The 576,716-nt window shown below is 43.7% G+C and overlaps 9 protein-coding genes, 2 long non-coding RNA genes and 1 pseudogene across 21 annotated transcripts; 4 read left to right on the top strand and 8 right to left on the bottom strand.

Moving 5' to 3' along the window:
• Positions 1-100,407: 100,407 nt before the first annotated feature.
• On the bottom strand, positions 100,408-113,981 carry LOC128834721 (uncharacterized). Its single transcript, XR_008444475.1, has 3 exons — positions 113,751-113,981; positions 102,103-102,383; positions 100,408-101,375 (listed from the first exon to the last, which is right to left on the bottom strand). It is a non-coding gene; the product is annotated as an uncharacterized LOC128834721 (long non-coding RNA).
• Positions 113,982-117,055: 3,074 nt separating this feature from the next.
• FOXA2 (forkhead box A2) lies at positions 117,056-121,108 on the bottom strand. 3 transcript variants are annotated; one of them, XM_054024431.1, is made up of 3 exons: positions 120,868-121,108; positions 119,835-119,904; positions 117,056-118,941 (listed from the first exon to the last, which is right to left on the bottom strand). In XM_054024431.1, the coding sequence occupies exons 1-3, from the start codon at positions 120,882-120,884 to the stop codon at positions 117,715-117,717; spliced, it is 1,314 nt and encodes a 437-aa protein (XP_053880406.1). In that variant the 5' UTR covers positions 120,885-121,108; the 3' UTR covers positions 117,056-117,714. The 3 variants fall into 3 exon arrangements, with proteins under 3 accessions (XP_053880406.1, XP_053880407.1, XP_053880408.1); XM_054024432.1 differs by lacking the exon at positions 120,868-121,108 and adding an exon at positions 120,770-120,861; XM_054024433.1 differs by lacking the exon at positions 120,868-121,108 and adding an exon at positions 120,353-120,733.
• LOC128835081 (uncharacterized) lies at positions 117,797-128,227 on the top strand. The gene is made up of 3 exons (XR_008444570.1): positions 117,797-117,873; positions 126,501-126,594; positions 127,937-128,227. It is a non-coding gene; the product is annotated as an uncharacterized LOC128835081 (long non-coding RNA).
• Positions 128,228-168,444: 40,217 nt separating this feature from the next.
• MALL (mal, T cell differentiation protein like) lies at positions 168,445-186,012 on the bottom strand. Its single transcript, XM_054021433.1, has 4 exons — positions 185,846-186,012; positions 171,497-171,664; positions 169,655-169,792; positions 168,445-168,927 (listed from the first exon to the last, which is right to left on the bottom strand). The coding sequence occupies exons 1-4, from the start codon at positions 185,951-185,953 to the stop codon at positions 168,865-168,867; spliced, it is 477 nt and encodes a 158-aa protein (XP_053877408.1). The 5' UTR covers positions 185,954-186,012; the 3' UTR covers positions 168,445-168,864.
• A 5,189-nt stretch (positions 186,013-191,201) lies between these two features.
• Positions 191,202-227,568, bottom strand: NPHP1 (nephrocystin 1). Its single transcript, XM_054024185.1, has 20 exons — positions 227,455-227,568; positions 225,651-225,724; positions 223,224-223,284; positions 222,104-222,240; positions 220,973-221,183; positions 219,085-219,186; positions 218,171-218,271; positions 217,637-217,679; positions 217,215-217,299; positions 216,508-216,602; positions 214,995-215,123; positions 213,834-213,908; positions 212,030-212,140; positions 209,716-209,798; positions 204,597-204,673; positions 202,982-203,081; positions 201,175-201,287; positions 194,696-194,769; positions 192,849-192,893; positions 191,202-191,674 (listed from the first exon to the last, which is right to left on the bottom strand). Exons 1-20 carry the CDS (start codon positions 227,566-227,568, stop codon positions 191,396-191,398), a joined length of 2,109 nt encoding a protein of 702 aa, XP_053880160.1. The 3' UTR covers positions 191,202-191,395.
• A 3,671-nt stretch (positions 227,569-231,239) lies between these two features.
• MTLN (mitoregulin) lies at positions 231,240-235,620 on the bottom strand. The gene is made up of 2 exons (XM_054022284.1): positions 235,220-235,620; positions 231,240-231,618 (listed from the first exon to the last, which is right to left on the bottom strand). The coding sequence occupies exon 1, from the start codon at positions 235,576-235,578 to the stop codon at positions 235,396-235,398; it is 183 nt and encodes a 60-aa protein (XP_053878259.1). The 5' UTR covers positions 235,579-235,620; the 3' UTR covers positions 231,240-231,618; positions 235,220-235,395.
• Positions 235,621-242,044: 6,424 nt separating this feature from the next.
• Positions 242,045-271,314, top strand: LOC128833421 (two pore calcium channel protein 1-like). Of its 2 annotated transcripts, XM_054021283.1 has the most exons (19): positions 242,045-242,137; positions 245,671-245,753; positions 250,570-250,684; positions 252,063-252,191; positions 252,668-252,784; positions 256,000-256,118; positions 256,422-256,523; positions 257,414-257,540; positions 259,506-259,707; positions 260,936-261,080; positions 262,978-263,163; positions 264,343-264,407; positions 265,053-265,140; positions 265,918-265,987; positions 266,602-266,821; positions 267,084-267,174; positions 267,917-268,030; positions 268,962-269,080; positions 270,657-271,314. In XM_054021283.1, the coding sequence occupies exons 1-19, from the start codon at positions 242,099-242,101 to the stop codon at positions 270,800-270,802; spliced, it is 2,277 nt and encodes a 758-aa protein (XP_053877258.1). In that variant the 5' UTR covers positions 242,045-242,098; the 3' UTR covers positions 270,803-271,314. The 2 variants fall into 2 exon arrangements, with proteins under 2 accessions (XP_053877258.1, XP_053877259.1); XM_054021284.1 differs by lacking the exons at positions 242,045-242,137; positions 245,671-245,753 and adding an exon at positions 248,490-248,689.
• Positions 271,315-273,011: 1,697 nt separating this feature from the next.
• TMEM178A (transmembrane protein 178A) lies at positions 273,012-290,860 on the bottom strand. 5 transcript variants are annotated; one of them, XM_054021286.1, is made up of 4 exons: positions 290,610-290,860; positions 276,757-276,870; positions 275,495-275,632; positions 273,012-273,609 (listed from the first exon to the last, which is right to left on the bottom strand). In XM_054021286.1, the coding sequence occupies exons 2-4, from the start codon at positions 276,821-276,823 to the stop codon at positions 273,368-273,370; spliced, it is 447 nt and encodes a 148-aa protein (XP_053877261.1). In that variant the 5' UTR covers positions 276,824-276,870; positions 290,610-290,860; the 3' UTR covers positions 273,012-273,367. The 5 variants fall into 5 exon arrangements, with proteins under 5 accessions (XP_053877261.1, XP_053877260.1, XP_053877265.1 ...); XM_054021285.1 differs by lacking the exon at positions 290,610-290,860 and adding an exon at positions 286,192-286,589; XM_054021290.1 differs by lacking the exon at positions 290,610-290,860 and adding an exon at positions 286,488-286,506.
• MAP4K3 (mitogen-activated protein kinase kinase kinase kinase 3) lies at positions 290,019-412,826 on the top strand. 2 transcript variants are annotated; one of them, XM_054021281.1, is made up of 34 exons: positions 290,019-290,203; positions 305,027-305,084; positions 310,666-310,756; positions 316,356-316,420; positions 320,495-320,550; positions 324,253-324,300; positions 328,808-328,850; positions 330,347-330,419; positions 333,654-333,785; positions 334,080-334,142; positions 334,232-334,313; positions 334,427-334,537; positions 345,140-345,212; positions 346,883-346,941; positions 349,159-349,221; positions 361,488-361,546; positions 362,869-362,907; positions 363,196-363,249; positions 369,947-369,989; positions 373,250-373,412; positions 374,506-374,618; positions 381,204-381,245; positions 381,972-382,056; positions 383,475-383,554; positions 385,176-385,236; positions 385,322-385,439; positions 389,002-389,060; positions 391,788-391,891; positions 392,830-393,001; positions 397,425-397,493; positions 397,586-397,678; positions 400,066-400,136; positions 406,961-407,016; positions 411,440-412,826. In XM_054021281.1, the coding sequence occupies exons 1-34, from the start codon at positions 290,102-290,104 to the stop codon at positions 411,525-411,527; spliced, it is 2,688 nt and encodes an 895-aa protein (XP_053877256.1). In that variant the 5' UTR covers positions 290,019-290,101; the 3' UTR covers positions 411,528-412,826. The 2 variants fall into 2 exon arrangements, with proteins under 2 accessions (XP_053877256.1, XP_053877257.1); XM_054021282.1 differs by lacking the exon at positions 349,159-349,221.
• On the bottom strand, positions 349,922-350,002 carry LOC128835180 (U4 spliceosomal RNA; annotated as a pseudogene).
• An 8,448-nt stretch (positions 412,827-421,274) lies between the features above and the next one.
• SOS1 (SOS Ras/Rac guanine nucleotide exchange factor 1) lies at positions 421,275-507,390 on the top strand. 3 transcript variants are annotated; one of them, XM_054022298.1, is made up of 22 exons: positions 421,275-421,751; positions 442,538-442,663; positions 445,745-445,876; positions 447,911-448,075; positions 450,402-450,611; positions 452,614-452,757; positions 453,618-453,728; positions 453,822-453,920; positions 471,582-471,709; positions 472,717-473,372; positions 481,980-482,061; positions 482,676-482,798; positions 484,156-484,259; positions 488,184-488,406; positions 488,651-488,770; positions 489,650-489,812; positions 491,663-491,780; positions 494,346-494,518; positions 495,372-495,488; positions 495,701-495,965; positions 497,756-497,874; positions 502,071-507,390. In XM_054022298.1, exons 1-22 carry the CDS (start codon positions 421,665-421,667, stop codon positions 502,563-502,565), a joined length of 3,960 nt encoding a protein of 1,319 aa, XP_053878273.1. In that variant the 5' UTR covers positions 421,275-421,664; the 3' UTR covers positions 502,566-507,390. The 3 variants fall into 3 exon arrangements, with proteins under 3 accessions (XP_053878273.1, XP_053878274.1, XP_053878276.1); XM_054022299.1 differs by lacking the exon at positions 447,911-448,075; XM_054022301.1 differs by lacking the exons at positions 421,275-421,751; positions 442,538-442,663; positions 445,745-445,876; positions 447,911-448,075 and adding an exon at positions 448,885-448,903.
• Positions 507,391-518,141: 10,751 nt separating this feature from the next.
• ARHGEF33 (Rho guanine nucleotide exchange factor 33) lies at positions 518,142-552,983 on the bottom strand. Its single transcript, XM_054021767.1, has 15 exons — positions 552,978-552,983; positions 550,894-550,959; positions 544,030-544,194; positions 542,374-542,495; positions 540,449-540,591; positions 539,417-539,476; positions 536,613-536,837; positions 534,199-534,328; positions 531,938-532,070; positions 530,736-530,819; positions 529,471-529,554; positions 527,621-527,769; positions 526,695-526,859; positions 523,482-524,220; positions 518,142-518,279 (listed from the first exon to the last, which is right to left on the bottom strand). The coding sequence occupies exons 1-15, from the start codon at positions 552,981-552,983 to the stop codon at positions 518,142-518,144; spliced, it is 2,409 nt and encodes an 802-aa protein (XP_053877742.1).
• Positions 552,984-576,716: the final 23,733 nt, after the last annotated feature.

Below are 576,716 nucleotides of genomic sequence, written 5' to 3'. Positions count from 1 at the left end.
TTGTTTCAGTCTTCACTAAAAAGGTTAATGATAACCAGATACTCAACACAATATTACCAACCGGGGGAAGGAATGCAAGCCATAATAGGAGAAGCACAGGTTACAGAATATGTAGATAAATTTGTTGTATTCAAGGCAGCAGGGCCTAATGAATTTCATCCTAAGGTACTTCAATCTGAGCGCCATTAGAATTATCTCTGAGAATTCCTGCAGAATGGGAGAGGTCCCAGAAAACTGGAGAAGAGCAAACATAGTACCTAAAGTTAAAAAAAGGGAAACAAGGAGGACCTGGGGAATTATAGATCAGTCAACCTAACTTCAATACCTGGAAAGATATGGAACAAATTATTAAATCAATTTGTAAGCACCTGGAGGATAATAGTGTTATAAGAAATAGTCAGCATAGATGGTCAAGAACAAATAATGCCAAACTAACTTAATGTCCTTCTTTGATAGGATTATTAACCTAGTGGATGGGGGCAAACAGTAGACGTGATATACCCCTTGATTTTAGTAAGGCCTTTGACACAGTTCCATGTGACATTCTCATAAGCAAACTAGGGAAATGTGGTCTAGACTAAATTACTATAAGGTGGGTACACAAATGAGTGAAAGACCCATACTCTAAGATTAGTTACCAATGGTTAGCTGTCAACCTGGAGGGTGTATCTACTGGGGTCCCACATGGGTCAGTCCTGAGTCTGGTACTAGTCCATACTTTTATTAATGGAGTAGAGAGTACGCTTATAAAATTTGCAGATGACACCAAGCTGAGAGGGGTTGCAAGCACTTTAGAGGACAGGTTTAAAATTCAAAATGACATTGACAAATTGGAGAATTGATCTGAATTCAACAAGATGAAATTCAATAAAGACAAGTGCAAAGTACTTCAATCAGGAAGGAAAATCAAATGCACAGCTACCAAAAAGGGAGTAAATGGCTAGTTGGTAGTACTGCTGAAAGGGATCTGGGAGGTTATAGTGAACCATAGACTGACTATCAGCGAGTCATCCATGTGCTGCAGCTACAGAAAAAGCTAATATGATTCTGTATTAACAACCAGGGGGAAGGAATGCAATCCTGTATTAACAGGAGTTCTGTATGTAAGATACAGGAGGTAATTGTCCTGTTCTCCTCAGCACTGGAGTACTGTGTCCTATTCTGGAACCACAACTTAAGAAGGTTGTGGACAAATTGGAGAAAGTCCAGAGGAGAGCAACAAAAATGATAGGTCAGGTTTTCTAAATCTTTTTAGCAGGAAAGGTTAAAAAAACTGGGCCTGTTTAATCCTGAGAAAAGAAAACTGGGGGAGGGTCTGTAGCAATCTTCAAAGATGTTAAGGGCTGTTCTAAAGAAGACAATGATCAATTGTTTTCCATGTCCACTGAAGGCAGGACAAGAAGTAATGAGTTTAATTTGCGGCAAGGGAGATATAGGTTAGATATTAGGGAAATCAGGGTAGTTAAGCTCTGGAATAGGCTTCCCAAAGAGGTCATGGAGCCCCCATCATTGGAAGCTTTTAAAAACAGCTTTGACAAACACCTGTCAAGGATGGTCTAGGTTTACTAGGTCCTGCCACCAGACAAGGGGCTGGACTTGCTGACATCTCGAGGTCCCTTCCAGCCCTATATTTCTATGTTGTTTTTTTAATGTGTGGGGTTGGCAATATTACACCCAATATAGCAATTCCTCAATATACAACCTGGCATCTAAAACTGAGTCCATTAGTATCCTTGCCCTCTAATGCTACAGTAGTCTCAAATCAGGCAGCAAAGCTTTGCACATTTAAAAAAAAAAAATCTTTATGGACTGCAGCACAGGGCCGACTACAAAAGAACTGCTTCAAAGGCTGGGAGCCAAATTTTACTCCTTGACACCACTACAAACCTTTATACTCCGCTTTCAGCACACAAGAAGCCTTGGGAAGTAGAGTGAAAGTAAGAACCTTCACTGCTAAAGTTCCTTGTAACCTCAGTGAGTGCAACGTTTGCCGGCATGTTTGAGGTCTCTTTTCGTGTAGTTGTATTGGTGTTGCTGAACACAGAACTGGCCCCGGGAGTGCACAGGCAGAGAATACTGTGCAGGAGGTTAAAAATTACATTGTCACCAAAATAGCAGCAGCTTTTCCTTCTCCCTGGTCCACCGTGTTATTTTATTTGGGGGCGGTCTGCTTTTGCTCAGTAGCAGTGACTCCTGCACGGAGTACTGCAGTAAAGCCCACCTGAGAAGGTCTCGGCCTTTATCTTCAAGGTGCTCAACGGCCTGCATCCAGGATATGTAAAAGCGCCTAAAGCTCTGGAATGAAAACCCTGGTTGACAACTCCACTGCTCAGCTGCAACGAGGTTCACCTGTGCGGGAGACCAAGCTTTCTTGGAGGCTGCTCTGAGATTGTGGAACAGACTCCCCCAGGAACTATGGGCCATCACAAACCTCCCCACTTTCCACTCTCAGAGCAAGGTGCATTCCTTGAACCTGTCTGCTCTAACATAGACACACAGAGCCTTGTGTACATTTAACCTCCCTGCCACACAAACAAAACACTGCTATCAGACCCAATACCTCACTGCACACACAATTCTCCCCACGGGGAGCATGTGAGGCAGGAGAGGTGGAAGCGCCCTAAAAGTGGGGGCGGGGGGGCACCAGCACCCAAACCGTGACCTTGCCTCCCACGTCTCCCCTTCCCCTGAGGCCCCACCCTCACACCGCCCCTTCCCCCGATGCCCTGCCCCCACCCTGCCTCTTCCCCCCCCCCCCATCTCCTGCCCTCTGCTCGCACCTCTCTGCCCTCCCCCTGTCGCTTACCCTTCTAGGTGGTAAAAAGTAATGGGGCCATGGCCCCCTAACCCCCCCTCCCATTCTGCTGTCCCTGGTGTAAGGGAGAACAAACCACCTGGCACAGGTGTGTAGTCAAGTTACTACTGGAAGGAGCTCAGATACAATGGTGATGAGGGCCGAATAAAATAGCTTCAGCATTACAGTTCAATGTGAATTTGCAGCAGTGACACTATTAAAATTGTCTAGGGCGAAACAGAAGAAAGAGCATTTTCTCCCCAGATCTTAGGGAAGCTCCGTGCACAAGCTTTCTGCAAGACTCTGCTGGTCAGGTTTCAGATCCTGAGTGAAATCCTAGCTCTGCTGAAGCAATAGGAATTTTGCCATTGACTTTAAGGAGCCCAGGAATCCACCCACAGAATGGCCTGCCTCACGCTGCCGCTTGCAAATGATTCATTGCATTGCCCAAGCGTGGAAAGTCCCCTGGTTGGTTGGGTAGCTCCTATTTAAGATGATATTGTAAGCAGGGTGCTTTGGGCCTTCAGCTCTTATGGCTATGTCTGGCAGACTGTAAAATGTGAAATGGCCTCAAATTTTTCATGCAGCAGTCAACACATTTTTGCATTTGCTTATTACATCATGGGCAACTAGGGTGACCAGATGTCCCGATTTTATAGGGACAGTCCCAATTTTGGGGTCTTTTTCTTATATAGGCTCCTATTACCCCCCCACCCCCTGTCCCAATTTTTCACATTTGCTGTCTGGTCACCCTATGGGCAACCCAATCAAATTGCTGTGCAAATCATGATGTCCTGACAAATTTCTCATCTTTGATTGCAATTTGCACCATTGACAGAGGTGGTAAACCCAGCAGGAGGGGAGCGGGGGGACAGGCCAGACAGCAAGGTGTAAACCAATTAGCAATCTTGTCATGGTATTTCATGGCATTTCTTTAACACGTTTACTCCAGATGTGGGTTGTTTCAAGTTGATTCAAACAGAGGGAAGGCTGAGACTCAGTTTTGATCTGAGAGTTTTCCCCATGCGAAAAGGGAGAGGATCTTGTTGGTTGGTTTCGGTCTTGAGGGACTTTGAATTGGTTCAACAGAGAGTAAATTATGGCAAAATTTGCCTCTTGGCGTTTTAATAATACAAAGACCTGGCAGTTCACATGAATGGCCAGATTTTGTCCTTGCACAGCTCCCATCAATTTCACTGGCCCCAGAGTCACAGGAACATCTGAGGACAGAAGTTGGCCTTAAACACTTTGGTCAGTTTTGCATGTTGTGTATACATTGGCTTTCCCCACAATGATAAACAGCTGGCTTCATAGTCCATTACAACTTTTGGTTACCATTTCTGAAGCATGCAAATGATATTGCTGTGTTGCATTAGTATGGGTATTTACTGCTAATTGCTAAGCTGTCGATCATTATTATATTCTAAGGTGACAGGATTTTTATTTGCATAGTTTAAGCTTCAGTGTGTCTAATATTAGCATGTGGCTTTTGGAAAAAAGTTATCCCTTCTTAAAGGTCCATCGTGGAAGTGATAGGAGTAAAATATTTCTGGGGTTTTTTTGTATGCATAAACTGACACGCATCTGTGAGGACTTTGAAAAACAGCAAGATCAGACTGTGAAGCTTGCAAACAAGATCAGAATTCAGACAAAATGTCCCACCCCCAGGGTCTCCATAGTATTTTCCTTTGTGTCCTGGCTAAAGGCACAGAGAGGATCACAGACCCCATCCTAGTGTTGTTGACTTTGGAAACAATCAGTAATGTATGAATAATAATGCCACCCTCTGACCATGACTAATTGAATTGCAGCATGCTGCGGAGGCAGTGAGAAAGCTTTGCTAGGGACTAGTCTATCGGTGTTGTTTTTCAAGTAGCAGCGGACAATGATTGATGCCGATATGCTTTCAAACAAGTCTCCTTAAACACCTCATATTGGCACGTGTGAATCTGCACTTTGAGTTTCTATTAAACCGGGGCCTCATTTTAATAAAAAAAATAATAATAATAATAAAAAAAAAAGAAATAGACCATTTTGGAGACTGATTTTCATTGATGCTAACGGCCCTTTATGCCGCTCTGTAATTTGTAGCTACACTCTACCAGAGTGGTGTAGAGAAGCACTAGTGTAAATCAGAATCAGGTCCATTTTTTCCAGCATATGACATGAGACATGCAATCGGAAGTGATGATCTAGTGTAAAAACACCATGGCTTTTGTGTTACCGTTGCAGTGTTCAGTCTTGGCTCTCTCGCACTCAATCTAACGTAAATTAGATGCAATCAAGGAGTAATAAAACTGTTAATTCATAACCAAGAAGTAGGATACGGCAGCATTGCAACAGACTGGTACCATAATAAAATCAGTAGGGACAGAAAGTGTAGGGCAGGGTTGGCTGTGGTGGGGAGTGCTTTGGACTCGAGTCTTCAACCACTTGTTGGAATTTGGCCAAGATCAGTCATGGCTGAAAGTCAGTAACCGCTGACATCTGATCAGTTAATTTAATTGGTGGTTTCAGGCTACTCCCTGGAAGCCTGGTGCCCACACTAGAAAATGCAAAATTTCCGCTTGTCCTTTCTGATTTGGAATGGAAAAGAAAATCTAAATTTTGCACGGAATGGACATTCTAGCTTCTGACCAGCTCTAAAAATGAATAATTAAACCATGTGGAAACCTGCAAAGCACGCTCGCATAGGAAATGTAATGCAAGAGACACAGGGTGGGATTTTCAAAAGGACACAGTCCTGTGCTAATGTTCCTCCGGTTGAAGGCTCAGTGGGAGCAGAGTTAGGTCCAATACGGAGCGCTTTTGAAAATTCCATCCTAGATCATGTGGACAGTTTCCATTCATTTGAGGCTTGATTCAAAGCCCATTGAAGCCAATGGTAGTCTTTTCATGGACTTCAATGAGCATTGGATCCGACCCTGAAGTCCCAAATATGTGATTTTCCTTCAGAGTGCAGATGAGGTAAAGTAGATGACGATTATACGACTCTTCGGCTCTAACTTTTATTGAGAAGCATTAGCAGGGTGAAGAAATAGCGAGCAAGATTCCAAATCCATAGAGATTAACCTTGTGTGACATGTCTTGTGTCAATTGATAGGGATTCGCATGGGAAAAGCAGACAAGTGTTATCCTCCCCTATCAATTTTCCGGTGTAGGTGAAATATCATTTTTAAAATCCATTCCCTGCAGTGACAGGGTTTTATCTCCTTGCCATCTCCACAGGACCTCATGCTGGTTTGGTTAGTTCTCCAGCTAAACTAGACCACCTAGCTCTGGAAAAATAGGAGTAAAAAAATACCCCAAAGTCTTGGGTCAAAATAACCTGCTTACCTCAAAAAGAACAGTTTTTTTTTTGTGGCACCTTAGAGACTAACAAATTTATTAGAGCATAAGCTTTCGTGGGCTACAGCCCACTTCTTCGTGGCTGTAGCCCACGAAAGCTTATGCTCTAATAAATTTGTTAGTCTCTAAGGTGCCACAAGTACTCCTGTTCTTTTTGCGGATACAGACTAACACGGCTGCTACTCTGAAATCTTCTTACCTCAGTCTTTGCCTAGGCCACAGGCTTCCCACAGGTCTGTATCCAGCACCACCTGGGATGATGGGGAAGTGAATGGGTGCTTCTGCTCTGTCCTTACCAGAAGTTCCATCTTTAGTGCCCTAAAAGGAAGCAGGCACTCAGACCAGGTCTCAAATCCACTCTCTAATCAATCTGATTCCTCTTCCTTCACTTCTCTTCACTATTATTATTTATATTACAGTAGCATCTAGAGGCCTCGAACAGGCCTCGTCCCAAGGTGCTAGGTACACAGTAAGGGACACTTTAAATAGATCAGGCAGACAAAATGAGGATTAATATCCTCATTTTAGAGATGGGGAACTGAGGCACAGAGAGATTGAGTGATCTGCCCAAGGTCACCCGGGCAGTATGTGGCAGAGACGGGATTTGAACCCAGATCTCCTGAATGTCAGGCCAGTACTTTAACCACAGAATGAGCCTTAATCCTCAGAGCAACAGGCTATTACTAATACAGAAGAAAAGAGCTCAGATTAAGCTATTGTAAAGCATCAAAGAAGCCATGAAGCCTGGATACCAAAAACAATCATCCTAAGAAGAAAGAATATCCCATTACAAAATCATTACTTCCTTACTTTACAGATTTTATTCACATGGGAACATCATTAGAGACAATACTGAGGCTAGGAGAGCCAGGATCGCTGCCTGGCCATAGGGACTAGGTGTGGGAAAGTGGATGGTGGCATCATAAAGGCAGAAGATGACTTCAGAAGAGCAGGGTGGCAGAGGAGTGTCCATACTTCTCAAACTACAAGGACCTAAATATGTGACAAAGGGTAGCATGTGACAAAGACACAATATGAGGAACGCAAACCAGTTACTCGTGTATGAAATTTAAAAAGCTTGGGAGAGCCACCATCTTGGCCAATACACCAGGGATTGAATTGGCGACCTATAGAGCTAAAAACACAAGTCTCCACCGCATCCTTTCTGTGTACATTGCTCTCTCTAGCCTCATGTAAGGCGGACTCTTGAAAGTTTTATAGCCGCATAGCTATGGTGATCAAGAGTTGTGAAAAAACCACAACCCCTAGTGACATAACTCTGCCAACATAATCCCCAGTGTAGACGCAGTTACGTCCATGGAAGCCAACGTCATTCAGGAAAGTGTTCCCACACCAACAGCTAAACCCCTTCTGTTGGTGTAGGCTGCATCTACGCTCCGGGCTATGCCAACATAGCTATCCTGGTATAGTCTCCATAGTGTAGACATACTTTCAGCTTCAGGATTCTTTAATTCTGATGTAAATACTTTTCAACAATACAAGCAGAAGCAGGAGCAGGCACCAATTTAGTAGAGGATGGAGGTACCTCTGGGACCAAAGGGAGGGGCATTTGAGACAGCTGGGAATGTTCTAGAACAGGGCAATGCACTGAATAGCCAGTGACTCGCATCAGAAGATTGTGACACTCAGCCGAGTGTAAGTCTTGTGAATGAGCATTATTCTACCTATCAGGCTGGCCTGGGATTTTTTTTACTAGTTCTCTGAGCGCAGTTCTGGAGTGTTTTTATGATGTTTAGAGCTCTCGCTGGGGGTCCGGCTTAAAAGATTTCATTTACTTCCAGAATGCAGAGCATGACACACTTTGCACCTTTTCCAAGTTGGCACCCTACGCAAGGCCATCAAGGCACATATCCAATGCCGGCGCTGGGTGAGAATGATATTTTATTTGATTAAAAAAGGACAGGAAGTTCATTTAAATTCTGTGTAAATCCTTTCTTTCTAAATACGGCCAAGTGAACCGTTAGTGATTTATTTTCTCTTTCTGTATTTGGATTGTCAGAGTGTAGATGCCAACCACTGGAATCCAGTCCAAAACCCCAAGTACAAGCCCTGTTTATAAGTCAACAAAAGCCTTGTTTATATAAGGAAAGTCAAATGAAAATCCTTCTTACTTTGGACCAACTCTACCGGCCATTCTTCAATGGGGGAAAATGTGCCGTGTCAAAGGAGTTCACTAATCTTCACCTTGAATCTTTTTCAAGCGTTCGCTTCTGGCATTTAAAAACCACCCAAAAAGAGTTGATGCCACCAACTCATAGCCAGCCCAAAGGGTAATATTACTCATTTAAGAACCCTGACTTCTTCCTTATTATTTATTATTATTATTATTTATTTATATTACTTATTTATTTAAACTAGCATTTAGAGGCACCAACCAAGATGAGTTCCACGGTGCTAAGAGCTGTACGAACATATCAGATAGTCCCTGCCCTGAGGAGATTACAATAGATAAGACAGACAACTATGGGACTGAGCACAGAAAGATAGATGACAGTTCACACTTTCAGACATAGGGGCTGAGTCCATGGGTGCTCCGGGGCTTAAGCACCCACGGAATAAAATAGGGGGTTCTCAGCACCCACAGGGCTGGATTAATCTTTTGTTGGCCCCGGTGCCCGGACCCTGGCGCCACCTGCTGCTCCACCCCAAGGCCCCACTCATGCTCTGCCCTGAGGCCCCGCCCCCACTCAGCCTCTTCCCTCCCCCGAAGCCCCGCCTGTGCTCCACCCTGATGCCCTGCCCCTACTGCGCCTCTTCCCCCCAAAGGCTCCGCCCCTTGCTCGCACAGTAGGGGAGGGGGCAGAGAGAAGCGAGCACCCACTGGCAAAAACAAAAGCCAGTGCCCGTGCTTTCAATTGTACTCCGCACCCACGTAGGCACCGAGGTGAAGGGGCCACGTTTTCAGAAGTGGTCTGCACCAGAAGCTCCCAATGCTCTCCTGGACGAGCAGTCTCGTTGAGTCCAACAAGCCAATTTAGGTCTTCATAGGGGAGGTTCCTGCATAGCTTGGGTGTGGACTATTGCATATATCAGCACAAGGTAAAAGTTAATGAGTGGGCCAGGGAGCACAAAGGAACCTTACATTGTGTGGCTACCAAAGTACTCTGTTCCAGAGGGGAATGCATAGTCTGGGTGAAATCTTGTCCCATTGAAATCAATGGCAAAACTCCCTTTGACTTCAATGGAGTAAGGGTTTCACCCTTTACTACCAGGATAGCAATTCAACTTAAATCTATGCCTCCGGACCTAGGCCTTTGGGGCCTTCGTTTGCAATTAAGCAATTGCAGAGAACAGATGTTAGGCATTCAAAGTACATTCTAACAATTCTATTTATCAAACGATATATCCCTGCTGCCTGTTCAAGAACACTGAGCTCAATTCACTAGCAATTCCTATAAAAAGAGGTTCTGTAGATGCTCGCTATATGATTCATTAGCAATATGGGGGTTATGTTTTCAAAAACCCCTAAGTGGTTTAGGAGCTTAAGTCCCATTGAATTAGGCACTTTGAAAACTTTACCCATGATGGTATGTACCCATATGTGGCACAGAATAGAACGCCTGATGGGGCTGAGTGGGATAGCAGTTGGACTGACACTCACTTGGGATGACGTGCACAATTCAGCTCAGAGTCCACCAGGACGATTTCCAAACTCCTGGCGCTGGCCCCTGGCTGCGATGAGCTGCCTCCTGAAGGTGCTCGCTCACCGCTGCCCTGGTGGTCCTGGCTCTGCTGCACCTCCACAGCCCAGAGGCAATGCATGAGGTGGTCACGTTCTCTTCTCCCCCCCCACCTTTAAATTGTGCCCCCACCACCACCGCCAAGAGTTACATGTCAGCTCTGCTCCCCACCAGTTCCACCAACAGCTGGACAGCGTTTCAATCACATTAGGTGGAAATGATTTGTCGGTTTAAGGTTTGCTTTCATAAGGGATGTGAATAATTCCTATCTCGGATCGATGCTGTGCTCTATGATAAGTTAAAGTGCTGGTGTGGAGGGAACGTTTTGGGAGGAATTTTCATGGCGCCACCAATGCCCCAGTTTCAGAGTGTAAAATATGTTTGGAAGGGACATCTTCTAATAACTCCACAGGCAGGCTTGGCTGATGCACAGAAGCCTGCATTGTTATACGGCATGTTCCATTCCAACATGGCCTGAAGAAACTCCGAACAGCAGGGCCCTAACATCATCTGTACTATATGTACACTTGGTCAGGCTGTGTAAACTTTGACATGTGGATGTCAATCTTTCTCATATTTGCAGATGGCTTTATCAGAGCGTGATTAGTTTCTAGAACAAATTTGAGCAAAAGAAAACATTACCTACAGTATGTAAGCCAACAGACCAGCTAGTTTTCAGATTTGTCTATTTACATGGGCACTGGATGTTTTGCTAAGGCTCTCTAAAAGTGATGGTAATTGAACAGTGCCAGTATGTTAGTGGAAGCTGATGAGTTGTAAAGGTTTTATAAACAACCAGGGTGGATTTGGCCATAGCCTTTCTAGTAATGTTTGTTAATCTTACTGAGCAAGTGTGCACCTAACACAATGTAAATACTCCAGAATTTGGAGGTGTCAATAGTGTAACTTTTACTGTTTGTAAAATCATTCTCTGATATCATCAGTAAGTTTACCGAATGTCCCATGGCCAAATATAATAAAAGCTTAAGTAAGCGCTTGCAGAGAAATAAGGGAAAACATGTTTGCTATTTTTATTTCTGCTGCGTGTTTGTTAAAGGATCACAGATGAAATAGGACAATGGCTAATAAATACAGTCATTATCCTTATATGTTTGTAGATATCCCTGTGGCTTTTCCCATTTATTTAACACAGCAAGGGGGGGGGGGCGTATATTTGCCTAAAATTGATAGCTCACTTAGTTATCTGTATAGCTTTGTAAGAATTACTCCAGAATATAAAAGGCTGTCTTGACAAAGCTAAAATCCTTTATACTCGTGATGAAGTTGTCTCTGTAGTTTTCCTTGCAATTGACAGAGCAGTCTGATCAGCAGTGAAAATGTCCATGCAAAAAGTCCGGCTCTTAGTATAAATATATATAATTGCACATGGAATTAAACTTAGTTACACATATATTTAAATATTTACTAGTGAATTTCAGATATTTAAAACAACCTATTAGCCACTAGAGGGCCTAAGAATTGTCTGGAACAATGTATGATTCTGCGACCATGAAAGAAGAACACATTTTAACGCAATGTTTTTGGTCCTTGTATTCTTATTTCTTTTTAAATAAGAATTTGGTCCAAAAAATGTCTGTACAGAGATTGTTCTGTGAATGCATTTATATAAAGCTTCCTACAACAAGACAGGCATTTGGGGTTAATAAACAGACCCAGTGGTTTGCAGTATTGATGGCAAAAGGAGATGAAATGGCTGTGACATTTAAAGGAGGAATTTGTGAACCACAAATATGAGCATGACTGACACAGCATGGCAGCACATAAAATCAATACAAATAACCTAAACCTTAATACCTTGATCCTGTGGAAGAGCATCGCATTATCAGAGACTATGAAGAGCAGCATCAGTCCAGGATTTGACTCTTTTGTGCTATTGACTATCTTGCGAGGAGGCACAGGGCCAATAACAATTAGGATGCGCTTTATTAGCAGACTTTCCCTTCGGTCAGAAAGATCTTCAGGGGAAAATTTGGTACGTGTAGAATAGTTTCACCCTCTCTGAAGCACAGTGATGAAATATTTTCTCTCTGCAGCACCAACAGTGAGACCAGAAATGTTGTCAAAGCTATTATGTTCCCTTCTTGTAAATTATGCAGCATGCCAGAAATCATTGTTTTCTAAATACCGTGCTTCTGTTTCATTGCTGGCATCAAGAAACACTGATCTCATTAGTCAATTAAATATTTAGGGCCAGATTTTCAAAGAAATTTAGCACCCAAATAATAATAATAATTAATAATAATAAATCTCCCACTTAGACACCTAAATAGTAGGAGCTGCTGGGTGCTTTAAAAACGACCTTTAATTTAGGTGCCTAAAAGAAAACAGAAATCTTTCTTTTGGAAATCTAGCCTCAGTTGTGGGTGCTGAGTCTTTGAAGGTCCAGCCCTAGAGATGCGTTACACTTGTCAGTAGAAATCATGGTTCAGAGAACTGAAAATTGTGATTTAATGAAACTATGATAAGACTATCTATCCATCCATCCATCCGTTCCCCACATCTCTCCTCTATCTGTCTATCCATCCATCCGTTCCCCACACCTCTCCTCTATCTTTATATGAAGAAAGAGCATCTTTGCTTTTGCGTTTCTTCAGTGCCTTGCAAAATGGAACCCCGGTTCTGCCTGAAGCCTCCATGTGCTATTGTAGTAATCATCATCAATCATCTTTCATTAGCCACAACGCTGTTTCTCTAAATGAAACACAATGTACACTTAGAGAACATGTTGAACATAAGCTGGTGTCCTAGTGACAGTTTGGAGGAGAAGACTACTAGATGACACTAGCTATAGAGGCAGTACATGAATAAACGACTAGTAATAATAATTACTAGTCATGCCTGCCTATGCTGGGACGTATGGGTTGATGCCAGAAGAGCAAAGTTTTGGCCTGACAGGTTTTGGGCTACACGCTGTCGGCCTGCAATAGTCTGTCTGTGCAGGCCGTCTGGCTCAGGATTAGCTGCTAAAGTACTCCCAGGGTGCTCACCATTCGCATAGCCCATCCACATTCCAATGTGGTAGCTGCTGGACAGATTGTTGGTTCTCTTGCGACAGACTGGGCAGAGGACATGGCTAATCTCATTTACGGAGCCAGTTTCACTTCACAGGGAGGCTTAGCCAGCATGAACTTTGATTGGTTGCACAAAGGGGCATTGACCACTATTGACCAATCTTAAAGTCCTGACTCAGTTTTTCTGAGTCCTTACAAGGTTAATGCAGCATTAACGTCCACCCCACGCAGTTCTGCCTCTTTGGGAACGGTGCACAGGCAGGGGGAGGCGCCAAAGCAGACTCTTCTGTGCTCTGTGCATTTGGAGGCCCTGCCCTCCGCTCAGCCCCTCCTCTGAATGCAGAAGTCAGCTGAAACACCTGTAGTTAAGGCCACGTCTACACTACCACTTATGTAAGCCAAACTTATGTTGCTCAGAGGTGTGAAAAAACACGCCCCTGAGCAACATAAGTTTTACTGGCACAAGTGCTCGTGTGCACAGCGCTATGTGGGCGGGAGAACTTCTCCCTGCATCGGTACAGCTGTGTCGCATGGCCTTCAACTTGTGGAGCTTCTCATGGATTTAGCCTTCTGTCAGCCGGTGACCAGGATGGTGGCTTCTCGTATCATTGGTAATTAGCCCTTGTATTAGGGTTTTTAAATATACCTTCATGGTCATCTCATCTTTGTCATTAGAAAAAGGGATTTCCCATACGCTGCAGCTTCCTTCAAGCTCAAAGTTGCAAATATGGAGCCAATTTTACAGCACCTGATTCTCCTCTCACTTACCCTGATGTAAATCGGTAGTAACTCCACTGAAAGCAATGGTATGACAGTGTTGTGAAACCTGGGGAAAGGGCTTGTCTATAGAAACGCTTAATTCACAGCAAACTGGGTGTGAATCTACCCCACAGTAGTCTGCTACACACTAGGTCTCTCTGTGTAGCCATTGTCTAGTGCACTTTGATGTGCTCTGCTTTGAAACAGATTAAAGCACATTAGGAACCTTTTAGTACACGGCAGAAGGACTAGGGTGACCAGACAGCAAATGTGAAAAATGGGGACAGGGTGGGGGTAATAGGAGCCTATATAAGAAAAAGACTCCAAAATCAGGACTGTCCCTATAAAATTGGGACATCTGGTCACCCTAAGAAGGGCCGACATGGAAACCAAGTACACAGTAGGCTAGTGTGGGGTAAATTTACACCCCAGCTTGCCGAGAGCCAAGGGTATGTCTACACTACAGAAAAAGACCCCTGGGCAGCGAGTCTCAGAGCCTGGAGCTACAGACTCGGGTTTGCGCTGCAGGGCTGAAAATAGCAGTATAGACATTTTTCAGAGTAGCAGCCGTGTTAGTCTGTATCCGCAAAAAGAACAGGAGTACTTGTGGCACCTTAGAGACTAACAAATTTATTAGAGCATAAGCTTTTGTGGACTACAACCCACTTCTTCGGATGCATATCATATAATATAGACATTCTCGCTTGGGCTCTGAAACTCACCCCCTCGACAGGTTTCAAAGGCTGAGCTCCAGACTGAGCAGGAATGACTACATAGCTATTTTTAGCTCCATAATGCAAGCCCCACAAGCCCCGTCTGTAGATGAGGTTTTTGGGTTTTTTGCAGTGTAGACATTCCCCAAGTGTTCCTACAGCTGGCTCCCTGAAAAGAGGTTTGTTCTTATTCCACAGTCGCATTATTGCAAGATCTCCTAGCTCTCAAACCCACGGGTGCACAAACTCTGAATACTCCCCTGGGAATTTGGTAGAATAACTCTTAAGAGTGAGTCCTCGGTCCAACCCTGCACTTCCCAAGAGGCTGTAAGATACACAGGAGTCGCCAGCATAAAATGCACTAAAAGTGAAATCCCTTAGCAAATGGCTCTCTCGTATCTGGAAATAAACAATAACCACTACAATGCTTGTATATTAAACGGAGGCACTGAAAAGGTGAAAGCAGCCATCATCATTTGAGTTGTGTTTGTTAATGTGTGTACAGAGGAACTCTGTTTGTTTGTAGGTCCTTAGTAGAAGTGTGTCTAATGTTGACTTTTTGAGTCTAATATTGTTTGAATTTTCTATCATGAGCCTAAGCCATGTTACCAGAGTGCTCTTTTCCTGTGATGTTTGTACATTCATTACCTTTTAAAATGTCTTGAAGTAGTAAACAGTTAAACAGTTCTCCCAGCTATTCTCCTGTTGTAAGTGAGAATGTGATTACAGCCCCAGAGAACAGATTCAGGTTGTGTGTACTGCATGCCCTTTGTAATCAATATTTTGGTCTTTGAAACAATGATTCCCATCCACCATTTAACCATAAAAGACGCTTGATACTGAAATATTTATGACACTGTTTTCTGCTATAAATCCTGATTATTTTCTGGAGTTGATTGGAGGAACTATAACATAATAGGCCTGATTTCTCATTTACCGTGCTTTGGCAGTGCAAATGGGTATATGTTACATAGATGCTAATTTTAAGACCCTTTTATACTGCCAGAATTCTGTAGAGTTCTTCCTCAAACTAAGAATCAGGTCCAAAGGGACAAATTCTCAGTTACACTAAAGCCACTTCACATCACTCAGGCAATATAAAGGGTCCATAAAGTGAGAGTAAATGTAAGGCCTATGTATACTGCAAGAGCTGTGCAAAACAGCCTTAGTGTAAACTGGAATCAAGCCCAAAATATATAACTGTATTGTCAACTCCTCCAATTTTATCTTGTGTTTTGTGATTTTTGGTGTTTCTTAAGGTCCCAGCTCTTGGAGTCCTGTGATTATGTGAGAATCACAGGTTTTTAGGGTTTTTTTAAATGATTTTCTAGGCCTTATTGCTTCAGAGAAGAGCTTGAAAATGTGACCCAAGTATACTCTAAAGGCTTAAACAGAAGGCAAATAAAAAGAACACAGCTATTTTTTTTTAATTAAAAACAAAACCCTCATATTAACAGTTTTATTATTTTGTCAGGCTGTGACTCATACGTTTTAGATCTTTGGGGCTGGCAACACTGGGAGAAGGACACAGGGAGCGGGGAGAAGAGAGGGTTAAAGCACATTTTTCTTTTCTCCTTGTCTGGTGTAGCATTAAAAATAACAAATATTTTAGGAAAAATGTTAAAGGTGTGCAAAATGCAAAACTACTCAAAAATTTCGGCTGAAATGTTCAAAGCTGCTAAGGGATTTGAACACTCAGTTTTAATAAATTCATTTCATTTAATTAATGTTAAAGGGAAATTGGTTTCCAAAACGTATGCATCTCTGAAAATCTCACCTTCGATTTCTTTCATATTCCATCATGAACTCAGAAATGAGCCCATTTGAACCAAAACAGAAGTAAGTTCCCAGCCAAAAAGAACCCATCTAAGCCCCGTGTTATCTAGGGAAAAGGATATGTTCTTTCCTAGAGTCGTCTTGTGGTGTTCAGAAATCACTCTGGGCCCAAAGTGTTTGAAAGAGCTCCTCTTTACTGCTTCTGCATCACACAACATGGGGCAGGACATCTACAGCCCCTTTCCAGACCGCCAGTCTACCAATATATATTTATAGTTTTGATTTCTACTTTAGTTCCTATCCCTGGCGTTAGGTGCTTTTACAGTTAAAATATGCAATACAATGCAGAGAGTAAATGTTTTGCCCAAGACCTCACCGCAAATCAGTGGCATAGATAGGATTAGAATTCAGGGGATGACCTGTGCTTACTCCACTATCTAACACCTTTCAACAGTGCTAAATTCACTTTGGAATGATGGGGTACTGCCAGTCAAGCATTCCAAAATCGTGAGTCAGGGCCCCAAAATCATGGGATTGGCTTAAAAATCATAAGATTTCTATAAATCTGGGGTTTGTTCATTTGACTTCTGCTTTCTGAGTCGGTAGAGTTCAGGTTGCCAGGCTTTTCTCTGCAACCAAGAGGGCTAGAAACATGCTTTTTAAGCAGTTAAAACTGAGATTCTTGTAATCACATGACTCCATGAGCTGGAGCTTTAAGAAAAATACTGAAAACCATGAGACTTGTGATAAAATCACATGAGAGCTGGCAACACTGGAATTACTAACTGAGAATGGTGAATCTTTTGTTGTACAGCACGCATGACTGTCTGGCACAGCGATACTCAGACCTCAGTGGTTCAGGAGCCAAATTAGCGTTCAGCATTACCCAAAAGAGCCACCATTGTGTGAATTCCTTGTTTCATTTACTATAGCACTATATATTCAACAGCTCTCCATGAGCAAGGAAACAAGTGACCATAGTAAAAGCATCCTGATTGGTTAATAATTAAATCACACAGTGTTTTAATAGCATGCTCTGCAAAGACAAACATTAAAGAGCCACCTGCAGCTCGCAAGCCTCAGTCTGAGTATCCCTAGTCTAGCATGTTATGTTTCATGGGAATTAGCGCTGTGTCAGAGCAAAGAGAAAGCAAATTACATTGGCAAGCCACGGCTGAGAGTTTCATTGAGTATTAGAGGAGAAATTAAATATGGTGAAAAGAGGGGGATAGAAAATCCAGCAGGAGGTTATAACCGGATGAGCAGGATCGGAAAAACAAATTGTTTAATGACTGTACTATGGACTTTCAGTCTCATGGCCTCTCTTCTCCATCCCTTTCCTAGGAAAGCATCTGGCACATGGAACATTGTGCAGATAGATCAGCAATGCCCTAAGCAAACACACACACACTGTGCCTATCCGGCACACAGGTGTTTGATTTTGTACTTGATAGCTAGTCAGTAGCAGCCAGATTGCCTGTGCATAAACTGAGCAGGTGGTGGTAGGATGGTCAGAGACACTAGGACTCTCCTTACAGTCCCCAAAATAACAACTGAGCCCAGAAAGGGATCCCATGCAATCGATTAAGGGCCTGATTCAAAGCCCATTGAAGTGAATAGGAAGATTCCCATTGACTTCAGTAGGCTTTGGATCAGGCCCTGTGGAAATTATTTGAATGAGCGGTTGTACATGTCTCTCTTTAGAATTGTGAATGCTTGATATCTCCTAGCCTTCTCATTTGCCCGTATGCCTCACCCCATCCTTTGTTTACTGCCATCTTGTGCTGTGTTCTCAACAGCTGGTTGGGAAAAGGATTTTTGACTTGCAGGAAATTTAGATGAAAATGGGGGGGAAAAACTTCATTTTTGTTGAAATGTTCAGCAGAAAACCGAAAACCTGGGAGAGGCAGGGGCAGAATCACATTTTGGTCCCCAAAGTATTTGTTTTCCCATCCACAAATCTTTTTGTTTGAGGCAGCTTTTGGAAAAAAAACCATCTGTTTTCATGGCTTTTTTTTTTTTTTTTAAAGCAAAATCATACTTTGAGGTCTTGATATTTGTATTTGCTTTTTGAGCCTATAGAGTTTATATTTTCAAGCTTTTCTCAAGTATCTTCCTTGAGGAACGCCAACACTTTCTGTGCAAATATTTTTTTAATGAAACACCCAATTTTACACTGAAAGTTTTCAGGGGACCATTTCGATCAGCCCTAGTTATGTCTAAGCTTGGGTTCACTCCTGCAGTCCTTACCTGCATTCATAGCCTCATTGCAGTCGAGGGAACGGTGTGCTTGCAATTTCTGAGAATAAGGATTGCAAGATCAAATGCCTCATGGGTAAGCACCTCAGGGCACAGATCTGTCATTTCATTTGCTGTAAAGCATCATGTAGTGCCTTTGTGCGATGTGTAAAGCCACGTCTACACGACAAAATTAAGTCGACCTAACTTACGTCTGCATACGGCCACCACAGTAATTAAATCGCTCATGGAGGTCTATGCTTTGCTGCATGTGTCGGCAGTGTGCGTCCTCACCAGGAGTGCTTGTATCGATTGTATTGTCGGTGTGGGGCATTGTGGGAAGGCTCACGAAAGCCAGTTGACGTAAGCAGTGCAGCGTCTACACAGATGCTGCGTCAACCTAACTACATCGACCTTGACTCTACGCCGCCTGTGGAGGGGGAGTTTTTAAGTCGGCGTGGTGGGGTGGTTATGTTGGCAGGAGTGAAATTTAAGCGTAGACACTTCCATGGCTAGGTGGCCGTAAGCTACCTTGCATTGATCTATAGTGTAGACCAGGCCTAAGCGTTATGCAGAGCAGTGCAGAGCCTCATAACTAATGAAATGAATCTGAGCTGACAAATCTCCGCCTAGTACAAATGCAGAGTGCAGCAGCTCCTGCTAGCAAAGGCCGTGCAGTTTGCAGCGTGGTGAGAGGAATTAGACACAATAACACTAATTGGATGGCTTTCTCTCCTGGGCTAGTCAAAATTAGGGCAGTCCGAACTTCGTGGAGTCTGCGGTTTTGTGAACGTCAACTGTTTTGTTTTTGCTTCGTGAAGCTAGTTTGAGACTCCTGGAATGTAAATCCTTTGGGCTTGCCAGCTCCTCAGCCCAGCTCCACTGAAGTCCATGGAGTTACACCAATCACAGAGCTGGCCCCCGGATGGCTTCGTTTTCCCAAAGTAGGAATCCGTTTTTAAAAAGGTGATAGAAGCATCTTATACACGCCAGAAACAGAACAACCCTCCAAACTAGTTTCACAAGTGGGGGCTGTATGTGGGCCTGAATCAGTGCCCATTAAAGCATGGAGTGGAAGAATGGCCCAATGGTTATGGCACTAGCTTAAGACTTGGGAAACCAAAGCTTAATTCTCTGCTGTGCCACAGATTTCCTGTGTGACCTTAAGCAAGTCACTTAGCTTCTTGAGGCCTCAGTTCCCCATCAGTGAAACACTGATAATAGCACTATCCTACCTCACAGGGGCTGTATGAAGATAAGTACATTAAAGACTGGAAGCTGCTCAGATACTAAATTAATGAACATAAGAGCGGCCAGACTGGGTCAGGCCAAAGGTCCATCTAGCCCAGTATCCCATCTTCTGACAGTGGCCAGTGCCAGGTGCCCCAGAGGGAATGAACAGAACAGGGAATCACCAAGTGATCCATCCCATCGCCCATTCCCAGCTTCTGGCAAACAGAGGCTAGGGACACCATCCCTGTCCATCCTGGCTAATAGCCTTTGATGGACCTATCCTCCATGAACTTATCTAGTTCTTTTCTGAACCCTGTTATAGTCTTGGCCTTCGCAGCATCCCCTGGCAAAGAGTTCCACAGGTTGATTGTGCATTGTGTGAAGAAATACTTCTGGGGACCACAGAAGATAGAAAGAATGAAACTTAATCACATGCATGTAGTTAAACACATGCTTTAATGACTAGAGACTGACTGGTGAATTGGGATCTATATGGACAAGCTCAATCTTCAAGTGGTTTTCCTGCATGCTATGGCATTGGGTCAGGCCCTTAATGATGTATATGCTCCTATTTGCAATTTGAATTCATTCTATACTGGTGTTAGAAAAGGTTCAGAGAAGGGCAACTAAAATGATTAGGGGTTTGGAACGGGTCCCATATGAGGAGAGATTAAAGAGGCTAGGACTTTTCAGCTTGGAAAAGAGGAGACGGGGGGGGATATGATAGAGGTATATAAATCATGAGTGGTGTGGAGAAAGTGAATAAGGAAAAGTTATTTACTTGTTCCCATAATATGAGAACTAGGGCCACCAAATGAAATTAATAGGCAGCAGGTTTAAAACAAATAAAAGGAAGTTCTTCTTCACACAGCACACAGTCAACCAGTGGAACTCTTTGCCTGAGGAGGTTGTGAAGGCTAGGACTATAACAGGGTTTAAAAGAGAACTGGATAAATTCATGGAGGTTAAGTCCATTACTGGCTATTAGCTAGGATGGGTAAGGAATGGTGTCCCTAGCCTCTGTTTGTCAGAGGGTGGAAATGGATGGCAGGAGAGAGATCACTTGATCATTACCTGTTAGGTTCACTCCCTCTGGGGCACCTGGCATTGGTCACTGTCGGTAGACAGGATACTGGGCTGGATGGACCTTTGTTCTGACCCAGTTTGGCCTTTCTTATGCTCGCTCTCTCTCTCTCTCTCTCTCTCTCTCTCTCTCTCTCAGACCTAACCTGAACATGCAGCCCTGAACTTTCAAGTCCATCTTTCATATTTGTCATGTTTAAATGGGTTTTAAACGAGGCCCAACCCTGACTGAGTGTGTTAAATACACAGGATGAAACCCTGGCCCCACTGAAGTCAATGACAAAACTCCCATTGACTTCAATTGGGCCAGAATTTCACCCCAGGTCTCCCAAACAGGCTCATTCCCTGGTCGTCCTCTGTGTCCGCTTTACTCTGTATTGCCTCAGCCCTGTAATTGGATCCATACAGGGAGATCCTCTCTCCTGCACAGAGACCCATCAGATGCGGCAGGATTTAAGCCTGATCTTAAAATGAATCATGTGCTGAAGTTCTGCCCTGATTCAGGGCCATGAACTTGTGACATCCTTGAAGGGGGATCTGGGAGATCTTGTCTATCAGCATTGCAATCCACAGAAGGAACAGCTCCTTTTAAGCAGCCCGAGGCAGTGTGCCCATTGAAGGATGGAAATATGGCTATCCTGAAAGTAAATACCAGCTGTTCCTGAGGTTGGCAGGGAGATATTATTTTTATGTATTTTTTTTCTCTCGTTGCGCTCTGTGACACAACATCAGGATCATAATGGTGTTAACATGTCTCACTGGTCAAGAAAAAATGATGGTCAAGACGACCTCATGAGCAAGAAAGGAGAAGAACTAAGACAATGAGAATTCAGCAAAAATTTTGTGTGCCTAAGCAAAAGCTGCTGCCTGTAAATTACTGCTGTGAATAAGAGTCAAAAGCAGGTGCTTAGAAAGCAGCTGTCACATAAAAGCCAATATTTAAAGCCAGTATGTTTACCTTACAATTATATTTACCTTTAACATCTTCTGGGCATTATTAATTTCCTCCATTATCGCCCAGTTTAACATTTTATTTTACATAAAGAGGCATTTACTCCTCACAGGGTCTCTAATTACTAGCTGTCAGACTAACCAAGAATGTTGCAGCAGCAAATAACAGCATGTATTCGGAAGGAGGGGGCATCTCATCAATGGGAAAAATACATTTAAAGAAAGCAGAAATATTTATTTTTCTTGGCAGCCTGGCAGGACAAAAGAATAAGGTTTATTAAAGTGAGGTTTGATACAAGCCGCTTTTCTTCGAGTGGAAAGATTGTCTTATAGTTAAAACTCAGCATTAAAAGAAATGAGATCCAATACAAGTTGTGTTTATCTTGTGTGATCTTGTGTAAGTCATTTAATGTCCCTGTGCCTCAGTTCCCCATCTGTAAAATGGGAACAATGCTGCTGCTTTTGTCCAACTTGACTAGTTAGAGCATAAGCTCTTCAGGGCGGAGACTGTCTCTTATTACGTGTATGTGCAGCACCTAACACCATGGGGGTTCTGATCTCAGTGGGGGCCTTGAGATATTATTGTGATACAAATAATAGTCTTGAATGACTGTATAGGCAATTAATATGGAGATAGCACATAAGCCTGTTTTCTTGTCTTCTTACTCTCTTTCCATAGGTTAAAACCGCTCCAGTTTTCAGCATTTCCAGGGTTGTGTTAAAATGAAAAACAATTTCTGAGTGGTGCAAGATGTGAATGAATAAAACTCTACACAGTGTAGGATGGCTGCATTGCTCACCAATGGGTACAGCTCTCCGTGAGTTCTACAGGTCACCTCAAACTAATGCCAATAAAATCTTTATCCCACATCTCATGATCATCTCCTCTTTCCGTACCTCATATTACAGAAGAACTATTTAAGGAACATTTGAGAGAGTTTTTCAAATGTTTATTCATACCATTTTTCCATCCCTCTGCCTTAAGCGCTGAGTCAGCAAAGCACTTAAGCATGTGCTTTTTCAGGTATATAAAAGGGTGTCATAAGGAGGAGGGAGAGAACTTGTTCACCTTAGCCTCTAAGGATAGAACCAGAAACAATGGGTTTAAACTGCAGCAAGGGAGGTCTAGATTGGACATTAGGAAAAAGTTCCTAACTGTCAGGGTGGTTAAACACTGGAACAAATTGCCTAGGGAGGTTGTGGAATCTCCGTCTCTGGAGATATTTAAGAGTAGGTTAGATAAATGTCTATTAGGGATGGTCTAGGCAGTATTTGGTCCTGCCATGCGGGCAGGGGACTGGACTCGATGACCTCTCGAGGTCCCTTCCAGTCCTATAATCTATGAATCTATGAATTAAAGTGAAGCAGGTGAATTGGAAGAGACTTCAGCACATGCTTAAGACTAAGTGCTTTGCTCAATTAGGGTTAGTTACCAAGGGTCTGATCCTGTATTTTCTAAAGTCAATATCAAAAAGCAAAGAGCCAGATTTGTCACCACAAAATTATTTGAGGTTTTGGGGGTGGAGGAAATTGTCCCCGATCAGGAAAAAAGCCGACACCGCAAACATTGTCATGGAAGTGAAATCCTGCAATATTTCATTTAGAAAACACCTATGTTCCCACAGCAAGAACATTTTGGAGTTTCCCAGAAGCCCCAGCTCCCTGGTAGCCTGTCAGGGGAGCGGCCGGGTCAGGCAGGTAAGCTGGCAGGATACCAGGTGGGTTTCCCAGTGGTAGAAGCAAATGCTATATGTTTCCTTTGAAAAACAGACAAACTCTTTTGAAAGGTCCCAACTCCCATTTCTAGCTCTGCAGGGAAAGGAGAAATTGGGCCTTAACTTCATGACTGGGGTTTTTTACATAGGAAAGCCATCTCCAGTGAAGGACTGCCTAAATCCCTTTTGAAAATGAAACATAGTCTCCTAAATCAGTTAGGTGTTGCAACCCTGAGTGCAGCAATCCCTAAATGCCTTTTAAAAACTGGGCCTTAACCTCTCCGTGATTCATTTCTCCATCTGTACTATGGGCATAACAGCACTGCCCTCCCTGGTAGGGGGGTTGAGAGGATCAATGCATTGAAGATTGAGAGGCTCTCAGATACTAGGATGATGGGGCCATGTAAGTACCGAAGACAGATTGCATTGTGGGATGCTAGTCTTAGACCATAGTCGTGTTTTCCTGGGAACGAATATTTAAAGCAAGTTTGAAAGCTCCTTGCAAGTTATCCTTGCATCTCTTCTTTGATCCCGAGCATCGCCAACACATTTCTGCCCTTCTCATTTCAGTCCTCTTCTTTATTTCCACATGTTGCATTTTCCCTGGTGGCTTCCGCATAAAGCTGATTGTTCAGCTCTTAAGTAGGTTCACTGTTCATCTACAATGAAAGCAGGCTGATAGGTACAACAATTAGTGAAGGCAGCTGACTGAGAGTGAATTTGGGTGAGAGCCATCTCTGCCCTTGCCCGAGGCACGTACACCTGCCACATAAGTCTGCTAAGCACGACTTTAATTGACTGAAAAAGAAAACAAAACAAACCCTGATCCCACATATGCAACTCCTATAAAACAGTAATAGATAAAAGCATCTGTGGAGAAAAAAGAAGGTAAAAGTTTTGACTAATTGAAGGCTAGTTTTACAAAACGAAGTGCCTTTATTAGTTTGTGTCTTTCATATATTGTGCTGTGTTTGGTTAAGCTAAACAAACACCTGTGCTGTGATACAGGAAAGTGGGTTTTTTTAGTGTTGTCTTTAATCTTTTGAGTACTGAATTTATTGGTCTGTTCTTTCCTGGTGTATTATTCAAACCTTTTCAATGGTCTGCCAAAGGAAAAGCAATCCATAGTGGGGAAGATGAGTTAGACACAAGCAGAACAGCTGACTTAAAAAAAGGAATGGGCCCGATCCTCCTCTTCCATACACTGGTGTAAATGAAGAGTAATTTCATTGGATGCCACTTAAAACTAATGTGAGACCCAGAAAGGACTCTCACAAAGGGACCCAATTCAACACCTCTTAAAGGCAACCAGAGTTTTCCCATTAACATCAGTGGGAGTCGGATCTGGCCCTAGACCCCCAGTTCAGCAATGCACATAAGCATATGCGTTATATTAAGCCAATACGCAGCCCCATTCATTTTATGCACGTGCTTAAGAACCCTGATGAATCAGGGCCGAGTGGCTCAATTCTGCAAGGTACTGTGTCCTCTGGCCCTGAGTCAGCATTGTATGTAAGCATGTGCTTACTTTTAAGCACATGAGTAATCCCACTGAAATCAATACAGCTCCTCACATGCTTAAACACCTACTAAATTACTTTGCTAGATCAGGCCCTAAGTAAAGACCCAGCAGAATATAATTGCATAGGGTAAGTACAGTATATCTCCATTATATTGCAAGCACTCAGATTAGACTTGTCCTTGCTCTGATAAATTATTCCAGTGACTGAGTTAAAATATAGCCGCAAATCAAGCCTCTTTTGACTCGGACCCTACAGACACAAGAGTCCCCGAGGGTCTCAGTCTTTTTCTGCCCACTTGCCTTTATTTATTGCTAATTTCCCCCCACTGCAATAAACACATCCAAGGTCAAACGATCCCCGTACTGTTCGTGTTTTGCAGACAGCATAAACCATGATCCAGCCGGCTGCATTCTCCTTCCCTGGTTGCCGAGAACCAACAAAAAGTTCTTTATGAACCAGAGGAGGAGACAGAGGGTGTCAGAAGAAGCAAAGGTTGCTGAATGGATTGCATTTCTCTTTCCCTTTTCATGGGCCTCCCTGAATAGATTTGTTACAGGATGGCTGGGATCAGTAATAAACAGGAGGGAGTCGGAATGTTATGATATGGAAATATATTTCAATAGACCGGGGAAGCATTATGGACTCTGACATTCGTGTGTTTTGAAATCAAAAGCAGACAAATCCATTTGTGATTATTATTTACAGAGATAGTTTAGTGCCTGGTAGTGGTGGTTTTTTTTTCTAAAGAGATTTTTATCACCATCCAGTACCATACAGATGGAGAGGCATATATGCAGATAATATACCGACACCGAGCACATGTTTTAGGTTGAGGCGTTAGAGCTGCAAACTGGAGCTTCAGAGCAAAATAATATGGGATGCTGTCCAATATCAAAGATCTACTGAATACAACAACAGTTTGTATCCTGGCCGCGTATTCATTTTAAAATTGGATTTCGATGCAGTTAGGAAAGAAATTCTGCTTCTGTGCAATTTTATTTCCTCTTGGGCACTGTGGGGGAATAGAAGGTCTTTGTGTGGAGCTGGATATGTCCTTAGTATTGTTAAAGAAATAATCTGATATTAAAACATTCTTCAAAACAACTTTAAACAATTATCCCCAAACTAATGTACATGAAATAAATTATACCAATGGATTTTTCAACTACTTTGGTGTAGGTGTGAAAATACTTTCTTTGTCGAATAAAGGAAAGGGACTCTGCTAAATTTTAACTGAGATTGGGGTAACATTTTGAAAAATGCCTACGTGATTTAGCAGCCTGAATTGGGCTGACTTTCCTGGGGATTTAGGGTCCCAGCAGCCAGATTCTCAAAGGTGCCCAAAGATGAAGAGGCACATTCTAAGATTTTCAAAAGTGCCCATATGGAGAAGCCATTTTAAAATCCCACTAGGCGCCTCACCCCATCTTTAGGCAACTAAATACCTTTTTAAAAATCTGGCCCTAGGTGCCTAAGTCACTTGAAAATGAGACTTGGGCTTCTAAATCACAACAGTGCTTCTGAAAATTTTACCTGAGGTCTCAAAATGAAGTTTTAAAAAGTGTCTGCGGGGAAGAGAAGGGTTAGGCATAGAGGGAGGTCATGGGAGAGGATCTGTTTAGTGAAATTCCACCTTGCTGGTGGACTCAAAGGTGAAAAGGGGTGAAGATAATTGAGCTCAATCCCCCAGAGCCAATGTTTGTTATAACAGGGTGATGGGAAGACTGCAGGATGGGATGTGTTTACAAATCCTATTGCCAGAAAATGATTTTAAAAAAAATGTCATTGAAAGTTTTTAAATGTAAGTCCCAATTCAGCAAAGCACTTAAGCATGCACTGAACTTGAAATACATGCTTGGATCTCATTAGAGAGGTTGATGTTTGTTAATACAGCTGCTCTGAACTGACAGTGGTTGAGGCTCTGACCATAGGCTTGCTCCCTATCTTCTCTCTCAAGGATTTATACTGCTGCACATCCTATAGTCTCTGAGGCCCGGATCCTCAGAGGTATTTAGGTGCCCAACTCCCATTGTTCCCTTTGAGGAACAGGGCCTGAGCACCGTTCGTGTAAAATTAATAACGAAGACCCTAGTGGATTTCATGGTCTCTCTTTTTAAGGTAAAAGCTCTGCTTGGGGTAAGAGGTTTGGGTTTCATTTTTTGTAGTCTCCTGTTTTTATTTATTTTCTGGCTCAGTCTTTACTGGCTAGAAGGGGTGTCAGTGTTGTCATTCTCATGGCTTTTCTCTGTGTCTGGAAATATGACACACCTGCCTTGTGAATGGAAGTGCTTATAGTCTTCTTAATGAGGGGAGATCCAGCCACTGGGATGATGCAGGACCTGACAGTGAGCAAAGAAATTCTAAAACCTGACAAGCAGCCAGCGCTAACATAGGGTTTAGTGGCTTAGGTCTCAATTCTGCCTTCAGGGTCACCCCGTCACTCTGACATCAATGGGAGTTGCACACAAAACTCCCAAGGCAGAATTTGGCCCTGGGTTTGCTTTCCAGAAATGACCTGCTGCTAATATGTGAAAGAGAGGTTCGCGCGCCTTATCCCCATAGGGAACTCCTCAGTGCAAGGCTGAGACTGAGTGTCTGGGCTGGGGGCCAGACAGATACACAGTGGAAAGAAGGGGAGGCATGCTACCACCCAAACCCAGGGAGCTGATCCAACAGGGCTACTTCAGCCTTGTACACCTTAACGCTGCCTCATTGTGTGGAGGTGGAGGAGGAGGACTGGAAGATCCATGCACCTGTCCCTGCCCTGATGGACCATGTCCCACTTGGGCACACCCACTGCATGCTGTCATCCAAGAAGTCCGCATGGACCTTCACAGGCTTTGCATAGCCCCTTGGAATCGGACTCCCTCCCTTTCCCATCGGAGCCGCTCCTGCATGGAGAGACTTCAATAATGACAGAAGTGGAGACTGGATTTGCTCCTTAGCAAATGTTAGGAGATTTATTAGGCTCATTAATAGTCCTTTGAGCAAACGGTGCAGAAGCTATGCTCCAGCAGCCATGAACAAGAAGGGCCCAACCCTGCAAATCCTTACAAAATTAGCATCAGATTTTCTGGTCTGGCTGAGCAACAGCTGGTGCAAGATTAGAATGGAGGGCAAAAAGTGGTTTTGCACAGCCGTTGCTGTCCTTAGCTCTTGGGGCTGGCAGGAGGACCTGTCTGGTCCCTGGTACAAGTTAGAGCGGCCCCAAATCTGCTCTAACTTCTGTAGCTAGCCAAAAATAGCTGGATCCCAGAGCAGGGCCGGCTCTAGGTTTTTGCCGCCCCAAGCAAAAAAATTTTTGGCTGCCCCCCCACCCTAGCCTTGTGCTCCCCCACACAGACCCCTGCCTCCCCAGCCCTGGACTCCCCCGCCACCAGTGCTGACTCCACCCGCTGCCCCCTCACCTCCAGCCGGTGCAGCGCTGGCAGGGTTGGGGTAAGCAGCGGGAGTCCCGGGCCGTGCCTCAGCCCAGGGTCCCTCCAGCCAGGGCTCTCTCCTCCAGGACCAGCCGGGACCCGGGAGGGCAGAGCTGGGGGACTGCCCCAGCAGGGGACTGAGGAGCTGATGCAGGGTAGCCCCAGAAGGAGCAGAGCCCTGGAGAGCGGGACGCAGGCCCTGCACGGCAGCGCCCCGGGCACCGGTCCCCACTATGGCCCCGCTGCTGCTGCTGCTCCTGGTCGCCCTGCCGCAGTCCCTGGGTGGCTCAGGCCGCTTCGCCCAGCCCCAGCTGCGGTGCTGGGGGGCGGCTACCCTGCGGCACCTGCAGGCAGCTCCGTGCGCCCCGCGCGGCGGTCCCCAGCCCGAGTGTCCCATGCTTGGAGCCCGCTCAACCCAGTCACAAGGTGCGGGTGCTGCTCCCCGACACAAACCACAGCAGTCCCAGGGCCCTTCCCCCCCTCCCACCTCCCACGCTACTGTTGGCAGGGCTGGCTCTAGGCTTTTGCCACCCTAAGCAAAAAAAAAAACGATGGCCGGAATGCTGCCCCTGAAAATGTGCTGCCCCAAGCACGTGCTTGGTTTGCTGGTGCCTAGAGCCGGCCCTGTCCCGGAGGCATTTCATGCCACGCCTCCTGTGCTGGGGGATGGGATGGGGAAGACCTACAGCAAGGGGAATGCCCAGTTAATGCGTTAAACTGTGTTTATAGCTTCTTTGAGCCAGCAGAGCAATGCAAAACCGCCAAAGCATATATAGTCCGAGTGATTAATTTGCTTATTCACATGAGTCACCGCTCTTCCTGTGAATAAGGGTTTGCGGGATCAGGCCCTTTATTTGTCAAGGAAACTCAGCAGCTACCTTAACACACAACCCTCCTCTTGCATTATAAACATGCTCCTTACGAGCACACATGGGTCACTAAGACACTATTTCCTGGCTCCAGGTCTGTCAAAATAAATTTGCTTCCTTAATGAGCTATTAAAGAAAGTTAAGTTTAAAATTCTCACCTTCTGCAAACAAGTCAGTAACTACCAGACTTGACCTCATCAGAAATTCTGCCCACAGCATCAGGCACTTACTGGTTCAAAAATCATAACAAACTCGGTTTTACTAAGATAAAATATTTTAGACACTCCATTTCATCTTCTGGAATAAAATTAATGTAGCTGGTCAGGAATTTCTTGAATTTTTTTAATCAAAAAATACCAATTTGTCAGAACTGAAACATTTTGAAGAAAGGTCAGTTTCAACAAATTTCTCAGCTTGACTAATTTTTGATGGGGGAATCGTTCAAACATCCCATTTTTGACATTTTCTAAATGGGGGGAAAAATGGGCTTTCCAGCTTGAAACAACCTTTAATTTAGAAATTTAACCTAACTAAAATATAACTTTTTTTGGAAAATGGTTGACATCCAGATGAAACATTTTGAAATTATCCAAGTGAAATGTTTTGATTGACCTGACGTGACTTTTTTCTTTCCAAATTTTCCATTTGTGAAAATTTTGAATTTTGGACTTTTTGGGGGGAAATTCTGAAATCTCAAAATGTTTCATGGGACAGCAAAACCATTTCCCACCCAGCTCTAGAAAAGAAGTTCTTTTCCCCGCTTCTGGACCGACTGGGTCATACCCTATTCCAGCACTCTTGTCCCAATCTCTTGCATGTGTAAAAAGACACTGAAAAGGAATTCCCATTGTTTCTTTGTGGGATGCCATTAAGTACGGTAAACGTGCATGGTCTGTGCCCTCCTCAGGAGGTGCTCAGTGTTTACTGAATAAAAAATCCCATAAAAGTCAAAGTGAGATGTCAAATATAACGTCCTCTCAGCACAACCCAGGGCCCAGAGCCAACGCACCTCAGGTTCTGATCTCCCAAGCTGAGGCAGGGTCAGGCTGGGTCATTTCTAGTACTGGAGTCTCCCATCACTCGCTTGTTACTACAAGGAAAACTGAGGGTGTCAATTCATAGAGTCTAATGCCAGAAAGTATAATCTGATTTGACCACCTGCATTTCAAAGCCTGTAGAACTTTCCTGAATTTATTCCTTTTTGAACTCGAGCGTTTCTTTTAGAAAAACAGCCAGTCTTGATTTTAAAATGGCCAGTGCTGGAGAATCCACCACAACCTTGGTAAGTTGTTCCAATGGTTAATTAGCCTCACTGTCAACACTTTGCACCTTATTTCTAGTCTGAATTTCTCTAGCTTCAACTTTCAGCCAGTTGATCTTGTCAGATCCTTGTCTTCTGTTATCAAATTGCTCTTCCCCATGTAGGTACCTATAAACCGTGATCAAGTCACCCCTTAGCCTTCTCTTTGTGATGCTAAATAGATTTAATTCCCTGAGTCTTTCACTACAAGGCATGTTTGACAATCATTTAATCATGCTTGTGTTTCTTCTTTGAACCCTCTCCAATGTATCAGTATCTTTCTTGAACTGTGAACACGAGCATTAGACAGTGTTCCAGCAGTGGTCGCACCAGTGTCAAATACAGAGGTGTTTACCTCCCTACTTCTCCTGGATATTCCTGTTTATACCTCCAAGGATGACATTAGCCCTTTCGGCCACAGCGTCACATGTCCAGCTCATGTGCAGCTGTTTATCCACCGTGACCACCAAGTCCTTTTCAGTCACTGCTTCCAAGGATAGAGTCCCCCACTCTAGAAGGATGGCACAGATTCGTTGTTCCTCGAGGTATGACTTTACTTTTGGCCATATTTAAAAGGCCTAGTGTTTGCTTGTGCCCATCTTACCAAGTGATGCAGGTCGCTTGGTATTGGTGGCCTGTCCTCTTAATTATTTAGCACTCTCCCAATCTTTTATACAGAAGAATGGCCTTGTGGTCAGGCACAGGCTTGGAATTCACAAGACTTTGGTTCAGTTCCTGGCTTCCTGTGTGAATTTTTAGACAAGTCCCTTCATTTCTTTGTTCCTCAAGTCTCAAATAGGTGTAGTACTCCTTCTTTTGTCCCCCTGGTTTGTTTAGTATAAGCTAAGTATCACGTGCATCCTATTATTTTTGTTATTTCGTCTTCCCACCTCCCATCCTGATCCATTTTTTTAATCCACCTGTTATGTCTCATCTTTTAGACTGCAAGATCTTTGAGGCAAGAACTTCCATTTTCTATATGTGTGCACTGCACCATGCACAGTGGGGCCCCAAATCGGTTGACCTCTAGGGGCAGTATAATCATAATAATAGAAAGTCCTTTGGGTCAGGGACCATCATTTTGTTCTGTTTGTACTGTGCCTTACAACAGTGAGGTCTTGATCTGTGACTGGGGCTCGTAGACACGGTAGCAACACAAATAAGGATCATCAATCATCATCTTTTCAAGGTGTGGACTGTCTCTCGTGATGTGCCTGTACAACATCTAGCACAACAGAACCTGGAGCTTAGCTGGGATATCCAGGTGCTGCTGTAATGTAATTAGTAAGTAGCTTTGGGGATTTGAAGATGAAATTCTTACCTTCGAGTCAGTGTTCTGTCATAGCGTTGTGAGGACACGGCGCTATGGAAGGTGTGGTGTGATGTAAAACTGAGGTTCTGACCACTTTGGGTCATTAAGATCCCCAAGTATTTTTCTTGAGATTAGTTTTAGTCTAGCCAGCTTCCAATGTGAGCAATTATATTCTGCCTACTCGCATTCCTCTGAAATACACCTCCTCACTGCTCGTCCTTAATTGTTCTGCTGTGTGCTTGCTTCCTGCTATCCTGCCAACACATTCCACTCTAGAGATGGCTACATTTCAATGGAGGGTAGTTCCAGAGGTGCTCTATAAATATACAATTTTATGAATATAGATGTTAGGGATAAGTGGCTTTATTTAACCTCCTCTCAAATTCACTCCAACATCAGGGGGTTCAAAAGTTCAACATGAACTCTCACATGATCAGGCTTGTTTCCTGCTTAGGAGAGACTGTGAAGGAAGGAGTGGAGAAGGGGCAGAAAGAAAAGAAAAATCCAATAAAAATCTGGGTGAGAACAGAGGAGAAGGCAGTGAGGAAAAACAAACAAACAGCTTGTGAGAAAAGGAGCAAAAGAGGACAAGGAAAGAAATCAAACCAAACAGTTTAAAAAAAAAACAGTTTATATACAATATTAGAGGTAACCGAAGACCTCCAAAACTATTCCACCAATATCAGAAAATCAGCAGTCAATAAGTGGCAATGGCATTTCATCATTTTAAAGTGTTTGCTGACTCTCTCGTCAGAAAGGGGGTATGTTTTCAACAGGCAGAAATGTGTGCACAAAAAGAAGGCACCGTTCTGAGAATTTCTCCATCAGGGTGAACGCTATGTCCCTGCACAAAGCCCTTAGTAAACAGAACAGGGTTTTTTGTTTTATTTTTAATAGTGGCTCTAACGGAGCTCCATCTGTCTACCTTATCAAAGACAAGGTTAAGAGGTGACTTGATCCCACTCTAAAAGTACCTGCCCAAAGAAGGGCTTTTTAATCTACCGGACAATGGCATAGCGGGATCCAATGACTGGAGGCTGAAGTCAGCAAAATTCAGATGGGAAATAAGATGCAAACATTTAACAGTGAGAGTAATTAAGCATTGGAACAGATTACTAAGGGACATGATGGATTCTCTATCATTGAGAGTCTTTGAAGCAAGGCTGGATCCAGTCCCCTGCACTCATGGCAAGACTAAGTATTATCTAGACCATCCCTGACAGGTGTTTGTCTAACCTGCTCTTAAAAGTCTCCAATGATGGAGATTCCACAACCTCCCTGGGCAATTTATTCCAGTGCTTATCCCAGATCCCTGATCCCTGTGGAACCTCACTCAATATGCCCTTCCAGCAGGACTGTGAACCACTGATAATGACTCTCTGGTTTGACCCACTCTAATACTGCTTATCAAATACTGCAACTAACCTACCCTGGTGTTTTACTCTTTTCCTCTGTTTCCTCTTTGGTTTATTGCCAGCTTCTTGCTTGGACGACGCATCTCCTAGATTCCAAGCTTCATTTATTTGGGCTGAGTTTTATCCATTCTGGTATCTTCCGCCTTCTTCTGTTTATGAGGCTGGATGGCTTGTAATAAAATGAAAACCTGTTTTGTCATGTGCGATTGTGTTAAAGAGAATTCTGGGTGTATGCCTGTCTGTCTTTTAGACTGAACAAAGCTTTTATGACCCCTCCCCCCCATTTAATATACAGCAAGCCTCGCCTATAGCCAGCCCTGTGCTTTAATGTGACCTTGCATCTTTATTATCTCTTAGAATGGATCCTTTATAGACTCCAGATGGAAAGTGTAAAGTTAATAACCCCTGGTAGGCAAGTGACCATATGTTTTTCACTTACTCCAGAGATGCAATTTGTAGTGACCTTTTTTCTAAAATGCAAATTAACATATAAATGAAGATATATAGTTCTTCCTGTGGACTTGCAAAAACTGGTTTGTATTAAGGTAAAGGAAATGTTGTTAAAACATGTCATTTATCGAGTATTTGATAGGAGGGTTTTTTCCTCATTTAGGGGATGATCCTGAGAGAGGCTGGGTACCTATAGCTCACGTGGTAGTCAAGGAATTGTAGGGGCTCGTTACATCTCAGTATTAGACCCTGAGTAGTGTTGAAAAGGCTCCCAGAGCCTAAGGAACCAAACATTAGAATGATGATATGACGATTAAAAATCACAGGTGCCCCATAGGATCTACCAATGTTTGAGACTCCAGAGTCATGTAAAAAGTCTCTGGTGGAAATGAACATGATCTCCTGAAAAAAGCAACAGAGGGTCCTGTGGCACCTTTAAGACTAACAGAAGTATTGGGAGCATAAGCTTTCGTGGGTAAGAACCTCACTTCAGATGCAAGCCTGCACCCACGAAAGCTTATGCTCCCAATACTTCTGTTAGTCTTAAAGGTGCCACAGGGACCCTCTGTTGCTTTTTACAGATTCAGACTAACACGGCTACCCCTCTGATACATGATCTCCTGAGTCTCAATCCAGAGCTTTCAGAAAAGCCCATCCTTCCTCAAAACAATAAAAATAGTCCCCCATGCCCTTTTTTCATATACAAGGAATATTTTATACTTTAAAGGCCAGATCCTTGAGGGCATTCATCAGTTTTTATTCAATCCTTACGTTTCCCTGGAGTAAGAACTGAGAAATGTCCTCTTGCTTGAAGAATTGCGCATTACTTTTTTTAAGCTTATGTGCAGCATTTCTTGTCTTTCGTTTTCAAGTGATACAATCCTTTGTGGTTATTAAAATGTGACTTCTGGCCTAAATGTTCCAAAGTGAATCGTGATATTGTGTTCCCAACTCAAGACACCTTTAAAGGGCCTAATTTGCAGACAATGCAGAGTATCTTCCGAAAATTAAGCCCCTTTGAAGGCAGTATGGGCATCCAAAATCACTGGTTGCTTTTGAAAAATGTAGCCCTTTATTCTTGTTTTCAGTCATAAGGGATTTATCTAGCACCCTCCCAGAGACCTTTTCGTCAACAATAAATGTGAATTTGAATTGGAAGGTGTTAATTACTTTAATCTGAATGACTAAACTGAATGCTTTAGATCATCTAAATCCCCTTATTCCTGAGACCTATCCATGATGGAAGGAATACAATGAGTCAGATGGGAGTCTCACAAAGGATATTTACTTGGAAAAGGCTAAAGATATCGCACAAGAGCCCAGGCTTTTAATGGTACTCTGTTAACTAGTGAGGGCCAAACCACAAAAAGGTTTGAAGGCTGGATTCAGATAAGCAACCCAAGATTTTGATTCTTATCTGAATTGAGCTGTACCTCCTTGAGCTTTAGAACAGTCTGGTTTCAGACAAGCAAGAACTGGTATTTTGGGTATTTCCTCTTTCAGGTCTCACCCCACAGCAGGAAGTGCAGAAGGAAGCAGATACCTGAACCATTTCAAATGTTAACTGTTTCAAGTGTCTTCATGGCAAAGTGAGCCCAGGTTCTTACCCCTGGGTTGCCCTGAACTTCCATCCCATCCACATACAAAAACCTCTCAATGGCATTTAGTGGGGCTTTCAGACCAGGCTAGCTAGGGCTGTGGGTTAGAAGACGGGTTCCACTTTCACTCAGATTGGTAAACTGCCAATTTTGGAGTGAGGACACAGTCTAAGTCAATGGAGTGTTGATGTCCTCGAGTGCCTACCCAAAGTTCCTCCCCCACCCGCCATGTGCCCAGAAGCACAGACAAGTTCTCCCACGGATCACTGGTAAAGAATCATAGAGCAGCTCATCTTACTGCAGTACAATGACCCCTGGAATATACCTCCAGAAGTCCTAGCAACACACACAAGTGAGTTCAACACCAGTGAGGACCTGGTAAGCCAGGTATGGCTTTGCAGTGTGGCTGCTAGGTTAACCCAGAAGCTTAGACCCTGGTACCAATTACCCAGGCTTACACACTGCAGTGACGACAGCCTTAATCGAGCCTAAAAGAAAAGTTCAGATTGGATTTAAGTTATAGGTGGATTTTGGGGTGTGTTGCTTCCAAAGAGGTGCCTGGAACCCAGCAGACTACCTTTCTCATGCAACATACAACATGAAAGGGATGACTCCATTTTTAGATGTCATGTTAGTTTCATGTGGTATTTACCTTTTCCATTTTCCTGTCTCCGAACCTAAAAATCTCCTTCTCAAGCACTCTAGAGTGGCTGACGAATGTGAGTACCAACCTCAGGGCAGATTGTTACAAATCAGGGTACACACTCCCAGCTGGTTGTGGGTTCTGTGCTTAGATTTCAGCAACCAAGCATCAAGCGTGAACGCTTCAAACACTATAGCATCCTTAACATGGAGTCACAGACCACCCCCTTGAGCACTCTGGTCTATCTTGCCACCTACGCAAGTTTGCGTTTGTGATGGATGGTCCCTTACACCAAAAATCACAACAATATTCAGGTCAAAGGACCAGTCAATTGTGTGAGATCTGAGGTACAAGACCACGCTTGTAGCAAAATGTATAAAAAACAATCTAAAGAGTTCTTTTCATAGTTAATAAATAAGAATTACTTACAAGGTTAAAGCAGGTAAACGTACACCCACAAATGAGTTACAGTCTTAGGTTTCAAAAGGTCATAGAAGCTGCGGTAATACGCAAGCTGTATATGCCCTTTAGGGCTAACCCAAGCTGAACAGCTGGGGAGCCCTTGCTTATGCTTAGAAGTCTTGCCCTCTCCCTGAAGTCCAGGCAGCACAGGGATGCAGTTTCTTCTTGTCAGGGGTTTTTATTTCCTTCCACCAGAGTTCAAGCTAATGGGATGAGTCCTCGTGCACGTCTCCTCTTCATGGGTATGGGGGGAGCAACCAACAAAGTCTTTGTCCTTTGATGTTTCACAATAGCTCATTTGGTTTCAAAGGGCCTTCTTGTGTGCAGGACCTAACACCTTCTGTAGGAACCCAGCCTTTCCTTGTATTAATGCTTCTTTCCTGCCTGATGATTTACAGTTAGAGGTGTACAACACAAACACTTAATATAACCTGATAACGTGGGGTACAGATGTTAAGGGAGATTAACATATGCGGCATCCTACAAGCATTTCATCAAGACTAAACACATTCTTATAACTCTAATATGTATTTTAACAACACTAACACACAGGCCAGCCAGACTGGTTTCCAGCTGTGCGTTTGTCAGGGTTCAGTGAGGCCACTCCTCCCACCCACCTACTGCCAAAGCAATTCTTAGGCAACCAAAGCTAAGTATCTTCTAAGGCTACTGTCCGTGATAATCAGGGTACTGAAAGGAAAGCTCGAGTTTCAAGTCCAAAGAGATTTGAACAGGTTCCGATAAGCTGCTTGGGCCAGAATCTAACCTTAAGTACGTTCTATTCGCTCATTTATCTGGCCGCACATCTTCTGGAGCCTTATCAGACCAAATCAAGTAGATTTTAGCTTGCAACAACTTCCTACCTTTCTGTTCTCCAATGGTCTCTAATGCTAAAGCTGATGCTTTTGATCCAACTTGATAATACAAAGTTGTCAAGACAGTGCCTTCCTATTTGACTGCCAATTATTTCATTTGTCAATTATATGCAAGGCAAGGGATTTTCAAATGAGCCCAAGTCACTGTGCTGCTGACATTGAGTTTATCTCATCCAGTCCAGTAGGTGTAGTCTAGCATCTCTCTCGGTATCTAGTAGGGATTGGGCAAGGGAGGAGTGGAAGATGGTTAAAGCTCAGTCGAGATAAAGGGAGGGAGATGACTGTAGGCTGGGGGAAGGCTGGGAAATCCATTCAGAAGTGGAAGCTGATATAGAAGGTGGCTGCTAGCTTGTTAAATGGATTATCTTGCTGTGAGCACACAATGCCAGTGGGGTGGAATCATCGCTGGTCCTCTGTTGGTTTCTGGGTGGCGTTTAAGGTGTTGGGTTTGATCTATGACGATCTAAATGGCCTGGGATCTGCCTTGCTGAGAGACCACCTCTTTTCTGGTCCATAGGACGGCAGCTGTATTCACATTAAATGTTCTAACTGTAGTCCCCTCTGTTGACATGAGAGGGAGCTGCTGGTCGGGCCTTCTCCACAAGGACCCCTTTGATCCTGGAATTCATTCTCCCTGCCTGCTCTGAAGTAGACCTTTAGAGCACGCTGCAAAGCCCATCTATTGCAGCAGGCATTTGGGGTGGGCTCAGGAGGTGGGGGACAGCTAGATGGCTTCATTGGGCAGGTGCGTTGTTTTTTTGGTACACTTTTGGAGGTTGGCCTCCGTTCCACTACAGCTGGTTTTGTCCTTGTGATGGATGGCACTTTTTATTACTAGTAGTTAGGTGCCCAAATACCTTTGAGGAGCTGGGCCCTAGAGCCTGGGAGAAGCATCTTCTACATGCAGAAACTTTTAAGAAATAATAGATAGAAAGTGTGTGAGAGAGAGACCCCAAAGATGAACGTGAGGTCTCTACCATATCTCCCCCTGGGCGAAGTCCCCTGATAAAGTAGTTTTTGTTCCTACACCCTGTGGGAAGATGCTGAAGGAGCAGCTCTTGCTAGTCTCTAGTGTAGAAGGTTCAGCTTTGTTACTCAAGTAGAGCCTGCTCCTGAGACATGCTGCGCACCTGATGTAAAGTCAATGACATCAGGTGCTCAGATCCGGAGCCATCTTCAACATTGGCAACAGAAACACTCTTTTTATCACCTTTGATGCTCGGAGCGTGTCTATGTTAGAAAATGTACACTGGTTTCACTACATTGATTTAAAATTGATCTAGCTATACTGGTGGAACCCCGATATAGATGTATTTAAACCTACTTTAACCCTTGCGTAAGGTAGTTTAACTTGGTTTAGTAAATTAGGCCTTGGGTCAAGTTTTCAAAAATGTCTAAGTGGCATAGGGTCCTAAGTGAGTATTTTTGAAAATACTCAAAGGTATTTAGGAGCCTACCTGGCACTAATTTCATTGGGAGTTCAGTGCCTAAATACTTTTGAGACTCTGGGTTTTAGGCGCTTAAGTGCTACTGTCTTTCAATGAGACCTGGGCACTCTTTGACTCCTACGTGCTAAAGAGACATGTTTGTGAAGGTATTTAGGTGACCAAAGTTGTAAATAGGTGTTCAAGAGTTTCTAGCCACATCTATCAAAATCAATGGGAGTTAGGCATCTAGGCATTTTGAAAATACCACTAGGCATCTATCTACATTTTCAGACATCTACATGTACTTAAAATTTTGGCCCTAAGTATGGAATCCCTTTTGAAACTTTTACTCCTTGTCTACACACAGTTGCACCTGTTTAACAAAAATCGGTTTAAAAACTGATTTTGCTCAACTTCCTGTGTGGATACTCTGAATATAGGGTAGCCAGATGTCCAGTTTTCGACTGGAAAGTCCAGTAAAAAAGGGGACTTGGCAATGTGTGGTCAGATCTACTGACCAGACACCCAAAGTCCAGTTACTGCGGGCGGGGGAGGCACCAGATCGCCACCCAGGCCAGCCCCTACTCAGCTGCGGCCACCTCGTACCTGCATTGGGCGGCTGCAGCTCCCAACCCCGGCTCTGCAGGTGAGTCTCTCCTGACCCATGAGGGAGAGGGGAAGAGGAGTGAACAGAGGAGGAGGCCTTGGGGGGAAGAGGTGGGGCAGGGGGAGATTCTGTCACTCCTGCTGGAGTGTCCAATTTTTAAATATTACAAAGTTGGCAACCCTATCTGAATGCAAAGACAACCTGGTTTAGTTTAACTCTATTCCTTACCAAATTAAGCTAATCGATACAAAATGGTCTTAAAATTGATTGAGTGTCCCTATTGGGGTTTGCCCCAGTTTAACTAAATAGATTTAAAGCCATATCAGGGCAACTTTGTGTCTACACAAGGCCACACTTATATTGGTTTACATGATGCAAGCTAAACCATATAAGTCACCTGTAGATCAATATAGTAACTATATAGAGTTCTGTACCTGTTTTAACTAATTCAGTTTGTAAGCCAATTTTAATTAGCTAAACCAGTGCAACCGCTGTGTGAAGACCAGGCCTTAATGAAATAAGCAAAGTCGATTTCAGTGAAGGTTAAGCCAGTTTAAGTGTATCTATATTAGGGGGTTGCATCATTTGAATTAGATTGATTTTAATTGCTTTAGTTAAACCAGTGCAAGATTTCTAATGCAGACCTGGCGTAAGCCTTTAAAAAACAGCAGACATTCCAGAAAAGCAGGAACTAGGTAAACATGGCAATTGGCAGGTTTTTGCAATGACCACATGCCATCATAATGCAGAAAAAACTCCATCTCTATTAGGGCTTTTATTTAACATGAATTTGAATAGATTCCAGCCACTGATCACATAAGCAATCATACTGTGGGTAATAAAGAAGTGTTTACCACGCCTTTATTTGCATTCTACCTGCAATAAATCTTTATCACACATTGCATTGACTGCAACAGTATCACTTCCCCTGTTTCCCCGTCTGCAAAGCAGAGAAAATAACTCAGTATATCTACAAGCACACCCAAATCTTCCAGCTTGTTGGCCAGTGCTGCTAAGGAGTCACTTGGGTCACAAGAGCATTCTGAGTAGTTACTTACCTGAAGAGTTGATATCATACAATGGTGAGTGAGGCCAGCAGCAGCGACATTGCAAAACCAAAAGTGCCTTGGGAGTCATTCAAGAGTCAGGACTTCGGAAAATGACAATGAGCCGTGGGGGCAGCTGCACTGTTTAGTATTTTGCGTCAGTTTGTGCAGATATTTTGAGGTCCTTTGCTACTGCAGGAGAAACTGAACTACGTCATAAAGATTTCCTGCACAGGGTCACTGAACCTCTCTTGCGAGTCTCTCTCTGCAGGGAATTCCTCTTTCCAGCATTCGGCAGACTGGACTGTATGGGAGTCTTACTAGATTTGGAGACTTTTAATATAATCCATTATAATCATCTAGCCTGACCTCCTGAACAACACAGGCCAGAGAATTTCATCCAGTGATTCCTGCATCAGGCTCAGTAACTTGTATTTGAGCCAGAACATCCCTTTTAGAAAGAAACCCCGCCTCAATTAAAGACTCCAAGTTATGGAGAACCTACCACGTTCCTCAGTAGTTTTTCCAGTGGTTAATTATCCTCACTGTTAAAAACAAGAGGGTTAATTTCTAGTTTGAATTTTTCAAGCTTATTATTTATTTGTATTACCATTGTGTCTATGGGCCCTCGTCATAGACCAGCACCGGATCTTGTTATGTCTTTGTTTGCTAGATTAAAGAACCCTCATTACTATTATTGGTTTTCCCTCTATAGGTACTTATAGACCATGGTCCAGTTACCTCAATCTTCTTTAAGCCAAATATATTAAGCTCCTTAAGTGTCTCATTTTCCAGGCCTCAAAATCATTCTAGTGGCTCTTCTCTGAACCCTCTCCAATTTCTCAGACCCCTGAACTAGACACAATATTACACCAATGCTATATGCAGATGTAATATAATCTCTCTTCTCCTACTCAATCTTTCCCAGGTTACCCAGCCAAGAATCGCATTAGCCTATTAGGCCACAGCATCACAGTGTAAGCTCCTGTATAATTTCAGATTAGCCACAATTACTCATGGTTTATTGTAGATCCTAACAAAACAACAACCAAAAATCACAGGATACACAATGAAAACAGAAAACAAGCCGTCACACTGTCTGGAGTGGCTCACAACTGTGAGTGCCTTTGTCAAGGCAGACTGTCAGAAAACAAGGGCAAACACCCCAAACTGATAGTATATTCTATTATTAGATTTCAGCAAGCCAGTAACAAATGTGAACTCCTGGAGCACTGTACCAGTCTTACCACAGATAGTGCCCTTAGCTTCTCTCTCTCTCTCTCTCTCTCTTTTTTTTTTTTTTTATTATTATTCCCAGAATTTTTGTTTTTTTTTAAAAAGGTACAATATTTACTACCCTACAACCCTCCAGTATAGTAGCTGATTTTAAACTTCATAATTTTGTTACACCTTAGCTACTTCATTCTTATGTTCACCTGGAACTCATGGATAGATACTATCTGGACAGGTTTTACGTAGTTTCATCTCCTCTGGTGGCCTATTCTATAATTGAACACTTTGGACTAAGCAATTCTCTCTCTGGTACTCAGTGTTAAAATTTGAAGGAATGGGAACATTCCCCTTGTTTTTTCTCTAATTCCTGCAGATTTCAAACAATATTTTATAAATGACACCCAACATTGTTTATCTTTATCACTGTAGTTTTTCCATTTAGCAGCTATTCAGTGGAGGTGGGGGGTAAGACATGAAAGTTGAACATTCCCTTGTTGCATTGAATTCTGTCTTGTAGGAATTCTGTATTACTTTTTCAAGCTCAGTGGACATTTGCCGTTTCATTTTCAGCTGAGTCTCAAATGAGAGGTTTGGCTTTCAGAAATGCTGATTGAAATTGTTTCAGATAATCAAATTCCATTCAAAGTATATGCGCAGGGACTTGGATTGAGGGTGGACACTGGGCAAGAAATGAAGGTTAAATAGTACTTTATCTCTACAAAACAGTCTTGGGTTTTGGTCATTTAAGGTCCTGATCCAATGCTCATTGGAATCATTAGAAAAACTCCCTTTGACTGCAATCTAATAGCCCAATTTTCAAACCATTATGCACAGTTAGCTACACACCTCCCATCAAAGTCAAAGGGAATCTTGGCTAACATCCCATTGCAAGATGGAAAAACTAATCTGACAGGGCCTAGATGCACCTCTTTATTAACCTGAGCAGAGGGGAACAAATCCCAAGGGAATCTGGGGTGAGGTGTGTGAGAGTATTTATACATTTGAATGGACACATTACTCATGAGTGGCAAAGCCACAAAGAGCCAGATGCAAAGCCCATGAAGTAAATGTGAGTCTTTCCATTGAGTTTAATAGCCATTGGTTAGGGCCCTGAATGAATAATGTAGGTCATCCATAATGAGCACCAGTGGAATCTTTACAAGCCCTCACACCATTGTGCACTCTGTGTATTACTTGTATTCTTTTTTCTTAGCTGATAAACAGTAAAACTTTCTTCATACTAGGAAATTTTAGTTAAAAATAGAATTATATGAGATATAGATGATCATGAGATGCAAAGGAAAAATTGTACTTCTCTAAACTATTAATTTTTCCCAGATATACACAAATATAATGGATAAAGGAGAACATGTTGACCTAGCTTATTAGGACTTTCAAAAAAAATCTTTGACAAAAGGTGGGATTTCTAAAGCACCATAAAGGAGTTTGGCCACCAGCTCCCATCAAAATTTCCACCCAAAGTCCATCACAAGAGGTTACATAGGAAAGTAAGGACCAGATCCTCAAAAGTACCAAAATCAATGGGAATAGACACCTAAATACCTTTGGAAAAAGCAACAGTGGGTCCTGTGGCACCTTTAAGACTAACAGACTGTTAGTCTTAAAGGTGCCACAGGACCCTCTGTTGCTTTTTACAGATTCAGACTAACACGGTACCCTTCTGATACTAAATATCTTTGAGGATCTGGACTTAGGTGGCCATGGAGTGAGAGGTAAGATACTGTCATGGATCAGAAACTAGCAAGACAGTGAAGTACAGGAGTAAATTGTCAGTTTACAACATGGCAAAAGATTAATAGTAGGGTACTGCAAGGTTTGGTACTGGTGCTGTTTAATATAGCCATTAGTGACCTGGGAAAGTTAATGAACACTAAGACGGAAAAAATTGTAGAAAATATTTTTTTAGGTTACTCTAGACAAGAGAAGACTGAAGAACTTCAGAGGTAGTTAAAGCTATGTGACTGGACAACATGATAGTGGATGAAATTATATTGACAAATCCAAAGTGCCACACATTTGAACAATACATATACGTTTCTGGGTGCTAAATTAATTGTAACCACCTGAGAAAAAGATCAGGGCATCCCTGTGGATAACTCACCGAAACTCGGCTCGGTATGTAGTGCTGGTCAAAAGAGAAAACAAGCTACTAGGATGCATAAGAACTAGAATGAAGAGCAACAAAAATATTATAAAATCAATAATACTCATCTAATAGATATTACCCTGTCTGGTTAATAAAGTCAGGTTATCCCATGATGCACCATCATCAAGGACTCCCATGATGCACTGCCTTCCATCTCCAATAGGGGTGAAAGTGGTGCATCATGGGAGATGTAGTCCAACCAGGGAGCCTGGTTGTTAGAGGAGAATGATAGCATAAATACCCAAATTACAACTCCCATGAGCTACTCTGTCAGCATTTCCAAATCAATATATTTCTGATTTTGGCTGAAATATTTTGTCTTTGGACAAAATGTTGTGTTATTCAAATGTCTATCATTAGCTCACCCAGACCACCAGCCTGATTAGCTAATTATCTTTAATTACAGCTTTCTCTGAGAGAACTAATTGGTTCACACTTCAGAGTGCAGGCTCACCTGTTAATTCCTGTCACACTCTCCGAATAGAAGAACAAGCGAACATTAGATGAAACTGAAAGGCCGCATGTGTAAAACAGATAAAAGGAAATGCTTTTATTACATAAGATGTGGAATTCATTTTCACAAGGTATCAATGAAGCCAAGCATTTAGTAAGATTCATAAAGAGTCAGACACTTCTATGAATAATAGAACACCTATAACTACATTAGACTGGATATAATTTTAGAAAATAAGGGACATTTAGAGTTGTTCAAACATTTTTTGACAAAAACAGGCTTTTTCAACAAAATGGAAATTTTCACCAAAAAAAATATTGTTTTTGTAGAAAACTGTCAGGTTTTCATTGGAAAAACGAAAAACCCAAACACTGAAAAAGTTTGCTTTTCAGCAACAAAAACTGAGGGTTTTTTAGGTTTTTATCAACTGGATACAGAAACTATTTTTGGTTTTCAAATTGCAGTGGGAGAGGGTCAGGAAAATGTGACACATTTTGAAGAAAATATTTTATGAAAAAAAACAAAAATTGTCATTTTGGGTGACCTTTTCCATGGGGGAAAAAAACATTTCCCAACCAGCTCTAGATATAAATACTTCTGCTTCAGTGTATAAATTGATCTCTAACTGCTCTATGAGAAACTTGATCCATAATTGTCCACTATAGATGTTTTGTTCACCTTTCTCTGACGCTGCTGATACAGCCCATTGTCAGAAACAGGCTGCGAGAATGGATGGACCAAGGGTCTGATAATTTCTGTGTTTCCTGCTATAATAGAGAACAAGGAGAAGAAATAAAATAGAGCTTTCAAGAATGTAGTAGAGCTGAGGAGCAGAATCCACAGTGAAGACCACCTCTGTGGATAGTAGGAGTACTTGTGGCACCTTAGAAACTAACAAATTTATTTGAGCATAAGCTTTCGTGGGCTAAAACCCACTTCATCGGATGCATAGACTGGAACATATAGTAAGAAGATCTATACACATACGAAAACAAGGAGTCTGGTGGCACCTTAAAGGCTAACAGATTTATTTGGGCATAAGCTTTCGTGCATCCGAAGAAGTGAGGTTTTTACCCACGAAAGCTTATGCCCAAATAAATCTGTTAGTCTTTAAGGTGCCACCAGACTCCTTGTTGTTTTTGTAGATACAGACTAACACGGCTACCCCCGATACTATACACATACAGAACATGAAAAGGTGGAAGTAGCTATACCAACGCTAAGAGCCTAATTAATTAAGCTGGGCTGTTTATCAGCAGGAGAAAAAAAACTTTTGTAGTGATAATCAAGATGGCCCGTTTCAGACAGTTGACAAAAAGGTTTGAGGATACTTAACATGGGGAAATAACAATTTGTGTAATAACCCAGCCACTCCCAGTCTCTATTCAAGCCCAAATTAATGGTATCTAGTTTGCATATTAAATCAAGTTCGGCAGTTTCGCGTTGGAGCAGATCTGAACGACTAGTTCAGCAGATAGGGCCCAATCCTGTTCCATTGATGTCACTAGGTGGTTTGTCATTGACTTGATTGTTCCTGATTTTCCTCACCAAGTGTCTGATCCATAACCCATGGATGTCAATGAAAGGACTCTCATGGATTTCAATGGGCTTCGGATCAGGACCCAAGGGCTTAGAATACCATATTATAAATGCATAGGCTACACAGGTGCCTTTCCATGGTCCGTAAAGTGTAATACACCATGAGTCCTGGGACATTTGTTAACGGCTTATGCAGATGTAGGCAGAGTTTTGCCAAGTTCTTTAAGTATCATAATTTCTAACACTCTTGGTAAATATCACTAGAGCGGTATCTTATTCTTTCTAGACTTTCACTTTCTGGAGTTCATTCTCTTATCCCTCGTACTTAATCTGTCTCATTTGGATGATTTACATCCAAATCTCTCCAATTTTGTCCTTTCATTCTCCAGCACGATTTGTGATGTTAGTTCCTGCTAATACAAGGGCATCAGTCTCCTCCATCTCTTCCTATTTAATGATATTTATCCATCATCGCATGGGAGAGAATTGGCTGCCGCTCAGTCTGGCAAAATAAATTGGTACTGATTCAAGCATAATCTTGCTAAATACACAGATTTTAATTTTTCCCCGAAGTGAACTACACTGCAGCTGCAGCCATTGTCCTTCATTCAAAAGCTAGGCGCTGGTTCTGAGCCTCTGTTCTTTTCAGCATTTGTGGAGTCCTTGTATATGATTGAAATTGTCTTCCCATTTTGTACCTTCAAATATTTCACATGTCAGGCCCCTAGAACATTTCTATTAAAATACTTTAGTAGAGACAAAAGGCATGTCTACACTTCCCGGGGATCAACACTGCAGCGATCGATGCACCGGGGGTCGATTTAGCGGGTCTAGTGAAGACCCGCTAAATTGACCGCAGATTGCTCTCCCATTGACTCGGTACTCCACTGGAACAAGAAGCATAAGGTAAGTCAACGGGAGAGTGTCTCCCATCGACCCAGCGTGGTGTAGACACCACAGTAAATCGACCTAAGCTATGTCAACTCCAGCTATGTTATTCACCTAGTTGGAGTTGTGTAACTTAGGTCGACTTACTCCCGTAGTGTAGACAAGGCCAAAGAGACAATAGAGCCCAGACAACAGGGCGCTGGCATGGCATACAGCAGACCTGTGTTCTGTTCCTACCTCTGCTACTGACATGTAGCAGAGCCTTGGGCAAGACCCTTCACATCTTTGTGCCTGTGTTTCTGCTCCCACCTCTTGTCTCTCTTGCCTACAAGGGAAAGTTCCATCAGTTTAACCTAAGGTGTGAATGTAGACTGGTTTAGTTTAAATTCAAACCCATGTGGACGCACTCATTTCTGCTTACATGTGGTTTATTTCAGTGTAGCTGACACCTGCCTTAAACTGAAATGAGAGTTACAAAAAGGGGGGTACAGTTTAAATTCACTCCTTAGGTTAAACCAGAGCAGCTTGCTCCTACACACGAGCCCACGTCCAGGCACAGTCCCTCATTATGGGCATGTGTAGCACCTAGTACCGTGGAGCCCTGATCTCAGTTGGGGCCTCTAGGCCTCTCCAGTAGTAGTAGCAGTAGAAGAAATAAATAATACACTGATGTATTTTAATAGCAAAATGCTACTATCCGAGAAAAATTAATGATACTCTCACCAGTCATATTACTCTCATTGTCAAGAAGTCGCTACGCTGTGGTACATCCATTGCCGTATTGACTTATTTACACGACCTTTTCAGATTTAGCCATATCGGCCTATTCCTAAGAGACGGGTGGTTCCCTGAAAACTGTGTCTGCAGATGGTTTCAGTATAATAACAATAATAAAATGTCAGTTAACATTTTTCCTTGAAAAAATAGAACATTTCTTCCCTAAAGGAAAATTTGCTGTGAGGGGGGGAAATGTTATTTTGGTTGAAAAGCTATTTCTCACTGAAAAATGCTTTGGTGACAAAATTTCAACCAGGTCTACTCCTGAGTCCTTATTTATGCACACGAATAAGTGACCTGGTTTTCAAAAGTGCCTCTAGCTGTTTGTCTTGTACTTTAAATCGCCCGAGGGCCAATGTGGGGCCAAAACCATGATTTTCCCCTAATTCTGGACCAGGGCTGTTGGCGTCTCCCTTGGCTCACCCACTGTGCTGGTCATCATCCCCACAGAGAGCCCCCGTGAGGTCAGGGAAAGCTGCGGAGGTTGATGAGTACCTTTCCAAGCAGGACTGAGGGATCTATGGATCCCAGGAGGAGGAGGAGTTTTTAATTAGTTCAAAACCCATTGAAATCACTGGGGCTTTTGCATGAGTGAGGCCTCCGAGTAAGAACCAAGTAAGGTCTTTAGGATTTGACCCGTTGACATCAGTGTGAGTGACAGGTGCTCGGCACTTCTCAGGATCTGGACCAGAGAAATTGTAATTGGAACGTTGGAAATGGCTGTCGTTGACAGGGCAGCTGGGCTTCTGGAGAATGGGAGGAGGGAACCTTTGAAAAATAGAAGAGAGTTATGAACAAATGCGTCTGAGACACACCAGGAGCCTGCTAATGCTGATGCTACCTATTGCTATGCTAGCCCATGTTGGATGCACTTGTTATGATGTTAGTCCATGATGAAAATCTATTTTCTCCACAATGGACCTCACCCTAAATCACTCCTCGGACCATGCGATGAGCCAGATTACTGGTCCATCACATCCAGTCTCTTCCTAGCTAATATTAGGTGCTTCATTTGGTAGGCAGCTTCCTTCCTGTGTTCGTCCCCCCCACCCCTCCCAGTTATACTCACGAGCTTCAGCTACTCCCTATGCAATTCGGAGAACACTCAACAAAACTGGAAGTGTTACATGACAATGGGGAAGTCCAGATCCCACTTACCTTGGCGTGGACAGCCCTTTGCGGTGTGCTTCCACTTCGTGAGGCCCTGATCCAACGCCCATTGAAGTCAAAAGGAATTTTTCCATTGACTTAATGGTTTTTGGATGAGGCCCCACGGGAGAGTAGACTCAAGAGAAGGGGGCGTGCAAGACTCTGCTCAGTGGGGTTGTGCCAGAAATTCACTGCTATGCAGATCCTCCATTCTTTCACCTCAAGGAGAGGGGGTGGTAGAGCTACAGAGGTTATTCCAGCCATTAGACTGCTGCCCCATAGCTCGATAGTGAGAACTCCTCTTCTCAGAGCTCCCCAGTACCCAGCTGAGTTCCTGAGAGAGTCACAGAGAGAATTCTGGCCTAAATAAAGGTAAGATCGGTAGAGCAGAACTGTTAAGTGCCAGAGCTGAGCCGACTTGCCATTGTCTGTGCAACATCAGAAGACGCAATAGGTCCCAGTGAATTATTTTAGCCCATCTTCCTTGAGTTAACTGGTTGACGCAAGCACAAAGTCTAGGCCAGTGTACAAAACTGAATGGCTGCAAGCCCCCTGGTTTATTCCCTCCTTCAAAGGTTGAAGAGAACGCGTTATTTAAATTCAATAGCACAGCTTGGGTACAATTTGTTTCTTTTTGTCGTTAATTGCTTGAATATCAACGGGCTGATACAGTGACTATTTGTAGACAGTTATACCGTCCCAAGCCCACTTTTTATAACTTTATTTCATTTTCTGGTGTTGACTCAAAGCACCTTTATCATCTCACGCTGATAGTCTGTTCTTTATTGCTGCAATGTGTTTAAGCACAGTGCAATAATACACATATATAAATATTTGAACAGGAAAAGAAAGTCTGTCTGATTTGTGCTATGGAAGGAATAAATTAAAACAAATAATACCACTAGAGGGACCTTGACTCTGAACTACAGTGCCAGAGAGGTCACACTGTACAGCAATATAGCCCAGTGTAACTTACAGTAAGTGACAGCGAAAGAAAGAAAGAAAGAAAAGAAAAAGCATCTTAATGTGCTTGTCAGGTTTGGAAGAATCCAGATAAGCCCTTTTGAGATTATTTCCTATTTTGGGTGTATTATGAAATGCCATCAAGACCAAAGGAGCGATTGTAGCAGGCTTCCATCTTGCACATGTTTTCGGTGCTGGCGTGCTGTTTGGCTAGGCTCACCGAAATAATTCTACTTGAGAAAAATGGTTTTGTTTTTGGAGTTAAAGACCTGAGCAGTTTTAATTAGTTTACTTGGGTCTTTGCATTTGATCACCAAATGCTGTTGCTGTTTCAAAGAAGAGACTGTCTGTGTGTTCCTTTTATTTTCTTTTAAACGCTGCGTGTGAATAGTTGAAGACGAGAGCAAAAGACATTGGACTTAGAAAGTAAGATCTCCAGGAAGCAAAAATGGAGGCAAACACAGGAGCTAATTTAGCCAGGCATAGCTGGTGGTGTTTGTGGTTGTCCCTGACAGCACTGCTGACTCTAAAGCACCTGTGTTTGCTCACTAGCTTTCCCCAATCTGCTAGAAAATGGCCCAAGCATGTCACATGGCAGCGAGATAGTCCAAGCACCATGGGAATACAAAAGCCTGAGCTTTTAGCAGAGTTAATCATTAATGCGCCTTTTCTTTGTCCCATTCAGGAGTGCTGACAAGTGCTTTGATATTTCATATTTGCCATCAGGTCAGTTGCAGTCATAACCAGGTACTAATGAACGCATTGACTCATAGCTCCCGGTTTCATTGCCCGCATGTGCTCTATCTGTAGGCTGTAGATTTCATTTCACCTGGCTTCAACTTTTTTTTAATCTATTTTTTTCCTTTTCAATTGAGCGTGCATTTCCTTTTCTAAATATTGCATTGATGGGCCAAATCCTCAACTGGTGCAAAATGGGTGTAGCTCTACTGGCCCCAATATTGCTATGCTGATTTACACAAGCTGTGGTTATGATCCTATTTATCCAGAACTAATGGTCTCTTTTATACTCTCTCTGAGACAAAAGAAAATGTGACGTTACCTAATTCCAAATGATAGCAAACAAATATTGCCAATCTCTATTTTTGCCTTGGGACCCAAGAACAGGGAGATATACAAATAAATATCTGAATATAACTCTGTGTACTTGCTAGCAACTGCCAGTTACTGCTCTGGGGGGAGGAGGGTGCACACACACACATGCATTTTAGAGTTCAGCAAATAATCCCTAGCAAATAATTTATTGGGATGAATTTTGCCTCTTTTTCTATTCTTGGTTTGTCAGCAAAGAGCCTGCAATTTTCTGGAGTGTATTCCTTGTTCAGAATTGTTCACTGAAGGCCAGATTCTTCCCGACTCCTACATGTGTGTGCCCAATGGGGGAAGACACAAGGAGCTTCATGTTTTTTCTTAGTGTGCTGAAGAGCTAGGCAGAATTCCAGCCCCGGCACTCAGGAAAGCCCAGGGCCTGCTCCGTTCTTATTCCCCGGGGCAACACACAGAGCAACCTACTCAATGTGGAGAGGAAAGGCGGTTTAGTGGATGGAGCACTGGGCTGGGAATCAGGAGATCTGCGTTGTATTTTCCCCTTCTCCCACTGACTTGCTAGGTAATGGTGGGTAAATCATTTCACCTCTTTGTGACGGTTTCCCTAGAGTGACCAATTTTATAGGGACAGTCCCGATTTTTGAGTCTTTTTCTTATATAGGCTCCTATTACCCCCCACCCCCTCTCCCCATTTTTCACATTTACTGTCTGGTCACCCTAGGTTCTCCCCACTTTGCTACGTCTGTTTAGACTGTAAGTTCTCTGTGACTGGGACTGAGCCTTAGGATGTGTTTTGTACAGCACCTAGCACAATGCAGTCCTGAACCTCTTACTGCTACTGTAATACAAATTATAAATAATAATGAATAATAAAGAGAGCAAGGAAGGTCAGAGACAAGGCGGGGCTAGCAGCAGCAGCAGCATTTGTGCAGAGGCTACACTGCTGGAAACAAAATGTGTCCCGGTGCTCCTCACAGGGTTCTGCAGATCCACACCTCTCCTTACTTTCTGGGCTGTACTTAGTCTGTCAGCCAAGTCAGGGCAAGATTGTGCCATTTGTTTGCTAGCTGTGTTTTTGAGTACCTGGTTTCTGAAATTCAGAATTGGAGCAGTGTTGGTTCAGTTTGATTGGCCTCACCGGCCAAATGATCTTGTTCCTCCTCCCCGATTGAATGAATGTAACACTTAGGCACAGGTTTCCCATTAAAAAAAAACTTCCCATTTACAAAGTTAAAATTCCTGATTTCTGAGCTTAAGATCTGTTGTTTCCACAGCTATTCCTGTCAGTAAGCTCATTCACTAGAATATACACAGCCAGTGGACACAAAAGGACAAACGCAGTGAAGAGACACAATTGAAATGAATTCAGGACCAGATTCTCATTCACACTAAGTCTCCTTTAGACTCTCACCCACTGGAAGGCTTCTTTACATTGCCAGAGTGGTGTAAAAGGACTTGGGGTAAATGAGAATTAGGCCCTTTGTTTTTTTATTTGAGTGCATAGTTGCAGAACAATTTAGGTTGGGTTGTCCACTCAAGCTCTGGTGTGTGAGACTAAAGGAGGTTTTAAAATGAGATCATGGTCAGTTTTTCTTCTCTGACATCCTAAAACAGAGGCCCATGTGGGCAGTTCTGCAAGGCTATGTCTACACTGGGGGGGGGAGGGGAATTGATTTAAGATATGCAAATTCAGCTAGCTGAATTCGACCTATCCAATCCGACTTACTCCGCTGTGAGGACGGCGGCAAATCGACCGCCGCGGCTCCCCTGTTGACAGCGCTTACTCCTACCTGGGCTGGTGGAGTACGCGCGTCGATTCAGGGATCGACTGTCGCGTCCCGATGAGACACGATAATTCGATCCCCGAGAGATCAATTTCTACCCGCCAATCCAGGCGGATAGTGAAGACAAGCCCTTAGTAAATAAGATGCAGGTATCCACTGCAGTTTTGTATGGAAAACCCCAGCTGAGCAGCCCAAAAGAGTAGGTAGGTCTCCAGGCTTTAATCAAGGTGCTATGCAAACATGATTTGGGATAGCCTAAATAAGAATCACACTGAAACTTCTAGGTACTTCACCGAGATCCCCAAAAGTGTTTATGTACCTAACTGAAATCAATGGAAGTTATGCACCTAAATACCTTTGCGGATCTGGGCATTGGTCTTTTACGCTGACTCAATCAAAACTTCATTGTCATCTTTCCCAAGACTAGATCTGCTCCAAAAATGTGGCGCAGAAAGAAATTTGCAAAAATGTTGTCAACACTTTTTTTCAATCCGAATTTGAAATGTTGACTGAAAAATTTAAAATTTGGATATTTCATGAAATTTTTAACCTGCTGTACTCAAAGCATTCTACTGTCTCTGCAGATGACAAAAAAAAATTATGATATTAGCTACCAAAATGCTTAAGAAATGACAAGACCACTAAACCAATGTGAGAAAACAAATAATAAAGGGATGTATTCTTTTGATAGCAGATGCAATTAAAATAGTATTTGCAGTGCATTTAAAGCAGGGGCTTGGACTAGATGACCTCCTGAGGTCCATTCCAACCCTGATAGTCTATAATTCTATCCCCAGACAGGTTTTTGCCCCAGATCCCTAAATGGCCCCTTCAAGGATTGAGCTTACTACCCTGGGTTTAGCAGGCTGATGCTCAAACCACTGAGCTATCCCTCCCCCCCATCTCTTTTTGTTCTGGGTTTGAACAGAGCCTAGCACAATGGGGTCCTGGTTCACAACTAGGGCCCCTACATGCTTCAGTAATACAAATAAATAATAATAATAAATAATAAAGCATGTGTACACAGCAATATGGCTTTTTCCACATAAACAGCATGTACAGAAGGTAGCATTTTCCTCTGCAGCTATTTTCAGTTCAGATTTGACATAACCATATTTGAGTGCTACACCGAATCATGGAAATGTAGGGTTGGAAGAGCCTTTGAGAAGTCACCAAGTCCAGCCCATTGTGCGTGAGGCAGGACCAAATAAACCTAAACTATCCCTGACAGGTGCTTGTCCAGCCTGTCCCTAAAAACCTCTAATGATGGAGATTCCACAATCTCCCTTGGAAGCCTATTCCAGTCTCAACTACCCTTACAGTTAGAAAGTTTTTCCTAATATCTAACCTAAATCTCCCTGGCTGCAAATTAAGCTCATTCCTTCTCGTCCTACCTTCAGTGGACATGGAGGACAATTGCTCACTGTCCTCTTTATAACAGCTCTTAACGTATTTGAAGCCTATTACCAGGTTCCACTCAGTCTTCATAGGCACATGTGACTTCTTCCTTTGTGTGTCTGCAGTTAGAGAAAGTAAGTAAAATAAGAGCAAAACTAAGGAGTGATTAAACAATCCACAAGCTCTTTCGGCCCAGTTCAGCCACCGTTACTCTTGCTACTAGGCGATATGTTACTGCTCAAGTACTGATCTCAGTGAGACTGCTGGCATAGCAAGGTACAGATAGATTTCAGTGCTACTTCTCCCATAGCAAGGGAGAAGTTTTGTTCCTCTTGTTTTTACCTTAAAAAAAAAAAAAACTAAAATGCTCTCTTGGCACTGAGGACACTATGACTGTGCTCAAAGGATTTCAGGCAGCCAAACTCATTATTCTAGCTTTGTTAATGACACATGGAGAGCCTGTGTCCACATTCCTTGTACACCCAAAGTAGTGGTGTAGGAGGAGTTCATGGTGGGGCCCTTCGCTTGTTATGCCACGTTCCTTTAGATCAAAGAGGAAAATCATTTACGTGTCATTTCAAACCTACCAGTCAAAGAACTCTTTGGATTTTAAAGGTCAGTTGATGGCATCTAAAGCTTTTTGAGGTAAACATTTTCAAAAGCACCTAAGTGATTTAGGAACCTACATCCCATTACACTTACAATGGGACTTAGGTGCTTTTGACAATTTTATGTGAAGTCATCTAGACCTGAGAATCTGTCTCCCAATATATTCTTGACACCAAGGCCATCTGAGAGTAGCCAAGATATTCCTGTTAGAGGTGAGTGGGAATTGGGCTTTCCATGTTGTGGGAAATTCTGCCATTTTTAATGTTTTTTCTCTTCAAAACAGAGCAAAGGCAAAAAATTCAAAAATTTCCCATGAAACAAAATTCCGGGGGGGGGGGAGGAGGGGATCCATCTCCGGTTGGTCAAAATGTTTCATTGAGATCAATTTGAAATATTTTCTTCCAATTTTGACATCTTAAAATTTTTTTTAAATAGTCTTACTATAAAAAAATCGTTTTGCAAAGTCATTTCAAAATGAAAAATGGATGTTTTGTTTCGACGTTATCAAAACGCTCCATTTCCGGCTCTTTGAAACAAAAATTCCCAGATCTCGGGAGTCCCAAGGTAGCGCCTTAACCACAAGACAATTGTTCCGGCTCAAGCATCAGTTGCATTACTGTCAATTTTAACTTTGGGGCAGGAGGCAGCTATATTGGAATGGGTGCTAGAGAGAGTCCTTTCATTTGGGTTATAATGAATATTGTTTTCTTTTTAAAATAGATGGAAAATATCATGGCAGCACTCAGATCTTTAAGGACTAATTGGTGGCATTTTGCCTCAGTGTGGCATACGGGGGGGGATGTAGAACCACACGACTCGGGGAAGCACAGGCCTCACTGGGTACATCTACACAGTAGTGGCAGCACGTCTCAGAGCCCACGTCAACAGACTTGGCCTCACAAGACTTGCAGTATGGTGCTAAAAATAGCTGGGTAGACATTGTGGGTTCTGAAGCCCACCCCCCTCCCTAGGTGGTCGTAGCCAGAATCCTGCTGTGACGTGTGTCCAAGCTTGTCCCTTTGCAGTGTGGACTCAGGTCAAGCCATGAACCTGAGTCAGAAGATCTGCACAGTGCAGCATAGACACGTTAGCACAGCTGAGACCCAGGTCCAGCAATTGTAAACTCAGGTTTACGATGCAGTGTGGACACTCAACCGCAGACTTGGAAACACGGAGTCCACAAGCCCAGATCCTGCAGACTCAAGCTTACAAAGCAGTGGAGACATACCGACTGAAACCTCACCCTTCTCTGAATCCCTGGTGCACAATCTTTATGCACTGCTGCAAGAGGTAGGGACATGTTGGACCTGTGCTTCAGTGTCCCGTACTGCCAAGCAAAGATGGGCCAGGATTTAGCCCTGAATGAGCTAGGCTCTGTAAACAGACGTGTGTTTATTTACGTATTTATTTACTTTTAATTAAAAAAATACCCAGACAATTCCTGGGATTTTAAAGTCAGGTCATGGGAGGCATCCAAACCAAATAAGGACAATCAGCTGTTACATGATGAACAGGACAGAGAGTTCTGCCAGGCAGGGAGAAAACAAAACAGGGAGAGCAGTGCACTCGGATTTATCACTTCACAGGGCTGGGATGGAGCTCGGAGCCTGACCCCCTTTGACCATCGGCACACTCCTAAACATAGGACTTTTCCCCTTCCACAATGCTCTGGGGCACAAGACACCACGAAGAGGGCAGAGAAAGGCAGGAAGGAAGTGAGGTCATGTCCCTCCTCCTGCCACACTGGCCACTCACACAGGGGAGGCAATACTGCTCCAGCTGATCAGGTGTAGCAGGTGGAATCCTGCTTCTCTGAGGCAGGCTGTCTCCTCATGTTCTCACAGAGGTGGTGCAGCTGCCTCCTATGGGTCGGCTCCAGAACCCATTTCAGTCAATGGAAAGAATCTTATTGACTTCGGTGGGCTTTGGATCAGGCCCTAAAAGCCTCAGGTTGACCGATACAGGATCGTTGCATCCAGTTCTGGTGTGTGTCTTTTTTTTAAATGGTGTTGAAAAATTGGAGAGGGTTAAGAGAAGAGCCACAAAAATGATGTGAGGGCTGGAGAGAATGCCTGGCAGTCAGAGACAGAAGACGTTCAATCTGTTTAGCTTGTCAAAAGGAATATGACTTGATGATGGGGTGACTTGATTTTTGGTATACAAGTACCTTCACGAAGAGAAAATATTGGGTACTAAAGGGCTCTTATTCCAGCAGAGAAAGGCATACCAAGAACCCATGGCTGGAACTTAAAACCAGAAAAATTCACATTAGCAATAAGTAGGGTTGGCAGAATTCCACTTTTATGTTTTATTATTTTAACAGATTATATTGATGTTTATTTTTAAGCAATTTTTATCCATTTAAATGATCCCAGTGGCACAAAAATATGGCGTTTAAGCATTTTTTTTTTCTTTTATCAATTTAAATTTTCATAGTTGTGGGAAATTATGGGAGGTAGACAATAGGAAGATCAGCCAATAACTATTGAAAGTAGACACTGCCATTCAAAATTTAAACTGCTAAAACACATACTGTCAACATCACATGTCCAAATATACAAAGTAAATATCCTTACATGAATCTCTAATCAGTTCTCAAGCAGCATTTTTCTTACTTTGTACATTTCAATTACTGTCGATGGAAATATATTTTTGCCAGTTTGCGTGTGTATGGTGAAATCAACATTTACCAATAGAAATCTAATCCTTCCGCACCTAGAAATAAAGCACTTATGTTTAACACTGAGGATGATGAACCATTGGAACAAACTACCAGGGGAAGTAGTGGGTTCTCCATCTCTTAACGTCTTCAGATCAAGACTAGATGCCCTCCAGAAGAAAGGAATAGATGCTTTATTCAAACACAAGTTATTGGGTTAAATACAGGGGTAACTGGGTGAATCTCTTATACAGGAGGCCAGACTAGATGGTCTAATGGTCTCTTCTAGCCTTAAAAATCTATTAATCTAAACTGAGTCCTAGATAAATTCACCAGGCTGTAGGTAGATTTTTAGGGCCGATCATTTACCCTTCAGCCTAGAAACAGGGAGCAAGGCTATGAACTAGAAACTAAAACTCATACAAAATACCCTACTTAAATATCTCCCCTCCTTCATCGCTGTAATCAGCTTGACTGTGCACCTCACACAGAGGTGGAGCCAGCCTAAAAGGAAGGTTTATTGTTGAGAAAATAATTCAGGTAATGAGGATGCTGCTGCTCCAATGACTCCCAACACTCACTGCAGGAGTCATTTCTGTTTCTGATGTAAAGCACTAAAAAATTAGGCAATTTGATGCATTTTAAAGCTGAATTTGATTCATTTATTAGCCTCTGAATTACTATATAAATATTGATAATAGCTAAACACAGTGCAAACAGAAGTGATCTACCTCTCCCTGAATGCAATGCAAAATGCACATGGTATTATATCTGGCTATGGCATACTGCATGAAGAAGGAAATTTGTCACCTAATTAGCCTTGAAATTTTCAAAGGGGGGAATAAGGGAGTTAGGAACGAAGTTCAATGCAAGTTGGGTACCTAACTGAAAATTCCAGCCTAGAACAATATGTACTCTATTTCTTTTGTTTAATGCAGTCGATAAAATATTTTGTAGAATGGTCATGACAGGACTGTACATGTAGTTTAAATATTGTTCTCCAAAGCAAGGCAAATAATTTCTTCTGGATTAAATCTAAAAAGACCTAAATGCTTATGTACAGTGGGGCAGATTCTGCTCTTTACTCACTCTAAGTAGTGCCTTACTCCTCAATTGACTGCATGGGCTCACTCATGGAGTAAGGTACTACTCAGCATAATGGAATCAGAATTGGGCCCAATCGGATTACAGGAAGTTTTTAAAATCAGTGAGTCACCTACTACTGCTTGCTGCAACGTGCACAGAACTCAAAACTGTAGCTGTGCAAAGAGAAGATTTTTTGGGTCGCTGGCAAGTCTGAAAAATAGAAAAAAAGTTTCCGGTCAAATCAAAAACAAATTTGTTCAAAATTTTCAGCAATTCAAAGCAAATTTTCAGTGAAATAAAAATTTCATCTGAGGTCCAACAAAATGTTTTGTTTGACCTACAATGATGTTTCATTTGGCTGTCATGCCCTTAAGTTTTTTGGGGGTAATAAATTAGGGAAGCTTCTAACTGAAAAGTCGTTTGGAAACCAAAAAAAATCAAAGATTTCAGAGTAGCAGCCGTGTTAGTCTGTATCCGCAAAAAGAACAGGAGTCCTTGTGGTACCTTAGAGACTAACAAATTTATTAGAGCATAAGCTTTCGTGGACTACAGCCCACTTCTTCGGATGCATGCTCTAATAAATTTGTTAGTCTCTAAGGTGCCACAAGTACTCCTGTTCTTTTTGCAAAAAAATCAAAACATTTCATTTAGAAAATGTCAAAATAAAATGTTTAAACTTTTTCTGAATTTTTTTGAGGGGGAATTTGACATGAACAATTCAGCGAAACCTGCAAAAATTCACTTTTTTGTTTCAGTGTTACTGAATCAACATTTTTGGCCAAAAAAAGTTGTGGCCAAATATTTCCTCCAGCTCTACTCAAAATGAGGCATATTAAGGTCCAAACCAGCAAAGAATAGGCAAGAACTATGGTTCTTCTGTATTCTCTTCCCTAGAGCCCAGGTGCTGCAAATGGTCCTCTGCCTGTCTGTTTGGAGGCCACAGCTGGGAATAAGCTGGAGGGGGGGATAGCTGGTGGATAGCGGCTCTGTCTGGTATGTCCTCTAAGGTCCAGGTGGATTTTAGAACAGAATTCTATCCCGATTTTACTGCTGGTTAAAGCAACAGTAACTTCCCCTTTGTGACTGTGATTTCTAGTGGGACTGGGTTCTGGCAGGGCACTGAATAACATGACTTTTGAGATACCCATGTTGCACTGAGGCAAGTGAGATATATGGAGGCCCATGGAGATGCTCAGCCTCTGTGAAGATATTCCCGGATCTTAGGCCATCTACAAATTTGGGAGATGAAATTTAGCAAGCACTCACCCTTACTCTCTGTGTGGGTTACCAGGACTTTGGATCCAGGTGCATTGGGGTAAGCAGCCGCAGGGTGCATGCTTACGCTGTGCCCTCGAGCAGGACAAAGAGGGGAGGGAAATGGAACCTTGGCTCCTCATCCCATCCTCGCTGGTGTCGTAATCTGCTGCTTGATATAAATACAGAGCACATTACTGCTCCCCTGGAGTGAATGCAGGAGGCACTGGGACTACTGCTGGGACTGGGTGGCTTACACACCACCTCTTGGTCAGGGCTGTGTAGAAAGGTGCCATCGAGCCCAAAGAAAGCCCTGCAGTTACAATATGAAAACCAGATTGCACCCCTGGACAGTTGCATAGTACATTGCACATACAGCTGTTACCGCACACCATAAATAGGCCTTTTACTTCTGAAAATGGAAAGGCATTGAATGTATTGCTCTGCAATTGACTTAATCCATTTGTGGGAAATAAATGTAGGCCAACCAATCAGCGTGATAATTAAACAAATCTATTCTATACAGTCTCTGATACTGTTTTCTCTTTTCCACAATGGAGCAAACAGAGACTCATAAACCTAACAAAACCAACAACCTACACAGTGAGAGAAGGAAATTTGGGGTGCCAAATACTTATCAGTTATGCCAGTGTAAATTCAGAATTCTTTTGATACCAGTGGAATTACCCTCATGTAATTATGGATTGCAAGACCTAGCTAGCTTTTATAGAGCACTTTCCACCAGTAGATCTCAAGCATTTTGCAGGCAGGTCAGTATCTTTATCCCTATTTTTACAAATGGGAAAACTAAGGCACAGAAAGGGGAAGTGACTTGCCCAGCATCACTCAGCAGGCAAGTGGTAAAGCTCAGAATAGGACCAGTCTGTTGAGTCACTAGGCCAGAAGAACAGCATTTATCATGTTTGCTTGATGGTTTGGGGGCTCAAGCACTGTCTGGAAGCTGTCTCTCCTTACTGGAGTTGGTGTAAGTATTTAATATGGAGATATACCCAGCGGCGGCTCCAGGCACCAGCACTCGCCTTATAGACCTGTCTCATAGAACTAGAAGAGACCTTGAAAGGTCATTAAGGGCAGGTCTACACTAACCGCCTGAATTGGCGGGTAGAAATCGATCTCTCGGGGATCAAATTATCATGTCTCGTCGGGACGCGACAATCGATCCCCGAATCGACGCTTCTACTCCACCAGCGGAGGTAGGAGTAAACGCCGTCGACGGGGGAGCCGCGGAGGTCGATTTGCCACCGTCCTCACAGCGGAGTAAGTCGGCTCCGATACGTCGAATTCAGCTACTCTATTTGCGTAGCTGAATTTGTGTATCTTAAATCGACACCCCCCCCCCCGTAGTGAGAACGTAGCCTGAGTCTAGTCCCCTGCCTTCACAGCAGGACCAAGTACCATCCCTGACAGATTTTTGCCCCAGATCCCTAAATGGCCTCCTCAAGAATTGAATTCACAACCCTGGGTTTAGCAGGCCAATGCTCAAACCACTGAGTTATTCCTCCCCATACATAACAATAACTAGGATAATCATTCTTATGGGTAGAGCTGGCTGAAAATTTTTTAACAAAAATCTTGATCGGAAAATGTGGTTTTGTTCCAATCCAGGTTTGCCACCAAAAAATGCCAATGTTGGCAAAATGTTTCGATTTTCCCAAGTGGCATTTAGAAATGAAACCTTTTTGTGTTGAAATGCTGATCCAAATTAAATGTATTGTTTCAAAGGGTCCGGTCCAAACCAGATGTTTTGGTTCAAATTGACATCATTATTCAAGCGCTGATGCATTTTGTTTCAATCAAAAGTGATGAATTTTGTGGACATTTCTGATTCAAAATATTTGGGAACTTTTCGTCCTATGAAAATTTTTAATATTTTGACTTTTTCTTGCCAATTTAGGACAAAGAAAACAAATGTCAAAATTTCTTGTGGGAACCAACCAACTCTACTTATGGGCCAGAATTTCTGCAGTGCCCTTTATTTTCAATGGGAGATGAACACATTTGAAAATCTGGTTCCTTGTTGAGGTGCCGAAATAGGAGCGGTGCTCTTGAAAATCCGTTTCTCTGTGTGTGTGTATATATAGCACTTCCTGTGTCCAGATTTAGAATTCAGATGTATAATTTCCCGATATGCGAGTACAAATATTATCGCCACCTGCTAATCAGGAAGTTTGATGTCTCAATCCTGCCTTTTGCATCCTCACCTGATTGAACTCCCCAGCCTTGCAAGTGTAAAACAGCAGGTGCAAAACTGATGTTCTGGAAAGGGCGGCCTGGAAAAACCACCATTGATAAAACCTGTAGTCTTGTGACTATTCGAGCGACAACGTGGGTACGGTAATATCCTTTATGAAAAGATATTAAAAGATAAAAGCCAATAAAAGATATTGCCTCACCCACCTTGTCTCTGCAATATCCAACCCAGCTACAACTACACGGCCTTCCGACTGTGACCCCCCAGGCTCCAGCCCGAATCAGCTGACCCGGACTCGGTGACTCGCTGCCCCGAGGGGCAGTTGTTTGCTGTGTAGACATACGCGGAGACCTAGCCAGTGCTTCACTGCTCTGCCCTGGGAAAGAGATGTGATTTACAAGCTCGGTCGCAGTTACTCCCCACTCGGGTCCCAAGAGGGTAAAAATGCAGCTACTTCACACACACACACACACACGCCCACACACGCCCAGCCAGTGAGCGGGGGCAGGGCCGATGCTTTAATAATCCCCCACCCATCGCCACCCACTCCCCACCCAGTGGGGAGTATCTCTAGAGCAAGAGCAGCGCTCTGCACCAGATCTCAACCCATGATCTGGGGGGGGGGTAAAGTTGCTCCTTTTTAATCCCAAATTTTGCTGAGACAAGAGCCCAATCTACCTCCTAGAGTGAGTGAAAAGAATAGTATGGACTCTTTTTGCTCCCCTGCTGTCTTCTCTGGTTGACTGCCTCGTCCTTATCACCATCCGGACAGGTTCTCATCCTTGGAGAATATACCTGGTTCCCTGAGCGCCTGTAACAGACCTGCTCGGAGGCTGAGTGATGGCACGAGGCGCTATCCCCCTGCTGCCTCTCGAGTCTGAAGTCCAAGCTCGTGGGTGTGGCTGGTGATAAGAAAATGTCCACCTGTCTGTAGCAGATTGCAAACTGAACTATTATTCTGTAGTTTCAGGCCAACGTAAGTTAAGACTTTCCCCAAAAGCCACTGTTCTGGGGTTACTGCAACTCCTCGATGCTACTGAAATACAAGGGCTTATTGAGAAACCTGAGTCCGGCCCAAGTTTAACCCCCCACTCCTCCTTTATGATGAAGTTAATTAATAATTTGCCTTTTTACCTCCCCCCTCCCAATTCAAATAAATTCTAATTTGTGTTCTTACCAAGTAGAGAACAACAAAGGGCAAATGCAGGTAAAACTCCTATCACAACACCACGAAATTATACGTCCCAGGACAGTCAGTTCAGTAAAGAAGCAGGAGGAAAGCTGGAAGACATCACACTGAAAGCAATAATTTAGCCTGGTGGGTTATACAACTGTAGCGAAGTCGAGATTCACTGTTGTGGCGCCTCCTGCTGGTCATTTTGGGAATTAGCTCTTTTCAGCCTTCGGAGCACCCCTGGCTGGCGGGTGTCTCACGTGCATCAGGCCCCGTGTTTCTCCTGGACCCCAGTGCCCCTTTCCTCAGGGTTCTGCCCCCAGCAGTACCCCCTTACGCTGGGTCTCCCCTCCCAGGGGAACCCCCAACCCTCTATCCCCACCTTGCCTCAGTGGCTACTGCCAGTCCTCATCTAGCCCCTCGCTCCACTGGGGCAGACGACAGTCTGTAATGGCCACTTATCATTGGCAAGGGGGTAGGACCTACTGCCTTTGCCTATCCCCAGGCTACACCTCTGTAGCCCCAGTACCTCTTCGTAGGCCTTCAACAAGGCCCGCAGCCTGGGGGTTTACCAGGCTGGAGCTTCCCAGCTCCCTTTGCCCTTCCCCAGCACTGCTCTGGGGGAGGTACCTTGCTCTCAGGCCCCTAACCCTTCCCACTCCAGGGCTAAAGTGAGACTCCTCAGCTCCGAGTCCTGGCCCACAGCCCTCTTATGAGGGCCAGCTGGGCCCTGATTGAGCTGGCCACAGCTGTGGCTGTTTCCCCAGTCCGCCTAGCTTGGCTGCTTTTAACCCCTGCCTAGCGGAGTGGGCCAGCCGCCCCACTACAACAACATACAGAAGTTGCAAACTATCCAGTTGTCACCCCTCCTTTATACAGTAGAGCTGAGCTATAAGACTCAAGAAGAGGCAGTTATATAAATGTTGATATCTGAGCGCTAGCCAGAGATCAAAGTCTTATTCCTAGAGCTGGTAGCATTTCAAAATGTTGATGAAATTTCAAATTTTGAAATTCACAAAAGAAAAGGGGGTGGGGGAGGAAGAGAGGTCAATGAGACTTCCATGAAAATTTCCCATGTTTTTCCATCAGTGATAGAGCTGCTCAAAATGTCAACACAAATCTGGAAAATTTTCCTTAAAATTCACAGTTTTTCTCCCCTTTTTCTCCAACCTGCTCTACTTATCACACACACATGATCACAGGCAAAGGCAAAAAATTAAATGCTCAAGAAAGTACCCCTGCAAGTCCATTTGAAAAAAGGAACTCTGCATCAGTGGTGTGGCCGGAGTTTTATATTTGCTTTTCATGAATATTTGTATGCATGATTTTTAATGGGACAAGAATGGGTTCCAAAAGGGAAAGTCTGAGAGATAGTGTTTGCCCAAAGGCTGTGCTAGAAATATACATGTGACTTTCTTGAATATGCCTTTGATTTCCTTTCTCCTGTTTATAAAAGTTTCAGTCCAGGAAGAGACACAATAGCACAAGACTTTGGCAAATAATCACTTATCAGGAATAACCACTAGCACATTGTCAAACAGAAGAGTTGGAGAACAAGCTAGAGGATGGAATACATTTGCATAAAATGTTAAGCAGACAGCTCTGAATAAAGATCAAGGGTAAAATTTTCAAAGGCACCTAAATCCCATTTTCAAAAATGACTTTGGCCCTTTGGAAAGTGACCCCAAATCTGCAAAAATCAAAGTCCTTTTGCATAATTCACAAACAAAGGAAAACGAAATTCATCTAAAAATTCCTTTCCACTAAGCGTTCACCCAGATTTCCTCACTAGTCTCACTGATGCTGTGGAGACGGGAAAACAAAAAATGGGTCTCCTCTCCTGAGGAAGAATGACTTACAAAGGGGATAAACATTTAAACCAATGGCCCGTCACACAATGACGGTGGATCAGTGGCAACCATTTCTGAAAGCCAGCACTGCCCCAGGTCAAAGGGATACGTCTGGACCCAGATTTTTAAAGGTATTTAGGCATTGCTTTGCTTAGCTTTGCAAGGCCTATGTGGTTTAGACACCTAAGTCTCATTTTTCAAAAGTGACTTAGGCTCCCTGAGTCCTATTGACTTTCAGTGACACTTAGATTGCTAAGTGCCTAAGTCACTTTTAAAAATGAGACTTAGCCATATAACTCACTTAGGCCTTGCAGTGCTGAGAGGAGCAGTACCTAAAAACTTGGACCCTGGTGCCTGCTTTCATATCCTATGGAAGTCAGTGGAATTGTCTGGAATTTTGCCCAGTGGCTCAGTCCCATCACAAATTGTATGTCGTTAGCTGCTTACAGAATATATTTTTTTTCTTACTATAGATCTGCATTCTGAATAAAGATGACCGATTTCTCACCCACTGACCAGAACTGCTCTGATGTTTATTTTATTTTTTTCAAATTTCAAGGAAATTTCAAAATACAATAAATAAATACAAGAATAATAATCTGGGGAAATGCTAATGAAACTTTCATGCCAATCTGAAATTTTATCCTGTTTCAGATCGGCTATGGAGCCCGGACCGCCTTTTTCAGATATTCAAAATTTTCCCATGTCAAAATTTTGAAGAAAAGAGGGAGGCAATGTCATATTTTTTCTCCCTTATTTTGGACCAGAACGATTGATCGTTATCCATTGGCAAGGCGTATGAGAATGACAGCTTTGAAAAAAGTGAGGAATGTACCAAGTTCAAGGTTCCATTATGCTAGGCTCTGTCCATACACATTGTAGGAAACAGTCTTTGCCCTGGAGAGCGTCTCAATCGAGAAGACAGAAAAAGGAGGGGGGAAGGAAGTATTATTATCTCGATTTTAAAGATGGAAAACAAAGAAATTATGTCTAATATCACAGAGGAGGCCAGTGTCAGCCTGGAATTAAACACAGGTCTCCTGAGTCTAGTCCAATGTCTTAACCATAAGACTCATCTGAAGTGGCTGGAATTGGGATACGTTTCCGGAGAGGTAAATAAATGAACAGACAATATTTGACACTTGCACCATTTATAAAAATTCTATACCTAGGTATTTATATGACATCCATCGTTCTGGCATCACGTTTACATTTTTTAAATTTAAATAGAAGTGTGTAATAGATGTACTCCTTGGAGAGTTCACTAAAATGGGGATGCAAGCTCCGCCCTGGCCACTTTACATAAGAACAGCCACCCTGGAAAAGAGCTACGGCCCGTCTAATCCATTATCCTCTCTCTGATTGGGGCAGGTGCCTCAAAGGAAGGCACAAAGTCTCCCCAGTCCACCTGTCTGTGCAATATACCCCACTGGGGACACGTTCTTCCAGAGCTGGAGAGCGGCTTACACCCGGAAGCAGGAGTTGGTAACTCCTACAAGTTATGTCCTAGAGAGTGCAAGGAAAGGTGCTCCTCTTTCTTTCTTAGAGGCAAATCCTGTCTGTGCCATCCTCCTGGGAGGGCCATGAAATCTGCCCAAAGGGGGTAGTGCCTGTGCAAAGAGGTGGCAGTGTGCCACGAGCCCCGGCAGGATCCTCATCTCTCTTACATCACGGAGCGAGGCTCTGGGAAGCAAGCTATGAGGCACATCCATCTGCTACTCCTACCCAGCAAAGAGGGTGGACAGGACAGAAAGAGGGTACCGAGTCTGTTCTTGCAGTCCACTTCCCAGACAGGGGGACGAAGAAATGTCTCTTCTCCCCTTCTCCTCCCCAAGCTCTCTGGAGTTGAATCCACATGCTCAAGCGTAGTGCAGAGAATAAGTTTTGGTGCGGAACAACAAACAATAGTGAAAAGAGGTGCTCCTAGTAAGCACGCGTAGTGACCGATGGCCTGGTTTCCTGAACTATTGTTCCCTTCTCCTTGCAATACCTCCTCAAGCATAGTTTGAGTCACATTGTTTGTTCTGATGTTTACCTGACAGTAGCCCTTGGCAGCTCCAGCAGAGATCAGGACGCCATGGTGTCAGACACTGTACAGCCAAGAATGAGAAGGTATGTCCTACACTGCAATGGAAGCCCAAGGTTCAAACTCGGTCTCAAGCCCAACTTCCCTTCTGTCTACACAAATTGCAAGAACCCAGGGCTCGGACCCAGGGTCCCAGAACCCCATAGGGCTGGAGGGTCCAAGCCTAAGTCAAGCTGGGACCCTATTGCTTTGCAGTGTAAACACAGCCTCACTGGCCTCATGCTCTGGGAGTCCTCCAAAAGTATCCCACAATCCCACGAGCCAACTTTCTTTGTCCTCTGGACAGTCAAGTTTGGTGGATAGTCAATTTTCTCACACTGCACTATGAACAAAGGGCGAGAGTGGCCACATTTTTGGGAGGGCACTAGGAAGACGGGGATAGGGTGGTTGGACTCAGGCCGCCATAATACAGTGTAGATGTGAAGCCCCAGGTTGGGACCCAGGGTTCCACAATTCCTAACCTGGGGTTAACAAACTCAGGGTTTGTTACTAACCCTGGGCTTCCATTGCAGTGTAGACAGACCTAGAGAGAGTCGCAGCTGCAAAAATCTTCCAGGGTATCCCAGTTCGGCCTAGCTCAGCAGAGTAGTGCAGAGTCAGAAGGTGAATGGAACTCAAGAAATCTGGGTTCCACTCCCAGCTTTACTACAGGCTTCCTGCATGACCTTGGGCAAGTCACTTAATCTCTCTGCATGTGACTTCCCAGTGTGCAATATTTTGCAATTAGAACACCACTCTTCTCTACTGAAGATCGAAAGGCCTTGGGAGCGGGGGCTGTTTCTTGCAGTGTCTACGTGCAGCACACAGCACAATGGAGCCTATTTAATTCAAATAATCGATAATCAGCCAATACCCCTTTCCAGCTACAGTTAGACGAAACAGACATATCTACACCTTCTGAAACGATGGGATGCATTCAGCAGTGGTAGCACTGTGGGTCAAAGTTCAAACAGTGTTTGCTTTGCTGGCTTGTGCTAATAATGATTTAAATGCTTTCCACAGAACGCATCACAACACAGCCTGAGCGATAGCTAAGTAGGGAGGAAGCATAGACAGCAAAATTATCCTCACATAATGCATCAGCTTTCCATGAATCAAGGTGTTCTTGATCTGTTTGGAGGGGGAGGGCCAGAGAAAATGTTTGTATTGGTGGGTGGGGGAGAAAAAAGAAGCAAATAACCCACCCCTCCGCCACACACACAAGTGAAAATGAATAGGGAGACAAAATCACTAAAGGGAGAGGAACATAAAATGCACCAGTGATCCCGATTCTGGTGGCTTGTGTGAAATGAACGAAGAATCAGTGGGTAACAGAGAGGATGTTTTGCCCAATGGTTAAGGTGCTAGATGAGTTCAATCCTGCCCTGCCAGAGGCTTCCTGTCTGACCTTGGGAAAGTCACTTAGGGCATGTCTACACTCCAATAAAAGACTCAGGTCCACTGATTTGGGCTCACGGGATCTGAAAGCCCAGGCTCCCGCCCAAGCCTGGACGGCGACACTGTGATTTTGAGCCCCATGAGTCCGAATCAATTGCCCCAGGTTCTGAGATGTGGTTGCCGCGGGGTTTTTTATGGCAGCGTAGATATATCCTGCAGGAGCTCATTGCAGGATCACGGCCTTTGTATTTAAGTTCTTCTAACCAGCAGGGAGTGTAGCAAATTCACTCAGCTATAAAAGCCCATGTTGTTGTTGTTGTTGACGTGAAACAGAAAGTGGTTGTGGGGATAGCAGGACAAGAAACATTCAGAGAAAAGGTTCGGCAGAGTAAAATTTTGGCCCCATTGAAGTCAATGGGAGTTCTGCCGTTGACTTCAAAGGGGCCAGGGCTTCACCCCTCGCATGTTTGCTCTGCAATGCACTCTGCCTTCATTGGAATTTGGAAGGGAAAATCACAAGGTTCCACCTGAACTCTCCAGCACGGCAGGACAATGAGTTCCATGGGATTCCTAGGCATGTCATTGCACGTAGATCTCTTGTCTGTCACTGTCACTGGGATAGCAATTAAATGGAAAGGCTTGATTTGTTGGAAGAGGCCACTTTAAAGTGAACCCCATTTGTGCCACAGATCTTTATAGCTGGAACTGGCATGTCCGCTGCGGACTGGATCCAGAAAGAGCGTTAGAGGACGTAAGCCCCGCCCCGGGCGGGAGTGAGGTTAAAAGCGCTCGGTTACAGAGCCGCATGGCTGTTTAGGCAGACCTGATCAAACGGCAGTCGTAACGCCCATTTGAGAAACACAAGAAGGGGGGGAAGCTGGTATGTCTCATTCATTTCTGCTGTAGTGACCATGAAATAAATCCCCCAATGTGAGAGATGTCATAGTCATTTTTACATGACTCTGTTTTCCTCTTTCACGGACTGGGCCTGGAGACCCCCACCGTCATGGAAAGGCTAATGCCTTTTGCTACACTCAGAACGGAACCCTTCTCGTGAGCTTTTGCAACATTCCCTTTGGAGGACGCCCTCCCAGACCTTTCATCTCCCTGCTGGTGACTCTTCTCTCCATCCTGAAAGGTCCTTGAGTAGAAGCCATTATCAGGCCTTCAGATGGTCAAAGCAAATCACTCCACGATACAGCATACGCCCTGGCCAGTCCACGAAGTTTGAGATTTAGTATCACCACCTGCAAGCATTGCAAAATCTCCCAAAATTATGAGATGAACTTAAAAATCATGAGATATAAAAACTAACAAATGTGGGGTTCTTTTTATACATCTTCTAGTTCCTGAGCCTTTAGGGCTCATCCTTTCCAGCCTTTCCCCAGAACCCTGGGAGCAGAAACTTACCTTTTTTTTAATGAAAGTTGAGAATCTCGTGTCATCACATGATTCCAGGAGCTGGGGTTTTAAGGAAACACTAAATATTAGAACATAAGAATGGCCATACTGGGTCAGACCAAAGGCCCATCTAGCCCAGTATCCTGTCTTCTGACAGTGGCCACTGCCAGATGCCCCAGAGGGAATGAACAGGATAGGTAATCATTTAGTGATCCATCCCCTGTCGTCCATTCCCAGCTTCTGGCAAACAGAGGCTAAGGAATATTGCAAAATTCATGAGAAAAATCAAAAGAGTTGGGGGGAGGGATAGCTCAGCGGTTTGAGCATTGGCCTCCTAAACCCAGGGTTGTGAGTTTAATCCTCAAGGGGGCCATTTAGGGATCTGGGGCAAAAATCTGTCTGGGGATTGGTCCTGCTTTGAGCAGGGGGGTTAGACTAGATGACCTTCTGAGGTCTCTTCCAACCCTATGATTCTATGAAATGAAGATTTCTACCAATGAACTTCCCAGGAGCCCACCTAACAAACAAGGTAAATGCTCCAGAAATTTTCTTCACTAGTTATGTGCCTCTGAATTACCACTAATGGTAAAGGACCACACATAATTATGACAGTCAATGGTTTGCCAGTCATTATAAAACCTACATGCCAAATAAACCTTGGGGAATTTATTGTTGTGTTCTGTGTGATGGGCTAGAAGGCAATTAGCCTGGAACAAGAGACTAATTTCTTCTAGGGTAACACAAACTGATAACGGTTATATTGCTCCCTAACCTGCTGGTCCTACTAAACTTTTATTGCTTCCTCCACCCATCCCTGTGTGTGCTTCAGCAAACACAGAGCCCGAGCCTTCTAAATAACATATTGTCTGGATACAACACAACCTTGGTCATCGGGCAAGATAATATTTCTGAAATTAAAAGAAGAAATTGATATTATTCTGTTTCTAATTTAAAAAAACAAGAGTGCCTAGAGGCTGCAGATTTCTCAGACTACTGGTCACCATGTTGCAATTGCTTTCATTACACTGACTGGCATTTTCAAATTGCTTTCCGACTAGAAACGGGGTCCTGGGCTAACTCCGCATTCGGGTCTCCCTTGTGTAATGCCATCATCACTGACGATTAAATTTAAAACCACAGGGCCAGATCCTCAGTTGGCGTTAATCAATTCAGCTCTGTTGAAGTCATTTCTGCGAAGGTTGACTCACCCCCGTTGAGGAACTGGTCCATGCTTTGTTGTCTGGTCATATTTCCTTTTTTTAATAAAATCCCACAAATCAGCTAGGGTTTCACAGGTTTTTGAGGAGGCCCGGAGGGGTAGACTGAGGAGCAGCTATTCTTTCCAGCATTCTCCCGTTGCACACTGAGATTTGATCATTGATATCGCAATTGTTTGTAATGCTGCTCCAAGCATGACCAGCCAGAGACCTCTCATCCCATACTGGACAGCCCGGAGAAGCAGAGCTGTAGTGGGGAATATGGGTCACCAAGAATTCTCTGTGGAGGTACACGGACGTTAGGGTCCCCGGGGTACCTGCAGATCTAATTAAATCTGCACATTTAAGGGACTGAGCCCCCTGCCCAGTATTCAGGAGCAGGGGAAGTCCAGTGGGAAAATCATGTTGAGAAGCATAGAATAGCCCATGGTATCTTAATAGTTTAAAAACAAACAAACCCAGTTTGGATTCTGATGCATAGGTTGCTGAAGAGGTGTTTTGGCTCTGGTTTTCTTTAAGCAAAGTACGCCGGATCTGTAGCTGGAGTAAAAGAAGTCAAAGGAGCTGTACTAGCTGAAGTTTTAAAATTGTGAGTCCATATCAATATAAGCCATCTTCTAGGAATGCTGCGTGGGATTGACCTTTCTTTCTCTACGTTTTGGTCCTAAGAGAGTCCCTTTAAAGTATGCCCACTCCTGAACCAACACGGCATTGAAGTGGGACTCTCTCGAAGCAGGAAGTCGGGGGACTTGAAAGGAATGCTGTGGAACTTAAATCGCTCACTAGGCTTATGAACTAGGCGGGTTTTGGTGTGATAAATAAATATAAAGGAGAGGCTGTTTGCCAGGTGGTTTTCTCCAAGCTCTCCCAGTTCTAGTTGTGACCACAGACCTCACAGGCATTGAATAGGGTAATGTCTTTACTTCAGAGTTAGCCTGGGCTCTTACTCAGGTGTTACCCCCTAACCCCCATCCCATCCACACACAAAATCTCTCACCTGCGTTACGTGGTGCTTTTAACCCAGGCTAGCTGGCCCCGCAAGGCAGGTCTGTTAGAGCAGTGGTTCTCAACCAGGGGTCCGGGGCCTGAAACCTGAGCAGTGTAGCTTGGGGGGAGGGGCAGTGGTGTGGGGCCACAGGCAATTGCCCTGTTTGCTACCCCTAACGCCAGCCCTGGCTTTTACATGCAGAAACCAGTTATTGTGGCACAGGTGGGCCGTCGGGTTTTTATAGCTTATTGGGGGGGCCTCTGAAAGGAAAAGGTTGAGAACCCCTATGTTAGAGCCCAGGTTCCATTTTCACTCAGGCTGGTAACCCGCCCACTTTGCAGTGCGAATGCAGGCTAAATCACTGCTTAGTCCTCCGACGCCCTCCCACAATTCCCCGTGTGCTCAGAAGGGCAGGTAAGTTCTCCCACAATTCACCGGGAAAGAATCACAAGGCAGCGGAGGTTACTGCAGCACAAAGACCCCTGGCATGTGCCCCAGATGTTAGAGACACACACAGGTGAGTGCAATACCAGTGAGGCTTTGCAGTGTGATTGCTCATACTGAGGTGAGGTTACCCCAAGGGCTCAGTGCCGATTACCTGGGCTAATTCTGCAGTAAAGACCTATTCCAGGAGGGGTGATTTCAATGTATACTAAGTAAGCCCAGGTCTCCCACTTCCCAATCAGCATCCAATCCGTTTGGATAGTACGTCCTGTGTTGCGGTATCGTTAAACGTGCAGGGGCTGAGCGGTGCGGACGACCCCAGCGTTGGGCTGCGCACAAATGCAGGCCGTTGGGGTCAGAGGTCCCAGTTTGGGTCTGCTAGTGCTGCAGAGTTCAGATCCAACTCCAAATCTAGTGGAGTATCCAGATGCTGGGCTGTGGGGCTCTAGCTCAATGCGATGGGGAATGAACTTGGGGAATGATCAGACCCCCACTCCGTGTGTGGCTCCCACGGAGGTGCTCCTGCAGACTCCAGGATATCGCAGAGGTGTCTCCTTCTCTTATAGTGCCAAGCTGGGGCCCTCCCAGGTTCTCAGAATCAGGAAGACTATCTGAGGCGTGGTTATTGAATACCAGATGCCTTGATTCGTAATCATGGGAAAACACCATTTTCGGTCCATAGTTTTAGCCAGCTCACTGCTGCCTAAGCATGGCAGTAAATGCTTTTGGTTGCCCTTTGTGCTCTTCAGACGGGGACCGTCTCGTAATTTGTGTTTGCAAAGCGTCCAGCCCACCACGGCTCCGGTCTCAATTTGGGCCTCTAGCTGCTCCTAGAATGATCGTATTTGGAATAGGAAGGAAATGACAGAAGCCTGGCATGCAGACGCACCAGTCTGGCATGAATATTCAGATGCCATCTACAGGTGCTGTCGGTTACACGGTATTTGCTTTTCCTGGTTTTATTCTTATACTACGAATGACTCACATGCAGGCATGTAGATAGCAGTTTGGCAAACACAAAATCTGGCTTCCACGTTTAAAAAAACAAACTTTTCCCCAGCATTAAGCTGTTCCAGAAGAGGACTCAAAATGATAAAGGCTGTTTTAAAATTAATCTGGTGATACCAAGGAGATTAATCTTCCTGATAAGCAGATAGCAGAGCAGCTGAATAGGCCCATGGTTCAAACAAAGGTTTCTGTTGAGTAGGAACAGGTAAAAGACGGATGGTTTGTTAAACATTGCCAGCATATTTTCCTAGGTGCCATTCAGCGGTCACAGCTAATGGTAACAAGGGCATTGTGCAGCAGATCCATTTGCTAATTTCAGCCAACTTAAAGCTATTGCTTATCTTTGTTGGTCTTGCTGAGATTAAGGTGGTTTCTGTGTTTTGAATGCACTACACTCCTGCATGAAAAACATTCCTGAAAGTCTCAAGCGGTAGAAAAGCACACACTGTCAATGATCGTGTAGTAGCAGAATTCAGGCTGCTTATCCGAGGCCTGATCCAAACCCCACTGAGGCCAGTGGAAAGACACCCCCCCCCCCCCCCCCCCCCCGACACCATTGACTTCAAAGGGCTTTGGGTCAGGCTCCAGCTGTATGAAATGACTTGAATCCTTTCCTTTCTCCTTTTGTTTCCGAGAGCTAACGGTGGCAACACTTTACTTTAATTGCACGTTAATTATCACTGAACTCAAGCGGAGTTATTAAGGAAATGTGGACAGCAGACACTTTAGTAGCCAGGAATTCAGTATGAATTTATGATCAATATTATGACTTCAAATACTAATTTGCCAATCTTGCTTAGGGGAGCAAATGCGGTAATAAGTTCTCTTTGGTGAGTTACAATGCGTATGCAGTTCAAACTAGCAGCAGTTTTCCTTGGGAAGAGGGAATTTCTTTGTCTTTTCTTTTTATATCAGAAGGAAAACAGAGTTTCCCCTTACAGACTTTGGAGCCAAAATGCAATGATTTCACTAGGACGTCAACTCTAGCTACGGCTCTGGGGTAAGGTTCCTGCTCCAAAACCGGAAATTCTTCCAGCAAGATTTGGAAAAAGGGGAACTGTCTGAAATGCGCTGGATCATCTTGACCTTGGGCCCACCCACTTAATTGAGCCCTTTTAAGTCCCCCTACACATTTGGGAGGTTTCTACGCAGTGGCTTATCAAAACCCTGGAAGTTATTATTTTCTCAGCAGTAGAAAGTTTTTGAACAAAAAATGGCATCATCGCATTAGTTTACGCCCATTTCGTGTTTTCCAACTTTTCTCCAAAAAGCTAGAGGCTGTGGTATTAATTGTGACTGTTTAGAATCGTTGCTCAAGGTGGCCACTGGGTCTCTGAAATCTCTATAGAGACTTACTATTTTTATTAAAACTGAGATTCTGGACCCCGACCAAGCACCCTCGTGCTGCCGGACCAGATGGAAACCCTGCCACAGGCAGATATGAGGTCTTCTGCTCCCATTACAGTTTCACCCTCGCCTGTAATAGTTGAGGATTAAGCTCTGAAGAATGATGTTTTATATCCCTTCTAAAATTCTTTTTTTTTCTGAAACATTAATTATTATTCTGAATATTCTTGTTCTCCATATAAATGTCCAATCCCTTTTTTAGTCTTATGTTCTTGATATCAGTGACATCCTGTGACAATGAGTTCCAGAGTCTAATCATACATTGTGTGAAAAAAGTATTTCCTTTTATCAGTTATGAATTTGCCAACTTTCCGTTTCATTGAATGGCTCCTTGCTCTTGTGTTATGAGACAGGGAGCACAGAAGCTCCCAATCTACCTCCTTTAGATCATTCATCATTTTCTATACTTCTATCATGCCCTCTCTTATCCATCTCCTTTCTAAAGTAAACAATCCCAACCTTTTCAATCTCTCTTCATATGAGAGCTTTTCCCTGCTCCGAAACAGGTTTGTCACCCTTCTCTGAACATCCTCTAATTCTGCAATAGCCTTTTTGAGATGAGGTGACCAGTACTGGGCACAGTACCCCAGAAGAGGCCGCACCATTGATTCATATTATAGCATTATAATATTTTGGTTTTATTCTCTATCAGTATCTTCTGCATCCTAATTTTCTGAATCATTCTGGGATAGATGAGGTATCTATAATCATGCTGAATGATTCTTTGGGGAAAGGGATAGCCATATGGATATGGTGGATATCCATATGGTGGATAACCATAGTACAGAATCCGTCTCTAGCAGCGCGGTAAGATGTGATTTATTCTGGCTGTAGTGCCATTTTTTTTTTCAAACTTCCCTTTTTATTTTATAAATAATAAAAAAGAGGAACCTTAAAACTGTTCGAGAGACGTACAAAGCATCGGACTTGGCTGAGCCCCTACGGACTGATTCAATATTACAATTAGTACTAGAGAGTTCTGAAATCCCAACTTAATGCGTGCTGGGACATTACTGACAAACCCTGCCTCCCCGGGACAGTTTTGTGGAACACAAAGGTATTTATTTTAAAGGTTGGCTTATATGTTGTAAGTGGGGCAGTGAGGCATTTATCGTCTGATCCAAAGCCCATCAAAACCAGCAGGAGTCACCACTGACTTTTATGAGCTTTGGACCAGGCCTCCAACAGGCGATCAGACCACTCCTAATCATGCTCGCTCTCATCAAATCCCTTCTCCGCAGGCCACCATTAGAGAGAAGGACAATGAGATCAGGGAAAATACAACGTAGCTCCCCACACACAAACCCCCACGTTTGCACTCTCTTCTGGGTCACGCCGTGTGTCTTGTTTTATCTGTTTCTGCGTCTTATGTCTACACTGGAATTGCCGCTTGAGTAGACATACCTGAGCTTGCTTTGATCTAGCTAGTGCCGGTACCGGAGCCACGTGGAATCCTGTGTAATTATTCACGGGCCTACCCCATGGTGAAGTGTGCCTTTCCGTAGCTTCACTGCTCCAGGACCCAAGCCCGTTGGGATACGTGCACTCGAGCTGTGATTGCAAGATAGACGTCCCCTAAGACTCTAAGCTCCTCCCATGGACATGTGGCTCCAGAAGAGGACTCCAATGTTTGATGAACATTTGGATGCTGTGAATACAAAGAGCTATCTACCTCTCCCAGAGTAGCCATGCATCAGATAGGACAGACTAGCCAGCACACCTACCTACAAGGGGAGATTGGGCTGCCATCAAGGAGAGGATAACCAATCTCCAAATCTCAGCCTGTTTGTTTTAATTCCCCATTGATGGAGTCTGTAACTCTCACATACATCTTCAAACCGGAGGGAAAGCATTTCCCATTTTCCCAGCCGCGTGCTCTTATAGGAAATCGGCATTTTTCTGCTGACTACCACGGCCCTTTGAATTTATGAGATTGAAGATTAGTTGTTGGAAGTGAGGGAAGAGAAGAAGGGGAGTGACTTTGGGAGAGGAGTCAAATGAGGAGCCGGATAGGAGAATGTACCGGGGGGGTTCATCAGTTCCCCCTTCCTGCAGTCAGGCTTGCAAAGCATATCAACCCCGAGACCCAACCGGGTTCTAGGGGTTCCACATTAGCACGGCTTTGTTAGGGTGATGCATGATCCACTGTAATAGCTGGACACAAACATAAATTCATGTCAGAGATGAAAATAGCTTTGGGAAGAAAGGAGATTAAGAAGGACGTGGCTCAGAGCTCTGGTGTTGTCTGGATTCCCTGCATTTCCCAGACCCCTTTCAACCTGACTTTCAATACCTGGGTTACAATACAGAGACTCTGCTGGTTTCTCTGAGCAACAGTCACTTTCTGCCAATGGGTAAAAATCATCTGTCAGTGCTAATCCTTTTGGCTCTGTCATCTGATGACCAGGGGTGATTTTCTACTGTGGCAGAGACGGAGGGCGTTGCGCTGCTGTGGCTGTATTCATGGCTTTGGGAGATTTCACTCAGCTGCTGTAAAGGTTGCCTCGTTGGGGATGCCACGTTCTGTCCCGGCTGTCCTGCTCGTTGGGAGACCACGAAGGGAGATAGCAAGGTGGTTTGGGCTCCAGGTCTCTTTCTTTCTTCAGGCGGGAAAGGTGCCCTCTCTGCTTTACCAGTGCTGAGTGTGGATGAGGCAAGCGGGAGCTGACCGAGCCTCTGTCCAATCAAGAGAGCTGGGATGCTGGCGGGAAAGAGCGACAGAAGATGGAGGGTATTTGGTTCCCATAGGTCAATATGTTAACTTCCTGTCCATGTGCTCGAAGGCCTGAGCCATGTGCACTTTATGAAGCTAAAACCACATAAAATAGCTCACTTAATAGCCAGCTTTCTTGGGTCAAGTGCATGTAAATCTGGTGCCAGGCACCCAGATGGCAGACCTGGAGACTCAAATGCCCAGTTCCCATGGACTGTAATGAGAACTGGGTGCCCAAATCTCTTAGGGAGCTTTGAAAATACACTACAGCATCGTCTTTATTTACAGAGCGGATCCAGCCGAGAGCACAGTGGACATTGCCCCACGTTGCCCTTCCAATGTCTCAGCTCTGAACGGAGAGCGACAGGGTTGCTCCCTTTGTAACTCCATTCAGTCCCTACCTATAGGCAGCCGTGCTCATTGAGCAACCAGCGTCAGCGGCGGTGTCTGTATCACGTCCATCTGACCACTAGGACCAAACTCATTTCACGACGGCCACTGAATACCTGTCAGGTGGCTTAGGACATTGGTTACTACTGCTCTGAATTTGAAATTGACACTTCAAGGTGAAAAGCACCAGCTCCCACTACCTTCCAAGGAACCATCCATTTCTTTTTCCAGGGTCTTTTTTTCCCCCCCTCTCCTGTCCGGTTTGGCTTCTTGATCATAGAAAGGCCAGGGTGCTCCTGTTGTGAATGCGCTTCCTCCATCCCAGTCTCAGAGACATCTGTGTAAAGGATACAGTCCTGCTTAGAAGCAGAACTGCTTAATGCAGAGAATAGTTTATTTTTAATTTCACCATTTAAATAATAAAACAGGCTGGGTATGGACTGTCTCATTCAAAGAGGTGATGCCTCTGGGGGTTTGTCTACACACAAAAATTGTACCACTTTACCGATTCTAGTGTAATTACAGTGGTACAAGCCCACCCACCCCTAATGTGGACACAGTTATACTGGTATAAAAGTGCTTAAGCTAGTATATCTCATTCCCATATGTGCAGGGGAACAAACTATGCTGGTATAAACCAAATTCATACGGTGTAACTGCATCCTCGCTAGAGATTGTCCTAGCACAGGGGTAGGCAACCTATGGCACGCATGCCAAAGGTGGCACACGAGCTGATTTTCAGTGGGACTCACACTGCCCAGGTCCCAGGGCCGGCTCCAGGCACCAGCACAGGAAGCAGGTGCTTGGGGCGGCCAACGGAAAGGGGCGGCATGTCTGGGTCTTCGGCAGCGGGTCCCTCAATCCCTCTCAGAGGGAAGGACCCGCCGCTGAAGAATGCAGCGGCGCAGTAGAGCAGCCGCCGAAGTGCCGCCAATCGCGGCTTTTTTTTTTTCTTTTTTTTTCCGCCGCTTGGGGTGGCAAAAAAACTGGAGCCGGCCCTGCCGGGTCCTGGCCACCGGTCCGGGGGGTTCTGCATTTTAATTTAATTTCTAAATGAAGCTTCTTAAACATTTTTAAAACCTTATTTACTTTACATACAACGATAGTTTAGTTATATATTATAGACTTATAGAAAGAGACCTTCTAAAAACGTTAACGTATCACTGGCACGCGAAACCTTAAATCAGAGTGAATAAATGAAGACTCGGTACACCACGTCTGAAAGGTTGCCGACCCCTGTGCTAGTATAACTATATCGGTTAAAAAAAAATCACACACCTAATCAAAATAGTTATATCCGTAAAAATACTGTATAGACCAGCCCTAAGATAATTTTGTAGCACATCAGCCGCAGGGGAAAGTTTGGCTATTTCCCAAAATCTGTCTGTTCTGCGGATAAATACACAGCCCAGTAATTTGGCAGTTGGTACCTTTTAAAGGCATTAAACTCACTTTAAAAATAAAATGAAATTGCCAAGTATATTGTTCCGGTAAGGGTAACGAAAAGGAGAATGGCTCTTGCCAGGTTAAGCAGCTCCAGTTAAGTAACCCCTTCGGGGTTACAGTTGATACCTATTGTTGTTCCAAGCACCTATGTTCTGATTCAGGAGCACCCAGCTTTGAAGTAGGTTAGGCCGTTTTAAGTGCTTTCCCCACCCCCAAAGCCCAAAGTTCATGATTTAGGCTAGAAACAGATTGTTCAAAAGCAGCAGGGAAACGTTGACAGGAGTTAACAGAATAAATCAGATTTTAGTACAAATCATTTTACAAGCAGCATTTTCAGTTGTCTTTATTCATGTCTCCTTTAACTGCAAAAACAATTGGAACAAAATGACCAGGGCTTTCCTTGGCCTGTGATACAAACGTTAGCTGTTCAGTATACAGTGGCGGTTAATGTAAAAGAAAGCAGTTTGCTCCTAGGACAACAAGAATGAGAGTTCATTCCAGGAGGGCCACTTCTGACTCCCTTTATGTCAGGAAAGGGTTGAAGCAACCTTTGATCCAGACAGCCCTCTGTCCTGAAATCAACACAGAACAGTGGCCTTTGTTTGTTACCTGTAACTGGGACTGCATGGAGATTAAATCAGTGCAAAATTTGGCCTACTGGTTGGAATCACCCTATGCTGCTGGGCGGGTGTATCTCCAAAAGACCAACACTGCATTCCTTGTTCATCCCAATCAAATCATATCAGCAACACTAGGACATAGCAATATTCACAATAGTTTATTAGAATATAGGAATATTAGCAAACATAACGATATTGCCAATAAGTTGTTAGGAAAGGTGGTCCAGTGGGAGGGAAAGGATGGTCCAGTGGTTCGGGGTCTAGCCTATGATTTGAGAGACCAAGGCTTAATTCCCTGCTCTACCACACATTTGGGCAAGTTGCTGTGCTTCAGTTTCCCATCTGTATATGGGGTTAATAGCTCTACCTCACAGGGGTGTTGTAAGGGTAAATCTATTAAAGATTCTGAAGCACTCAGATACTATGGGGAGAGGGACCCGGTAAGTACCTAAGATAGATAGATAAAGCACATTAGCAATAGTTTAATAGGACATAAGAATATAAGCTATAGTTTATGAGCTGTGGCGAACATGGGTTTGATCATCATTTTTTAAAATTTCAACCTTTTTTTTAAAAAAAAAACACAAAATATCGAGTATTTTTAAGTGACCACTAATTCATCTAACAGCTTTCAAATGGTGGGCACATAACTTAAGCCTGCACCATCCAAGTCAATTAAAGCTTTGGCATTGACTTCAATGGGCCCTGGATCAGGCCCATGAATTGTAATCAGATCTTTCTGGGAAACAATGACAGAGGTTAGCTTTGAACTTGGCATTGCTCACAATGAAGTAAAGTCAAAGGTGCATCAGTTGTGAATTACAGGTGTGTGCTGCTAAGGCGCCTTGATCCAATGCCCATTGAAGTCAATGGAAAGACGCCCACTGACTTAACTAGGCTTTGGATCGGGCCCGAGAAGTCAGTGAACCAAAGGTGGCTGCGATGGTAACCGTGTGAGCAGCTGAGCCAGTCAAAAATAAAAATGGATTTTTGTGAAAATGTCTGAAATTTAGAAGCTGTTCTTGTTTGGTGGGGGTAAGAATTCTTTTTGTTTTGTTCACAAATATACCCTGCCTTCCCCCCCCCAAAAAAAAAAAAACATTATGTTGGATTTCAGCCAATGATTTTTTTATATAATTTTTTTAAAAATAAAATAGCATGGAATGTTTAATCAAAAAATGAAAACCATCAACGATTTTGTAGTTTGAAAAAAGGCTGGGTTTTGAGGGTGTGATGGAACACACCCCTGTATTCACACACTACACACTACTGCAATAATCTTGGTAAGGTATTATTTGAAAACTCATAATTTACTGGTCAGTATTCTCCTGGTAAAATGTGTGTGGCAACATTGCATGTAAAGTTGTAAGATTCTCTGTATGGTGTTATTAATACATGTTCCAAACCCCACAGTCATAGAATATCAGAGTTGGAAGGGACCTCAGGAGGTCATCTAGTCCAACCCCCTGCTTAAAGCAGGACTAATCCTCAGACAGATTTTTTAGTCCAGTTCCCTAAATAGCCCCCACAAGGATTGAACTCAGAACCCTGGGTTTAGAAGGCCAATGTGCAAACCACTGAGCTATCCCTCCCCCCTCCTGCCCAGGCAGAAGGCAGGTCTGTCCTAAACAAAAGAAGGAAGGAGTGCTTGCCTTAATTTGCATTTAAGCCATAAATAGAGTCATCAAACAGGAAGGGAAGACAGAGGAAGTTCAAACAGGTGAAAAAAAACAGCAGGGAACATCCTTCCCCATAGACTCTTTGTCTCCTGGGTCTCAACAGGAAATGTTTTTCAAGAGGGGGGCTGAAACTGTTAAAAGCAAGGGCAAACACCCCAAGGCACCGCCTCTCTGCCCCTGAGAAGACAAAAGGAAACCGCTGTTGGACTTTGCGGAAGGGGTCCTGACATGAGGAGTTTGATCAGTAACCTTGCTGGTAGCATGTGGCGAGAAATTTTGCTTACATCTAACATAGTTTTAGTTAGGCACTAGTAAGCATTTTCTCTCTCTTTTTCTTGTGACCATTTCTGACTTTTACACCTCATTACATATACTCACTTAAAATCGCTCTCTTTGTAGCTAATAAACTTGCTTTACTGTTTTATTTAATCCAGTGTGTTTAAATTGAAGTGTTTGCATAAATAGTTAAGGTAATAAACTGGCATACTATCCCCTTAAAGGAATAATGGACTTAATATATTGTACTGCCCAGGGGAGGGCTGGGCAGTACAGGACATACATGTCTGGAGGAGGATCAAGGGCTGAGGGGGAGGGGAGAGGGTGTTGTGGTCACCCTTCGGTATAACCCAGGCTGGTGAGAGCCCGGGTGTAGCTGGGCAGGCTGCAGTTACATATGACACCTAGGGTGTGTCCTGCATGCTAGAAGGCTGTTTGCGAGCAGCCCGGAGGTGGCTACCAGAGCAAGGCACCAAAGGCATCCAAGGTTGCAGGGCAGGGGTGACACAGACTCCCACTAGTCTGGATTGTGTCCTGGTCTGTCACAGATGGGAGGGAAAACACTTTTTGTTCCCAAACCATTGTTGCTATTCACTGAATATGTGCTGAAGGACTTTGATAGTGGTCTCCTCAAACTTTGGTGGGTGTTAGTGATTATTAGCAACTTGTATAGCATTGTGTACATGCACAGCACTAGGCAAGCGCTGACCAGATAGTGTCCGGTCACAAAGGGCCTGAGATCTACAATTAGTTAGTTCTCATGCTGTCTAGACAGCAGGGTGGCCACCAAACACATTTTGTGCCTCCATGATGTTCTGTCCAGAACCAAATCTAGTGCATAACAAGGTAGAATGCCTGTAAGGGACAGGTGTCTGTTGACATCATCCAAACGTCGTGTTTTACATCTTCCAGGGTGTCTTTTCCATCCTGCCTTCATTGGGTCAAAACTAAGATAATTCTTGCCAGGAAGCTGGTATGTATTTGGAGCAGGTGACCAGACCACTTTAAAGAGAATTGGGCAACCGTTTGAGAGAACAGGACATGTTGCGTTAGAAGATGAATCTCTTCATCCAACTTGAATTCGAAACATTTGATATTTTCAGTCACTTGGAGATACTTCATCTGAGTGGCATCCAGCTTCCTTTCAATCTTGACAGTGAGGGAGAGAATACTGGCCACCAAGGCATTGTGTAGGCACAAGACAAAGAGTACGTGGGAGAACGTGGACAAAGGGCCAGATTGTGCTTGTAAGAGAATGGGCAGTGAAGGCAACACAAGCCACACTTCCCCAAGGGGAGCTCAGAATGGCATTGTGCCCCAGGAGACTCAATTTCTTTCCCAACTTCCCAGCGTGCAATGGGAGTGCAAAGGTTGCACCATCCCTTAAGACCACTCTGCTGGTTGTGTGGGGAGATTCCATGATCTGGGTTCCTAACCCTCCAAGGGGCATGAAGGGAGAGTCCCTGAGCTAGTGACTGGCCTAGTCCTCCACTGGGAAGAGTAGGAAAGGGACAATTTCTTGCACTCTGTCTCCCACTCTGCACCTGCACAATGGCCAAGGACAAGTGAGGATTGTCCATTAGTGACCAGGATGCTGAAGGAGAGCTCTGTGTAGCTCGAAAGCTTCTCTCTCTCACCGTCAGAAGTTGGTCCAACAAAAGATATTACTTCACCCATCTTGTCCCTCTAATATCCTGGGACCAACATGGTAACAACAACATTGCGTAAGTGAGCTATTCATTTCTGACCTAATTGACTAAGATGGGCACTGGGCGAGATTCAGGAAACTTGGGTTCTAATTCCTGGCTCTGCCACTGGCCTGCTGGGTGACCCTGGGCAAGTCACTTCGCCTGCCTATGCCTCAGTTTTACCATCTGTAAAATGGAGATAATGATACTGACCTTTTTTGTAAAGCGCTTAGAGAGGTACTGATAAAAAAGTTGGATAAGAGCCAGGTATCATTATTATTATGCCTAATTTCGTGTTCAAAATCGAACAATTTTTCATTTTCTTAGCATAATTTCTGAAATCAACTTTTCCCACTCTCTGCCCATTTTTGCCACTGAGTGGGTTAGCCCACTTTTTACTTTTTCCTGTGTCCTAGCTTTTCAGAACTTCTCCAACTTTTGAAAAGTAACAGAATGGCAAAGTTTCTGTGTTTCATTTTTCCATTTGCAATTCTGTAACTTTTTCAAATTTGAGAGAGTTTTGAAAAGTTTTTTGGGGGGAGAGGAAAAATAGAAAAAAGGCAGAAGTGGGAGGAAACCCCCCAAAGTCCTTAAAACATCCTTCATTCTGTTGTATTCCGAAAGCAGAAAAACACAAACAAACTTTTTGAAATTTCAGGTTAGCTTTTGAAAAACAAAATGAAAGTAAAATTCTAATTTAAAACTAAATGAAAGGCAGGGTTTTTGTTTTTTTGTTTTTTTTTTTCATTTCCAGATGTCCCATCAAAAAAATGAAAAATGTTCATAAAAAACCTTTTCCCATGGAAATTTTCATTGTTGATTAAATCCAATTTTTTGGCAGGAAAATATTTTGAATAAAAAAGTTGAAACAGCTTCGATTTTCCGCCGCACTCCCTAACTGTACAGAGAAGGGGGAATTCATTCAAAGAAAGTCAGTAGCCCTACCCAGCTGCTTGTATCAAGCACTTGCGAAAAAAAAAAAAAAAAGATTTCCTATCCCAGAGCTAGCAGGCAGGCAGTCAATCCTCCAAGCCTGCCTAGGTTCTTTCATAGATTCCTGTTCATTGGCCTGATCCTGCACCTCTGATGCAAATGGCAGCTTTACCACTAACTTCAGTGGGAGCAGGACCAGAGCATATTAGATCTAGTTGGAAACCGGGACATACGTTTGTTCTGGTCTAAGATGAGCCTCTAGCAGAGGTCTTGTGTTTCCTACGTATGCTGAGACTCCGGTGGCAGTGACGTGACTTTTTGAAGCTGTCGTGTGTGGGATCAGCCATGCTCCTCGGCATATTTTGTATTAGAAGAATGTGGTTAGGCCCAGTGCCACAAAGGTATGTAATCGTCTAATGGTTAGGCACCATGTACCTTTCATGATCCGGGCCTTAGTGTCACACAGTGCTGTTGGTCCCTCATTTTTCAAAGGCTGAAACCCCAGAGAGATGTAGGACCACAGATGATTTTTTTTTAATAAAATAATTCATTTGAGATCTTATTATCTTTGGGTTCAGAAGTATCCAATATTTTCCAGTATGATTTGTATAAAATAAAATATCATTGCTATGTATACTTTATGGAGTTGGAAGAAAGGAAGTTGGTTGGTTGCAGGGCCGGGCAGGGAAGTGGATTGTACAGTTGTGGGCGTTTATGAAACTCCATACTCATTTTGATCATACCAGAATTCATTTCTAAATTGTTGAAGTGCCTTTTTCAGCTGAAGGGGAAGATTTTTTTTCAATGGATCTTGGGTTCCTAAATCCTTTAGGTGCTTTTGAAACTCTCCTGCAAATTCACGCTGCAGGAGTCAACTGATGCATCTCCTCAGTCTATGTGCAAAATATAACCCTGATCCTGCAACAGGCTGTAGGCAAGCAGATCTGTGCCCCAGTACAGAGCCCCCTGGAAAAAGCAATACATGGGCACATGAGTCCGCTCTTGCAGACCCAGCCACAAGATTGAGGCTTAATAAATTGTGTTGTTTTTTTTTCAAAGGGATCAGCTAGAGTTAGGAGCCCAACTCCCAGGTACCTAATCCCCCTAGTTGACTTTGGAAATGCCAGCCGTAGTCTGCAGGGCACAGCTAAATATACTGTATCACCTACACTCTGTTGTGCAAGATGAGCTACGTTGTGATATTTGTTGAACCGACAGTCAGTTAATTTACATGTGCAATAATAGAAAAGGAGCAAAGACCTTTCCGACTGTTCTCCCATGCCAACTAGAGCATGAGGAGAGCCTATGAGCCATCTGTCACCGTGAGGTAGACATGGAGATAGACCGAGAATGGGCATGCAGACAGCAGCATGTTATCTGGTCATCCAAGGCACACACAAAAACAGCTTCTTATAATCTGATCCCTCATTGTACCCAGCCCATCCATGAGCACTCCTAGGGAAGTATTTGGGTTACAGTAACCCCAAAGGGCCTGGGCAAGGTTAGGGCCCGTTGTACTGAACTATGTACAAATACATAGGGAGGGAGAGTCAGAACTTCCAGTTGGAATAGACAAGCCAGGCAAAGCGAGCAAGGGGAAGCAGTGAGGGGAAGTGACCTGTCCAAGGTCAGCAGTAGAACCCAGGCTTTCTGACTCCCAGGCCCTGGCCACTAGGCCATCCTGCCTCTCTGAGTTAGTAATAGGACTCTCCACATGCTTCAGTCAGCTAGGAAAAGGGAGCAAAATGACTCTAGAAATGTACGTGGTGAGTGAAGATTTCCAAAATATTTCTCTTTGCACATGTTCCTGTTTAATCTCCAGTAACTGGGCATTGCAATCGGGGCTGACTTTGGCATTTGAGGTAGGGGGGAACATTACACTGACAACCCCGCACCAAAACATATTGACTCCTGCCTCACCCAAGCAACTCAAAACTAGAACAGCCCTACTTCTTGTCTGTCATCCTCCCACCCAACTCTGAATTCATGTGAATGAACAACAAAGTCTCCACTTTTTCTTCAGGAATAGCTATTCCAGAATAACTCCATCTGTAGCTAAGCAGCATATAAATAGCTAGGAGTCCCTTAAGGCCTAAAAGGTCCCTCATTCCAGGGCCTATCCTGTATTCCCCTTCAGTTGTACTGGAAATACTCTGGCCTTGACTCAACAGAGGAGTCCTGGGGAGGAGAAGGGGAGGGGGTCTTGTGGTGGAGGCTCAGCTGACCTGAGTTTAATTCCCCACTATAGCAGAACATCCCTCTGTGAGGTCATGGGCGTGTTTCTATGTCTCAGTTCTCTAGGGGTAACATGGGGATGGATACCTACCTCATGGGAGCCGTGAGGCTGAATTTAGTAATGTTTTTGAGGTATTCAGCTCTTATGGTTGTATAAGCAGCAGGTGACATGGGGCACGGGTCACTTGCAGCTTTAAACTAGTGTAAATGGGGGATTCTCTGTCACTTGAAGTCTTTAAACCATGATTTGAGGCCTTCAGTAACTCAGCCAGAGGTTAGGGTCTATTTCAGGAGTGGATGGATGGCTGGGTGGGTGAGGTTCTGTGGCCTGCAGTGTGCTGGAGGTCAGATTAGAGGATCACGGTGGGTCCCTTCTGACCTTAAAGTCTATGAGATGGACAACTGGTGCTAGGGGAGCAGCGAGGCATCAGGGAGACTGATCCCAGCTGTGTTAGACAAACATGTTGGCACCCTGACACCACCCAGTGAGCATCTCCTTGAGCCCATCCTTCCCACTCACACAGTCAGGTCCATGTGGAGTCGGTAGCTCTAGGCACTGCTGGCGGCCCCTGGCATCCACCGGGGAGCTTGGAATCGGGACAGGGTATTGGAGGGGTGGGAAGCAAGGGTCTGAGGGTGGATGTGCTAGAGAGAATGAATAAACGTGGCAAAGGGAGACTGGAAGGAAGAGTGAAAGGGGACAGCAAGGGGACGGAAAGAGGTAGAAGAAATAAATGAGGAAAAGGAAACCGAAAACAATTGTATAAAGGAAGGAATGGGCAGTGTCGCGTCTCCTCTCCTGCCCCGCCCCAGCTCCCTCTTCACACTTTCCTAACCCCACTAATAACAGCACCTGGCTCTTTCCATCAATAGGGCTCAAAGTGCTTTACAAAGGAGGATGGCAGCGGCATCCCCCATTTACAGGGGGGGAAACTGAGGCACAGAGCGGGGCACTAAGGTCACCCAGTACCACAGTTGCAGAAATAGACCCCAGCTCTCCAGAGCCCCAGTCCAGTGCTCTGCCACTAAACCACACTGTCTCCCCAAACCCTCCACCCAGGACAAGGGGACTTGGGTTTCCCCCTTAAAAATCTGGCCACCCTATAAATAACTGAGTTTTCTTTAGTAAATGCAAACCCTGTCTCAGACGATATTCCTGTCCCCGCTGCCCTCAATTCTGCATTAAGTTCACTTGCCCACCTTAGCTGGAGAACACTAGACCCAGGGCAGCCTCCTAGCAAGCTGGCGTCTCATTCCCTTGGGAGAACTGAGGGTCCCGACTCCGTCCCAGTGCATTCTGGGCATCTCAGTCCCAGATTGGCAAAGGGCAAGTGCAGTGGCTGTGTGCGGACCAGAGGGCTATTTTGGGGTCCCATGGTGGAAGTGTGAAGGAGCTGGAAGTTCTCCCACACCCCTAGAAGATGCAGAACCTGGAGGATTTAGGGGAAAACAGACTTACAAGCCCACCAAAGAAGCAGAAGAAGGGAATAGTCCAGATGACTGCCCCCTATATTGCTAGGAGAGTAGAGGCAGCCAGCCAGGTGCTGCCTGGAAGAGTAGGCCACTTCTTAGGATGACCAGATGTCCTGATTTTATAGAGACAGTCCTGATATTTGGGGCTTTTTCTTATCTAGGCTCTTATTACCCCCCACCTCCTGTCCCGATTTTTCACACTTGCTGTCTGGTCACCCTACCACTGCTCCTCCAACCCTCCTTCTCCCCAGGCAATATAAAGATCAGGAAGGGATCTTTGGAGTGGCAGTGTTTGTCTGGCAGCTGGAGGGTGGGCAGAGTTCCAGCACCTCCCTCTGACATGGAAAAAAATGGAAAAAAGGTCCCAATGTATCAAAACATTTTGAAACATCTGAAAGGCTTGGGTCAGTTCAGTTCTAAAAGGGTCACGCCCACTCTAGTGTGTCTCCTCGAGTGGGAATCACCTCCCCCCACCCAGACATAGCCTAAGGCTCCATGTGCCTCAGTTCCCCATCTGTACAATAGGGACAATAGCACGGCCCTACCTCGCAGGGCATTGTGAGGATAAATACATTAAAGATTGTAAGGCACTCAGATACAATAGCAATGGTGGCCAGAGAGAGAGAGAGAGAGCACAATTCTTTTTCACCCTCCTGTAGCTTAAGGATTTTATCCAATTTAAACTATGAGGATTTAAAATGCCACCTGAGTGAGAGAGACCTGATTAAAACCGTAGCCTGCTCAGATTTCTTAAACACGCAGTTGCGTTGCTATATTTACATTAGTGTCTACCTTCATTTAAATTCTGCATAACTATATTTGCTCCCTTAAATTCATTCACCAGGAACAAAGCACAAATTACTTTGCATTAACAGCACTCTCTCTTTGTCTATTGCAAAGTGTTTTGGAAATTAGCTCTGTAAGTAACTAGTGGTAAGTGTCATTCAGTCTCTTTAATGTCTCATTAATTAACGTGTCTTAGCCGCAGGAGGGATGACCAGAAACAGGAATATATGTCAGATCAATATTCCATGCTCGCCATGCTTGGCCAGCTCTGAGCCAGATTCTTAGTTCCATCCATGTCATTGGAACTTCACTGATTTCCAGAAGCTCGGGACTGGCCTCTAGTTTTTAATTAGTCACTGTTTGTACAGTTATTTCAATGTATCCTAACTCCTTTACTTCATACCATCATTAGCTAGACCTGGTCAGAAGCTTTTCGTCGAAGCCGTTTGCCGTCGGAAAATGCCCTTTCAAAACAGCCAAAAATTGTTCCGCGAAATCGTATCATGGTTGGTGAAATGTTGTTTTATTTTTCATTTGAAAATGGCACAATGTCCTTCTTCAACGTGTTTTTGGAATTCCAAGTTTCAATCCTTCATTATGAAATGAACTTTCCGTTCGAAGTGTATTTTCTGTTAGATCTTAAACATTTTCAAACTAGACTATTGAAATGAAATGTTTTGAATTTATAGAAATGAAATGTTTTGAGTGACCTAAAACAATTTTTTGAGGGAGGAAGGGGGAGGTTGTTTTGTGAAAGAAAAAAAAAGATTTAGTTGCCTTTTTTTTAATCTTGACCTTTTTTCACATGATGGAAAATCCGTTTTGCAGCCAGCTCTATTGTTAACCCCTAATGGAAAGAGATGGCTGAGAACTTGCAGAGGTTTAGTTCCCGAGTGGTTAAAAAAATAAAAAACAACTGCTGAGTCATTAATGGATGTGCAGTGGAAATATGGTGAAATGATCCATGTCAGAACTTACCTATCTGGGAGATCTCCTCTCTCCATGTGCCATACCACCGCAGCTGAGATCAGCGGAGATGGTCAGCCTGGAGCCCCACTGATATAAAGAGGGGGCTGCTGGCAGTTGGAATTCACTCCCTTAGTTGATCTGTAATAGCAGGAAACTTTCAGGGCTGTTCATCTTAACCAGCCCCCACTCCCATCGCGTCATGGCACTTTCCGATCTTTAGTGTATTTAAAGGCAGGGCGGTGCTATTATACCCATTGTACAGATGGGGAGCGGCGAGGCAGAGGGTATATCTACACTGCAGCTGAGAGCAGGTCTCCCAAGCCATGTAGACAGACTCACGCTAGCACGCTAAAAATACTAATGTGGACGTTCCGGCTCAGACTGTCAAGCCCACCAACCCCCTAAGATTCTGAGCCTGACCCAAAATGTCCACACTAGCTCCAGCTCTGCCAGCATGAGTGTGTCTACCTGGTCTGGGAGGATCGTTCCCGGCAGCAGTGTAAACATACCCAGAGATGCTAAGTGACTCGCCCAAAGTTCCAGAGCAAGTCTGTGGTCGAGCAAGGGCGTGAACTCGGCTTTCAGCTAGTGGACTAACCACTGGAGCAGCCTTCCTCCCTAGGAAGATGCATAGGCTGGGATCTCAGCTTTTGCGTTGCCTGGTTTCCTGCGGCTGGGTTATATTGCATTGTGCTGCTGTGCTTGAGTTGTGTTTGAGCGTTCGTTGTGTTGCATTTTTACATATTGTGAAGGCTGCCTAGAGCACATGGGTGGCTCCCTTCTTTAGTGTTTTGTATAAATAAATGTCTCCTGATGGCCAATGAACCACCTTGCAACTAACGAGAGGACCAATGGGCCCAGTGGGACAGAGATCTGAGTTATGGTTAAGCAGATGAGGGGGAGGGATAGCTCAGTGGGTTGAGGATTGGCCTGCTAAATCCAGGGTTGTGAGTTCAATTCTTGAGGGGGCCATGTAGGGATCTGAAGCAAAAATCAGTACTTGGTCCTGCTAGTGAAGGTAGGGGGCTGGACTCCATGACCTTTCAGGGTCCCTTCTAGCTCTATGAGATAGGTATATCTCCATACATTTAAAAGATCAGAGTTACAAATATGGACAGGTAGTGACTTGGCAGAGAATCAGTGGCCTAATGGGTGTGATTTCTTTACTATTGTGCAAGGCCCCTGCAGCAACTATGGGATTAGGAATATATATATATATAAAAATAATTTTGTTACAATGAGTTTTATTATATCCCTTCCGGTGGGCAAACTTTACAGTAAGGTAGGGGATGACTTGTTTACAAACCCCTCAGATTACTGTCTGGGAATGTCACATAAAAGTTTAAATTTTTCAGCATTTAAGTGGCATCAGGACATGCAGCCTATTGAAACAGAAATCTGGTTTTATCAGGGTGTGACAAAGAACCCAATTATTCATACAGGACGCATCATTCTGAAGATAGTGTGGCCTAGTGGCTAGACGAGCTCTATTGCCTCATTTTTCGGTGACCTCGAGCAAGTCACTTCACCACTCCTTGCCTCAGTTTCCCCTTCTGTAAAATGGGGATAATGATTAGCGCTTCCTTTGTAAAGTGTTTTGAGAGCTAAGCTAAAAAGCTAGATATTACTATTAAATAACTCTTTCCACAACTTCATTATTATTATTGGTATCACAGTAGCACCTAGCAGCCCCAACTGAGGTCAGGGCTCCATCGTGCTAGGTGTTGTACATACACATAATAAGAGACAGCCCCTCACCCCCCAAATCTAAACATGCAAAAGGGGGACCAGAATCACAGAAAAGTGCAATAAATCACCCAATCTCAGTGGCAGAACCAGGCCCAGAACCTAAGTCACCCCAGCCCCAGACAGTAGCTGCACCACTAGACAACACTGTCTCCCTCCATAAGATGAGTCTGTATGTCTCATGGAAATAATTCCCAATGATAAAAAAGACAGGGATCCCTGAATCTGTGTAGGAGGGAAGCATCTGAAAGGAGCGACGGCCCTCCAAACACGGGACATGTGGGCAGTTGTGATTTGCAATGCTGCCACTGAACTATACTCAGTGAGAATATGGATGTGGGGAAAAAATGTACTCTTTCTCCTATGCACCATGAAGGTTTGAGTGCCTGGTGAAGGGAGAGTTCTGTGCTCCCAGAAGCATGGGATCACTGGAGATAACAGGTGCTTGTCTTCTTTACAGACACGTGAGGTCAGTTCTTAAGACAGCCTAGAGACAATAGGAGTCATTTTGCTTTTCAGTCTTTCTTCCTGACCACCCAGTAGGGGGGAAAAAGAAATACCCAGAGGTTTCCAAGATTGTGTGAGAGAGAAAGCAGTGTTTAAACAAGGTGTGCTCCTTGACGACCAAGGTTTAATGCGATCTTAGCAGGCTCGTCCTTTCCTTTAGTGTTCGGCATTTTGCTTTTCACCCTGTAAAAAACCTTTCAAGGAAATCAACCCTGTTACAACAGCATTAAGTCTTGGATCCCTGCTCCCAAAACCAACAGCAGGGGTAGAACGAGTAAAAATACTTACACAACACTGTCAGCGTTTCAGGGAGGTTTGAACTTCCAGCGCAACAGCATGGGGGCGGCTGCCTTTGCCACCTTCGTATTTTTAATTATAACATTCTCTGAGCTGCAATGATATCATGAGAACAAATCAAATTCTGCCCTTATTGGGTCAGATTGGAAAGGACGATCTTCACAGACAAAGTATATATTATAGACATACGTTATAATGGAGAATAATATTTATTAGGTGTTATTTATATTCTAGTAGTTCCTCGAAGCTCAACCATGTGTCTCGGGGGCGGAGGGGGGTAATATTTTGGGATCACTTCGGAGCTGGCTGTTGGGTTTCTTCCCATTTGCCGCAAACTGGGTCACATCCGCCTGTCTCGTGCGATGCTACTTTATTTTCTACGGTGACTTTCATAAGTACAGCATCCGCAAATCAGTACTAGTTCGAGAGTTCAATAATCCTAGAGGGAGGGACGCCCGTTAATAGGTTTAGGCAGGGGAGAAAAGCTCTGATTTCCTCTGAGACTCGAGATGAGTCTAAGCAACCCCAAAAGCTGCACTATGGACCAGCAAGAACCGTAGAATAGGCAGAGATTTAATTGCATTTCAAAGATTGCAAGTGAATACAGTTCTGGCTTCCAAGTAAATACTGAACCACATAAACGAGGGAAGGGCGTTTGCAGTAGAAAATACAGTAAATGTGCCATGAGATTTACGTGAATAAGTCTCAGGCCTGACTTAACTGCAGCTCTGCAGCTGTGTTCTTATCTGGCTAGAGGAAGAAGACGAACAACAAAAGGGCCTAAGAAGCCCCAGTTGATGCATGGGAAAGCCATTGGCCGACCATTGTGGCTGCCCTTCTGCTGAGCAAATAGTTCAAACTGTTCATTCCCATCTTCTATTCTCTCCCTGGTACATTGTTTGTGTCCTTGCATTTCATTCTGCAAGGAAGATTGCTCTCTGGGCCTATAAGCAAACAGTCCAGAAAAGAGCCAACTCTGCTCTTCTTTTCCCTGGAGAACTAGCATTTTTATTTCAGCTCCAAGCTGTCAAAGAGCTGGAGAGTTTGTCAGTATCGTGAATTAATTGCTTTAAGCTGGAGCAGCCTATATGTGCCTCCAAATGTCCAGAAGATGTTTATTAATAATGTTTCCTCTGGTTTTGTTCCAAGCTGTTCTTTCCGATGCAGTGGCCTCTATTCACAAGCTAAGCAGCACGCCTGCCTCTGGGTTAGAGTGGCTGAATGCAAGCTGCTTAGGGAGAATTAATAATCGCTCACAAGGTATTGCCAGACTGAGCTATAAACATGTATATGTTTTGCTGCTGCAGGCCTGGTTGTCAGGTCGGAAATTCCACGTTAGGACACGACATGGGGAACAAGTCGAAGAAGATGGATGGCGAGGGGGGGTGACAAGGAGTAAGCCCTTGTTTAAACACAAATATCTTTGATAATTAACAAAAGTGGCAAGGAAATTACCGAAAAAAAAACCCCACACAAAAGGTAAATGGATTTGTGTTTAAATATGATATATTTTAAAGAGTTCCCTGGTATTGAAGTCCCTCTTTAAGGGAATGAAATAATAAAGCAATTTATATACCAATAGAAAGCCGAGCTCCTAAGTGCCATTGTGTAAATTTTCCACTTGACTTTTCATTATCTACCTGAACAAAATCAATCTATATGTATGGGATCAACATACAATTCGAGAGATAAAAGGCGAAATAAATGTGCTTTGCATATCCTGCAGATAAAAGGCCCAGGGCTCTAGTCTCCTCTTCCTCGTCAGGCAGATGCATTTTATAAAATAAATCATCTTGGAAAGGAAAAGGAGCAAGGCAGTGTTGGATCTTAAGTGTTTACTCCTTTGCTTGAAATATTGATCCTGTCAAATGAGCAGTGGTTAATGAGTAACTCCGAAGGAAAAGCCGCTCTTTTGGTTCCCCGGTCACAGGATGGGCCGATCGCTCTCCTTTTCGGCTTGCAATCTGCAGCCCCTTTTATCCTAGCACTGAACTCTTAGTGCTGTCTTCATGGAAACGCATTGCAAAGTTCTAGACACAGGCACAAAGGCACATTGGCCCCATGGGAAGCTTGTGAGATGAAGGGGGACAGGAAATCCAAAGGGAGACATTCTGTATCGGATTCTGCCTTCCATGGAAGACCCCACAGGGAAAAAGGGGCAGGGCTAGAGATACTTGGGAAATTCGGGAGGTGTAGTCCTGGCCCTGCTGAAATCAACGGGAGTTTTGCTATTGACGTCACCCCAGGTGCTTACACTCACGAAGGGCCTGATCCAAGGCCCCTGGGAGCCAGTGGGAGTCTTTCCATCAACTTAAATGGCCTTTGGATCAGGCCCGGCATTCCCCAGGCCTCATGCAGTAGGGAGGTAGTTTTCCCACCCCACAGTGTGGCTGAAGAGAGTGGCCCATCTAATCCCATGGTCATCCAGATCTCCGTGGACAAACCTAAGGACTCAGGGCATGTATGGAGTCTCTTTATTCTCATGGAGGGGAAGTCCAAACCCAGCAGCATTTCTCCCTCTGGATCCAAACTCCCATGGCCTAATCCAACACCCACTTGTGTCGGTAGGAGCGTTCCCCAGCTTCGCATCCAATTTCGTGTCTCTCCCAGATAAGTCTTTTAAGCCAAAGTTTTCGGAAGTGGCCACTCGCTTTTGAATGCCTTGATTTCTCAGCTCCCCTCTAGAAACCTAGAGAACTCAGCTTTCAGAAAGGGCTTTGCATCCGCAATTCGGATTGAAATCAACAGGCGCTGTGGTTGTTCAGCACTTCAGGAAAATCAGACCCAATTAGGGTGACCAGACAGAAAAAATTGGGACAGGGGGTGGGGGGTAATAGGAGCCTATATAAGAAAAAGACCCAAAAATAGGGACTGTCCCTATAAAATAGGGACATCTGGTCACCCTAGACCCAATCTGGGCACCAAAAAGAAATGGAGGCCACTTTGGAAAATGTCAGTCTTACACCCTCTGTGAAATGGAGATGATGATAATGACCCATCATGCAGGAAGGTTGTGAATCTAAGGCCTGGCGTACATTTTTCAGAAGTGCTCAGGTGACATAGGCTCCTAAATCCCATTTTCAAAAGTGATTTGTGAGCCTAAATTGCATGGGTTTAGGCCCCCAAAGCCCAGGTCTTTGAGGTATTTTGGTGAAATACCTTCACTGAAATCAATCAGAATTTGGCACCTAGATATCTTTGAAGATCTGGACCTAAGTACCCGGGCCAGGTTTGAAAATGGGACTTAGCTGTCCAAGTCACTTAGGCATGGCAACACTGACGCAAACCTAAATACCTTTAAAAATCTGGGCCTCGGAGTCTAATTCCCATGGATTTTCCATGAGACCTAGGATCCGCAGAGCCTGGGCCACTTTTGAACATGGAACTTAGCCATCTAAGTCAGGCACAGTTGGAAAATTCTGCTGCTTTTCTATGCAAAAACATTACACCGATTTCACTTAGGTTTTTAACCCGACTTAGTTTAATCCAGTGCCAACGCATGTGGGGATGCTCTTGTTTCAGTTTGAGTGGCTTATTTCAGCTTAACTTCAACTGTTTCCTAATCAATTTAAACATAACCAAAGTAAGCCTGTTTTGAATCTGAAATAAATGTTCACACAGCAGTTTGCACCAGCTCAACCAAATCTGTTTAAAACTGGTGCAAGTTTCTTGTGTAAATAAGGCCTTAGCTGTTCTCTCTCCACCAGCAGCCCCACCAATCAGCTCCTTCCCAATGCCTCCTGTCTGCTGTGATCAGCTGTTCAGCGGCGTGCAGGAGGCACTGTGGGGGAGGGGAAGGAGCAGAATGAGGTGGGAAGGGGTGGAGTGGAGGGGTGGGGGTTGGGCAAAGGGGTGGAGAGGAGGTTGAGCCTCCTTCCCTCCCGCCCCACCCCCAGGAACTCGTAAAGTCGGCACCTCTGGGTGGCAGCCAAATTTAAGGGAAGACACTTCCACTGCTAGGTCAACACAAGGCAGCTTACGGTGACCTGTAGTGTAGATAGGTCTCAGACCCCAGGTCTCAGACTCAGGCTCACAAGGCTCGTGCTACGGCACTAAAAATAGCCATGTAGATATTTCCTCTCGAGCTCTACGATCAGGGCAGGGAGTGAGTATGTCTACACTGCACACTAAGCCCAGGGGCTCTGCTCACACACAAATCAGTCTGACTCGGGTCAACAAGCATTCAGGACCCATGTCCTAGGGCCTTGCTATGAGCGTGGATCAGAGCCAGAATCCCGCTGGGACTCAGGTCCAAGTCTGTAATTTTGCAGTGTGAACACAGGTCAAACCATAGATCTGAGTCCGAAAGTCTGCATAGTGGAGTAGGGTTGTGTGAGATCCGGGTCTAGCAATTGTAAACCCAGATTTACACAGACCCACAGACCCAGCCTCAGTGAGCAGTGTTGACATAGCCATAGTGATGCATGCAGGAGAAACGCCTCCAAATATAAAATGAATAAAGAAGTAACTTTGTGCCTTCGGTTACTCCTGTGCATCCCCCCGGTGAAATGAATAATCAGTTGGCTGATTTCCAACGGCAGCAGAAAAAGATAAAATTAGGGTAAAAAAATTGTTCCTGAAAGGTTATAACAATATGTTTTTTTATATGAGAACTCTATTCCAATTTCACAGATCGACATACATCGCCTTAGTCTCTAGCTGGTGGGATCTCAACCTGAGGGAGTGCCGCCCTCTCTCTTTTATGGCAAGATTGATGGGAGGGGGCCCTATTTTTTTTTCATTTTCATAACATGTAGTCACAGTATAAAATCACACATTTATGAACCTTAGGGGTAATATAGAGTCTTATTTCTGATCAGCTACCAGTGTACATATGTCTTCCCCGTTGTTGCGGTATCTGAGCACCTCTCATAGTCTTTTAACAAATTTATCCTCTCACACACACCCATGAGGTAGGAAAGTGCTGGTGGGGAACTGAAGCACATAGCGGCAAAGGGCTTGTCTACACGAACTTTTAGTTCATGGCAAGATGGTGAGCAAATCTACCCCGCACTAGCCTGCCACAGACAAATGGTTCCTGTCGAACCTGCTTCTGCATGTTTATAGTTAATGCGCTTTGATCATGTCCTCATCGAAATGGGACTAGAACTGTTAATGCGCGTGAATAAGGTGCACATAGAATTAGAGCACAGTAGGCTAGTTTCGCACCCCAGCTTGCCGTGAACGAAATGTTTGTGTAGACAAGGTAACAGTACTGGTGACTCACTCCCTTGAGGATACGGCAGGAGGAGGGCAACTTTAAATGAGAGGCAGGTCTTCTTAGGAGTGGCACTAGCTCACATTCGAGCTGCTTGGGAGTTTCTGACTGAAGAAGAAATCCTTGAAATAATCCCTTTTTTTAAAAAATTCATACCAAATTTTTTCACCAAAAGAAAAAAATCAAAACCCGGGGGGCTGGGGGGGATATCTTGTGCCGCAGGGGTCAGTGTGAGTTTTGCCATTTATTCTGACGGGAGCAGGATCAAGACATTAAATTCTTACGGTGCTGATCACAGATGCTATATTGGCTCCGGCCTCCTACGGTGTCAGACCAGTTTGCCCACCTGCCCAGCATGGTTAGTTGGGACTTTGTGAGGGGGGAAGAGATTTGGCTTCCAGAGGCTGATCTTCCATTCCTCACAAACTCGACCTTCCCGCTGAAGTCAGTGGGAGTTTCAGAGGGACAAGGAATGCAGCCTTGGGGCATCTGGTCCCATTTCATCAAGGTACTGAAGCAGATGCCTAACTTTGTACGCATCAGTGGGACTACTCATCTATCTAAAACTAGGCAAGTGCTTCCATACTTCGCTGACTCTGGACCTAAATCCCTTGCTCTATCCATGTGAAGATGCACATGCATATCAAATTTTCTCCAGGAATCTCATAATGGTTCAGAATATTCCTCTTAATGAGGCATTTATTTTCCCCCATCAGTGAAAAATGTATGGCTGTAGATACCATATGTGTTTAATCTATCATATATGACCATGGGGGACAACAGTTTTCCTCAGTAGGTGACCAAAGGTGGAAATCCCCTCATATTTGGCAGGGGAAGATTTCTTTTTCCATGCAAACCAGCATAGATTCACTGAAATCATAGAGAAGCAGTGAGACCCAGTGGATCGGTAAACTGGGATTAAGGAGACTTGGATTCTCCTCCTGCTCTGCTACTCAATCTGCTGTGTTACCTGGAGCAAGTAACTTCACCTGTTTCCCTTCCAATCTTTTGTGTGTCTTGTCTATTTAGACTGCGATCTCGTTGGGGAGAGGGGAGAGACTGTCTATTATATGTACATACAGCACCTAGCACAACGGGGTCCTGGTTTGAGCTGGGGCTTATAGGCGCTGCTGTGATATAAATAATAAAAACAAAACAAATCAAAACATCAGTTGAGCATCTGGCTCTATGGGCCTCAGTCACACCTGTATCACTGCAGTTTTACCCTGGTGGAGCTTCGTTGAAATCGATGAACTTCCACCAGTGTAAAACTGGAGTAACTCAGTGGTGACTCAGATGCTCTGTTTTTTACCCCATGCCAGACACTTACTGCAGGTGGGACTACCCCAATTTTCACCCGCTGAGGATGTCCCGGAGCAATGCATTAGTTCACATTTAAACTTGCGGCTACAAAGAGGTATAATATGTTTATATGTCTTTGAATGACACACAGACTAAACTTCAAGGTATTAAAACAAGAGTCACCATAACAAATACAGACATCGAGAGGCAAACTGAGATGGTATTTGGGAATTTATTAAGAAATACATACAGCAGCAATAATATCAGTTAGTTACATATTTTCTACAATGCTTATACCTACCATAGACTTCTTCTGGGATTATTAAAATAAGAAATATGAAGATTAATACATACCAATTAATTTATCATTATCCTAAATTGCAATGGGTTTACTCTAACCTTGTTTCATATTTATGTCCTCAGTCTGAAACTGGAATCGCAGCCAAAACATCACATTTATTCTAATTCACTCTATGTAACACATATTTACTCATGTTTCTTCTTTCCTTCCAGCTGAAGTGAGAGAAATCATTTTTGTTCTGATAATCTTTACATTTAAAAGATGTCTAGAAAGGAAGTGCGTCTCAAGAAGTATCTCTGTAGAGTGCAGTGAATTGCTCTGTTATACATATTGGGCCCGATTCTCATTTACAGGAAGTTCCACTTCCACCACGCTGGCAATGTAAATATGCCTTAAAGCACCGGCTGCGGGAAGGGATAATGTATGCACCCGTCAGTAAGGCCATTTCACACTCCCATAGAGGTGTAAAGATATCTTAGTGTCCACAAGAACTTACATCCTGCATGCAGTAAAAATGTATATGAGATTCCATTTTGTATTTAGTCAATTTTCTGGATTGTTAACAGCACGCTTTATTACAGAAAAATCACATTTTAGACCAGTGTAGGCATATTTCTGTAATATCTACACATGCTGTCCTTTCTAGCAGTTTGCAGTAGCATGCCTGGTTTAAAATGCATTACACAATTAGAGATTGTCGCTGCATGTAGTGATCATGTCAAATGTATTTCAAATGCATTTATGAACAGAACCTTAAAGTTTAGAAATGCATTTCATGTCCCAGGGAGACACCCAAAATATTGCTGCATGAACCCAAGAACACAAAGAGACACATTAAGTACCCTATGTCACGTCAGTTGTCAATTAACTGAACAGTCTGGGCTGAAATTAGTCTGACTGTAATAAAAAAAGCATTTACGAGATTAATGTCTGCAGTACAGAAGAGAGCAGAGATATTAAAAGGAAACATATGTGCACTAAAAACAGTTACTTAATTCAAGTTCCTACTGTTCATTTTGAAATCACACAAAGGATATTAATAAGACTGTCACTTTTCCTAGGTAGCCCTTCCTTTAAATGATGAAAGCAGGAGGCATTTCTACAAACACAAGCTGTTTCTTTTCTTTTCCTAGGCTGAGATACTGGATGATGGGGCAATAAACACATTCATATCTTTGCTGCTGACCACTTATTACTTTTTAGACTGATAAGCCTCTATTTTCAACTAATTTAAGGGCTGGGAATGGCTGTGGTGAAGATATGTCAATACAAGGCTTCCTGGAAACACTAAAGTTGATTCAAACAGCAAACATGGAAGTAGTATTTTTATAAAGTGATACTTTCCCCCCCCCCCCCCCACTGAGAAGGACAAACAGTGATAAAATTCAGTAGGGCAGAAAAGAACTTAGCAGTAAGCTATTCTGCTGGGAGCTAAGGGACCCGATCCTTTCTACTATTTGAAGTCAATGGGAGTTTTATTATTGCCTGGGTGTGTCAGGGTCGGGTCCTCGATGGCAGAATAATTCAACAATGCTGCATTTCCAAGACATCTTACTCAGTCCTTTCAAATGAACCCCACTGGAGGGATGGAATGGCAAATGTAACCATCCATCATCTGCACTGAGGAAAACGTTCTATATCCCAGGTTGTGTCACATGCTGTCTGGACACGTTTGTGTTGAATAGTTCTGATTGGGCTCATCTACAGTTTCCTCCTTTGTTATCTCTCTCTTCCTTTCCCCTCTAGGGGTTTGCAGGTTTGGGTTGGTGTGTAGCCCCATGCCCGGTATTGCAGCCTGGTGCTGGATCTACGATTGCTATGTATCAATGACAATTGGGGCACCGTTCTCAAATGGAAAACATCATTGGGTTCTAGCCTGATGCCAGCCTGATGCCAGTTCCCAGAACGACGTCTCTTTGGGGGGTTTTCTGGTGCAAATGGCGACACCAAGCAGCCCCGCTCTGTATGAGTCGGTGTAAGGTTCACAATGTAGTTCTGTTTAGGCTGACAGGAAAATTAAATTAAACGAGGCTCTCACTCATTGTCCCCGGTTAACAGGCTGGGGGGAATGGTGGCTCTCCAGGGAATAAGGAGAGAAATCCGAGAGAACGTGGGAATTGAGTGAAAACTATTCCCTGGTCAGTTCCCTGCTGGTCCCTTTACAATTCCAGATCCTCGCTCTGCTCTGAGGCCGACTTACTTGCACAGGGAAGAAAAGGGAACTCAGCAGCCATCACTGGGGGGGGGGGGGCACAGCTCCCAAAACCCAGCCCCTCAGCTGTCTCCTCTCCACTTTGCTGTGAAGGTCCCAAGGATTCCTAGGAGCAAACACAGGTTAGGTGGATTCTATGAATGTCACCGCCACAGATATAGGGAGACTCCCACCTGGAGGGGAGGGGGGTTGTTGTGCGGGGGTTGGGGTTGGTTTTGGTTGGTTTTGGTTTTTTTGTTGGTTTGTTTGGGGGGGTTGGTTGGTTTGTTTTGGGTTTGGGGGTTTTGGTGAGTTTATTTTGGGGTGGTTTTGGAGGAGCGGTTGGTTGGTTTGTTGTGGTTTTTTGTTTTTTGGGGGGGTTGTTTGGTTGGGGGGGTTGGTTCATTGTTTGTTTTTCGCTTTTTATTGACAAAGCCTTTTGGCAGCTGAAGGTCTGTTTTGAGAAGAAAGAAGGGCTTTTTTTGTTTGTTTTGTTTTGCAGGTGGCAATTACCATTAAGCTTTGGAGTGGAAACTAGACTGTCCCAAACTCGGTAGGAGCAGGGGGCTTCTGGAAGGAGACCCAGAAGAGAGGGGCTCAGCAAATATTTAAAACTTTTACCATGTGACAAAATTGGGGGGGGGCTGGGGGAGCTGGAGTGGACTATGGGATGGGGAGGGAGCCGGAAAGGACCCGTTTTCTCCAGTTCTGAGAAATGATCGTATTTTGTTAGTGCCGATTTCCCGAAGAGGTTGGGAGGGAAGAGGAGGGTGCGCATTCAGATGTCATCCAAATTAAACCAGTGTCCTTTTATTGAAACAATAAATCATACATGCGCTTTAATCTCCGCTTACATTCGCTTCACTGTATTCCAAGTGCCGGCTACGCTTTTACACGAGTCTTCATCCCAAAACGGGGTCGCGTTTGCAGAGAAATCTCCTTGTCTTCGGCAGAATGGCTTGTGTCGGGTTTTATCACAATGGGAGGGGCCCGATCCCTCACCCAGGGGCCGAGCCTGGAACCACTCCCAGGATTTCAGAGTACATCAAATTGCTGGAATCGGGGGAATTCACACCAGTAACCGGTGTGACTGAGCGGAAAACCAATCCTTCCTTCTCTTCAGCGGGAGGTTAGCCTGAAATAAAACCCCAAAGTCAGGCGCTAATGTAGGGAGTGGTAGGAAAGAAAGAAAGAAAGAAAGACCGGTTTAGTCTGTGGCCAAGTAGTTCTGGAGACATTGTGATATCTGGCTAGATCCTCCAGTGAAGGGTATTAAATAATTCTGTATTAATAAAACGAATGCAAGCTGTGTTGCACCTCTGGCTTTGCTAGATACGATTTCAAAACTGGGCATTTCACTATCCTTGCCAGATTATTGTTTTAGGATGCACCCCTTGGCTCCCTTCCGTCTTTCCCACGATTTTATTTTGCCATCCAAATTTGGCTAACAAAGTTTTTTCCAAACAAAACCCATTGTTCTGGTAACTCCTGTCCTGTGGATTGTTGTCCAATGAACGGCAATGGGGGAAATCCATTGTTGTCCTCCTTCTCCAGCCTCTACCATTGCAGTCAGAGGACCAAATGGGGGATTCCCCCGCGAACTGGGTGTGCAGCAGGATCCGTGGAGGATCTACCTGAACAAACTTTTGTGTGCGGCAAAAGACACCATCCTTGTAACGTTTTTGTGTGCACTTAACAGCCTAAATCTGACAGCTGTTCCCGAGGCAGCGGGTGGGTTTACTGCACTGTACTGTCAGTATAGCTTTCCCGAGCCAAACTAGAGGGACATGGGGGGGGGTAACTCTACGTGGGGAAAGCTCCCCTCCTGGTGTGATCCTGGGGGTGAGAATCGCGGAGCGTTCTGTGCTTTTCTGGCTAACTTGGGTAACTTTCGCAGGCTCACCCGTTCTCCAAAGTGCCTGTTGACACGAGGGTGAGATTCCTCTGTCATGGGGGGAAAGAAAAGGGGAACAAAAAGTTCGTGTGGGAAAATAGAGAGCGGTTTAAAATAGGTCGGGTCCCCGATCTCCTTTCCATTTCTCTCTAGGAGCCAAGTCTCCCAGGTCAGCTGGTGCTTGTGTTTTAATGCGATTTGCATTTGCTAAAAACTTTTTGAACATTCAATTTCATGCTTGGCTACACCGGTAAATACAGTGCCACGTCACCCGCCTTCCGCGCGGCTGTAATGAACAAGCAGAGAGATGCTTATTTAAAATCACGTTTCCAGCGAAAGGCATTACCCTGGTGCTATCAGCAGCCTCCACCTGAAATAGTTTTGCAAGACGGAGCGTATCTGAATTGCATTGTCCTCCGCTCATGCACGGCGGGACACTTATGCGCCGAGCTTTGTACGGGGCTTCCTAAGGAGATTTTGATCCCTTTTTTTTTTTTAACCGTTACTTTGCGATCGCTGGGGTTGGAGTTGCGCTAAACGCGCACGAACAGACACACACAGACACACACCCCAAGTACAACTGAGCAAAGATCAAACTCGCTCTTACTGCCTCCAGATTGCATCCAGTCCCGGGCTACTGACTCAGGCAATGAATTCAAAAGTTTTTTTTTTCTCTTAATTAATTGGCCTCTCAGAGTTGGTAAGACAACTCCCACCTGTTTATGCTCTCTGTATGTGTGTATATATATCTCCTCATTATATGTTCCATTCTATATGCATCCGAAGAAGTGGGCTGTAGTCCACGAAAGCTTATGCTCTAATAAATTTGTTAGTCTCTAAGGTGCCACAAGTACTCCTGTTCTTCTTTTTGCAGATACAGACTAACACAGCTGTTACTCTGAAACTTGCAATGAATTCAGGGACTCGGGCTTCACCCTGTTGAAGTCAATGGTAAAGCGCCCCTGGACTTCAGTGGGGCAGGATCAGTCCCTAAATTACCAATGTCCCGTATCCTGTAACAGGATCTGCTGGAACAATGGGGCCAGCGGGTCCCGGTGCAGGATTCTGGTCTGGATTCTTTCCTTCCACCCCGACCCGCCAGTCTGTCAAGACACATTTAAAGTTCGGCTTAACATTAATGGACTTGATACAGGTGTGTTTGTGTGAGAGAGAGAGAGATACAAAACACGCACGTGTATTGGGATACCTATGCGCACAGACTAGTTTCTTTCTGCGTGTGTATAAGGCCAGAGATGAGGGGCTGCTTAAATGTTTTGATCTCTGTTTAATAGCCCTGGGTGGCAGTTTCCCGCAGTCCTGGATTTGTTTTGGCTGGAGGGGGGTGGTTTTGTTTGGGGTTTTTTTTCCACGTGAACACAGGCGAACGCCCGGCGTTGTACCTGACACATAGAGGCCGCCTCAAAAGCACCTGTGCAAAAAAGTCCCGCACAATGACGCGGCGCGAACAATCCTTCACCTGCCCCGGTGTCATCGCCAGGAGAGGCGAGCGACAGGACGTTCTGTCCGATTAAACAATAACCTGATGGGCTCACTCCCGTTCTTCTCCTCGATCAGTGGGACTCCCCGTGGGAGTAAAGACCTACATTAGGTCTGGTCTGGATGCATTCCTAATTGACATCTGTGCCCGGCCGTTTGTGAACTAAACTCTGCTGACCACTCTCCGTTCCTGCGCAGGGCTAGACTGTGTCAGGTCCGGAATGCTGCCGGGTGAAACCCTATTTTGAATCGCTTTTCTATCCCAAGGCTCGGCGAACCTGGGAGCTACGCTATCGGGGTCTTTAGAGGGGTTAAATGAAAGTGGGAAGTAGTCAGAAAAGACCCTTGAAGCCAAAGCCAGGAGTTAGGACGTTTCTTGGTTCAGTTTTAACTCCAGAAGCGGTGACAACTGTGGCGAATAATGTACTCCTGCTTTCCCCTCCAAGTCTGGCCATAGACAATTATTGGAAGCAGGATCGGGCCCCGTATTTCTCAACAAAACTTCCCAGCAAATCCACCCCTGGCAACGAGAATTTGTTGGCTGGGAGGAAACAGTGCAACTGTCTTTGAAACTCATTCCCGTCAAAAGAAAGTTTATCCGGAAGAAAAGAGAAGTGAATCCTAAGGAACCCTTCCCCTATGTTCTGTCACAGGTCCCTGCTTTTTGTATTGCGTGAAATAATGACTGAGGGATAAAAACTACTCAATCCCAACTGGCTTTATTCATCACGCAGCGCTGATTATTGCTATTATCGATCATAAGGGAAATAATTCCGGCCATCGCTATGTATTCCTCGCAAGAGAAAAGTGGGATGAGGACCTACTTTCGGATATGCTAGCCATGCATTTCTTTGATTAATGGATAGAAAATCTATCCATCTAAGCTATTAATACTATGCTTTAACTCCCTTCTATATAAAACTAGACTGTAGCCCACATGTCCTCACTCGGATTTAGCTACTTTCTTGATTTCCACCGGTAAAAGTATCAGTTTCTGTCCCGGGGAAAAGGTTTCCTCTTCCTCGGGTGATTGTTTCTATTTCTGGCACTCATTCCACTAGCGATCTGGGGGCTCTTTTTTAACACAAAGCTCCTGTCTGATTTCAGGGGTGTCTCTCTCTCTTGCAAAAACTGAGGGCACCCTTATGTCCTCCTCGCTGCTTCCATTCCTCCCGGGATTTCCCCCGCGTGCCCGTCTCTCCCCAAAGCGCGTAAAGCAGAGAATGTTGCCCTCAACTTTCATGCGAATGTCCCCGCTCCATTGTCGATCCTTGCAGTTACGCAGGTGTTGGGGACTTACGATGCGGGATCGTCAGTAAGAAGTCACCGTCTATAAACAATCATCCTTGGGCAAAATGTCAAGCTGGTTCTCTGCGTTTGGGGGGCAGCTGATTAGTAGGGTGGAGAAGGACATCCAGGGCAAAGCATCTAACCCTCCCGAATTTAGCATCGCTCTGCAAAACAGCTGTAGGGACACTTGAGGGGGTCCTAAAAACAAAAGCCACTGCAACTTCTGTTTCCTCCGCTGTTCACTTCTCTTTCCAAGAATCCGTTTGTGCCGGTCCCCCACCCCTCTCCCTCATCGGATCTGCTACTTTGTTCTTGGTCCCTTTTACATGTATTTCAGCAAGCAAACGAGACCCAGGTGCATGCAGGCTGAAAGTGAGCGAGGCCGCGATTCAATGGGGTGGAGAGGGGGACAAGGGCAGGTTAGTTTTCGTTGTTGACAAAGGAAGGGCAGAATCTAAACACCGCTCCAGACAATCAATGGACCCTTGTCTCCGGTTACAGAGCCGAGCTCTCTAAATGAGTCTGGCATGCTGATAACGGCAGGTTAGGCACCTGAGATAAACTCCGTCCAATGGCTTGATGGCGCAGGAGATAGAAAAGGATCTGGGGCTGTGGAGAGGCGCTTTGATTTGCCTATAAAAGAAAAAAGATCGGTGCACGGTCTAATTGACAGGAGCGCAGTTGTCATTGTATCCCGGTGCTTATTTGCGGGACTGATTGTCATTACAGGGCTGGGCGAGGAGCTGTTTGCCCTATAGCTCGTTCCTTTGGCGTGCCTAGGACTTCTGAAGGGCCGGCACAAAAGCTATGCCTAGCGATTCCCCTCCGGACAGTTTCCGCTTCAAAAGCTTTCGGTCATGTTGCGGGTAGTGGGGACAGCTTGGGGTTTCGGGGGTACCTGCTGAACTAGGGGCAGCTCTGAGTTTGGGTTTCCGGGCCAGAAAGGTAACGCGAGCCCTCCTGGGACAAAACAGTCAAGAGGTGACAATCCAGCTTGGGGGATCTGATGGGGAACACGCTAAATCAATGGCAATCATGTCTTGATTGCCAAACCTCCAGAAACAATTCGGAAGGGAAGCCCCCTGTTTAGCGACACTGTCCTGATCCGAAACGATCAATGGTTTAAATGGGTTCCCCTCTTCTCTGCCGCCCTGGCTGACGTCTTGAATGACACCGGGTCAATGTGTTGGTCTAATGATCTCTTCCTCTTGCAGGAACACCGCCAGCATCTAGCAATGGGAAGCCCCCGGTTCGCTTGCCCTAGCTGGCTAAATAGCTCTCCTGGGCGCTTTAAGGTCCCGGGGAGTTTGTGAAGCTGCAGGAGGAGGTTGAATAGACGCGGCCACCCGCGGGTTTGCGTTTGATTTTGGAAGCTGGGGGCTCCTAGGTATGACAGCCAGATGCACGCGCAAAGTCTCTCCTGGTTTCCAAAGCGATTAATGCCTCAGCCCTTATTTAGCGAGTCTTCCAGGTGAGGGTAAGGCAGAGTTCACTGGGAGACACCTCTCCCGTCGCTTATTAAAGCAGCCTACAGTTTCCATCATTCCCTGCGCGCACAGATCGACCACATTTTCAGATCTAAGAACCCCCACACACACTTCCAGTGCGCTCTCCAAGCCCCGCCAGATGTTCCCCAGCTGCTGCGTTCAGCTGAGTGGGTTTTTTTCAGCTTGCCATCTACAATATTTTCAATTCCACATACACACACCAAAAACCCCAACCCTGCACATCAATAAATAAAGGAGAGGAGAGATCTGGAAAATAAGAGCGGTTTATGAGCGAGGGGGAGAGGTTTGTTTTGGTTTTTTAAAGGCTAGTTTTGATGTCTTTCCAAAAAACAGCAGCGGGATAAATAGACTATCAATAAAGGGTTAAAAAAACAACCTGATTATTCCACCCCCTAGAACTTCCAGCCCGAAGCAAATTGTGGCTTGTCAAAGCATGGTGTTATGTCTGGGACTCGGGAATGGTTAGCCACAGCAGAAACAACGGGAGCTTGTGTTTTCAGCAGCCCTCTTCTGTTTTGCATATAGTGGACCTCCAAATTACAGTCACTGCTAGAAAGTGGATCTATACCTCGTGACAGCACCGCATTATTTCCAACCGACTGATTCAGGAACCAGGTGGCACAGGGATCAAAAGGCGCCCCCAGATTTTTGTCCCTGATGGCGGTGGGGAGGGGAATAGTGTTTAAATATACAGCAATGGAGGTATTTACAAATAAGGTCATTAATGGGGACACGCCATTCGAACCTTCAATAGCATCATCTGAATTCTTCAGGGCCTGACCCAGAGGCCACTGAAGAAAATTTTGAGAGTCCTGTGGAGTTCCCTGATCTTTGACACAGGCGCTTTTCAGCCCTAGGTCTCAAAGCGCTCGAAAGAAGAAGAGCCAAATCGTTAGCTCCGTTTTATAGATGGGGAAACTGAGGCAACCTGGGGGGGCCACAGGGGGGAGTCGGTGGCTGAGCCGAGAATAGAATTCGGTGTAAGGATTGCTCGTCCTTGCAGGGAGATCTAGGAGACCTTTAACACATAAATACGGGATTCCAGATAAGGTGAGGAAGGACACTATGAAATGCGGTGTGAACAGAGGAACAAAACATGAAAACGAATTTATTCCAGTGTCCTATTCTTGCCAGCTCAAAAACTGAAGCGACCTGCTAAGTCATGAATTTTAAACACAACCGAATACCCGCGGTGTTCACCCTTCTGGTTTCATATCATGCTATTTCCCAAAGCAACAGGGTTTTTCGGGTTGTTTTAATGTAATTGCCATTAGAAGCAGCAACCCTGGTGCCATCTCTTTTTCTACTTCCGCAGAAGCCTGCATTGAGATCCAGGAAGATTTCGCCTTTAAAACGGATGGCAGCATATCCTCGTGTGAGGATTTTAAATGTTAAGTTTCTCTAGTCATATGCCAACGTAGTCTTTGAGGTGAGATTAATGCTTAACTCAGCAAAACTGTGGAAAAACTCTCCTGTGTTATATGAATTTAGAAATGGTTTTAATTCAGATTGTGTATGGTTATTATCAAGGACGTTAGGTTTAAATCCCTGTATTTTAAAATTACGATTTAAAAAAAACAATTTTTTCCAGTGCCGTAGATTCATTAATACTTTGAATGGATAAATCATCTGTAGCGAACGAAAGACAGACATTCTGCATTTAACTTCTTCTATATTCTCCCTTCGCCATATTAATTGGAAGTTTATTTCCTGAGTTGTCTTATGCTTTTACCGACATTCTAACGAAATGTCTTCTTCAAAAGGAACTCTCCTTATTTCCAGAACAAAATCAAACCTAGCAATGTTTTTTGTTGTGCTTATTTCAACTCCCATCCTCCCAAATTGCAAAATGACTTGGAATCCTAGACTCATAAAGTTCACACGTCCGATTCGACGTGCAATCAGGTACCATGTTTCTCCGGATGAATCGTTTTCCGAATGTTCTCCACAACAAACCATTTCCGTTGCGTTGACTAGTTCATGAATATTACCACACCCCCAGGAAAGCAAAATGCAAAGGCGCTCTTGAAAAAAAAATGCCCCCAATAGAAAAATAGAAATTACGTACTCCTTTTCCAGAAACCATTTTTAGCTCTATTGGCGAGGAATCTCTCAAGGAAATAACAGGCCAGCAGACTATAAATCATCAAATGGCATGCTGTTTAATATTTACTTGTTTGAAGGTTATACACTGCATAGGTAGCAAACTTGAAAGGGTTTGCAAAAAGAACAGGAGTCCTTGTGGCACCTTAGAGACTAACAAATTTATTTGAGCATACACTCTCTCCCATACCTGGTTTTAGGCGGTTTACGGATCAATATACCGTGGAGGAGAAGCGAGTTTCTCCCCACCGAAATATCGGATTAGGAATATTTCTAGAAGAAAGAGGATAATGTGAACTGACTTTAGCCTGCAATAGTCTAAAGCAGAATTACAGCTTGTAAAATAGGTCTCCATCAGTCTCCCAGGAGACCGGCTCATCCTCTACTTGGGTGTTCCACTCCTTGTTACCCCGACAATAATTAGTCTCATTTTACCCCCACGGTTTTTTTAAGATTATCAATAAATGCATTTTTTGCACAGAATTATAAAAGGCCTGGCGGGGTGGTTTCCCTGGCTGGTTAGAGCGCAACACACTTTGCGAAAGTTTGACACAAGAGGTTCACAGCAGAGACCCAGGCAGTTCTCTTTAAAAGTTGGAAGTGTGACTTTCTTATCAAACTGCTGGATATGTCATCTTCTTTGTGCTTTGATGTCTGGTGTCTTTTGAGACCATCTCTGCATGTCATTACCAGGCTCAAACAATTAAAGAGGTGGCTTTTTTTTTTTTTTTTTTTGGACGGGAAATAAGGGGGAAAAAGTGCCGGACACAATTAGATGATTTTTGGCCTCAGATCTTAACTCTGAATAGTGAAACTCACTATTAAACTGGCTTTTCATTTCTTAAATAGACAAGTTAAATACACGGAGCGCTGCAGATATTTGGGGCCTTAGATGTTCACTGTGGGGTAGTGAAACTCGTGATTAAATTCATAAATAGACACGTTTAAATACATGGAGCCGTGATTTTAGCGAATTTTATCCTCTGGGATGATTTCGGCCGTAGAGAGCTAACCATGATCGCTAGAGAAAGTCATTATTACACTTTCAACTGATTTTTCATAGCAGGCGACTTTGAATACTTTGATTACTAGGCAACCACGCTGCAATACAGAACTCGATTTTTGCCTTTAATCTAACTGTAGTGATTAGAGAAATTGACTTTGCATCTTCAGACAAGTTTTAATGTAACTTAGGCCCTTTTGGCTGGATGAGCTGAACGGACTTTAGACTTCACAAAAGCGATTAAGTTTGATTGGACGGGCCCTGTACTCCCCCCCCCCCAAAAAAAAACAAAAAAAAAACAAAAAAAAAACATTCCCCCTGATCCTGGAGTATAACCAGTTCGGAAGTCTGGGTGGAAACAGGCGTTAGCTAGCTGGTCAAACAGAGTCCCGGATCTCTGGTGCCGTTTCATCCAGCGGGAATACAGTCTGGGGGAGGTGGGGGCTGGAGAAGGCCTCGGATTTTGTTCGCTGGAATATGCAAACCCGGGAGGGCCTGGCAAGCCGTGTCATTAAACCGAGTTACAAAGTTAAAGGGAAAAGGTTGCACTCGCCTGGGGTTGCCATGGCCCTGCAGACGCGTCAGCCTGTGATGTCCCCAGCTAAAGGCATTCGGGGCCTGCGCTGTGACATTTGAAACCCCGCTCCTCTTATTCTTCTCTTCTTGTGACAAGGGGAGGGGGTGTCGGGCAGGGAGAGGGGCGGGTGAAAAGTGCCTTCTCCCCCTTTGATTGATCAGAGTAACCTTGCACATTGGCAATCCAGTTGGGGGCGGGGGAGGGAAGGAAGTCCATTCTTTTTGCTAGAAGAAATGAAAATGTGTGTGTGGGGGGGGTGCACCTGAGGTGTCTTGTCAAGTCCTCTGTGAATTAGGTGCATCCGCGTGCGCCCCACTTTGGAAAGGTTATGCTGGTGTAAACCTGTTTTATTTGGGGGGCGGGGCGCAATGAGTCCATTCTTTCTCACCAGAAAAGGAGGCTGGGGCGGCGGCTTTCTTGAGGCGAGGGGCCTCTCACACTGATCCCACCGCAGGCCCCCACTAACTCAGGCTGTTGGGACTCCGAGTCAGGGAGCAGCCGATGCCCCCCTCGAAACGCCGCCGGTTCTGAGCGCTGTCACCCAGCCGTTCTCTGCGTCTCTTCTCCTACGCGGCGCGAAGCGAGGATGTATTTATTTGTGTCGTATTAATTAAAAAAAAAAAACAGGGGCCGAAGTGGGGGAGAGCCTCGACACGATAAAGATCAGGCGCGTAAATTGGCCATTTGGCAGATTAGATCTCTTTAAAACGCTAGCTTTCTTTCCAAAGTACCATTGCATTAAGGGACCGCCTAGCTGTGAACCAATATCACAAAGGCCATTCCCTATTTAATTCAGTCCTGGAGTGGGCTTGACTTGAGGTTAATTCCCCCCCCACACACACACACACACATTCACCCCCCCGCACCCCCCCAGCAAAGGATCCCAAGTTCAGTACGTGGATAGACACTCATTTAATGACAACTAATTGAGGAATCCGAGGAGCAGCATTACTCGTGGAACGGGGAGGTTATTAATTATTTAAAAACCATTAGCCTCTCTGTGTGTCCTGCCCAGATTTCATCTCGTTCGGGAAATATAACCTGTCACATCCGTCAGAGCGAGGGGGAATCAGAAGCGACTGGCCCCTTCGCCTCCCTTTTCACGTGGAACTTATTCATTGCCATCTCACGTGGGAGCTGGGTTAGAGAAAAACCCCGGGCTGCCCCCACCATTTTCAGAACGATACCACACTGGCCTCTTTGTACCGGCGATCTGTTGTGCAGGGTGCCCGAACACCCCGTGTAAGCCGCCTTCAATGTCTCACCCATCTTGCTTCGGCATGAAATGAAATCCGTTTGCCAAAGTCAGATAGCGGCTGCAGAAACCGCTTGCAAACGCGCAGCTCCTGGAACCCGTTCGCAAGGGGATAAAAGAGATCCCCGAATCTTGCTTTTCTCTGCGCCTCGATTTTTAATAATAATCCTTCCTATTTCCGCTTGGGAGAGAAAAGACACATACTAGCGACCTGGAAACCCTTTTCTGCAAGCTCCAAGCACCCTGGCTCCTAGGGGCACCTCAAACACCGCTTTAAAGAGTGGCGCTTGCTAATGCTATTTTTAATGTGGTCAATTCTGTTTCTGTGGGATTTATTGGAGGATTCCCCCCTCAAACCAGTTAAAATCGATTTTCCTGAGATCCTCTGTCAGGATAATTCAATGCATATGGATTTGTATATCCTAAGAATGAGAATACGTTAAACAGTTTCAGAATCTCCTTTGCCTTTTCATCTATAGTAAACTCTATTACATTGCTATTCATATCTAGTAAACTCTATTACATATGCACGTATGCCTAACACGAATTCCTTTAAATTCACCACCACGTACTGAAAGTTATCACCGAGTAAACTGAGGGCGGGTGTCGGGTCTGTATTTCTCGGTTGTGCCTTGCCTGAAGTTTTCATAAACTGGCAGGCTTCAGGAGTGCCCGTGGAAATGCATGCTCGGATTTTCTCTATACAGCTTTCATCCCGTAAACCTGTGTTTGGGATAACACATCCCAGTGTGTGGGTCGCGGGAGGGAGGATTCAAATAGCTCGGATGGGCATTAACACCAAAGAGCATGTTTTAGATCAATCAGCAGGAAAGAAAGCGAAGTGAATCGATATGAAAACAATTCCGTGTGCTATAAAACTCAGTCGAATGCAACAGAGCCCCGCTTGTCTCGGATGGAGCTGGCTACGGCGTGGTTTGTTTTCCGGGAAAGAACTCGCAAATTAAATGCGAGCGAGACTCGCGGATTTTCAGCGGATTAGTCCCTGAGAAATCAGTTTCTTGTAATGAACTGTCCATAAACTGAGCCGTAGAAAGACCCTGTGTAGGTTCAGGTTTTCACTGCTTCCTCCTCTCGTGCCCCCCAGTCGGGAGAGTTTCCCTTTAATTGAATTTTAAATTTTAAATTGTAATCAACTACTACTTAATACACAACAATCCTTCCAAGATCATTACGCGTGGGGTATTCCCTGTTTCAGCCTCCTCCACTTCAATCCAAGAAATTAGAGATGGCAAAAGCCCTATTCGATTCCCCAGGATCGCCCCCCTGTTTATCTCGCTGGGTTTAATTGGAGGGGGGGTAGAAATGGGGAAGCTGGAGATTGGAATTAAAAAAAAAAGTGATGGAAATCACCTACCTGCTGCCCCCTGAGCCGCACATGGCGATGACAATCCAGCATTAAGCAGCCTCGAGCAACTGCCACTACTCGTGGCATCGCGGCATTTATTGGAGCTCAAATTGTGCGACTGTTGACTTTAGCACAAAGCAAAGATTTCACTGCCCGCTAGTTTAAAAATGAATATTTTACCAAGATATCGATCAGCTTTATAAAATTCAGTTAAGCACAATGGCTCGAAAGGGAAAAAAAGCGGAAAGGGACGCACTCTAATATCTGTGTCAATTTGCCGAAGTATGACGTGGTGTTGAAAGTTTACCCTCCTGGAATTTGGATCTAGATTTTTTTTTTTTTTTTTGGTTGTTTAGTGACTTTTGTTTATTCGCCGATCACGGTTACTTAAACCAGCAGCAAGAGCTTGGTGTGGTGGAGAAATAAATATATCGAGCGGGGGTGGTTGTTTGTTGGTGGGGTTTTTTTTTTCCACCCTGGGTGTGTGCACGATCCATGGGGAAAGGGAGCGAAGCGAACAAGGCAAGACATAAAGGATCTGCTTCTAAAGCAGGCATCCAAATGACATCCTTTTTATGTATGCGGACAGAACTATATCTTATCTGCTGGGATCAGCGGAGTGAGAGACGCTAAGTAGTTTAAAACTACCATTTAACAATGGGCATGTGATACAGAACATAACAGGTTAGAGCATCGCAGACTCGCGTCATTGTTCCCAAATCAGCCTCATTCCCTGCCTGTATTCTCCTTCCCTACGGGAGCCTTTTATGTGATAATGAAACACATTTTATGCTTTGGTTCACAACGTGTGTGTCCTTGCAGTGCAGAGACGGACAGATTTCTGGCTGGATCCTAGTTTTGTTTTGTTTTTGGAGGTTTTTTTTTCCACCCCCGCCCTCTTTCTCTTCCCCTGAACAATGCCGAATTTTAAGAAGGATTTGAATGTTATTTTGGGCCGCAGATCTATTACTCCTTAAACGCGTGGGAAAACAACAAGTGGTTGGGAAACGGGGTGAATTTATTGCGTGAAAAAACATTTCAGCACTGGGATGCGTTTTAATCAGGCACAGGGCGAAATGTTTGCTGGGTTCAGACCACCAGAAGCTGTTTTTAAAAATAGCACCTCCTTCTTGGTTTGTAAAATAAAATTGTAGGTCATTTGATTCTACTCTCTGAAAAACAAGTGACCACCAGTGTGTATATTAGATACGATTTATTCCCTACACAATGTCATTTTTTATACGGACCTGTGGTGCTGCGTGTCTAGATACAGACGTAACAGTGCTCACACAAACACTAATTATATTGTAATCAGATCCACGAATCTCTCATCTATTGATATGTAACAAATCAACAACTAGACGGAGTTTTTTCAATGCAGCGTCGATTATTTTTCTTGAAACCCTGTCATATTACTTGGTTAAACCTTCCATATGTGTATGGATATTTCTGGATATGAAAATTGCAAATCTACCCTAGGTGAACGTTATTTTCCCCCTAACAAGTAAAATATGTGAAGAAACATATAGACTGTTGGATAGGTAAACTACAGAAGTCTGGGAACATTTTTTCCCACACAAAATATGCTATACATGAAATCCACTGTATTTTCACAGGCGTCATTATAGTGAATATATTTTCACTATCTCCACTGGTTCGTTCAGGGATTAAAGATTTGAAATTATACACACATACACTGCTCCTGTTAATTGTAGTGTGTGGATATGTATCTAGCAAACTGTTTTCATTATGATCCATAAATATTAACATTTTCATTCTTTCTGTCAGTTCTCTATGTACACAATTAACTGGAAAAATGAAAACCTATTCAGATGTATGTAATATGCTGAAAACAGCTTTACAATGTTTAATATATATTTTTAACACCCCCCTCCTTTTTTATCACCTCAATAGACTCAGACGTGGAATATGTGTTAGCGGCACATTCAGGGTCTTCTTCAGTTTCAGTGTGATAAAGGGAAAGTATTTTGTCTCAACAAATTCGGGCCCAATCCTGCAGGTATCGAAGTCACGGGTAAAATTCCCAGTGATTTCCGGGGGGGGGGGGTTGGGCAGCGAGCCCTGCGTTTATATTGATGGGTGTGGACATATTTCGCGTTCTAGGGTGCACAGTCCCCCCTTTTCTCCCCAAAGGAGCCCGCAGTGAGTAAACCGAGAGAGGGATTATAACATTGTGTGTACATGACCAGGCCTGTTCCAGGAAGGGGACAATGTTCAGGGTCACTCAGAACTTTGGGCTGCGGGCGCTCAGTCAAGGCGAAGAAGTTGATTGTATCTGGGTTAGGTCCCCATGTCCCCTAAACCGCATCTTGCCCAGCCTTCAGGGTCATCCACCTTTCTCCAGCCGCCACTCTAGCTTCTCAGAGCCGTTGGTTTGCCCGGCTATTCGAGCAACTCAAGGGGTTAAGGGAGCTCTCGGCCGCCCTTCGCTCAACTGATCCCTTTCAAGGTTTCTGCAAACTCCAAAGTTCATGACATCAAGGACAGTCTGTGCAGCGTGTCACCTGGCGCCATAGAGACCGACCAGTGTGTTTTACACGGCTCCTGCATTTCAGATGGAATTCCGTGTCTTTGAACAGTCTCAATAACTGGGGCGGGGGGAGGTTGTGTCAAGGGGAAATGAGGGAGGGGGTGGCTTTCAGTAATCAGCTGTAAATTCCTGATTTATAAGACTAACATGATCTATAATGGTTGGAAGGAGCCCAAGGTAAATGCGGGTTTATTAGTAATGACGCCTTGTTTTGTTTTCTTGCTTGCTTGTTTGAAGAGCGAAATCCAATATCAAATGTTCCTTTTGGTTAGAACTGGAGTGACTACAGCTTGGGACAAATCCGTGTCACTTGTAAAACTTTTCAGCTAAACATGAAAAATATCTAAGATGCACATATGGGTATAGGACAAGTCATTTACTTCTCTTATGTATTTTATATATCTATATCTATCTTATACTTATATACATATCTATCTTTTAATCGATGTGTATTATATATATATATATATTCTTTTCGCAGATGTATGTGTAGAGATATAGCTTATATTTTTCATATGTGTATATATTATATATCTTAAATAACAGACGTTATCTTACATTCTTTTCCATATATATTTTCCCAATATATATGAATGTATACTATACAGAGAGAATAAATATACACAGAGATACAGGACTATGTAGATATCTTTTTAAATTATTAAATAAATTGAACCAATTTGTTTTCCATTTTCCCTGTCAGTGTTTTCCCCCTCAAGTGGGAAAATTTTGGAAAAATCCGAAGAAAAAGATTCAGGGGGGAAAAAACGCCAAGAACACTTTAATATATTTTTGTGAAAATCTGGCTGTTTGGGACCAGAATTCACATTTATAAGCCATAAATAAAGCATACAGAAACGATAAATTAATCAGATCCAAGTAGTTTACTCTCCCGGTAACATCAAACGTTTGCATCAATTACAACAATCTAGCCTGACTTTTTTTTTTCTTTTTGTGAATTTTTCTCCCTTTTTTTTTCTTTTGTGATTTTTTTTTCCTCTCTCTTTTTACAACGTGACAAGACTTTTGGTCCTCGGTTTAAAAACTAGCATTGTTTCACACTGAATAAGTTTTCCGTCACTTTCACACACACGCACAAAAAAAATAGATATATTTATAACTCCCTGCAACAAAAAGGTTTACCCCACCCTCTGCTGCCCGTGGAATAAAATAAACCCCCTCCCCAACAAACCAACCAAATATCCCCGCTTGAAATCGGTACTTAAAGAGGCCGGGGCAATTCCGGGGCCTGATCCCACAGCCCATTGGACTTCGGATCAGGCTGGGTGGGTGGAAATTTGTCCTTTGAGGATGGGGGTGGGAGGCTTGGAACACAAATAGACACAAGAGATTGAGCCAAGGACATCACCAGCGTGATCCACCGTCCAGCCCCCCGGGCCGGCTGGGCTTGGCAGGGAAGCTTTAGGACGAGTTCATGATGGGCCGGGAATACACACCTTGGTAATAAGAGGTGTCTCCGGCCAGCGGGGAGGCTTCTAAGCCACTTTTGTTCGTGACGGGGCCCATGGCCAGGCTGCCGGGCATGGGGGAGCCGTAGCCGGAGTAGTGCATCACCTGCTCGTAGGCCTTGAGGTCCATTTTGTGGTGGTGGGGGTGATGGTGCGGGTGGTGGTGGTGGGGGGGCGGCGGCTGCTCGGAGGAGGACATCAGGTTGTTGATGGAGAAGGGGTGGTTGAAGGCGTAGTGGTGCTCGGGCTTGAGGTGGGCCTCGTGGGCCAGGTGGTGGGGGGCGAGCAGGTGCTGGGCCGGCGACGGGGCCTGCTGCGGGGGGGTCCCTTTGAGCTCGGCCAGGGCCCGCTTGTGCTCGCGGCAGGGCGAGGCGCCGGGGTGGGGGGACTCGGGCCCACCCGCCGAGCTGTCGGAGGAGCCTCCTTCCCCGGGTTGGGGGGGCTGCTGCTGGGGGGGCTGCTTCTTCCCCCCTCCCCCGCCGCCGCCGCCCCCTCCGCCGCCCCCTTCCTTGCTCTTCTCGCACTTGAAGCGCTTCTGGCGCCGCAGGTAGCAGCCGTTCTCGAACATGTTGCCCGAGTCCGGGTGCAGAGTCCAGAAGGAGCCCTTGCCCGGCTTGTCCGGGGAGCGGGGCACCTTGAGGAAGCAGTCGTTGAAGGAGAGCGAGTGGCGGATGGAGTTCTGCCAGCGCTGCTGGTTCTGCCGGTAGAAGGGGAACAGGTCCATGATCCACTGGTAGATCTCGCTCAGCGTCAGCATCTTGTTGGGCGACTGCTGGATGGCCATGGTGATGAGCGAGATGTAGGAGTAGGGGGGCTTGGCGTGGGTGTAGCTCCGCCGGTAGGTCTTGGGGTCCCGCGAGCGGTTGAGGTTGCCTTGCCCGTACATGGGGCTCATGGAGTTCATGTTGGTGTAGGGGGCCAGGGCGTTCATGGAGCCGGCCTGGGCGCCCATGGGGCTCATGCTGGGGCTCAGGTGGGCCCCCATGCCGCTGCCCATGCCGGCCATGCCCCCCGGGCCGGGAGACATGCCGGCCAAGGACGGGCTCATCCCGGTGCTGGCGTAGGACATGTTCATGGAGCCGGCCCCGCTCATGTTGGCCGGGCCGCTGCTCATGGCCGACATGCCCATGTAGCTGTTCATGCCCAGGCCCGGGTTCATGCTGCTCACGGAGGAATAGCTCTGCAAGGAGAAGGGGGGAGAGCGGAGGGGGTGGTTAACCTCGGCTGCCACGCAGTGCCCGCCACCCCGAGGCTGCTCTAGCAATGGGGCTGCTGGCTGGGGGGCGCCCCGAAAGCCGCCCCGCAGCGCCCGGGATGTGTAGGAGGCGGCTGCCGGGGCGAGCTGCTCTCTGCTGGGTCCGAAAAAGCAGCAGTCAGCCGGTGGGGGGCAGGGGGCAGCTCCCCCCCCAATCGCGCCGGGCAGGGGGAGCGGCCGCCCGCGGCTGGGACTCGGTGTGGGGTATGCTCCTGCCCCGGGCTGGCGGGGCCCAGGAGTGTGTGTTAAATCGTGACGAAATGTGCCGCCCGCCAGACCCCTGGATCAGCAAAACGACCCTGCGATCCGGAGGGGCTGGGCTGCAAACGACGTGGGGAGGGAACACGCCGCGGGGCAGACGGCTGGCTCCGACCCCGGCCACACGAGTCCCATCGCGGGGAGCCCCACCCGAGGCGGCGCAGGACTCCCCGCAGCCCAGCCAGTCGCGTGTCCCTCGCCCATCCTTCTCAAAACCCAGATTTCCAGCCATAAACTTGCCCCCCTTCTGCCTTGCCCCCCCGCCCCCCTGTTTTCTTCGCCCCCCCCTTCCCGACAGTCCCATGCCAAACACAACTTTGTTAGGAGAGCGCGGCGCGGGCAGGGCAGAGGATTTGGAGGCGCCGCAAGTCAATATTTGATCACAAAGTTAATATTATCTCAAGGCTAACAACGGTGTCGTATAAACCCAGCGCCCTGTTTTCGCCGAAGGAGGGGAGAGCGGGAGGCGGCTGGGGGACGGGAAGGGGGTGTGGGATGGGCAGGGAGGGGGGGACAGAGACACACACACACACACAAATAGAGGCAGAAGTTGTCCCTACCTCGGGTTCTGCATAGTAGCCGCTCCAGTCCGAGTGCTCGTGCCCTTCCATTTTCACGGCTCCCAGCATACTGGAAGCAGAGTGCATGGCCGTTTAAAATTTAACAGCCACAACAACCGACGACAAGAGAGAACAACCCCAAAAAAAAAAAAAAATTCCCAGCCCTCCCTCCCCTCTGCCTCACTCCCTCTCTGCCTGAGCCGGGCGGAGGGGGAGGGGGCAGAAGTGGCTGCTGCTGGGTTGGGGTGGCTGCTTTCCCCCCCCCCCTTGTTCCTGCTGCTGCCTGGGTGGGTTTGTTGTTTTTCTTTCTTTTCTTTTTTTCCTTTGCAGCCCAGAGTCGCCCGGCGGCGCTGGGGAAAGGAGGAGGCGGAGGACAAGCGCTCCCGTCACGGAGTGATATAGAACCGGGCGCCCCCGCGAGCCTCCAATCCCCACATCCTGGGGAGCCTATTTGAATAATCAGCTCACACCTAGGCGGGGGCCTCCTCGCCTTCGCCCCCCCCCCCCCGTACACACACCTGCCCCGAGCGGCACGGGAGGCGGAGGGGGACAAATCCTGACCCAGGGAGAGCGAGCCAGAGAAGGAGAGAGGGTGGCAGCTGGACCCGTCTTTATTGGCCAGTGCCTTGTCATCTGGCTAGTGTCTGGGAGCCCGGCTGGGGGGAGCGGGGTGCTGCCATGTGGGCAGGGACTGCAGGACGGGTGGCTCTGCGCTTGTGACTGCAGCTGGGGAGGGAGAGGGGCCTCCCCCTGCTTAGGTGCCGGTGGACTGTTCGCGGGGCTGGGGGCACTGGTTTGCCACCAGCCGGGCTCCGGGCTGGTTTCTCAAGTCCGGATTTATGTATCCGGGGCTCTCTCTGCTGGCTGGAGCTCGCTCGCGGCTGGGAAGGAAATGTGCAAAGCCCTGTCCTGCTTCGAACGAGCTGTTTACACACCTTTAACGCCCCCGGTGCTGTTCCTTGCCGGAGCGCCCTCGCTGCAAGCCAGATCCAAACCAAAGTCACGGGAGAGGGGGGTATTACGCAGCATTTACCTCTGTGTCCAAGCCATGCCCCGGGCTTTCTTGGTTTTTTAGTAAGGTGCTAAATGACTTGGGATCACCCATTTGTCTGTGACATAACAGGCAGTTCCAAGGTTACCCAGTCACAGCCGAGGTGCCTACAACATTTCGTAACTAAAACAAACAGGGGGAAGGTGAGAGGAGCCAACAGAAATAAACCAGGGAATCACTGGTAAGGACCTGGGATTTTCTACCATTGCCCCTTAGCTGCCTGTAACCCCACCACGTGCCAGTCAAACTGTGGCAGTAACAGCAAGGTCAGAATAATAATAATAATTAATAATTAACAATGATAAAAAAACCTTAAGACATCAGGAAACTAGACAGAAAATCCCCAAACTTCGACCTCGAAACTATCTATCTGCATGGGCAGCACACAACAGACTCCAAAGGAAAGGTGATGCTATGTGATCTGCTGTGTACAAACTCTGCCACTCTTTCTCGCTATGGCTGCTAATTGTGTGTTCCTTTCCAATCTAATGATAGATAGAAATAAGCACCCACTATTTACAAAACCCACACAGCGACCTGCTTCCGTTCCTGCGTCAGTAGCCGACCAAATGTTGAAACATGTAGTTATTCTAGAGGATACCTTAGCTGTCTGAGATATGAAACGAAGTCAAGTTTATTTAACAGTGTTGGTTCATCAGGGATTTAACGGGTTTTTTTCATGCAATAGAAAACAGCGATTCTGTGAAGTGGAATGAATCTTGACTATTTCGTTGCTAATACCCCGCAGACAGTTCTACTCCATCAGAATTCCGCAGTTATCATTGTAAAGAGAGAAAGTGACTCTAGGCTTGGCTGACAAAATTCTGTCATACGAAACGGGACTACGCCATTGCATCCATTTTTTTTCATGTACAACTTTCCATATCTATCTATCTATCTATCTATCTATCTATCCCCATCCACCTTATCTATCTATCTATCTATCTATCTATCCCCATCCACCTTATCTATCTATCTATCTATCTATCTATCTATCTATCCCCATCCACCTTATCTATCTATCTATCTATCTATCTATCTATCCCCATCCACCTTATCTATCTATCTATCTATCTATCCCCATCCACCTTATCTATCTATCTATCTATCTATCCCCATCCACCTTATCTATCTATCTATCTATCTATCTATCTATCCCCATCCACCTTATCTATCTATCTATCTATCCCCATCCACCTCCTCTATCTATCTATCTATCTATCTATCTATCTATCTATCCCCATCCACCTCATCTATCTATCTATCTATCTATCTATCCCCAACCACCTCATCTATCTATCTATCTATCTATCCCCAACCACCTCATCTATCTATCTATCTATCTATCTATCTATCTATCCCCAACCACCTCATCTATCTATCTATCTATCTATCTATCTATCTATCTATCTATCTATCTATCCCCATCCACCTCCTCTATCTATCTATCTATCTATCTATCTATCTATCCCCATCCACCTCCTCTATCTATCTATCTATCTATCTATCTATCTATCTATCTATCCCCATCCACCTCCTCTATCTATCTATCTATCTATCTATCTATCTATCTATCCCCAACCACCTCATCTATCTATCTATCCCCAACCACCTCCTCTATCTATCTATCTATCTATCTATCTATCTATCTATCTATCTATCTATCTATCTATCCCCAACCACCTCATCTATCTATCTATCCCCATCCACCTCCTCTATCTATCTATCTCTCTCTCTCTCTCTCTCTCTCTATCTATCTATCTATCCCCATCCACCTCCTCTATCTATCTATCTATCTCTCTCTCTATCTATCTATCTATCCCCATCCACCTCCTCTATCTATCTATCCCCATCCACCTCCTCTATCTATCTATCTATCTATCCACCTCCTCTATCTATCCCCATCCACCTCATCTATCTATCTATCCACCTCATCTATCTATCTATCTATCTATCTATCTATCTATCCCCATCCACCTCCTCTATCTATCTATCTATCTATCTATCTATCTATCTATCTATCTATCTATCTATCTATCACTTTCAAAATGAATGGGGCAATGTGGCCCATTTTTTCCAAATAAGATAAACACTTCTAGCTCTGACAATGAAGGTTGGTACTAATATAAAATGTTAATATAGCATGCCCGAGGGGGGTTTCGTTTAATCGCAGACACTCATCAAATGATTCATATAAACAGGGGTATAGACTTTGCTAAATAAGCCACACAGTATATTAAATAGTAATTTTGAAAGGCGTCAGAAAAAATACCAGCCACCCACCCTTCTGATTTAAGCGAGGAAATGAATATTTTGAAAATAAAAAATATTAATGTAAAATTTTGTTCTGCAAAACTAGATGCTTTTCTTCTGGCTTTTTTTAAGTCTATATTTATTTTTCAACTAAAAGATAACAATAAAAAAGCCAAGCTACTGTGTCCCCTGGTGAGCGAGGCCAGATGAGACCTTTGGGGAATAAGTGTGGAGAACCAGGATCTGATTAACACTATTTAAACAAAAATGGATAGACTGATGTTTCTCCTGTATCTTACTTGATGGAAATAGACCATCTTCCAAGCGTCCGCTCAGGGTCTTACAGATTGAAAAATAGTGGTAGAGCGCCCCCTGTCGTTTGTTCAACGGAGCGCCATATTGACTCTGATTGGGGGCCTGATCCAAAGCCCATTGCAGTAAATGGAAAGACTCCCATGGATTTCACTGGGTTTGGGATTAGGCCCTAAGAGAAGGGTGCAGAACAGCCGCCTTCTTCGCTTTCAAACAATGGCTTGCTGCATGATCCCTTTAGTGCAATCAGATGCTTGTAATGTGCTTTGAGATCATCAGATGAAGGGCACGCCAAGTATTAGCATTTTCCATCTCATTAAGACTAAACTTTTAAAGAATCCTTTATATGGAACAGCAGCCATATCCCTACAAGACAGCTACTTATAATGAATAATCATAAATAGGTTAATTGGACTCTTTAACTAGCCCCGGCACATGAAAACAACGCAATTGCACATTTTAAACATGCCTGATCCTGTTAGATTTCTCTTATCTTCTGAACACTTTGTCAGCCACAAGTTATTTGACTTGATGAACTCACTGGGTAAAATTCTATGGCCTTGTGTTGTGCAGGAGTCACAGTAAATGATCAGAATGGTTCATTCTAGCCCTTAAGTCTAAGTCACTCTCTTCAAAGGGGCTGAAACAGCAGCAAGGGTCCCTAAAAGCCACCTGTTCCGGCTAGGGTGGATTCCTCCTGCAGAGGTTTTTGAGGAAGACAGGTGCAAAGTCACCTTCTGAGGATACTCTTGCAAGCTTTGGTGTAGAGGGCATGCCAGGGACAGGCCTGGAGGAGGAAGGGGCATGTTGGGCACGTAGCAGCAAAAGATGGAAGAAAGGAAGAAATATTATCCCCATTTTACAGATGGGAAACTGAGGCCTAGTGAGATGTGAGTTATGGGCTCTTCACATAAGTGGCAAATTTGGGGCAAATAAGTGTCTGTTTTCTGGATGGATCAACTTTTTTTTTTTTTTTTTTGTTCTTCTAATACACCACATTAGAACATTTCATAAGGCATGCACTTAAGCATTTCCTTCCCCTTCCCCCCTCCCCAGTTTAACAGCATACAATACAACAGACAAAATCATTGTTTAGAAGGGAAAATATAGGGAGAATTACCATAAGTAAAATTCATTAAGAGGCTGTTGCGTATAAATAATTGAGGGTGATCAATCCAAAGTCAAAAGATCATCTATATTTAGCTTAGTGTTTGTAGTTAAGTTAAATCAGTACATACCAGTTAGATCTTTTTTGGTATGGTTCTGGTGGGAGTGTGGGGTTTGTTTTTTTCCCTCTATGAAAAAAAAAGGGCAACAATACAATGAGGGATTATTATGCAATCTTGTTCTAACTGGTGCCAATAGCACAATAATTCCCACTGAATTCAATAGTAGTGGGGGCAAGTCCTTAAAGAGGATTTTCTAGCACCAATATGATCTCCCAGCACACACCTACACTTGTGCTTAACGCACTGTAGGACTTGCAATTGATCTCAGTGGGACTCCTCACAGTGCATGAAGTTAAACACATATTAATAAGGCTTTGCTGTCTCAGAGCCTAAATTTATCCTAGGTCTGGCCTGCACCTAAAAGTTAGATCAGCCGAACTACAACACTTAGGGCTGTGAAAAATTTCGCCCCCGGTATAGATGCAGCTAAGTCTTCCCTTGACCAAGCAACCCCCTCTCGGGGAGGTCAATTAACTACGGAGATGGGAAAAGCCTTTTGCTGTTGTAGGACACGTCTACACGGCCATGCTACAGCGGCACAGACACAACTGTGCTGCTGAAGCTGTTGTAGTGGAGACATACCTGTAGCCTCGCACAATCCATTGTATTTTACTAGGTTTGGGTTTTTTTTTTTTCCCCATTCAAATTAGCAGGAAGTTTACACGTATAAGATTTTGATTGTGCACACACACACACACTCACCCCAGACTGGAAGACCCAATGGGGTCCTGAAGGCATGCATAGTATCCTTAACCGGTGCTAAGATTTCTGCCCTGAATATTTTAATTTTAGGGCATTTCCCAACTATGGAAGAAGTCCCCATTGCTGTCCCTGCATTCAAGCCATCAGAATTCAATGTTTAACCAGAAGTGCTCTGATTTCACATTTTGCATTGTTGGCTTGTACTGTGCAGATGTCCCTAAAATGTTATGTACTCTCCAGAGGTCAAGAGCCAGTCCTGAGATCCCAAGGTTCTGGTGCTCATTTTCACTAAGGCCCCGTTACATGAATTTGCCAGTGTAAAAGTGTAATTTGCACCTTAAAATAGGCGTAAATTGCATTTCCACCAATTTAAGACCCCTTTACACTGCCAGAGAATGTAACGGGGCATTTGCAAATCGGGTCCTACACCTTTATAAACTGATCTGGGAGAGCTCATGAGTAAGACATGAGAGTCCAAACCTTTTATATCCTACACTGTGGTGCTTTTCAGAGTGCACATGCTGGAACTTTCAGTCCTAGCAGGTTGACAGACAAGCAGCTGGTGCCTTTCCATTGCCTGTTACTCCATGGATATTTGGTAGTAACTGTACTGTTTCAGAAGTGTCTAGGACCCTCAGTCCTGGACCAGAGCCCCATTGTGCTAGGCGCTGTACAAACACAGAACAAAAAGACTGCCCCTACCCCAAAGAGTTTATTCTCTGTCAAACATTCTCAATGCAATGAAATACGGACGTAGCAAATTCCAAGGGCCCGTCGCCTTTTAAGTACAAGATCCCATTAATTTCAATGGGGAGTTCTGCTTAACAGAGCAATGGCAGAGTTTGTCCTGGTAGCTCTATCTGTACTTTAAAAGAGTGAGAACTCATTAGCCTGCAGGTGTCTTTAAGCCGCCTGGCCCCCTAGATGCCTGCTAAAGTTAAAACACTGCTTTATCCCAATCAAGGGAAAGGATCTACCAGAAGTGTCAGAAGGAAAACAATTGTACCAGGAAATTTCAAACCAAGGCCCCTTTTCTCCTCAAGGAAGCTTGTCCTCCCAGCAGCCCCAGGGAACAGCGGAGGTGTTAATCTTTGTTTTCTTTCCACTTTCTGCATACAGTGATGCAGAGATTCACATCACCTGCTTTCCATGAATGCAGCCCCAGGGGGTCATTTGGGAAGTAAAAGAACCCATCATGCCCATCCTATCAACGGTATCCAGAGTCTGATTAATCCTATTATGGTTTTGTTGTTATCAATAAACATTTGAAATAAGGTTTGTGTTTCTCGCTTTGGAAAAACCTCAAATGTCAAAAGGTAGGAGGAAATTATTTCCTTTCCACAGCGAAAGCTTGAACTTGTCCTGAACCAGAGCTTCCTATCATGTGAAGAAAAGAATGGAAAAATAAGGGCCTGATCTGAAGCCCATACTCAGCTGGGAGCCTTTCCATTGGCTGAGAGCACAAGCGATTGGCATTTATTTCATATTGTAGCAGGAAACTTGACATACCAGTCTAATGAAAGGCAGCTTAGGGCTTGTCTACACGCTGCCAGCAAAGAGCACCAGAGGGGTGTGATTTGTAAAGCACACGCATGTGCTTCATTCTAGCTGCCCCTTTGTAGACCTGGCTGGTGTGCTCTAAAAGGGACTTAGTTCACATTAGTGTAGACAATGTTAATGTGAATTAAGTACCTTTTAGAGTGTGCCAGCAAGGTCTGCACAAGGCAGTCAGAGTGCAACACAATGGAGCACTTTATAAATCACCCCTCTGGCACGCTTTGCCAGCGCCATGTAGACAAGCCCTTCATTTCTCAGGGCCTGATGCAACGCTGACCGAAGTCAAAGGGAGTCTTTCCATTGACGTTAATAGGGGTTGGATCCAGCCCTCAACTGGCAATCTCTTGACCCCACCAGATTGACAGGTGCTGTTACGTAATAGACATTAAAGCTTTTTAAAAAAATCCTAGCTCCAAGTGTTTCCATGGTATTGTATCTCCATGAGGGAGTCCCCCCTCCCCTGGAGCACTGTTTGAAATGTGAATAAGATACGAGGCAAATTTAAATTACGATGAAATCCGTATTGAGCTCTTCCTGGTTCTAATGGACGCAGGGTGAAATTCACCATGGAGAAGGTCTAGGCGCCGCTTCAGATACATCTACACAGCAAAAACAAACCCAGGGCAGCAAGTCTCAGAGCCTGAGTCAACTGACTCAGGATTGCAGAGCTGGTGCCGAAGACTAAAAATAGGAGGGCAGACATTTGGGCTTGGGCTCAGCCTGGGCTCTGAGACCGTTCCCCTTTGATGGCCCTAGCGCAAGCCCAAATGACCACATGGCTATTTTTAACTCCACAGCACAAGCCCCGTGAGCCCAAATCTCGTGAGCTGGGCTCTGAGATTCACTTCCACAGGTCTTCTTTGCTGTGTAGATGTACCCTGAGATCACATGTAAGCCTCATTTTGGGGGCTGAAGTGAGATTTTAAAGGCACTAGGTCTGTGCTGCCCCTCAGCACGGGGTGAATTGTTATTAATTTATTTCATATTTTGCATTGTAGTAACACCTAGGAGCCCCAGTCATGGACCAGAGCCCCAATGTGCTAGGCGCTGTACAAACAGAAAACAAAAAGACAAACTTCGATTGTGAACTCTTTGAGGCAGAAGCTAAGACAAGAGACAACAGATGGAGAGAGAGATGAGGGAGTAAAATGAAACAATGGGACAAGATTGGTCACGACTGGCAGTGGTCACAACAGCCCAGCCGTTTAATTCTAGCATAGAGAGCATTCCCTCCTTCAAAACCATACGATTGTGAAAAATCGCTACCCCACTCATTATTTCTGTATCTATTGTTTAATTAAAATGGCTAAGAAACATTCATTGAGATTTTTTTTTTTCCCTTTGGGAAGAGTGAGAATGATGCAGCCTTAGAAAAAAAATGGATTGAATTTGGCAAAAGGATTTTGCTTCCTGTTTTTCGAAGGTTAGCCCTTATGTTTGTAATTCTTCTTTCTTCCACCTGTCCAGTGCTTAATTTGTGCCAGGACTTGCCAGACCTGAGCCCCAGTACATCTAGGCTTGGCCATTCATAGTTCCGGCACCTCTAGGCGGCCTGCATCAGTTCTGAATGTAAAAAAATTGCTTGAGCCCCGGCACCTCTTTCATTACAAATTAAGCCCTGCCCCCAGTCTCTCAGGCTAATCCCTTTGTGTTCAATACGTCAATACGTCAGCCTCATAGTCCTGGCTACACATTGGTTTTGTACCATGTTTTTGTGGGGTTTTTTTACCATAATAGTTACTCCTGATACAGTTCCTAGTGTAGACGCGATAAAATCAATCCCCGATCACGCTGTTGTCGACTCCGGAATTCCACCGCGGTGAGAGGTGGAAGCGGAGTCGACGGGGGAGCGGCAGCGGTCGACTCGCCGCTGTCCTCACAGCCAGGTAAGTTGACCTAAAATACGCAACTTCAGCTACGCTATTTGCGTAGCTGAAGTTGCGTATCTTAGGTCGACACCCCACCCCCTCCCCGTAGTGTAGACCTAGCCTACCACGGCTACCCTTCTGAAACCTCTAAACTGTACCTACCCAGGAAAGGTGGGTTTTGTTTTGTTTTGTTTTGTTTGTTCATTTTGATTCATTGAGTGGCTTTGTTTGTTTTGTTTTCTTTGTTGTATAACCTAAGGCATGAATGTAAACCAATATTGTTATAAAAATCACATTTTTTGTTAATATCGTTTTTTCAAGTTCTACAGAAGATTTGCTTTAATGGTTGATGTAGGGCTTAGGCATCTGCCCATCCCTAAATAAAATGGTGATAGGACTTGTCCAGTTGCCAAGCCTAATACATTGCGTTCATTTAGGTTTGTTTTAGAAGGAAAACAAACCTTTTTCTTGCCTTTTTCTTCACAACATACAAAGTAGTTAACTTCCTTCTGCCAGTAATTATAATAATTAATCCAAGACAGCAAACGCTCCCAATTGCACTAGTGCTGAATAATTTCAAAATAAATGTTCCTTGTACAGAGGCATTTACTCTCTCTTCATTGCAATAGAAATAAATGATTTGCCAGTAAGTAGCATGGTATTTTAATAATGAAAGGAAGCAGGGAATGAGGACAAAAGAATCATCATTAAACAAGTAGATGAGGGAGGCATCATTGTATTCTTGTACAGTGGTGTAATCGTTATTGTCAGGATCAATTGAGACATTCATCTGATAATGTATTAAAATTATGGCTGAATCGACTTATCTGGGGATTTGAGGAAGTAATCAAGTTGGAGTGTGATAAATCTGACTAACAATGGCAGCAAGTCTCTCGTATAATAGCACCCTGCTTCACTGCTTTTATATATACGCAGGGCTTAAATTCCCATAGAGTATTTCCCAGAGCCCATCACATGCACCCACACACACACAACATGCTATGGAAACTCCAGGGGGGGTGGAAATATTTACCAGAGCTCTGCTCCAGACAGCTCCAGCTGAATTTAAGCCCTGCATATACACATAACTTTAGATAGCTAGACAGACACATGCCCCACATATCCCCAGCCCTACCCTATTCCAGGGGTTGCAAGGTGGTCTTCAGGAGACAGCCTGCCACTGCCTTCCCTGGAAGATCATAGGGTCATAGAATATCATGGCTGGAAGGGACCTCAGGAGGTCATCTAGTCCAACCCCCTGCTCAAAGCAGGACCAATCCCCAGATAGATTTTTGCCCCAGATCCCTAAATGGCCCCCTCAAGGATTGAACTCACAACCCTGGGTTTAGCAGGCCAACGCTCAAACCACTGAGCTATCCCTCCCACATTTCTGCCTCAGCCAGATCACACTTTCAGAGCCCCTTTATGTCACTCCAGCCTATTAGCCAACATACAGACACTGGAGCAAGGACGAGAATCTAAGCCCTTGTTTGTATTCAAAGTTGTACTAGTTTAATATATATATATAAAATTAGGGTACTGAGCCCCAATTTCCAAAGGTAGAACGTTCCCTTTGCTAGCCTATCAGAGCTGAAAGATACCCAACATTTGTAGGTACAGAAAAGCTGGTAGTTTTGATGTTGGCTGGCAAAAACCCAGTGCTGCTGGTTTCCTGGGAAATGCAAAACGGTTTGTATATCTCTGTAGATTATGTTGCTACAACACAGAGATTTTGCTACAATGGCACGGCATTGCATGCAAATCGGGGCAGGATTTGGCCCAGAAAGCTGAAATGGAGCTATTCTGGATGCTGTATAAACCTGCCACAATCAGTAATATTCTTGTTATTTTTATGACTCGCTATTCACACTAAAAAGCCCATAGTGAGAAGGCCCTATGGTGCAAGGCCCTGTACATACCAATAGTAAAAGACAGTCCCTGCCCCAAAGAGCTTCTCATATAAATAGACAAGACAGGTGAAGAAAGTATTATTATCCCCACTGTACAGATAAGGAACTGGGGGAGAGAGAGATTCAATGACTTGACCAAGTCCACCTAGACAGTTTGTGGCAGAAAGAGACCTGAACCAGTTCTCCCAATTCACAGTCCAGTGCCTTAATCACAACTGTGATCTTCATTTCTGATAGATGACTGCATATTTCAGGACTGTTTTTCAAAGAGATGTTTGTGAAATTCCTGAAATACATGCTTATTTCCGAGAGGTACGTCAGAAAATAACTTTGCCTGGCCACTTACAGTCTCATCGATTCAAACCGGAAACTATTTCAATATGAGACACTTGCGGTGGGTAGAATTTTTCCCATATCTGTAGAATTACCCTGGCAAGAAGAAAGGTCCCTGACAGTGGCGCCATAAGGGAATTACTACAATTAGGTTGTATAATATTTGCTTAACTATTTGAAGAACTCCACAGCCAAGTCTCTCCTAATTAGATTCAACATTTAATGGGGCTTCATAAATTTGTGAAAATATTTTCTGAGGCTTTAACAAGGCCGAGAAAGCAAGAGTCTGGCGTACGCAAAAATTTTGTAATTTAAATACTTTATCAAGAGAGCAAGGAGAGCTAATCTCCTGAATACATGTGGCGTTCCTGCTGGTTGCCACACCTCACCTGGGTTGCCCCTGCAATAACCACAGAGAACACGGGCCATACTTTCCCATTCACGTTAAGGGTTTATATGATGGTTCTCATGAGCCTGAGCTGGGTTGGAAAGGGTGGGCATCTGACACAACTGCTTGGTGCCAGGAGGTGTTATGATTGATTGACGCTCCCTCGATTGGAGGATGATCTTTACCATGGATTTATGGGGCCTGAGATGACTCCCATAAATATCCCATCCGCTAGATGCCCCAGCCTTCCAAGCTCCTCGGTATTGGGAGGCAGATTACACCTGTACTCCCTCCCTACTACCACCCCCCAGGGAACCTACACAGAAGAGGCATAAAGATGGGACTAGCAATTCTTTGGTCTCACACCCCTCTCTCTAGATCTCGGGTGCTTTGTAGTGGATGCCCAACGATGTACGTTTTCTTATATAGCAGGTGGTGTCTCCAGGGCCGGCTGCAGGCACCAGCGTTCCAAGCATGTGCTTGGGGCGGCACTTTTCAAGGGGCGACACTCTGTTTTTTTTGTTGTTGTTTTTTGCTTCGGGTGGCCAAAAACCTGGAGCCGGCCCTGGGTGTCTCCCAGACGAGCTGAAGACTCAGTGTTAATGTAAAGATCAATCAGCTTCATTGGAAATAGCTACTCCAGCTGGATTGTCAGGTAGGAAACTTCCAAAGTCATGTCTGACCATGTGCTAGGCCTTGTGCGCATTGGAGGCGGGGGAGGAGCGGGGGATCCTGGCCCCAGTGAAGTCAATAGGCGTTCTATACCATTCACGCCAATGGGACCAGGATTTCATCCCCGGTCTTAAGATATGGATGACATTTTGGAGTGTGGTTTGTAAATCAGCTGCTGTTTGAAAATCCTTGCCAGGAACAACAGGGAGCAGGCACTCCCAGCAGTTATCTTCAAGGCACGGGGCAACTTTCATTCTTCCGCTGCTGACTACGGCTCTGATAATGTCACTGACTAGATCTGGGGGCAGAAGTGGGCTTGCCTCCCACACAGTTAGCTGCAGGATTGGGGCCTAAAGGGAAGATAAGAGCCAAGGGCAATGTCACTGATTAATCAGCAAGGCAGGAGGAAACCTCACATACTCCCTTAAAAGGTGGTTCTACTCTGAAAAGTGACAGTCCAAATGGGTCAGTTTCATGTTTATTGTTTCTCAGTGATGCCAGATCAAGTAGGTGCTGCTCACAAGACAAAGTTGTCTTGCTAAGTGCCAGAGATCTGCATACTCAGCATGGGATATAAAAGGCTAGTTTTCTTCCCCCCCCCCCCCCCCCCCGCCACTTTTCATGCTTCATTGCCAGTAATGAAGAATCTGCAGGTCAAATTAAGCCCTCAGTTGTACAGGTGTCTTTGTGGAGCATCATTTGAAAACAATGGAGTTGCAAAAGATAGGGTTAGACTGGAGTCATCTCTAGACAGGGGATGATGTATAACAGGGGTGGCCAACCTGTGGCTCCGGAGCCCCACGCGGCTCTTCAGAAGTTAATATGCGGCTCCTTGTCTAGGCACCGACTCCGGGGCTGGAGCTACAGGCGCCAACTTTCCAGCATGCCACATTGAAGCCCTAATGCTTAGATTCTCAAAGGTATTTAGGCACCTAACTCCCATTGATATCAATGGGACTTTGGTGCCTAAATACCTTTGAAAGGAAGGATGGCTCAGTGGTTAGACCTGAGTTCAATTACCTGCTCTGCCACAGGTTTCCTGCATCACCTTGGGCAAGTCTCTTAGGGTATGTGTACCCTGCAGCTGGAGGTGGAATTCCCAGCAGGATAGCACGTTCGGGATAGCAGGCCAGTTGTCTGACTACAATCCTAGCCAAGATGCTAGGTTCGTTCTCTGGTCACCGCCTGTGCCATCACCACTGCTGTTTTTAGTCTCTTTTGGAGAGAAAAGGCCCCGGTTTGACAAAACACACTTTTTGTGTGAAAAGTGTTGACCGGCTCTAATAAACAGAATGATAAACAGCCATGTATCAACCAGGGGAGAAATGCCTAGTGAGACCCTGCAGTTATCAGAGCTACGCCCCAGCTTCTTACCATCTTCAAAAATGCTCACAACATGGGGATAAACAGCGTGTTAATTGTTTCCCCTGGACTCATTAGATGCAGTGCCTGAGATTCTGTGCGGTGCCACTCAGAGGTGCTCTCACAGCCCAGGGAGGAGTGGGGGTCAAGGTGGCTTTATGCCACCTTTGTGCCATCCTAATCCGGGGCTGGACCAGCCCCTGGCGTAGTTAGGAGAGCCCTGAAGGCCTGTCTAAGATACAGCAGTCTCCCCAGGTGCAGTGCTGTCTGGAACCCCATTCAGTGTTACATGCGTCAGTCCCTCCCCACCGCATCTCTCCCAGCCCCAGCACACCCCCTAGGCCGCAGCATGATATGTCTCTCTTCTGCAGTGTCTGCACTGGTGAAATCCTTCCCCTTTACACCACTCCAGCCCTTTTACATGGTGAAGGAGTCACTCTTTGACTTCAGTGGAGGCACCACAATTTACACCAACTAAGGAGCTGACCCATGATGCTTATGCCTGGGGAGGGTAGCCAGTCGTCGGCTCATGCGACAGGTGGGATCCCATTGGCTGCCCCCCGTTTCTGTCATAAGCACTGGCAGACTCACAGAGCAGGAGCACAGTGGTCCTGGAAGCCGTAGGACTGCAGTAGAGAGCTCCACTCCCTGGGGACGGAATTCCAGGGTTTGCCCATTGTTGTCACTGGCTCCTACAAGAGGATTTACAATTCAGATCTGGAAAAGCCACTTGGATCTTGTGCTTCATACGAATGGACTGTTTCCTGGGCTATTGCAATAGAAGAGCAATACCAACGTGACGAGCTGACCTGTCAGCTGGTTTTAATGGGCATGGATCCTTTGAAGTCCGTGGATCTATCACACCAGCGGAGGACCTGGCCCATTCTTCTCTCCATTTGGCTCTGTTATGAGCACTATCATTCAGCTGGTGGCTGAGAACAGGTGCCGACTGTGATTTAGGAAGCCAGTACAGAATAAGTGATGGTCACATAAACACCACCCTATACCGGAAACCTACTGACCGCTATACGTACCTACATGCCTCCAGCTTCCATCCAAGACACATCATACGATCCATTGTCTACAGCCAAGCCCTAAGATACAACCGAATTTGCTCCAACCCCTCAGACAGAGACAAACACCTACAAGATCTTTATCAAGCATTCGTAAAACTACAATACCCACCTGGGGAAGTGAGGAAACAGATTGACAGAGCAAGACGGGTACCCAGAAATCACCTACTACAGGACAGGCCCAACAAGGACAATAACAGAACACCACTGGCCATCACATACAGCCCCCAGCTAAAACCTCTCCAGCGCATTATCCACGACCTACAACCTATCCTGGAAAATGATCCCTCACTCTCACAGACCTTGGGAGGCAGGCCAGTCCTTGCTTACAGACAACCCCCCAACCTGAAGCAAATACTCACCAGCAACTACACACCACACCACAGAAACACCAACCCAGGAACCTATCCCTGTAGCAAACCTCGTTGCCTACTCTGTCCCCATATCTACTCTGGCAACAGCATCAGAGGACCCAACCACATCAGCCACACCATCAGGGGCTCATTCACCTGCACATCCACTAATGTCATATATGCCATCATGTGCCAGCAATGCCCCTCTGCCATGTACATTGGCCAAACCGGACAGTCCCTCCGCAAAAGAATAAATGGACACAAATCGGACATCAGGAATGGTAACATACACAAGCCAGTAAGTGAACACTTCAATCTCCCTGGTCATTCTATCACAGATTTAAAAGTCACTGTCATTGAACAAAAAAACTTCAGAAACAGACTTCAAAGAGAAACAGCAGAACTAAAATTCATTTGCAAATTCAACACCATTAATCTGGGCTTGAATAGGGATTGGGAGTGGCTGGCTCACTACAGAAGCAGCTTTTCCTCTCCTGGAATTGACACCTCCTCATCTATTATTGGGAGTGGACTACATCCACCCTGATTGAATTGGCCTTGTCAACACTGGTTCGCCACTTGTGAAGTAACTCCCTGCTCTCCATGTGTCTGTATATAATGCCTGCATCTGTAGCTTTCACTCTATGCATCCGAAGAAGTGAGGTTTTTACTCACGAAAGCTTATGCCCAAATAAATCTGTTAGTCTTTAAGGTGCCACCAGACTCTTTGTTGTTTTTGTAGATACAGACTAACACGGCTACCCCCTGATACTTGACAACATGCAAGGCACTAAATTTAGCCGTATGGAGTAGAAATCCATCAACCTCAACAAAAAACTTGCACAGATACAGACAGACATCATCTTCCTCTCCAAATGCAAACAGATGGACATCATACCAAAAGGACTGAAGGTAAAAAATCCATTGCAATCAACATACTACACTGAGTATGGTGAGAGACTGTGCCACACACTCTCAAAGAAACTGAGGAACCACCTGATCAGCATCCTATACAGCAGACAGGAGAAGATCAAGAATGAGCTCTCAGAACTGGAGACTCTCATACAATACCAGCCTTCTACACAAACTTCAACGTGGCTGGACTTTACAAAAATGAGACAAGCCATTTACAATGCACATTTCACTTCTCTACAGAGGAAAAAGGACTGTAAGCTATCTAAACTAATACCTGCCACTGGGGGCTATAACAATGGTACCCTCAACTCATCTAACAACATTGTCAATCTTTCCAACCACACACTTAGCCCAGCAGAAGAGTCTGTCCTATCTCGGGGACTCTCTTTCTGTCCCACCATCCCCACGAACATGATACAGTTCTGCGGTGATTTGGAAGCCTACTTTCGTCGTCTCCGACTCAAGGAATATTTTCAACGCACCACTGAACAGTGCACTGACCCACAGGAACCTTCCTACCAACACTACAAGAAGAGGAACTCTGCGTGGACTCCTCCTGATGGTCGAAATGACAGACTGGACCTCTACATAGAGTGTTTCCGCAGACGTGCACAGGCTGAAATTGTGGACAAACAACATCACTTGTCCCATAACCTCAGCCGTATAGAACGCAATGCCATCCACAGCCTCAGAAACAACTCTGACATTATCATCAAAGGGGCTGACAAAGGAGGTGCTGTAGTCATAATGAACAGGTCAGATTATGAACAGGAGGCTGCCAGGCAACTCTCCAAGACCACATTCTACAGGCCACTATCCTCTGATCCTACTGAGGAATACCAAAAGAAACTACACCATCTTATCAAGAAACTCCCAGCTACAGTACGGGAACAAATCTACATGGACACACCCCCAGAACCCCGACCAGGGGTATTCTATCTACTACCAAAGATCCATAAACCCGGAAACCCTGGACGCCCCATCATCTCAGGCATTGGTACTCTGACAGCAGGATTATCTGGCTATTTGGACACTCTCCTCAGACCCTATGCTACCAGCACTCCCAGCTATCTTCGAGACACCACCGACTTCCTGAGGAAACTACAGTGCATTGACGTTCTTCCTGAAAACACCATCCTGGCCACCATGGATGTAGAAGCACTTTATACCAATATTCCACATGAGGATGGACTACAAGCTGTCAGGAACAGTATCCCTGATGAGGCCACAGCAAGCCTGGTGGCTGAGCTTTGTGACTTTGTCCTCACCCACAACCACTTCAGATTTGGGGACAACTTATACCTTCAAGTCAGTGGCACTGCTATGGGTACCCGCATGGCCCCACAGTATGCCAACATTTTTATGGCTGACTTAGAACAACGCTTCCTCAGCTCTCGTCCCCTAGTGCCCCTCCTCTACTTGCGCTACATTGATGACATCTTCATCATATGGACCCACGGAAAGGAGGCCCTTGAAGAATTCCACCTGGACTTCAACAATTTCCACCCCACCATCAACCTCAGCCTGGACCAGTCCACACAAGAGATCCACTTCCTGGACACTACAGTACAAATAAGTGATGGTCACATAAACACCACCCTATACCGGAAACCTACTGACCGCTATACGTACCTACATGCCTCCAGCTTCCATCCAAGACACATCATACGATCCATTGTCTACAGCCAAGCCCTAAGATACAACCGAATTTGCTCCAACCCCTCAGACAGAGACAAACACCTACAAGATCTTTATCAAGCATTCGTAAAACTACAATACCCACCTGGGGAAGTGAGGAAACAGATTGACAGAGCAAGACGGGTACCCAGAAATCACCTACTACAGGACAGGCCCAACAAGGACAATAACAGAACACCACTGGCCATCACATACAGCCCCCAGCTAAAACCTCTCCAGCGCATTATCCACGACCTACAACCTATCCTGGAAAATGATCCCTCACTCTCACAGACCTTGGGAGGCAGGCCAGTCCTTGCTTACAGACAACCCCCCAACCTGAAGCAAATACTCACCAGCAACTACACACCACACCACAGAAACACCAACCCAGGAACCTATCCCTGTAGCAAACCTCGTTGCCTACTCTGTCCCCATATCTACTCTGGCAACAGCATCAGAGGACCCAACCACATCAGCCACACCATCAGGGGCTCATTCACCTGCACATCCACTAATGTCATATATGCCATCATGTGCCAGCAATGCCCCTCTGCCATGTACATTGGCCAAACCGGACAGTCCCTCCGCAAAAGAATAAATGGACACAAATCGGACATCAGGAATGGTAACATACACAAGCCAGTAAGTGAACACTTCAATCTCCCTGGTCATTCTATCACAGATTTAAAAGTCACTGTCATTGAACAAAAAAACTTCAGAAACAGACTTCAAAGAGAAACAGCAGAACTAAAATTCATTTGCAAATTCAACACCATTAATCTGGGCTTGAATAGGGATTGGGAGTGGCTGGCTCACTACAGAAGCAGCTTTTCCTCTCCTGGAATTGACACCTCCTCATCTATTATTGGGAGTGGACTACATCCACCCTGATTGAATTGGCCTTGTCAACACTGGTTCGCCACTTGTGAAGTAACTCCCTGCTCTCCATGTGTCTGTATATAATGCCTGCATCTGTAGCTTTCACTCTATGCATCCGAAGAAGTGAGGTTTTTACTCACGAAAGCTTATGCCCAAATAAATCTGTTAGTCTTTAAGGTGCCACCAGACTCTTTGTTGTTTTAGTACAGAATAAAGGCCCCTCTGAGAAGTCTATAAGCAAAACAACTGTTGTGACTTATGAAAAATTATGAAAAGGCTCTACAACAAAATAAATACGCTGCATCTGTTGGTTGTTTACTGTGGCTCACCTGATCTCCTTCTATAAGTACTCTCAACTACCACATTTAGTTAGGTAAACAAGATGTACCGGTGGCTGGGATGAGGTCCGGAACAAAAGATTTGGTATTAAAAATATTAAGTTAACATATTCATCAAAGTGGCTGTGTCATGCGGCCATTTTATATATATTAAAGAATTTAAAAGTGTTAAAATTAAGGGGCCATCTCCTCATCTGGTGTGACGTAGGACGCGCCATTGACTTCAAACCCCTTACTAAGACAGATAAAAAGCGTCCGCAGAAGATGCCGAGAGAGGCACTTGGTGTTTCCAAGTTTAGCTGCGTAACAAAGTCTCCACAAACTTGTTTAGAGTCCTGGAATGGGCTACAGACACTTTTGGTTTTCAGCAAACAAAACCAGAAAGATGTCGGGGGGTTAGGAAAATGCTTTTGGTGAAACCAACATTTTTTTCACCGGGCCACTACATTTTTTGTTTGCAGTTGCTAAAAACAGAAACGTGTCCAAAAATGTTTTGTTTTCAGTTCCCAGAAACTGAAACATGTTGGGGGTTTTCAATGAATATCTAAAAAATGTCATTGACAATGGCCTTTTAGACAAAAGAGCCATTTTTCACGTAAAAAAATCATTTGGCTGGATAATTTCCAAGTAGCTCTAACTCAGACATACCTTAATCTCCACCTGGGTCGTGGCAGGAGTCAGGGGTGCATTCTTTACCTTTCACTGAAGCAGTAATTCTCCAACTGTTCCATGCTGTGAACAATTTCTTGAGTCAGCTATTTTTTCATGAACACTTTCCATGTCAGTTGCCAGATCCCACACTCCTTCCCTGCTGCAACCAGAGTGCATGGCTACAGGCAAATGTAGTACCAAGACAGTATTAGGGGTGATTCAGTGAAAATAACCTCACTGTCATGGAAGGTGAACTGGCCGATTGGTTACCTCCCCCTACTTTTGGATCTGTGCTACTTTGTCCTCTTCCATCTTTTTGTGCCAAATCTCCTTTTGTTGCCTGCATTTCCCCCGTGCTCTGATTTTTCCATGTTATTTAACAGCTAAGTTCTGTCCTTCAGTGGGTTTGCCACCCTCCCAGTGTTGGCGGCCTCCTCAGATTTGACCCTGCTTGAATTTACCTGAAAACAAACCAGACACTGGGTACATTTACACTGGAGATGTAATTTCCACCCTGGATGCAGGGGTCACATGCCCCCCCACCCCCGACTTGCCGTTTGGCTTGTACTGAGCATGCTCACACAGACTGAGCATGCTCAGTAGCACTGCTGAAGCCGGTTGCCCTCACTCTGCCTCTGCCCACGATCAGCAGACCCGGGTGGTCTCTGCTAGCCACCCAAGTACAATCCAGCCTGGAACCCGAGGAACTTACTCGGCAGCCCACCACCTGCGCCACGGCAGCTACGGTGATATTTTTCAGTTGACGCTAGAGTGTGTGTACATCTACCTAGACTGGACGTTACCTCTCCAGCTGGATAGCCGATGTACATGAAGACAGATATGGAGTTGCACACGGTGCAGGGAGGTACATGGTGGTAGGACACAAAATGACTCTGGCTCTGCAAGCTCTCAAAGATGCCTGGAATGGGCAATAGACAGAAACTGCCCCAATGGGACAAAAGCTTCTCCTCACACCCCTTAGAAGTGCTATTGTCCCCAATGGCTCATGGACCGTGGTTTGAGAACTACTGCATTGAAGCACCAGATGTAGGCCAATGCCGGAAAGTGGAGCGCATACTTGATTCAACTCGATTGTTCCACTGTGATGTGGCAAATCTTGCGTTCTTATGCACACAAGCATCTCATTCCATTGCATGCCAAGTGGGCTCTTCCAACATTTGAAACATGAGCACCATATGAGAGGATGTTGATTAAACTTGGAATATTTCAGAACCCATTTTCACCATACTGCATTACTATAGGAAATTTACCAGTTGTGCCTCTCTAAGAAGAGCTTTGTTACTGGGAATCTTTTTCCATGGAACATTTCAAATGAACTGAAAATTGTGGTGGTTTTCTGAGAAATCCTTCTCCCCCTCCCCCCCCCCAACCAAATATGAAATGTTTACTCACAAAAAGTGGAAAAATTCAACAACACCATTTTTTCCCCAAAAAAATGTTTGGCTGAGAAATGGCTTTTCCAATGAGACAAAGTATTAGTGATGGAAAAAATCAAAAATAATTTGTCAAAAATATTTTTGATGAAACATGTTTGAGTCAGGGAAACGTAGTTAAGGTGTGATTTTAGTTGTGCTCCATTTGAAAAATGCTGCGATATGAGCAATGAAATTACCATACAGAAAATGTAAAACCCGGAGGAAATGAGAAGAACCTGGAAGCCAGGTTACTGCAAGAAGGGTGCATTTCAGTGCTCACCAAAGTCAATGGGCATTGGATCAGTCATAGATTCCAAGACCAGAAGGGACCACTGGGATCACCTACCCTGACCTTCTGTACAACACAGACCGGAGAACTTCCCAAAAATGATTCGTAGAGCAGCTCTAAATCCCTAACTGTGTGCCGCTTAGCATCACTGTCCACCTATAAGTGCATCGCTGCGCAAACATGAGTGTTGTTCCTAATGTGTGGTATACTGTAAATGAATTCACAAGCAGAGCTGTCCGGAAAACAGGATTTCCATCCTGTGAAAAATTTTGAGATTTCCAACATTTGTTTTGTCCCAAATTGCGACGACAAATCAACATTTTGAAACGTCCCGCAAAAAGAAATTGGAAAATAATAATAATTTCAGGTCAATCAAAATGGTCCATTTTGTTAAAATCAAAATGTTTTGTTCTGGGTTTGACTTTTTAAATTTTAGAATATATTATAATGAAAATAAATTTCCAAATGAAAAGTTGCTTCGAAATGAAAAATTGAAATGTTCTGTTCCGATAATGCTCTTTTCCAATGCTTTACAAATGCTTCCCCCCCCCCCCAATATTTGCAAAACAACATGTCATCTAAAGCTACACAGTCATGCTAAAATTTTGGATGTTGACAACATGGGATTTTCCAGTGGAAAAAATGTACAGTTGGAAAAATTTTCATCAGTTCTATTCACAAACTTTGTTTTATGCGATTTTCTTGAGCGGTCAATTTCAGTACCCCGCCTGCAAGGGGCCAGGCGTTCAGCCCTCCCAGTTCTCAGTGACGTCAATGGAAGCTGGTAACACTCAGCTCCACCCAGGAAATGCTCAACCTCTTGCAGAATCCGGACCTGTTTTTCTGGAGTTACGCCTTTTGGGCCAAATTCATCCTTGATGTAACTCCACTGGAGGGATGAATTTAACCTTCCTCTGAACCAAGAACTAGACTAAATGAGCCTGATCCTCAGCTGGATTAACTCCATAAAGCTATGGTGCTTTACACCAGAGGAGGAGCGGGGCCTGTGGTGTACAGAAGCTTTTCCAGCAAACTATAGAGGGGCAAGTGTAGCTTCCCTTCCTTTGCTAGGCACCTCTCCTGGGCAGGTTGTAAATTATTATTTATGATGATTACTATTGTGGGCCAGGACTCTGAGTTTTCACTAGAAGATGTAAAGTAGATTTGCCTCTTTAAAGATGTTTTTGTGTAAGGCGGCATCCCTTCATTCACAAAATACAAGCTGGACTCCGAATGAACTCAGGGGAAGGGAGTGCAGAGCTAGTTGGACACACAACAAGTTACTACCGTTTTGCCTCTTAGCTCCCGGCTCCGCTGGGTCCTGAACTATGCTTCCTCTGTGGAACTCCTGAACGCAGATTTTAGTGTCCTGGGCACACTGGAAGATGTCTGTCCTGCTACAGCCCAACTTAAGTCACACAATAAACAGTGACTGGGTATTATGCAGCCTCTAATGGTTTCCATACAGATCTGGCTCTACCACACAGGAAGAACAGGCCGTCCCTTGGCTAGCAAACTAAGAAATACGGGCATGAGATGAGCTCAGGGAATCTGATTGCATGTTGAACGGAGCCATTAAACGGCCAAAGAGGAACAAAACTAACCAGAGCTCTTTAAAGCCCTTCCATCTTGTCTGCACAGTTCTTTAGAGTAGGTGTCTCCTAAACATTGGAACAAGAAGGGTATAGAGCCAGGCTGTCAGTGATCTGTGTGGAATATACTATGAGACCTTTTACTTGGTACGCGATGGAAAATATTTACTGCCCACAGCCGGTGGTGACAGCAAACATTCCTAAGCAGGCTTGGCGTTCGGATGCATCCTTACGGGCCACAGCTGTGACAACTCTAGCTGGTTATAGGTTTGCAGCCTGTCATGGTGTGTTTACCTGCAAATGAATCTGAAAGGCCCCGGGGCTTGGGACTGTGGACAAGGGGGTGGAATAAAAAGGAAGGAGCTATTTTAAAGCAAAGGACTGTACATCTTGTCCACTGGCTCCCATTCACATGGGCAAACAGCACCTACCTAAGCAGTAAGGATTTCTTCAAATAAAAAGTCTTTACACTTAAAGGTTTCAGAATGAAGAGAGACAAAAGCAGCTCACATGTGCGTGCCATAAAAAAGGCAAACATTTTAAGGTGGTCCGGGCTTTCTCATTCTTACTCTGCCCACCCAGTCTCAGAAGTTAACAAAACACACAGAGAAAAGGACTTTTAAGGGCTAGATCCTCAGCTGGTGTGAATTGGAATAGCCCCATGGAAGGGGAACCCACTGAACTGCTGAGAGTTTGACCAAGCTTCAGTTTGAGTTAAGGAGCGTGAATCCTGAAATAGGAAAAACTATTCCCGTGACCCCCTGTGAATCAAAACCGGGTCGTTTAGCATAAAGCTGCATTTTGCATCATGCAATACAAGCCTCCTTGACTCCTGCCCTTAGAGCCGTTTAAATATTACTTTGGGGGCTTCAGCTGACTCAAGTTCCCTCGAACGTCACCGTGAGCCCCGCAGGAGGACAGCAATAAATCTGAGCTATTTTACCAGGGAGCATATTGGGGGAAAGGCTCCTTTGCCAACAGTCTACTCTCAGCTGACTAGCTTGCCCTCGTGGTTATATCAGTCCATAGATTTGCATTTCTCCATTTCAGGGCTTTTGTTTTCTAATGCTGAGGTTTTCCTTATGCAAACTGCCTGGCTCTGATGAATCGTTTTTTCTTTTGAGGTTTTTCCTAATAGAGAATGTTGGAGCTGGTTGGACTCCATGTTGCTAATAATATTTTGTTACAAATTTAGCCCCATTTTCGGTTTCTGAGTCATTTGCAACCCAAGCCCTGTCCTTGTTCGTAGCTATTTGCCAGATCGTTTTGACAAATACTTTTCAGCCAGTGGGTGGTTCATGAACCAATCACTTTAAGCTATTCATCAAGAAGGCTCCAATCCTGCAAAGACTTACCCACCTACTTAACTTCATACACTTCATGTGCCCGTGTAAACGCTCATAGGTCCACAGAAGTCAATGGCGCTACAACCGGGACAAGCCTATCCCCAAAACAATGCTGTTGCCATGCAGGAGACAATGAGATCCTGGGGACCAATCCGAGACTGTGGAATAAACTCTCCCAGGAAGTAAGGACCAAATCTCACCACCTTCTGCCCCAACTGCAAGGGGCATTTATTTGACCTTGCCGTCTCTGGCATAAACAGAGAAACATGTGGGAGAGAGAGAGAATAAAAACAATTCCAAAACAAAAGCCTGTGGAGAGGATGAGAGAACAAATATAACAGATGTTAGTCATGTCACTTAATGCACTTCTAGATGGTGCTCAGATACGTATGGTGATGAGCCTGGCATAAGAACCGATATAGAATAAAATCAAAAGAAAGAAAGGAAACACACACAGGCATCGTTTTTACTTAGCTGGTAAACGCTTTGGGGCAGGGATTGTTTTTTCATTCTGTGTCTGCACAATGCCTAATGCAATAGGTCCATGCCTGGGGCTTTTAATCACTTGACGATGACCTGTTCTGTTCATTCCCTCTGGGGCACCTGGCATTGGCCACTGTCGGCAGACAGGATACTGGGCTAGATGGATCATTGTTCTGACCCAGTCTGGCCGTTCTTATGTAAAGTGCTATGGAACAAACAACAACAATGATTTTTAAGCCATAAGTTGATTGCATTTCAATGATCAATGTCCTAATCCTGTGGCCCTTGTTCCCTTTGTTTAAATGGGAGTTTTGAGTGTGCAAGATCTGGTGACGACGCCAGCGTGGAGTCGGGTGGGTGATATTTTGCTAGCGGGCGCATTCTGATTTATGAGCTTTTTAAGCTGGCGGAGGGATAGCAGCCCCACACCCTCGGCGGCAATATGCTTCTTTTCAAGGGAGCTGACATTTAAATGATGTCCCCCTTACAGACTGAATTGACAAAGCACTGCATAGCTCCAGCCACATGGAGAGTGCTGTAGTGCATGTCAGTTTGATTTACATAGACATCTGGGACTGGAATTCCCAGAGCACATGGATAGGAGCATTTCCTTTATGTATGCAGCGTGTGAGAGTGGTGAGCGGAGGGAGGAATCGGCTTCTACAGCATCCAAAAAGTCAGACGGATAATAGGGGTGGGTTTTTTTTTTCTCCTTTTAAAGTGAATGCAGGGCTCCAGAGAGGTGCCAGACTGACAGCCATGGAAACAGAAGTCCTCTATTTATGGACAGAGGGCCCCATCCAAACCGTGCTCAATGGGAGCCTTGCCACTGTCTTCAATGGGGTCCAGAGCAGCAAAAGCACCATCTCCCCAGCGTGCCTCCGTCCTGCCCTGAAACTCTCACGTGTAGGGAGGCGTGAGTAGTCCAGTCTCAGCGCCGATTCCTTCCTTGGCCTCTCTGCACAGCCTGATAGACGCACATGCCACCAACTCATTACACCAGGGCCATCAAACAGCTGTCCAGGAACCACAAACCTAACAGAGATATGCACCAGATATCCGCATGAGAATGGAACTGGAACCTCCTCATTCAGGCCCCTAAAGTGAGATCCTCTGAGGCTCTGCCCCTGAGCCCCCTACATTAAGGGCCCCATGTCAGCAGATATGACTCTGCTACAATATAACCCTGGCCTGCGTGTGTTTTTGTTACAATTTGAGCTCCTCAGGAATGTTTCATGCAGCTCGTTCAGGACACAGAAACCGCCTCCGTGTTCACCAGACTCCCATTGATTTAGCAGGCTTTGGATCAGGTCCCAGGTCTGAGCTGGTGTAAATCAAGTTCAGTGCAGCTACTCCAATCGGCACTAGCTGAGGATATGGCCCCTACACGTGACCTCCCTTACTCACACACTGACTTTGTTGGGATGGATTCTGTGCACTGTAAGTTACCCGGGTGCAGAATTGCGGCTCTGGCGTCTACTCCCTTAGCTCCCCATCAGTTTCCCTAATGTCCGTGGCTGCAGATATATGTGACCGGGGACTTGTCTACATGGAACAGTAACGCGGTCTACGGTGGTGTCATTTCTGAAGCACACACATACGTTGCGCATTCATTAGTCCATCTGCCTATCTCCTGCTGGTGGGAACTAAAAGTCCCCAAGTGCACTTAGGGGAGAAGGATAGCTTAGTGGTTTGAGCACTGGCCTGCTAAACCCAGGGTTTTGAGTTCAATCCTTGAGGGGGCCGTTTGGGGCAAAAATCTGTCTGGGGATTGGTCCTGCTTTGAGCAGGGGGTTGGACTAGATAACCTCCTGAGGTCCCTTCCAACCCTGACAGTCTATGAAAACTTAGTTCACACCAGCAGATCAATTAATACACAACCCGTTAGTTCACTTTAGAAATCACACCCCTGTAACGCCACATCACTGCCATGTATCAGAAGGGTAGCCATGTTAGTCTGGATCTGTAAAAAGCAACAGGGAGTCCTGTGGCACCTTTAAGACGTTACCCTTAAAGGTGCCACAGGACTCTCTATCACTGCCATGTAGACAAGGTCTGAGGTTGGGCCTCAGAAGCTCCTTTATTGCACTACGAGCGTGACATCGTCTTTCTTTCTTAAATGTTCATACTGAAGAAGGGGCCTGCTAGGATACACAACGTTCCCTGACGCTTTGTTTGCCTTCACCAGCACACTTACATCACAAAAGAGTCTCTTAGAAGGAACCTTTCCCGAACAACGGACCCTTTTTTGCTCCGAGCTGTGAATTTACTACATCTCCATTCTCTGTCGTCAATTTCTCTTAACCATTCTGCATTTTTTTCCCTTGAGGATGACGCTTTTCTCTATTGCCTTTGCAACGAGCCGAGCCCATCTTCTGATCCAGGCTATAACCCACTGTTTGCCTATCCATACAGCCAGGCATCTTGATACTTTCCCCAGTGGAAATCCCTACGTATCTGATCAGCCGCCTTCTCACAGCCAATTTTTTTCATTTGGAGCGAGATCACTACTGGGAATTGTTTACAAGTAGGCAGCATGACATGAGAACAAATTATGGAATGCAGCAGGATTGGCGGGAGCAGTGTTCGGACAGCAGCTCTTGTCATTGTAGTGGTCTTTGCATCCAATCTGTATTTACCCAGTCTTTGGATCACCCACTGTCATTCTGGTCTCACAACCTATGGCATTTGACAGCTGAGGCCGAGAAGCCACTGAAAGTCCCCTACATTAGCACCTCATCAGTTCCCCGGGGTCCCTGACAAACACAGCCTTCCTCCCTGAGGAAATAATGTTCTCCTTGTGATGCACAGATACCCTGTGGAGAGAGGAAGGGTGCTTCCTGGCTTGATTCGGACTGCAGCTGCCTTCTCTTCCTCCTTGTGATTGGTGGAGCCTGCGTGCGATTCAGGTGGGCAAACAGTGACTGTGAGGGGAAAATGACACTTTGCAAAGATGTGTATTCAGTTCCTTTCAGGGAGTATCTGAGTCCCATGCTGCTCCTATAGTCTGCCATACATACTCATGCTAATTGTTCACTTACACGTGGGAGGCAATGATTTTAATGCTCTGGGCCTGACTTTGCAGAGCCACACACATTAGAAAGGAAAGGCAGGCGTCTTTTCCTGTTCCAGTGGATTAATCGGAAGGCACCCACGGAGGAACTTGCTCCTTGCCAATGATCATTTTAATGATAATAAACTCACAGGCTTCTTCGGTGCAAAGCGCCACGTCACTTAGAGGGCGCTACCAGTGCATGGTAGCCATGGCCGTCCGTTTCGTGGCCTGGTGCATTTGCCTGGAGTAGCTCACAATTAATAAGGGCCAGAGGACATGGTGATTATTCTCCTTTGGCAGCTTTCAGCCATGAATGCTGCTGTGAAAACTGGAGCCTCTGGGATGGCTTTTGTGTGGGGAGCTACAAAAAGCGTCTCCATAATTCCAGAGGAGATAAAGCAGCGTGTCAATCTCTCAGAGGTCAGGGCTGCACATTTAGCACCCTGATGTCGTCTTTCTCTGAGTCTCGGGGCAAATAACGGTAACCAGATGCTCTAGAAAGGAAGGTTGGAACCGTGTCGCTGGAGCACCAGAAAGTGTGCACACGCCTCCCACGCAGTGTGTCAAAAGTTCATCTGACGTGTACAGTGACAAGGAAAATCAGCCCTGTCTAAACCCAGGGCCAAGCTACGCTATCTGTGCTGAAGTTACTATGTCCTTTATATTATAATAGCATCTAAGGCCCCAACCAGTACTGGGGCCCCATTGTGCTGAAACCACTCAGGGATTGTCTCCAAACAGTGTTTGCACTGATTTCATTACATTAGAAGAAAAACTGATTTACTGAAATCAGCGCAAACCCCCTAGTATGGACGGAGTTGTACCGGGATTGAGGTGTTGCTTGTGGCAGAGCTTGCTTTGTTAAACACCTTGATGCTGGTATAACCATGTCCACACTGGAGGCCTGCATTGAATTGTTTTTTCTACCAGTTTAGTTAAGTCTACACTTGGAAGGCTTTGCCAGTTTAGCTGTCCCGGCATACCGCACTGGCAAAGCGCTCTCATGGTATGACTGCGTCCATCCCCTCGAGTGAAATAAGCTATACAAGTTGAAGGGCAATTTGGCTGGCAGGAGCACGTCTACATGAGGGGCTTATGCCAGTCAGGGATCGCCCTTCTTCATTCCCCTGACCGACACAGTTGTGCTGGCAGAAGTCTATAGTGTAGACAGGCCCTGCTACACAGATCTTACCATAAAAATCAACAAGAGAAAGGAGGAAGAGAGAGGAATTATTATTATCCCCATTTTACAGATGGGGAACTGAGGCCCCAATCCACAAAAGTATTTAGGCTCCAAACTGGACCTAAGGACTTGTCCAGGGTCTTACAGGAGTCTAGGGCAGAGCCAGGAATAGAACTTAGATCTCCTGGGGGCCTCTTCAGTCCTTTAACCATAAGGCCCTCCGTCTGCCTCATAGGCATGCTAGACTAGTTCTCCAGGTTGATGCATTTGTTTGGCGTTGTATTACCGTAGTGACTAGAAGACCCATCTGAGTTTGAGGCCCGATTGTCCTAGGTGCTGTACAGACACATGACAAGAGCAAATCCCTGCCTTGAATTGCTAAATACAGACATAAGCAGACAAGACCAAGACAAAGTGGGGGCGGGAAGAAGAGTATTATCCCCAATTGACAGATGAGACATTAAGTCCCAGGGTGACTGAGCTCAGTCTATTGGTTTATCCAAGAGATGGCTAAGCGGTGACTTGATCATTGTTTCTATGTACCTACACGGGGAAGAGATTTTGGATAGTAGACAGAGGGCTCGTCAGACAAGGAAGCAAGAGAGCTTCAAGGATGGGTTTGCAGCATTCCCTGGCAGGTCTCTCATCAGGTGTGGGGTCTGCCAAAAGAAAGAGATTCCAAAAACCTCTAGAACAGTCCCAGGAGGCATCTGTGCCCATACCCCACACAGCCAGACACCCCCACTCGTGGACAAGCCCATTGGAATGTAATACAGATGAAACCAATTAGGTTCCATAGAAATGACTCTAGGAGACAAGGTGGCTGAGGTATTATCTTTTACTGGACCAACTTCTGAGGGTGGAAGATATAGACTTTGGAGTGTCACAGAGCTCTTTTTCAGGTCTGGGGTAGGTAACCAGCGTGTCTAAGCTAAGTAAAAGTTGGGACAGATTTATTCAGCTAAGACTTACCTCACCCACCTTGCCACTCTCATATCCTGAGACCAAGGTGGCTACAACACAGCTAACAATTGTCAAAAATCCTATAGAATTTAATAAGAATACCTAGTTCTTATAAAGCACTTTTTGTCAGTAGATCTCGAAACACTTTACAGAGGAGGTCAGGATCATTGTCCCCATTTTACGGATGAGGAAACTGAGGCACATAGGGGTAAAGTGAATTGCCCAAGGTCACCCTGCAGCTCAGTGGCAGAGAGTAGAATAGCACCACGGTCTCCTGAGTCCCAGTTACTATCCTATAGGACCTTTTAGAGATCAAGGATGGTCCAATGGTGACAGCACTAGCCTAGGAGTTCTGGGGTCAATTCCCTGCTCTGCCACATATTTCCTGTATGATCTCAGGCATGTCACTTAGTCTCTCTGGGGCTGAGTTCCCCAGGAATAATAGCACTTCCCTGCCTCCCAGAGGTGTTGGGGCTCAAATACTCTGGTGATGGAGCATAAAAGTGCCTAAGATAGATCTATTAAATTCTGTAAGTTTAAAAAAAAACATAATCATTTTCCATTATGTTCTCTAGGACTTTTCCCTTTGAGATAATTCCTGTAAAAGCCAGGCTGCTCGACATTCGACCAAATGCAGATGGCCCTGGGCCTCTACAGAGGGGGCTTTGCTGGAGAGATCCTCGCTGCCATTGCTGTTTATCATTCCTAACTTTATTTGTATCAACGAAACAATCAGATCTTAAACAACGTCCAGGTTTAGGCTCCTCACGTTGGCACAGCTGTCCTCAGAATAACCACTTATCATGGGAGATCTGACCACTCCTCCGGACACATGCACACTCACAAAGTTTACGAGGCAGGAACATTTTCCTATATAATTTTTCTTTTTTATTGCTGGGTTTAACAGGTGAATGGGAAAATGTTCTTTGGAAATACAAAAGGACAGGTGGGCGGACTCAAAAATGTAAAAACAAATATATTGGCGAACGAACTAGCTGAGAAATCCTTCGCTTATCAGCAAGTCGCAAGTTCTGCCCTTCCCATGTGCTCGGTGATAGCATCACTGAAGCAATATAAGGACTACCGCGCTCCACGGTGCTTTAGGAGCCAGTGATCAGCTGTTACTGAAGAAACAATCTGGAACTCAGGTCCTGGCAGATAAGAAACCTTTTCAGTTCACCTCAGATGGCTGAAATAAGCTGCTGCTGCATGGTTTGGCAGGCATGTATGGCTTGATTTTCAAAAAAAAAAAAAAAGGCTCAGGGCCTGTTTTTCAGATGCTCAGAGCCCACAATCAGGACTAGCTTTTGAAATCTCAGCGCCCGTTTAGGCCCCCACAGTGCACCAGGTTTGGTACGTGTTCCGTACCCAGCAGCGCCCTGATTTTCAGTGGCGTTCAGCTAAGCTCTTTTGAAAATCTGGGCAGTTGGGTCCTGATTTTGAGAGGCCAGGTTTGTGAAATCAGGCGCCCAACGTTTTATAGCTGCCCTACACTATTCCCAGTGTATTCTCAGCAAGCCTGGGGCCCAGTCCAAAGCCCACTGCAGTAAATGACCTTTTCATTCAATTCCTTTCCTTCCCGGGGAACTGTGCCTTGATGCAGTGGGAAGGCTTGTGTCTTCCAATGACCCCTAAGAGCTATGCCAGTGGGAGTTTTGACTCCCAAGCCAGACAGGTCAAAGGGCGGGGAATCTGATGAAAAGCCATCCCCGGTCCTCTAGGCTGGGGTTAAGCAATAGCTTTTTTCTGAGGATAAGTTGTGGGTCTAAGTTATAGAAACAAAAGGTGGCCATTTCTGTCAACAGCTTGACAGCCAGAGGGGGCGGAGCCTAATTTGTGTCATAAGCGGTGGCTGCTGGTGTAGAAAGGATTCAGGTTCCGATTTTTGCTCACGGATTTGGGCTCTAGGTGAGGCCCTCGGTTTCTCTTTGTAAAGTCCTCACTGGATTCCAACAAGCTTAGGGTGACCAGACAGCAAATGTGAAAAATCGGGACGGGGATGGGAGGTAATAGGAGCCTATATAAGAAACAGACCCAAAAATCAGGACCTGTCCCTAAAAATCGGGACATCTGGTCACCCTAAACAAGCTGGAGCTTTCATCCTTTAAGGTCAAGTTCATGTTTTTTCCCCTCCCCACCATGAAAGCAATTGCAATAACTTTGGCTGTGAGTCTCTGTGGCTCATTGCGTTTGCCACTGCACCGTAAGCAATTTAGGATACTTGTAATTCATTGTAAATAAGCAATGAAGATAAAGAAGGCCAACAGAAAGGTCTCCAGCCCATTCTAAAACTGGCGAGCTTAGATGCCCCTGTTTTTGGATGACCGACTAGAGACACTTTAAAGGGACCTGACTGCCAGAGACTGGAAACCTACTTTTCATTGACCTTGTCCATTTTACACAGCTCTGGCCATGGAAAGGAGCCTTAAAATGAGCGTGAATGTAATTTGCACCTACTTTAAGGCCCTTTAACACTCCATTCTGGTCATTGGGCGGGGAGAGGGGGAGCCTTTCAGGTGTCTCAGATTAGGCCCCCCCAAATCCCTAGTCACTTTTGAAAGTTTAGGCCAGAGGGCTGGTTTCACTGAAAGATTTATCAGACATGTGGGATTCAGCACTTAATATGTATGCATCCGAAAAAGTGGGCTGTAGCCCACGAAAGCTTATGCTCAAATAAATTTGTTAGTCTCTAAGGTGCCACAAGTACTCCTGTTCTTAATATGTATTGATCAGGTAAATTATACAGTAGTTAAATCCACTCATTTAACTTGAAGCTAGAGGGCTCAGATCCTCATCTGGTGTAACTCCACTGACTTCTAATGGGACTCTGCTGGTATGCGATAGTCAGCGCTACAGAATAAATCCTGACGTCCTTATCTAGGCATGACGCCTGTTGAAATCAAATCAGTATGAACTGTCTGAGTTGGCCCTATGGGACAGTTCTCGTGCATTTTCACAGCCACCACTATTCCTTGGGCACGTTGCAACTTCAGTAGCTTCTATGTTGTGTGTAGCAGATCGCCGATCCGTAGAGCCTTGGTCGAGGATAGTTTTCTCCCTGGCAGCAGCACCTCCTGGTAGTGAGATTCATGTGCAGTAAAGGCAAACGATACTAGCCACAGAGCTGTGCAGCACGAGTGATGATGTGTAATGGAGTGACTGAAATGAACTCTGCCCACTGCTGCCGCCAGCTCGTCAATGCCATCTCCCCAGCTGTGTTTGCACAAAATTAGTGTGTCCCCTGTCATAGCCTTAAGAACGCTCCAGCGCACACCCTGCCCCGCACACACACTCCTATAAAAGCCCCCATTGGGGTTACCAACCTCCCAGCTGAGATCTGCATAGACTCCCGTCAGAACTGCCGGGGTCATTACGGAGTGACGTGTGGCCACTATTTGTATTACAGTGGTGCCTAGAGGCTGGACTGTGACCACATTGTGCTAGGTGCTGTACAAACATAGGGTGGGAGACAGTCCCTCTCCCAAAGCACTTGCAGTGTAAATAGACAAAACCAACAATGGGAATAAGCAGCTCAGGACGGGAATGTGACATGTCCAGTGTCACGCAGGTCAATGGCAGCCAGTCCAGAACCCAATTCTCCTGAGTCCTACTCTGATGCCATATCACACTGCTTCAGTTCTCCTAGGAACATAAGAACAGCCAGACTGGGTCAGACCAAAGGTCCATCTAGCCCAGTATCCTGTCCTCCGACCGTGGCCAATGCCAGGTGCTTCAGAGGGAATGAACAGAACAAGGCTATTCTCAAGCAATCCATCCCCTGTCGTCCAGTCCCACCTTGTGACAGTCAGAGACTCAAGGACACCAGAGCATGGGGTTGCATCCCTGACCATCTTGGCTAATAGCCATTGATGGACCTGTTCTCCTGAACGTACCTAATTTTGTTTTTGAAGCCAGTTATACTTTTGGCCTTCACAGCACCTCCTGGCATCCACGTTAAAGAACACAGGAGCTGAGCCTGGTGCCACCCCAATGTTGCCAGCTCCCTGCCATCCTGAGGAGTGAGAGCCCAGGGGTCATCAAGCCCAACTTTGCCCCAAGACATCGCAGTAGCATTAGGCTGTATGGGGTCTAAGCTCTTAGCTCTGTACGTAGGCACGTGCTGTGAAAGAGACACCGGGTATCTCTCCCTGATAGCTCCTTACAGTCTTGTTTGAATGAAATAATTTTATTTGAAGGCAATATGCTAGTTCAACAATTTTAAGTTGTAGGCAGTTATTTAAGATTGATTTAGTTTTAATTTAATCAGTTTAATGGGATTTTATATTTTTAGATGTAGCGTCTCCATATTGATTTAGAATCAATATGCTTAACAGCAAAGCATACAATTACACAGACAAATTATCCAACGCGTCGTTGGCGCATGAGCATTGGTATGGCTTTGGAGAAGTCCATTGGGTGGAAATCTCGCCCGCTCAGAACAGATTTCAGGTTGCCCACGTCTATTTCCAGTTGGGAGTTGAAGCAAGAAGGCCCCGATCCTGCCGTGAGCTCCACGCAGACACAGCCCTGAGCTGGCATGGACCCCATTGCAGGATGGGGATCCAAAAAAAGAAAAGATGGTGGCTGTGCTGAGGTATTGCCACTCTTTGGGGCAATTGCTAAAGCGTGAGGTTGAAGGAGGTGCCCCTCAGGGCCTGTTTTGACTAGAATCGATGGGTCATGTATGAACGTGACCATTAGGAGAGTCATGTTAACTACATGCGTCTGACGAAGTCGGTATTCACCCACGAAAGCTTATGCTCCAATACATCTGTTAGTCTTTAAGGTGCCACAGGACTCTTTGTTGATGTTAACTAATGTGGTCTTCAACACAACTCAGCAGTCATAGGAACAAAGGAATCGCCAGATTGGATCAGACCCAGGTCCATTTAGCCCAGTCTCTGAAAGTAAGCAGTACCAGATGCTTCAGAGGAAAGCACCCCCCATATTAGGTCTCTAAAAGTTAGATAGTGGCCTAAGCCCTGACGCACAAGGTTTAATATCCTTTCCAGGCCTACGCCGCTGGTCAGTGCAAAGAAGGGGCGTCTGATACTCCTTTAATGCCCCTTTTACCCTGTCTAGCAGTTACACTGCTCTAGTGTTATGCTGCCACCTCCTTAGACACATGCCTATCTTTACAAAATGCAACGCACCCATCTGCAATGGGGTGTCCACCCCACCCAGGACTGGAAGGGGTTAAGGTGGCCAGGTAGGCCTATTAACTCCATGGGCTGCACCTGGAGGAAGAGCCAGGGAGCAGGGAACTAACTGCAGGCAGGTTCAGCTGATCAGAAGTAGGCAGGGCCTATAAAGCCAGGAAGCTGGCAACAGGCAGGGGTTGCTGGGAAAGGGGCAGTCACTCCGCAGAGCTTGGCAGGGAATGGCGGTTGTGTCCTGTGACAGTTTCCAAGAGTTCTTAAGATTTTCCTGGCTGGAATCAGAACACAAAGCCAAACTATTGAAAATATTTGCAAACGGAAAAAATGATTTGTTTAAAAAATAATTGTGTGCGTTGGGTCATTCGAAACATTTTGCTTGGCTCATTTTGAAAGGTTCCATTTTGACTGACTTTTCCCCTCATCTTTTTTTAGTCTAATTAGCTTAAATTTTTACATGAAAAGGCGTTTTGAACTCCCCAAAATGGTTGTTTTTTTCGATTTAGAGATGTGTGAACAAAATGCTTCAACAGTTTCAGATCTTTTCTCTTGACATTTTTTCGCGTTGGCTCTGTCGCTTCATTCAGAGGGATCCCAGAAGGTTGTGTGGAGCAACTCCTTCGGGGTCCCAATTCAAGCGGTCCCGTTGCCTTCAATGAAGTTACCCGATTTGCAATTAAAATGACAATCCCAAAGCACACTTACCAGGAATGGAGCTGCACAGTCAACGATCATGCAATCACCAAAAGCTTCAGTGATGCAATAAGATTGCCAGTGATGATCATAAACTGAATATCCAGCCAGACCGCCTTAAGGAATGGTTAGAGATTGATAGATAGCGCTCGATCACCAGGAGACTACATTGCTTTGCAATTTGCCATGATAATGATTATGACGACCCCAACTGATATCAGATTAGGATCTGGCCCACTTTTTTTTCCTAATCTAGAAGTCTGTCCGGTTATCTCATGCCTGTGGCAATAAATTAAACACAGATCATTCCCAGACTGCAATCTTACAATGTGAATTTGCTTTTTGCAAGCTGCAGATATCACCTTCTCTTTTAGACCCCCCATTTGTGCATTGCACGACTCTCCAAATTTATTCCATCAATCTTTTATCCCCCCCACCAACCTTTTGTTTTGTCAAATTGCATAATTTTTGAACTTACATACTTGGAAAAATTCTTTTAGAAATGTCAAGGTGACTGGCGTAGGCAAAACGAGCCAGAACAAACAAGAATGACATTATTTTAATTCTTTCAGTGCCAGGTCATTTTCTCTGTAATAACATAGCTTAGCATACTGGCCTCTTGCTCATCATATCCGCTTTCCCCATTACTTTCTTAGTTGTTTTTATTTGTTCATCTCCTAGGGGAGGAAAAGAGAAGCCACTCCTGCTGTATTTCAAATTGGGAGTTTCAAAAGCGTCTCAGGGAGTTAGGTAGCAAAATCCCATTGGAAATCAGTGGGAGCTGAGCACCTTAAACTCCTTAGAATAAAGCTCCCGGATGCTAAAAGAAAAATACATGAGATTTTACTGTGTTAGGCTGGCGTTTTCAAAGAACTGTCCTCAAGATGTGCATTGGACTGTTTATTATTGTGATTATCTATAATAATAAGAATAATTAATAATATATAACTCTTATGCAGTGCTTTGCATCCACAGATCTCAAGGCACTTTACAAAAGAGGTCATGATCATTATCCCAATTTTACAAATGGGGAAACCGAGGCATAGAGCAGGAAGTGACTTGCCCAAGGTCACCTAGCAGGTCAGTGGCAGAGGTGAGATTGCGTTTGTGCACTAAAAATAGCCGTGTGGCCATGGCAAGGTGGGCTAGACACCTGAGTATGTACTTGGCAGCTTAGCCCAAGCCGACACTCTGGCATCACAGTCACAGTGCTATTTTGTCTAGGAATTACACCCTCCTTAAACCACACTGACTCAGCTCTTAAGTTTTCCCGAACAAATGAACTTGCACGTTTTTTATTTCCATCTATTTACTTAGGGACTTATATGGCCTCAGTTGTGATAGTATCTGAATATCTCATACGCTTTAATATATTGATCCTCCCAGAGGTAGTGATGTGCCATTATCCCCATATTTCAGATGGGGAAACTGAGGCACGGAATAACTAAGTGACTTGCCCAAGGTCACACAGGCAGTCTGTGGCCATGCAGGGTATTGAGCTCACATCTCCTGTGTTCTAGTCTACCAGCATAACTGCGACACCAGCCTTGCTCTCCCTCAGTGTTTCACTACCAGTGTGGGTGTACTGTAGATGGTCATTTGAAGGCCGGTAGCCTGTACATAAGAACAGTCATATTGGGTCAGCTCAATGGCTCATCTAGCGCAGTGTCCTGTTTTCCAACAGTGGCTGATGCCAAATGCTTCAGAGGGAATGAACAGAACGGGGCAATTACAAAGAGATCCATCCCCTGTCGTCCAGTCCCAGCATCTGGCACTCAGAGGTTTAGGGACACTCAGAACATGGGGTTCTGTCCCTGACCATCTTGGCTACTAGCCCTTGGTGGACCTATCCTCTAGGAACTTATCTAATTCTTTTTTGAACCCATTTATACTTTTGGCCTTCACATTGTCCCCTGGCAATGAGTTCCACAGGTTGATTGTGTTTTGTGTGAAGAAGCACTTCCTGTTGTTTATTTTAAACCTGCTGCCTATTCATTTCATCTGGTGGCTCCTAGTTCTTGTGTTCTATGAAGGGATAAATAACACTTCCCTATTCATTTTCTCCACACCTTTCATGATTTTCTAGAGCTCTAGCATATGCCCCCTTAATAGTCTCTTTTCTAAGCTGAACAGTCCCTGTCTTTTTAATCTCTCCTCATACGGAAGCCGTTCCATACCCTTAATCATTTTAGTTGCCCTTCTCTGTACCTTTTCCAATTCCAATAGATCTTTTTGGAGATGGAGCAGAACAGTAGGTGTGCTACAAAAGTCTCACTTTTTGATTGCTGTTTGGAAACCAGAATTTCTGTTCTGTGGGAATGTCAGACATTTAGAAAAATAATTCAATTCAGAACCTGAACGAAAGCCAAAATTTGGAATTTCCTGCAAAATGAAAATCCTGAAACAAGTTGATTCAGGACTATAGCACTGTTTCATTTCACTAATGTCAAAACATTTCATTTTGACTCTAACATTTTGATTCATTTCATTTCAACCTTTATATTATATGAATAGATTAAATATGTAATATTTAAATATACTCTATTAAAATCAATATTTTAATATGAGTAAAAAAGCATCTACATTATAAAGTTAAAACTAATCCTTTTTACCATATCAAAACAAAATATATTGACATCCAAATAAAACAAGAGGCAACATTATTTGTGACTTTTTTTCCCATTGAAAATTTCATTGACATCAACATGTTCGCAGGAAACATTTCCATTTTGACAAAACTGCATCTTTCAGTGGAAAAGTGTTCCCTCAAAAAAGAGTTTTGGCCCTTTTTAATTGTTAACCAATGAGCCATTTGCCAGGTAAGGCCACTGTTTGTTCCTGTAGGTTGCCATACCCTAGGGTGGCCACTGCTGTATCCCCAGAATACCAGACATTTTGGTACTTCCCAGAACCACCCCCACCTGCATGACCCCCGCCCCCACATGTACCATGCATGCAAGGTCACACCAGCAAAGGCAGGGCAGTGCATTCTTCAAAATGCCATCCCTCGTCTGAGATTCCGAACACAACCACATCCAGTTTTGTCGCAGTACCGGACAGTGGACAAACCTTAGAGAAAGAGGACTGTGTATCTTGAAACTGGATGAAGAGCTGGCCTACCATACCATGTTTTTCTGGTACAGGAGAACATACCTAGTCAAGTAGGGTGCTTCAGAATGCACATATCTTTAAGGATCTCTTTACTGTAAGCCCCATTAATATCCATGCGACTTAAGCACACAAAGTTACAGACGAGCTTAAATCTGTTCCTGAATAGGGATGGCCTTTAACATGTTCTCTAGTACTTTCCTGAATAGGGGCCTTTACCGCACATAAATGATCCCATGTAGAATATCTGCAAAGGACCAACAAAAAGGGTGGAGTAATCAGGGGGAAAAAGGTGGAAGGAGTCCAGGCAAAGCCAAAGTATTACATATACCCCCTTGCAAAACCGAGGAAGGCAGCATCTCTATGCAGAGTTGCACTATATTAACTAAAGGTCTAGTTGTAAACCAATTTAATAGAAACAGTGAAAACAGCGCGGATGCTCTTAATCCAATTTAACCTCACTTATATCAATTTAGCTGAATTCTGTAAGGAATCAATTCAAGCTAAGTCAGTAAGAGCCTGGGCTGAGTCCAATTAAGAGTGGCTACACCGTGTTTTCCACCACTTTAACAAAATCACTTTTTAAAACCCATTTAAAGTTGAACTGGTGCAACGTTGAATATAGACGATTACAGAACGTTAATCGGGGGTTAATGCTGCCCTGAGCAAAGGTGGCTATTGGCAAGAAGCACCCAGCACAGGCCATTTGCAAATGGTTTTGGGGGTGGGGGCAGTTTCCATCTCAGAGTGTAAGGGGCTCTGAAATGTAGCCTTTTATTTTATTCAAAATAAATTTAGTAATGTTGTATTACCCCACTGGTGGCTACAGTTTCAAGTTCTACGAAGTGGAAGTCATTTCTGTTACGTATTTCAGATTTAGAGCCTCTAGGAACACATAAAGACCAAGGATAGTGACCACACAGACATACACACGTGCAAGGTCTAGTCTGCGTTACAAGGTTTAGTAAAGTTACAATTAAGGTTATGATTACCCATGCATATAAAAATCCTATACAGACCTATGCGCAAGTTACAAATATAGTCCGACGCACATCCTTAACGATATTCTTAGGGTCTGATGGCTGCCTTGCCAAGCGAGCATCAGTAGAGGGATGGTTCTTGCTGGAGTTTTCCAATTTTCTCCAATCCGGGAGGCCTCTTTTATCTTGTGATTCTGACTGCACCCAACACTCTGCGCATGTGCGTGATGGGTGCCCACCCTCTTTTTCCTTATTTGGATTGTGTCCCCCAAGGATATTGGGGTACCCTGATTTTCATAGGTTGTTATAGTTCCTTTTACTCTCATTAGCATTTACCCACAACATATACCTTGTGGTTAGGGCACGTGTTAGAACACTGTGACTACGGGGTATCTTGTAGTCAAAAATTAATCTTACGGTTCATTTTTCACAATACCACCCACTGGCACATCTTTCCCCATAATTTTGTGGCATGTGGTCATTCTTTGGTCACTTATGTCCAGCATTTCTTAAGCCTATGGCCTCGTATGGCTACGCTGACATCTTACAGGCCTCAGCGTTTCAGGCCTTGGGTTTCAGCACTACTTATTTAGATACTTAATTATTTTCTAACTACTAATCACTCTTATTCTTCTATAACCCTACAGCTTAACTCTATTTAGCATACAATGATTATATCTGACATAGCATGTGAGTTAATTGTAACCTCACACAATAAATGAATGATAAAATGAAGTAATTGGCTACAGAAAAGCTCAGAGGGCATTTCCATGTTGTGGGTCCTTATTGTGTAGTCATGTAGCCATTCTGACTCCGGTCCTCAAAGGGTCTCCACTGGGTTCAGTTAGGTGCCTAAAGACCTTTGAGGGTCTCAGCCTCTGTGCTCTGCAACATCAGCAGGACAGTATAGTTCGGTCTTTTCAGTGGGCGTTTCCAGCCGTGCCCGTACAGCAAAATAAATAAATACGTTCTTCCCAGCTGGCTGGCATAAAAAGAGGAAATGAATAAAAGCTAACCATTCAAAACCAACGCCCTGCCCCAAGCCAAGTTCCGGCTGGGTGTACGTGTGTGGGCCGAGGCCTTGTCTTATTACAAGTGTGATCTCAGCGCCCCCAGCTGAGACCCTGGTTTTGACCCAATAGCCCTGATCTCCTGCAATACCAGCAAGAGCATATTTTTAAAGGTCAGAGACATTTGACATGGTGTACGACAGGACATGTTTGTGCGACAGGTTCCTGTTTGGCAGGGCCCTTGCATTGGCCAGCTGCTTCTAAGGTTCCACCCTCCCCCCAGGCCCAGTCTCCCCAGCTTCAGATCCCTCCAGCTGGGGAGAGGACAGGTTGGGAGCAGGGCTGGATGCTTCCTGGTGCTTTACATTTCCTCCGTTCCCTGAGTTTACAGGCTTGGGCAGGTTCATTCTGCTAATGGAACAGGTCCAGTGTTTCTATTTATGGGCTCTATTCCTCCACAAGTAGGTTTCAGTGCTGTCCAGCCGCAGAGGTTCCCTGGCTTCTACCCAGGAAACCGCATCCTGACTCGTGATGACCACACTCAGACGCAAAAACTCAGACGCCAGCTCTCCAAAGCAAGCTGCAGCTAGTTTAACACTGTGTGACTGACATGCTACGCGATACAGACTCATTGCCACGTTATTATTTATTTGTATTAGCATAGCACCTAGGAACCCCAGCGCAAACACAGAACAAAAAGCTTACAATCTAATTATTTAGTTTGGAGGACAAATTAGATCCCCTACAACTAGTTAAGATTCAACTGAAGATGGCCACATAAAATTTAAGTAAAGAAAAAAATGCAGGATTGCCTACTATGATTAAGAATGCAATGTTTATTGCACATCTCTTAACAGAAATGGATTTAGCATGAAGTATGCTTCATGCATTACCTTTTGCAGCTGAATGTAGAGGACCTGATTCTCCTTTGCCTTAATTCTCCTCTACATTGTTCTTTGTAAATGGGACTTAATGTGTATCTGTAATTTACACGCAGTCTAAGGCCCCTTTATACTGGCAGAGAGATGTAAAGGGGGCTCATAGCTAAGAGCAAAAGCCAAGAGTGATCAAAGGCAGGACCAGTTCTACAATGTAAGAACATGTGGGGCCAGACCCTCAGGAGGTATAAAGAGGTGTAGCTGCCTTGAAGTCAATGGAGCTAATGCCAGCTGATTTACCCCAACTGACAATCCATCCTGTTGACTTCAACAGAGCTTGGGAAATCTACACCAGCTGTGGATCTGTCCCATTGGTTTCAGTCAAGCGAAGCTGATTCGCCCCCACTGAAATTCTGGCCCTTTAAGTCTTGGCTGAAGAACCTGTAAAGGAATTTGGGTAAAAACCAAGGCATCCCACTTTTCCGTGCCCTTATGCTCAGATGAGTAACAAACAACATAGTAATGGGTCCATCAAGTGGCCAAAAGAATAACTGCACCATGCAGCTGTCTTAGGCCCACATCGTCCTATGTTTGATCTGCCCAGTGGGCAGACTTTGCAGACTGGGATCCTACTTGCCAGCAGGAAACAAGAGAAATCAGCTGAAAATGTTTATCTGTATTTATCCACTAGCTTAAGGGCTTGATCCAGAGCCCACTGAAGCCAATGGAAAGACTCCCATGGACTTTAGTGGGCTTTGAATCAGGCCCTAAATGTGCAAAATTGCTGGAAACACATCTTACAGGTACTCCCTGTGCTGAGAGGCGATAAATACCCTTCTCTTTATCTGCCAGTCAACAGACTGTGCTAAGCAGAACAGCCACCAATCCATGTATTGCTTAGACTGGGGTCAAGCTCACCTTTGATCAGATCATGCATTGGTCCTTACCCGATAACAAGTGAGAAATAATAATAATAATTTGCATTATCTACTGCCTCCCATCCAGTGACCCCAAAGAGCTTTAGAAACAATTAATTTAGGCTCTCAACCCACCTGGGAGGCAGGTTACAGCTATATCTGGAATGTTCCAACGTGAAACAAAATTGTGAGGCCTGTGAAAGGGAGTTGTCCTCCTCCGGTCAGCTCTAATTGTACCTGCTCAGTGTGGGGTTCTCTCCCCCCGTAGCTGGGATTGGGCTCCATGTAGAGGTTGATGAGCTCAGGCAGTAGCGACTCATGCACGTGCATCCAGAGGGTTCAGGTTCAGATCCGGTTGCTGACGACTCACCCCGCGGTGCCCTGCGACACAATTAATTCTATGCAGCCAGACCGCAGCACCTCAGTGAAGTCAATGGGACTGAAAGGTCCACTCACACTATTTTAGGCTCTGATCCTGCAACGATCTCTGTAAGTGGAGAATAATGCTGTTAATATTTAGTGAGTGCCTTCACTCTGCTCAGGGCTGTGGACCCTGTCTAAGTCCTGGGGAGGAGGTGGACGTCTAAAGCTTCTAATCCTGCAAACACATATGCATGTGAAAAATGTTATTACCCATGTGAGTAGTTCCAGGGGATGAATCAAGTTAGTCCCATGCGAAAGTGTTTATAGGACTGGAGACTCATTTTTAGCACAGACAATACAATATCCCACTGAGACTAGGGGAGAAATATGGCAAGGCTGAATATTAATTACCTAAACTGCCACTGAGCCAGAACACTGGGGTTCAGAGCTGTAGGGGTCTCAATATCTCCAACCCCAAGAGTTAAACATAATCATGTCAGGCCCACAAAATCATGAGATTGTCTGAAAGATCATAGACAGTTGGTTTTGTTTGCCTTCTGGTTTTTTTACCCTTTAGGATTCACATTTTCTAGCTTTTCTCTGCAGCCATGAAGGCTAAAACTGACTTTAAAAAAAAAATGAAGGCTGAGATTTCCCCCATACTTACCCAGCTCAGGAACTGGGGCTTTAAGGAACACAATGGACATTGTGAGATTCGTGATAAAACTGTGAGCGTTGGCAACACTGCATTCCACACGTTTCTCTGTTTTATCCCCATCTTCAGCTCGATACTGGTTTTGCCCATGGCCAGAAGGAGGTCCTGTAAGCACAGTATTCACCAAGAGTGAAAGATATTCACTGCTCTATATCTGCCTTTGGGCCAGATCTTTAGTCTATACACATTACCTTTGTAGCTCATGTCGGCTAATTCTACAGCTGCATTGATTTATAATGTGCTTCGGATGACCGGATGGAATTTCTGTAGAAAATCACAGCTCAACTATTATGATACACAGACATAATCTAGCAGGATTTATATAAATTCCACAGCGCTAGTTAAATATTAATTAAGCCTTCTTGGCCTGCAAATTCTGCATATCCTTTCAAACATCCTTCAGCCCTTCCAAACGTCTGGGAGACATTTTGTAGTAGCTTTAGGATAAGCAGTGAGCTTTAGCTGAGCAAGCTATCATCTCTCAGAGGAATCGCGAGACTCAGAGAAGTGGGAGCTGCCAATCTGAAGTTTATCAGACTTTACGGTACAGCACACATGAACTGCTAGCTGGTGAATCAGTTTAGTTCCATGCAGCCACTCTTTCCACTCTGATCCAACATGTTAGCTTAGTACACATGGACTATACACTCCCGCAGGCCTAAGGTTTTGTCTACATGAGAAAGCTGCCCCAGTTTAACTTAAAAATCAGTTTTTAAACTGGTCATCAAACCCTCTGTGAACACTGTGATTTCAGTTGAAGAGGGGCTTGTTTCAGTTTAGCGGCAGTTATTAATATGGCCAAACCTTGCTGTAAGTGACCAGCGCTGTGTTGATCTTGGCTTCCCATAGCTGTAGTGCAGATATTGTGACTTCACCCATCCCTGTTGGTAGCTTAGTAACAAACAAAATTTTAGCCTCTTGCAAGCTTTCATGAATTATAAAATGATCATAGCAAGTGTGTGTGTTTATTTTAAATATATACTTCAGAAAAAGGGCTGTCTTAATTAATCCCCGGCCAATGCTGGGAAGGAATTCCTACTGAATCACTCAATGAGCTGAAATTTCAGCGCAAACACAGAGCTAGTGTGAAGTACAGCATAGTCTGTAGCTAAATCATGTTGGAGGTAGTTTGGCCTCTGTTCACTCTTGTCAACTAGACCTGGCTAGAATATTACAAAAGCCCTCAACCCTACTGTGACGACTGTGTTGAGCTTCTGATGCTACTAAATAATGCAGCCACACACACCAAAAAAAAACCCTTCTGTTTGGCTTTGCACCTAAACCGAACAGTGTTTCTAGCCATGCTGCACAATTGGCCTGCAGTGGGGCAGTCTGGGAACAAGATTACAACATGGCAGGTCCACCTACAATGGAAAACAAGTGAAACCATTTGAGGGTAAAAAGGGTGTGCAGACTGTTACACCAGATGGGATCGCCCTGTCGACGAATAGAGAAAAAAGCCTGTTCCGTGTGCCACAGAGCAGGGCGAGGCCGTCTGTAGCCATTCATTGAGGAGACGTCTTGTGTTTTCATCTTGGTGCCTTTAAAGCCAGTCAGCTCTGCAACAGACTGAACTTGGAGGGGACATTTTTTTTATTAAAGAGCAAACTTTTTTGAGGGTTCACGGTTCCTTTAAAACCAGGCACTTCTGCAACAGACTGAACTTGATTAGACAGGAAAGGGAACTAGCGATAAATGTAAGCCTTCATTCACATTTTATTATTTTGTTTTGTAGTGTAAGCATTTATTTCCATCGCTCTCTCGTGTTTAGTTGACTCTCTAGTCTCTCTTAACTAAACCTCTTGGTTTATTACAAGGGCGCTGTGATTTTACAGGAGCCGTGGTTTAAAGTAAAACTAGGGCCCACAGTGCCAGGAGCTGGCTATCACAGGGGCATGCTCCAAGGGGACTCAGGTGTACCTCTTGTTGACCTGCCAGGCTAACCTAGGTCTGGCACAGCCCGAAGGAGCAGGCTTGAGTGGCTGACAGGCTGGTGGTGTCAGGGACCTCACACCCAGCCACCACAGGCAAGGTCCATCTCATTAGAGGCATGCGGTAACAAGGTGACTCACAGTTCGAGAACCGTCACAGGGTGAGCAGAGTTACCCACAAGGCCCTGGGGCAGGTTGGGGATGGGGGAATCACAGTTACCCACAAGGCCTTAGGGCAGATTGGGAGGATCACAGCTAGGGTGTCCAGAGAGCAGGTATAAAAAATTGGGATGGGGGTGGGGGGGTAATAGGAGCCTATATAAGAAAAAGCCCCCAAAATTGGGACTGTCCCTATAAAATCGGGACATCTGGTCACCCTAATCACAGCTACTTATAAGGCTACGGGATGGGGCTAGGGGATCACAGCTACCCATAAGGCCTTGGGATGGAAGGGGGGTTATAGCTACCCACAAGGCCCTGGGGTGGGGAATGGGGGTTCACAGCTACCCTCAAGCCCTTGGGGCGGGGGTGAGGCTTGCCACTGTAGCTTTGCAGGGGGCAGTGACAGCCAGTGGGTTTAATGTCTTTCCATTCTCAGCTGGCATGAACCAGGCTCGCTCCGTTGACGCCCGTGTACACTCGCTGAGGCTGTTGCTCCGATGGCAGCTGAGGAGGCAGTTGAGGGGTCTCAGGGGTCACTCTGATGCGCACGCTCCCCATTACTGCCCCTCTTTTGTCTGCTAGGAACGCGTGTAAGGGATGGCATCAGGCCTTGCTAGGGTGTGGTGGCTGATTCCCTCTCTCTGCTCCCCAGCACATGGGCAGCCCCAGACTCCATCCACCACACCCGCACAGCAGAGCCTTACAAGGCAGCTCCACTTCCCCCCTTGGCTGCCACACGACAAAGGGAATCAGCAAGGAGCAGGTGGCAGGACCCCCTTGAACGTGTACTGGGCCCTCCTGTTACTGAGGTGCATTTGGGTACAATAGTTCTGTGTTTACGGCCCTGAGCCAGGGCCCAGTAATGACAATGGGAGTCTGTGTGGAGCCCTTAGCGACAGCTCAGGCGAAGCCCCACCTCGCCTTCAGGGGCAGTTTTGCCTGAATAACGCAGGCAGGATTTGGCTTCGGCTTCTCGTCTCCTTCAAATATCAGTGCTCAAAATCAGAGCGCCGGACGTGAGCTGAAGCTTCTCGGGCGAGTCACGGAGCTTTACCAGCTCGTATTATTACGGGGCAGACCAAATACCGCCCATGTCAGAGGAGATTTCCTACGAGGAGAGAGCCTGTTATAACGCAATGTCAGAGAAAGGTGCGGCTAGAGCTGGGGGTCAAGCAGGCTGTTGGTAAATTGGAGAGGGGGTCAGAGAAGAGCCACAAGAACGATGAAGGATTGGAAAACCTGCCTGATAGAGCCGCGAGGAGCTCAATCGATTTAGCTGAACAAAGAGAAAGGTGAAGGGAGACTCGGTCACAGTCTACACGTATGAGGAACAAATATTTGATGATGGGCTCTTCAAACTAGCAAATAAAAGGGCTAACAAGATACTGTGTCTGGAAGCTTGAAGCTAGAGAAATTCAGACTGGAAAAAAGACGTACATTTGCAAGAGTGAGTAATTAACCATTAGAACGACTTACCCAGGGTTGTGGTGGATTCGCCATCACAGACAATTTTTCAATCCAGAGTGGCTGTTTTTCTAAACGATTGACTCTGGGAGTTATTTGGAGGACGTTCCATGCCTGTATTATGCGGGGGTCGGACTAGCTAATGACAGAGATCATTTCCGGCCCTGGAATCTATGTATCTAGGAACCCATGTTCCCTGCCATCCCTCCCTCAGCAGGGACTATTCTTGGGGTCTGTTGTGCTCCATGAGCACACCCCAGGGATCCCAGGAAATGCAGTGATACCTGGCTGCTGTGCAGAGGCACAAGGGGGGGCTGCTCATGTCTTCTCCATGGAGCAGCTGGCCCACTGTGACTAATGGTATGTCTACACTGCAATTAAAACCCACGTCTGGCCCGTGCCAACTGGCTCCAGCTCACAGGGCTCGATTGCAGTGTAGACTTTCAGGCTTGGGCTGCAGCCCGAGCTTCTGGGTACCTCCCACCTCGCAGGGTCCCAGAGCCTGGGCACCATCCCGAGCCTGGACATCAACGAAACAGCCCCTTAGCCCAAGCCACGGACAAGCTGCAGATGGTCTAATTGCAGTGTAGACATACCCTAGGTGTCTTATTGAGGAGTTAAGCGAACTGCATTGTGGGATTTACTGCTATTCCCATGCAACTTGCAGAACAGAATCTCCCACCAGCAAGTAAAGTGCTTAGCCATTCATGTAGATTTCCTCCCACTATAGTGACATGCACACATCTATAGGCAGCACAAATGCCTGCTTGTGAGATTGGTATTATTAATAAGCAGTCATTAATACTCACACACCATTCCAGTGCCTTTCCTCTGAGGATCTCAAAGCACCTAGGAACAATAATTAATGTAGTCTCACAACCCCCTGAAAAGTAGGGAATTGCCACCTGACTTATTTGCTTCCATTTACAGTTATTTCCTTTGGGCACTGTGGTTTCCTGTTAGGGCAAATTGCTGAGCCGGTAACACTGGCTGACACCTCTGGATGGAAAATTAGAGCTTCATAAAACAAGACTCTCACGTTGCTTTCTGACCATGCAGTGAAGTTCTGGTCCCATTGACATCACTGGGAGCTCAGCCATTGACATCAGGACTTCAGCGCATAGGCGTAAATGGGACTGAAGTGGTGTACAGCACTGGTGCTGGTGCTCTGCACAAGGATGGATTTCAGCACGTGGAGCAGGTGCTGGAAATGGGGCCAGCTAGTCACAGAGGTGAGGGGCGTTTCACTACACGAGCGGCAGGAGATGTGTGAACTAGCTCAGGGGAACCCTAGTTCTAAGCAGACCAGAACGAGTCGATAGAGAAACGTAACGAAAAGAACAATACACAACAAAGCAGCTGCCGTAAGAAAACAAAGAGACCTTTATATTTTCCAATAAGTTAGTTCATGCAACCCCTACCACAAGCATATGCGACCATACAGCCAGAGAGCCTTTGGACTCGACCAAAAGCTGAGACATTGGGATACGTGGGGACGAGAAGATGTCTATATTCTGCATAGGACTACTTGAACAAGCTTTCCCCCAAACGATACTGCTTTCAGACAGAAAATACACAATACTCTATAAAAATTAAGATTTACAGATTTATAAAACAAATCTCTTTTAAAATTAAAATGAAGCAGAGCCAGGCTCCAGATGACCTACATTTACACTGAATTATGTTCTTAATCCAATTAAACCATTGTTTTAGGTACACAAAGTCCGGGTGTCCCTGCTGCGTGTCTCAGTCACCCCGTTTCTCTCTTTGACAGCAGTCTTCAGTGGTAGTAGATGCTGAAGGCATGTAAAATATACAGCAGAGCCGTGATAAAAGCAAAGAACTGAAAGGAAAAATGGAAAGAACGTTACTAGGCAATGAAATTACTCTACCGATTTCAGCCTTGTGTTAATCTATGTCCTTAGTGACCCCTCCAATGTCCTTTCTTCAATGGATTTTATGTCCTTAAAATGATCCTGCCAATCTACTAATGAATAAAATCTCAAACTCAAAGCGTGGGAAAGCCCCAGAGCAGAGTTGACTGGAAATCGGAATTTTCTGTCTTTCCCGTCCCCAGTTGTGAGGAAAAGGCAAAATATCAACATTTTTCAGGGACCTAAAAGTTACAAAAAAATTCAATTCAGAAATGTGGAAACGTTTTTGTTTTGTATCCGCCTGAGCCGCCACAGTGCCTCATGGGAGTTGTAGTTTGGGTGCTTTGTGCCCCAACTGTCCTATGGCTGGATGACATTTCCCATGGTAAACTGTGGCCATAGGATCCTATGATACTAACTACAACTACAACTCCCATCAAGCACCATGGCAGCTCAGGCAGACTCAGATTAAAGGTCCCTCTGACATGAAACTAAGTGGTTCAGTTCAGTTTGACAAGCCAAACTGCTTTGATTTGGGATGACCTACCTGACCTGAAATATTTGGCTTTGATTTTTCCAACAAAAAAACCCTGACAAAATGTCAGCAATGTTGAAACTTTCCCATGGAAATTACACAGGAAACAGAGGTGCCTACACGAAACTGTGGCTAATCAATACGCTAAGCATGCAACTTACTGAAGCAGCGACATTAATTTGATAGTAACGAGGAATATATTGTCCAGGCGCTTCAGTCTCAGAGCGGATTGTTGCATTAGCTTGTAAGACCGCCGCGCTCATATAGAAAATTGCAGTGGCTCCATGATACATACTATCCTGCAAAACAAGAGACAAAGAGGAAGGTTTGTGAGGTTGAAATACACATTCACAGTGCAGGTACCTCCTCCTCACTTACAGGACAGCTGTACTTTCAACAGCACAGCTATGACCCTTCAGCTGTCCGATGTCTGCTTTTCAGTTCTACAAAAGTGGGAAGGATGATGCCTGCATGACTCAAAAACATCTGGAACAATTTCTCTCAAACGTTCCACAGCAACTAAATCTTCTTTGGGCTGGGACCAGGCATGTGACAGTCAAGCCCAAGAGGAAACATTTTGCAAGTCACAAGCAACTTGAAAAAGAGTTGGGTTAGCATGAAAGTGTCTTCCCAGGCTTGCAGTCAATGATGCTACACCATTCATAGAAGCAAAAAAGTACATTAATGGCATGTTAAGTTTTCATAGTTAATAATCACAAAAAGATAGGAAAAGGCCAAGTTAAGGTTCAACAGCATCATTAACTCACCTGTATATTTTATTGTATATGTTTACTAGACATCTGCTTATATGCCCTAATCATCTCTACACGCTCTCAGAGAATGAAATTACCCTCAGAACATCCCGGTAAGGCAGGGAAGTATTGTTAAGCCAATTGAGAGATGGGGAGCAGAGAGACGTACACCAGCTCACCAAGGAACTCTATAGCAGAGCCAGGAATTGAACCCAGATTTCTTGATCTCGTGCCTTAATCACACACCACCAACTTTCCCCTCGAGTGTAGTGTTTCAAAAGGCAACATGTTATTTAGCAGGAAACAAGAAGGGAAAATGCTGCATATGTTCAATGTAGCTGAGGTGTTTCTGCTGTAAGTGTAGATGCTGCATGTCCAACTCGAGGTCAGCAGAATCGATGGGACACTGCGAGTTCCTACCGTTTCTGCTGCTCTGCTTTGGGCACAGAGGGAGGTTTTTGCAAGACTGGCTTAGCAGCGCACTTACATTGGGATGGCTCATTTCTGCAACAGTGGAGGAACGAAACTTTCTTTTAAGCAGCAGCTTAGAATCTGCAGACAAATGCGACCAACCTCGCAAAGGCTCTGAAATCACAGAGCCCAGGCTACTGTTCTATTAGCACCTCAGAGCCCCAGTCTTGTCACACCGCTGACTTCAGCTGCTTTTGCGCTAGCCCTGCTCAAAAGAACACGGCTAGAGCTTTTGTGTTATTTTCTTTTCTCCTTTCTCTCTCCCATAACTTAAAAATGACTAAAGAGGTTTTCTCCAAACTCGGAGGGAAAAATCACCCCATTTCAGCCCAAATGATAAGCCATGAGCATGTGAAAGTAGATTATAATGAAAACTCTTTTGTAGCCTTAAGTACACCGGGGCGCCTCGCACCCCTGTTATTAACCAACTGGCTTTGTAGCTACGAAGGAAGTACCAAGAGGTTTGAACCAAACACCAGAGGGTTCAGGTGGCCCTGCAGCTAACCTTATTTTCTATATTCTAGTTGAATTGCATCAGTTTCACATGCAATGTTAGAAGAAATGTCAGAAGAACCAGTGAGAACATTGCAGAATGACCTGGGATGATTCCATCTGCCGGACCTTTTGTGTGAAAAGATCAGAAAGTGCAGAACACATGGAAAGTCAATTCTGAAGTCAACTTTCTGCTTGAGAGGTGAGACCTGAAGCTGAAAGGCAGTCACAGGAATGAGAAGAGCCACCACCGGCAGCAACCCCCGGAATAAGTGAGTGTGTTCTTACCACTACTTTCCACGAGTCACTGTTTCTGCGAAATCCAAACAGGTAACACAACAGGAACATCAGGGAGAAGGAAAATGAACTCAGTGAGACGTACATAACCCATCCCTGCAGCATAGGGAAATACACTGTGGTGGCAGCTACGAGGATCCAGACCCAGCATCCAAATATCTGCCAAAAACAAACGAGAAACCCAATAAACTCCATTGAGAGAGTCAACTTTGCTCTTGTTCATACATTGCATTTCTCATCGTCCCTAGCTTGGTTGTCTCAATATTAAGAGACAATACACCAGGCCCACCAGCTCTGCACTCATTATTGTTAGTATGACAGCAATGACTAGAGCCTCACTGGTGTCTAGGCCCAATTGTGTTCGGTACTGTAGAAACAGCTGGTAAATTATAGACCCTGCTACAAAAAGCGTATTACCTGTGAGTACTGCCTGGGAGAGGAGTATTGGAATGGCCCCACACAGAGGAGCCATGATAAAGCCACACCCCGTGAGTCCCGCACCCCGTGAGTATGGATTACATTCTTTGTTCCAGATCGCATCAAGCCAAGTACAAGTTGACCCAACTCTTCAACCAAAACTCAAACAGATTTTTCCCCCACACACACAACACACAGTCAACCTGTGGAACTCCTTGCCAGAGGATGTTGTGAAGGCCAAGACTATAACAGGGTTCAAAAAAGAACTTGATAAATTCACAGTGGATAGGTCCATCAATGGCTATTAGCCAGGATGGGCAGGGATGGTGTCCCTAGCCTCTGTTTGCCAGAACCTGGGAATGGGTGACAGGGGATGGATCACTGGATGATTACCTGTTCTGTTCATTCCCTCTGGGGCACCTGGCATTGGCCACTGTGGGAAGACAGGATACTGGGCTAGATGGACCTTTGGTCTGACTCAGTATGGCCATTCTTATTTTCTTATGGGATGTCTTCCTAAAAGATACATTCTAATTCAGCTACAAGTTATTGGACTCAATAGCGTTCACTTATATAGCAGAGCAGAATAATTATCTCTACCGCAGGAATCACTGGGTGAGATTCTCTGACATAGAATATGCAGGGATCAGAGTAGATGGTCACATTGGTCCCCTCTGGCCTTAAAAAGCTATGACTCTACGAAAAAGCAGACATGATCCTTTTTCAACATCCAAATCTTGTTTGGTTAACTTTAAAATGATGACTTGCCATTTTCATGTCTCTTTTCGCTTCTAGCCAGGAGCAAATGTGGATGGGCTGAAGTACCAAGGAAAAGGCACAAGAACATTCTGACCAGAAGCATCAGCAATCTCACAAGCAATCAGTTCTCCACAAGGGTTCCAGCATAATTTGGCAGAGTCAAGAGGTTTGGATAAGCTGTAGTGTCTTTTGGATCTTTACCCCAGCCGGGTCCTCTGCAATTCATCATTGGTGTATGCTACTCTGTGATCCAAATTCAGCCTGTCAGATTTCTGAAAAATCCTTGCCAAACTCACAATATGAATGCAAGGAATTTCTCAAGTGAAAAACAGTAGGAGATCTATAATGTCTGCTGAGCAAGAAGAGGAATGGGAACACAGTCATAAAATACCAGGCACTGGCATATACTGCAGAGCAAAAACTTGGAAAGGTTCCTTCCTATGCTACTTTTCCTGGCTGATATCATGCAGCCGGTATATCCCGGTGAGAGACTGTGGAGAGGGATTTTATGAAGGGGGAAGGGAGCAAATGCCATGTAGAAATGCGGATGAAATTCATACCAAAGTACAAATGGTATTTCCACTCTCCCACTATACGAAGTTAGATCCTGAGATTTGCAGACCTCTCTCTGATTCAGTGAAGGGGCAATAGATGAAGGGAGATAAACACAATGTACTGCAGGCCTTCAATCACATCCAGGGCCGGCTCCAGGGTTTTTGCCGCCCCAAGCAGTGGGAAAAAAAAAAAAAAAAAAAAAGCCGCGATCGGCGGCAGCTCCACCGCACCGCTTTCTTCTTTGGTGGCAGGTTCTTCCCCCCAAGAGGGACCAAGGGAGTCACGTGCCACCCATGCTGCAGGGTATTCAACCTCCCTTTCAAAGCCATCCGTGCTCCTGACTTCCATCCCTGTCACTACATTGAAAGTCACAAACGTCAGGGGCCCATCCAGTGCCCATGGAAGTTAATGGAAAGGCTCCACTGAGAGCTGGACTGGGCTCACGCGGGATGGGAGAAGGGTGCAGTGCTCATGAGTGCCTCTCCCAGGACGTGGTCTTTGATTCCTATGGTCAGCACCCATCGTGCAGAGAGAACGGGCTTCCAGCATTCCCTCTGGGGAGGAGAAGAATGCTGCCGTTGTGAAATAGCTCGAACATTGTTCTAATCCTGGCCAGCGAGGGCGTCACACTCTGCTATGCACAAGCAACATAGGTGGGACCGTTTATTTATTTATTAGCCATGACAGGCAATTCAGAGGGGATAATTGCATTTTTCAAGCTGTTGAAACCACTTGACCTTCATCTTTGTGCTGCACAATCCACCCCGAGGCACTGACTAACTGCTCAGAAATGCTGCGCCCGTCATATCTTACTGCTTCCCTAACACACTCTCCCTCCTGTCCATGCGGCCTCCCACTCGGATCTCCACCCCACCCCACCCACTGCTGCACCCAACTCAACAGACTCAAGCAGACGCTTTTCATTTTTCAGTGGTGAGCAAATCAACCACTTCACAATTTGTTCACTTGTATTCAACTTTCAGGAATGCCCCGCTGAATGGAGTAAGACTGGATCTAGAGACCTCTGATGACTATATTAATGAGTCTAAGAGTTGATTTATGAACTCTAGATGGTAAGAGATCCTAGACCTTAACTATTCTGGAACTTTCAGATGGAAGAGGAGGGGAAAGGTCTGAATCTAGGCACACTGGGTTCCTTACTAAAGGTAAAGGTGTGGGATAAAGCCTCAAGAACAGCATCAAACTGGGAGGTGGTTACCATGCATAGGTGTTGGCCTTCCCTTGTACAGGCTGCAGAACAGACATTCTGTTATGTGAAGGATAAAATTAAATGTAAGAAAGGAAATAATAATCTGCCATCGACCCAGGCTTACCAGGTGTCACCCATCTGCCACATGGAGATCTTCGAAGCTCTAATATACTCCAAATCCTCCTTCAGTGGCTGTTTCTTTTGGTCACAGGCTCATGCCTGTCAGTCCTGGATGGACTCTCTCTGCCTAGATCAAGGCTATTATTTGTGTGTAGTTTCAAGTCCTGTGTTTGCTATGGCCTTTGAACCAGGTCACGTCAATCGGTGGACCTCTTCCCGGGAGTTGAGAACCTCTGCGGTGAAGCACATTCCCCTAGCTCATTGTTCTCTTGCTGTCCAGGGTTGCACATGGAACACTGGCATTTGCTAACTTTTGAGTGCTTGGCTTTGTGACCTTCACGTTCTTGTGACATAGCATTTGGTGGAGGTGTCTGTAATATTTCATTACAGGGGCTGCGGAGGTATTGAGCTGTGTTATACTGCTACTACAGAAGCCACAGAGAAAGCAAAATACATCAAAAGACTTGTTACCAGCATTGTTTCGGCATTAGTGACCCCCAGTGTCTTTACTTCTGTCAGGAAGCGTCCTTTGACTTACCCAAATCGCCAGGAATAGAGTCTCTAACAAGCTCAATATTACATGTAACATTTAGGAGCCAGGAGAGTTACACCAGCATCAAAGAGGTGTGAGAGATCTAGATCTCCTTATCTGATGCATAAGCAATGAGAGACTGATCCGAGGCCCGTTGTAGTCAATGGAAAGATTCCCATTGACTTCACTGGGTTTTGGATTGGAGAGTCTTATAGCTTTGTGAAACTCGCACTTGCACGTCACAGAGGCTCAAGGGAGCATTTCTTTGGTTCAGTCCACAATGATTCTACTTTGGGGGGGCGGATCAAAACATCAAAGTGAAACCCAAGTCAAAACTCCAGTCACCATGGTAGGATCACATTGAAAGGAACCCCGTGAGCTGGTTTAGGTTCACACGAAATGCTAACAAAACTCTAGCAAACCTTCCAGTGGACTTGGTGTGAATCTTCAATTTCTGATCAAACCGAAAAACAGGTGCGCATCAGCACAGCTCTATCGTACTGCATGCGCTTAAGGAGGGTGTGTCTGCCTGGGTGCTTCCCAAGTCATCATTCTTTTTGGAAAACAGAAGAAAATGGCCAGGTGTGAAACAGATTGTGGGTCTTCCCGCGTAGTACCACCAGGACTGGTTACCACAGTGTGCACCCAGTTCCTCTGTCCCATGTTCGCCATAGCTCTCTGGTCACCTGCCGCTTCTACTCCCCTTATCCTAGCCCGTGTTTAAAGACAAAGAAGAACAGACCTGATTTTTGGAAATGTTCTACTACCAGTAAAAGACCAATAGAAATAAGGTGAACTATGGCCTGCAAAATCAGCAGAACCCATTGAAGCAGGAAGGCAATGATGAAGCAGGGCATGTGTCAGATATGACTCTGAAGTCAATCAACAAGGATGGAATAGGTCACAAGTGAGAGAAGAATACATGGAAGATCACAGATGAGGTTTTTGGACAAGAAAGTGTAGTTAGAATTTGATGTGATTCAACAGGCCTTGTATTGCAGAAGGCAGCAGAGGGAACAGCACAATGTAATGGGGTTCAGAGGGAGCTCCCTGGACAATTCATTTGAAGCAATTCCAAGGAGCCCTGTACCCAACTCCTCTTTATTAAGTGGATCAGGCATTATTAGGTTATACAGCAAAGCAACCAGAATTTCTAAAACCAAACACCTGGAAGGGGGATCCTATGGGAGATTCCAGCAGAACCACCTAGATAGCCAGGAACCTTGATGGCAGATGGAAAATATCAGTCATTAAACAAGCCACAGAACTTGTATGCAGCATAATTGTAGCCGTGTCCCAGTCTCAGGATATTAAAGAGACAAGGTGGGCGGGGTAACATCTTTTAGTTGACCAACTTCTGTTGGTGAAAGAGACAAGCTTTAGAACTACACAGAGCTCTTCTTCAGGTCTGGGAAAGGTACTTCATCTTCAACCTTAAGCATATTCTCACCAGCAACCACACACCGCACCATAGTAACTCTAAACTCAGGAACCAATCCATGCAACAAACCTCGATGCCAACTCTGCCCACATATCTACACCAGTGACACCATCACAGGACCTAACCAAATCAGCTACATCACCGGTTCATTCACCTGCACGTCCACCAATGTTATATATGCCATCATGTGCCAGCAATGCCCCTCTGCTATGTACATTGGCCAAACTGGACAGTCCCTATGTAAAACGATAAATGGACACAAGTCAGATATTAGGAATGGCAATATACAAAAACCTGTAGGAGAACTTCAACCTCCCTGGCCACACAATAGCAGATGTAAAGGTAGCCATCTTACAGCAAAAAAACTTCAGGACCAGACTTCAAAGAGAAACTGCTGAGCTCCAGTTCATTTGCAAATTTGACACCATCAGCTCAGGATTAAACAAAGACTGTGAATGGCTAGCCAACTACAAAAGCAGTTTCTCCTCCCTTGGTGTTCACACCTCAACTGCTAGCAGAGGGCCTCAGCCTCCCTGATTGAATTAACCTCGTTATCTCTAGACTGATTCTTGCCTGCATATTTATACCTGCCTCTGAAAATTTCCATTACATGCGTCTGACGAAGTGGGTATTCACCCACGAAAGCTTATGCTCCAATACATGTGTTAGTCTATAAGGTGCCACGGGACTCTTTGTTGCTTTTTACAGATCCAGACTAACACGGCTACCCCTCTGATACCTGTACTTCATCTTGTACTTAGCTGTGATGCTGGGAGTATCTTTCCCAACCCGAAGAAGAGTTCTGTGGGGCTCGAAAGCATGTCTCTCTCTCTCTCTCACCAACAGAAGTTGGTCCACTAAAAGATGTTACCTCACCCACCTTGTCTCTAGAAGCCACAGAAGTGACCATTTCTTGAGTAGCCTTTTCATTGGAACTGATACCTCCAAATCTTCAGGCCTCACACTTCCCATGGAAATAGTTACAGATCTGTACTGTACCCCGCAGATGTCCCCACAGATAATATTTCTAGTATTTCTATTTTCCCTCTCACAACCACACAGAGCTTAGGCAAGAAGATTCAGACTGAGAAAGTAGGGCAATCAGGTAGTTATCGTAGGTACCTGAACACAAATGCAAGAAGCCTGGGAAACAAGTGAAATGAACAGAAAGGCTGAAATGAACAATGAACATTGGCCACTGTTGGTAGACAGGATACTGGGCTAGACGGACCTTTGGTCTGACCCAATATGGCCGTTCTTATGTTCTTAAGAAAAACAACGCATCTGATTTGGATTTCTGCACTACTGTAACTCCCGTTGACTTCAATAGCTACTCCTGATTTACACAAGGCAGTGACACCAGGATCAGGCCCAAATTATTCACCCAGGAGGTGATACCTGGCCCTGCTGAAGTCCATGGTGGGAGGGGGGGGGGTTGCCATTGATTTCAATAGAGTCAGGATTCCACCCTTTGTCTTGTAGTACAAGCATTTCACAGGTAATGCTCCAGGCAGCATTGGTGGGATAATGGTGTAAACCAGAACATTGCCAACTCTCTCACTCTTTGAATGTTTGCTTCTAGCAAAGCTGCTCAGATCAATGACATAAACGCAATACATACTTCGCAGAGGTGTTCCCAGACCCACCCTGAGCTATAAAAACACTGCCAAGAAAAATCTGACGTTGAACTTCGCACCAACACTGTTACGTTAGTTTGTTTACTCAGGGCTCTCCTTCCATTTCTAGCAACAAAGCCAGAAGCAACCTGAAGAGAGGCACTGACCCGCCCCCAGGAGCAATCAGACAGGTTTTTTGGGACGAGAAAGAAATCCATTTCACCTTTAAAAGATATTAAATTCAGAAATCTAGTAGCTCACTGAAACTGTACATCTATGGCATCAAAAGCCTTATATTGATCTCAAAGGAACCCTGATCATTTGAGACTTTCATTAGGACAAGGATGATGTGGGAAGGGAAATGTTGCAGATGTCGTGTTTCTGGGATCTGCCTTTGATTTCCTTCCTTTCCAGTCCTGTTCCAACATACTGCGTCTGCATATTTGGATCTTGGGCAGGCAACGTTTCAGCCATTCTGATGGTGTGGTTTGGAGAGGATTTGCACCTGCAGAGTTATGGGGAAGCTGTCAGCACTGCTGACAGACTGATACAGATAATCTTTAGAAAAACTTTCCAAAGATTGTACTGTAAAGCCAGCGGAGATAGGACCTTTCGGACCCTCCGTTCGCAGCTGTCAGCCAAGACTCAGAGTTTAAAATAGCCAATCTTCTCCTTAGAAAAGAGATTTTCTGTTTTTCCCAGGGGTTGTGGGCTAGAGCCCTAGAGATCCCCCCATTTATTTTTCCCACAGCCACAGAGTCTCATATGCCAGCCTTACTTTCAGAAGTGTGAACACCTGCAGCTCCCACGGTTCCCCCGCTGGGATGCTGAGTGTACAAAAAGAGGAACAGTTGCCAAGGTGTCATGCGAGATGAAACACACACACACACACACAGATACTACATGGTCTCAACCTGTCCCCTCTCTTCTTTTCAGTGCTCCCCTACATGCTTTATCCAACCCCCCTGCTTTCTCTCAGCGACTCCAGCCGCTAGCAGAGTCCTTCTGCCTTCTGCCCCAGGACAGAAGCGTGCTGGTGCTACACACCTCTGTAGCTTTCCTCGTTTTCATGCAGAAAGAACCGCCCCCACGGCTCATGCACAGACTTTCTCTGCCTCAGCAGCTCATCTGTTTGCTGTATCTCTAGTAGCTGTTTACGAGGGTGACTGGGCCCTGGCTTATACCTTCTATTTCTAAGCAAAGGTGGCTTTCTAGTGGGTAGAAGCATAGGGCTGGGAGTCAAATGTGGGTTCAATTCTCAGCCCTGCCACAGACATAGTCTATCTGTGTGACCTTGGGCACATCACTTAATCTCTCTGTGCCTCAGTTCCTCATCTGTACAGTGGGGTTAACTGCACTTCCCTGCCTCCCCGGCATATTACAAACCTTCCATCGGTAAATGCTTCCAATGTGCCATGGCTCGAAGATGCTCTAGAAGGGCTGGGTAAGATTATTATCGGTGCCAGGTCTTTATAAAGCATAGGTTTCTCAACCCACACCCAGCACCTTCAAAAACGAGTCGGGTTTTTTGTGCCACTGCTTTCCTGTTGTATCATTACCCTCCAGCGAGGGAAGGCGCTTCCGGGAGGTGTGCATAAGGAAGGAACGTTCTCATGCATATCACTGACTTAAAGGAGGCTTGCATGCAGGCGGTCCAGGATTTCATACCAATAAATCCTACAGTCAATGTGTTTGCTACGATTAGCAGATCTGTGACTACAGGGGCCTGTTCTGAACTGTAGTGCTAAAGATGTGCCCTACCCTCGTGGAAGGGACAGCTCCACAGAGAGAGTGTCCAAACACCATGCATGTCACAGAGAAGAGAGTCCGGCTGATGTACAGGGTTTCACACTGTGGGTCGTGACCCCCTAGCACAGGTCAAGGGACGTCATGCAAAAGTTATAAAATCTGGCAGTATCATTGCCTAATTTACATAATGACGATCAATGGATACACAACATAAAGCTTAGAAGGATGTGTCCCTTAAAGACCCCCTCTTGCCGTCCCTGGGAATCCTGGCCCGTGGCTCAGGGCAGAGTGCAGGCTGTGTGGGGTGACCCTTTAAGGCCACCATAGAGTTGTAACCCATAGGGATCCCCGGCTGGCCCCAAAAGGGAACCAACCCTGCCCTCCAAGCTCTAGCTGGCGGCAGGTCAGAATCAAGGCCCTGGATTCTATTCGCAGTTCTGCCCTTGGGTAACACACCTGTGCCTCAGCGACAGCAGTGCCGCTCTAAAATGATCTAACCACAACTTTACCTCTGGGCTCAATTACTTGTGCGTAAGGTGCTTGGAGATCTTCAGATAAAAGGTCCCAGAGGCATGCAACAGGGTATTACCAGTCTTTGCAATCAGCCAACAGGAACCGGAGTAGGAGGAAAAGAGCAATTCTTCCCTCACACCGATCCCCTTCCTTAGTGTTTGCACTGCATTGTCACCAGCCCCGTCACTGTGAGCGCTTGGGTACCATGGTATTTGGGAGTGTTCGTAACTGCACCAAGCCCCCTAAAGGCAAGCGCCATCACCGCTCCAGCTGTTAGTGCCACGTGGGCACCTCCCACCTGGGTTCACCCAGCCCGGACACTCACATGCAGGGGGACACGCACGAAAAGGCCCTTGCTCTCCGTCCGGCAGAGTCATGCCACAAGACACGGGCAAGGTAGCTGTGCTGAACTGTGGATACCCAAAGGGCATCGGACAGTTAACCAGCCTGGTCATGACCACATGGTCATAGTCATCCCATCTGCTCTGCTCTGGCCTGGCCTACTCCTCGTGTTAGCCCAATGGCTGTTTGGGGATCTTAGACCCACGTCCGTATGAGTCAGGGTTGCAGCACTCCGCCAACATATGCTAATCCCCCCAAAACTAAGTTGAACTGGGGTGTTTCATTTGCAAGGCTTCTCTGGAAAGTCTTCACTTTCTTCAGGTCCAGGATTAGGCCCAGGTCATCTGTCACCCTGGGGCACAATGACCCAGCCTACCTGCTCCTTCTGTCTATGGCAACGTGACATAAAAAGACACCCTGTCCCCACCACGGGTCCTGGCTTTGAATGGTAATGTCCATTTTCTACAGATGGTTCCATCTGAATGGGATGGAGTAGGGAGACTAAATGAGACAATCAATAATCACCTAAAGCAGCAGTCTGTTGCTTAAAACGGGTATGTTGCTGCCTAAAATATAGGCAGAGCTGGTCTTGCCGATAGTTACGGTGTCCCGACACTTTCCGTTTCCCTGTGTTCATGGGGACAATGAGGATAAAACAAAATATTGACTAGTTGCTCATGAGCGCCGCCCAGTCTGCGCACTGCATGAGGCAGGGTTCTCTGGGGGAAAACCAGCATGTGATCATGTAATTACAGACTGTATCATCCTGGATACACACATAGGGGCCAAACTGCACAGACAGCCTTCATTCCGGCATTTCCTGACTTCGGAGTCCTCAGTTTGCAGCCTGAATGTTCTTTTGATGTCGTTTTTGTGTGTGCATGTCGTTATATATTTAGGGCCTGAGCCAACTCCCATTGGTGGCCACGGAAAGACTCCAATAGGAGTTGGATCAGGCCCCTAGAGCCGGGATTCTCAAACTGGGGGTCAGGACATGGGGGGGTCACGAGCTGTCAGCCTCCACCCAAACCCCGCTTTGCCTCCAGCATTTGCAGTGGTCTTAAATACATTAAAAAAATGTAATTTATAAGAGGGGTCACACTCAGAGGCTTGCTGTGTGAAAGGGGGCACCAGAACAACAGTTTGAGACCCACTGCCCGAGGGTACATCTACCCGGGGGAGACAGACTAACGCTAGCTCCACTTGATCGAGCGTGCTAAAAATAGCATCATGGCTGCTGTAGCACAGGTGGGCGGCCGAGACGAGCCGCCCGAGTCCGCGCCTGCCCAACCCACTGGCTAGCCCAAGCCACCGCCCAGGCCAAAATGTGCACACAGCTCTTTTTAGCACGCTAGAGCAAGCGGCACCAGGTGGCCAGACGTGCACTAGTGCCGCTTGATCTAGCGTGCTAAAAAGAGCTGTGTGCACATTCTGGTGTCCCAATTTTGGGTTGGACCCACAGTTGAGAAACCCTTCAGCCCCTGCCCCCATCTCTACTTCGATCCCTCTAAGCTCCTAGCCCCTCTGTCCCTCCAAAATCCTGTCTTCTTCATCCCCTTCTGCTCCTGCACCTCTCCCCTGAGCTTCTACCCCTGTCCCAACTCTGCTTCTATCCCCAGTGCCCCCAGCCCGTCTCTCTCTCCCCAGCCCCCGCTCTACTCCTATCCGTTCTCACCACGTGTGCTCCTATCACTGCTTTCCTAGCTCCCATCCCAGCTAGACACCTCGTCCTCCTCTTCCATGGAGCCTGGTGTCCAGCAGGAGGCACTGCAAGCACAGCAAGGCTGTCTCGCTGCTCTCAGTTCCAGGGCCTGGGGCCACAGCCGCCTCCAGCAGCCAGGAGGAGTATTTGTAGGGAAGGTCGGGCTCAGCTCCTCCATTCCTATGATGGTACATGCTCAGTCATCACACACACACCGGAGCTGGGAGGGGATGGAGCATGCTCAGTTAGGGTTGCCAACCCTCCGGGATTGCCCTGGAGTCTCCAGGAATTAAAAATTAATCTTTCATTAATGATGATGTCATGTGATGAAACCTCCAGGAATACGTCCGACCAAAATTGGCAACCCTATACTCAGTGCCAACGGAAGCTTTGGAGAATTTAGCTGTCCGACTCTAACAAGCCTCTTCTGAGCCTTTATGAACTGCAGTTCTCAGGGGCTCATAATCTGGGCCAGTTATGGCAGATTTTCATAGGGATGGCAATAGGCACCTTCCAGGCACCAGCGTGGTTCCCCCTGCCATGTTTCAAGTCCCTGCTCCAAAGCACGGAGCTGCTAGAGCTTCCCAGTGAAATAACTGTACACTTTTTTTTTTTTCAACCTGGGCAAAACCACGTATTTTTCACTAGCCTCGTTCTTGGGAAGGGCAGAATTCTTTTCGCTAAAACTTTCCCATAAAAATCAGTCTGAGGCAGACAGCAAGCATGGAAAAACTCAGCCAAAATGGTTTGGAACAGTTAACAACAACTGAACAGGGTCTTATAGTGGAAAATGTTAGGCAACCTTAACGATAAGCATTGATACCAGCTCCACCTACATTCCCACATTTAATGCTTTATACATGGGAGGTAGGGGTACTGTATTAGGGAGTTTTGACGTGGCACAATGAACATGGGATAGCAGCTCAAAAGCAACCATTGTGATGTGTCCATGTAGGCTCCTTTTATTGTACATAACGTGTAATATCCTCTAATATTATGCATGTTATTGGGTATTATTCACACACCAGTTCAACCACATTGGGCCCAGTTCAGATCTCACACCATTATAAACGGGGAAAAACTCCACTGAAGTCACTGGGAGCAACATCAATTTAAAATTGTTAAGAGAGGAGATGGGAACTGATTGACTTCAGCCAACGTCACTCACTTCTGGTTTATGTCTTATGTTCCTAAAAGCTCATGCTTCAAGGTTTTATCCAGCCATCAGCAGGGGTCAGGAAGGGATTTTTTCCCCCTAATGTATTCTGGGAGGGTTCTTTTTTTTATCTCCTTCCTCTGAAGAATCAGAGTTGGCCACAGCTGGAAATAGGACCCTAGATAGGGAGGCACTGAGGTGGCACTGCACATTCTCCCTCTCCCAGGTGCTTGCCTGGGTGGTTCTTGCTCACATGCTCAGTGTCTAAGTGATCACCATACGTGCAGTCGGGAAGGAATTTTCCCCAGGTCAGATTGGCAGCGACCTTGGAGGTTTTTGCCCTTCCTTTGCAGCATGGAATGTGGGTCATTTGCCAAGATCCTCTCACTTAAGCATTTCTCTGGCCCTGCGCCTGAGTCCCTCCTGTTCTCTGCCTGTCTTACCGTCTAGTGTCCTGTGAGCTGTCATAGTTTGGTCTCATTTCGGCTGTTGGGATGAGTGGGCCAGGACTGGGTGGTGGTGGTGGCCTGTGAGATACAAGAGGTCAAGGTAGGTGAGCTGGAGGCCTTAAACACTGACTCTACATTATTCCTGATCTATAGCAGTGCGAGTGGAATATCAGGCCTTATACATCGTGCCAAGGCACAGTAAGAATGTGTGAAGGGTTGGGACTTTAGCTTCTCTCTTTCCTGTGTCTCAAAAGGAGACTACCTCCTAAATATGTATACAATACATAATGTCACATTTAAGAACTTCAGAGATGACCGCTATTGTGTATACAGAGCACTGGCAGAAGAACATTCTTCCTCTAGAGATACCTGCTTCTCATCTCCAAGAAAGGGGATCCAATCAAGGGATAAATCTTAGATAGCCACTCCCACTCCCAACAATATACAGTGCTTGCAAATTCGGGGCAATTCAGGTCATTTAAAATAACGGGAAAGGTGTCCAAAGTCACTAGTTCATACTAAAGAAGCATAACAGTGCCTCTGTTGAGACTGAGCAGCGAAGAAGTATTTAAAATGAAAGATAACACAGGCTGCAATGAAAGGCACGTCACGAGTTACCTCAGCGACGCTCGGACCGAGGCTCACGAGCTCAAAGTGGCTCTTTAATGTGTCTCCTGCAGCTCTTGATATTAAAACACCAATTTAATTATTAGCCAGTCTAAGTCATTAACCAATCAGGAGGCTTTTACTATGTTATTAACCAATTGTAGTTGATAACATAATAATACATGGTCAGTCATTTTGCTGTGAGAATCATATGTATATATATACACACACACACACACACACACACTGTTTTCCCTGTCATACTGTTTAAATATGAATATATAGCACTATAGTAAATGAAAATGACTTCACAGCGCTGTGGCTCTTTTGGGTTATGCTGATTGCTAATTTAGACCTCAGTGGCTCAGGAACTGAGTATCACTGATTTACATGCTGTTTTATCAGGGTTGTGTTCATGGTACCACAGTCAGCACTCAGTTTCAGCGCAAAGCCGATGATAAAGACAAGATGCTGACGTTTCTAATGGAAACGTCAGCTTATCTTTTCCTATGGCTGTCTGAATATGAAGCTGCAATTAACAAATATGCCACATAATTGTTTGGGTGGGTGGTGCAGGCTTCATGTTATCCATGTAATCACTATGAACAGACCTTAATGACTGTATTGTATATCAAAGTTCATCAATTGCCATATGTTAAGAAAATCCCCCACTTCGTCACACCATAATCTGACTAGACATACTGGAATGCATGGCCAGGACTCTGGACTCTGGAATATTAAGAAAATCTGCCATCGCGTGCATATGACAAAAGCCGACTGCGTGACTACAACCTTTGATCCCCCAGAAAACCTCAATGAAGACAGAGAAATACAGCCTTGAAGAAGAAAATGACAGGCACTTCTTCAACTTCCAAGATCTGACTTAATACAAAGATAAAACAACTTCTACACCATGCAAGGATGACAAGCTGTTTTCAGTGCTTTCCATTATTTTGGTTGACTCAAGCCCTGAGACAGACCTTATGATTTTACATGTAAGGTGCTGTAGAAGTAAGCTTTTCCTCCACATAGTTTTCTTCTTACCATGGTTGCTTTTTATGCTAGTTCTGGATTCCCCCCACCATCACCACCACCACACACACCAATTTGAAATAGCCTTTAGTTTTTGTCATAGCAATCAATCAATCAAACAAAAACTGTCAGTATACTTACTAGCTCTGGTAGGATAAAAGCATATGGCACTGTTCTAAATATTTTTGCTCCAGATGGCATGTCAGGTTCTGTGTGGGTAACAGGTGGAGGGAGATCTTTTGATGCCATCTCTCTTCTCTGCTTAGACAGATAGAGGGTCAGCTCCGCTATCCGTGGTTATCTGCGCAACAACATTGGCATGCACAGCTTAAAGTACTATCCACTGACACGCCCATCTGGATTTAATCAGTAAAACTAGTTCCAGCCTGGCAGGTCATTCCACTCCTTGCAGCCAAAAGAATCATCAGCTACTCTTTGGCTAATTAAACAAAGGGCTCAGGTGAGGCAGGTACATTCCTTGGAAAGTGAATGAAAGCATGAGTGACAAAGTGGGAATGATTTGTAATATTTTTATGATTCTGATATGTGCCTCAGTTTCCTCCTACACCTTGCACAGCTACCTGGTAGGGAATGGGAGGATTAACTTTGCTGTCGGGGCAAAATACAAGCCATAATGGGTGTGTGTCACCTAGCTGTCTGGGCCATTAAAGAACATGCTGAAACCAACCCAGATCAACAGAGCATCCAGCAAGACAAAGAGACACCCCAATGACTGAACAACCTACACTGAACAGCAGGAAAACCCAGCAGATAGGACGTGTGCACTGAGCTGGAGAACCAACGGAGAAAGCGCTAGGCGATGGGGACAAGGACTGCCCTTTGGAGGGACTCAGGAGCAATCACCTGGGTGGACAAAAGGGACGAGAGAAGGAGCCAGAGAGGGAGACCATCACCTCATGGCACTGGTTTGACCAGGATGGACTGTGGCATAACTTCTGCCTCTCTGTGCTAACCCAAAGGACTTTCAGACTCTGTCGCCAGGTGACTAATAAATGGCGACCTTGTTTTGAAAAGGCTGCCTGTGTCGCTGTGAATACTCACTGAGAGAATCGCGCCCTGAAGGGGCGCAGGACTCCCGCTTGGCTGGATTCGCTGCAGGGAGCCGCGGAGACAGGAATCCCAGGTGCCAGAGGCCATAGACCAGATCCCGGGACTCCATAACAGCGTGTACTCACACACATATAAGTATGCACCAGGGCCCCGCAGGAGTTTGTTTGCAAACCGGCAATGCCATGGCAGTGTGTAATCAATGCCTACATCTTCTCCAAGGTTTTGCTGACTCAGAAAAGAAGAACAACCATTAGAGTGGGAAATGTATTAAGAAACCCAGTCCATCACCCTGCCGGGGCAGGAATGTTCCCTACAGTGCGTTATCTGCGAACTCTCAAAAGTCCCAAGTTCTGGGTCTCCCACGCCTCCCATTGAGAGATTATTTCACCCAGGTCTTGCCCCTCCGACTACCATAAAGAACAGTTCTCGCCCTTTGGTGTTTCCAATCAGTTAACTGCCCCCACAGCACTGCCCTCTCCCCTGCACGTTACAGCACAGCTGTACCACAAATTAAGATCTGACTGCAGCACGGCTGGGCATAGCCACGCCAGTTTTAATGTAGCTGGTGCGAATGGGGACATGGCAGCACAGATATCAGCCCAGGCTAGCTGCCCCAGGATAAGCCTGTCAGGGACCCTGGGTACATAGGTTGCTGGCCCATGCCAGGGGTCACACCACCACGTCTTTACAGCTGTTACCCATGCTAGCAGGATTAAAGCTGGCACAGGTATGCCTACGTGTGTGCTACAATCACCCCATCACACCTTGATTTGCAATGCAGACCTACCCTGGGCAGTGCTTACACAACACGAGAGAGACAAAAACCTACCTTAGAACATTATTGAGGTTGCAACATCACAGACGTAAAAGTTAGGAAATGCCGGCGTTAAGGGTGTCTGTGCAACTTTCAAACTCTTGCCCATCTTCTCCAACCAGTCTCTGCCCCACCCCTGGTGCCAGTGCAATCCTTTACCTACCTAGTCCCAGTGTCCATTCTCGGCTACTCATCCTAGTCCCAACGTCCTTGCCTAGCAAACACTAGTCCCACCTCTCCAGAAATACCGTCCCAGTCTCCCCCATTCCCGGTCTCACTTTCCTTGCCCAGCCAGTGCCAACTCCCGCCCCCCTTTCTGGCTCCTCATCCAATCTTCTCTCCATCCCTCCCACCCCCCTTGGCTTCTACTCAAACCCCCTGGTCCATGTTTCCCATCCCCCACTGGCGCTCAATCCCAATCTCTTTGCCCAGCCAGCCCCAGTTCTCCCCCCACAGCCCAGCTCCTCATCAGATCTGTCTCCTCTTCGACTAGTTCCCAGGCCCTGTCTCCTTGCCCCCCTAGTTTCCATCTTCTACTCCCCTGCCAGCCTCCGATCCCAGTGTCCCTCTACCCCCATCTCCTTGTTCCAATCTACTCCGCCACTCCTCTCCCAGGACTGGCTCTTGTCCCCTCTGCAGTCTAAACAGGCAGCTTCCCTGCTCTGCCTTGCCTGGGCCCAGCCGGGGGAGCATTAAGAACAGGAGAGAGGGGCTCCCTGCAAGCAGTTCTGATAACCAGCCTGGCCCACAGCAGCTCAGAGATGCAATTGCAGGGAAAGTCTTGCTGAGCCATGGGCAGAATTGTAGGGGCGGCGGGCCAGGGTGCCAAAGAGCAGCCCCCAGCCTATGTCCCCGCCGCCTAAGGCAGGTGGAGGATCTGGGGCTCCCCACAATGGCCCAGGCTACCTGGGCAGCTCTTATCACTGCCTGGCTCTGGCTTCCAGCCTGGCCAGAGGGCAGGGCCTCAGGGGGAAGAGGAGGGGCAGGGGTGGAGCCATGGATGGGGCAGGGCTCCTGTTTCTGTATTTTGAAAAATAGTTTTGTTGGGGGGAAGGTTGTGGAGTGCCGGGGCAGCCTGCCCCATTATGTGCCCCCGTTCCAATCTCCTCCAAACTGCATTCAGGCCCTGCCCCCAGGCTCCCTGCCCTGCCGGTTGCCCCCACCTGTTTCCTGGGCACTCCAGACAGGCCTTGTGCCAGCAGGGAGAGCAGAGAGACTGCCTGGTGCCACGTACTACATCGGCCCCTGATGACCAAATGCAGGACTAGACTCAGAACAACTCAAGACAATACCAATAACTGTTAGATGGTGTTAAATGTATTTGTTGGGAAAAGATCAGACAGTCAAGCAAGGAACTTTTCCAGTAAAAGGCTCTATCCAGCTAGAGGGAAAAGAAATAGGAGAAAAAGGTTATTCAACTTTTGAAGTTTCTAATGCAAGTCTGGGCTTTTCCTTCTTCTTCCAGGAGTTTAATAGAAGATTAAATGTTTTTAATGGTGGTGGTTACAATAGAAGTAAGTCGGTGTGAACTTGACACCAAACCCCAAAACACAAGTATCTGTTGAATGTTGTAAGAGTTCAGAGGGTTTATTTTCCTGTTGAGCCCCTGCTTAGCAACAAAACCAACACAGCTTTTCTGAGTGTTCTAACCTGCAGTAGTATCCTGCTGCTCATTACCTGGGAATGCACGATGAACACTTAGTTCTCAGCCTGATTGACCCTGCTAAACTAGTTCCCTAAAAAAAGTATCTTCTTGCTGTTTTCTTTGCGTATAATTTACCTGGCCTCTTGGGCATGGTGCCTAGATTCCTGCATTTTTCTCAGTAAGTAGAGGCCCGTATTAAAACTGAAACTGAGACGTGAACAGAGCCATTCTAAATGAACTACAGAAAATATTGTTACATCTAAATAGTGGTTCAACTTTACGGTCAATGCTTCATTAGAATTATTTGTTATGGGCTAAGAGGGAAGCTCCTCTCATGGATCAGAAACTGGTTAAAAGATAAGAAACAAAGGGTAGGAATAAATGACCAGTTTTCAGAATGGAGAGAGGTAAATAGTGGTGTTCCCCAGGGGTCTGTACTGGGCCCAGTCCTATTCCACATATTCATAAATGATCTGGAAAAAGGGGTAAACAGTGAGGTGGCAAAATTTGCAGATACAAAATTACTCAAGATAGTTAAGTACAAAGCTGCCTGTGAAGAGTTACAAAGGGATCTCACAAAAGTGAGTGACTGGGCAACAAAATGGCAGACGAAACTGAATGTTGATAAATGCAAAGTAATGCACATTGGAAAACATAATCCCAGCTATACATATAAAATGATGGGGTCTAAATTAGCTGTGATCACTCAAGAAAGAGATCTTGGAGTCATTGTGGATAAATCTCTGAAAACATCCACTCAATGTGCAGCGGCAGTCAAAAAACTAACAGAATGTTGGGAATCATTAGGAAAGGGATAGAGAATAAGACAGAAAATATCATATTGCCTCTATATAAATCCATGGTACGCCCACGTCTTGGATACTGCGTGCAGATGTGGTCGCCCCATCTCAAAAAAGATATATTGGAACTGTAAAAGGTTCAGAAAAGAGCAACAAAAATGGTTAGGGGTATGGAACAGCTTCCAGATAAGGAGAGATTAATAAGACTGGGACTTTTCAGCTTGGAAAAGAGATGACTAAGAGGGGATCTGATAGAGGTCTATAAAATCATGACTGGTGTAGAGAAAGTAAATAAGGAAGTGTTGTTTACTCCTCCTCATAACACAAGAACTAGGGGTCACCAAATGAAATTAATAGGCAGCAGGTTTAAAACAAGCAAAAGGAAGTATTTCTTCACACAACGCACAGTCAACCTGTGGAACTCTTTGCCAGAGGATGTTGTGAAGGCCAAGACTATAACAGGGGTCAAAAAAGAACTAGATAAATTCATGACAGATAGATCCATCAATGGCTATTAGCCAGGATGGGGAGAGATGCAAAACTATGCTCTGAAGTGTCCCTAGCCTCTGTTTGCCAGAAGCTGGGAATGGGCAACAGGGGATGGATCACTTGGTGATTCCCTGTTCTGTTCATTCCCTCTGGGGCACCTGGCATTGGCCACTGTCAGAAGACAGGATACTGGGCTGGATGGACCTCTGTAAAACCCAGTATGGCCATTATATTCTTATTATTTGTATTATTGCAATGCCTAGCAGCTCTAGTCATAGACCAAGACTCCAAGTTGCTAGGCATAGAACAAAAAGATGGTCAGCTCTTTGAAGCAGGGACCATCTAAATATAAGTCAAGAGACAAAAGCCGGATACAGACAAACCCATACGGGAGTACAAGAAAACAATGAGGCAATATTGGTCTCAGCATGACAAGTTGTAGTCTCAGCACACCAGCAGCCTAGCTGGTTTTTGTAGGCATCACGGCAAAGGAAAGTTTTAAGGAGGGTTTTTGAAGGAGGATAATGGGTTACTTTTGCTTCATAACACTCAGCTATACAAAACAGGAGGAGCAATGGATTTCACCGATAACGGTACTGATTTAAAAATGAAAACAAAGCTTTTTTGTAAAATCATGTAGATAAGGAGATAAAATACTTGTTATAAACCATTAGTATATGCTGTGTAAAAAAGAAAGTTTATGACGTGCAAATATTGTGATGTACAATACAATTTGCTTGCAAAATATCCTTTGGACAAACAATAAACCCAGCCCACATGGGAATATAATTCTGTCTCATTTTGGTCAGATGATTAGTTATGTTTTTAATTTAGTCTTGTACACGTGACAGTGTAAGTGCCTTAAAGTCCACTCAAACTGAGGCACTGCTCTTCCTCGCTTGTCCTAGGAAGTCGTATGCGATCTCTGAAATATCGAAAGCTTTGTGAACACTTTCTGAGGAGAGCAGAGAGTAGAGTGCACTGTCTTTTTCTTGGTTCCGCTTCAGGAAGTCAGCAATCACTTTCCAGCGCGAGGCTTCAGACTCTTCGTCTGCCCACTTGTGCTCCGGGAGGAAAGTGGACTGGAGAAGAGGGAAGACACAGTCATGGTACACCAGGAAAAACACAGACTTCAGAAATTCTCGGTCTCTCTAAAAGTAAGAAAATGAAATTGTTCAGAAAGGCCCCTGCGCAAGCCTGTGCGGTTTGGAAGTATTTCTAGTGAGTCATATGTACAAAACTAAAATGAGAAGATACAGTAATTCTGCTGACTGTTATTCCGTTCTCAGGAACATCTTTAGATACTCTGTGTTGACAAACCCATGATGCTTCAAAAATGTACTGTCTCATGTAAATGTCATCAGTGTTGTTATCATGTACACTGATGTTTAGTGTGCCTAATTTGGTGTATTTTAAAATGTTTAACCTTAACTTTTCTTGCACTATACTTTAATGTACTAAAATACAGTGGTGCCAACAAGTATCAATTCTATTTCATGACACTCCTGATAAAACTGCCTTGATACAAATGGGCTCCTTTGTGAAAGGAGCTTAACTGAAAAAAAGAAATAACATGAAACTGTTAAGTGTAAAGGGAAAACCTGTGTGTGTCCTTTAAGATCTACCATATAGTCAGTGCCCCTGTTCTCCCCCCCCCCAAAATGTTTTTCCTGTTTGTGTTTTTACATTAGAAATGCCAGGGATTTCCAGTCCTGTCTTCACTGGTTTTGCTGGAGGGAAGCTTATTTATTATGGGAAAAACTGATGTAATCTTTGTACAGTATGTCAAGGACCTGATCCAAATCTCCCATTGACGTCAATGGCTTTTGGTTCAGGCCCCAACAAAACTACAAAGGGTACCTTTTTATTCTTAGCAGTTCAACTTTAAAAACATGTGGCCTACAGCCAATAAAACATGCATGCTCAGTGTTATTTGTTTATAAAATAAAATAGTCCGTCATACTACACTGACCAAAAACCACTAGGGGTATTTACATTTATGGACTATGAGTGCTGCAAAGCAACCCATGATGATCCTATATTAACACTGAGGCAAGCTGGCTATAATTACAAGCTAACATCATATCCCTTCTTTGTTGGTTTGATACTATACTACAAGTATGGATGAAAAAAGATGGGAAGAACTGCATTTATAGTACTTACTTCTAAACTGATTTCTGTCATTAACAGAAATGGGTTGAAAAGAATTAAGTAAGTACTATAAAAATTGTAATGACAGAAATGCTTCCAGCGAGTTACAGCACTGATAGCAATATCTTTGGCTTGGATTAGATTTAATATCTCACAGAGAAAATCTATTATTACCTTTTCTGATCGCTTTAATGTGCTTTCCTTTTCTGCCCAAGCGCTCTAAAATAAAACGCAGAACTTGACATCAGACTGAGTTGGGAAAGCTGTGAAGATGCATATAAGGACATTTTTTGAGCTGCAAAAGACATTTCTTTGACTTGATTCAATCCAGTGATACCTGGAGTATTGTCCTCAGACATCAAAGAGCAGATGAGGCCACAAAGCAGGATGCAGAGCTTTCTGGCACAAATCTGGGATCTGTCGTCCCTCCACCTATCTTTCTAGTCACTGCCATACATTCTCCAGAACAACCATGTTTAGCAGGACAGGACTTGGACTGGAAGGATGAGAGGGAAATGACAGTAGAAAGAGAGAGACCAGGGGAGGAGAAAAGTTTTTTCTGGAACTTTTAAATACCTCTGGGATACCAGAGAGTGACTCCCCACTCAATACTCTAGTATTCTTCTCACCATCTGGGAAATGTCATGAACCCAAAGAGGATAAAAAAGATTCAAGAAATAAATAAAGATGGTTTTCCTGCCCCTTTTCTTAAGAGGGTGCATAATTATGGTCATTTCCAGGAGCAGTGGTAATCTGCAGGGAGTTTTGATGAAGTCAGCTCAGTCTATCTCCAAAATCAATGAGATTTCACTGGGGGAATTTTTGCCAAAATCTATGGAGTTTCAATGGGGAATTTTATAAGAGTTTATTTTTTGTTTATTTCACATCTGTACTTGGCCTTCCATATGTTTAAGGAATCAAAATGTGTATTAACATTAGTTAAACGAATGACTGCTGGACCAAATTGTATAGAAACCCCCCAAAGTTGCCCCTAACTAGTTAGAACCCCATTAAAAATGATCTAAGGTAAATCATTTTTTAGAAAACAATTCTAACATAGTTTGGGCCTTCTTCAGACTGGGTGTCCAAACAGTGTTATAACATTTAACTTTGGTTCCTTAATTTGGACTGAGGTGAGTGTAGACAAGGAGAAAAACTGAAGACTAAAAATATTTTTTTTTAATTTAAAACATTGAATTGATTTAAATTGTCACAATTTAAATTATTTGCAAATTTTTAATTTGCAACCTTATTTTTGAGGAACATCAACTATGTGGCTGAACAGGAAATGTTTCTGCTAAGATGATTAGCAGTCAACTTGCTTAATACCACTTTGAGATGATCAGGGCAGTTCACATCTCAGAGGTACTACTACAGTGTGTCTGCAGACTCAGGAAGACAGCAGTGCATTGGTTTACATCTGCAAGTTTATATTTACAACTACACAGGTTTAATATTTTTTATTGAAACCCTACATTTGCAGATAACATTGGAATGCCAAATACTTTCTGATGCCACAAAAATCTTCATTTTACTTGGTGAGCTTGTCCATTTCTCTGACAGAAGAACACTTGTTTAATACTGATTTAATTTAATCAGTTAACAAATTGTGAAAAGCAGTAAGTATGGAAAAAAAAGATGTTAGTAAAATTAAATGTCTGCTTTTAAACTGTACTATTTCAATTCATTTGTTCAGTTCTTTCCTTGTAAATAGTTCACCCCTGTCCCCCCCAAAAATAATCTTCCTCCAGACACTATGGGGAAATTTAACGTAGTATTTATACATCTTTATGCTTTGCTTCTATCACATTTACTCATTTACATCATAATTAAGGAAGGCAATCAAGTACAAGAGGAATGCAGGCTCATCGAATCTGCACAAGCTTGAAAGAACTTGTAGTTTCTCTGTCGTTTGCTTTTTCCATTTACTACAGACAAGACAACAAAAAAACCCACACCAAATCACGTGTAATACCTTAAAAGTCGAGAAGTGTCATATCAATATACGATGTATTACATACCCTAAGTGCATCCATAAGGTCAGGCTGCTCCATGAGTTTGGGGAAAGTTGCTAAAATAGGATTACTGATTAAATCTGAAATGGAAAACAATTATCTCTATTATGATTAATGAGATTTTAAATAAGATTACAATTACCTCAGCACTAAAAATGACTCAAAATTTCAGCGTTAATAAAATATCATTGCACTTTCTCTGAACACAACGTAAACTATTGTACTGTTCTATTGTATCCACATTTTAAAGGTGAAATATTCAAGGTTTAGTAAATATTATTAATTTACCATTATCAAAGTGTATCAGGAAAATGAAACAACATTGAATACTTTTCATAAAGTTTAATAGACATTTAAAACTGCCTAATTCAGGAGTATTCATTATTTTAAAAAAATATACAAATAACTTTTACATAACTCTGAACAACATCCATCTTGCTTTGTTTTTCCTACACAGAAAAAGGTATAATGAGATCCATTGCTTGGAAGCTGAACCTAGAAAAATTTAGACTAGAAAAATAAATAGTTACTTACCTTCCGTAACTGTTGTTCTTTGACTTGTGTTGCACACGTCCATCCCACTGTAGGTGCATGCGTGCCTCATGCACAGTTATGGGAGAACATTTTCCCTCAGTCAGGATGGCTTGAGCGCCCTCTGCCACAGTGTGCAACTGCAGAATAACGTGGAGGTGGGCTCGGAGTCTGGCTGGCCAGTGACTGCAGAAAAATATGTCCAAAATTGGCATCATTCCTGGACTAATGGGAAATGGCATAACAAGCAGATAATCATGAACTGATGATCAGGTTGCTGCCTGACAAATGTCTTGAACAGAAACTTGCGCTAGGAAAGCCGCTGATGCTGCTTGTGCTCTAATCAAATGAGCCAATACTCTTGAGGGTGGCGTGATATTAGCTGACTGGCAGCACAACTGAATGCAAAAGGAAATCCAGCAGGAAATCTTCAGAGTGGAAACCGATTTGCCGTTCACCCTGTCTGCAATTGCAACAAACAACTGAGGACCAAAATGGTTCGGTGCGGTCCCAGTAGAAAGCCAATGCTCTTCTCAAATCCAACGAATGAAGCTTTTGCTCATCTGTGTGCATATGAGGCTTGTGGAAGAACATTGGCAAATAAATTTCCTGGTCCATGTGGAAATTGGAAGTCACTTCTGTCAAGAATTTCAGGTGAGGGCATAAGTAAACTCTGTTCTTATGGGCAACCGGGTATGACGGTCCTGAGACCAAGACTCTGAGTTTGCCCACTCCCCTTGTGAGGTTATTGGAAGCAGAAACACCACTTTCATAGAGAGGTGGAGTAGGGAGTATGTCACAAGAGCTTCAAAGGGAGGCTGCATTAACTTTGTTACCGTGAGGTTGGGATCCCATGGCAGAACAGGTTGTTGAACCAGAGGATATAATCCGTGCAGCCCTTTTAGAAATCTGATTGTTTTTTTCCAGCCCCATAACTATCTATTACCCAGTGGAGGGTGGAATGCTGAAATAGCTGCCAAATGTACTTTAATGGAACTAACTGATAGGCCTTGATGGTTTTGGTGCAATAGATAATCCACAATGTGGTTAATGGAAGTCTGCCTTGAACCAGACAGTTTCCATTTGGCCAAGTAAGTACACCTAGCTGAAGGCTTTCTGCTCTTCAGAAGCACCTCCTGAATGTTTTTCAAGCAAGTCACTTTTAGTGGTGTTAGCCATGAAGCATCCACGCCATCAAGTGGAGGGCCTGTTGGTTGGGATGGAGAAAGCAGCTGTGGTCCTGCGAAATCACGTCTGAATCTAATGAGAGAGGTGAAAGAGGCCTCACCAACAATGTTAACTGGGTCAAGAGCCAATGCTGGCAAGGCCACATTGGTGCTGTTAGATTGAGGCAAGCATGATCCTACCTGGCCTTGAATAGAACTCCGTATAGTAATGGTTTTGGAGGACAGGCATACAGCAGGAAGTTTCTCCATGAAAGCAGGAAAGCATCCATCAAAGATGCAGGGCTGTGACCCCCTTGTGAGCAGAACTGATGGCATTTTCTGTTGGTCTTTGTTGTAAACAGGTCCACTTGGGGAATTCCCGCAGTTGGAAGATGGACCTGGCCATGTCTGGATGCAGCACCCACTTGTGGTGAGTGGAGAAAGAACTGCCTAGGTGACCTGCCAGTGTGTTCTACTCTCTCAGGTGGTAAATCACTTTGAGGTAATGGAATTAGTTATGCAGATCTCCCAGAGTAGAACGGTATTGTCCATTAACACGAGCACATTTTTTCCCAGAATATTTGGGCGGAAGGCTGAACAGGGTAGACAGATAGCACATAGTTCCCAGAGGTTTTTATGAGCCCTCGGCTCCTGTGAGGACCATAGCCCTTGGGTTTGTAGGGTTCCAATATGTGCCACCAAGCCAGGGATGAGGCATCTGTGATCAGTGTGAGCACCAGCTGCAGAAGAACAAAGGGGGTTCCCACACTAATATTCTGAGGGCCTGTCCACCAATCCAGGGAGGACAAAACTACCTCTGGAATGTGAATCACTTTGTCTAAACGATGTCAACAGGGGGCATACACTGATGCGAGCCATCCTTGAGGCCTCCTGAGGTAAAGGCTGGCATGCTGTACCACATACATACATGCTGCCATATGCCCCAGAAGTCTGAGGCAAGTGCGCATTGTGGTAATGAGATGCACTTTTCCATGCAATAATAGGTCTTGGAGAGTTTGGAACCTTTATGGGGCACGAACGATCTGGCTCGTGTAGCATCCAGTAGTGTTCTGATAAACTCTATCCTTTGCACAGGTTCTAGAATTGATTTGTCCTGAGTAATACCTCCAGTGCATTGAAGGTCAACTGAATGATGGCCATGTTGGACAGAACTTGAGATTCGGACCTGCCCCTTACTAGCCAGTGTCCCAGGTAGGGAAAGACATAGATTCCCAATCTCCTTCGATATGCAGCTACCGGCACCACGCATTTCATGAAAGATATTGCCTCACCCATCTTCTCTCTCTCACATCCTGGGACCAACACAGCTACAACTCCACTGCATAAAGCAGTTCTTGGTGAGCCCTGTAATGCTCTGGCAGGGGAGAATGGCTCACCATCCCTACAGCCTCACCTGTGAATGAGGATGAAGACGCTGTGGCAATGGCTGATCTGCTTCTGCTGCAGGAGGAGCTGTCTGAGCAACTTCCAGTTGCTTGCTGCTGGGCATTGGGGAACACTGTGTGCAGTGCTGATGATCTCTGGCCACCCTCGAAGAAGCCAACTCAGACGGATGAGGAGAGGTCCTAGCAGGGGGAGAGACACCTCATGGCATCCAGAATATGGTGGGGGTGGGCCCCATAGCTGTGCCGGCCACTGCCCCTTACTGGGACTGTTGAGACATCCATGGACCCCACAGCTCAGATGGAGGATAAGCTTCCTGTCTGGTATGGGACACAAAAGATCCCACTTCAGAATCTGATGACGATGACTGAGTGCTGTGACAATGGTGGAGCTGAACCCGTGTGGACAGGAGACAGGTAAATCAAAGCTGGAGATGGCTCTACCAGGGATATTAACAGCGGCTTGCCCCTGGACAATACCAGCCTCCTAGGCACTGGAAGCTGCATTGGTACTGCATGTTTCTGCGGGGCTGGTGCAGGGATTACACTTGCTGATACCAGCTGAAACCCTTCTTGCATTACTAGGGACACTGGTACCGAGAGGGCATCTAGATTTCTGGCGGCAGCATAGGCTTCCGGTGTCGTCAGTACTGGAACTGGATCCTGAATGTGATTAATAGAAATTTCAGGGGTTGGCTTTGATGGACCTGACCCAGGTTCCAGAGTCACCTAACCCCCTTTGCAGGAGAGGAGCACTCTGGGGAATGCGTTCCCTCAGAGTCCCGTGCAGGGGCCCTGCTTTTAGTGGGCCTTGGTACCAAAAGTCTTGCTGAGAGAGGTACCAAGTCTTTGGCAGCTCTGTGTCTCTTCTTTGGTACCAGAGACACTGAACGTGGAGCTGAAGACATCTCGGGAGTCGTACTAGGCGCTGATGCCCCTCTCAGAGAATGCTCTGAACACGACAGCTTCAATGGAGGGCGAAGTGCTGTCTCCATAAGGAGACACTTAAGCCTCACTGCTGTATTTTTTTTTGACCGCAGCGTATACCCTCTACAAACGTAACACTTGTGACAGACGTGGGCCTCCCCCAAAACTTTAGGCAGCTGGGGTGTGGATTACTGACCAGCATCAGTCTGGCACAGAACGAGCAGGACTTGAACCCTGGGGAGCAAGGCATGGCTCTGGTCCTGAAAACCAAATCTGGTCCAAAATGCACCTAGCAGCTAAAAGCCTACCACTACCACTAACTGTAAACTAAATAAACTCACTCCTAAGCATTCAACGAGAAACACACTATAAACAAAGAGTGAGAGAGATAAACTTGCGATAGCAAGAGTGGACGCACTCCTACAGTCACTGGCGATAGAAAGAACTGAGGGGTGGCTCTGCCCTCTTATATCGGCACACGGTGGCGCGTGGCGACAGAGGGGTTCAACCCACCCCAACAGGTACTACTGAGGGGAAAAGTTCTCTGAGAACTGTGCACAAGGCACACACACACACCTACACTGGAATGGACATGTGCAATCACTCAAAGAAGAATAAGGCAGAAACTTTTAACAGTAAGGGTAATTGACCACTGGAACAACTTATTAAGGATGTGGAAGATTCTCCATCACTTGGAGTCTCTAATCAAGAGACTGTGTCTTTCCAGAAGGCATGCTATAGCTCAAACTGAAGTCATGAGTTATTGCAGGAATCACAGTGTGAGATTCTCTGGGCAGTTAAGTAGGAGGTCACATTCAACGATCACAATGGTCCCTTTTGGCCTTAAAAATCCAATAATCTACTAAATTAGTTTATCTTCAGAGTCTAAGTTAATATAATAATAATAATAAGAGGTTATTTATGCTAAAAATTAAAGAAAGGGTCTTATTTTCAGACGTGCTGAGTATCTACAACGCAGATTACCTCTCTGGAAGCCATGATGGGAATTACGACTTTGAGCATCTTTGAAAATTAAACATATTTGGGTACCCAAATATGAACTAGAAATGTTGGCTTAATTTTATTGGTACGAGCACTACAGAAGTCCTTACCCTGGGAGTAGACTGTACATTATTTAGAAAGTCTAGGGGGGAGATAGAGAAGAAAGACCAAGAATTCTTCAGATAGCCTCATTCTAAAGTATGAATAAATATCAACCTACTACACCATGGTTAACACTCGTAATGTATTATATTGTGGCTTTTTAAACAGTCACAATTAGAGAACACAGTAAAATTGTTATACTTTTACTGAAAGGAATATGTCTGAACCTGTATCTATTAAGACTAATTGATTTTATTCTTTCTGCTGTCAGACATAGGTTTTAAGAGCTCCTCCTCTCCCTCTGCCTACCCTCATGATTAGGGAAACGGGAGAAGAATTATTAACCATAACGATAGAACCACTCTCCCGTTCGCTTGCAGATATCATGAGAATATACACATCAAAAATGAACAAGTTAGGTTTGGACCCTGGCAGTTAAAGGCACTCGTAAACACTTTCAAGAGTGAAAAAAGCCCTCCTTTAGAGACATTCACTATCATGCTGTACACTGCAAACATGCATACTCCGCTTTGTTAAAGCATTGTAGCAGAATTTGGAGATAACATGGAAACACAGGGAATGCAACATCGGGATTCTGAGTGATGAGGAATTCCTAACTCCTCAGTGAATGTTTGTTGCAACACTTGTGGCCCTTATTCACCAAATACTTCTTTTTCAAAATAATTTTTTATAGTAGACTTTTACACTTCACTGAAAACAAAACTATGCTTGCAATGTTTGCATTCCACTGTGAGAACTTTAGTCAAATATGACAACTCGTTTGATGTAAGTTAAAATATTACTAGCCTGAAATACAAATAAATACTTAATAAACTTTAAAAAAAGACTCTTGAGTAGAAACAAGGGATTCTCTAAAAATGGCTGAGGGAGAAGAGGTTTCATTCAGTTTCCACTGGAAACTGCAAATGAAGTTCCTCCAGACTGAATGGTTATAGAATGTCTATACACACTAGATACGGTGTGCTACGTTCATTCATACTTCTGAAAATTGGAACATGTAGGTAAAACTGCATAAGACGGCAAGAAATATAAGGCAGTAAACACACTGGGCCCCAGATCTTTCTTAAACTGGAATTAATGACAAATGATTCCATTACAAAAACAACACACTGCCATCCTAATTGGCTGAGATCTATTATACTGTGCAAATCTTTAAACTTTTTAGAAAAGTAAAATCTATACAAACTTGGGTGCATGTATTGTACTATATTGTGCTAGGCCTAACTTCTAGTAATTCTGGAAATATTCTCTTCCTGAAAAAGTGACCAGAAGCCGAGATACCAACACTACCTTTTCCCATCTGACTCTTTTTCACCAGAACAACAATTCTTACCAGCACTTTGCATGCTTATTCTGTCCTTCAGCAGCACATCACTGAGAATTTGTCGATAAAATATCAAGAGATGAATGTAGCACATACTGCCAATTAATGTTTCTGGTAGCAGACTGTTAGAAAGAGAAATAAAAAGTTATAGATTTGTTTCCAAAACAACTCATGCAATGCATTCCCATAAGGTGGAAAACATATTACAGCCATATCAATGTATGTGAATAAACATATATTATATGAAGTTACAGGTTCACAAAGCCATCACTATGATCATGTGCTTTGTGCATAGACTGTGAGAAGCAGTTCGGTGCCACCAATAAATGACTCCGACTGTTTAAAGCAGGAAAAAATTGAAAGCTAGTCAAAAGTATTGTGAGTTTGATTGTGTAAATGGAAGAACAGTCATTAAAATGCACATCTAATTTCAGATTTTCCCCAGGCAGCAATATATTTAAACTCTACACAGGAGACACTTTGGAGAGACTAAATTGTTCTTTAGAGGGTCTGATTCTTCTTCTGATGAAGTCCATGGCAAAACACCCATTGATTACAAAGGGGGAGGATCAAGCCTTAATTGCCAAATCAGTTTATATAGCAACTGCTGCAGTATTGCCAGTCTAAATTCAGATCCCACTCTTAAAGAAGCTTACTCTCCAGTACAAAGTATAAATTATGTACGAATCTTGAAATAGTAACCATGTACATTCTAAGGGCCAAAGGAGTTCTCCATGTGCCTATGTTTAATTCACACACATGCCACATGCTGACCTTTCCCAAAGCACCAAAAAATATTCTCTTGACTTCCAAAGTCTGGGCCAGATCTTCAATTGGTGTAAATAGCCTTGGCTCCCCTAGCTTCAACCCGATATAAACCCAAAGACTTGTATCAAGTTTGAACCCTTAAGTGCCTCCAGTTTTACTCTTTGGGGGAAGGGGCTAAAGAACTCTAGTCCTTCAAACAGAACACCCCAACTCTGTACTTCCAGAGGCAAAGCAGAATGTGAAGCCAATTGTTCTCTATATCATAGTGATGCCACCAAGTAAGCCACCGTATCTTCTGTTTTATAGGAGAGTGTATTTGGCCACTTTCTTCCATTAATGCCACTCCCATTTTTTAGATTCTCCACTGAATCTGTTCTAGGGAAGGAGGATCTTGTCTTGAGAGAAAAATCACAGTGGGCCAATAATATGTGATAAGTCACTATCAACATTTGTAGTGTTGCTAAGGAAATTAATCTTAAGGGAGCTAACTTTCTTGATTCCTCATCCTTTGCGGTGGTCTTGTGAGTTCTTTCTGGTCTTGCTTTCATTAGCAGGTGACTCCACCATGATCATTATATAACCCTGTACCACACATTCAGTTCTTTGAGGGGAACATACGTAGCCTCAATGGTCACTGTTTTCTATAGAGATTACACTTCTGGAGTAAGCACTCTCTCCACTAGGGGACCTATAAAGAGGAAGGATGCTCTTGTACTTAAGGCAGTGGACAAGGTCTCGGGAGCTAGCTTCAGTTCCCAGTTCTTTAGTTTTCCTGTGTGACCTCAGGGAAGTCACTCAATCTGCCTGATAACAATACTTGCCCCACTCATGAATTGTATGGTTTGATTAACATTTGTGGAATATGTGTTTATACTATGGTGATTGAGGCTATATAAGTACATAGACAGAGAGCTTTCGAAAACAAAAAACCACAGACAATACTTGGTGATCAACTTTTTCCAGTTATGCATTACATTAGAATTGATCCACTGACACAAATTATCATGGACAGATCTTCACGTTATTTTTACATACATAGAACACTTACTTCAGGATGCCTTTTGATCGTGTGCTTAATGATCTCAGTTTCACGAGAAGTTGAGGCTGTTTCTTCAGTGTCATCATCTGATGGAAAACACCACTGCTTGCTTAAGACATAAACAGTTGAAATTAGCTTCAAAACATCTGTTTTCATTTTTGATGTTTGAGTATTATAAAATGAAAAGGCACATTTAAATATGCACATGGCAAAGTGAAGCTAAGTTTCCAAGTCCACTTTTCAAGCATGAAAAGGAAACTTCCTTTCTGATACTGAACCAAGAAAAAAAATCATTTAAAATTAGCACATTCTGAAGTCAACATCTCCTAAGTGCACTTGCATAAACTCATGATCTAGGCAGCAAGTACCAAAGAACTTTTTTCTGATTTGTTTTAAATATATGCGTAGCCTTGGGTGCATCTTATGCTTGAGAGAGGCATAGCACAGTCAGTGTTTATCTATGAAGAGAAGCTTGGCACCAGTGTATGATTTTTCAGTCAAAGTAGAGACATATGCTCTTTCAGCCTGTTGATCCGGCCCTTGAAACAATGCTGAGAAGGGGAGGGGCAAATGAGATAGAACAAAGAAAGAGAAGAGCAGGTCATTGGTTTGGAGGGAGTCAGGAGAGGCCGAGGTTGTCCACACCCTGCAACAACAAGCACCTCTAGCAAATTGGGTTTATCACAGCGAAGGAGGAACATTGGGGGCACCCCGGGTTAAAATATCGACAGTGCATCATTTGAACCCACTTACAGTGAAATTTCATTTACTGCAATGGAGGATATGCACACACACACACACACACACTACATATTCCATAACAAGTAACTTATTTAAGGCTCTAAGTACAATTCAAGAAACAATACACGATTGTACGCATCCATTTAAACAAACAAACCTCAGCCATTAAAAATCATGGAACTCTTAAGACAAGGTAAGAGTAACATCGACCTAAACAATTATGACACCAGCCAATGTTAACATCAGATTCACTTAGACACATAAACAGAAGAATTCTCCTAGCCAGCACCCAAACAACCTCTCTCCGCCCCTTCATTGTGGTACTATTTAAAGGATAATTTAATGGAAGCTGGGTTGTCCCCTCCACTGCTAAGGTCCATTTAAGAGAATCAGGGCATGGACAGCTTATTTGGAAGGATATGTTATAAAAGAAAAAGTTTGCCATCTCTTTGAGGTAACCACATTTTGGTGTGAGTTGAAGCCAAGTCTGAATAATGTGGGTTATCACAAAAAAGTGGCAATAAAAATCCATCATCATCTTGCCACTTATTTGTTTTATTACTCGTCTCTTCCTGCTCATCTCCATTTGAAGGACATAACTGTAGATACTATAGATAATGCTGATAATACATTGGCATGAATGACGATCAGGAACAAGTTTAGAATAAAGTCAATTTCCGCATTGTTTGTAAAAGGAAGCTGTTTATGAGCTCATGCCCGCTCGTTTCCCTCTCCCTGCGATTTGCCAAAGGGACTCTGAATGTCAAGCATAGTTACACGCTCCACTCAGAACCTCAGAGGATTTATAAGCTTGCAAGGTTGCAAAATACAGTAACCAATTGTTGTGTCATTTCATTTATGTAATGTACATGTGAAACTGTACCTCTTCTTGATATAGATGGGTCCACCTCAACACCCCGCTCATAGGGTGTGCCACCATTCAAAAGAAGCTCATATGTCCTGTATATAAACAGTAATGTACTTTAATAAACATAACCAGGGGAAATGAAAACAATAGCATCACTTTTATCTGAAAATGAAAACTGGATCTCTTTTCTTTAAAAATAAGAGTGATCTTTGCTTTATCATTAATATTTTAATAGGAGCTGATTTTGCTTAATCACTCACAACAGTTGAAACTCAAGAAGCAAGCCTGAAGATTCTCTTTTACGGTAACAAATGAGCCACATTTCAAAACAAGTACTAGCAATAATTCTCTTAAATGCAAGTCCAATAGTGTTGTTTAAAATGAAATATAACAAAACATTCATCATGTTTTCGTTCCCAAAAACCTGTATTTCTGCAGTCTGAACAAAGGTCTCTTCTCACTCACATTTTCACAAATTGCAGTCTTCATCTTGTGTCAATTGTATTTGTTCATTCAAACCGCAACCAAAGGTATGTATAAAAATACATTTTAATAATGTGAAACTGATTGTGTTGACACTGCTCAATCATTCAAAGATGACATTTCTAATGGACAATTCTAGACTCAACTTTCTGACATTTCTCATGTTTCAATAAATTTGGTAACTTAACAGGCACAAGATTTCTGCTCACTGACTACTTGATACTTCTACTACTACTTGAGAAATTTTAAAATTTGTATAACTTAAGTTAGGCTCCTAAATCTACACTGACTTTGGTGCCTAAAGTCAATCTCCTGAATCCATATTTAATTTAGGCATCTAAATGTTAATTCATGAGTCAAACTTTAGCCATCAAAGCTTGAAAGTTTTCATCCTGAAGATAAACATTTCGTTTCAAAATTCTAGACACTGTATTAACATCACTGTATTAGCAGCAGGGCAGGACATGAGTCTTATGGAAGGATCACCAATACACTAAGAGAAAAGAAATGAGAAGAAAACTCTTTTCTCTTGCGCTTTATGCTTTTTATTGTTAAAAGGAGTATTGACAGAGCAGACAGTAGATTTCTTTTTTATTCTTCAAAGCTCACTTCATCTTCTACCCTATTTTACTCCATTTGTCAAAGCAGATATAACATTTATGGGAGACAGAGCAAACAATGCAATTAGCCACTAAAACATTAATTATGCACAGTAGGAAAGTGCACATCTATGAGCAAGATTTTTTTTTAAAGGTTTGGACCAATTTAGATTTGAGTCAGGCTAGATTGAGCCATATTTCAAATAGCTCAGTGTATGTTACTATATTTTACACATCCATTTAGCAAGTGTGATACCTCAGAAGCTGCTGATGGAGTGAATATGTAACAAATGACCCCAAGTTTCAGTTCTAATCCCATTCCATTCAATTATTCCACTAGTATGTCCTTTGGCCTAATTTAACTCAAACTAGAACATGTGGTGAGAAAGGCATGCCTTACGGGGCACTTTCTTGGGATGAGCCCACGGAGTATAAAACCAAAAGAATGTCAGTGTCTGAAAGTGTTAAATTGATTAGTCAGTTTTGTCTTGTCTGGCCTTCTTTACTGAAGTACTGAAAGAAACAAACTGTATGTTTATAGCAGTGAATGTTGGGCAACACTGTTCATACTGGAGTAAAATCCCAACTCAAAATGACTTCACATCTCACCTGAGGAGGTTGTGAAGGCTAGGACTATAACAGTGTTTAAAAGAGAACTGGATACATTCATGGTGGTTAAGTCCATTACTGGCTATTAGCCAGGATGGGTAAGAAATGGTGTCCCTAGCCTCTGTTTGTCAGAGGATGGAGATTGATGGCAGGAGAGAGATCACTTGATCATTGCCTGTTAGGTCCACTCCCTCTGGGGCACCTGGCATTGGCCACTGTCGGTAGACAGGATACTGGGCTAGATGGACCTTTGGTCTGACCCGGTACGGCCGTTTTTATGTTCTTATGTTCTATCATTTTAGGGTTGATGCCATTTTGGAAGGAGAAGAAAGGAATGTGCACCTATATGAGAGAAGGACAGAAAGTGCAGATGTTGATAATGCAACCCAGAGGTGTGTCTGTTTGAATAATTTTGCTCTTAGAAACTGCACACTTATTGCTAACATTTCAAATCAATATAATTTATTCTCTTTGTAAGGAGGGCTAGCCATGGCATTGGAGTGTGGTGAGGTTATAATTCCAGTACTTAAACTAGAACATCACACACATATACTAAAACCAAGGTAAAAAATAAAGCACATTAGAGAGTGGTTCGCTATTCAGATGGTCAAATTACTCAGACAATTAGAACTAATTTGATTTTCCCCTCAAAAGCTTGAAGCAATTGCATGGAATTATGAGGGTGGATAGCCCAAGTTAAGCCTATTTGTGTCTTGTTCAATTCAGCCATTTAAAGAGCTTTGGTAAATTTTCTCCTGTGATTGTTTTTATCTGTTTAGGTTTTTCTGCTCCATCCATCATCAACTGATGAGAACATCTCACAACTTTTTAAAACAAAACAATCTCCCTCATTCTGTCTCCTTGGATGGGTGGAGTAAATTGCTTGTTTTTATTTGTGTTTAGTTCTGCTAGCAGTGAGAGCAGTGTCAGTCCTTTCTTGTAGTAGTGAATTCCACTGTGTTTTTAAACAAACAAATATTACCCTGCAGCATTTTGAAGCACTAAGGACCTATAAGTTACAGGACGAGGGACTCCATCCTGTAGACTCCATCCTGAGAAGCAGTGATTCTGAAAATGATTTGGGAGTCATGGTGGATAATCAGCTGAACATGATCTTCTGGTGCAATGCTGGGGCCAAAAGGGATAATGCCATCCTGGGATACATAAACAGGGGAATCTTGAGTAGGAGTAGAGAGGTTGTTTTACCTCTGTGTTTGGCACTGGTATGACCACTGCTGCAATCCTGTGTCCAGTTCTAGTGCCCACAGTTCAAGAATGATGTTGATAAACTGGAGAGGGCTCAGAAAAGTGCCACAAGAACAATTAAAGGATTGGAAAAAAATGCCTTATAGAGTCCTAGCGCTTAAGGCCAGAAGGGACTTCCTTTATATCACAGACCTCTAATCGGACCTCCAATATATCACAGGCCACTAACCACCACCCAGCACCCGCACACGAAATCAACAACTGAAATTACTTGGTCCTGCTAGTGAAGGCAGGTGGCTGGACTCAATGACCTTTCAAGGTCCCTTCCAGTTCTAGGAGATAGGATATCTCCATTAATTTATTTTAATTTATAATTTATTTATAAATTAGACCAAAGTATTACAGCCCACAGAAGACTACACCATTATGTGCCACAGGCAGAGCATAGGAGGGACCAAGGCCAATGGCACAAAAGTGATTAAGTTAGATATACCTAGAAAATCCTGGCACATGACCCACACCAACACTCTGCAGAGGAAGGCAAAAAAACTCCCCGGTCACTGCCAATCTCATCTGGGGGGAAATTTCTTCCTGACTGTAAGGATCCGCAGACTGGAACCCAGGTTTGCAGAACCTGAGATGGCTAACGTTCTCACGATGCCACTGGGAGGCCATGTAGAGCCCTAGCCAGGGAGCATAGGGATAGGAGCCACAGGAAGTACTGTACTGCCCAAAGAATCCAGAGTGGCAATACTCTGCAGACCTCTGATTGGCCAATCGCACTATTTAACCCTGGAGGGTGCCCCAGGAAGCTGTCTGGCCAACCCACGCAGACGTCTGGCCTGGTGCAACTCCAGACCTCACCTCATCTCCTGATCTCCAGTCTCCGACCCCAGCTCAACTCGAACTCTTGCCTCCTGACTCCAGCCGGAGCTATCTCTGATCTCCAGTCTCTGATGCCAGACTGACTCTGATTCCAACACTTGCTTATGGAACCCGGTCTTAGCGATTCCCCAACCCCTGCTCACCAACTACATTTCTTGATGTGTGAACCCCAGCTAAGCTGTGACTGCTGAGCCAGACTGCCCTCACCCTGGTCCCCTACACTGACCCCACTTATGGTGATCAGTTAGCCCCAGAGCATGTGACCAAGAACCAGCCTGCCAAGCATTGAGGGAGAGAGAAATGCTTGATGCCATCTCAGAGCCATGACACACCCTGCCCAGTGTTCCATCTCCAGCTGTGGCCATCTCTGATCCTTCAAAGGAAGGAGACCAAAAAACCCAGAATACATTGTGGGGGATAGAGGGAAAGAATCCCTACAGGTGGCTGGCTGAAGCCCTGAAGCATAAGCTTTTGGAATATTAGACATAAACCTGTAAACAAAAGACATAATGATAGGAGCTCAATCTATTCAATTTAACAAAGAGAATGTTAAGGGGTGACTTGATCCCAATTTATAAGTACCTGCACGGGGAACAAAAATTTAAAATAATGGTCTTTTCAGTCCAGCAGACAAAGATTTAACAAGATCCAAAGGCTGGAAGTTGAAGCTAGACAAACTCAGACTGGAAACAAAGTACAGAATTTTAAGTGAGGTTAATTAACCATTGGTACAATTTACCAAGGGCTGAGTAGATTTGCCATCACTGACCATTTTTAAATCAAGATTGGATATTTTTCTGAAACAAATGTTCTAGTTCCAACAGGAATTAATCCAGGGAGGGGGTGCTAAGGACTAGATGATCACAGTGGTCCTTTCTGGCCTTATAGACTATGGATCTATGAAAAAGTTAAAGTGACCAAATTGATTTTCACTGTCTAGGCCAAGATAAATGCAAAAATATAAACTGAGTGTCAATGGGGATTAATACATTGGATTTTAATTTTTTTCCACTTAACCTAATATCTCTGTAGTAAGCTAGATCAAAAACAATCATTTGCAAAATACACTTGCATTCCAGTTTTTGGATACTTAATTTTGAGCCTTTGAGGGGTGGATAGTTAGAACAAAAACATGCTGATTAGAAGTTCCAGCATCACCTGAATATTAGAATCCCAAATCTGATTAACTTTTCTGCAATTAAATACACAGGCCCTTTTATATACTGTTAATACATGTGAAATTCCAGCTCTACTGCTAACTGCAACAAAAATTTGTACATCAAAAATGCAAGCAAAAGTATGAGTTTAAAAAAAAATCCTCATACTCTGAGAGGAAAATACAGCCAACTTACTTGGAAGAAACTGGAATTCCACTGGAGTCGAAGAGTTTTAGAAATGCCCAACCACAGCTTAACTCTCCTCTTTCACCAGTTGACTAGAAAGTAAAAGAAGAATAAAACTTCTTATTCAGACAGCTAAAAATAGAAAACCTAAGAGATGAATGACACTTTGTGGAACCACAGATAAAAGATCTCCCTTCAAAATATGAAAGGTTCCAGAACTATGTAAATATACCTCGAAAATTTCAGGGAATTGGGTACTGATCACAACATTTTTGAGTGTCTTTTGCCCTAACCTTGTGTTTGTTATGTATGTGTTTACATGCAACTAAAAAGTTAAATAGAGATTATGGGCCTGATTTTCAAATAAAGGTTGGGCTAGAAGTAGACAATTGTGCAGCTATTACCACATGAAAATATCTGTCCAATTGTGTGTCTGAAGTTACCCTTAGTCTAGGGTGAACTTAAAAAAATACAAACAACAAATCCACTCACCCACAGGCCTTTGAAATTACATTACCAGACAAACAACAATCACCACCAGTTAAACTGGAGCTGAGGTTGAGAATTCATAACAGTAATTTAAAAGTTACAAAACCGTACAAAAATGTTGTAATTATAAAAAACAAGCTTTAGAAAGCCAGGAAATGCAAAGATAAGATTAATTCTAAAGAAAGCAAGACATTAAAGACTTGCCTACACAGCGCCAGCAAAGCACACTGGGTTAACATGACTAGGTTAACACAAACTAGGTACCTTTCAGAGCACACCGGCAGGGTCTACATGGGGAGGGTAGAGTGCAACACATTACTGCACTTCACATATCTCACCCCTCTGGCATACTTTGCTGCACCATGTAGACAAGCCCTCAATAAGGAAATGCATAGTTGTAAAGCCTCCAAACAACCTTTAGTGATGCGCTGAGAAAAAAAAGTAATTGAGTGAAGCTTATCAATCTATAACAACCATTTTTATGATATCAGTGACCACAAACACTAGAATATTTTACTTGTAATGGAGGCGGCGTTGCTTGGTGGTTAGAACACTGGACTGGGACTCAGGACTCCTCCATCACTGGAGGAGCTCCATCACTGGCCTGCTGGGTGACCCTGGGGGAGTCACTTTGCCTCTCTGTGCCTCAGTTTCCCCATGTGTAAAATGGAGATACTGATCCCTACCTTCTCTGTAATGTGCTTTGAAATCAACAGATGGAAAGTGTTATACAAGAGCTAGGTATTATTAAGACCAACAGGGTGTTTGCACAAACTCTAGCCCTTGTACAACCATATTCTAGCCACACATCCTTAATGAAATCCTGACTAGACAAATAGCATAATGAAGGCCATCATTCCCCAACAGGCCCCTCCAGACCACCAATGATCAAAAGACACAGAGCTAGTCTATTTATATATACAATTCTCCTAGACCTAGACCATGAAATTATACCTGCTACAGGGGAAAAATCACAGTTAATGTGGTGACTCAGCAAAGCGGGACTATATGACTCATGTTGAACTTGCTATATTCTGCCCTGAAACAACGGCAAAAAGTACTGTTAGACTGAGGAACAAGTGATTCTTCAGAGCCAATATTTCATGAACCATCAGAAATGACAGCGAAGAATCTCTGCTTTCCAGTGGTGTAATTATTTGTTTTTATATCTCAGAGTTCATGGGAGCTCATGCCGCTGATAACTGGCTCTCTGCACATCACCCTCTAGTCTCAATTCTTCTAAGTACCAAATCAGACAGATAGTAACCACTGGAGCTAGAAACCAGTATGTTACACATTTTTGAAAGAGTTTGCAATTTCAGCTTTCAAATTATATAAAAGATTATTCTTGAACAATTTGATTATGAGCTATTAATCATGCCAAAATTAGAAGGCAATGGGGAAAGCAAGATGATAACCAGAATGATAAGAAATTGGTCCTTAATAATTACAATGCATGTCAGATCTTTGGAAGACCAGTAAAAATGCTTTCAGGCCAAGTAAAACTTTCTGATGACCAGTGATCAGAAAAAGAAAGTGTTCTGATCGCTAAACAAGGAGCGAAAACTACCTTTCTATTCTTCCACAGATGGTTGTGGGTGGGGTGAGATGGATGTTATACCTTTTCTGTGGATTAATAGGATTTCAGTTTCCACTGCTGTCAATCTAACATTTGACTAGCACTAAAAATCACTTAAAAAAAAACTAGTAAAGCCAAGGAAAAATAAAAAACAAAAAGTTTTCTATAGTACTATGATTGTTTGATGTTGTGATTCTGGAAGTAATAATAATAAAACATTCAGTTTTGAAAATGTATCCATCTTTATATGCTTACATTGCGAATATAAGTGATGCCAAGTTCAAATAATATACCAATGTCTGGAGATGAAGAATTGGACCTGATAAAACAGTCACCATCAAGCAGGCTGGGTAAAATGCCTGTTACCTAATAAATTAAAACAAAAATAAGGTGTGAGTGTAGATCTTCAAGATTCCAATTTTTAAAAACCTCTGAACACATTGATTCTAGGATCTTCTGTAAAAGACTCAATCTCATTATTCATCACTTTCTTTTAACTAAAAAGATTGAATTTAAGGCAAAAAATACTATTCTCATTCTGTTTTTCCATAAAAGGCTGCTAATCTGTAAAAGTAACTCCTTTAGTAATGATAGGCTCTCAAAGCATTTTACAAATAAGAGACGATTTTGCCCACCAGAGAAACACAGCCACCGCTGGAGTTAACATACAGCAGTTCTTTGATAGCGTACAGTGATCCTACACAACATCAGTTTAAGGCAGGTTATCAGTCATAAGCTGTGATAACGAAAATACAAAGGAAGTTTATTCACAGCAGCACTCTCCTCCTTTCCATTGCTAATAACACATTCTAGTGTTCAAGTTTATACTGATTCCAAGCACAGAGTGCCACCTGCTGAATAACTAACACCCGTTCCTCACAGCATTTCCTTGGTACACACACAACTTTATTTGGCAGGATTCGATTTAAATTGACAGATGTTGTCAAATGTCGATTTCAACGTCACACTGAAATCGACAAAAAAAATTATCCATAGGCAACAGACAGCACAAGTACATCCTCCCCCGCGCACCTTGTGCCTGCAAGAATGGAATGTCACTGGCCCTACAGCAGCACAGAGAGCTCTCTGCTGCCTTGCTGTCACGTGACTGCAGAGCTGCATGGCTACAGAGCTGCTGACAATGGAGCCCTGCAGACGCAAGGTGTGGGGAAGGCTATGGTCTTGGCCTGGCCAGAGCAGAGACCCCTGGCCAGGCCCAGGAGGAGAAGGACAAGCCCTCAGTCATGGGGGAGGCCATCTGCTGCTGAATGGCTCCTCCCAAACCCCAACGCTATCCTCCATTAATTTCCCACAACTGTAAAAATAAAAATAATTAAGAATTGAAAAAAAGAATAAAAATCAATATTGTTGAAACCGAAAAAAAATGGAATTCTGCCAAGCCTACACCTAACCCAGTCCTGATTAGCTAATAAAACCTTATCAGTTCCCCTCTGAGGCGGTGCAGCTGTGGGCCTTACAACATTTATCGTATCTTAGCTATACGGTACTTGTGACCTTAGGCATGTCACTTCATCTGTGTGCATCAGTCTTTCCATAGGTAAAGCAGGAATTATAATGCATGCCCACTTTTGTAGAGGTTTTGAGATCTATAGGTGGAGACTGCCAGGTATTATCATCAACATCAAACTGACCCAAACTGAAAATGTATTGGTTAGATCTGTTGGCTGAGAGAAATTGCAACAGTCTTGACTTAAGTGAGCCAACAGCAATGCTGTGTTAGGGCCCAATCCTGCAAACACTACCAAGCATTGTGCTTGATCACCATGAAGTCACTGGGATTACTGGGTACTAAGTACTATACTTGATAGCAAGCGTTTGCAAGATATGACCCTTCATTCAGACCTAATGCTTTTGAGGGCTAAATGCCTCAGGCATAGTACAGATTAGTCCCATTTTTATCTTTCTAATATATGAAGAAAATGTAAGAAGACTAAAAGTGAGATGAACCTATTGGCTGACAACATCTGAGTATGCTGTATTACAACTAGCAGACACACACACATACTGGCCAAGTCCATTTGCTAGGCTATATACCTACCCGTGGAGAGAAGGTCCATGTTTTGGGATTTTTAGGTTGCCATGTAGCTCTAACTGTATGAATGTTACTCAGTACCTAAAATGAGAGAGGAAATTATGGTGGGGAAAATATTAAAAACTAGTTTTCTGGAAAATTATGTAGCTCTAAGAAAACATAGGATCATGCAAGGCTAGTCCAGCACTCAGCATTGCAATGCAGGATCAGACCATGTCTGTCCTTCACCCTTCTTAGCTAGGACGTGTTAAGAACACTGCAGAGGAATCACACTCCCTGAAAGAAGAATCAGCAAGCACAGCACAGTCTCTCTAGCAATGCTTCTAGCAACTTAGCAGCAGCTGCAGAAGGTGCAATGCGACACTCCCTCAGTCGTGAACATAGCTGATTTGATGTAGGGGTGAAAATAGTGGGGTGAAATGAATGAGGAAATGTCCTCTGAACTCTGAGGAGTCCACAGAGGTTGGTGGCAGATTATAAAAGGTTTTCAGAATTTTGAAACTCTGGATTATAAGATTTTTATTCAGCTGGATTTAAGAAACTAATGTTGTGTCTATAATTTATACAATGGTATAAGTATGCTTGGTGCTTTTTAGACAAACAATCAAATTTGCATTGAGAATTTATTTACTAAAATAACGTGAGTTTACAGAAAGCTCTTTTTAAAAAAAAAGTCTCTGAAATTAGCCCAGTTATAGTAAATTTATATATTTCATTTTCATATTACTTTTTCCAAAGGTGTGTAAACTGCAATTAAGATGAAAGTACAATTGTACTCCAAAAAGGGACTGTAAAAAATAACACGTACTCAGCAGATCTGTTTCTTGTGTGTAAAAAGCATCACAAATGGGTTAAATGAAATTGGTAAAATTTTCAAAAGAACCTAGGTGACTTAGACGTTAAGTCCCATTTTCAAAAGTGACGGAGGCATTTACAAGTCCAAGTCCCATTGCCTTTCAGTGAGACTTGGGCTCCTAAATGTTTCAGTCACTTTTAAAAATGGAACTTAACCTCCTCCATCACTTAGGCACTTTTGAAAATTTTACCCATAAGAAGAGGCAGCCCAAATGTGATCATTTTAAATCCATTCAAAAATCCCTTAAATACAGCATGTTTTAACTTCACTGTTTCGGGAACGTTACATTTTATTGCATCAGAGCAACTCACCCTGTTACCATCAAAAAGACAGAGTCGAACATGTCTACTGAGAACCTGTATGCTCACTCCTGGAAGAGGAATCATTTTACAACTCCATAAAGTTAAAATCAGTGATACTCGAGTTGGTCTTGGCTGAATCTGTGAAGCAGACAAAATAATAAAATAGAGAATTAAATCTACATGGTCCTCCTAAATATAGTATAATGATGTGTGTGTGTGTGTGTGTGTGTGTGTGTGTGTGTGTGTGTGTGTGTGTGTGTGTGTGTGTGTGTTTAGGATTTGTGACAGGTGTCACAGTGCCATGGAGCCTGGATTACTCTATCCACAGAACAGGTATAGCACAAGGCCAACAGCAAAGCTTTTCTGCAATATCTCAACCCTTTTGTGAAGAGACCCCCTCTAGGGGACAACAGTCAGTCTCCATGCCATTCAGCTCTTGGCCATTCTGCTCAGACAACATGTGTGCTAATTAATGTTAAGTGTGATGGTGCTTTTATGAACACAGGTCTACCAGGGTCTGGCTTGAGACCAGCTCTATTTCACCTCCATCAAGTCATCAAAGTATTTTTATAAAAAGCCATCTAAGAAGCCCTGGCAAAAAGCACTGTCAAGTTACAGTTAAGGTTGTACACAGGCCACTTATTTGCACAACACAAATTGTTTTTAATAATGACAAACATCTGAAGCTTATCTACCATGCCACAATGGGCAGGATACACCACCACCACCCACTCACCCTTCAGTTTTGTTCACAGACCCACACTCCAGATACAGTCCAAAGTTCAATACTCTTCCATGTCCATCTGGAACATGTACCAGGAGCCTCAGACAAGACACAGGGCTGAGAACATCCTGTCTATCCAATGTAAGCTGGAATGGTTGGTGCAGATCATCTCTTTGTCTTATGGCAATGACATTGTATTGTAATTCACATCCATAACGTGGAAGATGCAAGTTAATTTAACGTGTCAAACAGTAGGTTCTCCCACTGATAACAAGATAAGCAAAGACCCAGGAGGAAGTCTGGCATTTCAATTTTCTGAGCTACTCTCTTCTAAATGCCTGGCTTACACACATTTTTGCCACTACAATATTCAAATGATGTTGCAAAGTTATGTTAGAAAATGAACCAAAACCTCACAGTGAAAAACAACTACTTAACTGAACCAAGGGATTTCACAGTGTCAGACAAAAGTTTAAGATCTAACTAAAAGATTTGTACAGCTGTTTCACCTGGAAGACTGGAAAGCAACAGGTATGCTCAGCTGGAATTGGTCTTATCTAGGGTCTGACATCACATGTTTCTTTTGATGTTCTGGCTGTCAGCTAGTAGGATGAGATAATATCGACTGCCTGGAATGCCCTGGCGTGACATAGAAGAATGTTAACATTTATCTCACTTCAATATTTACTAATAACATGATATTTGTTTTCTGGGCTCTGGACCTCTTCATCTAAAGACTCTGGTCATCTATCCTAAAAGCGACAGCATTCAGAACTTTAATCAACAGAAATTACTTACAGTGTCTTTTTCGGGGTTCCACACTAGGTCTTTGAAAGCCAGTTGTGAAGGAGTCAATTCAGGCTGTATGAAGTAACTGGCTTGAAACTGATTCCCTAGAAAAACAATGTTTTAACATTTTATTATATTGTTTACACTCCCTCACCCATCTCTCCTAATGGCAGAGAATCAATTTAGTTAGAGATTTCGTCATTACAGGGAAACATCCATCTATGGAACACAGTGTTTTCTACCCACACCATCTTATTTCTTAGGACAAAAGGAAATCAAAAAGTACAATTAATAAAAAACATTGCTATCAACATTCTTCAAGTGCCCTCTCGAACTTAAAGGAATTAAGTCCACAATTAAGCTATGGCTACAGAAATTGTGGCAGGGGAGGGGGGAAAAGGGGTTTTAGTATTCTTATTCCACACTGCCTACAGGAACTGCCTTGGAGATTTCTCCCCTTCCAGGAGTGAAATCATCAAGGTCACAGGGAGTTTTGCCATTAACTTCAATGGGGCCAGGATTTCACCCCAGATGAATAAAGAAAGAAACTAAGAAGACTCTTACACACTACTGAGTCATATACAACCAGTATGGGCAACCAATCATGAATAATTTAAAATGAAAAAGACTGTTCTTAACAGACTAGTAATTTGGATCAGAAACTCATCACAGATGATAATGAATCCTGCACTGCAATTACTGCAAGAGAATCTTACCTTCTTCTAAGAGTTGGGAGAGAGTTGATGGTCGGAATCCTGCAGGAACAGCTCCCATGGTTGCCAACACATCAATGGTATTATTCTGCTCAAAACATAAGGGTTTTTTTTCTAAATTTGCTGCAATTTTCACTAACCACGAACTAGTTTATGTCCTTATCCTAACTTCCAATCCCAGGGCAGCCAAACACAAAGGAGAACACACAAACCTTGGGATTCAGTCACCTGTTCCCCTAAGTTATCTTAAGAGCTATTTTGGCCTCTCAGCACAAAACATCCTTAGACTGACCTCATGGATGCTTACACACAACCTCCCATTTTGCTATACCACACTGACAGAACTTGCTTTGTCGAGAAATAGTGTAGCCATGGATTACACGGACATTACAACATTAAGGTAATATCATAAGAAATATACCCACCTCTGTGATAGCTTTTCTAACAGCACTCCAGTGAGAATCTGTTCTGTAGGTAGGGTGGGAAATAAAAGGACACCATAAAGCAAAACAATAGGAATGCATTGCCAACATATGGATGCATAATGAACAATTACTAGATCTATAAAACACATGCATCTGTCGCTGAATGGTGAAAATCTAGTACATCAGGTGGATGTGGCCATTAACAGGTGGCTGGGAAACACATTACTATTTTGCACTCTGTGGAGTGGTTTATGAAGCTAGGACAGCAGCCACTCTTTGGTTTTATGAGGCAAAAAAAAAAAAAACCCTAGTAAAGAAAGAAATGACTGGAAGTTAAAAGCAAAGTTCAAACTGGAAATCTACACAATAAATCCCGCTGCCCCTGTATTGAAAAAGCCATTGCTACAGAACAAGAGACACGTAACTGACAAAGTATTGCATTTCAAATAATTTACCACCCACATTAAAAAAAATAAAGATGACAAGGAGGGGGTTACATTTCACTTCATTTTCTCCAATGCAATCTCATTGTACCTTTTTTTAATTTCGGTTTTATCTGCTGTTTCATCAACCACCTCTATGTCTTCCTCACTTTCCTCTGCACTTGGCTCTTGGCCAACTCCTTTATTGCATGCCTGTAATTCAGGGTTAAAGTTGTCAAGTGTTTTACCTACTTCATAGTTCAGACTTTAAAAACAGTATGAGTGCTCATCATGATGTCTCAAGAGCTTAGAAGAGGAGCTTAGCTGGTTATAGTGGTCAGTGAACAAAATGACTGACATCTACAGGGTACCATGAGAATATGATGTTATCCTGGGTTCTACAGCTAAAGTCAATAATTTTACATTTTTTATGGCAGCAAGTTTTTGCCTCTTAAAATAGTAAACAAGAGAGCTCATTTCCAGAGCAAGCCTCCTCAGAGAGGAAAATGCACCTGAACCTTGAAGTACAAAGTAACCATAGCTACTTGATGTGCTCTGTGATTTGGCCCTGCAAAGCTCTCTCACAAGAGAGAACCACCAGTGCAATGCAACAAGCTACAAAAGGTCAGACTTCAGGACAGGACTCAATCTACCCAAGTGGGTTATCTAAACGCAAATGCGTGCATCATGTTTTCTCATTAGACATTTACCCAATTTAAGTGCACAAATGCCACGTATGCACCTAAATAAGTCTCATGGGGCACAAAAACTTTGGCACAAAGTTAAAAGGAGCTTTTGAAAGTGTTCTTTAAGCTCAGAATATGAATTACTCTATAGCACTACTAGGTATTCACAGCTGCCCTTACATGTCAAAGCTCACGTTTCAAGGGTTCCGCTTTTGTTTACAAAAAATTAACAGCAATATAATTTATCCTTGTGAAGTGAGAAAAAATGCTTTGCTAACCATCTGTAGCTTTATACACTCTGATGTACAAATACAAAGGAAGAAGATGGAAGCATACTAACCATGAGATAGGTTTTAGGAACAAGGCCTCTATCCCCTTTGGAATTTTTAGCCATCCACCAACCATCAGGCTTTTTGTCAAGTATGAGCAACACTTCACCTTTCTTCAGTAATGCGGGGCGGGCGGAGAGAGAGAAGAAAAGAGACAAATGCATTGATATTCAGATGTTTAAAAATTACTCATGGAACAACTGTCGGCCACATTCTGTTTTTTAGAATAAAATGCAATTGCCTTTTAATATGTTCTTAAATCTAATATTTATCTAGGACTGGTTTACCCTGATGATTTCATATTCTGGTTTACCATGAATTCTTTGAAACAACTGCAGTTTTAGTGAACTAGTTTACTTTTTCCTGATATCCAATGGTGGTAAAAGCTCAACTTTATTTTTAAATAAGAAACAAAACTTAGAAGGCATTTCAGCAGAGTTACAGGCCAAGCATTCAGAATATGCCTCCAAGGTTTCCTCTTGCTCAGCCGCTCTTGAAGGCACAGTAGATTTGGGGGAAATGTAAACAAAGATACACCTCTACCCCGATATAAGGCGACACGATATAACACAAATTTGGATATAACGCAGTAAAGAAGTGCTCCGGGTGAGCGGGGCTGCGCACTCCGGTGGATCAAAGCAAGTTCGATATAACACAGTTTCACCTATAACGCGGTAAGATTTTTTGGCTCCCGAAGACAGTGTTATATCGGGGTAGAGGTGTACTTAACCTTACAGATTCCAGCCACAAAGGCTCCTTTCAGAGCTCATCTATCAAATATGCTCCTGAATCAAAAGGAGTGGTTGCTAGATGGTTCTTCACACTCAAATGGCCAGAAACAAGAGACCAAGGCCCAAACACCCATGTGCCACATGGCAGCTCATAGCCCCACCATGCTAGTTCGTGCTTTGGCATTCTCCAGTTTGTTAAAGTGTTTTTAAAAGCACGGACTGATTTCACTGTTAAGTGTGCATCTGCAAGGAGTTTTCTTGACTGCTTTGCTCCAAACAGTAGCCTGAAAAAGCTTTATCACAACATTTCCAACCAGAAATTACTAACCATTTTTGAAGAGCGCACACACACACACACACACACACACAGCTCTTTAACAAAGATAAGATACAGCCCAGCCCCAAATAGTTCACAATCTAAGATAGAACATCACGTAATGGAGGTTTGGGTGAGTCTTTGTTCAGACCAGTGTAGAATGGATTCATGGGAAAATGGATATTAAAGGAGTATGGAGGAATGCTCAGTGGATAAAAATAAGAGGCTACCCCAAGTTTAAGGGAACATGAAGGGCTCAATGGCAAGAGTGGGAAAAGGAAACAAAGGGAGCAACAAAGAAAGAGAATTAAGAGGGAGAGATCTGAAGATGTGAATTTGATGTGGAAAAAAAATAAGCAGCAAGTGCAGGGAACTGGATATGGTCAGAGCAGCTGGATACGAGGATTACTCCAGAAGCACTATTTTGTATAGACAGGATAGTCTGACAAGATGGCATGTCTAGAACAGTGGTTCTCAAACTTCTGTACTGTTGACCCCTTTCACACAGCAGGCCTCTGAGTGAGATTCCCCCTTATAAATTAAAAACACTTTTTAAATATTTAACACCATTATAAATGCTGGAGGCGAAGCAGGGCTTGGGGTGGAGGCTGACAGCTTGAGACCCCCCACCAAATAACCTCACGACCCCCTGAGGGGTCACGACCCTGTTTGAGAACCCCAGGTCTAGAAGAAGAGATGGGCAATTGGAAAGGAGGGACTGGACAGAGCAGTGGATTTGCATTCATTTTTTTAATCAGAGTTCTGAGCCGTCAATACACACAGTCATTTGATATTCAGAGGATGCAGTATGTGTTCAAACACATTTTATAATATTTTCAAAGATATATGTACCTTAAACGTGAGATCCCCTTCCTGCTGAGCAACAAAATCACCAACCGTGATACATTCTTTAATTGTTGGTTGATCTTCCAATTCATCATCATCATCCTCTTCTTCATCCTCCTCCTCTTCAGCATCTTCCTCCCCACTACTTTCTTCATCCTCATCCTCCTCTTCCTCATTTTCCTGTTCTGTTGGAGGACTATTTTGACATTTCCCATCTCTGCACAAGACAAACGATACCTCACGTTTACCACAATTTCTTATTTTAATGGATCATCTCCAGATTATTCTACAGAATATAAATGAGAATTACTTTCCTTGTCATTTAGCATTTCTGAAGTTACCTTGCAGCAGGGTTCTCATTCCTGGGTCTCAGCTTCCTAGCACAAGACGCAGAAATTCCCAAACTCTAAAGGTGTGCGGTGGTCCCTATGGCCAGGGGTTGCAGTCCAGAAGATAAACGCCCTTTCCCAACCCCTGATGGTTACATTCTATTTTGGACCTAACCACAACCCTTGGAATCTTCTAGTCAGATCCTTCTTGTCTGCAGTCAACAAAACTGCTCCCCACAGGAGCTGTGCATCTTCAGCCACCATTCTGGCTCTTCAGCCTGCACAGTGCCTACCTGCTGACGGTATTCTTTTATGGGCCTCTCCCTGCCTTTCAGTCAGGTCTGGCCCCTTTTACGTTTTGGCTTATTTTTCTGACCCCACATTCTTGAGCCTCAATTTTCCCTGAGTGCAAAGAGGGCTCCAGCCTCCAGGGACCCCAGAGAAACCTCCTTCCCATGGCACAGCAACTTGTGCTTCCACTGGTGCCTCTTTGTTCTTGGTGCTAGAACGTTTGGGGCATAGAGAAGAAAGGTTTTCTCTGAGGAAATAGGTGAGCAGTGGCCTATGCTTCAATGTCTGGAAGGGACATACTATAAAAAGACAAAAATGGAAAGGATATGAATGCTACAGTGACCACATTTCAGAACAGTTTATATGGAATTTTTTGGTATTTTATCTTCAGCTCCTCTCATACAAGAATGAGTCTGTTTCAGCTGTACAAATGAATATATTTTTATAAGCCACCTGTTTCCTACTATTTCTTAACAATAGGCGAATTAAAATGTATTTGCCTGTTTATATTACTTACACAGTGTAACCCTTGGTCACATTGTCCTGACTCAGGACTGCAGCAAGTTTCTGGAGCTGCTGAGAGAGTTTTAACAATTGTTTTTCTTCCTCCTCTTTTCTCTGATTATAATTCCCCACAGGTGCAGGCTCATCAGTCTAAGAAAGAAGAATACACCAAACTGCTGAAGAGTCAAATGAAGCTAAGTCCTTAGCTAAATTGTGTTTGTTAATCATTTATGCCAGAATGCACAAATGGAGTTAGGCACCAAAATACTTGTTTTGGCACCACTGCAATGCACAACCACCGCCAAATCCTGCAGGTGCCTAAATTCACTCAGCACCTAAGTTTCTGCTGTAAAAGTTCCCTAGGTACCTACATTTCCACCTCTGGGCTTGTGCAGTACCGCCTCCCGCTATACATCTGGGCACCTATCTTCTGCCTGAGCCCCAGAGCAATTCACAAACCAGGGGATGATAAGTATTCAGCCACCTAAGTCATATGCAGGGCCTGATCCAGTAGGCGTGCCCAGAGGCCACGTACCGGATCAGGCCCTCCGGTGAGTTAACATAAAACAGCCAGAGGTGGGCAGCGGAGGGGGGTGGAGAAGGAGGAGCATTCAGGCCTTAGCGCTCTCAGCTACTTTTAACATCTTGTTTGATCAATATGTTCTAGCTTCTTGCCTTGACATCATTTAAGTAACTAAGCACGGGGATGGCCATTTTCCCATTTCCTGTTTAGATAATATCAGTCCTGAAATCTATTACTATACAGTTTCCTTAACATTTTTCTAGATCTTTCATCTAGCCAAGAGGGGAGTGAAAATCTATATTCTTATTCTTCAATTCCATGATTTTTTTCCTATTAAAAAACCCACTGGAATATTAAGTAATGCTAAGAAACTCTTCAACCACAGAACTTTACATTATAAGGCATGCAGAAAAATACATCATTATTTAATATTAGACTAATCCCAAAGGACCTCAGTCAAGATCAGAGCCCAGACAGACTAGCTGCTATACAAAAAGTTAGGGATGGTGCCTGTCCTGAAGAATTTACAATCTAAGAATATTACCATTCTCTGAACATTCTGTACAATTTATTTTGGGAAATTAGGAAATGCTTTAACCTCACAACTTACTTTTTTCAAGTTTTGAAGAACAGATGTATTTTCATCCACTGATTTCTTCAACTCCATACATCTATATTGAAAACAAATGACAAAGGTTGTACGATCTCCTCTGCTGTATAAATGACTAAAACTGTGTACAATTTCTGAAACATGTAAGTTAGCCCCCGATCCTGAAAACACGTATGTAGATATGTAACTTTACAAACATGAATAGTCCCACTGAAGTCAATAGGGCTACTCAAGTGCACATGTAAGTGTTTGCAAGACTATAGGCAAAGGAGCTTTTAACAGGTGCAAGGACCTGGATTCATTCAGGATCAGGACCTTAGATTTTAAGCTCCTTAGAACAGGAACTTTGCCTTCTTAAATTCTCTGTGTGCATCTATGGTGCTATGTAAATAATAGCATAAGAAGAAACTAGTATTTGCCTCGTGGTAGGCTAAAGCCAACATCATCTGACACACAAGCAGAAAGAGATTACAACTTAAAAAAAATTTTTTTTTTAAAGGAGAGCAAGCCACATGGCATCCATATGTCTTTTTCCCCCACAATGGAGCCACACATGGAGGTGCCTCAGAACTTTGGCTGGAATAATTTCCACAAGAACTGCATTATGACAAGAGGGAGAAATGATGGCTGGACTCAGCCCATGATATTGCAATACATGTGAAATTCATTTACTCAAGCTCTCTTTCCTATGAACAGAGCTACATTTCTCTCCTACAGTTTTGTGCTGCTTTTTCTCCGAGCAAAGTGGTCAATCCACTGCACAGAAGATATACTATGCCTCCCAGGGCTAACCACCACAAACAGAACACTATCATACTATCAATTTCAAACTTGTTGTTTTCTCTTGCACAGTATAAACCTGTGAAAAAGACATCAGTTTAGCACATCAAAATAAAAGTGTTTAAAGGGGTCTCATTGTATTATTACAAATATTTTGATTCTGTCCTGAGCAAATGTACTCATTTAACAAATATTTTATCTCATATTTTACTGAAGGGTGCACTGGAAGTGTAGGCCCCAATTCTGCACTGTGTAGCACACAAGCCAACTATTTGCACCTGCATTGAACCCTGCTGACTCCCATGGGGCTCATGCAGGTGCAGCAATCTGCCTGGGCCCCACACAACAAGATTGGGGCCTTGCTCTGTTAAATAATAAGGAATAACCTTATGCTTGAGCTACAGCCTTTACAGCAGAAATTCTATCCAGCAATTATCACATTCTCTGAGCATAAAAAAATATTTTTAAAGTTAAGTAGCATAAGACCTTTTTGAGACCTGTTCATTTCTAAAAGGCTGATTTTGAATCTTCACTGCATACGTGAATAGTTCTCAATGACGCTTTCTGGTGCGGAGAGTCGAATAAGTTTCTTTCAAAATGACACAGTTTTGAAAGAAAAAAAATGGTTCTGTGGATGTGTAGAAAAACTTTATAGTAAATTTTAAGCTATATAATTGGCAGAATTGCACTGATGCAGAATGTGATCTGCACAGTACTGCAACTAGGTGGTTTATCAGCACACACAAGGTAAAAACGTCAAACCCAGCTAAACTATATCATACATAGGTGGATTCTCTTCTGTATTTATTTTAACCGAAAATTAAATGTAAAAGGCTTCTAGTATATTAGTTCACACACAAGAAGTAAAATATTAAAAATCTAAGATTCATGGGGCAGCCTTAACTCACTCAAACACATATAATATGCCATTTTAAGTCCTTTATTATTTATGTAGTACCATACGTGTCCACTAATAGTGCACACAGTTAAGTACTAATTAATCCACAGAATCCCTGATCCTGCAAATACTTCTGCATCTGTATGTGCTTCATTTTGCTCAAAGTAGTCCTATTGATTTCAGTGGGACTACCCACTGTAGTAAAGTTAAGCACATGTGTAACAGTTTGCAGGACAGGACCTAAATGCGTATAATATTTTTGTTTACGCATATGTGCAGTGTGCAAGAGTTAACATCAACCTTTCATATTTTACCCTTTCCAATCCATTGCCTGACTTGGGAGTCCAAAGCAAAGGAAAGGTACATAGGAAGGACAGTATATTATCCTCATTTTACGGGTGGGGAAAAGAGGAACAGAAAGGTGAAACAGCTTGACCAAAGCTGCATAGGAGGTCAGTGGCAGAACTGGGACTAAAACCCATGTCTCCTGGCTCCCAGCCCACTAGTCTACTCTGCCACCCAATAATTCATTTATATGGGCAACCCTCCACATCACTGAATATGAATTTATCAGCGAAATTGATTAGGAAAATTTCTATCAAAACCAGCTGCAGTTATCGCTCAGTGATAAATTGCTTAGTCATGAGATAGCTAATAGTACATCACACAAATGTTACCCCCTCAGCCTAGATTTCAGATATAGCAGTGCGCTTCGCCTCTATGCAGTGTGTACTGTTAGGGTTAATTACCTCTGAAAAAGGTACTTCCTTTTCGCAGGGTCTAGGGCCCCCCTCTCCTTGCTGTCAGCAAGCAATGCATCCACCTGCACGGTAAGAGTCCAGCCTTCAGAGATGGACAGCAGGGGGCAGATAGGCTCAGTGGCTCCGATATCAAAGAACAGTTGTTCCCAACCCCCACCCACAACATCGGGGGCACCACTTACCCTACCCAGACTGAATCCCACCAACCCCACCAGGAGGGGGCACCGCTCCCCCTCCCCAAACTGGATTCCTCCCACCCACCTCTCCAGCAGGGGGCAGCGCCCCTCCTGCCCAGACTAGATCCCCCACACCCTGCCGGCAGGGGGCGCCGCTCCCCCTCCCCAGACTGGATCCCCCACACCCTGCCGGCAGGGGGCGCTGCTCCCCCTGCCCAGACTGGATCTCCCACACCCCGCTGGCAGGGGGCACCGCTCCCCCTCCCCAGACTGGATCCCCCACACCCTGCCGGCAGGGGTCGCAGCTCCCCCTCCCCAGACAGGATCCCTCACACCCTGCCGGCAGGGGGCGCCGCTCCCCCTCCCCAGACAGGATCCCCCACACCCTGCCGGCAGGGGGCGCCGCTCCCCCTCCCCAGACAGGATCCCCCACACCCTGCCGGCAGGGGGCACCGCTCCCCCGCCCCCCCCGACTGGATCCCCCCAACCCCGCCGGCAGGGGGCACCGCTCCCCCTCCCGAGACTGGATCCCCCACACCCTGCCGGCAGGGGGCACCGCTCCCCCTCCCCAGACTGGATCCCCCCAACCCCGCCGGCAGGGGGCACCGCTCCCCCTCCCCAGACTGGATCCCCCACACCCTGCCGGCAGGGGGCGCTGCTCCCCCTGCCCAGACTGGATCTCCCACACCCCGCTGGCAGGGGGCACCGCTCCCCCTCCCCAGACTGGATCCCCCACACCCTGCCGGCAGGGGTCGCAGCTCCCCCTCCCCAGACAGGATCCCTCACACCCTGCCGGCAGGGGGCGCCGCTCCCCCTCCCCAGACAGGATCCCCCACACCCTGCCGGCAGGGGGCGCCGCTCCCCCTCCCCAGACAGGATCCCCCACACCCTGCCGGCAGGGGGCACCGCTCCCCCGCCCCTCCCCGACTGGATCCCCCCAACCCCGCCGGCAGGGGGCACCGCTCCCCCTCCCGAGACTGGATCCCCCACACCCTGCCGGCAGGGGGCACCGCTCCCCCTCCCCAGACTGGATCCCCCCAACCCCGCCGGCAGGGGGCACCGCTCCCCCTCCCGAGACTGGATCCCCCACACCCTGCCGGCAGGGGGCACCGCTCCCCCTCCCCAGACTGGATCCCCCCAACCCCGCCGGCAGGGGGCACCGCTCCCCCTCCCCAGACTGGATCCCCCACACCCTGCCGGCAGGGGGCGCTGCTCCCCCTGCCCAGACTGGATCTCCCACACCCCGCCGGCAGGGGGCGCTGCTCCCCCTGCCCAGACTGGATCCCCCACACACACACCCCGCCGGCAGGGGGCGCCGCTCCCCCTCCCCAGACTGGATCCCCCCAACTCCGCCGGCAGGGGGCACCGCTCCCCCTCCCCAGACTGGATCCCCCACACCCCGCCGGCAGGGGGCGCCGCTCCCCCTGCCCAGACTGGATCTCCCACACCCCGCCGGCAGGGGGCGCCGCTCCCCCTGCCCAGACTGGATCTCCCACACCCCGCCGGCAGGGGGCGCCGCTCCCCCTCCCCAGACTGGATCCCCCACACCCCGCCGGCAGGGGGCGCCGCTCCCCGCGCTGTCGCTTCGGGGCGGGGGTGCGCGGGACGGGCGGTACCTGCTGCCGCAACTCGCGGCCCCGCCGCTGAGCCCCCTGCAGCGGGCTCCGGCCCCTCCACCCGGACATCGTCGCTAAGGAGACGAACGCTTGGGCGCTCGGAACTGTCGTCATCGCCGCGCGTCGCGAACATCAGCGGGCGGGGGAGCCCGCTGCGGAGCCAGAGGCGAACTACGCGTCCCAGCATGCAACGCGGCGGGGGGGGGGGGGCGGGCTTCTCCCGGTCCTGGGTCACTGACAGTGACTCTGAAATCTGTAACAGAACGACCAGGGGGAGACGGAAGTGTTCTCTGCCTGGCTTGTGTATGCTCCCATTCCTGAGGTCCGATGTGTGTCCATCTATTCGTTTGCGGAGGGACTGTCCGGTTTGGCCAACGTACATGGCAGAGGGGCATTGCTGGCACATATCACATTAGTGGAGGTGCAGGTGAATGAGCCCCTGATGGTGTGGCTGATGTGGTTGGGTGCTCTGATGCTGTTGCCAGAGTAGATATGGGGACGGAATCGGCAACGAGGTTTGCTACGGGGATAGGTTCCTGGGTTGGTGTTTCTGTGGTGTGGTGTGTAGTTGCTGGTGAGTATTTGCTTCAGGTTGGGGGGTTGTCTGTAAGCGAGGACTGGCCTGCCTCCCAAGGTCTGTGAGAGCGAGGGATCATTTTCCAGGCTAGGTTGTAGATCGTGGATAATGCGCGGGAGAGGTTTTAGCTGGGGGCTGTAGGTGATGGCCAGTGGTGTTCTGGTATTGTCCTTGTTGGGCCTGTCCTGTAGTAGGTGTCAACACTGGTTCTCCACTTGCGAAGTAACTCCCTGCTCTCCATGGGTCAGTATATAATGCCTGCAGCTGTAACTTTCATTCTATGCATCCGAAGAAGTGAGGTTTTTACTCACGAAAGCTCATGCCCAAATAAATCTGTTAGTCTTTAAGGTGCCACCAGTCTCCTTGTTGTTTTTGTAGATACAGACTAACACCGCTACCCCCGATACTTGGCAAAGACTACACGTCCCAGAATGCACTGGGGCCCGAAAGTCGTGCTCTCCCGCACCAGGCCTCGCTTGGAGCCTGGCGAGCAGTGCATGCTGGGGGCTGTAGTCTGCGCGGGCCTAGCTCTCAGTGCTGTGTGTCTAGGTTAGTTGGAGGTTTGGAGGGATTGGGGTTGTAACCAGTGGGTGCTGCTGATTTCACCTGCTAGGCGGCTGTGATTGCACCCACACACACAAAATATCCCCACTGAAGGGTAAAGGGAGGCAAAGAAAAATGCTGCTTGAGAATGTCTAGAGACAGTCAGTGAATAATGATTGTCTCAGTTGTGGGGAACGACAATTTAAATCGCTATACATTTGAAAACAGGCTCAGAAATAAACATCTACATTATCCCCCAAAATTATACAAAATAAAAATTAAATTCTGCCAAACTTCTTGTTGTTAGTGCCATAGCATAGCACTTAAGAGCTCCACTCATGGACCAGGACGGACCCACCATACTACAAAAAGAGACTTACAGTCTGCACAGCAGGGCTGTGTTGCAGGCAGAAATTCTAGCCGTGCACCTGCTGGAATTCTTCTCTCTTACACCCACTGAGCCATGGAAGAAGCAATTTAATTTTCTGCGTAGCCTTTTCACATTAATTTGACCTATTCCAAGGAATTTTTTTCCTATCAGGTGATCTGACATTTCTTCCTTCTGAACTCTAAACAGCTTGTACACTTCAGTATTTGCTGTTTGTTTCCAAAGTATTAGATAAGGAAATGCAGCAGAGATGTACATAGAATTAATAATGTTGTCAAGTTACAACATGTACTTGAGATCAAATGATCATGTGCCCTTTCCACATGAGGGTTTACTGTTCTTATTTTAATGATTTTTTAAAAAACACTTTTAGGGTTATTGACAAGGCGTGAGAAAAAACTCCTTTGTAATCGTATTAAAATGACTAATTACGCTGATGTATGCAACACCAGATTTAGAAAAAACTGTGCTGATATATCCAAAGAATTATTCAAGCCACTATCCAGAAATCTACCATCTATCTTTTCTTCTTCCTTTTTACCTTTTCCAGAAACAAATACAAGGTACACATTAAAAACATAAATAATCCATTGCAAAAAAAATGAATAAAAAAATCCTGGGTGCTTTAATAAATTAAAGTACAATTATATTTTAACATGTCAGTAAGTGCAAAGTTTGAGCTAGCACATGAACCATGTCTTCCAATGAATGACATTAAAATACCTGACCTCAGCTCCATTTTGCACAGGATGCCCGCAAGTGTATGCCAAATCACCATTAAATCAGCCTGATACAGCATTACACAGAAAACTTCTGTAACCAAGCTACATCTCAGCTATAAAGGACACAAGATTTCCAACTTGGATAAGTCAACATTTCAAGATTCTGAATGGCATTGTTACACAGCAGCTGGGTTCACTGACCCCCTATGTTAGAAGGCATTGGAGCTCTGACGGATGGTGCACCTCATTAACTAATTCTGGGTATAAGTGAAGTGAGAGTGGCCCCCTGATCAGAGGAATCTAAGCCAGTGTTTCCCAGCTGGTGGGTCTCATGAAGATTCTATGTGGATCACTGTGTCCAGGACCAGGTTTACTCATCACTGGGCCTTGAACTAGGCAAACATACACTTTACCAGCCAGGTGCAGAGAGGAGGGGACTGGAGAGTGAGGCTGTCCCACACTCACCCCACCGTGGTGGCTTCTGTCCTGCGAGGTTGGGCCTGGCTCCCCAGTCTGGGGATTGCAACCAGACACATGGGGTCGCAGAGCCACTGGCTGCCCTCCAAACCTGAGTGGTGCTGACACACTGTGTACCAGGTCATAACACCTGGAGCAGAGACTAGAGCTAAGCCTAGTGCCGCGGAACAAGAGCCGACTCAGTGGGGTGAGTGCATGGTGGGCTTGCTCTCCAAGCCCCCTTGTCCCGGCTTCCCCTCTGCACTGGGCCGGGATTCAGATTGCAGCGCAAGGGCAGAGGGTGCATATATGTAAGGGTGGGTTGCAAACAAGATGACAAAATGCAGTTGGTGGGTCACCTTCATAAACAGTTTGGGAATCAATGGTCTAAGCCTTGCCAGTCCTAAGAGAAAAATCATAAGAACAGCCAAGCTTGGGAGAAAGCATGGGCAGAATCTGTCTCGGCTTTTTTCTCTTTTTGCATTAGCTTATTAATAAAGTTAAAGCTAAGGGCAGGGAATGAATTCTGAACCTACATAGCCTTTAACTATTTTGGCACAACATAGGGTTTATAAACATAAAAGGAGAACAAAATAGAAACACTTTAAAAATGGGTTGATTAGGAGATTTTTTTTTTTTTTTTTTTTGAGGGAAAAGCTGTGCCCATATGCATGGAAGTAACAGAGAGATAGGGATGGCTGACATATATGTAGCATGAGGCCCAGCAAGATTAATCAAAAAGGAAGTCCCAAGGATTTTAATTCATGATGTCCAGCATCTTTGCTGGAAGTGATGATGTGGCGCAGTAAGTATATAGGGCTGATGTATTCTTAGTTATGGAGTTGGTAAGAGATCTAGACATAGAATTCTCTGACTATTTTTGCTGAATTTCAGACAAGAACCCCAGCATTACTGATTTAATATACGAATTTATCTTATCAGTGTACACTAGTATGCTTTTGCCTTAATCTTTTTGACCAACCCTTTGGTTGTATACTTTCAAAGTTCTAAAATGTTTAACATCAGAATCTTTACATGTTTTCACTCCCCACCTAAGAGATACTTTATTACAAATTACTAGTAAGTAACTTAAGATATATCATTTTTAGTTTAATTTATTAAAATGTAAGGGTCAAATGTAGCTCAGGGCGAGCCTTAAGAGTCACAAAGCAAAACAGACACAAACATCCCTTAAAAACAATGTGACAGGTTTGCACAGTCATAACACATATGAATTAATTAAGCTCATCCCATAACATTTTGGTGGATAGGTTATTCTGATACATATGAAGATAAGCTTTGCTGATGTCAGTGTGGGCAAATGAGATTGTATGATACCACAGATGCCTTCCTTTTTAGAATATGGTTGCTTATCAAAACATTTGTTTTTAAAGTCCATCTTTTAAACTGTGTTTAGACACAAATGCAGCAGGAGTCCATTTATTTTCATTCAGTTGTCAGCTTTCATCTGTATAAGGCTGTTAAAAGAAAGTGAAAAATTACAAATTGCACATAATTTCACGTTTGTTTGGGGTTTTTTTTTAATTTAAATAGCAAAGGTGATCAAAACAATGTTCAGTCAGATTATAATCTATCAAAAATAAAAGAAGAAAATCAGACGTAAGAGAGATATTAAAAGGGGGCAGACAGAACATTGAGTAACCAAAGGGAAAGTGACAGAAACAATATATTATGTCAAAAATATTAAGGTAGAAAAACTTAATTAAAAATGTACCCAAAATCATTGGTGTTCCCTCAAAATTTCATTAACAAAAAATTCCATTATTGGACATTTTTGGTGCGAACAAAAATGTTTCCAGATATTTACCAATACACGCCCATAGTCCCTAACAGCTACATCTCCTCCGTGTATGCTCACAACCAAAAACCAACATTTATGCGAGAGCAAAGATAAATCAAGCTATTTACAGCACCATTACAATATTTCAGTTATTAAGAGACAAGTTTGTGAAAATCAAGTTTAGTATATGGTAGTTAAATAGTAAGTCTCAATGCTGTTAGCACTTTAACTGAGTATTTCCAGATTGTCATTTAGATTTAGAGACTACAATAAAGCAACCTTGATTGTCAGGAATTTAGAGTGTGCTGTAATAAACTATGTTGTAACAGTCAAATATATGATCTATTTACATTTAATATCTGACTGAGAATTTCACTACATTTTGCAGAGGAGAGTCAGACAGACAAGACTGAGATATACATGAGTGCCAGCAGTGCATTCCCACGTCAGGCCACATGGTAACTTGAAAATGGGAGCTCTGTTGCATTTCAAACCCTTGCTGAGAGAAGCAGCTCTGATTTTTCAAATGGTCCAATCTCAGGAACATCTTTGTCCAAACACCAACCCTCCCCTTGCCACCCTCTCTGCCTCTCCTCCGCCCCCCCCCCCCCCACAAGCGTATCCCCTATCAGAGTTCCACACATGTAAACGTTTCAAACACTGTTTTAAGTTTTTTTGGGAGCGGGAGAGGTAGATTTATCTATTTTTTAAATCAGGCTCCCAATAGAAAACTAGCCTGAACTAGACAATATCTGAAGTGAGATAAAATAGTCTCTCTCTATTCAGTAATACAAAACAAAAACCCACAATGCCGTATGCAAAGATCAAGTAAAACAAGTTTTATACATGGGAGCTGTGTAGGGTTGGAGGGACACAATCCTTCTTCCCCCGAGGAGGCGGAAGTTTTTTCTTTATTCCCGGTTCCTTTTACTTGGCACCGGTTCCTTATTCAAAGGTCAAAATTACTTTGAAAATATATCAATGTAAAATTACATTTTTAGAAATGTCATCAAATTAGCATGATTGGGTGTGATAAAAAATTCCTAATTAATTCATTATTTATGAATTAAATCAGTGGTTCTCAAGCTTTTGCACTGGTGACCCCTTTCCCATAGCAAGCCTCTGAGTGCGACCCCCCCTTACAAATTAAAAACACGTTTTTATATATTTAGCACCATTATAAATGCTGGAGGCAAAGTGGGGTTTGGGGTGGAGCTTGACAGATCGCGACTCTCCATGTAATAACCTCGCAGCCCCCAAAGGGGTCCTGACTCCCAGTTTAAGAACCCCTGAATTAAATAATTAAGGCTCTGGGTTTTGACTGGCTGTACGTGACAAAATTAATCTCAAATCACCCCACATGATTCATCCCTGCTGCCATTAGACTGTTCTGAAATAGCTGGGACATGCCACTCATCAACCTGATGCTTAGTTCCTGTGCAGTATCCTCTGATACATCATGCCCTCACTCCACTTCCATAGTGTACTTATGGCTTAAATAAGAAACTGGATTTTTAATTGACTGTACATGACAAAAGGTGTCTCCAGTCACCCCAAGAGATACATCCCTGCAACTGTTAGACTGTTGTGAAGTAGCAGGAACATGCCATTCCCTACGTAGGCCAAAACGTTGTTCTTCCTCTCATTTCTCCCTTCCACTTCCATATTGTAAATAGGGCTTGCATAAGGAACTATATGTGACAGATAAGTCTCAGCTCTTGTGATAACTGGGCCTACCTTTATTGTTAGCTCAACTGTGAGAAGTCTGTGAGATCTTACGAACTTTCACTATAACCTTTAACCATAAATATTGATGGGAAAAGATGCAAAAAGGAGACAACAACTGAATTAATACAAACAAAGCTTACGAATATAATTCAAGGACTGTGTTAAGATCATTCCTGGTAAATGAAAACAGTGTGGAACCAGAAATCAATGGACCAAAATTCATGTGTCAGAAATTAAATAAAATAAATAAATAAGAGCCTGGCTTAGCCACCGAAGACTATGTACAGTAGAACTTCAGAGTTACAAACTAACGGGTCAACCACACACCTCATTTGGAACCAGAAATACGGAATCAGGCAACAGCAGAGACACACAAAAAAAGCAAATGCAGTACAGTACTGTGTTAAACATACATTATTAAAAAAAGGGAAAGTTATTAAAAAAGATTTGACAAGGTTAGGAAACTTTCTGTGCTTGTTTCATTTAAATTAAGATGGTTAAAAGCAGCATTTTTCTTCTGCATAGTAGTTTCAAAGCTGTATGAAGTGAATGTTCAGTTGTACACTTTTGAAAGAACAACCATAATGTTTTGTTCAGAGTTATGAACATTTCAGAGTTACAACCTCCATTCCCGAGGTGTTTGTAACGCTGAGGTTCTACTGTATTTTGCCACACTGTTGTAAGCCTGTTACCAGAAAGAGGCAGCTAAAAGCAATGCCTTCACCCCGATACCCATACAAGTTTGCTAGGTCTCGGAGTGGCTAATAATTGTGATAAGCCACTTACTCAAGAAAAAATCCTAGACATTTAAAAACAAAATTTTTATATAGCAAATTGTCATTGTTTATAGATAGTAAATTATTCCCTAGTATTAGGGAATGAAAACAAGATGACTGTCTCAAGGAAACTGGCTCCCGAAGGAGGGGGCTTTGACATTGAGGGACCAACAGAAATTCAGGATACATTCTACACTGCAAAGAAAACCATGTAACAGCGAGTCTCAGAGACCCGGCCACTTGACTTGGGATCATGCTACAGGGCTACAAATAACAGTGTAGGCATTCAGCTCAGGTTGGAGCCTGGGCTCGGAAACCCAGAGGGGGTTGAGTCTCCAAACTGGAGCAGAAATGTCTACACTGTTATTTTTAGCTCGATGCAAGCCCTAGTGAGTTGATCCCAAGGCCGAGACTCGCTGCTGCGGGTATTGTTTTTTGCCATTCAGACATACCCTCCGGCCCCAATCTGCGCACACTTACACAAGCGCTTCACTTTGCTTTACACCAGGGGTTCTCAAATTGGGGGTCAGGACCCCTCAGGGGGTCAAGAGGTTATTACATGGCGGGAAAGGTGTCATGAGCTGTCAGCCTCCACCCTAAGCCCCGCTTTGCCTCCAGCATTTATAATGGTGTGTGAAAGGGGGCACCAGTACAAAAGTTTGAGAGCCGCTGCTTTACCCTGAGTCGAGGGGGGGGGGGTGGCACCACCCGCCAGAGGCTGGCCGCGTCTACACTGGAGAAAGCTGTATTCCTACCGTGTGAACACACACACACCTGAGGCAGGGCTTTACACACGACTTAGCCGCTGGCGGTAAATCCCGGCCCAGGCTCGGGCTGTGACACGGCTGAGGCCCGGGGGGGGGGGGGGGGGGACACAGTCCGGGCCGCCCCGGGGCCCCGCCCCCAGCCAGAGCCGCGCCGCCCAAGGTCACGGCCCCGCCGCGCGCCGCTCAGGCCACGTCCAGCTTCTTCTGCGTGGCCTCCAGCAGCCCCTGCAGCCGCCGCTTCCTCCAGGCCAGGAAGCGCCGGCGCACGCGGTGGGCCTGCCAGCCCACCAGCACGCCCGAGGCGAAGGCCAGCGCCAGCGCCAGCTGCACCGGCCGCTCCCGCAGCGCCTCCGAGCCCAACGCCATGCTCCGACGGCAGCCCCGCGCGCCCAAACTACCGCGGCACGCGCGCGCGCTCCGGGCCTCTCCCAGGCGTCGGCACGCGCCCGCCTGTCGCGCCCCCTCCCGGCGGCTGGGCTCGAGGCCCGCGCGCGCCGCCACGTGGCAGGAGTGGCTCGTGCACATGATCCACCCAGACGGTCCTGTGCAGACAGCCCCATCTCTGGCTGAGGTGGCTTCTGGGCATGGGGAGGGGGGGGGGGGAGAGGATGCCCTTTGGGGCAGGTGGGGAGGGGACTTTAAAATCCGGGCTGAGGGGGTTGTCTTGGATGTCTTGTTTCCCACCCGTCCCTTCCTTGGGAGCAACTGCTTTGGCAAGCAGAGCAATGGAACAAGTGACAGCGCTTAGTGCTATTGTGTCAGGCTCTCTGCAAATTCAGGCAGACGCCGCGGCATCAGTTACACCCGAGTCACATTTTCAGACCTGGGCGCTAGAAAGATAATTTTTTAAAAACAAATTTTTTATTTCATCCCTGTTTTCAAATCCAAAAATGCAGACCAATGATTCTTGGTCCATTAACACCATCCATTTAACACATGAGTAAATCCGGATTACTTCAGAGATGAGCATTCCTTCATTGGGTCAGACGTCCTTTTTCCTTTAGATAGCACAGGGGTTCTCAAACTGGGGGTCAGGGGCCCTCAGGGGGTCACGAGGTTATTATATGGGAGGGTCGCAAGCTGTCAGCCTGCACCCCAAACCTCGCTTTGCCTCCAGCATTTATAATGGTGTTAAATATATTTAAAAGTATTTTTAATTTAGAAGGGGGGTCACCCTCAGAGGCTTGCTCTGTGAAAGGGGTCACCAGTACAAAAGTTTGAGAACCACTGAGATAGCACATGCAAGGTGAAGGCAATTGCTTTCTAACTGGCTGTTGCTTGGTCCACCTAAGAAACGTGGTGGGCCAGATTCTCCACTGGCATAACTCCAATGAGTGTAATGGAGGTAATCTGTAATGCAGGTAATCTGTTTTAATGTCTGCAGAGGATTCTATCAACACCTAGGACCGATGGGATGCAGCTATCATTTTTGACATGACAGTTTCACAATGTAAGATTCTTGTTAGATTCAAGGCTGCTGTTGGATCCAAGGATGCTCAGAGAAGCTGGGGCATGGCCCAAAGCACATTTTCTTATCTGTACTTGATGAAATGGATGTGACCTTCCTTTCAGACATGGGCCTACTATTACTTACACATTTAAACAATTTAAACCCAGACTACAAGCTTCCAGAGTCTGCTGGGGACAGGTGAAACTATGTAGGGTTCTGCCCGCACAGCCAGAAAGCCCCTCCACACACTATCAGTCACTTTTCCCACTGTTGGTCACTTTCTATAATGTGGGAATTCTCTGGCTCTTAGATTTTTTTTGTTTCCTTCCCCCAGGCTTTTAGATTGTTCCTGAATCTGTGCCACGGGGTGAACAGACAGAAGGAGGGCACTCTCACTCTGGATCAGACAGGGCAGAGCAGATTAGCTGGCGCATCTGGGCAGAGGTGAAGAAAGGTGGTGGTGCTGGGTTCTTAACAATTTCTCATTGGCTGGTCACTTGCCTTGTCTATTTAGAATTTAAACCTTTGTGGCAGGGACTATGTGTTTGTATAGCATGTAGCACATTTTGGGTGCTGCAGCAATATAATATATGGGGGTACACTGCACTGTCAGGTTCTCCTGCAATACCTACTTTCACATGTCACCAGTATCAGCACCCTATCTCTGTAATATTTGAGCACATCATGCACATGAATGAACTTACTCTTGTCAGGGCAGGACAGTGCTATTAACCCCCTTTTACAGATGGTGAAACTGAGGCAGAAAGAAAGCAAAGTGACTTGCCCAAGGTCACACAGGGAGTCTGTGGCATAGCCAGGAATAAAGTTCTGATTTCCTGAGACCCAGTCCAGTGCCTTCACCACAAGGCCTTGGGCCTCTCTGCCTAGGGCTAAGCATTAAGTCCACAGCTCCCCAAAAATGTAAATTAAGGTCAGTTCCTGTCACATGGAACAGAGAGAGTATACAGGAACTGGGTGCTCATTCCAAAAGAGATTGCACAGGAAAGGCAATAAGGCTAATTATCCATTGGAATAATTTACCAAGGGTCATGGTGGATTCTCCATCACCGGTAATTTTTAAATCCAAGCTGGATGTTTCTCTGAAAGATATGCTCTAGTTCAAAAGGAATTCTGTTGGGGGAGTTCTATTGCCAGTGTTATAGAGGAGGTCAGAGTAGATGATCACAAAGGTCCCTTCTGGCCTTGAAATCTATTGAACAAGCCAACTCTAACAGGAGCAGAGAATAGCAAGCTGCCCAGTGAGGACAAAATGAGGTAGCTCAGGAGAGAGTGCAAGGGTAGCGTAATAAGAAAGCTATTACCAGTTTTAAAAAGTAAACCACTAGAAATAACCCCGCATCACTTTTTGCAAGATTAAGAATATTAATTTGGATGTCCTGGCTAAATTCTAACTCAAGTAATTACCCTCTGCGCAATGTAAGGGTCTGTTTGACACTTGGAATTTCCACGATGGTTAACAGGAATCAGCCAATAGCTATAGAAATATCCTTCTGTTCTTTTTGAGTTGCAATTGGGCAATATGCTCTCACACCCTATACAGCAGGGGTAGGCAACCTATGGCACGGGTGCCGAAGGTGGCACGTGAGCTGATTTTCAGTGGCACTCCACACTGCCTGGGTCCTGGCCACCGGTCCGGGGGGCTCTGCATTTTAATTTAATTTTAAATGAAGCTTCTTAAACATTTTAAAAACCTTATTTACTTTACATACAACAATAGTTTAGTTCTATATTATAGAGTTATAGAAAGAGCCCTTCTAAAACGTTAAAATGTATTACTGGCACACGAAACCTTAAATTAGAGTGAATAAATAAAGACTCGGCACAGCACTTCTGAAAGGTTGCCGACCCCTGCTATACTGGCCCTGTCAACACTGGTTCTCCACTTGCGAAGTAACTCCCTGCTCTCCATGTGTCAGTATATAATGCCTGCATCTGTAACTTTCATTCTATGCATCCGAAGAAGTGAGGTTTTTACTCACGAAAGCTTATGCCCAAATAAATCTGTTAGTCTTTAAGGTGCCACCAGACTCCTTGTTGTTCCTGCTATACAGTATCACAGAAACTCAGACTGACATCCATGGGGGCTGGATTGGGCCTAAAACTAGACAACAAAAATATTTAATAGCGTTGCTTCACTTTCTTCAGATACCCCGTGCCTGAGTTTTCAAGGAGATTTAACTGTAAGAAGAAACTGAAGAGATAGTAGCAGGGATTATAACAAGGTGCTTTTAAGCTCGAGGGATCAAAAACAAGCCAGAATTTTAAACTAAGATAATTTTGTGATCTGTAACTCAGATTGGTAACATGGAAGTATTTTTTATATACTTCAGAGTAAATTTTACAATTTTCAGGCCAAATCTTCTGAACCAAAGTTGTAGGAGATCAAAAATTGGGTTTGATAATGGAAGCTGGCTACAACCTTAAGAATAGAGAGTCTGCCACCTCTCTGTAATACCAGACCTCTTCAGACTGCTGAATCCAGACACTCCCAAACTCTGGGGAAGTTCAGATTTGTTTTCAAACTTTGCGGATTGGGCACATCTCTTAGCTAAATGTTGTCAAAAGCAGGAAAGGAGAAGCCTATTGAGGCATAATGAGCAATTCACTCAATTCAGTTATCTAAAAAGTGTTTCATTTCATTTTGCATTTACTACATATCCGACCCTGTAGTATCTCTGTCCCTGCATCGATAAATGCTTTCTCAGAAGACCAAAAGGCACAGACTGCTTATGGAAATACCAAACAATCACATAGAAACAGGAGGGAGGGAAACCTCTGACTGCAAGCTGAGCTTCCTTTTCCTTTCTGCTGACACCACAGTAGCAGAGGGGCCTTCTGCAGAGGAAGGGAGAGCTGAGAACAGGAACTGATTAAGCCTGAATGTGATCCAGATTTACCACAAACCCAAGACGGCAAATCCACGCATGCATTTCCTCTGGATTTGGTGGAGTCAATATAAATAACACCAACAATTTAGGTGCCAATTAAGGTTGCATCAGGACAGACTCCACTGACCCAAAACTTCTGATTTCCATGCTTTTAAGGTTAATCACAGAGTCAGAGGTTAAAGCCAGAAGGGACCACAGATCATCTTGCCTGACCTCCTGCACATCACAGGTCACTAAACCCCACCCAGTTACCCGTATAGTGAGCACAATAACCTGGATTAGACAAAAGTATTACAGCCCTCCAGAGACTAAACGACTGTGTGCCACAGGCAGAGAATAGGTGGGACTGAGGCGCACCAGAGCCCAAGCCATTGCCATGCCAGGGAATTGATTTGGTGAGATATACCTAGGAGAAATTGACCTGCATTCCTTGCGACCTTCTCATCACCTATAATACTATTGAAATACGCTTCAATCTAAGGCTGTCACTTCCATCTTCAACAGTTACTGATCCATGAGAGGGCCTTCCCTCTTATCCCAGGACTGCTTACTTTGCTGAAGAACATTTGGTATGGGAGCTTGTCAGAGGCTTTCTGAAAGTCCAAGTACACTACATCCACTGGATCCCCCTTGTCCACATGCTTGTTGTCATCCTCAAAGAATTCTAATAGAATAGGTGAAGCATGATTTCCGTTTACAAAAGCCATGTTGACTCTTTCCCAACTTACCATGTTCATCTATGTATGTGACAATTCTATTCTTTACTATAGTTTAAATCAGTTGCCTAGTACTGAAGGAAGGCTTACCGGCTTGTAGTTGCCAGGATCGCACCTGTAGAACCCTGCGTGGATACAAAATGTATATCCGCGTCCGATCTGCAAACATGGTCTGCGGATATAAAGCGCCTATCCGCAGATTTACAGGGCTCTACACATCTGGCGCCTTTTTTCAAAAATACAGCTACATACAGCGAGTTCATAGTATCAAGCAGAATTAATAATTTATAGATGGACAGACTACCCAGATCATCACACTAATATATTTTCTAGTATTCCTTCTTATTGTCCTTAACTCTATTGGACATAGATTTTTCAGTGATACATTTAGCTTCCCTATCACTGTCTGCATTTCATAACTTCTAATTGATCATAATTGCAATCAACTTTCCCTTTTTTCCCCATTACATAAAAAGTTAATTCCTAGACAGTGGGGTCTAGTGGATAAAGTGCTGGACTGTGACTCAGGAGATCTAAGCCCAACTTTGCCACTGATCTTGGGAAAGTCACTTCATCTCCCTGTGCCTTAACTTCCCCATCAGTAAAATGTAAAGTGCTTTGAAATCTACTGATGAAAAGCACTATGTAGGAGATAGGGATTATTATTATTATTTACATTTCTGCCTTAACATTTCTGAAGCTGCCTTTTAAGTTTTGTGTATGAGTTTGATGAAGTTGTACAACCCCGAAGATGCTCCTACTTAAGGGTCAGCCAGCACCACAAAGTCACAGCTCCAGCACAGTTGATAATGGGGCCTATTGTTTGAACATGTATGACAGAATGTTTCCTTGTATTAGTGTGTGTTGCCTTGCCTTAGTGTTTGACTCTGTGTATGTGTTGTGACGGGAGCGAGAGAATGATGTGTGCTAGAGGGACTGCATGTGTGTTTTGTCATGTGTGTGAGTGCTTGTTCCATGTGCGAGTGTGTCCTTATCTGGGTATGAGAGTTTGCTGTGTGTGTGTGTGTTTCCTCTCTGTTGTTCAAGGTGATTAGGTGGATCAGTGTGTAAGGGTATGTTGTCTTTCGTGTGCCCATGTCAGTATAAGCCTCCTTCAACCTATCTGTCTGTACCCCTCCCACAGCCTCCTCATCTATCCCTCGCTCATCTCTGCCTGTCCATCTGTTCCTTGACTCCTCTTCCCCTCAACCCACTTTTTTGTCTCTGTCCTGACCCTGACTGGGATCTCCTGTCTGACCATGGCTGCCAGTGCCCCCATCTGTCTGTCCATCCAGCCCTGGCAGACCCCAGCTGCTGGCAATTCCCAGGTGGCCCTTGTCTGTCTGTCTGGCCCTGGCTGAGTTCCTCCCTGGGCTCTCCCCTGTCTGTATCTGGCTGAACTTCCCTTTCCCTGTTTGTTGTCAGTCTGTCTGTGCCTGGCCAGAATCCCCTCCCTCCAGTCGGTCTGTCCGTCCATCCCTGGCCCGGCTCCCAATTTCTGTCTGTCTGTCCCTGTCTGCAGTCCCCTCCCCTAGTCTAGCCATCCATCCCCGGCTGGGCTCCCCCTTTCTGTCTGTCTGTCTGTCCCCAGTTGCCATCCCCCTCCCCCAGTCTGTCTGTCCATCCCTGGCCGGGCTCCCCCTTTCTGTCTGTCCCGGCTGCCCCCCCCCGAGCCCGCCTGTCCCGGCCGGGCGGCCCGCGGGCTGGGAGCTGTTTCCGCTGCCCGGAGTCACGTGCGGGCGGGGTTAAAGCTCGCGGCGGGGCTCGCCGGGGATGGAGCTAGCGGTGCTCTGAGCGGAGCCGGCCCGGCCATGTCCGCCGCAGCCCGGGACCCGCCGCTCGAGCAGGAGGTAACGGGGCTCGGCGGGCGGGTGCCGGGGCCATTCGCGGGGTGCAGGGTCCCCCCGGGACTGGGATCCGCGCATCCCCCCACGGCTGCTGCCTTGCAAGCCTGTCCCTGGGCTGCCAGCTCCCTCCCCGGAGCCTTGATGGGCAGGTCTGCACCCCCCCCCCCCCCATGCACGCTGGGCTGTAGGGAGGGGCTCTTTGGCCATAACCCCCCCCTTTGCAGAACAAAGCTGGCAGCCTGCCCTTTGCCCCCTGCAAAGTGCCTGCACTAACCTCCGGGTGAGGGGCCACCTGCAGGGTGTGTCCGCTGGCCACGCTTCCCGGCCCGCTCTTGGCAAGAAGGGGAAGCTCTCTCTCTACCCTTCGACCTCCCTCTAGGGACGTCTAGGGGCACAGGGCTAGCCATGGCCTGTCAGGCTTCGGTTTGCGGAGGGAGAGGGGCCTCGGCAGCTCCATCTGCTTTTGTAGCTTTATTCCCTGTTAAGAAATTGGACAGAGACCTCTGTGTAAGGAGGCAGTGTGGTCCAGTGGCTAGAGCATGGGATTCAGTCAGGAGACAGACCTGGATTATTTCCCCGCTTCTGCGACTAGCCCTCTAAAGAGAGGGGAAGTGACTCAGTCAGTGGGTGGGGATGCCATACTGGGGTATTTTAAAAATCAGTTGCCGATGGGATCGCAGGAAGGTGATGGAGACGACAAAGGCCCTTTCTACATGGCAAAATGTTTGGTCTTCTAACTGCATTTACTATCTATGTTATAAGCGACACCTGCTTACAGCACTTGTCTCCTGCACTGGGTAGAGTGGGGGTTTATTTCATAGGGAATGTCTACACTGCAGGCATGGGGTGGGACTGCAGCTTGTGTAGACATACCTAAACCAGCTTTAATCTTGGTTTCAGAGTAGCAGCCGTGTTAGTCTGTATCCGCAAAAAGAACAGGAGTACTTGTGGCACCTTAGAGACTAACAAATTTATTAGAGCATAAGCTTTCATGGGCTACAGCCCACTTCTTCGGATGCATATCTTGTTAATCTTGTTAGTTGGATTGAAGTGAAGCCACCGTAGTTTCGGTCTCCACGTGCACTGTACAAGACTTGGGGCCCTTGGTAATTACGCAGGCAGCCAGCTTGTTCTGAAGCCTCGGATGCTGCCGCTTTTCTGCTCCAGAACCTGAGCTAGCTAATGTTCGCTTGGGTCTGTCTCCATGAGCCGCTGTTACACTCGTGATTGTGGTATAGACATACCCCTAGTGTAGCGGGTATCTTAACCATGTTACAGAAATCTACAGAAATGGCTCTGTAGTGTAGGCTGGTTGTTTGACACGTCTACAGTCAACACAATTCAGCACATCCATCAGCAGTGCTTTTTCTGACACAACTGTGTTAGCCTGTCTGTTTCTTCCCCTCTGTACGGTGGTGTTTGTATCAATGCATGCTGGGAAATCCTGTGTAACTATTGCCTATTGCCTCAGTTGCTGCGCAAGAAGCAGCCGATGTGTGGGTGTTCTTCACAAAGCACAGTGTATTTTGGAATGGCCTCCTACATAGGGATGACCTGGGAGACAGAGGAATGGCTAAGCTGTCTGCACAGATGTTGATTTGGGGTCCTGAGACCCGATTCATGGCCTGAAAGTTATGTTACAGCCCTGGTCCTGAGCAGAGTTGAAATACAGTCCAGAGACATGGTTAGAAACCATTTGTTCACCATACTTAGGTGTCTGTTTGTGGACATGAGCAGTGTGTTGTCAACTATGTTACAAACTCCCTCTGGGGGGAAAAAAAACAAACACCAGTAGAGCAGGTGGGCTTAAAGAGCCTAGAAACGAAGAGCAGGTGTCTGGGAGCAAAGAGGCTTCCTTTGGCACTGCTGCAGTTCTTCATGAGATCCACTAGATGTCAGGATCTCCCTGGCCACTCGATTACAGACCTAAAAGTCGCAATATTACAACAACAAAAACAGACTCCAAGGAGAGACTGCTGAATTGGAATTAATTTGCAAATTGGATACCATTAAATTAGGCTTGAACAAAGACTGGGAGTGGATGGGCCATTACACAAAGTAAAACTATTTCCCCATGCTTCCCCCCGCCCCCAGTTCCTCATATCTCCTTGTCAATTGCTGGAAATGGGCCATTTCCATTACGACTCCAAGCAGGTTTTTTTCCCTCTCCTGCTGATAAAAGCTCACCTTAACTGATCACTCTCCTTATCGTGTGTATAGTAACACCCAATGTTTCATGTTCTATGTGTGTGTGTATCTATCTATAATCTTCCTACTGTATTTTCCACTCCATGCATCCGATGAAGTGGGCTGTAGTCCACGAAAGCTTATGCTCTAATAAACTTGTTAGTCTCTAAGGTGCCACAAGTACTCCTGTTCTTTTTGTAGATGTCAACAGGTTCCTTTAAGCAGTTTCTTGAGAAGAAAGACCCTCCGTCACTGCATTTTAATAGTTAAGCCATTAAACACCAGTGAACACTGTGGGTACTGTAAAGTCCTGTTAGAGTACAGACTTGCAGACACAGCCAAAACTTCCTCTCGTGCTCTCTGAACTAGAGAACCTGTGTTATTGCTCTTCCATGCCACATTAACAAGGCAGATGACTAGCTGGCTCAGCTGCCAAAGTGCAAGCAGCCGAGCTGACTCTTCCTTGTTTAAAGGTGACCCAGAATGCTGCTGTGTATTGGCTAAACATACTCCGTATGGAGCTTCTCCATCCGTGTGTTAAATACTTCACTGAAATCGTCTTTCTTTGAGACGAGCATGATAAGCGAATCAGCCCCCCTGTTCTGAGCCATTCATGCGATGACACAATTGACAGAAACTAAAGGGGGGGCTGTATTGTAAATAGTGTGTATCTGGTACAAATGCAGTGAGATGGTAGGGTGATAATTTACATCTTTCCAGGAAAGAGAATTCAGGTGTTTGAAATCTATCCTAGGATGGCAAGAATCCTAGGTAGCTCATCCCTTTGAGAACTCCACCTCCGCTTCCCCCATCCAGAGTACTGCTAGGAGTACTTGGCTGTTGGCTACAAGAGAAGGAAAAAACAAACATATGGTAATCTCCTCAATGGAGAGAGAAAAATAAAGTGCTCCCAGCACACAGCACTTCCCTGGCAAAGTATTCCTAAAGTTATTAGACCGTTACTAGCCACCAGGTGACCTCACCGAAACCTCTCCTTGCATTGTATATTTCTAGCAATTTTAAATTTATAGTAAATAATCATACAACTTTTTTGTTTCGCAATGAACTTTGGGTTTCTCTTCCAACATGTATAGGGGTGAGGAGAAGGTTGTATGTTTGCTTGTGCTTTTATAAATTAGAATTTATTTTAGAATCTGCATGTCATGAAGTCTCTTTATAGCACCATTATTCAGAGCACCATTTATTTTAATCTTCACCTAAATGGAATGTCTCAAGGTAAAATGATGCTTCCTTGGAAGGTCTCTTTGGAATTGCCTCTTTAAATGTAAGAGTGTCAAATTCTGACTGAATTAAACTGTGTCACATTCTCCCACCCCCATCATCAACAGGACCTTCTCCTCGCAGCAGCTTATGTCTATGATGCTCAATATAATAGAAACATTCCGTTTGAAACCTCACCGCAAGCAGTCAGGTAAGAAAACACTCTAACATCCAGTACAACAATATTCTGTGTGAAGAATTAAAATATTTAACTGGGAAAATATCTTCACTTAATTGGGATGAGGGGGACACTGGATACAAAGAAAATTTGGATTTAAATCAATTTAATTTATTCACTAAAGCTCGGCTCCCACAAACGTTTATGCACATGCTTAATCTAGCAACAAAGAATGTAGGCCATACTTCTGTGATGGGGGGACTCTATCCTTGAGATGTTGAGAACAAAATGAATCAAGGAACAAAAGGACATAAGAAGAAGAAATTCTTTAATTGCCTGTACACCAATGCTAGCAGCCTGGGTAACAAACAAGGTGAATTGGAATTGCTCATTTTTTTTTTTTTTCTGCATAAATTCGATCTTGATGGGATTACTGAAATCTGGTGGGATGATTTGCATGATTGGAATGTTAAAATCAATGGTTATAATGTGTTGAGGAAGGATCAAGTGAGCAAACGGGATGGGGAAGTGGCACTCTACATCAAAAATGACATTAGTGGTTTCTGAGTGACCAATAACTCAGAAGAAAATTATCTTTGTTCCTTAAGCATTAATGTCGGAACAGATAAAGCACACGATGGAGTATTAGTTGGTGTCTGCTACGGACCACCAAATCACACTAGGGAACAGGGTGACCAACTCCTTACACTCCAGCCTATAACATGTGTGTGGGGGCGGGGGAGAGAACCTGCATGATCATGGGGCACTTCAGTTTGAGTGACATGTGCTGGAGGTTCATGCTGCCCGCACTGAAACCTCCTTGGAATTTCTAAACATAATAGATGGCAATGTCCTAACTCAAAAAGTGTTGCAGCCAACATAGAACGAGGTCTAATGTAGAATTCCCCTAACGGATAAAGAGCAACTGATCACAGAACTAAAAATTATTGGTAGCTTAGGTACAAGTGATTATAGCTGCTCACATTAGTCTAGACCATACACACACATTTTAGGAGATCAGTAGATAAAGGTAATAGTGTTTGTAATAGACGTCTCTAAGATGTTTAACATGGTACCACTTGACATTAGATTAAAAAAACTACAGCAATATAAAACGTATGGATCTCAAAATGTGATTGTAAATAGGGAATCGTCATCAAGTAGCTGTGCTTTGATTGGGGCCTGGCAGGGACCTGTTCTTAGCCCTACCATATTTAACGTTTTTATTAATGACCTGGAAGGAAAAACTAAAATAATCACTCTGAAAGGTAGCAGATGACCCCCAAATTTAGGAAGTGGTAAATAACGAAGACAACAGGTCATTGATTCAGAACAATCTGGATTGCTTGGTAAACTGGTTGTAAGCAAGCACTATGCATTTTAATACAGCTAAATGTAAACGTCTACATCAGGGGTAGGCAATCTATGGAACGCGTGCCAAAGGCGGCACGCGAGCTGATTTTCAGTGGCACTCACACTGCCTAGGTCCTGGCCACCAGTCCGGGGGCTCTACATTTTAATTTAATTTTAAATGAAGCTTCTTAAACATTTTAAAAACCTTATTTACTTTACATACAACAATAGTTTAGTTCTATATTATAGACTTATAGAAAGAGACCTTCTAAAAACGTTAAAATGTATTACTGGCACACGAAACCTTAAATTAGAGTGAATAAATGAAGACTCGGCACAGCACTTCTGAAAGGTTGCCGACCCCTGATCTACATCTAGGAATAAAGAATGGGGACGTCCATCCTGGTCTACATCTAGGAATAAAGAATGGGGACGTCCATCCTGGAAGCAGTGACTCTCTGACAAAGATTTTGGTGTCATGGTGGATAATCAGCCAAACATGAGCTCTGTGTGATGCTGTGGAGAAAAGGACTAATATGATCCTTGGATGCATAAACAGGGGAATCTCAAGTGAGAGTAGAGAGGTGATTTACTTGATAGTAAATTATGGATCGGTAACTGTTGGCAGGCATGCAGCCTTCCCCACACCTTGTTCCTGGAGGGATCCGGTGTCACCAGCCCAACAACAGTGCAGGGAGCCCTCTGCAGCCTGGCTGTCATGGACCCACTCTCGTGACAGCGGGACTGTAGAGGGCTCTCTGCAGGCGCCAGGCACGGGGAAATCTGGGGGCCTGGCCTGGCGGAGCAGACAACCCCAGCCAGGGCCATGAGGAGGAGGATGCTGAGGCCCTGGGGGAGGCCACCCTGCTGCTGTAATGCTTCTGCCTTGGGATAGAGCTGGGAGCTCATTCTCCTTCTTGTTAGGGTGACCATCTGTCCTGTTTTTAAAGGGACAGTCCCGTTTTTTGGGACTTTCTTATATAGGTGCCTATTACCTCCATTCTCCACCCCACTCCCTGTCCCATTTTTTCACAGTTGCTATCTGGTCACCCTACTTCTTGTGGTCCTGGCCATGGGGAGGCGTCTCTACTCCACCAGGCCAGGACTGCAGCATCCCTTGCACTCAGGTGTTTTGGGCTCCTTTGCTGTGCTGGGAGCCCCCTGCAACCCCCCTTCAGTGCTGTGTGAACCCTTATCCCTGCCTTAACTTCCAGCAACTGCAAAAATAGTTAAAAGTTGGGGGGGGGGCATCTTAATTGTCAAAATTAGAAAAAAATTCTAATTTTTTATTTAATATATTTGCAATGTAGGAAGACAAACCCTTCCCAGAGAGAGTGTTCTTGCCCCTCTTTCTCACCTTAATGAAGTCAAATCTTGATTATTTCTCTCTCTCTCTTTTGCTGGAGAAATCTTCAGAGCACCAGTGTGGGACAGCGGCATCTTGCTACTACGAAAGAATAGCTGCTTGTTTCCCAGCCCCTCCAGCAAATGGGAGGGGATGTTGACACATTCAGGAGTCTTTCCCCTCAGTTGTTTGTCAATAGTTTGTCAAACAGCTTTTAACCAAAACAAAAATCTGCACTTTATCCTTTAAGTGACAAGCTCTTTTATTAAAGGTGAACATCATTGTTGAGAGTATAAATTGTTTTTTTAAGATTAAAGCATTTCTAAGTATTAAGAGAAAGTGACTAATACAAAAGGAAGAGCCTACAGAAGACTAGAGGCCGTACAGGCTGAGATACAGTGGATATACATGTTGATACAACAGTCTTTCCCCATCCTTTTTAATTTTTAACCTCAATCAGTTCATCCCATTTGGCTCATCTTCCCTGAAACAGCATAGTGCTTGTATTAAAACGCCAAGACATTCTAGTCCCTTAGTTCTCTTAGTCTGGCCAACCGTGTTTCTATCAGTGATTTTATGTGGTGGTAGTATGTGGTTTGTTTGTGGTGGCGGGGTTTTTTTTGTTTTGTTTTTGTTTCTTTTCATGGCCATAATCATGAAATATGTTTTGGAGGCTGCAGTCACCAATTCAGAACCAGTATCTGTCCTCCTGGGGTGCCATTTTACTGAGTGGTTCTTCCTGCCCTTCTCCCTTCCCCAGTGAAAGAAGCAAGTGTAGCACTTTGTATCAATGGACAATATTCTAGACTCTTTGTATCTTAAAACAGTGACGGACGCACAGTACACTGTCATATTTGGTATTTTAACATGTTCATGGCAAAAAACTGAAAGTCAAATGGTGCTTTTGTAAGGATAAATAAAAGACACCTGTGAAAGCTAGAATGTCCCACTGATAAATATAATCTCGCTCCAGGGGTAAAGTGTGCTGTCAAAGGTTACGGAACAGTGGGAGCATGCTCCGTAATGAAGGTGGAAGGAAGCTAGCTTTGTATTACGTGCTCCTTCTTGGTTTTCCATCTCTTTCCCTGCCCACACTTTTCACAAAAGAAACCAATATCCCATCTCGGGGGAGAAATTTTATGGAAAATCTGGAGAAAAGGTGTTTTAAAGCTAGCGTTCACCAAAAAATCCTTAGTGATTGCGGGGGCTAGGGGGAAGACACCTTCCTAATGCTTTTTAGCTCCGATATCTTCAAAATGGCTTGGTCTTAAACCAGAACAAATTGGGAGTTTGGAGTTTGACTGCGCTGAGAAGTGACTCTCTAAAATGTTTGGTCAGGGTTGGTTGAGGCATTACTTGGGTATCTGAATCGGGGGACTGGGCGTGTCTGTGCTCGGACAGCCGGCCCCAGCTGCTGCCTATGCTACCCTGGGCGATGCTGCTATTTCTAGCTGGAGCACAGGTAGTGCGCATCTGTTTTCCCGAGCTGGGGAGCGTGCTGTCCGCTCCAGTGGTGACATAACTTAAGGGGAAGGGCTAGTTAGAAAGAAGAGGCAACTTTACCAAGTTTTTGTGTTAACATTTTATTATGAAACTGAATTGAAGAATACAGGTCCTGAGTCTTACCAGTCATCTGAACAGTTAGGAAGTTTCCAATATACACAAGAACTTGGCTAAATGAACTAGCTCATTCAGGACAGTGCTTTACAGGGACAATTCTTACAAAATCTCAGCAAATAGCTGTTTTTTTGTGACCTCCTGAGGCCTTGCGAGATGGAATGGGTTCCCTAGGGAGGTGATGGACTCTCCATCCTTAGAGGTTTTTAAAGACCCGGCTTGACAAAGCCCTGGCTGGGATGATTTAGTTGGGGTTCGTCCTGCTTTGAGCAGAGGGTTGGATTAGATATTCTATGCAGGTTGTATGTGTTCCAGTAGCCTTTGGGTCAGTGGTGGGTTGCATGTGGCCCACGGGCCACAGGTTGCCCACCACTGCTTTGGGTGTTCACGGGCCACAATTGTGTACTGTCGGAAATCATAACCTCCTTCTGTTGGATTGGAAGGGCTTGTATTCTTCTCCCCACTGTAAACTTGCTGTATCAATACACATGTACTAGTGCCCTAATTTTTAATATCTGTGGTTTGCCTCCCCAGACTTTACTATCTCTATAACCATTGGACTATGCAAGCAGCCACCTACTTCTTTATCTTTGTAGACCTTTTCCTTGCTGTGTTTGAAGATCCTGCTGTGTACCCACTCCCTTTCTTGGTAAGCAGTGGGGTAAAAGGGAACAGCTTTATCATGTTGATGGATGGAGAAAGTTCATGTCTTCTATAATACTCCAGTTCGTCGTATAAAGGAGTATTTCTCTGCTTGCATTCAGTAGAGGAGGCTACTCGTTTTTTTGTTTGTTTGTTTGTTTGTTTTTTGTTTAGTAATATCCATGATCCCTGGTACTGCTGAATTAATCTCATCTTCAGAACTCTATGGGAGCATAGCAAATATAATCCTGTGCAAACAGGGAATGGCTCTCATCAATGTGTGCAAGCCCTGTTAATGGTGATGAGTGTTGTGCATCCATCAGCAGTACCATGAAGTGTCCCTCTGCTCCACCACCAGGTTCAAAACATTGTTGACTCACTTTCAGTGTTCTCTGCTTTTCTGCCATGCTTCCCCCTATGCACAGAACATCTCCCTGAGCTGGTTGCAAGGCCACTAACCTCACCTCATTCCTCTCCCTCCTGGAGCTGCACTTATCCTGCAAACTCTTCAAGAAACTGGCCAGTGAAGACCCTGAACTATTTTATTCCTTATTTTAAACAAATGTCTGTCTTCCCTCGCACTGTGTGCCTAGCCCTTTTTGAATAACTAGTCTTCTATTTCTGGCCCAACACCCTTTCTGCGGTCTTGTCTCGTCCAAGGTTGGCTTGTGGCAGGGATTATGTCTCGAGCTGCATTGTGAGATGCTTAGCACACCATTAAGATGATTATTTAGTGTTGGCTTCTGCCCGGGGTTCTTGTGTATTACATCAGGGAAGGCAGTGTTGCCTAAAGGATAGAGCAATTAGACTGGGACTTCAGAGACCTGGAATCTGTCCCAACTTGGTCATTGTTGGACGACTTGGGGAAAGTCACTTCACCTCTCTGTAAACTGGGGATAATGATCCTGGCCTCCTCTGTAAGGTGCTTTGAGATCTATGGATGAAAAGCTCTCTAGAAGAGCTAGGGGTTCTATTTCCAGACTAGACTTCCATACTGCACTGGCATCGTGAAACCATCCCAAATTCTGCATACATAAAAAATCTACTAACTCCCTAAGATGCCACCCTCATTAAATTCCTAGTGTTACGCAAGAAGCACCAAATAATAGTGGCCAACATTGAACAGGGGACTCTATTTTTTTAAAAACACTTTAGGATGAGAGACCGTTCGAAAAATAGCTCAACCAACAGCAAATTCCCAGTGAAAACCAATCTGATGTGTCCTCCTTTCTGTGTTTATTGTGACTCCCCCTTCCCTCTGGCTCACTGTCTGAACTTGTCTGGTGGCAGGTAGAGAATAATGCAGCTAAGGAGAAGATCTTGGGGCAGTCTAGCAATACAGTCGCCACTTTCTTTGGCTTAAACTTTTTGTCCTCCCTTTGCAGGCCACCTCGCTGGTGGAGGTATTGTGCCTTTTGGTGTTCTTCGGGCGACTGGTGCACTTTGCCAAAGTCACCCCTCGCAATGTGTTTTGGAAAGATACAAAGAATATCTGCATCATGATAGCAATACTGGTGAGTTGCAGCCATGGTCACTGTGACGTGAAGGAATTAGGTGTGCGAAGCTAGATCTTCTGTAGACCTTTTTCCTACTTCCACTTCCATTGTGACAAGAATTGTGTGAAATGATGGGGCTGGTTGATAGCCAGGTCTACAAACAGCCTGTTGTATGTTCTTCCCAATTGTTCAACTCTGATGTGTCCCCCTCTTCTCTTAATAGATCAATTTCAGAGCATGACTTACAACAGAGGCGTAATTTCTGAAATTCTGTTGAAAGAAAATGTGGCAAGAGCAATTTTCTTTATTATATGTGCATTGTCAGACTTGATGTCATAACATGGTCTAATCTACTGAAACTTCCATGTCCTATAGGAGATAACACTACCCCATGAAACTGGGGTCTCTTAATTCTCAAAGAGCAGGTCCCTGTGTTACAATGAGTGGTAGACCAAACCCTTTCCTGTGAATTGTTGCTGCTCTTTCTTCCACAGGTGACCTTAATTGACCTGATTATCTATGGGGCACTTAAAATCTCGAACATAAACAGCATTAGATGGTCAAGATTCCTGAGGCCCATTTTCTTAATAAACTTTGCAGAAAGTCGCCAGGTAAGCAACACTTGGTCATCACATGAATGGGTTTGGGTGGTGGTGGTTGTCTGAAGTTGCCTGCTGATATCTTGGAGTAAGAGCATTTGACAGAGTGGCTGTAAGATATGGCTCTCTTTTCTTACTATGTCTGCCAAGGCCCTCTTCTTCAAAGATACCCTTGTGGTTGGTCAGCGTGAGCATTGTTGGGTGTGTGCAAACACATCCCTCTTTCCCTTTGGTGTGAATCCAAAATGCTTCCAGAGCTTCATTGTCCCCAATGGTCAAGCTCTTGGTGCCTGGCTGTGGCAGAGCAGAGGGATTGTGACAGGGAACTCTTGTGTTCTGGGCTGTGACAGAGGGAGAATAGGGCACATATCGGCAGGGTTTCTCTCCTGCGCGGAGTGAAGATCTCTCATTGACAGCCAGGTGAGAAGTGACGCCTGCAGGCAGTAATTCCATGGCGTTGGAATGGTGGAAATAATGGGGAATTGCAAATCGCTTCAAAAATTAACCTCCATCTCCCCCTCTTCATGAGCAGGGAAGGATTGTTCCCTACTGTGGAGGGGGGGAGAGAGAGCTATCTCCTTCTGCCTGTGCAGTGACCTACCTAATCACTGCCGGCTCTGAGAATAGGATTGAAAAACTTCTGGCTGGAACCTGAATCCTTGCATGGTCCCAAGTTCTTTGGGGTCAGTTCACTTGGTTTGGATTCTTAGTTAAGTTAATGTCCTAATTATTCTTCCCTAACCCTGCTTCTGTTGCCTGCTCTGCTCACTTGTCAATAATTACTTGTTTCTAGAACCCTTCTAGGCAAATGAGATCACAGCTGTGCTAATTACGCTGTCATCTCAACCACATAGGCTGCCCAGACTTCGCTTGTTCACTCCTGTGTCATGAACAGACTGGATCACTGCCTCCAACGCTATCTTGGCCCTTGCTTGACCATCAAGGCACACCCTTTGCTGTGGGGAGACAGCAGATTCTTAAAATGAGAGCATGGGACCAGCAGCCTGGAGTTACAGGTTCTAATCTCGGTTCTGCCTCTGAGTTACTGTGTGATCTCAAATTGTCTGTGGCTGTGTGAATATGGATGATACCTACCTTGTAGGGATTTGGAGGGTTGTCTAAGATTTGTTAAAAGCATTTGAACTCTGACTGGGCACTAAGGTGCAAAGGGATGAGTGTGTATTTGGTGTAGGGGCAATTATCATTCTGCTGTGCTAGATGAAGGGGTTGGGACATGACTGATTTAACCCTTAGGCTGCCATTGATGGGACTGGTGGAAACCAGGTGTGGCCAGAAGATTGCACAGCTCTCTCTTCAGGCAGGGCAGGTGGATTGCCACTGTACAGCAGCACTGACGCCATGCTGTCTGGAGGGTTGTCAGTGGGGCAGTGACTAACGTGGAAGAAGGGGCTTCAGGGACTTGATGGGCAGCACTGCAGCCCCAGTGGTGACAGCCGCCTGTGAATAGCGGGACCAGGGGAGCTAGCTTCTTAAAACTTGGCCTGTTCTCTTCAGGTTCTTGAACTGTGCCCATCACCATGGTATCTGAGCACACTCTAACCAGCAAAATGGCAGGTGGGATTATTTCTTCCAACGTGCACTTTGCACATAGCATTGAATTGCCAACTGTACATACAAAATGATGGGGTCTAAATTAGCGGTTACCACTAAGAAAGATCTTGGAGTCCTTATGGACAGGTCTCTGAAAACATCTGTCAACGTGCTGCAGCAGCAGTCAAAAAAGCCAACAACGTTGGGAGCCAGTAGGAAAGGGATGGATAATAAGAGGAAAAAATCATAATGCCACTATATAAATTCATGGTACACCCATATTTATAAGCTTGGCTTATTTAGTGTCTTAGAGGAGGCTTAGGCTTTGTCTACACTAACACTTTTGTCAGTCAGGGAAGTGGTGGTGGGGAAATGTAATTTTCAATGACAAAAGCACTGGTGTGGACAATGCTGTGTTGGTGGGAGACGCTCTCCCGCCAACATAGCTACTGCCACTTGTTGGGGGTGGTTTAATTATGCCAGTGGGAGAGCTCTCTCCCACCGGCATAGAGTGGCTACACGGGAGACCTTAGAGCAGCACAGCTGCCCTGCTGTAAGACTCGTTGTGTAGACATAGCCTTACACACTTGTCTGTGTCATGATCCAGGCTTCTGGGTAAAAGCTTTTCTAAGCAGTTGTACGGAGCAGTGACTTACGTGAGGATGATGGTCATGGTTTTACAGTTGATGCAGTCCAAGACCACCTGGTGACTGACTGGCAGAGTCTGGCAATGTTTGTTCGACTTTAGTGACTGAATTGGGCATGGGGACATCTTCAGGCGGGTGTGAGATGAGAACCTTTGCTTGCTTCCCCTTTTTCAACAGGGTGTCTCTGCTGTACATAGGTAGGGACTCCTCTTCTCTTCCGTCTCTTGGGGACAGGGGAAGAAGGCCCTGGTATCTTCCTAGGCTCTGCCTACATGAGATGCCATTCAGATTGTGTATGCTCAGTTGGCCAACAAGCCCATGGAACCCAGAGAAGACTCCTCCATGGCAGTGCTTGTCTATACCAAGTGTGAAGTCGTGTCTAATACTGCTAGTTGAAATGTGTTGGCTCACAAGTTTCCTGTGATGCAGCATTTTCCTGGTGGAACATACCCTTACAGCAGACTGTGCTGATCTTCCTAGGATGATTGCCCCCTCCTTCCTTACACACTTCATACACCGTACAATAGCTAACAATATTGTTAATTAAATCATTGTCACGGGACACCCGGGGCATTACCCCATTGAAACAAATGAGACTTTGGGGGAAGGGGGGACCTCTCAAAGCTATTTTCACAGGCTGCCTGCAGACTCGGGCAGATATTGTTGCAACAGCTTATGCTTGGTTCATCTTTGGACGCTGGAAGGTTTTCTTTGCAAACATAAGGGCTAGAGACTTAACTTTGACATTCTGGGGACCAAGATGGCATCCTCCAAAAACCAAGTTACCAGGCAGCCAATCTAGCTTGACCTGGCCCAGTTTGGGCCCTAGAGAAACAGGTGGTGTAACGATGCAGAGTGGAGTTTGCTGTTGGGCATAGTTAATTGGTGGCTAGATCAGTTTGTCTCAATGGAAAGAACTCCTATGTCCTGCTCTGCCTGATCATGGCGGGGCTACAAACTCCGGTGTGAAAGCCATGGGGAAAGCTGATGCAGTTTGGTTTCTAAACGCTCCCTGTTGTGTCTTGGTAGATCCGGAGAGTGTTCCGCAGTATACGAAACACACTGCCAGAGATCACGTACGTCTTCCTGCTCTTCATGTTCAGCGTCCTCATGTTCTCGCTCATGGCTCTGAAGCTGTTCGGTGACAGGTGAGAGCATTTTCCGTTCTGGAGTTCCCCGTGTGGTGGGTTTCAAGCTTTGGATCCGAGGGAATCTGCTGGCTCCAAATCCTGCAGATGACGAAGTATGGTTGCGGTTCCAGAACTGCTGAGCAACCATGACTGGCTTTATCATCTGTGGGTATTGGGTACTCCCAAAAAATAAGGCCACAGAGAGTCTGACTACAGTGTCAACCACCCTGCAATAGCTGCGTGTCAGTGACTTGGTATATGTGTGTGTGTGTGTGTGTGTGTGTGTGTGTGTGTAATTTCATGGTGTCTCTTCCTTTTCAGGAATCTCCGGACAGTGGAAGGATCTCCATATTTTACAAACTACCTAGAAATCGTATTTGATCTGTACGTGCTGGTGACAACAGCCAACAGCCCTGATGTCATGTATGTACCCTGCTCTGCAGATGCCAGGCTATTTAGGTGCACCAATGTATCTCTGGGCAGCCGGGAAGCGCAGCATAGCGCGTAGAACTGGAGCAGCAGTCTAGGGCCCAATCCAGAGCTCGCTGCAGTAGAAGGAAAGACATGCCGAGTCTGTCACCATATTTGATGTAAAAGGATCTCTGTTTTCTGGGTCCTCAAATCACAGATGATATAATCATCTAGGAAATCAGGAAGTCTCAAACAGCACAGTACTTCTAAAAGCCTCCTGGCACTGTGTGATCTGACTGGCTTGGATGGACTCTACAGATGGGGAGGTGGGAGCATTTAACCTTGTCCTGATGGTGAGTGGCTTGACTTGCCCCTCACCCTGTAACCCTTACCACAGTGGGGACGATCACCACCTCCAGGCAGCACCCAAACCGTGATGAGGGTTTTATGGCTTTTTTAGCCTTTAATTCAGAGTTGCATTTACCAGTGAGAGTATCTCTTTCTTTCTTCCCTCCTGCGCACAAGGAGCTGCATTCATTGTATAATAGCCTTGGGACCAAGAGAGCTGAAGAGGACTGCAGCATGGGGTGTCGCTGCTTTCCACCCTAGGGCCAAATTCTACACTCCCCTTCCCACCCACCCTTATCCACCTCATTAACAGTTGCAAATGAGCGCCCATGGGAAGAATTTTGACTCCAAGAACATGCTGCTTGTGATTCTTATGGAGTGATTGACTTGTTGAATTTCAGACTGACCTGCTCTAACGCTGCTTTCAGTCTCATGCCTATAAGGTGCAATGTATCCTGAGGCAGCATTTTGGAAGCTGTCCCAGAGGTTTTATTGCTATATATGAATCCCTGCTTTCACTATAAAATGACTAAAGCCACTCTCTCCCCATCTAGGATGCCGGCGTTTGACTTCAGTTGGTGGTATTCCCTGTTCTTCATAACCTATGTAGTAATCAACACCTACCTCTTCATGTCTGTCTTCCTGGCTGTTGTGTACAACAATTACAGGAAACATTTAAAGGTAAAGTGTGTGAGGAAGAGCATCTCCTGGACTGGGCATAGCAATAACACGACTCTACCCATCTCTGCATGGAGTGTTCTGCTTTAACAACATCTGTTTCCTCTTCTGGTCCTCCAAGTCTCAAGTGTTTGTGAATCCAGTGCAGACTGCTTTGTGGAGTGAGTCCGACTCCCAGCACTAGGCCACCAAATCAGTGGGACAGCGATATATATATTTTTTGTGTTGGACATCAAGTGGGGTTTTGGTTATCCAGTAACCCTTCCTACGGCACAGCTGTAAGGTGCTGGCATTATGGCAAATTTCCTGTTACAGCCTGGTAGTGGGGTTGTACTGCGACATTGTTCAGTGGTGAGGGGAGAGACCCACAGAGCATCTGCAAGGAAAGGCTCCTCAAGGCAACGTCCTGCAGCCACCCACTCATCCTTTCCAGGGGACAGTACGATTAATCAGTTGCTGATTCTGAGCCATCCTTTAGAGCCATTTAATGAGGTTTCCATATGTCACTTAAGGGTTCTACTAGCACCCAGAGACCCCATGGCATTAGGCTCAGTATAAACATGGGCCCTGCCCTGAAGAGCTTGCAGTCAAAGAAGACCAGGTGGGGAGAAGAGGGAAGCTCCCTAGGCAGGGACTGTCTCCCCGTTCCATGCCTGTCTGCCCAGCACCTAGTACCATGGGGTCCTGGCCCATGCCTGGGGCTCCCGGCTGCTACTTCAATAAAAATAAGACATACAGAATGCCTTAATACTGATAGTGCCACAACCACCACTTGTTTTGAATTCTCACAGTAAATGCCTGGTGTGTGTGCTCATCAGTAGATTGGGTGCAGTCATCTTTGCACACTGTTCCGGCTAAACATTAGGAAAACCTCCCTTCCAGAATGTCTCTACTTGGAAGACAGCTGCCATCCAGCAGCAACTCTACATAGTGTGTATTTGCTCTGTAACATACCCTTAAAGCACTGGCAGGAGGACAAAGCAGAGGATGCAATATTCAATCAGAGTGGCGTAGAACTTCCCTCTTCCAGGAGCACCCACCAAATTTGGGGGTAAATGAGGACACTATAAGCAGGTCTAGTGCTTGCAATTAAAGGGCTAATGCTAAAAGTTCCACTGAACTTTCATAAATAGACTAACCTTCCTCTCTTCTACACAAGGTCTCCTGCCAAATGCACTAACAGGAGGCCACAAAAACCATCCCTGCATGCTGTCTGCTGGGCAGACTGCCTAGTGGAGGTAGGGCACGAAGTTGGCTGACCCTTCTGCCCAAATTCCTGGAGCTAGCTGTTGGCAGGATCATCTCCCATCTGTATACCACAGAAATCAGATGGGTAGCTGCCACTTTCCGAGTCCTCACTTGTTAGTGTTGATGTGATATCTAAATTGATTCCCTCCTCTTCTCTTCTACTCCAACCTGAGGGCCTTCCAGTCCATAATAAAGCCCTTGTGACTCACCCCTCCATGCTGTTAGTTACATACCAACACTCTTTTTCCCCCCCCCCTCCTCTCCCTCAATTGCACACCATCCTCCAAGGCCTAGTATAAGCCATCTAGATTTTTAATTTGCTAAGAGGTGTCCCATGGGAGCAAACTGTTGCTATGGATCCTACGTCGATATGTTTGGGAAGTTTTTGATAGACTGAGCAGGAAATAGGGGCTAGTGACCACTCTACAGCAGAGGACAGAGCAGGACTTTCCTGGTAGCCTGCTGCACAGCTGGCCAGATGAGTCACTCTGGACTATTAGTCATTCTCTGCTTCTCTGGCTGAAAGGAGCATTGTCAGTTGGGAACTTTTGCTCTCGGTTCATTTCCTGTAGAGTCCTTCTTGGCAGTCTAGTATAGAAATGCAAGAACAAATCTGGTGTTCATGAATATCCCAAAACTACATTAAGTTTAAAAATAAGTGGGAGATGGGAGGGAAATAAACCCACCCTCCTGGTATCTGAAATCCATTGTCTCCTCCAGAATGAGATCCGCAAACTTGCTTACATGAAGCGCCACAAGATGATAGAAGCCTTCAACATCCTAAAGGTCAAGGAGGGCACAGAGTTTGTTGTTCAAGAATCCCAGTGGAAGCAACTCGTCAAACTAGTGGCCCCAGATATCAGCACTTCCCATCGAGAGCTCCTGTTGAGAGTATCTGATGAGGAACAAAAAGGTTATGTAGGTGAGTAGCAGTAAACCAACACTTGTTTGGGAGGCGTTACTGAAGTAGGGGAGGCCCTTTGGGCTTAAGCAGTGAGATCTGTATTTTCAATGTACCATATGTAACCAACCTGAAGTGAATGCTGAAAATCTACCCATCCGGTCACTTTGCTTTGTGTGACTGGTGACTCTCAACCAGGCATAGCCTGCTACCTCACTTATCTAAGCTTGTAGCACTCAGTTTCTTTTCACACATTCTTTCTAGTTAATTGTAACACTTAAGCCACTTTGTTTCTGTGCACAGAGTGTCTTGGAGCCTTCATGACCTCAAATTTAAAACTCCTACGTGATAAATGTGTAGGAGAATCTCCAAAGATGTTTGGCATTAAAAAAAAAAAAAAATCGCTTTCCATACAGATGAGGAAATCTGGTTTTTGTTTGTTTTGTTTTTTGTTTATTTTGCCATGGCTTTTAAGCTCAGGGATATAAGTTCTCCTGCTGCCAGGCATGAGCCAGCCTCTCAGTGAAGGGGGTTAAGAAAATAACCTGATGATGGGAGGGGGGAGTTTTCCTGTTGTGGGGTTTCTCGTGCCTTCCTCTTGAGCATCTTGTTGTACCCACTACTAGAGACAGGATTCTGGGAAAGGTGGAGCTCTCATCTGATGCAGTCTGGAAATTCCTTTGTAGGTTAAATGTGCTTTCAGATTTCCAACCTCTATCTAGGAACAAACTTACAGTGGGGACGACTAAAAAGCCAGCATTTATTTTTCAGCAAATTCCTGAGTTATTACCTGTTAAATAGAAAAATGTTATTTGCAACCACTTATGTTAATGAATGGTGATTACTTAACTGTGGATGTGTGATTTGACCACTACGTGTTTGTTTGTCTAAAGACTGACCTTCTTGAGATGAGGTTTAAAATTTGGCAAGTAAGGAGTGAAATGAGTCCTATAGATGTGATTGTTTGTTTGTTTGTTTGTTTTCTCTTCTCCTCCCCCCTCGGCAAGTCTCTTTACAACTTCATGCCACAGCTCCTTGCACAGGTTAAGAGGGCTCCTAGCTAGTATGAAGCTAGCATGGCTGAAGGAAGCTCCCTTTTTGCCCAGGTGGTCAAGTCCTGTGTATTGGAGTGTGCATGTGGACAGAGTGACGTACTGCTTTTTCACATAAGGCCTGTATTTCTGCAAATATGAAATGCTGCCATTTATTATGCCTGTAGGCTAATGGGCATCTTTCCTGTCCACTACAGACAAAAAATCTTTTGTGCGTCTGGCAGACCTTCTGAACATCCAGGTGATTGCAATGAGGATACAAACCCACCCCCTGGAGCACTGGATGCCCCATGTGTATAACTCAGCAGTGAGCCTATTCATACGCAGCATGGTTCAACACAAGTAAGTTTGTCTCTGCCCTCACAATGAGCATCTCATAATGATGCTGCAAACCAGCATTTCCCTCTGGACAAGTGTTCACCAGGATGGCAGGCTGGAAAATGCCAGCACTGCAAGGGGAACACTACAGGTGGGATTTTTTTCAGAAGTGCTCAGTCTTAGCATAACTCTGCTCCCACTTGAGTTAGTGGAGTTTGATCCTTAACTTGAGTAGGAGTTAGTTTAATGCTGAATGCTACTGAAAATCCCCACTTTCACACTCCAGTCCCTCTAACTCAGTCGTGCTAATAGCACTGAATGATATCACAAGTATTCTACAGCAGATCTGCTGTATGTTCTGGCTTGAAAATACAGTCTTGCTCAAAAGGAGTCTGAATTCAGGTATGAAAACCTATAATAACCTGGCAGTCTCTGTAGTAAAGTGGTATTGCGCTTTGTTTCACCGACCCCTATTAAATTAGAATCAAGAGCTAATTTAGGGCTCAGTCTGATGTTTAATGTTCTCCAATTCCTTTCTACTCTTCTGGGCAGTCTCACATCTATTTATGAGCGCTGCTTGATTTGATGCAGACTGAACTTCCAACTTCACTGAAAGCTAGATCTTGTCAACAACTGAGTATACACACTTGCAGTAACTGGCTTCTTAAATGTAAGGTTAAATTAAATCAACTCTCCCAAATTCTCCATCGGGGAAAAGGCTGTTTAAACTGAAACACTGGTTGATATATGTCAAAGCTGGTTTTGTAACTGGGAAATGGGGATGTGGATGGGAGGGTTCTGAGGCTTTCTTGGAGCATCCAGAACTGTGTGTTGCCTTGTTACCTCTCTGCCTCAGCATCAAAGAAATCTGCTGGTGCTAAATTCTATGACCGCTCCCTGCCACTCCCAGTTTAACTGGCCCCACAGATTCCTCAGGACTCTGTCAGGCTTAACTTTGCCTTGCAGGTTAGGCCTTGGTATGTATCAGTTCCCAAACCGGAGAAGTGTTTCCCTGCAACATCCAGCCCCATCACTGGACACTCTCAAACTAGCAAGTCCACTGTCTCTAAAGAGACAGTGTACACACCAGCTTGCTTGATTTAACCAGGAATTCACACTTTGCTTAATATAACAGCACTGATTTGTGCTTGTGATAAAACAAGAAGTTTATTAACAGACAACTGAAAGACTAACCATTTCTTTCCATTAGTTTTTGCTTACAAATAAGACAGACATATAGCACTCTTCAAGTCACTCAAACTTAACCAGCTACAATCCTGAGCTTTCTTATCTTAGTCATCTAAAGCGCCCGTTCAGCAGCACCCACCCACATGGTAGGGGATCCACCTTTCATGGATACAACGAATGCCGGCCCCCTATGTGATGGATAATAGAAACATCTTTTTGCTTCTCCTTATATTCACCAGAGTCGGGATGAATCACTGGGGTGCAGACGCGAGTGTGTTCCCATGTTGATTTCAGAACCTCCTATTAATTTGTTCTTCCAGTTTTTATCTCTGATGCAAATGAACTGCCCATTGAACATGGTGATGTCCGAGACCGTTCCCATTAGAGATGGAGGTAACTGTCCTCCCTCTTGTCTGGAAGACAACCTGGTCTTCTGTTTATTTGATCACAGACTTGAAAGCATAATATCGGCAAGCGTCCGTAATTCCTTTTTTAGTGTTAATATATGTATTTTGCAATGATATTAATGACTAGTGTGCCACTGGCTTTCATCTGATATCTTAAACAACATTCAGAACTACACAACAGTGGGCCTCTCTGCCAGTTGACATTGAAGGGCTCTTAAGGTCACAGGGGAGTCTTCTGAGGGTTGTGGGTTTTTTTGTTTTTTTTTTTTAAACTTTCAATGGCAGGTGCAAACAAATTCCTTCTTTTTTTCTCTCCCATCTTGCAGGGGCTTTGTTTGGACTTATGATGTAATCATTCTAATAAACGCCGTATTCATTGCTTTGGATGAGGAAAACCCACTGATTTCCTATGCAGAGTGGGTTTTCCTTTCTTTATATATCCTCGAGATCCTCTTGAAAGTGTACACTTATGAACCCAGGGCATTCTTTGCAAAGACCCAGTTCTGGAACTGGTAAGTAGGGTGCTGAGTTGCAGTGGTTTGGGGGTAGAGGGGATATGGGAAGAATGTCTTGCAACTTTCTTCTCTAAGCAGCCAAAATGACTTTCCATTCAGCCTCTTACTAGAATTAGATTCTTCTTGTAAAAACAACCAGCGCTAGACTGGTAAAGTTCATACTTGCATAACCAGCATATAACGAAAGCTATTGCAAACATGAGATGGCAAGAGAAATGCTCTAAACTCAAACTGGAGTGCAGGATTAGAAAACTGGACTGGTTTCTTGATACCAGAGTGGAGGCAGGAGGTGGCTTGTCTTTAAAAAGGAATGTATGTTTTAATTTGGTTTTCAACAATTGGGTTTGTGCTGCTTTTTTAATACTACTGCAGGAAGGTCTGGAAGTGGGGTGATAGCTCTTGTGTGTATTTGCCCTACAAATATTGGGAATGTTAAGCCCTGGCTGTCCCTGACTTGCTGGCAGACCCATTGGAGCTTGTAGGTATAAGAGCTTTATCATGCTTTTGATTTATTTAAAAAAAAAAAAAAAAAAAAAAAAAAAGTGGGGTGGGACTTAAATACCTGTTAACAGAAACAACCGTTAGTTCCAACAGTCAATACAAGAATCCCCTCACCCTTCTCATTAGCTGGGTTCTTCTCCCACCGTGATACTGGAACCCTACTAGTTTTCCAGTTGTCCAGAGACTTGTAGCACAGACTGGGCCTGAATTTCTAATGTAAACAAACAAGTAAAGAACATTCTAGGTCTCTTATCCACTGTAAAGAAGCAAAAACCAAAAAAGTGTAAGCCATTCTCCCCCCTTGCAGGTCATCTTTGCAAACCATATGTCCAATGTAGAAACTTTGCTTAGTCCTGGATGGCTGTTTCAGTGCATGAAGAAACACAAGGGCTGCTGTGCTAGGCAGACTGTACAAACTCAGAATAAAATACAGTCCCTGCCCCAAAGAGGTCACAGTCCAGCCATTTAGGGCCCAAACCTGCAAACGCTCCAGTACATGAATAGTTCCTCTGGCTCGGTAGGAATCCTTGTGTGCTTAACTTTAAGCACATGTTTGAGTGTTTGCAGATTAAGGCCTTGCATTGTGTCCATCACTATTAGTATCTAAATGGCTGCACTGCACTTGGATGTGCAATAGAATTATCTGTGTAATAGAATTCTTTCCATCAACACTAGGTTTGATACCTCCATCATTATCGCTGCTCTGATCGCTACGATTCTCAACGCTTCACTTAAATCAGGTAAGAACAGCATTGCGCTTTAAACCTTCTTCTGTGGCATTAGCAGACTGTTAATTTCTCAGGCACTTGTAGCTTATGTGGTAGGGTTTTTGTTTTTGTTTAAGATTTATCTCCTAATATCACTCTCGACTCATGGTTTCCATTGAAACTTATGAAGAATTCTGCATGTTTTGGGGAAGTATAAAAAGATTTAAATAACAATCCGTGGAAGAATGAACCCATAATCTGTACCCTTTGAGTAGGTAACATTGTTTAGATTACAACATAGTTTGTTTATTCCAGCTATGTATGTAATAGCGATGAAAGGTAGCCATTTAAATTAAATACTACCTCTTATGTTGGAGGGGGGCAGAAGCAAACCCCTCTATTTTATTTTGCGTTTTGAAATACAAACCACCCATCCCTGTCAGAATCTGAAGTATCGTGTACCGGAATTGTGTACACCTCTTTGAGGATGATAGACATAGAACATCTTGTGATGCACAACCATCTCAGGGCTCTGTCTCATTCTGCTATTGTACTGTGACTGATGGGGGACACTTTCTGTGCTTTGCCTAGTGATTTAATTAGCCTTTGTCTTAAGCAAACAGGGAAGTATTGGAGATCATGTATACTAAAAGCTGCTGGTGCTTCTTTCTTCCTCAGCAAGTCAATACAACAGCCAGCAAGTGCTGGATATTGTCTTCATACTGAGAGTCCTCCGGCTCATCAGGATTGTGGATAGCATTCAAAGGTAAAGAATGTAATGGGGCTGTAGCCCTCTACCACTGCATTGAGCTAATCTAGAGGATGGCAGGGGACCAGGTTTCCTAGTCAGCTGAGAAGATGGAGCCCTTGGTGACATACACAAGCAATACTGGTGTAGCATGGCTGTATCCATGCTGCCGTATGGCTTTACAAGGGCTGCACAGCTTTACAAAGGGGCTTTGATACCAGTGTAGTTATTCCCATATGGGAATGAGACGAAATTGTACTAGAATAAGGCACCTTTATCCTGGCATAAACTGCGTCCTTGCTAAAGGATTTTACCACTATGTCGGTGACACATCATCCCCCAACCCAACAAAGTTTGTACCAATTGAACTCAAGTGTAGACCAGGCTTAAGGGCCCCTAGCAGCCCTCTTCTCAAACAGGAATAAGCCCCACCACTCACTCAGACACCTAAGCAAGAGCCCACTAGAGCAGACAAAGCACTGCCCCTGTGAAATGGGGAAGCCACACAAGACTGCCCAGCAACGGGCAGGCTGACCGTGTTAAACACGATCAAGCCTACACCCCAGCCCCATTCTGGATTAATGTGGGACAGTGGCAGAGAAATGGCACCAACAACCAGCAGAGGCAAATGGGCCAGTGATCTCTGAGATCTGCCACCACTTTTCTCTCTCACGCCCCTGCAAAACAAAATGGTGCCTCTTTAAACAATGGAGTTCCCCAACTATCAGGAATTCCTGGAATATCTCTTTAAATAAACATCTGGGCATGGGGCTCTCATGAATTGTCTTGTTTTAGATTCCGGGTCATCATGAATACGCTCATAAACATTGTGCCGACGATGCTGACCTTTGGTGGGCTGGCTCTGGTAAGCACCCTGGACACGAACTCTGAAGTGCAGCAGTTCCTGCTGTAGCATGACCTTGTTTTCCTTAGAATTCTACGATTTTATCTTCAAAAGGTGAACTATAAAGCTTCAGAGCGGTCACTCTCAGGCCAGAATCAAGGCTGTATGCGTGGACCTGAATATTTTCAGGATTATTTATGCATAAAGCTGTTTCGCAGGATCTGGTTCTCCCTAGCTGCCAGTTCAGGAGATTAATTGATCTGCTTGATGCTGCTGTGCATTTCTCTCCCTCTCTCACCCACCCCCAAAAAATTGGATGAAAAATTGGAAAAACCCACCTCCATCAACTAAGGTTCCAGTTCAAAATTCTTCTCCCTCTGTGCTTAGTTTCTTTAAACCTTGTATGGAATCACTACTTCCTGGACTAAGTCTCTGTTAATCTTCTAGTACCAGCTGTCCTCAAAAAGTGTCTTGGAGAGAAGCCACAGTTGGCTCAAGTGACCCAGTATTTAGGTACAGAATCTGGGAAGTGCATTGGGGAATTTGATGATGGAATCCTAGATGCTTCTGTACTCTGCTGGGTAAAGCTGTCATGTGACGTTCCCATCTATGGGAATGGGTCTCTTTCTCCCTAGGTGGTATACTACATGTTTGCTATCATTGGCATGGAACTATTCCAGGGGAAAATCCAGTTCTTTCCCAGGAATTCCACTGCCCATCATGCCCTGGAGTGCGGAAACCCTGCCTTAAAAGATTCTATGTTTGCTCGAGCCAAATACTGCAAGAACAACTTCAATGACATCACATCTTCATTCGTTGTTCTGATGGAGCTGACTGTCGTCAATCAATGGCATGATATCCTTTCTGTATCTATAACACAGGGTCCAATCCAGAGTCCACAGAAGTCAATGGAAAGACACCCCCACACCATTGACTTCAATGGGATCAAAATGGAGACAGAAATGCGATCTTAATTCCCTTCAGTAAAGTTTTTAACTAGGAAGCGTCACCCAGGGAAGCTCAAATGTGTCTTGTCTTGTCTTCATCCTGACTGTCCCAAGCAGGGTGTTCTCAGCAGGGAGACGTTCCCTTTCTATCCTAGTCCTTAACTTTATACTTCTTGCCAATGGCTTTGCCCTGGTCACTCATCAGGCTGCCAAGTTGTACTTCATTGCCTTCCACATTGTGGTGGTGATCATGATCATAAAGTAAGTTCAGCGACGTTTCCATCTGTTTGGGGGTGGGGAAGCATGGGGCTTAGAGCCACAGCCGGCTGAAGGCCTGAAGTAATGTGTTCATGGGGCTCTTTCTGCCTGGAGGGCTGGAGCTCTGCTGCGTGGTTGGGATGATACACTTGGGCTCCGGATTACGGTGGTTTCCCTGCAAATGCCTCCTGCTGACGGATGTGTGAAGAGGTACTGAGCTGGGGGACACCTTAGGGATGAAAAGGGTGATTTCTCCTCCTCAGAAGATGGAACAGCCTAGGCAGGAAGGAACGAGGGATTCTATGTCCCCCACGGAGGAAGGCCTGGGGGTGCTTTAGAGAGGGGAGGGGCAGCAAGCCCTAAACGAGTCTTATGGACAACAGCGCTTAACTCTGTAAAGTGCTGCTTGGGGCTGGAATTTTAAAGAATAAGAATTAAACTGTGTCTAGCTGCAAATCTGACTGGGACTCTGCAGGTTCCTCCATCCCTGTACAGTGCCGGGCCATGAAGACAGGTTGGGGGGCCTTAGCCTTTGCTATATGCTGATCTATTGCTCTGGAGGCATTTCCATGGTATCTAGGCACTGACTGATTTGTACTGATGGGCCATGAATTTCACAGTCTGCTATGTCAGAAATCCATTAATAATCCAAGGGCTTACTCTGCAAAAACATTGGGCATGTTGCTAAGAAAAGGCAGGATTATACAAACAGCATGTCTTTCCCCTTTCTCCCCCCCCCCTTCAGTATTCTCATAGCATTTATCCTAGAAGCTTTCTTTGTGGAGTACTCCCTGGAAAAGAGTGAAGTAGAAACTGCCATTGAGAGGAAAATTCAAGAGCTGGGAGTAGGAATCCAAGAGTAAGTAAACTACAGGGGAAACGTGGTACTTGGTGGGTGGGTCTCTCAACACATCCATTACTGAAGGGAAGTGTAATCAGATTGTCCTTCGTGATGTGCAGCTGAGGGATCTAGGTTTCCAGAGTCTCCTGGGTGAGTTCAGTTCCATTTCCTTGTGGTGATCAGATGCCTTGGACAAGAAACAGGTGTCTCTTCTGCATAGGCTCTTACCTACGCTCCACTTTCTCTCACATTCCCTCCTGCGCGCACACACATAGCTTGCCTGCCTTTGGCAGAGAGGGGTGTTCAGGGAGCTACTTTAGTGAAATCAATAAAACCGTCTCGAGCTGCTCTAGTCACTGTATTCTGAGACCATCCGATTTCCCTCATTAGACAGGCTGAGTGGCTGCAGTGGGCATCTGGACTCTGATTGAAAGGTGTGGTGTTAGTTCCTTTAAACCCTAGCCTAGAACGTGGCTTGGGCAGGGGAGTGTGAGCTCAGGGAGCTGACTTAGCCCCTAATGGGCCAACAGCTAAAATGAGACCCTCTCTGGACAGACATCTGTGCTCATTCCCAGTCGCAGGGTGGGAGGCAGACCGGCACCTGCCTCTTGCTGTAAGAGGCCGGCATTTCACTGACCCCGTTGGAAGACTGTCAATAGCAGCAGTTGGTTGTATGTTTAGAATGGGGAAAGGTTGCTTTCTCCTTCTCCCTTCTCTCCTGACGGAGGTATGGGAGTTCTGCTCCTACATCGTAGGGTCTGCTCCATTGATTCTGAGCCATGCTCTGCTTTGCATGCAGAGGGGCCTTTGGGGGAGGGACTGCTGGGGCTCCAAGCCCCAATAGCAAAAGCCTGGGAGAGCCAGTCCAGTCCATGAACTTGTGGAGAGCACTGGAGTGCATTTTTAAGTGGCTTCATAGGGATATATATATATATTTTTTTATTTAAAGGGAAGAACTGCGTGATGGTAAACTAATAGACAACATGGAAACCAGTGAGAATGACCTCGGAGGGGAAGAAATAACCAAGAAAAAGTCTAAAGGGCTGATGTTTAAAATAGCTTCTAAAAGTAAGTCCATTCCCGAAGGCTCTTCTCTGGGGAACGAATCCACTGCTGAATTCTCTGCTTGTTGGTCAGGTCTCTCGTGATTACAAATATTCCAGGGCGGTGAACTGCCGCTGGAAGACCCTGGGTGCTGACAAATGGAGATTTCCTGAATTGCTGTGAATTGGCATTAATCAACCCACAGCAATGAGTCAGTGAGTGCACCCTCGCAGGTGTGTGTGTGTTTTAGGTGCAGTGTGCCTCTACCCAACTGAGCCCCTCTCCAATAGCCTACTCGTGCACAGTTGCCATTACAGGATGGCGTGTTAACTTGACCATTTGGGGGGGGGGAGAAAAAAAAGCTTAGTGGGACTCTAGAAGAAGCCACTCCTGGTGAGATGAGCTGTTCAAAACCTTAATTCTCCCCTGATCTCATCAAACACAGATGTCCAGGGCACTTCCGGTCCCAAGGCAGGGAGGGGAGCAGCCCTGCATTGGGGTGGCAGGGGAAGCTGATATAGGTGTAGCTGTCTCTGCAGCTAAAACCCACCTAGATCCCCTTTAAATGGCAGGCTGGGGCCCAGGAGTCTCTTTAGGAATATTTCCAACCCGCACATATCTTCTCGTCCATGAAGTATGATGGGCACTGGCAGGGATCTTGGCTTGGCAGTTCATAGCCCCGGCACCTCTATGCTTGCTGCGTCAGTTATGAAAGTTAAAAAATTGCTTGAGCCCCCAGCACCTCTTTCATCGGAGCACGCCCACATGTTTGTGATCAAATATGGCACTATCAGGCTCAACAGCCAATCAGAATGCAGTTTGGGGCTTTTTGGCATCCCCACTCCAATTCTAATAGTGTTTCTGCTGTTTTTATTGTAGCACTTTCTTTGTCAAGCTCCTGGGCTTTACAGCATGAGCTCGTTGCCTGCAGTAGCTACTTACACAAGGAACAGTCTTGGTGGTTCAGCTTCTCCAGATGTTAGGAAGCCTCTTTGTTGCTGTTTTCTCCTTGTATCCACTTCACTTTTATCCTGGCTGAGGCTCTTTGGTAACTCTTTGCAACTCTTACTGCTTGGTTTAATGCTCATCCTTCCCTCCCAGAAACTCTCTCCCTGTATCTTGGCTGTTTCCTGTTGAAGCTCACTATAAACCTGGATTCACTGTTTAACACAAAAACTGACTGAAAGCCTGAGTCTAGGGGCTGCATATGGAGCTCCCTGCTTCAAGTGCTCTATCAAAACTGCTCCATTTAAAAAAATCCCTTGAACGGGCAGCAGTTAATGAAACCTGTTTGCTCTTTCAATGTGGATTTGTTCAGGATGTTCAAATAGTTATTGGGCAAAGTGCTAGAAAATGTGTTGTAGGGACCAATCCTACAGAGGGAGGTTCTCACATGTGTATGGTTTTTATAGTGGTAAATAACACATGCTGATTGAAAGAGCTGCCTTCGGTTGCTGGGGAATGGGGTGTAAGCTGGCAGCATATCACAGAATGACTTGACTTGACCACTCAGCCTTTGAGCATAAAGTAGCCATTCCCTTGATTTAACTCGCCGAGGCCAGTAGAGAAACCAATGTATTTTTTTTTTTTCTTTTCTCAGGGTACAGAACAGTTGACGCTTTGCTTCAGCGTATGTTTGAGGCAGAGATACTACCAGAAGATGATGGGCCATCAGTGGACGAAATCTTAAACCTCTCCCCTGCTGATGTTTACCCAAAGAATCCCACCTTTGACAGCGCTGCATAGGGTGGAGAACTGAAGGGAGTAGAAGTGGAAACACTAGCTGTCTCTATTAATTCTTAAGAGATCTCTGCTCTGACTCCAATTCAGACAACTTTGGCACTGTCATGTACAGGATTCTTGGAGTTCTAGAGCAAGTCTGCACAATGATGCTCTTCTGCACATTGGACTGGTTATATTTAAAGTGGCAGCAAACTGGTAGCACCCTGTGTCAGATTGCGGACTTTTACTCCCGGTAAAACTGACCATATAAATCCTGGAAAGGCAAATATTTCCTAAAGGGAAAGCTCATGGAGTGTTAAGAGTGTGCATCTTACTTAGATAGCTCAGTAAGAGATCATGCTACCTAAAAATATTGTAGCATTACATATATTGTTTAAAAGTCTGACCTTGTTAAGGAATATTTAGCTACTTATAACTGGAAATTTTCTAGTACAGTGACTTTAGATGCACTACCAGTCAAGACTATATGGATAAATGTGTAAGCTAAAATAAAAATGATTGGCACAAAGCTCCTACTTAATGGGCTATTTCACTAGCCCTTGCCATGACATGCTTTCAAAGGGCTAATTAACCATGGCAGCTAAGTGGGGGGTGGGCAGAGGTTGGCCAGTACCTTAACCTTTCTCAGCTGCTAATATTCCACAGCTGTGGGCAAATCCAAATAGCCTGAAACACTGTTCTGCAGAGAGGTGCGTGCAGATGAGCCTTTCACTCGTTCTCTAGAGTCTCTGCTTTTTTCAAGAAAGGCTCTAGCTGTTCTGGTTGCAAAGAAATAGTCATGTCATGGTCTCCAGACTTTACTGATACAGAGATGTCTGCCTGATTTGTGCAAAGAGCCTCATACCATCATTCATTAAAGCATGTGAGGAAGTATCCTGCTGTAAAGAGACACCCAATCTACTCTGAGTAAGCAAGCACTCATTTGGGATAAGCCTGTATCAATACAGCGTGGGTGAGAAGGAAGGTATAGTTGATTTCACTTTCATACAGGGGCCCACACAGCTTTCCAAGACTTGCCTGAAGGGTGGAAGGAAACAGGAACAGGTTCTTCACCAGTAGTTGGTGAAGGAAGTTGCCTGTGTACATTGATGCTTGTGGGATGGGGGAGGCGCTCACCAAGAGCCAACTTTGGGTTCTGTCTGGCAATGCACAGTCTCCCTCTTCTACCCCCAAACGTTTGAAGCTGAGGTTACAAAAGGGACATCTGGCCCCTGAATGCCTCTGTTCCTTCTACTCACTCTCAAACGTCTGAGCCTGGAACAGTGGCTGAGGGCAAGGAGGGAGGACTGTGAGAGTGCGCAGGGCTGTGCTTTCATGCTGCAGTTGCAAATGAAGAATCCTTACAGCTGGGGGGAGGGGGGAAGGAGGAGGAAGTAGTGCTCATAAAGGCAGTGGCAGGAGCTCTGTTCAGAGTCTGGAGGCTTAAAACCTGGGAGCCAGAAGCTAGATTGCCTTTCACAGCAGTCTGGTGAGAACGAAGAGGGACGCTCAACTGGATCTGGGGCTACCCTATCACTCGAAAGCCTGCTGTAATGATTCACATTCAGGTTTGAGTTACACCACCTTCAAGAGAAAACCCAGTTCTAAGCCCCTAACTTCTATTCAACACAAACACAGTGTTTGCAGAGGGAGGTGTTTTACTACTGAATTGTAGTTTAACACAAAGATGCTGAAGCTTCACAACAGAGGTAACTTCCAACAGTATCAGTGGGAATGAATGAATTCTCATCTATATAAACCATGAACATTTTTAGTTAATTATAAAATACAAAGGGAAATGAAACCAAGCAGGATTCTTGTTTTGACAAAACATTCATATGGGGTACAGGGGAAAGAGACTGGGTCTGACAGCAAAAAACTAACAAACCTCCCCTAAATTCAAGTCCAGACGAAGCTGCATTAAAGTGTATTAAGCATGATCCTATGGAAAGAAAAGCATATTTTTCTGACTCAAACGGCAATGATTTTTTTCCCCTCTGATAAGTTACTTTATTTACAAACATTTGAAAAATAGAAATAGCCCTAAATTCTCATCCCAGCTTTTCCCAACCATTTAACTTTTCCTGTGTGAATAGCCTCATCTCCTTTCAGACACATGTATACACAGTATTTTGACTAAAAGAAGAACAGGAGTACTTGTGGCACCTTAGAGACTAACAAATTTATTAGAGCATAAGCTTTCGTGGACTACAGCCCACTTCTTCCACGAAAGCTTATGCTCTAATAAATTTGTTAGTCTCTAAGGTGCCACAAGTACTCCTGTTCTTCTTTTTGCGGATACAGACTAACACGGCTGTTACTCTGAAACTTGTCAGTATTTTGACTGAAGCAGTTGATACCCCTACTACTCTTGTCCTTGGGAAGGTGTTTCCTTTCTTTGATTTCAGTCAGCTAGAAAGCAGAACAGAATGCCTCTTGTTTCCTGACTGGTAGATTTTGAAGGATCAGGTATTTGTGCATGGAACCCTGAATGTAACTTTCCTTTCACTTTTTTTGTGGTAAGTCCTTGCACAATATTGTTCGCCTGTCCCTGAACAAGGGTAGAGAATTTCATCTTCTGAGAAGCAATCATACAGAAGAGTTTCTGGTAGACTTTAGATGAATAATCTTGGTCCTGCTAACAAACGGATAAGCAGCACAAAGACATCCTGCTGCTACTATAAATCCTAAACTGCACCAAGCACAAAATATAGACCAGCTGTATCCATGTTCCACATCATCAGGAAGACTATATATGAATGTTGGTAGGCGGTTTAGATCATATGATATACTTGCTGCATAAGTGCACAGAGAAATAGTGCAAAATATTCCTGCAAACAAAACATATTCTCAGGGTTAGTAGAGTTATACAGCCTGGGATAAATAAAAGAGCAAACACATCCCTGTTAAACAATAGTTTATATAATCAAAAGACTAGGCAAAAGCTGTTTTCTTACTTGGATAGAACATGTGGTATTAATGCTGGCATTTACAATGTTTCAGGGTCTTATCTGACTATACAAGGCTTTGAGCGCTGGCTCTGTATTTTAATTATGAACTTAATGTAATTTCTTGTAGTTCCTACTTGGAAAAAAGCTCTCAGTTTATACAAGCGGTTTAAGGTTGGCTGCAGTTGTTACCCCAGGAGAATTCTTTTAGAGCAGGGGTGTTAAGTGCCCTGCATGTGGATTCCTGAGGCCTGCTTAGCATATTCAGATTGGAGACTCCTCTTTTTGCACCCCTGAAGACCCATGGCTGAGAGCAGCCTCTTCACACCTCACAAGATCCATGGTGGGCTAGCTGAGGCAATTGTTTTGTATGCACTTGACAAAATCTAGTCTGTGCATGTAATTTACTCAATCATGCATCCCCAGCCAGCCTTCCCCAGCATAGCTCTGATGTGGAAGAGTGAGCTCCTCTCCTCTCAGCCACTGCACATCTGTCTGCAGGAGCTCGTCTCCCTGTCCAGAGTGTCCCTCCTGGGTCGGCAGCAATCTATTGGGCTAGATGTTTCATTATGCAGTGAAATTAGCTATACACGTATAGTCACAATGAATTCTTCCTTAGGCTTGCACTTTACAGGTTTATGGAATAAAATCTATATGCTCAATATGTGGTTTTCAGAGGTTTATAACTTGGTCAAATCAATATACATTTCCTCCAGACCAGGGAAAATAATTGCTTCTCATTAAGGGCTTTTCCCACAATGAATTTAACCTTTCCTACCCTTTGACATTTTTGCTATTTGCAAAAAAAAAAAATTGAAAGACTTTTCTTTTCTAATAATAGGAACCAAATAACACCTGTCCACCTTCACTCTGAAAAAACAGCCGAACACTTTTCCTCAAACTTCCCCAAAAAGTTCATTTTTAGGAAAAGACCAATGATGGAAAGCGGTAACCTGAGGGGTGAAAGTTTCAATACGTTATAAATGACTTGGACGAAAATAAAATGGTTACACTGACTTAACTATACAACTGCTGCTTTTGTTGTAATTTAGACTTCTCCTTTGTTGTTTTAAGGACAGAGTTAAGAAGGAATGGGGGGGAGGGGAACCTATTCCCTAGTCTTCCCCACTAACGTGAAGTTAGGGATAGATTTTGCCTTTAGACCCAGTCTTGTGCAAAAGAAGGGGTGTAAACTGCACCCCTCCAGGAGTAGCCCTGGCAGACGCTGTAACTCCAACACAATTTAGTCTCAGCCTCCCTCTTTGCTTTGGAAAGAAATCATTTCCCAGCAAATTATGACACCCTCCCATGCTGTCTCAGGTTTGCTGGCTGGTAAATTGAAGGCAAGGGACCAACGCTCTGCCCACTCTTCCCCATCCACATGCTCAAGCAGGGAAATAAGCAATGGCACAATGCCCACGTGCCCCTGCACGCCTGGTCCTAGAGTTTGCATAGTCTGTGCAAGCGCTGTAAGGGAGTGCTCTTACCCCTTCTTTCTCCCAGGCACAGGTATGCAGCATGAAGGACAATCTTTTTATTCCCTTTTTTGGAAGAAGAAATTAAATGGTCCCTTTCTGTTTTCATACAGTACTCAGAAAAATCTTGCCTGCTTTTTTGAGTCTGCCCGAATAGCTGCAGTGGAAAGTCAGTTCTAACTGGAAAGATCAAAGGAAGGTGTTCTCTGCTGGTGGATAACAAGCACAGTCTACCAAAGAGAAACCTAATCAAGGGCTTCATTTGTCATTAGCACACAAAGATGGCACAGTACCTGTCATAAGGAATAGAAGGCCTGCCACGTGCTGTGTGAGGCTTTCCTCCCAAAAGAAACTGACTGCCGCTACGATGCATCCACAGACAAGAACAGCAACTGCCATGCCCAGAAAACCAGCCGTGATTCTTCTTAAATCTGCTTCCGTATCAGAAGTAGAGCAGAGATTAAACACCACCCTTTTGCTTGGAGCAAAAAAGAGAGTGGCAAGGAACCATAGACAAACCCTATTGGCAAATGCAAGGTAATGCATATTGGAAGAATCTTTTGAGCCACTCATAGGCAAAGCTTGGTTCTAAATTAATTGTAACCACTCAGAAGAAGGTGTGGGCTCCAGAGTGGATAGCTGACTAAACAACCCTCCTCAGTGCATAGCAATGGTTAAAAGAGCAAACAAAATGTTTAGATGGAGATGCAATGGAACAGAAAGTAATACTGAAAGTGTTCTAATGTCACTACTGCACCAATGATGTGACCTGACCTGGAATACCAGTTCTGGTCACCCCATCTTAGAGAACACAGCAGATAATACAAGTGGTTCAGAGAGAGACAACAAAAAGGATTAGGGGCATGAAAACAAATTAACTTTAGAGTGAGAATGAAAAGATTGGGACTGTTTAGACAGGAGAGGAATAAGAAGGGACTTGACAGAGGTATAGAATATAGTGAGCAGTACAGAAAAATTAAACCAGGGGTTGGTTCCTATTTACCCTTTCTCATAACACAGAACGAGCGGATATCTAATGAAATTGCGAGGCAACAAATTTAAAATAGATAAAAGCAAATACATTTTTACACACTGCGCAGTTAGCCTGTAGAACTCATTGCCAAAGACATAATTTAGGGCAAGAGTTTACCAGGAATCAAAAAAAGATTGACCAATTACATGAAAAACAAGAGCGTCCAGAGCGACATCAGATGGGATTTAAAATTAAAAAAAAAAAAGATTTAGAAGGGATATAAGCAGCCATGCTTCAGGGCATAAGCCAACTTGTAAAGGATGGGGGCTAGGAAGATATTTACCTGTAGGTAGGTTATTCCATATTTGCTTACTATGGGATTTCTTACCCCTTCCTTTGAAGCGTCTGATACTGGCACTGGCCAGAGAGAGGTTACTGGTTAGACAGAGCCCTGGTCTGATTCAGCATGGCAAACCCTATCTACAGACCAGCGCGTTGTCTTGCTTTTTCATGTGAAACACTGACAGAATTATGGAGAAACTTGTGCGTCCCCAGATGAGAGCTGACAATTCGTGTACTTACGAAGCAGATGCCACTCATCTTGCTGGATGGTCTTGGTTAAGTTGAATGGAATATTTCGTAAGCGCATTGGCTGGGAGAAGTGGTATTTGATAGCTGTGCATCTCTGAACAATACCTTCAGGAAAGGAAGAAAGAGACTTCATTAACCTGCCGGCTAAAAACCAAGCAGGTTCCCCCAGAGAACACTGTGTTAAACACTGACAGCTAGGCTGTAAATTGTCTTCTAATACAATTAGTCCACACTTCCTTCTCTCCATTTGCTCTCCCCGTGCCCACAGACTACCTCGCTGCTTCTACCCTGCACTGAACACCCAACGCCCCCTCTCCCTACAAATGGCAGAAGCTTGACGCTGGTGAGAGATATGCAAGCCCCTCAGGCTGGGAGAGTTCACGCGCACATGGATGTGCACACGCCCACCCGCTGCTCTGAGTTCACTCTGGGGCCTTTTCTAAGCAGCCCTCTCCCCCCACAAGATGCTGGAGAGGATCCAGACCCACAAGATCCCAGGAACTTGGGGTCAAATTTTCAAAAGCACTTAAGTGATTTAAGAGTCTAAGTCAATTTTTCAAAAGAGATGTAGGCAATTAGGAGCCCTAATCTCATTGAAAGTCAATGGGATACAGACGGGACATTGACACCTAGCAACCAATGAGTCTCGGATAAGGACTTCCCCATCTCTCCTTAGAGAACAACAATCCCCCAGCTTGAGATCAAAGGACTGGAGAGGTACAAGGTGGGGGGGATAAGTGTTGGCTGCTGAAAGGAGTCAGGACTCACCTGGGGTCTGACAAAGGAGGTCGGACATAGAGTGAGACCTTGAATCAAGGGGTTCCCTACAGCTTGGCTGGGCTCTGGGCTAACCAGAGCTTTAACCTTCAGTTCTCTATAGTACCCTAAGGACTTCCTATGCTGTGTTCCAGATGACTAATAAACCCAACTGTTTGGACAGCGCTGGGTGAGCGTCATTGCAAATAATGGGCGAGGTGCATGAATCCCTGCTGAGTGGACAAGTCTCCATCAGGGATCTGTCTCAGCTGGACTCACTGAACAGAGCTCACGGTATGAAGTAGAGGTTCTGCAGGCCCAGAGGTCCAGTCCAAGGAGGCAGTGAAGCCACGTGGCTTACCTTGGAGGAAAAGGGAGACCCCTAAGGGGTCTGGCACACTGAAGGGGCTCCTCCTAGAGACTTATCCAAAGCTGTGGATGGGAGGGAAAACACATGACGCACCCCTGTCACAGTATGTAGCAGCTGCTTCTCCTGTGCACGCTCCCACAGCACACGCAGAGGTACCCTGTTTGGCTGTGCTCTCAGCAGAACAAATGCCTACAAGATCCGTCACTGGCGGTGTTCCCTGGCACTCCCCAAAAGGGGCTGTTGCTTTAACAGCCAGTACCTGGCCCCATACGGATAACCCCATGTTTGCTGTGCAATAAGGCAGTCTGGCTCCATTGCAAGGAAGCTGAAGTGCCCAGTGTACTGCCCTGACATGCAGCTGCATGGCTGTTCTTGGGGTCTTATCGTGCAAGGTGCTGAGCGCTCTCAGCTCTCACTGATTTCAGTTGGGGCTTGGAGTAATCAGCCCTTGGCAGGATCCAGCCCTTATCCGCTAAGCTCAGTGACATTGGGACAGGTTGCATAGCATCACTGAAAGGCTTTGTGACAGAAAAACCCTGAGCAATTCTGCGGTATTTGTGAGGCAAACCCGCAGCCGGACCCAGGCTGCTTGCTCAACTGCACCAACGCGTTCCGTAAGCAGCACCTGTAGTGACTCAGCCCTAGACACACTGCAGCAGCCTGTCCCTGGGCAGGGCCTGGGTCAGATGCGTCTGTCTCGTCTATTTAGATTGTCAGCTCTTTGGGGCAGGGAGTGTTTCTTCTTTGAGGGGCTCTGTGCATTTCCCACTTGTGGTTCTTGTGGGCTAATGCGCCCTGGCTTCGAGTGCAAATGCCAAGAGGAGAGGGAGTCAATGCCACAGGCGTGAATGCACAGAGGGAACTCTGGAAGAACAAGAATTACCAGTAAGTAACCTTTCTTTACTCTGTGTGTGTGTGTGCATGCAGTGTCCAGGACAAAGGAGTCCTGCTCTTGGTCGGGGCCTCAAGATACTATTGCAATATAAATAATAATTAAACTAAACTAGTTGCACCAGGAGCTGAAACTGAATCACCCAGGAAGGGGATGGAGTAAGAGCCTCCCCTCCCCCTGCCTTGCCCAAGGGCATGGACAGGTCAGAGGACAGCCAGGCTACTAGGAGAGGTGCTGAATTGTAGGAAGCATGAGAGCTGGAGGGAGATGGAGTCAAGGAAGGAGATGGCTGAACCCAATATGTGAACTTTGTCTCATATCCTCAAACGTGTTTAGGGGCCCAACTCTCATTGGTTTCACTGAGAGTCAGGTGCCTAAATACCTTGGAGGATCTGGAACCTTCCTTGTGAACCCTTTCTACCAGCACCTAGCCAGTGAGGGGACGTGACCTTAGTTTGGAGCACTGGAATTTACTATTCTCCACCCACCACAATGGTTCCCTTTCACTGTGTTTTTAGTTAAGATGCTTTTGGGTCTCAGACTGTTATGGGGGCAAATTCACTGTGGTCCATTTTCAAAAGGAAACACTCTTCTGACCTCTAGTCAGATGCACAAGAGGAGCAAACTTGGGACGCTCAGTCAAGGTGACATCCAAGAGTTACTGGCTGTGGGAGATCAGCTGGCCACATGGGATGGCAGGAACTGGGGACCAAATGTTACTGACGTCCTTTTAGTTTAATTTACTATAAAAACAGATTAAACCCTTTTAACTAAAAGGAGGCAGCATATGGAAAATAATGGGATGCAAGGTCGTGATCTGAATTTAACTATTCTGCAAAGGTGAAGGTGGTTTTTTTTGAAGTGGTAAGCAGCTGTAAATGCATTTCTTACTAAGGGTAGGGCAGCGCTTTAAGGTGCTGTGCGGCACCAGCACTGGAGAAAGTTCTGCCTGTAGAAAACCACCCCCATGAGGGGAATAGCTCCCAGCGCTGGTGCACTGTCCACACTGGTGCTTTACAGTGCTGAAACTTACATCACTCAGGGGGGTGTTTTTTCACACCCCTGAGCGAGACAGTTTCAGCACTGTAAAGAGGCAGTGTAGACAAGGCCTATCACAATTAATATGAGTCTCAGGAAAGAGGCATATGCCTGAGAGAGAGGTGATATTTATGGAAAGGAAAAAGTTACCCGTCTGCAGACACAAGGATTACGTGCTTAGGTTAGAGTTCAACTCTATGGGAATATCTATAAAAGGTCCTCTGATGCTAGTCAAGAGTTAACGGGATGGACACACCAGTGTAAAACTGGAGAGTGAGAGGAAATACAGGGCCTTTGTGATTTCTCTCAGTCTACCTATTAATATTGAAAGATACTCTCTGGGACATTTCGAGATGGATCCTCAGCTGGTGTAAATCTTCATATTTGCACTGAAGTCAATGGAGAGATGCCAATTTACTCCAGCTGAGCTGGCCCTTGGACTTTAATAAGAAGCCAAGAATGTTGGCTGCAGAGAACAAAATGTCATTTTGGTTATAAACAGAGGCATGGGGAATGGGTTATGAGCAGGGCTGGCCCTGAAAATACAACATCCATCCCAGGGAAAGTATTTGCATGTGCTCTAGGGTGTAGCTGACTCCAAATCCAAAATGTTCTCCCTAAAGGCACAAGCAATGAAATGTCACAATGAGTCTGCTGAGTATAAGCATAAGAACACTTAAAGCAATATCTATTTTTGCATTTCTCTACTAATTTGCAAGTGTATTGCTTGGCTTAAGATGGTATGAATTGCAGCACTTAAATGTGCATCTTCATTGCCATAATGAAAGCTATTTACCTTATTCTCAAGCCAATCTGGTAAATGAAATTTTGTGTCTTCCAAGGCACACCTCTGAAATGTTTCATTAAGTTACAGATATTTTGTGCAACATTCACTGCACCTAATGTTAACAATATAACTACCCTCTTCCTCTACACAAGTGGCTAAAGAAGACAAAGTGATGCTGCCCACCCTTTTGAGCATGAAATAGTGTATTACACATTATTGGTTGCTGTAATTAAAAGGTTTATGATCTACTTATATAATATCAAAGTTAAATATTAGGAAAAACAAAACAACTAACCAACCAAATAAAAAACCTGCATTAAGTCAATATGTGTAGTTTGAAAATGTTTAATCTATTGCTGCAACATAAAACAAAAATGTTATCTTTGTTTCCCAATATGTACTAAAGAAGAACATTAGCCCATGTCTATGTGACATAAGGCTTGGCTGTTCTACAAAGGTCTAATTTAACAGATGACAATAAAGGGAGGAAGCAGAAAAGTCACATCTCAGATTGGGGTGACAAATGATGCAAATGTCTGTTGACTATTCCTTTAAATTTCTGAAGGGACAGAGGTGTTATTATCTGGGCTACATTTATTTTTTTCACTAAGGAGGAACAGAGGTTCTACTAGAAGACCAGTGCAGATTTTTACACAAAGAGGAGATGTACAGGAGGCCTTGGAAGGCTGCTTCAGGTACACAGAGAAGTAACAAAAAATGGCCTACTTAATATTAGACAGCATATACTCAGACGTACACAGCAGCATAACTGTGGGAGCAGTGGAAGAGCAGCTACTGTAGGGAGTGGCCAGCTACTCCTGCACATAAAGCATTTGCAGCCAATCCCAGAGGGAGGATGGGGGCTGAGGGCCCTGCCGAAAGGGCCAGAGAACACCCCAAGGGCCATATCTGGATCTCCTCAATGCCAGTGGCTCACAAAACAGGCAGTTCTGCACTCACTCCCTCTTCCATCACCTTGAACACACCAGTGGATCAACTGCACACTTGTCACTCAAGAGATGTCAGCACCAGGTATTTGTACACCTCTCTTATTGATCCTCAGGATTTCAACCTGCCTATGGGCTCCCCTTCTTCTCACCAGCCGGCAACTGCAGATTCAGGATTAGCCATGGAGCAAGGGTAAGTTTCAGTGTGGCCAACCTGACCCTCCTCCCGCATCGTGATATCTCGTAATGCAGCTGCAGGTGCTGCTCTCGCCGTGCCCAACCACTGTGCAGCTCATGCTCAGGCCTGAGAGTAACTACTGTCCCCCATGTCTCTGATGGGCAGGTCACAATTGTAGCATGGGATGGGGAGTACCAGCCCTGGAACTCGGTTCCACCTCTGCTCCACTGTCATGCACTGCTGGGCTCCCTTGCTAATGTGCAAGGGCTTTGGAAGAGGGCAGTAGGCAACCTCCATGCAAGAGGTTCTCTCCCAGAAAGAGCCTTGACCTCATTACAGTCCTGCACTTGGCCCACTGCAGAGTCATTCAGTTCAGCAGAATCTCTGTGCCGTCTAATTAATATGTTTATCCCAAATAATTTAACACTCTGTTTAATCTAATATTTTCTGTACATTCCTGGAAGAAAATTAACAGATTTCACTCACATGGGGCAACGTCATGAAAGAATCAACCTTTTGTTTGCACGAAGAAGCAGATGTGCAGTTTGAACCTTAACACTTCTCAATTTTATTTTGCATTTGAAATAATTTCAGCTCAACGACAGTAAATTGAGGACAGAAGAGCAGGAGCAGGCGGCAACTTGCATTTCCACCAGAGAGTCATCAAACAATACCTTTCTGGCTGGAGTTTAAATCCTGCCATTTCTCATTCAGAAGTAGAGTTAGGCCCAGAAGCCTCTAGTTTGTGTCTCTGTATACCCAGTCCTCACCTGTCCTTCAGTGACACTGTTTTGAGAGTTAGCCCAGGTTTACACTAGTGGGGGGCTCGGCCTAAGATATGCAACTTCAGCTACGCGAATAGCGTAGCTGAAGTCGGCGTATCTTAGGTCGACTTACCTGGCCATGAGGACGGCGGTGAGTCGACCGCTGCCGCTCCCGCGTCAGCTCCGCTTCTGCCTCTTGTGAGTTGGAGTTCCAGAGTCGATGGGGAGTGCGATCGGGGATCGATTTTATCGCGTCTACACTAGACACAAATCGACCCCCGATAGATCGATCACTACCCGCCAGATCGGCGGGTAGTGAAGACCTGCCCGGAGACTATAACCTCCACTATATTCAAGACTAGTGTCTAAGCAGTTACCTACTCCAACTGCTTTTTCTGGTTCCCTTTGGACATGCCTGCACTTCTTTCTCTGCCCACGGGCATTAGACGCTATCAAAAATTACACTCTCCAAAATTCAGTACAGGCTGGTTTAAGAGTCAGAATAGTTATTGGCAAACTCACAGAAATACAGGGGCAATAGTACAAATAAAAGCTGAGCAGAGCTAAACATGTCCACACGAGGTGCTACTGAAGGATAAACACACTGACAGACACTAAGCTGTTCCCTGGCCCTCCCAAAATGTACCCTGATATATTTACTACTGCGGAGTGATTATCACTAAGGCTGCAAGTCTGTCATGGAGGACACGGATTTCGTGACTTTCCGTGACCTCTGCAACCGCTGGTGCTGGCTCAAGGCTGCCTGAGCCGGGCAGCCCCTGGGCCAGCAGCAGCAGTTTGGGTGTGTGTGAGTGGGCTCAGGGCTAGAGGTGGCGGGGGTGCTTACCTCGGGGTGGGGGGCTTCCTGGCTCCCACAGCCCTGAGCTCCTAGGCGGCAAAGGGGCAGGGGGTGCTCTGCACCACACACTGCCCCCACCCGCAGACCCCACCCTTGCAGCTCCCATTGGCTGTGGTTCCCAGCCACTGGGAGCTGCGGCAGCTGGTGCTTGTGGTAGGAGCAGTGCACCGAGCCCTCTGACCCCTCCGCTGCCTAGGAGCTGCAGGGACAAGGAGCCGGGTAGGGAGCCCCTGTCAGCCCCGCCAAGGCACTAACCCTACCCCCCCCCCAGCAACAGTGGGGGTCCAGGGCCATGCTGCCCAACCCCCCCACCCCCACCAGTGGGTTCCCCTGGCCCCCTCTCCTAGCACCCACGGTGTCCCCGGACTGCCCCCCCCCGAGCACTCGCAGCCCCCCACCCAAGTTTTAGTCATGGGTATTTTTAGTAAAAGTCATGGACAGGCCATGGACCCGTGAATTTTTGTTTACTGCCCATGACCTATCCGTGACTTTTACTAAAAATACCCGTGACTAAAACATAGCCTTACACTCAGACAATACTCTATGCCCATGTATCCTCCCTCTCGCCCGGCACACACACACACACACACACACACACACACACACACACACACCATACTGAGGGGGAGGAGGCGAGAGGGTGGCTGGTGCCAGTGTATTTGTGGCAGTGGAGGGGAAGCCAAGCGTATGGTGCCATTTTATTTGTTGGCATACCTCTCAAACATCCCTCATTTTGAAGTATGTCATTCACTGCAGGCTGAAAAATAACTCTATCCCATGCAAAGCCGGTGCCCTTCACTGTCATTACTGAAAATTATTAACATCAAAAATAAAGAACCATAAAGACGAGGTTATGGGACGAGGCATGTACAGTAAAGGAAGGCGTCTTACTGCAATTTAAGTTGCTTGCATGAATAATTGTTGTGTGTTTCATCCTGAGTCTTTGTCACACACTGTCTCCCCACATGTGGGCCTGGCTAGAGTGAGAGGTATGCTCATTGGTGGTAAAAAGAGCATATATGGTGCCAGCATATAAAAGGGAACAGGCAGGGCCGACAAGAGGGTGGGAAGCAGGTACAAATTACCAGGACCTGGCAGTCCGGAAGGGGGCCCGAGGCCCGGTTTCCCCGGCTGTTTAGCTGGTCCACCCTTGCCGTGGGGTCTGAAAATTGTTTTTCACCAGGGCCCGAACCTGCTCTCCGTGGCCCTGGGAACAGGAAGGAGAGGCAAAAGGGTCTATAGAAGGGGAGCCTACTACCTGTATATTTTGGGGCTGGGAGAGGAGAAAAGGAGTGCATGGTGCCCCCACACTGGAGGGAGAGAAAGGGATACATGGTGTGGGTGCACTGTGGGGGCTGAGTGCAATGGGGTCCCAGTAGTGGAGATGGAGGAAGGGTTTATAGTGACTGTGTATGGGGGAGGACTGAAGAGAAAGAGTGGTGCCTTAGTATCTGAAAGTGCATTGTGGGGGGAATGCAAGCTGTTACATGGTTCCTTTGCACCTGGGAGTGTACAGTGCCCATGCATTGTGGAGGGTGTGTGTGTGTGTGTGAGGCGCATGGTGCCTATGTACTGATATAAAGGTGTGCATGGTTCTTGTGCACTGGAGTAACTGGAATGCATGGTACCTGTGCATGGGAGAAGAGGAGGTATGTGGACCCTGTGCATGAGTGGAGTATCTGATGCACTGGGAGAGAGAAGAGATGCACGGTGCATTGAGGGGCACATGGTGCACATGTAGTAGGAGAAGTTCTTGTGCTTTAGAGAGGGAGGGAGGTGTATGACACATTGGGGGATGCACGGTTCCTATGCACTGAGGGATGATGGGGGTGCATAGTGCACCATGCCCGTGTACTGGTGGGTGAGAGAATGCAAGGTGCATGCGGATTGGTGGGTAAGAAGATGAATAGTTTATTAAGGGATGCATAATCCACAGTACCCATGCATAGGGGATGTGGGTGCACGGTGCATTAAAGGTGCACAGTGCCAATGCATTGCTAGGTCAGGGGATACATGGTGTTGGGCAGGGGAGTCTTGGATGTACAAAGTGCCTGGGCACTGATGGCACTGGTGATGTATAGTACCTATGCAGTGAGAGTTCATGGTGTAGTAAGGGTGCATAATTCACATGCATTTGGAGGTGCATGTTGCCTGTTCGTTGGTGGTGAGGAGGTACATGCTGCCTAAAATTGTTGGGTAAGAAGAAGCATGGTGCTTTGGGGGATGCCCTGTACCCAGCCATGCACAGGTGGTGAGGGGTGCCTGGTGTGCAGCGCTGTGCACTGTGGGGGGGTCGGGTGTTTGGTGCATGGCGCCCATGCACTGGGGTGGGAGGGGTGTGTAGTGCCCATGCACCAGGGGAGAGGTGGGGTGCACAGTACCCATATACTGGGGTGGTGAGACGTTCAGTGCCTGTGCGTTGGGAGTGGCGGGTGTGTACTGCCCATGCACTGGGAGTGATAGGTTGTATGGGGCACAGTGCCCTACCTGAAGGTGCATACTGCACAGTGGTGCTGGGGGTGTATGCTTCACTGTGTCGTGCAGGAAGGTACAGGGAGTGTATGGTACACAGTGCCCAAGGCTGAGGATGCATGCTGCATAGTGCCCATGAAGAGGGGTGAGGGGTGCACAGTGGCCGTGCAGGGGGATATTGGGGGTGCAAGGCGCACAGTGGCCGTGCAAGGGGATATTGGGGGTGCAAGGCGCACAGTGGCCGTGCAGGGGGTGGTGTTGGGGGTGCCAGGTGCACACTGGCCATGCGGGAGGGTGCTGGGGGTGCCAGGCGCACAGTGCCCGCCCGGAGGGTGCCCGCTGCCCGGTGCCGCGCTCCCTCACCTCTCTCCACCAGGCTGTCCAGGTCCGGGTCGATGCCCAGGTAGTAGCATTTCCTCCACAGGCCGGCGTAGGTGGCGAAGAGCGGGCGGGCGCAGCCGGACTGCAGCACGCCCAGCCCCGGCAGCGCGGGCCAGCGAGCGGGCTCCGGGCCGGCGGGGGGCGGCCCGGCGCGGCGGGGCAGGCGGCGGCGCAGGGGCAGGGGCGGCAGGGGCAGCAGGCGGGGGCGCTGGCCGGGGCGCGGGGGGCGGGCGCGGCGCTCGCAGCCGGCGCGGTGCCGCCGGGGGTCGGTCTCGTACCAGTGGTCGGAGAGGAGGGCGGTGAGCAGCAGCCCCAGGGCGCACAGGCTGAGGCACAGGCTGAGCGCGCTGACCAGCGCCCGCCGCCGCCCCATGGCTCCGCCGCGCCTCGCCGCGCCGCCCGCTGCCCTCACGCCGCCGGGCGCCCGCCGCCGCAGCCCGGCCACATGCCGGCTGCAGCACAAAGGACAGCGGCGCCGCCGCACCGGCCCGCCGCGCGGCCGCCAGGGGGAGCCGGGCTGCTCCCTCCGAGCCCGGCTCCGCCCCGCGCCGGCCCCCTGCCCAGAGCCCGCCCCGGTTCCCGCGCCCTGCGCCCCCTGGGGGTCCAGGACCAGCCCCAGGGCCCCGCCCACACCCGGGGGGGGGCGTGAGGGGCGGAGTCACAACCCCTCCCACCCGTGGGTGTATGAGGGGCGGGGTCACTGGGTCCCCCCCCCGTGGGTGTGTGAGGGGCGGAGTCACAGGGTCCCCCTCCCACCCGTGGGTGTGTGAGGGGCAGAGTCACAGGGTCCCCCCCACCCATGGGCATGCGAGGGATGGAGTCACAGGGTTCCCCTTTGGGTTTGTGAGGGGCAAAGTCACAGGTCCCCTGTGTGTGAGTGTGTGAAGCGGGAGTCATAGGGCCCCCTCTCACAGGGTCCCTCTCCCTGGGTGTGTGAGGAGAGCTCAGGGCTGGGAGGAGTCACAGGCTCCCCCCCATGAGTGTGTGAGTGGCCCAGTCTGGCTCATCTGTGTGTTAGTATTGTTAAAATAGTTATCAGCTTTATGGAAATGTATTTAGTGTTCAGACTTTATGAAATGCTTGTAAATTGCTGCATCAGTAATCTCACTTATAATATCTGTGTCCCATACTACAAGATAATATTTAAGTATTTGCTCTGTACCTATAAAGGTATTTGCTCTAAAATTGTAAACCCCCATAGTTAGGAGAGAAGCATTAACAAGTGTGAAATACTAGTTTACCACAGGGAAGTGTTATCTCCTGACCAACAAAAGAAGACCCATAGACACCAGACAAGCCATTGTGGAACGTCAGAGGACAAAAACTTTGTTGATTGCTTCCCCCCACACCCATGAAGAAGAGCGGTGCATAGAGACTCATCCCATCAGCTTGAGCTCTGGGGGAACCGAATAAGAATCCCTGTCAAGAAATTTTTTTTATCCCTATGCAGCCTGGACTTCAGGGAGAGGGCAAGACTTCTAAGCATAAGCAAGGGATCCCCGGATGTTCAGCTTGGGTTAGCCCTAGAGGACATATACAGCTTGCGTATTACCGCAGCTTCTATGACCTTTTGGAATCTAAGATTGTAAGTAATTTGTGTGGTATGTTTACTTGCTTTAACTTTGTAAATAACTCTTATTTATTTTTCCTAATTCATAAATCTTTAATTAATTTATGATAGGAGTGGCTACAAGTGTCTTTGGTGTAGGATCTAAAGTTAATTGACCCAGGGTAATGGGACTGGAAGTAACCTGAGTATTGTTGTGATTTTTGGTGTAAGGGACCATGAATTGTAATGGCAAGATTACCTGGGTAGCAAGACAGACTGGAGTTCTCATGTGGACTGTCTGTGGCTCTGTGTTGAGGTTGTTGTAATGCCTGAGGAGTTCACACTTGGTTGGTGAATCTAAGTATAGAACTTACAGCCAACTTAGGGTTTGTGCCCTACTTATTAATAGTCTGCCCTAAGGTTGGTACTCATGCTCATGAACCGCTCCAGACAGCTTGACACATCCCATGCATGAATGTGTGAGGGGCACTCATAGCTGGGGTGAGTCACAGGGTCCTCCCTGTAAGTGTGTGAGGGCACTCACAGCTGCGGGGGAGTCACAGGGTTTTTCTCATCCATGTGTGAAGGATGCTCACAGCTGGGGTTGAGAAGGGGGAGTCACAGGGATCATTTCCCCCCCCCCCTGCTTTTCTCCCTTTGAATTCTGGTCCCATCTCCTGTTTGTCTTGGGAAACTCTACGGGTGACTGGAGAGCTGCTGTGTTTAATGTTGTGCCCACAAAATGCTGTAATATAAGTAGAACTGGGGAAAGAAGTACAGGTAGTCTTGCTGGCCTGTTCCATGCTGCCAAATTTCACAGGGTCTGAGTGTGTCTGGGATCAGTTATGCTTGCTCAGGGGTTCTCAAACTGGGGGTTGTGACCCCTCAGGGGTCACAAGGTTATTACATGGGGGGTTGTGAGCTGTCAGCCTTCACCCCAAACCCCACTTTGCCTCCAGCATTTATAATGGTGTTAAATATATTAAAAAGTGTTTTAAATTTATAAGGGGGGTCGCACTCAGAGGCTTGCTATGTGAAAGGGGTCACCAGTAAAAAAGTTTGAGAACCACTGTGCTTGCTGATGTAATACTGAGTGCTGTATACTGGGGCAATGTGTACACTACAAAATGAAGTCAACCTAACTTATGTCAGCATACAGCCACCACAGTAATTACATTGTTCATGCATATCTACACTTTGCTCCTTGTGTCAGTGGTGTGTGTCCTCAACAGGAATGCTTGTATTGATTGTACTCTCAGTGTGGGGCATTGTGGGATGGCTCCTGAAAGCCAGTAACAGTCAATGTAAGTAACACAGTGAAAAACAGACAATGCATTGACCTAACTACATTGATCTTGACTCTACGCTGCTCGCGGAGGTGGAATTTTTATGTTGGCGTAGCGGGGTGGTTACACGGGTGGGAGCAACATTTAAGTGTAGACACTTCCAAAGTTAGGTCGATGTAAACTGCCTCGCATCAACCTATCTCTGTAGTGTAGACCAGGCCTGGGCAGAGCAACCCGGGCTGTTTGAGGGGGGGATAGAGTCTTGCTGGGTTTAGGGGTCAACTGCCCAGGAGAGTGAGTGGGGGCAGAAGGAAACTGCTGCAGGCAAGGCCAGTGAACAGGGATGGGATGTTGCTGGCCACAGGGGCCAGCACAGATTGGGTTGGCAAGGGGAGATGGGTTGTTAGGTTTAGGACCAGTGCAGCCTGGGATGAGTGGGATAGGGTCTCTTGTTGGGTGTAGGGTCAGCCCGGTAGGGGGCAATGATCAGGCCAGGACCTTGCTGGGTGTAGGGGAGGAGGTTAGTGCATCCTGAGGCAATGACTGGGACGGGGTCTTGTTGGGAGTGGATGGGGGTCGGTGTGTCCCGGGGAACAGGACAGGGCCTTGTTGAGTTGGGGGGGTTGGTGTGGCCGGGGGTTGGGAGTGGGTCAGGGCAGCCCGAGGAATGGAGAGCGGACTGCCCCCGGGCTTGTAACGTGTTGGTTTCTCAGTTATTAGCCGTGGGTAGCACTGGGGAGCCCCAGCCCCAGGCGCGCCCCACTTCTGCTGAGCGCTCGCCAGCTGGGAGCCACGTGGGCGGAGCCGCTCTCCTCGCCCCGCCCCGCCCCGCCCCATGCGCGCGCGGGGCCGTAGCGGCCCCGCCCCGTGTCGCTGGGCCCGGGGGGGGGGGGGGGCGAGAGGCGCGCGAGCGGGCGCATGCGCACGGCGTCGCTCAGTGCGCCATGTTGGCTGAGCAGGCCGGGGGGCGGCGGTGGTGATCGCGCCTCGGTGTCCCCCCCCCTCCCCCAGCCGGCCCCTCCGGTGACCGAGCGGGGCCCCCAGCCGCGGCGGCGCCATGAGCGTGGGGCGGGTGCGCGACCTCTCCCGGCGGAACCCCCAGGAGGACTTCGAGCTCATCCAGCGCATCGGTAGCGGCACCTACGGCGACGTCTACAAGGTAGCGAGCGGGGCAGGCCCCGCAGCGGGCAGCGCCTGTCAGCCGCCGGGCTCGCGCTCCCGGCCGGCCGAGCCCCCTCTCCGGGCGGCCGCAGGGGTTGGGGTCCCCGGCTCCTGTCACGGGGGCCTCCCCCCGCCCCCCGAGCCTCCCTCCTGGGCGGGGGGGCAGCCCCGGCATAGCCCTGCGCAGCGACAGGCGGGGCCGCCCCGGGGGGCCAGGCTGGCTGGGTTTTCCTCCGCCCGGTGAGCTGACAGCCAGCCGAGCCGCCTTGTCACTCTCCCCGCCCTGCCAGAGCCTGGGCTAGGAGGTGCCCGGGCTAACTTCCCAACATGTCTGTCACGGGGTTGTAACAAGCCCGCTGCCTTGAAAGTGAGTGAGTGAGAAACCCGTTCTGGTGGGAATGTACCTGGAAGTGTTTGGATTCCCCTCCGCTTCTCCAGAACAGCTTGTTCAGGTCTGGGCAAACACTTGGCCCGGTTCTCTGGGGTCCAAGAAACCAGTTCGACTCCAGATTTTGTCACTCGGGTTCCTTTATTTGGTATACGACCAAGCTATGGTGACCGGTTTCAGAGTAGCAGCCGTGTTAGTCTGTATCCGCAAAAAGAACAGGAGGACTTGCGGCACCTTAGAGACTAACACATTTATTAGAGCATAAGCTTTCGTGGACGACAGACCACTTCTTCGGATGAGTTGATCAGACTGAAGCTTAGGGGTGAGTCTAGAACGGGGGTTCTCAATAGGCGGACTGTGGGCCGAATCTGGACACTTTTGTATGAAGCCTGAAATCTTGTTGTTTGTTATTATCATTGTTTTTTTATTATTTTCACTGGAGTCTGGACCTTGACTATACATTGACCAAGAAATTTGGACCTTGACAAAAAATAGACTACCCCTGGTCGAGAGCATACCACACATCAAAAGTTACACAGCAGCACTCTCCCTTCGTATACATTTACACATTTCATTGCATTTACTATACTTTAGATCATATATTTTTGGATAGTCTTGGTCACTTTGCAGGACCCAATCGCTGTACCGCATGCTTGGTCAATGTGCTGTTTATGTAGAACCTGATCTTTACATCATCTCTACATTTCTAACTTACCTTGTCCATTGTTAGTAAATGGTTCCCTAGATGTTCTCCCACTTATCTTAGTTGGCTCAGACATTCTTTTTAAACCCAGTGTTCTGTTTAGCTCCCTAATTCTATCCTCCAAGAAATGAGACCTCCCTTCAGGTGTTAATTGCTCATTTCAGTCAGGTCTCAGCTACATTAATATGTCAGCATCACATTTTTGTTCAAATGCACCAGAAAACAAGTCACAGAAGAAAAAGGATAACACAACCAAATGGGATATGAGCACAGTAGCATATCTAGCACTGTGTTAATAACCTCTGAACACATGTACAGTAATTTTTCAGAGAATCTATTATTAAGCTTTCACCCACATTTCCATTTAAAGCCACATAATGCATTCTCTAAAATTTTAAAGAAAAGTCAAATTGATCTGAAAATGGGTAGATAAGGTCAGCATAGAGTTTGTGTGGAAGAACCTGAGCACTTCAAACTAAGCTGTTCTGAATTGCTCATGCCGAGGAGAAAACTTGTGAAAGGAAAAAAGGTCCCATCACTTAAAATATGAGACGTTATTAAACCTTTTTGGAGTTCAGAATGAGATGACAGAGGGTACGTCTTCGCTACCCACCGATACGGGTAGCGATACGGCGGGTAGCAATCGATTTATCCGGGATCGATATATTGCATCTCGTTAAGACGCGATATATCGATCCCCGAATGCGCTCACCGTTGACTCCGGAACTCCACCAGAGCGAGCGGCGGTAGCGCAGTCGACGGGGAAGCCGCGGCCATCGATCCTGCGCCGTCTGGACCCCAGGTAATTCGATGCAAGATACTTCGACTTCAGCTACGCTATTCACGTAGCTGAAGTTGTGTATCTTGGATCGATATCTCCCTCCCCTCCCCCCCCAGTGTAGACCAGCCCAAAGTGATGTTGGTGCACTTATACATTGCCAGCATGGTGTGCAGACCCCTTAACTGCATTCTGACATAATTTCAGCACCATTTTCACCTCTGAATTTAGTGGGGAACAAGGATCAGACAGATGAATATGTTGCTTGCTTCCTTCAAAATGACCTTTAGCTTACAGAATGTTCACCTGGCTGGGAGTCAGGAGACCATGAGTTCTAATATCACCTGTTCCACTGATTAATTTGTTAAGGTGAAGGTAATTTTGCTACTGTATAACAGTGTCTTCTACTCTCTATACCCCTCCAGAACATGAGACTTCAGAATGTAAACACAAATGTTGGAAAATCAGGAAATATTTGGCTAAGCATACCGCTTAAAAGAATGTCTGTTATAATACCCTCCCCAGTTAAGGAAATGTTAACCAGACAGATTTAACTTTGCTCCCTTAAAGCTGCCACAAGGAACTCACTAAATTAACATGAAAAAAAATTCCATAATCACATTCCCATTTTGTGTCCAGCACAAGTGGCATTACACACACATTTATTTTACTTTGTCTCCATATGCTTGCATGTGTGTGGGGCAGAACTAAACTTTCTGTGTGTTGTGTTGGAAGTTTTACCTTAACATTTTTTGGTTTTCTTGCAACACTAATGTTCTTTTAAGGTATATGTGGGGGGACCTTCACTAAGCATTTCTGGCTTTCTAATGTTTAATGCTCTGTTGTGTGTGAGCAACACTGATTCCACCTTAAATTTTTTTAATTGAATAGTCATAAAACCAATTTAGGTTGGTGTGCAGAATCTCAGTTATACCTGATCTCATTGAAATATTAACACAGATTTTGGGCTCTTTTTGCCAAATCACCTGCTCTTAATGGTAGCTCTGTAGAAAATGAGCTTGTTTTTCCCTTGTCCCTGCTCCTTATCTATATGCTAATATCTAGTGTGATTAGGCTTGTGACTTTTTCAAAGTACATTTACTCAGTGTTCAAGTCCTCCCTCAGTATGCTACTTGGAACCTGGCTGAGCTTTCTTCCAGTGTAGTTCATAACTTTGAAATGGTTCCAGTAACTGGAGTGATTTTTTTGGTTTGTTTCTTTGATCAAGTGTTTTCAGCATTATAAATGAGATATTAAGATGTATGCAAATCAGCAAACCTGGATCAATTGGTTAACCTTAAAAGATATGACCTCAAACTGTAGAATGAAATTTTTCCAATTATAATATGATTATTTATGTATGTTACATTTAAGTTGTTTTGGATTTGGCAAGGGTCTGTTGGGAGCAGTAGGGCATTGGCTGAGTCATCATAATCTTCAGTTCAGTGTTCTGTTGGTGGCTAATAAAGTCAGTACCATTCCTGATTTGATCTACCTTCAGACATATAAGTTCCGTTCTGAAAAATGGATTCATGTTCACCATGTACATGCAAGTTCCAGGATAAGATTAAATTAGATTCATTGTGTTGTGCAGGTTCTTTTATGTCTTAGGATTGGAGTTGGCCAGGCTTATTGTTCTGCCATTACTTCAGTATCCATGCAGTTGTGACTACGTGGGCGTTAACTTGGGATCGGGCTGCCATTATATTTGTTGCCTTCCTATGGGGACAGTCTCCTTAATGTGGACACTCTTGCTACTTGTTGACCTGACCCCCTTCTCTCCCTCCTCCCCCCCCCCCCCCCAAAAAAAAAAAAAAAAGGTTTTAAAGTTATTGAGAAGGTAGAGTCAGGGCAATGTGGTGTCTCTTGAAATCCTTAGATTTCCTTGTCTTTTTTTAATTGGATTTTCAACCTGGATATACCACTGTATGGTCACTATTTTCTTTATAGCCATAGATGTATTTAGTATGTTACAAAAATAGATATGTAGCTGTGTTTATGTTAGAAAAAATGATGGAGTGCTTGCCCTGGATATTTTACAATTTAAAATAAGAGTAGGTAGTATGGACAGAGCTGAGGCGAAGGTGAAGAGAGATGAGGACGTGGGTCAAGACAATAAGATCCTGCTGTTGTTTGGGTCAGTTCTGTTATTTATATGGTGTCCAGAAATGTGCTAGTGCACATTATTTGAGGGATACACCGTTTTTCTTATAGTTAATACATAAGGCTACATTTGATAAGCCCCCTTGAAGTGGGTTTTGAGAGAGGAATTGGAGATGATAATGGAATGTCTGTAAAAAATGGATGTGTGAGGTTTTGTGTTTGTTCTGCAATAGTTTCCATATCAAATATGCTTGGTTTATAGGGAAGAATATATCTTTTCTAACCAGCAACCATGCAAACTCATTCCAGAATATGCAAATTAAGATAATAAAAGTATTGCACATCAAATTATGAGGAGAGTGCCTTTCTCCATTGAAACTATATTGCCTTGATGGTTTACATAGGCATAACTCATTAGGTCTGTAAATGGAACTTCGTAAATATTTCTGTGGAGGATGCAAAGCAACATTAGAATCTTTCTCCCTTTCCCCGAGCTGTGTTGTGTCTGCAGTGCTAACCGGAGTAAAAAGTAATAACTTATTTATGTTTCCAAAGATAGCAGATATGACCTTGTCTAAACACAGAGTGGATCTAATGAGTAAGATATTATCATTTTTAGTCATTTTCAGAGTAGAGCTGTACTTCAGAGATTCCTGCAGGCAGCATCTCAGAGGTACCCTATGGACGCTTAATTTTAACTTGTGGTTTCATCATAATATTAATCAGTTTTATATACCTTAATAAATTTGCCATTCAAGCCACTTAGTCTACTCCATCAAAATTGCTTTCCTGGTTGCAGTCACCTCTGCCAGGATAATTTTTGCATTGGATCCTTTTCCATCAAATCCCGTACTCCACCTCATTTGTGGAATTCCACAAGGATCAATTCTCTTTCTGGTCCTTTTTAATATCTATGTGCAACCACAAGGTGAAGTGGTCAGATGACATGGATTCAAGTGCCAGTAATATGCAGCTCTACTACCTACCACCACTCTTCTGTCACCAAGATGTTCTGGTGCTTGGACAAGATCAATTCATGGAGGAAGAACAGCTGGCTGAAGCTGAATCTTTGCAAGACAGAAATGATGTTGGTGAGGAGGAAGGCATTTTGAAGAGTTTGTAGTCATTGTGCAGTTCCCTTTGGTTGAAGGTACATAGCCACAGTTGCTCTGTTTCTCCTGAAGTCTAAGAGAACTCTTGTATTCCTCACTAACTCTAAGCTCTCGCGTAGAAGCATCTGTGAGTAATACTTTCTGTCATCTCCAGTTGGCTAGGAGACTCGTCCTGGTGGATGATGACAAGGCCTCAGTTATTTACACCTTTCTGATCTCTCTGTTGGACTACAGCAACACAATGTTTCTGGGCATGATTTAGTACTTAGAAAACTCCAAGTAGTACAGAACACTGTAGCGCATCTCCTTTGTAACATAGGCTATTGCAAGCACATAACCTGTCCTTCGCTCTCTAAATTATTTTCCCACATAATTTCAAATCAAGTTCAAGGTCTCTGTCCTTATCTTTGTGGTGGTCCATGGCTGGCCCCAGGATTTCTAAAAGACCACCTAAAGCTCTGGGATTAAGACTGTGGTTGACAAGCATACTTCTATGGCACAGTGTTTTACAATAAGGGTAAAACACATATGTTAGAGACACAGAACTTTCTTGGGAGCTAGCCTGAACTCCTGCAGGAACTAAGGACTATCCCAAACCTCACCACTTCCAAATGCAAAGTGCATTTCTTTGACTGTGCTTTAACGTAAATGCATAGCAACCCCTATTTAAAACAAAACAAAACAAACCCTACCAAAACAAGATATTCTAATGCACATGCTTCCTCCTCCTGAGGAGAGAGAATAAACAACACACAGCAGATATGTAATTAGGCTGCTACTGAAAGGTGCTTAAGTTCTACAGTGAGGAGTGTGGTATAAGAAAAGAATAGAACGGAATTCCATATAGCTAAAAAGGGCTTGGGAAAAGTTTAACTGACACCTATTAGGCAGGGTGAAAAATATTCTGCTGGCACATGTAAGTTTGTTTTCATGTCTCTACTGTTTCTGGGTTTCACTACTGTAAAAATCTCAAATGAGGAATTAACTAATGATTTTCCTTCTCTGAAAAAACAGTTTCACTACTCTGTCCTCCTGAGTTACAGGCAATGTCCCTTGATTTCAGTAAGGGAAAGTTGTGGTTTTGCCCTTTCTGCACTGTAGAAAATCTTTGCAGAAAACTTGCTCTTAGTTCTTTATGTTAAATCTCAGAAAGCATCCTATTTGGTAGGTAGGTGGAGCAAAGATGAAACTGATAATTGACAGCATCTTGTTTGTAACAAATTGTGGTGAAAGTGGGGAATAGTGGACCTGAATATTCAAGGAGAGAAACTTGTTAACTTACTGCCTCTAATTTTTTTGAAGATGATACCAATAAAAGATCATGTAATTACTCTAAGTGCCTATGTATGTGTACCAATAGGTGCCTTTTAGAGATAGTCCCCCCTCCCCTCATTTCACCTACAGTTTAGTGGGAAATGATCCCACTTTTCCTTGTTTGGTGGTACTGTGTATGGTATACAGCCCCCTAAGGAATGTAGAATTACCAGATTGAATCAGACCAGTGGTCCACCTAGTTCAGTGTCCTGTCTCTGATAGTTTCCAGTGGCATATTCTTCAGAGGAGGGTTCAAGAAACCGCACAGTAGGGGAACAAGATTCACAGTAGGGAGAAATGGGATTATTCACTCCGCCATGGATGTCTCATTCAAATCCCTAGTAGAGATTGGACATTGCAGCACTGCAGAGGCTCTGGCTAGCCACTTGAGCTTAAGCCCATCCTACCCCTGGGTCTGAGCGCAGATGGCTAGCTGAGCCTCTGCTGGTGCCACAATGTCCACACAACTATTTCGAGTGTTAAGCATTAATCTGTCTGCCCTGGCTGGGAGGCTTGCTCCGAGCTGTAGTATAAGACATACCCAATGACTTCCTGTGGTAGTGTGCCACAGTCTAATTATGCATTGCGTGAAAAAGTATTTCCTTCCTCACTTTCGAATTTGTCACTTTTCTGTTTAATTTAATATCCCCAGGGTTCTTGTCTTATAAGGCTGGGAGCTTATGTTGTCTGATTAGACCTGATCATGTCATGATCTTCCAGGTATTTTATTATGAATTCCAACCAGTTTGCCAAGTAGACATATGGCTTTTTGATCTGTGATTCTCGGGATCATTCCTAGAACTTTTTTAAAATATGGGTATAATACTTGCTGCCCTCCAACCCTCTGGCACAAAAGTTGTTTCTGATGAAAAATTGGATGTTTTTGTTAACAGCTCAGCCACTTCATAATTAATCTCCTTCGGAACTCTTGGATGTATACCTTCTGGGCCGGGTGACTTATTGCTTTTAATGATATGATTACTTCAGCACCTTTTCTTTTTGACACTTCAATTTCTGATAGCACCTTATCTTTATTACAAGAAAAGGACCGGTCCCTAACAACTTTTGTGATATAGACTGATACAAATAAATCTTCTATCTTCTCAGTAGTGTCCATAGTCTTCCTTAATTGCTCCGTTTAACTTTGGTGATCCAGCAGACCCACCAATTCTTTTGCAGGCATCCTGCTTCTGAAATAATTACATAATTTCTTGTGTTTTTTTTTTTAAATGTCATTAGCTATTTGTAAGGCCATTCATTTTTGGTTTTTTAATTTTTTAAAATGTCCTGGGAATTTATTGGGTTTTATTAAAAAATAGGAGAAAAATTGGTAAAAACCAGGAACAAAAGGGGCAGGGGGGAGAAAGGAAGGATGCCCGATACTCATGGAGATATGGGGTGGAGGGGGAAGAGTGCCTGGTATCCATGGGGAGTGGGGATTACTCGCCATGAAGCAGTTGGGCAGTCTCAGCTTCCAGGACCCGACTCCCTGCCTTTTTTTCTTCCCCTGCTTGCAGAGGAGGTGAATGGAAGGGCCCGGATAAGGAGGGGAGTTGAAGGCTTTACCCCAGACAGAGTCTCTGTGGCACTCTGTACCTCAATGCAGCACCTTGGAACCCACATATTCACTACTGTCATGTAATTACGATATGTTTTGTACAAAGTATGCCACATAAGGAATGGAAATGTCATGATCTGCTGAAATCCACTGTTCTGTCAAAATATCTATATCGTTAGTGTGTATGAAGTTATGAGGCTTAGCGGTATGGTTGTTGCTGAAATATGTTGCAAGTTTGAGAGTCACCCACTGCCAGTTCTCCAGTGACAACAAAGGAGGTGATCCACTCCCAGGAAGGTGTTAAGTGATCAATAATCAGTAGGGGAGTTGTAAATATGGGATTTACAATGCTGTAAGAGGGCTGTACAAGCATCACACAATGGGGGATTGCTTCGCTCTGTGACTTAGCAAAGCCTGCCGGGACATGTCTGGGCTGGTGTTTTCCAGGCACATGGACTGAGGATATAAAATAGGGGACAGTGGTACGGTATCATCATGCTTTTGCCTTTCTCCTCCCCCACCCATGCTGGAATTAACAAGAACACTGGGAAGACAAAGACTTGCGCTCAAGAGACTGGTCCCAGGCTTAAAGGGGAAGCCTGTGTATTAAGAACTGTAACCTACCTGCAGCATTCAGTGGGGTGAGAGAAACTGCTTGATCCAAATACTGCCTAGTCTAATAAGGTTGAAAATTTTAGACACTGTGCTTACCTTTTGTTTTTTTTGGTAAGTACCACTTATAATCACTTAAAATCTATCTTTCTGTACTTAATAAATCTGTTTTATATTTTACCTAAAACTGTGTTTTGGTTGAAGTGCTTGGGAAATCTCAGCTCAGTTTACAAAGGTTAGTGCATGTCCTCTCCACATCAAGGGAGGGGAAGACTGGATAATAAACTTATACTGGTCAGGCTTCTGACCAGGGCAAGACAGTATATTCTGGGGGTGCAAGGCTGGGGGCTTGGGAGACTTACTTGTGCCTGTCTCTGTATGATTCGGGAGTGGCTCAGGGAGCATTCATGCAATTTAGCTGGGTGTGGGACTCCACACTGTTGTGCTAAGTGATAAGAGCATCTGGAGGGGTTTGCTGTTTGTCACTAGCAAAGCATTGTAAGAGATGGCCCAGGCTGGGGCGTGAAGGTAGCGCAGCAGTACCCCAGTTCCATGTTGTACCCCAGGGATCCCGTCACAGTCCCATCCTGGCCCACTTGGTCTTTCAGTGCTGCCCCATGTGCTTCCCATGTACAGGCTGTCTGACAGGGTAATGGAGGGAAAGCAGACGGGGTTCTGTGCCCTAGGGCTGATCGCTGCAGCTGCGCAGCACAGCTCTGTCGACTCCCATTCTGAAGGGCTGGCCTCAGAAGTAGGCGCTGTTCAGCAGGGAGCTAGTATGCCTGGGGTACAGCCTTCTGCTCCCGACAGCCCCGTCACTGCAGCAGTCAGGTGGTACTGGCTTCCGCATTCAGGAGGGAAGTGATAGTCTGGCTCATGAGTACTAAAACCCCTTTCTAGACAGAGACCCCTGCTGGACCCTGCCGGCTTTTCAGCAAACCCCCATCTTCGTCTCCTGCAAAACATTTCTGGGTCCCAAAATTCAGGTCAAAATCAGTAGGACCTGAATACTGGCTGTTTCAAAAAACCAATGGGAATATTTCTGGGAAAATTGGTAAATACCAATAATGAAGAGCCTAGCTATTTGCTCTGACTTCCATTTTAACTCTAATTTCCCTTTTACGTATTGCCTGCTATAATTTATGTTCTTGTGTATTAGCTTCACTAGGGTTAGATATTCAAACTGAAGGATCTGTTTGGCTTAATAACCTTTCAGGCTTTTTGTTTTGCCAAATGGGTTTACTTCTTGCCATCCTGATTCCATTTTTGTTCAAGAATACCTGCTATGGTTTCCTTAAATAGCATTCATGCCACATCTAAAGTCTTTGACTAGCCTCATTTTATTGAAATACAGATGCTCCCCGGGTTATGCAAGACCCGACTTACGCAAATTTGCACTTATGGAAAAAGTTCCATAAGCCAGAAATAGGACTGAGTTGCGGAAATTTTTGCATAATGTTTTGGTATATGTTTCCGACTTACGCAAAATTCGAGTTACGCAAGGCTTTCTGGAACAGAATGCGTAAGTCGGGGGGCGTCTGTATACCCCTTTCTAAAATTTAGTGTCACTATGTCAGTTCTTGGTATCTTACTTCCTAGGATGTTGAACCTAATTATATTGTTGTCACTATTACTCAGTGGTTCAACTACTGTTATTTAAGACTGTGAAGAATAGCCTCTGCTCTTGTGCTGTAGAACTAGCTATTCCAAGAAGCACTGGCTTAAAGCGTTGAGACATTGCTTCTTTAAACTTTGTCTTATAGTGCCATTTGACCAGTTTATGTTGGTAGCTGAAGTCCGCCATTGTTTTTTTTTTCTTAGATTTTTGCAGTCTCTGATTTCTCTCAATATTGTGCATTCAATATCCTTTTCTTGATCTGGAGGCCAGTAGTATAGGCCTACTAATTAATATTAAATAAATAAATACATACACGCACACCCCTCATTATTTACACACACACTCTTACAGCTTTGGGCTTCATGTCCAGAAAAATTCAACTGTGTGGTCCTTTCCATTCCATTTTTACCTTGCTAAATCCTGTAGAATCTTCTAAGTACAGTGCTCCTTCTCCACTTCATTTGCCTAATCAGTCTTTCCTGTATAGTTTACACCCAGATATTCTAGTACTCCACTGATTTATCATTCTACTCTTTTTTTCAATAATGCCGAGTATATTAAGATCCTCTTCCATTGAGAGGCATTCTAGTTAACTTGTTTTTACTTTACGCCTCTTGCATTTGTATAGACACATTCATAGTCTTTGTTTCTGACCAGGTACCTGTTTTATTTAACTTCTTAATCTGGAACCCTGACTATTTTCCAGAGCGTGTCTACACTTCAGACTGAAGTCACTGCAGTAATTACTGTGATGGCTGATGTCCACGCTACCCTTCTGTTGGTGGTGCACGTCATCCCGAGGAGCGCTTCCACCGACTGAAGAGGGGCAGTGTTGGGGGGCTGAGAGCCAGGGCTCTCAGCTCTGTGCAGCTCCCCGCTGGGAGCCCAGCTGCTCTCTGGGCTTCTCACCTCCCTGCTCCCCACTGGGAGCAGGAGGCAGCTGCCTGGGCTTCTTGCCTCCCTGTTCACTGCTGAGAGTTGGGGGCAGCCACCTGGGCTTCTCATCTCTCTGAGCGGGGAGCTGGGTGAGCAGCTGGGGGCATCCCGGCTCTAGCTGCCCAGGCTGGAGCCCTGAAATTGACAAGACAGCCAACAGCCTATGTAAGTATGCATTTCCATAACTACACTGACAAAAGCCCTGTGCCTCTCATGGAGGTGGCGTTATTATGTCGGTGTAGTAGGATACTCACGTCAGCGGGACACGGCTGTAGTGTGTACACTGACATAATTAGGTCGACGTAAGTTGCCCTATGTTGACCTAACTGTAGTGTAACCCAGGCCCTGGTCGATGAACTAATGTCTCTCAAAGGTTACTTAGGCTATGTCTACACTGTAGAGACTATAGTGTAGACACAGCCTACATCAAGGGAAAGGGTTTTTTTGTTGGTGGAGGAACACCACTGCCATGAATGATGGCAGTTACATTGACGGAAGCATTCTTCTGTCAACATAGCTACCTCTGCACTAGGGGGGTAGGTTGGCACAGCTATGTTGGTTGGGTGTGTTTTTCACTCCCCTGACTGAAGTAGCTATGATGACGTAACTTTTCACTGTAGACGAGGCCTTAAAATGCTGAGAAACTTCCTCAGATGTGAAGGTTTAGTCTATAGCAGTGTTGATCTTAGACTGACTTAGTATAGATATTTTTGCTATGGTTTTGGAACATATCAAAATTGCCAGTGTGACTGCATGCGGATGCTGCATTTGGTAGAAAGCCATATAGGCTGCATAAACCAATGCCAACATCTTTAATTCCATCTGGAAAAAAGGTAGCAGTCAACACAGATCATGGAAAATAACTGTAATATACTCATGGTGAGATGAGTCAACAAATGGACAGATGACTTCTGCATCAGTTTGATTTTCTGGATGGATTTAAGATGCAGCTTTATGTGGAGCACATCACCATAAACCAGTGGTTCTCAGACTGTGGGTCGGGACCCCAAAGTGGGTCGCAACCACCTTTGAATGGGGTCATCAGGGCTGGCTTAGACTTGCTGGGGCCCGGGGCTGAAGCCCAAGCCCCACTACCCAGGGCCAAAGCCCAAGGGTTTCCGCCCTGGGTGGCAGGACTCAGGTTGCAGGCCCCCCGACTGGAGTGGTTGGGCTCGGGCTGTGGCCACAGCACCCAGGGCAGTGGGGTTGGGTCACCCCTCCTGGGGTCGTGAAGTAATTTTTGTTGTCAGAAGGGGGTTGCGGTGCAGTGAAGTTTGAGAACCCCGGCCATAATCTAATCTTGAGTTTAGAAAGGCATGAGCAACAGTAGTGAAGTCTGCATTTGAAAAAAGCAGTTGCAAGCTCCCAACCATATATAAATAGGGGGGTGGGGGGAAACAGTCTTGGCCATTGTTATTTCTTGATCATCAGAAGTAGCTGGGAGTTGGTTTGATTGCAAGTGCAAACAGAAGATGAATGCAGACCTTCCTTTGTAGTGTCTGCATATTTCCTGGTTGCTTTTTTAACCAACAAATATTATTTGTCTTATCCTGTTTGATCTTCAGCCATCTATCCCTTATGCAAGCTTTGGTCCCTGCCAAACACTAAAGGCTAATTTGCACTTACAGCGCTGTAGCGGCTTAGTGAAGACGCCACCTATGCCAATGGGAGAGCTTCTCCCAGGGCTAAGTAAAGTCATTGACTGATTTTTGCTTGGGGCTTGGCCTATACCAGGATCGGCAACCTTTCAGAAGTGGTGTGCCGAGTCTTTATTTATTCACTCTAATTTAAGGGTAGAAAACCAAAGATGGAAATCTGAGATTATTGTGTTTTCCCACTGGCTTGCAGAATTTATTTCTAGGCTTGGCAGGTTGACAGGTGTCTTGTTTCACATATTGATTAACATCTTGCTGTTTTCTCAACTCCAGTTCAAACGTGAGTTTACAAGCTCATCTCTCACACCACTACAGTTAGGAGAGGCTTTATATCATTTGATAGGTAGAATTTCATGCTTTCACAAGCATAGTGATGGAGATAGCAGCTCAGTTTTTTTAATAGTCTCCAAAGTCCCATTTTCAAACATGACCTAGGACCCTAAGTTTTATTGTAAATCAGTGGGACTTAAAAATCTGGCCCTTAGAAACTTAAAGATACCTAGGAGCCTAAAGATACAGATAGATGTCTAGAAACTTTTAAAAATCCAACTCATCGATATCTTCTTCTTTAGGCACTTTAATACCTTTGTAAAGCTGGTCTTAAGTGACTTGAAAATTTTATCTGCTATCATCATGTTGTAATTGAAAGGGTGGAAAAGTGAACTGATATTCTAAACGTAGTCTGAAGGTGCATTATATCATGACTTGCCAGGGCTGGAAACACACTGGTGGTCTTATACAAAATACTTTTAAGGACCAGTAAATTCTTCCAAGCAGTGGTCCTAGATGATTAGTTAAGGGGGGAGGGGGGAGGCTGTTTACCCTATTTGAGTTTCTTTTTAATGTCGTCTTAAAATTTAGCTTTGATTAATTTTTTTACTCTAATATAAGGTACGTTTTTGCATAACAGCACCCCAATGTAGAATGTAATTCTGATGCTGAGCAATTGCCATGTAAGTTTTCTAGGATGCTGCTCAAAATTAAGTTGCTGCATATATTAGGCTGGGACAGCGGGGGGGCTCTTTTCATACTGTCTTCTAACTCCTCAGCTGATTTTAATGGCTTCACAGGAAGAAGATACTGTGGGTGGGTGGGGGTAGGGAAGTAGGGGTAAGTAGTAGAATACAGAGCGGAAAAGGTTGAAGTACTGTCTTAAAAGCAACAAAATTCAAGAGCCTTGGATGGAAGCAGCTTTTCATCAAGACAGTGTACTTACTGCTACATCCCTCCTGATGCCCCAGTTTGGGAGCCGTGTAGGCTGGAACTGTTTTGTAAGCAACCTGTCCCAATTCCCAGCATGTCACACGTTTACAGAGCATCAATACAGCATAATTCCTAGCCCTTGCTGCATAATTTACGTCTGATGTGCCAAAGCACACACTTTATTCCAAATTAATTTTGTTTAGTGTCCTTGCAAGATAGCTTTCTTTGTAATTAGAAAATAAATGTACCATGAAAAAGTCTTGAGAGAAATGTCCATATAAAACTCGTTAAAGATTTCCAGGTTGTGATTGCAAAATTCAGTCTTGAGAGTACGGTTAAGAATTAATGCATAGTTCACCATTTTGTTTGAAAAGATGGCAGGGCAAGAAGGAAAAAAAAAGGCTGGGTATTCTAAAATATGCATTATGTTTGGATTATGGTGTGTGGTTTCTTGAAGCCAAGGACTTCTCTATGACGTTTGGCTTCTCAGACAGTCATGTGGATCATACTTTAAAAGAAGTTCTAAATAGTGTAATAGGGCTAACTGCACAGCAATGTTTATTTAGCTAATCAAAATAGATGATTTATGGCCAATTACGTTTAATTACAGTAGCACATTTAACTGAAAAATCCCCTAACCTTAAACTAATCGTAAATCTGATGTAACATATAAATCTGCAAAATGTTTTAATTTAGCACAGACTTGTAAAACACTGCTTTTGTTTAAAAAATTTAAATGAATGTTTAGTTCATGTAGTGAGTTTTTAATTGCTCTGGCATGAACTCTTCACGTTATCTTAATTTTATATTCTTCAGTATACTTTTCTCTTTTCTTTTATAGGCTCGGAATGTTAACACGGGTGAGCTAGCGGCAATTAAAGTAATAAAACTAGAACCAGGTAAGTGTCCTCTTGTGCTGAAGCTTACTGCTTTACAGGCATCGAATATTTTTCATGTTTTAGGTGTGCTCATTTTTGTTTGCTCTTATTTTACAAAATTAACGGTTAAAAAATATGCCCATCAAGAAGGATAAGGATAATTTCTGGTCCCCTCACCCCAAAATTTCCTGCTATGCATCCCCTCTTTCATTGACCTACTTTTTTAAGGATGGAAGGATGAACACAAATAGAGAAGTGCAAAAAAACGCATAAGATTATTTTAAATCTTTTATTGTGTTGCTTTGCCTGCTGTTTTGCATTGCTAACTCTAGCTGTGGTACTCCTGTCTTACATCTGTGTCTGCATATCATGCTGCAGAGGGTGTATAGTATTTTGCGTTAGATATAACCGATAAATATAAGAACAGCATTCTCAGATATTCCCACCATGCAGGTTAGTATCAGGAAGATACGGGTGGCAGAGTGGAATCAAGGCACCCTCTTAAAGAAAATCAAGTGTCCAAGAATTATGTTTTTGTAAACATACAATCTTTTTAGAATGAGCAGCAGGTTGGACAAAGTCTATACTGTGGGTATGTCTATGCTGCATTCAAAGGTATGATTTGCACCTTGGATAGGCATATCTGTGCTAGGTTTAATCTGACATGCTAACAATAGTAGCAAAGACACAGTGGCATGGTCTTCAGTGTGGGCTCTACAAAACTGCCAAGTCCCTCTGGGCACGTACACACATTACTAGTCTGTTTTTAGTGTGCTAGCTAGATTAAAGCTGTCTGAGCTGCAAATCACACCTTCAGTTGTAGTGTAGACACAGGGTGCCGGTTTCCAACTTTCCCTGGGGATGCTCAACCCCCGCTCTGCCCCAGGCTCCGCCTCCACTCCATCTCTTCCCCCAAGGCCCTGCTCCCACTCAACTCCCGCCCCACCTTTTCCCACCCAGTTCCGTCCCCTCCCCTCCCCACCCCTGAGTTTGCCCTGTCCCCGCTCCTCCTCTGCTCTCCCAGCACCTCCTGCACTCTGCGGAACAGCTTTCAGTGAGTGGGGGGAGTTGATTGTCGGGGGGGGAGGCGCTGGGTGGGTGGGAGGGGAGCTTGGCTGCTAAGCACCCACTAATTTTTTTTCCGTGGGTGCTCCAACCCTGGCGCACCCACGGAGTTGGCACCAATGAGTGTAGATATATTCTAAGAAGCTTTACTAGAAATGAGCAAACAATGGGTGCAAAACGTTTAAAAGGAAACTTTTTAAAGCTTCAGTTTAGTGTAAGGTGGGATCTACTGTTCAGCATTCCAGCGCTGAATTGTGCAGGTTGTCAATAGGGGGCACAGGGGTGGATTATCAGCAGTGCAGTGGATATGAGAGCAGTTGGTGGGTTTAATGATGGGTAAGTGAAAGTGTAGTAGTGTTAAATGGAATATTTTGGGTAAGAGTGAAGGGCTGTAAAATTTAACAACTTTTGGGACTGGTTTTGGGAGCAGACTTAGTGTCTGAGTGTGTAATTCCCCCCCCCCCCCCCCCCCAGAATTACTTTGATTAAATTCCCCTTACATAAAATACCCTCAACCCCCCCCAAAAGCTTTGAATAAAATGCCTACAAATTTTTTTCCAGATTTCTTCCCCAAGTGGGTTTTGAATTGACACTTGGTGGGTGGGGTTCAAAGGACTACTGCTTATCCCGTTGAGCTATCCAGCTGTAACAAAACTTATAGGACTACAACCCCTGTTGGCTTTGTCCTCTAATGCTCAGTGTAATCCATTGAGTGTGTGCGCTAAACTCTTTGGAGAATATTTTACTGAATTTCGCTCCCCCCCAAAAGAGTAGTGGGTGCCAAGAACTAGCTGGGGCTAACTCTCAAGCAGTTGAGATCCCTGTGCCAGGATCAGAGCCATGGTTTGATTCCCAATAAAACATTCAGGAAAATGTCAACCTTAAGAAAGCTTTCCACCCCCCTGTTTAAAAGCTGTATCTCAGGAACCCCTTGGTCAAATTACCCCAAATTTGGTTCACTAACCCTAGCCAGAGAGTCCTCGTGAGCAGGATCCTAGTTTTCCATGATTAAAAAACCCCAAAATTCTCCAATAAAAAAGCATAAAAATCCATGTTTTACCATGATTAAATGAAATGCTGAACTTTAGATTCCTTAGCCACAATATATATATAGGTATCAGTTGAACACAATGTTTTATTGATATATTTACAATTTTTAAACAATTCCGAAGCCTACCAGTGCCATCAATCATAATAAAATTAATAGAATTGCTCTCCGGCCGCCCAGCTCTGAAGGCAGTGCCGTCAGCAGCAGTAGTGGAGAAGTAAGGGTGGTAATACCATACTATGCTACCCTTACTTCTGTGCTTGCTGGCGGTGGCACTGTCTTCAGAGCTGGGTGCCTGGCCAGCAGCTGCTGTTCTCCACTCTGCCTTCAGGGCGGCCAGAGAGCGGTGGCTGCTGGCTAAGCCTCTGAAGGCAGCGCTGCCACCAGCAGCTTCTCATGTACCCTTCCCCCCTCTTGCCATGGGGGTGTGCTCGCTAATTTGAAAACCTTTGGAATAAGTGACACTGGTACTTTCAGTAAAATTTAGTTAATATATGTTTTTATTTTTTCACAAAATGTAAAAACTAAAGGTTCCCTGTAAAAATGCAAATTCTGTGTTTTTCCATGGCAAACGGATTTCTAGGATCTCTGCTCACGAGGCATACTAGATTTCAAGTCAGTCTGAGTAACCATGCAGGTTTTAGAGCACTTAGAAAAGTTCAGCTTTTGAATGGAAAGCTAAAGTAGACCTGGTGGGCCACTACAATAGAACTATGTATTAATTGTGTATATGATTGGATTCTACAAAGTGTATCTCATTTACATATCATAAAGTGTTTTAGGGCTGAGGACTGGTCTGATTAGACTTGATGAGCATAACAGATGCTGTAAGATGTACGTTTAGTTTATTACTTTTTAGCTGTTGCGCTGTTTCACTTTAAGGTCCAGGTTAGAAGAGAAAAATCTTAATATTTTAACTGATTATATTTGTAATTGGATATGTTTTGTGTATGTGTATTGCACATACCCATCTCATCCTAAATAGTACAAGTCAGTTTAATAGTATGATAGTCCTAAACAAGACATGTTTGTGAAACTGGAACTATTCTCAGGACATCTCGCACAGTAATATAAAGAGGGGACCACCACCACAGTAGTTGGCCTTACATGATTTATATTGGGTTAATGTTCTGGGTAAGAGGAATAGAAACACTATGCTCCCCCTGGAGCTATAGAGTAGACAGAGTCATGGGCAGACAGTTGCATTACCAGATTTCTCAGCTTTTAGTAGGTGGAAAAGATGTCTTGCAACTCTTTCTAAATATGACCAAGCTTATACTCAAATATACTATTTCTGGGCGAGCAGATTCCAGTCTGCCTTCATTGCCTATGAACTTGACCCTCATGACAGTGTTCTGGATTAATGTAAATTGTATGGTGGTCCTGAAATGGAGAGGCTCTATGAAAATTCAAATTTTCTTCTCTGCCACACAGGCCTAAATTGTGACTAGCACCTTGTACTTCAGCGTGGGTTTTTGGCAACTAATAGGTAGGGTGCTGCATAGCTGTGATAAGTTCTAGCTGGCCTCCATCCCATATAGAAGCAGCTATCCAGGGCTTCTGAGTGACTTTTTGCCTGGCTCTTGGGGGCAAGGTCCACATTTCAGACGGATCATAGTCTCTCTGCTAGTTGCAGATTGGGTGTGGGGAGGAGAATAATTTCTAGCTGTTTATGCTGTCTGGGAGCAGAAACAGCATCATGTGACTTAGGTAATCAGTTATACACTGTGAATAACACAGCTGAATTTGAGCAGTTACTTTGCAGCCTGTAGATTGAAACTTACTTTCAATACACAAAATAAATGAACAGTTTTACAAGTCTGATAATATTTGTTTGCAAACAATTTGGAAATTTAAAGGGCTAAATTTGCAACACATGATCTTCACAAGGAATAGTTTAGTCTACCGTGTTGGAAGTTCTTTAGCACTATATTAGCTTTTGGTAACATATATGCTTTTAAAATAGCATGGAGGTTCTAACAATTTACAGCCAAAACATACACTAAACTTATTTTTGAATGTCCTCAACTCCTGGACATTAGTCTTTTGTAAAATCTGGCTTATGGTTTAAAAGTATTATCATTCAGTTATGCTAAAATGAGGTACAATGTAATACGTAACACAGTGCACTGACCAGAGACTTCTGCAATAACTGGTCATAATAGGATACCTTTGAATTTTCTTAATTTTTTTTCTATCTGTCTCTTTACATTCCTTTAAAATAAATATATTAAAAATATAAAAATTATATATATATATATTTTTAAAGAAAATTCTTCATAGAGATAAATGTTGGAGCTCTTAGTCTGTCAGACATATTTTTATTTTACCGAGTTCTTAAAGCTATTTTAGACTAATGAGAATCTGGGGTCTCCTTTAAAGTGTATTTTCTAATAGATAGTAAATAACTCCTATAAAAATAGCTTTTCCAAAATACATATGGATACTAATTTGTCCGAATGACCTAAAGAATCAGCACAAAGCTATGTATGAAATATTGGCTTGCAAAATAGCATCTGGAAAAAAAACTTTTAAAAAGGTAAAATTAATTCCTGTCCCATTGCAAACTCCACAAAAAACTCAACACTGGGCAGAACACTATTCCTATAGTTTGACCAAGTTTTTATAAATGTGTAAACCTGGTCTGTAATGGAAAGATTGGCACAACCTAGGCACCAGATAGCAAGGCTCAAATAAATGGTAAAGTAACAACACTGGAGAAATGCCTGAGCATACAACTTAGCACTTTCTGTATAGTTGTATGCTCATTACGTTTGTTTCAAGGTCACTGAAGAGTGCTATGACATGATTTCTCTATAGGAAGATAATCCAAGATGGATCTAGATGATGGTTAGAGGTAACAAGTTTTGCCATATTTCAAGAACATAGATTATTGATAGTACATCTGGAGACCCACACAGCAAGGTGCCAGGGAAAAGAATTAAGTGAAGAACTTTCTATGTACATCAATTCCTGCCAAGGAGAGCAGAGACTCTTGAGCAAACAACGAGGAAGCTGTTCACTTTTAGGACTGACTATAAACGGGAACATTATTAACATACAGAATTACTATTACCAACTTCTAACCTTCATATATAATATAAACTTGCTTGGTCTCTACTAGCAGAGCTTCCCCCAAGAGAATCTACACAGGTATTAGAGTAAATTCTACCCTTTAAATAAAGAGTAATTGGATTTAAAAAGGGGTTGAGAAGAGCTGTGGCTACTGTCCTAAGAGGTATCAAGTAGTGGACTAGAGCTCCATCCTGATTTGAAGAATATACTTACCTATTATTCCCTTAGTTTTTGGAACTTGTGCTGGCTTACAAAGTGCTGTATTATATAAATATACATGAATATAAAATGAAGATAATTACAAAGTCTGATAATTACCAAAGCTCTTCAGCTAAAAAAAAATGTTGAAAGCCAAACTCAGAGGGATGGATATTTAAATAAAACTACAAAAATATCAATTGTTTTCTTCTTCAGGGGAAGATTTTGCTGTTGTGCAGCAGGAAATCATTATGATGAAAGACTGTAAGCATTCAAACATAGTTGCTTATTTTGGCAGCTATCTCAGGTACAATTTTTGTTTCTTTTGCTCATTTCAAAAATGCTGTAGTGCTACCTCTCTGAAAAGGAATGATCCATAGCAAAACATAATTTATATCTTTTAATTTGTATTAAATTACATCTTCAAATGATGTTTACATGGAGTAAACTAGCCTTTGCCAAAAAAAAAATCCGTGGCTATTTGATGATAGGAAATTCTGAGGAAAAATTGAGGAGGAGGCGATTCTCTTGCATTTGGAACAGTAGTTCTAACATAAGTATTAATCACAGACATTATTATATTGTGGTACATAGAAAACTGAAACTTTACATTTCTGAAGGCCACTAATGTTTGTATTTTGGGGTTCTCTTTGATATCTGAAGGTGATGCGTATTTCAGTTCTATATTTTATTTTCATCCTGTCCTTTGATAGCAGTTTTTAGCATATTTAGAGGTCTTGACTCTGTCACTTGTTAATAAATTGTAGTCAATTGCTTGACCACACTTTGGTTCATTATGAAGTCTATTCAAGTGACCAGCCAGTAGCCGTCAGGATTATTGCTATATATAGTACAGGACAAGGTTCAATACTATACCAGTCTCCAGAAAGCTGCGTCATGCAGCATTGTTACATTCCCCTTATGCAGATGTGCTCCCAAAGTTACACATCTCAGCTGTTAGTATTTATAAGGTGATTTTATAAATTACACATCTCTTTACATGTCATTAAAATCCAACCCATCAGCTTGTCCCAATTCCTTAAATTATTGTTCTGTTCCTTTCCTTATCTTTGTTTTGGATACTAGCATTGGTCTGTGAGAATAACTCCCTACCTATTGATGTAGTATGTCCTGGTCCTGACAGCTTTCCCATCTACTTAAGCCAAAGTTTACTTCTGCTAATGCAAGGTGTTATGGAATACTTAGCAAAAGTGATTAGGGTTATAATAAAGATATAATAATATCAGTTGGCCTTTTCTGGGGCTCAGTGCAGGAGTCTCCTTAATCTCTGCTGCTGTCTTCCACCCTCCTCTCCCCTTTACTGCCCAGAGATTGAGAGACCCAGCTTCCTTCTCATTTGGACTTCTTCTCTTTATAGGCCTGGTCTGCACTAGGAAATAAGGTCACTTTAACTACATTGCTTAGGGGTGTGAAAAATCCACACTACTGAGAGATGCAGTTAAACTGACCTGACCTCTGATGTAGACAGTGCTCTGTCGACGCTAGAATTCTCCCATTGACCTAGCTACTGCCTCTCGGAGATGGATTACCTACCTTGACCGGAGAAGCCCTCCCCTTGGCATAGCTAGTGTCTTTGCTATAGTGGCGCAGGTGCAGTGATGCCACTGCAGCATTTTAAGGGTAGACAGGCCCATAGAAACTAACCAGCTCCTCCTCCCGCTGAGACTTCTCTTTATTTGGACCTGGCCCACCCTCCAGATGCAACCAGATGTGATAATTGGCCTCTTAGGTCCATATTAACCTTTTTGCCACCTATGTGGGGGTGGCCACATCATTGTTGGTTTTTCTCTGAACAAGACTTTTGAAGTATAACTTTTTCTTATGCTGTTTTTGTATATGTAAGTTTTCCAAAAAATAAGTGGTCAGGGCAAACTTTTGAAATACAGTTATAAAAAGGGTTTGATTATGATGCAGGTAAAGTAATGCCTATTTGTTTTCAGTTGTAATGAAAAGTCCATGCTAGAAATGATGTCCCTACATTTAGAAACTGGGTAGAAAATCTTGTCAGTACTTTATTAATATAGTCGTTTCTAAATGTTTGCTTGATTCAATTTTGATATATGTATGTGTATATTACAATAGCGTGTGTATATGCTGCCTGCTGTCCAAGATGGACAAGCTTCAGTTTCTCACTAATGACAGATTTTTTTTTTTTTTGGTATCTAACATGGTCATGAGTTTAAAGTCTGTTATCTCCTGGCCCTACACGGCTAGAAACAGACTTTAAATCTTAACAATAAAATGTCATTACTATCTTATTAGAGAGAGACAAGGTGGGTGAGGTAATATCTTTTATTGGTCCAGTAAAAGATATTACCTTGCCCACCTTGTGTCTCTAATATCCTGGGACCAACGGGGCTACAACAACATTGCATTATTATTTTATGTAATTTTGAGGCTTATATGGGTCCCTTATGAATGTTCTATATACTGCCTCACTCTCCCTAAGGAGAGTACATGTAGGAGCCTGACCCTGCAAACTCTTGATCTGATGGATGAGGGTTTCAGGATCATATCCTAGGTATAGGCAGTGGGTTTAAAATGAACAAAAGGAAATATTTCTTCACATAATACACAGTCAACCTATGGAACTCTTTGCTAGAGGATGTTGTGAAGGCCAAGACTATAACAGGATTCAAAAAAGAACTAGATAAGTTCATGGCGGATAGGTCCATCAATGGCTATTAGCCAGGATGGACAGGGATGCAAAACCGTACTCTGAAGTGTCCCTAGCCTCTGTTTGCCAGAAACTGGGAATGAGCGGCAAGGTATGGATCACTGGATGATTACCTTTTCTGTTCATTCCCTCTGAAGCACCTGGCATTGGCCAGTGTTGGAAGACAAGATACTGGGCTAGATGGACCTTTGGTCTGACCCAGTATGGCTGTTCTTAGGTATGAAAGGGCCAAAGAAGACAAGCATCACCCTAAAGACAGAATTAAGATTGTTGGGGTGTTTTAACTGTGAATGTTGTCCATACTTTCAAATATAATATAATAATAATATATGGAGATATACCTATCTCATAGAACTGGAAGGGACCCCGAAAGGTCGTCATGTCCAGCTCCCTGCCTTCACTAGCAGGACCAAGTACTGATTTTGCCCCAGGTTCCTAAGTTGCCCTCTCAAGGATTGAACTCACAACCCTGGGTTTAGTAGGCCAGTGCTCAAACCACTGAGCTATCTCTCCCCCCTTTTTTAAAATTGTGTGTGTGTGTGTGTGTGTGTGTGTGTGTGTATATATATATGTGTGTATATATACACGTATATATACACATATGTGTATGTATACATGAGAGAGGTTTTTTAATTATTATATAATTATTCATCAATTGATTATTATTTATTAATTTATACACCCACACACACACACAATTTAACCTTAACTACAAATATAAATTTAACCTTAACTATGAATTGTTTGGGTTTCTGTTGCTTGTTGGTCTCGTTAAAAAAAAAAAAAATTACAGCATTTTTGTAAGGCCGTTTTTAATCCTTAAATTACTGTGGTGTGCTTTCAACCTTTAACTCCGTTTTAACAAAACATTTTGTCTGGGAATATATTTAACTGTTGGGAGCTGCTGCCAGACAGACTACCTGTGAGAAGGTAGAGTGAGCAGACGATCTTGTGATTTGTCAAGAGAAAGGGCTAGAGTCCTATGCAGGAGAAGGCGAGAGAAACTGGTAGAGGTTGAGAGTGGCTTAGAAAAGGATGTAGGAGGGGAAGGTCGGAATAGAGAGATTTAGCACCAAAATGAAAGAAGAACAATTTCAGTATTTGAATACTTTCTTCTAATTTGTTTTTTGGAAGTGTTTTATCCTTGATTTTTTCAGTCAGGAAACAAAGTTAGTATGTTATCACAATTCTATCCTCTCTCCTTGTCCTCATGTTTGTCATTTTATTAATCTGCGCTATAGTAATTAAAATAGACCTATCTAGAAAAGGTAACTGTCACACTGGAGAGACTCATGACCGTGAGTGCCTACCTCTGAGCAGACTGTCAAAAACAGTGCTGACACCCCAAACTGGTGGTATGTTCTATAATTAGATTTCGCCAAATCAGTAATAAGTATGAACTCCTGGATCACTGTACTAGTCTTATCATGGAGTCACAGATAGACCCCTTGGGCTCTCCTGTCTATCTTGTCACCCAAGCAATCTGGACAGTTACACCAAAAATCTCTCACTATTCAGGTTGCTTCCAGTCCCAAGAGACAAGTACTTACCCCATATCAGTTGGTTCCCTAGATCTTGCACCAAAGATAATACCGGTAGCCAATCCTATAATAAACTGTCTAAAGGTTTATTAATTAGGAAAAAGAAATGAGTTATTTATAGGTTAAAGCAAGCAAGCATATATACACAAATGAGTTATCGTGTCTGATTCGTAAAGATGACAGAGATGTAGTAATCTGTCAATTCAAAATGTCTTTCAGGGAGGACCTAGGGGTAACCCCTGGGGATCTCTGCCTAAGTTTATCGTCTCTGGCCCTGTGAGAGTGCAAACAACAAAGAGATAACAAATTTCCTCGTAACCCTGTTTTATCTTTTATATTTGGTCTTCTGGTCTATGGGAAGAGCTCCCTTGCACATAGCATTTCCAAAGTGTTATAGGGTCATTTACCAATCCTTGTATTGTCATGTTTCTTAATGGTCTATTTAATCTTGATAGACCTCCTTAATGGGCAGGGGGAGGAGAGGTTGTTGATCCCTGTGCTTGGGTTCACAAGTTCAGAGCAAACATTTTCAAAGTTTTAAAGCAAAACTTGTGTATTTCTTTATGAAGTGGAATACAGACGTTACAAGTGAGGTTAATGCATGCAGCAATTTACAAACATTTAATAGAGCCTAAACATTAAATACATTATTATAAGAATAATATCTATTTTGAACAAAACTAACCTACAGGTGAGCTGGTTTGGTTTCCAGCTGTGAGTTTGTCAGTTCTTAGCTAATGCTTATGGCCTTAGCTAGAGCGGGCACTGGCTTAGCAACAACTCTGTAACTAATTCTAGTTGGTGTACTGAACGCACTTATTAACAATTCTTTACTCGTACTCTGTGTGGGATGAACCCACTCAGTCAGTTACGGCTCAGGGCATTACTGTCTTAGGATAGGATGAATCCGAATTTTATAGCTCTTTTTATACTCGGGTTCATTTGATTCAATCAGTTTTATTGATAGAGAAAAGAGCACTTTGCATTTTAAATTGTCATTCACTGAAGATATGTATTCTTTTTATCTTTCTTTTCTGATAGTGGTTGTGATGGACTTTATATCGCTTTGTGTTTCTAAAGTGCACCATATTAGACTTGTGTCTTCCATAACACTTCTAAAAGTAATTTTTATAAATTTTTTAAAAGTTACATTATCAGTGGAAAAAAAAAAGAAGCTCTGTTGTTTTAGTGTTCAAATTTTCTCCAATTGTGTCTTCTGTAAAGTAAGCCTTTGTGAGAACTAGCTGATCATTCCATTCTTCTGGTTTTAGAGTGGGGAAACCCTTGGGTAGTGATTAGGTGTTATCCTGCCAGTCCGATCGAGGGAGTGGTAGTAACCCAGGGTTTGCATTCTCTCAGCTGTTACCATAGAAAGCAAATTAGCCAGTGAGTAGGAAATTAATTTCCCTTGGTATTCAATTCTTAGGCATTTTAAAGCACACACATGCTTCATTCTTATTGTTCACATTAATGCAATAAATTGGGGGAAGTTCTTGGATGTTTGTTTAAAGTGCGTATTTTTAGTATCCGATACTTTCTGTTTTCGTTTGTACTTGCATAATATGTAGGCTTGTTATATTCTGTTGCTTAATGTTTAAGACTTTTGAATTATCTTTAATAGGCCAAGTTGTAAATATGGAAGGCTAATAAAGGCTTTTACTTTTTAGGCGAGATAAGCTATGGATTTGCATGGAGTTCTGTGGAGGTGGTTCTCTACAGGATATTTATCATGGTAAGCCATCACTGTGCATCTGTGAAAGCTAAATATAACTTGTTAGACCAATGTATAGTTACAGTATTTACAGGGTTAAAAATGAAAATTTTTAAATGGTCAGCATTGTTTACCTGTGTCTTAGGATCTAGTATATATTATAACCATTTAATGACAATTTTAACTTGTTTAAGGACAAATAGTTTACATATTAGAAAAGTACCAGTTTGCCAAAACAAACAAAATTTACTATATATTTTTAAAGAAGGGCTGGTAAGACCGAAATAACTTGTGTGTTTTGATATACTACTCGTTTCTTTAATTTTACAATATTTCTAATGTAAAAAATAAAATGAAGAACATGCTTCCAGTCATGCAGTTTTAGCATATATCCACTTTTCTTCCAAGTTCATATGAGCTTGGCTTTATTATATTACACACTATTACCTGCTGATAGCTGGTATAATGGATCTATTGTCATGAATGGTGTTGCTTGCATAGAGAGATTGTCATGTATATTGATATTTGTATTAGAATAGTGCTTAGAGGAAGGAACAGGAATCAGGGCTTCATGCTGGGTGCTGTACAGATGCAAAATACAAAGATAATCCCTGCTTCAAACACTTTACAAAATATGGTTTAAGATTACATGCAACAGGTGGGCAAAACAGTTAGGAGCTGGGAGGGGAACGATAAGGTAGCAGTGAAATGCGCAGTCCTCTGAAAACACCACATATTGTTGCAAAAGTGAAAGGTTTCACTGATGGACAAGAGTACAGCCCAGTTAAAAAGGGTCTTAGCTGAATGTGGAATGTTAATTGCTAGTTTTATTTGCATTACATTAGTTAAATCTATTGCTAAGGCTGTAAAAAAGTTGACTTTTTTGTTCAAAAATTGTTGCCACAGTTTGTTAAAGCTGTGGTTCAAGGCATGAAGACTACCTTCCAAAGTAGGGCAGCAGCACAGAAAATGAGACTCGTGTCCTGCTTGGCTCTCAAAGGCCAGCATGATGGCGGGGTGCCTGGGGCAAATATGAGCGAGTGGTGCAATCTGGCACACAGGGTCACAATGCCACTGAAATTTATGGTAACTGTAAAAGGTAAAAGTTGTAGTTTCTGCAACAAAATTGCAGCCTGTAATTTTCTTACAGCCCTATCTATCACACAATGGCAAGAATACATTAGTTGATAGAAATACATATTTTTGTTAGAACAGGCTTTGAAAAATGTTAGGATAATGGAAATCTAAGAACAAGGATTCTATCATTCTTGCACGAGGACCTGCATGAAAGGGACAATATTCCAGACGAAATGGGTAACAAATGGGGATTTAATTGCAGCCCTGAAACAGTCTTTCCAGATAAAGGTCCACCCTAGGAACCTTCAAGCCACCAACATCTAAATTGCAAAAACTTCTGTTGGAATTATTACTTATGCTGGCTATTACCACAACACTAGTTTAACCATAAATTCCTTTATTAACTCCAAAGGTCAAATAGGTATTTATATAATTGCTCTAAACATGATTACAATGCCTAAATAATAAGCAATTTACTACATCCAAACAGTAACAGAACATTGATAAGTATTAGCTCAAGATACTTACAAACAGGCTAAACTAAGAGGTGCTCAGACCTATATTAGTCGGCTCCAATTTGGTCATACAGTTTCTAGCAATGAACCCTTTTAAGAGTTTACTTTTTTATACCCTTTAACAGACAAGTGATGTCATTGCCAATTACTGTCTTCAGCTAAAACCCATTTGAGACAGTTCACCCTTATTTTTCAGTCTTAATGCAGATAAGATTTACAACCTCCTATCTTCCCAAGGCCTTTCTTCCCCTCCTCGTTGACCCAACAGTTTTTTCCATTGCACCTGGGTTCACATAGGGTTTAACACTGGTATGGGGGGTGGGAAGGTTTATGCAGGTCCCTTTAAGACAGATTTTTTTGGTCTTATTTAAAACCATCTGCAGTCACCCCTATCAGTCAGAAGCCGCCTTTTTAGAAAATTTCCCTTATCTCGTTAGTTAATCTTTGAACCAGGCATCCTCCCTACTACATTCCTTCTGGCCTTATAACTCATTATTTTCAAGGCCTGTCTTCTACTTGCTAGTGAGGGCCTTTCTTAACAACACATATATATTAATCAAACTTAAGCTAATTCTAATTCTTTAATTTCATATTTATCCCACAATTTCCCACCCAGTAGCTTCATCTTCTGCACTGGAAGAGTAAAACAGCATACAGACATTCAGGTTTATCTCATAACAGTAATTAAGCTGAAGGATCATTTTACATGCACAGATTGTTATAATGACCCAAGAAGTTACAAGTGGCCAAGTCAGTCCTTGGCATTTCTGCTAACATTGAGAAGAGCATTAATCGTGGTGATAGTTTTTGTGATGTGAAAGACCTGCTCACCAGGAAATGAGCTCACTTCACATAAGTGGCTGAACAGATGTCCTGTAGTAATGCTTTCCTGTCACTACTGATTTTGGCTTCAACCCTGCTATTTAGAGTAGAAGACTCTGTACTCATTTAACTAATTTCCAAGCTGTGTCTCAGTCCAAACAGACCTTGGGCCTCAACAATGAAATCCTCAGGTTACGTCTATACTACAGTTAAACACCCACTGCTGACTCATGTCAGCTGACTTGGGCCCATGGGGCTCGAGCGAAGCGACTGTTCAGTTGCAGTGTAGATGTTTGGGCGTGGACTGGAGCCCAGGCTCTGGGACTCTATCCCCTTATGGGGTCTCAGAGCCCGGGCTCCCACCCACGCCCAAACATTTACACCGCAGTTAAATAGCCCCTTAGCTTGAGCCCTGCAAGCTGTCATAGGCAGCAGCAGGTACTTAGTTCCAGTGTAGCCATGCCCTAAGGCAGGGGTCTCAAACTCAATTTACTTTAGGGCCAGGGCCAGGCCTCAAATCCTCCCAGCGGGCCAATAATGTCACTGAAGATGGTGTTCAGAAAAGAAAACATTTATATTGTATTTTTTATTTCTAATTTGTTAGAAATAATAAAACTGTCATGCAACTTTATACAGTTCTTCGCCTGCCAGAGAGTTTTTAGTGTTTGCCAGACACCTGGCAACGCTTCAGTTCTGTCAGTTTGTTGATGTTTGGCCTCAGTGATGGAGCAGTTGAAACCTTCAGGATTGCAGCAAGGTGTGCAGCAGATACTTGTGTTTGGTATTTTGACTCGTTTATATTCATTGTGGAAAAAAGTGATGCTGACTCTGCCTGGCAACTAATGATGGTGTCTCTGTCCCTCTCCCCCAGCCAATGGGAGCTGTGGGGAGCAGTGCCTGCAACAGACGTTGCCTGCAGTGTGGCTGCATGCATCTCTCTTCCAAGGGCCACAGTGGGGAGGTTCTCGGGCCGGGACTTTGAGACCCTTGATCTACCCTACAATTTTTAGCCTGGCAGCCTGAACCCTGTGATCCCGAGTCAGTTGACCTGGGCTCTGAGACTTGGCGCCGCTGTTTTTCTGTTGCAATGTAGGTGTACCCTAAGAGGTAACACCAAAGGATTTCAGTATACTCTAGTTCCCTGGTAATTAGATTTCTCAAAGTACCCATGAATTCTTAGAAAAATTGGTGTCATTTAGATATCCAGATTGACCTGATTCCAGAACTCCATGCTTCCCTTTACTGAGGATCTTGAAATAAAATAGGAGTTACATTTTGGAAGACAGATTTAGATTTGTTCTCAAGTTTCATATTGCAAAGTGGTGTTTTGTGTGACGGCTGGGAGTTTCAAAGGAGCCTAAGGGAGTTAAACACCCAGCTCCTATTGGATTTCAGTGGGACGTGAGCACCTTAACTCTCTTAATCCTCTTTGAGAAATTCCAGCCTCCATCCATATTTCTTCTGTTTACTTTGTCAGATTGGAAAAGTTTGTGAAGAGGGTTGCTATTCTTTTAGAATTATTTAGTTTCAGGGTAAAAATGATACAGCTGGAACCACAGAACGTAGACTAGTGCTTCTGTGTGTGTCTGCTGAACTTGTGCAGGGCACTGAAATACACCACCAGGAAAATTTTTTTAAAAAACCCTCTTTTTGTAAAAACAAAATATTTTCTTTCTTGCAGTGACTGGACCACTTTCAGAACAGCAGATTGCCTATGTTAGCAGAGAAACACTACAGGTAGCTAACATTCTAATTTGTACATAATTGTTAGTCTTCAGGGAAAAATAAAAGGACCAAAAACATCTGAATCATCTGAAAGAATCATGTTGCATACCTTAGGAGTTACTCTATCTTTTGCTAAAGAGAAGATCCTGTATAATAGCTTTCACAAAATGTAGAATTATTCTGTCATCTGGCTCAAGTTATTCCAGAGTTGTTTAAAAGGAGGTTAGCACCTTCTATCTTCCCCATAGTCGTGTGTGCATAATTGCATTAAATAAGATATTTGATTTATACCATAGATTAGTAGAGAACTTGAAAACTCAATTTTGAATATGTAAATGAATTATAGGTCTTTTCTTATAAAATAAATATAACCATATGTCTTAATTATTTACAAGATACATATTTCTTTGTTTAGAAAACTCCAGGCAATAGCGTGTGGTCTCTTGCCTTTTGTTTTTGTTTTGGGAAAACTTTGATTCCATTTTATTCTTCTAGTCTGAGAGTCTTGAGGTCTCTCTCAAATGGGGCATTTCTTTAGCTATATAGGATGAGATTTTTTTGGATTAATAATTTTTGGTTGTTTGAGAAAATAACATGTTATAATTCTCATTTAGTATGTGTATGTTGCTTAGGAAATATAAATGAAGTACCTCATACACAAAAAGAACAGGAGTACTTAGAGACTAACAAATTTATTAGAGCATAAGCTTTCGTGGGCTACTGCCCACTTCTTCGGGCATCTATATACATCCGAAGAAGTGGGCAGTAGCCCACGAAAGCTTATGCTCTAATAAATTTGTTAGTCTCTAAGGTGCCACAAGTACTTCTGTTCTTTTTGCGGATACAGACTAACACGGCTGCTACTCTAATACCTCATACACATTTATCTGAATGTTTTATGAATGAATGTTTTTGTAGATTATGAAATTGTCCCTTACTGCATGTATGATATTAAAACTACAAATATTTTGACCAAATATAACATTCATAGGTTCTAATGTGTTTAAAATAAGCAAAATTTATAGTTCAGACATCCTCATCAATCAAAAGTCTGAGGAAAATATATCTTATATCACTCTCTAAAAGTCAACAGGCTTAGTCCAAGACCTCCAAATCCTGGTCCCATTGAAGTTGATAGAAGTTTTGCCACTGACTTCAGTGAGGCCAGAATTTCACCATGGGGTGTCTAAAGTTAGGCTACGTGTCCATATTTAGGAACCTAAAAAAGGGAGTTTATTTCGCAAGTGCTTCCCAACAGCTCCCATTGAAATCAGGAGGAGCGTCTGTGTACTCCTTACTTTTGGAAATCTGTTCCCTTAGTTAGGTCCCTAAATACAGACTTTTAGGGGTCTACCTTTAGGCATATGGTTTGTGAAGCCTTGGGTTCTTTTAGATCAGTGGTGGAAGTGAGCGAATTGTTGACCCAGTCCTGTAACAGCCCCAAGACATTTAAATCTAGGGGCTATTAGTAAAACTGTTGAAGCTGATGTCAGCTGTATGTCTATACAAAAATACCTATTTCTCCAAAGATATTCATTACAATGAATCCCACTTTTAGGTCCAGGTCCATGCATGCACATGCGGTGGGGATTTTCTCATCTCAAAAATCTGAATTGCTGGTTCCAATTGGTTGTGTCGCATGCCAACCGTGCTCAGGAACCTAGATTCCTCTCGGTGCCTCAGTGATCAGTTCTTTTCTCTTGTGGTAGATAAAGGAGTTCCAGTCGGGAGCACTGACTAGCTCTCCAGCTAAATTGCATTCAGGCTATTGATGAGCTGACAAAAAGGGGAAAAACACTTCCCAAAAGCATATCCTTGCTAGTGCTCCTATCTGTCTAGGTATTTATGCCGTGCCCATCATCTGAGCAGCTAACAAATCTTAGAAACAATCCCTATCTTTTTTGTCCTCCACCAGTCAGTGGTTTGCTTTTATCACTATGTGAAGGCTATTTCAAAGAAGTGGGACTTATTTTTCAATTTGAAGATGGTAATATTCACAGTAATCCCATTTTTTTCCAAGAGTGAATTCTGCAGTCTTGGTCCACTTGCCAAAATAGGTCTCTGTCCCACACTTAAGTGCTTCTGTCTTGAGTTCTGGAGAAATGTAACCATTATGAGAGTTCATGACTGCCAAGAGTGAGACAGTTGTTCAGCTGCAGTCAATCTCAGAGAGGATTTTGGAACCCTGTACTTGATTCTGGCTATCACTGAATACAATGCAGAGAGTGGAACACTGAAGGGTGGTGTCCTCTCAGTAGCCTGTGTTGTCATCCGGCTCAACTTCTTCCCTTTCATCCCACCACCTTTGAAGTTCAAGTCTGGATGCATTGCTGAGGCACTGTACATGGGTCACCCCAAGCAGCTTCTGTGCCAGGTGGTGTTTAGATATGAGTGTTTTTAGCTCCAGTTCTCTCAGAGCCTTTAGCTGAACTTAGTCTTATGTGCAGTTGATGCTCTCCAATTTTCTATTCTTTATCATTTCAAGTATGGAAGAAGAAAGCTGGTTCACTGAATTCAGGAATGCCATGATTGTAGTCATACAATTTCCCTTATGGATGTTCAGTATTACTATGCCTTCAGCAAGGACCATGATTGATTGGAGTTCACCATCCGTTCTTGGATATTATTTCATTCCATGTGTCAAATCCTGGAGGAAGCACCTAAAATGCCTCCTACAGAAATTCCACTAAGTTTGATACATAGACCAGAGTTGAGCTCCTGCATTAGGCAAAAAGGCTCTATCTACTTGGGAGTTAATTGAAAATCGGTATCTAAGAGGATGATCTATACCAGTGGTCCCCAACTTTTCCTGTGGGGTGGGCACTGGACGACTAGCTGCCGAGGACTGTGGCCGCCGGACAAGCAGCTGCCGAAATGCTGCCATGAAGCGGTAACGTCAAGAGGCGTTGCTGCCGAAATGCCGCCGAAATTCAGCAGCATTTCAGCGGTAGTGCTTCTTGATGTTGCCGCTTCTTGGCGGCATTTCGGCAGCTGCTTGTCTGGCGGCTAGCAGGTGGGTGCACATGGATGCCCCAGTGGGTTCCATGGTGCCTGCGGGCACCGTGTTGGGGACCCCTGATCTATACCATAGGTGTCTAACTTGGACAGTGAGATAAAGCAGGGATAGACACTTTAGAAATATCTAAATATTGTACAACAGAGATGGCACTCTACATGCCCAGAAGGACAATAGTCTCACTCTCCTTGTGTTCCTGTTATGAATGTGGTGCTCTTTATACACCTCTAACCTGATATAACGCTGTCCTCGGGAGCAAAAAAATCTTACCGCGTTATAGGTGAAACCGCGTTATAGCGAACTTGCTTTGATCCGCCGGAGCGCACAGCCCGGCCCCCCGGAGCGCTGCTTTACTGCGTTATATCCGAATTCGTGTTATATAGGATCGCGTTATATCTGGGTAGAGGTGTATTTATTTACTGATTTCCCCCCCCCCTTCATTCTTTGTCCTATCTCTAAATTGGCTGCTGCTAGATAAGTACAGTTTGAATGTATGATTGTTAAAATCTAGTTTCATTCTCATTCTCATTTCACAACCAGCCAAAACAGTATTTATTAACTTTAGTAACTCACTGAATTGTATCCTAAATCTTATTCTTTTAATCTAGTAAGTAATTTTCTGTAAAATGAAAAATGTTTCAGGCTAAATGATGATGTAAGTATTTTCTTTAACTAAAGACCTTGTTCTTAAACTGCAGGGATTATATTATCTTCATAGTAAAGGAAAAATGCACAGAGACATCAAGGTAGGTCAATTTTTTTTGGATTTTGATTCCCTTAAAATTAAAAAAGCTACTCTCACTTCCAAAATGTATGCTTGGAGAATAATTCAGGTGTGTTTTTTTATCACTTAGATCAAACAGAGCACTTACTTGGGGCTAGATTGTGGCATTTAGCCACTGCCCTGCATTGGGGGAAATATAGACACATATTACCTTAGAGGAGCATTTTCAGTTGTGCTGGAGGAAAGTGGGAGGAGAATTTAATCTTTAACATATGTTTAAGGTGCAGCATACACCTCCCTTTGCACCAGCCAGCAGGATGGAGTCATGGCAAGGCCAAACCCAACGTTTGGGGGCATAACTCAGGGCAGGAGCTGCTATTCTGCATGGCACTTATGGGTTGGTGGGAAGGAGGCATTCCTTCCCCTCCATCATGTGGTCATGTTAGAGGGTGGCCAAAATCCAGTTTGGCCCACATAAAGGAATGTATGTTATAAGACAGTTTCAAAATCCAGAACTACTTTTTATCTGCTCATATTACAGGAATAAAGGGACTGATCCAAAGTCTGGTATCTTTCAGTTGACTTCATTTGGCTGTAGATCAGACCGATAATGCTTAATGGAATTTAAACAAAATCGGTATTCTTATAAAATGCAGTTTTACTGTGAAAAATGGCATCCCCTTAAGCTAAAGATCTGCATACTGTATTGAGCCATGCCTGCCTGTTTTAGTGATGGTTACATATTTACTCCGGTTAATGTTGCGGAGTCAATGCAGCTGAGAGGACATGAACTGGATTGTAGTACTACTTGTGTATTAGCCACAGAATTATGTACAGTAACTCCTCACTTAGTCGTCCTGGTTAACGTTGTTTCGTTGCTGATCAGTTAGGGAACACGGTCGTTTAAAGTTGTGCAATGCTCCCTTCTAACGTCGTTTGGCAGCCGCCTGCTTTGTCTACCGCTTGCAGGAAGAACAGCCCCTTGCAGTTAGCTGGTGGGGGCTTGGAACCAGGGTGGACCAGCAGCCCCCCTATCATAGGGTTACCATATTTGAACTTTCAAAAAAGAGGACACTCCACGGGGGGGGGGGGATTGCCCCGCCCCCTAGCCACTCCCTCCCACTTCCCGCCCCCTGACTGCCCCCCACGGAACCCCCAACCCCCCCACCCTCGCTCCTTGTACCCGGATCACCCTCTCCCGGGACCCCTGCCCCTAACCGCCCCCAGGGACCCCACCCCTATCTAAGTTTCCCTTCTCCTTGTCCCCGAATGCCCCCTCCTGAGACCCCCCCCCCCACCCTAACTGCTCCCCTAGGATCCCACTCCCTACCTGTCCCCTGACTGTTCTGACTCCTATCCACACCCCCGCCAGATCCCTGGGACTCCGACACCTATCCAACTGCTCCCTGTTCCTGAATGCCCCCCCCCGAACCTCCAACCCATCTAACCCCCCTGCTCCCTGTCCCTTGACTGCCCCAACCCCTCTCCACAGCCCCCCCCGAACTCCCGACCCATCTAACCCCCCCCCCCGCTTCCTGCCCCAACTCATCCAACTCCCCGCCCCCCAGGATTCCATGCCCCTTCTCCAACTCCCCAGCCCCTACAACTATGAAAGCTAAAAACTTGCCTTTAAAAAAAAAAAAAAAAAAGCTGAGATTGTCCCATAATCTCATAATTTCAGAAGCTGGGACTTTGAGAAAAACACCAAACATAGCAAGACTGGCAATAAAATTGTGATTAGTGGCAAAACTGCATTATCTGTGCTCTTATATGTGCCAATCACAGTGCTCCTTCAGCTCCTTTATGCTAGAATTCATTCATTTGTTGTAAAGCAAAGTCTAGGTTGGTGTTTTGCATTTATCACAGCACTTGTTCATTAGAGATAGATTGTGCCCTTAGGCATAGCTGTGAATAAGGGTCTTTGCATTAAAAGGCTGCACCATCCCAGGGAGGAAGTGTGAGTCAGAGAATCACAGTTCCCCCACATGTATGCATTCCCCTCTTGCCCCAAGGGGAGGGGGAAAGGGAGTGATTTACCTCACCTTTGCAAGGTTGCAGTTGACTTCCCCATGAATGTTCAGCTTAGAGTGTCTGGCTGAGAGCCCAGCCCCACCCAGCGCTGCCGGCAAGGCGATCTGAAGCCGCAGGGGAGGGGGAAAGCGGGGGAGGTGCTTTGGCTGCCGCTGCCAGCTCCGCCCCCTCATGGAGCGCGCAGCCCCCCCCAGCGCTGCCTGCGCGGCGATCTGAGGCTGCAGGGGAGGGGGCGAGCCAGGGAGGGGCTTTGGCTGCCAGAGAGGCCCCAATCTGAGCGGCTCAGTCCAGCCCGGCCCCACTGTCAGCCGCTTTTCAGTCTTTAAATAGCCGTCCGGGGGGAAATCCCGGACATTTTTAGATGTTTACAAATCCCCCCGGACGGCTATTTAAAGACCAAAAAGCCGGACATGTCCGGGGAAACCCGGACATATGGTAACCCTATCCTATCACCTCCCCGCTCCCCTAAGTTCCCTGTGCAGCAGCTGTCCAGCAGGCTATCAATTGCCAGCAGTTCAGCTGTTCCTCTCCCCACTGCCATGTGCTGCTCCTGCCCGCTGCCTTGGAGCCGCTCCCCGAGACTCCTGCTTGCTGTGCAGGGGGGGGAGGGAAGGAAGAGGGGTCTAATGTCAGGGTGTCCCCCTGCTCCTGCAGTCCGCTTACCCCATCTTCCACAGAGCAGGGGGGACACACCAGGGCTCAGGATGGCGGGAGCTTGCAGCAGCTGCAGTCTCAGCAAGCTGATCTAATTAACAAGGCAGTGTACTTAAAGGGGAAATGCGGATATCTCCCTCCGTTCCTGCTGCCTTGTCGAGTGAGAGAGTTATCCCTTGGGGGCTCAGCCAATTGCTAGTTCATCATCATTTAGCAGTAAGGGAAATATCCTACCCTCTGACTCCTCCACCTCAACCAAGCTTCACAATCGTCATCACTGTGTACCAGTATTAAATTATTTGTTTAAAACGTATACTGTGTATGTGTGTGTGTGTATGTGTGTGTGTGTATGTGTATGTATATATATATATATATATAAAAATAAATCTTTTGTCTGGGAGAAAAAATTTCCCTGGAACCTAACCCCCTCATTTACGTTAATTCTTATGGGGAAATTGGATTCGCTTAACATCGTTTCGCTTAAAGTCGCATTTTTCAGGAACATAACTACAACGTTAAGTGAGGAGTTACTGTACTATGTTCCAGTCACAAGGTCTATCAGTTACACTTGCGCAACGCCTTTCAAAGCTGTTGGGTTGCATGGGTGTACTGAGGGCCTACTTTGTCCTTTTGTATAAAAACTGGTGATCAGAAAAGCACAAGCTGTACTTCGGGAAACCTACTTGGCTTTTTCACACACCAACTTGTCTGTGGTGCTAACATCTGCCGCTAAATCAGTTTATCTGCTCCTTCCTATTTAGCTCTGCCTTAGGCAGCTTCTCACTCAGCTCAATTCTGCCCTTAGCCAACCTCTTTATTCAGCTCAGGCTTGTTCCATGTCCTTTGTAACAGGTAATTATAATGGAATCTGATGTGAAGGATCAATTTTGAGCATTCGTTCTGGTTGTTAAATCCAAATAAACACTGCATGTAGCCCCACAGCAGTGTACTTGCCAAATCTAGCACAAGCAAAATTGCTGTTTTCCTAGGTATTTTAGTATCCAGGCAGGTCCATCAGATTACAGTGAGTGAGGATCTCAAAATGGGACTAAACGGTTTTTCTTTTGGAAATATAAATCTGATTGTTTTCCTGTTTGATCTTTATAAGTCGCCTATTAATGAATGTAGCTAGAGAAGGGAAAGTATGATTTAATCAGTAGAGGCAAATGGTCACAAAACTAATTCTGCTGTTTGGGAGAGGATTTCATAACTAATGGGAATCTGAGTCGCATAGACCTGTACAGCTACAATAAAATTTACAGGGTATTTGTGAACATGGGGGTCCCATAACCTAATGATGTCATTTCAGTTTTACAAATTTCAGATTCTTCAAACACTTAGTCTGTTTTGGTTTGTCCTCTGCTTTCAATTTCTTTTCAAATTTTATCTCAAAACATATAGATGTTCTTTGCCTTGATGTCTTAACACAGCAGCAAAAAGAGACAGATTATTTGAGAGTCCAGTTTTGCATCACTTTATCATAGAAGTAATGGTTTCAAAATGAAGCTCATACTTTGTAACTGTGTTACGATTAAGTCTATAGATTTAAGTAAGGGTGGGAGATTATTTGGAGAGGCAGGGGATTTGACTTTTTGTTGCCTGTTCTACTGAGGGGGGATTATAATAAATTGTACTGTTGGTATTATTTATGATTTATTTTAAAGTTATATCAAGGACCTCTAGAACATATGGATAGGTGTTCTCTTAGCATTTGTGTAAATTTAAATAAATAAAATACAGAATATAGGCAATATTTGATGCTAGGGTTTATATCTCAGAGCATAAAGAAGCATATAATGTTAAAAAGATACACGTTTTAATTGAATTATTTTTCTCTCTTTAAGGGAGCAAATATTCTTCTAACAGATAATGGCCATGTAAAATTAGGTAAGTACTTCAGAAATCTTTTTCAGATTATACTGCAAAAAGATACTGCAGATTATAAAAACTTTTTTGAATTCTCATCCAAGAATGCCAGAATGTTATATAATACCAGTAAACTTCAGTGAGAGGGAAGGTATTATTAGGACTAGTTTTTTCATTGATGAGGTCTCAGTGGTGATTGAATTGGTGCATGGGTGTGCACAACTGGCTAATCAGACAATAGCTTTGGAAATCAGGTGAAAGACATACTCCCATAGTGAATTAGTCTGACATTGAAAAAGTAGGCTAAAATTAAATCCTTTACTACGCTTCATTTTAATAAATGCACCTGCCAAGTCTCAGAAATATGAAAACTACCTCCTAAGGCTGCGTAAGTATATGAATCTAAAAGCCGATATCAGAAAATCCTTATGAATACAGTACTTACCAGAGTCTATTTGAAAAATATTTTTTTTTATAAGTACTGGAATATATTGCATTACATTTCAAATTAAGTTTATACAATTACTCGAATTATAGGGAAAATGTTAACTAATAAAACATATTGACCTTATTAATTGCATTCTGTGTATTGCAAGAGTAGAAAATGAGAACCCTCAAGACTTACTACTTTTTAATTTATTTTAACTTTAACATGGGTGATATGATTTCCTGGTCAGAATTGCTTAGCAACCAGGAAGGGAAAGAACACTTTTGTTTTAAAACAAATAAAGAGAAAAACACCATTGTAAAAGAAACAGATTCACACTTAGTCACACTTTATAATTAATTTTATTCAAGCACAATATTAGGTGTTAGGTCCTTTGTTAAGGTCTTCATTTGTAGTTTAAATCTGTTTTATTTTTAAACTAATGTGGATTACTTTTCCAGAAGACTTTCTTAAACTTAACCATGTTACGTTGTTCAAAAAGTTTTAATATCCTTGGTCAGTTACAACTGACTCTGGCTGCCCTTCTATTTTTGTAGTGACAAAGATTATTTTAAAATATTATCAATGTTACTATTTCTGGTCATGTTTTACATTAACAAAATAAACATGTATTTTATGATCAGCATTAATATATGTCGTATTACACGTCTATATGAAGACATGTCTCAGTTCTTTACACAAGTTTCCCAAGTAGTGATATAGTGTGCTCTCAGCAAAGCAGAACGGATGGAAATAACTTTTGTTCAGAGGATTTTTAAAGGGTTTATTACATGGATAGATGGTATAAAATTCATAGGTGTACTCTAACATGGGAACATATACATATTTGTGTCTGTTAGGAGTTCTACACTGCAATTCCTTCATGTTTCTTGTGGTGTGTGTTTGGCAGGATGGCTGGGAGAAGGTGATTCTATGGAAATTTATGATGGATTCTGTAAAAACCTCATTAGCTTCTGTGTCCTTAGATATTTAGAAGTTTTTACTACAAAGAAGCTTAACTCTCCTGTCGATAATTAACGACTTGCTTTTGATCATTACTACTTTAATTAATTATCTTCATTTTTTATAGCTGATTTTGGAGTATCTGCACAGATAACAGCTACAATTGCCAAAAGGAAATCTTTCATTGGCACACCATATTGGTAATTGTGTTTTACTTGATTGTTAATGTAATAATAACTTTTACAATTCCAAAAATAGTAATTTGTATAAAAAGAAGTTTCTGGTCTTAATTTCCTGGTTAGACTAAGCATTTTGAGAGTCTTCGTTTATTGCCCGTATCTTTTATTTTTTTAATGACTTATACCAAATATTAAACTTAGCTAAACATCAGAATGTTGTGGCCAGAGTACTGTGATGCTTTGAAAAATAGTTGTATCAGCTATATATTTCATCACCATTGACTAATATCAGTCATTGAATCTAGTTTTAAAGTTCTCCCTGGAGTTTCCCCCCTTTAATTCTGATCTTACAAATACTTTTTATACCCACCCATTAAGGTTTCAAATGTTTCTTTTCACTGACATGCCTTTCCTGGAACTCTTCACAGTTGGGAGTTGTTGTTGTTTCACTTGTTTGTGTCAACAGATGTGCTTACTATGTCTGGAATGCTCTTCTCAGCCACTTCCTCTTCAAAACTTGTTTTAAAAACCTTCCTATTTGCTTTACTCTATTATTAAATTAAATCCCACTCACCTTTCCCTTCCACTAGTACTCCACAACCATTTATTCTTTTCTCACTATAACTGGCCTACAAATATATTTACTTACATATTTATCATTTTTAAATTTCAGCTTTCTTTTACTCCATCTGTATACTGGAAATGACTTTCCCTAGCTGTGTTTAAGAGAGTTGGGTATATTTACTGTAAAACATTATTTCTCTGTTCTGTGCTGCTTTGAAAAGTATTTTGAGATCCTTTGTGTGAAAACATGATGTACAAATGTGTATATATTACCACAAGTCTCTCCATTCGGATTTGTATTCTTGAAATATGCCCATGAATAAGGTGTTCAAACTTTTCCATAGTGTGGGCTGTATTTTTAATATATAGTGTCACATGGATCCACCTCCCTTTCCCAGTTGTACACACCACCTTCCACTCATGATTGCATAAATGGATTGTGGCTCTATTTCCTGGCTGAGGTGCCTGGATGACTGTAATCCTGATCTATAGCGGTCTTTAACACAAACCACTATGTAGCTGCCAAGTTGTGTCAGTCTCCTTAGGTAATGTTTCAAGCTGACTTGCATAATTGTAAATAATTTGCATATAATCATGAACATCACTTTTGAAAATATTGTGTGAATTTAATGCTGGTAAAGGGAACCAGTTTTATTTTGGTTGACTCCCCTGAGCAGTGGGAACAAGTAAGACTTCATTCCTTGTACCCCTTTGAAGAGATGGAAGGGAGGGGAAGGCTTGGGGTGTATGTGTTAAAGATAACCAGGGGGTTTTGATGGGGAGAGGGTATGGTTGCTGGGTGGGAGTGGAGGAAGTTGCTATAGGATAGTACTAGCTCCATTGGTAGTTGCCTTCCATTTCCACATTAGCTTTTGCTCCTCACACCATCTCCTATTCCTCCCTTAGCTCCTGTTTCTCAGTGGTCTCTTCCTTCCAGCAGTAGCTTCTTGCTTTTCTTGCCTTTTGGGCACTAATGCAACAAACATAAACTTCCCTGCTCCAAATGGCTTGGAAAAGGGCTGGGGGATTAGAGAACAATCAGAGAGACAGAGTGGCTGCCTGTTCAGCATGTGCCACAGTGGTCTCTAGTGGGAGCCAGGCGTATCTGCTGACCAGATTCCTTGCTTCAGGACCCAGCTGAATGTATGCGTCATACAAGATGTGTAACAGTACATAGGTCTGCAACTAAATGTTCAAGTGATCTATTTTCATTAACCTTTTAATTCTGAGACTCGCTTTTAAGGGGGTAAAGAGAAAAATAATGGGGAGGAAAAGAGAAACTATCATCTCATCCCCTTTTAGCCAAACTAGCAAATTAGTGTTTTTGTTAGTTTTGTAATAACATAAGATCTCACACTTACATAGTACCTAAGTTACCAAAAAGATTACAAAAGGCTTTACAAACTTAATATATACAGCAGTCTCTTTAACCACCTCAAGTGAAGTTGCACAGTAATTTAAGACAGGGTACATAGACTAATGTACTCAATTGAGATGGAAGAAGAAATTTAGGTAAACAGACAGTTATTATCCGTATTGGAACATGTTCAAGTCACCAAGCTTAACAACACAGTTATGCAAGAAACCTGTCTTTCTTGATCACAAATGGTAAGGATATCTGTGTTTAGAGCAGTTTTCATTTTTCTCCTGCTACATAGTGTCTGTCACCTACCATTGTTCTGGGGCATTGATTTATTACCGACTGGGAGGGAAGAGTATCATCTATTGAACTCCTACTCCAGCTGGGGTTTTTCTTGGTGGTCTTCCATCTTAATGAGACCCAGCCATGCTTGGATTGAGTTCATAGCCTGATAGGGCTATAGTATGTAACCGTATCTGTAACAAATCAAAACAGGTGTTTTCACCTTACATTGGCTAGTCAATAATTTAAAATGTATTGGGTGCTTCTGTTTATGGATATCAATTGAGTATATAGTACTTTTGCATCTGAGGATCTCAAAGTACTTTGCAAATTTTAATGAAGTCACCATTTTACAGGTGAGGAAACTGAGAGACACAATGGTTGTGTCGCACAGGACATATGTGCAGAGTTGGGAATAAATCCCAGGTCTGGTGACTCAAGGAGTGAAAAAGTTAGATGCATTTTCCTATAGAATTCTCCTAACCATTTTATCACTTTCCAGGCTGATGTTTTAAAACTTTTTTTATAGTTAGATTGTACTCCAGTTTAATCATAAAATGTAGGGCTAGTTTGGTAGTCCAGTGATAGCTCTCTTGTGCTATGGCTAAAAATCCAACACTAGTTGGTTTTGTCCATTTGCTGCCAGACTTTGGGGTATTTGGGAGGCAGTATGCTCAGCCCTGGGAGGCTACAGTCAGAAAATTGCACCTCACTGTTGCAGTTCCTCTGACTCAAGAGTGTTAACTGATTTTGGAATGACTTGCAGCCAGCTCTCCTCAACTGAGTGAATGAACACCACAACACAAATGCCATAGAGTGGAATGGACAAAGTGGGGGAAAAAAAACTGAAGTACCATTGAAGCTCAGTAGATCACAGGATTTCAAATGCTTACAAATAAGTCAAATAAATAAAAGGTTGTGTATACAATGTGTTCTAGAAAAATGAATAATAAAACATTGACTCACACTGAAAAGTGTTAGATTTATCTCTCTCCACGACTAACTCAAACAGAGAAATGTCTTTTCTCTTAAAAACATATATATTTTAGGATGGCTCCAGAAGTTGCTGCAGTTGAAAGGAAGGGTGGCTATAACCAACTGTGTGATCTTTGGGCCGTTGGAATAACTGCTATAGAACTTGCAGAACTTCAGCCTCCTATGTTTGACTTGCATCCCATGAGGTTGGTAAATAAAATCTGTTTATGGCAGGCTGTAAAGCTCTGTGAATAACATTTTTTTTTAAAATAGTTGGCTAGACATGTTTGTAATATGAGTGGTTATTACCAGTAGTATTGTCTGCAAGTTTTCAAAATGTACACATGAAAATTTGTAATGGGTGCATTTTGCATAAACAAGTAGCCTAATCTCATCTTTTTTGGGTTGATGGATTTTTTTATTGCAGCCAAAAATAATTTTTTTTTAAAGTAATGGATAATCACAATACAAAAAATCACAAAAATGTTATCGGTTTTCAGAGCACTGTTTTTAATGACGAAAAGCAACTTTCAGCCTCCCAAGCTAAAGGACAAAATGAAATGGTAAGCATATTTTGCTCTCTTATTATATAATACTAATCATGCATTTCACTAAACTACTGAATTCTAATGTTCACTATTTCATTTTGCAGGTCAAATAATTTCCATCACTTTGTGAAAATGGCACTTACAAAAAATCCTAAGAAGAGACCTACAGCTGAAAAATTACTACAGGTCTGATTTTTGTTTGTAATTTCTGAAGTAGTTCTGAGCTGAAAGTACCTTTAAACTTACCGTGTTCAAGTTTAAATTAAAACTTTCTCTTTTCCCTTGTGTTTGTCAATTAGCACCCTTTTGTTACACAGCCCTTAAATCGAACCCTTGCTATTGAATTACTGGATAAAATGAATAATCCTGATCATTCCACGTACCATGATTTTGATGATGATGATCCTGAGGTAAGAATACATGCTAACCATAAAAGTAAATGGGTTTTGCTAGTAAATGGGTTTTTAAAATGTTTGACACTTATAGATCTAAAAGCTTTTGCTATAATGTCTATTCTGAGATCTCAAAAGCTTTTAAAAGGTCATTTTGATCTGTGTGTAACCAGAGTATGGCATTTTGTCACAAGTGCAGTAAATTATCAGAATTTGTTATAATTGGGAAGGAAAACCTAAAGTTGCAGAAAGCAAGGGTGAAATGATAATTTCAAAGTATCTAATTGTGATATTTTAGGTTCTTAATTATTGTTTAAACACGGACCAGGTCGTATATGGTACTATAAAAAAAAAAAAATCCTAAACCCATAGAGGTACAGGTGTAGAAATTGTTTACAAAGCCTACTTGTATTCTTTTGTTAATAGATATTCAGGTTCATGAGTGTGGAGTACTGAGATTCTCTCTGTTTTGGAATCTCTTCCCTCAAATGATTGTTCTGTAGTAGCAAACCTTATGATTACTTCATTTCATCTAAGAGGGATCTGTATTGGGAGTATCCTCAGTAGCAGTCTCTAAATGAGCCAGAACTTTTGCCCTAACCCATACAGGTATACGACTAGTTCTTCAGTACTACTATGTAAAGCCAAGTCCCTTTCTCTCTGATTCTTCACATGGATGCCCTTCCTTCACCCTGTCCCCTCCACCTTATCTCCCACAAGGAGCTAAAGCTTGGAAACTATTTTAGGATCAATGTAGATCTTTGTCTTCCACTGCTAATGTTCTGTTCAGCACTAGTATCACAGTGAAAGTATGCTTCATATAGTCTTTTCTTTAATCGTTTTTTTTAAAAGTTGTTTGTATTCTGTTACATTCCTTTTGCAGGTTATAGTTATATTATTTCCAGTTTTAAAATAATCCAGAAAACTTGATTTCACTTAGTTTTGTCAGACGTCAAGGCATAACATCAGTGCAAGCTTCTACAGATGAAAAAAATAGCATGCTTATATAAGAATGATAAACCAGGCAGTAATTAAATGTTTCACAAACAAGAGAAAATGGATGGCATGCAGTCAGAATGTCTAGTTTTATGGTGTATTTGCATACACGGTATAAATGTAGACTATCCAGATATTAGCAGCTTCCAAATTGATTATCGGTTTTGAAAGCTTAAATCTTTTGTGACAGGCAGGAATGCCATGGATTGTGTTCCTGTATGTTTGTGTTTGACTTCTTTTGTGAAAAACTAACTCTCAAAATGTCTGCAAATGGAAATTACCTTTCAGGGTGAGACAGGCTAAACTATTGAATTCCAAAATGTATTTAGTTTTGACTTCAGAGACTGCTAGTTAGACAAAAGTTGGTCAGATGTGATAAGAAATAAAACGTGAAGATGACAGTAGACTAACACATCTCATTAGAACTTGAAATGAGCCAATGTTATATTATTTGTTTGTTTCTGGTAATGCCCACAACGTGCTGAGCACTATGCAGGCTCTTAAGACCTTGGGAAATAAAATACTATACACAGACAGAAGGACAAGGGGTGGGAGTAAGCAGTTCATAAATGTAATATTCTTATTAATTATTGTAGTACTAGACAGCATGCAGGCAATTCGCAGAAAAAATATAGACCCTATTTTTACAGTGAAGATCTTACAATCTAAAGACAATAAACAACAAGGGAGAGCAGCACCAGGTGGAAAGGGTCTCACTGCATCCTTCGCTAAAGGAGATGATCTGTTGAATGCTAAGCCTATTGGACTGGAGTCTCTTAACGTTTGGGTTTTCATAATCCAAATGATTATGGTGCAGGGAAAACCCCTCATCAAGACCAAAAGATGACCATCTATGGACAGATAGTGAAACCAGTGACATGTCTGCATTTCTGATTTGTAGTTTAATTCTTGTTAAATACTGTTTGTACAGGAAAAAAAGGGGGGGAGTTGTGAGGATGCATATACAGTTCCTTTAAAATTGTAGCAGGAAGTTAGGAAGGAGCGGTTCTAAGAATTGCTGTCCCTATGGGGTCGTCCCTGGTTCCTTGGAAGTTGGATTGAATAATTGATGTGCAGTCGTCTTCTGCCATTTGCCTGTGGAAAGGATCCCTGATACGATTTGCACCTTCCTCATCTTGAATTCTCTTCTTGGGCCCTTGAAGTGATTAATGTCAAATCTTCCTTTGCTGGAGCCATTTCATTCCACAGGGATTATAATTGTGCTGGAGGGCTCTTTAAGAGTGAGCCCTGCTTTAACTCTTCTGTGTCACTTTTGGCTTACTACTAATAAAGTTCTTACCTCTGCTGCCGAGTGTGTTCCTAGTTCTTCTGTGTCCCACTACAAGCAATATGGTGACAGAAATGGCTGTATCCTATCTCCTAGAGAAAGGAGAAAATAAAAGAAAAGGAATCAGTGGAATTCCACTACCATGAGCAGGGAACATTTATTTTCCTTATCCTCAAGCACTGTAGCAGCCCCCGGTTCTGGCGCCAGGGCTAAACTTGGCAGTGGGGGGAAGAGAGAGACTAAGTGTCCTAAGAAGGATGGGGGGCAAGAAAAACTCCTACCCAAAGCAGAGGCCAGAGAAAAATATATTTTCCTCAGAAAGGAATGTAGAGAAGAGATTTTTCTCAGGAAACTGGGCTGTGGGCAACACACCAGAACAGCTTCAGCAAGGTGTCCCAGACCCAGAGAAACAGAAAAGGATGAGAGGCATCACCACAGGAGAAGTGGGAGGGGGTGGAGAAGATGCCTTAAAGGTACAGAAGCAGCAGGATAAAAAGTAGCAGATTGTAAAAGAAATAAGTTTCTTCAAGAGCAATGAAGCTAATATTTCCTATAATAATCCCTCCAGAAGGTTTTCCCTTTGCTGATAAATCAGCATGGTCAAAATGGATAGGTTTTGACAAGCAATTTTGCATCGTTGCGTGGGAAGTGAGAAATACAAAGTAAGCTGTCTCATATTTATTATGGCAAGTGACCTACTTGAATACATCCAACCTAACTCCAGATCTAAATGACATAGTAAAAAAACTCTCTGATGTACAATTTTTAGGAAGTCTGAAAAACTCACAGATAAAATCAAAGGTGAACCCAAGAATACAAACTTGTAGTGAGACTTAGCAAAAAGCACAAAACTCAAGCAGAAGATTTGGAGACAGCCTACAAAGAATGGGAAACTACTTGTGGAAGATACAGTAAAAAAAAAAAACCACCTACACCATTCTTGGAAAATGTGTCCAGCCTGTAACGGAGAGTGCACTAAATGTCATAAGAGACATGAATGCAGCATTATTTAGATCTTATGTAAAGCATGGGCTGGGGGGCGGGGGAGAAGAGAAAAGAGAATAACGTTTTCTAAGTGAAGTGTTCACAATAGACATGGTTGCAGAGCTGCTGATGTCTTCGCAAGGAAATATGGAGACTGAAGATCAGTACGCAGCTCTTCACTAGAATGTGATGACAGTTTACCGAAGACTAACTAAAGTGAAATAGTGAATCCAAAAGCAAAATGAACATACCAGCATACACATCAGATCTTTGACACTGGGCAAGCAGACTGAATCAATGAAAAATTCTTCCAGTGTGAAACTTGAAAGAAAAGTTAGCAAAGGGAATCTCTCATCTGCAATATTGGTCTCTCTCAGGCTCACTGAAGAGTTGGTAGATTGCTCTTGCTGATATCAGGAAGAATGAATTTCCTTTCCACAAACCCAGGCATCACATGATCCATGGCTGAAACTGTAAAGAGAGCAGTGAAGTGGAGATCGATAAATCTTATAGACCTGGTTGTATAGAAGTGGGTGGTCTGTCTATTTACTCTAGTTAAGAGACATTCAATTTTGAATTGGCCTTTAAGGGAATGCTGCTACAGAAGATGTGGAAAACTAGACAGTGGAAATTACACTTAAAAACCTCTTTTGCTTTAAATATTACAATCTTAATTTTGTGGCCTTGTGTGTGGATGGTGAACATATACCAGCTAAACCTCTGCAACCGGACTTCAGGGCCGGAAACTGCATGAGAAAATGTGAATCTTGTGCAGACGGCTGGTAAACACATGGAAGATCACTCTCTCTCTTAATCAACCATGAGGCGTTTGCACAAGTTACACCTTGTTTGCCTTTGACCTATCTTCCAACCAGGGATGTGCTGATCACTATTCCCTGATAAAAACTGGGAACCTGAGACCAGAAATACGTTTTGCAAAGGCTTTGACAGACACTATCAATATGATTGTGTATGGGGCTTTTGACAGTGTCATAGAGATAAATCAGAGGAGAAACGTTCTTTTGACTACATACGAATATGGACACTATACAGCCATTGTGTGTTTTATCAGCAGACCCTTACACACAAGAGAATTTCTTAGATGTGCTTCCTTGCGAATGGCTCCCAGGTGGCAGTCAATCTCAGAGACTTCCCCCAAGGTTTTGTGGTCAACACACAAGCACACGACCAACCAAGTGAACAATGGCTCAGCTTGTACCTGGTGGAGTGTGACTGTAGAGACTTTTTTGACTCATACGGATACTCCCCAAACTGTGGTCTTTCCTAGAAGCATTGTGAAATTTTTAAACAAAAATGCCACCAATGTGTTTCACGTTGGAGAATTACAAGACTCCTGCTCTGTCACCTGAGGCTATAGCTGCAGTTTTTCTTACCTCACTGTAGTAAGGGTTTATCTTTTGGTCAGATTTTAAAACTGTACTTTAGTGATTTAGTGCAAAAGGACGGGATAGTGATGAATTCTGTGTAAGAAAAACAACAGAACAAAACTTGGGCACGTCTAGGCTTACTCAAAACATGTTTCTGCAAGCCCAGATATGTGTATCTTGCCATTACTTTTATAATAGTGTTTCTCAATAAACCAACCTCAGGTGGGGGTTTAAAGACAATGTCTGGTAGTGTGGGTTTTTTTTGTTTGTTTTTGTTTGGTACAATGGCCAATGCAGAGAAAGTACATAGTATTTTTTTTTTTTTAAAGAATAGAAATGTTTTGTTTAAAGGAAAACATTACCATTTTAAAAATGAATGCATGAAAAACATTGCACATTGAGCCATTTGGGTTTTTAGCCAACTTTTGCTTTTTAGGAGGGAAAAAGGGAGTGGTTTCTTGATCAGCCATGGTTTAAAGGCCTTCAGGCGTTCCAAAAGCTCTATGTTGGCTGTGTTGTGGAAGATGGTACGTTCAGCTCCACTATGGCATTTATAAACACATCCCATCCTTTAGGTCCATGCCTTCTAGGAATGGAGTTTGTTTGGGTGACAACCTGACTAAGTTAAGCATGTTAGAACCATTAACAACTGAGCCTTTGTACACAAAAGCCCCATAATTGTTCTGTGAAGAGATGTTTTTACCCTGCTCACTTTATTTAGCAATACTAATGCATTTCTTGTAACACCTATTCACATTATCCAACACCTCCTGAGTAACGAGAGTCAGAATTCTTTGGTGTTTCTGGGGGTTGGCAATCATACTCTTTCTTGTTCCAGTAGAAACAGATTTATTTTCTCTTTATCTGCATCACTCTGCCTCATGTACATGAGGCAATCTTTGAAGTATGGCTGCATAAAGTTTATTTCATATTCAACTAAATTGGTCCTTTGAAGAATAGCCTTCATTTCAGTATCCAGTAAGTGACCCACAGTTGTTCTGATATTTTCCTCCACTGGAGGGAAAACCCTTAATTGCTCCAATTAGTGGGAAGGCACCAGGTACATTTTTTTTCCTGCATACTCTTTTATTGATTAGTCAAAAGTCCCATTATCAGAGGGATAGCAAAACTTAAGAGGTCGATAAACTCCCACCCCAGACTGCTTCACCAGATGCTTTTTTTTTTTCTAGTGAGATACTTTTATTACACAGTTCTTATACATTACTTTTTCAGCACATGTACTTAATTGTGTGTCAAAGGTACTTTTTCTGTTAAGGTATTGAGTTCTAAATTACTACTAAATTATCAGAGGCTGAACACAATATGCCCTTCCTTTTCTGCAGGGGTGATTGGCTAAGTAATTTTAAAAGGACCAGGTTTCTCTTCACATAGCCAGATGTGCTTGCAGTTGGCAGCCTCGGCTGTTAAAAAGGACTTACCAAAAATTCATTTTTTTTTTGTACCCAGCTGTTCTTTTCAAAGTATAAACTGTGGGCCAGTCTGGATGGAAAATCCTAGTTCTTAATCTATAAACCTCTGGTGTAGAAGTATTTAAATCCACCACCAGATAGCTATAAGTTCTTCCGGTAGCTTCAATAGTTTCTAGAAAGAATTCGGCCTTGCTAGCGTACATTTGCAGAGCAAGCATAATAATTTGTAATTTATCCCTGGGTTTTTTAACAGAATCATGTACTTTGTGTTTCGGTTAATTGTGCAACTCTTCTCCCCCCCCCCCCCCCCCCCCCCCGACAAAATACGTTTTGAACTATATACATAATGCACACATTCCTGTAATGCATGTACTTGGTAAAGGCTTTCTCAATTTCATCACTTTCACAAGCAGAGTTAATCAAATAGTCTACAATAATCTTATTTACTTTATTGGTAGGAAACAACTGGTCATCATTAAAAGCATCAGGTGACCCCTCCACAAAATTGATAAAAGGTTATTTACAAAGCAGTTCTTTATACTGAGATTGCCTGCAACTGTACACCACACAGTAGGCTCAGACATAAGATATTTGCTCAGTGTTATCCAACACATTTTTTATAAAGTGACTTTTCTAATAGTTGCTAGGCCCTGTGAGAATTATAAAAAAAAAAAAAGGTTTCCATCATGTATCCATTTTCCAAAGCTGTAGTGCAGGTTTTAAACCTTTCTCTGATGACCCTCATGTTGTGACTGTCTGCATTTTCTTAAGGGTCTTTGTCTCTATTTGCTACTGATTTTTGTTCCTTACAATAGAGGACTGCTGCACTTCTCTCTTCTTTGGGTTATACTTCCCTAGGTCTATGCTATAATCTAGATTAGATCTGTCAGATTGTCAAAGTAGATCTTGTCACAGTTTGCTATGTTGAGGGTAATCTCTTTGACTTTCATGTAGGCCTTTCCTTCTGACACCTTGTGCCCATACGACTTTGTGATGTGTTGATCTGGCAGGATCTCGCTTGTGAGGTCCCTTAAATAATCCGCTGGAGGGAGTTTCCAGTCTCCCTCCCTTTTCATGAATATCACCTACTCTGTGTCATGGTACAGGCACCTCTTTGCAACCTGTCTAGCAGGTTATATAGTTCTAATATGGCCATAAGTGGTGGTGAAACAAGCCCTGAAGACGTTGGTATTGGCAGAGACCATGTAGCATTCTTTTGTATGCTTCCAAGACATGCAAGCTGTTTCATCATTGATAAACTTGGAGGATGAAACCTCATAATTGGGAGAAAATAGGTGCTGAAAGAGTTCGTCAAGAGTCTCATGATGCTGGTATTGGGTAGGTTTGTTCTTTTGCCTAATTTACCCCCCAGAGAAATTAAAAACAGTTTAGCAATTTGATGCTTTGTGGTGTTCAGCATAATCTTATGTTGGCATAAATGCACATCTTCTTTCTTTTTAGAAATCATTAACTTAATTAGGTTGTTTTTCTTTATGCACCAGCTTGGATACCCTGAAGTCTCTTGTTTCTATATTTAGAAAAGAGTTTGTCAGATTTTTCTTCAAAATGCCAGATTTCATAGGTGGTGGGGTTTTTTTGTTTGTTTTTTTTGCGCCACCATACACCCTTTTGCTATGGCTGCATTCAATTCCACTGTGCACCAAGTCCCAGGATGGCGCTCTCCTCATCAGTATGGGTGCATGTCTTCTGCTACTCAGTTTCCACACAGATTTGGCATAGTGGGAACATAAGTTTGCCACCTACTCTGACAGATAACATTGGGGGGGGGGAGAGGCATTGTGGGCAGTGTTGTTTAATTTTGGAATTCCAAAATAATTTGTGAGGGGTCCAAATTTGTCATGAACGATATCGGCTTGTTCGATGGGGTGCTCTTTAGTTTTGTTTATGAAAGGGTACAGGCTGGTAAAATTGTAATAGTGGATTTCTTCATTGGGGTTAGGTTTGTAATACAAGAAAATAGTGTTAGACCTCCCTCCAAAAAGAGCATCCCTGAGCACCAGAGTTGAAGCAATTGGGCTTTGTTGAAGAAATCTGCAAGCTCCCTCCTATCTATTTCTATCATCACCTCCCACTTGTGTTCCCAGAGGGTCCTGACTTCATATCCTCATCTTTTCAGAAAATCAGTCTTGAGCTGTCTTGTAATAAAGAAATCCAAAAGTCGTCCCTATCATTAGGTTGTGAGATTTTTCATCATAATAGGTGACACAGCCATGGAAAAAAACCATTAAAAACCCCATTGAAAGGCTGTGCATTTCCTGTTAGTGACGGCATAACTGTCTAGAAAGTAGGATCCTACCTGTAAAGCATATTGTATCTGTATATTTTCTTTGTGAGCGTTATACAACAGCCACTGGATAGCTGGAGTCGAATAGCTTCTTCTGTCTGTGATAGTTGTCTGGAGGGAGAAGTGCTGTGGTGTTGGGCTGTAAAAATATAAATCTGTATATAGCCATGCAGTCAGAGGCCAACATTCTGCACTGGAAAGGATCTATATACAAGTTTATCTCTGTCAGGACCCTTCACTGCAACAGCGATCTCATTTTCATGATCTTTTCTCTGTACAGGATACAGGCCCATTTCAGTGTTGACATTCTGCTGACAATAATACGCAAGCTCCTGCTGCAAGTCAAATGTCTTATCGGTTGTCCTGATACCAGTCCTGATACCAGTCTTTCTCCCCAGGCATCATGCTGTCAGTGTCGTAGTGCTCTCCCCTGGCATAGGTCCCACATAATTTTGGTTTTTTTTTTAAATAACAAAAGTGGGAAATACTCTTTGTAACCTTCAAACTCCATCACCTCTGTAATGCAGCTTGAAGTTGCTTTTTCCATTCTAAACAAATCACACTGAAATAAAGACGTGTATCATTATTCGTAAAGACAGCATGTACAAAGAATAAGATCGTATATTATATATTTTCAGATTTATAAAGCAAGCGAAACCCCTTGTCCTGCAGCCCAGCAGTAATAATTTTTGAAAGATGGTTGCTGTTATAAGAAGACAGTCTCCAAAAAAGCTTGTTTATGCCAGCCTAACTGTTTGAAATAAAGTTCAATGTCGGTAGTTAGCAGATTGATTTGATCACTACAGCTCTGAAATTCCCTATGTATGTATGTATTATGTACCCCTCCTAAAATACTTCCTTTTGTTTAATTTAATATTAATCAGAGCTCACCCACCCCCCTTTCCGTGAGTGAAATACTGATTATTTTTCCAGCCCCAACAGGACCTAGTATCTTTAACCCTGATGGAGCATTAAGGAAACATGGATGTGTGATTACTAAGGATATGATTCTGTCATGAAGGTTGCAGATTCCATGACTTTCCAGCATCTCTGGGACTACTTCTGGGGCACGGCTGGAGCCCCCAGTCAGCCCCAGGGCTGCCAGAACAGCTGACTGGCAGTCAGTCTCAGGGCTGATGGAGCAGTGGCCCCTGGGCTGTTGAAACAGCTGGGCTTCTGTGAATTTTTCTTTGCCTGTGACCTGTCCCTGACTTCTACTAAAAATACCCGTGACAGAATCTTAACCTTAGTGATTACATCTGAAGGCAATGGTTCCACACAACCTCTTTTTTTTCAGTAGGTTATGGTTAAACCAATGTAATTCAGTGGTGTTGAGTCAGCTCAGTTGTACTTATGTACACATGTCTCAAATATCCATGTTTTATACAGAATATAGGAGCATTTTTGGTTTATTTGAAACACCTGTTTTTGTTTTATTTCCCCTGAATTCTACAACATGGATTTCAGCTTTTTGCTGTAAATAGGTTTCTTTTCTTAAAGACATAATAGCTGGGTTCTTTGAAGCTATTTTTATTTAACACATACAACTCTTGAAAACAGAGATGCCCCATCAAAACGTTCATCTTATTTAACTGCCGCACAGACCTTGTAACAGAAACACAGATAGTCACAAAGACCTTTTTTAATAGACATTTTTATTTACAGGGACCCAGTTTTTTTATACTTTATATCGCATGCTTGTCCCCTTGCCAGTTTCTAACTTAATTCTTTTAGACTTTTTTTATAATTTTACGAAGTGGGGCTCTGTAACTTTGTGTGTGGGTCAGGCAGTCAATATAATGCACTAAGTGGGTATTCTTTGGTATGGTAATTTTGTTTAAATACTGTTAGGTCTCAAGCGCTTTGCACAGCAAGTATAAGAAGGAAACAGACAAATTAGGATAAATACAGACTTACCACTGTCCATTTAAATTCAGAATGATGTATGTAACAGCTATAAAACCATTGCACACTCAGCTAGACTGGCACAAACTGTACAGATATAATGGAAATATATATTGTTAGTACGTGGACAGCAGTCTAATGTAGTGGTGTGTCTTTAAAATGCAAAACATACTCTTTATAATGTTTGTTTTTAGACTTTGCTTGTATCAGACATTTTAAAATATTCTAAGGAGATGAGTAAAATACATATTACAGGACAACTGTATCTTCACATAATAGAAGGTATATACTTTTGGTAATAATGCTTTTTTTTTTCTTTTCTAGCCCCTTGTGCCTCATAGAATTCATTCAACAAGTAGAAATGTGAGAGAAGAAAAAACACGCTCTGAAATAAACTGTAAGCATGTGTATACTTCATTAAATTAAGAATATTAAAGGTTATAATAACTTGAAATTAGCTTTTAACTTAAACTGAGCTTTTGTCTATCTACCTTAACTAGAAGGAGTCCAGTGGCACCTTAAAGACTCAGATATTTATTTGGGCATAAGCTTTCGTGGGTTTTTTTAATTTGAAGCAGTGTTGGAAAACAAAATGGTATGGACCGGTACATATTTTAAGAGTGTGTGTGTGTATATATGTATATGTCAGGGTTCGGCAACCTTTCAGAAGTGCTGTGCCGAGTCTTCATTTATTCACTCTAATTTAAGGTTTCGTGTGCCAGTCATACATTTTAACGTTTTTAGAAGGTCTCTTTCTATAAGTCTATAATATAGAACTAAACTATTGTTGTATGTAAAGTAAATAAGGTTTTTAAAATGCTTAAGAAGCTTCATTTAAAATTAAATTAAAATGCAGAGCCCCCCAGAGCGGTGGCCAGGACCCAGGCAGTGTGAGTGCCACTGAAAATCAGCTCGCGTGCCACCTTCGGCACGTGTGCCATAGGTTGCCTACCGCGTGTGTGTGTGTGTGTCTCTGTCTCAAAATATGTACCGGTCCATACCATTTTGTTTTCCAACTCTGCTTCAAATCTCTCTACTACTACAGCCTAGTGAAATAAGGTTTGACATAGGTTCCTCTCAAAGACTTTCAATGCCACTTCATGCTATTCTTCAGAGAGGGTTTCCAGAGAGTGGTGCAAGATTCTGTCTTCACCCTAGGACTGAGGAAAATGTCATCATAATACTGCTATGCATTGCAATTTGGTACTTTACTTTGAATATTGCTGGCATTTAAACTTTTGGGCCAGCTATTCAGAAAATGTTTAATTTAAAGTTGGAGTGAAAGCCCCCTGAAACCTTATGGTGATGGTAAAGAAACCACTGCTAAGAAAACCCTGTGCATAACACTGACATTTCTCATTCAACTATTAAGATCATCAGTTTTATTTTCAAACTGAAATGGTCACACGCAACTTGGTGGAGGGAGAGTCTGATGAGAGGTTAGATCAGAAGGCAGGACTTTCCTTTCTCCAAAAACAAATGCAGTTTAAATGTTGAGTTTGGTATCTTGGGATTTATAAACTAATAGTAACTGGAAGTCTTGAGCTTCAAGAACATTGTGTCCAACTTTTGGTACAATGGCCAATGTCTCTTGCAGAAGAGCAGTGTTGGAAAATTTAATTAGTACTCCTCAACCCTTCATCAGGGATTTTTACTGCTGGTTAAATCTCCCAACAGTACGGATCTGAAAAAGCAATTCACAGAAAAGATTTACTCACTTGTAACTAAAGTTACGAGTTGCCATGCAGAGTTATGCTTCCCTACCATGCTGTTTCTGAATCCTCTTTGTGATCCTTCTCATGTGTGGATGATGAGGACATCAGAGCTATGTAAGGGATTGCCCTTAACAGAAGCAAGGATGGGCAACCCCCAGAGCTTGCTGCTTTCTAAAGGGCTCTGAGCTCATGGCACTAAGGGCATGTGTGTGTCAGAAATACACATCAATGGAAGTATAATATGTGCATAAAACTGAATTATGCTTCGTTAGTGGCCAACGGCTACTAGAAACTGAATCCTTTCTTACAGTAAGCAAACCAGATCTTGACTTTTTATTTTTTTCCTCTATAGTTGGTCAAATAAAGTTTAATCCTCCATTAAGGAAGGAGACAGAGCCACATCATGAGTTTGTGAGTAACATGTTGCATGGGTTTTATGCCTCAGATTTTACATCCTGCAAATGAGAAAAAAGCTTGACTTGTGACATAGTCCCTTCTCTCTCCCCCCAAGCAATTTTATCAACGAGCTCCTCGCCCTGGAGTTCAGGTTCTTAGGAAGGGAGCGTGCCTGGAGCTGCACTTCTTTGGCATAAGAGCCTTGCAAGAGCAGAGCTGGCACACTTCTCTTGCAGTGCACTACAAGAGCTCCTCCTTCCTTCCCTCCCTTGACCCTTTCCTCTGGTAAAGAGCCAGCTGGCTTTGGAGATGTGAGTTGGTGTGCACACTCTCTCTTCCACAGCAGCTGGCTTGGGCAGGCGGACTGCAGCCTGTAGTATCCCAACGGGACAGAGAGGAGTAGCTTATCTAACACAAACAAGAATTTATGCAACAACTTCAGACAAATTATATACCCATTTACGTAGCTGCATAATCACATTACTTATTGCTATGCTGATTAGAGCATTATATATATCTATAATTAAACATATGGAAAAACAGAGGATCAGCAATTCTAAAACTGGCAAGAAAAATATATGTTAAGAGCGAGTCTTACCAAAATCACCTTACAATGTCAGTACTCGTATTCCTTTTCTCTGTAGTCTGCTTCACTGTAATAAACATTGTGGAAACTATTCTGATTAGCACAATCTTTAGCTCTACATGCCTTTAAATATTTTCTCACTTTTGTGTTCTTTTTGTTCTTTGAGAAGTTCTTGAATATGTGGCATGACAATTGCAAAATAGGTTTTAATGAAGAAAATGGAGCTTAAAATTGAAAAAGCAGCCCTTTTTAGATTGTACATTTTGATTTTAAAATTCCTGTGACTGGGTGTATGTCCCCGTCACCCAGCTGGACAGCTTTACAGGACAACAGTGTTTTTGAGGGGAAAGCTTTCTTCTGGGGCTTAAGGCACAGCCATAAGGAGCGTTTCTTTGGCAGATGTTCTTGGAAGGGAGGAGTTGAAGTTTGCACCACATTGAGTTGAAACACACAGAAGTATTGCTGTTTTGAATCTTAGTTGTCTCTCTGGCTGCAAGAAAGGATTAATTCCGCTGATAGGGAAGACCAACACAAAAAGTTCCCTTGCCAGAAGGGAGAACCAGAACTTTGTTTTGACTCTGTCAAAAAGACAGACAACCACTATCTAAGCCCCTGTGTTTATCTCCCTGCCCATAAGGAGGAGCTAGAACTGTTCATTTGGATATTTCTGAGGAGGGAAAGGGAGTGCTTAATTGTCTGCCTAGTATTGGGAAGCATGAAGGGCTGTACTTTGCTCTTAAGATAAAGGGATTTCTTTATTTAGGACATCTTAAGATATTTTTCCTTTAAAAGTTTTTCAGCACCTTATTCCTGAGGGCATGGCAGCAGCTTTCCTATAATACCCTACAAAATTATTTGAGCTCATGTTCAGTCTGACCGAAGGTGAAGAAAAAATGCATACCAGTGAAACAAAACCATTATTTTGATATTTATGAGGTTACTTTGAACTACATAGAAACGTAACGGTAATCTGGAAAAAAAACATTTACACTTAAGTAGTTCCAATACTTTACAGGTACCTGCTTTTATTAAATTAAATATGAATGGCTTTAATGGCTGATTCATTAATATACTGCAAAGTGGAAAAGCCAGGTTGATTCTTGGAAGCTAGAGAATGGTTCCTTGTTAGAGGATGAGAGGATTGTGGAGGTGGTGTCAGACTCAAAGATTGAGGAAAGGAGTATTGTATTTAAATTTAGATCATTCTGGTCAATTGAAGTCCAAGTACTAACTGGCTGCAAAAGAAGTCCTGTTCATTCTAAGACACGTTTTGATGAAAGGTCTTGTAGGAAGAGAGATTGAGGGTAGAAGTTTGCAATAATCTCCAGTATTCTAACAGGTGACAAAAAATCCTGGAATGGGAGGGATTGAGAGATGGGAAAAAATTGATAATTGCTAATTTCAATTTATTAAGGTAGTTCTTTGGCTCTTTCTGCTTTTTTGCTGTTAAGTAACGTTTAAACTTTATACTAAATTAATTATGATGTAATATGAAATGTAAGTTTTGTCAGAAGCTGTTTAATATGGTTTAAGTTCGCATTTGCATTAACAAAATTGTGTTGGCAAGACAATTTCCCTTTGTGTATATCTGGCTTTCAGTCTCAAAGTAAATAACCTGAGTTTCTTGGTCTCTGTCTAATGAACAGCCCAACAGTAACGATTTTTTGGACAGTTCAGAAGAAATATACTACACTGCAAGATCTAACCTGGTATATTTCACCTTCTGATTTTCTTTGTCAACCTTGGTTTTGTTTTTATTTTTGTTTTTCAAAGCTAAAGTTTTGTTCAATTGCTGTACTTGCTTTGCCTCTGTAGAACAGTTTTTCAGGCTAAGGGTTAAGTTGTATGAATATTTCTAATGAATGGAAGGAAAATATATATAAAGTAGGTCAGTATTATGCATTAACTGTAATGTCTTAAACTTTTTTCACTATGTCTAGGAGATATTTCTTAGCATTTTTTGTTTGGCAGTTCCTTTAAACATCCATTTGAAAGATTAGAAAATGTGTGTGTTTTTAATGTTTTAATATCCAAAATGTAATTACAGTATAGCGGGAATACAAACATTAACGTGCATACTGTCAAAACCATGAACATTCAAAGAGCTAGGTCAGAAATGTGATTGTCTCGGCATTTGGTACTGCCCTACTGTACCTGTTCTCTTTTCCAACCCTTCTCTGCTTTAGCAATGCAGTGTGAAAATCAAGCCAGCAAGCTTTACTCTGTTCTGCTCCTGGGTCTTCAAATGGCCAGAGACCCCTGTATCTGTTGTTGGTGATGGTTGCTAGTTGTGTAAAGTAGTCCGAGCACCGTTTCATTTCTTCAGACTCTGTACTAAGTGGAACATGCTGTGCTACCAACTAAACCCAAGTCGTCTTTTGGTTTGTAAACTGAGCATTTCATGTGGAAGTCCGTTGAGGAAAAGTTTTCAACTAGCAAAAATCACACCTCAGATTAACCTCATTGGTTATGATACTGCTAAATATGGAACAAAACGATGGCTTTTTACATCAGCTTCTCAGAAACTGTATCTGCCAATAGATAGCTACTGATAGCTTAAGCTGTACTGACTGCAGTTTTGGAGGCAGTCCTGTGTAGATTTTCTCCTTATCACACACAAATGTCCTTTAACAACTTTCTTGGGACTACAGCTCCAGTTTCTCTGCCTCCAGCAGCATTGTCCTGCACTTCAGCTCTGCTTTTCTTTCAGCTACTGACTCTTCATTTTCTCACTTTTTTTTCTTGCCACTTTCATCTCTGCTGCATGCAGATGGTTCCTGCTGTCCTCGTGAGTGCGGTTCTAGCAGATCTTTCCATGGTCATTCCCAAAGGGACTCCTGCAGCCCCTCATAGATTGGCATAAGCCCATTACAGTAGCTGTTGCCCTCTAGCCCACTGAGTGTAACCTGGCCTAAGATGCCATCTAAGATGCACTTACAGCATGTATCCTGACCAGACCTCTCCTTTGGCATCTCCTCTGCCCCATGGTTTTAAACTTAGGACAATAGTGATTGCTACAATGAAGAAAGAAGGAAATATGGTTTTAAATAGGAGGGGGGTTTTCTAGGCTGTGAACACTTTCCAGACCTCTCCTCTTCATCTGCATCAGGCACTCTCCATTCTGCAATTCCACAGGCTCATTGTGAAACAGAGAAGAGCTCTGACTCAGTCACAGGATCCCAGTCACTTTGAGATTTGGTTTTGTTTGTTTTCTCACCTACCAAGGTTGTTCTTCTGGAAAGCCCAGAAACCGAAGGAAGTTTTTCTCTTGTCTTCTGCACGAGACCATGCTAATCACGCTCTCCCTCCTCTAGATCTGTTAGTCACAGCTGCAGACGCTGTTCACTAGACAGTATATGGTTTCTTCAAGCCTTCATGAAGTGGGATTGAGTAGTCCTCTCATCAAGAGGCTTTGACTTCTCATTTCACTTGGGTCCGGAAATTGTTCCACTGTGGAACATATACCTGATGAGGGACAAGCCTTTGGCAAACCCATGAATCTTCAGGATCATAACCAAAACAAGCGTCAGAGGTTGGAGAGTCTCTATGGGGCATATAGATAATGACAGGGACTATAGTCCAAGTTGGAATTTCAGATCACCATCAAACTCTGTGGCACTCTGGTCACTGGATCTAACCATTCAGCAGCCTCTTCCCCCATCACTACACAGATTATATTTAAGAAGTTTGACATTTGAACTGTGGCCACTGGTAAAAATGGACAGGGGAAAAATTAAACCTGTCTCTGACGCTGCCATCTGGATCCTCTGGGAGATAGAAAAGGTTCAATGGTTGACTTCTTAGTTATATCTAGGGAAATTTCAGCACCCAAAAAGACTGACTAGCAGATCCACCATAATTCATGGCAGATACCAAACTAACAAAAGGGTGCTATTGTAGTGCCTTCCACAAAGGGACATGTTTGCTTCACATCTAAACAAACTTTCGTTCTGTCTTGATCTAGGCACCCCATTGGGGACCTTGATCACCCCATTAAGAGGGTGGATGCGCTTTCTTCAATGGTCAACCCCTAAACCTCTATGATAAACACATGCCTTTTCTGCCAAAAAAAAAAAAAAATGCATATGTATTTGCCAAAAGGCCAAAGTCATCCTCATCCCCTGTCACTGTCCCATAAGGCCTTGTTTCCCCAGTTTGTATTCAGCCTGTCCATATCAGAACCATGGCAACTCCCTCAAACAAGGAATCTTCTCCATCAGGACCCAGTTCTACCCCTGGACCCAGACAGCATGTGTGTAGCAGCTTGAGATCTACCTTTTAAAAAATTTAGTGATTTTTTTGGGTGCTTCAGTTCTGGGTGCCCATCAAGACACATGATTGTCAGAAAGCGAGCGTACTTAGCACATTTTGAAAATTGAGTCCCTCGTATGTGTTTCAGATTGGGCACCCAAATTCACTAGTCATTTTAGAAACTTCAGGCCTGGATGTTAACAAAATAATTCTCCAATCCTTTGGCTTCTCTTCTCATCTGATTGATGTTTTGCTTACATCCAAGGAGGACTCTACAAATCAGGCATATTGGAGCAATTGGCTGTTTCTTTAGTGGGTGCTATACCAGAAGTGTCCCTCCCCTTGAGGCACACCTCTCCTTCCTTTTGGAGTTTTTGTTAGAGGGCTGTATCAGAGGACTGAGTTACAACACCCTTGAATGTCACATACCAACTCTCAGATCCTGACTAAACAATGACAACCTCATCCTGCATTCTCCCATCACTTGACTTTTTCCAGTGTGCTAAATGCTGTCAACCGCCAGTCAGAGCCAGTTTGCAGAATGGAACCTTAATTTCATTCTGAATGCTCTCAACAAATCTCCTTTCAAGCCTCTGGCAAAAGCTGCCTTCCATTATCTTTCTATTAAACCGATGTTCCTCATTGCTACCACCTTTGTTCAAAGAATTAATGAGTAGGGAGATCTCTTGTGTAAAGAACTCTTCCTCCTGTTTTTCACAGATAAGCAGTTCTTAGAACTGTTCCCACATCATTACTTAGGAAATTTCCTTCCCTTCCGTCTGAACACATCCTGCCCAAAGGAAATGAATTAGTATTCCCTAGATATTAGAGCTGTAAAATATTGCCCAAATGGAACAACTTTTTTTTCATAATGCCAAGATCCTTTGTTTTGTATGTGGTCCATCCTACTTTTTTGGAACCAGTTTCAAATTCCACATTTCCCCATAAGTCATAGCAGCTATTAAGGGATCCTGTATTCATTTCCAAAAGGCTCCCCATACAGGAATAAGTGCACTCACTACTTATTGTGGGCAGAGAAGGGACTGTCCATCATGTCAGGAAATCGCCACCCTGGGCTTCTCTCCGTGCCTTCATTAACACTGTAAGGGAATGCAGAGTCCCCTAGCAGTGCAGCTTTTGGTCACTGGATCCCGGAGAATGCACTAAGCTAGTACCCTTCCTAATTATTAGGGGTTTTCTGATATATAGTTTGCTTGTTTCTGTTTGGAGGTTAGTATTCTTGTATTGGTCACTGTACCGTTATGACACTTTGGGGCTTACCAAGGGGTACAGGGTGAATCACTACTGCCTCCTTACAGCGCGAGGGAGCCTTGTCTGTGCTCCCTGGGGGAAACTCGCCCAAAACTACAGGTTGCTGCCTGCTGGCAACACAAGCGTCCCACTCCAGGCTCTGCAAGTCCCGCTCTTTCACTCCGCAGGCTAGCAATTTGAATATCCCGGCCCTTATGTCATATAAAGAGACCAGTGTACAGTTTAAATTCCCCCATTCCTTTTCTTTCATTATAAATCAACAAGACTCTTCTCCCTAGAATAGCCACAATTTTTGTTTACATTACATTTCAAAAGTGAATTGGGAGGGGAGGTTCTTGAGATTGTCCTCAGTGGAAAACATAAATATGAACATTATTCTTAAGATCCAATGGAAGTAAGTAGGATGGGGGACTGAGTCCAAGGGATTTTTCTTTCTTGGCCAAAGAGAGTTAGATTTCTGAGACAGCCAATTCTGTTTCTGGCAGACCATTTAAAATATTGAATCCAGTAACCAGTCACTGCAGAGGGATTACAATAGCTAATCAGAATGGATATATTTCTCTTCGTTGTATGGGTTCTAAATAACAATAGTGATTGTGCCCCTCAGACAACCACAGACAGAGTGCAAGAAATCGCAGAACAAGGGGGGAGGGAAAACTGCGGATATGCAACAATAATTTACAAAATTCCTGCATGCTGATTAGCTGAGACTGTTTTATTTGGATGTTTACTAAAATCCCAGAAGACTTAATTCTCTTTTTTTTTGTAAAACTACCAACATTATCTAAAAAGTTGAACACATTTTTAATAAAATAAGGACAAAGGAATTTGGTGTATGACTTAAGTTTTATTCAGTAAGCATTCTCCTTTATGGGTGAATGAAATGCTAAGAATCATTAGTCATTCCTTCCACTGGGAGACTGGAAAAATGGTGATATTATATTAATGGAAGATGTACACGATCATTTGATTAACCATCTTTGAACAACTAAGGTATATTTGTATTGTCAACTGATCAGGAGTTACCTTATCAGCAGCTAGTAGCATTTAATATCGAAGTGTTATACACCTTTACCCCGACATAACGCAACCCGATATAACACAAATTTGGATATAACGCGGTAAAGCAGTGCTCCAGAGGGGCGAGGCTATGCACTCCAGCGGATCAAAGCAAGTTCAATGTAACGCGGTTTCACCTATAACGCGGTAAGATTTTTTTGGCTCCCGAGGACAGCGTTATTTCGGGGTAGAGGTGTACTTCCAAATTTTATTACTGACCACTTAATTACAGTTTCAGGAATAGCAATTGCAATATCCAATTATCAATTATTAGTTCACTGTGCATATTCAAAGACACTTGTTGAAAAACTATGAAAAGTAAATGGGAAAGTGAATTTCAAGTACAGCTCAAGCCTACACAATAAATTTGTTCCAAATTAAGAGTATAAAACTAGCAGAAAAGCAAAGCTACAATTATAGCTCATGCATGATGAGATACTTCATGACATAAAATAAAAGTTGTTTTATCCGGTACTTCATGAACCGAAAAGCTCTATAAACCGGCATTTCTGATCTTCATTGAAATTCCGGTCTATAGGGCTGTTGGTACGGGGCTGGCAGGGGGTTGGGGCGCGGGAGGTGGCGTGGAGCGCGTGCTCTGGGAGGGAGTTTGGGTGCGGGAGGGGGCTTGGGGTGCTGGATCTGGGGACTGCTCACCTCGGGCAGCTCCCCGCAAACTGCTTCTAGGCGGAGATGTGACAGGCGGCTCCACATGCTGCACCCGTCCTGAGTGCTAGCAACGCAGCTCCCGTTGGCTGGGAACCGCGGCCAATGGAAGCTGCAGGGGCAGCGGCTACAATCGGAGGCAGCGCACAGAACTGCCTGCCACGCCTCCGCTTAGGAGCAGCTGAGACGGGTCGCTGCTTGTGGGGAGCTGCCCAAGGTGAGCGGCCCCCTGATCTGGCACCCCAAGTCCCCTCCCGCACCCAAACTCCCTCCCAGAGCCCTAATTTAGGATAAAAAGATTTTCCCCTGGAATGCATGATTCATTCTCCTGCATGACTTTTCTTTATTATTATCCATTACACTGAGATTTTGTAAGTTGCCGTCCACACTCTTATGTTGTGCAAAGTGGTGGGTTTTTTGCCCAAGTAGAACTCTAGTTATAAACAATACTAGCAATTCAAGACCAGTTCACTGTTAACTGACCTCTTAGAATAGAGTGTAATTTGGGACATTTTGTGGCTCATATTAAGATAATTTAATATTTTTTCCATATTCAATTGATGATGATTGTATATCTTGCAATATTATTTTGAAAACATAGGGCTCAGATTTATTTAATTTAGTGTTTTATGTTCATGTGCTGCATATTAATTCCAATCAACTGATATTACTACCTCCTGTGTGTGAGATAATGGTATAAATATAGATAGAGTGCAGTATATATGTGTTTATGTACACGTGTCTATTTGTCTGTATTTGTTCATCAAATATGTAATTGAAAGTTTTATAAAATTTTCAAACTCAGAGCATTTGGATGGAGATGAGGATATAGTTTTTATCCAAATCTCAGTCTTTACAAACTCCCTTACTCCCCACTGATTGATTTTAGTGTACATAAGGAATTAATTTACCCAGCAATGAAGTGCATTTGGGTGAAATACAGTAATGTTTGAAAAGCAAACAGGAACACAATACAGCAGTTTAGAACAGGAAGTGAAGAACATAAATGCCCATTTGAAAACATAGTCTAGTAATACTGGCAGACATCGTGGTAGTAAACTGGATAAAAACAAAGGTTTTGTCCCTTTAAAATATATAAGCATAAATAACACTGACAGATGTCATCTTTCATAAAAAAATAATTGCAGGGCATATAACCATCAGTGACAGATAAAGAATCTTTTACATTTTGTAGAGGTTTGCTTATTTTCTCTTATTAAATTTTCTGTCACTCCTGCAGAATGTACACTGTCATGTACTATAGAATGTGTAAATTAAAGTAGACAGACACTTTAGCTCTGTCCAGCGTAGGACCTTCGCTTTCCATTTTTATAAGAATTTGTGTCTTATACTTTTGGAATTTATATTCAAAATGCTTTTCACTTAAGGTGGGAAATTTCTCTCACTCTAGATAGCTGTGTAGTGCCTAAAGGGAAGGTGTCACAATTCAGGGCAGTTGCCACCTGTATTTCCCTCTTGTGGTCCAGCCAGTACACCCACTCTCAGGTTTCTGGCTCCCCAGCCATCATCTCTCTTGGATGGAGACATGTGTTTCTCTCCATCCTGACCAGGGTATTTCCAGGCTGCACAGTTCCTTGCCTACACTGTGAATTCCCCAGCAAATGCTGACTGCCTGAGCAAGCCTGCTTTGCTTTTGCATGCAATTCAAAGGCTATCAACAGGGTAATTGCCACAGTAATAAGTTACTACACAGCTCTTTCTAAGCAAGTACATTTAGTCTTAAGGTGAAAGCATTACAGAGAAAACATTAAAACAATAAAAGAAGCTACATGCATGCTGATACGCTTACCAGAGATCAGCCCACCTCCAACCAGGGGTCTGGTCGGTGAACAGTCCTGCATATCCCAGCAAGGGTTTTTTCTGTGGTTCAAAGTTGATGATAGCTGTGAGCGCAGAACAAGCACACCAAAGAAGTACTTCCTTATGTTAGTTTTAACGCTGCTTCCCTATAAATTTCATCGGCTGACCCCTGCTTTCTTTGTTACGTGAAGGGGTGAGCAACACTTCCTCCGCACAATTCATGATTCTATAGACCTCTATCATCTCCCCCCTTAGTCACGTCTTTTTCCTAAGATGAACAGTCCCAGTCTTTTTAATCTGTCTTCATATGAAAGCTGATAATTTTTGTTTCCCTTCTCTGTCCTTTTCCCTATTCTATCTTTGTTGAGTTGGGGTGACTAGAACTGTGTACAGTATTCAAGGTGTGGGCTTACCATGGATTTACATAGTGGCATTATGATATTTTCTGTCTTATTATCTATCCCTTTCCTAATGGTTCGTAACATTCTGCTAGCTTTTTTGACTGCTGTTGCACAATAAGCAGATGTTTTCAGAGAACTATCCATGATAACTCCAAGATCTTTCTTGAGAGGTAACGGCTAATTTAGACCCCATCATTTTGTATGTATAGTTGAGATTGTTTTCCAATGCGTATTACTTTTGCATTTATCAGAATTGAATTTCATCTGCCATTTTGTTGCCCAGTCCCCCTGTTTTGTGAGATCCCTTTGTAACTCTTCAGTCAGCTTTGGACTTAACTATCTTGGGTAGCTTTGTATCATCTGCAAACTTTGCCACCTCACTGTTTAGCCCTTTTTCCAGATCATATATGAGTATGTTGAATGGCAGTGGTCCTAGTTAACTCCTCGGAGGACTCTGCTATTTACCTCTCTTCACTGTGAAAACTTTATTCCTATCCTTTGTTTCCTTTTAAGCAGTTACTGTTCCATGAGAGGGCCTTCCCTCTGATCCCATGACTCCTTATTTTGCTTAAAAGCCTTTGGTGCTGGACCTTGTCAAAGGCTTTCTGAAAGTCCAAGTACACTATATCGTACAAGTACTATGTCCCTCCAGTGCAGGGACGCCAACATGAGAGCTGCACTGACAGTGGAGAAGCGAGTGGCAATCACACTGTGGAAACATACAATGCCAGATTGGTACCACTCAGTCGGAAATCAACGTGTAGTCAGGAAATCCACTGCATGGGCCCTTGTCATGTAAATTTGCAGGGCCATTAATCATCTCCTGCCAAACAGGACAGTGACTCTCGGCAATGTACCGGACATAGTGGGTGGATTTGCAGCAGTGGGGTTCCCAAACTGCGGTGGAGCAATAGACAGCACACACATCCCTATTTTGGCATCAAACCTACTTGCCACCGAGTGCATTGAGAGAAAAAGCTACAGTGGTGCAATTGTTGGTGATCACTGGGGATGCTTCACCCACATCAACGTGGGCTGGTCAGGGAAGGTGCATGACGCTCACATCTTTAAGAACACAGGAGTTTTCAGAAAGCTGCAAGCAGGGACTTTCTTTCCAGACTGGCAGATTAGCTTTGGGAATGTTGAAACGACAATAGGGATAAGTTACCCGTTGCTCCCCTGGCTTATGAAGCCATACACCGGCCATTTCAACAGCTCCGAGGAATGATTCAACTACCAGCTCAGCAGGTGCCGAATGACAGTTGAATGTGCTTTTGGTCGATTTGAAGGGGCATAGTTTACTCACAGGATTGGACCTCAGTGTGAACAGAATCAAAATGGTTATAGCTGGCTGCTGTGTGCATCTCTACCTCTCTTGGTTGTACAACTACCTCTTCTAGGACGAGGAAATTAATGAAAAGTCCTGGTCTTGTGGGCAGGGGGCATCCCTGTAATGGAAAATTTATGTACACACTTAACTGAGATTTCTTCCCCTGAATTGGGCTCGCCTGTGTTCAACTGCTTGGACTGTGGTGGAATCAAAAACAGGTCTTGGCTTGCTGCACAGCTGGGTCCCCCAGTCACCAGTCCCCCATCCTCCTCCTCCCCCTCGCTGTTCCCGGTAGAGGCCTGTGACTTGGACTCTTTGGAGGTATCTTCAGTATTGTGCAGGGTGGTGGTGGGGTCTCTGCTGAGTATGGCAGGCAGCTCATCTTAAAAGCAGCAGTCGATGGCTTAGCACTAATCGATTGTTGGCTTTCTGGTATGCCTGGTACAGCTCCTTAGCTTTCATGCAGCACTGTTACTGGGCTCTGTAGTACCTCTTCTCCTGAATCCCCTGAGCAATCTGCTCGTAGGTGTCCAAGTTTCTACGGCTGGTCCATAGCAATGCTTGCACAGCCTCTTCTCCCTACAGGTCCAGGAGAATCAATGTCTCTTGTCAGAGCACATCTGGAGCGCGTAGCCAGCATGCTCAGTTTCACTCAACAGTGGAGAGCTGCTTGGTGTGCTCGCCAAACCGGGCAATCAGGAAAAGAAATTCCAAAATTTGCAGGGCTTTAAAAGGGAGGGAGGACTCTTGGTTTACGTAGTTCACAGTGGTAACCAAAGTGGTCAGTGTGGCGCATTTTGGGACAGCTGCTGGAGGATTGTTAGGGTTGACATAGGTAACAGTGTCTACATGCACGCTGCATTGACCTTCGTACATTGACCTTGGCTTACAGCCACTTGGGGAGGGGGTATTACTGTGTTGGCGTAACAGGACACTTATGGTGGGTGACAAATTTAAGTGTAGACGCATGCACAACTAAGTTAAGAACATAGGAATGGCCATACTGGGTCAGACCAAAGGTCCATCCAGCCCAGTATCCTGTCTTCCAACAGTGGCCAATGCCAGGTGCCCCAGAGGGAATGAACAGAACAGGGAATAATCAGATTGATGCAAGGCAGCTTATGTCAACATAACTTTGTAGTATAGACTAGGCCTTAGAGTCTCTCCTGTCCTCTCAGTAACCCCCCACCCCCTTGGGCCCAGGCAGCCTGGGAGAGGAAGGTGTCTGGTTTGAATGCAAAGGGGACAAAAGGGGGACTGGTAGAGAGAAAGGTGTAGCTTGGGACTGTAGGATTGGGGAGAGAAACTGTGACTGTCACTGGGATTGGGAGGACTGGAAGGACTGGGAGGCATGAGGAGGGTGCGCAGATCTGGAAAGGAATTTGGGTGTCGGAGAGAATTGGAACTGGTTGGTCGAAGAGAATGGGACAAGGAATTGAGAGGTGGGGAGACTAAGACGGGATGAGAAGTCTGAGAAGATAGAGACTAGTACTAGAAGTCTGGGGTCAGATGAACTGGGAACTGGGACTGGCTGGGCACAGAGACTGGGCGTGTGGAGAGAGAGACTGGGAGTTGTGAGGACACTGGGACTTGGACATTGAGCCTGGAGGAGAAGATTAGGACTGGCTGGGCTGGGAGACTGGGCTGAGAAGCCTGAGGAGTGGAGTAAGCATTTCTTCTTTGTCAGGATGTCCCTTCATATGGGAGAGTGAGAGGCTCAGGCTATGGAGCGCCCCTTCACTGTGGGGTGGTTGCCTATCTAATCTGTCTGTACTAGTCTCATCACTGTGTTACCAGGATATCTGTTGGTGATGGACTGGATATTTCTGGAATGGGGTACACTTGAGAGAGTTCTGTTCTATACAAGCTGCTAAGTGGTGTCTAAAAATTTTAACATCTTAAAACATCACTCATTTCCCAGTATAGGTGAACCCCAAGTGTTTAGGGGAAGGAGTTTGTGTACACACTTCTCCAATCCTGACCTGGCCGAGGAGAGACAAACATCCCATAGCTTTAATAGTCTTCTCTTGGGACATGCTAGTATGGTGATTCTTTAAGGTGAACTCTGCCTATTCCCATTAATGATAAGCATGCCTTCTGGTACATGAGCTCAGAATTTTTGAGAGCAGTGTCTCCTGGGGTTCCTTGCCACCTCATGCTTAGTCTTAAGGTTACTTAGCACTTTGTAAGTTGTAAGTGCTTGATTTTGCAACTTTAATGTCTGGTTAATGTAGTATTTTGAATTTCATAACCAAAAAATTTACATGTAAAATAAATAAGCATATAGTAGTTGTCCTTAAAATATTTGTTGCCTTTATAACTAAAACAAACAAAATATTTGCAGGAGTCCCTATATAGTATTTATTTGGATAGTGCCAATTGTATACTACAGACATTACAAGATCTCTGCCCTGAAGAACTGACAATATAAATATATACAATTAAAATGAACACAGAGATTGGGTGGATTCAACAGAAAATAGTGTGACTAATTGAAGGTTAACACACCATTGGCTAGTTCCACAAATTTGATGTTTTCGTAGTTTGGGGTTTTTTGAGTCATCAGTGGAAAGGCCCCTCTAGCTCAGAATTTCCCTGAGGAGGGGACTGTGGTTGAATGGCTTTATGAAAGAAGTGTGTTTTATGGAGGAATTGGAGGAGATGTGAGGCATGGCAGAGTTGGGGCATGGAAGGGATCCAGGCTTAAGAGGCCTATGAATGAGAGCCTAGAGCAGGGGTAGGCAACCTATGGCACGTGTGCCGAAGGCGGCACGCGAGCTGATTTTCAGTGGCACTCTCACTGCCTGGTTCCTGGCCACCAGTCTGGGGGGGTCTCTGCATTTTAATTTAATTTTAAATGAAGCTTCTTAAACATTTTAAAAAACTTATTTACTTTACATACAACAATAGTTTAGTTATATATTATAGAGTTATAGAAAGAGCCCTTCTAAAACGTTAAAATGTATTACTGGCACGCAAAACCTTAAATTAGAGTGAATAAAGACTCGACGCACCACTTCTGAAAGGTTGCCCACCCCTGGTCTAGAGCCAAGAGTGGCAGTAGGACAGAATTAGTTGTGTGGCTTGGGTACAGTGAAGAGGGTGAGGCAAGCATGTGATGTGTTTTTAACTCTCTTGTCTTTTCATCTTAAAGCTCTTTCTCTTATATTTATAGGATCTGCAGCTAGAATATGGTCATGGTCCCCAGAGTGGCTGCTTCTTAGGTGCAAATAAGTGAGTAAAAGAGGGCATTTTTCCTTGGTTTTTAAAATTTAATTGAGACTTAAATTCATTGTTTAAATTTAAAACCACAGGTAATGTAGTAGTAAAATGTAATTTGATGTTTATGCAGTAAAACGTGATAAACCTTTGGTTATTTATAGTCGTGCAGTTTTTAAACTATTGACTTCTACAATAATAATCACTCCAGCTGATATAGAGAGAACGTTCTCAGCATATTGAGGTGTACTCTCAAGATATTGAGATTGTCACCCCCATCACCTCTAGAATGTCATTATCAGTTTCAGACATCAGAGTCTGTTTAGTGACAAACTTTCCCTTACAGCAAGGTATTGCCCTTCTGCCCAAGTCATCTGGCCAGTTATGGGGATGTACTTACACGTGTTTGTTTAAAAAAAAAAAAAAAAAAAAAGACAAAAGAACTTAAAACATTTACACATCTATAGAGAACTCATTATTCATTATAATTTTGTCATTAAGTTCCTTAAAGGTTAAACTTTACGTTGTGAGTTTTGATGTAGTTATCCAGATACACGCACTGTATGAAATGAGATAATAGTCGTTCTCTCCAGCCTCGGATACTTTAGGTGCTTTCATATTTAAAATGACACTGTCTGTACAAGTCAAACTCTTGACATGTAGCTTTATAAAAGAGAAGTTTCATGAAAGCATAGGTATTGCATTTCCTTCACTCTGTAGATCTTTTTTATTTTTCAGTAGGGAATAATATTAACATTTTCAGGAATCCTCCTTTCTGTAAAAATCCTGCTGCCCTTTTGTTGCATGCATGTATGCAGATGTTTGCATGACAGCCAGCATGTGATGGGCTGTTTCATAGATTGGCTTAGAAGTTGTAATTTTTTAGCATGTTGAAATCTGCATTTTGAGGGGGAAAACATAGTACTATGAAAGATGTGAATTTTAAGATAATAAAATTGGGACTAGTGGTCTCCTGATAGTTTAATCTTTTTGTCACTTTCACTTTTTATGATAACATACTATTTAATCTTAAGTATCTTGGTTTCAGTTTAAACAGGTAAATATTGAAATAAGCCAAAATAGCCCTAGTTTGCAGTCCAGAGGTGATGGCTAGGTACAGTAATTAGGAGTACGCTAATAAATGTAGATAAACACTGTTTAATAGCATCATGTAACTATACTGAAACAATGAAATTATTCTTCAGCAAAAAAATCGGTGTATCTTATTAGAATAGAGTAGCTTATTTTGAATTGAGAACTTTTATTCATGTCTTCTTTTCCAAGTGCTTTCTTCAGTTTGTGTTCAGTTATTTATTGTATTCTTATTAATTTTGAAGGAGTCTCCTAAAATCAGTTGAAGAAGAACTGCATCAGCGGTAACTTTTTTATTTTTCTCTTGTGTTTTTCAAAGTGTTTTTTACATTGATTTCTTGCACCTGTTACCATCTACTAATGCTCATTTGAAGATATGGGAGAGGTCTCATTTGTCTGGGCTTAATTTGTGCTTTAAAGAATAATGAAAAAGAAAATAAAAATACAAAGCAACATCATAATGTTCTGTATAGACGGTGCCCTTGAGGTATTGCATACCAGAATTCTTTCATAGTAGCTAGAGTCATTTTAATGAAGGGCACTCAGCCATGGTACCTTGTTCATTTCCTTAGGGGACATGTGGCACATTTAGAAGATGATGATGATGCAGACGATGATGCTAAACAGTAAGTCATTTTTTATTTTGATGTATCTGCTCTCTGATTCATGGGTCGCTGAAAATTTTATTTTGTTTGAATTGTATTCTGAATGTGAGAACACCTTGATTTTTTTTTTCCTTCTGATATATTTGTAAAGTAGCAAAATCATAGTAATCTCTGTTTGGATCACATCACTGGTGTTTTGCTTTATTCTACTGATTGATTTGCATTAATATTGAAATAATAATTTAATGTTCAGCTCTTTTTGTACAGCTCTTCCGCAGTATCTTTTAATTATTTTCTTTAATTTATTATAATTAAATCAACATAAGAACAGCCATATTGGGTCAGACTAATGGTCCACCTACCCCAGTATCCTCTCTTCTGATTGTGGCCAGTGCCAGATGTTTCAGAGGGAATGAACAAAACAGAGCAGTTATCGCGTGATCCACCCCATCATCCCTTCCCAGCTTCTGGAAGTCAGAGGCTTAGGATGCTCGGAGCATGGGGTTGCATCCCTGATGATCTTGGCTAACAACAGTTGATGGACCTATCCTCCATGAACTTATCTACAGTAAAAGCTCTTTTAACTGGCACTTCACCAACCGGCAAGCTCTATAAACCAGCATTTCTGCACTGAAAGTCTGGTTTACAGTGTAGTTGGTGCGAGGCCGGCAGGGGTCTGGGGCATGGGAGGGGCTGTGGCATGCGCTCTGGGAGGGAGTTTGGGTCTGGGAGGGGGCTTGGGGCAGGGAGTTGGGGCATGGGAGGGGCTCGGGGTGTTGGATGGGGGGGAGCGCTCACTTCTGGCGGCTCCTCGCAAGCAGCTCCCCTCCCTGCTATTGCTGGTGGAGGCGCGGCCAGGCAGCTCTGCAGGCACACTGCTTCTGTCCCCGCTCTCCGAGCACTAACTCTGCGGTGCTCAGCCCATTGGCCGGGAACTGCAGCCAATGGGAGCTGCAGGGGGCAGCGCCTGCAGACAGAGGCAGTGTGCCTGCTTGCAGAGCTGCCTGGCTGCACCTCTGCCAGGAGCAGCAGGGACGGGGAGCCGCTGGAGGTGGGCATCCAGCATCCCAAGCTCCTTTCCATGCCCCTGCCCCAAGCCCCCTCCCGGACCCAACCCCCCTCTCCCCCAGAGCCCATGCCCTGCAATCCCGCCCATGTCCCTGCTGCCCCACACAACCCCTCTGCACTCCAAAGCTCTCCCTCTGAGTTAACTGGCATTTTTAATTTACTGGCACTCCCCGTTCCTCCAGCATGCCGGTTAAAAAAGCTTTTACTGTACTTCTTTTCTGAACCCAGTTATAGTTCTGGCCTTCTCAACATCCCCTGGCAACAAGTTCTATAGTTGACTGTGCGTTGTATGAAGTAGTACTTCCTTTTGTCTGATAATTTCATTGGGTGACCTCTGGTTCTTGTGTTATGGAAGGGGTTAAATAATACTTTCTTATTCACTTCCTCCACGGCATTCATGATTTTATATAACTCTGTCATATCCCCTCTTAGTCGTCTCTTTATCCAAGCTGAATATTCTGTCTTTAATCTAGCCTCATATGGAAGCTGTTCCATCCCCCAGTCATTTTTGTTGCCCTTCCGTGTACCTTTTCAATTTCTAATATATCTTTTGAGATGGAGCAACCAGACCTGCACACAGTATTCAAGGTGTGGGCATACCATGGATTTATATAGCAGCATTATGATATTTTCTGTCTTAATATCCCTTTCCTAATGATTCCTAATATTCTGTTCGCTTTTTTGACTGCCACTGCACATTGAGCAGATGTTTTCAGAGAACTATCCACAATGACTGCCAAGATCTCTTTCTTGAGTGGTAACAGCTAATTCAGACCCCATCATTTTGTGTATATATAGTTGGGATGATGTTTTCCTCTGTTAATTACTTTGTTAATTACTACATTTAATTTCATCTCACATTTTGTCACCCAGTTTTGTGAAATCCCTTTGTAACTCTTCGCAGTCTGCTTTGGACTTAACTATCTTGAGTAATTTTGTATAATCTGTAAATTTTGCCACCTCGCTAAAATTCTGATCTGGAAAAAGGGCTATACTGAGCTAATGAAATCATCTGTTGCAACAGAAACCCTGGTGTATTATTATTTACAACATTAAAAACATCATACTGGAAAGTTCTAATTCATATTAAATTTCAGTGGAACAAATACTATGACTATTCTAAATCTAAGTTTAACTATGGTAGAGGCAGAGGAGAACTGAAAAGGAATTATATTAAAATGTGAAACCTGTATGTATGAAAAGACCACCTTCTTAAAACAAATCCATCGTTTGCCTGAGATAGGAAAGAAGACTGTTTTTGATTCCCTTTTACTTTCCTGCTAATGGATGATCTTCAAAGAGCTGTTGCGTTATATTAGAAACCTGTGAACTGTTAGTCGAGTTTATTAACATTCTCATAGAGAAACTAAATATATTTTAATGAATCTTCTCATTTTAGCTGTTCCACTGCTATTATGACTATTTATCAAGGAAAGTTTTTTAACAATGTATACGCTTGTCACCCCTGTATTCAATGAGAAGGGCAGCCATCAGCGAAGAGGGACAAGTTTTACAAATGATGTGCTTTACTGATTGACTAATATTGGGACATGGGTTGGTGACAGGAAGTAGGGTGCTTGATATATGACACAACACTAACCTTTGGATTGTTTTTCTATTAATTATTTGGGGGGAAGGTTCCAAAGGTGAGATGGAGACAAAAGTGCTGACATTGATACTTACATTTGTGGTACATGATTTCAGAGGCAGGTGATATCACATTAAAGATGCAGTTATTTAATTATTAGTTACCTTTTCAAAATGGCGGCATATATGCTATTTGAGATGTGATGCATGTAGAAAAGTTCTTAATCGTTTTTCCTCTAAGAAGAATTTTCTAGGTTTTAAAACAAACAAACAAAAACAAAAAAAACACATAACTTAATGCAGGGGTGTGTTTGGTTGGTTGGTTGGTTTGTTTTTTTTTGGTCTTCAAAGATAAGATTGGATAGAACTTACTCTTGGTTTGCTCAAAGCTGTGTGTACAAATGGGATAGCTCAGGCCACTTATGCAGTGGAATGTAAGTGTCCCCATAGCACTCCATTCCACCAATTCCATTCTGATTGCACTTGATGAAGAAGCTGTGTTGGATAGCTGCAATGCTGTCGTCTGTGCTGCAACCAGCTCGGCTTGATGCGTCTTCTAATGCTCAGTTCGTGTCTCTTGTTAAGTTTTGTTTAACATTTTTTCCTCCTCATCTCAGTCTGTCTGTAGTCAACACCACCTACTTAAAGTCTCAGGACTTGACTCTCTTGCCTCCTGCTTTCCTGAAGCACTTTGCACTGGCTGCTTTGCTTGATACTCTAGGGATCCTTACTCCTAGCTCCTGCTCCGTCAGAACTTTCACATCACTGTCTTCATGTGGCTCTTGTGTTTCTATGGTTTGTTTCTTTATTCTTTCAGGATACGTAAGAAAGAGCCCAGTAGTTTCAAGAGATATTTTGAGTTCAGTCTGGCCACGTTCCCTATGGACAGACCCATCTGGTGTGTTCTCTGCCTCCAAAAGGACCATGATTTGCTCACAGACTTCACCACAAACAGTCAGGTCCTAGAGAGAGAACCAGAAGGTCCGTATTGGCTTTCTCTGAAACTTTCTATAAGTCTGGCAAGAAGCCTTGAAGGCTTCAAACTTGAGTGAGCCACAGTCCAGTCCCAACGGGTCAGTCTTCTACTTGTTCTTTTGGCGACTTGTAAAGCAACAGTAAAGGCTGACATCCAAGTTTGTCATACACTCTCTGGCTTTTGGTGACTTGGATGAATCAAGGCTGTCCCTCCAGAGAAGGATCTTGAAGGGCACTGGTTCACTAGATGTTCCATGGTTTGGATGTCTTCTCCACATTCATGGCTGTCATCTGGTCACTAAAGCTCCGCATCAGTCCTTCTGATATCAGCTTGATGGAATGAGTCCAAAGCCCCGCCTCAGTACAGGTGAGACATTCAGCTGAACCCTTGGTGTGTCTCTCTCTAGAGCACATTGAGGGCTCTGCACTTCTGTTATTTCACACACATTCCACAAGACCAAGTCATGTTGAAGAGTTCACTTGACATGCAACCATCTTTGCCCTCGATTCCTGGAAGCAACCGAAGTGTCAACCTACCCCAGCCACATTCAAGTTGATGTAATCCACAATCCTGAAGATAGGAAAGATTCATAGGTCTTATATCTTGAGTGCCTGGATACTCTGGTGAATAGTGTCTTCATATCACATTGACTGTGTTGAAGTTTTTTGCATCAACTCAAGTACATCAAAGCTGTGTCCCAGTGCTGATGCTGCCTGGACCCCTCAAGGCTGTAGGAGCTCTGTATGCACTGATATCCAGGAACCATACCCCATGCCTTTAGTTCTGATACTTTGTATTAGCCATGCTGTTGATTCCACTGACACAATCCAGGCCAGTAGCCTCTGTGCAACCAGTGTTGATAGATAAAAGGTGTTGATTAGCTATCTCCCAGCAATGACACAGCATCCTGTGATGTCAGCCTGAGATGCAGAGAAGAATGTAAAGGAAAATTTTCAAGATTTTAACTTTGATATATGATAGAGGATTTGAGTGAGGGTAAATGAGAGAGAAGATAGTTAGTTACTTTCTTTGTTAAAGATGAAACAAGGTTCCTAGTATAAACTGGATTCTGAACTCCTCTTCCAACTCCCCTTCTCCAACCAAAATCAACCTGACCTTATGCTGGGATAGAACTTCTCTGGAAAGTCTTAGAGAAACCAGGCAAGGGAAGATAAGTGTTCCAAAAAAGTTCTCACTTCTTGGATATTTTCTTAACCCTTTTTTTGGAGAAGCATAATTCAAAAGCAGTTAAATTTCTGTGCAAGAATTCAAGATTTCAGGGCTGCATTCTCAAAATTATTCACACTAAATATTTTATACTTCCAAAAGATAAGAAAAATATTTCTAACAGAACAGACTGTACAACAGTATAGGAATGCAAGACCAAAATTACAGCAAATCCTTTACAACAAAGTGCTGAGGAAAAAAAAACTTGAAATAGCTTTTCATTTTATGCTGATATATTTTTCTCCAGGACCAGGCTGTTGAATATTTGCTTCGTGAGAACTCAGGTCCACACAGAATTCTGCAAGGAAAAGGAAAAAATATTACTGATCACATTACCGAATAGTAGGTTAATAGTATGCTGTGAACAGATTTGCTGCTTTGCATATGGTTGAGATGAAGAATCCAGTGGTCACGTCCATGAGCCGTCCAAGGAAAGATGTTTGCTGCTTTCATCATCATTATTTGCAAATGCACAGGTGGTACAGTAAAGATTGGTAAAAAGTATCACAGAATGATAGAATCATAAAAATGTAGGGCTGGAAGGGACCTTGAAAAGTCATCACATCCAGCCTCTTGTGGTAAGGCAGTACCAAGTGAATCTAGACCATCCCTGACAGGTGTTTGTCTAACCTGTTCTTAAAAACTCCAGTGATGGGGATTCCACAGTCTCTCTTGGAAGCCTGTTCCAGAACTTAACTGCCCTGAGAGTTAGAAAGTTTTTCCTAATATCTAACCTAAATCTCCCTTGCTGCAGATTAAACTCATTACTTCTTGTCCTACCTTTAGTGGACATGGAGAACAATTGATCAGAGTCCTCTGTATAACAGCCCTTAGCGTTTTTGAAGACTTTTATCAGGTCCCCCATCAGTCTTCTTTTCTCAAAGCTAAACATGCCTAAGTTTTTGGGGGTTTTTTTTTAAACCCCTCCTCAACCTCAAAAAGGTTTCCTAAACCTTTTAACATTTTTGTTGCTCTCCCTTGGACTCTCTCTAATTTGTCCACCCCTTTCCTAAAGTGTAGCCACAAAAATTGGACACAGTACTCCAGGTGAGGCCTCACTAGTGCCTAATAGAGCAGGATAATTGCCTCTCCTGCCTTAAATATGGCATGCCTGTTAATACACTTACTTTGCACTTCACTGAATTTCATCTTGTTGATTTCAGACCAGTTCTCCAATTTGTCAAGCTGTACAAGTTTAAAAAAAAAAAAAAAAGTGTCAAAAGGGCTTAGGTGAGCATCAGTAGCCTCAGGGTCAGCAATGTGGCGTTTGGAAAGTCTTCCTGGTAGGCCAGTCTGAGATGAGCAGCCATTTAATAGATGTGTGCTGTCCTCAGCCGCACACCTCACCACCCTATCGTAATCCTGTATAATCATCATCATTCCACACGACCATCAATACATTTTTAGTAAATCCAACTAATATCCTGTATTCCCCACTTAAGTATTAAATCCCTCTTCTTTCTTTCAACACATGTTAGATTCACGCTGTGTCCTCTCTGCGTCTCCCTGTTAAGAATCTCTCCTCTCTTCTCCTGCACAAGTCCATATAGCTTCAACAGCTGAGCATTTCAAAATTGTCACTTATGACTTCAGGGGGAGATCTCCGGGGGCACTTGAGTTCCTCCTGCTTGTATCTGGGGCAAAGGAGGGAGCAACACTGAAAATATACATCGTGTAAGTGTTTAGAAATAACACTGGTATTGATCAAAAAGCTCAGGATGTTTCAATTATTTGTATAGCGTTTTAAAAGTATAAAAATAAATCGTACGGTGACCGCATCAAGAATAAAGCATTGTGAGGATGTGTCCGAGATCTGTATTTGGATAACTTCTAAATGATCTGTACTTATTTTCTTTGTAGCGCTACAATTAAACCTAAAGTGCCACCTCCTTTACCACCAAAGGTAAGCAGGTTTTTCCACTGTATTACATAAGGGGAGAAATGTGCTAAAAATATTTGTATTTAATTTTTTCCCAAAAAATTCATAAGTGTCTAAATGACTTAAGAGTCTCATTGACTTAAGCACTTTTGAAAACTTTACTCAAAACTTCTATTGGCCCCAAATTTATCAAGGTGAGATTTGACCTTTCAGTTATTTGTGTACATCTCTAATTTGGGGAAATGTGTATAATAGAATCTGTGGTATTCAGCAATTCGGAAATGGTGTTTGAGTGTACCATTAATATTTAGGGAGGGATTAGTTTAGGTATTTGAAGGATTTGGGGGAGGCAGGAATTCCCACCAAAGGGCCACCACAGCAAGAGTCTTGAGTACTAACTTCAGCTGCAATGATGGGATACTTAAATGGTTGTGTGTACAGATCAGATCTCTCATACTGCCACTTACACAAACACTGTTGATCTACACTTTCATTGTACATTCAAAGTAAATTTAAAGGTGCAAAAAAACCCTATGTCTTATTCTGAGTGTGTCCATTCACCAACGCTGGGTGGGTTAACCATGCCTGCTTTTAGCTGTGCAGACAGGCCTAGAGGAATTCTGTGTTTTGGCATCAAAATGTTGCCCTTTAAGAGTCTGTTAGATGCCGCCTTGCCCCGTCTCTTGCAACCAGTCTGTACTTGAGCTGTCAGCCTCTGCCGGTTTCTGCTTTACAGGCTTTTTTCCTTTCATGCTCTTCCAACGGATCTCATTTTTATTTCCTCAATCTGCAGATTCTGGCCCTAGAGTAGCATGCACATCAGCCCTTTCCTTGGGTTGGATGAAGTCACAGGCCCCCAGAGCCTAGTGTTTCTCTGCCCCACTGGCCCAGCCAGTTCTGCAGCTCAGTGGGCCCATGGGGTTCCTGGCTCCAGTGGATTCTAGCCTAATGAATCTGCTGTTACGTTTGTGATTGCTCCCTTCCTCGGCAGGGAGTGCTGTAGCTTTCCATTTTACAACTGGGACCTTTGAGAGCCTTGCAACTTCCACAACCTGACCTTGCCAATTATGGCTACCTCCATGTGCTGTAGATATTCATTAACCATGAGTCTTCCACTTCTCATAATTGACCACAGAACAGCAGACACAAACTCTTGTGAAATGTCCTATGGATGGCACTGTAGGGCAAGAAAGTAAAGGCAGCACACAAGAAAGGACTTCCATCTCCAGTTGGTGCTGCGCATGCTGAGGTAATGAGCAAGAGTGATGGACAAACTTGGGTTCTTAAGGTTCCAAGAGTAGGACAGTCAATAGCAATAACCAAAATGCAGAACAGACAAATCAGTTGCTTTATAGTGCTGAAGCCATAAATGGGAACAATGTTTATTTAAAAAAAAAAAAAAAAACTTGCTTCAATGTCTTTTGCCTGCTGTGGAAGAGCAATATGAAAGCCAGCAAGTTCTAGGGATGTGAGGCAAGCATTGAAGATTTCTCACTTTTTAAATCCGGGGTCTTACTCTGACTTACTCTATGTTGGGGGAAACCAACTTCCCTGTGTGTCTATTTCCCAATCTATAAAATGGAAATTGTGTGTATCTGTTTAGGCATTTGTACCGTGCTTAGCCCTGTTATCCAAGCACCTGACATGGTGAGGGTTAAGTAATGTTTGGGTAGCATTTCGGAAAATACAAAACACTGCTGTGTAAATCCATTATGTGTTTATTAGAACCCGGACTCGAATGCAGAGTGGCATTCTGTTATTTGTTACAACAACAAGGTATGGTAGAAAAGAGCTAGAGCGCAAGGAGAGACACATGCCTGATGCCTAAGAAAACTTGTTTGTACTTAATGCATTGGAAAAAAGGACAAAAGAAAAGGGATTAGTGGGGCAGGAGAACTGAGGTCACTGCTACTCCGATCTGCCTGTATACAGGAGGGAAACAACTACGCGAAAAGGCACAGACTGGGTTTAAGAACTGTCGATGATTGGCACCAACTCAGCTTCAGGCGGATGACTGGGAGGGAGCTAGCGACAGTTTTAGTGCCATCAGTGTGCGTCTGCTTGACCCTGCCCTCTGTAGCCATGTACTGATTTGGGGTCCTCCCAAAAGCATAGGGCTCTGTAGCCATGTTTCACAGATCCCAAAGGCCAGCCTCCATTCTGATAATTCAGCTCTATACTTTATCTTAAATGCCTCTGATTTGATTACCTGTTGGACATAAACTGTGGGCCAAACCCACAGCCAGCTTACTCACTTGCTATGCCTCACCCCTCGGGGTCCCCCTCTGGATCTCTGCTTTCGACCCTGTGACCCTCAGCCCTGTTACCGTTTTTTCATTCTTCCCCATACTTTCTTGATGCCTGAGTCCAGTGGCTCCTCCTGTTAGGCTAGGGGGGTGTGACCTTTAGATCCCCCAGAGCCTCAATAGGTGCCATGACTCACTCCTCCAACAGAGCCTGCTGCGAGTCTTATAGGTCAGGCATGTTGCAGCAACTCAGCTGCCCTGATTCATCCCATAAGCAGAGCCTGCAGTGACTCAGCCCTCAAGAATGCTGCAGCAGCCTATCCCTGAGCAGGGACCAGGTCAGATGACCCCCAGGCACAGAGGACCCTGTCAGAGCTGCAAGTTAGTCTGTGCACCAGCACTACTTGTCCAGGAACCCGCCTGCTGCCTTGCAGTCTGACTCCCTAGGCTTCCGGCCTGCTCTTGATCCAGTTCCTGTTTCTGCCCTAGCCTTGCCTGAGCTTTGTTCCAGCCCGCTCGAGCCTTGTCTGTGCTCTGCCCTGTTCTGCACCCGCCTCCTGACCCTCAGACTGACTCCAGCCTAGCTTTGACTGTTGGCCTGTTTCTAACTGTGATCATGATTTTGCTTGTCCACAGACTCTGACCCCAGTTCTGACCCACGGCCTGCCCCCAGACCCTGGTATCAGTGACACCCTGGGCCTGGCCTTGAACCTATGTCCGGCTATGACCACTGCTCTAGCCACCAGGCCTGACTACCTAGAATGCAGAACCTGACATGAGTAGTGACGTTTCAGCAGGCCAATCATGATTTCAGTGCACTACTTAATAATCTGAGTTTTCTTGTTTTATTGCTAAGCATTTTTCTGCAGTAAACGTCGTTTTGCTTAATGGAGCATACAGTTTTCTTTATCAGTACACTCATGGGATACGTATAACGCGGAGCTCTGGTACAGTATTACCATGATGAGTGTGGTATAAATGCCTAGATAGATTACTTTGTTTGTATCGTTCATTAATATCGTTATATTTATTTTTCAGCCTAAATCCATCTGCATACCACAGGAAGGTCATTCTTCTGAAGATGATAATCAAGGAACGATCAAGAGATGCCCTGTTTCAGACAGTCCAGCAAAGTTAACATCACAAGTTCCACCTAGACCACCCCCTCCTCGGTTGCCTCCCCCGAAGCCTAATCCTATAGGTAATACAAGTGACACCAAGCAGTGTGTGGGGATTAGACAGTTGTACACATGACTCATCCTGTGGTAATGTGTACTTCTGTGGGCAAGTAGCAAAAATAGTACAGGAAAACCAGTTGCAGTAAAAATGTACACTATAACTTACCTGGGCCAAATACACCTCCCATTGTAGTCATTGACAAAATTCCTCTTGATGTCAGTGAGGACAGGATTGGATCCTTAAGCAACATACTCAAGGTGAAATATGCTGAAACTGTGTAACAGTGGGCAGCATTGTATGTTTTCATAGACTTAAGTGTCAAATTCTGTTCTGCTGCGCAAGCTCCCATTTAAGTCAATTGGAGTTGTGTGGACATACCTGAGAGTAGAACTGGGCTTCAAAGGTTCACAGATAAACAAATGAATTGATTTCAGTAATTATATAGCAGTTAATTGTGCTTCCTGCCTATTGGTTTGTAAGCATTTCTCTGGTGTTTGATATGGAATTTAAGGCCTGATCTGACTCTATGCCAATATCTAAGTCGTTAATGAAGATATTGAACAGAACCGGTCCCAAAACAGACCCCTGCGGAACCCCACTTGTTATGCCTTTCCAGCAGGATTGGGAACCATTAATAACAACTCTCTGAGTACAGTTATCCAGCCAGTTACGCACCCACATTATAGTAGCCCCATCTAAATTGTATTTGCCTAGTTTATTGATAATATAATGCGAGACCGTATCAAATGCCTTACTAAAGTCTAGGTATACCACATCCACAGCCTCTCCCTTATCCACAAGTCTTGTTATCCTATCAAAGAAAGCTATCAGATTGGTTTGACATGATTTGTTCTTTACAAATCCATGCTGGCTATTCTTCTGAAAACCTTCAGAAGTTTTATTGATCCTCGTTTAGGGACTTGAAAGGATTGAAATGATTACAACCCCTTTTCCTGTTATAATGGGCTAATTTTTTTGCTGGTGTAACTCCATTGAAGATAATGGCGTTAATGCCGACAGAGAATTTGACCCATCAAATTCATGTCTGTAAACGATTACATTATAAGTTGAATGTAGAGAAAATGTATTTGTAACTTTAAACGTTTCTTTTGAAGGTAATGGAGTGAGTTCTTTACATTTAAATGGTGACAGAGAGGGATCTCCACATCAACAGCCAAATGAAAATAAAGACACTAATTTTTCAAGGAAAGAAAAAAAGGAAATACTGGTAGGTAATGATTTCAAATCTACTTTTATACTCTTTTTTTTTTTTTTTTTTTTTTAACTCCTTAAATTGAGTTGCACGTGCTTTTATTGAAGACCAAGGACAGGATAGGCCCATTACACAATGAGGAGGGAAAGACAATAACAGAAAATGCAGCAGTGGCAGAAGTGTTAAATACCTTTTTTTTTGTTTCAGTTTTCACCAAAAAAGTTAGCAGTGACGGGACGACTAACAGCGAACGTCAGTGTAAATGGGGTAGGATCTGAGGCTAAAGTAGGAAAAGAACAGGTTAAGAATTATTTAGACAAGTTTGATGTCTTCAAGTCAGCAGGGCCTGATGAAATACATCCTAGAGTACTTAAGGAACTGGCTGAAGAGATCTCTGAGCCATTAGCAGTTATCTTTGAGAACTTGTGGAGGATGGAAGAGATCCTAGAGGACCGAAAGGGGCTAATATAGTACCTATCTATAAAAAGGGGAATAGGGACAAACCAGGGAATTATAGAACAGTCGGCTTAACTTCGGAACCCGGAAAGATAGCGGAGCAAATAATCAAACATTCTATTTTGTTAGCACCCAGAAGAAAACAAGGTAATAACAGGCAATATGAATTTGTCAAGAACTAATCATGTCAAACCAACTTAATATCTTTCTTTGACAGGGTAACAAGCCTTGTGGATGGGGGGGGAGCAATAGATGTGATGGATCTCGACATTAGTAAGGCTTTTGATACTGTCTCACATGACCACCGCATAAACAAACTAGAGAACTGTAGCCTAGACAAACCTCCAATAACGTGGGTGCGCAACTGGCTAGAAAACCATTCTCAGAGAGTGGTTATTAATGGTTCACAATCAAGCTGGAAGGGCACATCAAGTGGGTTCCCACGGAGATGTGTCCTGGGTCCGGTTCCATTCAGTATCTTCATAAATTATTTGGATAGTGCCATAGTAGAGAGTATGCTCATAAAATTTGTGGACAATACCAAGCTGGGAGGGGTTGCAAGCACTTTGGAAGACAGAATTTAGAATTCAGCAGGATCTTGACAAACTGGAGAAATGGTCTGAATAAATAGGATGAAATTCTATAAGAACAAATGCAAAATACTACACTTAGGAAGGAATAATCAATTGCACAAATACAAAATGGGAAATTACTGCCTAGGAAGGAGTACTGAAGAAAAAGATCAAAGGGTTATAGTGGATCACAAACTAAATATGGATCAATAATATAATACTGTTGTAAAAAAAGCAAACATCATTCTGCAGTGTATTAGCAGGAGTCTTGTAAGCAAAATGCGAGAAATAATTCTTCCACTCTACTCAGCACTGATAAGGTCTCAACTGGAGTACTGTGTCCAGTTCTGGGCACCACATTTCAGGAAAGATGTGGACAAATTGGAGAAAGACCAGAGGAAAGCAATAAAAATAATTAAAGAGCTAGAAAACCTGACCTATGAGAAAAGGTGGAAAAAAAATGGGTTTGTTTACTCTGGGGAAGAGAAGACTGAGGGGGAACGTAACAGTCTTCAAGTAGAAAAAAGGTTGTTATAAAGAGGAGGGTGATAAATTGTTCTCTTTAACCACTGAGGACAGGACAAGAAGTAATGGGCTTTAATTGCACCAAGGGAGATTTAGATGTTAGACATTAGAAAAAACTTCCTGTCGGTATAGTTAAGCACTGAAACAAATTTACCTAGGGAGGTTTTTAAGAACAGGTTAGACAAACACGTCAGGGATGGTCTAGGTAATACTTAGTCCTACTTCAGTGTAGGTGACTGGACTAGATGACCTATCAAGGTCCCTTCCTGTCCTACATTTCTATGATTCTATGATTATTGATTTGTTTCATATATTCAGGTTTTGATATCTGTTGAATGGATTTTGTCTTACAAGTTTAAAACATTTTGGCTAAACTGTTTAATCATGCTACAGTTTTTATCTAAATTTAAGCAGTCAACATTAATACAAATTTTATTTTTAAATGCTACTAGGAGCTGTCATTTATTACAAGTAATAAATATTGTGCATTCAAGATTTGTGTGTCTGTGTGAAACCTTAGTGATGTGTCCTGTCTATACAGTACAGTAGAACCTCAATAATTCATATTAATGATGAGAGATCAGATAGATTAATGAATTTTGCTGACTAGTGGGTATGAAAACAAAAAAATTGGGAAACCAAGGAAAATGTAACGCAAAATGTAGTTTAATTTACATTGATGATTGCAATTTGGGCTTTAATCATTTGATACTTAATAATGTGTAAAAATAATAATTTGAGGAATTTAACATTTCACTGCAACACAGTCTCGTATAAAATCTTTGCTGCGAGATGGGGAGTTTTTTGTGTGGATTATAAAATGATGTGGATTAGCAAGGTTCTGTTGTACTTTCTGAAAGACTGCCTGCTAGAAGCAGATTTCATTGCAGCGTAGCAGATATGGGTTTCTGAATACATGCAAATCCTTAATTCTGTCTTCCTATCAATGTGCCAAGGATTGCCTTGAGTAATTTCTACATGTAATGTGTATATCTAGGGCTATATATAAACTGTGTTAGAGTTAAGAAGAAATATCTGCATAAATCCTCTGCAGTTTGCGGGGGCTATTGAGGATCATATTGCGCAATTAAGGTCATATACAGTCATAGCATTTTTCTCCCCAGACTAGTTAGCTTTGGATTGAAGTTTAACTGCTGCTTGGCAATGGAGAGAATCGTTCTTAACAGGGATATAATCAAGCCACTTCTACAGTAAATTAAATGGATCTTCTGGGGAAAAGGTTAAAATCAAAGTGTCTGTTTACTGAGGCTAAACTGATATGTGACACTTCAGTATCAGCAGTTATTCAGCACAAGAGAAGTGGCAGCACCAGATCCAGCAGAGAAGGCAGTTTAGGGTGGGGAAGTTGACTTGGCCGTACTGGGGATGGAGTTAAAGAAGGAACTGAAAGAGGGTCCAGAAGGATTCCACAGTAGGTGGGGAGAGAATGTGGAGATATGCAGGAGTTACCAGTGAGGAATCAGGATGGAGGGTGAGCTGGAGCTCTTGAGGTTTTTTTATTGTTGCTGACAGATTTTTAGTCCTAAATTTTAAAGGGTTTGTCTTCACTGCAGGTTATCAGTACTCCATTTACTCCTCGCAAGGTAGCCTAGCTCAAGTGAGAGTGGCCACAGTGCAAAATAACACAGTAGATCAGGGATCAGCAACCTTTCAGAAGTGCTGTGCCAAGTCTTCATTTATTCACTCTAATGTAAGGTTTGGCGTGCCAGTAATACATTTTAACGTTTTTAGAAGGTCTCTCTCTAGAAGTCTATAATATATGACTAAACTATTGTTGTATGTAAAGTAAATAAGGTTTTTAAAATGTTTAAGAAGCTTCATTTAAAATTAAATTAAAATGCAGAGCCCCCCAGACCGGTGGCCAGGACCCAGGCAGTGTGAGTGTCACTGAAAATCAGCTCGCGTGCCGCCTTCGGCACATGTGCCAAAGGTTCCCTACCCCTACAGTAGATGCTGTGTCCATACTGGCCCTGCAATTGCTTGTTCCGGGGAAATTCGCAGGGTTCTTTGGTCAGCAGTAAGCTGAGCTGCTGTGTTAATTGTTTCCCAGCATATTGTGGAAGAACTTGTTTGTCCTTTCTGGGCCCAGGGGAGGAATTGCAGGAAGGCATTGGAGGACTAGCAGCATGCAAGTAGAGCTAATCTCTGTCCATGCTGCAGAGGGGTTCTGTTAGCAGCTGACGAGTTTTGCTAACTCCAGCTTTATTCTATACCCCTGGTGGGCCTGCCAGCTCCAGTTAAAAGCACCACCACACCTGAGTTAAGGGTGTTTGTACATGGACAGGACTCGAATTATAACTTGAGGTAACAGTAGTGAAGACAAAAATCTAGAGTGATATTAGAAAACACGTATGTTTTTAAAAACTTGTTTAAACAATATGATTTTTAAGTTGTGTGCCTTTCTGTATTTTGGCATACTTGGACCAAATTCCATTTTGAAAGCTTCTATCTATAACCATGTGATTTTACGCCTTAGCAATTAATGAACTTCTGAGGCTCTCAGGCCTACAGAATAAAATCTTAAATTACAAACTACAAAACTGATGTCCAGCAAGAACTCAGTAACCCAATGTATTTAGCTGTTTATAAATATACCATTCAAATTAAAATACTGTATATGCACAGCTTTTATATTATTGACATGTATGCCCTAGTTCTCTTAGCATCCTGTTTGCTTTCAGGAAACTGTTCATTTTGACTTAAGTCCTGTGTGGTTTGGACTCCAGCTTACTGAGACCCCTTCTCTCCCTTTGAGCCACGACAGCAGCCTAGTGTCAACAGTCACAGATATTCTGTGTTTTCCAAGGATTTTTAGACAAATGGACCCAGGATTTGTCCATGGGAACCACCTTGTATTGATTCTACTGCTCTGTCCATGCAGCTCACAGCAAGTGAGTCTGTTGTTCAACACTTTGCTTGTATTCAGAGTGTTTACCAGCACAAAATAAACACCTAGCAGTTGACACTGGTGTGTGCCTAGTGCTGTCATTGGGAGAAAAAGAACCTGAAAGCTTCCTCCGCACCCACACAGAGATGGTCACTATGGGATATGGTCTCACTTAAATAAGACGGTAAAAATTTCACTCCTCAGCCGTCCATCCCTTTTTCTAGTCCCCTTGTAATGGTGTTCTGAGCTTCTGCTTTTTTCCTTGCCTGCCCAGGTCCTTTTCCGGCACTGGCAGCCTTTATCACCCCAAATTGCCACTAGAGAGGGAACCAAGCTAGTGAGCAGTGTTGTAGCAGCTGCTGAGTGGCCTTGCATGGGAACTTCTTGGTCTTTTCCTAGATTTCCCCGCTTGCTATGGGAGAAAAGGGACGAGGCATGGGGGATGTGGAAGAAGAGACATAGGAGAAGCAGAGTTACGAGGAGCAGGGCCAGGAGAAAGCAAACGTCGGAGACAAGAGAAAGAGTGATGGTGGATGAGGACAGCAGAAGAGGGGAAATTTGTGGAAAGAAGTCTGGGAGGAAAAATACTTCTTTTTTAGTTTGCTGTCATTGTGCATTTTGACACCTTTTGGTGTGTAATAATCCATTTAATTATTTCTCCTGTGTAGTCATTTAGATCAAAATTTTTAGAATTTTCACTGATTTTTGGGGGTGTCAGTTTCTGCATCCCAACTTGAAACCTTGGGCTTGATTTTCAGACTGGCTCAGTACCCAGTTCTGACTCCAGTTGAAGCTAATGGGAGATGAGTGTTCAACATTTTTGAAAGTCAGGTTCAAGATGTCTCAGTTTGTGCCCTAAAATCGGGCTGCTTCTGTAAAATGTTGCCATTAGTCAGGGTTTTTTTGGGGGGGAGGGGGGAGGGAGGAAAGGAGTTATCAGAACAATAAGGAGTGGGGGGAGAACGTATTTTAAAGAGTTAAAATCTGATTTTAAAACCATAAATATTGGTGGGGAAACTCAGATAAGTACAGCTCCCGAAACTACTTGGAACTCATCTTTTGAAATCATCTAGACTTACAGCTGACTGTGTCCCTTTCAAGTTTTGTGGTTGAAGCAGCTTACAGTTTTAAAAAGGAGATAATTGTCCGTTGAAATATCTCTGCACTGAAAGAAATAAGTATTCTTGATGCTTATGAAATGGTTTTGGTATAAAATAAACCATGTGTGGAATGCTGAAACATAATTTAATAAAGCAGGGTTTACATTAAGCAACTGTTTGGAATGTTGAACAGCTAATTATAATACTAAGGCTCATAAGCTTTGTAATAATGGATGACGACACTCTAGTGTTCTTTCACATCTCTAATTTGAAATTTTTATTATATAAGAAATTATATAGAAGTTAAGTTATGGGATATTGAGATTAAGAAATCATAATAGATGAATTTCACTAGAACAGTAATTCCTCTGTAGGAGGTGGGGGAGTTGGCAGCATCAACAGACAGGGAAGGTTAGCAAGTTCACATACCAAATTCTATAAAAACTGGCTTCAGAGTAGCAGCCGTGTTAGTCTGTATCCGCAAAAAGAACAGGAGTACTTGTGGCACCTTAGAGACTAACAAATTTATTAGAGCATAAGCTTTCGTGGGCTACTGCCCACTTCTTCGGATGCATATAGAGTGGAACATATATCTCCTCAATATATGTTCCACTCTATATGCATCCGAAGAAGTGGGCAGTAGCTCACGTATGCTCTAATAAATTTGTTAGTCTCTAAGGTGTCACAAGTACTCCTGTTCTTTTTATAAAAACTGGGGTATTCCTGTAGTTATTTAGTGCATCTCATTAAATGAGTGCAGTATTAAACTTGAAAATGTACAGCATGTCTCTATTTATTGTGTTTAACAATTTGCATGGAGTTTGCCACTGGTGGGTGTCTTTTATGCAGATAAATGAATAAATATTGGCTTGTCAGTTTCATCTAATATAGTTATACTCACAATTACTAAGTTACTTATGCACTGTGTCTGACTGTTGAGAAAAGATATTTTAATGTTTAATCTGTACACTAATTTTGTTTTTAGTGAAATGTGTATAGATATTAAAAGAATAATCTAAGCTTACAATATTTTTTCTAGAAACCAATTAGTAATGGCCTTCCACCGACACCTAAAGTCCATGTAAGTATATAATATTGGACCAGCCAAACTAGTTTTGAATATAGTATAGAAATGGTTTTTTGTATTAAAAAAAAATCAAATTTGAATATTCAGTGAAGTTCTATGTCTGTTAAAAAAACGTCCAATTGAACAATTGGTTTAGATAGTTGTCACAACAGTTTTTTTAAAGTAAAACATTTGAAAGCCAATATCATTAACCATACCTATCCTTTAAGATTTGCATTTCAGAACAGATTGAGTTTTAAGAAAGTTCTTGAAATAAAAATGTGAGTGATGATTTATACAACAACTACTGACATTTCAAATTTGTAAAATATTTCAGAAATAAGAGAGCACTCTTGAGACTACTTTGATTTTTATCACACTCCCATATTTCACACAGAGCCTTTTTCAGTTTCCTCTCATGCTGCAATAAATAGACATTGTTATAATCAGTTACCAGAACTGGCAGGTCTTGAAGTATGTTAATTCAGAAATATATGAGAGGCAAAGAAACTGTGACTGGCTTTATTTAAAAAAAAAAAAGCTTCCCTTTCTCTGGCATGTTTTATGGAGATGAAATCACTCCGATAGAAACAATTAAATAAACTGGTCCCTAACTCTTTTACCCCTTCAATAAGGCAAAAACTGTGCCATTTGAAATACATAATTAGAATTTTTCCTAATACCTGTTGATGTAAAGTATCAAATTCACTGTTCTAAATGGCTTATATTTTACTTTCACAGATGGGTGCGTGCTTTTCAAAGGTTTTCAACGGGTGCCCATTAAAAATTCATTGTGCAACATCATGGATTAATCCAGATACAAGAGGTAGTACATTATGTATTTTCATCCTATTTATTCTCTCCTGAAGGTTTTAAGAACATGATCTATTCAGTTTAGATATCAAGAGAATTCTTTATAAAAGTGTCACTTGTGTATATAGGAATTTTCTCTTTATTGGATTGCTTAAACTCAAATCAACCATTGATTTAAAAAAAAAAGTAAATTCCCTTTACTTTTAGGTCTGTGATGTAGATTGCAGCTTTTTAGTTCCATAAAATAAGTTTACCATACAGATGAAAGTGAGGTACATGTATTCTTCTTTTTGGTTGAGGTGTAAAACACACTCTGCTTCTGGGAATCAAAAATCCCAGGTTTGGAGATAATGCTGTTACCCCTAGTGTCCTGGTCAAACAGCCACATCCTGACTTCCTCAGTTCCCCCTGTAGTTTCATTGGCTATATTATTGTTCACTTAACTTCTCAGATCTGTTGTGGGCAGAGAGAGAGGCTGCCACCATTACCATCATAGGTAAATATATTTCAGTGTAGGATGAAGTGATCTATGCTACAGGAGTCAGACTATAGGGGAGGGGCGAATTGGTGATATGAGACTCAAGTTTTGCCTGAAATTTTAGCAAGCTGCTACTACTAAAATGACCAGCAACAAAATACTTTTCTGAAATTTAAGTGATCAAAATCAGTCTTTGAAGTTGACACCTCATTTAGATGAGACAATTCCAACTTCTCAGCAAACAATGGTTTTAACTCTCTTGGAAACTCTTTGGAAACTCAGAAGGAGACTGCAGTGGTGGCCAATATTCAGAAGGTTACCTTTGTAACCACGAGGGATAGATGTGGAATTATCTTAAATTTTGCAGAAGCCGATGGGGCCCCCAAAGAAGAGCTGCTCTAATATGTCAGTCAGTACCATCATTGATAAACACCCTATGAAGTGGTTATGAGTCCTGCAGAAAGAAGTGAGGTTCTTACCCACGAAAGCTTATGCTCCCAATACTTCTGTTAGTCTCAAAGGTGCCACAGGACCCTCTGTTGCTTTTTACAGATTCAGACTAACACGGCTACCCCTCTGATACCTGCAGAAAGACTTATAGAACTGTTAAGTAATGTATATTAATGTGAGTTAAACTTCATCTTTATAGCAGGAACTTAAATAAAGTATATTGTTCATATAGGTTCTTCCAGCAGTAATTCTTATGGCCAGTATTTTGAACTAAAATAAGAGGAATCCCTCTGCTTCTTGTTTTGTTTTGTTTTTTTGAATTTAAGCTACTGCTACTTCCTACTATTTCCTGATCTAAGGAAATTTAAACAAAGTAGATTGAATGTGAGTGCCTCTGTTAACGATGGTGAAACACTGCTTTGCTAAACCAGCTCCATGTTCATATTATTTTCACTTTCCTTAACCCCAGATTTGTTAATTTTAATTTCTCTCTCCCTTTACAGATCAATACTTGATATTTGGTGCAGAGGAAGGTATTTACACCCTGAATCTCAATGAACTTCATGAAACATCAATGGAACAGGTATGTTTGATTTTGAATTTTGAAAATAAAGTCCTAGTCATTTTTCAGCAATTAAGGCTAGTGCTGCATAACGTAATATCTCCTTTGCTTTAATGCATCTATACATGCTGCAGCTGCACTTAAGGTTACCTGTTTCAGTGCTAAAGAGTCGCTTTCAGTTACTTATAACCTTGTCAGACTTTCACCTTTCAGGCTGATAGTTTTTCAGGTGTAAATTGTTTCATTTGGTTTCTATACTACCTACAACCCAGTGTTGGTCTAACACTTAAAGCCAAGCACAGAGTCACAATGGAGAATATACTTACACAATTATAGAAAATTAATAAAACTACTTGTGAACTGAATTAAAGTAAAGCTGATCTTTCATATGCCTTACTGACTAGAAATTTGAGGCAAAGATAAAGAGAAACTAACCTCTCTGATTATACTTTGCCATTAACTCCAATGGACAAAACAGAGATCAGAAATATATAACTTTCCAGGAGTTAATAGAGAGCCTTATTTAAAATTAGACAAATTAGAGGATTGGGCCAAAAGAAACCTGATGAGGTTCAACAAGGACAAGTGCAGAGTCCTGCACTTAGGACGGAAGAATCCCATGCACTGTTACAGACTAGGGTCCGAATGGTTAGGAAGCAGTTCTGCAGAAAAGGACCTAGGGGTTACAGTGGACAAGAAGCTGGATATGTGTCAACAGTGTGCCCTTGTTGCCAAGAAGGCTAACGGCATTTTGGGCTGTATAAGTAGGGGCATTGCCAGCAGATCGAGGGACGTGATCATTCCCCTCTATTCGACATTGGTGAGGCCTCATCTGGAGTACTGTGTCCAGTTTTGGGCCCCACACTACAAGAAGGATGTGGAAAAATTGCAAAGAGTCCAGCGGAGGGCAACAAAAATGATTAGGGGGCTGGAGCACATGACTTATGAGGAGAGGTTGAGGGAACTGGGATTGTTTAATCTGCAGAAGAGAAGAATGAGGGGGGATTTGATAACTGCTTTCAACTACCTGAAAGGGGGTTCCAAAGAGGACGGATCTAGACTGTTCTTACTGGTACCTGATGACAGAACAAGGAGTAATGGTCTCAAGTTGCAGTTGGGGAGGTTTATGTTGGATATTAGGAAAAACTTTTTCACTGGGAGGGTGGTGAAGCACTGGAATGGGTTACCTAGGGAGGTGGTAGAATCTCCTTCCTTGGAGGTTTTTAAGGCCCAGCTTGACAAAGCCCTGGCTGGGATGATTTAGTTGGGAATTGGTCCTGTTTTGAGCAGGGGGTTGGACTAGATGACCTCCTAAGGTCCCTTCCAACCCTGATATTCTATGAAAATACCCTGAGAAGAATCTGTCTACTCTTCCCCTGACCCGGGTTTTATCCTAGAAAGTATGCATATACTATACATTTGTGTGTGTGTAAAATATAAAGTTTGTATGTATTATGACTTTATCCTGTGCATTAACTCTAAAATCAGTGAAAATACTATGTTTAACTTATCTAAGGCCAATTTCTACTACAGAAATCATAGCAATGTTAATTATGTTGTATTGCCTATCCAGATACCAACTTATAAATTGATTTATTGTACTGCACATTTTGTGTTCAGTAAATTTTTTTTTCTTTATCAGCTATTTCCCCGAAGATGTACGTGGTTGTATGTAATGAACAATTGCTTATTATCAATATCTGGTAAGTCTTTCTGCTATTTTTAATGTAAATGCTTGAGAATCGTAAGTTTTGTGCATTAAGCTTTATTCTGTTTTTTAATTTCCAGGTAAAGCCTCTCAGCTTTATTCCCATAATTTACCAGGGCTCTTTGATTATGCAAGGCAAATGCAAAAGTTGCCTGTGTCTATTCCAACACACAAGCTTCCTGACAGAATACTCCCCAGGTAAATATATATTAATCAAATGTATTAGCAATATTCTGTAGATCTTGTTTCTGAGAATCCAGGACCCTCTCCTGAATGGGGACCCCTAATAATTTGGAGGTTTTGGAACATATAGTCTCATCTCCATGAATAACTTCTGCTAGCCTTCATTAGAGTTCAGGCACTTAAATTCACATGAATCAAGATGAGAATATACACTCTGAAAGGAAAACTCCAATTGTACACGTTTCACTTTCTTCTCAGGATAGACTGGGTTTGAATCTGATCTCTCACCAGGTTTACACTGATCTAATTCCATTTACTTCACTTGAATTATTCTTGAGTTATTGAGCACAAGTCAGACTGCTTGTTCCTTGAGGGAAGTTCTGGTTGTCTCTGTTGTAAACCAAATCCCAGGATTAGGCTCAGGCATATTTATCTAAGAACCAGAGGAGAGATGGAAGCCTAAAATAAACTGTTCCTATCAGCTCAAAGAATGAGGGTAGAGAAATATTTATTCAGAATGAGAACATGGGGCTCTGGAGGCTATGAACATATTATCCAAAATGTGTCCACACCAAATTCTGTATGCAATCCCACCAAATATATTTATCACCAAGGATCCTACAAAATATGAGAGATCAGAAGTAATACTATATTTGTTGCTACCCAAGCCGTAGGAGACAGGTTCTTAAAAATAGTCTGGGCGTCAGACTCAGCACCAGATAACTTGCTGATTGCACCAAATCTGCTATAGCAGGGGCTATAGGACTATTTTGTCCTCCATGAGCCATAGTACCCTTGCTGCTCCAAAGAAAATACTTGAAAATAGAAGTGTTCTGGACATGTAATTAATGTTGCTAGCATCAGAGAGAAATGGTAACAGTAAGAAACCTGAGGATTCAGTGTGGAGTCAACATTCAGTGCATAGAAGGCAGAATGAATCACCAGAACACTTCACAATACATAACTTCCTAAAGAACAACCTTATCAGTGGGCCTGATTGTTAGCTACCTTGAGGTACAATCAACAGCCATAGCTTTATTCATTATATGATGCAGGAAAGGCTTCGGTGCAGTCATCTGCATGCATGGCTGTGTTACACCCACCAGACACTGTGATCGCCTTGGAATCGAAATATGGTCTTACAAGATCTAGCACAGCCATCTTTCAAACCATTACACTCTATATCCCTATGCAGTTTGTCTGTTCCTAGCCTCATCTGTAACTTTGGCCGGCACACTCTGTGAGTTGGGGACACAATCAGCAGAGGACCAATACTGTAAATTTCACAAGGTCGGGGTTGCTATGAAAATTCCAAAATACATCAAGCCTAGGATGACATCTCATATACACTCCAGAGGGCCAGGAGACTTCCTGCCAAGTCCCATCACATCCCAAGGAAAATGTTAAACAACCTGAACGTGCAAAGAAGGGCGAGCAAAACATATATCGGCAGGACAGAATCATTTACATATTCCACATTTCTCTCTGCTGCCTTCTTCTCTTTGTGTGACAGGCATCAGAAGGACACAGTAGTCAGGAGGATTACTAGATGCATGTCTAAAGTATATAAATAGCAAGATAAATTCTTTCCACCAGACCTCAAAGCATGTTCTTCAAGAAGTTCTTGAATACCATGATGGATGAGTGCAATATAAAAATTAATGGAAAATTAAAGCAGAATTCTCTTCAGAGAAAAGTTCATGCACCAGCAGAAAAAATGGAAAGCAAAGAAAAATTCAAAGCAGCTACATGAGCGTCAGTACATAAATTTGCAAAACATTATGTGCTTGATTTGGGACTTAGTTGACACAGCATTCGGTAGCAGAGCCCTACAATCTATGGAAGTCATGATCTCCAGTCCGTTTCTGTCATGTGAACTCCACTGAAGCAGTCCTTGACAATGTCTCTAATAAACCTTTTCCTGGAACAACTTGGAACAAGTACTCCATTCTCCTTCTCAACTTGTCAGTCACCTTTGGAACTCTCAATCACATGCTTATTGATTATCTTATCCTCTGTTGACTTTCTTAACTCAGTCCTTTCTTGCTTGTCCTCCTATCTCTAATTGCTCCTTCAGTGAGTCATTCTGAGGATCCTCCTAATTCTCCGCCCCCCCTTCTGTGGAGGTTCCTCAGGGCTCCCTCTTTGGCATAGGCTCTGCACCCACTGGCAGCCAAGCTCTCTCCCCCCCCCCCCCCCCCGCTCCACCTCCTCTCCCCCTGAGCGCGCTGGGTCCCCACTCCTCTGCCTACCTCCCAGCACTTCCCGCCAGACCACTGCCAAACAGCTGTTTGCATGCTCGGGGGCGGGGGGGGAGAACCAGGAACATAGCACACTCGGGAGGAGGCGGGGCCGCGGTAGGGATTTGGGGAAGGAGTTAGAATAGGGGCAGAGTTGGGCGGGGACTTTGGGGAAGGGGTTGGGATGGGGAAGGGGTGGGAAGAGGTGGGTCAGGGGCAGGGCCTCATGGAAGGGGTGGAGTGGGGGCGGGACCGGGGGCAGAGCAGAGGGTCGACCACCCACAGAAAGAGGGGAAGTCGGCACCTATGCTCTTTGGTCTCCTTCTCTTCTCCTTCCACAGCTTCATGTGGGTAATCTCCTCTGCAAACACAAATTGAACTACTATTTCTATGTGAATGATTAACAGATTTCTCTCTTTACTATGGACCTGTCTCCTTCTGTCCAAACTAAAATCTCAGCTTGTCTTTGATATCTCAATGAGGATACTCAGCCATCAGCTTAAGTTCAACATGGCCTGAATTTTCCCCTTACATCCTCCCTCATCCCTTCTTTCTCAAGCACTGTGGACAACACCAACATCCTGTCTGTCTCTCAGGCTCATAACCTGGGCATCATCTTTAGTTCTGCTCTCTCTCTTCAGATCCTCACATCCTGGCTGTGTCTAAATCTTGCTAATTCTTTTTAAATGTTTCCTAACATCCATACAGCTTAAACTCTTGTCCAGGCTCTCATCATCTTACTTCTCTATCACTGTAACATAATTTTCTCTGGCCTTGACAAAAGCAGTCTTTCCCCCACGTAGCCATACAAAATACTGCTGAGAGAGTTCCTGTTTAGGAAAACCAGTTCTTGCTGTGCCTTTACAACTACACCTCTACCTCGATATAACACGACGCAATATAATATGAATTCGGATATAACGCGGTAAAGCAGCGCTCCAGGGGAGGCGGGGCTGCACACTCTGGTGGATCAAAGCACGTTCAATATAACGCGGTTTCACATATAACGCGGTAAGATTTTTTTGGCTCCCGAGGACAGCGTTATATCGGGGTAGAGGTGTATTTGAGTAAAATATTCTGGGGGGCAGTTGTTAGTAGGTCTACTTGCTGTAAATCAAATTGAACTATATCTGAACCTTAATGGGGAAGACCCACCTAATGTATGTCTAGGTGCCAAAGATACTGTTTTGAGGAAGATAAATGTACAGTGAAGTCAAATAGTTCTCTTATTTTAGTTTTTTTCGGTGAATATCATTCCCTTATTAAAAGTCCTTATAAGAAGCAGATTGATTCAGTCTGTTTTATTGAATTAATAATTCTGTATTTATATCCTTTAGGAAGTTTGCAGTGTCTACAAAAATTCCAGAAACCAAATGGTGTCAGAAGTGTTGCGTTGGTAAGTAAAGTGGTACAGTGGAAATGTCAGTAAGAGGAATAAATGGCTACAGTGTTGAGATATTTGTAACGAGTCACTACCTGGGGAGGAACAAAGGAGAGAAGAATGTTTATCAGGCTGTCATGTTTCTCCTGTCATCAGAAATAAGCTGTAGACATCTACAGGTAGTAAACTCAACCAGATTAGCCCTCACATTTATAGGAAGTGAAAACTTCCTCTTTTCCCCCTCATAATTATTCACATTTCACAACAAATTCAGAACAGCAGAATGCATGTCCGGTTTCTTGAGAAACCTCAGTCTCTCCGGGGGAGTGACATACAGGAACCATCAGGCCATGGACCATGACTTCTAATACTGGCCATTGTGAGCCCACTGCAGTTCATGTTATTATTGACCGATACCGTGGGGCTTTGTTTTAAATTCTCTTGGGGTGCTAGAAAGATCTATGAGGGCGGCATTGGTTCTCTAAAAATAGTACCATACAAAAGTACATTAAGGGTCCAGTGGACCAACCACTGTGTCAGAACTGCAGTATAAGAGAGATACAAACAGTGAAAAGTTACTGTTCAATAAATGTGCATAAAAGGCAGGAAAATGATTTGCTGCATGAGATCTCCACGCAAGCTGTAGTGTGTGGAGGTAGAGTGGGGTCTTCTTGAATCATTAACTGCAGCACGTAGGTCCCTGTTGTATAGAACACAGGGTGAAACATTTTCAATTTCTCTGACATAAGTAATCACTTGTTTCTCTCATCTACCTGTTACATCTTGTCGTTTAGATTGTAAACTCTTTAGGGTAGGGACCGTCATTTACTATGTTTGTACGGTGCTTAGCGTGAAGGGGCCTTGACCTGATTGAGGCCTCAATATAATGTTAAAAAACAATATACTGAACCGCTGAAAGGTGTAGTTTCTGACCTGCTGGCAGAAGAATAGTAGGGAAAAAAATCAGAGTAGATATGAAACTCTATAGGCTCTTCATGAATATAAATGTAACTTTCAGCCTGATAGATTTGACAAGATTTCTCTTCCAGTGCTGAACAGAGAAGGCGCTAGCCTGCTGCACTGTAATCATGTGGTGGCCATGTTAACCCTCTCTAGTTTGTCAGAAGGGTGCATGCACCACGCAGCAGATAGCTAGCATGGGGCTTTGCTGCTTTCTGCAGCGCTCAAAGAGCTTTATCACCACCAAATGGATTAATAAACGTCTAAAAATTACTAGACCCTAGAGAACCTCCCATGTGGTAGGAACAGATCCTGTGATGGGACACGGGTGTTGTACCCTTTGGCCTAGCGGAAGCAGCACTGAAGTGGCAGTCCAAAAGAGACTGAATTCTAATCTCATCTTTTCCACATACTGGTGTTAGTACAGTTCGCATTACTGAGTTGAACCTTACTTTAACAGGCAAGTATCCTTGTCCTCACTTGACAGATGGGGTTATCTGAGATGTTGCACAAGGGACCAGATTTATAATGGTATTTTTAGGTGCCTAAAGATGCAAATTGGCGCCTAGTGGAATAGAGAGGAGGGTGGTCCTAGTGGATTTCATCCATTTAGCCACGTTAAAAGTCAGTGAGCGTCAGGCAGTTCTGTAAACTGCAGTGGGCTCCTTTCTGTGTCTTTGGGCCCCTAAATGCCTTTGTAAATCTAGCCCTAGATCACATCAGTTAGCTTAGACCCTTAGATTGTATGTTCTTTGGGACAGAGACTGTATCATTTTATGTCTTGTACAGCTCTAATCATATGGTTGATGATTTAATAATGTGATAATGTAATTAGTCTGTAATGTAATGAATTTGCAGAGTTCAGGCAGTGCACGCAATTTATTGCATTTCCTGACTTTTCAGCGCCTAGCAGTCCACCTTCTTGTTCTCTTTTTAAATAAAGATTTTTTTAAATAATTAGTGATAAAAGCTATAAGAAGAGCCGTTTTAATGAAAACTGTGATGACTGATATCCTTCCTATTTCATTTCAGTCAAGGTGTAAGATTAAGTAATGTGTTAATTGAATTTTAGGTACTGGTGCAAAATATACTGAGTGTTACATTTTTAGGCCAACTTTGTAATTATAATTCAGCTTCCTGGGAAACGGGATAGCTCAAAGAATCGCCAGTGGATATAGGGAGCCTTTCATTTCCGATCACTTGCTGGAACCTGGTTTAGAACACTAAAGACTGAAAGGCTACTGAGCGACTCTCAGTTGGTAATGACTGGTAAATTGTTAAGTGATTGCTGGCCTCTGTTCAGTTCATGTTGGAGAAGTGTCACTGTCATAAGAACAGCCATTATAATGGGCACCTTTCTTCAAAGTCTTAACACTAGAGGAGGTTCCTCATGACAATTAAAGAATAGTTGGGGCACACCAACGTTCTGAAATGGGAAGCTTTGACTGTCAGTGTCCGTGCTATAACTATCCTGTAGGAAGCCCTAAAGTATTAAGTCCTGTTTATCAGTCAAAAACCTTCAGTCAGTTGTAATAAAACCAGCTGGATATATAAAATATGGTTTTATTATGACGTTTGTGATAGCCCCTACTAAATGCTGTGTTTTCCAAACTCTTAAGACATTCCTAGGAACCCAAAATCTAAGGGTTGTATGTAATTTGAAAACTTGACTTTTCAGAGTCCCTTTTCATATCTGGCACTTTCAGAATTGCAAAGGCTGTGTTAAATTAGATGTGAAATGTTTATGCTAAGCAACTAACTTTACTTTTTCTTTCTTTGCAGTGAGGAATCCTTACACAGGCCACAAATACCTTTGCGGAGCACTACAGTCTAGCATTGTCTTGTTAGAATGGGTTGAATTGATGCAGAAGTTTATGTTAATTAAGGTAAACCTTACAATAAGATGTCCACAAGCAGATGTCCTACCTTCCCTTTAGGACTCAACCTCTTAATACAAAATGTTGATTTTTCAGATGCTTTTATCTTGGAAAAAATTAGTTGAGTAACCAAAATGTAAATAATTTCTTATGTCCCTATAAGATTTTCTGTTCATTTCTGCTTAACTCATTTTGAAAAATAAAATTCATCTTCCATCATTTGAAAAATACCAGTTTAAAATGTCCCAAACATTTGCTAGATGTTAACTAAACATTATTTAGAGCCTTTTTCCCTGCACATATCCAGTCTAAAGGTTGATTTTTTTTTTCAATCTGTAAGTGTTGTTTTATAGTTATACAGTCAGAATGTTCTGGCTAATCAATGGGCAGAGCCTTGGGAGAATTGAGGGGAGAACATTGATAGTTCTCTCTTGATGCCAAATCTAAAGGGAGAAGATGACTCATTTGTTTTGAACTGCATGACTCTTTGGGTGCCCCAAAATCAAATAGTTGTTATTCCCAGCTGACATCAGCTGGCCTGAGGCCACAGTGCTTCATGTTTCTTGGATAGGCAGCACCCAAAGTCTGGTGAGCTAGGGGAAACAAAAGTTTTAAACCTCCCCAACTGGTGATGTCACTCAGAGGATCTGGGCTCTCTCCTGCAAGCAGCCATAAGAAAAATGATGGTGAACATTCAGATTCTGGATATTAATAACCAGATCCTCATGAAGAACCTAAATCTTCATAAATCAGATTTTCCCGCATCTGCCAAGTACTAGGATTCCAGGAAATGAGCTTGATGTTACATAAGCGTGCTAACGATGAATGGCAAAACGACTTTATCCAACTTACCATGCTGTTGAGATGACTAATCGTGATGTGTACTAAATTGTTTGCTTTGTAACTTGTTTGCCTTTATCTAACCGTTTTTTTGTTTCTTAATCTAGCACATAGATTTCCCTGTACCTTGTCCACTGAGATTGTTTGAAATGCTGGTAGTACCTGAACAAGAATTCCCCTTAGTTTGTGTTGGTGTCAGTAGAGGGAGAGACTTCAACCAGGTGGTGAAGTTTGAGACTGTCAACCCAAATTCTACCTCTTCATGGTTTACAGAAACAGGTTTGTGCATTATGATTGGATTCCCAAATTATTTGCTATCTTACTTTATTATAATTAGAGCACTAGTAACGGCTAGGTTCCATAGTTTCCATTATGGAAATGACAGTGTCCCATAATTAGTTACATTGGGTTTTCCACGTAAAGTGGACTCCCAGTTGTCCATAACTCTCTCTGACTTTCACCTTCCAGGCTAAAATTTTTGACGGAGTGAGTTTTTTTTGGAATGTTTGAGTGTAACACACAGGGGACAGAATAAAAGTTGCTTGTGTTTCCGTAAGTTAGGCCTTTCTTGAATTGTGCACTTCACTTTGCAACTTCATTGTTCTCTTGACGTAGTGTTTTTAATGGATTTTAATAGAATTTCAGGCTGACCGCCTTCTTCTCAGGCAGTGGGTATGAGATGTTGTGGGCCAAATGCAGGGAGCAGGTTTCAAGATGGCAGTTACCTTACTGTCGCTGAGAAGGAAGTACTTGCCCCTTCCTCTTCCCATGAAGATCGGGAGGAGGGAAGGCATATGTGCCCTGTAGTCTGCATCCAGAAGCCACCACTTATTTTTGATCCTCATGGCTGGCGTGAGTGCCATTTGGATAAGGAGCTAGTGCACAGAGGCAACAGCAGAAACTCTTAAGATGAAAATTGGGTGGTGGAGAGACACCTTTCTGGATTCCCTTCCCCCTTGAAAACCGGTCCCAGCCCCACAATGCAGAAGCAGTAAGTAGCTGTCTCAGGGCTTTAGTCATCCCTGTGGCCAGAGCAGAAGGTAATATGGCGCACTCCCATTGATCTGTGGTGAGCTTGTAAGTTGCCATCCCTCAGTACTTTTGCACAAACCTCACTGATACGATCCTGTGGAGCTCACTTAAAAAATGCTATTTTCACTAGAAAGATTTCTGCTGATTTTCTTGCTTCTGAAAAACTTCTGATGTATATAGAAGTGCAACTACACAAATGCCTGTTATCAGTGGTGGTGCTGCAGTGTATGGCCAGTTAATACTGTAATACTTGTGGGTGTGAACTTAGGTCCATTTTCAGATTGGTACATGGAGTTATGTAGCTCCTAATATAGTTGATGAAAGTAGAACACTGAAAAGCAACTCTTTAAAAATGTACCCTTTGTATTCAGTCTTATTTCAGTATTGTCTGCATCAATGATATGTCTCTGTAAATTTAAAATCTTTATTCCCTTCTTAATACCCTTTGTTTTTTAACTTAGTTTAACACTTCTCTGAATTACTGCACCTATCCTTGTTAGAATTCTTTTTTAGTCATTTGTATGTCCTTCTGGTGCATCTGTATTGTTGGCAGGTCGTTTTTCCTTATTTTATTGGCAGTACTTTAAACCACATGGTTAAATCAGTCTCCCCTGTCCTCTGCTGACAGGACATTGAGAACACAGTCAAAAACTCTCTTTGAGAAGAGAGAAAAGTATACAGTATGTGGCGGTTAAATAGCTTACACCAAATGATTATTATTTTATATATTTGGCATTTGTTTGGAAATGTTTAAATGATATGCTACAAAATAATTGTCTTTGCTCCATTTGTGTGATGATCATGAGTCAGAAAATGCATACACTTTCTTGTGACTGACAGGCCAAATTATTGGCTCTGAAAATGCATTTTTCTCCAGAGACAATTATGCCTGATGGTGTGTGAGTGAGACTCCCACGTGACATATTGCTTCACTGTGTGTGGTCTTAGGCAGAGCCAACTCAATTCCTATGAAATGGCAAAGAACACACACCCGGGGAGTGGTGGTGAAGAGGTAGCTCTTTTAATTTCTTTCCCCCATCCCTCTGGTTCTGGCAGCTCAGTCACAGGGAGAATGGTATATATTACGTTTTCAGTAGCTCTCAGTTCTGCTCTCCGCATTCTCAAGTAAGAGTACCCAGTGCCTGACCAGCACCGAGAACACAGCAGCCTCTCAGCCTACCATGTTCCCTACATGGGTAGAAGGCAAAGAATGGAGTTCTTTGTCCAAAAAATTAGAGAGGATTATTTCCTGCCTCTGCCCCTCTCATCATCAAGGGGGCAAAGGCAGGAAATAGAAAATGAAGTTCCCAGCCTCCTCCAACACTGACACCAAAGACAGTACCACGGTGGGTTCTGGTTATCGTGTCATCCCAGGCTTGTTGCCACGAAAGGCTGTGATGCACTGTTATGTATTTTCCCCATTTTTCATTAGATGTGAGAATGCTTTAGATGAAAAAAATCTTTAGAAATATGAAAGAATAGATTTTAATATTGTTGAACTGGTACTCTTTTGCTCTCTATTCCATAACTAGAAAAATTGCCCATGAAAATACTCTCATACTTTGAACTGCACATTTCTTTCCACCATTTAATTTGATTTTACACAGATATTATTACTGTTTTAAAATCTTTTTTGGCCATTTCTACACTAAAGGGAAAAGTCGATCTAAACTATGCAATTTGAGTTACATGAACAGCGTAACTCAAATCGACATAGTTTAGATCTACTTTCCGCGGGGTCCACACTACGCAACGTTGACAGGAGACCCTCTCCCGTCGATTCCCCTTACTCTTCTCAATCAGGTGGAGTACAGGAGTTGACAGGAGAGCGATTGGCGGTCGATTTAGCGAGTCTTCACTAGACCCACGAAATCGACCGCCAATGCATCAATCGCCGCAGCGTGATCCTCAGGTAAGTGTAGACAAGCCCTTGGTCTAGGCTGAATCATTAATGGTTTAACTCAGGGGTAGGCAAGCTATGGCATGCGAGCTGATTTTCAGTGGCACTCACAGTGCCCAGGTCCTGGCCACCGCTCTGGGGGGCTCTGCATTTTAATTTAATTTTAAATGAAGCTTCTTAAGCATTTTAAAAACCTTATTTACTTTACATACAATAGTTTAGTTATATATTATAGACTTATAGAAAGAGACCTTCTAAAAATGTTAATGTGTTACTGGCACACGAAACCTTAAATCAGAGTGAATAAATGAAGACTCGGCACACCACTTCTGAAAGGTTGCCGATCCCTGGTTTAACTCATGTGCAGGGATGAATTCCAGGCCTCACAGAAGCGGATAATGGGGGGGAGGTGGATAATGTCTTGACTCGCTGTAGTGACTCCTTCAGCTGTTTAAGGGTGACTGCAGTTCACTGGAGGAGAAGTCACGGCTCACCCAGACGAAGGGACAGTTGCTTTGATGAGACTTTTGCAGGTGGAGTGTTCATACAAAAATAGGGGAGTATCCTTTGGGATCAGAGTACAATTTGTCTGTAAAGAGTAAAAGAGGAAAGTATTTACAATAAAATTGTATTGTGCTTCTCAACTATATAGGAGCTAAGTATTACCAATTATTAATAATACTGAAAATAATGGGCCCCGATCCCAGAATCCAAGAGTGAGTCAGAGAGCCAGGCTGAGGGGATAGAAATGGCAGAAATATTCTAAGACCAGTTTTTCACCACTTTGATTGCAGTGAAAGTTGTGATAAAAATCTAAATCTCAAATTTGAACTCAAAAGTAACCAGGTCAGGAGACTGCCTCAGTGAGCACATTTCTACTGCCCCATATGTGGAGTTCTTTCATTTTTTTTATCTTATGCAGGACCAAGGATTTGACTTATTTTTTTTTTAAATGGGGCTAAAATGTTCTTAATTACGAGTGATTTGTAGCTGCTTTTAGTGTTTTATGTAACGTTTTAATTTCTCATCTTTAATAGAAACTGAATTAGTTTCTCACTTGGTTGTATGAAAGGTTCCTAGAATGCTGTGGTATAGATACCAAATTAGCAAGAGTTGCTTTTTATCATATCTTGCTAAAAGAAATTATATTTTGTCTTTTGAGTTGGCATGTCCACTGATCTGAGGTTGTGGGTCAGATCTCCCCCATTTGCTGTGATGGAAACCACTGCAGCTCTAATGTGGAAGAAAGGTTACTCTCTCACTCCTTTGTTCAAACTGTCTTCATTAACAATTTGTAAATAGCATATACAATCTGAAGATGAAGGAGAAGTTGCAAACAGTAGCAAGGACTGAGAACAGTCCAAAAGTCCTAGCAAGATTTAGAAACAATGGCAGAAAAATTAGAACAGGATTCCAGTTGGAAAAATGCAAACCAACACATCTGGAGGAAATAATCTGAAACACGTATATTTTATGGAAAGCAAAAATACTGAAAGACAAAGAGGTGACGGTGGACAGCAATTTAAACACAAGTTTCCTTTGTAATATTAATACTTTAATATTACAGCTTCATTTGCCTCCATCACAGCCAACAAGTTGGGTAAGTGGACATGCCTTTTTAAGAGAAGAGAAATTTCACTGGTAAGAAAATCTTTCTGTAGTTGAAAATACAACAGTTCCTTAAATCCTTTTGAACTTCAGAATCTCCACATTCAAATGTGATGGTAATTTGTGTTGTATATAAATTAACTGTAATTATTTTTGTTATAGACACTACGCAGGCGAGCGTTGTACATTTAACACAGCTGGAAAGAGATACCATTTTAGTGTGTCTGGATTGTAAGTTTTAGTTATGAACCAAATATACATATTCAAATTAGGTCACTTGTTTGAGAGCAATGGCTAAGTGACACCTCTTGTTTATTCTCTAGGCTGTATAAAAATAGTAAATCTACAAGGCAGATTAAAATCTAGCCGAAAACTGTCATCAGAGCTCACGTTTGATTTCCAGATTGAATCAATAGGTGAGTGTGGTTTTGGACTCAACTTGGTGTAGCTCGTTTAATTTGGCACTCAATGCTAAAGATAGTAATTTTCAAGACTTTGCTGACATGAAGTGTATCAATTCCTATGTTTTATTGTGTGGTGACGAGTTGGGCTGAGCATTCAATGGACTGATAGGCTTCCAAAAGAGGGACCAGAATGGAAGAGTAACCTAAGAATTCCCTCCGATTAGGCTAAATGTTATGACCCTCTGTCTCTACAGAAAGTCTGTACTCAGGCCACTCAAACACGTTGTGAATTATTCCTGTTGCTAATTCGTTCTTTTCATTTATGCATGGAGTTCATTTGTTTACTTCAGTCTCAACACTGCAAATGCAGGAAGTGTGAACTAAAATTCATTGCTAACTAGCCTCTATTTTCTTACGAAATTTGTAAATCCCTTGTTAAATGTATATGGCACATCACTGTCTCATGAAAATAAATTTAACTCCTTAGTTGAAGGCAGGGTGGCCTAGTGTATTGGACTTCTTTTTCACATTATTGTGGTATTCTGTTCATGACGCTCAGAACTACAGGCCACTGTGTTACCTCTCTGCTTCAGCAAGAGTGAGCTTTGCTAGAGATTAGACCGGATGTCAGCTTCCTGCCACACCTGTCTTTCTAACTCACCGGCAAACTCCTCAAGGCTCTATGGGTATGTCTACGCTGGAAGAGAAAACCCATGGCACAGTGTCCCAGAGCCTGGGCCAATTGACTCGGGATCATGGGGTTCGGGCTGCAGACTAAAAAGGTACTGGAGATGCTCAAGCTCAGACTGGAGCCCGGCTTGGAGACTAATCCCACCTGTTAGGTTAGCTGAAGACTCTCACTTCAGTTTAATATACAGCACTGAGATGGTTTTGTAATAAAACAAGAATACATATATTAATAAAGAACAAAGATTTAAGTGATACTAAGCAAGAGGAAAAAAAGATATTGTTACAAACAAAATAAAACACACTTTCTAGTATCTGAATCTTAATAGATTACAGTCTTGGTCTCAGTCAATTTCTATTGCTTATAGTCAGTTCCCAGAGACTTCAACACTCCCCCCCCCATTGTTCAAGGATCCACCTTTCACAGATTCCAAGAGCTCTGGCCTGTTTTGTCCCTTAAATTATTGATAAATAAGGCCTGTTCTACACTAGAAAATTAGGTTGGTTTAAGTACATCGGTCAGGGGTCTCAGGGGGGTGGATTATCTTTGCTGGTGTTGGCGTAGGTAGCGCCTATCCTTGTAGCATTTTAAGTGTAGACAGGGCCTAAGTGCCTTTTTCCTCCCCTTATATTACTTAGAGTCCATTGTCTTTGCTTCCAGAACTAGGAAGACTTCCTGGATTTGCAGACTCTGTCTCTGGAGTACTTTCTACGCTGTTTCCTCCCTTGCTTGTTAGCGTCATTGCGTTGTTTACCTTGTATGTAAATGTACTTTTATTGTCCTATGCCTGTAATCAAGCCAGTCAGACAAGGGAATCCACATTTCTTTGTCTGACAGGCTTGATTTATACACTGCCTCCAAAACTCATTTTAAGAACATATTTCCAGCGCACACTCAATTCTTTATACACAACCAGTGCATACATTGCACAGTGATATTCATGACCGGCGTTTTACCCGTTTACATATGATATCTTACAAGATACCTTTTGGATCCATATTATTACCACAGTGTGTTGGAATTAGTGAGTGTGTCAGGCCTGATATGAGTTACATGATAGTGGCCCTCTGTCAGTGAGCATTGAGTGGCTGTTAAGGTAAAAAAGAAAGTCATTCTGTCTCTAGAAAATGAATTTTAAATCCTTAATATACTATTACCCAGTAGATTTATACAACTCTCTTTTAAAAAGCTACTTTGCTGCTTCTGTAATTAGCATTTAATGTAATTTAAAAGGCAGTTGGAACCTATGATATAACTGCCTTTTTTTAAGACAATAAAGAAAATGAGGGGAGGGGATGGGAAGAGGAGGGTAAAAATAAAAAGGTTTTAATTGTAGACTATTTTCAGCTGTTTTCTTGAATTTGGGAGGAAAAGGTAGAATGCAAGTTTTTGTAAAGTTCCAATGCCTGGAAATCTTGCACATTTTCTAAAGATTTAAACTCTTTGAGAAAATGAATTAATATTTTACAAATAACACAGGGCTCATATTAACGAACAGTGTTTGTAAAGCCCTTTTTTGACCAGCTTGAGGTGGGTTAAGTCATTCTGGTGAAACGTTTTGGGATCTTTTGTGAGGGAATTGGTGTAATTATAAAATGTCTACAGACAGAATGTAAAATTGCCATGATAGGAAGGTAATAAATATTTTTTGCCTTGAAAGAATAAATTGGGGTTGTCACCAAAATTAACTCAAGTGTTCTTTTCCTTCTAGTTTGCCTACAAGACAGTGTTTTAGCTTTCTGGAAGCATGGAATGCAAGGAAGGAGTTTTAGGTCAAATGAGGTGAGTGCAATATCTTCCCCACAATTTTTTTTGCTCCTAATTCAGTTAGAATGCAACAAGAATAAGAGTAAATGAATATTGCTTTATTGAATTGAATAAGTTTAAATAGGATTCTTTGTTGGACAGAACAGCTAGATATTTTAAGCATTGTTTCAACAATATCTAAATTTCAGGATAAACCAGAAGAATTCAGCTTGTCATCCCAAGACTAACCTTTAAATGTCGAAACCCCTCACAGAAAACAAATGGACCTTAGTTTACTGTTCCAAAGAACAGAATGCCAAGGCGCAGATTCATCCTTAGTGGAATATTGTGGAATCTACATTAGGTATCTCGGTGGCCTTACGTTCTGGTGTGGTAGTGTTATACACTCACAAGTGTAAATGGCCATGTGGGGAGAAAAGCAGTGGAGAATCCGGTCCAAAAAGATGAATTAGCACAGACCAGGAATTCATCTCTGTTAAATGAGCTGTGTGTGCTTTGAAAAGGCAGTGAAACTTCTACCCCTCCAGCCTTGAAAAGAAAAGCTGCATGGCCTGGGGAGAATAGTGCCTTCTCGCCTCTCTCAATCATGAAAAGAGACAGCTGAGTTCACATGCTACAGGTCCCAGGAGCTGACACCACCCGTGTTGTTCCTAACATAAGAAGAGGCAGAAAAGAATAACAAAGTTAACCATGCTGCTGCAGCAAAATATAAGGAGTACACAATGCTACTGACTTGAGTATTCCGTTTGGAATGGATACTGGGGAAACGTTTAGCCAAAATCATCTGAATATCTATTCCAAGAATCACTTCAGTACCCCTAGTTATTAACACCAGCAGCTGGGATTTCCCAACAACTGGGTGCTCATGCGTTCAACTTTAGCATTAAGTGTTAGGAAATTCAGGTTCCTATTACCAAATAGTAAACATCAGTGGAGAGAGTGAGCAAGTCACCTTTAAATACAGTTTATTATCTATATACTTAAATCATATCAAACTTAGATCTTCCATTTCATTAGTCACATTATTTATGTAGAATATCCAATGAGTGACCATGCTGAAAATATGCCGTTACTTTTTTGACTGATGTTTGGTTTGTCTTTGTGAGCTGCCAAACATGTATTCTGTACAATTCATCAGACTCTTTTTAATTCTTTGAGTGCCTTCTGCATATTTTTACTCCTGGATTGTGCTGGCCTCTGCAGCCTATATGCTGGAACTCTCTCCAAAGAGTGTCCATAGGAGTGTTCATGCACCCCATCCTGTATCTCTCATCAGCGTTCCCTAACCTTCTGAGGGCATGGCTATAAAAGGGAGCATGGTACTATCTGCCTACCTCAGTTCCTTCCAACCACCGCATCAGATGGAAGCAACCCTTTTCGGATCTCTTTGATCTTGAGCTTTTCTCCTAAAAGTGCAATTGATAATGATTAGTGTAGTTTATTATATTGGATTATTATAATTATGTATTAATGATAATTAATTTTTTAGCTGAGTTAGTGTTAGTCATGGATCTGACGAACAGAAGATTGGGCTTTAAAAGATGTGCTTCTTTTCTGGCAGTGTTTCTTGCATTGTACTTCCATGTAAGATGTCTGGCATGTCTTGGTGAGGGACATTCTTTATCCAGATGCTCTGTCTGCAGTACGTTAATTCCTACAGCATGTAAGGACAGACCTGTTGGATATGAGGTATCCCAGAGCTCAGAACATAAGGCAAAAAACAAGTCAGCTCCAAGTTCAATGGCTGCTAAATCTAAGGTGCTTATGAAGACTCAGAATTGGCACTGAAATTCTCATGTGCCTACAGCACATTTGGTGCTCGGGACATAGGATTCATTGACAAAAACCTGCAAGGTGCCATCGGCACTGGCCTCTGAGACAAAGGCTACGCCATGAGAAAAGCCATGTGATCCATCTGTAGTGGTTTTGAAGACTATGACTAGAGAGAAGATGACCACTGTTAGCAGGCCAGATCCCATATGGGTTATTCGACATTGGGTCTGTCAGACTGGGATTTGTCTACTTTGGTTCCCAGACTAAAAATGAAAGCAGTCCAAAGAGAGGGATCTAAACGGAGATCTCAATTTGTGGATCCGTTAATTCTGCTGGATCCAAAGACAGTGTTGAAGACGCAGCCATTATCGGAACTGCAAAATATGGATACAGTAGTAGCAGAAATTCATCCCATTGGAATGGACAATGGTCTGGATCCCTGGGAAAGACCCTCTATGGAAAGGGAAAAAGATTATGTCAAATGTCTTCACTAAGGTTCCTACATCTGAAGAGAGATAGTATGGAAGTAATACCTCATTTAGCTCAGGAATCTTCCCTTCCTTTCAGGCTCTCTGAGTAAAACTACCTTTGTTTGTGATGCTTCACTTGCTGGTTCCAGGGATATTGCTGATCATATCAGTAACATATTTGAGGTTGTATTAACAACCAGAGGGCCAGGATAGAGCTAGACAACCAGAGGCCTTGTCTAGGTTTCAGCCTCCTACAGCAGGATTTACTCCTGAATATGGAACCTTTAGACCAGTGGTGGGCAACCTGCAGACCGCGGGCTGCATGCGGACCATCAGGGTAATCTGATTGCGGGCCTGGTTGGCAGTAAATTACAGCCCTGGTGTGGACGATATGCACAAAACTCACTATGTTCTTTGACTTTGTGGTCTCAGAGGACAAATGTTTTAAGAGGGATGTTATTCAGTCGTCCAGCCCTGTCATTGACATTCACTTTGGGTGCATCCCATCTAAACTACGTTGTGCTTCAGGGGACATTGGAACTCCCAGGAAAGGAGACTACAGCTATACATATTGGAGCTGAGTGTGATTCATCTGGTTCTCAGATCTTTTCTTCCTCATATCGAAGGGAAGGTAGTTCAGGTGGTAATGGACAATATAACTGTCATGTGTTCTGTCAACAAGCAGGGAGGGGCTTATTCATCATAATTATGCAATGAAGCAATCGGGCTATGGGATTGGTGCCTACAGCACAATGTTTATCCAGTAGCCCTGCGACTATCCGCAAAGGACAACTGGACAGACTAACTGAGCAGAGAGACACAATACAGTTACATGAGTGGTTGGTAAAAGAGGAAGTGATACACAAGGTCTTCAGCAATTGAGGATATCCTGTCACAACACAGAGTCGTCAGTTCTGGACAAGGGCAGAAAAGGATGTGCAGTCCATATTGGACTCATTTATACTGAACTGGGGAAAGGTTCCCCCCTTTCCATTGATACAGAAAGTAGTGAAGGAAATAATACAGGTTAGGGCAAAAATGGCTTTAGTTGCTCTGGTGTGGCTCAGACAGGAGTGGTACATGAACCTACTTGGGATTTTACAAGATGCTCCCAGTATTACTGGCTCTAGTGTTGCAGTAGCAGAGCAAGATCATTCTTCCAGATCCCCTATCTCTGCCCCTGCCAGCATGGGCTGTTGGACTTTAATGGACCCTGAAAGAGCTTATTCTTTAGATGTGTCTCAAGTGCTCATTAACTCTAGAAAACAATTGACCAGAAGATGATACCAATTTAAATTATCGTGGTTTGTGAGTTGGATACAGAACAAACCTGAAGGTTCGGAACTGGCTTTGGTGTATTTTGGAATACTTCCCTTCAGTCTTTAAATGCAGTATTTCAGATTCTTTGCTGAAGGTTGATTTAGCAGCTATATCAGCATATCATGTGCTGAGAGATAATAAATCAGTATTTCCACATACAGTAGTATGGTCAAAAAATCACAAAAGGATTTTCAAATCTTTATCCATCTGTAAAGGACCCACTTCTGGGATGGGACCTCAATTTAGTTTTAGCACAACTCATAAAGCCACCCTTTGAGCCCTTGGCAGAGTGTTCTTTAGTTCATGACTGTAAATATGCCTTTATAATATGTTATAACTTCAGTCAGGCGAGTTAATGAATTATGCACTCTGATGAAAACTTGCTGCCTTTGCTTCTTTCTTTCTACCCTCAGGGTAAGTTGGTCTGCAAATTTGGGGTCTGTTTGACTTTTCACTGCTGTTAGATACCCAAATAGCCACAGTTGTTAAAAATTTTAATCTGCAGCTGCCCAGAACACTACACCTGATCCTATCAGACACCGACCTTGGCCGTGTTGATCCATACATTCATTACCTTCTAATGATACTTACAGATCGTATCTAGGAATGAACCCACATACCATGACAAAGCTCTAACTGGTGCAAAACATAGCAAGCCCATCTGCTTAGCAACACAGGTCACTCTGAACACATCATCAGCTCAAGTTCTCTGCTCTGACATTTGAATCTCAGAATGGGATTGTTTTTAGCTACTTAAAAAGTCACCATAGCCATGACCTCTCATCATTGCTGCCTTCTAGTGGAGCAGTAAAACTGTTGACTAATAGGGAGAGATGTGTGAGTTGAGGAGACAGAACTTTCACAGGAACTTGACCTACATTTTGGGTTTACTGCTACAATGGGCAAGAATGACTGTTAGAACTAAATGCAGAATTTACTACTTTGAATTAACTTTCTCCCAATAAGTCCTAAATGCAAATAAATAAATTAACCTTCAAAAACTATTCAAGCTGCTACTCCTTGAGGCCGAGAAAGAAGCTAGGGAAGAATTGTTTCTATTCCCAGAAGTAGGTAGAAATTTGTAAATGACACACACAGGCTGAACTAGAATCAGCTGGTGAATTTGGGAGTATATTTTGACTTTTTTTTTTTTTTCCAGTTGACCTCATAGACTGATGCACCAGCAGTTTTATGCAGTGCCCTGGTGCTCACCTAAATAAAAGCTTATTACAATAGTACGATTTCTCTGCAACACAAAAAAATCTATTTGTAAGTGTTGGCACCCTGTAAAGCAAATACATATTGGACTATTAAATTTTCTGTTTACCGTGGTTATATATTTAACAGATTTTATTGTACTCCCATCATTTGTTTTTGAAATAGCAATATGGTTTTGTTTAATAGTGCTGTTGTCCAGTACATGTTTTCCATGCTTTCTGTTCTCTCTTTGCACTGGTTTGGTTAGCGGTATTGGTCTTGCTCTCCACGGCATAATGAGCCTTAGCGAAAGCTGCCTGAAATCATTGGAAAGATCTACATTGATGTCAGTGGGCTTTGGATCAGGCTCTGTAGGCATAGCTCTATTCCCTACAATCCATCTGAATCCCTGTGGCAAACCTCAGACTTCAAAATGACATTCTTGCCACAAGGTAGTGTCGTACCACTAGCTAGGAAGGCAGGCTTACAGTTCCCTCTGTGAATACGCGTTGTGACAGGTTGGAGCACAGAAACCCCCTGGGAGCTGCCACCCGATGTGCCAAGACTATTTCTACCCCTGCCAGCTCAGGGCCCCAGCACCCTGTCCTGCTGAGCCAGACACTCCCGTCTGCTCCAGCACAGACCAGGGTCTGAATTACTTGCCCCAAAGCTGCAGGTTTACCTGAAAGCAGCTAACAGAAGTGTTCCTGTCTTTAACACTCAGATGCCCAACTCCCAATGGGGTCTAAACCCAAATTTATGAGTTTACACCCCCCCCCAGCTGGCAGGGAAGGCAGGGGTAGAAGTAGTCTTGGCACATCGGGTGGCAGCTCCCAGGGGGTTTCTGTGATCCAACCCATCACACGCGTGTACTCCAACTGGGGGTGTAATTTCCAGGTTGGATAGACATACCCATGCTAGCTTTGATTGAGTTTGTGTGCTGAAAATAGCAGTGTAGACACAGCTACATGAGCGGTGTTTTGGGCTAGCTGCCCAAATACATACCCAGGGGTGGGCGAGAGTGTACTTGGGCCATTAGCCACTGCAGCTGCATTGCTATTTTTGGCATGCTAGCATGGTCAGAGCTAGCGCAAGTCCGTCTACCTGAGGAAAAAGTTACTGGGATCTGCAGTAACATGCCCTTCCAGTCTGAGCACTGTTTGCTGATCACCCGTGTGTGGAATAAATACAGGGACCACCACTCATAGAAGAAATGGAGGTTACTTACTGTGACTGGACATTCTTCCAGAGGTGTGGTCCCTGTCTGTATTTCACTACCCACCCCCTATCCCCTCTGCTTTGGATCTCGTTGAATCTGTGGTAAGAAAAGGAACTGAGGGGGGTGTTGACCCAACAGGGCCTCTTATACCCTCATTCCGGAGCACGAGGAGATCTACTGTTTGTGTGTGGGCCCATAGATACAGCTTGTTAGAATCTCTGCACTCGGGCACATGGTTCACATGTGTACCCTCCTGTGGAATGCAGACAGGGACCACACATCTCGAAGAACCTCCAGTTAAAGTGACTAAGACTAGGTCTACACTACAGGGGGGGAGGGAGGAGGTCGACCTAAGATCCGCAACTTCAGCTACGTGAATAGCATAGCTGAAGTTGCGTATTTTAGGTCGACTTACCTGGCTGTGAGGACGGCGGCGAGTCGACCGCTGCCATGCCGCTGTCGACTCCGCTTCCGCCTCTTGCCGCGGTGGATTTCCGGAGTCGACGGCAGAGCCATCGGGGATCGATTTTATCGCATCTTCACTAGACGCGATAAGTCGATCCCCAGTAGATCGATTGCTACCCGCCGATCCGGCAGGTAGTGAAGACGTGCCCTCAGCTTCATATTTTGCATAATCTGGCAGAAAGTTCTGGAAAATGGTCCTTTCTTTTGGCCCTTGTTTAAAGGGACAGATTTAAAGAATTCTCAGATTCTGACCAACTTAGACTGGCAATTACCCTAAATTGGTTAATTCAGTGAGCATTAATTCCTTTCTCTAGCTACAATAAATGTTATGATACATTGGTCAAAAATAACTGCGCTTGCTACATGAATAATTATTGTATGTTTTCATTAAATAGATCACACAGGAAATTTCTGACAGTACGAGAATATTCAGGCTTCTTGGATCTGACAGGTATGAACGGTACCAGACATGGTCTGTTAAAATAAAAGAGTAATATATATGTTTTCTTCCTCTTATTTCTTAAGGGTATTTTCTCACTAATACTTCATCCTTCTGTGATTCTTTTGGGGCTTCTTTTAGTCTCCTTATTTTTCCCCCTTAGCCCTTTCCTTGCATATGTTCTTTGTCTCTCTGTCCTGAGGAGCAATAAAACTTTGTTTCTGAGTTTACCAGTATTTTCTCTCAGGATAAGCTTATAGCTCCAAAACTTTTCTCTTTTTGGGTTCTAACATATAAGAACATAAGAATTGCCATACTGGGTCAGACCAAAGATCCATCTAGCCCAGTGTCCTGTCTTCTGACAGTGGCCAACGCCTGGTGCTTCAAAGGGAATGAACAGAACAGGCAGTCATCGAGTGATCCATCCCCTGTCGTCCACTCCCAGCTTCAGGCAGTCAGAGGTTTAGGGACACTCAGTCGTGGGATTGCATCCCTGGTCATCTTGGTTAATAGCCATCAATGGCCATATCCTCCATGAACTTACTTTAATCGATTTCAGGTTTTGCGTTCAGTTGTGCTATGCTGTATTAGATCATGGGATCTGCACCTCAAAACAAATTCAGAATATTAAAAACATACAAATTTCAATACATTACAAAAGCAGGGGGATCTGCCTGTTGTTCTGCCAACATCCACAGCCCAGGAGCTGTTTTCTGAGCCCCACAAGGTCCTCCGCTTCTGTTGCTTTTTGGAGCCTGCTTTGCATGGCCCCAAATCTCTCTGCGTCTCCCTGTCCTGCAGGACTAAATAGTGAAGTAGGATGCTCAGCTCCTCTAACCAGTAACTATCCTGCAAGGTTTTGGAGCTTCACAGGGACCAACACCTTCCTACTTTCTCTGCCCTGCTTTGGAGTGCTGCAGTTTTATGAAGGCATTAATGAAGTAAATGTTGTATGTTTTAGGTAATATATACTGACAGCAGAATTTCACCCTTTGCATGATACATGTACTGTGCAAAGTTAAACCTTAGTTTTCCTTTGAGAACTGCCTATGTCTGTCTCCACTTGTGGGAATTTCACCTTGGCACTGCATCTCGGAACTATCAAAAAAAGCAATATCTATTGGGACCTTGTAAGCACCCAATCACAGGTCTGAATTTGCAAACACGTCGATCCCACAACCACCCATAGTTCTTCTAACAACAATGATTTACAGGTGAAATATTGCACTGTGCCTTTACAAGCTACATTGTAGCTGTCTTTTGGACAGAGTTCCTTTAGTTTATCATTGTCATTTTTTGGCTTACTAGTGGGTAGCTGTTTAGCAGTTGCACAGCTTCCTTTTAAGAGGATGTTTTACTCCCTCATTCCTATCGGGGTGTTTACTGCAGTTCAGTCATTTCTCACCGTTATTGAGAGTCAGCACAATCAGGTTTTAAAATAAATAAATCTGATTTTAAGACAAGAGCATCATACTGCTCAAAGATCAGCATGCCCATTGCATCAAGAAATATCCTATCCCCAATTGCTGTTCCATCTGAATTGGGCTTATGCCAGCACCCTAATGAATCTGAGACAACAGCGCAAAGACTTTGCATTGCAAAAAATAAAAACCTGAGCTTGTCAGATGTGGTTTTATTTCAGGTCTCTCGAGTGAGTTATTTAGATTTAAAACCTTCCTCAATAGTGCTTGTCATTTCCAAGTCAGTTTTGATCTGAAGTTATTGTCAGTTCTGTGACCTTCCACAGACCTGAAGGCTTCTGAAAGGTATCGTTCTAAAGCACTGTGTTATGCCTAGACTGCCTGAGTATTGACTACAGTAGAATCTTTTCTGAACACCAGTCTTACAAACAACCAGTTATATGAACCATTTTTCCCATGGGGAAGGCAGAGGAATGACTGAGGGGAAGTGATGTTTATGAAGAGCAGGTCAACATTCCTTCACATTCCAATGCCTTCAGTGCATTGGAGATTGTTTGCAGTAGTCTGAAGGACAAGAAGAAAGCCATGTAATGCAACTTCTGCACCTACTGTAATTGAGATATTCTGTTTTATGAACTCAATCCTCAGTTTAGGGGTTCTGCTGTATCTGATTCAGATAGGGCAAACATTCTCTCACACGTTGGGGGCCTCCTTTAGCTGCTCTCAAGAGAAAAGAGTTTTCTCAGCACTAGGCCTTGGAGCTGTGACTAAGAAACCAAAGAACTGGTACCAGTCCAAGGAGGATTTGATTGCGGGGGACTCCCTCTGATATGAATATTTCACAAGTGCTTGATTGCCCTTTCCTGAGGGTGCCAAGTAGACTGGGCAGACTGCCCCGTGGGTGTCAGGTCTGAAGCCTGCACCCGTTACTCTGCCCGATTTAAATTCAGGATATTTGGATAAGCTTCAATGGGCCCAATTCCCCTGCAAATTCTGCCTTATTTCTCAGATGTTGGTGGGAAGTCTCTGTCCTGAGGCCTAGAAAGAACCAAGAGCTGTCTGGGTTAGCATCTGTAGCTGCAACAGATGGATCAAAGAGCTAGTTAGCTTCTTTCATAAGCTGAGAAGCTTAGAGGCTCATTTGGCACAATTCTCCATTCTGTGAAATCCCTTCTACTTCTAGGGGTACAGGAACATTTTGAGATCAGCTATGAGTCATCACATGGGCTTTCCCTACATTCTGGTGTCCTTGTGGCCAGAACCCTTTTTTGTGTAGGACTTTTAATCCTTGACCTGTGTGGCCATTCTTTCAACAACATTACATAGCTTTGTTCGTGCCGTTAGCAAGATTCACGATGATCTCTCCGACAGTGATGAGAATGTTGAGGGATGAACACTCTGATCACCCTAATTCTTCCATATTTCCCAGTGAACATCATAGTCCATTGTATCGCCTCTCTGATGACCGTACCTAGGCATTGCTTTCTATGTGGAACACTAGGCCTAAATTTAAGCAGTACAGACCCCAGATTTATGCATTTAGTGTAAGTGGATTGGAAGGCAGCAGGCCAGTGAGGAGAGGGTAGTCATTTAAAATTTAAACCAATTTGGCAACCAGGAAGAATTACCATTAAAACCTATTTAACAAACTGAAAACTTCATGTACTAGACATTTTCAACTAGGAAAACACCCAGCTTTAATTGTAACTGCTCTTGGCTGCCAACCTGGTTTAAATTTTAATGTTTGCCTAGCCACCCTAAGCTCCTTCGTTCCCTGACTGGCCCTCGATGCATATACCCACTTCTTACAGACCTTTGCTCTCCTGTCACAAGTCTCCTTAATTTTTGCAGATACTTTGGGCTTTTAATCCACAACCCCCAACACCACAGACCCATATGCAGCCTTCTGCTTAGCAGAGTTGCTGAGCTTCATAAAAACAGATAAAAGTGGCAGGTGCTGAAGCAATGACAACAAAACAGTGGAGTTGTGTGTCAGGAACAGGAAATTTTTAGCTGCATAATGGCATAGCAACCAGCACCCAGACTACCAAAGCATCCAGGAGGTAGTGGGAGAAATGTTTGACTCTTTAGATCTGGAGATAACCAAGTTACCTGAGAAGACTTGCTGTTTTTTCAGTACCATTGATTTGAAACACAGAAGCGGTATCATTTTGGGAATCGCTGAAGGGCTCCTCAGAACTTCAGAAGAGGGCTAGTTATCCACAGCTACAACTCCTGCTGTGTCCAGAGAAGCTGATCAGCTATTTCAAGTGCAAGAGCAGGGCTTTGAATTCCTCCCAACCCCCCCATATTGGGTTCATTATTTATGTCCGCTGCAGTAGATAGATCAAAAGACTAGTTAGTTCATCTCCATCAGATAAACATGAGCTAAACTGATGACATGGAACATATTGTATACTTCTTAATCGGGTTGGCAGTCAGAATAGTCAGCTAACAGACAATTATGTCACCATAGCAATTCCATCTTAAGGATTGTCTGCTGCTTGTACTTGAACACCCACCTATTAAAAAGGCAATTCAAGAGGACCGAGCAGTTGGAGGTTGAAGGTCAAAGTGTGTCTCAGTGACACTGTCCAGGTTTGCACAGGAAGCCTGTGGCAGAGCTGAAATGACTCCTGGTGCTGCATTAACCACACGGCCGTTCCTCCTCCTTGTGAGTGAAGAGCTAGTAGAGTTGTTTGAGGATGGGGTCAAGTGGATGTGCTGCTTGTATGTGTGGAAAAACTGAGCAGCAGCGTTTTGCACTGACTGGTGTCTGAGGAGCAGGAGGATTTGGGGAAAGTAAAGCGGAGAGGTGCAGTAGCCCAGGCAGGAGGGGAGGAAAGCGTGAGTGAGGAGTTCAGTAGTGAAGTTGACTCATTGGTGAGAGCCAAATTTGCACACGAGCCATGAAGGAAAGTGAGAGTAGAGGATGACTGAGTTTACAGACAGGGAATTTGAAATTGTATTTGTTATAATTGTTCATTAGATTATTTAACTGTTTTTAATTTTAGGGTTGTGGTATTGGAGAGTAGGCCAACAGATCATCCTATGGCCAACAGCAATTTATACATCCTGGCAGGGCACGAAAACAGTTACTGAGAATCATACCTGGCAGTTAACCATGACGAGAAAACACTACTGCTGCAACATTGATGGATGATTGAAATTGCACAAAAACGGCAGTCACCTGACTTCAGTTACTTTGTAATTTATTGTGGCATGAGAGAAAAGAGGATAATTTAGTTTAAGTGGTATGGACACACTTAGCATATTATACCACAGAAGTGCTTAATAATTCACTGTTATGTAATCTTTGTACATATATGCAGTATTTTTCAGTGAAACACATTGCTGAAGACCTACACTGACTTAATGTAGATAGTGATCCTTCAGTTATGTACAAGTGTCTTACCTGTACAGATGTAAAGGTTGCTGAGGAAGCAGAAATTCAGTTGGGGTACTATTTTAAGGACTTCTCACGTGTAGTTCTTATAAAATGGGATGTTAGCAATGAACACAGTGCATTTAACATCACTATTGTATTTTATTATATGTAATTTACTAATACAAATAAATCAACTTTTAGAAATTGTAACCAAGGCTGTAATCCTATTACAATCTTGTTTTTAATTTTCATGCAACTACACTGGTGTGATTGTTTGTTTTGCACAAAGTATTTATCTGTGATGTATTTAGTCACAAAGGTAAGCTGTGACTTTGTGGATATGACTTGGGCGTCAGAGTACCTTTTTTTAGTTTATTTGGGTAGTTTTATTGTGAAACAAACCAATTAAACACCTGTATTTTTATATATAAGTAAAATTCTGTAAAGATTACTTCTCTATGCTTGAAAACAATATCTTCTGGAATGGATATGAATCCCAGAATTTGGTACCTTAATGTAACACTGCAATAGTTGTCTGAATTACTCGTGTATGCAATGGTAAAATTAGCATTATTATAAGTCTTCACTAAATGGTTTTATTCGTATCATGAACTACAACATTCCACACTGTGGAAATGGTTCAAAGATCTTGTCATGTTTTGACTTTTTTTGGCCTTATGACCATTTTCTTGATTTAGGGTGTTAACACATGGCCAAAATAATTTAGTTACTACCTCACACAAACAATGTAGTGGTTACTTCATATTGCAGGAACATAGTTCTGATCAAAATTATTTTTGATTGCTATTTTCCAATGGAGTATGTAAATGCCAAGTTTTAGCAAAGTGCACACATTTGGCTCTGTTTTGTATATGTTCTTTATATTTTATTATGATAATATACACTAAGAACAAACTAAATTTAAAGTGATTTATGGTCTAAGTTATTGTGATTGGTAATGCTTTTGAATATGTTCCCTTATGTATATAATGTAAAATAAACTTTTTTTAACATGTTGTTGTACAGATAGCTTACCACCTGCACTAATTTCCACATAAGACTAAAAAATTGCTGATGGAAAACATCCATTTTTGAATTGCTATTAAATGTTTATGTACCCTAATATATAAACTGGGCATTCTGAATGTATGAATGGTCAGGCTGCTAGGAATGTAATTTTGCCTACATTTGACCTAACACCTGGATTTTGTGGGATATGTATCTTCACAGAATCACTGAATCCTAGAAATGTAGGTCTGGAAGGAACTTTGAGATGTCAAGTCCAGCCCTTTGTGCTGAGGCAGGACCAAGTATACCTCCTTAGACCATCCCTGGCAGGGATTTGCCCAGTCTTTACTTAAAATCTTCCAATGATGAGGATTCCATTGGAGGTTTTTAAGAACACGATGGACAAACACCTGTCAGAGATAGTCTAGGTTTATCTGGTCCTGCCTCACTGCACGGGGCTGGACTTGAGTATCTCAAGGTCCCTTCCTGCCCCACATTTCTCTGATTCTGTAAAGATCAATACATTATATCCTTTAAATATTTATCAATAATATACTCAACTATATATCAATACATATTACTTCCATGATCTACTCAAACAAGCCTCCAGGACTTTATCTCTAAGGATCAACATGTTAGTTTGAAGTCACTATTTCTTAAACTTCTGTCCACTAGATATACATCAGACAGGTATGTCCACTGGTGACAGAATTCACACTGGCCCTAACACGTCCTTATTCAACTTGTATGGGACAGGCTCTACTACAGAGGAAGATGATATTGGTAAGTGTGTCACACTCTTTCAGGGCTGGTCTAAGACAACTGGTCACTTCACTGGCTGGCCAATAGCTTCCTGGATTCTTCAGGACTTCCCTTCATCCCCTGATTTTCCTAGGGCACATATTTTAGCTTCAGCTAAATTCCTTTGCAGCAAGGGCTGTCTCTGTATGTGGAGCTGAAGTAGGTGCCCTTTTCTGGCTGCAGTTCCTCTGTTGCCTGGGTCGACACTGAGCTTCACCACCGAACAGCGTCCTCCCATGCTCCCCTTCAGGGCTAGATGCGGAAAGAGGGAGACCCTCAGCTCCTGATTCCTCTCTGGGACTGGCAAAGAACCATCAGCTTCCTCCTGAGAGCAGCAGAGAAGACAGACAGGCACCCTCTCTGTTCCCTAGCTGTCCAGGGATTCCTGCCTGCTTTCCCACCTCCTTGGTCTAAGGGCAGATTACTGTTAAGAACACGTCTGGAAGAATGAGTGAAGAGGTGTGTCTATGAGATTTGGAGATGGGAGGGGAGTTTAAAAAAAACCTGGTGAAGGATGGAGAGAACACAAATGAGCATAGAGGAAACAGGATGTTGCCAAAATATGCAATAGACTGGGATGGAGATGGGGGATAAAATCAATATGACCATAGAGCGTCATATTATCGGGGTCATTCTGCAGCTCTTACAATTAAATATATGCAAACTGGATTTTTTTTCATAGTAATTAAGGGGGATTGAGCTCTCCCTGCTTCTGGTGGAAGTCATTCTCCTCTGTGGCTAATGCTAACAAAGAGCACTTCATAGCATTTAGAATGCACTAGAATAGGTTCATTAAATACAGACTCAAAATTATTCTTCTGGAGGAGAGAGGGAGGATATGCCTGAACTTCTGGGAAAGGCTTCAGTTGATTTCCAGCTATTGCTCAATAATTTGTTGGAGACACAAAAGGCTGGACCCTTTCACTTGTCACTATTCTTTATTCTCTTAGCTCTGGTGAGGATAGTGCTTGGAGGCAGCTAGAAATTTCCCTGCCTTTGTAATTTGTTCTCCAGCACTGCTGCTAATCTCAGGAGGTAAGAATAGGAAAGAGTGAAGGTATGTTTTTTTTTTTTTAAAGGAATTGGGGAATCTTCCTTTGCTGAAAGTTCTGTCATGCTCTTAAACCAGTATTAGGTCTTGTCTTCACTAGCTCAAAGTATAATTTGAGTTTTGCCTTTAACCGCTCGTCCGCACACACAAATCTCCAGCTTGAATTAAATGGTGCTTTAAGATCGAGCTAGCTAGACTGGGGGTGATGGGGGAGATTTGAAGCTGGAGCATCGGTGATGCTTGAGCTAGTGGGGGACACAGCAGCTGGAGTTACAATTTATCAGATGCTAATCCTACCATTGTAGCCCAAGTGGTTTGTGATGTGGACACTGCTCTCGCTCACCAGGCTAACTTGAGTGGAATAACTCAAGGGTACTAATTTGAGCTAACTGTTGCAGTGAAGATGAGCCCCTCAGTGCATGTGTGAGCCCTTCACATACAGAACATTTCATGCTAATAGGGTTTGGGAAGAGAGAGAACATCTCCCTTTCAAATGAAGCAGGTTCAGACGTATCCATTAGGTTAGGGACTTGCTCGTATTAATGGTTGCCTTTTTGTTGCCACAAAAATAGTGGATAATTAATTTGAGGTTCTAGGGATTTTGGCCTATTTATTACAAGCAGCCAAACACAAAGTTGTTTTGAATGTATTGGGCACAAGAGAAAATTACTTAAAATATCTGAAAAACAAAAATGAACATTCTAGAAAATGTCTCTAAGTTGGGCCTGTGGTTACAACTGCATTCTTGCTCCTAGTCTTCCAAGCATGGCGGCCCTGTTTAAAAGCCCCGTCTAGCTCCACAGTGTAGTGCAGCAGATAGAGCTGTTCAGAGATCTCACGGCCTCTATCCTCCAGTGTGTCTCATCTGCTTGAAGAAACCAGGAGTTCCTCTAGACCTCTCCTTTCTCTGGCAGGAGCTTTTTTTTCCACTGGGTTTTGATTTTTCTCCCCGGCTGGGAGAGGATTGTTGAGAACAGGAGGATCGCTACCTGTACCCCACACAGTCTAGAACTCCATCTTTTAGACTATTTGTGCTTGTTTTCATTAGCATCTTTATCAAGTTTATAGAGCAAAATAATTATCTGGGGGGGGGAGCTTATTAAAACTGCATTAGTTGGGGAACCGTTCACTTACCCAGGAGGGGGCTAGTCAATAATTTCATAGTGGAAGACAATTATTAACTAGTTTGGGGGTATATTATTGGAGTGCTTCATTAGGAGCAGCCAATGAGTGGTTGGGAGAGGCATTGGTTAACTTACACTTGCTGATTTGGTCCTGTCTGTGGTTGATGGCACTTTTCCCCAGGTGAAAGTTGTATGTGACTATTGGTGGTTGCTGGTGAAAGGTGACAGCTGCTGACAGTTGGCGGCAGGTGGTAGCAGCTGGAGAACGTGGCAGGCAGTGAGAGATCAGTCAGTTTGGTAGCAGAGGGTATTGTGAGGAGGGAGTTGATGGCAACTGAAGTAAGTTCATGGCCACTGCTGTCAGTGGTGGCAGTTGGCCCAAATCCATTACTCTTTTGTGGAGACTGGTGGCAGTTGGTGACACTAGTTCCTGCCAGGTGGTGGCAAAGGATGGCAGGGAAGAAGAGTTTCAAGCTGTTAATGTCAGTTCCAGTCAGTTGGTGATGACCATGATCAATTACACTTGATGGATGTGTCATAGAGTTTAAGGCCCGAAGGGACCATCAGATGATCTAGTCCAACATCCTGTACGGCACAGGCCTCCTATATATCTCAGCACCTGCACGCTAAACCTAACAACTGTAGTTAGACCAGGCTATTACAGACTAGACTATTGGGTACCACAAGCAGAGACTAGGAGGGACTGAGGTGCCACCAATGGCTGAGGCTCCTGCAATGGCAGGGAAACGATTAAAGAGATTTACCTGGATAGTCCTGTCAAGTGACCTGCCTGAAACCCCCCAATGTCCCTGCCAATCTGGGGGAAATTCTTTCCCAAACTCACACATGCCAAACAGACCAGGGGTGTCTAACCTGAGCCTGAGAAGGAGCCAGAATTTGCCAATATACATTGCCAAAGAGCCACAGTAATACGTAAGCAGCCCCCTGTCAGCTTCCGTCCCTCCCCAGCACCTTCCGCCTACTGGCAGCCCCACCGATCAGCACCTCCCGATCAGCTGTTTCATGGTGTGCAGGAGGCTCTGAGGGGGAGGAGCAAGGGCATGGCAGGCTCAGGGGAGGGGGCAGGAAGGGGTGGATTGGGGGCTGGGCCTGTGGCAGAATCAGGGGTTGAGCAGCGAGCACCCCCCGGCCCATTGGAAAGTTGGCGCCTGTAGCTCCAGCCCCGGAGTCGGCACCTGTACAAGGTGCCGCATATTAACTTCTGAAGAGCCGCATGTGGTTCCGGAGCCACAGGTTGGCCACCCCTGTGTTAGACCCTAGGCCAAGCACCACCCAGCCAAGCACCTAAGAGACAGAATGCTCCACCTCGGAGCCCTGGCCCTGCCCATCCAATGTCCCATCTCCAGATGTGGCCATCCCTGAAGCTTCAGAAGGAGGAGGTTACAAAAAAAAAAAAAAATCCTCTCTGAATATCCTGGGGGCTGGGAGAAATCCCTTCCTGACCCCTGCAGGTCATCAGCTGAAGCTCTGAGTCATGAGTTTTTAGGAACATAAGATATAAACCAGAAGTGAACCCTGCCCCCTACCATCACAAACAACCTCATCAAAGAAGTGGGTATTCACCCACGAAAGCTCATGCTCCAAAACGTCTGTTAGTCTATAAGGTGCCATAGGACACTCTGCTGCTTTTACAGATCCAGACTACCATGGCTACCCCTTTTGATACCTCCTCATAACATTTCATATTCTATAGTATGAGACAATATATTCATGTAAGAAAAGTTTTGTAAATGAGTTCCAATAGTTCATGGATTAGGGACTCAATTTTATGGGTTTCCAGGGGCTTCTGTATAGATTATTTAGGTTAATCTTTCTATCTACCCAATGGGACTCAGTGCTAAGTCTAGAACAGTGGTTCTCAAACTGGGGTTCACGAAATGTTAGGGGGTTCTCGGGGGAAAAAATTCCCTAATGGTGGACAGAGCTGTCGCTAGGGACCCCAGGCAGCACAGGACCAGCAGCCTGGAGCCCCTGGACTTCCAAGAGCTAAGCAGCTCAAAGCAAGCATCTCTATCACGCTGAGGAGATTTAAACTTCAAGACTCCTTATAAGAAATGGAAAGGGAGGTGGATATTTTTTGCTGTTTTTAAAATTAAACAGGCAGCAAGTATTGTTTTTAAAATTATGAAGAACAAGTTTAAGTTTTGTTGTAACGTGCGTTGCTTTCCTGGCCTACTCAAGACCTGAATGCTTGTGTAGGAGGAACTTTTGAGTTGGCTTCTTAAATACCTTCATGCTGTTTCACATCTGATACTCCGTGATGAAACATAGAAGCCTTGTTTTATGACAGGCTTATTCAAAGTGATACAAGCTACGAAAGTGAGATCTTGGAAGAGTGTTGCCATTTTCATAATGCAATAAAAATATTGTAATGATAATTAATAATACATAGTGTGTAATAAGCATGTTATAAAAACAAATTTTATATTTCCAAGATCACTGCTTTTCTAATTTAGACTCAGGCAAAGGAGAAAATCCCTGGGAATATTCATTTTTAGGAGGGGGTTTGTGAGACTTGACATTTTAGTGAAAGGGGTTCACAGGTTGTTAAAGTTTGGGAACCACTGGTCTAGAAGATACCATCAGAAATGCTTAGTTTTGCAGCTCTCAAACTGTGGATTTGTGTCTCCAGAGGTAACATGCTTGTTAAGAGCAACAGTGTTTTTAAATAAATAATATATAGAGGTGAAAAATAACAGACCTCACTCAACCCTATTGTCCCTCTGCAAATTTGTGTATACAGTCTCTAAAAGTGCAAAGTTTCAAAAAGTTCAGTGAATAGAAGATTGGTGGGAGTGGAATAGATCTGGAAAGAAGAAGAAGTCTGGAGATAAATATGAGACGGGAGGGACAGGCAGTAGAAACAAAAGTGAAACTGTTTGAGCAGCATATTCCAGAAGTCTTGAGTTCTTTCAGAGTGTAGCTGTCATTGATTTGAGATCTACCATACCATTCCCTAACTAGAAGGGAAAACCTCTAATGGCAGCAGTCCATAAAAGAGACCCAGTTTGGGTCTGATCTATCTCCGAGTTATGACGAATATGTATTAAGGTTATAATAACCAACAAGAATGCACTTTTATGTAAAAATCCATGATTAAACTGGGTCTTCCTGACTAGTGATTTAAATCAAATCCACCCTGATTTAGATACTACACTATTTATCTTCACAATTATGCCAGGGAGGTAGGCCAGTGCTATTACTCAATTTTACAGACATGTAGCTTTTAAATATAATTAGTATTAACTAGGGTTACCATACGTCCGTATTTCCCCGGACATGTCCGGCTTTTTAGTTGTTAATTGCCGTCTGGGAGGATTTTTTAAATATATAAAAATGTCCGGAAAATACGGATGTATGATAACCCTACCCACTGCCCCCTCTCCTCTTGGGGTGTTAGCTCGCTCAGCCTGCAGATTGCAACCCCCCCATTCTGCTGAAACCCTGCGCCCCACGGCTAGGAGCAGTGGCGTCTCTGCAGCCAGCTGCTGGTGCGGGGGACCCGCGGCTGCTTCTCCCTCCTCCGAGCATCCCCCGCGGCTCTGGCACAGCCTCAGTCTCCCCCCTCCGTCCCGGCCGTGCAAGGAGCACCCCCGCCAGCGGTCCGTGCAGCCGGGGCTGCCTTCCCCCCGGCGGAGCCGCTGCCCGGGGGCGGGTCCCAGCACAGGGGAAAGTTTCTCAGCGCATGGCGGCAGCTCCCGGGTGCCCAAGCTCCCCCACCTGGGAAGGGCCTGTGCTGCAGCGCCTCCCGCAGCCTGAGCTGCCGCAGCCTTGCCAGGTCCGGCTGGGAGCGGGGTGGAGGCTCCCCTGAGGGAGGCGAAGGGTAGGGGGCTATGAGGCAGGGGCTGTGGAGGAGGTGGGGAAATGAAGGGTAGGGGTTATGGAGGGAGGTGAAGAGGAGGACTGAGGTGGGGGCGCTATGGAAGGTGGGGGCTGTGGAGAGCTGCGGAGGGCAGGCTCTCAGGAGAGGGGGCACTGAGGCAGGAGAAGGCTGAGGATGGGCCCTGTGGAGAGCGAGTGGCTCTGGGGTGAGGCCTGGGGGGTCGGGCGGGAGGTGGCTCTGGTGTGAGGCCTGGGGCGGGGTCCGGCAGGCGAGCGGGCGGCGGCTCTGGGGTAGGGTTACCATACATCCGGATTTTCCCGGACATGTCTGGCTTTTTGGTCCTGAAATCCCCGTCTGGGAGGAATTTCCAAAAAGCCGGACATGTCCAGGAAAATAGGGAGGCATGGTAAGGGGACCGCCTCCTCCACAGGCTCCAACTTTCCTGGCTCCCGACGCTCTCCACTGCAGCGGGGGCCGAAGCAACTTCCCCAGCACAGCAGCAGCAGCTGGGGGGCGGGAGGGAGGAGGGGGAATGCGGGGTGCTCAGGGAAGGGGGCGGAGTTGGGACGGGGACTTTGGGGAAGGGGCGGAGTTGGGGCGGGGCCGGGGCCGGGGCCCAGTGGGGTGTCCTCTTTTTGCAGTACTGAAATATGGTAACCCTATACTAACCCTGTTTATGATACTGCCTAAGGGCCACCAATAATGGGGTCCCATTGTGCTAGGTGCTGTAGAAACAGTACCAGGTAGTCCTGGCCCCAAAAACCTTACAACCTAGACAGACCCCAAACAAGGGGATGGCAGCAAGCGGCCTGTTTGTGCCACTATTTGTTTTCTTGGGAGGGGATCACCTAAATGGAAAGCAAAAGGGCGAGGCATGGAGAAGAGGGTAAGCTGTGGTGAAGAGACTGAGGATGGGGGTTGGAGCAAAGAGCCAATCTGCACTGGGCTGAGACCATCCAATCAAAACGGTAGGAAGTTCTCTCACTGTCCTGGTTTTGGCTGCTCCTGGTGGAGCGGGAGTCGCTGGCTGGCACCTCTCTGCAATTCCCCCCCTTCCCCCCAAGGCCATGTGGGGTTGGGGGGGGTGCCCCCCTTGGGTACTAGTACCCCCAGACTGGGGGGGGGTCTCCCCTGCTTTGATTTTGCAAAGGTCCGTTCCATTGACCCTGTTCTATAGGTGGGGAAACTGAGGCACGGAGCAGGGCTGCGACTGGCCTGAGAGGACAGGGTGGCGTCTGCGATGGGTTCAGGGCCTGACCCCCACTGTCTCCCCAACCCCTGGGCCGTCCTTCCCCTAGGGCAGCCGCACCCCATCTCCGCTCCAAGGGACTGAGAAGGGGAGGGGAGGCAGCCCCTTCCCCCTGCCCCAGCAGGGTCAGCGGGTTGTCATGGGCGGGGGCTGGGCCAACGCGGGAGGTGCTGTGGGCCCTCCCTACCTGTGAGGGGCGCTGTCTGAGGAAGCGCTCCTCCGCCAGCCCAGCGAGGCACTCGGCACTCTGCTGAGCTCCCTGACGCCTCCGGCTGACCCGCGCTTCCGCCCTGGCGCAGGGCGAGTGGGCGGGGGGGGGCATACGCCTCGCGCCTGCGCGTGTCGCCCGACCCTCACGGCGCACGCGCCCTCGGGAGTAACCGTCAGGGCGAGGAAAAAGCCCCGAGAATTCCACCCGCGCTCGAGCTCCCGGCGCAGACCCCGCCCCCCCCCCTCCGGGGCATGTGAGGCGGCGCGTGACCTTCCGCCCTGCAGCGCGAGCGGGCCGGCCTGTCCGCGCGGTTCCGTGGGGCCGGGCCGGGCATGCCCGTGCGGCTGGCGGGGCAGGGTGGCCGCTCGCCTCCCCGCCGAGCGCTCTCCGGCCGCGGGGCCCTGCCTGAGGAGAGACCCGGGGGGTGCTGGGATGCCGCCGCCCCCCGGCGCTGAGTCCTGCCGCTGGCGGGTGCTGCCGCTGCCCTCCGGCTGTCCGCGGCCGCCGCGCCGGGCCGCCCACTGATCCCGCCCGCCCCGCGCCGGGAGCCCGCCGGCGGCAGGATGCAGGCGCCGCCGCTGCTCTACGAGTTCTTCAGCGAGGAGAACGCGCCCAAGTGGCGGGGGCTGCTGGTGCCGGCCCTCAAGAAGGTGAGGGGGGCGGGGCGGGGCGGGGCCGGGGGCGGCCGGTCCGACGAGCCGAGGGACTGACGGGGTCGGGGGGGCACGTGGACGCTCCTCCCAGCTCTGCGTGGGGCAGGGGCTGTGGGCAGAGCGGGAGGGCTGGTGCTGGTGCTGGGGCGCTCCACCTTTCCCGAGCCTGAGTGGCTTGGGGTCAGCCCGGTTAGCCAAAAGAACAGGCGTCCTTGGGGCACCGTAGAGGCGGACACATGGATTGGAGCATCAGCTTTCGTGGGCGACAGCCCACTTCATCGGATGCATCGACTGGAGCACGGAGAAGGAGCCTATCTACACCTGCAGAACGTGGAAAGGTGGAAGTAGCCCTGCCAAGGCTAAGAGGCTCATTAATTAAGCTGAGCTGTTAGCAGGAGGGGAAAAAAAAACTTTTGTCATGGTAATCGAGATGGCCCATTTTAGACAGTTGACAAGAAGGTGTGAGGATCTTTAACATGGGGAAATAGATTCAATTGGTGTAATGACCCAGCCACTCCCAGTCTCTATTCGAACCCAAGTGAATGGTATCGAGTTTGCATCTTAATTCAAGCTCAACAGTTCCTGGTTGGAGTCTGTTTTTGAAGCTTTTCTGCTGCAAAATTGCCTCCTTGAAGTCTGTTCCTGAGTGACCAGAGAGGTCACTTGCTTGAGTACCCCCCAGTTTCATCTCACTTAAAAACTACTTGCTTACAAAATCAGACCTAGAAATACAAAAGTGTCAGTCATACAATTACTGTAAAGGGCTTATTTTTTAATTTTTACCCTAGAATTATAAAATAAATCAGTTGGAATATAAATACTGTACTTACATTTCAATGTATAGTATATAGAGCAGTATGAACAAGTCATTGGCTGTGTGAAATTTTAGTTTGTCTAGTGCTTTTTCTGTAGCCTGTTGTAAAACTAGGCAAATATTTAGATGAGTTGATGTAACCCCTGAGGGGTATGTGTACCCCTGGATGAGAACCACTGGTCTAGTTGCTGTTTGAAAGAAATAAGCCCTGTGTAAAGGATTCTCTAGGCTTTGTCAGTAGAGTCAGAGCAAGAGTGGAGGAAATATATCACACTGGATCCTATCAAAGTGGAGAGCATTTTACTAACTTCTGGTTAGTGTGTTGGTGCTTCTCTTGTGTTGAACTGGTGGTATGACAGCCTAATTTATAGCCAGAGTGTGAGCAATTTGGGGCATGTCTATGACTGTAGCAGTGGTGACTTTTTTTTTTTCAACAGTATGGCTTCATTTATCTGCATTAATGACTGATTGATCTATCACATGGTATCCAATATTGCAAACACACTTTAAAAATTAACCCTTTGATATCTCTAGTTTTATTTTATTTATGATACTTCATATCCTAGTGAATGTTCTTCAATAAATGTTATGATCTCAGTAATGTGAGACCTCACTGTGCAACACTGTGCTATTAAACCTTTGCTGAGGCCTGGGGGGAGATCCTGACAGATTTTTCTTTGGTTGCTATGTTTGCAGATGATAAAGTGAATTTGGTTAAGTTTTCGTGTGTTATTGTGGATCATTGTTTCTATTATGTTTATCCTTTTTCAGTCTCACTTGGTCTTACATTACCAAGGAGATCAGGCTCATAATTTGCTAGTGAAACCTTATTCTTGGACATATTTCCTTTGTGTTCCAGTTTGGCTCAGAAATTCATTGTTTTTGTTTATAACTTTTTATGGGACTCTTTCTTCTCCCAGTTCATTAGTTCCAGAAGTGATCTTTTCAGCCTAGTCAAGGTAGCTTGTTGTCAATCTCCTTTTTTAATGATGTATAATGGTTTACTTGGACAAGTATATGTGCAGTTTAAAACATAAGTGTAACCGCTGTTTTAAACAATATCCGTTTAAAGGAACTTGCGCTCTAACTTTTTAAATTATAATGAAATATTTGTTTATCCCCCTCCATTTTTGTGCATATGAAATAGTATGGCTGAAATTGAAATTTCTCAGCTGTGAGTCACACAAGTTAACCTGTCTTTTAAAAATAACATTCAGCTCTTTATGAAAGGGGAAAAAATATAGTATTGACTTAGGTTAGAACTTAGATTTTTTACTTGTACGTTCTACAAGAGCTTATGTGGCGGGGTGGGGGGAGACTTTAGTGAAAGTATTTTACTTAATTGGAACTGTGATTTAGTGACTTTACTTTAGTTTTAGTATTTTGTAAGAATGCTTTTTGCTAAGGATTCATTAGGAATGAGGGAACAGTAAGTCTCACTCATATGTGTTCATTAGAATTTGTGTGTTGGAAAAATGGAATATGGGGAAAATGGTCAGGCTGTCTTATGATCCACTTCTGAACTTTGTCCATAGAAAGCAAGACAAAAGGGGTTCAAGAAACCATTGCTTGGAATGGATTCAGACTGCAAAACTTACTCAACACCTTATTTCACATACAACAGACATTCTCGGCATTTTACAAGTGTATTGGTTTTAACAGTTAACTGGAACTTCTGAGTGAAACACTTGCTCTCAGTTCTGGCTGAACTGATGCACTTCCCACTATGGACTAGAAGTCACAAGTGTTTCAGCTGTATCGATTCAGCCTGTCTTTCTGACTTCATCTCACAATGCATTTGCCTCATGTTCCAGAGTGAGCATGTTTTCCCAAGGTCTCTGGCACTCTGTGCTGTTCTACTTGTGGTAACAGAGTCTTATCTGTCGATTCTCCAAAGCATTTGCTGCTGCAATACACACACGATCACTAAACTTCTGGGCTAGCTACCCATATCTTTGCGTCTTGCCATACGTCTAAACATTTGAGTAGCAAGCTGAACTAAGGTTTCCTGGGATCTGAAGTAGCAAGGTGCAGGATGTCTCGGTTGTTCACAAAATGGGGCACTAAGCACAGTGCCAAGCAATCCTGGGCAAGATCAAGGAGACTAGTAGGAGCTCCAACAATAACCATTCTTTTGGGACCACTCAGGTCACTTGCTGCTTCTGTGAAGTGTTTGTTTATATCTTGGTGAGCAAGCCAGCCAATGAGTTGGCCTTGATTATCTGTGTTTGCTGGAGAAACTCTCATGAGGATGTACTTGCTGAGGACCAGCAAGAAAGGAGTCCTGGAGTTTGAGGCCAACTGTCAGAAGAAGTTGATGAAAGTAAACTGCCAGGGATGATGAGAAACCTGCCATACTAGGTAGCATTCCTTTTGGTTTCTATGTATTGCATTTATTGTGGTTCACTGTGTATATCTGGGGAGTGAGAGGCAGACTTACTTGGAATTGGGAAATATTGGGGGTGAGTGAGTTCTGAAGCTTCCCCCTCCCTGCATTAATTTGCAGTGATGTAACAAATCTTAATTGCTCCATTGTTCTTGAGACCACTGTCTGCTTCATATCTTCATTCTAGATACTGCCTACCGTGCTCTAGAATCCTAGGTTACAGCTGCTACCATTATTTGTTATAAAGGTAGAAATGGAAACTTTTGCCCTTAACCAGCATCCATTTTAGTAAAATCCCATTGGGAATGGGCCAGAGATAAGCAGCTGAATACAACTGAGAACATTTAAACATTCAAGCTCCTGGAAAAGTTAAACTTGTATATATTGCTAAATTCTACAGGCACAAATGCGGTGGGGGAGAATCCCCCAGAATAAAGCCATGGGTCTATCAGAACTGGTGGACAAAATTGATACTATGAAAATAAGTTCACCGTGGAACTAATTTTTATCAATGCATCAAATATTTCGGCAATGCAATCGTTCGGCTTCGCAACTAGTATGCATCTGGTAAAAGTTTCACACTCTACTGGCCGGAGGGCTAAACCTATAGCCAGAGGCCAGTATGTAGGATTGGTGGAGCTGGAGATGGTGGCAGCTGCGGAGATCTAGAGAGAGCACCCTGGAGACAGTGTCCAGTGCTCTGAATCCAAGCAGTTCATGAATCTTCCCATAATGTCCCTGGGCATATCTACAGTGTTTTGGAGCCCATGGGAGTGAGCCGTCCAGCCCATGTCGACAGACTCAAGCTCGAGGACGCTGGCACTAGTGCTCTAAAGAAAGCACTGTCTACGTAGCTATGCAGTTGCAATATGGGCTGGAGTTTGGGCTCTGAAGCTATGCTGCAATTTCAGTTCTGTCTACATATCTCTTTTTAGAGCCCCTCTAGCCTGAGTCTGTTGACCTGAGCTGAGAGGCTCATTCCCGTGGGCTCCAAAACTCTATATAGATGTACCCTGTCTGTCAATAGGTGCCATATACATCTGAAGCTTGCACACACCAACTGATTGCTAGAAGGAAGAGAGAGCTTTCTCTTTCCTACTCCTTTCCCAGTCACCTTGCCAGATTTTAATACCCTTACTCATATTGATGGGCGCATCCCGAAGGACATCCTCTATGGCGAATTGGGATCTGGAAAAAGACCCAAAGGACACCCAAAATTGCATTTCAAGGATGTGTGCAAGTGAGACCTCAAAGAAATGGACGTGGATGTGGACAAATGGGAAGATCACACTCAAGACCGCAGCCTTTGGAAATAAGAGCTTAACAAAGGTCTCCAGAGTTATGAGAGGAAGCAGTCCAGCTTAGCAGAGAAAAGAGCTCGCAGAAGGCAGAGCCCAAAACATTGAAACATCACCTTTAAATTTGACATACGGCAGAGATTCTCTCTCTCTCTCTCGCTCTCTCTCTCTCTAGTGGGTTTCTTCAGCCATGTTCGCAGCTGTCTTAAAACCAACTGAGTATATGCTTTACCTCTCGGGCGCATACCTGTGGTCTTTCGAGACTGAAGGATGCCTACATACCCAGGTTGGTTAGCACGTCTGACTTTAATGGGACTGTGTATGAGGTCCGGACTCACCCCTGCGGCGCCTCCTGCTGGTTGTCCAGGGAATTAGCTCACCAGCCTCTGGAGCGCCCTCTGCAGGGCGGTGATCCGACTTGTCCTCTGCACTGGCCCCGTGTCCCTCCCAGGTCCCCAGTGCCCCTTGCTCTGGGTGCTGCCCCCTGGCAATACCCACACACGCTGGGTCTCCCCTCCCTGGGGAACCCCCACCCACTAACCCCACCTCACCTCACCTCAGGATAAGGCCACTGCCAGTCACCAACTAGCCCCCACTCTTTGGGGCAGACTGCAGTATAGGCCACTCATCATCGGCAAGGTTGGGTTTGGACCTGCTGCCTTGGCCTAGCCTTGGGCTGCACTCTGCAACCCCCACTACCCCTTGGCCTATTACCAGGCCACAGCCTGGGGCTATCCAGGCTGGAGCTCCCCACCTCCTCAGCCTTTCCCCAGCCCTGCTCCACTACAGGTACCTTGTCTAGCTCCCTGCAGCCAGGCCCTTCTCTCTCTGAAGGCAGAGAGAGAGATTTGAGCTCCTGGCTCCCAGCCTCTTATATAGAGCCAGCTGAGGCCTGATTGGGGTGTGGCCCAGCTGCAGCTGTTTCCCCAATCAGCCCAGCTTAGCAGCTCCCAGCCACTAGCCTTCTGCAGGGCTTTTCCAACCCCTCTGTGCAGGAGCGGGTTTCCACCCCGCTATAGACTGTTTGGAGAGTAACATACTATATAATGTACAAGAAAGCATCCTTTTTCTGTGTCCAATTAAAATTTTTCATGCCATGATATGATGGGGAAAGCATCATCATCAAACACATGTAGTTTTTTGAGGATTGTTGTACTAGCTAGACTGACCATGGTTGATTGGCGTCACACCAAACTTCACATAATGAAGTTCCCCAATCTGGCTCAATCCTGTGAATCTACAAATCTCTGGGGCAGTCCTGTGGGTGGTGCCAGGTAGGTTCAGGACATGCACCCTTTTCTGCATTGATGGAGAGTTTAAGAGTATGATGTGCTGAGGTGTTCTTTCACCATCCTGGTGACATGGCAGAAGAGCATGCAAATGTCGCTTTTGAATATAATGAGCAATTGGAGGAATGCCAGATCTCTGAGAGCTGGATGTTTTGCACAAAGTCAGAGCACTTTATTCTCAGGATTTGGAGCTGACAGCACATATGGAATGTATCTAGCTGCTTCAAGTCTGCCTGTAAGAGGGTCCTGGTTTCTGACCTGTATAGTGATACAAGTTTAGGGGAAGGGCATGGTGTGTATTCTTGGGTGCAATATTCCCAGCCAGTGAGGAAAGCAACATACAGTAGTGGAATATTCATCATTATGATGTCTATGAATGGCCTGTCGTTACCCTCTTGCTACATTTGGTTGGATCTAACAAGGAGTATTTAAAGGACCCAAATGACAAATTCTTATCCTTGCCTGAGACACTTGAAATAATAAGGAATAAAATAATTCCTTAAGGTAAATATACTTCAAGAATTCCTAGTTTTTAGGGTATTTTGTCAAACTTAGGATATATTGTTCTAAATCTCCCCCATCTTTGCTGCACAGCTGCATTCCAAACTTCCAGTGCTTACACAGTTCAAATGATAATGTGACCTTAACTTGTTTCTTCTGATCCTCCACTAGAACAGATAGAGTCCAATAAGACAGATATAAACTGCCATGCACTGAATAAGGAAGATGTTGATGTGCACTCTGAGATGCTTCCTTACCTGATCAGTGGTATTTTGAAGGAGAAAAAGCAGAGGAACACAAAGCCCTCCAATAACTCAAGGAAGATATTGACAAAGGACAAAATATTCCTAGCACTCCACCAAGATAAGAAAGCAAGGAACAGGAGCCAGCGTGGGGTTTGAGAAGCTATGGCTGCAGAGGCAGCAAGATGATAAGACTACAGACAGAAGCTGAGTCTGAGGTTGAAGAGAAATTGGAACATGAGATCTCTTAGGTGACTGGGGATGATCGAAATCTGTTATTTTATTGCTGCTTGGAAACAGACACTAAGGATGTAGCTAGACATCATCAATCAGTGCCTTCCAGCAACTTCAGTCAAGATTCTTCCAGTCTAGTGAATTTACACTGTCTTCAAGAGACTGTGCCTGGTTATGAACCTTCCCCCCTGGCCTACACCACCTTTCCATACATTATACTACTCTGGTTCAGACAGTAGAGATCTTTCATGCATACCTAGAACCTGCTTCTCTCCTGAACCTTAGTTTTTGTGATAAAAAGGGTGGCAGTTGAGGAATATCTTAAATGTTTTATATCAGAGGGCTAGCCATGTTAGTCTGGATCTGTAAAAGCAGCAAAGAGGCCTGTGGCACCTTATAGACTAACAGACGTATTGGAGCATGAGCTTTCGTGGGTGAATACCCACTTCGTTGGATGCTCCAATACGTCTGTTAGTCTATAAGGTGCCACAGGACTCTTTGCTGCTTAAATGTTTTAGTGATCCTCAAAAGAAGTAAATCAAAAGAACTGATTATCTTTCCATAAAAATGTTCCACAGTTTCACATTCACATCAGTACAGAATATTATGAAATAATTGAGCTTTATTCACAACAAGGCAGCTGGTACTGGCACTCAGTTAAAGAGACACTATGAAAAGTCACACTTGTTTGAAATTATTTTACCTAAGTTGACAGAGCTCAGAGAAAAATATTTTTCTTTATTTACAATTTACTATAATGAAAATAACCACACACAGAATGCTTCCGGAGGTACAGTAACTCCTCTATTGTCAGCTTCCTATGTCTAGGTCTTTTAAAGAGTAATGGTGGGGAAAAACAACTTTTTCAAAAGTGATTGTAAAACTATGCAAATTGGCTGGGGCACGCATGCTATGCCTGCTTATGAAACTGTTTTAACACCTCTTTTTAACTGACTTCATTTCAAATGGTTTCACTACAATCCATTGCTTGACTTGTTGCTCACAGTAACACTGGATGTCATTAGTTTCTCGTCTCTACTGCATTACCTATATAGGACATTCCTTATATTAACTTACGTGACACAGTTGTTCTGAACTCCTGTTACCCCTGCAGATTGTGGAAGATAAAATTGAGTAGCTGCCCCACCTCCTTCCAATTCTTGCTGTAAACCTCTCACTTAGTAACAACTTGTTACCAGATGTGTAAAACCACTCCCTGGGTATACTGAAGATGTGGTTAACTAAATCTGCATCTCTGTTAGTCTTTCATAGCCACACAGAGTTGCTGAAGTTGGTGACTGGAAAAAACACAGGTACTTGGTGTAATTTGAAGATAGCAAAACTTGGGCTGGATCACAAAGTATCAAGAGGAATAGATAACGATTCAACATGTATGGGTTTGTGTACAGAGTCTAGGTATTCTTTTTTTTAACCAGGAGGGATAACTGTTCATTTTATTCAACTAGCTGTGCAATTCACCATGGCCTGTTTCACTATGTTGCTTTTAGACCTGCAGGTAATAAGCAAGTGAGAGCTATCAGTAGTTCTATAGCCTCTGGGGGAAGTCTCGCTCACAGACAATCTCTTGTTATCTCGGGGAAATTTCTTATAAAAATTCTAATATAATTACAGTACAGAAAATTCCAATTCTGTGGTCTCCCCTTCCCATAACATTTCCACAAATAAACCATCATACAAACTGCATTTGCAAAGTGTCATTATTTTCCAGTTCTGCATCTTTAGCATTTTCAATCTTCAGTGTATAGTCCAATCTTTCTATTTCAGGTAGGCTAACATCTACTTCTGTGGTTTGACAAAGATCCAAAAGCCACTCCTTCCAGTCATTATTGAAAATTAAATTGATATTCAGAAATGTGGATTCTTTACTTTGGCAGCAGGAGATTGTTCTGTATCCAAGTAAATGATGAAAGGAAACCAAATTTCTAAATATTTTTCATTTGCTTCTTCAGTGCGGATGTCAATCTTTCCATTACAACTATTTCCCCAATTTTATTGTTCAGTGCTGTGGGGGGCAGTGGAGGTGTGTTCTTCCAGAGCTCTGCTACAAGCATTCTGGCTGTGTCATGAGTCATCTCTGAGTTACTGCTGAGCCTGCTTAAGCCATCCCTGAGCCTGAGGTGAGTCATCAGAGGCAATTACCTGCAGGTCTTGTGATAGGCCCCACTCCATCCAACCAGGGTTCAGCCAATGCACAGGCAAGAACCCAGATGATCCCTTAGAACCCTATATACCTGCCTTGGGAAATAGTTTCTCTAGTCTGCTGAGCAGTGTCCAGTCATTACTTGGCCAGGAGCACTCCCATTGCTTAGTAGTTCTGACAAACTGCCCGTGCCCCTGCACTTCTGCTCCAGCCTCTGCCTGTTCTTGGTCCAGCTGGGCCTTGCTTCTGCTCCAGACTCTCTGCCTGTTTCCATGTGAGCCAGTATCTGCTCCTGCCTCATGCATCCGCCCTGCAATTCAGACAGTTTGAGCAGATTCCCCTCTTTGTGCTCAGTCCGGCAGCTGAGATGGAAACCCCTTGAACATCTATTACTGAGATGTTGGAGTTAGTTCAGTGCCTTCAGAGCCAAGTTGCCCAGCTGCAATTGAAGAATTCCTCTGTCCATTTACAGATCCTGGCAGCCTGAGTACTTCCAGTGAATCTAGCTGCAGTATCCATAAAACGAGCCCCGAAGGTCCTGCTGCCAGAGAGGCTTATCAGATTACTAAGGCTATGTCTACGCTACAGACCTTACAGCGGCGCAACTACAGCAATACAGCTGTGCCACTGTCAGGTCTGTAGCTGCGCCGCTGTAAGGTCTCCCGTGTAGCCGCTCTGTGCCGACGGGAGAGAGCTCTCCTGTCGGCATAATTAAACCACCCCCAACGAACGGTGGTAGGTATGTCAGTGGGAGAGTGTCTCCAGCCAATATAGTGCTGTCCACACCAGTGCTTTTGTCGATGAAACTTATGTCGGTTAGGGCTGGTTTTTTGCACACCCCTGACCAACAAAAGTTTTACTGACAATAGTACTTGTGTAGATATAGCCTTACTGGTGACTCCTTAGATTGGGTATCACTTCTAGAACAGGCAAGTTCGATCCTTGGCCATTTTGACCTGTTCATTTGTCCCTTTTCACTCATTAGATTAACTGAACCATACTTGTATTGCTGAAGCCACCTGCAGTTTTTTAAACAAGGCTATTGGTCCATCTCAGTGTATGCTGCCTGCTTTCAACATCTGCTCACTGATGTAGAGTAGAACAAGGCACCACAGGTCTATCACTTCCACGAGGGACTAGACGATAACATAAATGATGAGTTGGGCTAAGTTGACCCATACACACGCTGTGCTGAGCTCAGACATTGAATTATACATATGGCTTGACCATTGACTGTCTGGTACATGTCCAGTCCCAGTCTAGCCCAGTCCCATTCCCATCTGCCTCCAAAGGCAGTCCCAGGGCCAGAACCTGGGCAGATTGGCACAATGCGAAGACACCTCACTGAGCGGCAGATGGTGTACCGGCAATTGAACAGCCTTTGCCTCTACTGTGGTGGGTGAGGCCACTTTGCCACTAAATACTCCCTCAAATCCAGACCTGTGCAGATCCAGGAAATGACCATGTCCTTCCCCAAACAGACCCCTCTTCTGCGAACATGCATTTTTAACAGTTGTGAATTGTTGCCATCCCCAGCTGCAAGTCTTTTTCTGTGTCTGCATCCCATCTATACCTGAGGTGAGCGTCACACAGCTTGTGCTTGTGGATTAGGGGGTCTTCAGCAATTTTGTGGATGCAGAATTCATTAAGGCTAACCAAGTTTTGGTACAAAGAAAGCTTGCTCCAGACTTAGTGGAGTTGATTGATGGTACCATGCTGTACTTAGGTCCTAACACCCACAAAATTGCACACTTTCTCATCAAAATCCAAGACCACAAAGAAACTCTCCAATTTAACTTATTTAAATCACCCCTCTTCCCAGTCTTGCTCTGCATCCCCTTGCTCTCAGTCCATGATCCAAATATCTCCTGGAAGGTGCAGGAGATATGGCGTGAGTCTGGTTACTGCCAGCAGTGGTGACTAGGCACCAAGAAAATGAAGAATGCCATGGAGAAGGCCACTGTCTTCTGTAATTCAAGGAGATAATGGCTCACCAATCCCTGCATAATATTGAGATTTTGCTAATGTTTAATTAAAAAAAAAAAAAAAGCTGATGTCCTGTCCCTGTGTAAGTATTATGGCTGTCCCATCAACCTCCAGCTGTGGGCTTAAATTCCATTTGAATTAATTTATCCCTTGTTGGAACCAGAACTCAGGGCCCTACAGCAGTGGCTTTCAACCTGTGGTTTGCAGATCCCTGAGGGTCCAAAGACTATGTCTAAGGTTTCCAAAGGGGTCTGCACCTCCATTTGAAATTTTTTAGGGGCCCACAAATGAAAAAAAGGTTGAAAACCACTGCCCTACAGGAATACTTCAATGAGAATCTGGCAAAAAACATTATCTGTCAGTTTACATCCACTGCTGGGGCTCCAATTCCGATTGCCCCAAAAGAACAGCTCTTTGTATCATCCATTTGGCTTTCTAGGCTATATCACTTCGTCCAGTGGGATAAATATGGATCCCAGAGAGATGTGGACTGGGCAGAGCTGAGACAGGTCCGCAATGTCCAGTGCTTCCTGTAGTTTGCCGACTTCTACCAGTGGTTCATCCGTGAGGTTTTCAAAGGTAATGACCCCAATTACCCAGCTGCTGCCAAAGGACACTGCTTTTGGGCTTCCTGTGTCCAAACAATCTGCTTTTGATCAACTGAAAGAAACATTTACATCAGCACCCATCTTAATTCACCTGGAGCTGACTAAACTCTTTATTGTCAAAGCAGATACTCCTATTATGTGATCAGAGCAGTGCTATCATAGCAAATAGGTCCCTGAGTGTTCTCCATCTCTGTGCTTTCCACTCCTGAAAGCTGATGCCTGTGAAACAAAATTACAAGGTCTGTGACAAACTGGTCATCAAAGCTGTCTTTAGGACTCGTGTCATCACTTGGAAGGCGCACGTTTTCTTGTTTAGGTATATTCACGGATCAAAACATTGAATATTTGCAAACTGCAAATGCTCTCAATCAATACCAGATCTGTTGGTCCCTTTTCTCCCCCTTCCTGATTTGATTTTTACCCTGACCTATTGCCCTGGTACCAGAAATGCGAAGCCTGGCATATTATCTTACAAGAGCGAGTATCTAGACAAGGGGAATAGACCCCCCCCCCCCCATAGCTTGCCACAATCTTGAAGTCCTGTCATCTTGTCAGTGTACTAGCAAACAACGATTTGCTGTCTTTTCAGGTCTTCCTTGCCTCATGGTCCATTTGCGGTAAAATTGAGGCCAGCCATCACAGATCTGGCCCCTGACTCAAACTTCTCGGTCAAGAATGAGATTTTCTTGTTCAAAGATCAGATCTGTGTCACCTATAGTCTACCACATCTAACCATGCTCCAGCTATATCATGACTCATCCTGACAGGCCATTTCAGTCACTAGAAAATTTATTGAAACTGATTTCTCGATTTCCGGTGGCCAAACCTATGCTGATGTATAATGTTGAACATTGCAAGTGTTTATGTATGTGCTTGGACAGCCTCTTGCTTTCTCCTCCACCTCTTTTCTCCCCCCATCCCCCCAACACACACACACATACACCCTGCCAAACCACTGGGTGCTTTGGTTCCCTTGCCAACTCCATCTTAGTCCTGGTTATCTATTTCTATGGACTTTCTCATTGACCTCCTGAATTTCCAGGGCCACCCAGCCATACTAATTATCGTCAGCCTTCTCACAAAGATGTCTCATTTCATATGTTGCTGGAAAATTCCTACTACAGAGGCGACAGATATGATTAAACGATCTTAAAGCTTCATGATTTACCATCTGACATTGTTTGACTGAGGATTTCAGTTAATTTTTTTTTTTTTTTAGGAATTATTTAAGATCTGAAATGTTAATCTGTGTTTCCTCTGCCTATCATCTGCAGACTGATGGGCAGATGGCGCAAGTGAACCAAATTTTGTAGCAGTATGTTAGTTGCTTTATCAACTACCTCAGAATGGCGGGTGCAGCTTTGCTGAGTTCATGTATGACACTTCCGATCTGACCACAGATCAATCTGCCAAAGTCCTTTTTATGCCCACTATGGCTTCCACACTTGTTTTCACCTGTCCATATTGCCAGCTTCCCACATTCCCACATAGCCTCTAACCTGTGTAAGCACCTGCACCATGTCCATTAAGAATTGAAAACCCACCTAGAATCAGCCAAAAGGGATTACAAAAGATACACTGACCTCCTTTGGCAGGACACCCCTCACATCACAGTCGGTGGTAAGGTATGGCTCGATGCAGTGCATGGACACACAGCCTGGCCCTCAAGGAAACCTGACTACCGATACCTCGGCCCATTCCAGGTAATCCAGCTGATTAACCTGGTGGCCTTCAAACTTTGGCTACCGAATAGATCAAGGTGCATCCGGTGTTCCATTATTTCCCTGCTGGAAAAAGTACATCAACTTCTTTCCTGGACAGATACAGCCATCTCCCCCCTCTGTTACGGTTCAGGGGTCAGAAGAATACCTGGTGAGGCAGATCTTGGACTTCAAAGTTCTCCAAGGGAAGCTCTTGTATCTCATCAATTGGGAGAGCTTGGTGCAAATCATCCTACCAGGTTTCAGTAATACCAACTAGATCAAATTTATATTGAGAAATGAGCAATTACAATTCCTTGTTTGCTACTCAGGCTCCTAACATTGCTGTCTGTATGGTGCTTTTGTTTAATCCCATCGGTCAGCTCAGCAGCAATGATGGGGCCGAATGAAGTCTTTCTACCACTTTCTATCTTGTATCTGCTTCATGGTGTTGTTCATCTTTAAACCTTCTTGTTTGATGTTATTCTTCACCATGTCTATCCAATGCCTTCTCTTCTTGCCTTCCAATTGCCATCTTTTTTGTCTTCTCCATGCTGATCTTCAGTCTGACTTTTCTGCCTTTCCAGTCTACCTTGTCAAGTAATCTCTGTAGATCCAACTTGGTCAGTACCATAGAGATCAATATCACCTGTGACTCTAAAGTTATGCACTGTCGCTCACATACCATGACTTGTCTTGTTTCATTTGTCTGTGCTACAGCCATTACCATTCATTTGTCTGTGCTACAGCTTCCAAATCTGGCAATAGTGTGTATCCTTGTCTCACTTCTATGGTCATCCCCAAACCATTTTGTCAGCTTCATGTCACTCTCACCACACTCATCGACTTTCTTTAGATGTTTTCTGTCAGCTTGATTAATTTCCAAAGGATGCCATTACATTCTTAAAATTCGCCATAACGCTTTCTGCCAAATGCTATAAAAAGGCAGTTTGAAGTCTATAAAGTTGTTGTAACAGGTTTGGTTATGTTCTTTTCACAAATAGCTAACCTATTGTACTTCCTCATGGTTTAAATTCCGCCTGTCCCTCTGCAAGTGCCTCTTCCAAGTACCTCTTCATTTTCCTCTTCAATATCTTGGTGAATGCTTTTCCTGGCACACTCAGTAAGCTGATTTCTCTGTAGTTCTTGTACTTGCTCTTATCTCCTTTTTATGGGTAGATACTGTTATCTCTCTTGTCTGTAAAGCTTGAGTAGCTTGTGCATCACGTTTACCAGATGTTCCTCACTGGCTTGCAGCAACTCTGTGGTTATGTTGTCATTTATGCACCATTTTCTTTTTCAAAATAGCACTGGTGGATAGATAATTAATTAACTTCTTCGCTTCATGTCCTTTGCCTCCTTGATTATTCTTAGCATCTCGATTTTGTGCTAAATAAGTGCTCATCTCTGTTGTTAAAAGTACTCTGACCAGTAGTCCATGGCACCTTAAAGACTAACAGATTTATTTGAGCATAAACTTTCATGGGTAAAAAACCTCACTTCTTCAGATGCATGCTTCAGAGTTCCCTGAAGTAATCTATTATCTGTAAAATATTCTGCAAGGCAATGTCATTAGTGCGGATATGAACTATCACCAATCAATCCTTGTCTGTTGACTACAGAAGCCTATCCAATCTTAGTGACATCTCACATCTTGGCTTTGGGAAGGTAGCACACCATCCTGTTGTCCACCTGTCCCTAGCAGCTAAGTACTGAATCCCCAACATATCAGTTCAGTCTTTATTTGAACTATTTTGTGACTGGCCTATAAATATTTAAAGTTGGCATGTCTAGGAATAAGCTTTTAGGTATGGTAAAGCCAAACAATCCTTGTTCTTTTGTATGTTGCCGTGTTTGCTCTGTCTTACGTTTTATGAATGTATTATGTATGTATTGTAACTTATGATTTAAAGTTATAAAAAGATATGAAAGAATACTAATTTTGACAGATTATCTGCCTAGTTAAGAATGTGTCCATTCAACTTTCTCTTATCTGTGTAGAAATAGTCTCTTATGATATAATTCCATAATTTGAAGCTCAGTCACCTTATAACAGCAATCACATGCCTCTGCACTACCTCACTGCTATATATATATCAATAACCTGACAGCCATAACCATAAACTTGTCCACCTCAAATGTATGCACCAAGTTGTACTCCCAGATTTGTAGCCAGACAGCACAAAATACCTGTTCACTTTTCTGCTGCATACAACACTCTTGTGAGTAGATTTATTCTAAAACAAAGTATGAACATTTTTTTCAGCTCACCCCAATCTTTATCTTGCATTAGAAATCCAGGGCTTATCTGCCTTGAAGACTATGATTAAAGAACTAGTAAAGTGGTAACTTCACAAGATGGGAGTGAAAGGTGAGCAACTGAGAGGGAGAGGGATTTGTAGTTGGTTTAAAACTTCTAAAATGCATGTGAAACTTCCATGACTAGTTTAGCACTCTCTGAAGCCTTTGTAAAAGATTTAAGCAGTTGTTTTAAGTCTCCCTTATCTCATCCAGATAAGCATTTCAGAACAAACAAGTTTGCGTCATTTCAGGGTGTGGTCAAGTGTTCAGATAAATAGTGATCTTTGGTACTGGAGTGTGATGTTTGGCTATTTATATGAACTCAGTAAACAGACCATTAACTTCATCTTCTGAGTTCATGTATTTATTAGCATGTGTGGGGGTCAGTTTTCTGATTCAGAAAATTGAGGAAACAAGTAGGGGGTCATCCATTTTGGATCGGGTTTTGATCAACAGGGATGAATTACTTGTGAATGTGAAGGTGATTGGGAATTTGGGAGGAAGTGACCATGAGCTGATAAAATTCAAGCTCCCATGGAAATAGGGTAACCAGACAGCAAGTGTGAAAAATCCGGACAGGGGGTGGGGTGTGGTGTAATAGGAGCCTATATAAGAAAAAGACCCAAAAATCGGGACTGTCCCTATGAAATCAGGACATCTGGTCACCCTACATGGAAAGGATGGTGTGAGAACAGCAAAAACAAGGACACTTGACTTCAGAAAGGCAGATTTCAACTCCGAGAAATAGTATGCAAGTTCCCATGGAAAGACCAATTAGAAAGAAAAGGAGTCGAAGGGGTCTGGCATTTCTTAAGATAGAATTCTAGAGGCCCAACATCAAGCTATTCCGATGCAGAGGAAAGATAAGAAGAGCCACAGGAGGCCAACGTGGGTGCACAAGGAGCTTTTTAGCTCTCTAAAAACCAAAAGGGATACAAAATAGGAGGGGCATGTCACCAAGGAAGTCTACATGGGAATAGTGCAAGCATGTAGGGACAAAATCAGGAAAGCTAAGTCAACAAATGAGTTACTGCTGGCAAGAAATGTTCAAGACAACAGGATGAGGTTCTTCAAATATGTCAGACAAAAAAAGAAAGATCAATGATGGTGTGGGTCTGCTGCTCAATGGAGAAGGTCAATTGGCAATGGAAGATGATAGGAAGGCAGAGCTCCTCTATACCAACTTTTGCTTCAGTCTTCTCTCAAAAAATATGTGACCGGGCAACTAATGAAGTAGCCATAGACAATAAAGGGGAAGGGATAGAAATTAGGATAAATAAAGAACATGTCAGAGATCTTCTGACTAATCTGAATGAATTCAAATCAATGGGCCCCGGATGCTTTTCATCCGATTAAAAACTTAATTAACTTTTTTTGTTCTACAAATAAAAGTACACAACTCATTTTAATATCAGTAGTCTTGCCTTTCTAATGCGATGGATGTGCCCTCTCTCCCCTGCTACCACAGCCCCCGAGCTGGAGCTGTGAAGGAGGGGGGGTCTCTCCCCTACCACAGCAGCCACAAAGCTGAGGCTGGAAAGGAGGGCTGTCTCTCCCCGACAGCCACAGCTCTGGAGCTGGGGAAAGTCACTTCTTTCTCTGGCCGCCGCAGCCCTGCACATCCCAAATTACCCCCATCCCCTCTTCTCACCCCACTGTCCCCTCCCATCTCCTCCCTATTCCCCCCCAAGGCCACCACCTCACCTTACATGTGCGTCTTCTCCAGGGTCCAGGCCCCTAATTAGTGGAGCCACACCTGTGCGGCTCCACTAGTTAGGTGGGTGGCCCTTCATTCTCTTGTGTGAGGCCGCCCAGGCGCGCACCTTAGAGGGAACTATCCGCGGACCACCTGAACGTCCGGGGACCACCGTTTGAGAACCTCTGATTTAGACCATCCATGAGGGGTGTTTGTCTAACCAGCTCTTAAAAATCTCCAATGATGGAGATTTCACAGCCTCCCTAGGCAATTTATTCCAGTGCTTAACCACCCTTGCAGTTAGGAAGTTTTTCCTAATGTCCAACCTGAACCTCCCATTGCTTTTTGTCCTGTCCTCAGAGGTTAAGAACAACAATTTTTCTCCCTCCTCCTTGTAACACCCTTTTACATACTTGAAAACTGTTATCATGTCCCCTCTCAGTCTTCTCTTTTCCAGACTAAACAAACCCAGTTTTTTCAATCTCCTCTCATAGGTCATGTTTTCTAGACCTTTAATCATTTTTGTTGCTCTTCTCTGGATTCTCTCCAATTTGTCCACATCCTTCCTGAAATGTGGTGCCCAGAACTGGACACAGTACTCCAGTTGAGGCCTAATCAACGCGGTGTAAAGCGGAAGAATTACTTCTTGTGTCTTGCTTACAACACTCCTGCTAATACATCCCAGAATGATGTTTGCTTTTTTTGCAACAGCGTTACACTGTTGACTCATTTAGCTTGTGGTCCACTGTGACCCTCAGATCCCTTTCTGCAGCACTTCTTCCTAGGCAGTTATTTCCCATTTTGTATGTGTGTAACTGTTCCTTTCTAAGTGGAGTACTTTGCATTTGTCCTTATTGAATTTCATCCTATTGACTTCAGACCATTTCTCCAGGATGTCCAGACCATTTTGAATTTTAATTTTATCCTCCAAAGCACTTGCAACCCCTCCCAGCTTGGTATCATCTGCAAATTTTTTAAGTGTATTCTCTAGCCCATTATCTAAATCATTGATGAAGATATTGAACAGAACTGGACCCAGAACTGATCCCTGCGGGATTCCACTCATGTCCTTCCAGCATGACTGTGAACCACTGATAACTATTCTCTGGGAACGGTTTTCCAACCAGTTTTGCACCCACCTTATAGTAGCTCCATCTAGGTTGCATTTCCCTAATTTGTTTATGAGAAGGTCATGTGAGACAGTATCAAAAGCTTTACTGTTTAACAAGTCTTGAAATCATGTGCCAGCCTGCGTTAATGCATATTCTCATTGCTGCTTTCCTTATCTTCCCTCGCTAAACCTATATTTTTGCTTTATCCACTGTTGCATCCTAAATTAGATTGTGAGCTCTTTAGGACAGGGACTGTCCTACTCAATTTGTACAGCAGCTACTACGGTGGTGCTCTAATCCCAGTTGGAAGGTTTAGGTTCTAGGTAATGCAAATACTAACAACATATGATACTATAATCACAGAGTGCAGTAAACTGAGCTATCCCCGATTTTTGCCTGATAGGCTAGTAGCTTTCCTGCTGTTTCACAAGCGCCACCAAAACCATATCATACAAGCTGTTCAGAATGAGGTGCTGGGCAAAAATCAAATTTGCTTCAGATCCAGAATAAATGCTCTGGTCAGTCAGTTTGCACAGAGATTTGTTTTTCAAGAGTTGCCAGGGATTTTAAGGTAAAAAGCAATGACTCCTAGAGGTGCTTTAAGACCCACTAAGTGTGGACATAATTTGTCAAACTAAACCAACTCTCATTAAAGTTTTAGCAAACTAAACAAATTCAAAGGCAGGATCTATAACAAAGAACAATACCCAAACATGAAGCCTCATGGGGTGCTTCAGTAGGCTTCTGCTTCTGAGGCAGAATGATGCATGCACGTTTTATGCTTTTTTTTTCCTCATAAGATTTAATTCTGCTGTAAGTGCAAATATAAATGCAGCCTTAACTATGGAGCTACTAATGATGCCTCCATAATTTAATCATTTACTGAATGTTGGCATGTTGGGTTGATATTCGGATTAGATAGATTGATGGTTTATGATTTTAGGGAAGGTAGCTTAGGGGTTTGTGGTGATTGGGGTGACTGACAGTGGGTTTTGGAGTTTGGGTTGTGGCGGGATAGTAAATTTGATGGTTTTGCTACTTAGGTAACAACCTTCATAGTCATACCATCAGCTTCCTTTGGCACAAATACTTTAACAATTGTGGTGAATACCCCTAAGAACAATGTTCTTAGGTGTTTTAAAATATATTACTTCTAAGGGTATGTCTGCACTGGCAAACTTACAGCACGGCCGCGGCAGCACTGTGACATGGCAGCGTAAACGCGCTTTATCGCTGGGGAAGAGCTCTCCCAGCAATATATTAAAAAACAAAAGAAAACAAAAACGAGCAGTGGTAGCTTTATCACCAGCAGCGTGTCTCCCAGCGATAAAGTGCTGTCTATAATGGCGCTTTTCAGCGCTAAAACTTTTGTCATTCAGGGAGGTGTTTTTTCATACCCCTGAAGGACCAGAGTTTTAGCGCTGAAAGTGGTAATGTAGACACAGCCTAAGACTTTGTACTTTGTGTGCACCTAAACTGTTAAAACCAAGCTATTTGTTAGCTACAGGGGTAGGAAGCAAACATTACATTGCAGTCATGTTTCAGGTAGTACTTTTTAATTACTAAACAGGTATTCCAGAAAATGAAATCTGTAATTTAGCAGGTGGGAGGGGAGTGCATCTTCACTATATTTAGCCACTGGGAATTTATTCCCAGCTATAACTGCAAATCTAAATTTTACCTTTACTGTGTAACATTCACATTTGTAAAATTTGAAGCATTACCAAGTGCAGAGCCGATGAAGTAAAATATTGTAAATATTTTTATTTGGAGATTGGTTCAGAATAATTAAGTATTCAAAACAGTGCAACTGGCACTTAAGGTAGTTTAACTTCAGACAACACTAAAGGAAACTTACTTTCGGTGAAAGCCAAACTCTTTAGGCAAATTGATTAAATTAAGCTTCAAGATTGCTAAATGTTCCTAAAAAGGTGAAACTATTTAAATATAGTGCCTGTACCTTAAAAATTATTTTAATATTTGCATTATGGTAGCTTGCATTGTGTACACACACACACACACACACACACACACAGTTCCAGCCTAAAGAGTTTAGTCTGCAAGCAATAGATGAAGGGAGGGGGAAAGAAAAATATGCAATGTTTATTTTAAAAAAATATGTATATGCATAGCTGTGTCACAGCCCACTCACTATCAGACAATATCTTGTAGACATTGCAGTAGAACTAAGTCAGCGTCAAATGTTGCATATTGCAAAATGTGTTCACTTAAGTACTGTGGGTTAGATTTGGCACAAATTGGTATAGTTTCTTTGACTTCAATCTGTGAGCTATGCTGATTTATGCCGCATAAAATTCTGGCTCTCTTAGTTTTTAGGTCTGTGGTGTCATGCTCCTGAAATTCTTTTAACTGTAAGTTAACTTCTGTGGAAATAAAAGCATGGAGTCCTCGGGGAAAGTGTGTGAGGTTTAAATCAATTTTCTGTTCAATGTAGGTTCAGGTGCAAGTCCATCCTAAACTTTCCTCAGCTGAAGATGCTTTACAATATGTTGAGGAGTTAATTCTGCAGTTGTTGAATATGCTGTGCCAAGCCCAGCCGAGAAGCTTTCTGGATGTAGAGGTACAGAGAATGTTTATCTGTTCTGTATTTTGGAGCTTTAATTTGGGATGCTGTGGATGAATAGTTTGTTTAATTAGCACTTTAAAATGTCATGAGAAATACATGTATGCAGTGTTGTTGTAGATCTGTTGGTCCCAGGATATTAGAGAGACATGGTGGGTGAAGCAGTATCTTTTATTGGACCAACTTCTGTTAATATGAGAGAGAAGTTTTCATGCTTACAAGTGTCTCTCTAATGAGGGATACAGTAGAACCTCAGAGTTACAAACACCTCAAGAATGAAGGTTGTTCATAACTCTGAAATGTTCCATAACATTTTGTTCAGAGTTATGATCTTTCAAAATTTTACAACTGAACATTGACTTAATACAGTTTTGAAACTTTACTATGCAGAAAAAAATGCAGCCTTTAACTCTCTTAATTGAAATGAAACAAGCACAGAAACAGTTTCCTTATCTTGTCAAATCTTTTTTTATTAAACTTGCCCTTTGTTTTTAGTAGTTTAACACAGTTCTGTACGGTATTTACTTTTGTTGTTGTTGTTGTTGCCTCTGCTGCCTGATTGTGTACATCTGTTTCCAAATGAGATGTGTGATAGGCTGGTCAGGTTGTAACTCTGGTGTTCATAACTCTGAGATTCTACTGTGCATGGCATTATGGAAGTGAAGTGCATGGGAGAAATATGGTACTTATGTGTCTGTCTGTCAGTGGCAGACCAAACGCTGGTTTTATGTTCCAGGTCCTTCCTAACATATCTAGTATTTTAATATCTAGTGTCAGTTTTGTGTGCCAGAGTAATACTGTATGTTGTATAGTGTGTATATCTGAATAAAATGTGTACACACCGTACACATTTCCCTGTTGGAATCCTTATTGAGCTCACCCATTGAGCCATGAAATACCATCACTAGCCCTCGCAGGAAGATATCACATGACATTTATAAAGCTGATACAGTAGCCTTTGACAGGTTTCAGAGTGGTAGCCGTGTTAGTCTGTATCAGCAAAAACAACAAGGGAGTCCTTGTGGCGCTTTATAGACTAACAAATTTATTTGGGCATATGCTTTTGTGGGCTAAAACCCACTTCATTAGATGCATGGAGTGGAAAATACAGAGGCAGGTATAATAAATACATAGCACATGAAAAAATGAGAGTTGCCTCAGTGGGGGATCAGTGCTGACAAGCCAATTCAATTAAGGTGGAAGTGGGCTCTTCTCAACAGTTCATAGATTATAGGACTGGAAGGGACCTCGAGAGGTCATCGAGTCCAGTCCCCTGCCCGCATGGCAGGACCAAATACTGTCTAGACCATCCCTGATAGACATTTATCTAACCTACTCTTAAATATCTCCAGAGACGGAGATTCCACAACCTCCCTAGGCAATTTGTTCCAGTGTTTAACCACCCTGACAGTTAGGAACTTTTTCCTAATGTCCAACCTAGACCTCCCTTGCTGCAGTTTAAACCCATTGTTTCTGGTTCTATCCTTAGAGGCTAAGGTGAACAAGTTCTCTCCCTCCTCCTTATGACACCCTTTTAGATACCTGAAAACTGCTATCATGTCCCCTCTCAGTCTTCTCTTTTCCAAACTAAACAAACCCAGTTCTTTCAGCCTTCCTTCATAGGTCATGTTCTCAAGACCTTTAATCATTCTTGTTGCTCTTCTTTGGACCCTTTCCAATTTCTCCACATCTTTTTTAAAATGCGGCGCCCAGAACTGGACACAATACTCCAGCTGAGGCCTAACCAGAGCAGAGTAGAGCGGAAGAATGACTTCTCGTGTCTTGCTCACAACACACCTGTTAATGCATCCCAGAATCATGTTTGCTTTTTTTGCAACAGCATCACACTGACTCATATTTAGCTTGTGGTCCAATATAACCCCTAGATCCCTTTCTGCCGTACTCCTTCCTAGACAGTCTTTTCCCATTCTGTATGTGTGAAATTGATTTTTCCTTCCTAAGTGGAGCACTTTGCATTTGTCTTTGTTAAACTTCATCCTGTTTAACTCAGACCATTTCTCCAATTTGTCCAGATCATTTTGAAAGGGGTTGACAAGAAGGGGTGAATAGTCCCTATGTGCAACCATTAAAGGGCGATCACCTAAGGAATCCTGAGTTCTATTCCAGGTTCTGATTCTGAACATTCCTCTGTCACCAAACAGCTGAGAGCCCCACTGGCAAAAATGTGTCTCATCTCTCCCTTGAGTGGCTGGCCTACATAGAGAGTGACTTCTGCTGCTTGCAGTCTCTTCGCTCAAGTGGCAAAAGTCTGTGGTGTAGATCTAACCTTATTGAACCCTGTTGGAGTTGATATAGTTTGACATGAAGAAATTTCTGATTTTTAGTTTGCTTTTTTAAAAACCTAGAAAATTATACATAAAAAACCTATGTTAATAGGACATTAAGGTTGCAAAGTCAACCACTCAACAATTTGGAAACACCAGACTTAAGCTTGCCCATGAATCTTAATTTGGCTCCCTAGTTGTGTGTGTATAATTATGGTCTTTAATTACATGATGACAAACTATTTTTTTCCACAGGACCACTGCCTTACTCAGTGCACAGGATGGACTGTGCTCACAGAGAACAGCTACTCAGTATTTTATTTTAACCTTTTATTATGCAACGTGTGGCTCCGTGTCTTAGTCACTGCACACTATTCAAACCCTGCTTTGAAGACAGAATTATTAATTTCCTTGAGATCTTTTCTATGGCACTCATCACTGTAGTATCTGAGGGCTTCACATACATTAATAAACTTAACTTCACAACACACCTGTGAGTGTTTCCTAATTGAGTGCTTAAGTTTGCAACCTTAATGTTCTTTGAGTTTAGTTTTTTGTATGCAACATATATTTAGTGTACAACATTTAGGGTATGTATCGCTGTACAGTTTTTAGTATAACTTTTTAGTTTCTATCTGTACATTAAAACATGGTTGCATCAAAATAAATTATTCCTTTTAAGGAATTGCTTTTAATCTGCAACAGTGAAGTCTCTATCTAAACAAGAATAGTACTTGCTGAATACATTCAGATTATTCACTGAGCCCTTAGTGCTTGTTTTCTGTCTCCTAAGGATCGTGTTCAAAAAAGTTTTCCCCATCCTATTGATAAGTGGGCAATAGCTGATGCCCAGTCTGCTATTGAAAAGAGGAAACGAAGAAATCCATTATCTCTCCCAGTAGAAAAAATCCATCCTTTGTTAAAAGTAAGTATTGAAATCATAATCGATTACCTTGCTACTTAAAATTAGGCAAACCTATCTTTTACAGAGCTATATAATGTTAAGGTTGACATTTTCATTCATTGTCTGTATATTGCCTGAAACGTAACCTAAAAGGAATAAAACAAATCTTATAAAGTATCTGGATTTTAGTGTGTGTCATGTATCATCATCATTGTAATATTTCTATTTCAGTTAATTGTATGCTTGTTGAATACATTTGGGACTATGATTATACTTCCCAGAAGTTTAAGTTCTTCGAGTGATTCTATATGTGTATTCCACCGGAAATTTCCCCCCCAATGATACCCATCTGGGCAGCTCAAACCGCTGGCACCAGTATAAAGGGCCTAGCCAACCCCGATTTCCCTTAGTTCCTCCTTACCTTACCTTCTGTGACAGTCGCTGGAATGGCTCTTCTTGCTTTTGCAAATACTCACAAGAGAACACAGACTACTGAATTTTATTGTAAATAGTTTAGTGTTTGTTCACTTAGGATTTTCCCCCATCTGAGGGTTTCAGTTAATTCCCGATGCCAAGGGATGCCTCAGTCACCAGGCTTCAAGCCCTGTGCTTCCTGAAATAAGGCTATTCCTGTGAGCGACCCACACTCAAGTTGCTTTGAGTGCCTTGGGGAAGCTCTTATTGGGGAGCGTTGCCAAATTTGCAGGGACTTTAAGCCTCGCACAAAGAAAGTGTGAAGCCAAGCTAAATTTTTTTACCATGGTTTTCCTAATTGTATTTATACCCCATCCAAGTTTTCTGTTCATGGCTGTAGTGGCCAGAATTAAAGATCTTTCAGTCTCTTCACAAAGAATTTCATCTTGGATAACTGTGAGCATCTGCGTTTGTTATCCTCTGACGGGTGTTTCACCACCGGGCAAGCTTCACAAGAACTCAGGCATCCTCAGTGGCATTCCTAGCGCAGATCCCCATGCTGGACATTTGTAAAGCAGCAACCTAGTTATCGGTGCACACTTTCTCCTCCCATTACACCATCACCCAGTAGTTTAGAAATTATGCCAAATTTGGGTGAGATGTACTGCAGTCTATGGGTACATAAACTCTGATCCCTCCACCTATTTAACTGCTTGACACTCACCAAGAATGAAATGCACATGGGCAGTCACTCAAAAGAAAAAAGACAGTTATTAACTTTTTTGTAACTCTTGTTCTATGAGATGTGTTGCACATGTCCGTTCTACAACTTGCCCTCCTACCCCTCTACATCGGATTTTCTGGATAGAAGGAACTGAGGGGGCTGAGGGTCAGCTGGGGCCCTTTACTGGCGCCAGCAGAGGGTGCTCATGCCCCACCAAATGAGTACCACTGAGGGGAAAATGTCTGGTGTTCTGCCTGGGGTGCACGCACATCAAGAGAGGAATGTACATGTGCAACACATCTTGAAAGGTTAGTAACAGTTTTTGAAAAAAAGAAACCCCTAAATACTTGTCTGTCAAAAATTGCAATAGTTTTATTCCAGCTGAGTAATAAAGAGAATTCAGTGCTTTTAGATTGTCAATTAGAACTGTACTGCATGTTTATGACAACTCTACCAAGCATTTAACATTTCAAAGTCAGTATGAACCATGCAGTGTTACCTGTGATATCACTAGTTTCAGAGTAGCAGCCGTGTTAGTCTGTATCCGCAAAAAGAACAGGAGTACTTGTGGCACCTTAGAGACTAACACATTTATTAGAGCATAAGCTTTTGTGGGCTACAGCATCCGAAGAAGTGGGCTGTAGCCCACAAAAGCTTATGCTCTAATAAATTTGCTAGTCTCTAAGATGCCACAAGTACTCCTGTTCTTTTTGTGATATCACTGTTATTCCTGTTATACACATAGCGAGAGAGATGTATTTTAGTATTGCTAGTACTAATGGTGGATAGATGTTGACTGTCTAATGACTGTTGCACTAAACATATGATTTCATAGGTTTATCCTAAAATACATAAATTAGTTATTTGACTGGTTGTATAACACATTTAATGATGCACTTTTTTTTTTTTACTTTTAGGAAGTTTTAGGTTATAAAATTGACCACCAAGTATCTGTTTACATAGTAGCAGTATTAGAATACATTTCTGCAGATATCTTAAAGCTGGTTGGGAATTACGTACGAAATATAAGACATTATGAAATTACAAAACAAGACATTAAAGTGGCAATGTGTGCTGATAAGGTAGGTGGCATAGTTCATAAGTGTCAAAGGAATGGATTTTTTGGGGGGGGGGGGGGCAGTATTAATTTTTTAACCAGATCTTGAATAGTGTCTCAAAATCTCCATGTTGAATATTATTCTTAGTTCTTAAATGTATAGTAATGTAGTATTTTGATATGCATCTTCCTATAGAAACCCCCCCAGCAGTACATGAACTTCTAAAATTATTGCTATTTTGAAACTAACAGTGATTTCAATGTAAAGCATTCCTAGGGATGGATTGGTGCAGAGTTTTATTTGGGACACTTCATGCAACCTCAGCATTCCCCAGTGCTCCAGAACACTGTCTTTCTGACTGTGGTCGATGAGCCAAATTCCTTTGGCTTGTTCTCAAGCATTGCTGCATTCTAGCTGCCTTGGACACCTAGTCTCAATCTTTTGACACATTAGAGGGCAAACAATCTGTATTTTTTCCCTTTCAAAAAAGCAAAACAAAAAACCCCACACAACTTGGAATCAGTCCCTCAAGAGAGGTCAGAGCCTCTAGTTTCATTGAAGTCCACGGAACCTTTTCTTGTGTCCCCTTCTCATTGTTTGCCCTGTCTGTTATTGGCATTACTTGTGTTAATCAGCAAATTGGGGGGTTTTGTTTCTTGTTGCTCCAGTGAATAGTCCCCTGTCTTGCTTCAGCCTTGTATTGACTGCGCCCTCTTCGCTTTCCTTTTAAGGCTAAGGAAGAAACAGATGGGGGAAGTACCTTGTGAGACCTTACTGACCGTTAAGACGCTTAGGGCATGTCATACTACAAGCTTAAGTTGACCTATGTTAGGTTGACTTACAACCACTGCAGTAAGTCCCCGGGGGGACAGCCAGGCTCTAGCTGGAGCCCCCCATCCTACCTGGAGTGACAGCCCAAGCTATGAACGCTTCCTTGTCAATTTCACAGCTCCAGCATGGAGCCCTGACATTGATAAGAATGACAGCCAGTGTAAGTAACCTGCAGTGTTTACACAGACATTGCTTCGCCCTAACTACACCAACATAAGCCCTGTGCCTCTCATGGGGGTGGAGTTATTATCTCGGGGTAGTAGAGCACTTACGTCGGGACAAGGCTGTAGTGTGTACGCTGACATAATTAGGTCAACATACGCTGTCTTATGTTGACCTTATTCTGGAGTGTAGACCAGAGCTTGGTAGTATAGGGCAGCTGTCTCCATCACCGCTGTTTGTAGATACACGTCTGTATGTGGATATTCAGCAGAAGTTTGGGTACCTGCCATATGATTGTGGTAATGATGCTGATTCCTTCGGTTCTTTCTCCTAATCTTCTGCCTCCTTCAGCTGTTGGTGGGACTAGCAAAATGCATTGGCCAAGAAACCGGCCTTAACAGGGTTTGGATTTAAGGGTGCCTCGTACACTACATCCGAAGAAGTGAGGTTTTTACTCACGAAAGCTTATGCCCAAATAAATCTGTTAGTCTTTAAGGTGCCACCAGACTCTTTGTTGTTCGTACACTACAGTCACACTTCTGAAGAGTTGCAACAACCCCATGCATAAACAGCAGAAACCTCCCAGGTTTCTTAAAGGCTCTGAAGCAAACATCCAACCTCCTGGTATTTGCTCTGAAGGAACAACCTACTAGAGGGGGACTTCTGTGGCTTTGCCTTACTCACCACATCAAACGCAGACATGGCCCATACAGTGTTTCCAGACTTAGCCCAGCCTTATCAGTTAACTCTGAGACATTATAAAGCTGTCAACACTTGCCTATGCTCTGTCATAGGTATGCATTAGTCCAGTATTCCCTCAAGTACCTTCACATTCCTTGTAGGCTGTCCCTTTATGTAATGTAATCCTTACCTTCTGTCCATAAGCATCTTAAGTATGATCAGTCTCAAATAATATAAGCTATATTTCCTTCTTTCTGCTTCCTCCGAACCCCATATGGAGGACAGACAAATTAACCAAATTGCATATTTCCAAGCATTTGTCCACGTGGATCCCACTTGTAGGTGTGTGCACCTCATGTGCATGAACCTGGCCCCCTTCTTCCGTATGGGATACCAAGTGTAAAACAACCAAAACTGCCAGTCAGTTCTTTCTTGTAGCTCTGAGTTAGAATTAGGATGATACATAGTTAGTTTTTTGAATTGCTGCTTCTTAATTCAATTTCCTTTTTACCAAATATATTTAACCAATCTTAAGACAACATACAAAGCCTCCCATTAATAGTATTCAACTAGATCTTTTATAACAACTTATTTCCCCTCCCGTCAGTAACTTTTGTATCTAATTTTTGTGTATATTTAAGGAAACCGCTAACTTTCTCCGATTTCATTTACACAGGTGTTGATGGATATGTTCCATCAAGATGTAGAAGATATAAGTGCACTAACTTTATCTGATGAGGAACCCTCCACCTCAGGGGAACAAACCTATTATGATCTAGTCAAGTCATTTATGGCAGAGGTTCGACAGTACATAAGGGAACTAAATCTCATTATAAAAGTTTTTAGAGAGCCTTTTGTCTCCAACTCCAAATTGTTTTCAGCTCATGTAAGTATTATATAGATGTTACAACTGATGCATATCAAACTTATGTTTGCATTAATATAGGTGAGAATTTCTGGGACCTAACTTTTGTCTAGTGTAACATTCCTATAGTATAGGAAGAACTATCAGAAAGCCATTTCTCAACACTTGTTGCTCCAGCCCAGAACTGTTGGTGAACAAACAAAATACAGTAGCAAATGTTCTTATTTTGATGCTGCCGCTCACCTACAAAGGCAGCTCTGAAAGAACAGGCTGAGAAAAGGAGTGTGTGCATGCACACATGGTGTAAGGATTGAAATGTAGATAAGAAAGGAGAGGCAGCATAGGAACGTATTATAGCTCATCCTGAAATAAATGATAAGGGATTAGGAGGATGTTTTCCTCCCTCCCAGCCCAGAAGTCTAGAACCCAGAATATAGAATTGTAGAGCAGGGTGGGCTGAGTGTCCTATACCATGCCTCATTATATTCCCCTTGCACTTCTCTGGCATCCTAGAAAGCCAATTTAGTGCATTGGGAACTATTGTACTGACATTATGGGGGTTGAAGGAAGTTTCTCCTGTACCATTTCTCAACCCACTTGTACCGCTATAGACTGCATTTTAAAAAGCAAAAACAACAACATTGAAATGCATATTAAGACCTATCACTATGTAGGTGCTGAAGTGCCTTGAAAATATAAACAGGGGCAGTATTGTGGAGATATTCAAGGACTTAAAATTGGGACCCCGGGTCACTTACTCTGCCACTGGGTTGTGTGACGTTCTGCAAGTAACTTAACCTTTGTTCCTCAGGTTCCTTTTATATTTATATATATTTTTAAGTGTGTGGGAAAGAATAAAAATATTTATTGATCTTTGTAAGTAGAAGGGGAAAGTGTTTGTTTGTAAAACACTTAAGAGCCTCTTATGAAAGATTCTACATAAATGCAAAGATTTAAGACCGTTGAGGATGATCAAAACTTATGCTTCAGGTCATAAACTGACCATGTTTGAGGAACCAGAAGAATATTCTTCCTCTTTGTTTGGCATTGCATAATTAAATAAAATTGCATCATTGGCTAAATGCATTACTGGGTAGAAGTTTGAGGTGTGCAGAGTTTGCAGTTTTTTTGGACAGCAAGTGCTGCCTGTTTTTGCAATTTTGTATTACATAGACCAGTAGTCTGTCCTGGTATGGGAATTGGAATTTCTGTTTTCCTGTCAGTGCCATGCACTTTCTTAGCTACATGAGATCTCTCTCTGCATGCTAGAGCTTTATGTAGTTGAACTGTCTTTCTGCTTCCGCTAAATCTTTCCTCCACCCATTCTTTCTATAAGGGTACTGAGCTGTAGGGTGAAATTCTGACTCCACTGAAGTCAGTGGCAGTTCTGCCATTGACTTCATTGGGGCCAGGATTTTACTCCTAGTGTACAAAGTTGGGTATGTGCAGTAGATCCTGAGCTGCTGAAAACTGGATTACTTAAGAGTAAAAAAGCTGAAAAGTTTGGGTCACCTCTCCCCAGGTTCATCTTTATTCTCTGCTAGACTTTGGGTTTCACCAGTGGGTTCAGAACACAAATTGGGCAATTGCATGGTATTATGATTTGTGTGTAATACTGTGTATGCTGCATAGCGCAGGTTAACATGTGGGTCATTACTATTCTTAATTCAAATTTTGAAATGGAAACCAAAAGGCAACACTTGTGGGAAACACTAAAGAGTTTGATTCTATGAAAGAAATAGCCGTATTTGCTAACTTCAGGTTAAGATGAGTAACTTAAGTTCTCTGTTTCATGTTTGGAAGAAAAATAATGGGAGAAGAGTCAGTAATTAATCACCTGTCCGTTACCTACAATATGTATAACCTTGCTTTAGCTGAGAAACTAATCAGTGTTTGTTTGTTCAATATCATAACTGATTAAGTAGCTTGCTTTGTGTGCCATATATTTTGTCTTACGGATTTAATTTCTCTTTCTTATTCACCATTGATATTTATTGTCTGATAGTTCCATTTCTTCCTTCAGGATGTGGAAAATATATTTAGTCGTATATCAGATATTCACGAACTTAGTGTGAAGCTATTGGGCCACATTGAAGACACCGTAGAAATGACGGATGAAGGCAGTCCCCACCCTTTAGTAGGCAGTTGTTTTGAAGACCTAGCAGAGGTAAGTAAGAACAGTAAAGTTTGTTTTTATAATATATATTTTATTTTTGTTATACACCTTGTATGTCCTAAATAACTGGAGTAATTGGGGAAAAAAATGTTTTTTGGTAGTTCAGTATGTCTTTGTTTCAACTGTCTTGGCTGCCTACATTGACATCTACTTTCTTCAAAGAAACAGTCATCACAGGGCAGATTTTCCCAGGCGCTCAAGATTTAACCTGCTGACCTACCCTTGATTCTGAGACTGCAGACTAGTTCGTGTCACAAAAAGGCTGTGGGACCAGTTTCTTCCACTCATAATTCCAAAGTGTGTGTTGGCAGTTTTTGGAGGGGGGGGGAGGTTCCCTGCTAAGGGATTTGCCCCTTGGTTGCACAGGTCTTTGGGACATTTTTGAAGGGCTTTGACCATTTGAGCTGCATGAGCATCCCCTCATGCCACCATATTTTCAGGCCCAGAGACTATATAAGGGAAGAGTGGCACCCAACTATCCGAATTCCTCCTTATTGCCAGTGCATACAGGTGGAGGGACAAGGTGCTGGCAGAAATGAAATGAACAAGAGCTTTAAGGTTTAGAAGTATCAAACTTGGCCTTTAGAGACTGAAATCAAAATGGGTTTGTCTGAGACCCTGTTTCTGCAAAGACTTGAGCATGAGTTTTACTTTACACACTGATAACTAAATGCATGAGGTTAAGCATGTGCCTAAATCTTCTCAGGATTGGGGCCTACATTTTTATAAATTGCTTACTGATAAAATTATAGGTAAAGTTTTCTCCTGTGTAATATACTTCATATTTTTACCAATAACATGAAACTTTGATACTAACCTATTTTAAAAATTTACTTTGTATTTCTTCTTAGGAACTGGCATTTGATCCATATGAATCATACGCTCAAGATATTTTGCGACCTGCTTTTCATGATCACTTTCTTAGTCAGTTATCAAAGCCTGGAGCAGCATTCTATTTACAGGTACAATATCTTTTTTTAATGTTTTTAAGAATATGCCATTGTGTTACAACAACACATCTATTGTTTTAAGATTAAGACCATTTTTGTTTCCAGTCAATAGGAGAAGGTTTTAAAGAAGCTGTTCAATATGTTCTACCAAGGCTGCTGCTTGCTCCCGTTTATCACTGTCTTCACTATTTTGAACTTTTAAAGGTAAGTAAAAAATGATATTGCTCATCTAAAATGTTTGGTTTCATATTAGTATTTCTCAATTTTAGTTATATCAGAACTATCTATGTTCTCAGTAAGGCATCTTAGTAGACTAACAGAATTTTTTAATAATAGAAATGGAATGATGAATTTGGTGTAATGAAATGTAAATTCTGTGCCATTGTAGATTTGTGTATGTAACGAATACGAGTCCATATTTTTATCTATATTGTGTAGCAACGAACATCTGGGGTTTTTTTTGTATTGAGTAATATTGTAATGATATTCTTTTGGTGTATTGAAAATGGATCCCTCAAATAGAAAAAGGAATTTTACTTCCTAGTTATTTTGTTTATATTTTAGGAATAAAGCTAAGCCTGGGTGAACAGTGTAAGACAGGGTAATGATCAGTGAAAATGTGGCTGCATTTCTTAACTGGAAAACCTGAAAAAAAATACATGTATATCTGGAGTTTTCTAAAGTTGATGAAATTTTTTTTTTTAAAGTAATTGTAACTCTGGTTTCTGGGTGAGAACAGAACTCCAGTGAAATTCTCTTTCAACGTTAACTTTTTTTGCTCCTTTGAGTAGCCTCTGCACATTCTCACTCATGGTATGTACTGATGATGCAGCTTGGATCCTGAGGTGTATTGTCAGTGCATCCAGACTGCACTGTTGGTGTATCCCATAAGTGGGAATGTGCAGCATTCATCTTGTAGAATTTAGTTTACAGGTGAGTCATCTTCATTAATCAGGTTTTTTCCTGGGTGTTTTGTGTGATGTGATGGACTATCAGTGGTTGAATTGTAAAGATCTTATAATTTTAAAGTACTGTAACTGAACAGTACAAAGTAAAGGGGCCAAGTCTTTTGATTTAACAAATCAGACATCTTTATTAAACAATAATCTTTAACAAATAGAATACTTTGCTTAAGTTGTTTCTCCCAAAATTAAATTTTACTTTAGAGGGAATTTTTAGAGCTGGGGGGGGAGGGGAATTGCTCTCTCAGAAAAAAAAAAAATGACATCCTGGAGAAATTCAAATGAGAATGGAAAAAATCCTCCGTCTCTTGGTTGGCAACAACATATTGTGTTCTGGAAGCTCAGTGTCAAAAGATTTGAGTTGCTTATAATTTTGGTTATACATGACAATATTCTAACTCAAATTTTTATGGGGGGTGGGGGGAGGTCACATCAAATAGTTTCTTTATTAAAACATGAAACCGAATGAAGACCCAGCATTTTTATATACACTTAACTGTAAAGAACACTGAATTATCGGAAATATAAAAGATTATATTACACAAATTAGAGTCCAGGATTGCAATGGTTGCAGACAAATTAGTCTCAGTAACGAAAAGTCTGATTGCCACAAATAGTGTTTCATGTTCATATCTTCTTTTAGCCACAGATGTCAACTAGTACAAGTGATACTTTACATAATGAACAACATTTATTTTTCATAATTCTCATAGAGCATTTAAGCAAATTGCACTAGCAATGTCTTGAGGCTATATTGCATCTTTTATGGAATACCTGTGCTTTGGTTTTAAACATCCATCTGCCAGTTTGACTTCTGTGTGATTTGAAGATAGCTGTTGAAAAGAATCTCCTGCAATTTCTTGTTGAATATATAGATGAGCAAAAAAAAAAAAACATAACTTGTACACAGTGACAGTTATAGTTCAAAGCACAGGTGCATTACAGTTATCACATTTAAAAAAAACTGAAGAGAATTGAAATCTGATGGACAGTACATCAGGAATATACAAATATTATCCATTCTTCTTCAAGTGATTGCTCATGTCATTCAACTTAGGCGTGTGTGTGCTCGTCACATGCACTGGTGCTGGAAGTTTTCCCCTCAGCAGTATCTATAGGGGACCGACTGCAGCGCCCTCTGGAGTGGTGCGTACATGCTGCGATATATAGGACACTGCCGGTTCTCTCTCTTCCCCCCAACACCACCACACACACACACACACACCCTCGGTCCTTCTTGCCGCCAGTGATGGTGCTGGAACTGATGCTGCTTCAGTTAGAGCTGTAGCTGCTCGTTCATACGAACTAGTTATTTCCTGTTTATACTGTATATAGTTTTTTTTAATGTTTATAAATCCCTTAGCTATAGTTAGAGACTTTGTAGGTTCCGAACGGGACTTTGTCTCAGGACGGGGCATGCCCCGATCCCCGGGCTTTAAGCTCTGTGATCGCTGCAAGAGGCCCATGCCCATTAGTGATCTACATAGCAGTTATCTGTGTTGCTTGGGCAAAGGATGTATTAGTGAGAAGTGCAAAATTTGCAAGTCCTTCAAGCCAAGAACTAAGAAGGAGCGTGATATCCATTTAAGAGCGCTTCTTATGGAGTCGACCAGCACCCCGGCACTGGAGCAATGCTCTGACTTGGCACCGAGTATCGTGACCTTGCTGCGTAGCACCCCACCGGGACCGTCCACTAGCCAGTACCAGTCCCCATCCATGGCTCCCACCACGAAGCCAAAGAAGTCGGGACGAGGCTGGTCTCCATCCTCCCGCAAGGGAAAGGATAAGACTGGGTGTGAGCAGTCTTCACCCACATTGGGATCTTGGGTCCAAGCTCTGGGGGAGCGATGTAGCAGGCTCACAAGCCCGCCCTTTGAGCCTTTGCTCTCGTATTCCCTGTCTCACCATCATGGAAGGTAGCTTTTCTAGTGGCAGTGACATCGGCAAGGCAAGCCGCCAAGCTGCAAGGGGAGTTGTGGGTGTGTGGGAAAGGTACAAGAATCAATTGTTTGTGAAGAATTCCTGTTTGCTGTAAGTAGTTAATATAAAATTAAAGGAGACAGAGTTGGCTTGTATTCATGTGAATGGTGCTATAAAAGGTGGAGCTGCATAATACTGTCCATAAACAGTTCTGTCATGTTGTCAAAAGAAACGGTTTATAAGATTTATAGATGTAGGGTACCATATCGCTGTCTTGGTTAGGGTAGATGCATAATACTTTTGTACTGCTAGTTGTCTTTTTGTAAGATAACTTTTAGGAAAACTCACCTGAAAATTTCCTTTTGCTTAGAGCAATTTGCAAATCTTCCCTGCACAGAAGACCACAATATGTGAAAGAGTAGTATGTATAGTCTCTGAGATAAGTATCTCTCTATCATGCATTCTAAAGCTTCAGTAACTTCAATTGGTTTAAGTTCCAATGTATATAATACTGCAAGTGTTCTGATACAGGGAGTGCAATATTGGACATTCCTTGCCTGAAAAAAAATCTTGCTAATCTCTATTAGTAATGTGTGTAAACTTAAGTTTTGTGACTTGATGGGAATTGCTGTGTTTTCGCAAATATCTGTAGTTGTTGGAATTTTACATGTACCTGTGTAATTGGTTGATTGTCCGGTATACTCTCAATTCACAATCACTTCAGTTGATCTCTTCTAGTATCACTAGAAATGAAGGACAGATCCCAAAGATCCATTCCCAAAGCCTTGTTTAATATCTGAATTTCATCTTAAAATGATTCTCCAGTCTTTGCAGAGTTGTAACTTAGTTTTTAGTCAATGTGGAAACATCATCTTAATTTCAAATAATTTTTTCCTGAATCTCTTGCACTGTCTTAAGTTGTGTTTAAATCCTTGTGATGCAACAAGGGCATCAAAGGTAGGAATGTTACTTTTTTCCTTTTCCAGAATGAAAATATTAAATTTATTACATGCTGCTGGAGCTCTGCTGGCATACAACTATGGAATTGTATCAGTTACACTATTTGTATATTTATGCTGCGCCCATACAACTATCTGTTATATAGGGAAGGGAATGATTCTGGTTTTAATTTGGAAATGGCTGAGGAATCAATGCTGACAATCGGTGCTGAAAAATTTTACAGAATTCTGTCTCTCTAGATCATCATTTTAATGGTCGTGACATTGTGATGAAAGTTTGTCCATAAGCTCTTGCATTCAATATAACACTGTCATTGTTAGGTCATTAGTTTGTAAGGAGGTAGAAGCTACGATAGTGTTTGTTGCCTCTTTTAAATAAATATGTCAAGGCTTCATGCCTAATTCTCATGATTTATGTACAACATATTTCTTGAAACTTGTTGCTGGGGTTTTCTTTACATCAGGTAATTTATATCGTCTATCTTGCTGCTTTCTGTATGTTTATAGGCTCTTACGCATATTATTATATTTCAAAATAAAAATACTTAGATGACATTTTTATATACACACACGTAATATAAAAATACTTAAATACTAATTGGAGGGGAGAATGGATTTCCACTTACTACCTATTAATAAGAGAATGGAGTAAAGAAGTAAAATAACTAACTATACAACAGACACAGGATAGTCTGTCAGGAAATAAAGAGCGGATATATCCGGAAATAAAGTATATGCAGTGGATGTACTTCGGTATTGGCTTTGAATGTTATTAGATCAGTGTAAATTTGTTGTTGTGAATTGAAGTAATATGCCTTCAATGATTATTGCAATAATCCAATAATTCTCTTGATTAAAATGTAATCTATTTAATATTTAATCTGAAACTGACAGTTCACGTTAACTTTCTATATTGAAATTCAACTTTCTATCTCTGTAGAGCAGGGGTGGCCAACCTCCGAAGGCACATGCGGCTCTTCAGAAGTTAATATGTGGCTCCTTGTATAGGCACCAACTCTGGGGCTGGAGCTACAGGTGCCAATTTTCCAATGGGCCATGGGGTTTTCACTGCTCAACCCCTGGCTCTGCCACAGGCCCTGCCCCCACTTCACCCCCCCTCCCAAAGCCTGCTGTGCCCTCCCTCTCCCTCCCAGAGTCTCCTGTATGCCACAAAACAGCTGGAGGTGCGGGGATGAAGGGGGAGGTGCTGATCGGCGGCTCTTTGGCAATGCACATTGGTAAATTCTGTCTCCTTCTCAGGCTCAGGTTGGCCACCCTGGTATAGAGTCTACTATACTCACTGGTAAGAGTACAGGGGAGTCGCATCTTACGCTGGGGTTAGGTTCTGAAGTCAGTGTGTAAGGTGAAAATCGCGTATAGTCAAATGCTCATCAAGTGGAATGGCAGGCGGAATTGCCCGCACTACAGGTACAGTATTAAAATTGTTGATTTTCTCTCTTTTTGTTTTGTTTTGCTGAGTGTGTATAGTTAAAACGGCGCAAGTTAAATGCACCTATGATGCGACTCCACTGTACAAAGGACATTGTTTCAGAGAGCATTTGTAACATGTCCTTTTGTCTAGTCACATTGTGGAAAGCAAAATGCTGGTAGTGGTAAATGTGGCAGGTGCTGAAAAGGATAGTTTTGTTTGTTTTTGTTTTTGTGGTTTTTTTTTTCAGGTTCTTAGCAAACTAAAATGGGCCAGAATTGGCTGCTTGTCAGAACTTGAATTTCTTTCCCATGGTGTCTTATTCTGGAAGATCACCTCAATTGTTGTATAATTCTAGTAAGATTTCTTAATATGTTTAAGTAAACAGTACAAAAAAGATTGAGTGAATTATGTTTGCAGTATTGTGAAGAATACAAAACTTAGTACTGTGATAAGCCTGAAAAATCACCGAAGGAATGTGTACACTACAAACACTACAGTGGCATAGCTAGATACTTACTACATTGATGGAAGGATGTGGGTGTGTTTTTGTTTTGTTTTTTTTTGTTTTTGGTTTTTTGCGATATTATATGCACCCCTTTGAGAGGCAGTGGCTAAGTCAATAGAAGAATTCTTCTGTCAACCTAGATGTATCTACAGTGGGGCTTAGCTTGACCTAACTGTATTGCCCAGGGCACAAAATTTTTCACAGCCCCAGGCAATGTCAATCTAGGTTGATCTAATTTTTAGGTGTAGACCAGACCGAAGTTATTACAGGGGGAATTGGTAATGAACCTTATGCTTACATTGCCTAACACTTTCCTCTATAAAGAACTCTCAAGACCTTTCTATTGTTTGAGGTGAACTTTTGATGTTTGACATGAGGGCATGCCATTAGGCTAGGGAAGTGCCTTTTCTTTGTCCCATGAAATTGTGTTCAGCTTTTGCTGGGTTACAGGCTGTGTAGAAAATGCCTTCTTTTGCTTGCGTTCCTCAGGAAAATGTTGGCAGCATGCTCGTAGCTCAAGCCAGGCTCATGCTGTTGCTGCTATTACAACAGCAGACGTACTGGGAACTCCTAGGAGCTGTTAAAGCAGCTGGAGAGGGGAAGGTGAAGAGCTGAGGTCCCCATACCTGGACATGGCTCATGGTCCCAGTGTCCCATGAGGTGGGAACCAGGCTGGGCTCTGCCTTCCCCCTCACCCACCCACAGATTCAGCAAACATCCCCAGTGACCCACTTCCTGGGTCCTTTTCTAGGGGCACCGTGAGCAGCAGGAGCTCCCTCAATTTCAGGGGGATGGGAAAGCCAGACCAGCTGGGCTAGCCCTTCAACCACTCCCCAAGCAGGTAGATCCACCCTGAATAACCACCTTTTGCTGCTGCATGTTAATGAAGTTAATTCTGTAGCTCAAGGGGTTGCAGTCTGTGCTTCACTGCTGAAAGGCTCAGGGTTAAACACTGCATGATAGGGGCTTGTTACAGTTGCACACAAAAACAAATTATATTACCTTTTTCCTTCTTAACTAAAAACTTAGGAAATTATGTAGGGAAAAAAACCTAAATTAAAGATAATTATTTAGATTGCAAAGTCAAGCACTTGAAAGTTAGGAAATGTCAGCTTTGGTTGCCTGTGCAACCTTAATTTGACCCCTTGTGCATATGCATTATGGTAGTCTTTATCTGCATGATCATATGCTATCTTTTCCACAGTACTCTGCTTCGTTCAGTGCACAGGAAAGATGCACAAGAGAGGCAGAACTTAGCTTGCACAGACAACCCTAAATCTAGTATTTCCTAATTTACGGATGCTTGACTGGAAACCTAAGTGTTCTTTTAACGTAGCTTGTTTGTTTTTATGTATGTATATAATAAAAATGTACATTTAGCTTCTAATACGTGGAATGTCCTGTTATCAGAATGGTTTCTCCCATCACCCCAACTACAGCAGCATGACAGGGCTGTATAACACTCTTTTGAATTTACAGAAAATGTGGCTCTGCTAACATTTTAAATGGTCTCCCCAATGAAGACATCTGGAAAGATATAATCAACTTAGAAATAGGAGTAATCTAGCAGGTCATACACGTTGCTTCTATTGGCTGAGCTCATTGCACAACCCAGGTGTCATAAACATACAGCTAAGGGTAGCGTAAAATCCCTCCTTTACCTGTAAGGGGTTAAGATGCTCAAATAATCTGGTTGGCACCTGACCAAAAGGACCAATAAGAGAAGAAGATACTTTCAAATCTGTGGGGGAAGGTTTTGTTTGTGCTGTCTTTGTCGTTCTCTCTTGGACAGAGAGATATCAGGGCAGGAAAAAAAAAACCTCCTAAAACCCTACCTGAAGTAAGCATCTAAGATTACAAAAATTGTAAGTAATAGCAAGGAAATGCATCAGATTATCTTTTGTTTTAGCTTGTGAATTTTCCCTATGCTAAGAGATCATTTTATTCCTGTTTTTTAACTGGGAAGCAGAATCAGAGGGGAATCCTCTGGGTTTTAAATCTTTTTATTTACTCTGTAAAGTTATCTTCCATCCTGATTTTGCAGATGTGATTTTTACTTTTTTTTTTTTTTTTTTTTTTTTTTTTTTTTTAATAAAATTCTTTTAAGAACCTGATTGATTTTCAGTGTCCTAAAAACCAGGAATTTGGTCTGTGCTCACGTTAACCTAGCGGTTGGTATATTATTCTCAAACCACCACACCCCCCCCCCCAGAAAGGGGGTGAAGGGGAAGATAGGGCTCCAAGTGGCCCCTCCCTGAATGTTTGTTTAAATCACCTGGTGGTGGCAGCAATACCGTCCAAGGAAAGGAATTTGTGCCTTGGGGAAGTTTTAACCTAAGCTGGTGGAATATAAGCTTAGGGGGTCTTTCATGTGGGTCCCCACATCTGTACCCTAGAGTTCAGAGTGGGGAGGGAACCCTGACACCAGGGGCTCCTTGAATCCCTCCACATCCTCCTTCCCCCAACAAGGTTTCCACAGCCCGCATCTCCTCTATGCCAAGGGGTCTGTGGTCCCCTTTCCCCTCATGCCAGTTCCACCATTCTCTTCCTGCCCCCCCATGCCAAGGGTTCTGTGTGCTCCCATTCCCCCCCACCATTCTTATTCATTCTTATTCTCCTTTATCTGTTTCTTTTTTCTCTTTCAGGGTTGTCAACATTTTTAAACTGTATTGGGAGGATGGGCAGAGCTAAGGTGAGGGTTATTGTAAAACTGGAAGGTGATAATGGCTGCCATCAACTGGTTCTTTGCTCCTATAGACAGTTATAGAGGTGGCTGAAGCTGGTAGTTCTGCAAACCCATTCTGTGTCTCCCATTTCCCCCTTTGGCTTTTCCAGTTGTCACCAAAATTAATAGGGTTTTGCCTGTTAATGTTTGGTACACTCCCTGAAAATGTTGGAATTGATTGGACGCGGCATTCAGAAGTTACCATGTAACACATCCAAATGCAGAAATACCATCAAGTTGAGTGCAAGGCCTCACAACTCTGCCAATAAAATTCAGACTCCATGCTGAATTATGTTGAAGCTGTTAAGGTGAATTTTATTACAAATTGGAATTATATAAGAAAAAGGAAAGACTGTTTTAAATCAACATTACTTTACTGTGATGGAGAATTCTTGGGAAGAAAATGGATGTCCTCAATCCCAAATGTGAAAGCAAATAGGTAAATATTTTTTGTAATATTTCAAATATAGATGAAACAATGCATGTTACCAGTCTAGTTAATGAAAAATTGTAAAATAAAATGTTCACCTATATTCTGCAGTGCTGCTCCATCTGAGGAGGAAAAAACTGGATGACTCCGAGGAGGAGGAGAGGACTCACAAGAGCATGGAGGGCCAAGGAAGAGAACTGGTGCAGGCTTCTACATTTGTTCCAGAAAGATAATGCAGCTGCTGTGGAAGAGAAAGCAGCAAGTGTGGAAGGAAATGATGAATCCGAAGTTAGGCAGGAAGGTGTAAAGAAGATGGATTTTATTATTTACAGGAGCTTCTCCAAATGTGCAAGTGGCAACATATGCAGCTCCTCAGTGGTGGACTCTTGCACATACAAAATCTGTACGAAGACTCTGCTCGTAGCCTTTTGAATCTACTGCAGACTAACAGTTTTTGTAGATGGTTCAAGAGTCACTTTTACTGCCAAAGTTGACTGATATATTTGCAAACAATGCTATTTTCATCTGTTTCTTGTAGGGTTAGATTACATCTGTATGTGTTGAAATAGTAATTTTTTTAAAGTACATATTTTGGCACCTGTTTGGATATTTAAACAGTAATATTTGAATATACCTTTTAGTTTAAGAAATTATAAATGTTTAATAAAATTGAATTATGCATCTAATTGAGTTTTTTTCAATTTCTAATGTGGGGAAAATCCTTCATTCTGAAGTAGCAGCAGTTTAAAAAAATACAAGAGTTCCTGGAATATGGGTTCTTCCAACAGTGGGGGTCACAACCATTTTTTTAAATTTTTTTTTATAGCTAGATGAGAGAGGGGTGTCTGGAAATGTTGTTGTTACATTGGACAATGGTATGGAAAAAATTTTGAGAATTGTTCACCTAGCCAACATCATCCTCAGGTTTGACATACTTTAAATCTGCGTGAAAGTTGTGTAGCGCTTATAGTATCAAGTCATAAACTGCTAATGAACTGGCAAATGTTAGAGTAAAACTTACTGGATATATGAATTTTTTTAATTTCATTTTTGTTGTGTTGCCACTTTAATTTTATCAAATGTGAATTTTGAAGGACCCAAAAATGTCATGCCATATCTGAATTCTGTGATTTACTAGGGAAAGCAAACTTCAGTGGATCTTTTTCTCCTGCTTATATTGGAGCAGCATGTATTATCTTTACTAGGCATCAGGTTTGGTTTTTTTTCCCCCTAATTTAATTATCCTGGGTTTTGGTATGTAATGCCATGTTCACACAAGGAAAGACTATGTAACACAATGAATGTAATTTAATTTAAAGGTCTAGAATTAAGTGAGTCAGTGTAGCCCATGAAAAATAATCTGTAATAATCTCTTAAGAAAGTGTAGTTCTTCTTATTTGTATAAGTATTATGTTAACATCTATTATGAAAATGAGAACCTTGCTGTAACGTAAATCTAAATTGACCTATTAAACTCAGATGTGTATTTGTGCTGTAGTGAATTTATAATTAGTTCAGAGTATTGGGGGAAAAAATTAAGTTCAAAGGTCTTGCTAAATGCTGTTATCAAAGCTCTGAATGAGACATGCTTCCTGTGATAGCCATGCATCCTGATTTATGCAGCACTTGGCTGCCTCCTAAGTCCAACAGCAGCTTCACAACTGGATGGGGTGTCAGCTATTTCCGGATGTGTTATGCTCCCAGACCTACTTATTAGCTGCTTCAGGCAGCTTGTGTTGATGGGGCCTAGGAACTGGAGAGTCTTTTGGGTCTTGGAGACAGACTTACTCCTAGCCTATTACTTTCTTGGTGCACAGGGAGGCTCTGCAGATTGCAGAATCCACAACAGGGGCAGGGGTGGACTCCATGAGATATTGGTCCTTCAAGGTCTTTGAAGACATCTATGCCACAGAATACCTAGTGTGGTCCACTAAACCAGGGATTCAGTGGCCCACCACCTCTTCTGGCTCCTCATAACTCCCAAGGCACCATTGTTTCTGACTAGCACCCAGTGCACTTGAGCACCTGATCCATCAATATGTCTCCCTCTGGCACAATGTGCTGTAGATGCTCCAACTGCATGGTGGGTGTTAGCTTAGTATTCAGGCCCCTGGAACTTCTTTTGGATATTGTTTAGTGTATTGATCGGGCATGTGGAAGCACTGGTGTCTGAGCTGAGTGTTTTTGAAAAGTGCTGTGAATAACTGCCACATCTGTGGAACCCTTTATACACTGTATGTCTCTTGCTTCTAGCACCAGTCCTTTGGCTGGTCTTGAAATCATTGCCTCCTGTTAGGGCTCAAGGCATCCGTGCACTCCAGAAGAACTTCAAGTAGCTGACCAACGAAACATGATCTGCATCACAGAGGTTAATAGAGATGGCCTTATGTGGAGGAAGACATTTAAGGTATAGCACAAGACTGAAGGGTGCTTGAGAGATTTGCTGACACCAGTGCTGGTTGCTCTGACTCCCCCTTCTTGTTTCCATGCCAATGTGGGGCTCAGACTGCAGCTCACCTGCTGAGGAAAGTGGAATCGAATTGGAAGGTGATCCTAATTCAAATGAAGAATTAAGCCATCATATTATAACAGTTTGGCTGATCTTGCAAAAGCCTTACACTCAACTCATTGACATTTCTGTTTGTATGTAACATAACTATCCCAGGAATTCAGAAATGTGCTAGGCATCAAAGGCCAGAACCCTACTGATTTGGAGAAGATTGGGGACACGTGGGAGTCCCTACCAGCTTTCTACCACTGTCTTAGTTTTGGGCACTTCTGCAATAGCCTATAGATCAAAGAGCTGGTTGATGGTACCCATTAATATTTACTAATAACAATATTCCATCTCTATTGGGAGGATGAGCAGAGATGAGTTTTAACAGGTCAGTGTCCTGAATGCTTTGTCTGGAAGAGAAGTCAGAATAATGGTGGGGGAAAATGGGGGTATGCACATAACTTCTGACCTGGGGAAGAGGATGTGGAACCCATGCAGGGGGCACTGGGCACACAGAGTCTCTGCCATGGGGGTTCACACAGCCCCTGACATGGGGAGAGGTGTTAGTGGGGGGAAGGGAAATTGGGCACTCGGTGTCCTTTGCAGGGGAGATTGGGTACCATGGTACAGGGGAAAGGAGTGGGAGTGTATACAGTCCCTGCTATGGAGTGAGAACGGGGAGAATGCAGAACCCCTCGTGGGTGAATATTGGGGTAACCTGGTAGAGGCAAGGGGGGTACAGAATACCTCTGGCATCAGGATAAGGTCATATAGGAGGCACACAGCCCTGACATGGAGGGCATGGGGGGGGAGTTGTAACACACAGCCCCTGGTATAGGAGGGATGAGGAGTCTCTCAGAACACCTAGCAATGTGGAAATGGAGGCAGATGGAGCCTCTGGAAGGGTGGATTGGGGGGCACCCTGGTTCGGGGGTAGTAGGATGAAAGAAGAGAATGGGGCTGTGCAAAACCCTTGCCATGGCTGGACAAGAGGATGTGGGCCACACAAAACCCCTGATGGGGGAGATTGTGGGAATCTGGTATGGAAGAAGGGGAGACAGAGACTCTGCCACTGAGGGTATGGGGGGAAGTAAGAATAGAGCTGAACATAAAGCCGCTGGTGTAGGGGAAGAACAGAGGGAGCAGGGGAGAATGAGACTCCCTAGCAGTTGGAGAGATTGGGAGGAGTTGTAGGAGGTCCCTGAAATTGGGGGAAGGAGGGGCACAGACCTTATGGGCGAATGAAGAGATGCAAGGAGCCTGTGGTGCCTGCAGTGAGCTTGGCCGCCACAAGTGATGAATCATGTATCCCACTAATTATGTGCCGTGTTAGAACCATCAAGCCAGGAGAGGCACAAGATGTTTCCGGTGACAGAAAACACTGGCGATGCTAATGTGCCACAGGAGATTCCTGGTGGTCTCTTTCCCACCAGTAAAATAAAACAACTTTATATAGGCTAAGCTGATTGATGGTTGGACCTCGGTAGGAATGGTCCCTGGGTTGGTGAATAAGATGTAAGGTTTTCCTCTAATAAGATCACTGGATGTGTATCTTTGTATTTAACATGAAGTCCATAGCATATAAGAGCACACAGGAAAGCTTTTTCTTCTGCACCTCTTACATACTCACTGTCTCCTGGTATTTTATTATATAAAATACTTTGCATGGAGAGGATGGCCATTTCAAGTAGATGCTCCCAAATAACCTTTTAATAAACAGAATGCAACCTCTTGATTAAGGAGGGTACCTCCAGGTGCCCACTTTCTTCAGATTGCCTATCCTTTGTGCCTGTGTGATGCCCTGTCTGATTTCTCAGGGTCTTATCTAAAGTAGGTTATGGGGGGTTATTCGCCTGATCCAAAGACTCTTAAATCAGTTGAAAGGCTTGTTGACTTTAATGGGCTTTGGATCAGGTCACAAATGGGCTTGGAATATTTTTGCTCCCCTCTCCTCTTGGAGGAGGTGCAGTTTAGGCCTTCGATAATCTTTGTGCTTCTCATATATCACAAGTTGCTTAGTATTTGCATGTGTTAAATCTAATGATCCTGTCTCAGGTTTTTCTATTGTGCCTGTAATGGGTCATAATCCAGGCTGAATTTTTTTATATATATATCTGAATTTCTGTTGTATTCAGCCACCTATAACTTTTTGGTATTGGTCAACTGAACTAACCCTTGTAGTTGAATGGGCCCCTTTTACAATGGCATTTCCTGTGGTCCTTCCTGGATCAGATCCATAGTTCATCTAGTCTAGTGTCCTGTCTCCTACAGTGGCCATGCTTCAGAGGGAGGTATAAGAAACCCCACAACTGGCAGATTTAGAATAATCTGCCCCCATGAAGGTCTGATCCTAATCCGTAATAGTTAGAGATTGATTTAAGCCGTGGAAGCGTGCAATTTTTATATCCTTCACAATATTTGTTGTGACCATCAGCTGTTGTTCTGGATACTCTTGTTCGCCATATAAACGTCTAATCCTTCTTTGAAGGTGGATAATCTCTTCTTATTGCTGCTGCTACTACTACTTAGGTTTGATTAATACCCCAAAGAGTGGAGCAGGTCTCATGCTGACATTCATGAGGACCGTAGATGATTCTATATCCTATTTGCCCTCAAATCTGGTCGGCTTTGCAGCATTTATTTTTGAACTTGGAAGTAATTCTCCAACTGCTGGAATGACTGTATACATATTTCCTCTTGCGTATCTTAATTGTTGAGCTTTGGTCAGGGTCTCTGGGCAGTGTACCTGTGGGTATGGGTTCCTGTACTATATCGCGTAGATGGGCTGAGCCTAACAGGAACTGAGGGTTTTAGTCTTGATGTGTATGCAACGAAACCTATTGTTGTATGGAAACTAATTATAGCTTCTGAGTTCTTGCCCACTGGTTATTCTCTCAGACCAGAGCATGTTTGACTGGCAGATAGAGGTGCTCCATGACTTTAACAGCATGGGGAAGAAGGTATGAACTCTTGGACCCGGTAAAAATAGAGACAGTTTTCCAAACAGACCATGATCCCTTCAGTATCCCAGTCATGCGTAGCTAGACCTTCCCCCATGCTCTGCTTCTTTATAAAAGGAGACTTTAAACACCCAGACTTTGCAGTTATTGCACTGATTCATTAGGTGACATTATACATCTACAATAAATCAGTGGGCCTTTTAATGGCCGTTTGAATTGTTTGTGGTATATGTCCATTGACATCCTGTTTGTTTCTCATGACCCAATATGTTCCAAGAAAGTAGGTTTTAAATTTGACACTAGATTACAAAAATCCTTCTGTACTCTCCCTTCTACCATGTTTCCCTGCACAACCCATTTCTTTAAAAAGAAAAAGATTTTTGAAAAGAAACAGATGAAGGCAGAAGCCTTTTTCTTCTTTTGAGGGGAGGAAGGGCATATTTTTGTATGGTTAGCATTCTGTTTTTGACTGTAAGAAATAATTCAGTAATGGTAACACTTATAATAAACCATATTCATAATGCATGTTTGGTACACACAATGTTTTTAAAACTTCGAAATTCTAAATATAAGTTAACTTTAAAAAAAGACTTTGGTATGATTAAATTCATTAGTTGCTTTGAACACTTGATTTTTATTTGAATATGGAGTTGGAAGTACAGGTAACTTTTAAAAATTGGGCTTCATCCGAGTCCAAGAAAAGTTATTTCTTTGAGTCATGTATTAGAGCTTATCAGGATAAAATAACCTGCAAGCTTGTTTTACCTAGTAACATGAACATGAAAGGTCGGTGATGAATTTTTTTAAAACCTTTTAATCTCTTCACTGCCTTAAGGAAATTGTTCTCCCTACTGCTCTTTCTTGTTGCACAATGTTAGGAAGGAGAGCTACAAAGCATTGCATACATTTATATAGGATCAGATTTTTGTACAAGTATTTCATTAAGAAAATGACTTGAAGAGCTAAGTATTTTCTTACTCCTGCTTTTCTTACACCAAAACGCACATGTTCAAGGACCTGTTTTTATTTTCCATGGTCTTCAACCTGTGTCATCAAATAGCATTATGCTAAATCAAAGTCCCAGATAACATTACGTATCTCTCATAAGTATGTGATAGAATTACTTCTATCTCATTTACTTTGAAGCCTGACCTTTAAGCAAGTCAGTCTGCATTTTTCCATATGCTCAAAAGCTGCCTCTAGCTTTCTGCATTGGAAAGAGAAGGCTGCAACCTCAGAGGCAGACACATGGTAAGTAATAGCTTTGTCTGCTGCTGAAAGATGATCATCCACACATAACAGGGAATCCAACCAGAAACCCAGGTTGCAAACTGTAGAAAAGACTGTCAGTGGGTACTGTGGTGGAGGCAAAGAACCTCTGTTTAGTCTCGTGCACAGCTATAATATAAGAGTTCAAAGATCTTTATGCCACAATCCATTTCATCCCAAGACTCCTGCCAGCAGTGCTTGAGCTGTCCTCCCTCACATTGGAGTTGTTACAGGTCAGATATAAACTAAGCAACCTGCAAGATCAAAGCCAGGTTAAGAGGTTGCTAGTGGTCCCCCTCACCAGGATAAGATGCAAATATCCCACTAAGCATTGATTGAGTGTTCTGTCAGGAGATCAGTGCTCTCCTTGAGAGCCCTCTGGAAACGCTCAGGTTGCGTTAGTATGATAGTGCACAGTCTAAATGGATCCTTCATTGTGATGGGTTGTGTGGCCTAACCTCTAGTTTAATGGGCATTGTGGTTGCTCTATGAGGGGTTTAGTTTCCAAATTTCACATCTCCAGTCCCAGTCCAAACAGTATGTCAAGAGTGTGGTCAGCCATGAGAGTTGAACCAGAAACCACCAGGGATAGTCTCATTGGCCTCATGGTGACCAGGAAAAACTAAATTGATTCAGAAAGTTGGCCATCCATGGGAATGCTGAGGTTGTTGCTGTCAGCACCTGTGTCTACAACATGAGATAATTAACTTTGAACAGGTCATGGAAAGAAGTAATGTTCCCCCAGGACTTTCAAACAAAGTTGGACATACTATATTTGATCCAGTTTGGGAATGGGACACCTTTTACATTTACATTTAAAGTTGGATGCAAACCACAGTCACACCACCTCCACTCTGATTCACCCGGGGGTTCATGTGGCACTGATACCTGCCTGAGACCAAATATGCCAAATAAACCCCACAATTTTGTTGAGCTAATACTTGGTGGTATGTATAAGAGCTTCATCTCTTATCGAATCTGAGAATTGTTAATTATTGACAGCCGACCAATGTATTCATAAGCATATCCATAGGCTAGGAATTGCTTCCATTGATACCCTAAGCCCTGAGAAAACTGCAGTCTAAACCAGAGGAGCTGAAATGAAAATCTAAATTCAGATTTGTCTAGCACCATTTTTTTTTTTAACCTGCCTTGTCTCATCCTTGCCTCCCCATCTGGTATAGGGATAGAAGGACCCAGACCTTCACCGTTAACATGCTCCCATCCCCTCCAACTCTCAGGCTCCATTCCTGAAGCTGTTGGCAGTGCTGCCTCACTCTCTGAGTCACTTTAAGGTGGCCAGCAAAAGGACCTACCTGTCACAGCTAGGTACCCAAATAGGGACCTCCTGGGTAGACTGCGAAAGACATCTCAATGATGTAACTACTAACGCTTATTCAACCAAACCCAAATGAGCTTACAGTAACAAACCCTACAGTTCCATCCCAGACTAACCAAATTGGCAAACTAAAATTAGGAACCCCTTTATAAAAGAGGGCTTTAAAAACACACACTGGTACCTCTTCTTCATTTTTCCTCCCAAACACAGAGAGCCTTATCCCTCCATGTGCCTCTCCCACAAAGAAGTGTAACCTCTTCCAGCCTCATTTCCCAGCCCTTTTCCCACAGGGCCATGAAACAATCTACCCTACTCCCAGGAAAATCCTCGTGTGTAATATGGAGGAGGCTGCCCATCATACAAACACATTCACAACCCTCAGAAAGACACACAAGCTTCCCCTTTATGTCTCCAACCCACAAGAATGTAAAACACCCAACCAGCTCCTCCCACATGAGTTGTAAACCTATTAATTTAGAGATAAACACACATGTCCAGTTATGTCCTCGCCCAGTGAGGGAGGCTTCTCTCTTAAAGGGGACTCTCTCCCATACTGCTGGTGGCATGAGGTGGACTGGACAGACCTGGAGTAGAATGGTAGCTTCTTCTCTAGCACAGGTGAGTCCTGGGGTAGACCAGGAACTCTTCTCTTAAAGGGGACTCCCCTGCCTCCCCCCCCCCCTTTGCTGTTGATAATGCATCTAATTAATGTAGATTATTCTGTGATTTATATAATAAAAAAAACACAAACCCAGGGAATGGAGAGATTTCTTCTCAATATGTTAAACAGATTATTTGTAATGCTTTCACAAATGCATATACCATCATTCTTTAACACTTTTAATATTTAGCTTTCAATATTCACAGCAACTGGAAGAGAAGAGTGAGGATGAAGAGGATAAAGAATGTTTAAAGCAAGCGATAACAGCCCTGCTTAACCTTCAGAGTAGTATGGAAAGGATATGCTCCAAAAGTCTTGCAAAGCGAAGACTTAGGTAAACATGTTTCCATTTTTTCTGCTTTCAGCCCTCAATGCTTTGCTATAAATCCAGGGTTCCCAGTTTCCTCTTTCAGTAAACAATGAACAAAATAGTTTGTGACAAGCCTACTTTTTCAGAGGAAGTGACATACAAAGCTAAGATAATTTGTTATTGTTTTAAAACCTTTCGTATTTGTATGTGTCCTTGCACACAACTGGTCAAGACATCCTGAGAATCTAGTGGTAAGCAGAAGGAAAGATAAATTGTAGATTTTTTTTTTCCAGATAGTGGATTTGTAAAATTATAATTGCTAATGTGCATTTTTTATGGTTGAAAGTAGATATTTCTTATGTCATGGAACCATTTAAATTATCTGAACAGATTTTTGTGTGCATACCCAGTTGAAAACCAAGCTCAAATGTGAATCAGTAATTACTTGCAGTGTTGTGTACTTCAGATATTTGGTTATGATTAAAATAAATGACAATAAATGACAATATTAATGCAGTGCCAGTTTATATGTAATATAGAAACAGGTGTTTTTAAAAATTCTGTTCAATACATTAATTTAGGACTATTTTAATATTTTTTGATAACTAATCCAATTTTGTACTCTAAAATGGAATCTTTAGGCTTAGACATAAATGCATCGTACGGCTTAGCTGCTAATTGAGGAAGGTAGAATTAAGTGCATTCCTAATAATGGAAATAAATTGAGAATACATGTTAAAGCATGTAAAAATGTACTGTAACAATTTGCCTTTTGCTGATTAGACACTTCATTTAAAAACATTTTACATTGCATCGTTGATAACACATAGAATGCTTGTATCCAAATGAGGCATTTTAGGAATTAGGAAGCACTTTTTCCATACTGGTAGTTCCATTAAAATTATTCTCTTGTTAGCATGTGTTTCTTTGAGGGTGTATTTACCTTCTCATTTGGAAGGAATAGATTATTTTATCCTTTCTGAACTAATGTGGTATTTCCTTTTTTTTATTACTACTCTCGTTCACTGCAGTGAATCTGCATGTCGGTTCTATAGTCAGCAGATGAAGGGGAAACAACTAGCAATCAAGAAAATGAATGAGATCCAGAAAAACATTGATGGTTGGGAGGGTAAGGACATTGGACAGTGCTGTAATGAATTTATAATGGAAGGAACTCTCACACGAGTAGGCGCAAAACATGAGAGACACATATTCCTTTTTGATGGACTAATGATTTGCTGTAAGTCGAATCATGGCCAGCCAAGACTTCCAGGTGCTAGCAATGCAGAGTATCGTCTGAAAGAAAAAATTTTTATGCGAAAGGTACAAATCAATGATAAAGACGACACTAATGAATATAAACATGCCTTTGAAATTATTTTAAAAGATGAGAACAGTGTTATTTTTGCTGCTAAATCAGCAGAAGAGAAAAACAATTGGATGGCAGCATTGATATCTTTACAGTACAGAAGCACTCTGGAAAGAATGTTAGATGTAACAATGCTACAGGAAGAGAAGGAGGAGCAGATGAGATTTCCAAGTCCTGAGCTTTATAGGTTTGCAGAACCAGACTCTGAAGAGAATATTGTATTTGAAGAAAACATGCAGCCCAAATCTGGAATCCCTATCCTCAAGGCAGGAACTGTTGTGAAACTCATTGAGAGACTGACCTACCACATGTATGCAGGTGAGGCAGCCTTTAAGCTGTTTTAGAATATTTGAAGCTGTTGATTATTTTACTAAAACCCTAATTTCTTTGCATCAATACTTAGTAATACAGAATGAGAAGAAAGATACTGTCATCTTTCGTGGTTTTGCAAAGCTCCAGTCTGTATTTTCAGCGTCTTGATGCAGTAGCTTGGCTAAGAATATAAAATGTCTAACATAGTGGATGCAGAGCTTCTGAGTGGAAGCCACTTCAGCTTAGTATCTGAAGAAGCTCTCTGCAGTCCCTAATGTACCACTGTCACAGGGCAAGAACTGGATGATAGCAGTATTATCTCTTGTGGCTCTGCCTCCAGCCTGCTTTTGCTTTGCCCTTACCCACCCCAGTGCAAGTACAGAGCTGTTGTGGAACAGGACCATACACATTTGGCCCATTCAAATCCAGCCCATTCTTGTTCAGCAGAACCACAGCTGTTCTGTTGTCAGGTGTTTCCTGTGGCCTAATAACACTGATCTAAAAAGCATACTAAACATTGGTACCATAAAAATAGATTAAAAGACTGGATTTTTTTTTAAAAAGGGTAATAGACAATTTGAATAAAACCTCAACTAATCAACATGCTTTACAGTGCAAAAGGCATTCTGAAATAAAATTTGTTTTTGAGTTAAGGGTCTGGATTCCAGAGAGGAGATCTTTATGTAGCCTCAATACTATAGACATAAAAATATAGGCCCCAGTCCATTGAACTCACTGGCACTATGCATGTGCATAAAGTTATTCTCATACATGGGTACTTGCAGGACCAGGGCCATACACAATACTTCTTCCTGTATGTTCCAGGCTTCAAGAGTTGCTATCTGTTTGGACCTCATAAGCTGTGGTGATATTTGTAGGGCCACAGGCTCAGAAAGAGTTTCTATATTCTCTATTTTAAAACTACAACCTTGAATTCAATCTGTGCCTGCACAGGCAACTAGTGAAATGAACACGCAGCAAAGAGGCAAGATATAATATCAGTTTAGTAGTTACAGAGGAACAATTCGTTGCATGTTTCTTGCTTTAAATTTAACTGAATTTCAGTATAAAGGCTTATTAAAGGGACAAAGCTACTGTACTCTACTTTAGGGATTTTTAATACAGATGTCTGTACTTGGTAGAGATAGATACATAATAGCACTCACCCCTAGTTACCTTGCTTCTTAATATTTTATGTGCTGCATTTGCAGAAATGTTAACCAGGTTCTCTTGTTTACTGCTTTAAAGCTTTAAATGTGCAAATTTCCTAAAGAAGGTGTCTCTTCCCAAGACAGAGTTGAAAATTGGTTTGTTCATTTTTGAACCTAAAGTCTTACATGTATTAGTCAAAACAGTATGCAGTACAATAACTCAGTGCTGTATTTTTTTCTTTTAATGTAAAATTAATCTGATTTATGATAACTGAGTGCTTAACACTCCACTTTTTTTTTTTTTTTAAACTATTCAGTAATTTGCCAATTTAGACAAGGGATCAGGATGCTTCCCCCCACCCCCATGTCAGAAAGTTATATATTTTGATTTTTATAACGTTGTTATATTGAATAATTCTGACTTTTTAAAATATGTAATTATTTACTTTTCTTTAAAAAAACCCAATGCTTTCCTGAAGAGTCGAGGGTAGGATTTTTGTGGAATTTTCTGTTCTGTTTCCTGATGATTTTTTTTTTTTTTTCAATTATTGCTAGATCCTGTATTATAGATTTTTGTAATCCCAAGACTGACTTTAGAGCCTATTGGAAAAAGAGGTTACAGTAGTAGAATTTTCCAACACATTTGGAGAGACTGGGTTTCACCAGGGAGAGGCTATGGCAGTTCTTTGGCTTGGATAGGTTTAGGCTAGGAATCAGTATCAAGGCTGTATCAGAGATTGGGGTTGGATTCTTTGACAGATGGAGAAGATCTATTAGGTCAGTGGTGCCCAACATTATTAAACAGGAGGGCCACATAAACCCTAGCACAATCTTGTGTGGGCCAAACAGATTCTACATATTTTAATCAGATTTAAAATCACCTGTATTGATTTATATTTTACGTTCAGCTTGTTTTATGTATTTAGATAGATTGTTTCCAGGGGCGGATTTATCATGAAACACACAGTGCCCTGGCGCAGCGCCCCCCAACAACAAAAAGGGGCCCCAGGGTCGGGCACTCAGGCAGCTCAGTACCGGCGCAGCCCTTGCAGGGGGGCTGTGGGGAGCAGGAGAGCAGGGACGGAGGCTCACCTGCACCCTCAGGGGAGCAGGCGGGAGGTGCGGGTGGCGGGAGCACTACGAACGTGGGCCAGAGGATTCTGGAGGAGCACAGTGCAGCCACGCAGCCGGCCGGTGAGAAGCGGCGCTTTGAAGGGGAAACCGCTGCTTCTCTCCACCTGCGTGGTTGTCCCTGCTCCTCCTGAGTTCTCCAGCCCCTGCTCGCAGGGCTGGATTCAGAAAGGGGCGGGGCTTTAGGGGCCCTTGCGTTCCAGCCCTGCCTGGCCGGGGGAGGAGGTGGGAGGCGGCTCTGAGAATTGTGGCCAATGGGACCCACGGGGGGCGGTGCCTGCAGGGCAACCACAGGACGAGCAGAGCCACCTGAACTCACCGCACCTGCAACCCCTGCCCCAAACGGGAGCTGCCCCAGGTAAATGCTCCACACCCCTGCCCCAGCCCTGAACCCCCTCCCTCACCCGAACTCCTGGCCAGACCCTGCACCCCAACCTGTTCCTGCACCCTAACTCCCACCCAGACCCTGCACCCTGAGTCCCAGGAGGAAAATGCAGGGAAAAAAATTAAAAAGGGGGGGAAGAGAGAAGAGAGAGTGCTCCCCCCCATGGCTGGGGGGGGCAAAAATGAAGCTTGGCACAGGGCCCCACTAACTCTAAATCTGCCACTGATTGTTTCTATGTACTGTATTGTCTATTTACACAGTTGTATAAACATGATGACAAAACATTAATGAATTGAGTTTTAGTATATTGTGTTGAAGCAGGCCGTGGGTCTTATGAAGTGCTCTGGTAGGCTGTAGGTTGGTCCCCCCTTTATTAGGTCATTTAATCCAACCCCTGTCAGCATGGAATTTTTCTTTAGAATACATTTTCCAGTGTTTTTGCCAGTCTAATTTGAAAATCCCAAGTAATTGTGTTTCCAACTCTTCCCTACGGAGACTATTCCATACCCTAAAATACATATCGTGATGAGGGCTTTTCCTCATACTCAGTTGTAATTTTTTCCTTTCTCAATTTCATTCCATTACAACTATTGTAAATTGCTCTCCATCCTTGGTGCCCAGTTCTTCAGTAACCGATACACTACACATTGCAAGATTAGAACCTTGAATATTTGTAGGTGGCTTTCAGTCTCCCCCCTACCCCCCCTTGCTACCATTTAACCAAGTTATCTATATTTCATTTGTTAATCTCTATTGTAAATGAATCTCTCCATATCCTCAATCACTTTTATTGCTCTTCTCTGAATGCACTTGCATTTATTAATATCTTTCTAAAATGTGGTCTGAATAAATAAACCTAGTACTCCAGATGCAGTTACAGCAAAGCTATTTTAAGTCTCTGTTCTCATTTGCTCATAACTTTTCAAACCTTTTAGCCTTTGGGGATGAAATGTTATTTGTTTGGTTTCTGTCCCGTGAATTTTTTGGAAGTTGGAGCAATGGCAGTTCAGCAGTGTTTGAGAGCAAAAGCCAAGACATTTTAAGTAGAATTGGTTTTGTGACATTGTTTTGAAAAGTTTGAGCACTAAAATAAGTGGGGAAATGAAGGTAGTATTTAGAAGGGCAATAGCCCCAAAGGAGAAGTACCTTTTTTGAGTTTTCTGGTGAATGCTTGTTTTGATTTGGCTGGAGACTCACCTTTTGCACATACACAACGATTTGATACAAGTTATTAATAAGTTTGGCATTGTTCCTAGTCTTGGTAGGACTCCCTGTTTGTATGCTTGTGCTCAGTGAGCTATGAGCTTCTCTCCAGAGTTCTATCTGCCCAAAAAAGAACAGTTTCTAAATTATTTTAGGAACACAGGATCTAGTAAGAGATGTTTCTTTTGCTGTATTCCCCACCAAAATGCCCCCTTAACCTACGTATAGTACTAAGCATACGGTGGTAGCCAAGGAGAGTCCTGATTTTTAGGTCCACTTCTTCCACCAAATGCACTTAATAATTTTCTGTGCTTTACAACCCCTATTTAACAAAGCTTAGAGTTGGCGTAACTGAGGCACAGGGAGGTTATTTGGCTTGTTCAGGGTCACACAATTGAGACAGAAAAATTAACTGATTTGCCTACGTTGCCCTGGGGAGGTACTGTGATAGGCATGGAGTTAGAGTTAAAGACCTGAGTTCAGCCACAGAATTACGCATGCACTCCCACCTTTGAAAAGGGCTTTGAAATCCAAGAATGAGAGAAACACTGTGTATGCTAAGCATTGTTAGCCATGCTTTTCAGATGAACAAAGGAACACAGAGGTTCAGTGACTTAACCAGGAAGTACTACGACATAGGAAACTAGATCCAGTCTCAGTGAACATATTTGATGCCTATGCATGAGTCACCAGCTTTTTAGCGAATTTACATACTTTGCAAAGAGTGCAGTGATTTACTGCATTTTTAGGAGATGCAGAGTGAGTGAGGCAATCCTCTGCAGTATCTCTGCCCCTATTGTCTTTACATAATGTGTGTGATATGTGAGCTGAGAGTATGGCTCCATATGCTCACCTTACAAGACCTACTCAGGTGCCTAAGAAAGCACATTCTGATGACATCTAGCCAAATTATTCCAGATTGTATAACTTTTTTCCCCACCATACATTAGGGTTACCATATCTCATAAATAAAAAAAGAGGACCCTCCACGGGCCATGGCCCCGCCCATTTCCCCACCCCTAGCCCCGCCCCAACTCCGCCCCTTCCCCCACCCTAACTCCGCCCCCTCCTCCCTCCCACTCCCAGCCAGGGGGAAAGGGCTGCCCCAGTGCTACCAGCATCACGGTTTCCCGGGCAGCCCCCAGACCCTGCGCCCCCAGCCGGCGCTTCCCCAGCGCAGCTGGTGCCCGGGAGGGGAAGCGCCCAGCCGGGGGCGCAGGGTCTGGAGGCTGCCCAGCAAACCGTGAAGCCGGTAGCGCTCGGGCTTTGGGCAGCCCCCATGCCTCCGGACCCTGTGCCCCCGGCCGGGCACTTCCCCTCCGGGGCTCCGGCGGCTCTGCGTAACTTACACTGTATAAGTTACACAGAGCCGAAGAGGAGCAGAGCCCCCGCAGCTGGAGGCTCTGCTCCTCTTAGGCTCTGTTTAAGAGCCGGGCTGCCCCAGCGCTACCGGCTTTGGGCAGCCCCCGTGCCTCCGGACCCTGCGCCGCCGGAGCCCGGGAGGGGAAGTGCCCGGCTGGGGGCGCAGGGTCCGGAGGCAAGGGGGCTGCCCGAAGCCGGTAGCTCTCGGGCAGCCCGGTTCTTAAACAGAGCCTCCAGCGGCTGGGGTTCTGTGTAACTGACACTGTGTCAGTTACACAGAGCCCCGGGGGCTGGAGGCTTTTCTCCTCTTTGGCTCTGTGTAACTGACACTGGGTCAGTTACACAGAGCCCCGGGGGCTGGAGGCTCCAGCCGCCCCCGCTCTGTTTAAGAGCTGGGCTGCCCAAGCGCTACTGGCTTCGGGCAGCCCCGTGCCTCCAGACCCTGCGCCCCCAGCCGGGCACTTCCCCTCCCGGGCTCCGGCGGTGCAGGGTCCGGAGGCACGGGGCTGCCCGAAGCCGGTAGCGCTCGGGCAGCCCGGCTCTTAAATAGAGCCGCCATTTTCCCGGACATGTTCCGCTTTTTGGCAATTCCCCCCGGACGGGGGTTTGACTGCCGAAAAGCCGGACATGTCCGGGAAAAAGAGGACGTATGGTAACCCTACCATACATAAAATTCTGTTAAGAGAAGTTTAAAAATTGTGTGTTCAACCTTAACTCTGCACCTTTGTGCATATGCATTATGTTAGTCTCTTATTGCACGATCACACCTTTTCTCAAACAGTGCAACTGCTGCACACACATCTCTTAGCGCTTCAACTTAAAGGTGTAACTTCTCTAGCTGTGAGCATTATTATTTATTATTTGTAGTGCCTAGGAGCCCTGGGCATGGACCAGGATCCCATTGAGCTAGGAACTTTACAAACACAAAACAAAAATTTGGTTCCTGCCCCGAAGGTCTTACATCCTATAAAGCAGGCTTTTATTGTGTAGCTGGGCCTGGCACTCCAACGTGACATAAATGCAGTGTACTCTAAGTAACAGCAGTGTAGCGAAATTAGTTGCAAGACCTGAATGATCTGAGGCAAAATCAAATATCAGATCTCATTTTTTTTTTTTTGCAATCAGAGGTCCATAATGATTGATTATGCAGGATTTCATGTACTGGGGTGGACCTGCCTGTCCCCCAGGCTACATTGACTTATCTGCAAAAATGTTTCCACTGGCACCAAGGTGAAATCTCTGGTAGAGCAGCTGCAATGGCGTAGTACTGCCAGGGAGTCAGGCACCCACCAGTGGCCAGAGCCAGTGTAATGACACAGGCCTCCGGGGATTCACCAGGTTTGGAGGCAGGCCCCACAGCCTTTTCCCTGAGGCATGGATGGCAAACCACTGCATCCTCCCTGTAATGGGACAGTTCGATACATCTCTGCATGGAGACGTTTCCCCTACATCAAGCCCTTTTCCACAGAGTTTAAACACTAAAGGAGACCATTTGACCCTGTTTGCTTAAATCTGTTTGTGTGTGTCTCTCTCCCCCCTCCTTTTCCTGATGTTTGTGTAAGAGCATTAAGGTTAGGGGCTCCTCGTTTTGAAAGTCCTGGCAAGTTTTTTATCTATAGGGCAGTGCTGTTCTATTTTTAAAGCTTTGATATGTTAAGAGTATTTGTGCGTCAGCATAGTGTCCGTTTCCTTTCTTAAGGAATTCAAGGGTGATTATTTATAAATCCTTGTAGAATAAGTTATTGTTCTTTTTTAGTTTTTAAATTGGCTGTATTGAAGGGAGAATTATCACATGAGCGGACATCCTGACTAAGTGGAGTTGTCTGTAGGTTTAAAAAAAAAAAAAAATACAAATTGGTTAGCTATATAATATACATTATTTTTAAGCCACTGATTTTGTTAGTAAGATAACACCTGTAATCAGAAACTGGAAGAAAAAAAAGTTAGATTTGTTTTGCTATATTTACCTCAAATGGAACTACGCTGCTGTGGATTCTGTGGCTCTAAACACTGATCTCAAATTCTAATGTAAATAACAATAGCTATGATTCAGATGGAGAATAGCCAGGACATTTTTAAATGATGTGGAGGCATTCTACTCTTTGGTTTAAACAAAACATGTTTAGGGTACACATTGTGTGTTTTAATAATATATAATGAAAATCATTCTGTGGAAACACTACTACTTATAGACAAATACACCTCTACCCCGATATAGCGCTGTCCTTGGGAGCCAAAAAATCTAAACGCCTTATATCGAACTTGCTTTGATCCACCAGAGTGCGCAGCCCCGCCCCCCTGGAGCACTGCTTTACCGCGTTATATCTGAATTCGTATTATATCGGGGTAGAGGTGTAGTTAAATAGTTTTGTTCGTGGTTTCTGAGTTTGGAGCCAAGTCAGGCATCTAAATAGGGGGCCTGATTTTCACATGTGCTGACTGCCTGAAACTCCCATTGTTTGGCATCTAAAAATTCAAGTGCTCCCCTAGTTCTGGATGTAAACACCTACTGTTTGGCATTCAAGTTTGAAAGGTTTTGTCTTTAAGTGTAAAAGTGCAGTTCAGCTCTGTAAAAATGACATTCTCATCCCATACTGAGTAAAGGGAAATCCCCTATTTTCATTATTTGCATGACTATCTTATTAAGGAGACAGGTGGGTGAATTAACATCTTTTATTGGATCAACTTCTGTGGATGAAAGAGACAAGCTTTTGAAATTACACACAGCTCTTCTTCAGGTCTGGGAAAGGTATTCAGAGTGTCACAGCTAAATACAAGGTGGAACAGATAAGGAGTTAACACATGTTAGGAGAGACCATTTGGGGTGAAGTGGGCAGGTAACACCTCTACCATTCTACAACAAAGCAGGGTTAGTGGCATGGGGGTGTTCTAGAGAGAGCTTGATGGAGGGGTGGTGATTATTCCATAATGGCCCATTATAGGGTTTCTGACCGCTTCTTTTGAAACATCTAGCACTGGTCACTGTCATAAATAGGGTGTTGGACTAGATGACTCACTCATAAAATGGCATATATTTATGTGCATTTATAAAAATGCACTAAGTGCAACATTGTAAGAATTTTTCCAGTTCTTTTAATAATTGAGAGAGGAAAAATAAGTGTTTTTTGTGAATAATTTTAAAATGCAGTTAAAATTGATTTTATTCATTCTGCCTTCTATTGCCATGCCCAAAAGTTCTAAATTGTCACTAAAATAACCAGGAAATGTTGAGTGTACTGTATAACAGGTATCCATTAATAGTCTGAGTGTTTTCAAGTACACTTAAGTTTAAAGAAAACCATTCACTTTGAATCCTTGTGAAGTATTATAAATAGCAAATTCGTTGACATGAAAGCAATGCTTTTTTTGTGTATCCCCTAGACCCAAATTTTGTTCGGACGTTTCTCACGACATATAGATCCTTTTGCAAACCTCAAGAACTATTGAGTCTTCTGATAGAAAGGTATGTGACTTTTTTGTATCTTCACTGGAGTGCTTGCTGCACTGGTCCATATGAGGAGGGATCTCTCTCCTTTTTTTTCTTTTTTTTTAATGTGGTGTAGGATTAAAAAAATGTTTTTATTTTAAAATTTAACATTTTAAAAAGATGGTTTCAATTTTTGTCACTGGTCTCTCTTAAAAGTTTTCAAATCCAAGGATTATGAAGTCCAAAAGATTGATTGAAGTCAGTGGAGTTACGCTGAGTTACACCAGATGAGGATCTTGCCCCAAAGGTTTTGTCATTTTGCAGTCTGTATTGGCACATACTGTGACTGTGTTGATATCCTCTATTTTATTTTGTTTATGTAGTGACATAAGATAAATTTATTATTATTTCCAATTTAGTAAGTGGTTGCTCTACACTTACTAACTGGTAAGGGCCTGATTTAATGGAAACCCTCTAAACTTTTTGACTAGTAGGGGAGAAAGCAGAGGTATCTTCAATTGAATCAAACTCTTAATAGTTTTGTTAGTGCATGTTCTGAGAGAGGTTTTTTACTTTACAAATTACTGGTTCCCATATACATCATTTAAATGAATGTAAAGTTTTAGACTTCGTTGTTTGTCCCATGCTAGGTTTGAAATTCCAGAGCCTGAGCCAACAGAAGCTGATCGTATAGCTATGGAGAATGGAGATCAGCCTCTTAGTGCAGAGTTGAAACGATTTAGGAAAGAATATATACAACCTGTGCAGCTGCGGTGAGTATTAGAGAAATGCAGATAAAGCTTCTCCTTCGTAGAGTGCCTCTGCAGATTCCCACAAGGAGTTTCTTGTCATTCTTCATGAGCCACAGAGCTACTGACAAAGTGGTAGAGCTATGAGGGGGCACTTACGCCTAGTTTGCATCACAGCAATCGGGAACCTGATTCCCACCTAGTAACGCATCCTCAGTTTCATTGATTCGGCTTATAAAACATTTATAGAACCACAAAGCTCCTTTCTTTACAGTACATAACTCATTGGATAATAAAAAAAAAATATTTTCTTATAAATGGAGTTTTCTGAATGTATTGTCTCTGCAGATGCAAACTGATCCCTCCCACCTTCGGTATACTTCGGAATCCTTCTGAAGACTCTCTGAAATAGAGAAGTGAGGACAGGTTAAGGGGTCAGCTTTTATAAAGTTTTAGGTTCTAGAATGCTACAATGCAGATTAGGCACTAATGCTTCCTAATGGGTTTTCTGAAATCTGTGCTTCTACTGGCTTGAGGGATGGAGCAGTAAGGCTACTGTAGACTCAGTTATACTGGCAAACCTGCACTTTTGCCTGTGTAGCTTGTTTCACTCAGGGAGCTATAATAAGCTATGCTGGCAAAATCTCAGGCCTGGTCAACACTACAGCTGCGGGTCGATCTAAGCTACGTAATGTGAGCTACGTTAGTAGCGTAACTCAAGTCAATGTAGCTTAGATCTACTTATCACGGGGTCCACACTCCGCTATGTCAACGGGAGATGCTCTCCCACCGACATTGCTTCCACCTGTCGTTGAGGTGGAGTACAGAAATCGATGGGAGAGCTCTCTTCCATCAATTGAGCGTGGCTTCACTAGACCCGCTAAATCGATGCCGCTGCATCAATTGCAGCAGCACCGATTTTAGCTCCATTGTGAAGACAAGCCCTCAGTTTTGCCAGTATAAGCTGCATCCACTCTAGAGGTGCTTTCCCAGTGTAGTATATTGCTACATCTGTACCAGCAAGGCACTCCTAATGTAGATGTGACCTAAGTAAGTAACATTGTTTTCTAACTGACAGCATTATTCAGAGCTTTCAGGTGAAATTAATATATACCGTATATACTCGTTCATTACCCGTTTGTTTATAAGCTGACCCCCCCCCTCCCCCAAGATGGTTAGGTAAAAATAGCAAAAACTGTATGACCCTTTCATAAGCCGACCCTATATTTCAGGGGTTGGCAAAGTTTGGCTCCTGGCCGTCAGGGTAAGCTGCTGGTGGGTCGGGAGATCCCATCTAAGCCATGGTGCTAGGCATTGTCAGACAGACTAACAGACAGTCTCTTCCCACAAAGACTTTATAATCTCTCCTTTAATGTTGTAGAGTGTTAAATGTATGCCGACACTGGGTAGAGCACCACTTCTATGACTTTGAGAGAGATGTAGATCTTTTGCACCGATTGGAAGAATTCATTGGGACAGTAAGAGGTATTTATGATTACAATAGATATCAGCATTTTAGAATATGTCCAGTGTTAGACATCTTTATTATGTGGTGATGCTTCCTTGCAGTCAGTGGATGAAGGAAAATGAAATGTTGGGTGCTTACGATGATTTATGTTACTCAGTGAATAACCTGAATAAACCTTTATTTAAAAATCAACTGCTATTTTCATTCCCAAAAATATGGTGCCTATTCAGAAAAATATGATCCATGTTACTTAACTCTGATGGCAAAAATATTATTCTAGTTATATTGAAAATGAATTGATATAATTGAAAATTGCCAGCAACTGAGTGGTTAGTTTTGAAAGCAGGTCAAAATAGTCTTTGGTCACCTGCTTATTGGGGGAAATCCCTTAAACTATAGTTGGGAGTAACTTTCATAAAAGCTTAACGGAGGAAACAGTGTACTCTAGAGCAGGGATTCTCAGGCTGTTTCACAGTGTGGACCACATTTTGAGAGGTTATTACATAGGCTGCCCCCACTCCAGTTCATAATTGTGTAGCAAACCTTCCCCATTCATTTTTAATAATGAAACATCCCTGTGGCAGCTACAGCTGTTGCATACAGGAAAAGGTTATATTAGGAAAGTGTTTAATGTATATTTAGCAGTTTGAAACAGGAAGAGACCAAGCTATCAGTTCACTGTGGACTGTCAGTGAATTCTGTAGACTGGCCGGTTTGGAAATCTTTGGTCTTGTGGACAGAGCATAAGACTGGGCAATGCGGGAGTTCTTTGAGTGATTGCATGTGTCCATTCCACTTGAGGTGTGTGCGCACCCAGTGCACTAGTGTCGTAGATTTTTCCCTTAGCGATACCTGTCAGCGCAGGACGTATGCCCTTTGCTACCTCATACTACTGCTCAATGTTATGAAGGGTAGAGCAGCCCCCAGCCTTCCCTCCATTCCTTCTTACCACTCATGAAAGTAGTCAGAGCATGGTAGCTTGCTCTTACAAGTGGTTTTTTTTCCCCTTGCTGGGAATTTGTTTTTCTAGTATATGTAGTTGGTACTCGTCTAGAAGTTTTATAGTTAGTTTAGATATGTTTTAATTTATTTAGTATTGTTCTTGGTGTATATTTTGGTTTCCACTTGTCTGGGGGCTGACGCCCAGTACCAAGGCATCACTCAGTCTCTGGCCTGGTGGTTCCTCCAGTGGAGTTGTAAAGGGAGGTTCCACCTCTGTTGAAGAGGGTTGCTTCCTCCCTGGAATTACAGGTAGAAGTAGTTCAGAGAAGCATGCACAGATTGGTGGACATTTTGGGGTCAGCAGGGCCTCCTGAGGGGCTTGCTCCATAAATGAGAATATTCTGGAACCCACAAAGGTGTTGTGGCAAACAGCTTCATTGCCATCTACAGCCAGTAGGACTGAGAGGCAGTCTTAAGCTCTGTGAACTGGTGAGTGTATCCAGCCAATGTACATATGAGAGTTCCTTTTGTTCTTCTACAATCAACGTTGACTCCGGTTACAGACGCTTCTTCCCTAGTTTGGGGAACCCACCTGGGGAGTCTCTGGTCTGGCCAAGAGATAGATAGCTCTCCGCATAAATGTGAGGTGGTTGAGAGCTCGCTACTTAGCTTGTCACACTTTCCTTCCCCGCAGAAAAGAAGAAATTTCCTAGTTCTTATGGACAATACAGCAGCAATGTTCTACGTGAACAGACAAGGAGGGGCCAGATGGAATCTCCTGTGCTAAGAGGGAATACAGCTTTGGGAGTTTTGTATCACCAATACAGTTCACCCCAAACCCCGTCTGGGTATTCAGAACACGTTAGCAGATGGCTTGAGCAGGTCTTTCACCCGTCGCCATGAGTAGTATCTCCAGCCAGATATAGTAAGAGTCATTTTTCAAGCATAGAGGTTCCCCATGTAGACCTGTTTACAACTGGTCACATCTGAAAGTGTCAGCAGGGTGGTTTTTTTCTTTTTTTTTCCCTCAAGAGTGGGTCGCAATCCAGCATCCCTGACAGATGCTTTTCTGTTACCCTGAAGGACAAACTCATCTATGCTTACCCTCCAGTTCCTCTCCTCCCCAGAATATTATTAAAAATCAAGCAGGATCATGCTCGTACAATCCTCATAACACCAGTGGGGCCTTCCCAATATTGGTTCTCCACTCTGCTGAGTCTCTCAACTTGGGCTCCGCTGACATAACCTCCAGAATCAGTCCTGATCTCTCAGAACTACAGTCACCTCCTGCATCCTAACCAGTGACTCTTCATCTTACATCCTGGATATTCTGTGGGAAGTACCTCAGGAGGTCTGTCCAAGAAATGTACAAAACATTCTTTTGAATAGCAAGAAACCACCTACTAGGTACACTTACCTGTTGAAGTGAAAGCAGTTCTTGTGGTCTCAGCAGAAAGGTGTTTCTCCATGCTGGGCTCCTATACAGCATATCCTGGACTATTTGTTACAGCTGACACATCGAGGTCTTTCCATCAGAGTTCACCTAGCAGCTATCTCCACTTTCCGCCCTCCAGTTGCAGATTGCTCTGTATTCTTCAAACCAGTGTCACTCAGGTTCTTAAAGGGTCTGAACCCTTTATTTCTCCAAGTGGAGTATCCTATCCCTCCTTGGGACTTAAATCTGGTGTTATTAAGGCTGATGGGTCCTCCCTTTGATTTGTTGGCTACCTGCTCGTTACTTCATCTTTTAATGAAAGTGAACTTTGTGGTGACGATTGTCTCTCCACAGAGAGTAGGAAAATTGCAAGCCCTGGTGTCCGACCCACCTTATACAGTCTTTTACAAAGACAAAGTGTACTTAAGCCCGCATCCAAAATTTCTGACCAAAGTAATGGCACACTTCCAAATCAATCAGCCAATATACTTACCGACCTTCTTTCATAAGTTTCATTCTCATAAGGACAAGGAGAGATTCCATGCATTGACTGTCAGGAGAGTATTAGCTTTCTCCTTGGAAGAAACTGTTTAGATTGTCCTCACAGCTGTTTGTGGCAGTCGCAGACAGCTTGAAGGGTCTCATTTCAAAGAATAATCATTATGGATTTCCTACGGCATACTTTTGTGCTCTGACACATTGTGACTCTGCCAAGCACAGTGCTGGCACATTCAACAAGATAACAAGCAGCTTCTGAGCTTTTCTAGTTCATGTGCCTGTACAGGACATTTGGTGAGCTGCAAATTGGTCATTAATTCATACTGTTGCATCTCATTATGCCATCTTTCAGCAGTCTAGAGATGATGGCAGATTTGAACGTGTGGTCCTTTAATCATTATTTAGGTAGATTCTGATCCCACCTCCAGTTTGTAATGCTTGTGAGTCACCTGACTTGAAATGGACATGTGCAATCACTCAAAGAAAAAATGCTTACTAACCTGTTCTGTAACTGCTGTTCTTCAAGATGTGTTGCACATGTCCATTCCACAACGCACCTTCCTTCCCCTCTTTATTGGTGTCTGTCTGATAAGAAGGAAGTGAGAGAGGCTGAGGGCGGCTCTGCCCAACAGGTAACACTAATGGAGGGATCTTCAACACTAGCATGCTGGCCATGCACACACCTGAAGGGAATGGACATGGTCAACACATCTCAAAGAACAAGAGTTACAGAAAAGGTTAGTAACTGTTTTTTCCTGGAGTCCAGTTTTCCCTTCGGTTCCCTGTGTGAAACTCCCATTAATTCAGAAGGAATTACGTACATGATATTACCAGGATCACTGGGCTCCTACTACTATTTCTAGCTTTGCCGCTGCTTGGCTTTGTGTGAGTGAAACCCTGCTGTGTTTGTTTGCCCTTCTGTGAATTGGGGAGAATGCTTACCTACCTCAGAGTATTGAGGCATAATGTTTGTAACATGGAGATTTTAAAAAATGACATTGACCTCTTTGGAGAAACATAGAATTAAAAGGGTTAAAGAAATATTAATGATGTCTCTTTATTCCAGGTAAAGCTATGAAGAAATGGGTTGAATCAATCACAAAGATAATCTACCGGAAAAAGCAGGCACAAGCCATTGGGCCAAGCCACAATATTACTTTTGAAAGTTCACCTCCTGCAATTGAGTGGCATATAAGCAAGCCAGGACAGCCAGAAACTTTTGACTTGCTCACTTTGCACCCAATAGAAATTGCTCGACAGCTCACTTTACTCGAGTCAGATCTTTACAGGTATTTTTCCTCCATTAAAAACTGAATTTACTATACCACTTTATTACACAAACCCAAAATATTCCCAAAATTACTTCTGCAGGCCCTCTGTACAGATCCCCCACTATTGGCATATCCCCTTGACACATGTTGTGTGCTAGGTTGTTAATTAAGACTTTTTTTGGAATAATGGTAGTCTTTTTTAGAAGTTTTATATTATTGTGCTTTATTTTATTTTTTTTTATTATTATTATTATTATTTTAGAGCTGTGCAGCCATCAGAACTAGTTGGAAGTGTGTGGACCAAGGAAGATAAAGAAATTAATTCTCCCAACCTTCTCAAAATGATACGGCACACCACTAATCTCACTTTGTGGTTTGAAAAGTAAGGGGTTTTTTTTGTTTGTTTTTTAAATCTCTACTTCTGGAATGTTAGTGTATCTATATAGTTCATTCAGATACTTCCTGAGAGGTAACCTGAGGAGAAATTTTGCCTTGGGGAAGCCTCTACTCGGGCAATGGCTAAATGTTTCCGTTTGCCTCTGAGAACAACTACTTGTAAGTAGGCTTGGCAGAATTTGATTTTAATTTTTTTTTTAATTTCGACAGAAAATATGTGTATTTTTAAGCACTGGTTTTGATTTAAAAAACGAAAAAAATGTTCACAGTCGCACAAAATTATGGGTTTTAAGCTTTTTTTTTTTTTTTTTTTTAATTTTTATCTATTTAAACTTTCACAATTGTGGAAAATTTTGCAAGGGTCAGACAAAGGGGGTGTCAGACAATAATTATTTAATGATAGTAGATGTTGGGATTCAGATAGTTAAAGCTTTATAACTGTTAAAACAAAATTGTCAACATCACATGTCAAAATACACAAAGTAAATGTCCTTAAATCAAACTCTAAGTTCTCAAGCAGCATTTTTCTTGCTTTGCCTGTCTATAAACTTTTATCATCATCAATGGAAATATTTTTGTGTTGGTTTATGTGTATATGTTGCAATCAGTGTTTATCAACTTTTATTGATAAAAATCTAATCCTTTGAAGCCTACTTCTAATATTCCCAGCTTTTTAACCTGAGAAACGGGACCGAACTTGTTCTAAATGTTTCTAAATCTCCCTCCAGTTATTTGGTGGGCCTTGTTGGATCTGTTGAAACATTTCAAAATGGTACACTTTGTGCTATAGCTGAATCTTTGTTGCGTGGCAGAGTTCTGGCTCTGTTTTATTTCTACAAAATTAGCGTTCTGCTTGTGTACTTAGATGCATCGTAGAAACAGAAAACCTAGAGGAAAGAGTAATTGTAGTGAGTCGGATAATTGAGATCCTGCAAGTTTTTCAAGAGCTAAATAATTTCAATGGTGTTCTTGAAGTTGTGAGTGCTATGAACTCTTCACCTGTGTATAGACTGGATCACACATTTGAGGTAAGTTACAATGTTTTCAGTTTTCAATCTAGAAACTGTAACAGTTAAGTTACATTCTGTTACTATAAATGCTTCTCCTTTCAGTAGCACATTAAGGGTGGTAAAGGGCTCTTGGGCTTTGAAGGAGCCTTTGCTTTTGTACTCCGCATTCACACTGTCTGGGCACAGACACTGCCAATCACAAGACAGAGAGGAGAGACTAGAAGGGGCTGAGGAGAATAAAGCAGAAAACTAGAGTGAAAGAATCAAGCAGAGAGATGGATGAGGGTTAAAAACCTGAAATAAACAGAGAAAGAACAGTGTCTTAAAAGGAAGATGAAGAAAAACTTTTCAACTGAAATTTTTAAAAAAAATATTCAATACAGAAATATTACAAATAAGGGGAAACAGTTAATGAAAAATATGGAAGAATAGCTGCACCAACACTCAAAACTGAAGGAAATTTGTCATAGCTCATTGTTAGACTTTCTAAAAAATGCTGGTTTATTACAGGGTCAGTGACAGCAAATACTATAGTTAAAGGTTGCAAAACGATCACTATTATAACTCCTTATTTTTCAGATGCTTACAGTTTTCTACAACTTTTGCCTTTTGGGCTGAATCTCTGACCAAAGATGAATGTTTCTGAAAAGTTTTACTAAAATTCCTTCAATCACTTTTGAGTTGTTGGGGAGGGAAAAGACCAGTGATGGTGAATCCCCAGATGTACTGCACATGTGTGCATAGTTCTATTTGTAGTGCTGTACCTAGTCCTCTGAACTCCTCCAATTATGACTTCCGTTATTTGCATCATCTGAGGATTTAGTCCTCAGTGTAGGATCATTTGATGTAGCAGATCAACTGAACCATTGGCAAGGACTACTGTGTACAAAGCAGGAAAAGCGAATACTTCAACAATATGCAGGCTGCACCGCAAATAGTACAGTGTCTCTGGCTTTCCCAAGGGAAGTAAAATCACCTGTGGAAGATTGAATGAGAGTGTAAAATATAGCTATAAATCTCTATTTAATGTCAGAGGTAGTTACCTCTAATTTCAGGGGTCCCCAAAGTGAATTCAGTGGTGAGCAAGGCAGAAAGACATGGCAAATCACCAGAGCCCACTCCCTGAAACCAGAAACAGGCAAGATTGAAAATAAAAGATGATTATCAGAAAGGCATAGGCAGATTGATCAGAGCAGTGAGTGTCTGGGGAAAGAGGTGGAACACGCCAGCTTCAGGAAACAGGAAAATAATCTGCATCTCCTAGCAGGTTCCCTCCATATACTTTAGCATAGGATCCATACCCAGTTAATTGGGCTGCTTGACCCTCACTGACATGTGGGTGCGTAACTGAATTTTCCATAGGTATTGGCAGGATTTAAAGATTTTAGAGGTATGCTGCGAATATTATGATTGAGAGGAAATCAAGGCTGCACACATCAATAATTTACTTAGCTACTATAATAGCAAGATTATGGTCAGGGGCTGAGGGATATGTATGAAAGTCAGGCTTTTGTAAGAGCCCTAGCTGACCTGGTTGGAGGTTCAATGTCCTGATTCTTGTATACCCATATAGCTCTTTTCATCTCTAGATCTCAAAGTGTTAGTATCCCATTTTTTAGATGGGGAAACTGAGTCCCAAAGAGGGTAAGGGCCAGAATTTTAAGGGTATTGAGATGTTGCTGTGCTGAGCATTACAACACCAAACTGATTTATGCTGTTACAGCAACATGTAAATGCCTTTAAAAATCTGGGCCTGTGACTTACCCAAGGTCACACAACAAGGCAGTGTCAGCTGTCAGTCCTAGTCTTGTGGATGGGGCACTGGACCACAATCCCCTCCTCATTAACCGATCTGTATATCTTTTCAGCAAATTCCAAGTCGACAGAAAAAGATTTTAGAAGAAGCTCATGAATTGAGTGAGGATCACTATAAGAAATATTTGGCAAAACTCAGGTCCATTAATCCTCCATGTGTGCCTTTCTTTGGTAAGTAGGTTTGATTCAGGATGAACAGTATAAAAGAAATGTCAGTGTTTTACAAAGATTGAGCTGAAGCACTCTACAGAAATACAAGCAGAAGTGAGAAGTGTATTTTAAAGGATCACCGTGAGCTTGAAGTCTAGTCAGTTTTTTTTAAAAGGAGCTAAACTTAGTTTCAGCTGTCTGATTGTAAAACATTTCATCTCCCCTACTACTGTGTGAAAGATCCACACAAACGGGCAATATGACTGAATATGCAGAGGAAAGAATTAACTGACCACAAAGTAAACAACTGGGGAAAAAGAGAGAAGTATTTTTTCTAATCTGTTCTACTGACTTTAGGTATTGCTTGCAGGGAAAAAAGTGTTTTTTAAAGGACCATTTAGACAGAAATATGATTTTTTTCTGAAGTCGATGGTATCCTTGTAATGTGCACATTACTTGGAATAACGATGGTTATTCTTCGAGTGATGGTTGCTATGTGTATTCCACACACAGATAGGCCTGGGCACCATGTGCCCAAGTCTGGAAATTTTTAGTAAGCGGTGTCCATTGGTCTACGCATGCAAAGTAGTTTGTCTCGTGCTCCAAACCAAGTGTATAAAGGACAGCATGGACTGATGCCTCTCTAGTTCCTTCTTACCTCCACGTTGCCCGAGTCTGAATCCTCTGTGTTTGCTACATAAGAACGGCCATACTGGGTCAGACCAATGGTCCCTCTAGTCCAGTATCCTGTCTTCTGACAGTGGCCAGTGCCAGATGCTTCAGAGGGAATCAGTAGAACAGGGCAATTATCAAATTATCCATCCTCTGTTGTCCAATCTCAGCTTCTGGCAGTCAGAGGTTTAGGGATACCCAGAGCATGGATTTCAGAGTAGCAGCCATGTTAGTCTGTATCCGCAAAAAGAACAGGAGTACTTGTGGCACCTTAGAGACTAACAAATTTATTAGAGCATAAGCTTTCATGGACTACAGCCCACTTCTTCGGATGCATATCCAGAGCATGGAGTTGCATTTCTGACCATCTTGGCTAATAGACATTGATGGACCTTTTCTCCAGGAACTTATCTAATTCTTTTTGAACCCAGTTATACTTGTGAAGGCCAAAACATCCCGTAGCAGTGAGTTCCACAGGTTGACTGTGCATTGTGTGAAGAAGTACTTCCTTCTGTTTGTTTTATCCCTGATGCCTATCAATTTAATTGTTTGACACTTGGTTTGTGTGTTATGTGAAGGGGTCAATAACATTTCCTTATTCACTTTCTCCACACAATATATGATTTCATAGACCTGTATCACATTCCCCCCTTAGTTGTCTCTTTTCTAAGATGAACAGCCCCAGTCTTTTTGATCTCTCCTTACGTGGAAGCTGTTCCATACCCCTGATCACTATTGTTGCCCTTCTCTGTACTTTTTCCTATTCTAATATATCTTTTTTGAGCTGGAACAACCAGAACATCAAGCAGGGGCCTACCATGGATTTATATAGTGGCATTATCATATTTTTTGTCTCATTATGTATCTCTTGCCTAATGGTTCCAAACCGTGTTAGTTTTTTGATTGCTGCTGCACGTTGAGCAGATGTTTTCAGAGAACTCTCCACAATGACTCAAAGATCTTTCTTGAGAGGTAACAGCTAATTTAGACCCCATCATTTTGGATGTATAGTTGGGATTATATTTTCCAATGTGCATTACTTTGCATTCATCAACATTGAATTTCATCTGCCATTTTGTTGCCCAGTCACTCACTTTTATGAGATCCCTTTGTAACTCTTCGCAGTCTGCTTTGTACTTAACTATCTTGAGTAATTTTATATTGTTTGCAAACTTTGCCACCTCACTGTTTACCCCTTTTTTCAGATCATTTATGGATATGTTGAACAGCACCGGTCCCACTACAGATCTTGGAGGGGACCCTGCTATTTGCCTCTCTCCCCTAGGAACACTTGCCTATTTATTCTTACCTTTTCTTACTCATGTTGTAACCAGTTACTGATGCATGAGAGGAACGTCTCTCTTATCCCATGACTGTGTACTTTGCTTAAGAGCCTTTAATGATGGACTGTGTCAAAGGCTTTCTGAAAGTCCAAGTCCACTGTATCAGCTGGATCATCCTTGTCCGCATGTTTGTTGACCCCCTCAAAGAATGTGAATAGGTTGGTGAAGCATGGTTTCCATTTACAAAAGCCGTGCACCCGAGGACTCAATGATGGACCCCCCTCACAGGTCCAGTGCCCTCGTCTGTGGAGTTCCTGTGGGTTCCATGGTCTCTCGTTAGTCCTCTTGTTGTTCAATATCTCTGTGAAACCATTAGGTGAGATTGACACAGCATGGACTAAACTGCCAGCAATACGCAGACAGTGGCTAGCGCCACATCAGGCATAAAAAGCATCATCTCCGTTATCCAGGGCTTGGCTCAGATCAGTAACTGGCTAGAGCTGAACCGAGAATGAATAAGGCAATGCTGGTGAGAGGAAGGAAACACTTAGAGCTCTCCACTTCTGTCAGCTCAATGAAATTACATTGCCTCACAACATTCAAACATAAATTATTCTCTTCGCTGTTTTAGGAATTTATTTGACTAACATCTTGAAAACAGAAGAAGGCAACCCTGAATTTCTAAAGCGACATGGAAAAGAACTTATAAACTTCAGCAAGAGAAGGAAAGTAGCTGAAATAACAGGGGAGATCCAGCAGTACCAAAACCAGCCATACTGCTTACGAATCGAACCTGATATCCGGGTAAGTTGCATTTTCTTATGCTGAAATATTGAGAGCTTCTTTGTGGTGATTAGTTCAGAAATAATTTTAATAGAGAAAATCAAAGGAATCCGTAGAGCAGGCTGTTTGCTCCTGGGTCTCCGGTTTTGTGTGACACAGTGCAGGATGTCCCTTCGCGCTATAGGACACCAGCAGTAGCAGGCAGTACACGAGGCTCCTCATCTGCTGACCAGCATAATCCACTGACTCCCAGTACCTTAGCCTACTGGCCTGTTCTTTCTTGGCAGAGGTCAGCAAAGCTCTCTGCAGGAGCTATGTCATTTTCCATGATCCATGAGTGGAAATCCTACATGTTGCTATCTTGACAGAAGCAGAATTTAGGTAGTTTTCTCTTCTGCTGTATTAAAATATGACTTCTCCTTTCTACATTGAAGTTACTACAAATCCTAAAAAGGAAAAAAAAAGTCTTTAGTATAAATTGGCCCTTTCAACCCTGTTTGTAAGTCATTTCTTACATACAGGCCTTAAAACACCGTGTTTTCCTCCTTGTAGTGAAGTCCTAAGGAGAGGTGAGGTAACGCACATGGGTTTTACTGATGTCCTCCCAAGTCAGTGGATTTCTGGGTGCTGGCAATTCGCAAGCTCTTGCCCCTAGTTTGTCAGAGTAACGGAAATTGTGAAATGATTGTCAGTTACGTTTGATATTTTTACTGATTTTTTTTTTAAGTTAAATTTCATGTAATTCACGTTTGCTGAATAGTACTTATATAGTGCTTTTGAAACCGTTGGGACTACTTGTATCATAAAGTATGTAGAATCTGCCCCATGAAAGTAACTTATACGATGTAATCTTCCTAAACTTCCTGTGTTTCAGAGGTTTTTTGAAAATTTGAATCCAATGGGAAATAGCATGGAGAAAGAATTCACAGATTATCTGTTCAACAAGTCATTAGAAATAGAGCCGCGAAATTCCAAGCCTCCACCAAGATTTGTTAGTATTCAGATTTTATTTTTTTCTTAATAACTTCAAAAATGTTTCCCACAATGCAGCAGAGATTGTTTTAGAATTTATATGCATAATGATGGAGCTGCATTTAACTGATTTTGTGATGGAGATGAAGGTAATTTGATTTTTAAAATGTATACTTTCAATTCACTGCAAGGTTTCTAACTGCACAATATTGATATTTGGTATCACTGCAGCCAAAAAAATACAGCTATTCCCTCAAATCTCCGGGTGTTCGTCCATCGAACCCAAGGCCAGGTACCATGAGACACCCTACACCGCTGCAACAGGAGCCAAGAAAAATTAGTTACAGTCGCATCCCTGAGAGTGAGTCAGAAAGTACAGCATCTGCACCAAATTCTCCACGAACACCATTGACACCACCCCCTGCCTCTGCTACTTCCAGTACTACAGATGTCTGCAGCGTCTTTGATTCAGATCCTTCAAGTCCTTTTCATTCAAGTAGGTGCTAAAGCTAGGAGTGCATTTAAATAATGAGGACAGTCACAAATGTGTTTGTCCTATTTTGTGATGTAAATTGATATAGCAAATTTGAAGGACCAAAGTGATCTATCTACAGATGTTTTTGCCTCCTTGCATAATGGCAGACCGTTTCAATGCATTTTTACTTAGATTACTATTATCTTTAAGTTTATTTTCAAGTGAGAGACGGGATAGGTTAGGAATCTTGCTTGTACATCATTCCATGTTCTCTTCCAGTTTCTGGGAGAGCAGAATGTGGAAAGGGACACATCCAGGGCCCCACATATTCCATGATGCTGCAGCAATGGAATTTGCTGCCAAACCACTCCTTGATGCAGAATTGTGCTCCAGAAATCTAAACTTCCATTTAAAAAAAATATGGCCAAGATGGGAAGTTTGTGGTGAATTATGCACCAGGGTTTTGTAGTTGGTACACAGGCTGACTGGTAGTCTGTTATTGAACAATGAGGATAAAAATTTACCTCTTCTGCCTAATTCATAGGGAGGCAGTGTGGTGTAGTCGATAGAGCACTGGACTGGGAATTGGAAGACCTGATTTCTATTCCCAGCTTGGCCACAGATTTGCTGGGGTGACCTTGGGCAAGTCACTTCACCTCCCTGTGCCTCAGTTTCCCTATACACAAAATGGGTATAATGATACTGACCTTCATTGTAAAGCACTTTGAGATCTGATGATGAAAAGCACTAGACCAGTGGTTCTCAACCAGGGGTACGTGTACCACTGAGGGTACGCAGGGGTCTTCCAGGGAGTACATCAACTCAGTTAGATATTTGCCTTTTTTTATAACAGGCTACATAAAAAGCACTAGCGAAGTCAGTACAAACTAACATTTTATACAGACAGGATGAAAAAGTAAACAATTTTTCAGTAATAGTGTGCTGTGACATATTGTATTTTTATGTCTGATTTTGTAAGCAAGTAGTTTTTAATTGGAGGTGAAATTTGGGATATGCAAGACAAATCAGACTCCTGAAAAGGGTACAGTAGTCTGGAAAGGTTGAGAACCACTGCACTAGATAAGAGCTTAGAAGTATTATGCCTCCAGACCTGCCTAAATGTTCTCAAGAAAAATGTAGAGTTAAAAAAACATAAAGTTTGCATGAAATTGAAGAATAATTGCACACAATTCTCCCCTCCACCAAATCCATCAGTTATTCCTAGACATACAAATACATCAGTTCCCTCTCTCCCTTCATTCACTACCAGACAAAGAGGGCTACTCATTCTGTAGTTCACTTACAATAATAATAATTAATAAAAATAGTACCTAGTTTTAGAGCAGTTTTCATCAGTATGCCGCAGAATGCTTTACAAAGGAGATAAATATCACCAGCCCCATTTTCTGGTTAATATAACAGGAGCACAGGGAGGTGAAGTGACTTGCCCACAGCAAAAGCCATTCAGCGGGCCAATGTCAGAACAGGGAATAGAACCCAGATCTCCTGAGTTCCATTCCAGTGCCCTATCTGCTGGGCTGTCCTGTCCACTGGGTCACGCTGCCTCCCATAAAATATATATTTCATGGGTAGCTTACTTTAGCTTCACACAAGGATCTCCATACTTTACAGCTGTTCTTTTATGAGCAAGAAAAGACCTGATGATGGTGTGCTGAATTATCTCCTTTGCATTCGTATTTCAGTAAAAGCAAATTGTTGGTAATTAAGTGGTCATTAAAAGCAATCAGAACGCGTAAAGGGCAGATAAAGTGCATCATGTTGAAGGCTTTTGTTTTTTAAATATCCATCAGGATCTGCATCTGTGTCATCCATAAGCTTTACCAAAATCTCTGATGAAACTTCTGGTCCTCCTCCTGTTCCTCCACGGAGACGACCAGAGTCTGCCCCAGCAGAATCATCGCCATCGAAGGTGAGAAAGGTGTGGGCCCAATACCTATTGCATTCAGGTGAAATGCCCATATCAGACTTCACACATAAGCCAGTGCCTGAAAAGTGAGTGTTAGGGTAAAGGGAAAAATAACTTTTAAAGAGTCATACCTTGTTAGTTCAATTAGATGGGTAAGAATAAGGAGCGCTATGCCTCACACCTGCACAGCGACAGCTCTGTGCAACATCTTCTCATCTGCCCCAGGCTTAAAACTAATTAAAATAATAGCAAAAGGGTCTAAACTTAGGGGGAGAAATGTTTCTTATTCTCCTGCCCTGAGCTTCTTTGCTCCTATCCTGGCATTGGCTGGGAGCACTTGAGGTTTCATGTAAACCTCCTTGTCCAGGAAGATAGTCCAAAAGGAGGCTATGGGAAGTAAAGTGCTAAAAAAATAGCAGTAATGTGAGGAGTCTTAAACCCTACAATCTTCCCTAAAAGATGAAATAAAATATACTAACCTAATGACATCTTGTTTAGTGTTTCCTCTGCCGGTTGCCATTTCTTGCCTGCCTGCCTTCATACTCGATCTCTCCCCTTTCCTCTTACTGTATGTGCTTGTCTGGTCATTGGTCTTCATTTGGGACCTGATCCTGCACTTGTTGGAGGCATTGACAAAGCTCTTTTGACTTAAGTGTGAGATTGTTCAGGGCCTTAGAAAATTAGGGTGAAATTATCAAAACCACTGAAGTGATATAGGAGCCCAAGTCCCATTGGCTTTCAGTGGCGCACGGTATTGTACTGTCCTCTTGGCTGTCGGCAGCATACAATATTCTGTAGTCCTGTTGGCTGTCAGTGGCATAGGATCATAGGATCATAAAAATATAGGGCTGGAATGGACCTCGAGAAATCATCCAGTCCAGCCCCTTGTGCTGAGGCAGGACCAGGTAAACCTAGATCATCCCTGAGAGGTCCAATCTGTTCTTTAAAATCTCCAGTGATGAATATTACACATCTTCCCTTGGAAGCCTATTCCAGGTCTTAACTACCCTTATAGTTAGAAAGTTTTTCCTAATGTCTAACCTAACCAGGAAGAAGAGGTAGATGAGACTTTTTTTAAAAAACTAACAAAATCATCCAAAACCCAGGACTTGGTGGTGATAGGGAGCTTGAACTACCCAGACATCTGTTGGGAAGATAATACTGTAGGGCACAGATTATCAAAAAAGTTCTTGGATGCATTAGACACAACTTTTTATTACAGAAGGTGGAGAACACGACTAGGGGAGAGGCTGTTCTAGATTTGGTTCTGACAAACAGAGAGGAACTAGTTGAGAATCTGACGCTGAAAGGCAGCTTGGGTGAAAGTGATCATGAAATGATATCATTTATGATTCTAAGGAATGGTGGGAGGGACAAGAGCAGAATAAACACATTGGACTTCAAGAAGGCAGACTTTAGCAAACTCAGGCAATTAGTAGGTAAGAGCCTGTGGGAAGCAAGTCTAAGGGAAAAAAGAGATCAGGGATGTTGGCAGGTTTTTAAAGAGACATCATTAAGGGCACAAGAGCGAATTATCCCAATGCACAGGAAAGATAGGAAGTATGGTAAGAAATCATCCTGGCTAACCAAGAGATCTTCAACGATCTGAAAGTCTAAAGAGACCTACAAAAAGTGGAAACTAGGTCAAATTACAAAGGATGAATGTGAAAAAACAACACAAGTGTGTAAGGACAAAATTACAAAGGCCAAGGCACAAAATGAGATTAAACTATCTAGGGATATAAATGGTAACAAGAAACATTTACAAATACATGGGAAGCAAAAGGAAGACCAAAGACCGTGTAGGCCCATTACTAAATGAGAAGTGAAAGGCAATAACAAAAAATGTAGCAATGGCCTAAGTGTTAAATGCCTTTTTTGTTTCAGTTTTCACCAAAAAGTTGACTAACATAGTGAACACCAGTGTAAATGGGGTGGGATCTGAGGTTAAAATAGGAAAAGAACAAATTAAGAATTACTTAGACAAGTTAGATGTCTTCAAGTCACTGGGGCCTGATGAAATACATCCTAGAATACTTAAGGAACTGGCTGAAGAGAGCTCTGTGCCATTAGTGATTAACTTTGAGAACTCATGGAGGATGGGAGAGATACCTGAGGACTGAAAAAGGGAAAAATATAGTACCTATCTATAAAAAGGGAAATAAGGACAACCCAGGGAATTAAGACCTGTCAGTTTAACTTCAGTACTCAGAAAGATAATGGAGCAAATAATCAAACATTTTATTTGTAAGCACTAGAAGAAAATGAGGTAATAAGTAACAGTCAACCTGAATTTTTCAAAAACAACAGCCTAATATCCTTCTTTGATAAGGTAACAAGCCTTGTGGATGGGGGGAAGCAGTAGATGGGATATATCTCGACTTTAGTAAGGCATTTAATGCTGTCTCGTATGACCTTCTCATGAACAAACTAGAGAAATATAGCCTAGGTGAACCTACGAGAAGGTGGGTGCTCAACTGGCTGGAAAACTACTCAGAGTGATTATTAATGGTTCATAATTGTGCTGAAAGGGCATATCAAGCGAGGTCCGACAGGGATCTGTCCTGGGTCCAGTCCTATTCAGTATCTTCATAAATGATTCATGATTTGGATGGTAGCATAGAGAGGACACGTATAAAGTTTGTGGACGATACCAAGCTGGGATGAGTTGCAAGTGCTTTGGAGGATAGGATTAGAATTCAAAAGGATCTTGACAAACTGGAGAAATGGTCTGAATTAAATAGGATGCAATTCAATACGGACGAATGCAAAATACTCCACTTAAGAAGGAATAATCAGTTGGACAAATACAAAATGGGAAATGACTGCCTAGGAGTACTTCAGAAAAGGATCTGGGTGTTATAGTGGATCACAGTGGGTCAACTGTGTAATACTGTTGCAAAAAAAGGCTAGCATTCTGGGATGTGTTAACAGGACTATTGTAAGCAAAACATGAGAAGTAATTCTTCCTCTTTATTCGGCACTGACAAGGCCTCAGCTAGAATATTGTGTCCAGTTCTGGGCACCACACTTCTGGAAAGATGTGGACAAAATGGAGAAAGTCCAGAGAAGAGCAACAAAATTGATTAAAGGTCTAGAAAACATGACCTACTAGGAAAGATTGAAAAAATTGGGCTTGTTTTGTCTGGAGAGGAGAAAGGGGAGGGAAATGATAGTCTTCAAGTACATACAAGACTGTGACAACGAGAAGTGTGATAAATTGTTCTCCTTAACCACTAAGGACAGGACAAGAAGCAATGGATTTAAATCGCAGCAAAGGGGGTTTAGGTTGGACATTAGGAAAAACTTCCTAACTGCCAGGAAACAGATTCCCTAGGGAGATTACCTAATCTGTTCTTTCCCTCTTTTGACTTGCATTCCTTCCCTCTTGCTGTCAATATTAATTGTGTTGCGTATCTGGTCACCATTCACCCTTTTAGTGACGACTGAAGCAAAATAAGCATAAAACACTTCAACTTTCTTGATACCATCGGTTATTAGTTCTCCTCTCCTGCTAAGTAGAGGACCTATGCTTTCCTTCCTTTTGCTCCTGATGTATTTAAAGAACCTCTTCTCATTGCCTTTTATGTCCCTTGCTAGATGTAACTTATTTTGTGCCTTCTCCTGTCTGATGTTTGTCATACAGCATTCTATACTGCCCTTAGTTGGCAACGTGCTGTAGTTCCGTTGGCTGTCAGTGGGACGCGTGCAACTGAGTCACTTAGGTCATTTTGAAGATCCCACCCTTTATTCTTTCTTCAGGACAGAACATCATTCATTCCCTTTCCTATTAAACAGTATCTGCCTCTCATTCTCTAGAGGGTACATGTCTTTGGATTTTACTCATTCCTGGCCTCTTGCTGCAAGAGGTGTCCCAGCTGAGCTGGTATTAGCTTAGAAACTGTGCAGCACAGACCACTATGCCTCCTGCAGGCTCCAGTACTTCCTCCCCTGTGCCCCACTGCCCTTTATCTTCATTCTCACTCAGCCTGGGTCCTCTCTCCCCTGCCTCCTTCAACTGTTTACCACTTGTTGGCTGTGTCTTGTCTTTAATTGGACATTAAGTGTTTTGAGGCAGGGACTGAGTCTTTGAACATATTCATATAACGTAGCACAACCAGGGCCCTGATCCTGATTGAGGCATTGGGGCTGTCATAATATAAATGATAAACCTTGAATTAAATGTTTGTATACTTCAGATTACTTCTGTGCATCTGGACAGTCCACCAGCAATTCCTCCTCGACAACCAACATCAAAAGCCTATTCACCAAGATATTCCGTGCCAGAGCGGACCTCCGTATCTGATCCTCCTGAAAGCCCTCCTGTATTACCACCGCGAGAACCTGTGCGAACTCCTGATGTTTTCTCTAGTTCACCACTACATCTCCAGCCACCGCCCTTAGGTAGAAAAAGTGAACTTGGCAATACTTTTTTTCCAAACAGTCCCTCTCCATTTACTCCTCCACCCCCTCAGACACCTTCTCCACATGTAGCACGGAGGCATCTGCCATCCCCTCCTTTGATACAGCAGGACGTGGACCTCCATTCTGTTGAGGGGCCACCTGTCCCTCCACGACAAAGCACTTCTCAACATATCCCAAAGCTTCCTCCAAAAACTTACAAACGGGAGCACACTCATCCATCGATGCACCGAGACGGACCACCCTTGTTGGAGAACGCCCACTCCTCCTGAATTGTACCTTGTGCTGGGAGTTGCATTTTCTTGGCACTACGTCTGTTGCTGGCAATGGATGCACTGAACCTGCTAGCGCCAAGGAGTTTGGATGCATACTCCATGCATTAAAAACTATGCTAGGTTGGGAATGCAGTGTACAGAAACTGAATTGCTGAAGCAGACGTGATCAACTGATAAACTCGCTGTTCCTATTGTAGTATGCAGGATGCTGTTCTAAAGTAATTGGACAACTGATTGTACCAGAAAACTGACTCAAGGGACTTTTCTGGCCAATAAGCGGAGACCGTGTTTTGTGTAATGATCTCTCATGTCCAGTACGGGAATGGAAAATATAGTCTTGTATCCATCAGTTCTATACAGTAACACAGTTATTAGAATGAAAACATTATGCACTTTTTTAAAAATCTCAAACAGGGAACTTTATATCCTTCTTAATTTCCTTTTTACTTTACTCCCTGCTTTAAAATACTCTCCTAAAATCATGAAAAGGACTGTGAGGAAGATCTGTGGTACCTAACCATGTTAGAACTAAGGCATAGCACTGTATTGCGGTCCTGTTTACAAATTGTTACAGTGAATAGTATGGGTACCTAGGCTTCACCAAAGAGGTACTTTATTATTATTTTATTAAATACTATGGTGCCAGTTGAAAAAGAAATTATCGCCAGGAAGCATAATGGGTAATTATTGCTTTCTTTAAACAGAGCAGATTAAAGTCTTATGTCATTAAAATGACAGCAAATTTAAAAAACAGCACTATTGTCTGAAATATTCTACTACGTTTAGAAGACTGTTAATCTATGCTAGGTTATATCACATTCTTTTTAAGGTTTACTGATAATCCATTTCATGGCTTGTAACTATTCTTCTTCAATCACGCCATGAAAACAGTCACTTGTGAAAAGGAGCACTCGCTGGCCATCTTCCATAGTTATTGTCATGTTTTACTAACCATAGATTAATCAGCATACGTAGAATTGCCTTGCATTTGCATAAATCATGTGTATATAGAGAATGTTGCATAAATATGCTTGCAGATTGTTTTTAATTTAATTGAAATAAAGATACACATTTGTTTGGCTGACATACGTTAAATTATTACATGGACAAATGTACAATTCAGTTTTTCAGTTAAAAACACTGATAAGGGGATAAAAGCACATATTGTGGTACACGTCTTTTCGTAGTTCAGTATATGTATTTTAGTAATAAAGAACAGTCTAAAGAGAAATCAGGTTTTGGCATGTGAAAGAAAGTTTAGTTAGAATGACAAAGCTGGGTTACTCTCAAAGTGAATTACTGTACATGTTTTTAAATTTCCCAGACATATATGTAGTTTGTTATAGAATTTCAAACTTTGTCTTAAAAACTATTAATCTTTACAGTAGCTCTTTACTATGTCAGAAATGTACATGACAAAACATTTACCTGCATAAATATCATGACATGGATTATCCATAAACCTGTGTACTACTCTTCTGATTCTAACCAATACTGTGACAGTAATGCATGCCAGTTATTGAAGAAAAGAAGCTTTATTAATCTCCTCTACCATAATGTTTGTGAAGTGTGCAGTATCTCATCTTTATTTAATAAGAGACATGGGTTGTAGTAAAATTATAACCTGTTTCCTGTTGGATAAAAACAAAATACATTTCAGCAATCCAGAACGCCATGTCATTAGAGACAGTTCTAGTAGAGCGAATCATGATGGAAAACTGTTTTAATAACTTTCTACAATGCCATTAGAGTAGTGGAATATGCACCATGATACTACAGTTTGGTCTTTACATTTCAAAAAGCGTTTTGATTACAGCATTAAGGAGCATATTTTGTCATAGCCAAACGTTGAGAATTTGTCAGTTGTATATTTGTGTATATCTTTAACATTTCTATTTTGAAACATGTTTTCCTGCTCCTTCCCCCCACCAAAAAATGTACCTTTTTCCTTGATAAGTAAGATTTATAAACTCGGCTTCAGAGGAGGACATTCTTACCTATGTACTTTATTTAATCCTATCCTACAAGAAATGTAAGTGAAGTTCCCAGTTCTTCAAATCTAACCAAGAGTAATGAATACCCTTGGTGCAATGTCTTAGAAGTTGCTGACTTTCCAGGGAAAGCCAGGGAGCTCTCCAATGTTAGTCAGATGTTCAGAACCCACACTGCCTGTTCTCTACACTCAAAACCATGGCCCCTGTCATTACCAAGGCAGGTTAGATAGGTAGAATGGCCTAGTGGATAGGGTACTACAGTGATATGGCACAGACCTGCGTTTAGTTCCTGGCCCAGCCCCAGCCTTCCTGTGTGCACTAAGACAAGTCATTTAATATTTTCAGTGCCTCAGTTCCCCATTTGCAAAATACTGCTAATACTTCCCTACTTTACGGTGGGGTTGAGGATAAAAATCCATAGAAGTTGATTAGACACTCTGGTGATGAAAATCATACAAAAACCTAGATTAAACTCCTTCAGAGCTCAGCAACACTGCTCAATCATCCGCTATTTACCAGCGTACGGCACACCTACAACGTGCTGCCTGCACCACAAATCAAATCCATGTGTCTAGGATGAGAATGTCGAACACAACTGCTGAGCCACTCTTTCAGAACTCGTCAATTTTATTTGTATTTTCAATAAATAACCTTTTTTTTTTATATAACATGGAAGAATTTCACATTTGGACAAGTTTGCATTGGTTACTGATTATGGGGGTTAAAGCAAATATCTCTGAACAATGGCAGGGAAAATGCCATCATTTTAATTGCTCATATTGCCAGATTATTGATAAAATGATCTTGAATAATAACAAGGAGTAATGAAGCATCTTAAGCCAACAGCTGGCTAAATGGATTTCTGTATTACGGCCGAGCCCAGATGAAAAGTCTGACACTGCTCACAAGTCAGAACTGTCCTGGTGCAGAGTATTGGTTTTCAGTTATTGGATGCTTGCGTGGAGGGTGGGGAGAGGGCATCGGAGAAACAAAGTCCATTAATGAGACATGAAAGTGCAATATTTGAGCAATGTTTAAAGTCTCCCTAAAGTCTCTCTGATTTAGAGTGTAGTGCAGCAGTGTAGGAGAAAGAGAAATCCAATCTTTTTTTTTTCCCCAGAAGTGAAAACTGGGTGTTAAAAAGAAAAGTTCTCCATTAGTAGTTTGTAAATGTTAGCTTTTCAGATGCTGAAAACTTTATTTCAAATTAAACTTATAATAAAGTGCAAGGAAAAGTTATTTAACACATGGTTGTCAGGCAAGGAATTACTGTTATCATGGCACTCAACAACCCAAGCATGATTTTGCAGTGTCTCTTTGGAGAGAATTTTCTTTGCTTCAGAATCAATACCATGAAATCATTGAGAATGCTCCCATAAACTAGAAACCACTTTGTGTGTTCTCTCTTGCAATTGTTTCTAAATTCTTGCTTAACCATTGTTTTGTTTTGTTTTTCATTAAAAAGAAACGAGAGAGGTCTGTGCCCCCAACACAAATCCGGTTATGCCTTTACTCTCTGGAGCTTTTGTTTATCATAATTGTCTATTGTATAGTTTGTAGCTTTTATGCAGACAGAATCTTAAATCAGGCTTTTCTTACCAGTAAACTCCAGTATCCCTTTTACTCAGTTGGGACCCTATCCAAAACTTCCTGAAATCAATGGGAGTCTTTCCATTGACTTTAGCAGGCTGTGGATCAAGCCCTTTGTGTTCTTTTGAAAGATGGTTCTATTTTCCTGTATTCAGGGAAGTGTTTCTTTTGTATCACTAGGGCTGTTTAAATGAACCAGCTTTGCCGCAGTCCCTGTAGCAGAGCTAATGCCTGGCAATAGAAATGCCAGTTCTTTCTGCTCTTGGTATTGTCTTACCCTAGCATAGCAAATCTCGTAAGCAGCCTTCCATGTTCGTAGCGGTCGTGCATTGAGACTGCACCAGGAAAACTCCCCCTCGTTAATCAATGTCTGTCTTCGTAACAATGTTCCTTAATACTTAGTTGCTGTGATCTAAGTGCACTGGCCTGTGGTATGTAAAAATCACGCGTTGGTTTCCCTCTCAAAATTCATACCTTTTGCAGCTCACAGGGAGGGTCTTGCTGAAAAATGCATTTTTAAAGCAGAAAAAAACTGGGCAGCTTCTTAGATTTTTATCTTTAAACACCCAATTTCAACCATGTTTGATACGTGGGCTGCAGTCCTTTTAGCTGTATTAGCTAAGGAAAGAAACATGTGGCCCCATACACTTAGAAAAGCCAAAAGCACTTGTAACTTGGTTTGTAAATTTCATGGCTTATTTTCCATATTTTTTTTAAATACCTTAAAGTGCATTTTTCTGTCAACTGTGAGCAAATTTCTCTTTTGCCTTTAATGAAAAATAGTGCATTAAGTAGCCAATTGCTGCAAAATCAAGTGAACAAAGAATAAGGTTGCATTTGACTCTGTAACAAACAAACATGATGTTGTGCACCAGGTGACTGAAAGGTTGAGGGGGCGGGGGGGGGGGGGGAAGTCCTGTGCCAGATGCATGCCAGTTTTAGTAGCTGCCAAATGTGCCTTTTTATTAAGAACATCTGTCATTTTTTTCAGAACAAGGTAAATTATGTGGACAGAGAGGTTCTTTTGGACAAATTTGTTTGGTTTGCTTACTAGAGAACAAGTCTGTTTCTGTTTGTCAAAGTAAATTGTACAAATTTTAAGTTTTGATAAGTTTGTGTGTTGTGGTATATATGTGCGTTTGCCTTTGTTTAATGGCATGGTTATTTGCTAAAATGATTAAATGTCAAAAAGCGATGTCAGTCCGACCCAAATGTAAGAATAAAGCAGTAATCTTTAACTGGCATGTCTTATGACCTGTGTACCTAACCATGTCTGTAGGTGATCTTTGTATCCTTTGTCTGCAATGATATTCAGATTGCATTTAAAGTGAAAATTAATAGTGGCTGTTATTTTTCGGCATTAAAAAGATATGTTCTAAAAATAAAAATGCCTTACATATCCCATAAGTGTACACTTTTGCATATGTAAGAGAGGATGAACATCTCACTAGTCTGACGCAGTGTTTGTGAAAGATTAATGCTTTGCGTCACATTAAGGACATTTGTCAGTCTTCTGCAGAGTTGTATGTAATCATTTCAGTAATTTGAGAACTGGGCACATGATAGCCCTGTGATGGAAGCTTTGCAGAGGAGTGGAGAAGCATGCAAAATACACTTAGTGGGAGAAACAAAGTGAACGCATTTATAATATTTTACAACTGCAGCAATTGCAGGACTGATATTATATTTCGTTTCTCTCATTCTGCAGCTTTCCATTTTAACTTCCGATTTTAAAGTACTGATAAGTCAGGGATAAAAATTCACTCTGTTGAAATTTAATGCACGGATTCCTATATAATTTGATAGAGAGAGGGCCTAAATCTGTCTCGATGTTGAACTAGATCAGTGTGGATCAGTGGTCAATTCTGTATAATATCCTTTGTCTAATAACCAGAACTATATGCTTGGAAGGAAGTGTACACCCCCCCCACACACACACACACCCATTAGAACTTGCTGAATAACAACAATTCATGAAAAACATTCAGGGGGTTGGGGAGGGGGAGGGAGAGACCAAAACTCAACAATATTCAAAACCAAGCAAACAAAAAAAACAAACAAACCTCGTCCATAATGGGCAATTCTGTAATCACTTGCCCATGGGAGAAGATTCTAGTCACTTCCAGTTAGTGGTGGGACACTAACTTCCTCTGAACCGTGTGTGTGTGTGAGAGAGACATTTAAAAAAAGATTTCTAAAACGTGTACAGAACAGTCACTGAAGTCTGAAAGAAGAGGGAGAAAGTAAAGCAGAATCTCTTTAAGCTTCTTTCAAATAATAATTAAAAATCCACTGTCCACCAAACATATAGTATAGTCAGTGGCAGTGTACTAAGTGAAATCTGACCTGTAGCTCGAACGACTCCATGTTCATTCAGTCTTTTGTGTCTTCAGTGAAACTTCCAGCATGGGTGCCAGTTGGGATGTGAACTCCTGTCCGCTGAAGAGCTGGCCTGACCCCTTCAGACGTACAGGACGCAGAACAGCTGTCATATGCTTTCAGTCAGACTGACTTGGTTTGGATTTTAAGTGGTAAGTGGCTTATAGCAAATCCACTCAGCCGTCCCAATCTTGAATATCTATATGTTTCAATCGTTTGGGACATGTCAGTTGGCTGAGTGCTTGGCTACCCCTTAGTAATGAGGGTCACGGGCCCTGGGTGTGTTGGGGATTTGGGAAGGAGTTTGCAGTTCAGGTTTTGGTGATGTGGAACCCATCCATCTACTAATGCGTTGATGTCGCATCGCTAGGCTAATTCCTGGCTTTTTAGTTGCTCTAACGCTAGGGAGCCATGAGCTGCCACGTGACCTCCCCACCATGTTCCCAGACCGTTGTCGCTTCTCCCAGGTCTCCATGGGAGGAGATGCCATTACTGGGCAAGGAGCTGAGTTTGGGATCACTCTGGTCTCCTCTGGTAAAGTGAGCCAGGCATCTGCTGCTGAGAACTCTTTGATTCTGCACCTGACTTGTCTGAAACCAGTGCTCATAAGTCTGAAGTATCCCTGAGAAGCAAAGTGGCCTTGTTCAATCCATGGATGAATCAGTGTCTGAGACAGCCAGGACCTCGCCTGTTGTTGGCCCTGTAGATTAGGACAAGGATTTTGAAGTCAGTCTGGCAGCCACTGAAAGCTGGAGAGCGCTGATGTGATGCACCTTCATGCTGGCCTTATTGCTCTTTAAGTGGCCGGCTTTGTAATAATTTAGTGGTAGCTTCCAGGAAGTGGGTACATTCAACCTTAGCTAGCATGTGCTGCGGTGTTCTAACCTGGGGGGTGACGAATGCATGGATCAGAGTGGCTCGGTCCTCCCTGCACAGCCACCGCTGGCCCTGTTGATTGGAATGGGTTACAAAGCACAGCTCGGAGGTTCCGCTGATGTGTCCAGCACAAAATGAGACGCATTCGCGTGTGCTCATTCCAAGCCTCAAGCAGATGACGGCAGCCTGAACTAAGCAGCGGCGACTCCCATGGAAGTCTGTGGGCCAAATGAGGTGGTGATGTAAATGGTGCGATCAGTTACACCTCAAAATGGGTGTAAATGGCAAAGTCATGTCACTGGCGTACCCTCAGCAATCAGTGGGTGCGTTAAACGCGTGCAGCCTACACACTGAAAGGACAGAGGACCAGAACAGGCGGTGTTCGACTAGGAAGTGGGTGTGTTGCCTTATGCTAATTCCTTTTCCTGCTACTCCTTCAGCTTGTAAATTACACTCATTTTCCATAGCAGCTGGGACTATACTACTTAATGACTTACACCCCCCCCTTATAGCCACTCTCACCAAAGCCAGCCGCCAAAAGAGACGCTATGTGCTGGGTTCCCCAAGGCCAGATGATGGGGCTCTCTTAAAGCCAGCCAGCTCTCATCCTCTAAGTGCCAGTGTGCTGATGCCCCAAATTAAATGACCCCCCCCCCCCCGCCCATGAAGCTACAGGTTTCTGGTGCCCCCTACAGGTGAACAGGTGGTGTTGAATCACTAGTGCTATGGGAACTGTGAAAGGGAAACCCCGTAGGGTGAATGTTTGAGAGACACTTTGCTGCAGGGGAATCATTGGATGCAACCATCGCTCCGCCCCTGTGGGTGCTGGGATCTCCTGTGCCCAGACTGCATCAGGGCAGCTTCTTTCCAAGAAAGAAGAGACAGCAACTCCATCCCCTCTGACTAGGGGTGCAGGCTTATTCTTCCCTTTTGCTCCTGACTTCCTTAATGTCAGTTTGCTTCTGGCTGGGGCAGCGTGCCCCATAGCCAGCGGTCAGTGCAAAAAACCAGCAGTGCTTTCCAGTCATTAGGGTTATTTCAAAGCAAAGTTTATTTGTCACAGAAAGGAAACTAGGCTAGAGGGTACATGTTTCAAAGCAAAAGTGAGCCTGTGAGACGCAGGTGAGCAAGCCAAGGGCTGAGCACCCTTCACGCCTGTTGTTTACATTTTGCAGACATGGAGGCGATACCAGGCGGAATCTGTGACCTTTCCAAGGACACTGCAAAACGGGACAAGGAGTGATCCAGGAGCAGAACCGTACCAGCCACCAGTTCTATTAATTTCCAAGTTCACTAAAACAGCAGCTAAAAACAGTGAGTATTTTACAGGGAAACAAGTGTCCCCATTTCCCAGGTTGCTCTCAGTTGCTCCCATCTGCCAGCTTTGTCAGTCTGAGAATACCTCCCCCTCTCTTGCCCCAGGAGATATTACCAGGGGCTCCCTCCTTTCCCAGGTTTCTGCCAGTGCCTGCTTCTTGGTGCTCTCAGGGGATGTAAGAGCAGCTTAGTACTATGGAGGGGAAAGGCCTGTGCATGCAGGAGACCTAAAGGCACAAGCAGCAGATCCCTTGGTAACGGCACCGTGTTACATCCCTGATGCAGTTTAAAATCCTAGGTCAGTATTCCTCCGCTGTGCGATGTTCTCCCCCCACTCACCCAGCTAAAGAGGCCTCCCCATCCAGGCACTCCCTGCACAGCTGGGCACATAGTCTCTAAACAAAAGGGTGTCGGGTCCCAGTGACATTGCCATTGGGGTGTTACACACAGGGTGGCCATCACAGGGAACTGAAAAAGGAGGCCAAGTCCTTCTTACTGCAGCTAAAAATGAGGACAAACCCTCAATTAAAAAATATTTAATAGAAAGCATTGCATGAACCTTTTATTGTCTACTACTTCTATTTTTTTCCCTGCTTGGCAGACTCTAATAGCATCTTATTGTTGAGGAATACTGGAAACTTGTTTTTGAAGTCAGCATTTTCAAAACTGCAGTAACTCTGTCGCTTGGTTTTCACTGGGTCCACGTCCAGTCAATTACTCTCATCTTGCCAGGTGAAATTCATTAACAAAACTACCCTTTCAGTGTATGCATTGCTACATGAAATGGAAAGTATGTAAGAACCAATTTTATTCAAATTCTTTAAGTTTCCACATCTATTTGGCTTTGTCATTTTGAAAAGCTTGAGGTATTTCTCATCAGCACTTGTCCAGTCTTGAAATTTAGGAGATGACATGACTTCTTTGATTGTACACAATTTTTCATATAACTCATCCATGTCGATAACTATCAGTTTTGCAGACTTCAATGGCTTCTGTAAATTCTTCAAAAGAAAACTTTTGCCAATGATAAGACAGACAGTTTCTTGTGCACATTATTTTCAGTGAGGTCATAACTGTTTTGAGCTCAGTGATGAAAAAAGCGTTTCACACAATTCCTTCATTCACTTTCATCATTGAGATTCTTCAGTTTGGAGTTCAGAAAGTAACCATACAATTTGTCATTTATACTGCATTCTAGTTTCTTGTGGACATCAGTTCGAACAATGAAGTTAGTGTGAATGAGTTTGACTCCAGAGCTTCACTATTGTCCAAATTATTGTAGAGCCTGACTCAAGAGGAAACAGTACAATTCAGCAATTTCATTCTTGCTTCCTTCGTCTCCAAAACTATCCCAGATTACTTTAGGGTTTTCATCTTCCCCCAAAGATAGAAAGTAACTTGCAAGCCCATTCTAACACACTGCAAGTCGGTCAATAGCAGGTACAAGGACAGCCAAGGTGTGACTACATAACATAACATAGACTTTTACTGTGTTCTACCCCAGCTAATTCACAAAGCTCTGCCAGTCACTGAACTCTTGGTGAGCAAATGCTAAAATGGCTGTAAATGTTTAAACTAGGTTTTCTACAGCAATGTTTCATTTGGTCATTGCAAATCTTGTGTTGTCATGAACTAAACACATGACAGCAAGAAGGTCACTGTTACTCTCTTTCAGTTTTGGAAAACACATTTGGAATAATTGACACACATTGTCTCCTCGTGTGCTGACCTGCTCGATCATTTTAGTTCAAAGTTGTCAATCCTATTGCTCAGGAAGTTCCATGACAATCTTTGTAAAAATCTAAGAAACAATATTTAATACCAGTAATACAATGGAAATACCTTAAAACAAGCAGGGAGCATTTCATGGAACCTTTGCTGGAGGCATCAGTGGCCACCAGATAACAAATGTAGTTCTTTTAGCAATTTTGAACTCACTGAAAATAGTTCTAGTCACTTTTGCTGTGCAATCCACACTTAGATAAGCGTGGTGGTGCTTGACCACATGAAATGTTTGAGTTCTGCTGAAGTAACTCTGTTGTCAAGAGTGGGCCATAAACTTTTGAAAAAACTTGGAATGTTTGGACTTTTTATAACAGCTTTTGTGTTTTGATTTCTGTTTGGCAGTTTCAACATCTTGTATTACAGGATCTTTTCCACAAACTGAAACATCAGTGTCACACTTACAATAGTTGCAAGATGCAGAGTTCTCTCCTTTCCTATTTCTTTCAATTAATTTAAATTCTTTCTCTCAGGTAGCTGAGAAACTACTTTTTCTTTTCAACATGGTGATTCCTGTGATGATCAGAAATTTGACATTCAGCAATCCTTCCTGGTACTTGCAAGAGTAAGATTCATGCAGTGATGGGATCAGAAGGAACTCTGTCAGATGGGTGGGGATTGTGAGCAGTAGGACCCCCCTCCCAACATATGAAGTATAATGCACCAATGCAGTGTAAAATTAGTGTTATCAGAGGCATTGGTTGAGGTATTGTAAATCCACAGGAGCACTGTTCTGTTTCATGTGCAAACTCTCTTAATTGTCCGACAACCCCAGGCATTTCCAAATGGAAAGAAGCAAGAGGAGAGGTTTTGTTCTCAAGAAAACAGTGTGGAACATCACACTGGAGCATCGACTTGACAGGGAATGGTACAGTTGCTTCTAACACAAACGCTTACTGGAAAGAAGTTTTAAGGGGTATTGTGATAGTTAAGCTTCTCGCTGAACATGATTCGTATTTAGAGAACGGGAGGAAGTTACCAACTCTCCTCAGAACAGAAATGATCTAGGTATTCTTGAAGCGTCGCCAAAACTGACCCATTTCTAAGTGAGCACATGAAACGCTATGGAAATAAAGGGAAAGGTCACCCATCCTAGCTGTCAAAACCAATCTGTGTTGAGTTCATTGAGCTAATGAAACATAAGGTTTTAGAATTCATTGTCCCTGAAGTCAAACAGGTGAAATACTTCTCTTTGGCAATACATTGAAGTCCGGACATCACTCATGTTAATCAGTTATCTGTCCTTTTACAATACTGCTCACGTGGTGCTGCATATGAGCATTTCATTGGGTTTCTACCAATTAAAAAACACACCGTCAAGTCGCTCATCCAGACAGTGATGTTTTTATTGGACATAAACAATATTGCTATTGAAAACTGCAGAGGTCAGTCATCCGATAACACAAGTAACATCTGGTGTTAGCTGCTGGCGGAAGACAGGAGGACACTGGGCTAGATGGACCCTTGGTCTGACCCAGTATGGCTGCTCTTATGTTCTTACCATGTCTGGAACGTATGATGGTCTTCAAAATCAGAAGATCAGATCAAAAACTAAGCCCACTAGCTGTGTATGTGCCATGCACAGCTCATTTTCTGAACTTAGTTGGAACTTGCAGCATTGATTCTTGCATGAAAGCCATAAACTTTTTCAGTTTTGTTCAGAAACTATTTTTTTAATGCAGCATCACCCAGGAAATGGCAGCTTCTGTGCAACAATGTTATCGAGTGTGAGCAAAGAACTCTTTGCCCTAAAAACCGTTTTGAAGTCAAGATGGTCCTGTCATGCTGAATCTTGTAAAACAACTGTAGTAGACTATGAAGGCATTCAACATTGTTTGAAAGAAACAATAGACAATGCCAAGGAAAACAGTAAAACTGGAAGAGAGGCACAATAGTTGTACAAGGAAATGAGCTGACTGCAGTTATGAATATCTTATAGACTGTGATACTAGCAAGCTTTGACAAAACTAGTGTAAAGCTTCAAAAGCCAGGTCTGGATCTTGTTGTTGCTGTTCATTTGCTGACTTCCTTGCAAGAGTTTGTCACAAGGTTACAGTCTCAGTTTTGACAATTTTTGAGACTCAAGCAAAAAACGTGGACATGATGATAAGGCTTACAGATTACAAATGTACTGTAAAACACAAATTTCCAGATGGTGAAAGTGACACTACAAGAAAGAAGGAAATATGAAGTTGAATGTTTTTATGTTATCCTCAAACTAAGTTGGGAACTAAAAAGGAGTGAATGTTATGCTGAACTATCTGCAAAATTTGGCTTCCTTATTTTTCTTGAACAAAGCGAAGAGGAGATGCAAACATGCACTCAGGCATTGCTCAACGCTTATCCGAATGATCTGGAGCCTGGTCCTTTCGCTGAAATGTTTTATTGTTCAGCATTTAAAAGATACTGTGACATGCAGGAGAAGTGCTACTGGAATCATCAACTTTTTGCATGCTTTGAGTAACGTCTTCCTGAATATCTTCATTGTATTGAGACGGTATTTGATTGCAGCCATTGCCAACTGAAGCAGAGCAATTGTTCTCTAAGCTTTCCTTAATCCAAAAAAAAAAAAAAAAAAAATCATCTTTGGTCAACTACAGTAGAAGTGAAGCTTAATGCTCTTTCTCTCATGTCAATTGAATGGGATTTACTTTGCACAGTGTCATCTGAGGATACAATAACTGCATTTGCAGCTCTTAAAGCTCACAAGATGTCAGTTTAAACAAGCAACATTTTCATGTGACTCAAGGTTTTATGTTTTCATGTTTATCCAGGAAATATATAACCTGTTCATTGTCTTTTGATTTTCTTTTCATGTTTATTCAGTATCATACGTGACTTGTTGATTGTCATAAGCTGGTACTTTTTCCTCTCATTAATACTGGGAGGCCTCCAAAAAACATTAGCTCCTGCACTCCAATCTCCTTAATCCAGCCCTGTGTTCCAAAGGGCTCTGTCCTTGACCCCCTTCTCTTCTCCCCCTACAGCTTTTGCTGGATAATCCCATCCAAACACACAACCAACTGTCATCGCTATGCCAATGACTCACAGATCTACCTCTCTCCTTTAGACTGCCTCCTTCTGTCCAAACTAAAATCTGTCCAGTCTCTCTGACGACATCTCACAGATGTGTAGCCACCAGCTGAAGCTAAACTTGGCTAAAACGGAACTTTTCCCCCCGAAAACCCTACTTCCTTTCTCAATCACTGTGGACAGCACCACCATCTTGCCTGTTACTCAGGCCTGCAATAGGGTGTCTCTCTAAATCCTCACATTCTGGCTATGTCTAAATCTTGTAGATTCCTGCTGCACAACATCTCTTAAGATACAGCCTTTCATGTCCATCCACACCGCTAGAACTCATCCAAGTTCTCCTCCTCTCACATCTTCTTTAATGCAACATCCTTCCCTCTGTCTTTGACTAATGTCATCTTGTCCTGTTCATATCCACTCTGAATGCTGCTGAGAAGATCAGTGTCCTAGCCCGTCACTTTGACCACATCCCCCTTCTCTTTGCATCCCTTCATTGGCTCCCCCTTCTCTCGTGCATCACACACAAGCTACTTGTCTTCACTTTCAAGGCTTATCCCCACCTGCCTCTCATCTCTCATTTGCTATTGAAATGTCGACTCCCGCCTCCGATTGGCCCATGATGCCAGCCTCCATTGCCCACTTGTTGCCTTTTCAAACAAGCCCCTCGGTGCTTTCTCCTCTGCTGCCTCTCGCACTGGGGAGGAGCTCCCCATAGACAGCCACAAAGCTACCTCATTGTCCTCCTCAATGTCTACAAACACCGTTAGGCAGCTGGTGTGCCGACATCACTGCTGATCATGCTGACCAGGACTGTTGCACTGTTCGTGTTCTCCTCCGTCTGTATCTATCTATTGATTCTTCTCTCATACTTAGATTGTAAACTCTTGGGGGACACGCCATGTCTTTGTTCTGTGTTTGTACAGCCCCAAGCACAGTGGGATCCTGGTCCCTGACGAGGGTTCCTAGGTGCTATGGCACTACAAATAAATAACAACTATTATTCTACTAATAGAGGGAAACCTGAGAAGAACTCAACAGGTTTGTCTCTCTGAGGGGTCATCCTTTCTTTTTCTGTAGCCAGATTTCAACCTTGTCACATTTCAGATGCACCAGCCATACAGTGGGGCCCAATCCCAAGGGGGCAGTGGAACGGGCCAGGTCACCTTTTAGGTCCGTGGCTCCATTTGTAATTTTGATAGGAGGATTCCGATATACTAGTCAGTCTCATCTCCAGTGTAAGTACCCAGGGAAATGGCAAGAGATCCATGCAGCCTTATGGTTCTGGGGTTTGGGAGCTTTACTTGTATGTTCTATACCTTTCCTTTGCCATGTGTTGCTCTTGTCTGTTTAGATTGTAAGCTTGTTGGGGCAGGGAGCTGTCTCTTATTCTGTACAGGGCCGAGCACAACGAGGTCCAATCCCAGGTGGCATCCGAGCCGCTAGAGTAACACAAATCCATAAACAAACTGCCTCCAGAGTTACAACCTACATAAACAACTGCTCTTGTGCCAGAGCTCAGTGTGTAGCACTCAGGAAGGGCACAGATTTCCTTCTGTTCCATTTTTCATTTTAACTAAAGGATATAAGGTAACTTTGTGTTGCTATCATTTCTGAGGCTAAGGGTTTGCCATGGCATGAGCAGGGGGGGGAAATCATGGCTTCGTTATGGGGGGTGGGGGGGGAAGAGTCCTCATACCTCAGGAAACACTTGTAACTGGTAATGCATGAAACTAATTGATTCCAGGTTAATTCACGAGATACTGCATAGGCCAGGGAAGGTACGGAGCTTTCATACAGTCACGATTGTTCACCATAGTAGCATTGGAAGCCTCAACCAAGATCACGGCCCCATTGTGCCAGGTGCTGTACAGACACAGTGAGATGCAGGCCCCAGGCTGAGTTTTCTATAGCAAAAAAATAAAAGGGGACCTGTAAACTGCACATGTGACCAAGCGCCTCGCATAATGGGGCCATGATCACTAAGGGCTGCCAAAATACAAATAATATATCATAAGAACATGGGCAGCAAGAGCAACTGTTCCTACAGCATTGAAACGATCAGAGGGAGTCATGCAAAATGAAAGTTACAGCAGAGCTGCTAGAGACGGTGAAGTTCAGAAAGCCAGGTTCCATCCGAAGCTCATCAGAACCTCTCAGCCCTGCAATATCAAGCTGGGAATCCTGTTCAGCCAAGTTCTTCCCGCTTCCAGGCAGTCTGAAAACCTACAAGTGCAGCCTCTCCCACGTGCACTTCCTTTTGGGCCTCAAAGGAACATGGCAGGGCAGAGAAAAATGATTGAGGGTGGGAGTTGATGGAAAGTTGAGTTTAGGTTTTGGGTGAAGGCTCAGTGGGTTCCTATTGTCACCAAATCAATTTGCTCCACCCCTAACAATCTCCGTTTCAATCCACCGTGCACCCCGCCGCTGTTTTAGGGAGAGCCAGATGCTTTTGTGAGTCAGCAATGGAAACCTCCCCGCTCTTTTCTATTGTGTTGGCCGTGGACCTGGAAGTTGCAGCCCTGGCTTGTTTTCTGTCGGCTATCTCAGGGCTCAGGGGAAGAGCTGTAGCAGTCAGATCACTGCCCACCTCCTGCCGGGCTGCTCATTTCTTTTTGAAGAGCTTGCGGAAGGAGCTCCGGAAGCCCCCTTTGGGTTCCTGCCGCGGGTTGTGCTCGCTGAAGGATGTTTGTTCGTTGTCATCCTTCTGGCAGAACCTGGTGTTGTCTTCTGCATGTAGCTCCTAAAATGGAAAAGATGGTTTAACCAGCATTTACAACCTCACCCTTCTCTCTGCAGTGGAGGAAACGGAGGAACCTGACAGCCAGGTCACGTTGAGGAGTCTGGTTTCATAGATTCCAAGGCCAGAAAGGACTATTGTGCTCATCTAGTTTTAACTCCTGTATAATACAGGCCATAGAACTGCCCTACATTCATTCCTGTTTGAACTACAGCATCTCTATTAGCAAAGTCAGGAAAAAACTGGGAGGAAAGATCAAACCAGTATCTTAGATGCCTATATACAAATGCGAGAAGTATGGGGAATAAGCAGGAAGAACTGGAAGTGCTAATAAATAAATACAACTATGACATTGTTGGCATCACTGAAACTTGGTGGGATAATACACATGATTGGAATGTTGGTGTGGATGGGTACAGCTTGCTCAGGAAGGATAGACAGGGGAAAAAGGGAGGAGGTGTTGCCTTATATATTAAAAATGTACACACTTGGACTGAGGTAGAGATGGACATAGGAGACGGAAGTGTTGAGAGTCTCTGGGTTAGGCTTAAAGGGGCAAAAAACAAGGGAGATGTCATGCTAGGCGTCTACTACAGGCCACCTAACCAGGTGGATGAGGCTTTTTTCAAGCAACTAACAAAATCATCCAAAGCCCAAGATTTGGTGGTGATGGGGGACTTCAACTATCCGGATATATGTTGGGAAAATAACACAGCGGGGAACAGACTATCCAACAAATTCTTGGACTGCATTGGAGACAACTTTTTATTTCAGAAGGTTGAAAAAGCTACTAGGGGGGAAGCTGTTCTAGACTTGATTTTAACAAATAGGGAGGAACTCGTTGAGAATGTGAAAGTAGAAGGCAGCCTGGGTGAAAGTGATCATGAAATCATAGACTTTGCAATTCTAAGGAAGGGTAGAAGGGAGAACAGCAAAATAGAGACAATGGATTTCAGGAAGGCAGATTTTGGGAAGCTCAGAGAGCTGATAGGTAAGGTCCCATGGGAATCAAGACTGAGGGGAAAAACAACTGAGGAGAGTTGGCAGTTTTTCAAAGGGACACTATTAAGGGCCCAAAAGCAAGCTATTCCGCTGGTTAGGAAAGATAGAAAATGTGGCAAAAGACCACCTTGGCTTAACCACGAGATCTTGCACGATCTAAAAAATAAAAAGGAGTCATATAAAAAATGGAAACTAGGACAGATTACAAAGGATGAATATAGGCAAACAACACAGGAATGCAGGGGCAAGATTAGAAAGGCAAAGGCACAAAATGAGCTCAAACTAGCTACGGGAATAAAAGGAAACAAGAAGACTTTTTATCAATACATTAGAAGCAAGAGGAAGACCAAAGACAGGGTAGGCCCACTGCTTAGTGAAGAGGGAGAAACAGTAACAGGAAACTTGGAAATGGCAGAGATGCTTAATGACTTCTTTGTTTCAGTCTTCACCGAGAAGTCTGAAGGAATGCCTAACATAGTGAATGCTAATGGGAAGGGGGTAGGTTTAGCGGATAAAATAAAAAAAGAACAAGTTAAACATCACTTAGAAAAGTTAGATGCCTGCAAGTCACCCGGGCCTGATGAAATGCATCCTAGAATACTCAAGGAGCTAATAGAGGAGGTATCTGAGCCTCTAGCTATTATCTTTGGAAAGTCATGGGAGACGGGAGAGATTCCAGAAGACTGGAAAAGGGCAAATATAGTGCCCATCTATAAAAAGGGAAATAAAAACAACCCAGGTAACTACAGACCAGTTAGTTTAACTTCTGTGCCAGGGAAGATAATGGAGCAAGTAATTAAGGAAATCGTCTGCCAACACTTGGAAGGTGGTAAGGTGATGGGGAATAGCCAGCATGGATTTGTGAAGAACAAATCATGTCAAACCAATCTGATAGCTTTCTTTGATAGAATAACGAGCCTTGTGGATAAGGGTGAAGCGGTGGATGTGGTATACCTAGACTTTAGTAAGGCATTTGATACGGTCTCGCATGATATTCTTATCGATAAACTAGGCAAATACAAATTAGATGGGGCTACTATAAGGTGGGTGCATAACTGGCTGGATAATCGTACTCAGAGAGTTGTTATTAATGGTTCCCAATCCTGCTGGAAAGGCGTAACGAGTGGGGTACCGCAGGGGTCTGTTTTGGGACCGGCTCTGTTCAATATCTTCATCAACGACTTAGATATTGGCATAGAAAGTACGCTTATTAAGTTTGCGGATGATACCAAACTGGGAGGGATTGCAACTACTTTGGAGGACAGGGTCATAATTCAAAATGATCTGGACAAATTGGAGAAATGGTCTGAGTTAAACAGGATGAAGTTTAACAAAGACAAATGCAAAGTGCTCCACTTAGGAAGGAAAAATCAATTTCACACATACAGAATGGGAAAAGACTGTCTAGGAAGGAGTACGGCAGAAAGGGATCTAGGGGTTATAGTGGACCACAAGCTAAATATGAGTCAACAGTGTGATGCTGTTGCAAAAAAAGCAAACATGATTCTGGGATGCATTAACAGGTGTGTTGTGAGCAAGACACGAGAAGTCATTCTTCCGCTCTACTCTGCTCTGGTTAGGCCTCAGCTGGAGTATTGTGTCCAGTTCTGGGCGCCGCATTTTAAAAAAGATGTGGAGAAACTGGAAAGGGTCCAAAGAAGAGCAACAAGAATGATTAAAGGTCTTGAGAACATGACCTATGAAGGAAGGCTGAAAGAATTGGGTTTGTTTAGTTTGGAAAAGAGAAGACTGAGAGGGGACATGATAGCAGTTTTCAGGTATATAAAAGGGTGTCATAAGGAGGAGGGAGAGAACTTGTTCACCTTAGCCTCTAAGGATAGAACCAGAAACAATGGGTTTAAACTGCAGCAAGGGAGGTCGAGATTGGACATTAGGAAAAAGTTCCTAACTGTCAGGGTGGTTAAACACTGGAACAAATTGCCTAGGGAGGTTGTGGAATCTCCGTCTCTGGAGATATTTAAGAGTAGGTTAGATAAATGTCTATTAGGGATGGTCTTGGCAGTATTTGGTCCTGCCATGCGGGCAGGGGACTGGACTCGATGACCTCTCGAGGTCCCTTCCAGTCCTAGAATCTATGAATCTATGAAAGCATCCAATCTGATTTTAAAATTGCCAGTGAGGGAGACTCTACCACAGCCCTTGGTAAGTTGTTCCAGTAGTTAATTACCCTCACGGTTAAAAATTTCCACCTTATTCCACTCTGCATTTGTCTGTGTGGGTTAGACTGCTCCATCGCTCAGACTTCTGCAGTAGTGATGCCTCTGCACAGCAGTTAATGTGGGGTCTGTAAAGCCAGGGAAACCAAGGAAGAATAATTGAGGGGGTAAAAATAACCCTTATACAAAGTGACTGTTTTAAGCCACATCAGAGAGCTGAACAATGTCCCTGTTACCAACGCTCCGGCTTTTCATCTGCAAGGATTCAGAATCCCTTCACCAACCATGGGGCAAAGCGGTGCAGGGCAGTGGCACCTCCACCAGTGGATGCTGCATCGGGCATGCTCACCGTGTTGGACGGAGGGCGCCTCTGGGGGAGGGCAGATGGTGCTGCTGGCTCTGTCACTCGCTGTATGTGCACCTGCAGGACACAGCATGAGGTCACCTGTCACTGACACATGGACTGTAATGTAAGTGTGACAGTGAGGGACTCCTCCCACTGGTGCTGAGGAAATGATGCTGTAGAGCCCCTTCCTCTAACGGGTGGGCTGCATGGGGAAGTGATTCTGGAAAAGTGTGAGTTTAAAGCGCTATAGCTACTCCAGAATGCGAGCGGGGAGTGTTCTGCAATAGCTATCCTAGACAAGTTCCTCCTATACTCAAGCGTTAAGTGCTGATTTCTGCTCCCCCCGGCTCACTGCCAGGCAGGCAGTGTCCCCAGAGACCTCCACTACTTTTGATGCCTGCTTAACTAAGCAGTGTGGTCTAGCAGATGAAGCACTGGACTGGCCACCTGGGGTCTATTCCCAGCTCTGCCACTGGCCTGCTGGGTGACCTTGGGCAAGTCCCGTCACCTCCCTGTGCCTCAATTTCCTCATCTGTAAAATGGGGGCAAGGATCCCACCCTCCTTGAGTGAAGCACTTTTAGATCTACTGACGAAAAGTGCTAGATAAGAGCTAGGGGTAATTATTAACAACTGCGCAGGCTGGTCCCCAGGCATTCGGCCCTGCCTCAGTCGCTTCTCCGTCCTCCTCACCGTTTTCTAATCTTCATTGTCTGTGCTCCTGCGCTCTCTCTTTAGTGTTTCTGCGGCTTTCCTTGTTCCTTCCTCCCCATCCCCTGCTGGGCATTCCCCAGCTCTGCACACAGGCCAACAGTGCCCATCCCTGGATCCTCTCAGAGGTGCCCCCCAGGTCTGAATTGACCTGGCCCTGTGTTAGGGTTCGTGCTGTGTCCTGTTCTAAGCCATCCCCTTTGTATGAGCTTGTACAGAGCTGGGGTTACCACAGCAGGGCCCTGCTTCAGGAGACCTAGATCAGGTGGCAGCTCGGCTAGAGGTGACAATGCCCCCCAGGTCTGAATTGACCTGGCCCTGTGTTAGGGTTCGTGCTGTGTCCTGTTCTAAGCCATCACCTTTGTATGATGGGCCAGGTGCCCATCAGGTGGGCCAGGTCCTCAGCTGCTGCAATTGGGCCGACTTCAGTGGTGCTGAAATGGTTTACACCTGCTGGGGATCTGGGCCCATCGGCTTCGGTGGAGCCACATTGATTTATAGCAGCTACGGCTCTGGCCCTAAGGGCATTTGTCTTACTTTAATGCAGGAGCTCTTGGCCCTGCCTCTTTTGCCCACCCCAAGCCAGTCTGAGCCCTCATTTCAAAGGGCTGTGCTCCATTGTTAACCTGTTGCCTCCATCGAGGGGCTTGCTGCAGGGGGCTGAGAAAAGCATGGATCGTAGGGGCTCAGTGACAGGGGGAGAAAAAAGCCAGACACCTAAGAAGGGCCAAATTTTTGAAAGTGGTCTCTGAACCTGCACCCACAAAATTGCATTCACCAAACCTGCATTTGCCCCCTTGCAGCCTGGTATTTGGGTGCAAATTGTGCCCTTCTGCTTCTCACTACCTGATGTATCTGTGCAGGGGAAGGCTTTGCATGTGCAAATTTGGAAGCTATTTTGGAAAATTCTCCCTTAAAAGTTTCTCTGACCCTGCTGCAAAATGTTGCTTTTTTTATTTTCGCCTCCTTACTTCCAAAAAGCTCTGTTTCTCCCCCAGCCCTCTCGGCGGGGGGAAGTAGCTCCTTTGGGAGCTTCTAGATGATGCCGAGATCAGGTGAGGTTGCATGCTTCTCTCCTGCTTGTGCTGCAGCTGGCTACTGGAGCTGCTCCTGGTGCTGTAGAGTCTGGCGCTCATGCCCTCAGTGCTCCTGGGGAACTCCTTCAGGGACCTGCTCAGCTGCTTGCCTTTGCTGTGAAACGCCTCCTGTTTGTAAGCACTGCTGCTTTTCGGCAGCGGCTGTGATGAGGGCTCTGTCCTGTCGGGTTCCACCGTAAAGCTAACAGGCCTTAAAAAGCAAATATCTAGGCTGGACTCGGAGGAGGCCGGGGAGCAGTTCTCGAAAAGAGCCAGGTTTTGAAAGGTCTCGTCCTCGTAGGGACCTGGCAGGGTGAAAACTTCCCCCCCATAGTCCAACTCTTCGTAGTGTGGAGCAAAGCTTCTAGCATCCTGCAGCAGCTCCATTGAGGTCCTGACAGATCTCTCAGCATTTCCCATTGGGTCGGCTGGGGGAGTTTCATAGTCCATCTCCGGGATCGCCTGCAAGGGGATGGACATGGCCTTTAGCTCCTGCTCGGGGAACTGAGATGAAGCAAGGATGTTTTCTGGCCTTTCGTGTTTTCTAGTCTCCATTTCCCAGTCCGATGGCTTCCCAGCCTGGATGTTCTCCATCATTGCGGACTGGTTCTTCTTCATCTGTGGCATCAAATGCCTTAAAAAGGAAAGAAACGGGGGAGGAAATACAGAAAGTACTGTGATGTACATGCATTTGGCAAGCCTGGCTCAGCCACTACCTCAGTCACTCCAGTGCTGTTTAATAAGGGTGCCGCAAGCATTCTGTATGGTGCAGCAAATGCCAGAAAGCAGCCGGTCAGGACTGGCAGGAGGGAGGAACCCTCTGGTTATTGCTTGTGCGTGTCCCAGTGCAACTAGAACCCAGAGTCCAGTAAACCCTGCCTGCCTGCTGAGCACTGGGGCCGTTCCAGTCCCTGTGCAGTAACTCTGGGTGCACGGGCAGCTCATCCACTCACACTCAGAGCTAAAGAAAGGCGGAGCTGGGGGGGGGCGGGGGAGCGGAGGATAGCCCCGTCCCTTCTCTTGAGAGCAGAGGGGAAGCTCCTACTCTTCTTCAATCTGTTGTCACTCTCCCCTAGCTCAGGGGCCATGCCTCACTCTGCCTCTCTTTCCCTTCAAGGGGTCCGGGAAGACCCTGTCCCTGGTGCCCCCTAGTGTGCTGGAGGGCTGGGCAGAGGCCCCGAAGGGGAATTCCAGCTGAGGAAGTTGGGATTTCCCCTGTGGGTTTCAGGGGTGCGCTTCTCTTGGAGAAGGTGCCTCACAGTCACATCTCCTGCCAGTATGGAGGCAGGGATGGGGAAAGGCCCCAGCCCTCCCTGCACCCCCTAAGGTAGCTAGCACCTTGGGGACACTGTATTCACTAGAGGTCCAGCTACACTGCAGCTGGGAAGTGTGATTCCCTGCTCGGATTGATGTCCATGCGCTAAGTCGCTGGAGACCGCACCAAAAAATAGCCGCGGTGACACAGGCAGTGGCTCAGGCTAGCCACCTGAGTACGGACAGCTTTTCCCATTCCGAGATTTCAAAAAATTCCCAGCCCAAAATTGGGACAAAAATGTTTGCAAACAGAAAATCCCAATAAATAAATACATACGTCCATACATAAAAGGGGGGTTGTGTCAATCAAAATATTTGGTTTCAATCATTTTCAAATGTTTTGTTTCAGTTTTAACTATTAAAAATATATTGGCGTTGTTTTGAACCAGAACACCGGGATTTCTCCTTGAGAAGATGTTGAAATGATACATTTGGACAATTTCAAAAAACACCAGTCAAAAAAAGGTGTCGAAACCCGACAAGTTAGCATTTTCCAATGGGGAAAAAAAATTAGTCAAAAAGGGCTGAAAGCTCAAAAAGGGGTTAGGCTCTTAACTTAGGTTTTAGCTCATAAAATGAACATCAGTGGAAGTTAGGAGCCAAACTTGTGAACATTCAGCCCCAAATTCCCAACCAGCTGAACTGCAAAGCAAGTGGCAGACAAACTGTGTTGTCACTGCAATTCACAGGATCATAGCAATCACTTGCTTTTAAACAACACCGTAAGCACACAATGGTGGATTACTGGAATTCCACAAAACTCTCTCATGCCATTTTTGGCTTTGCAACAATGAAAAATGCATTCTCGTGCTTCGGGAAAATCTATCCGAACGAACCCCTAGCGGATCTGGACTGCACAGGTTAGCACGGCAGCCCTGCTCACCCTCTTGGGTCTCAAAGAGTGAATCTTTGGCCTTGGAAACTCAGACCAGCTTTCCCGAAAACTGCATTAAAATGAGAGGTGGTAGAAATTTTTCATTCAAAAACTGAAAATGCCATATAAAAATCTGAAAAAAAAAACCTTCAAATAAATTTAAAAAATGGTTCCTTGTCCCAACCTGCAGGATGAAAACTATTTCAGTGTTTTTTTCCACCAAATATTTAATAGATTTTTAAGGCCAAGACAGGACCATTGTGATCATCCAGTCCCACCTCCTGCAGAGAAGAAGCCAGAGACCCTCAGCCAGTAAACTCTTCCTCATGCCCTTCCTTCTGTTGGAGCTACAGCAGATCTTGTAGAAAGACCTTACTATTTTCCAACCAGCACTGATCAGTACAGAAAAGTGGTGGGCTTCCCCACTGCTTTGCGTGCACCTCCTATAACCACTGCTCCCTAACTATCCTGCTCTTGCTCAGTTGTACCATATTTTAATCCTTTTTGACAGCCTGGCAGCCATTAGTAGCCAACCAGAGTGCAGGAATTTGCATAGTCACTGAGTTATTTTGTGATAACTACATTGGGGTAAGGCAAATCTCTCTACTCTGATTGGCTACTACGGTCCCTCTGCTCCTACACCAAGAATTTCCAAGCTGTTTGCCAGGAGACGTGTTCTCCTCCCTTCCCCAGGCATTCCCCACCACTCAAACCTGCTCCCAGAAGGTACTTCCTCCTGAGAATGCATAGAGAGGTTTATTACCCTGCACAGGGGAGCCAACCTGCTGCAGACCTCGCCCCTCCCCCCCCACTCTCCCCTCCCCCGAATGGCCATGCTGCAGCAACACGCTTGGCTATTTCTAGTGGCACATTGGGGCTGTGTGGGGAGGGAAGCGATGCTGGCCTGACAATAGGCTTACGTGGCTGTTGTGCTGGAAGAAGGGGCTGCTGGGAACGGCTGCATCACCTCTTCGGAGTGGATCCCGCTGTCTCGGATGGCTGTTGTGCTGGGTGTCTGAGAAACCTCCTGGCTGGCACTGGCACACTGAGAAGCCAGACCTTTGTATAACTTAACCAGGGACGACCTAGGGGAATTGAAATTCATCACCAATAAACAGAACCAGGCAGAAACGGAGCAAGAGATCAGCGGAAGCAGCACAACCTGTGTTCGTTTTTAAGGCACATGGCAAGTTTGCTCATCGTTTCAGTAACAGCCTCATTTATGAGAAAGGGTGATGTCTTTGTGGTGACGGCCCTTATGTGGGACTTGGGAGATCTAGGGTTAATTCCCAGCTCAGCCTTAGACTTCCAGTAGGATGTCAAGCAACTTACTTAGCCCACTGTGCTTCAGTTCCCCTTCTGCTGGGACAATAATTCTGCCTTGTCTATTTAGGCTGTAAGGTCTTCAGGGCCTATTCAAAGCTATTTCAGCAAGCGGTGGCTAAAATCTGCTCAAACCACGTCTTAGCCTTGATTTGCTGGACGCTTGCAACTGAACCCATGTCTATCCCCTTCTGTCAGCAACAGGTAATTTTTCTAGGGTGGACCAGGCCTATGAAACCAAGGAGTCATTTGTTTAAATTAATGGCTGGTACATTTAGAACAAATAAAAAGAACTTCTTTTCTCTGAACCAGCAGGAAGTGACTGCTCCAAATCTGATCCAAAAAATTTGACGACAATGTTCTGATCTAACAGGCGCTAGATGCTCAGCTGGTGGAAATGTGACCATTTGACCGCACTGGAGCAGTGGGCCCATGGACACCAACTGAGAATCTGGCCCTTTGTTTCCACCTGCTCCATCATTTCTCCCTGAGAGTACAGGGTCATATCTTGTGCCAGACTTACTTCTTCAGCTTTTTCCGTTTCTGTATGAGCAGGTCTTCGTTGCACTGTAATAGCAGGCTGTAGTGCGAGATGAAAATGCGGAAGCGCTGCACACACACCAGGAGCAGGTAGTAATCAGGGTGCTCTTGCTCGGTGTACTTCAGGATGTTCTGGGGTGCAAAGGGAAGCAGACTGGACGATGTCCTCGCTCTTTTCATGCAAAGGTGCTAACGTGACTTTGGGTTAGTACTAAGGGCAGGTCTACACCACGGGATTAAGTCGACCTAAGTTACGCAACTCCAGCTATGTGAATAATGTAGCAGGAGTCAACATACCTTAGGTCGATTTATTGTGGTGTCTACACCACACTGGGTCAACCGGAGAAACTCTCCCGTTGACTTACCTTACGCTTCTCGTTCCGGTGGAGTACCGGAGTCGACGGGAGAGTGATCTGTGGTCGATTTAGTGGGTCGTCACTAGATTCCCAGTGGATTGATCACCACAGCAGACCGTTTGGACTATGTCCTCGCTCTTTTCATGCAAAGGAGCTAATGTTACTTTGGGTTAGTACTAAGAATCAACCAACTGCATGAGGCTCTGAAAATGCATTGTGTGAACTCTTTGAGATGGGGGTTGTAGGCATTTGGACAGTGCCTAGGACAATGGGGACCATCATACAAATACACCAGGCTCCCTGGGCCTTTATAGCACTGCTGCTGCCCTTCTCCCTTGGGGTCTGAACTGTTTCAGTGAAGCCAGAGCCAGCCTTTCCTTTTGGGATAGGCCCAAGACCCAGTTCTCACACCACCCTGGCTGTGATTGCCCCAGTCTGCACAGTGCTAGCCTGAGGATTTAGAGGAGTGTCAGCAAGAAGATGCTTTTCATCCCCAACAAACCAATTTCCTTGCTGCAAGAGCCAGCTGTTTGTGCCGCACTTGTCCGGGGGTCATTCTTGTTTGGGCGCTGCTAGCCCTGCCCCCCTAGGATTTTGTATGTCCCCTGTTAGAGAAACGGGATGCCAGCAAGGAAAGGGTTACCCGTCCCCTCAATAGCGGTCACCAACCTAAACAATGTGTGCGTGTCTTCCTCGGGTAGCCTCTTGTGCCATTCCTTTACCACCTCCCTGGCTCCTCCCAGGTCTAGCCCTCTGCAGGCTGCTCCCATCCTGTTTGCATTCTCTCTCTGCTCCTTCCCTCGCATTGACTCTCACAGCCACACCCCAGGTTACATTCTTACCCCCCCCCCGTCTCTCCATGTCCTCCTCGTCTCTCGAACACCCCTGTAAAAGCACTGAGTCCTAGCCAGAGCATCACCACTCCACAGGGACGGATTAGCACTGTTTGCAAATTGGGAAACTCAGCTAGAGGGATCAAGCCGTGACCCAGCCATGGGCAAGGGGTGGGCCGATGTCGGAGCCGGACCTGGACAACAGGAGCCCTTCACTTCCATGCCAGTCCCACTAGGCAATGCTGCCTCTCACACTAGTAAGCCACCACCTTTGTGGCTAGAGACCATGCTGGCTACTCAGTAAAGGAGCGGACTCGGCTGTACATAGTTGGCTAGTATTCCCGGCAGCCCTAGCCCAGTCACTGGAAGCCCACACGTCCCCCACAGCTGTGTGAGGGTCTGGGGTTTCTCAGAATGGGGGGCATTCCCAGGACGCAAAGGCTGTCCCGGCCCTGAGGAAACTGCCAATCATGAGAGAGCCTCCTAGAGACCAGTGGCTTCCACTTTCAAGGGCCCAGAGATTTCGCCGGGTGGCTGCAGAGGCCAGCTCTGAGAGAAGTGACATGCAGTGTAAACGCCAATACCAAGCGTTATCCTTACAGGGCAATAGGGTGACCCGGGCAACTTTCATGCGTTAGTCCTACCTGTAAGTGAATAAGGTATTCGGGGATACGCTGGACTATATGAAAGAACAGCATGTAGAGGTCAGACTTAATTTCTTCTTCCACCTGAATTGGAGAAAGTAGATTTAGCATCTCTGTGGCATGTAAGTTCCCAGTGATGCTGTACAGTACACACAGCAACACGCAGGGAGTGAAAGACGAATGACAAGGGGATGAGATGACAACAGTCCCAATCATGTTATGCTAAGGGCTGGACTGTTAGCCCCTTATGCCCACTGGCAATAGTCACTTCTGGGACTAGTCCCACTGATTTCTATGGAACTGCTCAAGGTATAGGGCACTACTCTGTGTGAATAAGGATATCAGCATCTGGCCTTTACAGACCGCCTGTCTCCCCTGGGTGATACCACAGGACTGAGTGACGTGAGCCATTAGACCCCTGGCATGAATGCAAAGAGGCTGGCAGCAAGGAGGTCTCAGGAAAGAGTCTTTCTCCAGGGCATGTGAAAGGTTTATCCATTCTCCTACATACCCTCCCAGGCAGTGATCTGGACGGGGTGCAAGGGAGGATTTCCTGGTCGGGGGGAGGCTTTTTACAGCTATTGATCCAATTGAACTTCTGGATGTAACTTCATTCAAATACATGGTGACATTAGAATTAGACAGCTGACTTTGGTAACTCGGAACAACCAATCGATCCACAAGCCCATCGTTCAAGAAACCAGTGTTTGGTAATGAAATAATTTGGTTAGCGGGATGGAAAAAAATGGCAGGAAGAAACCCTGGAAAATATGTTCCAACAGCTGTGGGAAGTGGGGCAAGGATAGCGGGAGGGTCAGTTTGCAAACAGAGATTGGGTGGTTTGGACCACAGCCTGGGGTAATCCAGGGACAAGTTCAGATATTTCACAGAAAATCCAGAATCTCCCGGCATTCTCAGGCTGCCAGTGTATAATTAGCAATGGCATGGTGATGCCGAAAGGTGTCAATGGCTGCCATCAATAGTATCTTGGGGCTAAAGACAATTGCAGACCTGGATTTGATGATTTCAGAAGTGTGTCTTGTAGTTCTCTGTGCTATGTTTCATGTGCTCAGGATGAACTGACATCTCTGTACTATTTCAACTGCCTGATTCCTTAGAGAAATTCCAGGAATACATTAATATTTGATTTGGCAAGCGGCTATTTTCCACTGTGGGGGGAGGGTACTGATTGTGTCTTCACTATTGCCAGTAATGGCTGTGTGTCGTGGTGGATGAGTCTCTGAAATAACAGGTAAGAAATGTACCTCCTTCAGAATCACCACATGGATCAGTGAGATGCATTCCGGCAGGTCCCTCAAGTAAGCAATGTAGTAGTCCAGAAAATTGTTCTGAGGAACAAACCCAGAAATGCTCAGTAAGGAATGTTAGTGGTTTGAAATTCTGCAGGGTTAGCCCCAGGTTCACTGTTGGCTCTGAGCAGAAGGGGCAGGGGAATGGGGAGGGATAGCACACAGCTTGGTTAAGTTAGGCCATTATCTGTACATGTACTTGTAACCCTTACCCAGTCTGAAACAGTCACAACCAAACAATTGTAACATGGTGCCTGTCAAGCTGCAACAGTCAAACCAAGCTACAACAGTGGACATGTGCAGGGCCTTCACCCAGTTCCAGCAAACTCTTTACCTAGTTGTCCTGTGTTGTGGTATGGTCAGGATCTCAGCGAAGTCTTGGTGGCAGTGTAGATAAGACCTAGGGGCCGGCTGAGGCTACAACTGGAGCCCACAACGGTTTGGCACCATCTGACCCAGTTACCATGGGGCACCATGTTCACATTGTAGATTTTTATTTATTTATTTTTGCATGATGTTGCTCTGTTGGCCCATTCAGACGAACCATGCTGCACTGCTACAGATTTACCAGTGCAAAGGCCCATGAGGGTTTAGGTTTTGGTGACAGTCACACAGCAAGTGAGTCCCAGTCCTGTGCCCCTGCACCCAAACTCCCTCCCAGAGCCTGCACCCCGCACCTCCTCCTGTACCCCAACCTCCCGCTCCAACCTGTTGAAAGTGAGTGAGGATGGGGGAGAGCGAGGGATGGAGTGAGCGGGGGCAGGGCCTCGGAGAAGGGGGCAGGGCAAGGGCTGAGAGGGGTGGCTTGGGGGTCCCTGAAAATTTTAAAATCAAAATGGGGGTCCTCTGGTTGCAAAAGTTTGAGAACCACTGGACTAGATGACCTCTTGAGGTCTCTTCCAGTTCTGCATTTCTATGATTCTATAATGGATGTACCATTTTTGACTTGAACTGGTATGTAGTATGTAGTATGGTATGTAGACTTGTTATCCCTAGAGTTCTTTTAAATTTGTTATACAGCCAGACACGTAATTACGTTGGGGGCGGGGGGTGGAAATCTGCAGTTCTGTTTGATCCAAACACACCATTAGACATCGTTAAACTAAAGCAATCCTGATGCCTTTGTCGGATGTTTTCTGTCACAAGCACTAACATACCTCATCGTTTGTTAACTTCAGGAATATGTCTCCCAGGATTCCTGGACGTGGCCAACTCAGCACCCTCTCTTGCAGCATGTGAAGTAAGTCTACATGCTGCTGGACCAGGTATCGTAAAGAACCGGGGAAGAAACTAAAGAGGGAAGATAACAGATATGATTGCACAGAGGAGTATAGAAATTCATCTAGAAAAAGAATCCGATTCCTAGGCTTTGGGAACCCACAGATTCTGCTCACATTCATGGGCCAGCAGTTTAAAATGTGCTGGGTTTGCTTTACAAGGTATTATTAATCATTGTTATTATGGTAGAGCCTATGAACCGGTGATGAATGATGCCCCATTGTGTGAGGCGCTGTACAAATACAGAATTGTAGGCTGTCCCTGCACCAAAGAGCTTGGAATCTAGTGTTTTATGGTTCCAGTTCACATGCTTTTGCACTCATTGGGCCTAATGCTCCATTGCCTTGTGTAACCGACTCTGCCCAACAGGGCACGAACCTACACAGCTCAAAGCATGAGCCATTATCACTTGAGTTAGAGGACTTGGGCCCCACTCCTGCAACCACATATGGAAGTAGGATGGGACTCATAAACCTTGCCTCATTCACTGTGCACTTTACAAACTGTACCTTATAAGGAGAGCTGGTCAAAACTTCCATCCTGTGAGAAATTCCAATATTTTGACAACTGTTTTCACCCCAAATCAGGATGGAAAATGCAAAATATTTAAATATTTTGCTGCATGGAAACATCAAAAACCTTTCAGTTTAGAAATATCAAAATGTTTTGGTTTGTTGAACCAAACTGAATCTGCGTGATGGGAGTTGTAGTTTGGATGCCTCATACCTCCAATCTCTTCTATGGGCTGGGCTTCCTCCTCAGACTACGTCTCCCAGAATGCACCTATGTCAAGGGACTCCCACAATGCATCACATCAATTTAATCGGAGAAGAGACCATGGTGCATTGTGGGAGATGTAGTCTGGTCAGAGAGCCCATAGAGGAGAACGAGGTCATGAGGTACCTGAACTACAATTCCTATGAGTCACTGTGGCAGCTCAGGTGGACACAGATTAGTTTCAAAATGACCTGAAACAAAACATTTCCATTTAATTCAACAAACTGAAATGTTTAGATTCAGGATGATCTGACCCAAAACGAAATATATAGTTTGATTTACCTGACAGAACATTGAAAAATTTCAGCAAAATCTCAATTTTCCCATGGAAGATTTCAATTGTGCAGAAACAGTATTTTCCAATAAAAATTGTTTTGATGGAAAATTACCAACTAGCTCCAAAGGCTGAGTGGGGGGAGAGAAGGTATGATATTGTATTGTATTTTATGATAAAAAGCATGTGATCATGTCATTAAAGGTTGTAATGCGGTATGTACATGGAAAACATGCCAAGCTTCTTATTCAGATACAGCGAGGACATGGCAGAGATAGTTTTGAAGCATGTGGCCATGAGGAATATGCAGAGATCCTGAAAAAGAGGAAAAGGTAAAAGAAAAACCAGAGAAATGGGGAGGAAACAGACATATGAGACACACAGGAGGTGGAAAGAAGAATGACAAGAGACAGACAGACGGGGGAAATGCCTTTTAGCCATGTATGATACTGAATAATGTATTTTATATTCAACTATAATGGGACAGCAGTAACTGGTCCATAGTTAATGCTAAAGCCAGCAACTTCCAGTGGCGGAGGGAGAGGTGTGGACTGTGAATCTGAGATTGGGGGCTTTGTTCTCAGTCTCAAAGAGTGGGTGCTGGGGGAGACAGGAGGGAGGAGAGCAGGATGGGCAGAGAGGGAGGATTAAATGAGGTGAGTCAAAGAGCATGGAGAGGGGACTAGAGGAGGCAAGAAATGTTTGGAAATAAAGCATAATATTTTAACAGGGAAGGTAATTAACTCTTGGAACAATTTACCAACAGTCATGGTGGATTCTCCATCACTGACCATTTTAATATCCAGATTGGGTGATTTTTTTAAAAGACCTGCTCTAGGGATTATTTTGGAGCAGTCCCTTCTGGCCTTGGAATCTATGAATTGATGAAAGTAGAAAGGCAGGAAAAGGCAGAATCTTTTACCCATGTTAAACATTTTAAAGACCTAAAGCTTTCTGGCTATAAAAAACATTAGGCACTTAAAGGTTTCAAAGTGGCTAAGAGAAAGTTCCCAAAATGTTTTTGGGGAAAAACGAACTCTGAATGTTGAAAAGGCCCTTTTATAAAAGCCATTGTGACAGTTACGATACCTTCTCTCTTTGGTGTTCCTCTTCACGTCTAAGCCTTGCAATGTGGCTTTGATCTTCAGGATCAGGGACAGGTTGATGACATATTTCCTCTCAGACTCCAGCAGCTCCAAAGCGATGCTCTGTCTTTTGGCTTCAACAAAAAGTTTGATTTAAAAGAACATGTTAAAAGCTGCACGCTTGTGTTTGACTGGAGAGTGGGAAGGGAAAGGCTGAGGAAGACTGAAGGAGCTTCCTCTTTTCATGTAATTTTCCTCACAAATATCAAGTGCTAGCCCTGATCCTGCAAAGTGCTCCACAGAGGATCAGGGCCACAGTCTATTTACAAAGGAAGACTGGAAACAAGCATGTCTCTCCCCTCGACCTCCAGAGTTTCTGAAAGATCAATTTTTTTTGGAAATCATAAACAGGAAATTCACATCAAATTTTCTACATCTCTAGTAATTATATTACCCTATAAATCAAATACACTATTCCAGTGAGAACAGTCCGGGCCAGATCCTTAGTCTGTTTGCACCACTTAGAGCTGCCCTAGCAGAGAAGTTGGGATTTCCTTTGGCGTGGAAGAACCCACAGTTGACGCAGAACTGTCTACGCCACCTCTAGCTCTAAGAGGCTGTTACCAGCCAACATCATAAGCTAGAGCATCCCTGAGGCCGCTCTAACGTATGACAGGGGCTGAATTAGCCCCTGGCTGCCCCAAGGACTGCAGTTGTTCCCTGGACTGGCCTTGTGACTGCCACTCAAAAGACTTCACCAATGAGGAGAGTCCAGCCCAAAAGTGAGTATAATGGAGGTACTGGCTCTTTAAGACTGATGTGGGGAGTCTCTAGCATATTCACTGGATTTAGGAGTGTGGCAAGAAAAAACAGCCACTGAGAAAGCAGAAGTGATTTCAGGGAGGAAGCAGAGCCAGACATCTGCTGCTGTTCAGGGGCTCAGACGGAAGCCTATTCTTGCAGCCCAGCAGGAATGTTGGGGTTAATACTCCTGGGCCTGCTAAGAACTGTAGGGCTCTGAAGCAAAGCATGCTGGGAAGGATACACAGCATATATAATCGGCTTCCTCCCACAGAAGAGGCATAGACTTTGAGGGAATGGGATTAGGAAGAATAGTCTCTCCTAGCAGAGATGGAGAAGCAAAACTATTTGCTTCTTTGTACTTTGCCATAGATGCTCTGTGACCTCAGAGCGAGACCAGGCAGAAGGAACAATCCCAGGGACAGAAAGTTTGTCCTTTGCCAAAGATATTAAGGACTGAGGAGCAAGGTTACAAGGAGGGTAAGGTTTTTTGTTCTTTTTAAAGGACTCCACAGGCGTGACCTGCTGTGAACTATAGGCTGTCCCAGGGAAAATTATGTACAATTGTAAAAGGACCTTTTAAAATGGAAATGGTCAGGCAACCTTCTCTCTAAAGGGCACAATAAATACACTCTCTGTAATCTAACCAACACAGAATTGCACAGTCTGTCTGGAGCCCCTCAGCAACACAGCACAGCCTTTCTAATTCCCGTTCCTACAGGACTGAGCCACATGGTCTTAGGCAGCTCCCTCCAAACTGAGGCAGGGCTTTGCATGCAGCCTTCTCTGAGGGGCTATCAGTCGATGGGGTAGTTACAAGCAGAGTTGTGTGAATAACGGATTATTCGATTTGCTGGCAATTCTGAAAAAAAAAATCTTTTCGGGTCAAACAAAACATTTTGTTCAACCTGAAGCATTTTGTTTCAATAGCAAGCCTTTCTGTAATGTTTTTCATAGTTTAATCAAATTAAAGGAAGTCTCTAAAAGGAAATTCATTTCAAACCAAAACACTGAAATGGTTTGTTTTGAAAATGTCAAATTTTGGAAAAATTTGGAATTCCTATGGATCGAAACAGGTCAGCCAAACCAACATGAATTCTCAAGATGCAGTGGTGTTGCCACATCTGCATTTTTTGCCAAAAAAGGTTTCGGCTGAAAATTTCACCCACCTCATCGTCGTCATGGCAAATCCAAATTAACAGCAGAAAACGGACAAGAATGTCAATGAGACAAGGTGGGTGAGGTAATATCTTTTATTGAACCAATTTAATGTCAGTGTCACTCAGCAGCTATCAGGGTCCTGGTGAGCAGATTTTATGTCCGAAAACACTCTTTGCTGGTGTTCTGAAAAGAAATTTTGGGGGGATTTCTGGTTCATGGGAAAATTAGAAGAAAATTGGTTTTGTTCTCCTAACTCAAATTTTGGAATGCCAGCATTTCTCGCAAATGGGAAATCCTGCATTTCAGCTAGCTCTCTTCTGAAACCTAAAACAAACTTACAACTTAAACTACTTGTAGGTCCCATTGCTAACTTATTTGATTCCAGAGTAGAGTTGATGGCCTCTAGAATCCCAAAGCCTCCATGCTTTTTAGCCACAGCTGCTGCTTTATTCTTACCAGCGAAAGAAGTTTCACATAAGACATTGTCCACTGAGGTGTATCTGCTTTGGCCTGTTTCCTTCACTCTGTCTGGGTGCTCCTTAGAAATATATTCATCACCCCACTCTTTGCTGTCCTTGGGCTGCTTCCACACAGTCGATGGGGGGTGACCCTTTGGCTGAATGTCAGCTGGCAAGGAAGGCTTGAGGCTTTCTTCTGTCTCTGGATTTGCACTGCTCCCCCCTAGAAACCACAAGCTGCTGTCAGGACTTAGCAGTTTTTCATGCAGACTTTTTTACAAAGATTGCAATGTAGTAATAATTACAAAACATGTCCGGGGGCGCAGGGTCCAGAGGCATGGGGGCTGCCCGAAGCCGGTAGCACTGGGGCAGCTCGGTGCTTACAGAGCCCAGGAGTTCAGGGGGCACAGCTGCCGCCGGAGCCCGGGAGGGGAAGTGCCCGGCCGGGGGCGCAGGGTCCGGAGGCATGGGGGCTGCCCGAAGCCCAAGCACCATCGGCTTCACGGTTTGCCAGGCAGCCTCCAGACCCTGCGCCCCCGGCTGGGCGCTTCTCCTCCCAGGCTCCAGCTGCACTGGGGAAGCGCCGGCCGGGGGTGCAGGGTCTGGGGGCTGCCCAGCAAACCGTGAAGCCGGTAGCGCTCGGGCAGCCCTTTTCACGTGGCTGGGAGGGAGGAGGGGGAATGCGGGGTGCTCAGGGGAGGGGGCGGAGTTAGGGCGGGGACTTTGGGGGAAGGGGCGGAGTTGGGGCGGGGTTGGGGAAGAGGCGGGGCCAGGGCCCCGTGGCGTGTCCTCTTTTATTTTTGAAATATGGTAACCCTAAATACAGTAAAGACAGCACTGTGAAGAAATCACTGTTGTAACAGTGCAAACCAGGAGAACAGATAGGAGGGGTGGAAAACAGGGAAGAAAGTTTCTAAATATAGGGGTCACTAGTGGATTCTCCACAATGTGCCTGACTTGTCTTGCTGGGTCCTTGTCACCCTTATCTATCCCTTTAATTGGTGTAAATGAAAGGATCCACAGAAAAGCTGCTGATGGCAGGGGTGAAAGTAAGGCGGTACAGGCCAGTAAAAATGGCATACCAGTAAAAAGTGGCTGCCTGTACCAGCCCATACCACTGACGTTAAAGCCCCTTTTGCCCCCTCCGGCCACTGACAGGGGGGGCAGCGGCCAGAGCCCTGGGCCCTTTAAATCACTGCTGGCGGCGTGGGCGAGCTGGCTAGGGGACCCTGACCCCCCAGCCCTGCCCCTTCTGCCCGAGGCCCTGCCCCTTCCAGGGGGCAAAGCTGCCCCCTCCCTGTACCGGTAAGAGAGAAATTTTACTTTCATCCCTGTCTGATGGTCAGAATGGTGGCAGGGGTGGGGATTGGCAATCAGGACTCCCAGTTTCCCATTGGGCTAGGTGCTTAGGACCGCAAATTCAAAACTGGCTTCTCGTTCGAGTTGAATTTTGGAGTCCTCAGGTTGAGAAACCTACGACTTGATTTTTCCAAGGGTGCTGTGCATCCAGAGCTCCTGCTCGCTCCCATAGGAACTGCCAATCCTCAGCGCTTATAAAAATCAGACCCCTCCCAAATTTTCAAACTTGGGTACTTTAAAATTAGGCACCCAATAAGCAGTCAAAATGAGAAGCCAGCTTTTGAAAATGGAGACCCCTATTTCCCTTAGTTATGGGGTGGCCAACCTGTGGCTCTGGAGCCACATGCGGCTCTTCAGAGGTTAATATGCGGCTCCTTGTATAGGCACCGAGTCCGGGGCTGGAGCTGCAGGCGCCAACTTTCCAATGGGCCGGGGGTGCTCACTGCTCAACCCCTGGCTCTGCCCCAGGCCCTGGCCCCCCTTCCCGCCCCCTCCCCTGAGCCTGCCATGCCCTTGCTCTCCCCCTTCCCCCCAAAGCCTCCTGCATGCCATGAAACAGCTGATCAGGAGGTGCGGGGAGGGAGGGGGAGGCGCTGATCAGTGGGGCTGCCAGTGGGCGGGAGTCACTGGGAGCGGGGGGGGGGGAGCTGATGGGGGGCTGCTGACGTATTACTGTGTCTCTTTGGCAACGTACATTGGTAAATTCTGGCTCCTTCTCAGGCCCAGGTTGGCCACCCTTGCCTTAGTTCATCTGTAAAATGGGTATAATGATGCCTACCCACTCCCTGGGATTTGAGGACATTTCATTAATGTGGGAGAAGTACTCTGAGATCCTTGATGAATGGTGTAATGTAAATAGAGAGAATTATTATAATTACAGCATAAATACCAGATCTTGAGCTGCTATCAATTGATGCAGCTCTATTGACTTTCATGGAGCTATGCCATTTTGTACCATCTGACGATCTGGCCCTCCGAGTTTAATAAATCATGAAGAAGAGACGGGGGAAGGGAAATTATGCTCACTGGGCTGCAATGGCATTAATGAAAACCTTGTGCTCTTGGGTTCGAATAGAAAATGTGGCTAATTTCCCCAGATTTTTTTTTTTTAAGACCAAAATGAAAGAGACATCCAGAATTGTAAAATGCTTCTGGCGACTAATGTAAATTTGCACTGGAAATTTTGGTCTGTTCTAGCAAAAAGCACAGAAAAAGAAAACCACATTATTCTCACAGAGATTCTTTTATCACACATCAAAATCTACCAGGAGTTCAGCTAGACTGCTACACTAATTGACTTCGAAGTATTCGTTTTTCCAGAGCAAAACTCAGCATTAGCTGGAAAGAATGCTATCAATTTACCATTCCATTTTGTCAGGATTCCTCTAAAGAAGCTGGTTGGCGAACCCTGGAGGAGGTTTTAAAAGGTCAGTATTCACCTACCAGTGCCTGACACTACTTTCACATTTCCTTCTCCAGCCGCCATGGATCTGGTATCGGAGACTGTGGAAGAATGAAGGAAAACTACGTAAGATGTTAATATAGCTAGACATGAGCAGGTGTTTGTGGAGCAGGTTTCTTCTTGAAAGGTGTAGTCAAACCATAAAAAAGGAAAGTTTAAATTTTAATTCTTTAATAGCCTGTGGAATGCCTCTTTTAGGTCTTCTACTGAAAAAGATCCATTTAAACTCTTTATTTCATTACCATAAGAACATAAGATAAGAACGGCCATACTGGGTCAGACCAATGGTCCATCTAGCCCAATATCCTGTCTTCTGACAGTGGCCGTTGCCAGATGCTTCAGAGGGAATGAACAAAATGGGACAATTTATTGGGAATAGAAAGGAATGGAAAACACAGCAAACTCTTTGATGAAATGTTATACCGAATATTTTTTTAACATTTTAATTTTAATTTTGAAGTTTTCTGAGCAGGTCAGTTTGGGGATTTTTTCTCCCTAACTACCAGTCTTAGTAAGGAGAATATAACCCAGAAGTTTGGTCTGCAGAAGGTGACCATGGAAGCAATGGGTTCTGATAGCAAAACCGAACTGTTTAATATTTCTTTGGTACTTGTCTTCAAAGTTAAGCATGTGCTTACATGTTTTTCTGAATCGGGGCCTAAATGAAACCCAGGATTAATCCAGTCCAAGAACTCTCAACAGCTATCGAAGTATTCATGCCATTCCTAGCACCCGGGTCTACCAATGCAAACTAGCTTCTCCCCATGGCCAATCCAAACACTAGCAGTGCCCTTCACCCCAAATACATCCAAACTTCATACATCAAACTCTCTCAGACCAGTGCCTGGATATCCTGCCTTAATCCAGCCAAGTTAGTGTGTGTGTACACAAAGATGTTGACAAGTACGGGTATCTGCAATGTACATCTCATCTTATCCCTTGAAAGCTTACTACAAGGAGTATTTTTCAGAGGAAAGGAAAGGAACCCTTGCTTCATTCTTCCTCACTCATACCTCTCTCATAGGTTGCATGGTGCAAAAGACTTGTAAAATCTTCATTAATCAGTACAGGTTCCGGGAGATTTATCGATCGGAACGGACTGCCTTGTAGAGGAGTAGGCACCGTTTGTGACCCATGTTCATCCTTTTGTGTTCTTCTATGAAAATAAAGAGAGGCAACTGGAAAGCACAATACCACAGAGCAAACTTTCAGCTTAAACTGTCATCATGGCAAACTTCAATACAAATACGAGCGCTCGTACAAACCCAGGACAACTGAGGAGGCACTCCGGGCCCACCACCTGGGCTTGCCTGAGGAAGTTGCATTGGATAGAGTTCACTAACATGACTCTGGGAGCACCTTCTCCTGGCTGCAGGACAGTGTCATGCCAGATATGTTCTTAGATATTTAGCCAAGTAACTAAGGGCTGGGTGCACAAAAGGAGTTAGGTGTTGGGATGTGTCCAATACCTAGAAAATCCCTGAGATTCACACAGGGGATGTTATTCGTGTGGCCTGGAAAACGAGCCCCCCTGGGTGTCCCACACAGTGCATCTAAGCGCAAGTGGGCTTTGGGGCACACATAATTCACATCAGAAATTGCAGCTGTAACTGCATGAGCCAGGGGAGTAGCTAACACCAGCTGCTTTGCGTTGCCTTATCAGAGCAGCGGTTTCGCAAAGCGGCAGGCAGTCACGTGTCAGCATTCTGGGGCTTTTGGCATTGCACCAGCAACGTCCACCCAGCTCTCTCTCTGGCCGTCTGGCAGCTCAGCCAAGAGGGGAAAGCGGATGATGAATGCAGAGACACTCCCCCACAACAGGATGCACGTGCCATGGGCTCCCTTTGCTGCAGAACAAGTGCAAGGTGTGCAATGGTCCACGTGAGAAAGACAAGCTATTCAGAACCCTTGCAAGGAGTTGCAATAGATAAGGAGAATTTCACACAGGAAACGCAGTGTACCTGGCAGGCTACAATCTACACTGACTAAGGGTCCAACAGACTTTTCCTATTCTGTCCTACAGAGGTTCTTATACCACGCTCACCACTATAGTATCCAAGCGCCTTCAAGTTGTGCAGTAAGTGATGTGGCTAACATCCGTTAGGATTCTCATCCCTGGATGGGTCTCAGGCTGCTGTTACCAGCAGCACACTGCAGCTTCCGAATGCTGTCAGCAGGAGGGCTAGTAACTAGAACAACAACATGCCCCCAGCAGACAGCACCAGCAGCAAGTTGTCCCAGGTGCTACAGATTCCCCATGGCAGCCAGCTTAGGGAGTGAGGGGACCAGCAAGCATCCCGTTCTGTCAATGTACAGGTCAACTGTCACCTCGTCACAGAGATGCTGGCACAGTTCCCACATGCACTGCATGAGTCGTATGTACTTGGATTGCCTTGCCTGGCAGAGGAAGCTGCATGGTGGCATTATACCAGTACACACACTACTATTGTCTGCAATACTCCTAAGGGGCCATCTTTTGTAATATTGTCCGCGGGATTTTCCAAAGAGGCTAAGTGACTTGGGAGCATAGTTGCCATTGACTTTAGAGGGATTGTATAATACTGTTTGCCATTGACTTCCAATGGAACATGTGCTCCTAAAGCACTTTTGAAAAGTTTACCCGAAGTTTTTAAACAGTTCTACATTTTTCAGTAAAACTTTAGTTGAGGTTTACCTTGAAGTTATTCAAGTCACTTTTCACTAACTCTGTTGGATCAACAATGAGGACATTAAAGCTGTTAATCATGTCTCTGGTGTGTTGGATACGTAAAACATCTCATCTGAAATGCTTGATATGCCTCTAGAGGTCAGCATCTTCTCTACTCTACAGGGAATACAGATGTCTCCAGACATGAAGAAATGAAGCTAGTCTGCACTGATGGAGGCCACTGCTAATTAACAATGAGCACTTCAGGACACTCTAGATTTAGTTCCTTACTTAGTTTTCACTTTCCGGGATTCCCGACGTTTCTCTTGTTGCAGCTGTTCAATTTTCTGTTGCATTTCCTCTTGCTTGGCACTGATCACTTCAATCTTCGACTTGGCATCACTGAGCTCCTCCTAAAACGCAGAATAAATTCAACCATCACTTAGAGAATTTAGATACTAATGCTCCCTGGTCGTGATGGAATGCCTGGAATGATACTATGCTCATGAGTACAGTCCACATTGATTAGAAATTACTGGAATAAAACTATTGGTCAGATGATTAGTCTCTTGCAGTTACAGCATGTATCATGTACATGCTGTGGTTTTGGACATGTAGACATGTATTATCCAGCATGTATTGGAAATCTCTGCCACGACCTCCATTACTGGAGTATGTTTGGGCACCTTAACCAGCATGAGAAAGGAAGCTCTTGTAAGGCAGAGAGAGACAGAGTCAAAGGGCCTCATTCAAAGCCCATTAAAGTCAATGGAATGACTCCCAATGTCTTTAATGGCCTTTGGATGAGAGACGCAGAGAGCAGCTGGTAGTGCCATCATGCAGTCCTCATCCCACAATGGGGTCACTCACATGTAAGTATTTGCAGGATCGGGAACTTAGTTTGCTTTATTTATTTTTAAATTATCCATTTATCCTTTTTCCCATATAACTTCATATGGGTGGGTGGGGTGGGAGGAGCTAGAGGTGGTGCTGCAGAGCTGGGGGAATCCATCACCAGGAGGTTAAGCCATCTCTCCCCCTGCTGTGCACTGCCAGAGAGGTGCAAAGCTTCTAGACTGGGGTCCAGGATCTGCCCCAAGGCTGGAGTTTCAGTGTTGCTGAGGCGTTTCTCTCCCACTGAAATCAATGAGCCCAACTTTCTGAATGACTTTAGCCCACCCTTAGAGGGTTTTATCTGAGTTAATTTATCTACATGTTCTGTTTCCCTCTCATGAAAGCAGACCGGCTCTGTTCGAGCTTCAATATGACTCTGTAGCAATGCCCTTCAGCGACGACCTACAAACCCCCTGCTCTCAGGCACTGGCTGTGCAGTAGTTCTGTGATGAGGGACATGTGTATACTCGTTATCAAGACTCATTTTCACTTCTGACCTATGATATGACGGGACTGGCTCTGGGTCTCTACAGTTGAGTCCAGCTAGTTCATTAATCCAATGTGATAAGCAGCCACACCCAGAATATGGGGTCCAAGTAGTTCACTTTCTCTGTTTGTTTTAGTTTAACGCATTTCTGGGCTTGGCTTGTAGCTGCATGCTCATTCATGCTGTTCAGAACAGGAGAGGGTGTTGTGGCATATTTAAAAACTGGGTTAAAACTGTAGGCTCGCATTATAAATGATAAGGGGTTTTCCTAGTCTCACTTGCAGCCTAGGGGACTTTGTAGGGATGTGTGAAATCTGAGCCTAGCAACACTCAGTCTGCAGCCAGACAGCCAAAGTGGGTTGAGTTGTCCTCTCTGTGGTAGGGAGCAGCCTGCTTAGTCTCTCTCTGTTTTGGGGTTCTTATGTTTTGTTCTCAGTTCTAAGAAATAGTCATGTTACATTGCAGTCTTCTAGCAAGGACACTTACGTTTTTATTGAAGACCTCTGTGAGCCTGCACTGAATGTAACACGTGTCTGAGGAATGTAACAAGTGTAAATAGCTCCTACCTTGAAAGAGTTCAGCGAATTCTTCATCTCTGACACTTTCTCTTCCATTGTACAGTGGCAGCTCTTAACCTTCTCCTCCAGAGCATACTCTCCATGCTGAATTCTTGAAAGTTCCTGCATTGCTTCAGTGAAACCAGTTTTTAGTTCAGAGGCCAGTGCCTGCAACTAAAAGGAACCAGAAACTATGTGAATCCAAGCCCTCCTAACCTGCTGTTAGTAGCAGTGTCCCTTAAGTTCATCAGAACCTCAATTTGGCATGAGGACACAAGGGCTTATGTAACCCACTCATTGCGGTGCTCGGCAGTAGCGTAGCTAGGGGGGAGCAGGGAGAGCGGCCGCTCCCCCTGAGCACATTCCCCAAAAGTGGCACCTTTTTAACTCACTCACAAAAAAACGTGCCACCCGCTATGGCGCAGTCTTTGGCGGCGCGACCTTCACTCACTCTGCAGGGCTTCGGCGGCATTTCAGCGGCGGGTCCTTCAGTGCCGCCGGAGACACCCGGAGCTAGTGAAGGGCCCGCTGCCGAAGAGGCAGAGCACCACCCTGTCAGTAAAAGCGCCGCCGGGTGAGTAAAAGCACCGCAGCGGGTGGCGCCTTTTTCTCTGATCTCTCCCCCTGTTCCTTCCACCTGGCTACGCCACTGGTGCTCGGTCCTCATCTAAGGGTGCCTGGGCCACAGGGGTTGATAAGCCTGTTACTTGGCTTGGCTAATAGACCTAAATCATTTAGCTCAGGCAGTAACAGCTCCTACCTTTAGAGCCAGAAGTTCTCAGGTTCAATTCCTTCTCAAACTACAGTCTGTTCACCTCTGAAAGGAGGGAAAAGCTAGTCTGAGGGGAAAGGTGGCCTGGATATTAAGGACAGTAAATGGCACCTAACATATTTGCATAACAAAACAGTCAAAAGTTAACAAGCAGTCAACAAATTAAACCATTCTTGAGCAAAACCCTCCTCAGATCGCAAGGCGCCAACTCTCCTCAGGCAGGCTTAACGCTGATTTCTAAAATGGAGAGTTTCCCTTGCTCCTCAAGGGTCAGTCATGCCTTCTCCCTCTGTGGGAGAAGTGGGGAGCACCTGTCCTACCCCAGTGGAAGCTCCTGACACACACATTGACTGTGGTTTGTATTGCAGTAGTACCTTCAGCTCCTGGCTCCATTCAGAGAGTGTGACCGACAGCACCCCTGAATTCACACCCTACACACCACTGTAATAATCTTTGTACAAAATATGCCTTGTGAAGTATCATTTGAAAACTAATAACTCTCTGGTCAATAATATCATGATAAAATATCTGTAGCAACATTATATGTAAAGTTATGAAATCCCCCTGTATGATGTTATTAGCACATGTCCAAAACCACAGAGCCCTGCCTAGGCAACGTCTGTTAAACAGGCCTGTTCTAAACAAAGGAATGTGTGTTTACTTCAGTTTCCATAAAAGTAGTAAATAGGGTCCTTGAGACAGCAGAGGGAGGAAATGGCTGGGGACAAAGCAAATTTGCATTTCAGCAAACCCAGGTGGGAAGAAAGAACATGGATCCTTTTTTACCACCAGACTCCTTGTCACTTCCTTTACTGTTTGCATAAACTTTGCTTTGAAGGCTAATTTTCAGAAGAATCCATTTCAAAGGTTCACTGGACTATAAGAGAGAAGGGCAGAGAACCCCAAGTTCTTTCACTTGAGAAGACACAGGCACCAGCACCTTTGGGCCTTTGGGAGAGATCCTGACCAAGTGGAGTCAGTCACCATCTTGCTGGAAGACTGTAGGTGAGAAAGGTCATCTTGAGCAAAAGCCTTGAACCAAAACTTGCTAGATTAAGTTTTAGACTTTTAGATGTGTGTTTTAGCTTTTAGTTGCTGGTAACCACTTCTAACTTCATCTCTTATATTTGAATTCACTTTAAAACTATCTTCTCTTGTTAATAAACTTGTTTTATTGTTTTAATCTAAACCAATCCAGTGCTGTGTTTAAACTGAACTGTTTGGTAACTCCAGTTCAAGTAGCAAACTGTTGCTTATTGTATAGGAGCAACTTAACTTTAATATCTGAACTGTCCAGGAGAGAGCTTGACAGTGTAGAACACACATTTTGGGGAAATTTGGGGTCACCCTCAAAAAATAACCAAGGCTGGTGGAAGCTGGAGTCTGACTAGTGTGTTGCTGACAGGCTGCTGGACCAGGGCTACGGTTATACACAGACACTCAGGGTGTAACCTGCGTGGTGGCAGGCTGGTTGTGAGTGACCCAGGCTGGGAGCTACAACAGCAAAGCATTGTGAGGCACCCAGGGTTACAGGGCAGGCGGTGACACAACCCCTCACTGATCAGGTTTGCACCCCAGAATGTGACAGTGATGTAGTCAAAGCAGGATTTATACAAAGCTTGTTATTTTAACTGAAGTTTGCACTTCAATCACTGGTGTAACACTTTTAAGTGATTCTCAAGTGTGGTGGGTGGGAACAGTCAAAAGAAAGGTTACAGCTTTATTATTTTCTGTTCGTTTATTTCAGGAAAGGAAAATAGATCAAAAGTAAAGCGTAAACATAGGCGACAAGGAAGCAACTACCAAGTGAGAGCTGGTCGGGCTGGAGAATGAGCAGAAAGACCACTAATGTGGACACCAAATATGGTTAGCTGAGCAGAAAGTGGGAAGCAGAGATGAGAGCCAAGGAGAGGGGGGCAGAAAGGCAGCAGCACATTGGCGGGCCATGGAGCCGAAAGAGATGGAAGCCCAAGAAAAGGGAAGACTGCCGGCCCGGAGCATAAGGGACAGGCAGGACAGATTCCACCATCCCCAGCTACTCCCTCCATCCAAGGAACACCCAGCTGGGATAAGTTGTGCCCTGCATACAAGGAAACAGACTGTATTGAAGAATACCTCATCACTTTTGAAAGGCTAAGTGAACTACATAAAGTTCCAGAAGACAGGCCAGTCCCCAGACTGATTGCACAACTCCTGGGTAAAGCTTTAAATGCATTGAATGAAATGCTGATTGGAGAAGCTTTGATATATCCTGAATTTTAAAAAGCTTTCTTGCTACGGTTTCAAATTACCCCTGAGGTGTACAGGTTGAAATTTAGAAATCTCTGGAAAAGTGCTGGAATGAGTCATAATGAGTGCCTATAAAATGTGTGACCTAATGAGAAACGCATTATGGGATACATCTTTAAATCCTCTACAGGAAGTTGCCATACTTTGATAAGAAACTTCTTATTCTTTTCTCTATAAATAGATCTAAGTGCTGTGGTGCTAAGCGAAGTGCTGGTCCTGAGCTGAATCTTTCAAACTGGGAACAGGAGGCCTGGTAGTTCTGAGTGTGTCCAGGGGATAAGGGGCTGGATGCTGCAGGGAACACTCCGAGGACTCGGGAGTTGGTGTGTGCCTATTGCTACTGGTACACAGAGAGCGAGAACTGAGGAGGCCTGGAGGGCAGTGCTTGTGTTGCCAGATATTGGTGGTTTCTGGGAGCTGTTTCACAGCAAGCATAAATACATCTTTCTTATGCTAAGGGTCAGTGGGGGTGAGGTGCATCACAACCCTAGGTACCCCCGGGCAGCGTCTGTTCCAAATCTACCCTTAAATCCATCCATCATCTCTGTTCAATCCCTGGACATGCACTTCCAGAGTTATTTAGGAAGGGTCAAAAAAGCAGAATGAAATAGGAATTTCCACAGGATTATAGTGGTGCCCCCTTTGTCTGCCTCAATCATAATGAATACATTAATGGGGGCCAACCAACAATTCTCCAACACCACCTACTATAACAAACTCAAAGACAACCCCACACCACAGTTTACCCAATTTAAGGATATCATCAAATCCTTCCCCAGATAAACAAGGAAACCCAGGCAGACCCATTATCTCTGGCCACGGCACTCTTACTGAAGCAATATCGGGACTAATAGATGCTATCCTCAAACCACTCTTCACACAAAGGGCCAGCTTCCTCCAGGACACAACCTACTTTCTCAACAAACTCCGCAACATCAATGACCTCCCTCAGAACATCCTCCTTGCCACCATGGATGTCACCTCCCTATACACAAACATCCCTCACAAAGACAGCATAGCTGCCCACCTCAAATATTTACAAGACCGTGGACAACCCTCAGATCTCCACTCCAAACACATTGTCAAACTCATCCATTTCATCCTCCTCCGTAACAATTTTACATTCAACAACAAATGCTTTGTCCAAACCATGGAAACAGCGAAGGGTACTGTGATGGCTCCCCAATATCCCAACCTCTTCGTGGCACCTTGAAGAATTTCTGGACAAATGCACCATGAAATCAATGATATACCTGAGATACATTGATGATATTTTCATCAGCTGGACAAATGACTTCAGCTCCCTCATGGATTTCCATCACAACTTCAACAATTACCATCCTTCTATTAAACTCTCTCTGGAACACTCCCACACCAGCATCCACTTCCTGGATACCATGAAGAACTTCAACAATGGAACTCTACAGGCAACTATATACAAGAAACCCACAGATCACCACAACTACTTCATAGGTCTAGTAACCACCTCTAACACACCAAGAAATCTGTTATCTACAGCCAGGCACTGAGATACTACAGAATATGTTCTGAGAAGAAAATCCAGGATATACATCTTAACACACTCAAAACTGCCTTCTCCAAACAAGGACACTGCACCAGAGAAGTAGATAGCACCATGGAACAGGCCACCCAAATACCCCAAGAAAACCTGCTTCAATACAGAAATAAAACCCGCTCTGTCTGCACACCACTAGTTGTCACGAACCACCCCATACTGCAACCCATACGGGATATCATCAAACAGCTACAACCCATACTCGATGGGGACCCCATCCTGAAAAAAATCTTTCCTGAACCCCCTGTTCTGACTTTCAAACAACCCCCCAACCTCTTCAAAGTCGTCATCAGAAGCAAGCTCCCCAAAGACCAGGACACCCCAACTCAAAACGGCACCAGACCATGCCAGAACAGCAGATGCAAAACCTGCAAACATATCTCCACTTCTATGATGATCAACACCCCTCCGCCCCACAAGACACCTTTCAAGATCCTTGGGTCCTACACATCCCTATCACAACATGTGGTGTACCTCATCCAGTGCACTAAATGCCCCAATAGTAACTACGTAAGAAACCAGACCATCACTATACTCTCAAATGAACTCACATAGGAAAATAAGACAAAAACACCATATCACCTATGGGTGAACACTTTTCATAAAGCCATCAATCTATATCTGATTTATCTGTCCTCATCCTCGAAAGAAACCTGCAGAACATGTTCAAAAGATGAGCCTGGGAGTTTAAATTCATAACGTTGCCAGACACTAAAAATCTGGGGGGCTGTTTCCCCCCTGCCTTCATGACTGGAGGGATGTTAATGGGTCACGTCACCTGGAATGGTCCCTTGAAATGCGTGTTGTTTACTTACGAAAAACAATCTGTTCAAAACTTGTATTTAGCAGTGACACCTTGAGTTAGTTCCCAGACGTGAAGAAGAGCTCTGTTTCGTTTGAAAGCTTGTCTCTCTCACCGACAGAAATTGGTCCAATAAAAGATATTACCTTGCCCACCTTGTCTCTAATATCCTGGGGCCAACATGGCTGCAACAACAACTGTGTACCACACAGGGTCTCATTAACTATACTGTTTGGAAACAATTCATACAAGAAACTAGGCCTGAAAACTTCCCTCTCCCAACTACATTATTATTAATTATTACTATTATTTATTATTATTTTAGTTGCCTCAACCAAGCATCATTGTGTGTCTCCTACCCTCTTATGCTGCTGTTCTGAAGTTCTAAATAAATGGTACATTACTCAGCGCATGGCTCTCATCTCTTGTTAATGAGCCCATATGCAAATTGTCATTTCACAGAAATACTACTGCCAGGACTTTCTGCAAACCCTAAGCACCTGGGCAATTTCAGTTAATTTTCCCACCTATCCCCAGTGGAACGGCCTGATGCCTTGTCCTATCATGGACTAGCTAATAGCTATACTACCATTAGGTGCTAGAAGAGCTACTAGAGTCTTACATTTATTGAGGACCGTGTTTCTAATGGCAGAGATTAGTACCCCGTCTGGTCCTAGAGTTATACACCGAATCCACACCTGGTGTAAATCGATGTAACTCTATTGACTTCAGGGACTGGAAATCAGTGGGGCTATGCTGCTTTAGGCAAGCTGAGGATCTGGCCCTCGAACTGTTACTAGCAGCACAGGGAGGGAAGGAGAGTAGTGGCAAAGAGGGAAAAGGAGGGGGAAAGTGGCAGGGGTAAGAGCAACAGTGGGGGATGGAAGTGTTGAAACTATGCTACAAGCAGTCTGCATTTTAAAACTATTCCCCACAACTTGTACATTTTTTTTTTTTTTTTTTTTTGGTAAACTGCAGTTAAAATGGGGCCTCGCTGCAATTTGAAGTTACGTCATAGAGCTGGGAACTTTATACTGAACGATTAACACAGACCCAGATCTTTGGCACTAGACAAGGAGCAGAGTGCAGTTCAGGAAGGGAAGGAGCAACCCCCCTACTGAAGCCAATGTGCTTGAGTGTTCATCAGCTGTCTCCCGTTTTGCACTCACAAGTGTGTGTGCACCCAAATGATGGGATGTGACATCTGATTACTTGGCTGAGATCACAAATCAGTCCTCTAACTTGCACCTGGCTGTGAGCAAAGAGATCAGATGGAAGCACCTTTCAGAAGGACGGCCAATTCATAACATTTGTCCTTGCAATGTGCACATCTGTCTTTAGTTTTCCTTTGAATGAATTTTGGTTCTAAAGACTATTAATCTGTTCTTCAGTCTTTGAACTTGGAATTATTCAGGGCATATTGCTTGTCTTTACCTGAGAAATCTGTGTTGCAGGGTTACTCACTGGCACATTTTCAGTTTCTCCTGTGGGAATAAAGAACTGCAGTCAATTAAAATGACTTATTATGATTGCTATAAATAACTGGAGCAGAGTGCTGGGCCATCCTCCGCAGATCCAAATCTCTTTTCAGGACTTAGTCCTGTTCTGGGAGAGGTGGAGACCACATAGTTTGCAAAATCAGCTGCAGTTATAACATGAGAATTGCCAGAGTGGATCAGCCCAGAGGTCCATTTAGTACAGTATCCAATCTCTCACAATAGCCAGGTCTGGATACTTCATATGAAACTGCAGGAAACCCCCTAGTACACAATTATGACTCCTGCCCACTAAGAGTTCCTTCCTAACCACCATCCGTTAGTACTTGGTGTATGCCCTGAAGCATTATGGTTTATTATTATTATTAAAAATTCTGTTTGTTTTTTTTAAATCCTATCTACGTGTTCCCATTATTGATATAAATTTTTCAATCCTTCTTTAGCATCCTTCCGAGCTCTTGGCCTTTGTTATGTTTTGTGGCAATGAGTTCCACAGATTAATTGTGTTCTGGGTTTTTTAAAAAAGTATTTCCTTTTATTAGCTTCAAATGTGCTGGTTTCAGTTTAATTGAATTCCCCCTGGCTCTTGTATTATGAGACAGGGTTAAAGATTTTTCAAAAGCACTTATGTGATTTAGAAGCATAAATCCCATTTTCAAAAGTGACTTAGATGCTTAGGTGATTTACTCTAGGGCTGGTTGAAAATTTTTCATCAACACTCTTCTTTGATGGAAAATTGGGTTTTGGTTTACATGATTTTTTTTTCAAAAAGTCTCATTTCTGCAGAAAGCTGATCTTTCCACTGAAGACCTTGCATGATGAAGGAAGGCATTTTGGACACTTGAATAGTAAGAAGCAGGGACTATTGGTCCACATTAGCAAGGGATGGAGAGGAATATTATAAGAATCGTGCCAGATGTTTAGATCCGAAGACGGCACCCAAACCATCTGTCCAGTTAGTTAACATCCATAGCACGGGACCCATGAATCTTGTGTGTATTGACTTTCTGTCCTTAGAACCTGAGAACAAAGGGAACACTAACGTATTAGTGGTAATGGATCATTTCACTTGATACGCCCAAGCGTCCCCCAATGTGCTACCCACTGTAGCCAAGATATTATGGGACAAGTACTTTGTGCACTATGGTTGGCCTGCCACAATCCACTCTGATCAGGGGCATGACTTTGAAAGTAGACTTAGCAAAGAAATATTACAAATAATTTGGGATCAAACCTGAGACCTCTTGCTCTTAATGCATAAGCCTCTGCTACCTGAGCTAAAAGACACCTCTGTCAGCCAAGCCTGTAGCAGGTTCATCAGCTTCCTGCTGGCCTAGGAACTACTAGAGGGGGACAGAGTGCCACACTGAGCAGGCATGGCTTACTTGTTGTATCTGTTAGACCTTGTAAACTTGCCAATTATAGAGAATCCACCACCATCCTTCGTAAGTTGTTCCAAAGGTTAATTACCCTCACTGTTAAAAATGTATGCCATAGTTCCAGTCTGAGTGTGTCTACTTTCAACATTGGATCTTCTTATACCTTTGTCAGCTAGAGTGAAGAGCCCATTATTAAATATTTGATCCCCATGTAGGTACTTTTAGACTGTTGCCGAGTCACCCCTTAACTTTCTCTTTGTTAAGCTAAATAGATTGAGCTCTGTTGTGATAATTGGACCTAAAAACTTACCCTGGTTGCATTCAGCTGTAAAAAATGAGTGTAAGTGCATAACATGTCCCAATAACTTAAAACAACAACAGTTTATAGGAAAAGGTATGAAATGGACAAAAAGACGGAATGAACAAACAAAAAGGCCTGCTGCTGTAACTCAGGGACTGGGATCATGCCTGGTAAGAAAAGTGTGGAACCAGAAATCAGTGAACCAAAACTGGTGTGTTGGAAACTATCCCTAATTGATGGACAAAATAATGAAGGGACAGGCTATTGTACCCACCATTCCCTTCCTGGGTCCTTAAAGAAAGAGACTTTGGGAGGAAAACTGGCTACTAGACTGAACCTTACCATCATGGCCGCTACACCCACCATCTCTTAGGACCCCAGTCCTGAGAGGTAACCGAGCCAAAGAGGGACCCAGATGACACCAGCACCTCTACTGGCTCTGGCTGCATCCTGAATACAACCTGGGATGTGAGACTTTGTCTCTCTCTCCCCCATGGGTATCCTTTTCCTTCTCCACTCTATTTCTTCTTTCCCATCCCTCTCCTTTTTCCTTCTGTCTAACAAGACTCTGGCATAGCCAGCCAAGACTGTGTATTTTGCAACATAGCTGTAAGCCTGAGACCAAAAAAAGGCAGCTGAAAGCAATGCCCTAAACAGCCTGATGCTAGTCTGAGTTTTGCCATGGCTAATCAGACCATGTGCTGTGCTTGTGTTTATCCAGTAATGAGGTTGCAAGTAAGAGTCAACACCAGACACACACAGATTTCCTATCTTTGCTGTTCTTTTCTTTCCCCTTTTGCGGGTTTGTTTCTTGTTTTGTCTTCTACAAAACAGGATCAGACTTTAACAACAACAGTAGCAATGACCGCTCCAACGCATCTCAACTAGCTGCTTCTCTTTTCCCCAAAAGGGCAGTTATTACCATCTTTAATACTACCTTAAAGACTGTCAAATGGGTTTTTTCCTTCTAAAGCCTCTCTCTAGCCAAAGGGAAAGGGAACAAGGGATGTTGTTACACTGAAAGCTGAATTTAATAATTTACATTTCAAATGCTTTAACTGTATTTCTTTCTTTTCTGTATCTTTAATAAACTATTAGGATATCTCCATTGATTTAAATTTATCTCCTAGAACTGGAAGGGACCTTGACAGGTCATTGAGTTCAGCCCCCTGCCTTCACTCGCAGGACCAAGTACTGATTTTGCCCCAGATCCCTAAGTGGCCCCCTCAAGGATTGAACTCACAATCCTGGGTTTAGCAGGCCAATGCTCGAACCACTGAGCTATCCCTCCCCGCGAAAGGCTGTTTGATGGTGTGTTTGCCTGGTACTAAGCAGGCTGAGGTCTCTGTATACCAAACCCTGGACCTTAACACTGTGTAATGTTGGATAGAGTGACTGGCTCATATTAACACCATTGGCCCATATTCCACCTAAGTGAATACAACAGCTCCTTGACTCTGTCACTGTAAGGCAAGTTTTTCTAATCCTTTAATCAATCTCATTGTCAGAGCAGTGCTAATACCTGGAGAGCTCGGAGAGCAGGTGAAAAGACCGGGGCATATGTTGGTACGTGCCGATACTTTTCCTTTGTTCTGTTACTATTGGTTTCTCTCATGCTGGCCTGTGACACTTAATTCATGCAGCATCTGCACTGAATTCCCACGCTGTATCCGATTCTGGGGTTTAAGCAAGCTCTGTTTATGGGATCAGTGAACAGGTACCCTACTTCCAAGGACCTTGTTGCCACACATATTAAGTAGGAAGCTAAAGAGTGAGGGCTAGATTGTTCCTAGCCCTAATGCAACTGCGCAGGGGCGGAGGAGTGGACATGTTAGAGCTTCCTGGATCGCAACTCCCAGCACTCAAAGAAGTACAGGGGCTGCACCTCAGAGCAAGTGGCTGCAAATTGTTCCCCGCAGTGCAATTGGGGAGCTTTCTGAGGCTTAGTGCCTCCCAGCATCCTCTTTGGGCAGCCTTGCTCAGCCCCTCTGTGCCTTAAATAACATAATCGAGCCCTGATTAGTTTGCCCCTGGCGGGGAACTGGACGACTGTCAAGGAAAACAGGGCACCTGTGCATTGCCCTATTATACTCTGTGATGTCCTGATTCAGGGAAACAGGAGCTAATTCTCCACGGAATAATAGAAATAAGAGACAGAAGAATTAGTAGGTCTTCACGTTCATCTCTTCCCTACAAACACACATTCCGACATTGTCGGGTGTGTTGTCCAGCCTAGTTTTAGTTGTGCCTCCAGCCCTAAAGATCTGGTGGATGTGTTGCAACACTCTCAGGACTGGTCTGCATTGCTTGATGCCGAACCTGTCTGATGAAATAAGAGAAAGAGGCAGTATGCATGGTACAGTGATGTGTGGTATTTCCAACCTCACTCAGCACCCTGAAATCCTGAGATTGGCCTAAAAAATTATGATTTTTTTTTTTTTTAAACAGGGTTCTTTGCTTTGCTTTGCTTTCTGGCTCTGGCCCTGCAGGGTGCACTCAGGTCACATTTTCAAGATTTTCACCACAACCATAAGAACTAGAAACATACTTCTGTTTTAAAATGCCAGCTGAGTGTCTCACAAACTCACATGATCCAGGAACTAGGTCTTTGAGGAAAAAAAATCCAATATGGTGAGACTAGCACTTAAATCCCCTGCCTGAGGGGAGCGTGTGTGATCCCCCGGCTGTCTCCCCGCAGACTGAGGGGAGCATGTGTGATCCCCCGGCTATCTCCCTCCTCCTGAGGGAAGCGCAGGCGACCCCCTGACTGTCCCGCTGCCTGAGGGGAGCGCGGGCAATCCCCCGGTTCTCTCCCCCCATCTGAAGGGAGCGCGGGTGACCCCCTGACTGTCTGTCCCGCCATCTGAGGGGAGCGCATGTGATCCCCCGGCTGTCTCCCCCCGCCTGAGGGGAGCGCATGTGATCCCCCGGCTGTCTCCCCCCTGCCTGAGGGGAGCGCGGGCGACCCCCTGACTGTCTGTCCCACTGCCTGAGGGGAGCATGGGTGAACCCCCCGGCTGTCTCCCCTTTCCTGTTTTATTATAATAGATTTATAGATTTGTACTAGAGTATTTTGGCAGTAACATGAGGAACCTACAGGTCACATCCTGTATGATGAGCTGAAACAAGTTAGTATACTTATGCTTTTTACCTCTGGCATAGATAAGGGGCCAACCGATTGCCTTCTATAAACTTAACAGGTATACCACAAAAAACAGGGCAGCAACAACCACCAAACCAGTTCAGGCCAGAAATAACAGATGTGCGGCTGAACTAATTGTCATTAATACCTATGACTATGCCATGTTACACAGGGCAGAAAGGGTTACACAGCTAGCAGGCTAATTGACCCAGATTCAACCTTTAGAGACACATTAGTAGATAATTTTTGTGTGTTTACATATATATTCTGAGAAGTTAACAATGTAACCAAACAGTTCCTGTCTATCACTATATTCTGTTAATTCAGAGATCAAAAGATTGAAATGAACTGTAAATGTAGTGATATCACTGTCTTAACTTCTCTTTGAAGTTTGTGGTAAATCACCTGCAAATGGCAGGAAATAAGCAATTGCCTTATGTTAATCCATGTAGCTAATTACCGGTGATGCTTAGGAAATAGGAGGTGTACTTCAAACCTAGGATGATTGTCTATTGTTCACCAAGGACTGCATGCTGTCAAGAGGCTTCCCCGGGAATTGTATACAGTTCTCTTGGGACTTGATCCTTTCATCTCAAATCGCCTTATGCTTCATCAGGGGAAGCTTGAGTTCCATTCTGGAGCACCCTGATATTAAACACTGGACTGAACCCATGGACTCATTCTGAAAGACCTCTTTGCAACTCTAAAGCTCACCATCTCTACTATGAAACTGACCTAAGAACTCTATTCATGTCTGTATGTATAATGATCTTTTATCCAACACACACTCTCTTATTTTTTAATAAATTTTTAGTTAATAAGTTTAGTTAATAAGAATTGGCTGTAAGCATATATTTGGGTAAGATCTGAAATATTCATTTACCTGGAGGGTAATGTATCTGATCCTTTGGGATTGGTTAGAACTATTTTATATGATGAACAAGATTTTCAGTAATCCTCATCATATTGACTTGGCTGTCTGGGTGGAAGCCCAAAGCTGGGTTGCTTTAAAGGAACTGTATTCTGGCTTGTGAGTAACCAGTAAGGTATTGTAAAAGCTGTCTTATTGCTGGCTGGGTGAATCAAAGTATTGGAATAACCACCAATTTGGGGGATTATCTGCCCCATTCTTTGCAGTTTGAGCAATCTCTGTGTGGCCCTCCTGGGACTCCAGTCACAGCCAATCTATAGAGTAAGCGTAACCTAACATTGTGTGAGTGAGGAAATTAAGTTTGGATATGGAAGGTGAGCATACAGCTCTCAGTCTCTATAAGAGTGGCAAATCACCATGTTTAGTTAGTTAATTTTAGTCAGGTTTTAAGTTAGCTTCTCTTGGGTCTTTCTATAGCTCTCTAGCTTCTCTTAAGTTCTTCATCTTCCACTCGAGAATTGAGGAACCTGGAGCATCGGACTCTTTGACATGCCAGAGGAGAGGCTGGTCCTTTGTCTCTTACACCAGGCTATCAAGGGACCGTGTCAGTATATTAATCTAATCAAATGCACCTCTAGAACAGTATTATTATTATTCTGTAATTGTGATTGATTACTTTTCCCTTTATGCCAATAAAAGTCTTTAGGACTATTTCTGTTCTCAGTGATTGTCTTTATCATACATCCCCAGGGTCCTTGCAAAACTCTGTGTAGCCTGATTCTGGGACAAGAACCATATTATCTTCTGATCAGATTAATTGGTGAGCCTATAACCCATATTATATAAACAATAATATTAATCTCCTAAAATCAGGCAACAGTGCAGATTTATTTTGATAAATACAGCTTAAAAAAAAACAAGGGGGAAATTAATTTGGGAGCTCAAAGGCAAATGCAATTGTTAAGTAATCTAGGCACTGATGCTCCAAGCAGAGAAGAGCCGGGAGTGTGAATAAGAGGGAGAGAGCTCAGCTGCTATTGGAACTCTGACGACATAATCCGGGAAGTGAACTCCTCTTTGAATCCAGTGGTTTTGTATTTAGGAATGCTGGATCCAGGAGTTGATGAGCTAATGGGGAAAGACTTGGTCACTTCTCTGACGTCTTAATACGAAGGGCTCAAGGGTGACTCTGTGGCACTGTGCCCCAAGGAAAAGGTGATTCAGAGATGCACCCCCCTGGGAAGAGCAGGGAGGCAGAATTATTTCCAGAGGGAGAGTGTTCAGGGGTGTGTGAAGGCAGCACTCTTTCTCCTGAGCTCCTACCCAATTCCTCAGGCCAGTGCAGACATGAGAGAGGAAGGGCCATGGCTCCCCTCCTCCTCTGCCTCCTTTGGAGTGTTTTCTCATGCTGGTTTGTTACACATGGGACCCAATCCAAAGCCCACCAAAGTCTGTGGGGGTCTTTCCATTGGCTTCAGTGGGTGTGGATCAGGATCACTTCTATGAAGTGCTGACTCTACATCAGATTCTGTCACCTGCTCCCTGAGTAGGGGCAGATGGGGAAGGGCTCCGGACACCCTCCCCCCAACCATTGCACTGTTCAGAGCAGAGCTCCTCTTTAAGGTCAGCGGGTATCCAGCTGAAATCCCCACTTACCACTGGAAATTCGCCGCACGCATCGGGTCCAGGGCATAGCACGCTAACACAGAGCTGGGGAAAGTGAGATACTTGGGCTACCTTCTCATTTTCTGCTGTGACACCAAATGAATCTCAGCAGTCTGTGGGGATATCAACGAATTGAAGGCATCCTGGAGTAAATTTCCATTTCAGCTGGGACTGAGTGCACAGGCCTAATTTAGTAAAACTAATTAAAAAAATTAACCCCATTGTTCCTATGCTTCATTTAATTTACCTGTGGAGATACAGCCCAGAATCTGGAGGAGAAAATACAAATGTACTCTGCTCTCATTTATGCCCTTCCTCTGAAATCCTTTTGCACCATCGGAATTTGACTCTTTCTGAAAAAGGTCAGAGACTGTAGGACCAAAGCCTGGCTCTTGTCCATTGCTCAAACTTACACACTAATACCACAGCTGAAGCAATATGTACTTAAATACTTTAGCTTTTTCTAATGCTTTTTCTACCTGTCATCCTAAAAGATCTGAAGCCATAGGTTCAGCAGTTACTTCACCAACACAGAAATGCAGCCACCTCTGAAGCGGCGACTGGCAGCTCCTCCAGAGCAGACAGCAACATCACACAACAGTTTAGGACGGAAAATGAAGAACACTGTATCCAAATGAAGCTGCAAGAAGAATTCAGGCAGGCCAGTGAAAGCTGAAGTCCTGAACCTGCAACCACTTAAGCATGTGCTTACCTGTACGTACAAGAGAAGTCCTGTTGACTTCAAGAGACTACCCATATGCATAAAGCTAAGTATATACTGAAGTGATTGCAGGATTGGGGCATAAATTGGAATTTGGTCACAGAACATTGAGGTTAACATCAACCCTCTTGTGAAAATTGACTTGAGATCGTCAAGGGCTCAAGACCTTATGTCTCTTGGTAAAGACTTCACCTCCAGCAGCAGGGTGTCCGTGTAGGCCAGGATGCTATAGTACTGCTTTGGTTTTGACTCCAAATACGATGTATCTCAAATAAATAAAGTAAAAACAAACCATTTAAATGGGTTCTGTTCTAAATTCCAAAGCTATGGAGTAAGGACCTACCCTTGCATGGATCTCTGCACAGAACTGAAATATACAGGAGTTTTGCATGTGAAAGAACTGTATGATCTAACCACAACTTTTCCAAAACACAGTTATTCGTTTCCATTCACCCCATCCCCACAGGGTTTTAACAGCCTATTGGTAGGATAAGGAATGAATGAATGAGGCCCCAATTCTGCAAGGGCCTTAGACACATGCTTTATTTTAAGCAGCCAGTGCTTGAAGTTAGGCATGTGCTTAAGTATCCTGTAGAACTGGGGCCTAAGACCTATGTGATCTAAAATGCTTTCATTCATAAAATCAGCTTTTCCCCAGGTGAGTAATTCACAATTCATTGTCAGATTCTCAAACTGAAAATATCTGCAATACAAAGAATGTGACCGATATGAAGTCCTTGTAGGTCTCCTTTGAACTCCTAATTTCTGTATGGAAATACTTCTTAAAATATGTTCTACATTGGTTATTAGCTTTTACTTGTTAATAATTTGGCAAGGTAATGGAATAGTTCTACCTCCTACCCTCCTCCTCCTTTTTTTTTTCTTCTAGACTAGAGTAAAACATTTTTGGTTTCTAGATGAAATGAGTGGGATTTTCCAAAGCACTCAGGCCTGAATCCTCCAAGGTATTTAGGTTCCTAACTCCTATTGAAATAAATGGAAACTAGGTGCCTACATACCTCTGAGGGATCTGGGCCTCACCACTGGTCTGAAGTCAGCTGTAGATTTACCACTGCCTACAGAAGGAGCAGCAGCAGAGCAATGCTGCGAGCTTTTGAAGATCTCTTTCCAAAAGGGGGACTCTTACAGAGCTGGGTTGTGTTTTCCAAAGGAGTGATTTCTCTTGCTGGAGAGGGCTTTATTTTTTAGTTCACCTCTATCAAAGAGTGCACTTTACCTGCTTGTTTGTTTGAATCCATGGCTGTGCGATGCTGCTCGTCCTCCCTGGGGAGTTCTGGCTCTGGCCTCACTTCAGAGGGCTTTTACTGTGCACTGAAAAGATCCCATGCTTTGGAATAACTAGCATGTGAGTTCAATGAGGAGTCGGATGATCCAAGCCCTGTTTTCAGAAAAAGTATAAGGGGGTTATTGAGTTAGATCTTGAGGCAGATACTCAGAGCAAACGCTGAAGGAGAGAGAACAAGTTGAACTCACATGTCCCAGGAGGGACTACAGGGACAGCACAAAACCCCATGTTCCCAGGACCAGGTGCTGGCAAAGAGGTGGGTGGGTAGGTTTCCATCTGCTTTCCCCTTTAGACTATTTCCTACCCAAGGAGAGAGGCCTTATGGCTTGTTAAACTCTGAGGCAAAACAACCTGGTTTTAAGCATTTGATGAGCACTTACGGAAATGCATTGATTAAAGCATATGCCCCTCTCCGCATTCTACTGCCATTCGTCTGCTGAACACTTCGTAAGCCTGTCTATGGGCCAAGTTATTCACTCGAGATGCTCATTGTGCAGGGTTTATGACTGGTCTCACCGCTGCTCAATGCTGTCCAGTCCCCCTGACTTTCAGAGGCGACGGGCACCTGGAGCGCTCCTTGAGGTTACTGGGTGCTGTTGGCATGCAGCACTGAAAATCAGGCCCAAAGAGCAAGACTACCTTTCCAGCTCACTCTCACACAGAGAGCACAAGCAGCCCCCCCAGCACAGGCACTTATCTCTACCCCTCTACAATCCCCTTGGAGCATCATCTTCTCCTTGGTAAGGACCCCCAGGTTTCACTGGAGGGATCCGGTCATTCCAAATCCCAGATGGCTACAAAGTTGTGTATGTTATAATTCCCACCTGAAATAACCTCCTACTGCTCATACACCTTAAACTCCCCAAGGGCTAGATTATAACCCTCTTTGGTCCTAACCAACATAAAAACACAGAGCAGAATCAGAGCCGCTAGGCTGTGAAATGCTCACACCAACCTTTGGAAAATGCTCAGTAACTACCAGTACTTAGGCTACGTCTACACTACCGCGGTAAGTCGACCTAAATTACGCAACTCCAGCTATGTGAATAACGTAGCTGGAGTCGACGTACCTTAGGTCGAGTTACCGGGGGGTCTACACCACGGAGGGTCAACGGGAGAAACTCTTCTCGTCGGGGATAGAGTACAGGGGTCGACTGAGACTGATCTACTGTCAATTTGGCAGGTCTTCACTAGACCCACTAAATCTCAGTGCGTCGATCCCGGCTGTAGTGTAGACCTGCCCCCAGGCCATGGCTACACTACAAACTTTGGTGTGAGCCAGTTCCGTCGACATAAAGCCGCTGCAGGTAGTATATCGCTTGTGCACATGCATACTTGTCGCCTTGCAGCAGCGCTGCACATACTCACCAGGCGTGCTGGTGGTGAGGCACAGTGCAGTGCACCATGGGTAGGGATTCCAGTGTGCAACCTGCCCCATCTAGTGCACTTTTTGGAAAGTTTTGGCAATGCATGGTGGGGCAGAAACGAGTCGCACAAGGGTGACTGGGAGCAAGGGGTCAACTTTGCAGCATGCAACTGTCTCCATCCCACAATGTCACCTATATCCCATAATTTTTGTGCCTTTTTCAAAAAAACCCCGCAAACATGCATGGCCATCCTTGCTGCCCACCATCTCTGACAGATGCATGGAGCCTGCACACAGCGCTGCACTACTGTCATAAGCATTGCAAGCACAGGACACATGATCCTTCAGTATTTGCAGAGCTGTAAGAAGCACCCAATCAGCGGGGAACATGAAGATGTCGTGGAGAACAGTTTGCTGTGGGACACAGCAAGAACCAATTCAGAGTTGTTGGTGGCATTCATCACTAACAGCTGCAGATGATGGAGTGCCACTTCTTCGCTTGAGAAATGAGCACTGACTGGCGGGATTGCATCGTAAACGCCAGCTTGGGATGATGAGCAGCGGCTGCAGAACTTTCCGATGTGCAAGGCCACATTCCTGAATCTGTGCCTTGAGCTCGCCCCAGCCCTCCAGTGCGGGGACACCACAACGAGAGCTGCACTGACAGTGGAGAAGCGAGTGGGGATCGAACGATGGCAACTTGCGACATGGGATAACTACTGCTCGGGGGAAATCATTTTGGTGTTGGAAAATCCACTGTCATGTAAATGTGCAGGGCCATTAATCGTCTCCTGCTGGAGCGACAGACCGCACGCACATCTCTATTTTGTCACCAGACCACCATGCCACAGTGTCCATCAATAGAAAGAGCCACTTTTCTCTGGTTATGCAAGTTCTCTTGGTGGATCACTCGGGATGCTTCACTGATGTCAAGCTGGACAAATCAAGAAAAGGCATTTCAAAAATGTGTGATACTTAAAAGGGGAGGAGACTAGAGCCTTCCAGTCTGTGACCCCAGGGCAGTGGAGTTCACAACCATGACCCAGAGCAGAGGGTGTCGACGGGCATTGTGGGACGGCTGCTGGAAGACTGTTAAGGTCAACATCAGTAATGCAGTGTGTACACTCACACTGCACCGACCTCAGAACATCAGCCATGGTTCAATGCTGTTTGGAAAGGTGGTGTTAATATATTGCTATAACCAGGGCCGGCTCCAGGCACCAGCTTCTCAAGCAGGTGCTTGGGGCGGCCGCTTGGGAGAGGGGCGGCAGGTCCAGGTATTCGGCGGCAATTCGGCGGACGGGGTCCCTCACTCCAGCTCGGAGTGAAGGACCTCCTGCCGAATTGCCACCGCAGATCACGATCGCGGCCGCAGCTTTTTTTTTTTTTTTTTTTTTTTTGGTTTTGGCTGCTTGGGGCGGCCAAAACCCTGGAGCCGGCCCTGGCTATAACAGGACACTTACATGGGCGAGAGACCAATTTCAGCTAGACACATGCACAACTAGGGTGATGCAAGGCAGCTTATGTTGAGTTTACTTGGTAGTGTAGCCCAGGCCTTAGTGCTCTGAGAGACAGGCTTTTACTGAAGCACTGTAGAAATGCTCGGTAAGTGCATTGCTGAACATTGACTCCAACTGCTTAGATAAAAGGTAGGAGTTTATATGACAGCTGCCATCTGGACTTACACATTGTGGGTGGAACTTGAGTATTTCCAGGGCGAAAAGCATGAGTCTCTACAACTTGAGCTAAAGAGCTGGGCTGTACTTAACACGTTTAGATTACCCCAGGGTGTACAACATGTGACCTATCCAAGGGGATGTGTGTAAATACCTGATGGGAAAGGGGAAAATACCCAGCACTTGGTGCAATCTGGTGTTATGAAGGTCATTCATAATAAGGATGAGATAGCAGCTTCCAAAGGAGGTGCACTCCATAAAGAGAGTAATCAACCCAAATGGTCCTTCAGCAGGCATGGAACTTTAACAAGGTGGCCAAGAGATGCCCTTGCAGTACATCACTGGACATGTTCTGGGCTTTTTTAGGCTATCCTGCACTGCCTATGCAAGCAGAACATTCATTGACCGATTTGACCACCAGTGTGAATGGGGAGGGGTAAAACTTTCACTAACATCAGTGTGATTTTTGCATGTGTAAAGATCAAGAGTTTTAAGTGGGTGCAGGTTGGTGGGATAATTTAATGATTCATTAGATCTGATCTTTATCAGTTAATAGCTGCCTCTTCGTTCCAATGAATCTAAATAGAAGAATGTCAGACTTCTTTTACTGACTGACATGACCCCAATAAGTAACTAGAATTGTTTGCTTCTTGGAAATTATAGCTATAATGTTATGGGGTTTATTTTATGTTTTAAAAATATAGTTCATGAAATAGTAGCACAGTTACAGATTTTAAAGGAACAGGTGATGTAATGTTCTTGTTTCTATGGTAAGGTGAACTCAGACACGTTCTACTTTAGTAGTAATTTCTATCCCTGTTTGGCTTCTTAAATGTGTGGCTTAATATGTTCCTATTTATTAGAGCTGGTCAAAAATTGAAAAAAATAATTGTGGGTGGTTTTTGTTCTGCAGAATTTGAAAATTAACAAGAAAAAATGGACTTGCTTTTCACAATGAGTGGAGAAGAAAGGAAAGAGAATAAAATGGGGGAGTAGAAAAGGAAAACCAAAACATGAAAGATGAAAAATTATGATTGTTTTCAACAAAACATTTCAAAATCACAATTTTTTCACAAAAACATTCCATTAAAAACAGTTGATTTTTCAACAAAAAAAACTTGTTAAAAAATTGGAGTCCACTCTGCCTTTCTGTCGTTAATGTGGACCATTAATTATACAGGAGGTGCAGTATGGCTTCATTAAAGTGGCTGTAGGAACCTTTGCATTTCTCCAAGTGTCTTACTGTGATCAGCTCTAGCATTGCATTGCTGTAGTTTTTGTATTCAATGTTCCAGTCTGTTTGCATGGGAGAAATAGAAGACATTGTCCAGGCTTAATAATACTAGGTGTTCAGGCTTCTATCCTGCAAACACTTCAACCCACACAGAACTATGCTCGTGAGTGGCCTTACTGACTTCAATAGGACTAACTTGTGTTTCCAGGATCAGCCCTGACAACCCAATTAGAATTTGAAACTCACCCCTCTTTCAAGCAACTGTAGTGGTGCAACAGTGACTTTACGCTTTGTAATGCTGAGATTATTTGGCTGCAAACAGTTTCCTGCTAAACTGAGTTAAAATAATAGCCCATCTGTTTCCAGTATGATGGCCATATTTTAGCAACTCTGATAGACAAAAAGCCATTTATTTATTTATTAATGAAAGCTTAGAATTTGCAGAATGAAGCAAAGGCAGGGCGAGACCCTGCAAAATCACAAGATGCACATAGTTTTCATGCCCAGGCTTTTCTGTATCTGATTTTGAGTCATCAGGCTTCTCAGGAGTGTATAGCATGTGTTTCAGTGAGAACATTTCAGAGCGTTCTTGCTGCAAACTGTCCCTGCAACAGACCCTTGTGCCGGTCAGGTTGGAGAGGAAGAATGTGCATTGGAATGGGACATGGGATGACGAGCCATTACACTGTGATAACTGTGGTGTATTGAAAACTGCATTAAAATTATGCACTATCATTTTAAATTTCAGAGGTTTCCCTGGTCCTGCTTGCAGGGTAGGGGGGGTCTGTAGGGAAGTGTGTGATCTGTGCCTAGCACCAGTCAGTCTGCACCAACAGCCTAGAGAAAGGTGGGGGGTGAGTTGTGCTGCTCTGTGATAGGGAGCAGCCTGCTTTGTCTCTTTCTGTTTTGGGTTCTTGTATGTTATCATTCTGGAATCTCAAAAATAAAGTCATGTTACTTTGCAACCTTCCAACAAGAGCACTTTGTTTGCATCTAATTTCTCTGTTTATATGCTGGGAGTAAAATAATAGCAGGTCTTCGAACAGTCCTGGGTTTCATGGGACTGTCCCGCTTTGACCCACAAAACTGCCTGTCCTAGTTGAAGAGGCTCCTATCTTGCGGGACTGGCTGGGATTGGGCCCCCACTCTGGGCATTGCAACCTGGTCCCTGATGGGAGGCGGCAAGGCCAAATTGAAATGAATAGCATTGCAACCCTATGTGCCAGGTCGCAACACCGCACACTGAGATTTGGCCTGGCACACTCTGGCAAGAGGGCCGGGCCAAACCTGAGAGGCATTGTGAGCCAGGGACTAGGTAGCAACACCCAGAGCAGGGAGCCAAGCCCAGCTAGCCCTGCAGAACAGGAGCTGCCGCTATGGGATGAGTGCAGGATGGCTTGCTCTGTAACGCCCCCTGCAGGCCTCCCAGCCCAAATTCGACATTGGTGAGGCCTCATCTGGAATACTGTGTCCAGTTTTGGTCCCCACACTACAAGAAGGATGTGGAAAAATTGGAAAGAGTCCAGCGGAGGGCAACAAAAATGATTAGGGGTCTGGAGCACATGACTTATGAGGAGAGGCTGAGAGAACTGGGATTGTTTAGTCTCCAGAAGAGAAGAATGAGGGGGGATTTGATAGCAGCCTTCAACTACCTGAAGGGGGGTTCCAAAGAGGATGGAGCTCGGCTGTTCTCAGTGGTGGCAGATGACAGAACAAGGAGCAATGGTCTCAAGTTGCAGTGGGGGAGGTCCAGGTTGGATATCAGGAAAAACTATTTCACTAGGAGGGTGGTGAAACACTGGAATGCGTTACCTAGGGAGGTGGTGGAGTCTCCTTCCTTGGAGGTTTTTAAGGCCCGGCTTGACAAAGCCCTGGCTGGGATAATTTAGCTGGGAATTGGTCCTGCTTTGAGCAGGGGGTTGGACTAGATGACCTCTTGAGGTCCCTTCCAACTCTGATATTCTATGATTCTATGATCAGGATCCATCCCACTTTAGCCACTTGACATGTTGGGAGGTAAGCAATAACAATTCTAGCTCTTGCCTGTTTGAGCACATGAGCCAACTTCCTTTGTCCTCTGGACAGTCAAGTTTTCCTGCCATGCACCATGAACAAAGGGCTAAAGCAGTCACTTTCTGGGAAGGCGCTAAGAAGTCTGGGCTATGGGTGGTTGGACTTGTCTCCACTCCATTATGTGGGCTCACTGGAGCCCCAGCTTGTGACGCAGGGTTCAACAATTCCTAATCTGGGGTTACAAATGTAGACGCTCAAGCCCTAGGTTAACAAACCCAGGGCCTGCTAACTCGAGTTCTACCAACCCTGGGCTTACATTGCAGTGTTGACATACCCAGTAAGACTTAGGTGCCTAACCTGCTTAGATACATCCAAATAGGTGTCTACCTACATCTTTATGTGCCTAAATACCTTTGTAAATCTGGTCTTTGGGGCTTATTTTTTCTAGAAGTCCTGAGCATCCACAGTTCCTGTTGACTCTGTACTTCTGTGTGTTAGGCCCCAGATGTCTCAAGTTGGGCCTCCAGAAAATGAAGAACACCCAATTAGTGGCCACTTATGCAAAGTGATTTTGTTGATACCACGTAGGAAGGATACGCCCTGTGCCAGAGCCAGGGATAGGAACTAGTTCTCCTATGTCACCCTCAACTGTCTTAATCATAAGACCATCTTTTCTCTCAATGCCGCTTTCTGTGTCATGCACTACACAGCTCTGCTTCATTCATCACCCATCCTCTGTACGGAATGAGGGAGTGGTACAGTTGAAAAAAGAAAAGGGAATCGTGGAATTAAATCATAATGTGTACACCCAAGGCCATCAAAGTTCTGGAATTTCCTAGTTTTTAAGTCCAAGACTTTCCAACCTTAATAATAATCTTCTAACTTATTTTTGTGTTTAAAATGGGGGCGGGGGGCATAGGGCTCATTCACTCACTCATCTGGGGGCCTGTAATGGAATGTTCACCCCACACAAGGCCTGAAGGGGTAAATTAGGCCAATTAACCTATAGGTCACACCTGGAGGAAAGCCAGGGGGTACTAAGGAGGAGCTGGGCTGGGTTTATAAAGCCAAGGAGCTGGCAACAGAAGAGAAGTAGGCTGCAGTCACTCCCTGGGAGAACAGAGGTGAGGTTGGAGCGTTACTCCCTCGGAGGTGGGAGTTGTAGGGCTGGCAAACCCAGAGAAGTGGGGAGAGCCAGAAGGTAAGGAAGAGCACAGGGAAAAGGCACCAAGGTTTAGGATGGTGCAGGCCTTGGCTGCTGACTAGAGGGTTCCTGAGCTGGAAGCCGGAGTAGAGGGTGGGCCCTGGTTTCCCTACCTGCCACTGGGGAAGTGCCGCTGGTTGGACGGTGAATGGGGAGACTGCTTAAGCCTATTCATTAGAAAAGACTTTGATTCCCTGGAAGGAGGAAACACACATAGTGACCTGGCCAGAAGGCCAAGTCCTGAAGAAGGAGCCCCTGGAGTTGCAGAGACTGAGAGAGAGCGTCAGTAGGACATGCAGCGAGCAGCAGAAGTGGGCTCCGGATCTGGAAGACCCTAATCCCAAGAGCAGTCAGGAGGACCTAGTGGTGCGTGCACCCTGTGACAGGTCCTCCAAGTATTTTATGAAGGTGAATATGCAGGAATAGTTCAATTTGCATATGCTTCCTGTCCACGTACATCATGAGCAGGACCTTCTAGATCAAAGCACTGACCTCTTCTACTTGTGCTGAAGGAGTGATTCCATTAACTGGTAGCAGTCGTAGGCTGTTATTGCTAACACCCTGCCAGCGTGTTACATAGCATGCATGTCTCTGTTCAGGCTCCCCCCTTTTGTACTTCTCCCATGCATGGCTCATCAGCTGGGGTTTAAACCTTCAGCATCACAGCTGAGATCTCTACCTCATGATCTAAAGGAGCAATCTGTTAGCTGGTAGCAAGATAAGCAACTCTTCTCAGCCAATGTGTTATACAGCCAAGCATACCAATTTGTAACAGTCATTTGGAGAAGTGATGCAGCCAAGTCAGAGATTTGGGTCTGCCACATGGGATAATTAGGATCTATTCCCAGGTCTGCCAGAAGTGACCTTATGCAGCCTCTCAGATAATTAACAACCTTATGTAAAATATTGAGATTAGTTGCCTGCCTTCTTGAGTTGAGCTAAGGAATATAAGCTGTGCAGAATTATTAACACCAATCAATGGGACAGTTCGTTATCATTTCTATTATGGTAGCACTCAGAGGTCCTGAGTAAGGATCAGGACCCCATTGCGGTAGGCACAGTCCCTGCATAATAATAATGAGTCTCTGTTCAAAAGAGTTTCCAGTCTATACATATGATGAGACCACAACAGATGGATAAAGCATAGAAATGGAAAGGGAAAAACTAGGGCCTGGTCTACACCTAAAACTTAGGTCACACCCCTGAGAGATGTTGTCAAACAGACTTAAGCCCTGGTATGGACACCACTAGGTCAATGGTAGAATTCTTCTGTTGACCTTGCGACTGCCTCTTGAGGGGGTGGATTTATGACAGCGACGGAAAAAAACAAACCCTCGCTGGAGCAAGTGTCTACAGTGCTACAGCTGTGCTGCGGTAGTGCTTGTCGGGTAGACATGCCTTAGCTTAACTGTAAGGTGAGATTGGGGAGGGGGAACGTTAGTGTATGTTGCAGGTGCGTGGGACTGATTGATAGAGGGGTGGAGTCTGTCAATAAGAGTGTGAATGTGATGCACAGGGCTGAGGTATGTCATACCTCTGGACAGTTCCTTGCTTGTACTGCTTGGGTGCAGGCATGTTGTCTGTAAGCAACTTTAACTTTATTTTAACAACCGTTTTTCATTGTGGAGAAAATTCTGTCCAACTCCTGGATGGCTGCACTGGGGTGGAGGATGGAGCAAGAAACTTAGTCATAGATCCCAAGGGACCATTGTGATCATCCAGTCTGGCCTCCCGTATAAGACAGGCCTTGCACAGCTGCAGAAGGGCTGCTGGCATTGGTCATGGCAATTGCTGCGCTCTGTGGAGCAGAAGCAGGAGCGGGATTGCAGCAAGGAGTCAGAGAAAAGGCACTGCCTGGAACCTATCCACCCTTCTGCACCACCCCACCTGCCTCCTTCAGGGCCCCCTGCTAAATAGGTTAACAATGTCTAAGTAGGGCCAGAGAGTCCTTCCCATCCTAGCAGTGCGGCTGTCTTTCATTTGACCCATAACTGCAGTTTGTAATTTCCTGATGTGTCCCTAGGTGCTTCATGAAATAATTGCATTATGTTGGATGCTTTCCAGCCTTCAAGGATTACTCCTGGACTCAGTCAACATAGAACATTGTCTCTCTGGCCCTATTTCTCCTGAATTGCTGAATACCCAGGGCAAAATTCATCAGTCCTTATTCAGTCCTAATTCAGGCAAGACTCCCCTCTTCTCTGAATTAGGACTGACTCAGAACAGCGGGGTTTCACCCTCATCTTCTGGTTCTTTGTTTTCTTAGTATTAGGAGCTCTTATCCCTTTATAATTTCTGTTGCAACAGTACGTGTATATATTGCTTTTTCCAAGCCAATACATTTGATTTGGTTGAATATCTTCTACCTCCTTCCTACAGTATGGAAAAGGCTTTGAAAAATAGGAAGTGGGTGGCTCAGGGGAGCAGTAATAGGAAATGAGATCCTTCGTGTGTAGGCTGCCGTTTCAGATCCTGTCTCCAATTGGTAGTGCATGCATACGCCAAAGAAATGTGGGAGCAACTCTAGTATTCCATCCAGGAGGATGCTTTGCTGTACTGTTGGTAGGACTCGCCTCAGCAGTCATGACTTCCAAGGTTCACCTCATTTGCCAGCTCGCAGAGAAGGTTTGTTGTTTTGTTTTTGCACCTATTAACGCTAGAAAAATATTTTAAAAAATGGAAGTTCACACTGTGCAATTTCAGCGTGTCACCAGCGCCAGGAGCAGTCTGGTCGGCTCGCCAGGCATTCCATACCCTTGCTCTTGGCAAACATACTAACTACACACATTTATTCAACTGTAGCCTGCTCATCACCCACCAAAGCTCAAACTCCTCTTTGCCCTACCCCGCCCAACCCGCCTGGGGGAGCAGCGAGACAGGCTTGGCATGTTCTGGCTCTGTTGGAGAGAATTCTCCAGGGACAATCCTCTGTTACCCGTGCTGCATCATTTTAAAAGTGAAGCTGTTACCTCCAAGGAGAGAGATGGTCTTGAAGGCATGGTATCCAGAATCCAAACAGTTCATGCTTTTTTACATCACCTCCCACACCCTGAATGACATCTGAGAACAAACTGAAGACCAGTGTCTGCTTTGGCGGACAGGCGGACTTAGCATCAGAAGCACTATGCGAAGACTCTGTTCTGCCCAGTTTGCCTTGGGGGAGTAGCTCTTACATGAGAATACCCACCTCAGGGTGATTCACCAGGCAGAAGGATTGTAGGAGCAGACAATAGCTGCTTTTTTTTGCTTTTGCTAAAATTTCGGGATCTTCAGGGATAGCCCCACAGAGCTGGCAATGCAGCTGTCCAGTCTGGGCGTGACCATCGCCAACTTCGAGCATCCAGAAATCATGAGATTGAAAACTATAAATGGGAGGTTCTTTCTCTTTGCATTCTGTGTTTTGAGCCTCGGGGGGCTCTTGTGTCATGTTTTCAAGCTTTGTTCTGCAACCATGAGGCTAGCAGCAGCTGTTGTGGGGTTTTTTTTTTTTTCAATGAAAGCTGAATTTCTCATGAAATCATCAGATTAAAACACCAGAGAGTGTGTGGTAAAATTGCAAGAGTTGGCAACATTGCCTCACAAATATTTTAGGGGGGTTTACAGAGATTGAATAATGCAGGTCACTGCCTCTGGAAGCTTGACAGTGAGGGCTTGTCTACATGGGCACGTTTCTGAGCAGCAAAGCACTTTTTGCGCTTACACTGCAGACGTGCACACACTGCCAAGCCACCCTGTGCGCAGAAACTCCGCAGTGACAGCGTTGCAAAAAACCCACCTCAACGAGAGTCATCAGGCTATTTGCACAGCGGCTCCAGCGCTCTATGGCCAGTGTCGACACTTGATTGCTTTCTGCGCTGTCATTGGCCTCCGGAGCTGTCCCATAATGCCTCAAGTGACTGCTCTGCTCATTGTTTCGAACTTCCTGGAGACGTGCCCCCCCCTCCCCCTTTCAAAACACAGTTTCTGACAGCCCTTGTGTGCTGTGCTAATCTGCTCCGGGACACACAGCAAACCATTAACGTGGAATGCTTGGGCTGTTGAACACAGAGGGGTGTGTGTGTGTGTGTGTGAGAGCGCGAGAGAGAAATTGTTGTGCAGAGAGCCCGGGGGGGGGGCCCTAATGTTGGGGTTTCCCCCGCCTCAGGACTGATTGCTTCCTGCAACTGTCTGAACTTACAAGACAGCATACTGACATACTCTCTCCACCCACTACACACACACACTCTCCCCCCACACACACACATTTCAGTTGAACAGCAGCTGGCAATGTAGTAGGATGCCCATGGAACAATAGGATTGGGAAACCTTCTGCAAGTGACGCTGTGCCTGCCCCATGGAGCATTGCAAACCCTTCCCAAAGCACCCTGCGGCCAGTTGCACAGTGGGATAGCTACCCACAATGCACTGCTGTCTTTGCCTTGCAAGAGCTGCTAATGTGAATGCGTGCCAGCGTCACAAGGAGCACAGTGTAGACATGCAACGGAGGTTTAATTCCAGCATTTTAATAAACGTGGTATCACTTGTGGCACAGAAACTTGCCAGTGTAGACATACCCTGAGATAGATTGGTGGGTGGCAATGGTACAGGGGTACAAAGCATTGTGGGTTTTTTCTTCTGCTTTTTAAGGAATGGGGGAAAAAATCCCCATTCCCTATTTTTATACTCTCTTGTCCTTTCCTTTATCCAGCCAAGCGCTCAGATGGCAGCAGGGCTGCAGATCTCACCTTCACTTTGTCTATACGGGGAAATTGACCAGCAAAGCTATTCCAGACTAATGATTCCATTGTAGCTATTCTGGAATAACTCCCCCATGGGCAAAAGGCAACAGAGGGTCCTGTGGCACCTTTGAGACTAACAGAAGTATTGGGAGCATAAGCTTTCGTGGGTAAGAACCTCACTTCTTGCATCTGAAGTGAGGTTCTTACCCACGAAAGCTTATGCTCCCAATACTTCTGTTCGTCTCAAAGGTGCCACAGGACCCTCTGTTGCTTTTTACAGATTCAGACTAACACGGCTACCCCTCTGATACTTTCCCCCATGGGGACGCTCTCGGCCAGACAGAGGGCTTGTCTACACATCCAGCTCTGCAGCCTGTCTGGTGAAGACACTCTATGCCGACAGGAGAGCGTAATACAACCACCTCCACGAGAGGCAGGAGCTGTGTCAGCGGGGGACGCGCTCCTGCCAACATCGCGCTGTCCACACTGGCGCTTATGTCGGTGTAACTTGTGTCACTCGGGGAGTGGTTTATTCACACCCCTGAGTGACGTAAATTATGCCAATATAAACTGTAGTTTAGACATGGCCTAGTCTAGTAGCAAAGTCTAGTGGAATAGTTCTTCTGGAAAAGCGATGCTGGTCAATTTCCCTAGGTAGCGAAGGCTCCTTTCAGGGCTAGCAAGTATACGTTTTCTCCCTGTGTGATGAGACAGAACTAGATTGGGTCTGACTACCTCATTGGCCCCTGCAGCCTAGGAAGCTGAGGCTACTGGGGACTGCCCCCCCCCCCCAGTCTTTCTGACCCCCCCACCCCAAAAGAGAGCTGGTCTGTGACATGCCCTTTAGAGAAGAAAGGAGGATAGGTAGATATGGGTCACCCAGCATGTCTCTTCTTCCCAGCAGCCTGTAGGTGAGGAGATTGGAGCCCCTCCCAGCAGTCAGGAGGACAGAGTATGACACACTGACTCTGAATACTGCAGTGAGGGCCTGTGGACTTGGTGGGATGCTGCCCCTAATGAAGTTAAATATTAAAAGCACTGATCTATTGGATTCAGTTTAATAATCTCACTTGGTGCCTGTTTCCTGGGCCTCTAGTGCAGCCACAGAACGGATCCCCGTCCAGCACTGGTGCAGAATTCAGAGTGCTGGGGACTGTTGGCACAGGATTTAGGCCATGTGCCATATGCCAGTGGTTCTCAACTAGGGGTACGCAGGGGTCTTCCAGGGGGTACATCAACTCATCCAGTTATTTGCCTAGTTTTAAAACAGGCTACATAAAAAACACTGGGGAAGTCAGTACAAACTCAAATTTCATACAGCCAATGACTTGTTTACACTGCCCTATATACTATACGCTGGAATGTAAGGACAATCTTTATACTCCAGTTGATTTATTTTATAATTATATGGTAAAAATGAGAGTAATTTTTTAGTAATAGTGTGTTGTGACACTTGTATTTTTCTCTGATTTTTGTAAGCAAGTAGTTTAAGTGAGGTCAGGGGCGACAGGTTCTTCCTAAAAGTGTGTGGGAGAGGCACAAGGCCCCCCCATTCTGGTGCCCCTGAGTGAGGTGGAATTTGGGGATATGCAAGACAAATCAGACCTGAAAGGGGTACAGTAGTCTGGAAAGGTTGAGAGCCACTGCCATATGCAATGGCAAACAGAGCATTGGTAAATATCCCTGAGAGAACTTGGGGTGACCATGCATAGGTCAAAAGATACTTTACAGAGGAACAAAGGCACATTGAGACCTAGGATATCTCCCCAGACCATGGGATACAAGCAAAGGGAGAGGTCAGTGGAGGAATCTGCCTTCCCATGCACGCTCTGCAAGCAACAGGCCAGTTGTTTCTGGCAGCAGGACCACTGACTGGGGGAACAACTCCAGCCAGAGCCTCCTGACTGGGAGACTGCTCTGACCCGGAAACACAAAACACCCGATTCCATCGCCAACCGGCCAGGAGCCTGCACCTCATTCTACAAGATGCTAACGTGGAGTCAGTGATTTGCAGAGTTCCAGCCTCCAGGTGGGATTATGGTAACACTTCGATCAGAGCGAGGAAAAGCTCTAACTGGTGCAAAACGCAGCAGCCCGTCTGCCTAGCAACACAGGCCAACAGGAACATCCCAGCGCAGTCATACCGGCTCCCTGGTATATAGTGGTCACAGTGCAACGTCTCCATCCGTAACCAAAGCCCTCCATGTAGGGTGACCAGATGTCCCTATTTTATAGGGACAGTCCCGATTTTTGGGTCTTTTTCTTATATAGGCTCCTATTACCCCCCACCCCCATCCCGATTTTTCACACTTGCTGTCTGGTCACCCTACCTCCATGGGATTGGCCCTTGGCCCCGACTGCTTGAGAGAACCTCTCCCGGCAAGACCACGGCCTCTCACCTCAGCAGCATTCTACTGGAACAATGCAACTGCCGGCCAATAGGAGGGGACTGCTGAACCCAGCACAGGGCTCAAAACGTTCCCAGGAGCTGGACCATGGGACTTGCTACCAGAAGAGATGACAACGACCACGGAATGGGCCAGTTTCACAACAAAATGCAGAGCTCATCGCTGCAGCTTAGTTTCCCCCCTAGACACACTCGCGCTTTCTCTCGCTCACACAATCGGCTGATCAAGCTGCTTCTCCTACAAACTGACAAGGAAGGCAGAGACTTCGCTTGTTCCTATCTTGCCACACTCGCCAGGTGCTGCCCAGATTGCCCAGTGATGGGGCCAGTCCAGAACATCCCAGCCCAGGGTAACGCAGGGACTGACCATGGCAAACCTGATGTAGCAAAGGGACAGTTTAGTGCGAGCAAGAAATTGGTCTAGGAAGGCTTTTTCTGCCTGATGCTTTGCAGCCCTTTGGCTGCAGCTGTCCCTGAGGGACGCTCACCTCCTCCTGCAGACACCCCACAGGAAGGCCCCAGAGACGGAGCTAAAATCAGGTTCCTCTCATTGAGTTTTGCCACATCATTCCATGGGGGCGAGGAGTGGCATTTTCCCTCCTCCCTGGGGAAAGAACAGGGTTCTGCCCCTCAAATCAACACATCGCCCCCAAACCGGCAGAGATCCCAGGAACCAAAGCCATCCAGAGCAGTGCCTGTCCTGCCCCAGCTCTGGCAGCCTTGGCCTCCCACCTCTCCAACTTCCAGTGGAGCTGCACTGCCATGGCCTCCTCCACTAGAGACTGCCCCTGGAGCGTCCCCTTCTCCCCACAACAGAGGAGTCATTGCGCAAAAGTTAGCGCAGCAGGAGTCTGCATCGACTTCTCAGCAGATCGAATGTGGGGCACTGAGACAGGAAAATTCCCGTCCTTCCCTCTATGATCCCAACTCGCCCTATGCTCTTGTGGATCTCTGGACTGTCCACGGCGGGAGAAAGTGCTGCTGCAGAGACAACACTGAAAGGAGGAGATCGATGCATGAAATACTCCCTCTGTGCATGGATCTGGAGCCGGGAAGAGGGTCCATAACCCCCAACTCCCGTTTATGAACTATAGCTTCTGCAGCAATGGTCTGCTTGCCTTTCTGCCAATATGCAGCATGGGGTCAGGATGGTACAGATTGGGGAAATGATCAGTTATTTAAAACAACGACAACAAAGCATGAGCATCAATAAGTTTGTGTTTCGACCCAAGCTAGACTTAACATGCTGACTGCATGGCTACTATTCGTTTGGCTTTTGGTCACATTCAGTTTCTGAAATCATGAATTCCCTGTACTAACTACAGAGGAAAGCAAGTTATCCATTTTTGTTGGTAATCATTTTTTTCCCCTTTGCTCCCCAAGAGATCTTCAGTGTGTTGCCTCCTTTAACAAATCTAGTTCCCAAATATGTTGTGTTAGCATCTATCCACAACCTTATTTGCATAGTTCCCATTTCACAACTGATTGTTCTATTAGTCATCCCGTGTCCATAAAGAACATACATTTCCTCGCAGGGTAAAAAACAAATGATTTCCTGTTTCATATTACCCCTAGAGTCTGACTAATTCTAATTTTATCTACATACATATATTTCAAATGAGCATGCCTTCCAATTCAGATCTCAATTTCTCCACTAAATGGTATGGGCTATTAGGTCTCTTTACCCTTACTCTGATAGTTTAGATACAAATAGATCTTAAAAGTTTGTTTGGCAATCTGGGAAACTGCACAGGCAAG

This window comes from Malaclemys terrapin, chromosome 3 (assembly GCF_027887155.1).
Source record: "Malaclemys terrapin pileata isolate rMalTer1 chromosome 3, rMalTer1.hap1, whole genome shotgun sequence".
In the NCBI taxonomy this organism is placed as follows: Eukaryota; Metazoa; Chordata; order Testudines; family Emydidae; genus Malaclemys; species Malaclemys terrapin.
This window is presented reverse-complemented; position numbering and strand designations above follow the sequence as displayed.

What these genes read in the sequence shown, in the direction of transcription:
- FOXA2 (XM_054024431.1), bottom strand. An exon ending in GCTACTATGCAGAACCCGAG is followed by an intron (nt 118,942 to 119,834) that starts GTAGGGACAACT and finishes TTCTCCTTGCAG; the next exon opens with AGCTATTCCTCCGTGAGCAG.
- MALL (XM_054021433.1), bottom strand. Translation starts at nt 185,953, where the DNA reads ATGGCATCAAAAGATCTCCCTCCACCTGTTACCCACACAGAACCTGAC. An exon ending in CTTTTATCCTACCAGAGCTA is followed by an intron (nt 171,665 to 185,845) that starts GTAAGTATACTG and finishes TGTTTTTGGCAG; the next exon opens with ATATTTGGATGCTGGGTCTG. An exon ending in AAATTAATGTCGCTGCTTCA is followed by an intron (nt 168,928 to 169,654) that starts GTAAGTTGCATG and finishes TTTTCCTTTCAG; the next exon opens with TTCTTTGCTTTTATCACGGC.
- NPHP1 (XM_054024185.1), bottom strand. Translation starts at nt 227,568, where the DNA reads ATGACGACAGTTCCGAGCGCCCAAGCGTTCGTCTCCTTAGCGACGATG. An exon ending in AAGGGGATCTCACGTTTAAG is followed by an intron (nt 219,187 to 220,972) that starts GTACATATATCT and finishes GCATTACTGAAG; the next exon opens with AAAGGTGAAGTGTTGCTCAT. An exon ending in GGAATTCCAGTTTCTTCCAA is followed by an intron (nt 204,674 to 209,715) that starts GTAAGTTGGCTG and finishes GTTTATATACAG; the next exon opens with GACATATGAGCTTCTTTTGA.
- MTLN (XM_054022284.1), bottom strand. Translation starts at nt 235,578, where the DNA reads ATGGCGTTGGGCTCGGAGGCGCTGCGGGAGCGGCCGGTGCAGCTGGCG.
- LOC128833421 (XM_054021283.1), top strand. Translation starts at nt 242,099, where the DNA reads ATGTCCGCCGCAGCCCGGGACCCGCCGCTCGAGCAGGAG. An exon ending in ACCCGCCGCTCGAGCAGGAG is followed by an intron (nt 242,138 to 245,670) that starts GTAACGGGGCTC and finishes CATCATCAACAG; the next exon opens with GACCTTCTCCTCGCAGCAGC. An exon ending in GTTTAAAATAGCTTCTAAAA is followed by an intron (nt 269,081 to 270,656) that starts GTAAGTCCATTC and finishes TTCTTTTCTCAG; the next exon opens with GGTACAGAACAGTTGACGCT.
- TMEM178A (XM_054021285.1), bottom strand. Translation starts at nt 286,582, where the DNA reads ATGGGGCGGCGGCGGGCGCTGGTCAGCGCGCTCAGCCTGTGCCTCAGC. An exon ending in GGACAGCCTGGTGGAGAGAG is followed by an intron (nt 276,871 to 286,191) that starts GTGAGGGAGCGC and finishes CCTTTCCTGAAG; the next exon opens with GTATTGTTCAGAGATGCACA. An exon ending in CCTTCTATTCCTTATGACAG is followed by an intron (nt 273,610 to 275,494) that starts GTACTGTGCCAT and finishes TTTTGTTTGCAG; the next exon opens with GAATATTTTGCACTATTTCT.
- MAP4K3 (XM_054021281.1), top strand. Translation starts at nt 290,102, where the DNA reads ATGAGCGTGGGGCGGGTGCGCGACCTCTCCCGGCGGAACCCCCAGGAG. An exon ending in CCTACGGCGACGTCTACAAG is followed by an intron (nt 290,204 to 305,026) that starts GTAGCGAGCGGG and finishes TTTCTTTTATAG; the next exon opens with GCTCGGAATGTTAACACGGG. An exon ending in AAATGCACAGAGACATCAAG is followed by an intron (nt 324,301 to 328,807) that starts GTAGGTCAATTT and finishes TCTCTCTTTAAG; the next exon opens with GGAGCAAATATTCTTCTAAC.
- SOS1 (XM_054022298.1), top strand. Translation starts at nt 421,665, where the DNA reads ATGCAGGCGCCGCCGCTGCTCTACGAGTTCTTCAGCGAGGAGAACGCG. An exon ending in TTGAGTCTTCTGATAGAAAG is followed by an intron (nt 482,062 to 482,675) that starts GTATGTGACTTT and finishes GTCCCATGCTAG; the next exon opens with GTTTGAAATTCCAGAGCCTG. An exon ending in GACTGGATCACACATTTGAG is followed by an intron (nt 489,813 to 491,662) that starts GTAAGTTACAAT and finishes ATATCTTTTCAG; the next exon opens with CAAATTCCAAGTCGACAGAA.
- ARHGEF33 (XM_054021767.1), bottom strand. An exon ending in GAAAGTAGTGTCAGGCACTG is followed by an intron (nt 536,838 to 539,416) that starts GTAGGTGAATAC and finishes TGTGGTTTCTAG; the next exon opens with GGGGGAGCAGTGCAAATCCA. An exon ending in AATACCTTATTCACTTACAG is followed by an intron (nt 527,770 to 529,470) that starts GTAGGACTAACG and finishes TTTGCACCCCAG; the next exon opens with AACATCCTGAAGTACACCGA.